Source organism: Crocodylus siamensis, chromosome 3 (assembly GCF_052110815.1).
Source record: "Crocodylus siamensis isolate JL-2025a chromosome 3, ASM5211081v1, whole genome shotgun sequence".
In the NCBI taxonomy this organism is placed as follows: Eukaryota; Metazoa; Chordata; order Crocodylia; family Crocodylidae; genus Crocodylus; species Crocodylus siamensis.
Genome location: NC_143397.1, coordinates 133,729,638 through 134,306,353, shown reverse-complemented (window position 1 = coordinate 134,306,353; position 576,716 = coordinate 133,729,638). Strand labels below are relative to the sequence as shown.

The window sequence follows — 576,716 nt, the reverse complement described above, 5'->3', positions numbered from 1 at the left end:
GTCCGACCCCCTGCCATGGCAGAAAAGAGTACTGGGGTCAAACGACCCCAGCAAGGTGTACATCTAACCACCTCTTAAAGACCCCCAGGGTAGGAGCCAGCACCACCTCCCTTGGAAGTTGGTTCCAGATCCTAGCTGCCCTGACCGTGAAGTAGCACCTCCTGATATCTAGCCTAAATCTACCCTCTGCCAGCTTGTGACTGTTATTCCTGGTCGCTCCTGATAATGCTCGGGGGAACAGGGACTTCCCCAATGCCTGCTGGTCCCCTCTGACTAGTTTGTAACAGGCCACTAGATCCCCCCTCAGCCTTCTCTTGTGGAAGCTGAACAGGTTCAGGGCGCGTAGCCTCTCCTCGTAGGGCCTGCGCTGCTGTCCCCTGATCATGCGAGTGGCCTCCTCTGGACCCTCTCCATGCTGTCCACATCCCTCCTGAAGTGAGGCACCCAGAACTGGATGCAGTACTCCATCTGGGGCCTGACCAATGCCACATAGAGGGGGAGGATCATCTCCTTTGACCTCCTTGAGATGCATCTGTGGATACATAACAAGGTGCGGTTGGCCTTCCTGACTGCATCCCCACACTGCCGGCCCATGTTCATCTTGGCATCAATAATGACTCCAAGATCCTTTTCTGCCTCTGTACTGACGAGAAGGGAATTCCCCAGCCTGTAGGTATGGTGCTGGTTGTTTCTCCCCAGGTGCATCACCTTGCACTTGTCAGTGTTGAATCCCATCCTATTCTCATCCACCCACCCCTGTAACCTGTCTAGGTCTGATTGCAGCCATTCCTCCCTTCTAGCGTGCCCACATCCCCCCACATCTTAGTATCATCAGCAAATTTGAACAGGGTGCTATTTACCCCCTCGTCCAAGTCACTGATGAAGATGTTGAACAGGTGATCATGGGATACGAGATCAAAGGCTTTTTTGAAGTCAAGATATATGACATCAATCTCTTCCCCCTTGTCCAGGTGATAGGTCACCTGGTCATAAAAGGAAATGAGATTGGTCAAGCAAGACCTACCTGCAACAAACCTGTGCTCGGTATCTCTCAGGATATTGCTATCAGCTAGTCTGTCAAGAATGGCCTCTTTCATAATCTTTTCCAAGATCTGCCTCAGGATAGACGTCAGGCTGATGGGCCTGTAGTTCGCTGGATTCACTTTCACCCCCTTCTTCCAGTCATCGGGCACTTCACCGTAGCATCAGGAGTTCTCGAAGATCCGTGCCAGGGGCTGGGCTATGACGCTCACCAGCTCCTTGAGTACCCTTGGGTGTAAACCGTCAGGGCCGGCTAACTTGAAGGTATCCAGCCTGTCACAGTGTTCCTTCACGAGGTCAGCTTTGATGGAAGGTAAGGAATCTCCCTCACCCAGGCCTCCCTGTCCTGCAGTGGGCAGGGGCATCCCATGGGACTGTTGAAAACCTGAAGCGAAATACCCATGGTCAAAATGGTACAGACCAGGCCGCAGGGTTTCTACTCTGGCAGGTGGATGTGGCCCTCTTTCTTGGATCTCTTGAGCATATTTTAAACAACCTTCACAGCAGCAGGACATTGGCTGCCAAGGTCCCCCTGCTTTACCTGTGGCAGCTAGGATGTTATGTCTTATGGTTGTGTCAAGGTTGACTGTGTAGTTTCACTAATGAGTTAGACAAGGACTTATATAGGATAGTTTGGATATGAAGTGGCTGAACCTACCTGTGGTTGAGGGTTACTCTGGATGGCCTCTGGAGGTCCCTTCCAGCCCTACTTTTCTATGATTCATACTTGCTGTTTGGCTTTACCCAAACAACTAAACACGCTGATCTGCCTCAGACTTTCCATTTAATAATGGAAAGTTTTAGACCCTTGCAAAATCCTCATTTCAAAACACTTATTTTATCTGCTGGTCATTCTGGATGCTACATGTCTTGTTCCCCTATACATGGGTTTCCAGCCCCATCCACCCCCTTTTTTTTTTCTTTTTTTTTTACACTTTTCTGTCATTTTTTTCTAGGCACTGTGTCTGTTTGTTATGCCTTTGGTATGGTCAACCCTACCCTGTCAAAATCATGAGACAAACTCATAAAAATCAGGACATTTGGAATCTAGATCACACGGTGCTATTTCTGAACTGCGTACATGTGTGGGGGGTGTTATTTGTGAAAGTGTATGGGGCTGTGGATGTGTATGGGTGTGGGAGGGGTGGTGGTTGGAAGCCCAGGGAAGGCAGTGCCTGCACACCCTGACAGGATGTGGGGAACTGTGGGTCAGGAGTGAGGGCCAGCAGGATGGCTGTGGGGGCTGTGGTTTGGGAGTGAGGAGCAGATGGACAGACAGATCAACAGAGACAGGAAGGCAAGCAAGTCGGGTCCCAGGTCATGTGGGCAGCTCCCCACTCCTGCACGCACCCCAAGAGAGGTATGGGAGGCAGGTGCCTCCCAGATTTGTGTCTGAGGCAGAGGCAGGATGCCTGCTGGGGCTCTGCACAGGGCAGGCAGGAGAAGCACAGCGCAGCCAGATCAGCCTGCCTCCATCTGGGGCACAAATCTGGGGGGGCACCTGCCCCCATGCCTCCCCCAGGGGTGCATGCAGTGGCACTTAGCCATGCTCCCCACCTCCCGTGCTCCTGGACAAGCCATCCACAGCTCCATCCCACAACCAACCCCGGCCCCAGGGCGCCATTCACCCCAGCCCCAGTCCTTCCCTCACCCTGGAGGCCTCGATCTGCCCCCCACTTCCCCTCTCCCCCTCTCCTTTCTCCTCCACAGACTTACTGGCATCGTGCTGCTCTACATGCACCAGAGGAAAAAAATCCTAAGATTTGATCTTTCTATCCGGGGACCATGAGTTAGAATTAATTTGACTTGGAAACCAGGAGTCTTGCAATTGTTTTGTGAGACTTGGCATTACCGTGCCTTCAGGGAAATGGGACCTCACAGCCTAACTGTCTTTGGATCCCAAAACCACTACTGCCCTCCTAAACTCTGCAATAGGTTAAGCATATCCCTTCCTGCCCTTCTGTGCTTACAGTTCACCTCTTTATGCAATGGGACAAACAGCGTGTTGCAGACCAAATCAAGAATCCCCAGCCACCCACCCCAGCATGGAAACATGAGCCTGAGTTGCAATATATTATGGACATGGGACAGTAAAAAAGAAGCAGACACACAGGCTCTGTAAGTGTTCTAAACATCAGTCACTCATTACTTAGCTAGCATAAGAAACCTACAGATCTAGGCAAAATAAAACATCCATTTCATTATTTGGTCAATGTTTTTTAAGAGGTCTGGGATCCTCCCTCTCCTCCACATTTCTGCATATGGGTGCTTCTACAAATTGTAAAAAATGTTTCCCTCTCCTTCCCCCCCCCCCCACTGAAAATTTCCTTCTCCTCTGTCATTCTCTAAAATAAACAGGGTATCCTCTTTTATAACATCTTTGTCAGGTGACTTCCTGAATAATGCCAGGATCACTGTGATGATCAAAGTCCCTCACCAGGTGATTTGTTGCTTAGTTAACTTCCCCTTAGAGCTCAGACTTGAAAAACTGGTTTGCTTTGGGCAACTCTTTGTCCAAGTGGGGATACTTTGAATGGGGGACTATTGTCAGTTCTGTGTTGTCCCCCTCCCCCGCCCCAACATTCTTCTTGGAATTTCAGTTCAATATAGGGATAGAAAGAAAACAGTCCAATGCAGGTAATTCCCATGGTCAAACTGGAGTTTGAAGTGTAACCCACAGATAAGCAGAAAGTTCCCACTATTAAATAGAATTTAAAAAGTTGCTCACAGACAGCTCTCTCCAGATTATCACAGGTACTTCCCCCTGCCACCTCAGTCCTTCTTCCCTCAAAGAGAAGCCTTTACAGTGAGTGACTAAATATACATTTATGTTACAGAGGTAATCCTCAGGCTGGGTATGATAACAATGACCATATTCCCCTTAACTAGGCAGTTACAACCATCTACTTTTTGATGGATTATAACTTTTCAAATGAAAAGATTTTGCCTTAAAAGTGGCCTTGAAATTCTCCAAAAAACTATGGATTTATATAACATTACATTTTTGGCAACATTTCTGTGACTTTGTATCTGATTTCCTTACAATTTATTAGCATGATCATCAAAATGTTGATTGAAGTTTTTCATTTACCTGAAACTGGTTTTTCCATAAATGAACCTTCTTATAACAGCTTTGGAGAAAAACAAAAGTTGAAGAACATATTTTATGAAGGTTTCCTGATAAAGTGAAAGAAAGGTTTCAAATCCTGAAGAACTCAAGACAACTAGAAAACGCTTCATATTTATCTTTCATTTTTCAGCAATTAAAATACTTATAACATGATTTAAAAGTAAATAAATTATAGACTTTGACCAACTTAAGCAAAATCAAGAGGGGACAAATTAAACCAAAAAGTGTGTCCACGGGGGTGTTTACATGCATTTAACTAAAGCAGTTCTTAAACTAAGATACATAAATTGAGTGATTTTCACATATAGACAAGGCACTAGTGTGAAAATTCTAGTCTGGACTTTTATGGCTCCCAATGGGAGTCTTCCTATTGACTTCAAAGAGCTTTGAATGAGGCTATTAGGACCCATTTCTGCTCGCAATCAGGGCACTAGAGACAGAAAATCTCAGTCTGCTACCTTATCCCGCACACAAATGTGTGACAACAAGAGAAATAATTATGCATCCTAAGCAGCTATTTTATTGACTTATGGTCATTTAAAAATCATTAATGTTAAATACTTGTAAAGGACATTATCCCAGAATGCAAAAAAAAATTGAAAATATGTATAAACATGTGAAAACAACATACAGCATATGCTCCTCGGAGCAGACACTGTCACCGTCACCGTCTGTTTGCATAGTGCATAATGCAATGGGGCCTCAACCTGGTTGAGGCATCCAGTCATTACCATAGCAAAGATGTTAAATGAGAGCTGCTATGTGCTCTGGACATACAGCATCCACTGTCTTAAATACTGATCAATCACTGGTGCTTAACTTAGGTGCAGGGCCAATCTACAGCTCCAATCTGGCACACGGATTAGGTCCACAGCCCCAGCACAGACCTGCATTACACAGGGCTCCCCATAAGTGTGAAAATTTGGTGGTAAAATGAATATTAATTAATGCTGCCGGCACTCCCCCACCATCAAATTTCAAGACCCATGGGGAAACCTGCAGGCAAGATGACACAGCTCCATGGGCCAAATCTGGCCCATGGGCCGTCTATTGCTCATACTGCCATAGATAGTTCCTGACTAATTAGCAGTTGTTATCCAAAGTAGAATTTCTTCCTTATTCACTTAATCAAAATCCACTTGGGTTAGATATCCTTCAAAAAGCATTTGTCCACTTTGTTTTTGTGGGGGTGAGGGTGGAAATACTAGAGATTTAGAGTGATTTCAGTAAAATAAGCATTTTTAAGTGTAAATGTGAAAGAGGTCCTGGGCTATATCCTTGGCAAAGACATTGTATGCCAAGCCTCTACTTCTAAGCCACTCACCCCGGGAACAAAGGCATTGTAATTAAAACAAGCTGTTTAAGCATGTATCAAATTTGAAGCTTGTTTACATTTAGGCATGCGGTGAAATATTTTGCGGAACATGGCCCTAAAAGATTAACAAGTACTTAACAATTATTTGTGTTAGCAAGTGTCACTATAATGCAACAGACAAATAAACAGTACAGTACATAAATACAAGCCCTGAGAAGCATATGTTGAGATACAAAAAATGCAAGGCTACAAATCCATACCTTGTTGCAGTGGTTCTGACATCTTTTATAACTACATCTATATATTTGCACATTTAACATGGCAGCATTTTTCATTTAGTCATTGATGATAATTGTTTCCAATGATTCCGCCTAATGTTATAATATCTACAAAATGCAGTCTCAGATATAGCAACTACCTATCAAACTCCTGTCCACAACAAAGATTGTGGACATGGCCCCATCATGTTACCCTAGTGAATTTAGTCCAGGTCTGAAAATTGGTACTGTATTGTGACATGCTGAAGGACACAGGAAGCTAGTTTTAACCCTGTGCACAAAGCATTTGGAAATGATATGTCTTTTAGTATAATTGTAATGTGCTGGCTCCTTTTCTCTCATGCATCTAGCTGGAAACCAGCTATAGAAAGGTTCCAGGTCCTCCAGTGACATATCCTCAGCTCTCACAGTCTCTCATCCTTCACTTCACATTCTTTTGCTACTAAAGAAAGTACACTTGTCCAAGAAAAAAGACCAGCCATTCTTGAATAGTGCTAAGGAGGTAAAGAGAGGTCAGGAGGTACTCTGACATTACTATACGTCTATGTGGGGTTTCAGATCTTAGGGCTGGGGACAAACATTACACGTAAACTGGTTTAAGTGATCGGAAATAGGTTTAAACCTGTAACAGAGCAGATGGTCAGCGCACATGAACCAGTTTTGAAAATGGTTGAAACTGGTTTGAGATAAACCTGGTGGAATGTAGTATCAGACTTAACTGATTTGGGTCAAACCAGTTTATGCAATATCTGCCCCAGATCCCTTGCTGGTTTAAGATAAACCAGATTCCCCCAGCATCCTGGCATGCTCTATGTGATGGGTACGGTTCTCTGCTCCACAGCAGGGCTGGCCCCTTTCCTCTGCTCCCTGGCTTCAGTTCCAGCACAGACTACAGGCATCCCTGCTCCCCACCTCATTCTGTTAAGCAGTAATTCCCCCCTCCCCTTTGCCTTGAGGAGAGATGTCTGTGTATTAGCTAGCAGACCACATGCTGGCTATGGTCCCTGCTGAATCAACAGGTAGAATCAACAGGCAGAATCAACAGGTAGGTGGTAATGTCTCTCTGTTGTTTTCTTAATGGGGTGATAAACACTTTGTTAGGGGGTGATAAACACAGTTATCTCTTCCCTGCTGGGCTAATCAAAGCATCCTGCTGGGGTCTGACTCTGCCCCTCCCCACCCCCACCCCACCTAAGTTCAGTGCTGTGGAAGGGATGGGAGGGCTGCTTTAGTACCCCCCCAGCTTATGACCTTAACCACTGCAAGCATGTGCCTGCTTTTCTGGGATGTCTGTCTGGCTACAAAACTGATTTGGCCTAGCCAGGTTAGACTAACCTGCAAAGATTGAATCGATTCAGGCTCAGGCTTTTTGAATGTCTGTCCCTAACCTAGGAGTCTGGGCAGTTCAGCTGCCTACCTGCCCCAACCTAGGTTCCAGGAAGGGAAATGCCGTCTTTCATTCATTGCTTTAAATGGTGGATCCCTACACATACATATACAAATATATACTCATTAACTTAGGGAAATTGAGTTAAGTGTTGTGATCTTCTGGGACTGGTTATCTGTGGATCCAAAGAGATTACCTATGCCTGATCTTTATTTGACTTTGTTGAAGACTTTTCAAATGCATAGTGAAGCAGAGAACAGCTAAGACTTGGTAAAGTAGAGAATGGCTAAGTCACACCTTGATTGCACTTGGATCTGCCTGAAACCAGTGGGTATGTGGGAGGACCGAAAAGCAACATAGTCAATGAAGCGGTCAACAAGAGCAATGTGGAACTATGATACAATCAAACTGGAACACCTGCCACTCAAGCAGTGCCTGTCTACATCAGTACTGCAATGGCATAGATGGTGCTGGTGGTGCCCTTACAATGACCCCCATTTGTGTGTGGAAACAAAGGGACAGAATGCATAATTGGCCCCAGAATTTCAAAAGAGCTCAATAGGTCAGGTGCTGACCACTCTGGGAAACTCAGCCTCTCTCTAGGTGCCCTTTAAGAAGTTGAGTTCTTTTGTACACCCACCACTGCAAGAACTTCCTTGTACATCAGGGAGCAAGAAATGGCACACTGGTTTACTTCTTAGTTTTTTACTTCATACCACCTTTAGCCAAGTTAAATTGGGGCCCACCCTTTCTGACTGCACACATTCTGCATTTTCTTGTGGGATTTTGTCCCCACTGATGTAATGCCTAGTCACAGAAGCACCACAAGTTTTCAGCACTTCCTGCATGAGATTCTGGGTTCAGACACAACAGCTGAGATACTTCTGGTTTGCTCTTTTTTTTGCTATTATGGTAGTGTAAGCACCAAGCAGCATGCACTATTCTGTCAGGTGGCAAAATGTTCTTCCGACTGTGTGGTACATTGAGCTGAATGCTTACCCGACTCTGAGTTTTGCTATTATTTTACTAAATTAAGTCCAGTAACACTAATAAACTCAATAGCCACATGTGATCCACACTCACGCAGTAGCATAATAGCAGAGGAGCCCCAAAATAGCAGCAGCTACACTGCAGGTCTGACCACCATGCCATGAGCAGCACAGCCACTGACACTGTCCTGTGGTAGCTGCCGCGCAGAGCACTTGAGTTCCTAGTTATGCCTCAGAACTGAGGCAAAGGAGAGCAGAATTTGAAAACAGGCTTTTATGAAACATTAAAAATATGTAGTATCTCTTGAGCATCTAACTCTCCATCCCACTTCCAACAACATCACAAAGAGCAGTGCAACACAACACTGTCACACACAGTGCATGAGTTATCACACAGGTCTGTCAATCTTGGGGCCATACAGGTCCTGGTTTTGTAGTCCCATATGCCATTATTCTAAAAATATCCAAGAGGTTGAGGGAAAAAACACTAAAGGCCGAACCTTTAGGAATTGCCAGAGCTTTGTGTTTAAGACAGAGATAAAATGTTTAAGTTCCTCTTCCCAACATGGGAAGAGGAACCTTTTGATTTCTGTTGATGGTTTTACTGTTGCTTCTATTTCCTTAAGGAGGAAATATATCACTAGACTCCCCACCTCTGTGACTGAATGCTTGCATGATACCAGATGTCTGAGAAGATGAAGCTCATAGTCCAAGTGAGCAGGCCAAATTCTCTGCCGCTATTAAGAGGTGCACTTCATTGACTTCAGCCAAGAACCAGGCCTGGTCTCTGTATCTAGGCAGACAGACACATAAATAATTTGGTAGCAGAAACTGTTTTAATAATAAGACATTCTTCTTTTGCAAAGGAGGTTTTGTGAGGAAGGGTTAACGACTTTCCCTTTGAAATATGGTATAGCAGCTGCAGATGACATCAGAATTTCTGCCATACTGGGTTATATCAACATACAAGAAGCATCAGGGGAAGACCAAACACTGTTTGAGGCTCAAATGAAAGGGATGGACAGAGGTATCAAAATAAATGATATCATGAGAGATTTCCCATCATATGGTTGTGCTTAAAAACATGAATATTTTCAAAGCTTATTACAGGAGTGTAGCAAGGGGACATGCCTTGCAATAGACTGAAAGAATCAACAAGCCAGGATAATGAACTCAGCTCAGAAGACAACTCTGAACCTAAATTACATATATGTAACCCCTTTAGCTTAATTTTCTTGGTATGTATGCAACAAAGTTTATCCTAATCAAGTGAATGAGATGCGCTTCACATATTAATTGTTTACTGTTATTTTAGGAATGAAAAACAGACATTTAGGAAACTTTGCCCTTTGCCTATGAATTTAGAAAGCCAGAGAGAAATTATATAGTGTTTAAATCTGCCTCTGGATTTGCAGGTTTGACAGGCTGAATCAGCTTTAAACTAAAAATAATTATAAAAGAAAGTATCCTGGTGTATTTTACTGAAAAGCCAAAATTCTAAAGGGAGAGAAACCAAAACCCACTGACAAGTTGTTTTTTTCAAGCATGGAACTTCTGAGAATACTTTCTTACTAACAATATTCCCATTTGATCCCATCCAATTAATTACTTTAAAGCCTCTATCTCATTAAGTCTCAAGGGATCTGGAGTGATGCAAATTCTACCTCTCTTGCAACATCTGTTTGCAAAACCTGTACCTGCTGCAGAATTGTTGCTGCACTATATACTACGCTTCAATGATAATGAAGATCCCTCCTTCCCCCACCCCTCAACCCCAAATATTGTCACTCAGGGCATAATCTAGGCTTAAGCAGGGGCAACACCCCTGAAAGTCTCAGGGTCAAATCTTCCAGTAACGTAAGAGGAATGTGAAAGTGGTTCAATAGCAGATGAAAATGGCAAAGTAGCATCATTTGGACCATTTTGCCATTCAGAGGTTATGCAGAATGAATATAGATTGACATGCCCCAGGGTCAGAAGACAGAAACTAGCAGGGGAAACCACAACACCCCACCCCCCTTCTGCTTATCTTACATTCCCCTGTTGCTTTTCTCCTGAGAGATGCCCCCTCCCTTTATGCCTTCTGGGCATGTAAATGATGTTCATTTTGCAGTTCCTAAATGGCAAACTGGTGCAAAAATGACACTACTTTATCCCTTACACATGTGTTTTCACTGATACTCAACATGGAACTTACACTATCTTTACATCACTGTAAAATCTGGCCATCATTGTGGGAACTATGATTCTTCATGCCTACTCCAGCCACACAAAGAACAAATCAACAGGAGTTTTGCCATTGACTCTTAAAAAATACTACCAAAGCACCTGTGGAAAGTTGCAACAGTTTTCTGGGTTCCTGCTATATAGCATGAACTTTGAAATGATGCCATACATGTGTGTATATATATATATATATATATATATATATATATACACACACACACACACACACACGCACACACCCCCTCCCCAGATTTTCAAGATGGCATGTGAAACAGATTAATGCAGGGTAGAGCTGCACTTTTACAGACTACCTAAATAACAAACTATATATGTGTGTGGGTGTGTGTGTACATACATATACACACACACACACATATATACACATATACATACATATACACACACACACACACATATACACATACATACACCCCCCCCCCAGATTTTCAAAATGGCATGTGAAACAGATTAATGAATGCAGGGTAGATCCGCACCTTTACAGACTAACTAAATAACAATTTTATATATATATATATTTAGTTAGTCTGTAAAGATGTAGATCTACCATGTATTTATTAATCTGTTTCACGTGCCATCTTGAAAATCTGTTTGTATGTATGTATGTACACGTACACACACACACACACACACACACCCCAACTTTGATTAATGTCAGTAGGGGAATCACATGCCACATCCTCCACTTTCAGAGTGTTGCCTTTTAATTTTGATCTGACAACTCAGATTTGCAGACTCTCTTAGAGACGTTGTAGCCTAGGGGTCAGCAACCTTTTCAGAGTGGCAGGTTGAAATAATCCAGCTCTAAGGTGGGCTGGCACTTCCAACCTGGCCACCAACATGCCTCCCCATCACTGCCGCTGCTTCTTGCAATCAGTGTGCTGATGACCCAACACTGAAATGTGCCAACATTTGGGCATTATGGGCCAGATTAAATTGTTTGGTGGGCCAGATCCAGGTCACAGGCTGTACATTTGTCAGTCCCCACTTTAACCCATCATGCAGATACATCTTTTGAACATTTGCTGCTAAATCTTGGGGATTTTTTAACCTTACAGGCACACTGCTGACTACTTGTTATTATTTATAGTTTCATGGAATGGTCAAAGTACTATTTGGAAAAATTATAAGAATAATTAAGATAATTCCTTGACTCAAGGAGCTCTCCAATGCGCCCCAATCCTGACCCTGATCCTACTGAATTCAGTGGCAAAACTCCAACTCAACACAAGAGCCAGATCAGATGTCAGTTCACTATAACAGATATCCATAACCTTACTGGGCCCTAAAAGTCATGATTTTAACAGAAACATTGGTTTTATGGCTCATTATAACTTACCTCTCACCCCTCCTGCTAACTTCGCTTTGCTCCACAGTTGGTAACTGCCCATTTCCCTTATAAGCAGTCAAATTCATTAATATAATTCGATCAAACTAAACCAATTGCTCTAATTTTGTTCTCACCTTGAACTGTGTCCACTTCTTTCCCAGACCTGATGAAGGGCACCTGGAGCCCAGAAGCCTGTCCTTTACCCTTCCCACTTATTTGAGTTAATCCAATAAGAGCTATCATGCAGGCAAGCATGACACCAAATAAAGGGCTGGAACAAAGGATTTGGGAAGAGGAGGCGGGTTAGAACAGTGGAAGGTCATGACACATTCTTACTGTTATGTACATATCCCATTAGCTTCTCTGGTTTTGTTTTTAACCAACATTTGAAGCAGCATATGGGGACAATTGTTCTGAAGGTTCATCCTTACAGTGGAGCTAAGGGCCTTGCTTGTCAGATGGTATAAATCTGTATAGCTCCATTGGTTTACACCAGCTTCATCTGGCTTCAAGATGTAGCATATACTTATTATAAGCAATGTTTTCCTTTTAAACCTCTTTCTCTCTCTGTCTCTAATATTATGGGCCCTGTAACAACCTGCAAGTAGAAACAAGTGCTGTAGCGGGGGATGATTAGGAGGATGATACTAGGAAGCTCCATTTGCTTGGGGAATTTTGCAGTAGCTCCGAGCACACACTTGACCTCATGGCTGCAAGCAGCAGCACTGAGCACAGGACACTTCAAATAAAGATCCACATTTCTGCAGTCCAAATAGAGTCCCTTTATTATTGCATAAAACACTGCATGAACCAGTCCTCACGCATCCTCTGTGTATCAGACACATTCACTCTTCCCTGTCATGTTGCACTCTTTCCATCCTTAAGAAGTTCTAACCACAGAGCCAGAAGCTTCTGAATTCAAAGCTCAGCCAAGCTGCTGACTCAGACAGGTAACCCAACAACACTGCCTCACTCCTCTTTTAAAACAGGGGAAAATACCACCCCATCACAAATATGTTGTGAGGATGAATTAGCTAGTGTTTATATAAAACCAATCTGAACATATCAAGTACGAGAATCATTGTTGTCAATATAAAAGAGCACTTACAGCTGCCCAGGGTTGGCTTTTACATACCGGCTACCCAGGCTTTTATTTTCAAGGGTGAAATTCAGCCTTATAGCAAGGGCCCACACAACATAATATGCACTGTTTAATTCTCACTTCAGCCCCTAGAGAGCACACAGTGCCTTGGGCCACCCTCATCTCACCTTAAACCAAGGTACCCTGAGCCCCAGCCCACTGCTTCACAGACACATATGCTCACTTGTATTAGTCTGCATAGGCTCCACTATTCACTTAGCCATTCAGTGAACTACACTTATTTTAATGCAAGAGGACTTCTTTTCTCCTGAGCACTGATGGGATTCTTGTGAGCAGGACTAGGACTTGTAAGACTCTCTCTGTCAGGTTCTCTCAACCTCCAGCAATCTGAAGCCCAGGCTTTCAAATTGCATATCCATTGCAATTATTTTAGCTCAAATCACGTCCAATCTCATTGTATTTCATTTTTCCTATGTAGCATTCCCCCACAGGACAGCTGCAGTAAAATGACAACCCCTGCTTTGTTTTCACACAGGTCCTGTGGCAAGGAAACATGCTTAGTCAAATCTTCCTTACGTTATCAGCCTGCATAAGTTATGCAAATAGCAGAAACCAAAGGGTAAGTGACCATCATCTCAATTTGAGTCTTTAATAATTTTCTCACTAAATTACAGGCACATCACCAGTGACTAAGGGCACAGACAAGTACAACAACTGAACAATTCCAAGAAAGTCACTGATTAGGAACCAGTTCACAACTGTCACCAGTCAGCGATAGCCACATGTACGTTACCAAAGTTTCTAAGTAGAATGGTTCGAGTGTGTTGGTTGCAGCCATGTTGGTCTAAGGACATAGGCAGACAAAGTTATTTGGGTAGAGATATTACATTTACCCAAAGAACCTTGTCTGCTTAAGTAGAATGGTCACCTTTTAGGTATTGCAGGGCTGTTGAACTGCCGCCAGGAGGTGGTAGTGAGTACCCAGCCCCGCATGGTTCTCTAACCAAGAAGGAAGACCCCAACTGGTTGAACACCAAGGAAGAGGAAGACATCAGTTGCCCACAATTGCAATCTTCTCACTAACATTGAGTTCAATAAAGACCAGTTTAGTTTAATAAAGAACATTCTTGAACTTTGCCAAAATCTATGTGGTAGTATCTTGACTAGGGGGTGCATAAGTGTGCACATAGTGGGGGCAGCCTGCACCCTATTCCCAACAGTGGACCGTGCTTAGCTGCCTGAAGCTGATTTGAGATGGGAGGTAGGGTGAACTGTGGGCCAGGAGGAGGGAAGAGCCTGAACCTCTGCTTCTGTGTTCCTAAACAAATTCCCTGCCCCCCACCCCAAATCAGTATTGATTCCTGCTAAGTAGGGTCCACTGCTGGAAACTGATATTAATTAAGCAGCATTTTAGTGAAAGCATTTTTAAAGCCCCAGAGCACCAGGACATTCAGAAGCAGGGGGCCAGGTAGTTATCCCCTACCTGGCCACTATTCTTACCCTCACCCCAATTCAGTCTACGATGCATCAGACTGCAATCAATGCAGCCAGTAGATGTTTGGGCAGTAGAGTTCTCGCTGCAGACCAGAGCAGCCAGGTGCCTTGAAGGGGCTGGAGCACAGGGTTGAAGACCGATACAGTGTGGGATGCCTGGAGGACCAACCAGGTACTAGTTTGTACATAACATTGAACCCACTCACAGTTCAAAATAACACTTGATTACTCATGTATGCTTCTGAAACATCCCAGGAAGTTTAAACCACACTAACTTGGCTGGTACATCTAGATACTTGGAACAGCCTAAGTGTTATGTCTGCCTGCACCCTAAGTTAGGCAAATGCACCTAGGTTTTAGCCTACGGGTGTGCAAAATGCGGCCCAGGGGCCAGGCCATTCTATCCAACCCGCTAAAAAATTTAGAAAATTTAGAAAATTAATATTTATCTGCCCTGGGCTGCCCGTCATGCAGCCCTTAATGGCTTGCAAAAACTCAGTAAGCAACCCTCTGCCCAAAATAATTGCCCTCCCCTGTCTTAGCCCATAGCATTCTTGTAAAGGAAAAGTCACTACATTTAAAGAACTGATTTTCAAAACTGGTTGTTACTTGACCATTCTGACTATCCAGCAAACTCTCAGCATTTGGAAAGCCCATGAGAGTGCTAGTCTTGGAGACTTGCAAGATTAAGCTTTAAAGGAGGGCTTTTCAACAACTTGTCCTTTCAAAAGAAAATCTGGACTTTAAAATGCTATTTTCTTAGAGTCACATTGTTTTCAATAGGAATAAAATAAGAATAACTCTCAGTAACAACAACATTAAAGCCAAACACAGAAAGAGAGAAAAAACTAAGTCCTGGGAAGGCTCTGCTCAAGGAACAGGAGGCCCATTACACATGACTGTGAGATACAGACAGGGAGGGGCAGCCTTCAGGGCTGGGCTAGTCGGAATAACCCTTGGGGTTGACCCTAGATATCAGTACAGACATTTCTTGGCACACAGGACTCCTCAGTGAAACAAGGGCAGCACAGTTCAATGCTGCCAGGGTTCCTACAATGCTGAAGGATCAGCCTTCCCTATGGATGTTGTAAGAACCTTGGCATTTCCCTGGATTTTCCAAGACATGTGTCCCCCACATGCCCCCACCAGCTGGCAAGCTCCATTCACACCCTTGGGGAAAAAACATCTAACAAGTGTGAAATCAAACAGCTCCCAATGTTCCCTTTTCCTCCCTATTTTTTCCATGAAAGGTAATGAGATAGTAGACTTTATGGCAGGCAGTAGAATGGGCTTTGGAACTGACCTTGCACCTTTGGAGGTCAATGGGTGTTTTACCATTGACTTTAATGGGAGCAGAATCAGGGTTATTGTTTGGTTCTTAAATAGTCTCTGCAGAATCATAGACCTAGCCTGCAATTAGTGCTGATTTATTCTGGGTGACTACAGTTCAACACAGACCAGCACTGGTCTGGCTGCCATAATTCATCCTTGAGATTTGCCAGTAAAGGCAACAATTCCTTTGATCTTCCTAATGGAGAAAATTGGAGAGCACACAATTAGCCTTTTTCTCTAGTAGTTCTGATACTCCTAAAAGTTGTCTGATAGGAAGCTTTATGCTCCCCAAATCTTGTGTACCCTGGGCAGTACTCCAAGAGGTACCCCCTCTCTAATTGAAGGGATCAAATCGGGTGCACAAGCACTGTGGGAGGTGTAGGCACTCTCCTCCCCCTAGAGAGCAGAGCCAGACCACCAATGGGGACTTAACCATATACCTTTTAATACTGGGAACATAACAGGCATAAATCAGAGGGTATAGTGGACACTACAATACCCCAAGGGGGCAGGATTCAACAAAGGTTAGACACTAAAAATCACTGACAACAAACAGGGTTAACAAAATATAAAACCCAAACAGCAGAACAAACAATACAGGTTGGTGAAATATAGAAGACACAGGATGCCAAGGAACTATAGGACTTTGTTACCTGGAGGGGGAGGAAACACAGTGGCCCCTTTCCACTGCAAGATTTGCTTCTTGTTATCTCACTCACCCCAAGTCACCTCAGCTGGGACTTGAAGCCAGACCTCTCACATGGTAAGCAGGAACACTGCCACACAGCTACCACTGGTAGCTGTACTCCAGCCTGCTAGGGGTCTTGACCTTCCCGGAGCCCCAGCCTTGTGTTGAGCTGCCTGGCCTCTGATTGGAGGAGCTGGAAGCAGAGCTGGGAACCTCTCAGGTCACTGCTCAGATCCTTCCTGGAGGCAGGGGGGGAGCCTCTCCTGCTGGCTGCACCCTCTCGTAGGGGATCCCCCAGCGGGGAGCCTCTCCTGCCAGCCGCACGCCGCACTGCTGAGGGTCCCACTGCTGCCTGCAGGTTCTGCTCTTTCAGGCTTTTCCGGGGCACTGCTCCTGCCCCACTGGCTCAGCTCCTGCCGGCTCTGTGAAGCTCCTTCTTTGTTGTCCCTCGCTGGTCTCTCCCCCAAGTCAGCCCATGCTGCCCCCTTTATCCCCCTCCAGGTGACTCAAGGGGCCAATCAGGACACGGGGGAGGGGGCGGTGAGTCTCTGGGGCCTGATTGGTGCGGAAAGTGAATCCCAAGTCCTTCAATCATCTTTTACCCGTTCAAAACCCCTGGGCCAAATCATTACCAGATTGGTGAGGAAAGGGAATCCCAAGTCCTCCAATCATATTTTGCCCCTTCAAAACCCCTGGGCTAGGTTACTGCCAGCTAGCCCATCACACTTGCTTTCACCCAAATGTCAAAGGATTTAAACTTTCCTGGTTCTGGTCTTAAACAAGTCAAACACACACTGAGGTGGAAGGAGCTTGAAATAAAGTTGGATGAGTTCCTTCTACAGAAAGGATGGAGTCCTGGGAGAATACCCACATTGTTCAGCTGAAAAGTGGCTTCTTTCCATAGGATGGTTATTACTGTTTAGCAAATTATAAAGAACATGTCTGTGGTCAGGGAGGCTCTTGTCCAATTATGACCCTACCACAGGAACATGGGCATATAGAACTGAAAGGGGCCTCCTGGACCATCAAATCCAGTCCCCTGCATTTGCAAATGGTCATTAACTAAAGAATAAGCAAAATTTCCCCTTCAAACTCTCTCACAGCTGCAAGGAATAATGTCTAAAACATCAAGAATACAGTATAAGGTGCTCTGGGTAAAAGATTTGAAGTAGGCTGCACTGTTCTGCATGGAGTAGCAGAGTATTTGTGCTTCTGTCAGGCGAACTGGGCTGTCACTCAGCAGTGGTACTTAGTTTGCTGGATGTGTCATGCGGATATGGCTATGCTACTTTTGGTTTACAAGACAACCTGCCTGGAGCACCACTATGTGCTTGAGAGCACCATCACTGGTGACAAAGTTTACCAGGTAGGTGTGGCCCCAGAGAAATGATTAGTGCAGTGTGAAGTAGGAGTACCAGCATTTTGCATGCATATACTTGACAGTAATATTCCAAAATTATCCAGTACGCTCTAGGTCAGAGAACTGCTACAGAGATTTACCTCCATACTGTGTGTGCCCTATCATTTATAAATATGAAAATGTAAGGGCATGGTTGCATCTTAGAATAAAAATTTCTGAGCAGTTTAAGGTGCAATGCTGGTATTTATACTACCAAGTTGGGGCCAAAGCATGCCCTGCTACATAAAACAAAAAACCTGCGAGAAGGTGAAACTTAAACATAAAATTTGAATTTGTAGGGATTCTTAACAGAACATCTCCTCTAGTGGATGTTGGTCTTCCAATGTCACAGACACCCTAAGATCCATAAAGAAATCCTATTGATCCCGAGACATCCATCTGTCCAACTGCAGGCCTTTACAGGGTGCCAAGTACCAAACAGAAGTAAGATTAGCAATTAAAAAATACTTGTTTCTGCAAATGAAAACTACTGCTTTAAGACGTTGAGTCATATAAGCAAAATGCTTAAGTTGCCTTGACTTCAGCATGTATGACTATGTGCTTTCTGAACTGGGCCCTCAATCCTTAAATTTCAACTTCTATTGTTATATACCGGTCCACAGGAATGGAGGATGCAAGCAGTGCAGGTAAATCTGAATGACCTTCTAGGCTACCCCTTAAGGTAGAGAATAAGCTTGCCAACCTTTCATCATCCCAACCAGCTCTGTTATAATCATTCCCCTAGAAGAATCCATTCAATAGACAGTACATTTATGTCAAGACACAGAAAGGATATTGAGTTATCTGAAGAACGAAAAAACTGCACCAAAAAGGTAAACATAGTGAACCTTTTCTCTCATTAAAAAAACAAGGTCTAAAGCCAGTTTGCTCTAGTTATAATAATCCAGGCATAACATTTATATGAGAACATAAAAATACAACACTCAGCTGTAAGTAAAACAATATGTGTGTTCCTGAATAATAAGGAAATAGCTTGCCAATAAGGATTCATTTTGACCAAATGAAAGATGACCTGAAATTGACTTTGGAGTTACAACCTGATTACTTATAAAAATAGAAGGTAGGGGAAAAAAGAAGGGGAGTGAGATTGGAAGCAGAGATTGGGAAGAGCTTATGTTATGTGGCATTCGATGTATTTACTTTGAAAAGTTTCCTTTTGATGAATAATAGAAACAATGCAGTAACAACTACTTTCATGCCAAGGAAGATCAGCTAGGGATTTTGTATCTCATATTCTTCTGCTCACCATGCCCCTCAATGTTAGAAAGCCACATTTTGAGTGAATGGAACTAAAGCAAAAATATTGAGAAAAGAATCGCATTGAATGAGAAGGAGAGAAAAGTAACTGTGAAAAGAAGCACAGTTGTAACAACATTTAAATGAGCTCTGTGGCTTGCAGGGGAATTTCAAATGCAGAAGGCAGATTCCTTATGTCCTCAGGATCCGGAACATCACCCCTAAATAAACCCATCATTTTAACCAGTTTCTTGTACATTTATTTCTTCCAGTACCTGAACTGAAGTTCATGAAGGTACTAGGCTGACTGGCTGCTGGTTAAATTGATCCATTTGTTGCCTTGGGCAAGTCACTTAACCGCTGTCCCTCGACTTCTGATTTAGTGAGGCTCAGAGGGGTCTGACTAAAACTTTGACTAGGATAATTCCTATTGAATGCTTGCAAAGTACTTTGAGGTCCTCTGATGCACAGTGACTTAAATAGGTAACAGGGAAGTGGCAGGGCCTGCTTCCCTACATCCTCTGCCATTTTTGCCAACCTGCCCCACCAGAGCTCAACTCTAAGAATAAGCCTCTGTGGGATCACTGAATTCTGCTTTTCTGCTGAGACAACTAATTCATGATGAGCATGATGGCATGCTCTTGTCAGTACAACCATCTAGCAAGTCCTACTAGGAAGGAATAGACAGACAAAAACTATTATTTTTCGCACCAGCCTCAAATCTACTTCTACCCTTCTGTTTTTCAAATCTCTCTCTAAACCCATCTCCCTAACTCGAATCACCTTCTAACTCTGGCTTCTTCCCAACAGTTTCCCACATTTGAAGAGCACGGAGGAAGATTGGTTCCCCTTCATCCAATGAAGCTCTCTCTCTTTCCAAGTTATTTCTCCTTTAAAATCTTATCTCTGTGATTAGTGAGCTCTGTCTAAAACAGTGGTTCTTAAGCTTTTAGATTCAAGGCAGTCCTCTATAACTTTTGTGAACTGAATGGCACCTCATTTATTTATTGCACTGCTTACCTCCTCGAAGAGGGGCCAGGGAGCAGCCAGGCAGGGATAAACCTGAGGCCGTCCTCCTCTCAAAACTTGCTTATATCCTCACACCTCATAGGACCTTTCAAAAGCTCTTGCAGCACCCCAGTGTGCCAAAACCCCCCCACTGAGGAACACTGTTCTAAAGGATGCTGCATGAAAATCAATTGTGTCACATTTCTGCCTATGGGGCACTTCCTTGAAAGACTCCTCAGATAAATGCCTGAGGAGGTTGCAAATAAAGAAAAATATTTTAGCTCTCCTCTTGTTGGTCTAATAAAAGATATCACCCCTACCACGCTGACCACTTTTGCTTTTAGACGAACACGGCTACAATCTTTATCCCTCAAACATGGATATCATAATTAGCCATTTTGAAATGAAAATTTCATAATTTTACAAGAAAAAAGCAGAACTCAACACCCTGAGACATGGAAGGTAACACCCCTGGCTCTAGCCCTTTGTTTCGAGCCAAATTTGCACACTTGCAGAGCAGCCTCACCGCAACAGAACTTCCTTGCCCAGGAGAACCTTTCCATCACTAGTCCTCCTGTGAAATATGAAACATCTTAGCAAGAAAGAAACAAAATTCAACATCCTGCTTGCCATCAGACACCTTTGAGGTAAAAAAACTGCTCCAACTTTTATCGAAGCCTAATTTACATAAAATGAACTTTTCCACCCAGTAGATCATATACTACCCTTCAGCTCTCCTGTGCAATATGAAGATTCATTTCTATCCGGGAAAAATGTTTCAATCTTTGTATTCTCCTTTGCCTGAGGATGGTTGAAAATAAAGCCTGAGCCTGAAAGCTTGGAAATAAAGACTTTTTTTGCAACCATCCAGTTGGTCTAATAAAAGATATCACTGCTCCCACACTGACTGCTGAGGAGCTATAAGGCAAGGTTCATGGCTTGTCTTGATTTCCAGCTAATTTAGAGACATTCATGGAGGCTCACCATGACACGCAATGAAATATTTACTATATGAACATGAGCAACATTTCACGCCTTGAAAAATCAATGGTGCTGTTGAAGCTGTGTTTTCTGTCCAACATTTTCCTGACATTCAGTGTTTGCAATGGCACTCTGACAGCTTACACCCAGGTTCCCCCTTAACTATCTCCGCTGAACCTGTTCACAAGAAATGGCAGGACCAAGATTTACAGAATTTAAATCAGCATTTGTTGCTTTTCCACTCTTACTTAGTGAGGTCACGCAGCAAGGGGAGGGGGGGAAATTACAGCACACACAAAGGCATTATACAAAAACAAACTTGATTATGTTTTAGCTTTACATTCTCCCTTATAGACAACTGGTTCAAAAATGATTAGAAACTGCCCGGAAGTGTGTGACTGAAGCATGGAATGCAACAATCCTCACTTCTAACGCCACAGAGTACATCAACAGTCTCCAGATTTCTGAAGGGAAGGGGCTTCAGAAAGGTCACACTTATCAAGACAGAGCAGGGCACTCCTCTCCTCTGTATGTCTGAGCCTCCAATATGACTACCTAAGCATAGGCCTCTTCTTTTTCTCTTCTTCTCATGCCTCTCCCCTTGTCATCAACTCCTCTTATTGTTCTCATCTTGACTTAGATTGTAAACTTTTTGGGGGACTGTGTACACACTGTGGAGCTATGAGTAGTAATGGTGCTGCGCACCATAAGAGGAATAATGAGTGGCAATAAATCACTATTTCTTACCTCACTCTCCCATTAAAGAGGAAGGCAGTTGCAGTTTGTTCCATTTTATAAATCTGGGCAAGGGCTTTGGGGGAAAAGGGGGGGTGCACTTGGACAAAGAATTAAGACTCTGATATCACAGGCAATATGGGAAAGAAACAAAGAGAAAAAGTCTGTAGGCGTCGTGACTTAGAGGGGAACCGTATTTCTTTGACAAGGATTTTCAGCACTAATGACATGTTTTGTTTCGAAGTTGTATTGTTTTAAATTTCAGCCCACACCAATTCACTCCACTTGATCATATCCTGTGTGTATGTTCCATTTCTTTTACAGGGAGATGCTAGATATAATCCATTCCAGAAGCCCAGCTGTGCCAATCCTAAAAGGGGAAGAGACTGTGGAACACAGGAGATCTTCAGTCAGCTATGCACCGCTCTAAGGGAACAAACCACTTCAAATAAAAACTGAATTTTCTGTCTGACCCCCTGATGCATCAGTGGTTCTGATGAAGGAAATCCAAGTTTAGAGAAGCATTCTAGTAATTCCAGCTGTATGGTCCAATTGCGATCAAGCATGTAGTTAGTAGACACTGTAGTCTCCTTCCTGCTTCTTTCTGGCCAGCATCTCTTAATGCAGGTTATAAAACCCGACAATCCCAGATGAAGGGAATTGAAGGCTGCCAATAGTCATTACCAAACATAGTCACTGCTGGGCTAGTGATCCTCTATATTAGAAATACTGGGAATTGAATTAAATCATTTATCTTATGAAGCAAATGGGCTAGGTGCTTCCTTTCAGTGCAAATAATTCTGCAACAAGGACCACACAAGGGGCTGGCTGTCACTGCAAGGGGAAAAAAAAGATGAAGGGTGCTATCTGGAAAGAGAGGAGGGTGAGAGAGAAGCTGCAGAATGAAGGGATAAGCAACAGCCAACTCTCAGCCAGACTGAGAGGGGACTGACAAAAAGAGGAATTGGTCTTTTTATAGCCAGTTTAATTTGATGCAATTTCCTTTCAGCAGCAGTTTCACTTGCCTATTTTACAAGCACATAATGCAACAAATTTCCTTTCTTTTCTATTAAAGCATTCTTTTCACTGATACCCTCTTTGCCTTTTCCAATGATGTCAGAAAACAACCTCCTGCTTTTTTTCTGTTCTGTTTTAATCTATGGGGTCTTGGCCAACATTCTTCCTTTCCTGAATCAGCATCTGTTTAAAGTGGATTCTTTAATTAGGTTTGCTTTTTGGGGTTGTGATTTTTTTTCTTTCCATTTCTCCTGCCTATCGACCACCTCAGGATCTGAGCACCAATGGAAACTGCAGAATTATGTCTAAAGAGATCTGTCAATTCAGAGTAATCTTCACAAACATGAGTTCCACACATGGAATTTCTTTGACCGTCTGAAGATCTGAGAGCACTTTACTTATAGAGAGGCAGCCCAGGTAGGTGAGTTTGAATACTCCACACAGCACGCGGCTCAATTATTTTTTTAATTGCCCTTTTCCTTTTTTCAGAAAAAGTTATCTGTCTTGCAATACACTCATCCTTGCTACATTGTGATGAATTCATGCTCATCAGAAGGAGCCATTTACAATTGTTGCTATGAAAAGGCTTCAATCTATTTCTCATAAAGATTCTTGGGATAAAAGGAGGATTAATGTTCAAAAGTAAGTTAAATGAAAAACTGAGGCTGCCCAGAGGGAGATGTTAAAGGCTGACTGGCACAAAAGACTACTTTCTGGCAAACTTCTGGAAGTTCTAAAAGAAAAGGGTCAAGAGTCATCTGCTTCAGTAATGGTCTCCAAGGCAAAAATATTGGCTGGCCAATCCTATCATTACAATGGACCATTATATGTATGTTCCATAAGCTGAATGCATCAATTATACTGGTCATGTGGCATCTTAAACATGCTTAACTTGCTATTTCCCCCCTATTCAATATGATAAGTCATAAATTAACACAAAGACTTACATGAACATATTTTATACCTTCTCCTCTTCCTTCCTTTAAGCTTTAAGGTTCAATGATTTAATTAAGACTAGTTTAAAGGGGAACACACTCAGAGGTGAGGGCGGAACAAGCCTGTCTCTCTGGGGAAAGTTCTGTCCACTAAACATGTTTGTGCAGGATTGAGAAAAATGGTTTTATCATTCAATAAAAAGTAATAAATCATACCAGGAAGCTAGAAACTCCATGCAGTGTTATTGTTCCAATAGAAACTCATTTTTTTAAAAACCCCATCAGGGTTGACTCAGAAACATATTACATTCTAGTACTATATGATGCTATTGCCCTACAGATGTTTTTCTGATAAAAATCAACAATTAAACGATGTGTTTATTTTTTAGGGTAGGTTTCTGTCATTGTAGTTCAGCTGAAACTTCTGATGCATTAAAAGGTTCATCATCCATTTGATTACATCTCGATAGCCAGACTGAGATGAAGATATAATTTGTGTGTCTGCAGACCACCCTAAGGAAGGACAGTCCAGTAGCACAAACCTTCACCTAAGATTTAGGCAGACCCAGGTTCCAATCCCTACTCTACCACAGAGTTTCTCTTTGACCTCAGACAAGTGATTTAAGACCAAAGGGAGTTAAGCATTTCTGAGGATCTAGGACTAGATCATTTTCTGCTCCAGTCCTCCACCTGTGAAACAGGAATAATAGCACTTCTCTACCTGACAGGGGTGTCGTAAGCATTTACACATTAAAGATTGCCATGTGCTGAAAAACTGGTCACCACATAAAAGCCTCTGACTGACATAAAGATTATGAGGTTTAACTGCATTTCAGCTCAGTATTTTACAAGAGGCCTGTCCAACTTCTGAGTGGCTAGGGGCCATACAGGCCACCCACCACCTCACCCATGCAGTGGGCGCCCTGTATTGTACCATGACAGCACTCCCACCTTGCACCTTGTGCTGTGCCGTATGCCCTCTCCTCCACAACAGTGGCAGGCACCCCGCTACTGTAACATGCCAGCGTCCCTGCTCCATACAGCATCTCTAAGAGATAAAGCTCAGCTGTGGGTTTCCTCAGCCTTGTGGGCCACCCCAGAGGCAGGGGCAAGAAGCAGGAACCAGAGGAAGGAGAAGGGGCCCAAAGACTCCAACAGAAGCTGGGGCCTTGAGGCAAGCACTACTCAGATGAGGACCCTGGGGGCCACAGGTTAAGCCCTCAGGGGCCAGATATGGTCCACAGGCTGCCAGTCAGACAGCCCTGTGTAACAAAACAGAGCTGTTTGCCCCATTGCCTCTGTTACTTACCTTGCAGTGGCATTGCTAGTTATAAATTATGGCTTTGTCCTTGGAACACCAACAACTCAGTCCTGGGTTCAAAAAGGATTTTTTAGTTTAGGATCAAAAGTCTTCAAGGTTCCCCCACAAAAGTACTTTGGGAACAGCAGGTAACACTGTGGGTCCATTTCAGTATGAGAAATCTGACTGTGCATTTGTTTCCTTTTGGCTGAGATTAGACATAAAGGGTGCGTATATACGAGCAGGGAGGCTGCTCTGATGCACCGTAATTCCAGCGTGTTGGAGCAAACTCAATTAACTGAGTCTGCTGGAGCATGGCAATTATCATGATCCAGCAGCCTGCTGTGTCTCGTGTATCAGTGTCTCCATGCTTCAGAATGATGGTGGGTGCACTTTATCTAAAGCTGGTTCAACAAGCTTTAGCTAAAGCACCCCCACTGCCATTCCAAATGCAAGGAGGCTGATGCATGAGATGCTCCGGGCACTTTAATTAGAGTGCCCCTCCCTCCCACTCCCAGAGCACATGTGTAAACACTCAAAGTGTTAAGCATGGAGCAGCAACTGGAGTATAAAAACATATACTAAATTTATTTCCAGACAAGCAGGGAAGGATCCTGGTGGTTCTTAAGATCCCTCAGCGTTGCTTGAGGTGGGAGAGCTCCTTCATGGAGAGGGGAGAAAGGACAGAGATTCTCTTCTTAGCAGCTCTGGGAATATGCTTCATATGTCAGACAAGCATATATCCACCTCCACGCCCAGATCCAAGCAGGAGCGAGAGCCTGAAGATCCTGCCAGTTTGACAGACCTAATTTGCTTTTAGTCATTCCTAGCTAAAACAGCTTAGTCTCTGAGGTACCCCACATTTATTTTGCAAGGGAAGGAACTAACCAGAAAGGCACAGCAGACGTATGCAACAGTGCGCCAAGTAACTGGAAGTGAGAATGTTTATAGTCCTCCAGGAAACAAAGACAAACAGCAACAGTACCATATCCCTAAGAAGTCATTGAATACTTTGGTATGATAATTGATTATTATTCATTGATTAAAGCTGGCAACAGAACACACTCTCAAGATGACTTTCTAATTAAAGAGCCACAGACTTCAAAGTCTATTTCAGGCTTTTGGACCTACATACCAAAATAAATTTTACTGTTTATAATGTAAAAAAGTAAAATTCCCTGCAAGTTAGACAAGAATTTTAAAACAGCAAACAGTAAAATGGCAAAACTTAAAATAAGGAACTAATCAATGCTATCAAAATGGCTTCAGCCTGTCTTGAGGACTCTAATCATTTCCAGATGATAACACAGGACTGATTGGATGTCTCTGGCAGCTATTCTTATCAAGGCCTGATTACAAGTACAATAAGAAAAGAAAAGAAAAATTGGTTAGTGCAGATTGGCCAAATGGGCCTGTGGAAACTTGCACACAGTCTGCTTCGATCAAGGAAAAGTGATGTAAATCTGTTTGAACTAGTGATAGAGGCTGCAAGAAAAGACAACAATCGCTTATGGTCATTTCCAGACAATGTTGAAATGTACTGCACAGATGCAGGCAAATGTCCCTTGAAGAAAACCACCCAGAGTCTGACTTCATGGTAAAGAAAAATCCATATGCAAACCCCTGCAGTCCCTATGAAGTAGCAAATGTTAGTAAGGGTGCCATGTGTGCATATACCCAGAATTGCCTGGCTGTCATAACACTTTAAAGCATGGGAACTGGTGCCATCTTAGTCACATGCCCCCCAGCAACCAGTCAGCGACTGGGGAAGGGGCCCTCGCGGCTGATCTTGCTGACTTGGGGAGGTCCACCCACAGCCAATCTCATGAACAGGGGCGAGTTCCCCCCCTGGCCAATCATGAGGCAGCCGATCGCTGCAGCCACTTCTGGAAGTGGCTGCAGCCACTTCTGGGACCACTGCTCCCTGGCTGGTACTCACAGGGGGTGAACCAGAGCTCCTACCTGCCCTCCCAAGCAGCAAGTGCGGCCAGTCAGGGGGTGCATTGGCAGTCTCAGGGGGTACACATGCACCCCCTACACGTTGCCACTGCTTTAAAGCTCTCTTTAATTGCACACAACTTTAACTTCACCCAAAGAATAAGCAAATCACTTGGCAACAGTATTTGCACAGTTGTAAGAGAACTGCCCTTTCATTACTGATTATTAGTACTCTGCCTCCACTGTTCCAGGCCCTTGAAGAAATACATAACAAAAAGATGGTCCCTGTCCAAACAACTTGCTATCTGAAGATGAGATGCAAGACCATCAGGGGGTATGATGAAGAAAAAACAAGGTGACAGTGAGACAACTACAAATACTCCATACCCCCTGCTTAAGTATTTTTGAAGCAACATATCAGAGAAATATTCAAGAAGGATCTGAGAGAGGACAAAGGGATATGTTGGGGCTACAACACATGGGAGAAAAGAAAGAAGTGCTACCTGGAAGAGTCAATATCTCAAAGGCATGGGAAACACAGATGAAAGCTAGGCCACAAAGAGCCTTCAGGTGAAGTCAGACAGTTTGTATTGGTTGTGGTAGGGCAAGTGGAACCAGTGGAAGGACAAAAAAGGGGACTGATATAGTTGAAATAATGAGTTAGGAAAATGCCCTCTGCAGCAGATGGCTGAATGGATATAAGGAGAGGTAGGGGTAATATGGCATTTTTCAAAGGCTATAAGGGAAGATGTTGTCATTAAGATATAAGACAATGGACTGGTGGTGATTTAGCTATGTGAATAGAGAGGGATGTCTAGCTCTAAGAGAAGCCAATCAGAAAGACGCAGACAGGGACGGGAATGTGCAAGTCTAGAAAGACATGGGTCAAAGATTATGGGCCTGAATGACAGGAAGGTTATCCACAGTGAGAAAGGAAAGAGGAAGAAAATCCACTACACTTTTGTCACCAAAATTAATTTAAAATAAAAAAAAACTGAGGCAGCTAACAATTATTTTAGAAAACCTTTTCAGTGCTCTTATTAAAGGTTTTAGGGCATGTGTAGATTAAACAGGGGCCCTAAATTGAAGCAGTAGGTTTTTAAAAACACTGCTTCAATTTAAGGCAAAGTAAACCCCTGTGTCATGTACACCCATGTCTTACCTGCCTCTCCAGCAGCAGGGAGGGGAGGGCAAGCTGCCAGTGGGCAGAGCAGTCCCTAGGCCGCAAGGGGAGCGTGGCTGGTACTTCCCTCCATGGCAGCGGCACACCCCCCCACAAAGCAGCACCACCCACAGGCACCCAGATCAGGTGGTCCCGAGGGGCACTACAGCCATGGAGTGATGGACCGGGTCACCGCGCAGCTTATACAGGCAAGCAGGCTCCAGGGGAAAAAAAAAAAAAGAAGAGATCAGGCTCACCGCTTTTATTTTTCCTTTGGTGGTGCCTGCCTTCCCGGGCTGCTGCCAGGCTGCCTGTATGGGCTGCTTGCACAGCCCCTGAGCCACGCAGACCCTGGTGCTTCGCTCTGCGGCTGTACGGCAGCAAACTAAAACTCCTCAGAAGTGTTTTAGTTTGCTGTGCCCCAAAGTAATTTAAAGCGCGTTACACTGCCGAATGTGCTACAGCTGCTGGAATTGATGTGCAATATGCCGCCAACATGTGCAAACACCAACACCATTATTAAAGAGGTTCAAAAGCATTTAACCCACTTTAAAGAGTTTTGCACACATGCCCCTCATTCCATCTACACACACCCTTAATTACTGAAACTGATGAAGCAAGGTGTGTTTGGTGATGTCTTTTATTAAACCAACAATATAATTATGAATGAAGCTGGGTAAGTTTCTAGAACAAGGCTAATACGCTACTGAAGCTATGGAAATATATGACCTAATCTCATATTTTTTAGACAGTCTTCTCAATCAGCTGGAAAAAATAGATTATTATTATGTCCAAAACGGTAAAAGAAAAGTAGCCAGATCTCTGATAACCAAAATAAATCATCCATGGTATGCATTAGTATACATTCCAGTTGTATCACTGGATGCGCAATTGATGGTAGCTTGACTTCTCTCTGCTTGGCTGCTGTACTTAATATCCACCTTCTTTTATCTGGAAGGCAAAACAAGTGTAAATGGTAAGGACCACTAACAACTGCTTATTCTTGGAATAAGCAACACTAACTTCACCACCATATGCAACTTAAACAGGATAATTTTATCTGGTGATATTTTAGATAGAGGAAGTCAACCTGCATTATAGTCTACCTTTGCTCTTAACTCTTTATTAGCCTGATGGGAGTCAACAAAGAATAACATTTTAGCCAGCACAAAACTAGACAATGAATAATATATGCTCTAAACAGATGCCACCCTAATCTAATTAAAAGAAAAACACTGGCTTAGATACAGGTTTTAATTTGGGGCCTGATCATGTGAAGACTTAGGTCTCAGAGTTCAGTGCAGTATCAGGGCCTCTCTCTTACACCTAAAAATGGTTCAACATTTCTGGTGTGACACCTGAAACCTCCACACAGCATTCCTCTGGTTTCATCCTGAATTTAAGAATCAACCAGGTATCTGGAAGGTTACCTCAAGGTGGCAATATTCTTGAAGGAGTCTAGATTTCTTTACTTTTTCATATCACAATGCGAGAATCCTGTGCTGCTGTGCTATACAAGATTGAAACAAAATCAGATGAAATTCTGTTCATACTCAATTCAGGGTTCATTCATACTGGAAAATTAAAATGAAACTTGACATATATGAACAAATAAGTTTGTAAAAGCCCCTTAAAACTGAAAATGCCAAGTTTCATATAGAACTAAAAAACTAGAGTGAGGCCCATGCCAAAGTTTTGGCCTTGTACATCTGCTAACTTTGGAGAACACCACCATGTTTAGTATGTGGGTAAAACTGGGAGACTGCAAGGAATGAAATGGCTTCATGGTAAAGATACAAAAGAGGGCAATAGTGAAAAGTAATGGGTCCAAAATACAGGCTCTGTCACTGACTCATCATGTGCAAGATGAAAATCAAGTAAAGTAATCCAATGAAGTCATCTTACTAAAGGTTATACTATGCATCTCTGATTTAGTTCGTCTGTATAAGGTATGAACCTACCTTGTCTCCTGCCCGACTCCAGACTACCTCTCTCTGCGGGCTAGAAATGTCACTTAATCTCTATAACTTAGTTTACTTGCACTAAAGAGAATACTGTACAACAAAGAGAAAATTTAGGTAAATGTCCCCTCAGCTCCCCAGCCCCAGCAAGGGCAGACAGGGGTGGAGGTCTGGCCAGGCAGGGGTTTAATTTCCCCCTTCATGTGCCACCAGCAGGGACCGGAGCCAGATCTGCCCACACTCACTCCTTGCTCCCTGCCCAGAATAGGCCCCTGCCTGTCCCCTCCACCAGAGGCTGGAGGGAGGAGGAATAACACCATTCCTGCCCAGCAGTGCCTCCTCCCTGCTGCTGCAGTGGGAGGCTGGGGGCAGGGCCCTTATTGGGGGAGCAGCCCCTGTCATACTGCAGGGGAGCGCAAGCCCCTACCCAGTGAGGGGCTGCACTGCGGGACTGGCAGGGCTGTGGCTGGCTGTGTGTGGCAGCGCTGGGGTCCCAAGCGGGCCAGATCCCTGCAAGCCCCCCCGCAGTGCTCTACAGCGCAGCCGCTCACTGGGAAGGGGCTCGCACTCCGAGAAGCTGTGACAGGCTGGTGTCCATCACGGTCACTCACCAGTCGCTGCTCCAGCTGGGACCAGGCCTGGCCCTCGTCGCTGTTCTGTGCTCAGGACAAGCCCCCTCCCGGCAGAAGGGGGCTTATTCGGCTGCTGGCACTGGAGCACGGTCTGCCTGGCCAGACTGCAGCTGCTGCTGTTCTGTGCTGGGGCCAGTGGCTGAATAAGCCCCCTCTGGCCAGGAGGACGCTGGCCCCAGCACAGAGCAGCAGCGGCTGGAGCCCAGCCGGGCAGACTGTGCTCCAGGAGTGTTGCTTATTACTATTTTGGCCAGATATTTCATGATGCTTGACAGATGCTTGACACGGTGCTTGACAGATAAAAGATTAGATATGGCCCTCTGGTAAACATCTGCACCAGCAGGAGTATGTGGGGGGAAAGGGGACTGTTTTTGAAAGGGACTTCCCTAAAGTGAAGAAAATAATATTTTATTTTAAAATTCAGTGGCCCAATCCCGCAGTCACCTCAGGCAATTTTTGTACCTAAAAGCCACTGCAGTTTTTATACCTAAAAGACTAACTCATTCAGACAGGCATAATCTTACACAAGCTATAGCCTACTTCATCAGATGCTATGAATGTACAAATAGTCCATTCACAGAATCAGTCTCTAAGTTGACACACTGACCTGCCTTCTGTCTCTCTCTAGGTCTGGGTTAAGACAGTTGCAGAACTGCTGCTCTCCCCAAGTCCCCATGTGCATAAGATACATTGTGGTATTAAGCAAACACTTGAATTGCTATCTATGCAACTTGAAGAGTGGAGTAATTAATGCATCTAGATTTGGAAGGACAAAGGAAACTGACATCCCACTATGATCGATGGTCATTGATCTGACTCTAATTAGTAATAAAAAAGGTCTCTTTTAAAACACTGGAAGTATATATTTTCTCTTGACTATTCATTCTACCTCAGGACTGGTTACCTGATACATTAGACTCAAATTTCTACCAAAACATCTCTTTTTAAAAATCATTTCACATATTCACCTTTGAGAGTAACATAGTTAAACAAATAAGCAAAATTAACACCCGCTGCCCTTATCTTTGCCTCATGTGCTACAGTCCATTGCCAGAGGGGCTCCAGTCCAGACAGAAATATCTGGCCACAATAGTAATATGTGTATGTATGTATAATATAAACATAAACGTTTAATAACAACCACCAGCTCACTAGGGAAATTACATCTTAAATCCACTGGTTAACATAGATTTTTATCCTGTCTATATAACTATGTATGTTCCAAAGTAGTAGGGTGGGGTGACAGGGCAGCCACCCTGGGGATTGTCGGGTAGGGGGAGCAGAAGAAAAATGGTTGCTGTTGTAGCCATGCAATTATGCCAGCAGCACAACAGCAAATGCAAGTTGCCGCTGGCCCCACATATGGCAGCTCCCCCACGCACCAGGCCATATCATTATGCCTGTGTTCCAAATAAATGCATCTTATCCAGGGGTGGGAGAAGGTGCAAAATGAGTAGAATGAGGCTCTCTGCAGGCTGAAATTAGAGCATGGAGCTGTGACATCAGGCCAATGGGACTGCCCATGCGGGCCAGAAATGTGATAGTAGAGCGAGTGGTAGCAGCATTAGTTACTGTGGCGCTAGAGCTGCAGCAGCCACCTCTTTCCCCCACGAAATTTCCAGCCTGCGGGCAGCCCCACAGTTCCGCATCTGGCCCACAGGGCTGGAAATGTTTTCACAGGGGAGCAGCAGTTTCTCACCCTGCTGCCAAATTTCTAGCCCTGTGGACCAGATGGTACTGTCCACGAGCTGAATTTAGTCCCTGGGCTGGAACTCAGAGACCCCTGTTCTATCCATTTTTCCATCTTACTGATCTCCTGGAGGTATTTGTACCTTGTGGTAGTAAGTTCCACAGGTCAATTTTTCATTGTTATTTTCTTTTATAATTTTTCAATTCATTGCCTTTAAACTCTATTAGATGTCTTTTTTTTGTATTTATTATGAAAAAGGGTAAATATAACACCTGATTCACCCTGTTTAAATTACTTCACAAATCTCTATCACAGCCAAGGCAATTTTTTTTCAATGACCAGCCCCAGCTCTTGTTTCCTTTGAGACTTATCCATATGTTGCTCTTCAAAGCAGGCTAGAAAGGGATGCTCTGTTAAAAGGTTTTTGAGCCAGAGGAAAAAAGTCTATTTGAGATTGATGCCCCGACTTGTCTCAAAGCACAGGGCTGGAGAGCAACCTGCATGCAGGCTTATGGGAGTATTACTATCATAATTCAGTTGAAATCTGGCCCTAAGCAAGGTGACCCTAAATCACTTGCTCCTATAAAACACACTGAATTTCAGGTAAACCTCAAAATGAGGACTTAAGCACTATCACTTAAAAAGTAGATACTGTTATTATCTATATAGGAACACATTTAAAATAGGGTCTATATTGTTAGCCTGATAGTATAAGCAATGGAATTTTCTTTTTTGTGAAACTCCCTGGCTGTGAGGTTGTGCTGGTGATTTCTGTGAGATATTCTCCTTGGCTTCAAGTATATCTCCAGGCACCTTTTCAAAGCAGGTACTCTTAGGAAAAATTAATTATTTTTTTTTCTTTTTTTTTAACTTGGTAAGTTTTGTCTGCTTAACAGAATTAGATTCTGGCACAGAGTTCATGAAAGATCTCTGATTATTTTGATTCCCTGAACTGATTAGATGAAGATACCAAGTTCAGCAAGTCATGTGACCACATCGTCAAGTTACATAAAGGGAAACCTCACCTGTTTCATGTGGTGTACAACAAGATGAAAGAAAGTGATGCAGCTTTAAAGCAGGATGAAGAACAGACAGCAGTAAAGCTGGTAATAACTGGACTGTATAATTAAAATTGTAATACTGTGTGTTTTGCTAAGCTTGGATTAGCACATGATGATCTCCAATGTTTTATACACTTAAAGGTTGCCTAAGGTGGCTTTCAGTGGTTTACATTTTTTTCTTCAAATAAGAGCTTTTAAAATATGTGGGTAGTACTGATTATTTTTCCCTTTAAGGTAAAAATGAATCATTCTAAACATGCTCTAAGGGGAAACGGCAAAGTCTGGCCCATGAGCCAGATCAGGTCCATAGCAGACTCCATTTCCCAACAGCCTCTGCCCATGTCACTGTAGCCTGTTTCCATGGAAACCCCAGCAGCAGGTGGGGCCAGACAGCCCAGGGACAGGGTTTCCATGGAGACCAGTCCCAGCAGGGCTGGCAAGGCTCAGGGCTGGGTGAGGAACTGCTACAGGGCCAGGGATTGGATCTTGCAGTAGTGACAGCATGGGCAGGAGCCAGGGCAGATCTGCGATTCGCTGCCCAAACACACCAGGTAGGGGCATGCAGGCAGGGGATCAAGGCTCTGCCCCAGCTCTGGATCACACTGTCCCCACTGCAAGAGCCCAGCCCCAGCCCTGGAACAGTTCCCTGCCCAGCCACACGGCCTGCTAGCACTGCTGGGGCTTGTCGCCATGCAAACCCTACCCCTGTGCTGTCATGGCCCCACCACTGCTGGGGTCTCCAGTGATACAAGCAAGGGCTGCTGGCCACCAGCCCAATTGCCATTTTGCTCACCCCTGCTCTATAATTTCTAATGCATTTCCCAGATCACTCACATGGAATTTACATTGCTGCCCTCCAACAGATCTTAACTTTAACATTTTGCTAGAAACTTTTATAGAGTAGACTATTACATATAGTCCGTTTGATAAATTGTATGTAATAACTACTACTTACTGTACAAAATTTCATTGTCTCATTGAAGGCTGAAGTTTGTCCAAAGGCTAATAAGAGTGCCTGTACATGAGCACGGAAGCTGCTCTGATGCCCTGTAATTAACAGTGTGTCAGAACAGACTCGATTAATCGAGTCTGCTGGATCCTGGCAATTACTGTGCTCCAGCAGCCTCCTGCATCTTGTATATCAGTGTCCCCGCACTTCAAAATGGTGGCAGGGCCATTTGAACCAAAGTTCATTCAACAAGCTTTAGTTCAAAAGCCCATGCCACCGTTTTGAAACAGGGAGACACTGATGCATGAGACATTGCTGCACTTGAATTAGAGCTGCTCTCAGAAATGCTCTTGCTAAAGCGACACCTCCACCCTCACCAGAGCATGTATAAAAGTGCTCTAAGAGGCTTTCTCACCCACATGTTTGTCTGTCTCTTACAATACATGCCATCTCTTTGGATCAGAGACTAACCTAATATCTGAATTTCAGGTAGCACAATGGAGCCCTAGCCCCTGACTGAAGCCTTCTAGGGTTTGTTATAATATAAATAATACTTGTGACTCCTTAACTGACTCCAGAGATAACATGGGTCATGTTTACACTGATAGGTGGAGCTGACCTTATGGCTGTCCTCAATCCCACACTATAAACACATGTACTTGACCCTAGTGGCAGCCCTACTAGACCCAGGAAGCCTTGTCAAATTCTAGGATCTGAAGTCAACTCCACCCCTGCTTTCCTCCAAGCTACCCCTTTCTGCAGCTGGTTTAAAACTTACCCAGAAATACAAGTCGCACTACAGGAAGCCACAGTAGCAATCCTTCAATTCCTATTCCTGCCTTCCAAACCTACTGCATCCAACATCCTCTCTCTCTTACCGGTAAAAAGAGAGAAACCCAGGAGAGAGAAGTTCCAATTCCTAGAAGGGGTCTGAGACAAAGTTTTAATGACACGTTGATGTGAATGAAGGTGTCTTATAAGCATGGATCCTGGTTTTCTCTGATTAAGAAGTCACAAACTCTCTGATAAAAGACCCCAAATCTGTTATTAAAATTAAAAGCCCCCTGCACCCCACTCTGCTGGTGCCTCTCACTCACACCCCCAATAACCCCCCCAGCCCTACTGGTACCCCTCACTCACCCTCAAAGCCATCCCAACCTTGCTGGTGGCCCTCATTGCCCCCACAACAGCCCCCTGCCCTACTTGTGCCTCTTGCCTCCACCCATAGCCCCTGCCCCCCAGCCACCGGGGCTAGGGACCCAAGTCTGCAGCTCCCTGCCCCAACAGCAGGCAGCTGCAGCACAAGCAGCATGGAGCTGGATCCCCAACTGCTCTGACTGCTCGGGTGGGGCCAGGGCTGGCTCCTGGTTCCCCCAGCCTTGCCGGTGCCCCTAGCCATGGCCCGCAACCCCCCAGCTCTGCCAGAGGGGCCCCCAGACCCCTGCAAGCCCCATTTACCTCAGGCTCCAGAAGCAAAGAGTGAAGCTGAGCCAAGCAGAGCTGTGGCTGACTGAGAGCCTCAGGTCCCTCCCTTCCCTCTTCCCCTCCTCCTCTGAGCAGGGCTGGGGGTTTCCCTCCCTGTTTTCAAAAAGCTCTTGCAGGCTGAAGCTCAACCAGGCTACAGCGCTGTTTGCAAAAGCAGGGAATCCGTGGGTTTCACTGCATTTTCTCTGATAAAAAGGGGAAACTCATGGTTTTCTCTGTTTTTCCGTGAGAAACAGAAAACCAGGATCCCTGCTTATAAGCCACAGGGGCCTCAGATGGGGCTGTACCAGAGAGAATGCTACAAGAGAGTGTATAAAAATTTAAGATCAAGCAAGTCTCATTGCGATCCAGTAGGATAACTAAGTCAGGAGAGGAAGAAGGGAAGGTGGAGGAGGAAGGCACATGCATAGCAGCCACTGCAGTGATGGCCCAGCTGTTGCTGGCAGCCTGACTGCAGCTACCACCCCTACATTGCCATCACTGAGCACAGAACTGACTAGTTACACCTCTGTTTCATACTACTGTAGGTTGCTTTTCCTGCAACAATCACATTCTTCTACCCTACCAACTTGTAAAGCCCTATCACCTCAAGGATAAAAGTTTCATATTATTTGTCAATGATAGTTTAGCTCCATTGGTATTAGCTACATATAGTGTAAATTGTCTATTACTCATGGCCACCATTTCCAGCTCTGCTCAGAGCAAATTTGGCTAACAGCTCTTAATGCTGCATTATAGGCTGTTCAGGAGGGACAGGATAGGAAGGAAAGGTGGGAGCGTGGCACTCTATATTAAGGAGGAATACACATCCTCGGCAATTAGCAAAGAATCGGAGGAGGGACACTCTGAAGTGCTTTGGGTTAGAATACAAGGCAGTCGAGGGGAAAGAGACTTAACGGTGGGGGTCTACTACAAACCTCCCAACCAAGGGGAAGAGCTAAACCAGGAATTCTTAAGTCAGCTCATGGAGGTAAAGTCAAACGATGTGGTCATCATGGGGGACCTGAACTTTCCTGACATCTGCTGGGAAGAGCAGTCAGCCAGGTCTGACCGCTCACATAAGTTCCTAGCCAGAATGCAGGACCTCCATCTAACCCAAGAGGTGCACAGCCCCACCAGGAGAGATGCCTTGCTGGACCTGGGGCTGGCCACGGGTGATGACCTGGTGAGGGGGCTGTGGGTGCTTGACCACATGGGCGACAGCGATCCTCACCTGCTGGAATTCACCATCCAGCGCAAGGTGGCAAAGGCCTACAGCAAGGCAGCAGTCCTAGATTTCAGGAGTGTGGACTTCAATGAGCTAAGGAGAATAGTCGGGGAAGCACTGAGGTCCCGGAGGGGAGGGATCCCAGGTGTCCAAGGAGAGTGGTTGCTCCTTAAGGAGAGGATCCTCCAAGCTCAAAGGGAGGTAATCCCAACACAGATCAAAGGGAGCAGGAGGGCACATAAGCCCCCATGGCTCACCAAAACCATCCGGGAATGTCTCCTAGCTAAAAGGGAGGCATACACCCAAAGGAAGGGAGGGGCCATCACCAGGGAGGAGTATATTGCAGCTGCTCAGGGATGCAGGGGGGGGCAGTCAGGAAGGCCAAGGTGGAGATGGAACTGGGACTACCTTCCAGGATCAAAGACAACAAGAAGTGCTTTTTTAAATACATAGGGGGCAAATAGAAGGTTCCGGGTAACATGGGGCCTCTGCAGGACACGCTAGGAAATTTGGTTGTCACACCAGATGACAAAGCCAACTTATTTAACAATTTCTTTGCCTCCATTTTCCTGAGCCAGGGACTGGAAGAGTCACCCCACCTCTGGGCCCCCCTTAGATCCCAGGGGAGGTGCACCTAGGCCAAGGGTTAGTGAGGAACTAGTTAGGGAACTTCTGGAAGGACTGGACGTATTCAAATCAGCTGGTCCAGACGATATCCATCCCAGAGTACTGAGGGAATTGGCTGAGGTTATTGCGGGAGCCCTGGCATGGCTTTATGAGCACTCGTGGTGCTCTGGTGTGGTGCCAGAGGATTGGAAGAGGGCCAACGTGGTTCCCATTTTCAAAAAGGGCAGGAAGGAGGACCCGGGAAACTATACGCCAGTTAGTCTTACCTCAATCATGGGCAAGCTTTTTGAGAAAATTATTCTGGCACATAGCAACGAGGGGCCAGCAGGGGAGATTATGCTTAGGGGCAATGAACACGGGTTCATTAGTGGCAGGTCCTGTCAGACCAACCTGGTGACCTTCTATGACCAGATCACCAAATCCTTAGATGCACGGGTAGCAGTGGACATAGTCTTCCTGGACGTTCGGAAGGCCTTCAACACTGTCTCTCACCCCATTCTCATTAAGAAACTGGGGGACTGTGGTGTCAACACCCACAGTCAAATGGGTCACCAACTGGCTGGAGGGCCGCAACCAGAGAGTGGTGGTGGATGGGTCATTTTCGACTTGGAGGGATGTGGGCTGTGGGGTTCCACAGGGCTCGGTCCTCGGGCCGGCACTGTTCAACATCTTCATCAGTGACTTGGACGAGGGGGTGAAAAGCACCCTGTTCAAATTTTCTGATGACACTAAGATGTGGGCGGATGTGGGCACACTAGAAAGGAGGAATAGGCTGCAATCGGACCTAGACAGGTTACAGGGGTGGGCGGATGAGAATAGGATGGGATTCAGCACTGACAAGTGCAAAGTGATGCACCTGGGGAGGAACAACTGGCACCATACCTACAGGTTGGGGAACTCCCTTTTTGTCAGTACAGAGGCAGAAAAGGATCTTGGAGTCATCACTGATGCCAAGATGAACATGGGGTGGCAGTGTGGGGATGCAGTCAGGAAGGCCAACCACACCTTGTCATGCATCCACAGATGCATCTCAAGCAGGTCCAAGGAGGTGATCCTCCCCCTCTATGCGGCATTGGTCAGGCCCCAGATGGAGTACTGCATCCAGTTCTGGGTGCCGCACTTCAAGAGGGATGTGGACAACATGGAGAGGGTCCAGAGGAGGGCCACTCGCATGATCGGGGGCAGCAGGGCAGGTCCTACGAGGAGAGGCTGCGGGACCTGAACTTGTTCAGCCTCCACAAGAGAAGGCTGAGTGGGGATATAGTTGCCTGTTACAAACTAGTCAGAGGAGACCAGAAGGCATTGGGGAGGTCCCTGTTCCCCCGTGCACTACCAGGAGTGACCAGGAATAACGGTCACAAGCTGGCAGAGGGTAGATTTAGGCTAGACATCAGGAGGCGCTACTCCACGGTCAGGGGTGGCTAGGATCTGGAACCAGCTCCCAAGAGAAGTGCTGCTGGCTCCTACCCTGGGGGTCTTTAAGGGGAGGTTAGATATACATCTTGCTGGGGTCATTTAACCCCAGTACTCTTTCCTGCCATGGCAGGGAGTTGGACTCGGTGATCTTCTCAGGTCCGTTCCGACCCTAGAAACTCTGCAACTTCAGCACCATGAAGATGCTGATGCATCTCAGGAGGCACCACCCCCTTGCCCTTGCTCCTCCTGAGCCTGGCACCAGTGGGAGCATGCCCAAGAAGAAGTCCCCTCTGGTTTCAAAGACCCCATTGCCCTGAAGCAGATGCAGGCCACCCTGGAACAGTGCAGCAAAGGGAGACAGAAAGAGGGTGCATTGCAAAGATGAGCAAAATCACCCAGAGTATTGGGGAGATGCTTGCTCTGGATGGCCAGCCCTTCTCCCTAGTTGAGCAGCTAGAGTTCTGGCTCGTGGTGCTTGTGGCCCCATCCTACCAAGTGCCTGTATGTACCACCTTCAGCATGATGGTGGTGTCCTCCCTGTTTGAGGCATGCATGCGTGAGGGAGGAGCTGCACGAGGCAGGTTCACAGGTGGCGTTGCACTTCACTTTGGACAGCTGGAGTAGCCAGGGGATCATGCGGGACAAACAGCCTGACGAAAGGTTTTTAAACCTGAAAGCTTGCAAAGGAGAATTTCTCCAACTATTCAGTTGGTCTAATAAAAGATATCAGATTCACCCTAAGAACCTTGTCTGGGCTATGTCCTTAGACCAACACGGCTACAACCTATACCCTTTAACACACACACGTGACATGAGTTTTGCTTTCAGCAGTTTGAGGTGCAGTTTCACAGAAACCCCTGCACTACTCTGCCTGAAACCTGGCAGGCCTCCCTCATGCCCACACAAGGGCCTATGTATGTATGTGGCAGGGCAGGTACTAATGAGGGCAGGCATTTAATGCCCTGCTCTCAGAGCTGGAGGCGGCAGTTTAGTTTCTCACCAGCACAGCTAGCAGGGGAAGAACATCTCTCTGCTGAGCTCCTGTGCCAGGAAGAACTTGGAGGTATAAGGGCTAGGGCTATAGGGGAAGGAGAAGGCCCCACATCATCCTGGGAATGACCTAAAACTGCATCCTGCCAGCATAGGAAGGCCTGGGTGGGACTGCTGGTGGCATGGCAGCCCCAGGAAATGCCAGGACCATGAATCTCTCTGGTGAAAGGTGGGTAGGAGGCACTTGATAACCTCCAGCCACTGCACAGTCCTGGCTGGAAAAAGCCCAGACCTGTAAGATCTTTGAGAGTCCTGAGGCTTACTGGTTGCAGTGGACTGGTTGTTGTGAGGGTGAGAACAGGGGTTACCATGCCTGCAGTTTTCATCCTGCTGCACCTTAAACACACACAACAAAATCACACAGGTCATGAGTTTTGCTTTCAGCACCTTGAGGTGCAGTGTCCCAGAAACCCTTGCACCTATCTCCTTGAAACCTGGCAGGCTTCATAGCCTCAGACGGGGCTAGCAACCCTGCAAGCTTCATCCAAATCAGGCAAGAAACAACAAAGTTATAGGCAGTTTTGTCATTCCCCATTATAGCTTAGAGCCAAAACACCACCGAAATTCCGAAATAGTTCTGAAAGAGTTTAGGCTGAAACTAAATGGGACACTGATTTGAACACTGAAACAAATCACTGTACCTCTGAAATGCCAAATCTGAAACAAAACGAAACACAGCCATTTCGGCAACCCTGCGAAACACCAAAATGAAACACTGTCCCTCTAAAACACCGTATCCGAAACTGAAACGAAACACAGGCATTTTGCACAGCCCCACTGCGCTGGTGTTAGTGACAGTATAAAATTTTAGAAAAATGTAATTAGGGTAAACAAGACCTACATTTTCACAGTGTTAATTGTATTTTGTTTAACTACGCTATCTAGTTTGTTTTAATACAATAAACATCCTACGTCTCCAGGACTAAACTATTCTTTAACTTGCCACATATACAGCCAGTTTTGCAGCCTATTAAAACATAAATTTGGAAGATCAGTGGTGGAATTCAAGTATAAGATTTAGACTATTTGCAACAGTGCAATTGACCAGCAGTAGACAAACATAAATTATATGACATCTGAGAGCTAAATGCTTTAGAGCATGGGGAATCAAAACCATTTATCTGCTATTAGGGAACTCAGAACTATTCTTCAATAAGATCAACATGTGACTGTGTAAATTAACCTCAGCAACATAGCAAATAAAAGAACACAAATATTCTTCCTTCCTTCTCCTCCCTCCCAAAAAACACCTGCTTTTGTACTTCCAGTGGTGAAAATCTGAAATTAAGAGCGTGTGAGTTCTTCTTAGAGGCTGACCAGTCATGAAAGTTTAATAATGTAGTGACTACACTAACTGTTAGGACAGTCCAGTGTTCAAATATAATGGACTTGCTTTTTGAGAGTCATAAATCACAATTTGTAATGAATATAAACAAACCATTGATGATTTGCCTTCCTACTTTACCTCACTTCGAGTTACGAACAACATGTTGATTTTTGGTTAAATACAAGTTCTGGTAATGAGTGAGAAGCACAACAGGCTTTTGGGCACAAGATGCTGTACAGGAGATGCCAGGAAGGTCATTTTGTGCCTGAAAGCTTGTCTAACATTGTTTCCAACTATATAGTTGGCCCAATCATGGGCAACTGGTGCCTCCTAAGTCCCCCGCAGCTGACTGCACTGACACGCTGCTGGCACTTCCAGGATGTGGGGAGACAGTGACGAGCAGCTGGCGCTCTCGGGGGGCACCAGTGCTCTAGCCTGCGCCCCTGCCTGTTGCTTAAGTGGAGAACGCTGACATCATGGGGTGCACCAGAGGTCTCAGGGGGTGCACGTGGCACTGGGTCCAATAAATATATTACTAAATACATTTTTCCGCTCACGTACTCTTTGGAGCCACAACACTTCTGGAACACTATCCTGATCAGTGACAGTCACTGTTACATTGTGGCATGTCTACTGCATATATGCAGATTTTCTTGACAGTAAGAGATCACTATCCAGAGATACGAACCCATGAAATCAGATCTTTCATAAGTAGGCGCAGTTACCCTTGAAGGAAATGCAAGTTATGACTCCCGGATCTACTCCCTTGACTTTCTTTTCTGAAGGCCTGAGTTTCATAGTTTCTAGGTTTCATAGTTTCTAGGGTCGGAAGGGACCTGAACAGATCATCAAGTTGGACCCCCAGACTCGATGAGTTCAAATCCTCCTCTGACCATGAGTGAAATGAAGTGGGATGTGTTTTTGTTTGTTCTGTGTCCATCTCAAGATCATGGAACAATTTAAGAGAGATGCTAGAGGAGGTGATTTGCCCGTGTCATGTCTGCCTGTGGCAGCTGATATCAGTCTCTCACAAAAACATTATTTATTTTTAAAGAACACTTCAATATAGCTTAACAATATTACCACACATCTTGCTCAAGCAAACAATTTTTCCAATCTATATTCAGTGCCAGAGTGACTGCAAAATGAGTTACTGTACCTTAACTCGCTGCCTTGGCTATAGTGACAGGAAGTTAATTAGACAAACTCCAACTGTGTCTGCCGGACCTCAGTTCACATTACCTAAAAGCAAGAGTACCTGCTGCTACTTGCCTCCTTCTTCCCAGAGCGAGCCACACCTGCATCCTGTCCTCCCCCCTGCCCTGGCTGGGTAAGCAGCAGCAGGGCATAGCCCCCACTCCCAGTAATGCAGTGCCCACATCCCACACCCCCTCTTCCCCCCGAGCAACTTGTCCCAGATCCAGCCCCAGTACCTCCCTCCCCCACATCCCTTCTCTTCCCTCTGCCCCAACCCCAACTGACTTACCAGCTGGAGGCAACTGTGCCCAGCATGGTGAGGACTGCTGCCTGTTTACTCTATGGCCGAATCTCTGAATCTTTTCTAAATCGATTCAGAGGCTTCTGCACTGTTTAATAGCTCACACTGCTACTCGAAAACTCAGCAACTTTTGTTGTCCAATAAAAAAGTTAACCATACATATATACTAGGATTCAACAAGCCAGGAAGCAAAATTTTCAAGTCTGGGCTTTTAACTTTTATTATTTATTTTCCCCCCTCATGATCACATACCACCCTTCATTCAAGTCCCTTACCTATACAAGGAGAAATGGATTTGAAAAATCATTTCCTTTTAAATGCCATGAATCTAGAAAAGCTACTGTCATCTTAAATCAGATATTCTGAGTGATACTCAGATGCTTGCACCTAATATCTGGGCTCTGTGTTATATATGGCCTTCTGCTCCCACATTCACAAGAACAGAAGATCCTACCAGATCCAGAAATCTAAGATATTGTTCCACATCACATTGTAAGAGGGGGACAAGGTTAACATACCAAGTTTAACAGACTGCATGTTCAAGTAGCTGTACTTAACAGGTGAAGGGCAAACTTTAAAAAAATTAAAGTACCAGTCTATAAAAAAAATCCCTTTCTTCTCAGATTAAAAAAAAATCCAATGTCTTGGCAAGCATGAATCCATGTACCTGACTCATTGACAAAGGAAATATTACTTAGCAGAAACCCTTTGCAAAAAACCACTGCATGGTTCACACAGAAAGACTCTGCCCACAGAAAAGAACTGGACTGAGGGATAGTATTACTACTGTTCTTTATGTATTATTTGTATAGCATTTAGGGACCTCAATCAGGGATTAGAGTGCCATTGAACTAAGTACTGTAAAAACAGACACCACAAAGGCAGTCCGTAACCTTGAGAACTAATCTTTAGCCCTTCACATGCAGCATCCGGCTACACTGAGGTATGGGAGAGTGTATGTTAATGAATTCAATATACGCCTAAACTGACTGACCACATCTTCTTCAGCAATCTCTCACAGTCGAGGATGATTGTCTTCCAAGATTGTCTTAATCTGCAGGTCCAAAAATGGCTGATGAGGCTGATCTGGGGTTGACAGACACTTGATTAGCCATGTAATCCTACTGCTGCACCACTAGCTCTTCTGGACCTTGTGGACCTGCTTCTATTTGCAATCCTAACTCATGACATCACATCTAAATTTAGTTTGTAATCTCAGCTAAAAGATTTTGCACTTCTGTATTTCTTCTATTTTCACAGTCTGAGGCAATGTAAAACAATGCTTGTGTTAAAATGGCTGAATGAGGTAAATGTCTTCTAACCAACTGAAGGGAAAAAACCCTTGTGCTAAATTCTGTTTCCCAAAATATTTATCTGTCTCTGTAAAATGGCTTGGTAAGTGAGGTCCTTATCCAGAATTAGGGTTTCCAGGTGCTATGATTATATAAAAATAGAAGCACTGGCTGACACGTACGTGTATGCATCCAGATGCACACGCAGGCTTCCAGAGAAGATGCGTAGCAGAAGAAAAAAAGACAAAATACCCACCAATTATTATTGCTGGTTAAATATGGAAGTGATAGCCAATATACTATCAGACAAGAGTAACAACACAGGTAGGCACCAGGGCCGGCCTGTCCTATTCTACAAAACCTGCAGCCACAGGGGGGACCCGCAGCTAATGGGCCCTCTGCATCCAGCCGCTTGCCTCTCTCCCCCACCACCACTGGCTTCTTCAGGGCAAGGAGCCCCAAAACTATGTCTTGCAGGGGGCCCAAAAAAATTGTGGGCCAGCCCTGCTAGGCACTTGGGGCAGCAGCTACATGCAAGAGAGCTTCCAACTGCACAACAGCTGCAGCTGTAGTTTTTTTCAGCCTCCCCCTAAATTGGCTCAGTGGTTGCCCTGCCCTAGTTACACATTGGTCACTATAAAAAAAAGACATACACTAAGCTACTATGCTAGTAGCATGTTAAATTTATACATGCTGAGTAGCGAGGATGTGTACAGCTTAACAGGACAATTCACTTCTGTTTCCCCTCTGGGCTACATCAACCTGCCTGACAGTTTCCAATGTTAAGTAACTCTTCCTTCTTGGCTTGTGAACTCCAAGCTTAAACTGAGGAGGCTGCAGCATACAAGGAAAGAACCCAAAGGTTTCTAACATAGTTCTCCTTCTCTTCAGCTTTAGTAGGAGCAGATGAAGAGGCAATGTTTGGCAGGGCATGCCTGCAAAAAAAATAACAGTATGTAGCCTTTGTGAGCATGCTTCATTTGGAAGGCTTGAATGCTGCAGCCATGCTGCACACTTCTGTTTCTGTAAGTAGAAAGGCTGGGAGGGAGGGAGGGGGAAGCCCTTTCACAGTTCAGCAGTCAAGGCTGGAAGCTATTTGGATTTGATGAGGAATTTCAAGTGGAAACCATATGAGTGTGTGTGTGTGTGTGTGTGTGTGTGTGTGTGTGTGTGCACCTGTGTGAAGCTAAACTATATTTAAAGAGAACAAATGACTTATTATAGTGCCTCCACAAGGTCTTATTCTAAAGAGGCACAAGTAAGCCTCATTTGTCTCGCCTTAAAAGGAATGGAAGATCATTTGTTTTTATCCTGTCTGAAAACTGGCTCGCGCTAATCAGTGGCCAAACCCAAAGGAGAGCAACAGCATGATTAAATTGTTAAGAGACACTGTAAACAGCTTTGATGTTAAACAAAAACTATCATGGTGGGGCCGTTTTAATACTTCAGACCCCTTCCTTCTGATACCCTGCTGTCAAACAGACTTCTTCAACATGCTACAGAAGAATGCACAGGGATACTTGCCAAGTCTATTCTGACTGAACTTCCAAGGTCTCCCCCCTACCTGAGATAGAAAGCAGCTTGATGGAGTCTACTATTACCTTTCACACAGCTTCTAATCCCAGTTGTCTTGCTGCATTTCCAGGAAGAAGATAGGTCCACTTAGGACAAGGACTGGCTAAAACATTCCTACTAGTTCCTGAGATGCTGGTCAGAAAAAAAGGGTGGTTGTCAGGGCATTTTATTTCTCAGTGAAACCAGCTAGGTGTGCAGTGCCCTCTGCAGCACTTGAACCCTGTAACGTAGAGCTGTTTGTGTGTCTGATGTATGGCCAGGATGGAGCGGGCTGGCTGCTCAAGGGCATCTTGGTGCTCCCTGTGCATCATGCAAGTCTTTGTCATTAACCTCAAATAGATCAGCAAACAGGGTAATAATTAGAAAGAGGCTGAGAAAAGACAATCTATGATTACACATATCAGCGATCACAACATGCTGCCCTGTGCAGACTGGGGGAATGGGATGTATCAAGGTATAGGAGGGAACCCAGAGAAATGTGAAAGTGGATTTAGTATCTCATACCCTTCACCCTCAGCTTTTGACCAACAGAGAGCACTCACTAGTTCTATAGGTGGGTAGAATGAATTTCCTGGCTTGAAAAAAGACAGGAGTGGGCCCATACATCATACTCCCAGAATATGCTTTTCCTATAAAATCAGGATCAAGACATTGTCTCATATCCATAACATTCTTCCATGCAAACATTTGCACAAGGAATTTCCCATGTAAGATGGTATGTGGAATCTAGCCAAATGAAAGTCCCCTACGGAGTAGAATAATGTTGTCCCAATAATTGCATATAAAGGTTGATTAGGCTTATTTCACAGAAAATTAACAAAATATATTTAATCTGAATTAGTCAATGCCATGGTAGAAAAATCCAACAAAACGGTGATGTAGTTAACAAGGGTTTTGCCTTCATGTTCACAGTCAAGACTTGGGAAAAGAACCAGACATGTTCCCCACGAAGATTTTGGTCTGAATTTTACCCTAGTGAACACTGGGTTGCTATGCTGGGAGCTGTACTAGCGTATTTTCATAGTGGTGTCATAAACCTCCTATACTTAAATATTCATAGGGGCAAACCATGCTCTCTTCTGCAAAAACTTTAGCCCCAATCTGAATCTGGCCTAAAAAACTGTTTGGAGCTTTGGAGAAATTATTTCTACTTCTAGCTTTACATTATAGGCCCTAAAATGTTTATGAAGATGCCCTTTTGACTCAACTTCTGTTGTAGGAATTTGTTGCTTTGTGATACACATAATGATTGGCTATTTTGTCATTTTTTCCAGTGTGAAAGTAGCAACAGGGATTCATCTGCCAGGCGAGAGTGTCTCATTCAGCATTTGTCCAGATAATGGAAGGCTTAAGTTACAGAGTATATCAAAGGTTACCTTCTGGTAATATAGTCTTCCTAGCTTATCATGGATGAGATAATAGTTATATTATGTTCTTGACTTTGTTTTTTAAATGTTCCTTTGTCCTTTAAATGTTCCTCCACCCAGCTAACCAGTCAGAACAACTCTTGGTTCTCTTTTGGGCAACAGACCTCCAAGGAGATCTCCTAAATGCGCAGTCAGAAATAGTGTTAGAGAACTTAGTAACAACTATCTGCAAGGAAAGCAGTGAATGAGGTTAAAAGGATACATGGAATAGGAATGAAAATGCAGTGTTAAAAACTACTTACTAGAATGCATACATTTCCATTGCAAGGTTTTCCGTGAAGATAGAACAAACTAACCACCATTGTTAGAATTCAAAAGCTAATAAAGTTTGTCAGTCAGTATGAGAAACACCATGGAAGTATCCATTTGTATTTTTTTTAATTTCAGTCTAATTTATTGCCTTAAGTTGAGATCTCAATTCCTTTCCCAAGAGAACTGATAAGAAAATTTCATAGTTATAACTGTGGAAAGAAAGACAGACAGACAGACAAACCAAACCCCACACCCTACTCTTTCTGCATAGGTAAGTTTAGATTAACTGGTTTAGCTGTTAAATCATGACCTCAAGCCATTTAATTCTGTTCCTCATCAGATCAGTCCCCCTACCCTTTTCAGGTAGTCAAAAAGATGCATTTTAATGACCTGCCCCTCTTTCCTGCAAGAGAAAATAGAAGCAAGCTGGACTCGTGTAATTAAGACCTCCCCCTTACTTCCTTGTTCAAAGCCATTGTGAAAGTGCAGCTGAAACCCATTAAATTCAATTGAGCCCAAATGGCCCATAAGTCATATGGAAACTTCTTTCCCTCTGGGCATCTAAGTCAGGGGGATTGCTCTCAGGCTTTCCCTCTAGCTTGCTCCTTCCACCTTTTGGATAGGGGAGCCAGCAAGATGACGGGGCATCTGAACTTCAAGGCCTCCAGGCTTGGGGCTTGCCTGTAGGATACCAGCCATGGATCTGGGAGTACCTGAAACCACAGGCTGAAGAGTCTGGGATGTAGGATACTTGCTGGTGGTAGTGCCACACAGACTTGAACGCTTGAGCTCTGCTCAGTTGTTAGAATTTAGAACTGATTTGTCCTGAGACCATTTTTTTTTTAATTTTGTAAGTCAAGAGCCTTCCTTTAAGATCCAGATTCCAAACAAACTCAATCTGTTTAATTTTCATATAAGTAATATTAAAATTAAAGAAAATGTGTGGTATGGGAGGAAGCTGCACATCACATGGAGCATTATGGAAGATTCAGTCATGTTGTGAAGAACATAATCTGAACTATATAAATGAGCAATTAAAACATTAGAAATATACTCATCATTTTCCTTATTCAGTGTTACAAGGAAGCACAGTTGCTAACAAGCCCATCAGCAAATTTAGATTTAATTCGTGCTTTTTTAATAAATCTGTGGATCTGAAGAGAGAAAACGCTCACAGGTATTGCTTTCCTGTTCATTTAATCCCCCCCCTCCAGCTGAGATTTTTTAGTTTAATTTTCATGTTGCAACTTTAAATTTGTTCTACTTTGGGAATCTACCTATTCACTGTAAGATCATAAAATCACAACAACTGAAAAAATACGGGATTCAAATGAAAAAGGTTTTTAAATTAAACTGTCCCATAATATATTTATTACATATTTAGTGATGAAATTCACCCCTGAGCAGAGCGTTAGGATACGGGCAGTACACCACTCGTGGCATTCATTCCTTATTTTCAGTTTTAAATGAGCCTTATCTGCTGTAGGGACCTTATTCTGAGTTTCTGTTTAGGAGCTGATTTAATCCTGGAGGCTTTAAGAATAACTGGAAGCCCAGACCTTTCAGCTAAAAGCTCATTTCCATGACTTTACAATTTTATAAAAATTAAAACTTTAAAAGGGTTTTAAAAAAAGAAAGAAAGAACTTTGATGCAAATGCACAGTCCAAATATTAACTCATAAGAACTATCTGAATCTTGTTTGAAAACATATTGTGTAGATTATCAACTCATTCTGGTTCAATAATTAGCTGTGGAATAACTATCTGCAGTCAGTAACTGTATACATGAGCCACAAAGAAACTAATTTCAAAATTAAATATGGACTACATTTTAAAAAGTACTATTAAGGGAAATTATACATCCTGTGGTTCTACTCTGAAAAGTGATGCTATAAAAATGAGCGTCCTTGAACCTAATGAGGGTTCCAAATTTAACAACTTTCATTTCACATTGTGGCAGGGATGCCACTGCAAACTAGGACTCACGTTGTGGCCAGAAGCGGAGAGAGATGCGGAGCAGGCAGGACATTGCCAAGGATCAAAGGTGGGGCGGGAGAGAGGCCACCGCAGGAGCACAGGCTTCACTGAGACTGGAGGGAGAAAAGCCAAAGTGGCCACAGAGGACCGCAAGAGAGCCAGCACTTTCAGCCACACCAGCGTGGGCACACTTTATGGCTGCATGCTGATGCTGGTTCTCTAGCTGGCCCTCGGAGGGGGAAATAAAATACCCACTGGCCAGCATTCAAGGAGGACCATGAGTGAGCCCTCCAGAAGGCCCAGAGCGGTCAGACGCATATGACTGCCCTGACAGGGGCGAGTGGTGGCAACCCCAGGAGGTGGAATGCCCTGACAAAGCTGGCTCAACGGAGCCTGAACCCTTACCTGGGATGAGACAGTGGATCCCAGATGCAGCCAGTGTAGACTAGGACAGCAATGAGCCTGGGGAGAGAGTAAAAAACAACAGAATGCTGTGATTAGATATTGGTAGAAAAGGGAGAGTGCCTGAGCGTAAGGCACCCAGAGGCAACTAGGAAGCCAAACTAGGTAGACGTGAGGCTCAAACCAGGACAGTACACCATCTGAACTGGACTGTGACCATATAAACACTTGAACCTAATGAGGGTTCCAAATCGCCTTACCATGGCGAGCAAACTTTGTCTCAGCCACAGACAAGGAGCAACATTTCTGGTTGGCACATGGTGGGGTGTAGGGGAGGCAGAGCCCCAAAATGAGAGTCCAGGCAAGAGTGTCAAAGGAGGGAACCAGGAGGCAGGATTTAAAAACATCCTCCCAACAAGAACTGGTAACAACAAGATGTGTCAGGAGAGAATCCCTGGGAACCCTTCAAGGTATCTGACTGGAAGACAAACTGTCAACTCAAAAGGAGATGGCTGTGCCTGAATCGCAAGAAAGGGCAAAGCGTGCTAATGAACGTCATGGGAGGTTACACATATATTTGTAATTTACAGGTTAAATATTTTTCCCTAAGGCTAGGGACAGACATTCAATAAGCCTAAGCCTGAATTGATTCAAACTTTTCAGGTTAGTTTAGAGTTCCCCCCAGCATGGAACAGAGCCTCCCCTTGCCCCCACTCTGGGGCCAGGCAGTATCGCATGGAGCCCAACCCCCCAGCCCCGAGGTGACAGAGAGGGAAGGGGAGGAGGAGGAAGACTACCCATCTAGCACCAAACAGAGTCCCCCTCCTGATCCTGGGAGGAGGAAGATGAGGAAGAGTCCCCCCCAACATGGAACAGAGCCCCCCCCCCATCCTGCAGGACAACCAACCCAGCATAGTCCCTTAAAGTGAAGGGGGCAGGGAGAAGGGTTAATTGCTCCCTCTGTCCCTTCCCTACAGCTGGGATCTGCCAGCTCCAGGAGCCACCACTGTAGTCCCCTCCCCTCTGCTCCCTGGCAGACAGGCTGACCTGGCTGTGGTGGAAGAAGGGGGAAGAAGGGAAGAATTAACTCCCTCCCTGCTGACTACCTTAACGGGGCCGTGCCAGTCCCTGCTCCAGCTAGAGAACAGAGGGGAGGAGCCAGCTCTACTGTGGAGCAGAGAGACCCACCCAGCCCAGCGAGCATACTAGGATGCTGAGGGGATCTGGTTTATCTTAAACCAGCAACGGGTCTGGGACAGACATTGCATAAACCAGTTTGAGCCAAATCATTCAAGTCTGATACTATATTCAACCAGGTTTATCTCAAACCAGGAGGGAAAATGCTGCCAGCTTAGTGAACTGTGTACCTCATGAGGCTCGCAGGTGGTAGCATTCTCCCTGCTGCCCCAGCTGCAGGCTCCACAGCTGACGAGGCTCATAGCGGGGCAGTTTTCTCCTTGCTGAAAGCCCCACAACTGACACCACCACTGCAAGTCCTGTCAGCTGCGGGGCTGGCAGTAGGTGGTACATCCCTGTGGCTGGGAGCTGCTCAGTTGATGGGGCTCCCAGACCCAGGGGAGCACTAAACCACACTTCAATTAATGGCGCAATAAGAAGAAGCTACAAAGTTATTACACATTTCGCTTGTTTTATCATGCCATTAATTGGTTGAACTTGCAGCTGGGTCACAACTTAAGGCGTGATTACGAAGTTAATCTAGAGTTACCATATTTCCAGTTCCAAAAAAAAAGACAACTGTCATGCAGGGGGAGGGGAGATATATAACTCTGGGAGGGAGTGATATGGCAGTACTCTGCCCCTGCTCATTCTGTTGCACCTCACTCCCAAGCCACAGTTCCCCCAGCCCTGCCAATGCCCCTCATTCCTGACCCACAGCTCCCTATTCCCCCAGCCCTGCCCCTGCAAGCACAGACACTGACCCCAGTGCCACTGGGCCAGCCACGCAGCTCACTGCTGCTCCCTTCTAGTGCCCTTCCGACTCTTCCATCCCCCGATGGGGAACCATGCATCCAAGGCGTGTGCCTCCTCTGCTCTGCTGCAACCCTGGACCCACTGTCCCTACCTCATACACACAACCCCCACCCTCCACCCACTCCCCAGACTTACCTGCATCCAGCTGTTGGGCTGCTCCCACCCCCTGCTTAGCTACATACCACTCACGTGTGTATGCCCTACCTCCAATCACCCTGCCCCAGCCCCGAACAGCTCGTTGCTGGGGCAAGCCTGGAGCAGAGCAAAATCCTGGACATTTGATCGTACTTTTTAAAGAAATTGCACAGACCAAGATTGGAGGATCTAAAAAGAGGACATGTCTAGGAAAACCCAGACATGTGGTAATCCTAGATCTGAAGAGTAATGTGTGGAGGGAGGTGTATCTTTTCCTTTAGTTGACAGAGTCCAGTAGATGAGTAATACTGATTCTGCCCATCTATGAAAGATATACTGGACCAACAAGACTTCCTAAAGGTAAGACATTTATAAGGCAGGCTGTGTATGTACAAAGAAAAAGTAACAAAGAGCCATTTTTCTAGATAATCATCATTTTCTCATGGTCCCATTTTCCCCCCACTTCTCTGAACAAGAGAGAGAGAGCCCTCCTCTACTTAGGTTCTCTTGAGTAGAAAAAGTAGTTGAAATTAAAGCAGAAAGTGTTACTCTGCATCCAGGCTAACACACTTGATCACTTCTCCATAACTAGACAAACCCATGAACTCCTAAGGCCTTGCTGCTGAGAAGGCAGTAACAGAGGTTTCTAAATCCTTAAGGCTGTGCTACCAATCTGGAGACTGTAAAAGGACAATGTGATTGATCATCCAGGATGTTTTGGCAACACTTGTTAAAACTGTCAAGCAAAGTCTCCTTTATTTGCCTGTTTCTAATACAAAAGCGAGAAATAGCTAGGTATTTTAGTCATTGTAGGGTAAGAACTAAAACTGAAGAAGGAAGATGCTGAAACATTTATCTAGCAGAAGCATGCATCTCTCCCTCTATAAAAAAATCTGTCTTGAATTAAAACCCACATTAAAATATAGTAGGCCTACATATTCAGGAAACAGTGAAATTCAAATGAAAGGGGGAAAAATTACTGTCTCTACTCTGATTCCCCAGTACAAGGCAGCATTGAATTAAAATTGAGAAATGAAGCTTGCTGTAATCACCCTTTCTGGTAGATAAAAGTTATCTGTGGACAGATTCATCCCTGCAGCTCTTACACTGTCTCCCTAAGCTTCACAGCAGTGAAAATGGCAAGGATTAAAATAAAAAACAACAGCAGGCTGTATTCTTGCTCTATGTGAGAAAATGCCTCAGCATAATTTAATCAACACCATTTAAAAGGAAAGATTAGGTAACTCAGATCCAGTCTTCAGTGCAAGATACTAAAGCTGCAAGGTAAAGCTACTATGGCACTGCTCCTCAACCTTCTTAGACCCAAGGCACTCCTCAAAGGCACCCCTACAAAAAACAGGTTTTGGTTTTCACTCATTTTTGACAGGAAAAGTAAGAGAGCAATTTTTCTGTTGCAAAGAATTCAGATCACAACAGATCACAATGTGCTTAACTACTGATTCCTATTTGAAATCTCTGGCTTTATCTTGTGAAACATGTTGGCACAGTGCAATATGCTGATTGAGAAACACTGGTGTATGGGGTCAGCAAATATCCATCTCATAGTTTCATAGTTTCTAGGGTCGGAAGGGACCTGAGCAGATCATCTAGTCCAACCCCCTGCCATGGCAGGAAAGAGTACTGGGGTCAAATGACCCCAGCAAGATGTTCATCTAACCTCCTCTTAAACACCCCCAGGGTAGGAGCCTGCACCACTTCTCTTGGAAGCTGGTTCCAGACCCTAGCCACCCTGACTATGAAGTAGCGCCTTCTGATATCTAACCTAAGCCTGCCCTCTGCCAGCTTGTGATCGTTATTCCTGGTCACTCCTGGCAATGCTCGGGGGAACAGTGACTCCCCCAGTGCCTGCTGATCCCCCCCGACTAGTTTATAACAGGCCACAAGATCCCCCCTCAGCCTTCTCTTGTGGAGGCTGAACAGGTTCAGGTCCCGTACCCTCTCCTCATAGGGCCTGCCCTGTTGTCCCCTGATCTTACGAGTGGCCCTCCTCTGGACCCTCTCCATGCTGTCCACATCCCTCTTGAAGTGTGCTGCCCAGAACTGGACGCAGTACTCCAACTGTGGCCTGACCAGTGCCGCATAGAGGGGGAGGATCACCTCTTTGGACCTGCTCGAGATGCATCTGTGGATGCATGACAAGGTACGGTTGGCCTTCCTGACTGCCTCCCCACACTGCCGGCCCATGTTCATCTTGGAGTCAATGATGACCCCAAGATCCTTTTCCGCCTCCGTGCTGACAAGAGGGGAGTTCCCTAACCTGTAGGTATGGTGTCGGTTGTTCCTCCCAAGGTGCATCACCTTGCACTTGTCTGTGTTGAATCCCATCCTGTTCTTGTCCGCCCACTGTTGTATGTCTAGGTCTGATTGTAGCCTGTTGCATCCTTCCAGTGTGCCCACGTCCCCCCACATCTTAGCATCATCAGCAAATTTGAACAGGGTGCTTTTTACCCCGTCATCAAAATCACTGATGAAGATGTTGAACAGTGCAGGCCCGAGGACCGAGCCCTGCAGAACCCCACTGCCCACGTCCTCCAAGGTTGAGAAGGACCCATCCACTACCACCCTCTGGGTGCGGTCCTCCAGCCAGTTGGCAACCCATTTGACTGTGTGGGTGTCTACACCACAGCCCCCCAATTTCTTAATGAGAACAGGGTGAGAGACAGTGTCAAAGGCCTTCTGGAAGTCCAGGAAGACTATATCCACTGCTACCCTTGCATCTAATGAGCTGGTGATCTGATCGTAAAAGGCCACCAGGTTGGTCTGACAGGACCTGCCACTGATGAACCCACGTTTGTTGCCCCAAGCATGCAGTCCGCTGCTGGCACCTCCTGGATGTGTGCCAGCATAATTTTCTCGAACAGCTTGCCTAGGATTGAGGTAAGACTAACCAGCCTATAGTTTCCTGGGTCCTGCTTCCTGCCTTTTTTGAAGATGAGGACCACGTTGGCCCTCTTCCAGTCCTCCGGTACCTCACCAGAGCACCACGAGTGCTTGTAAAACCATGCTAGGGGACTTGCAATGACCTCGGCCAGTTCCTTTAGAACTCTAGGGTGGAAATCATCCGGACCGGCTGACTTGAATATGTCCAACCCCTCCAGAAGCTCCCTAACTAAATCCTCGCTAGCCTGTGGCCCAGGTGTGCCTCCCCCGGGGCCCGATGGGAGCCCAGCAGGGAGGTGGCTGTTCTGGTCCCTACTTAGGAAGACAGAGGCAAAGAAATCGTTAAACATGTTAGCTTTGCTGTCTGGTGTGACGACCAAGTTTCCCGACGCGTCCTGCAAGGGCCCCACATTACCCGGGACCTTCTTTTTACCCCCTATGTATTTAAAAAAGGACTTCTTATTGTCCTTAATCTGGGAAGCTAGTCCCAGTTCCATCTCTGCCTTGGCCTTCCTAACTACCCCCCTACATCCCCGAGCAACTACAGAATAGTCCTCCCTGGTGATGACCCCTTCTTTCCAATGGGTGTAAGCCTCCTTTTTAGCAAGGAGACATTCCCAGATGCTTTTGGTGAGCCACGGAGGCTTGTGTGCTCTCCTGCTCCCTTTGATCCTCGTTGGGATTACCTTCCTTTGGGCATGGAGGATTGTCTCCTTAAGGAGCGACTACTCTCCTTGGACACCTGGCTCCCCTCCGGGACCTCAGTGCTTCACCAACTATCCTCCTTAGCTCGTTGAAGTTTGCCCTCCTGAAATCTAGGGCTGCTGCCTTACTGCAGGCCTTTGCCACCTTGCGCTGGATGGTGAATTCCAGCAGGCGATGATCGCTGTCGCCCAGGTGGTTGAGCACCCGCAGCCCCCTCACCAGGTCATCACCCGTGGCCAGCCCTAAGTCCAACAAGGCGTCCCCCCTGGTGGGGCTGTGTACCTCCTGGGTTAGATGGAGGTCCTGCACTCTGGCCAAGAACCTACATGAGCGTTCAGACCCGGCTGACTGTTCTTCCCAGCAGATGTCCGGGAAGTTCAGGTCCCCCATGACTACCACACCCTTAGCCTTCACTACCTCTGTGAGCTGATCCAAGAATTCCCGGTCAAGCTCTTCTCCCTGGTTGGGAGGTCTGTAGTAGACTCCCACCATTAAGTCTCTTTCCCCTCGACTGCCTTGTACTCTAACCCAAAGCACTTCAGAGTGCCCCTCCCCTGACTCCTTGCTAATTGACGGGGATATGTATTCCTCCTTTATATAGAGTGCCACACCCCCAACTCTCTTTCCTATCCTGTCCCTCCTGTACAGCCTATAGCCCTTGACATTCACCGCCCAATCATGCGTTGTGTCCCACAACATTTCTGTAATCCCCACTATGTCTCAAGTCTGTTTGATTTGACTCTGCCCTGCAGGTGAAGAATATGACTATGGCAGCAGTAACACTGGGAGATACTGGGCCTAGTCACTGGCTTTCAGTAAGCAGAACACCTTTTGTTGCCTCACACACAAATATTATTCAAAAGCACCTTTTTATGAAGGAAGACCCTTGGCCCCTATTTTGAAAAGAGGACTTGAAAGTGGTTCTAACTTTTGGGAATTTATATGAGTTTTAATTCTTTCCTAATTCCACAGAACTTGCTGTAGGATATTTCCCACAAGCCATTGCTTCAGTGTGCTGCGAGATAACTACTCAGAAGACAATGCTATTGTAGCATTGAAACACATGGCAAGTGTGGATGCAGATCAAAACTGTCTCCAAAACAGCATGGCTAGTATGGACATGCTGTGATACCTAAGTGGTGTGATCAGAACGGTCCAATTACCAATTTTTCAGCCTCTAGTGCAAATATAGCCAATGCTACCTTGAAAAACAATTACATCTAACTTAATTGTACACATGCTGCTAACTCTGTGGTTATTGGAAATAAGGAAACTACACACAGGAGAAGAAGAAAATGGAATACAGAAGGAGTTCCCATAAGGGAGAGGGGGTTTTTAAAAAGGTTTTAAGTTAAAACCAGATGTCTTGGAGGATATACTTCTCTCTAAAAAACTCCCTTGAACCTCTCCTATATTAATTCTGGTCTAGCCAATGAAGTCAGTCCTACCAACTGGTAATAGAAAAGAGCTTATTTAAAAGAAAAATGAGTGGGGCTCTCTCCCTCATCCATGATACTGTTATGGGTACTACCTTCCACATATTGGTTTACCATCAGCCCTGAAGCCATGGAGGCCTGAGAAAATAGCTAGCACCCCTCTGCAATTTGAAAGGGGCCACAGAAGACACATCTGCTTTTTGCTTTCTAATTACTTTTCTGCATAATTCGTCCTAACCACAGCAATTAGCAATAAAGCTCAAAACACTCATGCATTATCCTGATGACATTTAATTATGACAGTAGATACAGTATACTTTACCATATGTAACCCAGTGAGTATAAGATATTTGCACATAAGGGTTATATACTGAAAATGACAATACAATACAAGTAAAGGAAAACCATGAATTTATCAGACTGCCATAAAAGGGTTGCAACTGATGCATTTTTATGTGAACCGTGTTACATACTACTGGTTCCCCAATGTGAAAAGATCTTTAAAAAAAAAAAAATAAAAGAAATAAAGAGTAGGTCCTGAAGTTCTACTATTACACACTGATTTCCTGCTTTCAAAATATGGAGGTAAAATTCATGTTTTTGGATATGTGTCCTATACCTCCCATTGATCATTGAAAGGAATTTTCTATTTTCTTTTTTTGTGTATAATTGCATCCCTTCTCATTCTAAATATTCTATCAGCATGTGACAAGATAGGAAAGCTGATATTTTCACCAGGATTATCCATGAAATGCGTCTCCTACCACTGATTTACAAGGGTACTATTCATAAGAAATGATTAATAGTTCACTAGCACTGCCAAAAAGTACATAAATCTGGGTGTCTCCTATACAACTGACACACAGCTCTTCTCACAGATACATTCAACTCTCTCTCATCTAAATCCAATCCCAAATGGGCATCCACTGGAGCTTATTATGCAACACAGTTGCTGATTAGAGGATCTTGGGGCTGCATTACTGATGGCACCCAATTAGATGTTGTAGAAAGCAATGTCCTCATTGGTTTGTACTAGACAAGCATGATTAAGTGTTAACTATCTTCTAAATTAACAGACACCACCACAGATGAGTCCACAGTAACTTATCAGGATAGGAAACCAGATCCATTGCCAAGTTTCCTGCATTCTCAGTTACATCTATCTAATAGAAATAGAAATTGGAGGCTTCTTAAAAAGCATATCATGTGTGACTATTCTCATTTCCATGATTCAGCAAAACACTTAAGCCCTTGCTTAACTTAATCAACAAGGCTTAACTTGTTAAAGCATTTAACTCAACTGTGACAGATTTAAACAAGTGCTTTTCTGAACCGAGAAGTAGGATATTATTTTCTTGACTTCCATTCCTCTAACAATAAATATTTCACATTTCCTGAACACATTTCATCTGAGAATTCCAAAGAACTTTGCAAATACTGACAACCAGATTATATCACTCTTATCCTATTGACTAGCACTATGCTCCAAGATTTCAATTATGCTATCTATATGTGCAGAATATAGCCCTTAATATGGTCCAGATTATATAAAAATAAAGAGAAGAATGTTCATTGCAAAGTTTCCCATATAGGTATGCATGATGCAGTATTTTATTCCATGATGATCACATACTGCTTTGCAAATAATACAGTGCAATACCCTGCATTTCTCCTGCCGGCTTGGTTATGTACATCTTATAATACTTTTTTGTTACAGTATCTTTTCCCTGATTTCATTACTGTAAAGTATCTTTGATTTAGGATGACACTATAAGAGCCCACAAGCCTACACTACTTGCATTGACATCACTAGGAACTGAAGGCACTTATTAACAATCAGATTTGGTCCTGATATTAAAAAAACCTAAATTCTCTTTTTTCCTTGGGTCTGTATTTTAAGAATTTTCTTAGCGTTTATGTATTATGCATTAAAGAAGATTCCCTTTCCCCGACCCTCTATTTATTTAATAACAATTTATTATAGGTCCAAGCTTATGGGTTGCTATGGGTCCCCCATATGCTATCACTCAGGAGGAAGCTAGGCAGATGCCCTGTACATGCAGTCTCTGCTGGAGCTGCAGCCAGGGAGCAGAGGGGAAGGGCCAGCCCAGCTCTCCGGAGCAGAGATTCCTGCCCAGTCCAGAGAGCATGCAGGGGGACTCTGATTTAATTTAAACCAGAAAGGGATCTGGGACAGCCATTACAAAAACTGGTTTGACCCAAATCAGTTAAGTTTGATACTGCATTCAATCAGGTTTATCTCAAAACAGTTAAAGCCATTTTCAAACAGATTTATGTGCACTGAACATCCGTTCTGTTATAGGTTTAAACCAGTCTCTAATCACTTAAACCAATTTATGTGTAATGTCTGTCCCTAGCCTTAGTCAATTACTAGGTTGTTATCCTGAGAAACAGAAATGGATTATGAGATTCAGAGATTTCTTTGCAATCCTGCTTATTTTCAAATAATCTACACAAAATAATGCTCCTCTGAACACAGTAGGCACATCTACAAGTGACACTCCATCGCCGTAGCAATGTGCTAGAGTTACATAGCATTTGCAGTCACAAACCGTGACGCCACAGCTATGTCACTGTAGCAACGTGCTCCCTTGTTATAGTGCACTGCTATGGCAACGTAGCAGCTAAAAATAACCACGTGTGGTTTATATGGTGCAATACAGGCTTTCAAATACTTTCAAAAGGAAGTATTAAATGATGGCACAGTAACAAATGCGTCATAGGGACACATGTAGATGCACCCAGTAAGAGCCAAACAGCAGTCAGTTTCCTCATTCACAGCTTTTCAACTTGCCTGTCCAATGAGTCTTCTTCCTCAAGGAACTCTGTCCCTGTTCCTGTCAAGATCATACCTAGGCCTCAAACCCACAGACACACACAAAACTTATCAAAGTCCTTTACCCCCTTGCACATGCAACTAGTCCCAGGAAAGCTTCTCAGTCCACAAGTTTAAATTCTGCTCAGTCTTTGGCGTGCTTCAGGCATTAATGTCCTGTTATTCCAAGCCATCATTACAAAAGGGAACAATTAATAGTTTCTTCCATTTTGCCTAAAAAAATGTGTTTAGAACATCCAGTTTTCAACCTGACCTGTGACCGTTTACAGATCAAAGACCCATTTGTGCCAGCCATTAACACCACCTGGCACTACAATTTATTTCTAACTAGACAACTTAGAACAAGGGTGCTAAACAGATCTGGCCCCTGGTGTTGTGTCATCAGACCTGCGGAGCTCCATGCGTTGTGGCCCTCTGTCCTAGATCAGGTGCATATGGCAGCACAAAATGCAAATCCGAGCACACAGGACCTTGTTGAGGGTGGCAGGGAGTCCCCAGAGGCAGATCCCAGCCAGGTGGGGGCAGTGTGGGGTCCCTGGAGCCTGGCTAGACAAAGGAGGTGTGAGACCCTGAGGCTTGATCCTGGCAGTATCTGGATTCATCTGGCTTGCAGATGCAAAACTGCTGCTGACTTAACTCAAAAAAGAGCACTTTTCCATGAAATAACATCAGACACCCAAGTGGAAAGTATTTGTTCTTGTGGGTTTAATTATAAATATTGTGGGTGTTTATAATTCAAGACTATGGTAATGTATATGCAGAATGGGGAAGAATTAGACTGAAACCTTAATTAAAGTATCTCTAGAAAACTAGAAGTAGGGGATTATAATAGAAATCATTCTGCAATCTTAAGTACTGGATCTATATTACTCCCCCATACAATATAAAAACGTCTTCTGTTCTTTTCCTTTACAATTAGGTTGAATATAGCTTAGAACTGGGCAGTTCACAATGGCAAAAAAGACTTTCCACATTATCAGTACCATATCACTACTACAGCTGAAGAATCTTACACATGTAGCACAACTAAGTGGCGCACTCAGGAAAACCTACTTTTACAAGATATAGCTACTAGATTAGACTTCCTCTAGCTAATGGGGGTTCCTGTCTCCAAGCTGGGGAACTCAGGGCAACCTATACACATGATGGACCTCTTCTCTGACATGTGCTAAGTAGCGTATGTCAGCAATTGAGTCTGCTGCTAGTCTCCTGGAGCGTGCTAATCAGCACACTCCAGCAGCCTCCGTGTCATGTGTATTCAGCATCCCTGTGTTTCAAAATGGCAGTGGGGGGACTTTAACTAAAACTCTGTGGGCACTTTAATTAAAGCATCCCCCTCCACCCTGGGGCATGTGTATAGATGTCCTCAGTGTGAGAGAGACTCCAGTCCATGTCCATTAACTTCCATAACTGCTGGAACCTAAAAGCCAGTGATCTTTATCAAGTAGTTTTACACACTTAAGCTTTCCAGTAAAACTCTCTTTTCCAGGTCTCTTTTACATTTGTTTTTATTTCATCTCCCCTGTTTTTGGTGCCTTTTTCTGGTATTTGTTTTTTGCAAAAGAAATAGTCATCTTGCTGTATAATCTCTTATTCAAAGAAATGCAAAAAAGAAATAGATGGTATTCAGGGTCTTGTATTATAGCTATAACCTCAAGAGTGGGAGGGAAGAGAAAGACTATTAAAATAACTCTCCTCCTTTATGTCTACAAAAAAACTTACTATAAAATTACACATTTGTGCTACATGCTTGGTAATATACCATATTTACAAAGCTCCTCTCTGTTTCTTTCTGGTATTACAAAATGTTCTCAATATTTGAAGAATTTCAAGGACTGCTTACTACTGACTTTGCTGGATTATCAAACAGTGTATGAGTGAACTTTATAATATTAAAAAAGAAACAGACAAGAGAAGCAGAACTTCACCCGATCCTGTTTGTCTTCCACTTCTCTACAGTCAAGATTTCTCCCAGAACTGAAACATGTCCACACTTCCTGGCTCAACAATGTGTATGTGTGTGTGGTGGAGGGGAAACAGTTGTTGTGGAACTGTTTTTTATTTAAATAATTTTACAACGCTGGTTTCAAACTTGGTTCCCATGCAATTGTGGATGTATAAACAAGACAGCTACTAAACTCAGGGTATTGGCTCAGTAGCCCACAACACATGAAGCTTCTATAGCTAATTTAGCAATTTGATCAGTGTTGTATTACAACAAACCAGATATTGTGATGCTGTTTTAGGAGTAAAGCAGCACAACACCACTAGCAACCACTAGTGAAATAACTGTTCACACAATGTACCCAGTAGAATCCTTTTCCCACTGTGATTGTTTGCAAGAATTTTTACCTCAGTCACTAACTGTGAGTCGATGTTCACACCAGCCCACTGGGCCTATCTGAGTAGCACTGAATAAATCTCAACATGCATTTCAAGAAACATATCGCCAAATACTTGGCATGCATCATCTTGTCCCTCATGCAGAGTAACACAAATCTGTTTCTACGTAGCAAGCAGTTTATTTTTCATAAGTTCAAAGAGCAGGGTTCAGCAGCACTGAATTCCATGAGCCTTACATCTATTTCCATTTCTACTTCAAAACAATTTGCTCTTTCTCACGCAGTTATTCCCACTTCAGAGAGTAAGGAAAATACAAGTCACATAGGTTCTCCCACCATTGCACTCAAGGCACGCTCCATTAATTATTTAGCTCAAACAGTTTCAGTAAACAAACCATGACCCTGCTCTTGTAAGTCAATCCCTTATAGTCTGGAGGACTGATATACCTACCCCAGTGGTGGTGCCACTGGCAGTGCTCCGGGTGGGCTGCTTTTTAATCCTTGTAAACCTGAACTCAGTGGCGATGCGTAGGGGGTGCACTCCCTGACAGCCAGCATTCCCTGCTTAGGTGATGGGCAGGGGTGGCAGGTGAGGGAGCTGGTGCCCCACCCCGGCAGCACCAGTCGGGGAGTGGGAGCACCAGGAGAAGCGATCCCCACAGTCCCCCTGTGGCTGATTGCGCTGACCCGGAGGGAACGTTTCCCCGTAGCGCAACACTTCCAGGTCAGCGCAATCAGATTCCACCCCCCACCCCCCTCACCCCAATCAGTGTGATTGGCTATGGAGGGAAAGTCCCCACCCCTGGTCGCTCACTGGCTGCTGTGGGGGACAAGTGCCCTTCCTGACTCAGGAGGCACCAGTCGCCTCTAAACAGAGTTCAGCTTCAGGTGCAGCAGTTGTTTTGGATAGTCTAATTAGCCTCGTTGCTGAGCCACACTAATGAGCAGGTCCCAGATACTGTGTAAAGGCTTGCAGTTTAGGAGGTGACCTGCCTGGAGCAGCACAGCACACTTAAGGATGGTACCATAGTGCACTATACCCCCGCCCTTTCTTTCAACATGTTCTCTCCTGTACAAGGTATAGCCATCCATACCTGTGGTCCAGTCATAGGTGGAATCCCACCAGGTCTTGGTTATCCCAATGAGATCATAGTCATTTCTGTTTAGCAGAAGGGCCAGTTCCACCTGTTTGTTCCCCAGGCTCCTGGCATTTGTGTACAGGTAAGTGAGTCTGTCACTGGAGGCCCTAGGCTTCCCTGCACTCCTACAAAACCCACATCCCTGGGCTGGGGTAGGAGTTCATTCCTCTGAGCAGCCTGACCTGCTGACTTTATGGTTGACACTTGGTGGGCTTGCACAGGTGGTTATCCACCCATCTCCCAGCAAACTTAGTTTAAAGGCCGGTCAAGCAGGTCAGCTATTCTGGCTGAGAAGAGCTTCTTCCCCAATGGAGTGAAGTGGAAATTGTCCCTTCTCAACAAACTGTTGCATCTCTCTCCAAAGCATGGACTCTGGTCGTAAAAACTGAAGCCTTCACAATGGCACCAGTACCACAGTCTTCTGCTCACCACTTCAAGATGTCTCTCCCTCCTTAGCCTGTGACCCGTAACCAGAAAGATGGAAGAGAAAACCACCTGCGCCCCCAACCCTTTGAGCCCCACTCCCAGAGCCCTGTAGTCATTCATAACCTGACTGGAATTGCTCCAAGCCATGACATTCATGCCCACATAGATAAGGAGCATGGGGTAGTGGTCAGAGGACCAGAAAAGTTTTGGGATCCTCTCAGCTACATCCCAGATATGGACCCCTGGGAGGCAGCAGACTTCATGGGCTAAAGGGTCAGGGTGGCAGAGCACCCTCTCTGCCCCATCAAGGAGTGTCCTATGACAACCACTCTGCATTTCTTCTTAGGGATGGTAACTGGTCGCATTTCTTCCTGATGTGCAGGAGCTGGCAGCTCTGCTGGCTGAACTGGTGCTGTGAGGGGTTCATACTTGTTGCAGAGATCCAGGGGGGAGGTGACCCTAATGCAGCTACCCTTGGGCCTGGAGACAACCTTTGTCCAAGGGACCCCTGGTTGGACAATATGGGAGCTCCTCTAGCTCTGGCAGTCAACCTAGCTCTTTCCTCTTCTTTCTTCAGGTGAAGAGCCTGGCAGTAGGAGTCAATCTCCTCTTCACCACCCCTGATGGCATGCAGCCTCTGCATCAGTCTGAAGCTCCCTTATGTGGCACTCCAAAGACTCCAATACAGAGCAAACCTCACAAGGGGAGGTGTCATTGCTCCTGATCCCACGTGCCTGCAGTCGGGCCAGGCAGCCCCCACAGCCAAGAGCCAGGGGTCCCATCTGAGTGGAGGCTGGAATCACGGGTTCCATCTGGGTGGAAGCCTCGGAGGTACCAGGGGGAGGTCTAGTCACAGAGGGGATCTTTGGGGTGTCCCCACCATGGTACAGGTAGTAGTCCAGGTGACTGCTGTGCCAACCCTTCTCTTCAGGCTTACCATCTAGAGCCTTGTGTCCCTCCTGCTCACTCACCCGCACTAACTCCTGTGCCAGGTCCAGAGCACACCTGTTTGAGCGCTCTGTTCATGAAGCTCTGGTCACGAGGCTCCCTGGAGGGCTGAGCCAAGCAGGAGCCGGGGGTGGGGGGGGGTGACCCTCCTCAGCTCCTCTCAGCTGCCTTCCGCAGCTGTCTAATTCCCACCCACTGTGGGCCCACTTACACCCAGCTGCGCTGGGGGTCAAGGTCGGGGGTCCGCCACTTGTCTGCTGGGGGTCTCTGGGGGTCCTGGGCTTACGGGGGCACAACAGGCCCATGAGTCTTTCACTGGCAGCTTCTGCCATTGGCAGGCCCTTTTAAATCCTGTGCATGTGCAGTGGGCCCACTGCCAGCACTGCAGTGGGCCCAGAGGTCTAGGGGGTCTGGGGGATCCCTGACCCACTGGAGAAGGGAGCAGGTAAGTGCCCCTCCTTCCCCTAACTCATGTACCAGGCAGCACCGGTCACATGGCTCCCTGGGGGCTGGGCCAAGTAGGAGCCAGGGTGGGGTATGACCCTCCTCAGCTCCTCTCAGCTGCCTTCCACAGCTGTCTAATTCCCACTCACTGCAGGCCCTACGTCCCTGACCTTGACCCCCAGCGCAGCCAGGAGGTGTCCATCACATGTCTGCTGGGGGTCCTGGGCTCACGAGGGCGCGACAGGCTTCTGCCTGTGCATCTCTTGCTGGAGCCAGACCCCGAAGTAAGCCATACTTAAATTCTAACTTCTAGCTTGGTTTGTTTTTAAACTACTTTCCACATACCACTTCATCATAAAAAGAAAAAAATCAAACCAAAGGTGGCAGTTGCTGTAATTTAGCAGGCCAATCTGCCATACCTTGTTTGATACACATATTTAATACAGTTTGTAAATATTTGTAACTTAAAACCAGTGACAGGATATGGCAGCAGACTAAGAAACTGGAGACCTTCACTTTAACCCCACCTTTGACAATGACGTGCTATGACGCCTTAGTCTCTTTGTGCTTCCATTTCCCAGTCACAATGGCAGCAATAAGTATTTGTAAATCTTCTTGGAGAGGCATGGATGAAAAGTGCTAAAAAATTTACAAACTATATGATGTAAATCCACCATTCTTTGGCAAGTCATAAAAAGATGAGGAAAATCTATTAGACAAACATTTTCATCAACTAATAATAATAATAATGTGAATGGTGTTTATTTTAGAGTGATGGAAGGCATATTTCTTATCCTTTCTAAAATAACACATATATTAAAAAAATTAACTACACAAGTCCCCCATTAAGCAATGCATTGAATTTATTACTGTCTTTCTAGGTAGGCAGGATACTGATTGAGCTGCCTAAAATGTCACTCACAGCAGGCTATTTATGTGATGACGTTTCTATCATAGTGGAATTGCTATGTCTAACACCTTTTTCTCCTCTCCAAGAATAAAAATTATTTTGTATACAAAACATGAAGTTGTCCAAGAATTTAAAGGAAAGGATTTACTCCCTTTCTTCATTCAGTATAAAATTATTACATTTTTTAAGCATTTGATTTTGTCACTATTGCAAGAGAATACATTGATATGTATATTACATGCAAAACACTACATTAAAAGAACATGAGGATTGCAAAGTCAAGCACTCAGAAGTTACAACTGCCTAAGGTTGCCTATGCAACCTTAATTCAATCTCCTTCGTGCATATGTATTATGCAGACTTTAATTACATGATCACATACTACTTTTCTCCACAGGACCACGTCTCATTCAGATGACAGGCTGAGTGTTGCTCATTGGATACGTAGTTATTCAATGTTTTGTTTTATTCTCATTGTTCACTTTGCAGCCCCAGGCCCTATATATTTAAGAGACTTTTCAAACCCTGCTCTGAAGATAGAATTATTCATGTCCTTATTGGCTTTGCTAATGCACCATCACTATATTATCTAAGTGCTACACAAGCATTAATTAATGTATCTTGACTCAACCCCCATCAGGTGAAGAAGCAATATTATCCCCATTTTACAGATGGAGAATGGGAGGCACAGATTCATTCACCCATTTTGCATGTTCAACTTAAGACACCTAAGACCTAGTTTTTTAGTGTTGCTTTAGGCAGCAGATGGCACTTTATATGTTCAAAGCACAGTTCCCATTGGTTTCAGATGCAGGTACGAGTGCTTAGCACTCCTACACATCAACCCACAGGGTCGCAAATCAGATATGCAGGACTATATGGAACCAGCCAACACATACGACAGCACAGTTTAAGTGAGTTGCCCAACACAGGAACTTTTTGGCAGAGGCAGGAAGAGTATCCAAACTTCAAGGAAACATTCAGCTTAGCCATAAGAACACCCTTTCCCTCCCTACAATCATCCTGAATCAGCCACAGAATCATAGAGAAATAGGCCTGGAAGGGATCTTGGGAAATATCTAATCCAACTCCCTGCTTTCTATTTCTGTGCCTAGGGCTGCAGTGGTATGCAGCATCCAGAAAGAGCAGTTGCAAGGACAATCCTGTTCAAGCCTGACTTTCTGGGGTACAACATGCCCAGACACAGAATTTTTGGAAACTCAATTGCTGGATTCTAAAAAGTATCTATTGAGTGGGTCCACTGAGATTTTTCAAAGGCTCAGAAATTGGCCAAAGTGGGTGGTATCTCACAAGAATGGCAATAAATACATCCCCTACAACAGGAGGGTACCCCTCACTCCTCCAAATTTCAAGTCCTTTCTCCACAGGACACAGGCATTAGCACTCCTTAACAAAACGTCTGTAAAACATTCTCTTGGATTCAGGCAAAACAAGGCATTTCTCTCTAATTTTGTCTAGAAATGACTAAACTATTTCTGCTGCAACTTAACAAACCAAAAAAAAAGAGGTCTGAGGCATGCAAACTTTCACTTCAAATTATATACACTTAGCAAATTTATAAGCAACTGAAAACCAAGTCTTATAATGAGAAATGTTGGGCAAACTTAACTATAGGAAGCACTTCCATCTCCACTATAATTAATACCTCCTTTGAGAAGATGGTTTGTTACACAGGAAGTAGGCAGGCTGTGCAACAATTCTGGGTGTACTCACACAAAGTAGCCAGTCTGTACTTTGAGGGCCCATTCAAGCTATTGATGATATAAAACTAATAGGCATCAAATGATTTATACCACCTAATCAGTACTCAAAAGTAAAGTGGTGCACTTAGTGCAGCAGAGAAACAAAATAACAGCAACAGCAAACAAAACAGGACAATTAAATCTCCTTCTCTACAATTCTTTGTGTGGACAAGCAGAAAAAGTAATTCAGGATGTAGGGATGCCAGAAGTGGGAATCGCAACTGAAATGAATCCCTGGGTTGTTCGGCCAATTCAATCATTTGATCCTGACCCAGCCATTTTTGCTTTAGATAGTGGGTGCCATATTTGCCCCTTTATCATGACCAACAATAACCTCTGTATACTTCTTTCAGTGGGTATCATTAGCTGTCTTGGTGATCACCAGACAATCTATGAGAGACAAGAGGACAGAGAATTAAGTTATCAGTGTTGCTTGGCAGAATGACACCTTAAACAGCATGACTGCCATCTGTATTTTCTTCTGTCTTATCCCAAACCCTGTCCATCCTCCTCTTCTGTTGACACTTCTGATGGCTGATTTCCCTCCAATGCAGCCTTCTATACATCTTCTGATTAAACATGTTAAACACTATTCCTCCCTGGTATATTTGCTCAAAAAAAGTTAGAAAGTAATACATTGAGGTAAGTTCTAAGAAATGTTAAGATGCTTGAAAAATATATAAACTGCACCAGGCAAAACTGAAAACCCAAACGCTGCACTTGTTAGGGTTTCCCCCACCCCGCTTTCTAAATTAGAAAAATATTTTTCACTACTCATTTGTTTTTCACATTACCCTGACATCTGCTCTTTAAAAGTACAATGAAAGGCATGCTTTTCACTACAAACACAGACAAAATATGGTAACACTGTCTCTCTCTTCTGCAGAACTGCTAAGTAATAGGAATTTGCATGACTAAGCTTCTACTATGCTGACATATGCAAAACTTGGGAACAATCACTCTTTCCAGTTTGACAACATTTAAAAGAGAAACATTGCCTGTGCTTTCCTTCAGGACACTATCAAACTTGTACATGAATGATACCATTCAACAAAATCAATTTTAAAACAAGTATTTAAATGTTGGGTTCTCGTAAGTACAGATCTTTGAATGGCAGCTTTATTATATGAGCTAAAGGTCATAAGGGACTTGACTAATGCTTCCAAACATATTTCACTTGTTATGTTCCAACCAGAAGCTGCCATAATGTTTTCAATACTCATCTTTAAAACTAAAAGGCCTATTTAGTCTATTGAGTAATTTACAGAAGTCCTGAATCCCAAACAAATATACCTCACCGGAAAAAGCATCCAGCTAAAGAGTAGGTTTAAAAGATTCTACCAACATTTTTAAACCTGAGTGCTTACGGGGAGCTTGTATACCTGTAAGCAGTAGCAGCCCAGTTTCCATGGTTGCTTGAACATCCACAAGTCCAGCTGACTTGGGGGTAGTGATAGGTTCCTGGCTTCTGCGAAAATTAGGCTCCTTTTGTTAGGGGACTGTTATGGATTTAAGTGCATAATTTTAAGCAGCCACATTCCACAATACGGCTAACACAGAACTTTCTTAACATGTGCCAACAGCAAGTTTCTCACGGCTTGCCTCCTGTCATTCTGCTCCTTTTACTCTGTCCTGTGTCTGCAATCTAGAGTTTTGTATGGATCATGGTAAAGTAGAAACAAAATATTACCAGTCTAAGATCTGATATTCAAAGGAATGTAGGTGCCTAACTCCTACTTAACCCCCTTTATCTCTCATGAAAGTCAGGTGCCTAAAACCATTTGAAGACTGGGAGCTTATGCTTAAAACAAACTGGGTTTGGTTGCTAGTCTCTAGTCTCAGTTGTTCCATACATTTGCTTTGTAAAGTCAGACAAGCCACTTTCTCTTTGCACTTTTGTTTCCCTCATCTCTAAAAATGAGTGTTACAAGGTTGCAGCCATATTTTTTATGTTCGAGCAAATGCACTGAGATCTTCTGATTAGGTATAAAGAAGCATGGAGAATTATCATCCCAATTCCGATATGTTCCAAACTGTCTCTATTTAGGAGCAGTCTCTTCATAAAAAAGGCTGTCAGACTAGCAGTTGGCACTGGTGGATTATATATTTTTGAAATATTTAAAATTTATTTACTTTATTTAGCCAAATCCAAGACGACTTTGAATTTAAGACAACCCCCCCCCCAACTAATAATTAGATTCTATACATGGAAAACAGATAAATTTGCCATAATTTTCCATCTACAGAATCTAATTATTGGGGGGCATCTTAAATTTGCCCCCCCTCCACCACTGCTGTAGTGGGGAAGGCTGCAGCAGGGGAGTAGGTTGGGGGGGCAGTTAAGTAGCCTGCCCCTGCCCCTTGCCTCCTGATGCCTGTTCCCTACCATGGGCTCAGTGCTCTGTGCCATGGGCTGTCGTGGAGCTGGGGCCAGAGCTGGAGCTGTGACTGAGGGTAAAAAGTGACAGTAGCATGGGAATCAGGGTCAGAGGTGGCAGGGGGCAGGGCAGCGGCTGCAGCTTCCACTCTGACCACGATGCCCAAGTTGGGGTCGAGGCCAGCGCTGGAGCCAATGCTGCAGCCACTGCAGTAGTCACTTGCTCCCTGCCTTGTACTCAAATGCAAGACAAGGGGCTTTTTTCCCCATTTGGAATGGAGGGAACTCATCATGGATTCTTATATTATGAAATTTCTAAATGGCTATACTTTTCCTTAAAGTTGTTCCAGTGCAGTGTAAATATTTTCCTCAGTCATGCCAATGAGCTCTTCAGATGAAGCTAGTCAGTCTCTACTACTTCAGGGATAAGTTTTGACTAAGCTAATACCCCGAGTAAAAGGGCGGTCATTTAGAGGCTCTCTGGGGGATAGGTAGTTGCTTATACCAAATGGTACAATAATTTGCTTACAAATTAGGAACCGTTAAGAGGAGACAAACTTTTTTTCCATTATGACCCAAATCTAAAGTTGGACTGAGGTCTCCACTATGAAAACACCAATGAGCTTCAGAGTAACTTGGCATCCACAGTAGTATAAAGACATAGCTGCGCACCTGGGGCAAAGGGTCAGTGGTGACTTCCAGTTCCAATTCCATGACATTTTTTCATGCCCTCCCCAGCTGCACTGAGAGCAGTTGCCTGTTTGCCCCACGCTAGCTTTGCCACTGAGCACCGAGATCAGTTCAGTGCTGCTCTACATCAGGTATTTAGGTAGTTCAGTAAAAACATCCCTTAACTGTTTATCTACTAATTCTTCAGAGCTCCTCTCCATGAGAGAACGACTGCATAAAACAGCACGTTCTCTCTCCAGGATCATATCTACTTATTTTACCAACAGGACAGTTGACTTCTATAACCACTGCAAAGCCAATACAGCTTTGCAGAAGGCAGGGCAGGGTGGCATCTCAGACAGCAACTGGCTCAGAGAGACATGAGCTTTCATACACAACAGCCTACTACATCAGAAACTATGAATGGACTACGCCTCTCTGAAGCACCTGATCTCTAGGGTGCCACCCTGCCCTAACTTCCGCATGACTTCAGATTAACACAACTAACTACTACCTCTGCACTTCATGCAGCTATGAGAGACGTTGCACACTATACACAGAATTACTACATAAATTATGACTGTAGGATCCTTATTGCTGATGACATGTGAACGAGGAGGAACCCAGGCTCAATTCAAGATTCCAGAGTTAGAAGATGTGACAGTCAAATAAAAACCATTGTTCCCCTTTATTTGTTATCTAAATAGATTTGATCAGAAAATCATTAAGACAAAAATAGAATGTAGCAATACCAGTTTTAACAGTTAAGGCAAAACATTTTTTCCAATTTTCAGTGTAAACTTCCTTTTGTTCATGGTTTTGTTGCATTGGCTGCTGATTTAAATGTCGTCAATGTACATATGGTTTGTAAGTTAATTCTTCTTGTAATAAGAATAGAATTAGATTGTCCCAGGGTAAGGAGAGCTGGACAGAAATCCTGTGTTGCAATTTGCATGTTTAGATTTGTGGCCACGCAGTGTATGTAACAGATGTCCCTGGAGCAGCTTATTTTTCTACTCATCTTGTTTGGATTGCACCATGATTGTCTTGGGCTGCACTTTTCGAACCTTGGAAAAATGAGAGGGCAATGCACACCTGGCTACACCGTGTTGCCTAAAAACTGGATTGACAGAACAAACGGGTTTAATTTTTAACTTTCAATGAGAGTGGAAAAAGTAATTTACTGTAACAAATTGATAATGGCAACACTTAACAATGAATATTGCTGATTTTTAGGACCTAATGGTTCGGATGCTTCATTAAAGTAATAATGAACGTTTTTCACTGGAGAAATAAAAACACAAAAAGGTATGTGTGTTTCTTATTTGCTTCATATATGAACAGAGTCCTAGTGCCAGATTTTCCATTTTCTGGTTTTATAGTTTCATAGTTGTTAGGGTCGGAAGAGACCTGAGCAAATCATCAAGTCCGACCCCCTGCCATGGCAGAAAAGAGTACTGGGGTCAAACGACCCCAGCAAGGTGACTGTCTAGCCTTGTCTTAAAGACCCCCAGGGTAGGAGCCAGCACCACTTCCCTTGGAAGTTGGTTCCAGATCCTAGCCGCCCTGACCATGAAGTAGCGCCTTGTGATGTCTAATCTGAATTTACCCTCTGCCAGCTTGTGACCGTTATTCCTAGTCACTCTTGGTAGTGCTCAAGGGAACAGGGACTCCCCCAGTGCCTGCTGGTCCCCTCTGACTAGTTTGTAACAGGCCACTAGATCCTCCCTCAGCCTTCTCTTGTGGAGGCTGAACAGGTTCAGGTCCTGTAGCCTGTCCTTGTAGGGCCTGCCCTGCTGCCCCCTGATCATGCGAGTGGCCCTCCTCTGGATCGGACCCTCTCCATGTTGTCCACATCCCTCTTGAAGTGCGATGCCCAGAACTGGACGCAGTACTCCAGCTGCAGCCTGACCAGTGCCGCATAGAGGGGGAGTATCACCTCCATGTACCTGCTTGAGATGCATCTGTGGATGCATGACAAGGTACAGTTGGTCTTCCTGACTGCATCCCCACACTACCACCTCATGTTCATCTTGGAATCAATGATGACTCCAAGATCCTTTTCTACCTCTGTAGTGACAAGAAGGGAGTTCCCCAGCCTATAGGTATGGTGCTAGTTGTTCCTCCCCAGATGCATCACCTTGCACATGTCAGTGTTGAATCCCATCCTGTTCTCATCCGCCCACCCCTGTAACCTGTCTAGGTCTGATTGTAGCCTATTCCTCCCTTCTAGCGTGTCCACATCCCCCCACATCTTAGTGTCATCTGCAAATTTGAACAGGGTGCTTTTTACCCCCTCATCCAAGTCGCTGATGAAGATGTTGAACAGTGTGGGCCCAAAGACTGATCCCTGCGGGACCCCACTGCCCACATCACTCCAGGTTGAAAATGACCCATCCACTACCACTCTCTGAGTGCGGCCCTCCAGCCAGTTGGTGACTCATTTGACTATGTAGGTGTTGACACCACAGTCCTCCAGTTTTCTAATGAGAACAGGGTGAGAGACCTTCTGAAAGTCCAGGAAGACTATGTCCACTGCTACCCCTGCATCTAAGGATTTGGTGATCTGGTCATAGAAGGCCACCAGGTTGGTCTGACAGAACCTGCCACTAATGACCTTGTGTTGGTTGCCCCTAAGCATAATAATGTCCCCTGCTGGCCCCTTGTGGACATGTGCCAGAATAAGTCTCTCAAAAAGCTTGCCCAGGATTGAGGTACGACTAACTGGCTTATAGTTTCCTGGATCCTCCTTCCTCCCCTTTTTGAAGATGGGAACCACATTGGCCTTCTTCCAGTCCTCTGGGACCACACCAGAGCCCCACGAGTGCTCACAGAGCTGTGCCAGGGGTCCTGCAGTACTCTGGGGTGGAGATTGTCCGGACCAGCTGATTTGAATACATCCAGTCCCTCCAGAAGTTCCCTGACTAGATCCTCACTGACCTTTGGCCTAGGAGCGCCTCCCCTGTGGCCTGTGGGGGGCCAGGTGGTGGGGCTGATCTGGTCCCTGCTTAGGAAAATGGAGGCAAAGAAGTCGTTAAATATGCTAGCTTTGTCATCTGGTGTGACGACCAAATTTCCTAGTGTGTCCTGCAGGGGCCCCACGTTACCCGGAACCTTCTTTTTGCCTCCTATGTATTTAAAAAAGGACTTCTTGTTGTCCTTGATCCTGGAAGCTAGTCCCAGTTCCATCTCTGCCTTGGCCTTCCTGACTGCCTCCCTGCATCCCCGAGCAGCTGCAGTATACTCCTCCCTGGTGAAGGCCCCTCCCTTACATTGGGTGTGCGCCTCCCTTTTAGCTAGGAGACATTTTCGGATGCTTCTGGTGGGCCATGGGGGCTTTTGCGCCCTCCTGTCCACTTTGATCCGTGCTGGGATTACCTCCCTTTGGGCTTGGAGGACTGTCTCCTTAAGGAGCCACCACTCTCCTCGGACAACTGGCTCCCCTCCCTTCTGGAACCTCAGTGCCTCCCCGACTATTCTCCTTAGCTCATTGAAGTCCGCATTCCTGAAATCTAGGGCTGCTGCTTTGTTGCAGGCCTTTGCCACCTTGCACTGGATGGTGAATTCCAGCCAGCGATGATCGCTGTCGCCTAGGTGGTCGAGCATCCGCAGCCCCCTCACCAGGTTGTCGCCCGTGGCCAGCCCCAGGTCCAACAAGGCGTCTCCCCTGGTGGGGCTGTGCACCTCCTGGGTTAGATGGAGGTCCTGCATTTGGGCTAGGAACCTACGTGAGCAGTCAGACCTGGCTGACTGCTCTTCCCAGATGTCTGGAAAGTTCAGATCACCCATGATGACCACATCCTTTGACCTAACTACCTCCATGAGCTGACTTAAGAATTCCTGGTCTAGCTCTTCCCCTTGGTTGGGTGCTCTGTAGTAGACCCCCACCATTAAGTCTCTTTCCCCTCAACTTCCTGGTATTCCTTGCTATAGTATTTTAAAGCATGCCCTTACTTCACTGAGATGTCAGTTTGTAATAATTCTTCTGCAACCAAAAGAGACATGTTGCTACTGTGACGGGACCCACCTCAGAGGCCTGCCATAGTACCATCTGGCAGTCTAACTAATCTTGTCCCACTTACTCTCACCTGGCCTCACTGAAGTACCCTCCTAATTCTTCCTGCCTTGCCTTGCTGGAATATTAATATAAATTAGGTAGGCTGGCCTCAGAGACCAGAATACAGCCTTTGGTGTCTCACTATACCCTGTTCACCATGGGGTGACCCATCCCTTTCTCACTCTCTCTGCCCTGCACCCCCAAGCACCAGGTACCCAGCTCCAAATGGGGGATGCTCTCCCTAGTTACCCATGTGGCCAGTCTCTACCAGTCTCTTGTGGGATCTCCCTCACTAGCCAGATCCAGTAGTCTGGCTCTAGACCCAGTAACTAAAATACCCAATACTTCACCAGCAGCAATCCCAGCTTTACATGTTACCAACCTCTGCAAACAAACTGTCAACAGTGCCCTCTAGAGCAGTGGGTATAAACCTTTTTGTACCAGGACCCATTTGTGACCACTGATGGCCAGTCTCAACCCAGTGCGCCACATTCCCAACTCACTGCCCCCACCCCCAGCATATGGGACAGGGAGTGGAGGGGTGGGCTGGGGCAAGGCAGGGTATGTGAAACATAGGGAGCCTTCAAGCAGCCCCTTGCAGGATGAAACTCTCACAATTACAAGGGAAAAACCACGGTTTCCCACATTGTAAGTTTGTTGATCCATTTTTAGTTTGTTCATGACCCTTTCATATATTCTTGAGACCCACTTTGGGGTTGCGACCCATGGGTTGAGAAACACTGCTCTAGCGCACTCCTTCATGCCCTCCTGCCTCCCTTTTAGCCAGTCCCAAGCTTTGCAGATGTCAAACAATCAACATACACATTCAACTGAATAACCAACCTGTCTAGGTACCCTCACCATAAAGAGGATCTCCCTTTATCCCTGCTTGCCAACTGCCGCCTGCTCCCAGGGATAACTTACCCTTCTGTGGATCATTACTTCTCCCATCTCCCCAAGAAGCTCTTCTTGCCCACAACACTCAGAACCAGAGTATCCTTCGGGCCCTTACTAATCCCACCCCCTTCCAGTCACCTGAGCCCAGCGTCTTAGGGTCCAGCATAGTGGTTTCCATCAGCTAATATATAGGCTTGTTTCTCCTCAACCTGCTTCCCTGTGAGCAGGCTCACAACTCTGGGGCTGACTTCCCCCAATCAAACACCCTCTACACTGCCTTGCAGCCAAGACAGCTTCTTTGCATGCCGCCCTCTACAATGTCTTGCAGCCACTTAGTTCTGATGCTTGGCCCTACCCAGTGGCAGGGGGGACTCGGTTGCCTAATTACCAATAGCCTGTTCAGATCCGCTGCAGCTGCTCTTTTATCCACTGCCTGGAGCCAAAGCCTGCTAGGCTATCTCCTTTTCCATCTTACTCCAGATACATGGCCTGCAGGTTTTCCAGAACTTTGGACCTACTCCTTTTCCCTTTCGGCTGCCTATTCCTCACTGTTGGCCATCAGTCAGCTGTCTCTTCTCTTAAAGTAAAAGGAGGTTAAGGACCCCCCACAATCCTGGCCTATGATTTTGACACTACATATCTTTTACCTTCATATTTTTTATTACTGAAGTATCCAGGTGCCATATAAAAATAATAAAAACACACATCATAATAGTTTATAATAAAAATGGATATGTTTTCACATACCTTTCCACCAGCTGCAAGAATTTAGGCAACTGGCTATCAGCATGAAAGAGTTATGTTACCTTTTACAATCTCACTGTATAATGGGAAGTCTGCAGTAGAATAACAGGACAGAGCATTTGCAATCCTAGAGAAAGTCAGATTTCACAGCTTCATAGTAACTCAAGGAATTTGTATTCTTTCCAAGAGTAATTCTGCTGAAGTCAATGGAATTAGTTTGGAAAAATGCAACACAGTAGTAGACTGTGAGTTGCATGATTTAAAAAAATGTGGCATAAGCCAAATTTATGAAAGAGGCTCAAGTATCCATTTGTGGTAGAGAAATTTGATGATGTGTTAATATCTTATCTCTCCCAAAGAAAGTGTGTTATTTTTATTCACTGCCATCACCTGAAATATGCAAGTCAATCTCCACCTATTGTCAGAGATGAACTTTTAGACTGCAGATGACAAGTTACACAATAGAAGATTAATGCAATTACACTGAAAGAAAGTGAAATTCTGAAAATTAATATAACCTGAATTAATATATGGCATGACAATTTGGTTTTAGAGTCTGAATGTATTGCAGTTGTGATCAAACCTTCGGTGAACAGGACGTCTGTCCTGGTTATAAGGCCAATTTAAGCACCAGCTATGCTTCTGATATGTCACTGCTAGATCTGATGTTAAAATAACTCTATTTGCTAGTATCAAATTACATGCTAATAGTTAGTCCAGATGTGCCACTATCATATCATGTATGAGATTTGACTTCGGGATAAATGAAATTTTTTCCTAAAACTCACCAACAATCACCAAATATTCAGAGTAGTCATTATCACTAACAGGTAAATGTGACTAGTCCCTGTCAATAAATGATAAAGTTCCTAGTGACTTTTGCATAGGCCATTAGCTCTGGAAATCCCCAGAATCATGACCGCAAGAAAACCAGATATACAATGAAATAAGAATGAAACCTTCCCAGGAATTAATGCTTTGGTAACACTCTCTTAAAGTTGACATTTCATTTTCCTTCCATATCTCATGACTGTTGCAGTTAACAAAGAGTCTTTCAATTCTTTTACTGAAGAAACAGGGTAGGAGAGGAAAAAATATTATGCTCAAATTCATGCGATTTTCTTCTCAATAAAGCTAAATGTATGTTGTTCCTCCCAAAACCTCTTCCTACTGAGCAGATACAAGCATGAAGTTGCTTAGCCTGGTTAAATTTAATGTGTGTTCCTCTGCTCTTGTGAAACCTGACATACGGTGAATGCACTGAGGCTTGCAAAAACAACAGTGATTCACTATTAATCATTTAAGAAATAGGCTTGCCGCTTTAGAGATGCAGGGTAACCCTGTATTTCTGGGAAAGTGTATTTACATCCCAAATGTTATTACATTACAAGATTTAGATTGAGATTATGGCAGTAAGAGTCTGTGGCCTAAACCATAGAATCCAGATTCTGATTCAGTCTAAAGAAGTTTGAAGCTTACAGTCTGAATACATATTTAAGTTGTGCAGTATCATATGTGATGAATGTGTGTATTGTTGAGATGTAACCACTGATTCCATAGCTAGGTTGCATGGATAGCTGTTCTATCTTACATTTCAGTTACTAAATTCTGTCTCTAAATTTGACAGAATAGCTTTCCACAGGATAATCACAGTTCAAATTCCCCTTACTTTAGTAAAGTATTCAGCAACTTTTGTAGAGAAAACATTTTACAAGCTCCCTTTTTTTGAAAACTTTCCTGTTTTTTTCACCAGCCTGTGGGTTTCTACAAAAAATGAGAGAATCTAAAATGCAGTGCTTCACATGCTCTAACAACATCTTAGATCAGTGGTTCTCAACCCTCCTAGGCTCCAGCACCCCTCCATAACTCCTGTGAATTGAGGGATACACCAATTCATTAATTTATTTGTTGCAGTACTCCTGGTGAGCAGGTGGGAAAAAGAGTGACCCACTGCTCTGCAAGGAGTCAGGACAACCATGAGCTTACCTTGTTGCAGTGGGGAAGGAAGGGAGGAGCAAGGGGTTTGTCAGGGACAAACTTGTACTCACCTTCTCGCGCTGAAGCCAGGTAGAGATAAGCCTGAACTTACCTGATTGTATAGCGGCTGGGCAGGAAAGAACAAGTGCTTATTTCTTCACACTCTGGGACATCCTCAAAAGAAGCTTAAGGCGCCCAAGAGTGCCATGGTATCCCTGCTGAGAACCGCTGTCTTACAAATAGGCCATTTCCTCATGTTAAATCAAAGTTCATTAACTATCTGCCTTATTTATAGCAACTCAAAAATTCCCAACAGTGCCCCGAGATCCTTCTAAAGGTGCTATACAATATTAGCAGAGTTAGATATGTAAATACCTGCACATGATTCACAAGATAAATGCAAAGATTTCAAATAGGAATCTGTAGAGCCAAAAATATAATGACCTGTTGTGCTCTTTCTGAGTTCTTTGCCATAGAAAAATTGCTCAGGAATTTCCATAGTCAGAAAACAAGCTTAATTAACTAAGAGCTGGCATTTTCCAAGGGATGCCTTAAGACTAATGAAGGGTGCCTGGAGTCCTAAATGATTGAGAACCATTGGAGTAAGTAGTCTGTGCCATGCAAAGCATAGCTGAAGGATGTGCTCAAATGCACCAGGGCCTATTTTGCTAGCTCTCAACAGTTCTGATCTTCAGGAACTACGAAGACAAGCTAGCCAACATCCATGGACTGTGAAGGAAAAATGGAGCTCCTCAGAGCCACAGAGGGATGTGGGATGAGCAGGTATATATGGATGGAGTAGCCACAGCAAGTAGAAGCAGGGTGGATTAAAGGGTTGGTTGCAGAGCTCTTGGGAGAGGCAGGGAATTTTACTAGGAACATGTGGGAGTAGGGAGTGTAAAATGAAGCATTAGGGTAGAAGAACTGTGGAATGGGGGCTGAAGTAAGGGGAGCCCAGTGTTTCTGAGCTAAGACACTTCATTTTGGTGAACTCTCTGAGCAATGAAATGGGGAACTCTTCAACTGCTAAGGCCTGAGTATGAAGAGGTGGACTCCTCCATTCCTAACACATCAGCTCTATAGTACACCAGACAGCAGTGCCAACGGAGTCTAGAGTCTCTGTACCAAATTATCAGTGCCTCAAAGGCTCCTCACAGATTCGTTGCCTTCCTGCACTGGGGAGTTAGAGCAACAGCATCAGGGCTTTCCTTCATGAGAGAGTACATCAGCAAGGGAACACTGTCATCTCCCTAGAGATACCCATCTGAATACAACTGATAGAAGAATTAGAGCTGATCATGAAACAAAATCCCAGCATCAACCTGAATCTTCATGGATGTTGGTGAGCCCTGGACTTCAGCCCATACCTTTTGGGCTCAGGCGCATCTCTAATATAAGTCAAAATTGAAAAAAACTATAGGCAGATCTCTTGTGTTCCATTGCTTATCTCCTTTTTTATTGCAGTGAAGTGTGTATGGCAGCAAATATATTGCATAAAAATAACCCAACAAACTTCAAATATCTTCATGAATTAAGACTTCCTCCTGACACATCAATTACACTAACAGAACTAGGAAACTAGTTTTTGAGGCCTTTTTCTTAGGGTAGGAGTTCCTATATTTTCTTGGTATATGTCCAATAAGTTAAGGAATTGTGTAGGGGCCAGGTATAAACTGTATCAACTCCAGCATCAGTGTTAGCAATCTTAAATAAGATGCAGTCTCCCTAATAATAAGGATTCTTTCCAAGGTAGCGACTATTGTTCTTTTGGCTCTATTTACAGTTAGTTTTCCATTTAAACATACTTCTCAAAGAAAATGCTAACAGTTAAAATCTAGTGTATATGGGGCCTGAAATAATAGGTTATGACACCTCAGACTACGCTGACAGAAGATGACATGTGACAGGTGACATTTTTGTAGTTAGACCAATTACTCCCACCTGGAGCTCCTGATCATTCAGAAAATGTAAGCAGTGGGGGAAAAATGATATGTTGTGTAAGGCTGGAAAAGACACATCAGGCGGGTCCATTCAGAAGTGCTTTGCAGAAGCAAGAGGATTCTACAAACTAAACCTGCTTTATCTGCTTTTAAATCCGTTACTCTTTGGGGTTGCTGATGAAAAGAAGTTGCAGCAAGATTGAGTGAAGAAAGCTTGATTGACAAACCCAGTACACGTTTTACAGAGCATGGTATTTTTGATTTTCCTAATTAGGGAGGTTCTGCTGAAACTCTCAAGTTCTGTTTTAATGTCAGCACTTCAGAGCCCTAGAGGCACTGTTTAGAGCACTACTGTCTCTCTAGGCTAATTCTAGAGTCCCTAGGCATCTTGGGTACATGGACTCTATTGACTATTTACTTCTAAACAGCATGCATGTCAAGAGAGTTCTTAACCTAGAGCCTCTGAACAAGGTTTGATTGAACTGTGGCAAATGTGTCCATGTCTGGTCTACACTAGTATGCTGACAGTCAGGGCTGTATTGCTACTACAAGGACAGGAAAATTCCCTAAAACTCTCAGTATAGAGGCAGCTCTGGAGCGATGGTCACTTTACAATACGGAAAAACGGCATCAAGACCTTATTCAGATTTTTTCCTTTATTTGATTTAATATCGGGCTACACTAAAGCACATGTTCTTTTGACATATGCCACAACAGGAAGCAGCATATGAAGAAACCTCCTTAAAAACAAGATTCCACTTATTTTTAATGTTTCTTTCATATAAGACAAAATAACTCTTTAGAATCAACTAAACTATATGATGCTCCCCACTTGGACAACTGATCTGGTAATTCTGGCCCTATCTGTAGACTGACTCTTTGTCTAGTTACATAGGATGGGAGTTTTGTCATCGACTTAAGTGGGGCTAAGATGAAACACCGTGTATCTATATATTTTTGGTACATGTCCAACAAGTTAAGGAATCGAATGGGGCCAGGTATAAACCATATCCACTCCAACATCAGTGTTAGCAATCCTAAATGTGTTGCAGGACACCTGGGATCTTGACTATGACAAGACAACTCCTTTCTATTATGAGGCATGCCACTAGATGTACCCACTGATGGCAAGGCCAATACCCCAGTTCCATCCTGTTTTCAATGTCCATTTCATTTACTGAGTTTAAAGAAGTTATACCAGTAATATGTTATTCAACTGGCATTTTACTGTTTTTCTCACATACCACCCCACCCCCAAATAAAAGATGCACCTTGTTTTTAGAAGGCTGAATGTAGAAAAAAAGGATTTTCCAAAGTCATAGCTCAGAGCTTTTTCTTGAAGATACTGTGCACCCACCACAGTACTACTTATCCCCCATACCCTTGCTATGGGATAAAATTTGCCAAAAACTGGTGCCAATGCGAGTGATTATAAAGGGATTAACATTGGATTGTATCCCCTCCTGTTTCCTGCAAGGGACAAAGAATCTGGCAGCCATTTTAAAACACAGTGCCTTTATCCTTCGGGGCTTTCATTCAGTGAAGTTTTGGCAAAGAAAATCAATTTCCCTGCTTAAGATACATACTCCACTTTTGGAGAGCTGATTTTTGGGGGAAAAGGTATATGCAGGAAGTGAAATATGAAGTAAATACGGTATTTGCTTTTGAACTGCATTAATTAAAGGTTAATTCTGCTCCTAATGAGAACCATGTAAGTTTTGCTTCTCACTTCCATAGAAGCACCAGCGGGGACAAGTCTTTGTAGGAAAGTCTGGGGTTGGCTCCATCAGGGGAGGTGTTTTAAAAACCAGACAACTGGAGCATTTTGTTCATTCTTCTACTAGAATACTTCTTCTTTTCCCACAAATGGCTCAACATAACTATTGACAATTGCTGAACAATTAGCAATTTCCATTTGCTTTAATGGGAATTCCAGGTGTCCTCTGTACCACTCAAAATGTATAGCTATTAAACAAAGAGGGAAGTTACCTGTAGCAAGGACATTTGGCAGTATCTAAATCAAACTTCTCTGGCCCATGAGCAATGATACTGAGCAAGTAGCATGCCTTAGGCAACATCCTGTATTGCTCTCCTTGTCAAACTCAGTTTTACCTGCTTAGTCTCCTTTGGCTATGAGCAAGCTTTGGGTTGATATAGAAAAGTAGGCCTGTGCGAAGCGGATTTCGATTCGGCTGATTCGGAGGGACAGTGAGTCAATTTGGAGAGTCACTGGAATCTGGAATCACTGTCCAGATTCAATTCGGCTGAATCAGATCCAAAGATTCAATGCTGCTTCGGAGATTGACTAAATGGGCAGCAGTCCTCACCACGCTGGACACAACTGCCTCCAGCTGGTAAGTCTGTTGAGGTTCGGGGAGGAGGGAGGAATTGGGGCTGGGACAAGCTGCCCAGCTGGGGCAAGGGATGGAGGACTCAGAGAAGTGGGGCGTGGGATGCAGGCATGGGGGCTATGCCCTGCTGCTGCTTGCTCAGCCAGGGGAGGCAGAGGGTGGGATAGTGATGCAGCTTGCTCCGGGGAGAAGCGGCCAAGCAGCGGCAAGGCACAGCCCCTGCTCCCAGAGCTGAAGTGGGCATGGCAGTGCTGGGACTGGGGGCTATGCCCTGCTGCCACCTGCCCCCTTCTGCCCAGAGCAAGCCACCCCTGCAATCATGTATCCCCCCCAACCCCGCTCTGGCTGGGCAAGCAGCAGCAGGACATAGCCCCCGCTCCCAGAACTGCCATGCCATGCTTGCATCAGTGCTGGGAGAGAGGGCTCTGCCCTGTCACCGCTTGCCAGCTGGGGTGGGGGGCTGGGTACTACTGCCGTTTGCCCAGCTGGTATAAGGTGGGGGGCGAGTGCTGCCGCCACTTATATCCAGCTGGTGCGGGGGGGGCAGGGTGCAAGATGTGGATGTGGCACTGCTGGGCACGGAGGATATGCCCTGCTGCTGCTTGTCCCCTTCCACCCGGAGCAAGCTGCACTCACATCCTGCCCCCCACCCCCCACAGCTGGGCAAGTGACAGCACTGCATAGCCCCTGCTCCAATTGCTGCTATGCCTGCATCTCACACTCCCCTGCCCCTGCTCCCCTCTCTAAGTCCCACGCCCCCTGCCCCAGCTGGGCAGCTTGTCCCAGCCACAATCCCTCCCTCGCTGTGGGGACATTGATCTGCCCCCTTCCACACCCCTTCCCTCCCTGTTCTGCCCACCATAACATACTTAGTAACTGGAGGGAGCTGTGTCCAGTGTGCTGAGGACTGCTGCCCATTTAGCCTATGGCTGAATCTCCGAATCGGCTGAATCTTTTACGAATAGATTTGGAGGCTTATGATTTGATTTGGAGTTTTTAACTGGTCTCCCGATTTGATTTGGATTTGGGGATTCGGTTACCGAATTGGGCTGAATTTCCTCTAAATCTAATCAGCTACTGAAGCTTAACATAGCCCTAATAGAAAGCTGGACAAATTCCAGAAGGGACCCGGAAATCTGTCACCTTCAATTGAAACATTTGGTAACTGGGACTGAAACTTGCTACAAAATAGCTTCTTCTTTTTTTTGAAGTTTTATAACAGTCCAAATCAAATTAACTTGCCAATTAACTTCCTATAGCCAGTTAAACACCAAATTCAAAATCCTCAAACTCAGAAAATACAGTCTTGAGTATCCATTTCTTAGCAGTTTAACATGGCAGGCATCCATATAAAATAGTTAATAACAGAGTAAAATAATAAATAAGTATTGTGTGCTTGTGCACAAATAAGCACAACCACATATACACTACGTGAGGAAAACATTAAAAATGCATGTCTACACAAACAAAAAGTCAAGCATATCCAAAAGCCAGGAAATACCAAAATAGAAGTTGTATATACAGCCATAACTCTACCATAACTCTATCCTCTTATGCACACATTTCACAAAACAATCAGCAGTTGCATGGTAACTTACTATGACTCAGATACAGTATCTGAATCATAACAATGTAGAAACACAATCATACTCAAGGTACATAAATAATACTATATTTACTCAAATCTAAGACAACCCCCTTATAATCAAGCTAACACCTTGGCACATTGATTCACAGGCAGATGTGGGTGTTGCAGGGGTGGAGGTGCAGAGTTGTAATAACTTTGATTTCTGGTGCATCAAAAGTTTAAACCAAATTGCATGGCAGTGGCAGCAGCATTTCTATTCAAATAGAAGTAGAATCAATTGACTTCATGGCTCATTATAATCTACTTGAATCCTTCTAAACTCTTCCTTCTGTGTTAATGACCCTCTTTCCTTTTTAATAGTCTTGATATTCAGCTAATCAAACTAGCCTTTCTTTTGCATTTCTGCTGTGAGTTAGCTGCTTCTGGTAATCCAGTTCTTATTTCACAGTCCTGCAGACTGTTTTTTAGCACTCACTAAAAACATTAACTCAGGTGTGGAAATAACTTTTAGTGAAGCATTGGATGCACTATGAAGACACTCAAAGAAAGCTAGATTTTGTTTTATGAATTTGGAAGTGAGATATCCATTTAATTCTAATGTCTGCAGAACTAATGAAACAACATATTTTAATTCTTTTTTGCCAAGATGGGGTTTTTTATGTGGAATATATGATACAACTAATTAATGCACATCTCAAAACATTTATATTTGGTTTTGCTTCAATTTTAAACTGAATACTAAAGGCCTAGGCTACTAGCTTATTACTGAAGCTTCTAGCTTCTCTTTTTAACTTGATAAAAATATGCCTTGTATTATATTGTGATAATCTACCACACCAGCTGGACACCACTTTTCAAAATCCTAGATCCACCCATACATCTTAAACAGCTATATTAATTTCTGAGAATAATGTATTGTTCTAGTACCCTGGAAACTGTTTCTGAGAGAAAAACAAGTGGAGAATTATATTAACAGGTATTTGTTATAATCTCTTTTTGGATCTCAGCTCTTACACAGAAACACAGTGGTTTTGTATTTTTCATGAAAATTTCTCTCATTGTCTCAATAAATTTTTGGTATTATTTTTCCTGAAAACTGAATCTTTTTTCTTTTAAAATACTGTTAAAATAGTTATTTATGGAAGGAAACTTTGTGCAAAATATTTATACCTGGGTGCTAGAGATTCAAAAGTGACCTAAATGGATGACTGAGAGTAAACCAAAAACTAAATGCTTAAAGTAGCTTAAAAATGTATAGGATTTTCTAGGTAACATCTGTAATTATATTAAGTGGTAAAAATAGCCTATATTTTCAAAAGGGATTATTAAATTTGGGTGTCCAATCTGAGATACACAACAAGGTAACAGAACTAATTTTCAGAGGAAAGGTACTTACAAAATCAGTCCCCTTAAATCATTTCAGGTTGTACATCCAAAATCACTTTAATCATGTCTCAAAACTTTAGTCACAGTAAAATGCATTAATGAAATATCAGTCATAATGCTGAAGCCATAAAGGCTAGGGACAGATATTACACATAAACTGGTTTACGTAATCAGAAGCTGGTTTAAACTTGTAACTGAACAGATGTTCTGAAACTGCTGAAACCAGTCTGAGATAAACTTGGCTGAATGTAGTATCAGACTTAACTGATTTGGCTCAAACCAGTTTATGCAATATCTATCCCAGACCCCTTGCTGGTTTAAGATAAACCAGATACCCCCAGCATCCCAGCATGCTCTCTGGGCTGGATGGGGCTCTCTGCTCCTCAGCAGGGCAGGCCCCTCCCCTCTGCTCCCTGGCTGGAGCTCTGGCAGAGACCTGCAGGCACAGTAGGGTCTACCTGGCTTCCTCCTGCCCCCCTCACTACTCACTGCTTAAGCAGGAAATCAGCCTCTCCCTCCCTCCCATCTCCCACAGCAGGAACCCCAGCCCCAAGGACTCTAGGCATGTGGTATGCTAGCTAATGCAGAGGTGTGCGTGTCTCCAATTTCACTATGACAGGCAGACAGAACAGTGACTGCTTACAGCTGTTTGGAGCTAATCAACAGGTCAGCTGGTAAGCTCTTAAAGAAGAGTTTGAAGTAATGGAGAGAGGCTGTTGTTTTGCTGATCGGGTGATAAACATTGTTATAAGCTCCTCCCCCCCCAAATTTCTGGCTTGCTCACCTGTCATTTTGCTGCAGACAGTATGACAAAGGAGGGAGATTGAAAAGCTTCATATCATTAGCAGATGTATGCACTGCACCTTCCATCCACCCCCTTCCCTTAGAGTACTAGCAGGGGGCTGGCAACACTTCCACCCCTTGAGCAGCCACCAGGGAAATGCCTGGGATGCTGCAGGCAGACCTCTCTAAACAGAGGTCTTGCCAGGGCCTGGCCATGCCCTCAGCTCAGCTCCCTGCTCTAGCACCCCCCAGCTTCTAGCCTAAGCCACTGCAGGCATGTGACTGAATTTCCTCACTCCAGATAGAACATCTGTCTGGTTACAAACCAGTTCAGCCTAGCCAAGTTAGACTAACCTGCAAAGATTGAATCAATTCAGGCTTTCTTTCTGAATGTCTGTCCCTATCCATAAAGAGTTAATATATTAATTTATTTTAGGATCCCTATGAATGCCAACAGGTTTCCAGAATTTATTTCAAAAGTTGTACTTGGTATACTGGTCTACATGCTATACTAGATGCTGTTTTACAGAATGCTTTTTCCTGGGGTATTTTTGTTATACATAAGAGTAATACACTGTACTAGAGGTGGAGAGGAAATGATTTCCCTATCCCATGAACATTTTCCTGTTCAGCCTCAAGACAAAATCAAAACCTTTCAAGGTGGGAGCAGGGGGTTGCAGGTGGAGAGAAAGGGGTAGAAATTGGAGATGGACTCTTCCTCAGCCCAGAAAACCTATGGCCCAGTGTTCAGAGCACCTACTCAATGATGCAGTACAGGGACTAAAAACTTGGTCTTCCCCATCCCAGAGGAGCCCCTCTTTCTCCCTCTTAAAATCCATTGTGGAGCTGAGAACCATTTCCTGATAAAAGTTGCATATTCCTGCAAAATCTTCAGATATCAGAAAATTCCTGACCACCTCTGTGAACTACCAAAACATGCTCCAGACATTTGTAGAACTGCTGAAAAAATGCATGATTATTTTTCATAAGTAGTAGATGATTATCTAATGAAAGTGTATGATAGTACACACACACAAACCATTTGAAAAAGCATCACAAACATCAAAACAATATTCTAACAGGAATACAGCAGAAAAAATAAGCAATCTCCATGCCCCAATTTATAACAATGGCTGCTTGGAATATTTTCAACATGCTGATTTTTGTCATCTTCCTTATTTCTTGCTAATATTCCAACTGATTTGTATGTTTTTCTGATCCAAAACAGGAACATGTTTTGAATCTCAAAAATTTTGCAGGTATGACAAAATGATTTCCACTCAGTTCAAGTTACAAAACAAAGTATTTTTAAAGACCAAACATGTTCAATCGCTACCTGACACCCTGACCCTATTCTTCTTATCTCCATTTCCCACCTGCCCCAGTTAAATCCTTTCTTTCCCTACATCCTTCAGATTTCCCTTAGTCTACTTCCTATTCCCACCTCCAAGTAAAAAATACTGAAAAGACATACAACTCCCTATGTCAAAACTTGAAAAGGAAAAAACCCCCACCTGTTCCACCTATTTTTGCCCATCCACCCCACTTTTTTTTTTTTAGCAGCATAAGAGAGGTTTCCACTACGTAGGAGTTAAACTGAAAAAGTGGACATATATTGCTCTCAATATTCCAACAACAAAAACAAAACAAAACAAAACAACTGAAGTAGAAATGAGAACTACTAACAATTCCCTTTCCAACAATATCCTGTTGAATAAAAATACCGGGCTGAAAAATCAGACCAGCATAAGTGCAATTTCAATCGTCAAGATTTGCAGGCATTAGCGCTAGGATTCAATTTGACCCATTAAAAAACCCCCAGCTACTTTCAGCAGCAGGGTAGGGATGTGGCTGGGCACCCAGAGCAAAGCAGAAGTGGTGACTTCTGGCACATGATTGCGGAGGTATGACTGCCATCCCACTACTTGCAACTGTCACCAATCAAATCAGCAACCAGGGCAGTTGCCTCCTGTTGCCCCACCTAGATATGCCACCAACTTTCAGTTTATTTCCAACCTCTGGATTTTAGCAGAATCTCTCTTTGTCCTCTTTCAAATGCTCTCATGTTACTTCTCGGTTACATCTGAGTTAATTTCTGTTGTGACAATACCCATATCTAGACTGGAGGGTGACCCAAGGAAAGGTATGTGGAGCCCGAAAAACTTGTCTGACATCCTCTCCCAACTATATACTTACTCCAATAAGAAATACTACCAAACAAATCCTGATTCTAGAGTTTTACAGAAGGGTAATGCTAAAAATAATTTTAAAAAGAAGGGGTAAGGTATGGGGGGAGGGTATAGTCAAGACAAAGCCATTAAGGGAGTTAAACTGGTGCTAATTTCTTATCTGAGCACCTAGTTGAAGATGAAGGATAGAAGTGGGGCAGCATAATCCACTGAATTATCCTTAATCAGACAGCAATATTAGGTGTTAATACCTCTAATAAAGGGGCTACTTAACCTGACTGCTAACACAAAGGTATGTCTGCCACAGCTACTATTTCAACAATACATTTGCCAATCATGTATAATTAAAACTAAGCCCTTGAAGTTCAAAGAAAGCACAGAACAAATGGGGGGGAGTAGAGTCTAGAGACCTAGAGACATCAGGACATGGATTCATATTAAAAAAGAGAAAAATATTAAAGTTATCTTAACACAACCAATGTAGAAAGACCAGTCAGAAAGTAAATGCTCCCAAAAACTCAGGAACTGTAAAATCACAGTAAAGCTAAATGGCTTTTAATATCTCTGAATTTGTGCTTGCATATATTTCAGTCATTCCTATTCTTTGACTGTATTATAAATAGTCCAGTGTTGTAATATAACAGATACAGACATGAAATACAGAGCCTTTTTTAAAACAGTGGATGTGACAATTATTTATTGAGATGACCTTCAGATTATTGTATGAGATTACAATGGTTTAACTGAAAGCAGAACAGTTGGTAAATCTTCTAGATAGGCTGGTGGGATTCTCTCTCTCATGCTCTCTCTTTCAAGTGTTTAAAGATATTTCACTGGTACATTTGTTAGGCTATGCAGGTGTATATTTGTAACACTGCATAAAGTTTTCAGTTTTTTCAATTTGTTCCTAGGTTATTTGGATCAAAACTGCACATAGCAATTTGAAAGTTTTCCCTGACAAGTTTTAAAATTAGCTGTAGAATTTATTTAGCTCTGGTCTTCTCTAAAAAGTCCCTAATATGATAAAAGGAAACCAGAGAGATATATACTTTACTTATAAAAAAACCCCAGATCACCCAACAAGTATTTTGTCATACAGATTCAATATTTCCAGACTAATTCCACCCATCTTCTGAAGAATAGGAACGGAGAAGAAGTTATGCAGCAAAATGTGAAAGTCATTAGGAACAAGAATTCGGGCCCTGAATATGTACTCAGATCTGCTAATCCATCTCAAGCCCCATTTTAATCAGAATTTGTGGGCCTGCATTCCTAGCTCCCTGGAACAGAAGTATGTAAAAGTGCTGTGAAGCAAGTATGGTCAGCCTGAAGGCAGATAGCAACTTGTACAACTCCCAGTGAACCTCCCATTAACTTAATGGGGACATTAAGCAAAAAACTTCAAAGGGTCTTACATTAAAGTCTCCTTTCCAGAGGACAAGTTGCACTCAAGTATCTCTCTCAATGGTGGAGAGGAATCAAAGTAAAATAAAATGGAAAGTTTTTCAGACATTCATATACTCACTCATGCACAAAAACAGCTCTTAGCAAATGCACAATAGGAAATAAATTTAACACTTAAGGTTTAAACCTATGTCTAAATGTGGAGTCTTTTCCTTTCCTAACAACAGAATCCACTTGTACCTACGTATGTAGGAAATACTCTGAGGCTACAGGTAACTTATGAAAACAAAGTAGCTACAGTATTAATGTTTAGCAGAACAGCATTCACTTACATCAAGTCTGAATCTGATTCTCAATAGTTAGTTGGGAACATAGGAAATCTTTCTTTCATGGGTTTAAGGCAGACCCATAACATTCTCTTAATGCCGTTTTGTTAGGTGAATTATTTATTAACTTGATACTTCCATTGATCAGCACATGGAACTTCCACTGAAGTCAATGGGACTTTTGAGTGCAAATCGATAGCAGCATTTAAGGGGATATTCTCTCTTTGATGCATGTATGTAACTCCCATTAAAAGCTAATGGGAACTACATAAGTAATTCCCCCCTAATTTAAGTAATACTTTGTTTAAAAAAATGTGTAAAATGAAGACACTTTTAAAGAGCTAGCTCTAATTTATAGCATGCTTTGCTTGGAGTTAACCAGAACAAAAATCTCACTAACAAGATTTAAGCTATTTTCAGCATTGCCAATGCTTTTAAGATTTAGGCTACTACTGTAACTGCTGAAAAACTTGCATTGTCTACAAAGAGAAGCTGACTGTATTCTGGAATAATTACTTTGTTCACAAATTAGAGTAGTTATTCCATTCCCCCCCGCAAACACCTTCTGGAATAGCAGGTCCATACAGAGAATTATTCTAGAATAACAGATAAGGAAAAGCCTATTTCACAGTAGCTATGCCAGTCAATTTCACTGGCCTAAGACATAATTTAACATTGTTTTAAACTTTCATTAGCAAGAAACAATACTTTATTGCTTTATTACAGTTTACAAGCAACTCATGTCCTTGTTCACAATAATTCATGGTCAAATATTCAGTGGATTGTAAATCTCTGAATGAAAGTATATTGGGTAGGCTCCATTTCAAGACATATACTGGTAGTTTTTTGGGAGATAAATTTATTTGATTCAGGAGCTGAAATTTTGCCAGCAAAAGATGCATCTAAACCACAAGGAGCTGGGAATTAACAGAATCCTTTTGCTCATGAAGAAGTTAGGCCAAATGCTAACACATTCTGGAAACAAACTTCTGCTAGTGATTTTGCTGTGATTATTGGCAGCAAATGGTATATAAAATTGTAAATATTTCCATGATTTTTTCCCCTTTAAATTCCACAGGAGAAAGTCTGAAGTCTGTCTTTGTTTAAATTTAATGCAATTCTCATGAAAGGGACTGAACTGACAGTCCTGGAAATGAAGCACTTCATACTTTCACCAGACCAGCAAGACACAGGGAGCAGCAACAGAAACGTTTACACCATCCCATCGATGCACCCAAACACTATTTTAAAACAGTGGTTCTCAGTCTCTTTTTAGACTCGATGTACCCTTCCATAACTTTTGTAAATTGAATGACATCTAATGTCAAGAAATAATTTATTACAGGGCTTATCTCCTTGCAGATGGGTCAAGCAGTGAGGGTGTGGGGAATGGCCAGGTAGGGAGAGCCTGAGCTTGTCCTTATCTGCTCGTCTCCATACCTGGAGCCTGAGCCTGCACTTATCTGTTTATCTTCTCACCCCTGGCTTATCTCCTTACGCAGCCTGTGCAACACTTCAAAGGATCCCATGGCACCATGGTTGAAAAAATCACTGCTCTAAAAGAACTTAGGCCTAACCTATACAGGAAGAGTTTTTCTATAGTATAGCCTCACTGACAAACCCTCCTAGACTACGTTTAGCATTTAGTGGCAAAAAGAAGAGTGCTTTCTGCCAAAATAGGTTATACCTGTTTCCAGACTGAAATAAACTACATCAGGAAAAGCAATCTTTTTACTGGTATTGCTTTAAAGGATTTTTGTTCCTAGTCAACAAGACTTGTGCACAAAAAGGAGCTCTAATTACAGATGGATGCATATCCACTTGAAATTTTCTAAGGCAATGTCCTTGTCTCTGTTTCAATTGTGCATGCACATAAGAAATTTCTATGCAATAGTTTGAAAACAACTGTTCAATGATATTATCAAATCTCACACTATGACAAAAATATGACATGAACGCATAATTTGAAAAAAAACAGAAACCTTTCCTTTTAAATAATCTGAAGTGCCATCATAATATCATATTGGCCTTTTGTATCCTTAATCAAAGTATGCATTTTTTGATGGCAAGTCCTGATTTCAACCTATCTCATATTTCTTACATCTTTAGGGATCACTGACCATTTGGAAGTTTGCTTGTGAGTAAACACTGCAGGATACAGATGTCAACATTTGGGGGTGAAAGGAACAAATTTAAGGCAGGTTTAGGAAATTAAGATTGTTTCTTTCCTGCAGTAAAATTAGCTCCTTCATATTTGTTTACACCGGGCAACAAAAAGGAGATGTTTTGTAATACGAACCTCTGCATCCTTCTCTGAACCATGACTTTTCATCAACAAACTATTAGAAAAAGAATGCTTCTTTATACAACAAATAAAAAATTATGGAATCTCCTTTACTAATTTCTAACATTCCCCATCTGCTTGTGCATGCCATAACACTGAATTATGCATTGGAAATCAATTAGAAATGCTTAGAAATAAAGGCATGTATCCTTCCAGAGACACGTATATACATGAAAAAGAGACAAAGAAAGTCTACTGACTTTAGATGCATGTTGCATGTTATTTAATAAACGCAAAATGCCTCAGTCACAGTTACAGGGCAAGCCACAGTTGTGTATTCTCTCTCTGAATGCACCCCTTCAGGAGTCATGTCTCATGCCGTTACTTCTCCTGAGATGAAATTTCTCAAATTCTTCAATGTTAGGCTCCTGAGCTACAATACCTTGTGTATCACCCATTGTAACTGGGCTCATGTACCTGCAGTTCCTCCCCTCTTGAATATGTCAGTAGTGGTTTACAATAGAGCTGACTGAGAACAATATGTCAGAACAATGACTTTTCATCAAATAACTGTTTCCCAGATGCTGAAAAAAACAGAATTCAGGTCTTCTGGTTTCCCTTAGCTCCAGTGTATATGATCTATCAAAGCAGAATTATTCACTGCAAAATAGCCCCAACTTGGGCAGCTAAGTGAGCTGTTGGGGACCATATTTCATTTTGGAGAGAGTGAAACATTCCTCCTGCAGGATCTTTTCAGGGTTTCCAAAATGACTTATTACAGAAATGTAGCTCAACATAAAATGTGAAGGTTTGGGTTTTCCATTTCAATTCAGGATGAAAAAAATTCTAAAACAAATTCTAAAAAAAATCGCTTCTCGGCCTCTTGAAGGCTCAGACCGAGCGAAAACATTTATTTTAACAATAGAAAATAAGGGAAATGTAATTTCAAATTGCAATCTACAAACCTCTCTCTTACTGGAAGGCCTACCATCCTCAGATGGTACTCTGAAAAAACCCCATCCCCTTTACATTCCCTAAAATGGAGCCTGTCTCCGGTTCTCCCCAAGACCTCTGCATATCTTTGGAAAGAAGGATCCATTCTAATTCTGTTTACCCTTCGAACCCAAACTAGTCCTACAGACCTGGAAGAGCACTAAGCCAAGATCCTCAGGGCCAAGAGTCCTGAAAAGTTATCCACTTCTACGTGTCTTAGTTTAAGCCATTTGTTCCCTTCCCTGTTTGTTTTTCTCCCCCAATATACCCCAATCAAACCAAACCAATATATTCAAGCACTGATATACCAATAATCAAGGCAACATAAACATGTCCCTCAGTTATTGAGTGGTTCCACTCCTGCCACAACTTCATGTATCAAAAATGTTCAGTCACAAGGCAATTGCAAAGACCTTACCACTCATATCACAGCTAGATTCCTCCCATGTAGTTCAACGTTTAGTTTAACATCACTAAGGAAAGCATTCTAATTGGTGGCCAGTTAGATTCCAGTCTTCATACGCTGTTCTGCAGAAAACAATGCAAAGATTAGTCCAAGTTAAAAAAAATAAGACACATACGCTAAATTAGAACTCTGTTCACCTGAACAATTGCCAGTACATCAGTTTGATAGGTCATATGGCATGCATGGTAATTTAAAGTACTCTCACTAGACAAGGAAAATGGAGTAGATTAAAAGACTGTCAGATATTAATATAAAAGTGATTTGCTTTTACAGGCTACAGTCAGATCCTGGAATTACAGGAGATGGAGCCTATAACGCCCTACAGCTATAGGCTTTAGGTTTCAGGTACCTAGTCTGATACATGTTGAACAATAAGATCAAAATGTGGAATGGCTAAGCCACTTAAAACACCTGAGGTAAACAAGTTGCAGCTTATACATTTATTGCAGCTTGTGGTTAAGCTCTTAAAAATTTAAGTTGTGTTTTGTCAGACTTGATTTTTTGGGAAAGCTGAAGTTCTAAGTGCACGCACATTTTTGTAGTAATTTCGGAAGAACGTTAAATTGTAAAGCTCTCATGGTCCTTTTTTGTAAGAGTAGATTTTTTAGTTAAAAATTCCCTTTCCCAGTCATCACACACTGGCTGCTGTCTCCCATCCTAGAGGCAGTGCTGAGCATGCATTGTTTATGAAGTGGTTTGGAATTCTAATATGTCACCTGCTCTCTGTCATGCTCTCATTATTAAATTCGCTTCAGTGAAAGATAAGGAGAGATTTGTAAGTATAACTTGGCAAAGAAGAAGTAGCAAAGCAGAAATCACATATCCCTGCACTAGCATGAGTAACTCAGACGTTCGATTCTGAATCTGGATTTTTTTTAAACAATATATTAATACTATTCCCAGCCAAAGTTTGTTTTGACATTAACAGATATATTTTATGAACATGCCAATGAAACTTATTATAACTTATATTACCTATAAGAGCAATAAGGAGAAGGCAAATGTGGATATTTTAAATGTAGATTTGGTTATTCTTGAATATGAATTAATCTTTACTTCAGTATTTTTCTTACTTATAATACTGGAATTTCCCAAGTGTTTTGCAAGACCCGTGTTTGGGAGTAGGGCTTACTATATAACTGCTTTATACAAAGTGATGCTTTTATGCCAGCAGATGATGTGTTTATGGAGCAGTCATCCAAACTCGACAAATACTGTAGCATATTTTTCTTGAAAATTGCTCAAGGTGGGGTTATCTTGTCTGTTTTGACAGTTGTATGCACTTCATATTACGTTGTCACATCTACCTTTGGTTGGCCCATTTGACAGTATTTTCCATCTGACACTGCTGTTTTTTGTAATCCATATATAATGCATTATCAATTATAATATGTATGTATTCATCATCATCATTATATATAATTAAAAAAAAACCCTTTGCTACTGTGTAATAACCTTGAGTGAATTTTTGTAGCTGGGTTATAACTCCTCTGAGAAAGATGACAAGAATATTGTGAAAGTGCTACCAGACAGACGGGATTTGCAACAATGGACTTCACAGCTAAACAAACTCCTACTTAGGTCACAGGAAGGGAAAATGAGGACACTACAGAATTGAATTAAAAAAGCATGCAAACAGTCCCAACAATAACCAGGACAGCAGCAGCTTATAAGATCAGCTTGGTTTGGCAAGGTGCCCATGATGTAATGACCTTATTGAGCCACAGCAATAAGAATATCTTACAGCTTGCAACTAGGGAGAAAACAATCTGAAGCAGAAGAACAACTGTTTTCTTTATAAACATTAACAGTTTTATTACAAGTGTTAAACATCATATTTTAAATCAGTGAAATAAACTGATCCACAGTACAGTGCCAGTAAAGCTTACGTGCTTTATTTTTTCAACTGTGTTCAGAAAGTGTCCTTATAATGTATCTGAGAAGAGACAGGGACTTCTTGTTAGGCAATTACCCTTACAGTCTCTTTTCTCCTTCTCCAAAATGAGCAGTTAGCATCATACCCAGGACACTTATTCTGTGATGGAACAAGGGCCAGACCAAGTGGATTTAACAGTTCCTGTTTTGTTTGAATGTCTGAGGAGCTGTGATTTGAATTCTTTCTGGTAGGAAAACAGTTTCACTTATATAGCTTAGTAATGGGGTCCATATAAAATAAGTGAGAGAAACAGAGAGACCAGATCATGGCTTCCAGGGGCAGATGGGACAAACCAGATATAGCTGGAAACACATTTGAGCTTATTGGGGGGGGGGGGGCAAGAAATCCACACTAAAACACAAACCTTTAGACCTCACTATAGAACAAAGGTTCTCAACTTTTTTAGACTCAAGACATCCTTTGGAAAATACCAGCTCGTAGCTTTCACTCATTTTTAGACTACAGAAATGGACCAAAGCAATTCTTCTTTTACAAAGAACTCAGAAAGACCAGAACAAGTCAGAATTTTTTTGACCCTATGGATTCCTATTTGAGATCTCTGGATTTATCTTGCAAATCCTGGGCAGGTATTTGCATACCTACTGGTGCTAATATTGTACAGCACCCTTAAAATGATCACAGGCAAGAACAACCAAGAATAAACTTTGTTCTAGAACAGAGCCTGTGTTTATAAAAGAAGTATCTAATTGAACAACTTGCTGGTTCAGGGAAGGGAAGTCCTGGGAAACCAGTGAAGGAAGAGTATTAATGAAGGCTTTCAGAGAATCTGAAGCTGTATGCAGCAGGGAAATTTCTTAGTAAGGGGTTCTGTGGAAAACCACAATAAAAAGGAGGACTGTTAAAGATAGGCATTTCTCACTTATGAATCAAGGCGGAAAAGGGTGAGGAAGAGGAGGGCTTGTATATCGGGGGAAATAATCTTTATGCATTTTTAAGTTTGGGGTCTTCAGCTCGAGGTTTTTTTTTAATCAGTTTGACAGCTGATCCCAGTGTGTATCAGGGCAAAAGGTTTAGTTTATGCCAACAGAATTGCTCAATGCAGCAAGGGTATTTGTGTTGCAATTTACTAGGTTTTTCTTTAAAATAAATCTGTTTAGCTTAGTGCCAAACAGCTAATTATTTATTGCCAATTTTTTTTTGTCAAATATCTCAGTTGCTCTGAGCAAGGGGTAATCAAATGAACAATGCAGAATTGCCCTTTACTTATACTTCACCTATAACATTGCAGAAAATCATATGCTCTATTATGGGTATATGCAGATGTTCAGGGAGGTTAGGGGGAGGTTAGATTGCACTGAAAATGGCCACCAGATCTAACTTAGTTTGCCCAGATTTGCAAACCTTACATTTAGGGTGTCTATAAACATGCTCCAAGTTGGAGGGGCTCTAATTAAAATGCCAGCAGCATCACATGTATTCAGTGTCCTGCGCTCCAAAATGGCGAGCTTTAGTTAAAGTGACAAGCTTTAGTTAAAGCACCCCGCTGCCATTTTGAAATGCAGGGACAGTGAATACCATGAACAACTTGCGCCCCCAGCGGCTGGGGGGTACAGCGGCAACAGGAGCCTGGCAGCGGTAAGCAGGGGAGCTCCTGCAACTGCTGCCAGCACTGTCAGCAGGGGGTGGCAAGTGCCGACTAAGGGTTGGTGACCACCACCGCCACCGGTGGCAGCCAGCAGGGATTGCTGACTGCCCGCAGACACTACCAGCAGTGCTGGCAGCAGAGTGTCAAGCAGCAACCACCTGTAGGCACTGTCTACAGTGTCAGCAGTGCCTTTTTGTATGGGGAACACCGCGACACACAGGGGGTTCACCCCCTACACATCACCCCTGCTGAATACACCTGAGGCAGAGGCTGCCAGAGCTTGCTAATTAGCACACTTCAGCAGACTCGCAGCAGATTAGTGGGAGCAGAGGTCCATCATGTGTATCAGTGCCTTTAGATCCCTAGTTAGGTCAATCTAAGTGCGACCTGTACAGAAGTTAGAACAGTTAGATCAGTCTAAAAATGGCCAACACACTCTAAGTTAACCGCAAGGTAGTCTAACTTAGACCAAGACTGATCTAACTAAACTTCTGTACAGTTCCCAGCACAGCCTTGAAGCTGGGAAAGCCCAGCTGCTGGCCCTAGCCCTGGGGCTGTGCTTTCTGTGCCCACCCCCTGGAACCCAGATATTTTAACCCCCCTGGCTCCTCCCTCCCACCCTCAGATAGACACCACCACCACACCTTCCTAGCCAATCAAAACCCCCATGTAACAAGCTGCTCCTGGTGCCAGTTTTACCAGTGTTCACCAGTGCTGGGAGCTGAGGAAATAAGTCGGGGTTGCAGGCTGGGTGTGAGGGATGGCGAGTTGGTTGGCCAGGGGGAGCTGTTTGCCTGGGGGTGGAGAGGTCAGGGAGCCAAAATTAGCCCTTGTTCCTGGGGGTGTGGAGGAAAGAGCACTCCACTCCCCCAAACCTCTCCCTGCAGACCCTGTGACCCCCTCTGATCCCACCAAAGGCTCCTGGACCCCAGCAACTGCCCTGCCAACACTGCTTGCCCCCACCCAATCCTCTAATTCCTCCCGCAGACTCTTCTTACCCTGACCAGTCCCCCTGGGGACCCCACCTACCTAACCCACCACCCTGCACGGACCTCTGTTGCCCCCTTTGATCACTCCTGCAGATGCTGCCTGCCCCTCAACCCCCCATGGACTCTGCTAGCCTTCCCTGATCCCTCCCGTGGACTCTACCTGTCCCCTCAATCCCCGCCCTCGTGCCTGCTTGCTCCCTAAGCCCCTCCCCATAGCCCCCCCAATCCCGACTTACCTTAGATCAGGAGGCCATGTTTAACTTGATCTAACCTCCCCAAACATCTGTACATACTGTCATAAAAACATTCTAAGCCAAGGGTAGCTAATCTGTGAAACATGTGCCACAAGTGGCCCAGCCAGCCTGTGCGGCAAATGACAGACCTGGTAGGGAATAAGCAGCACACAGACAGGTCAGACAGGAAGCAGAATGCAAAGGCAGCAGATCAGTCTGGTGAACAGATTTGGCACGATATTCAGGGAAGGTGCTGAGCTGCTTTGTGGCATGCCTGACAAGAAGGTTTTGCCCCCACTGTTTTAAGCTATGCGAAAACACTGAACCCAAGAGCAGTATCTGACTGTTTTTGAATAAACTAAAGACTGTCCTCATACAAAGTTCCATTCATTTCTGTTTCTTCAATGAGTAGAATCCGTCCATTTCAGATGTGTTTTAAGTCTTTTCTTTAATTAAAAACTTTTGAATGATGATTAATATTAGCCATAGGTTAGTCATACCTAGAAGACGAGTTCTCATACTGTGATGATAAAGCATTTCATCTATTTGAAAAAAAAAGAAAACGCTACCCACAGAATTGCAACACCATATCATCTGTGCGTTGCTGAAACTTCAAAATCCCACAGCATCCCTGACAAAACAACATTAGGAGTCACTGAAGTGTCAAGATAGTGATTTTATCATGTGTCAGTCCTCCTACTAATAAGTGATTCATTTTTCAGTACTGATACCTCAAAAAGTTTTTAAGAAAAAACCTCATAAACTTTAAACTGAGAAGCATTGCACAGTACAGATATTATATGAACATTTATGCAGTACATTCTTCATAGAATTAACCTTTATTATTTTAAACTGTACTTTAAACTTTGAAACATGAACCTATAAAGGCAGTACTATGGAATAGCATGTTTATTATGTCTCATTAATTTCCATATCAAATTTCCTCAACTTACTAATAAGTTGGGGGTTTCTTCTAACTACCAGCCTTGCAAACTTAAACTGGACCTGGTGAACCAGGTTCTGTTTTCAGATTCATGCACTAGTAATAAATATAACATGGGTCAAATTAGGCCTTCCCCTGTATTTAATCATTGATTACAGTTGCCAGAGCACAATCAAACTCCTACTGAAGGCAATGAAAGACTTACCACAGACTTTAGTGGAAACTGGTTTGAGAGAAAATATGGCCATTTCTCACAAATAATACCAGCCCTACCATAAATTAAAACTAGAATGTATTCCAAACTTTTTTTTTTCAGGAGATAGGAAGTTAGATGTAGGCAAAGGAATGTAATCAACAAAATGCTATCATTTTTACAAAACTTGTATCAAACATCCAGAAACAGTCAACTTACAATCAGTCTGATTAAAGAGATTTAAATACCAGGGCAAGCAATTTATCCTAACAAATCCTTTTGCTAGAGGGGAAAAAAAGCCATATTATGATGATATGCTTCTCCCCTCAGTGATCGGGATCTCAGTAGAAATAACTGGGCTACCCAGAAATCTGCTACAGGTTACAACCCCCAAAGCTGCAGGGGCCCAAACAGATATTTGTCTTGCTTTTTCTGTGGCTAGCTCTGCACATGGATGCCATATAGAATAATGTACTAAATTTAATAATTAAAGCAAATAACAAAATAACTTGAACACATGTCTGGACATTTCTTATTCCTCCCACATTTAATTTCAGTGGCATTAATTTCAAGATCCTCCATATAAGTGAGCCTATCATTTCTGAGTTGGTGTGAGCTTTTCACTGTGAGCAGTGGAATGTAAGATGTAATAGAAGCCAACAAGCATTTGTACTTAGGAATATTTGCATGGCTTTGGGGTAGGATGGCAGAATGATCAAAAAGAAAAGAAAAGAATTAAATACTTAACACACTTTACCATGAAAATCATCATCTCTTTTCCCCATGTTAAATCAGGTAGAAAAGTAGGATAATATTAAAGCTTGATCTAATTTAAATAAATTAGTTTCTTGTAAATGTTAAAACAATCATTACATGCATCATTTCCCCCCTCCCCTGTCTGTAGCCTTAAATTACACTCCATTATATCTAGATAGGAAAAATAAGCATAAATGTTTCTTAAACATGGGAAATTTTATTTGTAACTACATTCAAAAGAAAAAACATTACTTCAGCACGCAGCCCTCAATAAAACAGCACTCAGTAAAAAATTAGCTGAAATCATGACGAAGTATGCAGAGCAAACTTAAGGAGGAGGAACAAGTTCCTTTTCAAGGATACCTACAATATTTTATGTGAAAGTAAGGGCTAAAATACTGGAGCTCTTTACCCTATTTCAAGCAGCAAAGTAAAGCACTGTTCTTACAAATAATTACAAACTACAAACTATTACACTATTCTGTGCTCTAGAACCATTTTTACAACCAGTTTATGGCAGGCACTCTTATCTTACACAGTTACCCAAAAAAAGAGGTTGATTTGTATCCACACAACTTAATATCACATCACATGCACTGATGGTCCTGCTTTATCATACACACACAGCAATGCATCCAGAACCCTGCTTATACCATGGCATCCTAGTAAAAACTAGGTTAACAGTCTAACAGTGGCTCAGTAGAGGATGAAGTGGCAGCAAAAAACTATTATTTGCAGCATGTTGGGCAAGGAACTATGGGATATCTCTAATGAAAACAATCTCTGGAAGGAAGAAGACAAGGGGCATGAACAAAGAGTTCCATATATGCTGCCAGAACTATCTTCCCCAAAAAACCACCATGTACCAAACTAGATACTAGATGAGAGCTATGTGCGAAGTCTAGGTATCCAGCAAGGGTGAAACCCAGACTTCAGCTAAAACAAGCATCATAGTACAGTTAAATTGCATGCAACTATTATCAACCATATTCCTAACCCCTTACAAACTAGCAAATGCTGTTGTGGGGACAGGCCCCTAATTTCCAACTCTGACTGTAAGTGCATCACACTGTATGAAAGGTTTCAAATTCATCACTTCCCTTGCTACTCCTTTTGCAAGATAGCAACAGGCAGTTAGTGCTACCTTCTCTCCTAGATCTAATGTTTTTTGCTAAATAATCATAGCTCTTTGAGGTTACCCGAAGTTGACAATGTCAATAACGTCTTTTTCATCTGGGTTTTGACAAATAACAAAACAAAGCACCATTGATCAGCAAGGTTCTTTGAGTACATGTGATGTATTTTATTAGATCAACTGAGTTGTTGGGAAAAAAAGTTCTTAGCTAGCTTTCAGGCACAGTCACCCTTCTTCAGGCATAGGGAGTCTTGGAGTCTCAGACCAGCAGAGACACCCTATGCCTGAAGAAGGGTGACTGCATCCAAAATCTTGCTAAGAACTTCTTTCCAATGACTCAGTTGGTCTAAGTAATAAAAGATATCACATCTACTCAAAGAACCTTGCCTGCCTAGGTCTGTAGAGGAGCAAGGCTACAACCAAAAAACCAGGCACCATTGATGGTACTTCAGCTTTTTGCAAAACTGAATTATTGTCTGGAGGAGGATTCCAATATTTAACTTATCAATTAATAATGCAAGTGATTAAATCTCCATGATCTGCAATGCAGAGAACCCTGTTGTTTTGTAAAATAATGTGGATATACTGCAAATCTCCATCACCTTGCTCCCACAGCTGCAGATGGCTATGACTACCACAGTATTAATGCAGATCCACTGAATATAGGAAGAGGTAGAATACCAGGACCCTGTGCAGACAGCCTGCAAAGCTGTGTATTTCAAGTAAACTTAAATGAGGAATAATCAGCATTTTACAGTCATCTGGAAAAAACAGTTCTGACTGTGATCAGTTATCTACTGAGTTTAATAAAACAACCAGTTACTTCTGAGCAGTCTTTTTCATAAGCCAATTACAGAGAATCAGTCTCATGGGCCACAGAGAGAAAAAGCTAGCAAGGAATCTATTCTAATGGTCAAAGTACAGAGAAAGGATGGAGTCTGCTGTTACTTTGGGCAGGAAGGAGCTAGAAGCACTAGAGCCCATTTGTGTGCCCTTGAAAGAAAGCAAACAACCTCTTTCAAAGATTTGTTCATGGATTGGGCAGCAAGAGACTCTGTGTAAGCTAGCTGGCTGTAAGCCTTTACTGAGCCATGGCCTTCTTGGCACATCATCAGCAAGGCCTGTATCAGTGAGGGAAGCAAGTCTTTAAGTGTACCCAATCCTGTAAAAGCATTATAATGGTGTGCTGCCACTTTGTTAGGCCATCTTTTCTTTTCTGTTTCAATTCTCATGCATCTTTCACTGCTATTCACTGGTACCTGGTATTCTACTACACTGGATAGTGATTTTTTTCAGCTTTATTCTACTGTGGATTCCCTCTGGCTGTATTCTATAATCTGTTTGTCAACCCTGCTCAACAAAGCATGTTCCTAAATATCCCCATTGTTAAATTTTCACCTCCTTTTAGTTAAGCAGTTCAAAAGATAATCCTGACTGTTTTAGGTTTGTTTTTTTTTCCATAAAACTTGCAATTGCTAACCTGAACCTCTTGAAAGCAGCAGGTATTGTCCTCAACAGCAGCTGGCATCTCATCTTAGCCTCTCAGCTGAGGCACTACATCAGCATCAGCTGCGCTTATATGCCTTCAAATGACAGAAGAAATAACATGAGCTGAACAAAAATTATGATGAAAATTCTAAGAAAACTATTTTGAGTGCACATCAACTGAAAGCTGAGAAACCATGCACACAAGTGGCTAGTCTGTCCAAAGCCAGCACATTGAAGAATTTGGTAAGTATAATGTAGTAGTAGTGCCACTGCTGTGTATTATAATCAGGTAAGTTGCACTTACATCCTACTTTATGGACAACAAAAGCTAAATCCATATGAACAAACCACATGGTTCATTCTGACTATTTGTTTTTAAACCCTGCTTGTTACCCACCCATTCCCAATTAAAATCTCAGTCCTGTATGGTGTTCAGTACCCTCACTTCCCATTGAAATTAATGGGATTCAAAGGCCTTCATCATGTTGAAGAAGCAGACCTTAAATGTGTTGCTGTCACAAGCACTGAATTATCTGGCAAGCTTCACCATGACTAACACCACCATTTGCTTCATTCTGCTTTTCAACAAAAACCACCACAATCTGAGAGTACAGGCTTATGTTTATTTATAAAAATGACCTTTTATTAAAAATTTCACACAGCCTCCAATATACTAGCTATTAATTATAGCATACTGTACACAAATGATCCTTCACATTTCTTAAGTTTGCCTTCAGCACTAGATAAAGGGATGACGGTGGCTATGTGTAGGCTGGTAACTAGAAAACACGCTGCTTATAGAAGTACCAGCAGCCGCTCCAAATGTACTTTGGACATGTCTACACTGCAAACTTACCATGCCAGCTATGGGGCCCTTGAACATGGTGCACTGCCCTGTATGGTCTACCTACCAAATTGGAAGCAGCATAATTGTGTTCACTTGGCACTGCTATTCAGTCTGCACACAGTGTCATTTGAGGCCATTCTACATGGAGTTATCTGATATATTTGAAGGCACCACTGCCTGACAGCAAGTTTGCAGTTTGGACATGTTCTTTATTTCAGGAAAGGAGCTCCTCTCCTTTTAAAGAAAAGTTATTTACTTGTATTTGATGTATCCTCCCTAGATACTTTTCTCTAATTGTAAAAGAAGAAATTAGAGGCAGGACGTCAATGCATAGCACACAATGCTGTCTTGGAAAAACTGTCTACTGCTGTAAAACCTTACACAAGAGGGAAGCAGAATTTTCTTGCATCCGTTCTTACACAGAAATCAGAGATATGACTAACTAGTTACTGGCAATTTAGGAACTTTCCCACAACCATTTTATTTTTGGCTTTCTACATCTAAAGAACAAACATGAAGATCATGTAGCCATATATGTGTATTTTAAAAATATATAATGGTACAAGCAGAACACTACTTAAAAAAACTCAAGGTTGTGTAAGTTAAGCACTGAAAAAAGAAACATGCCAGAGTCACCTGTGCATCCTTAATTCAACTCTATGTATGTATTATAAAAGGGTATTTAATGACAAGATGACATATTCCTTTTTTCCATGATCTCCCTGCCTCATTCAGGACCCATAATGGACCTGCCCTTGGGTGGTACATTCAAGGGCTGGGTTATCCTAGCACTACCTGCTCTCCCTCCCCTTTGTCTTTTGTATCCTAATTTCTCTCTCCTTATACTCTACTTTTTGCATGTCCTTTCACAGCATCTGATGAAGTGAGCTTCAGTCACTTTTGTGAGCTTTTGTGATCTTTAGCCCACACAAAAGCTTATGGGCTATATGTCTTATTTAGTTTTATTTATGTCTTATGTCTTATTTAATTAGTCTATAAAGGTGTACATCTACCCTGCCTTCTGACTGATTTCAGACTAACATCCTGTTATCTGTAGGACCCTGTGCATTTCAGAAGTTGGAAGTTGCTTGAGGCAGAGTGGGCAGGAAGAAACAGTACTGTGTCATAATTAAGGCAGCTACTAACCCCCCCTAGTATAGGTGATTTTGCTTGTACAGCTTATTATACTGTGGGAGAGGGTAATGACTCATGCCAACATAGTACTGTTTTGCTCATATAAGTTGCATCTATACTAGAAGCACTTTGCTACCAGAAGTCAACGTAAGCTGTACTTTGAAAATTGTGTTTTATGCTAAATATTGGGGAAAAAACAGGTTTTAGACATCTCAGATTGGCCTCCAAAATTAGCAGCCCCCTCTGATTTTAACCTCTCAGTCCCTCAATAATGTACCTGTAAACTGCAAAGGATACTCCTTCATCTCACAGGGGATGCTATACAGTAGTGCTTGGGAAGCCTGGAAATACTGTAATGATGAGTTCTGCAGAAAAGCTTGCATCTGTTGAGTTGGTAACTTATCAGCTTTTGTCCTACTTCATACAGCACTATATGAGGACACCAACTGGTCTTCTTTTCATCTTGTTCTGCAATATCAGATTACAACACTACCTTTAAGTCCAGTTACAAGAAGGCGTAAAATATATTTCCCCAAATTACCAACATTATAAGTATGAAATTAAGTTATTCACTTGACCTGCATTTGCAGCCGAACAGATTTATGGGATGTTAACCCCTGAATGGTTTGATAAATATATGCAAGAGGGAAGGATTTCTAAGGGTGATGGCTTTTATTGGACCAACTATTTAATTGGGATAAAGTTAGACAAGCTGTCAAATGTAAAACATTCTTTGTCAGGTCTCTGATCACAGGAATCCATGAACAGCATAGATAAATATACAAATCTGAGCTATAACTAAACAGGTTTAGTTCGCACATTTTGGTATTTCAGTACAAGTCTGTGTGGCAACTCTTGTTTTGGAACAAAGGTGGCCTATTTCAGAAGGACCTTTTTTTTTAACCAGTTTGTTAAATTAAATTAAAACACTTATGTTGCAAAGGGTATCTACACGGCCATTTCCACCAAAATAAAACATGGTGTGAATTTAAAGCAATTTAATTAATCTGGTGCAAATTCACATACACATAAAACCCAAACACAGTCCTGTACCATCAAGGATCTTTCTATGAAGAAGTCTGAACAATTAGTTGCCACCTTACAAAAGCAGTTCAACTTTATACTTGTCAGCACAAACCCTATTGTATCTATTCTTCTTCAAATCAGGGGAACATCAAAGACCAAACATGCAGCCAGGTCACACCCAGAGTGTAGGTGACAAACTACAAGTGAGGGCTAAGAGCAAATCAAAACATTGACCATTAAGAGGTCACTGGCACCACTGCTGATCCAAAGAAGAGACTGCTTCTTTTGTAATTTTACAGTAAAATTCTCCCCTCTCAAACTTAAGACAAAAACATATTATGTGTAGAAGGGGTAGTGTTAAGATTTCATCAGCAGAATTTAAGATAGCAATTTTGCTCATCATGAGGGTTACACTGATTACCTCAAGCAAGTGCTGGCAGAATGCATGTTATTACATACTTTGTGTGTATATGTGTAGCAGAAAATCTATTGTAGTAATGTTTCAGAGTTTAAAAAAACTGAGACTGTATATTTGATCACTTTACCTGCAAATCCAATTGCCTTAGTTATCATGAATGCGGTTATATAGAACAAATAGGAAGCTATTAAAACCTCTTGAATAGCTTTGCTACATATTAAAAAAAAAAAATCACTTTTCAGATTTAGTATCTTGGGCTCTCCCAGGCTTACGAGTTGACTGCTATATTCCAATGGAGAGCAGAAAACTGCTCTTCCCAATTGCATACAAACTCTTGTTTCTAGAGCTGCAGGAGCTTCAAATATCGAGTTTTAAAGCAGTCATCATTTTAGGTACAATAAAAACACTTGCTTGTGCAAAACTCAATCTTGCCTATTGCTGAGCAGACATAATTTGGAATAAATGCACTACATTTGGGGAGAGGTATCCAGAAGTATTTTTACGAACTGGAAAGCAGCCATCTGTTCATGAAAAATAGCAGCTTGCCCCCAAGACAAGGTTTCTTTTATGGCTGGGGTAGTTTGGCATGATGTCTTTTGTGTGTAGGTTAGTGAATTACAGCTCACAAATTCACCCCATGTTCATTCTGCCTCTCCTGTACTGGTCATTGATTTCCTGTTTCATCTGTTGGTGGGAAAACCATAAAACAATTGCTTTGGTTTGTAGTACATCCCTCTGCATTTCCTTACAGGCTGGAGAGTCTCTTTGTTCTTCTCCCGCAATTGCATCATGATGTTATCCATTAGCTTACTGAAAATCTTGCCCCAGAACTCTGGGGCCATCAGTAAATATTTCACCCATATGTCTGCCTTCCAAGTTTGAAGTCACATCAGAACTTGTAATCCAAGCTGAAAAATAAAATGAAACACACCCATAGTTGTCAGCTATGAACAGTGTTCTTTAACAAAGGGCCTCTGAAACAGATTCCATCTATGCCAGGACTGCCCATGTGAACTGATTTGCAAAAACTCTTAAGGGCTGGAGAAGTGCCACTGAGTTCCCTTTTCAGTGAAAATTCCCCGATTTCAATTGCACCCTGGAGGAGAAAAACTGTCTAATATGGGAATCACCTTATTTCACTACAGAGGAAGTAGCCAAAGCTGCTTCAAAACAGGTAATCAGGCTAGATTTGAGTTGCTTTACAACACAATGAAACCATGCTTCTTGCCACCTTAAGCTCTTTGGTTTCCATGGAAAAATCCCCATTTTGACTTGGTCACATTCTTCAGAAAGTAGAAGGGAGTTTGACTAAAAGTACCATCTCTCACAATGGCATGGAGCAATTACCTCATTTTGCACTTGCCCGTCTTGGGCTCCTGCCTCTGATGAAGAATTTATCCTTTCCACAAAGAACAATTAAGATTTTGAATGCTTATTACAGATATTTGGCTCTTTGTCTTTTTATGAGCTAGGGTACCTAGGATGTTTAGGTACACAAGTAGTCCAAATAGCTTAAAGAAGGTATTCTCCTTTTGTAGCTTTCTTTCCAATTTTCGCTGTACCCCCTTGTCTTCCTGGAGTGCTCCTCAGAAGATGAAGAGACAGGGATTTAAAGCCCTTAACTGAAGAGGCAGGCCACCAAATCCATCACCAAGTTATGCATATTCTACAGTGGGTCCTAGCTGTCTCTTAACAATCCAGTTGTAGAATCCCAATAGTCAATGAATGGCAGGGTAGAGTGGCTCCACTTTCTGAAGCAGAGGAGTGTGCAGCCTTTTTCTCCAGAAAGACAAAATATAAAATAGTAAGGTATTTGCTCTCAAATATCTCCTAGGCATCTGTGCTAAACAAACGTTAAAAAAATAGAAAAATCAAACATTGAGTTGCTACTACTAGCTCATTACCTGTGAGGACCTAATTCCTCAGTTATCAACAGAGCCTTTCAAAGAAAGAGGCAGCAGCACCTGTATTTGTGAATGCACACTTTTATTAAAAAGATAAAAATCAGAACTTGTGCATCTACTTTAATCATTGTGAAGAAACATTCAAACAAAGTTCTAGTTCTGCCTTTTACAAAAAATAAATTCTATTCAATCAGCCAGTAACTGCCTAGATTTCCAATTTAGGATGAAATGCAGGTCTCCTCTCCTTGGTGTATTTCAATACTGTAGGATGTTTAAAATGACACTTCAAAACATTATTCTGATTACACAGAGCTTGTCTGAAAGAAATACAATGGTAGTCACTTTCCAAAACATAAGCAAGCTTTCTACCGCACAAAATCAAAAACGGAAACTTCATTTAAGAAGTTCTGAAATCTTTAAAGACACATTAGGAAAGCTCTAATATAAATAGCAACTAAACTGAAAAAAATTGAAGTTAGGATGTTAAAAAGTAACTTGATTTCCTTCATTTAATATTGTAAGTGGTGTGTGCCCTACTTCTAGAGTATGTGAGCATAATGTTCTCTGTCTCTTCAGGAGAGGAAGGATGGTCTTGTGGTTCAAGCATAAGACTAGGAGTCAGGAGCTCCAGGTTCTATTCCTGGATCTCCCACAGCCTTCCTGCATGACTTTGCTCAAAGTCACCCATCACCCCTTTGTACTGAAATCCCTAAGTTAGGGATCATATTACCTCAGAGCAATAATATGACACTAAATTAATATTTGGGCAGTGTGGTGAGAGCAGCAAAGATGTTATAAATGCACATGCTATTACAATGACATATTATTTAGTTAGATTTTTTTCATAGACATTAGGGCTGGAAGGGACCTCGGGAGATCATCGAGTCCAGCCCCCTGCCCAAAGGGCAGAAAGTCAGCTGGGGTCATAGGATCCCAGCAAGATAAGCATCCAATTTACTCTTGAAGGTGTTCACTGTAGGTGCTTGAACCACCTCTGCTGGCAGACTGTTCCAGACCTTGGGGGCTCAGACAGTAAAGAAATTCTTCCTTATGTCCAGCCTGAAACGGTCTTGCAGGAGTTTGTGACCGTTCCACCTCGTCACCCCTTGGGGCGCTCTGGTGAACAGACATTCCCCCAGATCCTGGTGTTCACCCCTGATAAACTTACAGGTGGCCATCAGATCACCCCTGAGCCTGTGCTTTTCCAGGCTAAAGAGTCTTTAGATCCTTTTATACAATTGTATGGAGAGTAAAACTGTCTAGTGGTTTAAGTACAAAACTAGAAAAGCTGCCCAGGGCCCTCCAAGGACTCAGGATTCCCTAATATTCACTTTAAAAATTTGGTGTCTTAGGTTTTAGACATCAGGGACCACTCTTGCTGTTATTGTTTATCAGCTGTTTTTATATAAACAAAGACAGAAAACATTCTAGTAAAATTCAGTTGTAGAACAGATGAGACTGAAGAGATGAACAGGAAAAAGGAGGTAGGATGAATAGCAAAAAAGGCAAGGTAAATTTGCACCCTATAACCCAACTCGGTGGTTTTCAACCTGTGGTCCATGGACCCCTGGGGTGTCTGTAGACTGTCTGAGGGGTCTGCAAAAGATGACTACAATCAATCACAAGTATGTGAATACCCACACTTACAATACAAAAGGGTCTGCACCTCCATTTGAAATTTTTTAGGGGTCTGCAAATGAAAAAAAAGGTTGAAAACCATTAAATCATAGATGTACTGCATTATTAATTAGTTAGGCATTAAGATGCAACTCTACCCTGCTTTCTGCCAAACTGCAGACTAACACGGCCAATGACCTCTCTCTCTCCAAAGATTAAAACATCCATCCAATAAGCTACAGTAAATGTTCTGTATTTACTAAACAGTGTGTTTGCTTCAGTCCTGCAAACTGTTTTAACTCAATCAAACATTTCAGATTCTAACAGTGAGCCAATCCTCTTTTTTGCAGCATGCCTTAGCATCAGCAAAAAAGCACGGCTTTTTTTTTTTTTTTAAATCTCCCTAGCTATATATAGAGTTGATTATGATACGTTAGCCCACCAGTCCCGCTGTTGCTGTCTGCAAGCTTTAGCTCTTCAGAGTAATCCAGTGCAGCAGCAGGGCTTTTGAGGCATTACAGGGGGCGGGGGAGGGGGAGTGACCTTAGAATACCTTTGAGACGCATTGAGCAAGTTTTATATAAACCAGGCATGCTGTCCTGAGGTGACACTGACAGGGAAGCAAAGGAGCAGGCTCCTAACAACTAGTTAGTCCAAAGCAAGAGGACCCTTTAGCCCACAGTATAATTTAGATAAATGAAATTTGGGACTGCAGCTGCCTAACTTAAGCCAGACACATTCATCCTGCGTCTCCCACTGCACCTCCTTGCTTACTACTCCCCCACTGCTTTTTGCAGCCTCTCAGTAAAGTCCCATTTTTACCTCTACCCACTCTCCCAAGAGCACATGCCTTGCCTGGCAGTGGAGGGTGTGGGTGGTGCCTGCCTCTGCACCTCCTACCAGCCTCCCCTCCAAATGCCGTGCATCAGTGTCCTCCCACCCAAAGTTGCTCACTCCTTCCCTGCCCCAGTGACTGCCAATGCCAACTGCTCATCCCTCTTTCCAGCCCGGGCAGCTAACAAGCAGGCACAGCCACACCTCTGGCAACTGCCCTCCTGGCAGACTGCAGCCCTAGCTCCACTCCTAACCTGGAAACTGCACTGCCTACCCCCCGCAGTACACTGGTGCCCCCCTCATACAGCCCCCACAGTACAGATGCCTCCTCTCCATACAACCCCTGATGCACTGCATACCTCCCCCCAGCACACTGGTGCCCCCAATACACTGCATACCTCTCCCCAGCGCACTGGTGCCCCCATACAACCCCTGATGCGATGCACACCTCTACCCAGTGCACTGGTGCCCCCAATACACTGCATACCTCCCCCCAGTGCACTGGTGCCCCTATACAACCCCCAATGCACTGCACTGAAGGCCCTCCCCAGTGCACTGGTGCCCCCAAATACACTGCATACCTCTCCCCAGCGCACTGGTGGCCCCATACAACCCCTGATGCGATGCATACCTCCCCCCAATGCACCGCGTGCCCCTCCCCCGCGCGAGCCCCCCGGCCAACGCTCCACAGCTCCTCCCAACGAGCACTGAGACCGAGAGGGGGGGCAAGGGAGATCCCACCCGGACAACACCCAGCGGCAGCCAATCCAAGAGTCGCTTGGCGCCCGGAGGGGGCGGGACGGCGCTCTGGCGTTCGGTGGGAAGCGGAGGGGAGGGGGTAGGCGAGAGGAAGACCGCGCGCGAGGCATGCCGGGAATTGTAGTTCCCGCCTCTCTGCCGTAGCCATTTTGTGGTGAGGGGGAAACTACAAGTTTCCCCACAGGCCGAGGGCAATTCTCCGGTCGGCCACGCCAGGCCAAGCTAGGCCAGGCGCCGCGGGGCGCGTATAGCGCGGAACCGGGTGGAGGGGGTGGGCCTAAAGAGCTCCACCAGAGGAGCTGTGAGGAAGGGGGTGGCGGGGGGCGGCCGAGCGTGCGGCGCGTTTAGGCACCGTGGCTAAATTCCACCTCTGCGAAGGGGGCGGGGAAGCGGCGTCTCAAGCCTTTGCGGCTGGCGGGGTGGGCGGGAGTTAAGCGGCGGGCCCTAAAGGGGGCTTGTAAAAAAAGATCAGGTCCATTTAAAGTTGCTGCTGGAGGGCGGCTCGGCTCGTACTGGCGCGGGGGGAGCGGCGGGCGCGCGCACACACACACACACACACACACACACACCCGGGCGGGCACGCACGCACACACAACACACACAGACACACATAATCGGTGCGTGCAGCCGCCGCCGCCGCCGGAGTTGTCTGTGCTGCTTCTTCCCCTGCTGCAGCCGCAGCAGCAGCGCGAGTGTTGACTTCCAGCCTCCTTTATTTATCTCCTCCCGGCCGCCCCTTCCCTGGCCCAAGATGTAACTACAGCTCAGACACTACGGACCAGCAGATCGCTGCTGAGGCGGCTTTGGCAGAGGAGAGAGAGGAAACCCCCCTCCCCAAAAGGGGGATCTCAAGGGCGTTGGGGTGCTCTTTTCTCCCTCGCCCCGCGCGTCTCTTCAGGGGGAGCCTCTCTCCATGATGAATGTTTCACTCAAGTGATTATTTTGGGGGGTGTTTTGCTTTGCATTCGCCTCTCTTTCTTTTATTATTATTATTATTATTATAATTATTATTATTATTATTATTATTATTTTCCCCCCTTCTTTCCCCCACCGCCACCTCTCGGATTTATTGCTAGGAGAATCGTATTGTGAGGCGAAGAAAGTCGGATTACAAGAGACCACTACTAGCCAACAGCACCCACCCAGGATTTTTTTTGTCGGTGGTTTTTTTTTAATTATTATTATTATTATATTATTATTATTATTATTTTTTATTTTTAACACCTCGTCGCGGCTTTAATTCATGAAGCAATCGTCCCCTTTTGCCATCAGCATTTGGATACCAGAATGAGCAAAGAAAGACCCAAGAGGAATATCATTCAAAAGAAATACGTAAGTGGCCGTAACAATCTCTCGTTTGACTCCCAGGTTTCGGAAATGGCAGTGAATGTCAAGTTTCGGGCTCATCCTTGCAGCCACCAGGCTTTGAAACAGATGTCTGCTAATGCTGATGGATTGATGTATTTGTTTTGTGTATTTATTTAATGTATTTATCCCCCAAGGTGCGGGGCAGTTTCAGGGCCTCTCTTTATTTTTAATTGCAAAGCCTTGTCCTGCCCAGTGCAGATGGGTAGAGCGATACCTCGAGTGAATAAATGTATTGACCTCAAATGACACAATCATAATCTAGTTTTAGGTGAAAGGCAGGGAGGGAGAGGGAGGGAGAGAGGAGTGGGGGGGGAATGCTGCTGCCATCGTGTAACTACCAACTGCGTTTTCCAGCAGCTTTCTGCCGATTGCACTTTGCAGGCAAAAAAAGAAAAAAAAGAAGAAGCCTTTTGCATGGAAGGGTGCGGGGCTATTCCTGCCGGGGTTGTGGGAAGCCCTTTAAGTTGGGATCCAGTGTCTGGTTATGGCGAGCTCGTTTCTTGCACGACCACATCACATCTCACAGATGTGATCCCTCGCTCCTCCGGCCGGCAGCAGGACCCGAGCCGGCCGGGGATCGTGTTACAGGGAATGCGTGCGTTGGGATTGACTTGAATAATGGGAAAATAGCTTTAAAAAAATGATGGCGATGCCGTGAAATTTTAGAAGAATACGGTCCAGTCCAGGCTGCACAGCATTATGTGTGTGTGTGTCTCTCTCTCTGCTTTGCTTTTTTTTTTTTTTTTTAATTCAACCGCTTACCCAATCCCTTGTAATTGTCTAATCCTTTAAACGTATAAATGTGCAGAGGTAGTTGGATTTTTTGTGCGTGCTCCAGCTCCGTTTTGATTGGCATGGGGGAGTTTTGGGGAAAAAACTGAGGGGGATTATCCAAATAGGCAGGCGATCGCAGAATGATTTCTCTCTTTTTTTTCCAGCTGTATGTTTAAAATGAAAGGTTTCATTTTGTTTGGGGGAGGGGGGAGACTTGCTTTGGAGTATAGTGAATATAACACTTTAAACTACAACTTTTTTTTTTTTGTATAAAGATATTTTGGTTGGTGGTGACTTCGCCCCCCGGGGGATGTTTCTAAAAGGGGGGGGATGACCTTCGGGACACTTTCTCTCCCTCTTAGAAATAGATTTCCTAAAACCTGCCGCTGGCTTCCGCCGCCTGCTTCTCTCGGGGGTTGACTCTTGCAAAGCTGAAGGCAGAGGAGAGCGAGGTGAAATGGGCAGCCCCCCCCTTCCCCCCTCCAAGCTGCTTTTCCCCCCGAATTTCCGAATTAAAATACATCCGCATTGCAGAGGAATTGGGAGTCTGAAGCCGACTAGTTTAAAGTCTTGCAATCCAGACGGGAACGGCGCGTGTTGCCTTAAGACTTTCCCCCTCCAGACGGGCACGTTTCTGGGAGACAAAGCAGAAGGGGGGGTGCGGGGGGGGGGAAGGATAGGCACTTGTCATGACAAATGAACGTACCCCACTCCCCTAGGATTTTTTATTCTCATCATTATTATTATTTAAAAGCCCCCCACCTCCGGGCTGGTGAACAATGCAGCCTCAGTCTGGCCGCTGCCCCTTGGAGATTTAGTAAAACTACTGTCAGCCCCGCAGGTAGGAGATGCCCCTGCGAGCAGGGGAGGGGAGACAATGTCTCCTTGTGTTCCCGAGTTGAACTTCGTGGAGTGGCTGGAGGGGAAGGGCTCTGTGTTGGACGGGGGGAGGCTCCTGCCAGGTTTCTCGGGGGGGGAGAGGGGGTTGGTGCACTGATGCAGCGAGTAGCATGCACTGACGCAACCATGGCTGCTGCGGCGGCGGCTGGTGCTGGTGCAGGCGGCGGCGTGGGCCGGCCCGGCGCGCTTCCCCGGCGTCCTCTGCAGCAGCGGCAACAGGTTAAGCGGCGTGTCAGCGCGAGCCCCCGGGTTCCCGGCCACTCAGCCCAGCCGGGGCCAGGGGCTTGTTGTGCTTGTGACGTCACAAAGGGAAGGGCCTGGGCTCTGTGGAATCTTCTTCGTCTCAAGGTTCTAGTTCCACCCCCCCCGCGTGACGTCAAACGTGAGGCGGGCCGCGTGTGCCGGGGAAGGGAGAGGGGGGGCGGGGAATGCAGCTCTGGCACTGGCCTCTGCCCAGGTGAGCAGGTGGAGCAAGCTCTGAGCTCGCATCCCCTTCCTCTGCCCTCCCTTGGAGGGGGTGGCATCACGCAGCTCCCCGGCCTGAAGGAGAGCATCCTACTTCTTTAGGTAGGAGGCACTGCTTCCTTCTGATGGCAGTCATTTGCCCTTTAAGAACGAAGGGTTAGTCATTTTTCTCTTTTTCCCCCTGCGTGGGATGTCACTTAGCACCTTAAGGCGACGCAGAGCGAGTGGGTAGATGCATCCTTGTATGTGGTGGCGGCACTGGGTTGGTCTGACTGACGAATAGGACGTGACTGACACCTTCCCTCTGACCTTTTGAAGTTTTGCAGCATCACAGCAGAGCATTCTGGGCAGCCTCTTTCCCCTGATGAGAATAAATGTGCACCCACACAAGTCTTTTGCATGTGCACTTCAGCCCCAGGCAGGATCCCGCACACCGGATTTCAACCACAGCTTTCAGAAATTGTTCCTGGTTCTCATCCTTCTTGCCTTTCTGGTTCTCGGCCTCTTGTGATGACTCTTTTTTGCAAAGGTAGTCTCTGCGCAGACTTGCACCTCCCCCGCACCTCTTTCTCTAGCTGATCTTTTTTTTTCATCTTTTCCTCCCACATCCCAAACCTCCTTCCTTCTCTTGCATGTTGCAGATGCATAATAGGTTTTATTTCATACTACAGTACTTCTTGGATCTTTCAAGATGCTTCTGGTGAACCTTTAATTTGTTTTTGAGGTAGAACTAGAAAATGTTGCTTCTGAAAGCTCATAGTCTTTTGAAAAGGCATCCTCAATGTATTTTATTTATTTATTTATTTATTTTTACTGTCCTAAGTGGTCTCCAGGTCTCTGTAGGGAAGCGCTAGCAGTTAAAGATTCCTGTAGAGTTACCGTATGGGAACAGAACAATGGTCCACCTAGTGTCATACATTACTGGCTACAAATGATGCTTACAGAAACCATGGATTAGAAGTAAGGAAGTGTGATTCTCTTATTCCCTATTATGCTATGCCATTCACTGGTATAAGAGGTCAAGTAATAGTCCAGTCAGCAAAAAATTTAAAAAATGTGCAGCGTAGGCTGCAGCTATCAGAGGACCTCAGCTGCAAAGGTTGTCAGAATACAGCGCATGCCATCATGAATGCTGAAAAGTAAAATGTAAAAAACAAAAAAGCCCCAGAGAACAATAGGGTATAACACCATATGTTAAAGATACTTCCTTGAGGGTTGACTTTTGTTTTGTGAATAATTGTAATCAAAAGTTCATTTAAACTTCTAACACATCATCAGAAATGATAATCCAAGAACAGAGAAGTGTGTGCGTCTTTCTCGTGCATTTTTAAATGCTTTTGCTTAATTTTTAAAAGAACCATGTCTGATATGACTCATACAAATCTTTTTCACTTCTCCCTTCACCCTCCTTCTCAAACATCTTTACATATCAAATATTGCCTTTTGGCTCAAACCTCAGGAAACTGACAGCTTTGGAAGGCATCAGCTGAGAAGCCAGACTGCATTCAGTATGCCCTTGGAATTAACAGTTCTTAAATAACAGGCTTTGAAGTCTTAAGGATAATTTCATAGGCACACTTTTCTGCCTGTATTTGTGATACCATCTAGCAAATCCTCTGTTAGTTCTGGTTTTTAGTTTTTGAAGTAACAAACTTGGATATTATAGTAAAATACCTGTATAGTTCTGCCATGGTAGCAGATGGCAAAATATAATTAAGTAGTAATGACACCACTGCCTCCTTGTGTGATTTGTCTTCCTGTCCTTGTAGGGGTAAAAGTGTGGTCGCTTGTCTTAAAATGACATAGTCCACCGAAGGATTGCCTAGACTTGTCAAATCAGGAGTGCAAGGCCTAAAAACATTAGTGTATTGTATGTGCCTTAAAAGAAACAGATGCTGCAGTTTATAAATAATGCTTGGTACGCTGGCAGCTTCCAGCCAGGATCTGAAAAAGCTTTACCTTCATAGAAATACGATAAAATATTATAAAATCTTCAATATCATTATGAGACAGGTAGAAAGGAAATTGCTTTGCTCATCCTTTAAAATGTAGCCTTGTCTCTAGCTTGGATCCCAGCATCTGCATAATAACGCACAGTAGCACTAGAGAATTTGGGAAGAGTTGTACACTAAAACCCACTGAAACCCCAAGGGGAAATTACGAAAACAGAATGCAGTGTGGTATTTTGTCAAGGAAAGGAATATGGTGGTCTTTCATTCAACTGCTATGAGTTTTGTAATATTTGTTAAATGAGTAGGACCTCTGAGTAGCCTCCCATCTGAAAGAGGACCTGGATTTGTTTGGTGTGAAGTTGGAGAGAGCAACACCATCTTCTGAATTTTTGGCACAATATTTGGTCTTGAATAGTTGTTCTTCTTGGGTGAATATTGGAGGATGACTCTCACAAATAATGATTTTTCATTCCTATGGCCTTTAGGGATGCAGAGGAGGCTCCTTCAACTGTTTACCAGTGCTGTGTCTCATCTGTGTGCCAGGCTGATGGGATTATGTTGATTAGTGGTTCCTCTGTAGAACCCTTGGTTATTACTGTTTGTTTATGCAGGGCTGTAGTTATTCTGGTTTCTCTGCTGGAGCGTCTCTTTGTTTTGAAGCCTTTCAAGTTCTGAGGGATAGCCCTGCTCCAGCACCTTTTTTGGCAAGATAACACACTTGTCAAGTTTTGTGACCTCTTAATTCTTTAGTGCACATGGCTGAGTCTGGGATCCTGACAGGTCTCTCGGGGCTCATCATTGTATAGCAGTTGTCTACAAGCTTCCATATAACTCATGAAACTAATGAAGTAGCAGCATACCTGAACGAGAGATGACATCAAGATGTACTTTTCCTGTTGCTTTCCATTATGTCTGGAAGAACTCATATGGAGGGGTCTAGTGGATTCTTTATCAATTGTAATGGACCAGAAGCAAAAGGTCCTATATAAAACACCTTCCAGAATTAACAGTAATGAAACAAGACCATTACAAATGGTTCATAATTTTTTAGTGTTCTTTGGGTACTTTTTACTACCTAATAGTGAGACTTGACAAGCCTACTAAGTTAGTGTTAAATGTACAGTCCCTTATCCACCCCCACCCCGCCCGAAGAGTGGACTTCTGTTTTAATACTGTGTCAAACTGCAATGCAAAGATTAACTGATCTTATGATGAGATGCGGGGGAGCATCTTATATATATTTTTATTGCTTTGTGAAACTCAGTGGTCTAAATTACTTGCCAAAAGCAAAACATATCAATGGCAGAGAGAGCTAATCTTCAGTGTTCCTGGCTTCCACTCCTGTTCTCTGTCCTATGGACTACAGTACCTTGCTGCGGTACATAAATACCATCAGCCCTAAAAGAAGTACTTCACATTGATTCAGATTTCCCCCTTCAGACTTTTTTCTCTAGAGGGTTGCAGCCCCACTGCCTCTGTTGTAAACCTCTTCCAATGTAATTGTTCACCTTGGTATTTCTTTCAGCTTTAAGGCTGCACTTAAGAATTTAAGCAACTTGTTCCTTTGAAAGAAGACATGCTGTGGCTCATATAGGTGTGGAGACTCAGTTGTGGGAGTGCTACATTAGGCAGACTTCTCGATATCATGCTTTGAAGCAAAGGGAACTCTTGGTTTAAAACTCAAAATTTGAAACATTTCTACATGTTAATAAATTTGGAAGTTTTAGGGAATATTGTTTTTTCAATATTTATATTCCTAGGCAACATTTTAGTTCAGTCTGTTTAGACGCTAGGGAAAAAACAAAAACAAACCACTGGCAGATGTGGAATGTCCAGGACAATCTATTCATCGCAGCAGAATCCAAGTTTTTCTAGACTTTTGGGTTGTGAAGATGACCTCCCAAACCTAAAAATATGCACTATCTGCCTGAGTATATAGAGAGCCTAAAATATTACCTCTGATGTATTTAACTACTTCTTTTAATCTCAACTTCAAAATCTAATTCAGATTTCGGTGTTGCCAAATGTCTCCTGTCTCCCATGTACTCCTATGAGTTAGTAGCCCTAAATGTCTCTATTCAGCTGCCCAAACTTTCTTCTCGTTTTTTATTCAGCTAGTCACTTTTACCGCTTAAGTTTTACAGCACACAACACTAGACATTTTAAGACAATATAAATGGGATTTATTAAAGTAAGCAACAGCAATGGGAATTTGTCACTAGAACCTGCCATGTGCTTGCTGTTAAATACAGGTCCATTTTCCTGAGGAGTATGCTGTGTTTAAACTGAGGTATACAGAAAATATGAGACATTTCATGGCCTTCTTTATCTTGCTGGTTTGTTATCACTCTGGATATTGGATTCCTTGTTTTTTTGCTGGTGGATAAAAAGACTGGAAGCTTTCTTGACTATCCTTGGCAGGGCAGGTTTATTTTGGCCTTTCATGTTTTCTATGGAACATTTTGATGCAAACAGTTTTAAACTATTTTGCTTGAAAATGTCTTCCTCTTTCAATTACTCTGGTTTCAGTCTTTCTTTTCTGGTATTGACATCTTGCTACTTCTTGTTCCTCAAAAATAGGGCCAACACATGGTGTTTCTGATGCATAAGTGGTGGGAAAGTAATAAAACTTTTGTTAGTCAGAGTGAACAGAGAGACTTCTTTATTTCAAAACATGCTAAAAATTGGAATACTTACTCCCTCCACACGCCCCCTTTGTGCCTATCACTACACTTTATAGGCAAATAAAGAGCCTGATTCTGCAAAAACTTAGGCTTGTGTTTAACTTCCTTATGTATATAGCCCTACTGATGTTAACAGGGATATTTAGGAGCGAGTCCCAGGATTGAGTTCAGAACTCACATGTTCTGCTTGCTTCAGTGGGGATATTTGGTGTGCAGATTGTTTTAGGATCAGGCTTAAAACTATTGTTGTTTTGTTTTTTCAAAAACTAATTAATTACTTTTATTTAGTATTAGGACTGTGGTTTTTAAAAAACTAAACTTTGTGGCTAAATGCGCTGCTTGCCTCTATATAAAAAACACAGATGTAAAACTCCTTGCTTATTTTATTTATTTTGAGCTGAAAAAAAGCTTTACCCTAGAAAATAAGCAATTTACTTTTTTGCAGTTTTGGTTTTCTTTCCTCCCTCCCCTAACATCTCCTTTTGGAATTATACCGCCTAACTTTTTTGCTCTCTCTTGTGTCTTGTACTCAGCTTGACATCAGCTCTCCAGTGCTAATTAGCTCAGACCTTTGAAACAAAACCAGTGCCTAATCTGGTTGTTTGGTGCCCATAGGACCAAAAACTGCATGTACAATCGAACTGATTCGTGGTGGTAAATGTTGAATAGAAGTAATATGGGGATACAACAGACACAATGTTTAATTCTCTTGTGAGAATGGTGCAACTTTGCTGGTACTTGCATACAGTACTTTTGCCTTCCCAAATCTCTATTACATAATCATGTGCCTAGTTTTTCTTGCCTGGATTCCTGTCTTTTTAGCCTGGCATTCTTTTATTTGGCTTCTTCTACAGGAAGATAACTTTGAATCTGGGGCTTCGGATTATTACAGGGTTGTCTCTTACTATTTAATGAGTAGAAACTCAAATATTAAAATAAATTTAGCTGGAAGTCCTGTCATGGCATAGTGCACTAACTGTGGTTGTGCTGCTTCACTTCATTCTTTTCTGCTTTCTGTTTTCCATATCTGCTTGAAATCTTTTTGGCTTGATGGTTGTGGAAAATGAGAACACCTACAGTTCTTACTCAGAAGTGGCAAACCTAACTTTGTGTACACAGTATGACAGCTGGTCAAAGGCATTTATAACATGCAAGGATAAACCAGGGGAGTTCACCCTGGCATTAACTGCTAATCTAAGTATGCACATGAAAAGCCATCTCAATTTTGGTCAAGAAATTTAATGAGATTTATGCATCTTCAGATGCAATGTGATTTATAAATATGCACTCCAAACAGAATGATGTATGTGATTTCACGTTTGTTTGTTTTTTAAAGTAAACTTACTTTATTCTTGTCCCCTTTGCAACTCCTCCAAACTCCCAGAGTATTCTAAGAAGTGGAGAGAGGTTGTGGATAGGGGGCCAGGGAGGTACAAGAGAATATTCCTATTGGGAAATCCAAGGTCCCCTTCTTTTCTGCCCAGTATTTTCATAGCTGTTAAAATGTTATGGAGTTCTCCCTGTACGTTTATTTGGGAAGACTCTCTTTTTCTCTGGCCTTCTGATTATAGCTGCTCTCCTCTCATTCTAACCAGGGAAAGAAAAGGACTAGCTTTTTGCCCTTTTCCCATCATCATGCCATTAGTATTATTATTTAGATTTACATCCTGCTCTATCCAGAAAGTCTGAGTGGCTTACAATAACCAAACAGCCTCCAAGATAAGAAACAATAGCATACTCAAAATCACCCTAAAACTTAAAAACTTCACCACCCCTGCTTTTCTCCCTATTACCCAGAAGAGCAGACCATTCTGCTCAATCCAATCATGCTTCCCAATAGGTGTATAAAAACTTTCCCCTCCTCTCACCATCCCTTACTGGTGTGTATTCACACACATGGTATGGATGTGGTTGTTTGTCTTTCTTCCCCCCTTCCGGTTTTCAGACCTCCGGTCTTCCTTTAAGTAAATGCTAGTCTCGATTTGGAAAATCTCGTTGGTCATTCTTTGGTTTTCAGGGCCCTGCCATTGGGATAAACTGTGCTCATTTACAACAGGAGTTAAATTACCCCTGCCCTTCCTTTTTAAGGGGTTAAAAATTACATTATTATGGATATTTAGTATTTAAGTGAAAACTGCTACTGCCAATTTAAATAACTAACCTGTATGTTAACCCAGTTTGGCTGAGGCTGAGGATTGTGAGAGAATTGTAAGTGTAATGCCAATCACAGTTCACATAAAATAGTTAGTTTTGTGAAGGCTGCTACTGAAATGAACAGAAGTCTGTGAATCTTGGAAGTGAGTTTCTCCAGTCTTTCAACCTGCTAGATGTTTATAATTATTTCATTAGTTGTCATACCTTGTGCCTCACTTCTGGAACTAGTAATCTATATTGCCAAGAAGTTCTTGCTCTGGAAGTTGTATTTAGGCTTATAAATTGCTGTGAACTACACTACCTGGAATCTGTGTCTCTATAACATGAAGGATAGAATGAGTGCTGGAGGGGTATGACTGTGGTGTTGGCTTCTTAATTCTTTCAGACTGTTTGAAACAAAGTTATTTTTTTAACACATAAGAGTTGTAAGCCAGATCTCTCAGCTGTGAAGAGCAGAAAACAAAAATTTTATAATACACATTTCCAGGACTGCGTTTATGCCAGATCAATTAGCTTTTTTTTATTTTGCTCAACTACAGCTGAAACAAGCAGGACTGCTTCTGTCTTAGTTTCAAGGATACACATGTCAAGCCAAATTTTGAGTGTACAAAACTCCAATCCAAATGAAAAGGGAACATTTTTCAATTATTGTTCTTAAAGCTGTTGGCCTAATTGCTAGATATATACTTTTTCAATGCAGTCTTTTTGGTTGAGATCCCAAGTTGATGTGAATTTTCAGCAGACAGGGATGTGATAGATGTGGTTGTCTCGTGGGTAGTCATTTAGTCATTTTATTTTATTTTATTTTATTTTTTTATCCTTTGAAGTATAGTGGTGGTGATGGAAACTCCCATGGCTCACGGCAGTCATCCCCAATGACTACTTGAGACTGGGAAACCGTACATTCTCTTGTAAAATAAAAAAAGTTAACGTGTTTGGTTGGTTAGTGGTTGCTTAAATCAATGATTAGAAAACATATCTGTTAAAATGTGAATATAAATGATAGGCTGTTTGCTACTGCGGCCATTATATTAGATTTTTGAAAAGCTTGTACCAGTGTGTATTGTTTGCTTACAGTAATTCAACATAATGGGTACATGCTGGTATTATTTTGTAAGACCAAAGGGTTTGTACTACTTCAAACCTTGAGTTCATTATTATAGGTAAGATGTCCTGTTACCTGACTATAACATTTACTTTTTTTGTGTAACAAACCATATTGTGATTGTTATATCTAGGAAGTAATTATTTTGAATCTGTTTTGTTTTTGGTTCCTCCTTTCCCTCCCCTGCATGTGTATCTATAGAATATCATGTTTCAAATAGTCACAGCCATATAAAATAAAAAATGGGAGGAAGAAACTGTCTCTTTGAACATAATAAAGAAACCTTTTAAACAGGTGGAGAAAGATGTGCTGCCCAGAAATATGTGGTTGTAAGAATTTGCCTCAAACTCTCTCTGGATATGAAGTCTTACTCCGAATACCTTGTTTGACACCTCCTTCCAGTACTGTACCTAGACTTCTGGCAGTCCCAGGCAAACTGTCTAGCTCTGCCACCTCCTATGGGTGCATGGAAGTATGCAACAAGGATTGGGGAGAGGGGTTGGATTTTTTTTCTAATGACCTATTTTTACAACTTTGGTAGCAAGTTTTCCACATGATGGAAAGAAAGGGAAATGGATTGCTTTATGGCCTAAGGCATAAGGGGAAAAGAATTTAACTACTGGGTTCAATTTCCATCTTCCCCCTGCCCCTCGGTCTCAGACCCACATCTCTGTCCTGGGAATTCTCATGGTTTCAGTTGGTGGTGTGTTTTATCTGCAGCTTCAACTGCAATCCAAGTGGTATAGATGGAAAAAGCTGCTCTCTTTACCGATTCATGAAACTAGTCTAAACTTCTACCAGTACAAAATGTTATTTTGGTGTTTGGACCAATGTCTAGCCACTGGTGATGACTATAATTGTGACACTTCCCCAGTCAAGATGAGGCCCATTACTACTTTGGTTTTTTTTACCATTTTTCCCACATATAACATTGCTGGGACTGTGCTCCTTTACTCCTGCAGGGGGTGTGACCATTTCCCAAATCCTAAAATGCCATGGCAATGTGAAAAATGTCCGGTGTCAAACATTCTTAAGTTGCCTTGATCAGCTTTGAAATCCAAGCAGTTAGCGGAGATACAAAAGTAGAAATAGTTTCAGAGTACATATCTACCTTTTATAACATTTTTAGCTCCTTTTGCCACACAAGACTTCCAGAGGGGGGAAAACCAGTGGTACAGCTGGAGCCACTGCCACTGGAAAAGTGCTGTCTGCTTTAGGGAATTCTGTATCTTGACTTCCCGTTAGTGTTATGGTTGGTTCCCTCTCAGTTAGTAGGAGCCCTAATAAGGATGAAACCCTGAGGCCTTTTGCTGTGTTGAACCACAAGCATCCATTAAACTAAGAGGAGAACTGGCAGTAGCACTGGTGGAAATTGTGAAACTTGTGACAGAGGAGGGTGAAAGCCAAGTGTAGGCAAGGCCAAAGTACAGTCAAAATGAGCTTTAAAAAAAACCCTGAGGCTCTTGTCTTAAGCTCTAGGAACCGTGGATATTCATCCAGCGGAGAACTTAAGCCAGTAATTCTCCCACCAGGGTGTCGTGTGATCCTTTTAAGGGTGTTGCAGGATGCTGCACACTTGCACACCTAACTGTGCTAACACTTGCACATGATTCACAAGATAAACCCAGAGTTTCAAATAGCAATGTAGAGTGTCAAAAACATTCCGACCTCATATGGTTCAAGTTGCTCTTTATTTTTTCCATAAGCAAAAAAATGAGTTCAAGCTAAGAGCAAGCATTTTCTGAGGGGTGCCTTTAGTCTCATGAGGTTGAGAACCACTGACATAAGCCCATGCCTAACTGAAAGCACATGAGTCACTGGACCCATTCAGTGCTTGAAAGGTAAGCACGTTTTAGTGCTTTGCTGACTTGAAGTCTTGGTTATTTATGTAGGATGTGTAAAAACATGGCGACAGAAATGTAAGTTTTTGAAGATGTCTGTCTGATTTTTTTTTTTTCCTTTTACCCTCCCTCTCCTATTCTTTTTACTGTTGATCTTGATTTCCCCCTCCCCTCCCACCCCCCATGATTTTTTCCAGTGTTTTTTCATAATCTTACTTTTCTTTTTTGAATACTAATTACTCTTTTTTTCTTATTTGCTATCTGTCTGTCTCTTGTTCATTTTCATTTCTTTCAGTTTTTCAGTTCTGTTAGTGCAGGCATCAAGACTGGGAAACCTCTTCCAGTCTTGTGTTTGTGTGTCCGGGATGAAGTACAGATCCTTTTACCCTTGTTTATGTTTAGGTAAATCGTTCTTAGGGTAAACATAGCCATTGCCAAACAAAGCGGATAAAACTGTAGTGGGATGTGTCCTGCCACAGCTGATCTGCTTTATTGGCAAAAACGCATATTGTCCATTCTCCTGCATTGGGCAGGGGCCTGAGGTGATCCTACAAGCGATGCATTTCCCTTGCTGAGGGATTCTCTGCATCCCTTTCTGCCTCACGCTTGTTCCTGGGATGCAGGTTCCATGCCAGCCCTGGCTTATGTGGAGGCATAGGTTAGCCCAAGTCCTGGCGCAGGGTGACTCAGGACCCAGGGAATCCCCGGTGACTTATGCTTCCATCCCATGAGCCATGCCATCTCACGTCCCTGTGTGGAGAGGAAATGTATGGCATTTCTTAGTGCCCCATGCCTCCACGCTGGGACCTGCAGCACATCCTGTGTTGAGCCATGCTTCATGTGCATACGTTTTGGCCTGGAAGCACAGGGCACAAGGGTTTTCTTTGTTTACACAGATGCACTCCTGGAGATCCTGGTGTGGGTCTCTGTAAACAGTGAATTCTGACTTTCCTTACTTCTAGAGAGGCACCCCAAGATTCCCTGCAGCACATCTCTATAATCGGGGAAAGCAAGGCTTTCCTGGGTTGTGCAGGATTGGGTCCCTCAAGCCCCTGGAGTACCTGCCCAGGACAGCTGCAGAGCATGGGCAGCTCTGGGCTGCGTGCACTCTCTTGTCACAGAGCAAGTAGATGTCCACCTCTATAAGTGGTACTGTTTATCGTTACCTTTTGCCACTGATGTGGCGTGACAAGGAGTAGTGATGTCTATGTGCTTGACATTTGTGCCACCATAAAAATGTTACATTGGTGCTGCCATAAACATCAGGAAGTGTCTGTTTCTACCCTCAGGCAGTCTCTATTCACAGTAGTCTCAGAAAGGATGGAAGAAGGGCTGCCACAGCACCTACTTGGATTTCGTTTCAGGCTGAAACAGAAGATGGAGCTTTGGCAACAGCTTGCTGCTTGGGGCAGTGTTGTTGGGTATTGCTTTTGCCTGAGAAGGGAAAGTGTACGTTGACTTTACTTAAGCCCCTTAAATGTGGCTGTAGAATCATTAAAGGTGGTTCAACAAACTTCTTCACTGCTTACATTGGGGTGGGCAAAATGCAGCCCGGGGGCCAAATGTGGCCTGTCAGTCATTCTATACAGCCCGTGGGGCCCCTAAAAAATTTAGAAAATTAATATTAATCTGCCCTGGGCTGCCTGTCATGCGGTCCTCGATAGCTTGCTGAAACTCAGTAAGCGGCCCTCTGCCCAAAATAATTGCCCACCCCTGGCTTACATCTTTGCACTAGGCAGAGCCTGTCTTGGCCTTACGTTATAGCTACTCGGGTACTGCCAAAAATAATGTTTTGCAGCCAGCCTCACCCCTTTTTATATTTGCTTTATGAACATCTGTTCAGTCAAGCCTTGCTGATACGAGCATGCGAGGAATCTGAATTTCATCATCTCTTGTAAATGAGTACTGGCTAGAACCAAATTTTTAGGAATATGCCTACTAAGTTATCCATCTGGGGAAACTGAAACCATATTATGCAAATAAGCTGACCGATCATAACAAACAGTCTATCTTTTTAAATTGGTGGTGCCCAAAGTTTTGGTCCCATGGGTCAAATGAGTGGTATGGGATGAGTCTGTGGGCTAGATCCAGTCCAGTGGCCCAATCTAGCATTCATGGAGCTGGGCCTCAATCCTGCATGTGCTGAATTGGGCCCTGATACTGTACATTGTATTGCAGCTGCTGTCATACCAGGTTGGGCCCCACTGCTGTGGCCCCAGTCCTGCATGCCACCAGGATCCTTGTGCACAGGACCAGAAAATTTGGTGACAAGGAAGAACAGTGGCAAAGTTAATTGGCACTGCTTCTCCTTGCCACATATCCAGATGTGTGGATATGTGGACAGACCAGAGCACACAGTTGCATGGGCTGAGTCTCGCTCATGGGCTAGAGGTTGAGCACCCCTTTTTTAAATAATAAACACTGAATTCTTGCAAAACAGATGCACAGCAAATACCAACACTTTTTAATGACAAATTTGAGGAAAGTATTGCATTCTATAAGAAGAAAGAGGCCAAATGTATGCTGTAAGATACTGTTGAAGATCTAGCTCTAAAGCTAAAGAACACTTTTCATCAAAGAAGTTAACACTTGATGTATACATTCCTAAGTTGTCACAGTCTTCCTCTGTTTGTATTATAACTAACTATACGAGTCCAAGCAATTGAGTCTCAATTACAGCATTTTTTTTTTTTTTTAATTTTGGCTGGTATTGGATGCTCAGTCTTCTAACAAATGGTGGCAAACAGCTGTGTGTAACAAAAATATATGCTTGTTAGCGGGTCGGTTAGTGAGCGTTTTGTTCATGCCTAGGAAAACGTGCCATGCCATGTGCCTTTCCTCTCATATTAACTGAGGTTTCAACTGAAACCACCCGATGCATTATATAACCACTTAATTTCACAGATTCATGCTTATTAAATCCATGATACTTGCAGGTTGTGTGCCCCCTCCGCCCCCATGGTCCTTCTTTTGCTTCTGAAATTCTTTATATTCTCTTACTGTATAGAAGCTTAATTGTGCTCAGCCCAGGATAAATGTAAGGGTACCAAAGAAGTTATACAACATAAAAAGAAAAGACATCCAGGGTGTGTGTAGATGAGACGCCAACTGCGCAGTAGCCTGATACTACTCTGCAGTTGTGTCATATGGCAATAAACCACGCAAAAAGGCATTTCTCAGCACTACTGTGCAGTAACTCGGGTTACTGCGCGTTTATTTAGTACTTGTTTATGCACAGTAGCGTCTTGTGTAGACACGGCCCCAGAGGATGCAAGGGGAAACTGGGGTATTAAAAGGTTAAATGACCTTTGTGGGGTCACATAGAAAGGAAGTGGCAAAGATTTGAGTAGAAGTAAGGCTTCTAAGTCCCGGCTCAGAGTCCTAGCCTCTAAACCATGTTTAACCTCCTTCAGCTGAATTTCTCTTTTGCATGATTTTCCTCTTGTGTTTCAGGATGTGTTTATATGTGGGTGCAATCCAGTGCAGAAAGTTCTATCATATTAAGTTATGAAAACATGGATTTAAAGCATTTATCCTGTGATTTTTGTTTTGTTTTTTTAATTCTGTTCTGGAACTTGGCTTACTGCTGTGAAAATCCGCATTCTGTTTGCTTGTTGGTTTTCAGGTGATCTGTGCATTGTTTCTCAACCCCCTTCCTTCTTTGTTTCTCCATGTACATACTTCTGACTTCACACTGGTTTCTATTCTAGTAGGCTTTTTTTTCCCTCACTGAATCTTTCAGAACAGTAGGGTTTTCCCTTATTGAACCAACCTAGTGATCGGAGCAGTTTAGATCCTTCACAAAATGCAAAATAACTACGTTTAACAGGGAGTGCATGACTGTTGTGTGACTGCTGTTGTTTAACATTACTGTGCTTAAAAGGATGTGTGGGGTCTCCCTTCTTCTAAGTAATATAAAAACCTTAGTCAGCATGTTGTAACCTAGGGGCAGATTCAGAAGGGATGCAGTGGTGCAGTTCAAAACTTGCTTGGTTATGTGCCACATGCATTGAGCCCAAAAAGATTGCTGGCATCCAGGATTTGTGACCTCTGTTACTGCAGTCCTGCACCCACCCATGATGTAATGAGATTTAAACATCTTTCCTAGTCCCAATATAATGTGTTAATGTTATGGCTGGTATAAGGGTTTCTTTTTTCCTTCACAGTCATTTTTTTTCTTACTATCTTGGAAATTCCTTACTCCTTTGTAGGGCCTGGGGGGTATGTCACTGTCCAGCAAACATTACCTATTTTCTTTGCTAACTTTCCCAGTTCCTGCCAGAGGTGTGGCTTTCTTTTCTTCCTTCCTTATGCATCCTGCCCGATTAATCCATTGTAACTCTACTGTTGTCATGCGCAATCACCGCTCTGGCTGTGACTGTTGAATGTGCTTGCCAATTCCAACTAGGACCAGCATTGGCTTTTGCTAAATTCCTCTTTCCTTGTGTGTCCAGATTCCCCCTTCTTGGAATATTGTTGCATCGAGTATGTGTTGCAGTGCAGTCCTACCCTGTTTCCTTTCCTTTAGCCTTTGCGTACTGTTGTGTAATTTTTGAAGGTCAGTCTAGGAACTAGCTCTGCAGAATCTGTTCCTTTACAGTAACTCTGTTCAGGAGTATTTCAGAGAGCAGTTGTTTTACCACTTCTGTGCTGCGAGCATTTAGTAGCCTTCCTTTCTCCCACTTGCTGCAGCTACAAGAGACAGGAAGAGTGCTGTTCACTTCCAGCATGCCTGCCTAACTTTCAGCCCGAGTCTGAGACCAAGGGTATTATGCTGGTGAGAAAATGGCCAGACTGTATGCTAGCATTAGAGTTCTGCTTGTGTGTGGCAGACTGTTCGGTGTTCCAAAATAGTAGGTCTTCATCCCCATCATCTACCTTTTTTTTCTCCACCTTGCTGCTGATGTTGTTTTTGTTGTTTCCTTTCTCACTCACCTTCTTTATTTTCCGACATTATGGACCATAGTTTCAGGAAGGCTTTGGAATGTTTTGCAGCTGGACTGGTACACACAAACGTGGTTTGGAAGGTTATTTTTCAGCTCTCTTAAAAGAGGACCTATACCTCAGTGGTCTGATTTTCTTTAGAAGACATCTTTGGCCTTCATTTGTGTACAGTTGTACCCCAGACCTTGCCATGACTTGAGCAAAAGATAGTTTAGTGTTCCACCTACTCTCCATTCTCGTGGTGATGTGAACTTCTGGCCTTGGGTTACTCTTGGACTAAGAGGTTGGTGGTTTTTCTCCAAAAGCACCTTATTTAATGTTCTTTCCCTTTTTTTTTCTGCCCACTCAAAATAATCCAGTCATGTCTATTCTTTTTCCCATTTAAGGCCCAGATCTAACTTCAAGAGCCATTGTTTGTAAAAATAAATACCATATTTGCTTGATTTAAAAGATGAGGTTTCCCCCCGCCCCATTTAACTGGCGGGGAGCCCCGCATCTTACAATTCAGTATGAGGCAGCTGGAGGTCAGGCAGCTGCTGTAGCTCTGGCCCCAACCCCAGGTCAGAGCTGCAGCCACAGTTGCTGCCTGTTCTGTGTGCCGCCCCTGATTTCCCCCTGTCTCTTCTCCCCCCCCTCTCCCCCCCAAGCTGTTTTTCCTTCCCTTGGTGTCTCTCCTTCCATTTTGCTCTGGTGCTAGCAGGCTCCATCTCTGCTGCAGCCTGGAGCACAGAGCAGGGCCTGGCCTTGTAGCAGTGGTTCCAGCTCCATGCTCTTGCTACAGGGCTTGGCTGGAGCTGTGCTGTGTGCCCTAGGCTTCAGCGGGGATGGAGCCTGTCAGCACCAGAGCAAAGGTAAAGGGGAGGACAGGGAAAGAAAGGGTGAGGACCTAAGGGTGTAGGGGTCAGAAGTGCCATGCAGGGAGGAAGAGGGCAGGGGAGGGGTTGGGGGGGGGAGGCACAAAGGGAGTAAGTGGTAGGGGGCAAGCTGCATTTTTTTTCTGCCATCTGCCCCATTGCTGTCCCCACCATGTGCCTCGCCCCCACACTGCCCCTTCCCCACTTGCCATGAATAGAATCTAATCCATTGAGGGGTTGTCTTATATTCAGGTAAATATGGTAAATAAAAAGGCTGCTGAAACAGCCCTAGTTTTCTCCCTGAAACCCAACTATTTTCTCCAAGAATCTGAGGGGATCAAATGAGTTAAGGCTTTCTACTGAAAGGATATCTTTACTTCCTGCACTTTCCTGCATAAGGTGGTACTGAGGCTATTCTGCTCCTCTACATAAAAGGATTGCAAAGTTCACCAGTTAATGGTCAGTTTGCTCATCCTACATCTAACATCCTCTGGAGGAAATCCATTCCGCCATTCCACATATTCTGCATTATTAGAACTTGATCATCTAACTTTGGCTATGGAAAGGATGCTTTATTCATCCTTTCAGGTGTTGCAGAAGATATATATTGGTCTGCTTATTGGTTGATGTTGGTTATCTTCAAAGCTGAGATTTCAGCTTGACCATGCAAAAGCACTGCTGTGTTGTCCTTCTCTTTTATGATAATAATGACATCTTAATATTGGAAAGGCCTACATATAAAGGCTGACAATCTGTTCCTATATCACTGGAACAAAGGGAAATGTGTAGCGGTGGGGGAGGGGAGAACTCAAATCCATCTTTCTCCTAGTTGATTTATTTTGTCTATACATTTATTTTATTTTCCCCTTCTTCACTTCTCTCTGCTTGCTTCTCCATCTATGCCTTCCACTTCTTGCTACTGGTAGTAGTAATAGCTTGTGAATAGAGAACTTAAAGGAAGTTAACTCTTTTTTGTTACCTGTACTTTTTGGTTTCTTTTTGGTTTATGCAGTCTTCTGGTCAAGCTAAGCCTGGTGGAGAAATGTGTAGTTTTGAAAATTTAAAAAATGCTAATTCTTTGGGTGTTTTTTGTTTTTTTTTTTTAATATATTTCTGCCAGTCATGTTTCTGTCTCTGAATTATTTCCTTACTTTCAAATTGTTTCTTGGGATTCCCCACCCCCTTCCCCTGTTTCATAAGTTCTCTCTATCAGGCTTTGGGTTCTTTTATTTTGGAAGCTTATATCTGGGGGTATATACAGTCAGTTTGGCAATCTGCCAGGAGTGAAAGAAATGAGGGAAAATAGAGATAGTAGTGGTGGGGGGAGGGAATGGTTTTCTACCATTTGAAATAGAAAAGTGTGTCATTGCTGTAATGCTAAGAGCGATGATTGGCTTACAGTGAGAAATGATGATTGTAATTTAATATTTTTTTAATTGCAACTTAGTGGGACATCAAAATCTGCACAAGTGTCTTGCACAGCATGGCGACTTTTTAGCGGTCTTTTTTTTGCTCATGTAAAATTGCACACTTGCATAGACCTTTCAGACAACTATACAAATATTTTAAATATGATAGTTTAGCAATGAGCTCAGTAATACCCCATTTTATAGATGAGGAAATTCACTTGGAGGTTAATTAATTTGCCCAGGGTCAACTAGTCAATCCCTGGCAGAAGCAGGAATAGAATAAGAAATTCTTGGCTCCCAAGCATTCACTCACTCTAACAGTGTCAGTGTGTCATCAGCAGTTTTTTGGATGGGTCTAACTTATTACTCTTAATATATGCACATGTGTGTGTATGTATTTATACACCCGTAATGCTAGATAAGATGGAAAACAGGCCCCTCTCTTAGTAGAATATCTGAACATTTCTAAAACCAAAAAATACATATGAGAATTTGTCTTTTTCACACAATTCTTGTACCTTTTCTCACCGCATTTGTGCACATGCCCCTGAAACTGTCTATTGGTCAACTGAAAAACAAAAAAGAGCCAAGGTATTCAGTATCTGGCTGAATATTATTATTTAGTGCTATAGGCTGCCTGGCTCGGTGCCCAAAGAATCTCTAACAATGATGTTAATTGTGGGCCTTGCATACTTTTGATTACTTGTAAGAGTCTCCATTCCAACTTGCTTTGGATCTCAAGGCTGGCAATTTTTCCTTATGAACATGAGTTTCATGCAAGTTTCACTTTTATTTTTATGTTTTTAGGAGGACTTATTTTTAAACTTTACTTTTTTTCCTACTTAATCAACGTATTGTGATTTTCTGTTTCACTTTGTTTCTGTATGTGTCAATGAAATTCAGGAAATCTGCTGTCAATTAGCAATCAATGTGGTATCCATATTTTTTAAATGTTATAAGATTGCTTATTAAAGCTAATTCTACAGGGCATTTCTATCTCAATTCTTAATGTAATGCAGAATATTTTACAATAATGCCTAGGTTAACAATGATAGCCTTGCTGTATTGTGCAAAAAAGGCTTCTGTTCAGACCCAGCTGGGTTTCAAGCTTAATTCATTGCTCTATGGTGGGATCACCACAGCTGCTGTGGGGCCTTTACAAATGCAAAAAAGCTGTCAGTGTTTGTTTCATCAGATGCATAAGTGATGAGGCCAAGTTGAGGCATCCATTCCAGTGCTCAGTGTGCATGCTGTAGGCATTATTGTTTACAGAATTAGGGTTTTAGAACTTTAAGCTATTTGGTGTACATTATGCCTTAAAGCATTAAAAACAAAAAAAACTCAGAACAACTTAAGAATAGGACTAGTTCAAGGTTCCTCTTCCATTTAGTCCTGTATTTCAATAACATTTTCCTTGCCTATGTAAGAGCATCATAGTGTTACCTGGCTTTTGCTACTGCATAAAACAGTCTGCATTTATTTATGAATTCCCCCTATTTTGCCAATCTTTTTTTTTTTTGGTCTGACTTTTGGTATGTAGTGCTTCTTTTACAATAAAGAAAACATAAAAAAAGTTGTAATGTATACTTTATCTTTTTTATCTGTATATTGGGCAAAAGACTTTAAGTTAACAGTTGCTGTCTCTGCTTCCCAGAAATTGGAGCCACTTTTTTGGCAGTCATTAAACAGGGCTCCTTCCAGTCAACTAAGAGGTAATGAAGATTGGTTTCAGAGGTGGTTGTATAACAATACAAGGCATGCTCTTTTATTGACAGGCTGTGAGCTGCCTCTGCTCTACTTTTTAGTTCCTTTGGTCAAGAAGCTGGGAATGTACCCCAGAGTAGATTTCATATGAGCGCTCGTGGGGCACTGGCCTGGTACCAGAGGATTGGAAAGGAGCCAGCGTGGTCCCCATTTACAAAAAGGGGAGAAAGGAGAGCCCCAGCAATTATAGGCCACTTAGTCTTACCTCGGTCTTTGGGAAGACCTTTGAGAAAATTATCAGGAAGCACGTCTGCAAGGGCCCAGCAGGTTAGGTAATGCTCAGGGGCAACCAACACTGGTTCATTGAGGGCAGGTCGTGCCTGACTAACCTGGTTTCTTTTTATGATCGGGTCACAAAGTCCCTGGATGAGGATGTTGGGGTGGATGTCATCTTTCTGGACTTTAAGAAGGCCTTTGCCACGGTTTCCCACCACATTTTCTTAAAAAAACTTGGTGACTGCGGCATTGAGCCTACACAGTCAGATGGGTGGCGGACTGTCTAGAACTAGATGCTCACACGCAGAGTGGTGGCGGATGGGTCGTTTTCAACCTGGAGGGATGTGGGCAGTGGAGTCTGCCAGGGCTCGGTCTTGAGGCCTGTACCGTTCAACATCTTTATCAGTAATCTGGATGTGAGTGTGGAAAGCACACTGTCCAAACTGGCTGATGACACCAAGTTGTGGGGCGAGGTGGTCGTGCTGGAGGGGAGGGACAGTATCCAGCTAGAGCTAGACAAATTACAGAGGTGGACGGATGAGAATAGGATGGAATTGAACACAGACAAGTGCAAGGTGCTACATGTAGGGAGAAGGAACCTACAACATACCTACAGGCTGGGGAACACCCTTCTTGTCATCATGGTGGCAGAAAGGGATCTTGGAGTCATTGTTGACTCCAGGATGAACATGAGCTGCCAATGTGAGGAAACGGTCAATAAGGCTAACTGCACCTTGTCATGTGCATCTACACATGCATCACAAGCAGGTCCAGGGAGGTGATCCTTCCCCTTCATGCAACATTAGTCAGGCCATAGTTGGAGTACTGCATCCAGTTCTGGGTGCCGCACTTCAGGAGGGTGCAGAGGAGGGCCACTTGGGTGATCAAGGGACAGCAGGGCAGGCTGTATGAGGAGAGGCTAAAGGGCCTGAACCTATTCAGCCTTTACAAGAGAAGGCTGAGAGGGGTCTGATGGCTGTTCACAAACTCACTGGAGCAAGGCAGCAGGAATTGCTGGAGGCCCTGTTGGGGTTACTACAAATAACGGCCACAAATTGTTAGAGGGAAGATTCAGGCTGGACATCAGGAGACACTGCATTACAGTTAGGGCTGCCATGCTCTGCAGTGGGCTTCCAAGTGAGGTGGTGCTCTCAACTACCTTGGGGGTCTTCAGGAGGAGGCTGGATAGATATTTGGCTGGGGTGATATGACCACAGCACCTGTTCTTGCCTGGGGTAGGGGGTTGGAACTGATGATCTGTTTAGGTCCCTTCCGACCCTAAGCACTATGAGACTATATTGCTTGGCCTGTTGTTTGGTTCTTAAATTGGCTTTTGCACCCAGTGTTCACATGATTTTGATTTGTGTTCTAGCCTACTGGCTATGTACTGTGCTTTCATTAAACTCCTTTCCCTACCAGGCAACTCCATCAGACTTAAAACAGGCACTGGTTTTTCCAGTGCTGATAGATGGGGGATGTAACTTGCATCAAAACAAGATGTGGCATAGTTGTTTACACACTGGGCAATTCACTCTAATTGGATACAATTGTTTTGAAGCAAAGTGTTAATTCATATACTTCACAGGTACTTACTACAGGACAATGGCCTTGTCCAACTGTAAGGTCTGGGGTTTGCTGCCAGGTAAAAAGTTCAAATCTGAATCAAGCTGTTTGGTCTGTTTTTAGTCTCTGAGATAACAATGGTGCACCCCAGTGTACCTGAACCACTGTTTAGTCTAACCATTTTTCATGGCTCTCCTTAAATCTTTTTCCTTAATGAAGTTCTGCGAATGGTAAATAAAACTGTAACATATGAAGTACACATCAGAGAGAATAAAATTTCTACATCTTTTAAAGGCTTGTCTGTAGGCTGGGAATGAAGTGGGTTATATGGTGCCTGCATAGTTGCTGAAATCTTTGTGGTTTTTAGTTCTGACTTGAAAGGTGAAATACAGGTATGGACAACATACAGCTGATTAATAGTGAAGCATGTTTATAGAGTCTGAAAACATGCTTAATGCCTACCAGTCTCTTGATGGTGTATGCAGAGCAAATTTAACACCTTGCATTTAGCATAGTTTAAATACAGTTTTATCCCAGTCAGATTATGAAACTCATTGTAGCTAAGGCCATGCTGTCTTGTGTTTAAAGTAAAAACCCTTCTTGTGATTGTCTAAATTAGAGTACGCTGTGGCTGGCAGTGGTAGTGTCCATAGTGACTAGTTGGACCATTTTCCTATGTGGTTGGGATGCTGTTTTTTTGTGAGATGGTATAGAGCAGCATTTCTGAACTGGTAGTTTGTGAAGAGAAACTGGGTTCAAGTCAGCTGGGTTAGTTGGGAAGAGGGGGATTCAGCCTAGATTTCAACATTGTTACAAGCTGATAGGAATGAGGGAATGGGAGCACTTGCTTGCTCTGAGTAGTTACTGCTGCTGTCTTGCTGCTGCTCTGCCTCTGCTGCTTCCACACTCCACTCCAGAAAGGCTCACTTGCATCCTACAACGTAAAAAAATTGCATTAGCCTAAGGACCATCTGCTCTACATAAGTATTTATAGTGTTGAAGTCCTTTTCTGTTTTAAGAGTGATGCTCGGGCCATACTGTGGTAGTTTTTCTTCTTTTTGGTTGTGTGCATGTGATTAAATTCTTACAGCGTTGTTTTAGGATTGTCCTGAAGCCTTGGTTTGTTTCTGGGGCTTGGCACAGTTTGCAGGCCCTCTAACCATAAAGAAAATGGCAGAGATGGTCGAACCTTGAGATTTATTCAGACTACAAAAAACAAATGTGGTAGACATCGTGTACCTGAGGCTGACTAGAAGGATGGGGGACATCTGGATGAGGTACAGGTTTGCCCCTGCGACTATTTCTACTACCGTATTCCAGGACAAGTAGACCCGGATAAGACATAGGTGCTGACAGACTAGTCAGGCTTGAGACTATTGGCCACCCCTGCGCCTCTTCTTGCTTCATTTAGTCACAGCATTCAGTAGGCATAGGGGCATGGACAGCAGGCCTTGACACCTGGAAACAGCACAAAAGCTTGTGACATGAAAATGGGTCAAGGGAGAGAAAAGAAGGTCCTGCTGCCGAAAGGGTATAGGAGGTTATAGAGACAGGCAGGGGAAGACCCCAGTGTAAAAAGGTAAGCTTGAAAGCTGGGATTCTCAGAAGAGCCTAAGGGGAAACGGGCATGAAAAATCCCATTCATATTTGGTGTGATTTGATTATGCAACCTGCCTGGATTGCATCAAAAATCTCAGCCTAAGAGAAGCAAGGCTCACTTTTTTATTTTTCCAACGTTGCTGCATTTCTGTTAATAATTGTTTGGGTCGTCCTCATGTGGGGAATTCAAATTAACAAAAACTTTTGACTGAAAATGTTTGCACTTGGGGGGTGGCAGTGAATGCACCTTGCGTGGCATTAAATATAGAATGTTTGTCTCATTTGCCTCAACATTGTCATTAAGTAATGAGCTCTTAAGTCTTGAGGCATGAGGATTACTTAGAGCAGAGGTTCCCAATCAATAGTATGTGTACCACCAGTGGTATGCAGACAACCTGTTAGTGGTACATATTAATAGATTTATTGTAATTACTTTATATGACAAAAATGTGCTGGTGGTACTTAGGGTTGAACTGAAAAAAACGGTGGTGGTATTTAAGGTTGCATTGGCGACACATAGGGGGTACACATGGGGGCATGTGCACCCCCGGAGAAAAATGCCGCCGAAACTACCAGTGGTGCCTGTGGGCAGTTGCTACTCACCACCCTCACCCACCAACACTGCCATGGCTGCCTGCGGGAGCTCGCTGCCGCCATGCCCCTGCTGCTGCCTGCAGGCGGTCATCATGCCCGGCTAGCCTCTGGGGGCACACGTTGTTCATGTAAGGTTGTATTGTTTTAAATTGGTGGTGTGCAATCTGTCAGAGTTTGGGAACCCCTGACTTAAAATATATGTGTACCTACCATACTTTCAGATAAGGCCCAGAGGCTGGATTAATGCCATTTTCAATGATCTGACTAAAACCATGGCCATAAGTAGACTGCTTCAAAACATGCAGCTTCTTTTAATAAATCCACTGATTGTCTTTTATACATATAATTACAAGTGATGGAGAGTCACGCAAGAAGATTGGGTGCATGTGCATTAATCAAAATATGTCTGAAAAATTTTGCATTTAACTTTCATAGTAGATATAGCTGCAAAACAAAAGTCTCAGAATGTAAATATCAGGGGATACCACTGAAGAGCCCTCTTGAACAACATGTTTATGTATAAAATACCCCTTGCCAAGCTGCTTGGGGAATTGAATGACAAACAGAACAAGAGAATAGTTAAATGTTTGGAGCTGTTTCTATTGTTTTATATCCTGTTTTTATTTACATGTGGAGTCATACACAAGCTTTTGTTCCATCTGCTTTTTAGCTCTGCCGTGTCTGCATCTCTCCCAGAGGCCTGAGGTACTGTTATACTGAAAGCTTGCCTATGTCTATCCCAGCCATACACTTGGTCCAATTTAAAGATATCAGCCACAAATTCTTGCCTCTTGCCAAACCAGTAGTTATTTCTCTTTAAAACTGAAAAACAAACAGAAGGTTGTTGTACATAAAAAGATTGGAGACGAGGAAAATTATGCTGCTTAAAAAAACCCAAAAAACAAATCAACAAAGAGACAAAACCTTGCAGTGAGGTGTCTGATGCACTAAACTGTGTTGCCAAAAGGAGGCAGAAAGAAATAGGAAACCAAAATATGAGGAATTAGACTGAAAGTTCTAGGTCTCTGATGTTTGGAAGCACTACCAGAAAACTAAAGATACTGTAAAATTTGGAAGCAAAAACTACCTGTGCACCTTCGCATTTCTTTACCTGAGCATCAAAATTTATCCTTTCAAGCTGACTCAGATGAGGTCAATATTCATATTGTTTTGTATTTTAATATACACATATATGATATCTGTTGGGAAATGCATTAACTTTATGGAAATTAAATTAGCCAGAAGGATCTCTGCGCTGATTTTGAACTTGACCTAAAAATCCCAAATACTTGCAGTTATGCAGCCTGTCATACTGAAATGTGACATAAGCAAAAGTGTCTGAATGGTTAATTATTTTCTGCTTATTGTGGTCTGGTATCCAGTGGCTGCTGTTCTTCATGATGTCTAAAAATCTAGATAAAACGCTAGCTCCAGCAAAGTAAGTGATAGAGCTACACTGGCTTAGCAGTGCCAGTTTTTCCATTGGTTTCAGCAGGCTTTGGTTTAGACTTCTGGAACTGCAGTACTTCTTAATTATTAAGTCTTCTAGATGGGTACCCTTCTGGTAACTTGGCCTGTTAGAAATGTCAAAGAAGAAAAACATTTTGACAGTTACAAAAGGGGAATTGATAATGGCCTTGTAACATTTAGAAATATCATGTATGTGGGAGGGGGTATAGATACTGATCACTCTGGTTTGTTAGCATAGAATCAAGCAGCTTGGTTATTTATTCCACCCACTTCTGAAAACTGCCAAACTCCCCTCCTTCCCTCACCAAGAAGAGACATGAAGCAAGTGTAATAATTTTTGTTAGTCTCTCTTAATTCTTGACCTTTCTAGAGCTGAAGAGTGATAGAAGTAGGTCAGTTATCAACAAAGGCTCATTTAACTGTATCCACATTAGAGAATTAAAAATCCAACTAATGGTGTCACCTTTAGGTTTAAGTAACTCAGAAGTACAAGTGCTGGAAGCTGGAAGTGTTTTGCTACAAGCAGTTCCAGTCAGTGCCATAACTGGTTCACCAGTGGGAACACATGTCAGTGATTTCACGGGGGCCAAGATTTCATGTACATAATGTGATTTGTCTTTTATTCACTAACATAGAAATGACCTTAAATTATCCTAATTACTATAAATGGTTAAATATTTTTTCCAGCCCTCCTCCTCAGAGATTTCTAGTAAAGACCAATCCAAATGAAACACTCCTATTCGCTATTGAATTTTCTTTAATTTTTGCTACAACTGAAGTTCAGTGATTGAACAATGTTGGGGACAAAATCTAAAGCAGTAACTTGTTTAGGCTTTCTGTTTACAGTTGTCATTTCAACTTCTAGACAAGGTAGACTTGTCGATCTGCCTTTATGGTTTGTGGTAGTTGCACAGTGTTTGTGTTTGGGTTACAGTTATCTCATAGGACTGTTTTTAAATAAGGCCAACTTATTTTTAGCAGAACTTCTTTAGAAGGTTGTGTTTCTGTATAGCATGTTTTTCTAAAAACATAAACGTTGAGCCCAAATCAAAATGCATAAGAGTTGCAGATAGAATTAGTTTAAGTATACGAGAAAATTTTAATAACAATTTTCTGGCTATAAGCAAAATTTTTATTAGTAATAACTTACTTTTGCCACAGGGTTAAAGCTGAATTTGGGTTTGTAAATACGTTCCTTGCTCTTAACACTGTTCTGTTGCTATTGAACCGTGAAATGGGTTAAGTTAGTATCTGAAATAAAATTGGTTACATGTTGGTTTGTTAAATCTATAGAGTGCAAACTGTCACTTCTATAAACAAAACAACCATCACTTGACAGAAGATTCAGAAAAGCCTATTTTAAGTATACTTAATTTGAAAGTACATCTCGTACCTCATTGTTTTTACAGGGCAACATGCTACTTATCCCTGGACTTACAGCAGTGTCAGAGCACAAGGCTTGGGGACTATTTTTTTTAAGCTTATTACTTCTGCCCTACTGGGATGAATAGGAAGCGTTCATTTTTGTGTGTAAGAATGTTGAAGAAACCCTTCTGAGAAGCGCATGCTTATTGTACGCCTTGCCTCTATTAGAATGATGGGCTCTGGTTTTGGGATACTTTAGCAATGGGTTGCCAGCATAAGAACCTAAATAAATGGAGGTAAGGTTTAAGTGAATTTGAGAGACAAGCATGGCAGTGAAGTACACAAAGCATCTTCCTCTTCTCTGTAGTGTTTTGCTCTGTTTATAACACAGCTCCTTTTTCCTTTCTCCCACCACCTTCTACTTGCTTTTAAAGTCTCCATTTGGTAACTTTAACACTGGAGAGCTGCTTTTTGTTTGACAGAAGGCTTGTTCATCTGCAGCTGCAAACTTTGCTTTCCCTCTTCATAGCCTTTTTTACTTTAAAGACTACAAAACAAATTTGAGACTTTCTGTGTTCAGAACTTGAAGTCAAGGAAATTTGGATTAGAGAATGTTTTGGTTTGCTGGGACATCTTACTACTCTTGGGACTACTTGCATGTAGTTTAGCCAGTCAGACTGCAAGGTGGGAAATCCAAGTGATTGTGTATCTATGTTGAAAAATGTTTTGATTTGGTTTTTCTCTGTATTGTTCTTAGGGTATATCCTCCAGGCTAGTTTAATGAACTCAATCTAGAGGTATGCTGAGGCATATCTCATCACTTGACAGCCAGCAAGATGGCATGCTATGACTGGCAGACATGTCTTGAGCTTGTGTAATTGTCTGCACTTGTCATATAATGACAAATGGAGCGATGATCATATTAGACAACAAAAAATGTTCATAGTAACAAGAAGGGTCTGAATAAACTCTCAAAATCAGGAGATTCTCACTTGACAGCACATCAGCATGGATTTTTTAGCCTAAATTAATGCAATTGTAGGAAAAAACAAAAGTACATCTGTGTGAAGTTAGACTACCAATCAGAATTTTTAGCTTAAACTGAATTTCGTTACAGTTGTGAAAGCAGGTCCTTTTAACATGCTGTTTTATAGTGTAATTAAGAACACAATTAAGCTAACATCATGTATATCAGTAGGTGTCTAAAAAGTTTGGTAACTGCATTTTGCCTGTTGGCTGACAAAATCCAGCTTGCTGAATGAGCTTTCTTTCAAAATAAGGATGTAAAAAGGATGAATTTATGGAGAAAACATGACCATAGGGGGTAAGCCATAGTATTGATTTTAAGGCAACTATGTTGGAAAACAATGACAATTCTCCTTTTTCCCTTTTTATTTGTCCACTTTCTTGCTAAATAAATTTCACACGCACTTCCCTTGGAGCTCTAGTTGTAGTAGTAATGTTATTGGTGTAGTAGTAGTAATTAACTGCATAGAGTTGTGTATTAGGCTTTTTTTTCTTAGAAGAAGCAGTTACATTTTTCTATCTTATCTAACTTAAGTAGTGTATTGAGAGAGAATTTTTTTCTTATTTTTTGTGACTAATGAGCACGTGCCAAAGAGCACTTTTCTGAACATCAGAAGTGTAGGAAAATTTATTTTAGTGCATTTTCTTTAATTAAATGCAATAGGATTTATTTCAGTGCATTGTTGCATAGGAGCAGCTGCAAAATATAACTGGGCAGAAGCTGTATTTCTAGAGAAACGGGGGTTCATGAATACGGTTATTAGTAAACCTTGGAAAAAAGGACACTACAGGGAATCTCAAATTTCTTCATCTCTTGCTGTTCAGCGTACCAAAAAGCTGCACCCTATATTTTTGGGGCCCTTACTATAAAGGAAGTGATAGTGAAAGGTGATGGTAACAGTCTTAATTAAGATGTCTATTTCTTGCAGTTGTATTTTGTGATAGGAGAAAGATTTCTAGCAAATAACCACCATCTGTGCTCTAGCACATAGACAATACAGAATCTTTTCTTCTGCCCCCTTCATCCCTAGACTTCCTGGAGAAGTGCTTCAATCCTGGGCTGCCTTCTTTGATATCCAGGCCTAATATTACACTTTAAATGCTAATGGTATAGTCTCAACAAAAGAACGTTTTCAGGGCAGCTGCCCTAAGGCTTAGAAGTGCTGGGTTGTTGAACAATAAACAAACACAGTGGGAATTTTAGAATTCACATTTTAAAAGCTAACTAATGCTGTTGTTGAGGCTGATGCCAAAATGTGACTTTTTCTTTTCCTACTGTCTAAGCGCTCCTGTCAGTGATTCCTTTTTTTTTTTTCCCCCCCCTTTTCTATTGTCTGATATTCATAGCTGCTGTAACTTTATAGTTGTCAACATGCTTTTCAGGCAGTTGGGTTTTTTTAGTTTGAATTTTTGACAGTGGTTTTGTCAGCAGTTTAACTGGTGCAAAATGGTGCTTTGCATGGGTCAGTTTCATTAGGCAAGTACAGCTGGGACTCTCATTTTCAATGAAAAAGCTTTTAAGTGTAGTCAGTTTGAAAAGCGATTATATAAAAATAGCAATGTATTACAAAATAGTTCAGTCTGTGTGGAATCAGTCTCGTTTATCTGCTGCATTTGTCTCTGAAACTTCTGTCGTTTGTAATCTCTACACCTTGTTATAACCACCACCAAGACCATGTATGTACTAGGTAGAAGGTAGGATAGAGATGCACCTTGCAGACTTAATTAAACCAGAGGTGCATAAGCTTGTGTAAGCAGTAGTTTGTTTCATCAGAGGCTGAAAAGGGGTAGGGAAACGATGTTAAAGGCCAAGCCAAGTATGGCTTACATTTTCTTGTGCAGGGTAGACGCCTTCTGACATATTAACATACTATGTATGATATGATACTTTCGCAGTATAGACATGGTGCACAGGAGTATGATTTTCATTTTGGATGTTTGCTTGGGTAATTAATGAACCTATAGAATTAGCACTGCAGAAAAAACAGTTTGAATTGAAGATCCCAGAGTTAGCAGTGCTGGAAAAACATGCTCCTTTTCTGCATTAGCATGTTTTGATCTCGAAGCCCACAGAAAGCCAATAAATCTGCAGCTTCAAATTGTTGTTTAAATCATATCTCAAATGGAAAGAGAGAGAAATGCACTACAATGACTACACCCTTACTCTCATCTCTGTTAAACGGGCAAAGATTTACGAATTAGGAGTGGATACGACTGAAAGAGTTGATACTTGGGAGCCAGAATACAAGGTGTGGAGGCCTGACATCTGCCTTAGTGTGGTATTTCCTCCAACTTCAGGTTTTTATGTTGTTTTGCCTCATCACTGTAGCAAAAAAAAACTTAATGTTTGGTAACTAACTACATTAGTGCTCTTGCACAAAAGAGGGGAAGCATTTGGAGGTACAAATGTTGTCAGCACTGGAAAACCCTAATATAATACTGCTTAATCTTCTTGCATTGTTAGTCCGTCAGAGTGGAAGAGTATTAGGGTTGCTGGGCGGTCAGAATCTTCAAAAGGTGCGAAAAGGAAGTCTTTGTTTTTACAAGTAAATGGAAAGTAGTTTTTGAAAAATATCTCTGCTTATGGCTTACCTATACTGGAGCTGTCTTTATCAGTGTAGTTGTATCTTTACACTATAGCAAGGGCTTGTCTGCATGAGAGCTACAGCAGTAGAACTTAAGGTGTGAATTTTAAATCTATGCCAAAGGTTGTGAACTTTTATTGTGGCACAAGAACAACTTATTTAAGTTTGTCAAACTTGTTCCAAATCCCAGTTGTCCACTCTGCCTTTGCATTAATTTGACTACATCTTTATTTTGTCAACCAACTAGGAGCTATACTATTGCAATGTCTTTTCCTTTTTGAGTTTTAGGAAAAATCAGTGGTGAGCATATAGTCAGAGTCTGATCTACATTTTTTTTTTTGCATTTTCCGTAGTATCTTTTTGAGAGAGAAGGCTAGATTTGTTTTAAGTATTGAGAAACAAGTCACAAATATTCATGTGGAAAGAGTTGGGGGGTGGGAGGGAAATGAAGACAAGTAGCATGTGTTTGATGCAGCAGTGCCGGGATGGAAAGAGGAATGACATGATCAAAGCCACAGGTCAGGAAGATGATCTCTGCAGCAGCATGCTGAATAAGACAAGATTTAATTTGTGAAGACCAGAGAAAAGGACATTGCAATATGTGATGCCAGTGAGAACCTGGGCAAGCATTTTAGCTAAGTGACTGAATAGAAATTAAGTTTCTCATAGTAGAAGCATCATAGTAAAAGATTTTGCAAGTAGAGCCCCAAAATGTGGAGGCTAGTGCTAGTCACATCTTAGAGATGTTGGGCATAAAGAAGTAGGATTTTAGACATAGCCTGGATGTGAGCATCCATAGAGAAATCTGAATGAAAGCTGGTGCCCTGGTTATGCACCTGAGTGTTATCAATGATAATCAAAATCATAGTAGAAGGTTTTGCAAGTGGAGCCCCAAAATGTGGAGGCTTGTGCTAGTGCAAAACTCAAAGAAATGTGATTACACAAAGCAAATTGTTCTTTGTGAAGAACACCATGTGGCTGCTCTCGTCTTTAGTAGAATGCTTTTTCTGCAGCATTCAATGTGGCCATTATTGGACATCTACCATATTTTCTCACAAGCAACACTCACTTTCCCAGAGAAAAAAAATAGCTGCAGAAAATTGTGTCCTCATTATATGCAAGAAATACGGTAAGAACAGTTTCTGTTGGTTTCAAGCAGAAGTGAAAGTAATACCTATACAGGCAGGAAGTAGAAAGGGGAGCAGGCTCTGCTTCCTAAATGTTTTTTCACTGAGTTACTATAAGTGATTCTCAACTAGGGTGCCATGGTACTTTGGGGTGCCTTGAGAGCCTTTCAAGGGTGCTGTGGAGTGCCTGGCAATGTTAACAGTTAGGTGTACAAACATGATTCACAAGATTAACCCAGAGATTTATAGTAGGAATCTGTAGAGTTAAAAACCTTCTGACCTGGTGTGATCTTTCTGAATTCTCTGCAACAAAATTCCTTTATTTTTCTGTAGTAAAAAAAACAAAACCTGGCATTTTTTTGAGATGTGCCTTCAATCTAAAAAGGTTGAGATTCACTATCATGAAGAAATACCTTTTTTCCTGTTTCTGCTCTTCAAAATTAAAGTACATATTTTCTGGGCCATATTGTATACAAGAGAATACTGGGGGGGGAAGAGAGATTGGGGGTGCATAAAAATAATTTTGAGCCAAGTAAGATGCAGAATTAGGAATTCTATCAATAGAATATGATTTAAGGCTCTTGAAACTTCAGTGGTCTCTCAGATGAATTCATACACAATAATAGCAGAAAGGTTCCTCTGAAATCATGCATTGCCTGAATTAAAACTGCCAGGGTTTCTGTGGCATTGATGTTATGAGGCACAAATTAAAATATCCTGTTTTTAGAGGGACATGATTTTTTAAGGAGCTAAAAGCTGGACCCAGGACTTGTGGGAAGGCAGTTCTTAGAGATGAGTCCAGCAGCTGGGTCTGAAAGAATGGTTTCCTTATTGCTTCAGTCTCAGCCAGCCTTTATGCTTCTCTCCTTAGCTATAACACTCATATCTCCCTTCATTACCCTTCTGCTGCGTGCTTAGCCTCCCTACCAAATCCATTCTTTTTCCTTTGTCTCTTCTACCTCCCTCTGTTTCCTATCCCATTCCCAGGCACAGACTAGCACTCACCTGGGCACAAGAGAAGTGAGCATAAATCTGGATTGCAGCCCCCAGTCTTGGTCTGGCAACCTGCTTGTGTGGCATTAATTTTTTTAGCTAAAATGTGGCAACATCCTAGTGTGGACAAGGTAATTTTGATTTTTGCCATGTGTAAGTCACATAAGTCAATAGTGCTCAACCACAGGCCAGGCCTTACCAGGCATCTGGGAATTTTGAGGCGGGGGACCACAGGCAACGGACACTTGTCACTACTTGCCCACCACCAAATTTCCAAACCCCATGCCCAGGGGGATTGGGCCTGCAGACTGACCTGGCCTCACTTATCTGGCTCACAGGGCCAAAAAGTTGGGCACCACTAATCTAGATAATCCCTAGGATCCCCTGATTTTCAATGTCTGTAAAAGCTATGGATGATCAGCATATAGTTTGCTTTTTCTTTTCTTATAGGAAAAAAAGGCGATAAAATTCTTTGTTCCTGCCTGTTCCACATAATTTTTTTATTTTCTATAATAGTTTTTTGAGCGGATGGCCTTGAATTGTTCTAAGTGAATGCTGAGAATCTCCTTTACAGAATCTTCCAATACTCCAAATTGTGAAGTGAAGGAGAAGGAGGGATGTGGGCAAATCTCTGGACTCTTAAAAGCTGGCTCTGACACTATCAGGGTCCATGTTTAAAGGAAAAATTCACGGGAACTCTCTGGACTCTTGAAATGTTTTCTTCCACGTTAAGTGAGACTCCTTTATCTAATGGTGAAGTTTAATTTAGAAGGCATTGCCTTATGTTCATAATAGCTGTCTTATGGGGTTTACAAGAATTAGTTGCCTGCAGTTCCTGTGATAAGAAACTTAGACCAGGTCAGTGTAAATTTATGCAGCACAATACCTGGATCTCTTACAATCCCTGACATCATCATCATCATTATTTACTTTTTTTTTTAAATAACTGCAGAATATTCCATGAGTTTCCCACCTTTCCTGCAGAATCATGTTCCAAAATCTTAGTTTAAAAACAATTGTTTCCAGTCTTTGTTTCTTTGTGAAGAAAACCTTGGCAAAGTGAACGGAGTATGGGCCTGTGAATTTATGCTTGCTTGAATCTGAAAACAATTTGAAAGAATAGTTTTGAGTTGTGCCATTCAATTTTGATCATGGTCTCACAGACCCCCTGTGGGGCAGGGACTTCTTGAAAGTTTGTTGCGTTATTTAACCAGTGGTTTCTTTCTGATTCCTCACTCCTCCACTGGCTGGAGCTCCTATTTTGATGTTGGTTTTTTTTTTCCTTCCTGGTTTTGCTGTGTCCACCCCAGCCTTCTACCAGGTGGTAGTAAAAGAGTGATAAGTATGAAAACATTGAGAGATGACCAGAACTGATAGTCCTGTTCCTATTCCTATACCCAAAACTGCTCTCCTCGGAGTCATTTTGCCTCTTTTTGGGCTAGCAGCATGACCGCTTGCTCTTTTGTATGGCATCAAGTATCAGCTTCCATATCTGTCTGGTATTGTCTCTAGGGATCTCCTCGAATTGCAATTTTGTGATTTCCCCCCTCCCCCCCAAACCACTAAAAATGACGGTTTCTGTGATTTTTTGCACAGAATCACCAGAAAATAACTTAATAAAAATAAAGTACTGGCTCCCCAGCAGAAACCAATGGCCACTGCCGCCTGCTGGCAGGGGAAGCTGCCAGCAAGAAGGGGAGCAGCCAAGATGGCAGCCACTCCCTTCCTCCATCCTGGCCCCTCCCCTCTCTGCCAATTGGCAGTGAGGGGAGGCACTGCCAGGACCCCCCAGCCAATCTGAGTGGGCGGGAGGGGGTAGAGGGAGCTCTTGCTGCAAAAGCACTGTGAAAACAGCACTGGGCACTGTGAGCAGTGCACATTTTCTTCCTTCACCTCAGTGTGATTTATGCAGATCCCTAATTATTGCTCAGTGTGCAGATTCCATCTGCTTTGCCTGGGTGTTTGTAAAGATTGCAACTTTTGATTAAATGCTGTGCTGTTTGTTGGACATCGCATTCACTCAAAGAGCTGCCCAAGATGTTCATCCTGTGAAATGCAAAAGTCTTTTATACTGACAACAAACAAGTCCCCCATTGGGCATGACCTTGACAGAATAGCGTGGGCCAAGCTGAACAGATTGAGATCTGGATATGGATGCTTCAAAACAACATGACCACTGCCAGAATATAATCTCTAGCGTTAACTTGATAGAAAAGTGAAACCATCTCTTTTTTCTTTCCTTTAGTTTTTAGACCTTATACAATGTTGAAGCTTCAGTTGCCCGCAGCTGTTGACAAAGTCTCCTAATATCTACTTGCTTTCTTACAGATGAGCCTAGAAATTGAGAAACCAAGCGTAGGTGAGTTGCTCAAGAAGCTCTTAAATAGGGGGTCTTGGGAGTTCTTTGGTCTGTGCTCAGTCCATAGAAAGCCATGTCTTATTGCAGTCTCTAAAGACACTGTTACCTGGATTGCAGGTGAACTTGTCTGTTGGCTACTGATAAGAGGCAAGAGACAGGTCTACAGCTTGACCTTTTGTCAATTACTCCTCAAAAAAAGAGAAGCAAACAGTTATCTCAAAGCCTGTCTGGCTACCCGGGACAGCACAACATAGAGTCTTATCTGTATCAACTGGAGGGACTGAAGAAGGAGAGACTGAACAGACTGGAAGAGGATCTTGAATTTACCAAGTTTTCTAAACTTCCCTCCAGTCTGTACCTTATATTTGTAGATAGATTATTTTAATATTCTTATAAACGTTATTTGATTTGTTTTTATTTGCATATTTTTGTTTTGCTGAAACGGATCTCTTGGGGACTTGGAAGATGCCAGTTAGTTGGGGATTTATGTCCTTGGGCAGTGGAATGGAGGATTTCTTATCTTATCCCTTCACCACTATGGAATGTCTATTTGCCACCATCCTGTTTTCTCCTCACTTCAGTTTACAGCAAGGGTCAGCAACATTTTTGGGCAGAGGGCTTAAAACACCAGCAACCTGGACTTGTAGGATGTTGGTGTGCCAGGGGTGGATAGCGGGGGAGTTATGAGGGGCCCAAGCCTTGGCCTCTTCCCTGAGGTGCAAGTGCCAAGCAAAATGCCTTCGTGGACCATGCTCCTACCCCTAGTTTACAGTCTTCACTGACAAGGCTGCTTTGGTTTTGCAAGTTATCTAAGAAGCTTAACTAAATACATCTGTTATAGCAAAACAGCATCTAATATATTTGGTTACATCAATCATTATTACTAACACTTTAAGATAAAGTTATGATATAATATATTGGGATTATTTAGAATATATTGGCTTTACTTTAGAATATCTCTTTTCAGGCTTTGTGCTCTGGTTAATTGGATCTCATTACTGGTTTAGCTGGTCGTGTTAATTCCTTTATGTAACTGACAAGCTAGTTGTGATGTTTGCAAAGGTTCATTTTTCTGTCACTTTAGGCCAAGCTACAGAAGTGTGACTAGGCCCCTTAAAAATGGCTAAGGCTAGCAGCAGCATCCAGACTATTAGGATGTGGTTGCACATGTTGAATCTAAACTGGTTTTAATCCCTGACATCCTCCTTCAAATGGATGGTATTCTAGTTTCAAAGATCTCCCCTTGCTTGTGGGGCCAACCACAAATGTCGGTGTGGTGTGATTTCTGAGGATGCTGGCAGCAATTTGTTTTTTTTTAATCAAACCACCAGGTAGTGACTGATTTTTCTTTTTTCAAAAGAGCCACTCCTGGTATTTGTCTCTGGCTTGACCCGCAAGATGCTGAATTGAGTTGACTAGGGGAGAGCAAGGAGAAATGTTTGGGCTGTATTGTAATATCAAATATCTATTTCTTACCTCTCAAGTACAGTCTGCAAAAAAAAAAAAAAAAAAAGTATTATCTCTTAAGGAAGAATGAAATGAATGTTAGTATACTGTTGCTCATATTGCAGCACTTCAGTAGTATTAAAAATCCCACTTCAATAGCTTTGGCTATAATCTGCCAGAGTAAATGTTGGCTCAGAAGCAGCTGTGGTAATGTAGTTCTTCTCTAAATTTGTTTGAGTTCAACTAAATTGGGGCCAAGTGAAAGAATTAGTTTTTCAGTAGTGCTGCCTCCAGTTCCAAAACACTTCAGCTTCCACTAGCCATCCTCCCCCCTCTGTCTCCTCATATTAAAAAATGTTGAGTGCAGCCTGGCCTGTGAAATCTGCCGAGGCTGTATCAAATACTCTGGCAGTAAGATTACTTTTGAGTTTGTCAGTTGTGTAAAAAGTGGGGGCTGAGCAGAAAGGTTTTTTCAATTGTATGTGGGGCCTGCTAATAATGTGGTAAAGTAATAGTTTAATACATATTATATGGTGTGAAGAATGTGGGCTGGCATGAGCATCTGACTCTGATATTGGACATCTGGATTTACTTCTTGTGGGCACAAATTCAGAATATGTCCAGGCTTATTGCTAGGCCTTTTCAGTGCTTTTAAAAGTATATAAATACAGGGACTGTCAACAGACAGCTTCCTAAAGACAGACAAGGGGAAATTCACTTTATGTAGGTGCTTCACTTTGAAACATTTGGAACTGCAAATTTAAAGGCATCTAATTTTGTTTGTTGCTTTTGGGATAGGAGAGAGAAGAATTTCTTCATCAATTGAAAGAAACATTAAGGCTTTTAGAGGGAAGTTTTTATTGGTGAATGGCTCCTTGTTGGTTTGTATGGGCTACAAACAGAAGACAGCTTTCCCTGGGACAAAGCCTTTTATTTTGTTATCTTGTAGTACAAGCCCATTGTCCCACCCCAAGTACCCGTGAAGTACCAAGATAATATTTTTTTTTTCCCTGGGGCAATAGGAACTAATTTGAGTTGCCATTCAAGATGCATGTATAAATGAGGATGAAGGTAGACATTACAGTTGGACCATACTAAGTCTGTTGAATGTTAAGTGGTGAAAAAGTTAGAATGTGTTGTGAGCCATCCCTGTTTAGAGGATAATACTGTGCTTTGCCTGCACAGTCCTAATTTGCCATTAGAGGGTGGCTCAGCAGGGGTGTGGCTAGGAACCAGGATACCTGAGCTTTATCCCTGCTCTGGGTGCATCCTGGGCTGCTGAATGACTGCAGATTGCTAGTTTTATCTCTGTGGAGTAGACTGAAGTTATGCTAGCATGAGCACCAGGTCAACCCATGGTCCAGAGTAGGGGTTGACAATGATTTTGGACAGACTACCAAAAAAACCCTGCAAACATGACCTGTAAGATGTTGCATTACATGGGCAGATGGTAGGGAAGCTGAGGGGTCTGATCTTTCTTGTGACAGTGCAGCTCCAGCCCCTTCCCAGACGTGCAACAGCCAAGCAAAATGCTGTTGCGTGCCATGCTCTGGTATGCATGCTGGGGTTTGCCTACCCTGGCCTAGAGCTAACCCTTGCCTGAAGTGGCACAATTTTGAGACTCTCGTAGGGCCCTTAGCATTAGTTAACAACAGGTAATGTTGTGTAATGTGTGGATACTTGCATTTTAAGTGCCTTTAGTATGATCTAAGTATAATGTACAACTTCAACGTGACTGTTCCACACCTGTTTTGAAGCCAGTTGTTTGTTTTTAGCCTTGGATTCAATTCAAAGGTAGCAGACTTGCTCCACTCCTTCATCCAGGTTAAAGTTGGAGCAGCTTTGCTGCATTTTATTGTTATCTGAGAACAATTTAGACCATACCAGCTGCTACCCTTTTGAAATGTTCCCCTTTTGAAAGGGCTCCAACAAGTTGTTAAGCTTTTTTACTTGTGACATTCTTGCCATAATCAAGTTGTGGTAATTACTGTCCTTTGAATTCCAGTAGGTGTAGGGCCAGATCCATCTCTGCTATAAATTGGCATCAGACTTTGCTGCTGCTCTGCCAAATTCAATCAACTGATGGTGTTTTCACCACATAGTGTCAGCCATGTAGTTTAAAAGAGTTGCTATACAGGCAGTCCTCAGACTTGGGACACAATTGGTTCCTGAAAACTGTCTTAAGTTACTAACGTAACTCCGAGCCAATTTTCTCATGAGAAACAATGTTATAAATGGGGGATTGGTTCCTGAACCAAGGCCCGATAACCTATTTTCACCAAAAATACCCTAGAATTTTGGACTTGATCAATTATAGATGAGTAATATAGCTACATTAATGTATTTATACTGTAAATAACAATCGCATTGATTTGGAAGGACTTCTTTGAGGTGATTTTGCTGGACTTTTTGAAAGGCTCGTGGTTGCACTTTTTGAAGGGTTCTTGTATAGAGTCTTCTCAGGAGTCTTGGCTGCAGGTTCTTCTGGAGTCTTGTCTGCTTTCTTAAAGAAAGTGTCCAAGGCAGTTTGGACAGATGTTCTCCAGGGAGGTGAATGACGCAGCAAACTTGTTCGCTGGTGTGGCGTCGCGTTGGATCAAGCATTGTAAAGTCGAAACTGGCCTCGAAGTTGAAACAGGGTGTTGATTTATAAATGTTGTACATGCAAAATGTTGTAAGTCGAGGACTGCCTGTATTTAGAGAGAGAACACATGTACAAAAGTTTTCCTAACTGCTTTGGGATCATTTAATATGCAGAGTACTAGATAAATAAACAATCAAAACTTTCACAGTCAACGTTAAAATATGTCATGAAAAATCAAGTAACTATAGCAGAGACAGTAGCTGCAGTGCTTTTATTGTGCAATTGGTTTGCTTGTGCTTTGCACTCAGAAAACATATCAGTTCAGTTATACATTAAGTTGCTCTTCCACCTTTCGTCTCTCTCAGTTGCTCTGGTTGGAGACAGGCGTACAGTCTTGTGAACCTCTGTTCTGCACATGTTTATATACTGCTCAAGAAGAAATCACTGCAACTAATAAATATGTGCACTATTCCTCTAAAGACATATAAAACATATTTGAGCTATAAGGCTATATAAACATCAAGCAATTCTGATGACGACATGTAAACCACAAGGGGGAGGGCTGACTGGCTTGATCTCTTCAGAACCTAGAAATGTTTGCATAGCCTTGTTGCTCAGCTCTGTCTCTTTATATGTTTCATGAAAGTCTTAAGAGAAATGCTTCCTCGGGTTGTGTAATACAGCAAACTGCTGCCCTGTCATCTCAGTGGGATAGGAGACCCTTGCTCCAGTTTCTTGTCTTAGGGTTTGATTCTCCAATACTTTTTAAACCTTGTGTGCAAAGTAGGTATAAATGACCCCCCACTTGCAAAGCACAAGAGAAAGTGGATTTCAATTCACAGTGTTCACCTGCCTCCTGCCCAACCACCTCCTGTGATTTTTGGGGTCCCTTAAGTTGTCTTGAAAAATGTATCATCTTGATTTTTTTTTTTTTTTTTTTCCCCTGGAACTTGAAATTCAGCTTGTAGCATGTTACCTGTTGTGGCATGAGAGAATTAAATGGGACTGTAGCCCAAAGAAGTCATCACATGCAGTAGTGAACCTTACACCAGCATACCTAGGTGCTACAACCCACTTTGGGAAGAAGCATGTTAAAAGGGATGTAGAATGAAAGTGGGACATAGTCATGGCTAAAAGAAATTGCATATATTGCAACATAACTAAATATGATTAAAAGGGACTTTTAAAAAAAGAATCTAGTTTATATTTCATCTTTTTATGCTGTCTGGTCTTCTTAGAGAGAGGATAACAGGCAAGCCAGTTTTTACTTTTGTTTCTAATCTCATTTTTCCCAGGGTTTAAGTACATAAAAACAATTACCATTTACAATTCAAAATCATGGGAACATGTTCTGTATTTAAAACTTCAGTGGAAACAGGTTGCAAGTCCCATTTCCCCTGATTCCACATTGGTTTGTCACACCAAAGGTTTAAGTTTTTTTTTTAAAGGTAATGTGTTCTAAATGTGTCAGAGACTGCATTTAAAACTTCATGCATTTTGGGGGGCTTTGAGCCTTTGGTTTATCATTGAACCATATTGTCAGCATTTTCATTGCAGCCAGGAGGACTAGAATCATAGATACTTTTAGATTAATCAGATATTCTTGAGTAACAATAGTATGACTCCAAGAACAGAAGCTTTAAGGAAGACGTCATCTATCATGAGACTCCTGGCAACACCTGTAACATGCATATTTGTTTTGGCTTCTACAAACCTGTAACGTTTCCCAACATGAATTTGAGGCAATATTTCACCTGCCTCTCCTTTTTTTTGAGCTTTGCTTATACTAAGTGGAACTGAACCTTTATTTCCCCCCTCCCCCCCACTGGCATAGCTGCCGGAGAGGGAGAGAAGTGCCTTGTACAACATTTCATCCAAATAACCGTCCCTGTAACCTAATTCTCTCTATCATCAGATTATGGCGAGAGTGGTGTGTGAGGACTTTCTTACAGGAGCACAAATGAAATGACATTTCAACCTCAGTGACTTTATTCCTCCTTCAGATGACTGGGTTAGTCTCTGACTGGACAGCAGTCAATTACTGCCCTTTATTATGTTTTAAGAAATACTATGTGAGTTTGCCTGTCCTCTGGTTTAGAAAGGGAGATTGTTTGTTTGTTTCTTCAGGTCATCGCTTGGAAATATGGCAGATTGCTTTTGAAAGGAGTCACCTCTTGTTCATACATGTGAACCACATTTACTATTGATCTGGTTGTGAATAAAGATGGCTAGTATTTTTTTTTTTTTTTTTTTGGCTTTGCTCTATTTCTAACTTCTAATTTGTGGAAAGTTGGGGTGTGGTGGTAGAGGAGGGGGAGTGGAAAATCAGCAAAAGATTGAACCTGTAGCCTAGCAGGGCTTGCAAAGGGAAGTTGTCACCATCATCTGTTAGTCGTATATGTAACTTGGTTTGGCTGGTAAATCCTGACACCTTCACAGGTTTTCCACAACCTTCCTCACTGCTCTGATTGCACAGGCAGTGCTTTCCGAGTAGTCCTGTGAGTTAGCTATGATCTCTCTCTCTGTGAAGGCTGTCTTGACAAAACTTTTCCTATGGTTATCTCCCCCTGGATCTGCTGTGTATGTACCTTTTACCTTCCTGACTTAGCAGTTGTCACCATTTAGAAGCTGACGCTTGTCAGAACAAAGAATTCATGAGCAAAGATAGAAAAAATAGTAGCTCATGCCAAGTTAGCTTTGGACAAGAAGTTTCTTATGGTGACTTCATTCCTACCATCACAAGCATAAAGAAGGTTTCAGTTATTAAAATCCTTTAGCAAAGTCTAGGTTAAATGGAAAAACGTTTCCCCTGTGTAGTAATTGGATCAAAAATTGTCCATATTGTTCATTCCCTTCCTATTGGTAAATGTTTTTTTGCAATGAAATATAAACAAACCTGGATATATAAGATTTGTTAAAAGTAATTTTTCCTGAGTATCATGCTGTATAAATCCAGTCTGCAGAGAAAAGCCACTAAAGCAAATAAGTGGTTTTAAGGAACACAAATTCTGTGCACTTTCTGGTAGAGGTTTTCTTTTATCTTGGAACACAATAAATTCCCCTCCATCTCATAAAGAGGCAAAATCTTTCTCTCTCTCGTCCCTCTCCCCCCCCCCAAGACAAACTTGGCAGTTAAATGAAGATACAGCTATCAAGAGGAAGTAACTGTAAAACAATGAAGCAAACTAGTTGTGAATCTGCCAAAGGTGGCCAGCTGTATTGCTATTTCCAGCTAATTCTAAGCACTTGGAGTTTTCATCTTAATTAAAGACTAAAGGTATATTTATTGATCATTAGGACTGTTCCCTAGAACAGGTTTTATTTTATGCTTCAGGAGTGGGGGTTGCTACAACGTGCAGTAACTAACCATTAGTGTGTCTTTTCCCAATAGCCAGAGCATACAGGGCCCTGTGATCTTTTGAAAATTTAATTTGCACTGAGATACATTCCTGACGCAATGAAGCCAAATCAGTTTGACTTTGGTATTTGTATTAGATGGAGCCACAGGGGTTTTTCGTTTTTTTTCCTATTTGTTTGGTTTTGGGAAAGAAGGTGTGAGTTTAACAGGGATGAAGGAAGGTATTTGTTGAAATGATTCATGTAAGTTCAGTTTGTGGAATCTTCTCTACACATCCATCTTCTATTCTTCCCACCCCGCAACTAGTCCTGCCTATAAGAAATATTGTTGTTTGAATGGAAATTGCCCATCGCTTTCCCTTCCTCAAGGCCTTTAAAAAAAGCTTTCTAAAATTCAAGGGTAATAGGGACAGCAGAACAAGGCCCCAGCCTTGTTACCTATTTAACAAAACTTAGTAAAGTTCCTGTATGTCTTAACTACATATTTTTATCTTTTCTCAGGCCTATCCTCATGTGCATGTATTAGAATCTGTTGTTTTTGGTTTTGATACTAAATTACAACCAGTGGGCATGTTTCAGGATGCCAACAGAATGCTAAAGAAAAAAAATCTACAACACGCAATTATTCCCAATTTGTCAGTTAACTTATGATTGCTTTGTTACTTGCCACTAAATCCCTTTTTACTGCATCTTCCTGATCAGTATTAAATAGGAAATATAAAGCCAATTCTCTGCTGTGGGGCCTGTAACCAATGTAGTAGTTTCGATTTGGTTGAAGCAGAGTTTGTTTTGTTTTTATGAGTTGTGCTGATTTGTATTTTGAACAGATGCAAATTTGCTCTGCATCCATTGGAATGTGGTTTTGTGCTGTCTCGGTTGCCTTCATCCCTCTCCATCCAGTACAGCTCCTAGAATGAGTTGATTCTGTCAGAAAGGCCACCTATGCACTGTAAGAGAAGAATGGTAGGACTGTGAATAATTTCATGCTTTTGCTAGCAACCTCCATCCAACTCTGGCAACTGAATAATGTTTGGCATGCACATATGCAATTTAGAGCCCTCTTGTGTATGGATGGGATGCATTTCACAAGCCTATTTAGAGGACTTAAATTGTTCTTAAGATGGTAAATTTCTTTAGAGTAGACAAGGCCAGCGTGTGCTAAATCAATGAGTAACAGATACTTAAAAACAGAAAAGAAAAGAAGCTGTCTTATTTTCTGCTCCTAGAGTTCAGTGTATTGTTCCACACTTTGGCCTTCTCCAATATCGTGTTAATAAAATCCTCTCCTCTTCTCCTCCCCCCTCAATAACTACTTTCTCCCTCTTACCAAGAGCATCTTCCTTTTGCATTGCTTTTTGTATGTTTGCCTGTATTTTGGTTTTAAAGGATGAAATAGTTTTTTGTGCAGAACCCAGTAACTAACTGGCATTATTTTCTTGAAATGCCTATTTTAGTGCGTAGTAAATCTCTCTGCCTGAAGTTGTTTCCCGGGCCTAAAACTGGAAACAAAGGACTTTCAACCTGAGCTGTGGTTTTGACTTCTTCTGTCAGTCTGAGCTTGCTATGGCTGTGGAAAGAAGGCATGCAAATTCTCTCTTCAAGGAAGTGCACAAATGGTGTAGTTAAATTTAAAAAGTCTGGCTTGTTGCAACAACTTGAACTAGGAGTCTGCATTTCAGGGTAGAACTCGAGTTTACTAGGTAGCTGCTTAAGTAGAGTGACCATACATCACAGTTTGGCTGGGGCAGCCCTGGATTTTGAAGGCTGGCCCCAATTAAAACGAGTCTTAGAATTGCAAGGGTGTGCGACCCAGTCCAGCAGAGACGCAGAATGGGAGAACGGCATGGTGTGCCAAGCTGCTTTACCTCCCCGCTGGACTGCGCCTGGGCCCCTGCCTGCCAGCATCTGCCACTGCCTGCAGCAGCACTGCTGAGTTGGGATGAAGGAGTGTCCTGGTTCTTTATGGTCAGCCTATACTTAAAGGTCTCTTACAGTTGGTGTCATGTACCAATTTAGGTAGAAGCTTCAAAAGAAAAAAATTTAAAAAGGGGAGAGGGAAGACCAAACCAACCATTTTCCCTTTTATTGTATACATAAGTGAATTTCTCCTGCTGCATTGTTTGTACAAGGGATCTACAGTGCTACTAAGTTCTTACGCAAGCATGCTCATGCACCCACATATGTGTGCATGCACATGTACACACACATGCACCTGTAGGCTTGTATGTAGTGAAATCCTGTTGAATTTGGTGTCTAACTTGTAAAACCTCTTATTTGTGGGAGGCTTTTAGTGTTTTACATAAAACTCAGGAACAATTGCTGCTGCTTAATTTGTAAATAAACCCATACATATCTAATATGCTGTTTAAATATGTCTGTGGGGCCTTGTTTTGAAATAGAGTTTGTGTTCTTGCATTTTCCCCATCCCTACTCAAAAATTGGCTGTGTTCAAAAATGCTTGTTGCTCTTCAGTGTAGAATTACTACATTGAAAGAAATGCATGGAAAACCTCTAGGAATATTTTTACCCTTTGGGTCTGCCATTTTGTCTTTAGATAACCTAGGTAGGTTTTGATTTATTTATGTAGTTATAATTATTGAACTAAGTAATTTTAATCCATTTTTTTTTCTTTCCTCCTTTTTCTTTATTGGTCTTCAAATTCATTTGCACAATCAGAGGCTGGAATTCCTCTAAGTAATAACTTTGTTGCATAGTCCATACCTATGAGAACTTTGCTTCCAATCCACTTATTCATAAGAATTTGTGCTGAGGGATATACCCAGGAGGAGGCACAAGCTTAGCGTATTGGCCTGAAATCCAGGTCTGTCTAAACCTGGTGTCATTTTCAATTTACTTGGTGATTGATCAAAGATTCCTGGATTTGAAAATCCTATTTGGAGAGATCCTGGTTATATTTGGCTCTTACAAAGCCATAAACTATACTAATTCAGATACAACAAGAGGTGATTCTTAACTGCTTGCAGGCAGGAGAGTAATGACAACATTTAAAAACAGAGATAGCTCATTTCGATCCCTTTCCATTGCAAGTTATGAATAAAATTTATAGGCCAATTATGGGGTGGAAGAATCTGTTTGAGAGACTGAGAAGCCACATGTTCTCACTGCAGCTTATGTTTTTGTGCTGCGGAAGCAGGCCTTCTTGTAGCTCTTGTTCGCAGAGGTAATGCCGGATCGTATAACCACATGGGAGTCTGGCAGTGCCTCCTGTAATTAACAGCACAAGGTCCACATTCTCAGCTTGGGACAGTTTTGAAGAAAGGTTAATACTGCCCAGGCCTACAAACTTACTGCTAATGAACTGCTCACGGTAATGTGGCAAGCAGCTTAAGCGTGTAGGTTCAGCAAACAAAATATGGTAGAAAGCTTATATAATTAGCATCAGTGTTTCGTACAAAACGCCACATCTACAATATCAACTGACTTGTCTCATTATGGGCTGTAGCTGTTACATGAATCTAATAAGACATGAATCTTCAAGACAGGAATAGGGGAATAAGAGGAGGCGTGAAATTGGATTAGAGTCTATAAACATAGATTGAATTTTGAACTCTTACGTTCCCAACCCCCAGTTAAACTAGAATTCGGGCTTCCCTTTCTCCTTCTTTTTTCTTCTCCCAAATAGATGTTTTATTCCAAGGTGTGAAAGCAAGAATATTATAAAGCAAGGATACTATCCCTGATTATGGATATTTTTTGTGAGTTTTCTTGGGCTGAAATGTTCATCTTCTATTGAAACTTAATTGAGAGATTTGTTTATTCTAAACTTCTAATGTGTATTAAAGATTCCTATTTTAAAGGATGAGAATGGATTAAATCTTATCTTTCTAGTGCACTGAAATTTATTTTTCTAATGCATGTAGATACCCACTTCCCTGCCTTTCTCTTGCTGTTGTCACTTGTCACTTCTGGGCAGTATATGTTCAGGTTTTTGTATGGAGAAAAAGGAGGAGAAAATACTAAAAGCTGATAGTGCAATACTGCAGTTCTTACTTTAGTTGCATAGGAATGGGAAAATTTGCACTAATGCCTCCAGAACAGCCTTTACTTTTGTCTCCATGATTATGTTCACTAGTAAGCCATATTGTGTAGCATTTTTCAGCTTGCAATGAAAGAAACTGCTGTAATATATGCTATGATTGTACTGGGGTACTGGAAGGTTACCATGGGAATAGTTATTGTTAATTTCCCGACTCTTGCATATTTTAATATTTCTACCATTAAAGCCTATTTTATGTAATGTATTAAAAATGTAAATAAAAAGCGCAGGTTAAGAAATGCAAGTCAGATTGCTGGAAAAAATTCTGTAGGATAACAGCCAGCAACTTAACAGTCTGGCTTGCATCTAATGTGGGCTAGTGTTGTGACCTAGCTACTGCCACTTCTTTTTGCCCTTCCTGTTTGTGCCATGGCCTCAGCTCCCAGCCATCCAACTCGGGTGCAGCAGCCCATGCTGCTGGAATGCCACCAAATCCCTCTGATTCCTTTGGTTGGATCCAGTGGCTGTATGTCGCTGACCCTTGCTGTAGGATAGTGTTTCCCAAGCTTTTCCAGCCCAAGACACACTTGCATTCATAAAAATTTTCTGCTGCACACCTGTTAAAGCATTCCCCATCCTCATACCTATTGTAGCTCTTTGCCATGGCAACATTCTACAGCACACCTGCTCACTTCTGACAGCACACTGTTGTGCCATGGCACACTGGTTGGGAACACTGTAGGAGATGAAATAGCACCTAAAATCTACTAGCTAAAGGTTGACCTTGTGAAAGCCATAAACTGAGTTGTTTGAGGGAAGCTCCCAAAGCAGTCACCCTGGGGTTTGTGTCAAGGATGGTTAAATTTGAGCAACTGTAGTGGAGTGAAGAAGGAGAAAATACATTGCAGGGGCATAAGAGAAATACGGCAAATAAAAGGGAGGAAAATCAAGAACTGAGGAGCAGCGTGGGAAGAAGAGAATTAAGGGCTCGTAGTGCATGGTAGATTTTTTTAGAAGTTTTTTTTTTGGGTGTTGTAGTTGGGAGGAGGAAGGATTAAAAAACGGGCATATGAAAAAGGATGAAAAGTAGTTTTGCTCTTAAAAGAAAGGGAAGGAATGGAACTAAAGAAAGAGAGCAAGTGCCTGAAGGAATATATTAATTGGATTAAAGCTGGTCAGAAAGGTAGGTCAGAGTTTTTGAGTATACGTAGTCATCTTGTCATCATTTAAAACTTTTTAAATATTGTCATTTCATTTTGTTTATTATGTTCTAGCATCCTTTTTACTTGATCATCTTTCCATAAGCAATAGATAGTGTGACAGGAAAGAGGGAGAAAGAGAAGCTTATTCAATCATATAAAAATACATGTAATTTAATCCAATCCTTATGCTTTGGCGTAATTTGAGGTGGAGAAGCGGCAAAATGTTCAATGGGGCAAGAATAAGAAATTAAGAGAATTTTATAAAAACAAAGGGCTTGAAGTGGGACAGAGGGATAGGTACCTCTTATGAAAAATATTAACAAATGATGGTGCTCTTCTTTTCCATGTTCTTCTTTTGTTTGAGGCTTTTAGAAATTATTGCACCAAGACATATCTGCCAATTGCCCACCAAGCCTTTTTCTGAATGCTGAGGCTAAGTACAGACAGTCAAAAAGACCAAGGCTGAATCTACTTAATCTTTGCAGGTTAGTTTTAAGCTATGTAGATTGAACCTGTAAGCGAGTGAACAAACATTCACTTTTAATTCTGGAAATGCAGCCACATGCCTGCAATGGGGCTGGCCAGAAGCTGGGGGGTGCTAGAGCACACTTTTCTCGCTTTGACTGAAGCAGACAGTTTGGGGCAAGACCCACCTGACCACCCTGTGAGTGGGGGTTTCAAGGGATGTGCAAAGCATCCTGGGATGCTGGGGAGCTCTGAGTTAACTTGAATTTGGAATGGATCTGGGATAGAAGTTCAATAAACTGGTTAACCTGTATCAAGTAAGTCTGATATTACATCTATCCAGTAGAGGTGCACCAATATATTGGCCCATGGCATATTGGCACCTATAAAAGGAAATTTTACATTATTGGCAATCAGTATTTTTGGGCCAATGTGGCCAATAACATCACTGAAAATGCTGCATGTATGTGGGCAGCTGCAGCATGTACATGGCCAGGAATGCAGCCCGGCAGCTTGGAGAGCGGCACCCAGCCAATTAAATCTGTGGGGGGGGGCGGCAGATCAAGGCTCCCATGATAAGGGAGGGAGTAGGGCTTGGGCAGGGGCAGTGCTGCTTAGCTGGGGTGGGATGGGGAGTACGACGGAGCCACAGGTGACTTGTCTGGGTGGGGAGTAGGGGCAGCTCCTGCAACTGCATGCACCCCTGGAGGAGGCTTAGGGGGAAATGTGGCCCCCAGATTGGTGTGGAGGGTGGGGGCAGGATGCCTGCTGTGTGCTCAGGGCCAGGGGCTGCACCAGCTTCTTCCCAGCAGGCAGGCTGGGGTGGGTGGAGGTGCTGGGAGGGGTGGTCTGTGGCAAATTTTGGGGTGGCTGTAGCCTACTTCCCAGTGCCACCACCTGCCCTGAGCATGGCCCTGGCTCAGCCCCACTGCCAGGAAGAAGTCAGTGCAGCCCACAAGCCTGCAGTGGACATCCCGCCCTCACCCCCACTCACAAATCTGGGGGGCACATGCCTGCCAAGCCTCCCCCAGGGGTGTGCACAACAGTGGGAGTTGCCCCACTCCCTCCCTCACCATGGGGGCCTTAATCTGCCCCCCTATGCCCCTTCCCTCCCCCCACAGACTTACTGGTTGGATGCAGCTCTCTAAGCTGCTGAGCTGCGTATTGGCAGTTGGGTTGGTATCGGCCAGTATGGTTGGTTAACTGGCCATTGATATAGCCAAAAAAATCCTTTCTCAGTGCACCCCTACCATCCAGGTTTATCTTATATTGGTTTTGGCCATTTTGAAAGTGGTTTATATGCACCAAAATTCTGTAGTTACAGATTTGAACTGGTTTCTGATCACTTGTACTGGTTTATGTGTAATTTCTTTCCCTAACTTGAAAGATTTATAATACATTTTTGAAGAAAATACAGTATTCTGTTCTCCCGAGAGCTTTACTTGAGGTTTTACTGAGAGTTTTCTTCATTCATTGTCAGGTAATTCCTGATATAAAATAGGACATAAAAAAAAATAAAAGAGCAGGCAACCTGACTTCTGAAGCTCTGTAGCACTTCAGCAATAGTGGAACTTGAGACTTGACGAGCTAGATTTTCCCTCTGTTCTTTGCAACATTTTATAAATGCTGAATTATATGTAGGGGAGGAATTGTTTTTCATGCTATTAGAGCTCTCTTTATAAATTCAGCTGCTTAAGTCTGACTTATTCTTCCTAATGTAAAACTTGAGCATGGAAGAATGTTACCATTGTCAGATGTGATATTTTCAAGGGCATGTATTTAGTACTGAGAAGAATACTGAAAGCTCAAATGGAAAGCTGACTAATATCGGTAAGCCAAAACTAGTTCTGAAGCAGCTGTTTCATCTCTACAGATAAAGATTGAATTTAAATGTCATTGCTCAAGTTTTGTTACTGGTCTTTTATGAAAGCCAACCAGTTCCATCTTCCATGCAAAAAAATTGTTGTGGGCTGTAGTAGACTGAGTGGAAAAATACACAGTACTTGGAGGGCAATCTCTGAATGGAGATGCAAGGTTGGTGGCTCTGTATGACATCAAAAATGAAAATAGTCATTGGGCGAGGATACCCATGGTCATTCCTTTCTACCAACTTGTTGTTCCTTGCTCTATTGACCTTATGACCACTTTTGGGGAGATGGAGGGTTGTTTTGTTTTGTTGTTTGTTTGGGGGTGCTTCTGTTTTGGGGGGGTGCTTTCTTTTTTTGTTTTTTGTTGGGGGGGGTTGTGTTTTGTTTTTTGCTGCTTACCTGTGTTGAGTTCTAAAAGAACCTCTCTTTCTGTAGAGAGCTGTTCTCTGTAATTAGTCCTCCTCCCTTGCAACCTTTTGAGTAGCCAATCTAAGGTAGTCTCAGAATGAGTAGTCCTTTTCATTTCCGTGTTGTCAGTTTCTTTTGAATTGAGATTCCAAGTTTAGAAAGCACAAATCTTGCGTGTTCCAGTTTCTCTGACTATAATCTGTCATCCAACAGCTTTTTATTGAAGAGATGGAGTTTTGTCCCTTTTCCTAAATATAGTTAACTGTTACTGCAAAAGCATGTTTGAATTTCAGACCACTTTTCAGAATTTGCTGAAAATCTTTGTATGCCCTTGAACAAAATTATTTGTTCGCTCTTCCGCCACTTTAGTATTAGTTTACGTAAGTTGTTTGTGTTGGTTCTTCTTGCTGTCTGCTTTACCTGTCCATAGACAGATGTCTAATTTTTATTTTTTTTAAGCCTTTGGTTTTGAAGCTATCTTGCATTGTGCAAACATGAGTACCAATTTAGAAATGTCTGTCCTGCATTTCATAAGCTAACTATATCTGACTTTGATCAAAGAAAGACTAGGCTTCTTATCATGCATTGGGTCAAAATTAGGTTGATACGTGAAACATTGTTTCTGAGCTTCATTGGCTTCCATATGAACATTCCTGAAGTGGAATGGTAGTACCCTAAGGTGTAGATGGAGGAGATCCAGGAAAGGTTTTGCTTTCTTCCATGCCTGTGCATATGCGGAGGGAAGTAATAGTCAAGGTTTTCATTACACACTCTGGTGCTGGCTGGCATATAGTTTAAAAATGTATTGAGTTACTCTTTGTCGCTTCCACTTCCATCAGTTGAGGTGGTCTTTTGAAGGATTTTTCTCAAGCAAAATGCTATACTTTACATATTCAAGTATTACTAATGTTCTTCCATGGGAACAAGTGGTAATAGAGCAGACCTATAATAGCTACAACGACCTTTGATGTCTTTGAGGAAAGAAAAGAGGTGAGTTGGGAAATTTTCTTCTAAAAACTAAGTTGTTTTTGTTTTAAATTGCTGAATAGAATCATTTCAGTATTTCTGAGTAATTTGGTGTTTGCAGATGCAAAAGAGATTTTTGTCTCATTGAGAGCTTTTGTTGTTGGATGAGTTCCCTAAACAAACCTATACTATATATTTTCACATATAACACACCCCAGAATATAATCTGCTCTTTGTTTTTAGAAGAAAAGAGCAGAAAAAGAACTTCCCGTGTAGCCAGTAACTGATTAGCAGAAATAGGGAGCAGAGCCTGCTCATTGTTTTGTTCCCTGCAGATCTTGCATTTACTTTTGCATATAAGTGCTAGAAACTGTTCTTACCACATTTTGTGTATATAGTGCACACAACTTCCAGCAGCTGTTTTTGGGGAAAAATGTGTTTTGTATGGGGGGAAAAAAAATATGGTATGTTGAAATTTTCACTGTCTGTGGCATGTTCTATGGTCCAGCCAAGCATTTAAAGAGAGTGCGTTATATTCAAGGACTTCTGGTGATATCCAGGAAGTACTTTGTTACCCTTCCTTAATAATCTATTCCCAGTTTCCATTACTTGTTTTGGGGAGCATTTTGAGAGGGGAGAAAATCACTTGGGAATTATTCCAGTAGACCTAACTTGACCATCATTGATTTAATTTGGACAGAACCACAGGCCAGGAGTTGGAAGACAGGCTGGAGATTGGGAGAGTAGGGAATTGACCAGAAAATCAGGGATGTGTGGAGGGAAAAATAAATTGCTTTTGTCTATCCACATTAAGAGGGTCTCATGGTATTTGTGGTGCATCTGTGTGCACGTTTAAATTCTGCTAAGCCAACTGAGCTGTAAAAATGAAGAGTAAAACGGTTTCCCCTACTACTCTGGTAATTGTCAGAAGGCAGAAAGTCATTGGTGGCTGAAAATAAACAGATTCCAATCATTCCAAGACTGAGAAACCTGCTTTAGTTTTCTGAAATCAGTCTCTTTGGTGCTCTGCTAAAAGCTTAATTGGCTGACATTTTGTATGTGAGAGATTTATTTTGCCGGCCTAAATTGAGTTATTTTGTATAAATGTTTTTGTGGGGTTTATAAAATACCTCTTCAGAACATACATGTGTGTATAAACTCTGAAGTATTTCTTTTGAGAGAGAAATAACTAGTACTGGCTGTTGTGGCTTTGGCATAGGGAGGAGAATTTAATGAGGAATTCAGTTTACACTTAGTTAACCTCCTGAGGGATTTTGTTGGTTAAAACTAAATGTCTCCTTTTTCTGTAATGCATACTGTGATTCTGAAAGAGGATGAGTGTGTTTAATGTGGATTATTTGCGATAAAATAGACAACCATTTAAAGTAAAAGCTAACCATTGCCTGAGCACTCCATTGCCCGAGTGATTCCATGTTGCTGCAGAAACATTTTAAGAACTGAAGGACCTTGCACAAGGAGCCAGGCTTAATGAGGAGATAACATTATGGTGAATTTTGGTGTCTGAACAATAAAATACTAACTTGTAATCTTAAATGCATTTTAGAGATACCTGAGCTAATGTCTCACAGAGTCAGTTAGCTTTTTGCAACTGTGACTAAACTGCTTCTAGAACCCATGATTATCTCTGTGGCACTGCATTGTGCAGTGTGGATGTGCCCATGATCTCTTGTGCTATTTTCAATTTTAAAGTACAATGTACCAACAGAATTATCTCGACATGGGGCTCATTCCTGATACTGAGTAACATTTTTTCAAGAGTACCAAGCTCAGTTTCTAAGGCTAAGTATGGACATTCAAAAAGCCCAAGGCCAAATTGATCTAAGTTGCATGGTTTTCTGTAAGCGACGTAGTTTAGATTGGTAGCAAACAGAACACACATTCACCCTTTAGTGGGCAGAGGCAAATCTCAGACTGGATTCTGCCATTTTAAAACCTGTCTGCATGTGCTGAACTTTTGTTCTGTTACAGGTATGGACTGGTTTATGATCACTTATACCAGTAATGTCTGTACGGTAATGTGTAATGTCTGTACCTGGCCTAACAGGTCACTTTGGCACTTACATTCTGAGGTCCTATTTTTCAGTGCAGCAATGCACTTAGGTGAATTTTGCTCTTGAAAATTTCAGCCTTCAGTCTGTAAGTTTTAGCAAGGGACAGTCTGACTTAATTATTTGAATGATGCTGTTAGAACATATCCCTGCTACACTTAGATGAAATGATAGCTATTTTTTAGACAGGTTGCAAAACAATAAAATGTCCCTGCTTCCAAGTCCTATTCTCCCACAGTGTTGGTGCCAGTAAACCAGAGTGGTAGGTAAAAAGAATAATCTCAGCTAATGTAAGTTTTTTTTTATTTGTTTTTTTTTTTTTTTGGTTAAGCTTTTCCTTCATTGGAAGTATATCCATGAATCATCACTATTTAATGGAAAAGAAATTTAGAACGGGAGAATCAATGAATGAATATGGTCTCCGCTCTCCTTATTCTTGTGGTGCTCCAGAGTCATAACACACACTTCCTTGTTCTGTTTTTAGTACATTGCAATTAGCATTTTCATTCAGGCTTTAAAATTCCTTGGAGCTTTGCCTAGGAAAGGACTATGCACTTTTAACCCAGCAGCTGAAAAAAAGATTCACATCATATTAACCATGAAATTTGCAGGTCAGCTTTGGAATTTCAGTATTCAGTGCTTATACTTGTAATGACTTGCTACCCAGTTCAGGCTCCCTCTGCACGGGGAACACGAGGAAAGGAAACCCATACAGAACTGTCTCCTACGCATTTTCAGATATGTCAGGTTTTTCACTGCAGGCTTTTCTTTTTGCGCCACTGCATAGCTTGCATAATAATATGAATGGTATCATTTTTAGGTTGACTCTCTTGTTGGTAACAAGTAGGAGTTGAACAGTCTTTCTCAACTTCCATGAAAATGTGGACCTTTCAGTGGCTTTATATGGTATTATAGGTTTAAGAACCAGAACATTACTGTCTTTTAACAATTTGGACATAGAAACAAACTCAGAATATTTGAAACCCTGAGAACGGTGATGTTTGCTACTATCCAATGTCTATTTATCGGTCTCAGTTTTCTCACCAGCAGGTGGTGACAAAATAATACTTTGCTATCCTTGGAGGCACTTTGGGTTTTGGGAAGTTATTTTTTCCTCTTTTTCTAACTTTAATTGCTTCTCAGGCTTTTTACTTGATTGTCAGGAATGGCGTGAAGTTTAGAAGCTCCTGTACCGTAGTTCTGAATAATCTGTTTCATGTTCTCAATTTTCATAATCACTCAGTTTTCTGTGTGCCATAGTCCTTGCATTTGGGGCTCTGAATTTAGTTGTAGACTGTTTGTGCTTATTTAACATTTGAATAGAATGGCAGAATTAACAACTAGGACAGGTCCTGGCATAATATCTACATACTTATAATCGCCTTTTTTTTGCTGGTGTGTGTTCATAAACAAGCTATATATTTTTTATAAGTAGCTTTTTTTCACGTCCTGTAGCTTTGATGTTTTATAATTTTGTTTCTGAACATATTTTAAAATGCTATTCCCTGTAAAACAGCTAGAATAAATTGAGAAAACTAGGTATGCCCTCAGCTAGTTAAATAGGGCTTTTTCTTTTTCAACTTAAGTTTTTATTGTGTGGGATTTGTGTGCATGTGAGGTTTTCTTTTTTTGCTTTTGTTTTTTTTGGGTTTTTTTAGTTGTATTAATTTTAGCAATCTTCCTCTCTTGCTTTCGTATTTCAAAGCCTACTTAAGCTAAAATGATCTTGGTGGTTTTTTTGACTACTTGCATATTTGTGTTTTATGCTATATATTCATTTGATGAGGCCAGTTAATGCTCTTCTCTTTTTTCTTTTAATGTAACTTCAGAATCAGATTGGTGTCTGATTGGTAGCATAAGTACAGGCAGACTTGATTTTTTTCTTTGCCCCATGTATTAAATACTGTCTGACTTTTGCCTTCTTTCCAAAACCAGCATTGCCATTATGAAAATCTGTAGTGTTCTCTAGCTGGGAATTTTACCTGTGGTATTAAAAGTGGTGGGGAGTCTTCCACACCTTTTCAACTGTTTGAGAAGCTGGTTCAGTCCCACAGGTTTATCAGAGATGGGGGAAGTTGAAGAATTCTGTTATACAGTATATGGTTGCAGTCTGGGTCACCCTGTCTTCTGTGGCTTGGATATCTTAGACCAGTACTTTCTTTAAACCAGTATTTCCTGTGGTCATGGTACAGGCCAGTTCCCGTATATAAAGCCTTGCATTGCTATATGTATCTAGCAGTTCTGAACTCCTGATGTAGAAGTAATGTGATGTTTTGTTTTTATACCTTGAAGTCTTTATCTATCTCATTTAATGTTGTCCAACCCTTTGTAAACCTGGATTAAATGTGCATCTAAGTATTACTCATTGAGGTTGGACTTCAATGAATTGCACTGCATTGTAGTAGTTTAATGTTCATAATATTAAAATTCTATTCCAAGTATGTTAATGTTTTCTGAAATTGCTTTAGTGTGTTATCAGCAAGAATGCTGGCTTTGGAAGAGTCAGCTGAAGGAGAGGACATCTCAGCAAGAGAGAGGAGCATGTGACTGGCTTTGTTATGTGTCAGTCAAAATGCATCAGCTGAGATGAAGAAAAAATAGTACCCAAAGGTGCAGGTGGAAGTCTGTAGAGGGGCTGAGAACATTTACTTTTTTGTACAGGCAGATCTTGTGGCACACTCCCATCACTCCCACATGGCACACCCTTTGGGAATCATTGCTGTAGGGTATGCATGTTCAATTTCATTGTGAAAAGTACCAAAATGCTGAGTAACCAATTCGTGCAACGTAACCACCTTCTAGTGTATAACAGAGGTCATTGCTATCGCTCAGCAGTTTAGGAGAGGAAATGAAGAATACACCTACAGCTGTTTTCTGTGTTAGAGAACTGAACTGTTAATAATTGGAACTGCAGAGGAGCTGAGGTAGGCAAAATGTATTTATTCCATTTTTAAAACCCAGCCAAAAATGGGATACCTCTTGCTACTTTTCAGAGTGCCACCTGATATTTGACCACAATAATCAACACTTACTTTGCCCTTCAGATGAAGGATACAGCAGTGCCCTCAAGAGAAAATGAGGGTGTGCTAGTTCCAGAATGACTTGTAGGAAAGAATGTTTGTGTGTGCACGCGTGTGCAAGCACGTGCTCTCAGCCCTTTTCTCCCCAGTAGTAGATCGGGTCTAACTCAATTTATGAGCTGTGACAAGATTGTAGTGTTGGATACAGCAGCAAGCAAGATGTATTGTAAGTGACCCTGCAGAACTGGAGTCTATCACTATATATCTCTGACTTCTATTAATATAGTTACTGTGGTCTATAAGTATTACATGGGGAAGCAGTGAGAGAGGTGTGACATTGAATGTAATAGAGAGGTGATTTATTTTTTTCTTTTGAAGAAAATCACAGAATTTTATACTGAGGATAGAATTCAGTTTTTCAAAGGACAGCTTAAAAATACTCTTGAGAACCACTGTTATTTTCAGTTGTATTCTGCAGGACTTATTAATATGGGTAATGCCTTATAAGGAGGTAGGAACAAGATCCTTTTTAAGGGTACCATAGTGTTCTGTGCAATATTAGCACTGTTAGGGGAGCAAATATATACACATAGTTCACAAGATAAATAGGAATCCATAGCGTCAAACACCTTTTGACCTGTTGTGGTCTTTCTGAGATTTTTACAAGAAAAGAATTGCTGTATTATTTTCCCCTAATCAAAAGCAAGAGCTAAGAGCTGGCATTTTCCAACAGATACCTTGCATCTAAGGAGTTTGAGAACCATGGCCTTAATAGCTACTTTCTGTCATGAAACAATTGGCCAGGCTATACATATAGCAAAAGAAGAATATAAAACTTGCATAGCTAGTGCCAACATGGACTGAGCTGTTGTAGATTGCACCAGGGCTTCCTTTGTATCAAGAAAAAGGATGTCTTGCATCAGTTTATCTAACAAGAATGATTTGCATAAGAAAATGAATGTGTTGGAATGTTCCTCATTTTGAGCAAAGCATAATTTTATCTTGTATTGCATTTTAAGTGCTAAGAATTCTCCCCAGCTTTGCTTTGAAATATCTTAGTTCTGTGTTTATTATTTGCATTGTTGCTTTACATTTTTGTTTTTTTAGCTTGGATCTGAGACTTCAAACGTGAGGTCCTACAGTTAGAGGCTTAAATCCAGTGATGTATGTCAGTGGGTTCTATTGTGTATTCAAACTTTTGAAAATCAGACACCAAAAGTGCTTATGTATGGGTTAAACAGTCTGCTTTGGGTTCCTACCTCTCCTGAAAAATCTTGGCCTAGGTCTTTGGATTTTCTGTTTAGGAAACTATTGCAGAATTAAATTTATTTCAGGGCTTGGCTAAGGAAACTTCTGAGAGAGAGAATACAAGATGAGATGCCCAGAGAACTGCGGAGGGCTTAAGAAATGTACCTGATGACTAGTTTATTTTTCTTCTGATAGGCTAAAGGTAAAACCTATCTATTATAAAACATTGGAAACAAGATGCATGATTTCAGGTGCATCTTAGAGTCTGTCTCTGTTGGGTTCGTAGTCCTCTATTACCACAGGAGAAGATGGTGCTGGAATAGAGATGTAATACTTTAAGGCTTCTGTGTTGCAATTGGAGAATCTTCTGTAAAGGCAGAGTGGAGAACTTTTGCTGGAATTGGAGTGGGAAAGAAAGAAAGAAAGTACCAGTTTTCTTCTTGACTTCAGTAACCTAGGTTTTGACTAGGAGAAATTCATTATAAACATGGGCAGACTGTTTTGCTCCCAACTGCTGCCAAATCCCAGTTCACCCCATGCTGGGAACAGGAATTTGAGGAACTTTTTCAGAAACTTAATTTTATTGTTTAGTATCTTTTTAGCTTATGGAATGCTCCTAAAAGGTATTGTCCTGCAGTGGTTGTATTAAGTAGTATAATTTTTTGATTGGACCCTAAATAAACTAATTGAAACTTCACATTTGCATAGGATGGAGTGGCCAAACGTTAGTAGTAAGACGTTAAAGTCAAAGCATCCAGAGACCTCTAGTCTGAGGCACTTCAAATTGCTTAGAGTAATGATTTTCTGAGGACTGTTGGTTTTCATTATAATTTGGCAGTTGGTCTGGACAGTCTCCTTGCTTTCTATAAGAAAGGCATGTAATACTTTGAAATTCTGTAATGCCTTCCATCAAAGGGCCTTGAAGCGTTTTGCAAAGATTTAATTATTCCTTACAACACCCTTGCCAGACAGGGAGGACATGTTAAGTGTACTTTTATAGGTGATGAATCAGACACATGGTACCTTGCCTGAACTTAGACAAACTGGAAGAACTTGCAGTACATGACACTTGTGCTTTCACCATGTAAATCCTCTTTCCAGCAGTAGCTTGGTCAAACATTTCTCCTTCAGTAATGACGCTTTTGCCACATGGTAACATTATAGAAAGTACTGTGCTGGGGAAAGATTGTTTGCTGTATGTTTGTGAAGTTAGGATGGATCATTACACAGCTTATTGTATGGTTGGCAAGTAAGATTATGAATAAGAAATCCATCATTAAAGAAGGCATCCCCACCCTTTTTTAAATGTGCATGTAAAAGGTAATGAAGTGGGTAGTAGTTTTTCCTGATGAAATTCTAGTCTTGTACACACAGTGTGCTGCTAACTGTTGTGACATGAGCACTTACTAGGGTTAGGAAATTAGTGTCCACCTCTGGAGTTTCTGGAATAGCCTATGAATAGTGTCTTGTCTTGGACTAGAATGATTTGGCATTGAACAAAAAGTGCTCCAAGCAGACCTACCCACAAATACCGTGGGAAGAAATGAAAAATTGCACAGCTTCAGTTTGGTAATAATGTTATTGAGCTGCTTTTTTCTTTTCTTTTCTCCTCTTTTTAATAAACAATTAAAAGCTGTAAGGAGAGTGACATCCTCTTTCTAAAATCTACTGTCAAAACAGAAATGAAACATACAATTGCAACAAAAAACAAATTCTATTTAAGTAACAATGACCTGTCTAAGTTGTCCACAGTGTGTGGTCCACAGAGTTGAAGCAGCTTCTGTTTAATTTACAATATGCACAGTCTTCAGTGCTTTTTTTTTTTTTTTAAGAAGTGCACTGTTAAAAGAGGAGGACGAGAGGCAAACTGACAGGCTGTTTATCATGTAGTGTGTGACTTACCAAACTGATTAATTTTTCTTAGTGGTCCAAATTTGTCACTTCTATTTGGCAGATCCTAATAGTGAAAAGTCTGAAAGCAGCTATTATTGGCTTCCTTCTGACCTCTGCTCAAGTCTTATGTAAATTTGATATTAGATCTTTTATATTGAGTTTATGCATAAATATTGGTTTAATTAGGGACTGGCCATTTTGGTCCTTATCCAAAATTTGAATAGAGAGCAATATGGGATTTCCAGAAGGTAGATATTTCACTGTGTAATTAAATAAATATAGACTATACACAATTCCACTTTGGATGTCAACGCACTTTTTTTCTTCCTCAGTGTTACTTTTTTATTCTACATTTTCTGTAGCCAGTTTTAATATAGATAAAGAACGTGGGTGGAAACTTTATCATTTTACCTGTGAAACCTGAGTGGAACAGTGATGGGAATGACCAGGAGAACCAAAAGGCAGATAAACTATAATTAACTATAACTAAATGCATATACAAAGAGAGAGCACAAGGCTTCATGAGCCCAAGTCCACTTCCTCAGGTGCTGTGAAAGAGTGGGCAGAAAGCAGGGTATAAGAAGAGAGAAATTAGGTTACAAAAAACAAGGGGAAGGAGAGAAAGATGGAGCGGGGAGGGGGCAGTGCTAGGAGAGAGGCAAAGAAGCAGTAAGCCTGTAGGAACAAGGGAGGTCACAAAAGCTAATTCAGGTGATGAGGTAGACAAGGTTCTTTGGGTAAATTCAGTATCTTTTAGACCAACTCATTATTAGTTGGTCTAAAAGATACTGGATTTACCCAAAGAACCTTGTCTGACTATGTCCTTAGACCAACACAGCTACAACCTACACCCCTGAGGCATAGAAGGTAATGAAGTAAGCATCTGTAGTTCCTGTTTAAAGCATACTTAACAGAGAGAGAAGCAAAACAAAATCACTTCTGAGATTTGTTGTCTTTAGGCTCATCATGCCAGGTTGTTTTATTAACTGAATATTAAAAAAAAAAATTCTCCTACTTATCTGCATTGATTGAAGGACCCCTACCACAGCTGTGCTAATCCTGTCCAAATGGCTATCCAAGACTGCTTGGATGAATCATCCCTTTGCAAGAAACTGTTCCCACAACAGACAGCCACTGCCTACTCTGCTAAAGGTGCTGTAAGGGCTTGTATAGTGGAGCTAGGAAAGTGGCACCCTGTGCTGCTCAGAGGGTAGGTCTACTGCTCTCACTTCAGAGCTCTCTGATCTCCTTTTTCTTCATTCAAATTGAGTGGCAACATCCCTCCTTTTCGCCTGCTTTGCTGTCAGATGCACACTTTAGCTGTAAAGTAGGGGGACGGAGGTTGTTTGCTTTGTTTTGTTGGGTTTTTTTTTATAATGCTGTCTGCTGCACAGGCCTGCTGCAGTGGCTTTAGGGAGGCCTGCTGTTTTCCAGATCTAACACACCAGTCCTTATAGTGACCTGAATGGCTCATCACAGCCTGCTTTCAGTGCTTCTCTGCTGCATCTCCTATGAAAAGCATGACAGTGTAGCAGAAGTTGCTAGTCTTGCTTGACATCTCCAAAGTATAAAAATGTGTGTGCACGTTCACATGCGTGTAGGGGATGAGCACACCTGCATGCAAATATCTGCTCTGGATCAGCAGTGTTCCCCAGCTCAATTGCTGTAGGTTTTCTTTGCTGCATGGATCGTCCTGTCCTCCAGCATAGCTTCCCAGTGCTCCTGCGCTCTTTCTTAGCAGGCTTCCCTTTACCCTGGTACAAGAGTTATCATCTTACTTCTGATTTTTCCTTATGGCACCCTAGGCATAACACTTCAAAGATGCTGTAAGCTATGTTGGGTATACTGAAAACCTGTTGTAGGGCTTTTTCCCCCAATCCTCTCTTCGAATCTAAGAGAGTTTTTAGTGTCTTAAGTATCAGAAAAATATATCAACTGTATGTGCAAAACTGACTGTCATAAACAGTAAGACAGTGATTCTCTCAACCAGGGTGTCATGGCATCCTGGTGTGCCTTGAGATCCTTTCAGGGGTGCCATGGGACGCTATGTAGTGTCAGCACTATTAGGTTTGCAAATGGAATTCACAAGGTAAACCCAGTGAGTCAAATAAGAAACCATAATTAAAAAAAAAAAATTCTGACCTATAGCAATCTTTGGGTGCTTTTCAAAAGAAAAATTGCCATATTATTTTTCCAGAGTCAAAAAAACAAGTGAAATTATGAGCTGACATTTTGCTGAGGGGTGCCTTGAGTCTAACTAGATTGAAAACCACAGCAATAAGCAATACAAGGAAAAAGTGGGGCAGGGTTGGGGTGGGGGGAGAGGAGGACAGAGAAGGGAGGCCTAGAAAAACAGAGAAGTGTGCAATGAGCTACAATTTAGCTACCAAAATATTCCACTGATTCCTTCCAAATTGCACCAAACTTTTCAAAGCAGTTAAGCCTGACTTCTCTGTAAATGCCAGGTATACCATCTCATTGTACAATATTTCAAACTTTGGAGATGTCCTGCTTTTCAAGTGCAGCAATATACAGGTTTCCCTCGCTTTATACTGTACATGGGTTCCTGGAAAATGGCGCATAACTCAATTACATAAAGGGAGCCCACTTTACAATGTAACAAATAGGGATACGTTCCAAGACCTTAACTGTACTGACCCCCAGACTGATTTCTACCACTTTTTACAAGACAATTTTGGTACTCATGAACAGCAGACAGTATACACAAGCGCAGGGTGGTGGTGAATGTTATCATAATGGGGATGGCAACTACAGAAACACATCACAGACTATGAGGGAGGAGCTCAGATCCACACAGGAGACTATATTTTTGTGCACGTCGCTCCCACAGTGCACTGCACAAAGCAGCTGACTGGGCTTCCACCACACCGACTGCATAAGAGTGAATTTTACCTTGCGTATAATGAAACAAATTTTTTGTATGAAAAGGGTCATCACATAAATGTGAATTCATACATACAGAACCTGCATAAAGCAAGGGAAAAACCTGTAATCTCACTAATAGGGCCCACTGTAAGAGTGTAGCTTGGAAAGGATTCAGTTTTAATTCCTTAAGGATATACCCAAGAACACCTACATTATTTGTCAAAGGTATCAGTGGTGTGTTTAAAATCATGTAACCTCTAGTTATAATTTATTTCCAAAAAGAATTGCTAGTAGGGCATGATCAAAACATGTGACCAAGCATTGCCTGCAATGCATCACGTCTCCAGCATGTTTCTACTGGTGATATATTTAATCTTTTAAGTTTAGAGGGAACCAGTGGAGATGAAAAATGATCTTTTGTTGTCTAAGATTAATTGTTGATGTTTCAGTATGGTGAATTGCTGATTTCCACGGGGATTGTCATCTGGATACCTAGGTCTCCATTCCATTTCAGTCTTAAACAATCTGTATCAGGTCTTTTATGTGACATTATATAGACACAGCAATGGCACAGAATGAGGAAAAGGAAACGGATTTCAAGGCAAAACATAATAAATCTGGACTGTTTGCTAGACCTAAAGCCTCAGAAAACCTGATTTTTCTAATTTCATAGATTTCATAGACAATAAGGCTGGAAGGGAGCTCATAAGATCATTGGGTTCAGCCCCCTGCCCAAAAGGCAGGAAGTCAGCTAGGGTCAAAGGATCCCAGCAAGGTAAGTATCCAGCTGTTTCTTAAAAATGTCCAGAGTTGGTGCTTGCACCACCTTTGGGGGGTAGTCTATTTTAGGCTTTGGGGACTCAGACAGCAAAGAAGTTTTTCCTTATGTCCAGCCTAAAACGGCCTTACAGGAGTTTGTGACAATTGGACCTTATTATTCCTTGGGGTGCTCTGGTGAACAGGCATTCTCCCAGATCCTGATGCACACTCCGTATGTACTAATGCTCGAAGCAACTGCATCTACTGCCATTCAGCCTTTTTTGGAGGATCGAATTAACTCATCCTAAAACACAAAAATTGATTTAATTCAAGATGTCTTATTTATAATCTGGCTCCCACTCCCATTCTTGTATTCAGGAAATATTAACTTTTTTTTTTTTGTCTCCATGCTGGGTGAATCGCATCGTTATTTAAGAGTTCAAATTTTCTACTGCTAACACTATATCCTGCAACCTGGAAGACTGTTTCCCATGGATAAAATGAAAGACTTAAAGGATGTATGCTCCTTGTCTCTCCCTTTGACTAGTGAGGTGGATTGACATATGCAACCCATCAGTGATTTACTTTACTTTTATTCCTGCTGTACAGATTCTGGATCTCTTACTTGATTAAGAAATCCATATATAACCTCTGGACTCTTCCAGTGCTCAGAGATCTCCTATACTAAGCTCCCTCATTCCCTGTGGACATTCAGAGACTTGGTTTGAAGTCCTGGAAAGTTTCTGTCATGAGAATGTTAGGAAAAAATATGAAAAGGCTGGTTCTTCTGGTGTGCATGGTCATTTGAATTTCTAGTTTGTCTTGGCAGGCTTCTCTGAAGGCTTAAGTTACTCAGAAGTATTGGGACTGTGAACTGTTAACATGTGGTTTTCTTTATCCAGCTTGTTCCTTCGTTCTCTTGCATTTGTAGAAGAACTTCAAGAGTGCAGTTAGTTTCTTTAAGTTTGTGTCCTGCTTTCTTTATGATATGTTGGTTGCTTATGCAGAGAGACTGTTCTGACACATTGCAAATACAGTGTGTCAGAGAAGACTCAATTAATTGAGTCTGCTGGAGTGTGGTAATCTACCATGCTTCAGCAGACTCTAGCATCATGTGTATTGGCATCCTTGAGCTGAAAACTGGTGGCAGGAGTGCTTTAAACTAAAGCTGGTTTGATGCTGATACATGTGACACTTTGGGCGCTTTAATATTGGAGCCACCCTAATTAAAGCTCCCCTGCTACCCAGAGCAAGTCTGTTAAATGCCCTGTGATTGATTTTTTTTTTTTCCTTTTTTTCCTGCCTTTTGTTGCCCCATTCTTGAGTGTCATATTTGGTTCTTCTTTTTTTTTTTTTCTTTTTAACCTTGAGAAATATCAGGAATAACAATAACTGATTTTTAACCAGTTTTGCTGCGGATCTCTTGGGAAGGCTCCTCAGTGATATATATAATATATTGGGACCTACCTTACCTTTCACTGCAGGAGTAAACATGTTGAATCTTCAGCTTAACATCTTTATTAGTAAGACTTCATCAGGTATTAGTTTTATGTAGTTGAAAGGAATTGGATAGAGTATTAAACAATTGGAATAAAGCTTCCCTTCTTTTTTTGCATTATTCAGTTTTCAGGCTGTCTCTCTTGTGATACCCTTTTTAACAACTATTTAGTCATTGAGTCTTGTAAACAGGACCTGAAATACTTTAAAGAAACAAAATGCAAACGTCAGGACTCTTTTTTTTATAAGCTTTTCTTGTACATCATAAAGAAACAAAGGGCACAAACCCAACTCTTTTTTCCTTTGCAAGCTACCCTTTAAAGCTGTTTTACAGGAAAAAGCCTCCAAGACATCAGATAGCGAGTCAGTGAGCCTTACCATGCTTTTACAGGCCCTAACAAAAGCTTAACTTAAAGTGTTAGAAGAAGTTACTCCATCTAGATTTGCTATTAAAGTGGTGTTCTGCACGGCTGTTGTGGCTAGAAGAGCCATTCTGGGATAGAATTCCTGCCTTTTAGTTACTTCAGGACAGAACTGGTTTCTGTCTATCTTAGGGATGTATTTGGTAGCCATGTTGGTCTGAGACAAAAATAAATGCAAAACTCTAGAATGCTTGGTTCAGAAATGTAGCTTTTATTTTTGGAAATATAAACTTCATCGCTGAACAAGAAAGAAAGATTTTTTTGAGCCTCCCTGCGTTTCTGACAACTGACACCTCCAGGGATGAGAACAGCCTTATCTGCACATCAAGCAGCACCTTGCACAAAGGACTCTCAGGGACCCAAGAGATTCACCCTCAAAAATCCCCTGTGCAAAATGAGGCTTATTTTCTACCTAAGAGGATTTTTACAATCTTGGATTTGTCCTCAGTCAGAAGAAGGATGTGTATGCTCAAAAGCTTGCAAAGAAAGATTTTTTTTGCAATTCCTTAGTTGATCTAATAAGGTATAATCTCTGAACTAAGAGTTCTAGAGTTTTGCATTTCTTTTTGTCTATTTTAGTAATTTATCAGTGCAAACAAGTGATGTTTCATGGAACCTGGAACAACAGTTCTTCCATCTCTCTGCTTCAATTGTAGGGGAACATTCTACCTTTTGTAAAGCAATATTTTATTAATCTGGATGTTTAAAGGACTGTTCCATTTCATTTGGAAAACTTCAAAAAATGAAAAAATAGTTGAAAAAGAAAAAATAAAGGTAATGTTTTTTGCTCTTTTTTGGAACTGAAAGCTTCTAAAACTTCTGTTCCTCAATGGACCCAAATCAATTTTGACTATATCTTTCAGCTTAGTGTTCCTCCAAAGATACATTTGCTCAGATATACATTTTCTTGGCCAATACAGATTTCAGTTGTACTGTTTGTTTTTCAAGCTGTTCTCAACATACCGTATTTACCTGAATATAAGAGGAGGTTTTTTCTCCCTGTCAGCATGGAGAAAAAATAGCCCCTCGTCTTATTCACGTGAAGGAAAACCTCATTAAAGGCATGGTCTTATCATTAAACTGCTGCCAGAAGAAGCATGTGCTCAGTAATGGAAGCCACCTATGAAGTTAATTGAATGTAGTTCATGCTGAGCATGCCTGTAAATCACATGGGCCCATATTAGACAAACATACTGTTGGGAACTTTTGTGTGTGGACCTGGGGTGGGGGGACAGATGTTCCCTCCATACAGGGAAGTGGCACTGGGCCTGGAGGTGCTGCAATACTAGGTCAGCATTGGGAGGACTAGAGCCACCTCTTATAACCTCCACTTGGTGCCAGAATTGTTTGATCTTAGGTATGAGGCCAAGATGTTGATGGGAGCCTACCGCAAGGATGGCAGTGAAACCCATCTAAATAAGATATTGTGCCCATCTAAAATAAATAAAATAAAAAAAGTGAGCCACTACAGTGCATATATTTTGAGTTCTTCTTCACTCCCACATGAAGCAGAACCTTTCTTTCCTGTTTTCAACAATTTCTGTTTCTTCACTAGCCTTAAGTGTCTGGCAAACATCACCAAACCCCTGTGTAGATGAGAGGCTCTGTTGCCCCCTCTCTTGATCTGTTGCATACGACTGGTGTGATCCCACCCTCCTTGGGGTAGGGCCAAATCAGGCATCCCTATACATCTGCATATAAATATTTGGAGGGTCCCAGGACTTGACAAGAACACCCAGTTTCAGTTCTGAGTGGGGTCCTAATTTGCACATGGAGCCTTTGTTGTGGGTATCTGGAGTACACATGCATACTGAGCAGTGCTGGGCTATGGGGTCACCATGGCTTTAAACACTGTTGACTCTGCTGAGGCCCTGTCCATGTGGTAAGACATGAGCTGTTTGACTTTGGACTAATATCAAATATAATTTTTACTATGTATAAGTAGACATCTGTTTAACTCATGGCGAGATAAGGCAATATTCATGGCTTGGTTGTGGCACAAAGAGCCAGTTTTTGCAGTCATTTCCCAGTGGTCCTGCCCCTTGCTACTGATTGTCGGAAAAGCATATACTGTAATGGCAAATTGTGTGGAAGGTAAATTATACCATGCATTGTATTATAAATCTAAATACTAATTTTAACTCTAAATGTAATTTTATCTGTAATATGAATTTTAACTCGCATCATCATAATTTATTATAGCTAACATTCTACAGAAAGTTTAGAAATGCTAAATAATGCTAACTTTAATAGAAACATTTTCACTTCACTGACTGGTGTCTCCACCTAGTTTATGTCAATAGGAAATAGCAATTCTCAATCAAGTGATCTATGATGAGCATTTGTCGTGTTCTTTATATTACTGTAAGCATTGGGACATTCTAAAACAGCATATTATATGAATAATAATGATGTGAATAATATTACATGATATAATGGTGAATAATATTATATGAATAATACACTGGGTTTTTTTATGTTGATATCATGGGAAATCATGGCCAATGCAATATTTCCTGGAATTTGCAGGCAACACTGGGTTTTTTTTGTGGTTGCCACAAAAACTGCAAAGCTGTGAATTAAGTAGACTCCTATTCAAAAGTGTATTTGTGGAGTATCTGTGCTAAAACTTGCAGCAGTTTACAAAAAAGGTCAAATGCATCAACTGTGGATGAACTGATCTCTAGGTACCCATAGTAATTTGCAATATGCATATATGAAAATTTCAAAGTTCGTGTTTTTGGTCCCTTGTGTTTCAAATTAGCTTCTGCTTTCCCTCTGTAGCCTCTGCCCCTTTCCCACATTTACTGTCATGCACACTGGGCATGTGCTTGGGGAGGGAATGGAGCCTGGGCAGGGTCTGACAATAAGGGTGGCGGGGAAGGCTACAGATGGAGAAGTTGGTGGGGGGCAGATGGAAAGGGGGCCACCTGACCTCTGCAGGCACTATTTTTCATGCTGTAGCAAGGGAAGGGGGGACAGATTGAAGACATCGATAATTGCCTTCTATACCTGGAAAATTATAACATTTGTAATTTTTTTCCACATCTAGATTCTAAATATGGAGAGGTCCCCCTAAATTCATGGTTGTCTTGCATTCTGGGCAAATAAATACAAAATATGCATAGTATATAACATTGCTAATAGAAGATGGTATGTATGTAGGAATCTAGTTTGACTGCTTATTCTCATGTTTCTAGTTTGTGAGAGTGACACTTGACTTGTTTGCCACTGGTGTGTGAATCGTGATTGCTTAGAACAGTGGATGGTTTGTATATTAGAATTAAGAGAAGAGAAGAGATGGGCAGGGAATGAATTTCTTACTCTTCTGGGTTGTTGTTTTTTTGGGGTGGGGGGGTTCTTATAGTGGTAGTCTCTGATTTGGTGAGACTGTGATTAGGTGACCATTTTACCTTACAATTTCGTATAGTTTATTTTATGAATTGCTTTTTCTCTATGTTTCTGGATTTTTGTGGGAATGATGTTCCACTCTGGGAGTATCATTGGGCTCTGGGGATGCATAGCAGCTGACCAGCAGGGATTTTCCTAGGGTAGTGTTTTTGTTTTAAATGACAGATTTTGCTTTTATAGCCAATGCATATGGGATCAAGGAGTGATGCAGGGGCATGCTGCATCTCTAAGAGAAACCGTAACAGTAGGTAAGGAATGGTGTGGACCTTGTGCCTCAAACATCAGGATAAAAAATCTTGTGCAGGAGAACTAAAGTTCAAGTTTCTCCATTCATAAAATTGGGTCCAATTCTATTAGAAACCTATAGAAATAAGGCTGAAGTTGTACTATAGCTTAGGATCACATTCTATAGTAGTATACCGGTGTAAATCGGGAATACAACTTCTTATGTAAAAGAAATGTGCTACACATTTTTAAGTTTTTGTAACAGAGTTAAAATTCAGTCATAGTAAATTAAGCACTATATTAAATTGGGGTACCACAAGAAAATCCATGGTATTGCCAGCCTTCAGATCAGCCATCCTTTGCTTTATAATGCTGGAAATATGCACCTTTTTATGAAGGCTACATTTTCAGTCCTGTATCATAAAACCCCAATGTTGAAGCTTGCTGTGACAATAATAAATCTAGGTCTTGTGACTCACAATAATTATAAAGTGCCTAGAAGTGATCATGCCACTTCAGTTTTCTAACCAATAAAGGGGCATTTGTCTCTCTCAAATTACATAGCATCTTTATATCCTCAGTCCAACTTCTTCAGAAGTGGTATTTGTTCATACGTAACATTATACCCAACTAGCCATTTAGCCAGATATCTTTCTGTTTAATATTCCAAAATCTGAAATGAGGACAAGACCAGAAAATTAGACATACAAAGTAACCAGTGGTGTATTGGGAACAAATGTAGTGCGTTATTCTTGTGGGCTTCATCAAGTTTTTTCCAAAATAATTCACCTTCAGTGGAAAATTATTACAATATTTTTTTGAGATTTTTAAGAAGTAGGAGTAAGAAAACATTATATAGATAAAAGGTGTGGTAGTATTGTATTTTATTACAACATTAGCCAATCATTCACTTATTCTGTGTGTTCAGAGCTTCAGAGTCACTGACGCTATGGTGGTGACAATGTCTGGTACCAGCTGCATATAGGATGCAAAGGCTGAGTCAATAACTCTTCAATGTTTGCTAAAAATAAAGACAATGATTATTTGTTCTAACAATTAAGTCTGTTTTGCACTCATTGCCTCTTGTACAGAGAGTTGACTGGTGTCGTAGCTTGCCAGGTAACCGGAATAAATCAGAACAATGAATGAATGGAAAAAAAAAACAAAATCATTAAAACAAACAAAAAAAATGAGCCCAGAAACAAATTGCTATACATGACCAGCATGTAATTTTTTAGTGTCTCTCTTTATAAGAACAGTATTTTGTTTATACCAGTTCTAAGCTTCATTAAAAAAAAATTGTACTAGATATGGCTGAAATCTGTAATGTGAACTTTTTGGAACAGAAATTAAAAAGTAAATTTGCTTTCTTGAAACAAAATTTTCAGAAAATTATAGCTCCTGTTGGCAGATATTTTGCATATGGACTTATGCATCATCTCCATTCTCCTTAGCACTTCTTCACATCCTCAAGATGCTTTACAAACTTTCATTTCTTCTTGCACCTTTGTGAGATACGAAAATAGTGTTGTTGTTTGCAAATGGGGAAATTGAGACAAAGTGTTTTGCCTGAGACTGTCCAGTAAAGTCAGTGGTAAAATTAAGTTTAAAACTACCTGAGTTTATCCCTTCCTGTCTTGTGCACAACTCTGCCACTCTTCTAAAACCGTTCGGAAATAGCCTGCTATTTCCTTTGCGTCTTCATGGCTTCTTAGTAGTAGAAAATATTGGCAGAAGAGGGGAAGGAATAATGGATACTTCCTGTGGATAATTTTTTTGTCAATCTCAACACTTCCAGTCTTTAATTTTTGTTAGTTTCCATTATCAGTGGCTTATAATGGTTACTTATTGAACACATTTCCTCCAATACATTAGATTCCCTTTCTCTTCAAAGGGATCCATGGCAAGTTTAGAAACAAGCTGATTTAAAAAAATGTTTTCTCAAAAAGGAAAGGACTCTATTTTAGAAATCAACATACATAATGTTGTTGTTTTTTTTTCATGTTAAGATGGTTGCTAACTTTAACACTGAGAAACCTCAGTCTAAATGTAAAGCTTTTTATAGTCACCATGTGAGGGAATATAAATAGGGCTCTAGTTTGAAGACCTCTTTCATCCTGTGCCCGGCATGGTTGGGACAGCATTTAGTCGTGTTGTGGAACTGGTGAGTTTGCGGCTCAAATTCCTTTGGATCTGAAGGAGCCAATTAACTGAAACATAGTAGTTTAACTACAGTACAGTTTACATTTTTAGATGCTTTTTTTTTCCTTTCTGGGAATTTGACCAGCAGGCCCTTAATTTTCAACAAGGTCATCACCATTCACCTTTTTAAACTGTAGTCAGAAAATATTTTAACCCCTTGCATATGTACTGTCATTACAGCGGGGAGAAATTCTATTATTTTTCAGCTGTTTTTTTTAATTAAAGGTTTCTTTCCACTGTGAGAGGCTATTTTCTGTAGTGAGATATAAAATATAATTGTGATGAAAGCACAGATTTTTTTTAAAGACACTATTACCATATTTTTTCTTAATTTAATTAAAATAGGTTGAATATGTTATGGTTTTAATTTTATTTTCTTTCACGTATAAAACATCCATTAATATATAAAAATGTTTTAATAAAATTACTGGATTAGGTGGAAAAGGAAGTTAGAAGAAAAAATTACCTTTTGGAGGGGAAAAAAAAGGAATACATTTTCAGTAGCATCAAGGCATTATAATGGCAAAAAAAAGTTTCTTAAGGTTGTGAAGAAACCCCTAATTGTAGGAAAACATTTTACAGTATTTTTCTTGTGTTTATAAAATCTGGCACTCAGTGTGTTTTCTGGTGCTGTGGAGGCCTAGTTGCACTGTTATACCAGTATGCCAGTTCAGAGTATGGTTTAGTTTTTGTAATAGATATGGGCTCATAATGGCATAAGTCTTAGGTGAGGGTACGGCTATAGCTTTATGCCTTACACTGATTGCATTCATACACTATATTGGTATGGTCAAAACAGAAAAATTATCTAGTGTAAGAGGTCCTTCAATGCAGCTTGGGGTTTATAACTGGGGTAACTCGGGTATTCAGTTTCTATTGAAGCAAGTGACAGAAGCCATTATACAATTCCTTGTCTCTTTACTATATAAGCACGTGGATAGATATGTCTGTTTGTATACAAATATAGTAAAAGCGTGACTATAAAGTATGTGTGAGAGATGGTAATTGAGAAACATGAAAGGTGGAGCTCAGTTTTTAAACTAAAGCCTCAAATTGGACATCCCTGAAACATGCCATTTAGAGATCAATGTGAAATTTTAGATCAGGGGCTGGCAGCGTTTTTGGGCAGAGTGCCAAAATCAGCTGCAACCTGAACTTTGTAAGATTATTGGGATGCCAGGGGAGCCACAAGGGGCCCAATCATTGTTGTGGCAGTGCATCCCTGGCCCCTTCCCCGCTACCCGCACTGAGGTGCATGTGGCAGGCAAAATGCCTTTGCATGCCACACTCTTCTAGTACACATGCCAGGAGTTGGCCACTCCTGTCTTCGAGATTTAGACGATTCTCTAAGCTGTGTTTTGTGGATGAAGAACACGACAGGTGTGGTTCTTTAAACCTTATTCATAATTTTCCATGGAACAAGGTATTGTCTTGGAGAGTGTGTGTGTATGTGTGACAGAGAGAGAGAGAGAGACTAGGTATAGCGAATGTGTCCTGTGTTCTTCCATTACAATTCAAGTAAAACATTAGTTAGGACAAGTGCAGGTGACACAGATTTGTAAAATCTGCTGTGTGGGAGATGGGGAGATAAAATGCATACAAAGCAGGTGCCTAGAACATCTTGTGAATTTTTAAATGTTTTCTCTCTCCTCTGGAAGCCAAACTGACTTAAAATGCAAGTATTGGCTTTGTAGCTAAAGCATCACAGTGCAGATGCTATTGCTGGGAAATGAAGACACGGTAGAAACCACAGGCTCATGAGTCTTTCTTGTTTACAATTGAAATTAATAATAAAAATGCCCAGGCAGTGCTCTTCATGCAATGCTTCAAACATAACTTTTAAGGGGGTAGCGTTTGTCTTCATATCTTTTTTCCAATCTTTTTCTGTAGCAATCCTGACTCCTGGTGACTAGAAACTCATAAACTGTAGCAGCTTCATTAGAAACAATCTGTTTTAAATGGGATCTGGGCAGAAGGTAGGAAACAATGCCTGGTGGGATTCCTAAATTGCTCAGGATGTTGTAAACCCAAGTGCCTCCTTTTGATCTTGTGAAGGATCATAGAGATGCGGTAGTCTGACCAAAGGATGTTGTTGAAGGCAAGTGGCAGAAATCCCCTAACTTCCATCCTGCTTCCCCACTTCCACTTGCTTTGCCTGCGGTGGGCATTATTAAGAAGGCGTAAGGAAGCAGCCCAGACAGACTTCCCTTTTGGCTCTTATCACCATTAGTGTGTTGGCAAATTTGTCTGTTTAGCTGACATAGGGCCGTCCTGTTAACTGACTGACTAACTCCTTTAACTAACACAATGCAGTTACTGCTTAGGAAGGGAAAGGCATGTGCATAAATAAGCTGAAAAAAAAGTTAATGACACAAGGCTGCTGCCTTAAGTCTTCATGTCAGGAAGAAATAAGATTCTGGTTGTTTACCAATACAGCTGATGCAGATGGGAACGCATCAACTTGTCTCTCTATATAACATAAATGTATGTTGAACAGTTTTTAAAATATGAATGTTTGCTCCCTTTTTCTTCCTCTGGACAAATGGTTGGAGAAGGCAAGCATTTGAAGGGTTTAAATAGGGCTGAAACGTGAGAGAAGGAGCTGTCTGCTGCTGGGCTGCTGTTTTCTGCTGAAGCTTTGGGGACCTAGTAACTACATTCTAATTCATACCGCCCAAATCTTAATGTGATTAGTTAGCACAGACTCTCAGGGGTGAATTGGCAGCATGTTAAATCAGCATATGCTAATTGGCATAGGTTAAAGAGTAAAAACTTTGACTTTTAGAGTTCTTTATAAACTACTATTTTTGAGGGAGTGAGGGAACTGGGGCACGCAGCAACATGGTCCTGTGGCTTAACACAGTAGAATCAATGCCTCTCATGGAAGTTTCCTATTGTACATTAAGATTATTGCCCAGATTGTATTTGCAACTTTTTGCCTAAAGTTTTAGAAAATATTCCTGTTGCAGGAGGGGCTTCTGGTATTGTGCCTGAAGTTAGAGAAAGGAGGAATGACTAAAACCATTTAAAAAAAAAAATCAGACAGCTGCATGAGCAATCTTTGAATCAGAACCCTTTAAATATCCTTTAAGCAATACATGTTGCTTTGGTTTTTCTGATGATAATATAATTGAGAAGGGTTAACTAGTTGTTCCCTCTTTTCTGTTAGTTGCTACTCACAGTCTTTTTTTTTTTTTTTTTCTTTTCTTTTTTTTAGTCAGTTTCATCTGTCTGCAGACTGTTCGGGGGAATTTCTGCAATGCTTTGCCTTTGTACGTTCAAGGTTATTTTGGCAGCTGTGAACACTAGAGCCATAGTGTGTGTGTGTGTGTGTGTGTGGTTTATTTTGAGGTGAATGCTCTTTTACTCTTTTTGGAATCTGTCTATGGAACAGTACAGGATGTAGAAACAAGAAATCAAGTGGGCAGGATGTAGGAAATGACTGGCTGGGATATTATGATATTACGTGATATAGATATATCAAAGTCACAGCATGAGTCAGTGGCACAACCCAGCTTAGATTTTGGAACTTCCTGACTCCCACACCTGTGTTTACTACTTTGGTCATATCATCCCACGGTGTTATCAGATTTTGGGTTTATACGTTTTAGAAACTGCGGGATTTGTAGACCGACTTTCTTTCCATGTCTTCAGTGTTGACCTCTGCCAGGCCAGGTAAAGTGTTTTGTTCAAGTGGTTAGTTTTAGTAATATAGATCATCACTGCCTAATTATGCATTTCATAGAGCAATATTATTTTTTGAAATGTATAACATCATAACCATACCTAAATAATGTCCATATATGGGGAAATACCTTATAAGAAAAACAAACCACACATTTACACTTACCTACCATGAGAAGCTTCACATATCTTTAGATTTGTAATTTGCTAATTGACCCAAGCTGGGCATGTATAATAATTGGAACAAAGAATGGCATTTAAAAAAAAAATCTAAATTATACATAGACATTATTAATTAATATACAGCAATGATCTCAAAATGGAGCTTTTGTTTTTGAAAGCTACTGTACTTAAACCCGTCTGGCGTGCATTATGGTGTGGTTCATAAACAAGATGAAACCATGTAGCTAATGACACAAAATGTTTCCTCCTTTGATCTAATCTGAAGCCTGTCTTGAGCTGCTGGTTTAGATCTTCATCAGAAGAGAATATAGGAAACAAGTACTTTAAGTGTTTCTCTTCTGGCAATTAGCCACATAAGCTCCATTATTACTTTTTGTACAGATCAAATAAGGTCAGTGGAATGAGCTTCCTGCATAAAGCCTTAGATGTCATAGCAGACAGTAATTGTTAACATCTCTGTTTAGAGATCTCTAGTTTGAAAATGAATATGGCAGGTAATTTAGAACTCAAGTAGAAAGGTGCATATGGAAAAGCAAGAAAATACTTGCTTCCTTTCAGCTTTCAATGCGAAGAAGAAAATAGGTGACTACATTACTTTGCTCTGAAGTATGAGCAGCATTTTCAAGGTTTGATGATGATGATGATGCAAAAACTGGAGACCCATAAACTGAAGGGTCTGTCTGTTTTAAAAAAAAATGACAAAAATGGCACAGTCACTGCATAAGACCTTCAATCTCATATTTGACCTAGTTTGTGTGTTGTAGTGGTTTTGAGGAAAAATAAATCAGTTCAGTGCTGTTCAGAAGAAACATACAGTGAGGAGAGTGAGGGGGAAAGAGAAAGAGTGGGTGTATATATGCATCATAATTCTGTTTTGTTTAAGCTTACAGGAATTTATAACCTATTTCTAAATTACTGAAATGCAGTACTGTTCTGTAGGAGGGCACATGCATTTTCTACCCGTTTTGCATCTTTAAAAATAGCCACATTCTGAACTGGCATCTTGTGACATCTTTCAGTGCAAAGCTGCAGTGAAATAGCTGTTGGAACGGGATGACTGAAGTAGATATCATTAGTCATTAATGCTTAGTGGTTCAGTTAAGGTAATGCAGACTCAGAACTACAATTCTTCGGTGAAATTTGATGGACTCATCCTCACTGTATGAAAAAATACTGCTTTTTCCTTCTTTCATCACCCTTCTCTTTTCTCTTTCACCAATTAAATGTCCCTACTTTCTAATTTTCTAGTCACCTGGTGCATTATGTATCAAAAGTGTTTTGTCTATTTTGACATTACTCTAGTCCTGTTGAAGTTGATGAAAAGGTTCTTCCCTGAGGGCTGGATTTGGTCTTTAGGCCATGGGCAGGCTTGCTGTGTGAATCTTTCCAAACAGCAGGGCTAGGGACAGGCATTCAAAAAGCTGGAGCCTGAACTGATTCAGTCTTTGCAGGTTAGTCTAACCTGCCTGCATTGAACCAATTTCGGAAGCAAATAGACCTTCTCTTTTAACTCGGGGAACGCAGGCACATGCCTGCAGTGGCTCAGGCCAGGCTGTCCCACTGGCATGGACCCGAGCTGGGGTCCACCTCGTGCTCCCCTTTCGCTGCTGCGGGAGCAGGGGCGTAGCCAGATGCCAGTAGGCATGGGGAAAATAACCCCCTCTCCCTGCCTCTCTCACCTAAGGGGGCCATGCCAGCCAGCCTTTGGCTGTGCCCCAGCTCAGCAGCTGAAGCAGCAAGCTGGGGCTTCTGTGGCTCTGCCTGTCAGACATCAGCTGGGGAATAAAACTGTTCCTTCACAGGGAGCATCTGGCCATGCCCCACCCTTGCTTTGGCTAGGGAGCAGAGGGGCGAGGCTAGCTCTGCTCTCTGGAGCGCCCAGCCCAGCCCAGGGCTGCAAAGCATCTGGGGTGCTGGGGGTCTCTGGCTTAACTTAAACAAGAAAGAGGTCTGGGACAGACATTGCATAAACCAGTTTGTGCTCAGTCAGTTAAATCTGATACCACATTCAACCAGGTTTATCTCAAACCTGTTTCAGCCATTTTGAAAGTGGTCTGTGTGTGCTGAACTTCTGTTCTGTTCCAGGTTTAAACCAGTTTCTGATCTCTTAAACTGGTTTATATGTAACTTCCGTTCCTAGCCCAAAGGGTTGATAGCAGTGCTTCAAAAATGGCCAAAGCTTTTAAAAAATTACCATTCGGGAGGAAAAAAAGAGGAACATCTTCAAATGTTCTCTTTTGAAAGACAGCACAGGAGTGGGGCAGACAACCAGTGAGCACTCTCCTGTGTGCTCATTTGTCCTGCAGAACATCACAAAACGGAGCCATACGGGGATTCCTGTTCTGAGCCCTTTGGTTGAGAAGTAGTGTTCGCTTTTGGAGGCGACATACCTGTGGATTTGAACTGTTTGGGATTTGCAGAGCTTCAAACGTGTATCTGTCCTTGGGGTGAGGCCATGTTTCTGTGTTCCTTAGAAGCGCACTGCCAGCAACTAACAACTGTAAGAATAAAAAGTTTAAAAGGTTAGCCAGTCTATTTAGAAGTATTGTGGCTGGGAGGAGGGACATGTTGCATTTTAGTAATATTTTCAAATGTTTGTATAGAGGCATAACATTTAGTTGTATCTCTGTGTTTCTTTTAATGGAAGCAATTAGCCTCCCAGTTTCAGAAAACAACATGATATATACCTGTGTATAAACATTTGGGAAACATTCAATCTCACTGAAGATAAGAGCCTCATAAAAAACCTTTATCTTGGTTCTTCCTATGTTCTGTGTTCTCCAAGTCCATTTTTTTCAAAGACAAAGAACTGCTCCAATTCAAAGGAGAGTCATTAGCAGGGATTGTGGTCTTCTGATTTAAAAAAAAAAAAATCCCCAATTTTCAGGTTAAAGAAAGTAACCAAAAACCCATCTTTTTCCGTGATCAAAATGAAACACCATAGATGGACAGATAGTGGTGTTTCATTTTGATCACAGAAAAAGGTGGGGTTTGGGTTATATTTTTAACCTGAAAATTGGGGATTTATTTATTTATTTATTTATTTTTATCAGACAAAACCAGAATCCCTCGTCATTAACATATGGAGTCTTTGCCTGCAGAGGTGAGAGAAATGACTGAAAAATGTGCAGGACAGCTTTTCTAACTCTCATGATATTGGCTGCTTATTTCCTTCCTTAAGCCCCAGCTCCTGGAGTCTTGTTGCGAGAGGATCTTGGATTTAATTTTTAAAGGTGTGTTTCTAGCTCTTGTGGTCATAAAGAAAAGCTTTAAAAAATGGCTTTAGTCTTGCCCTTCCCTTGTATTGGTAGCTAAAGATAATCTAGCACTTGTTGCTGAGGATTGTGTAGGGTTTGGGTTTTTTTTTTATGAGCTGATTTTGAAGAAACAAGGATGTGAAATGATACTGTCTTCTGTCTATGAAAGGAAAGATACCATCTCTTTCATATACACTGGTGTAAATTTTAATTAAACTCAAGCAAAAAAGCACTGCTGACTAGGTTAAAGCGAATTCATTCAGAGGCTGAAGGGTGGAGCGGGAGAGAGAGATAAGAAATCGGTATTCAATACCATTGTTCATGTTTGTGATTTAAATATTTATATGCCAAAATTCTGCACTGAAACCCAGTTTCTGCTGGAGAATACCTGTCACTGATTTGCAATACCAAGCAGTCAAAAAGCTGAGAGGACATAAATTCAACATGGGGAAGCAAATATCCAATAATGAAGGGAAGGAGAACTGCAACCACTCATATCCTTCCATATATTCTCTTGACTAGTTTGGATGACAGCGTTGGCAGACATGTGCAAGCAAATGCTCTTTAATTTTTGTTTTGGTAATTCCTTCTCCCCACCCCTGGCTTTTTGTCATATGTGGCTCTGACCTCTGATTTATATGCATGGCTGCTTGCAATTACTGCTGCAGGGGGGCGAGGGAAGTCCGGGAGGCACATCAGCTGGCAGTGACCATGCACAATGCAGCAAATGATGTAGTGTGGGAGCTGTCTGAGACTCGGTGTGTCTGCAGATATGGTTTAGAGGGGATAATTGACAGCATGCCTGATTCAATACAAAGGACAATGTTTAAGCATGATTGCAGTGATGTGCTGAAATAAACTCTGTTATGATTATATTGCTACATTTTTGGCAGACTTACTGTAAACCACAGTATGTTTTTGGTGTGTACATAGCTTTTCTTTTGGGTAAGCAGATTAGTTAACATCTGCCTTTCATGAACAGGGGCTTTCATCCTTAATACTAGGGTTAAACTGCATTCAAGCTGTCTATATTCTGTGAAGGTCAAACTAGCGTTTTGATTTCCTCTTCTCCTTGCATTAGTAGTTTCTACTAGAGTTCTGGCAAAGCAGTGGAGCTAAGGTCTCCTTTGCAGAAACAATACAGCTTCTATTTATTCTGTTTGAGCAGAAGCTATTGTATGGTTTGTGGCCTTTCTATTAAAGAATTTGTCCTTCTCCCCACTTCATATGTCCCTTCTTTATAAGTGTTAATACTTATGTGCATCTTATTAAGTATTCAACTTTGAAAGCAGAAAATTGGAAGTCAAATGTGCGTTTCTCTCCTGTCCCCACTTAAGATATTATGGCTCAACTTTAATGGGTAATGAAATCCTGCCTGTCAGTTCTGAATGAAATGGGATGCAGTGAAATTTAATCTCCAATAGCCTCTTACTTGAGGCTTGATGTTCCAAAGGAGAATTCTAACGAGAATGTTCCAAGTATTAAATACACGGTGTCACAAATAGGCAACCTTTCTCCTTTTCCTTCCCCCAGCCCATAATGGGGCTACTCCCATGTTATCCACTAAATGAACCTTTGTCTGACTGCTTTAACATTCACCATCTGGTTCCAAAACCAAATTAGAACAGTGCATTGTTTTAATTATTTTCCACTTGTGTGGTCAGGAGGTTATTGGGTCTGGTGAGCTATATTTCAGGCCCTTTCTCTCATTAATACCACCTTGTGCACATACTGCAGAAGTACAGGAACGGTTAAGTTATCCACTTGTGTGGCCGGCTCTTGATATGGCACAGTGGCCAGTATTTACAGTTACAAGAGGAAATTTGTCATATGTGGCTTATTCTGTGTTTTTTCCCATTACTGGTAATTACTTACTTAAATTTCAATTCAGGTCTGTGAGTAAAGTTTTGCTAAGGCTATATGTATGAAATGTTATCCAAAAATTAAATTTGGGTCACTTGAGTTGGTAGGTGGTACTCGTGTACTTGGGTACAAAGAACCTGTATTCTGTTTTGAGGAGCCCTTCAATAACTTCTTTTGTTTTTGTTACGAAAACTGATAAACTTAAAAATGCACAACACTTGAGTGGCCCAAGGGAACAAAATCTACATTTATTAAATGAAAATAGCTTTGTCAGCCTGCAGGGGTAGAGAATAATTTTTCATTGTAGCACAATGCAAATACTTGGAATTGAAAAACAGACATTGGAGATACTTCTGCTAGCCCATTTCATGGATCTTTACATTTAATCCAGTTTTCCTAAGGGAGCAAATCAAACAATGGCAAGCAGTCAGAACTCCTTCTGGTCTAACAGAAGAGATGCCAGTTTAAAAAATATTGCCCTTCGTATTAACTGAGGGTGCCTAGTTATTGTTATGCCCTTCACTGCAAAAAAACAGCCAACAGTGATCACTGAGAGTGAAATCAATGCTGTACATATACCCTTACAGCACAGGAACCTGGGCAAGTCTTTGTTTTGTTGCAAGTTTTTTTCCTCCCTTGCCCTTCAGTAGTACAGAAAACAAACTCTTGGAGGGTGTTAGTAGAGGAAAACATAGTGGTAGTTAAGGGCACCATGTTTAGAGTTTGGCTAGGATTTTGAAGCTCTCTCTGCTTTATGATACTGCTGTAAAAGTAGCAATTGCCTTTAAAGGGCTGTCTTATTATTCTGTGACCTAACTGAAGTGTTAACATGGAGCTCTTTCATGTCTGAAGGAAATTTATTTTGGGACTGGGGAGAGACCTATTGTACCTGAGAGTAAGAATAGCTATTTTTTGGCATTGGATTGACTTGCATCCAAGTCACTTCTCTCTTTCCAAGGTCACCATACTTAAGAGTGTGTTCAGTGATGTCTTCTGAAAATAAGTAAATCTTCCAGTGAGGGATGCTCAACCTCCAGCCTGCAAGCCAAATCCAGCCCATAATGATGTGTCATTTGGCCCACAGAGCTGCCCATGGGTCAGGAAATTTGGTGGTGAGAGAGTGCTCCCCTGATGCCAGATTTCTGGACCGGTGGGGAGACCTGGGCCTTGTGCGCCGCCGTGCCTGATTCCAGCCTGTGGGTCTGGGCAGGGCAGTGCCAGACTTCAGGACCTAATCTTGGTGTGGGGTGTTTGGCCCCTGGGGCTCAATCCCAGAGCACAGGGGAGCCGCTGGGGCTCTGGGGTTTGGACCAGCTCCACCCCACTCATCCGGCTCATGGGGCCAAAAAATTGAGCACTACTGCTCTAGTATTTCTGCAAGCGCTCATCATTGTATCTAGGTGTTTCAGTGTAATTTTAAAAACACTGTGGAGGTTTTTCTCTGTTTAACCAATCGAGTTTAATTACTAGAACATACTGTGCTCTGATGATGAGATCTTGAGTCTTCATGCCATAGCTGTGTTCCTGCTGAGAGCAACTAACTGCAGCTCCGAAACACTATCCCTACTGGAAATGGGAAAGCAAAACAATAACCCACCAGAGAATCCAGAATTAGCAGTCTACAATATTAGGAAAAAACTAAGTAATTTTACAGGCCTTTGATAAAAAGTTGGACTCTTTCAAGGCCGAGATCAGCAATCTACAACCAGTGGACTGAACCCAGCCCGTGGAACCATTGGATCCAGGCCACGAATTAAGCGTTTTGGCTGCAAACGTTGTCTCTGTGCTGGGGGTGAGGGGAAGTGCCAGTAGTAGCTGGGTCCTAGCGGCTGCCTGACCTCCCACCTCTGACTCTGAGTCATTACAGCCTGCAGCCAGAAAAAATTGCCTACCCCTGCTTTAAGGTCCTTGTTTAATGACACACATAGCTGATAGGGGAACAAAAAAAAAGTTCAGGTTTGCTAATCAAAGCTGTACAGATTCTGTGTAGCCACTAAATATATGTGTACATTAGGGTTACCATACATCCAGGTTTTCCTGGACATAGCCTCCTTTTTTTTTTTCTTTTTTTTGGCTCCATGTCTTCTGTCCAGGCAGGTTTTTAAAAATGCAAGCAAACGTCCAGGTTTTGGTTTTTGCTTGGGGCTGGGGGCAGTGGGGAAGCTGATTGGCTGTTGGAAGGCAGGGGGCTGCAGATTGGGAGTGAGGGGCACCAGCAGGGCAAGCTGGGCAGAGGCTGTGGGTCCGGGGTGAGGGGACCAGCAAGGCTGGGGGAGCCAAGTTTGTGTACATGTGTTCCAGCCTTCCTTCCTTGCAATATGGATATGACCTCATTTTATAAAGAGGCCATGCTTTGGAAAAGGGGGTATTATGTTCATTACTGGAAAATAAATTGTTGGTTAATGGAGAATAATTCAGAACACTGCTTTGGGGAGGAGTTCTCCATGTATCCTTTGACTCTATGCAAGTTGTACATGGATGTTGCTGTTAATCAATCTCACCAGTGTTTCCTTGAATTTTTCATCTTGCATGAATGTTCCCAGTCCTGAAATTTCTCACTGGGTTTAGCTGTGGTCCATCAAACCTGTATCAAGTTTGTTCTCATACAATCATAGAAAAATAGCATTGGAAGGGACCTCAGGGGGTCATTTAGTCCAACCCCCTGCTTTGCCATCCCCACAACTAGATCATCCCATCCAAGGCTTTGTAAATCCAAGTCTTAAAAACCTCCAAGGATGGAGATTCTTCAGCCTCTTTGGGTAGCCTGTTCCTGTGTTTTGCTACCCTCCTACTGAGAGTTTTTCATAGCATATATCCTAAATTTCCGTTTCTGCAACTTGAGAACATTGCTCCTTGTTCTTTCATCTGCCACCACTGAGAACAGTCTAGCTCCATCCCCTTTGCTCCCCCCGCCTTCCATTTCAGGTAGTTGAAGGCTGGTAGTAAATCCCCTCCCAATCTTCTCTCCAGACTAAATAAACGCAGTTCTCTGAGCCTCTCCTCAGAAGTCATGTGCCCCAGCCTCCTAACCATTTTCAATGCCCACTGCTGGACTGTCTCCAATTCATCCACATCCTTTCTGTAGTGGGGGGCCCAAAACTGAACATAGTACTCTAGATGTGGCCTCACCAGTGCCAAACAGAGGGGAAGAATCATTTCCCTTTTCGCCGCATATGGCTAAATAACTGACAGAGCTTGGGAATACACAACCATTTCACTTGCTACTGTGTAGTAACTGACCATTCACTATTGTTCCCATTTTTGTTTTGATTTTTGCTGCCAGTCATCCTTTTAGTTTTCCCTACATGGTTGGTTGTTTGAACTATGTGATCGGTTACATCATTGTGTATTTTTAAGTAATGTCTTGGATGCACAGTACAAGTAGCGTGAGCCTGGTGCTGCTGTCCTCAGATGAATAGTAAATTTAGTCACCACATTGAGTGGCGCTGGGCCATCAGAGATCAGCAAATTCATGTGAAATTTTGTGGTGTTCAGGGAAAAGCTACTTAGGTTTAAGAGTTGGAATACTTGAAAATGTTACAGTTCATAAATATGTTAATTAGAAACCAGATGCCTTTTAAGTTTTTTAGGTAAGAAACACTGTTTTGTTTTCATCATTTTTAAGTGTTGAAATTGTTAGAGATGTTTGGATACATAGTGAAACCAGTGCGTGTAGTTTTTCAGTGAACTGGAATTTTGAAGCTGCCTTGATAGATTACTGGAAGTTAAAACACATGGCACAAATCTGTTTTCCACTTTTAAAATAACTGGTGCAGTTTCTGAAAGGAGGAAATGTTGTTAAGCTGTCCAGACACTCATCTTCCTATTATAAAAGAAAAGAAATGGCAGGTTGAAAAAAAGTTGATTTGTGGCCAGCCCAACTGCAGGGGTCTTTTACATCTTTTTCTGACCAAAAGGTACGAAGGCATAACTTGACAAGCCAGTTTCAGAAACAGAGAGTTCATGTATTCTTAAGACTCCTTTCACAGTGGTGCGAGTGTTGTGATTTATTTTTAAATAATGCTGTATATAACAGAATATTTGCAAGTAAGTTTAAAATGCTCTTGGTTGTAAGTATGTGGAAGAAAACACTCTTGTCATGTGGGATTTTCTGTCTCTTCCTCAAATACAGAGTGTTCTGTTCTAGGACTTTTCCATCAGAATTAAGCCTAAATCTTATCTTTTAAGTCTGCTGCCCTTTCCCTTCAGGGTAACACCAAGCACTCACCTGACATTCTCTAAATCTTCAGAGGTGTTTTCTTTGTCTGAGTGTTTAAAGAGTTTATGTAAGCTGAGAGGTGTCACTGCACCTCCTTTTTATTTTTATTGGCTAAACTCCTTACCTTTCTCTTTGAGAGGTAACTTGGCCAGGGTCACAAACCCAGTGGAATCTCTATTCTCAGTCTTCATAAAGGTGGGATATGTTGAGTGATTTTTTTTCTCCCCCCCCCCTCCCCTCCCTTCCTCCCTGTTTTTAAAGAAAGTTTAAAATTACAAAGTATATATTGGAATGGACAACTGTGAAAGAACTGCCTCCAAGTAAATACAAAAATAGTTAGGCAGGCCATTTAACACAATCAGAATTGCCTAGAGAATGCCAAAAGTTGCATCTCATTGCTCAGAGAAGGGCAATGTGTCTGTCTGTCTTTTTTATTAATTCTCTTTCAAAGAATGAACCAACCAGTCTCTTGGGCTCAGTCCTTTTGTGGAGGTGCTAGTGGTGGCTTATGGTAAGGCTACACTGAGTCTTGGGAGCATGGTTATAAACCCTTTTAAAGGGTTTACTATATAGATTTGAATGTACACAACATAATGTTCTTGGCGTATATACCTTTATCAGATAACTGAAAGAGATAGGAGTAGCTTATCTCATCCATTCACATGGCTTTAATTATCTTTTTTGCTGATTCAGATTTGGATCACTCCATTCCAAACACCTCTCATTCTTTCTCAAGACTTTTTCTTTCCTCATCAACTGTCTTACCCTCAAATTTGGGCCAGAACGACCTCTTGTGTAGCCATCTTCCTTTTCCTTCCTTTCTCTGTTACTGCTGTTAACAACAACTTCATCTTTGCAGACATTCAGGGTTGTTACCAGGGCCTCCTGCTAGCTCTGCCTACCTAGACTGCTTGTTTGTAAGTATTTAACTGTATTTTAACATTGGAGGCCTGGCCTTTCTCTTTATTCTGTAGTAGCTCATGCTCTTACTTTGTCTTGACTGTCCAAATATCTTCTATGGTTTTTCTAACACTTGCTTTACCCCTATCAAATGCATTCAGAAAAATCTTGCTTTCCTTCCCATCCTAAACCTAGTCTATCTTGTACATGTCATCTGGTCCCTCTTCACATTTAGGTATGTTTTGTCTGAACCTTGGTTGTAAGCTCTTACAGTCAGAACCCTGTCTTTTTATATGTTCATATGTAATGGGGATCTTCAGTCTTCATTTGGATTCTACTATAGTGAAAACAAGTGCAATGCTGACTAGGGAAATGTCAGTAAAATGAAAATAAATTTCTTTCTCATGCTTCTACTCAAGATTTTACTCACTTTGCCAGTTGGATGGTATTTGATAAGCTATGACGATGAACATGGTATTTCTATAATGACTGTGGCTGCTGACAGATGTGGAAAAAAACCAAACATTCAGCACTTTACCAGAAGAGGAAGCATGTTAGTTTGACCCGGCTTCCCAGGGTCTGTATAGATCACGAGCTTCAGAGGGGCTTTTTGGCACTTTTATCTGATAAGTGCCAAAAAGACCCTCTGAAGCACGCAATCTATACAGACATAGGGCAAGCCAGGCCAAACTCATGCAATGCCTCTTCTGGGCATGTGCTACACTAGGCGTGGGGGTGCACCGTGCTTAACATAAAACTCTTTTTTGTTTTTTCACGTCTGTAAGTAGCCTATGTGTTTAAGTAGCTTGTGAAGGAAGTAAGACTCTCACTTTTTATCAAGTTTTGCATTAAGATGATCCTTTCTTTACTTTTATAGTGTCTTTTGATGAATTGGCTTACAGCAGTAGTGTTCAGCCTCTGGCTTGTGGGTCAAATCCAGCCCACAGGGCTGTGTCATCCAGTCTGTGGGTCTTCCCAAAGGTCTGTAAATTTGGCAGTAGGGAAACAGTGGCCACCAACCCCATGTTGGATCAGGCCCATAGACCAACCCCATCCACAGGATCTCGCCTGTGGACCAGCCTCATGGCACTAATGTGGCCCCTGTGGCTGGAAGTTTGAGTGCCACTGATCTGGAGAGAGAGAAGGCTCTCTAGGGTTTAAAAGGTGTGCTGTGTCTTTATGGATAGAGAAATAACAGGTATTTGGAAGGCAGACTTGACTAACTCTGCACTGACTTCATGATTTACAATGGCAGGTAATACCACCCTTAAAATGTCTGTTTTCAGTTGTTTATAACTTTTCCCCAGATGTGCCCTTTTTTGCAGCAGGAGTTTTTGTGCGATTTGAAAGGGAGCTTGTTCAGTCATTTTCAATCAGGAAGTGTGAAAATAGTGATTCACAAATTAACAAAACTGTTCACACTTTTTCTGTTCATTGCTCAGTAAGTTTGAGCATAAAATTTTTAAAGCTCAGGTTATTACTGTATTTACTTGAATATAAGATAAGTTTTCCCTCCTGCAATCAGCACAGAGAAAAAAGCCCCTAGTCTTGTATTTACATACAAGGAAACCTCATTTAAATACATTCTCTATCATTAAATTGCTGCCAAAAGTAGCATGTGCTCAGTAATGGAAAACAACTATGAAGTTGTTCAAAAGCAGCCAGTGCTAACCATAACTATAAAACATTGAGCAAACATACTGATGGGAATCTTTCTTTTTGTGTGGCCCTTAAAAATAAATAAATTAAATACAAATTTAAAAAAATGGGCAGGTGTTTTCTCTGCAGGAAAATGTCACCAGGCTTGGAGGTACTGCAATACCAGGCTGACACTGGGCAGGCCAGAACCAGCCCTGATAACCACCCCTTGGTTCCCAAAATTTAATTTATTGAACTTTACAAAATTTTAAAGTTCAAATGACAAAGTTCAAAATGCAAGGAAATACAGGAAAACCTGAGCTGGGGGCTACATAGTAAAGGATGGGGGTAAGGGTTGGAATGGAGCTAAGTTACATGTGAAACATGCAGCCAACTAAGCCTGGGGGTGGGGGGTAGGAAGGGGGAAATGGAGGGAGGGGGCGCAACACTTATAAAGCAGTGAATATACAGGAGACCCTGCACAACAGTACCTCATTGTAATAGGGAGATGGTTCAGAAAACCATGTGCTTAGGGGCATTCAAAATTGGAAGCAGGAGCTGGAAGGGAAGCTGCTACAGCCGGTGTAATCGGGGCAGCAGTGGCTGGGACCCAGGGGCCACAGATTAAAACACTCAGGTACCATCTGTGGGCTGGAGGGCCCTTGGATTGCATTACTGCAACCTGTCTGGTGTGGCACCTGGTCATTTAAAATTTAGACAGACCTGGTCTCGTGTGTACACACACACACACACACACACACACACTATTAGCTTACTATTACAAAGCATGACTAAAAAGCATCTACAGCTGTAATTTGAGCTAAAATCAATAGGGGAGAAAAAATTGTCCTATTGAATTGCTTGGAATTTCATGTTTACTGTTGGTTGCTGTGATCCCAAATCACAAATGAATGGGCCAGAATTCTGTCTGAACAAATGCAAAAATTGCAAAGTAAGGCTAACTTTAGTGTTATATAAGTTTTTGTCTTTCCAAAACTGTTTCTGCAATTAACTTAATTCAGAGTAACATGAAAAAAACCCAAACAAGACCTCCTTTCATTTTCTTTTCTTGACATACCGTGCAGGTGTAAAATAAGATTTCTGTTAGGATCTTTCCTCCCAGAAGTCTAGTTTTTAGTCTGAACTGATAAACATGAGGGTTAATATAGGCTAGCAATGCTGACATGTTGAGATATAGCATGTTGTAGTCATCAGATGGGGTCTGAGAGCACTGCAGACTCATAGCAGAGTGCAGTGACCTTGTCAGCATTGCAACACCGAAGCAATGCAGCTCATCCTTATGATTCATAGATTGTAAGGGGCTGTAAGGGACCTCGGAAGATCATCAGGTCCAGACCTCCCCTGCACCAAGCAGGAAAGACTACTGAGGGGTCAAGTGATCCCAGCAAGGTGACCGTCTAGTCTCCTCTTGAAGATTTCCGGGGTAGGTGATTGCACCACCTCTAGAGGGAGCTTATTCTACAGTCTGGACACCCTGACTGTGAAGAAGTTTTTCCTAATGTTGAGCCTGAATCAATCCTCCAGGAGTTTGTGGCCATTATTCCTGGTGCTCCTTTCCTTCCACCCTTCTTCTCTGTTCTCTGTGGTGCTTGAGGAGAAAAGATTATGGGATTCTTGCAGTACCCTGGGAAAGAAGAAGAAGAAATGCTTTCTATCACAACTCTTCCAGGCCACTGCTGGTTTATGTTATTCCACTCTGTTTTATGTGTGCAGAAGCAGTGAGGAGCAGTAGCTGCCTAACAGAGGTGGAATGACCAGGGCAGCAGCCCCAGGTACTGCCTTTTGAGGCCTGTATGCAAAAATAGCTGCATCAGCAACATGGGAGCTGACATGGCCCTGCATGGAGCCATTGCCCAGGGCCTAGAGCTGCCATATCATGCCTCTAATGAGGTGTAGTCCTTTGATCTTTCTTAAGGAAGATGAAAAACAAGGATCCCTGGGCTGCTAGATGCTTGATAAGTTGTTTATGGTTTGAAAACTGTAAATTGAGTACCACCACTGTAGTCCATTGCATGCATGACCATGATCCCTCTGTTTTTTGGCCTCTTCCTCCAGATGAGTTGCCCCATAGTTCTTCCTGGTATAAACTAGATCAGTAAAAGCAAGGACTGCTGCAGTGGTACACTAGATTTGTTGGCCTGGCATAACTTCAATGAGCTATAGACATCTATTAGTAAGCCCAGATCCACTTATTAGCTCTTGTTTCAGTTTTCAGTAGGATTGTTTCTCTTCTTAATGGTTAGGTCATGGGTAAAGTCAATTTTTTGTTTTGGGGGGTTTTTTTTAGATGCTGGTATCTCATGGCACGCTTAGAGCGGAGGTGAAGTTTTCTTCTGTTCTGTTTGTGATATGGTTAACTATGAATATGCTCTCCAAGTATATCAAAGCACAAAGCCACTCTCACTGTAGTGTGCTCATTCCAAGAATTTTTGGGAAGCAAACCAAACCAAACTCTGCCAATTGCATCTTTCATTTGGTATGGCAGGGTTTGCACCTTTCCTACCCAGAGGAGCAGGAGCGGGGAACTGCTGAGTTAAAGCATGGAAATTGGCAGGCTGTAATGAAGCCAGGACGCAAACCACAATGTCCTTTTTTTACACATGAAAATTAGCACTGATCTGAACTGAGGAATGAATGGAAAGGCAGTGAAATCCATGGATGCAGCAGTTAACCATGATTTGTGTAGGGACATTGTATGCCAGGGATGAGCAGTTATTTCAGCTGGGGGGCCACTTAATGAGTTTTGGGGACCTATCAAGGGCCACATCCATCTGTCTTTCTCTGTCTCTCTCTTCTGTTCTCACCTCTGTTTCTCTGTCTCTCTTCACCTCCATCCCTCCAGAACCCAGCCAGAGCTGTAGTTTGCCAGGAGCCTCAAAGCTTAGCAGTGGATCCAGGCAGGAACTTGTGCCGTGGTGGGCAGGCGGCGGCTGTGGGTGCAGCCTGCAGGCCCAGAGCCCTAATGTGGAACTTGCCGGCAGTGTCCACAGCTGATGATGCCACCTGCCTGCTAAGGCAGAAGCCCTGCCCAGGTCCACAGCTGGTGCTGCTTCATCAAGGGCTGATGCTGCTGAGCAGAAGCAGTCTTATCCTCCCACCCGGCACCATGCGGCAGCCAGCTGCCTGCAGGCCAGATCCAATGAGTTGGCAGCCGTCCACCCATGGGTCAGATTGAATCTTGCCCGCCCTGTTGTACACCAACTGAAGCTTTAGGGTTGCACATTTCTTTTCTTTGCCCTCAGTTAAGCCCTTATAAAACATTGCAAACAATGAATAAATGTGCTGTGTCCTGATGCCTCTTAAATTTTACCTAGGAGTATTTAGGAATTTGTATATATTCAGCTAGGCTAATTGGGCTAATGTTACCATGGCTAAAAGAACAAAGCTTTTATGTTTGGAAAAAAAAATGCCTGCATGATGACTTATTTGTATTCAGGTTGTAGCCAAGTGTGTGCTTTTGACTGATACACTTCAGTAATGTCAGCTTTATGTTATCTGGAAGTTCAGATGATGGAAAGCAAGAACAAGCGTATGTGCATGCTAGCTGGTGAGGCTCCTATTTTTGTTTCATTGCTGTGGTGTTAGGAGGTAAAATGAGGTTACTTTTGTATTGTCTTGCAATAACTAAGGTTCTGTTGACATTTTAAATGATGACATTTTTGAGTGTAACTTTTATGCCTTGTCTTTCGTTCTTCCAATATTTAACAGATGTTTCATTGAGTTAATGTCGCTGTTTAGTTATCTTTGACAGAAGCAGAGGCTGCTTAACATCAGAGGGTTCAGACTAATGTACATTGATCTTGGCAGGGAGAACATGGACTTCTTGAGCTTGCTAGGCAATACCAGCCTACAGATTGTTGTAATAACCAACCGATTAATTAATAAGTAGGAAGCTGATGTAGCCCCTGAGGCAATATAAAAATATATCACTGCATGTTTTAAAAATACATGTTACTTTCATATAAAATACAAAGTTCTTTTCATGTGGAAGGAGGTTTAAGTAGTTTGAGTTAAATTTCTAAGGGGGGGGGGAAGAAAAAAGGGTGATTGGGTTATGAACTTGTGCTGGCTTTGGACCTTGCTTGGTGGTTTCATTTTCTGTATTTTGCTTCTGGCTAGTTAATGGCTAATAAAATCTAAAGGAGCCTCTTTCAGCTACCTTACCCCCCCCCAGTCAGAATGCAGTTTGAACCCTGATTTTTGCTTCTCTGATTTTGACTGCATCCCTCTTAGCTGATTGTTTTTTGTTTTGGTTTTTTTTAATTCTCCTTGTTTGTTCTGTGACCCAGAGCTCCACATGTCCCATATCCCTTTATAAGGGACACAGTGCATCCTTACAAACTAAAACAACAGATTATAAACACCTTGAAATAAAGAATATTTAATTTCTTTTGGTTGTTTGCATCTCATAAGGAAATTTCAGTAGGAGTGTTAGGTAATCCATGTATATTTGCTCCTCCCTCTTCCCCCTTCCACCTGTATTAAACCGAGTCAGTGGCCTCTAGTGCTTGGGTTTTTGGTTTGTTTTTTTTTAAATATGCCTTTCCAAGTGATGCTAATATTTGTTTGTCGTTAACTGAGATGTTGAAGCAGCTCTGATGCCCAAGCTCTTCTGTGACCAATTAATTCATATTATTTATTTAAGTAATAACTTGCAGTGTAATGTTTGGCTTATAAGAAGAGACTTATTCAGATAAAGAGCCTAAAGATTCATACTTTATTTTTCATTTACATATGCTGAACCAGAGTAGCAGAGCTGTTGGAGAAGGAAGGGTGGGAGCATGAGTGCCGGTCTCTGCCACTATGGCTTTTGTGATTATGACTCTACAGATGTATATATTTGAGAGCAGTTTTCTTAAGTTCAGTGGCTGCCTCTGCCTGCATGTAGAACTGCAAATCTGAGGCTGACTACAGGCAGGCTATAGGGCCTTCACGTTCAAAAAGGCCCTTTTTTTTTTTTCTGAAAGAGCAACTCCTGCAAGACTGGTACCCTTTCTACTCAATAAGTCCCCACAAAAAACAAGCAAACCACACCACCCTTATCCCAAGCAGTTTTATTTTACTGTTTTTGCCCCTCCCATCCACCCTAAATGAGAAGAACTACAAACTCGTGGAAGCCTACTGAAAAACTTGCTCATTTTCAGCTGAGTGGAAGATGGGTTATGTCTGTTCTAAGATGGAGGGTCTATCCTGAGGCCATCCTCAATTAGCGTGAAGGCCTGGATGTGTACACTACATCCATACTACTGTAACTTGCATCAGTTTTGTACATCAATTTAAATTGTATCCATTGCAGACTGATAAGCAGCTTATCCCAGCATAACAGACAGTCCTCTGTTATTACTGCACCTCAACACTAGATAATGGCTGTTGATAGCCTACTTGTATTGATTAAGCATCTACCTTGGGGTAAACTGCAGACACACAATACCTACATAAATGTACTTGATATTGGTGTCAATCTACTTGGGATTCTTTCAAGGATGTAGCTACTCCTCGCTTAACGTCGTAGTTACGTTCTTGAAAAATGCACCTTTAAGCAAAACAATGTTAAGCAAATCCAGTTACGTCACAGTAGCTGCCTACTAGCAGGCACTGGCCAAACAAAGTTATAAACTAACATTGCGTGACTTCAAATGAGTATGTTCTCTAATAGATCAGCGACATAATAATGAAACAGTGTTAACCAGGATGACGTTAAGTGAGGAATACCTGTACTTTTATGCTGGATTGGGTGATGTTGCCCAAGTGCAAAGGTTTGCTTCATCTCTGTTTCTTGTTTACAGAAGTAGAAAGGTCAATTATACTAATGTAAATATTGCATGTCCTTTATCATGAGTGCCTTTTTCCCCATCCATGTGGTGCTTTGTACCCTGCGCTGAAGCTGCTCATTTTTTGAGTCTAGAATAAAGATGTATTTCAAAGCCTTTTGGAATACAAAGAATGCAATCCCTTCCATAAAATATAAGCAGAGAAAGGAAGGGAAGAGCTCAAGGGGCACAACTGAAAAGCAGGGAACTGTGGCAGTTTTGCTAGCAGATTTCTTGTGTTTGAGGCCTGCACAACAGGGTAAGTCCCAAAGACATAGATGAAGGGATGGGAGGGGAAGCAAAGGGGAGAGTCACCTCTTTCAGAAGCTCAGCAGGGCTCTAGAGTCAGACTTCAGGCCATACTGGTGCCTGAGAGTCAAACTAAAAGGTTATCCATATAGATGGCTTGCAGGTAGGATTATAGGGTGACCGTAATATTGACCCTAACTGTCAACGTAAACATAACCTCAGATGACATATTGATGGGCAGCAATGTAAAACCTTGGAGCTTTTTTCCAAGACACTGCATCTTAGGTGTGGCGTACACTTCCGTATACAGACTTTAACGTGTTTGAGGTAAAAATGCATGAGCTCTGCTATGTACTAGAGGAACAGCATCAGAAGATGTGTAATATGTGGGGGTCCCCCAAAGCTCTGTTTGTATGTGGGTGATTAAACAAGGAGCTGGGAAAACCTAAGGGTGGGGAAGGAAAGGCAGCAGTGTTTATCTCTACTGCAGCAGATGCATACACACATCTGGAATGTGAGGAGATGGGCAGAATTAGGCATGGATGAAGAAGCCATAAGAATTTTTACTGTATTCACATAAGAGAGCTCCCCTGACACTAGTAGTGATCCGTGTTGAACTGTTTGGTATTTAAAAATGCTCTAATCTGATTTGCCCCCATTAATTTTTACACTAGCAATAGAGGTCATGAAATCACAACATTCCCCCCCCCCTTTTTTTTTTTTTTTTGGGTAACAAATGCTTCATGCACTTTCATGTTCTGCATGCTCCGGGAGAGATTCTGGTCCTAATTAGAGTGGTGATGTGGTTCATGGCTTGTTGAGCAGATTAATGTGCTTTTTTAATTTTTTTTTTTTTTTTCCCTTTTCCCTTGGCCCCCTGCTTGTCTCCCTGGTGTTTTTTGGTTGTTGCTGCACCTGTATACAGAGCGGTATGAAAAGATTTTTAGTTCCCACTGTGCAGGCTTGGGTGAAGTGTAAAGAGGAGGGGGAAAGAGGGAATCTAACACAAGTCTCTCTCTTCTCTCTCAACTCTTCCCTCCCCACAATATTACATCAATTCAGGTTTTCCTGTGAATTTACATGCAGATGTGACAGATGTATGCTTTTCTCTCTTTGTGTTTTTAAACATTTTTAGATATGAAAGGTTTCAAACCTGATGATTTATTCCCCTCCCCCATCACATTAGAATTTTTCTCATTCTTATTGCAATGGTGCGTAACTTTTGCAGTACCAAGGGCTGGATTGGCAACATGCCAGAAGCCTGAGGGCTGTACTTAATTTGCATATAAATTTACATAGGGGTTTAATTGGAGATAAATGCACATGTTTTTTTATTTATAGAGCACTGCAAATATACACAGTGCACTACTGGAAAAAAAAATCTGCTTTTCAACTATTCTGGATTAAGACTAATGGGGTCTAGATGGAGAGAAAACAAAAGACCTCCCTTGATCCGAAACTGAGTCCAAGATTTTCCTGACATCCCAGGGCCAAATCCACAGATTTTTTTCTTAATCTAATCCATCCATGTTTTATGAAGGAATGTAGTGGCAGGACTATTTGATGGAAGAATCTACTTCTCTAAACCATCATATTGAGGTGGCCACACATGTCAGATGTCTTTTGTTTATGTTCTTTCAACATTTGTAACACTCCTCCCTGTGTACAACTTTCACCATTGCTGCACTGTGCTGTTTTGATGGGATTTCTAAGATAAAGACAATCCATGTATTATAGCTTAGAGATGACTTAAATTTCTTTCTGGCTGTCTTCTATGATAAGCAGCCACAATAAGGTGGTGGGGGGAGGAGGCAGGCAGCATCATACTGGAAGGTAATATTAATTGAGTAATGCAAGGCAATGCACACTGGAAGGAATAATTGCAGCTAGACATAAAATATTGTTGGGTTATTATTTAGCTCTAATTTGGTCAAAGAAAAAGGCATGTGCATCATTATTAAACACAACTCGCTAAAAACATCTGGCCAAGATATTAGGAATCAAAGTTTCATTGTACCAGGAATTAAAAATAATTATGAAAATATTCCATTGCTGTGTTATAAATCACTAACATGATTTAGCAGCCCTTTGTCACTGTTCAGGGTTTGTTTGTTTTTTGGGGGGGGGGGGGGGGGGGGGTTGGTTTCTTTTGCTTACCTCACCTCAGGAAGGATATTGAAGAAACAAACTAGCTGCTGAAATGAGCAGAGGACTGAAAATTCTTCCATCTGCTGAGAGATGGAAGAGATAGGGATGGAATTGTTTAAAAAAGGGTGTCAAAATCAGGTGAGTCGCATGGGACCAGGTCACAGGCTGGATTGATGGTGCACGGCCAGGCCTGCAAAGAGGGATCAGAGCCCTGGATCCCCTGCAGGGTGGATCCAGTACATGCAGCATACACTCCAGCCAGTCTGCAACTGTGCTGTATGCGCTCCATGCTCTGCCAGTGCTGGGCAGGGGCCCAACAAAAAGAAGCCTGGCATTGCAGGTGCTTGGCTACTGCAGCAGGATCAAGCTGTCGCTCTGGGCTTTCCCCTCAGTGCTGCCGGGGCTTCAGTGCTTCTGCTGTTGTTCAGGTGCTCGGCAGCCAAGTAGGTGCCAGAGCTACAGCAGCAGGGCCGCAACAAGCTAGGAGCTGTGGCTGCATTCTGTGGTGACAGGCAGGCATGGGGGTGGGAGGAGTGGTGCTTGAGCCTCACCACCAGCACTGCAGGAAGAAGCCTGGTGTTTGCTCCCATTGAAGTACAATGACATTTTTTTGCCATTGGCTGTAGTGGGAGCAGAACCAGGCCAAATACAAGAACAAGAGGGCATTAAATTATACTGAAAGGGACTGTAATCATGGTGGATAAAAGGAAACTTCTATTTCATGGTGAATAATTAACTATCGAGTTCATTGCCCTCTTTGCAGAAAGGTCCACAGATCCTTTGCAAGTCAGTCTTCAGATCCTGCCACACATTCAATTTAAAAGCAAGGCAAATTTAAAAAGTCTCAAAGAAACATGAACCACTTTGGCAAATTGGGTCCTAATGCTCTTGAGTTCTGTGACCAGGTTTCTGGGCTACTTTTTGTGGTCAACTTCATGCTCTTTTGACTGACATATATCAACAGTGCTAGTATCTCCCACCAGGTACTCCACTGCAGCTGAGAGCTAGGAAGGAGAAAAAAAATAAAAACATTAAGAACATGGTCTTGGTTAAAGGTTAAACATGCATTAGAATTATAAATAAATATTTTAAAAAATACTTTAAAATATTAAAACGCATAATCTCTTAACCTTAACTTCTTCTGGGGACCTGCCAGTATGTCTGGTAGTAGTTGGATAGGCTAGATAAAGCTCTGTACAGTTGGTACCCCTAATCTACATAATTTTGCTTTAGAAATAAGAAGTTTGACTTCATTCTTTCTTAATCTTTATTTTGAATTCTGTCCTTGCAATAAATATCTTAACTCTTCTCTGTCATTCTACTTTTTAATTAGTGTGGTTCTGATTGGTACTTAACTATTCTTGCTTCAGTAAGGCAGGCTAGTAAATGGCATCAACACACAGTTTGCAAAACTGTACCCTTTAAGAGGTTTTTCCTGTCTCACTCAGTGCCATAGTGTGCTAGCACTATGGCTAGGTACAAACATTAAAAAAGCTAGAGGTGGAATCTCAGTTGTGCCATTTTCTGTAAATGGCATAGTTTAGATTGGTAGTGGGAAGAACACACGTTTGCCATTTGGTTGGTGGGATGGGGAAGACCTTAGACTGGGTTCAGCCTTTTTTAAACCAGTCTGTGTGTGCTGAACATGGGTATAACCCATGTTCTTTTACAGGTATAACCCAGGTTCTGATCACTTGTACCAGTAACAGTGTAATGTCTGCACCTGGCCTATGTGATGTCCCTGTGCAGTTGGATCCACTTTTGTTCTGTTCAGTGAAATATTGACATGTTTTGTATTAGCGTTTGTTCTTTGCACCATGCAAAATGGTTGCTCAGAGGTTTGCCACATGTTGCTAAGCTGTGTGTACTCTTTCTTTGTCATGTTGGTTCTGTGATGTGCTAGGCAATATTGTGGATGTGGAAAGATTTCTTAGACTGTGAAATTAAGGGCTCTTTGCTTTCTTTCTTGATTTGCTTTGAAAATGTGTGGTTTCTTTAATGTAGTAATTTTATTGAGCAATTTTATATACAGTTCATATGTGTATATTATGTGTGTACTTGTAAAAAATATATATAATTAATTCCAGAAGGGGCAAGAAAAAGCTAGAAATGCATACAAATTGAAATATTATTTTTCCCAGGGCCCTTCATAGCTGCTGGAGTAAATTTTGCTGTTTTGCCTGTGTATGACATCTGTCCCTCTTCTGTCCCCTCTTCTTCCCCTCCCCCCCCTCCCCCCCCCCAACAACAAACATATTGTTTTCATTATATTTGGTATTTTTAAAAACAGATACCTGAGCATTTGTCTTAAGCTAAATGGTAAGATTGTTCTGTAGCTAGATTATAGTGCTAATTTTTTTTTGTCTGCTCTATCAAGCTTCAGTGGTTTGTGTATATTGTTTGCTGGTTGTACTCAAGCAACCTAATAAGGTCTGGGATACATTCTTTGCCATACAAGCGCTCTATAAATTGAGAGTGGATGAGTTTCCTGCAGCATTACCATGGCTTTTAGAAAAGTTCTATGGCATATATTAAACTGGAGAGTCATAGAGAAGATAAGAACCATCTCCTGATTGCAAAAACTCTGAAAGTGGAATGTCTGTGGAGCAATCTTCAGTACTCTCTAAAGAATTAGCTTTTTGAGAAGAATGCTAAAAATAATAGAGCCAGAAAGATTCTTTAGCTTTTATTTTAAAAGCTGTATTAAAAATCCCTAGCTCTTCCAGGCTTCAGCGTCATGTTGCAGCTCTGAAGAAAGTGCAGCTGGAGAGAGATGAGAAGCAGCTGTAGTGAAAGAAATGTGCTGGAAAGCAGATTAGCTAATCACAGTATCCTTCATATTTTGAGTTTTAGATTTAAGGGAAATGTACCACCACACTCACATTAAATGAAAACTAATAAAGTGGCTGGTATGCATCTTCGGAGTGAAGACGATAACATGACTGCATGTCTCAAAAGTAGGATGCAAATGTTAGAAATCACTTTAAAAGAAAACTGTCCATTTTGATATTTAGTTTTAATATTTAATTGTTGTTAATAGCTTAGAACATTAGATTAAAATACCAAATATTTATCACCATTCATTCAGTTTGGGTAATAAAAACAGATTAATCAGTTTCTCCTTTCTAGTTTTCATACTGTAATGTTTTGGGTTCAGGTGCTGCAAGGAAATGTTTTTTAAATCTTCCCTGTTGTTTGCTCACTTAAAATTTGAAAATAAAATGAAACTTTGCATGAAAGTACAGTGTGAAAGCATTTGCAAATAGATGTAGATTTCCTTCTAGCCTTTAAAAAATGTCTGTAACCTGATTTGGGAAATATTTGGTGTCATCCCTGTCCCCACCCTCTACTTTTTGGCTCTGATCTTGCAGCTAGTGTTGCTTTAATATTATATTCCAGGGATTTGCACTCCTTTAGAATGTTTGGTGTTCTGGCTTTGAGAAACTTTAGTATTATTGGCCTACTTGTTGACAAGAAATTTTGAAATGGGAATCCCTGGTGACCCCTGTGGCATTGTGCCATTGCAGGAAACGGAAGATAGGAGGTGAGGAAATTAAAGGGTTGCCTTTTATTGCTTTTTATGAACTGGTATCTGGAGGTAGTAAACACCCCACCCCAAAAAGGAAAAAAGTGCTGAAAATAGCTTGCTTTGAGGCAAAGCATAGAGGTAACTCCAGATGTCTTTACTTTTAACTCATTCAAGTGCCTACCCCAGTAGACTGTACTTTTCTGTTTTAATTCCTTGTGAAAGCTGAATACTTGTATCAAATAGGGGATCAATGTAGGAGAATTTGGAGACAACCCAGTTAACTCACTGGAAAATATTCCTTTTCTATTTCTAGCAAACTGTTCAACTTGAAGATAAAGCAAAATATATATTAAAAAAACCCTCTTATAAAAGTAAGGCTGGATTATCAGCTTTGAAAATGTAGTTTTGGCCAGAGTTTGTCTGTCTTGGCTTGCCAGACACAAGAGCAGCTCCTGGAGAACAGCTGAATGAAAAGAAGGAGACCATAAAGGGAAATGAAGCTTGTGAAGAAAATGCCAACATTTTTCCCTCTTTGACTGTATCAGGCAAACAACGAAAAAAAATTCATGTGGCTCAAAAAGCAATTTTCAGCTTCTACCTCTGGTTTTAATCTTATGCATCCTTATGTGTTCCCCTGCCAGCATCCTAGAGGTTTTACAAACTACTAAAGTGTGCAGTGTTTCCCATGGTTATAATCACATGTAACAAAGTTCTATTGATAGGATAATGCTTACAAAGACAGAAATCGTTAACAGCTTTCTCTGCACTGAACTCCTCCACTTTGCCTTATTCACTTCCCAAGGGATCAGAGGCAATGGGACTTTTGGATGTGAAAATGTAAAGCCATGGCATAGCCATATGTGGTGCTGCTTTTGAGCATCAGTGGGAGCAATTAAGGGACTGTATCTTGCAGGCAGTGTGTCTTCATAGATACCTATACATTCCTTGTTCCCTGCTTCATCTCTTTTCGCCTGGCTATAGATCTAGTTATGGAACAAACCAGAATCTCTCTGAAATGTATGAAATGTTCTCAGGTGCAGCTCTACTCTACCTTCTCCTAACACATTAACTGAGTGCTTCTGTCATTTTGCAAAATTCAGCATTGCTCGACAGCAAATATTTTGAAATAAGAGAAAACAGTGTTAACTTAAAGGTACTGTGCCCTTTTGTGTTTCTGTTTTTAGCCACTCTGATCTAGCTACTTGTTGTGGTATTAAAGAAATGGTACATGGCAATCGTAACCCCAGCAATTCAAAAATCTTGTTGGGCACTTCAGCATCAGGAGGTTACCTATGTGACATATGATTATATTGAAATCAGTAGTTGTTTTGCTATTGGCTTCAAGAATGTCCAGATTTTATGCTGTAAAGTTTTTGGTTTTAAAGGTTGTTTGGTGCTTCTTACTTGCTTGGTGATTTTATTTTTGGGTTTTTTGAGGCTTTTAAGAAATAATATTTTAAAGCTTTTTCTTTGCAGCTAAGATGACAAGAAGATAATTGATTTGAGAGAGAGAGAAAAGACCTGTGATTCTCATAATCATAGGAATCCAGGAATTGAGTCTCAACAATTATAAAATGGTTAGGATTAAAATTATGAAAGTTGGCACTGATAAATACTTGTGCTTTTCTTAAATATTTTTTCATGAAGAGTGATATTAAGTGTTGGATCTTGAGCAGAGGGACACAAGTAAACATGACTGAATCCTTTACATGGATTTTACTATATCCTTTCTTTTAGCAGTATCTTTACAATTATATCCCTCCCTCCCCCCCCATCAGAATTGCATTCTTGGAATACATACTGTATTTGCTTGAATAGAAGATGACCTTGATTATAAGACAACCCCCCAATAATTAGATTCTTTATGTGAAAAATTTATAAATTTGTTGCAATTTTCCAGGTCTGTACTTGGGATGAATCTATTTATTGGAGGTTTGCCTTGAATTTGTCCCTTTCCCACTGCTACAGCAGGGAAAATGAACTGGGGAGCAGTGGGAATCAGGTAGCCCTTTGTTTTCTGCTTCCCCTCAACTTGTTCCCATGGCAGCCCCTTCCCCCTCTCCTTGCTGGTAAACCCTGCTCTCCCTGAGCACATAGTAGTGACTAGCAAATTTGAAAACAGTAATCTTGAAATTAAACATGGCTGTAGCAGTTTCCATATAGCATGCTACCTTTTTTGAAACTGCTGCAAGTTTTATAACAGGTACTCCATAAACACACTTTTGAGCAGCATTTTGGTACCTACTTATATGACTTATACAAACTAAACATGATGTTAGTTCAAAGTCAAAGGCTCGTGATTTATCACCTAGTTCATTGGGTTGACCTCCACCAGAGTCAACATCATTTCAAGCCATGGTGACAAATATAAGTTCGTACTCCAGATACTACCCCCCTGACAAAGAATCCACATGCTAATTAGCCTCCACTCATGACTGGAACCATGTGTTCTTACCACAGGTGCTGGGATTCTCCAAAAATGTATGTGCACATGAGGTTCAGGGCAACCCAGTCCACGTGGAGCCACATTAATCATGTGCTAGTCCAAGAGAGGGGCCGGCAGAAGGATTCTGGGTGAACGGTATACAATGTTGTGGCTCACAGTGACTTGAAAAAGAGTTGGCAGTGAGGGGGACTGTGCTTAATGAGTACTACTATATGTCTTAGGCTACACTAACGTATTCTTGCCGAGCTTCCCATCAGCATGTTTGCCCAATGTGGAACATGTTTTATAGTCATACTCAATAGTGGCTGCATTTAGTCAACTTCATAGTTGGTTTCCATTGCTGAGCAAATGCAGCAGTTTAATGATAGACACTGTATTTAGTAAGACTTCAGCATATGTGATTTTAAGATGAGAGGCTTTTTTTTCATCCCATGCCAGTTGGAGGGGAAAACCTCATCTTCTATTCAAGTTACTGCAGTATGTAGTGACTGGCCCTATGGGTTCATTTGTTCTTTTTTGTCATGTTCCTGCAGTCCAATATTTGAGTTCTTCCTTTACATTTCTGCTAGTATAGGAAGTAATCAAATTTGCAGGTCTGCGGGTACTCCATTTAAATTGATCTTCATGGGCTTAGGCTCATCTATGTTTTGGCTTCTTCTCAAAGTGGGTAGTCTCCTTCTCATCCAAGTGGAAGAACCTACAAGTAAGAAACTCTGTTACACATGCAGCCAAAGCAGAAGACATTTTAGCTTCTACATGGCTATTATATAGTTCTAGTCGGTAGAGTAGACAGGATCTGAAATTGTTTTCTAAACATCAGGTTGATTTTATAGGATGCAGCTAAGGTTATATCCACACTTGAGATTGTACTGCTTTGTAACTGCATCTCCTGATTTGTAATGCATGATTACCAAGCAGAATTAAAGTGTACCTTTTATCATGGACAGGCATACAAGCATTAGCTTTCTGGCTGGCTGGCACAGGTAGCCATAACAGCGATGGCATGGCAGTCTGGGCTTTAGAACTGATGAACAGCTAAAGTATAAGCCCTCTAGGGGACTTTCATCCTGTGTTTTAGTACCCCACCCGGTGCTACCACTTCCTTCCTGCTGTTGTTTCCCATGCTAGCTAAATTAAGACTAGCATTGATATGTCTGCCCTGTATAGTTTTGCTGCCCAGAAACTGGTACCCAAAATGTCTTCAGGCTAAGAGTTTAAGAAGTGACTTTGCTGGCACCTACTGTAGCAAAAATATTTTATATGGGACAGCACTCTGGCTGTCATCCAGAGCTGCAAGATGTTTATTTCTGAGAAAACTCTATAGATTTTTCAGATGCTTGAAATGTGGTTTGACTGGGTTTGTGCTTAGGCAGAGAAAATCTTAAGTCTGCAAGCTGAACCCGGTTTGATTTTTTTTTTTTTTTTTTTTGCATTGTCATAGAGGTCAGGGTTTTTGGGGGGGCTTTGTGTTGGAGAAGTAAATCTTTCCAGCATGAAATACTGGTGCTTCCTGTGACTGGGGGGGGCACCACAGCAGTGAGTGGGAACTGCCCACTGCTGTTGGTGGTTGGGAAGAGGGGACGAGCATGGGGTGGTGAGCGGGAACCACTCACAGCCGCTGTCCACGCTGTTGGGAGCGGTGAGCAGTGACTTTGATGGTGGCCAGTCTCAGGAGAGTGGGGGGGTGGCACATGCCTCCCTGTGCTCCCCCTAAATGCCTATGCTTTCCAATGAGCCACTGGGAGCTAGCTGCCTTCCAGCTACTGCAGCAGTCAGAATACGTCAGCAATAATAGCGGTGTTTAAAAAACCTCCTGGGGCATGAATATATCGATTATTTTGCCTGGAAGTCCTTTTGACAGAAATGCCACAAATTAGCCCTGTACCACTCTGATCCCCTTCCTTTGCTCAGTCTTCTCCTCTGCTTCCTGCCCTGTGTCCCCTGCCTGATCTCATAATCCACTTTCTACTCCCTGCCTGATCTGCTGCATGCTGCTCATAGCAGTTGCCCCTGGCACTTGTGTTGCAGGTTGGCCAGTACTGGTCCAGGCCTACCTGTGAATTTGATTTCTTTGTTATTGTGAAAGGGTGTCCTTCAGGATCTGGGGGAATGCCTGTTCACCAGAGCACCCCAAGAGATGACAGGGTCAGACAGTCACAAACTTCTTCAAGACCGTTTCAGGCTGGACATAAGGAAGAACTTCTTTACTGTCCGAGCCCACAAGGTCTGGAACAGACTGCTGCCAGAGGTGGTGCAAGCACCTGCTCTGGACTCTTTTAAGCGACATTTGGATATTTATCTTGCTGGGATCCTTTGACCCCAGCTGACTTCCTGTCCCTGGGGCAGAGGACTGGATTCAATGATCTTCCGAGGTCCCTTCCAGCCCTGATGTCTATGAAATCAATGAAAATTGTTCCCAATGTTTTTAGTCTTGCCCTCCCCCCACCCTTTGTCTACCTTTGGACTTGCTCCCCTGAGTCTCCTGAGTATCTGGATTTGGGTGAGACTGGCAAGGCAGTCTTTTGGGTAGTTATCTGTGACTTTTTCCAAATATTGCATGGATGCTGTAATTGGGCTATGTGTATTTTTGCCAGAGGATAAAAATCCCATGTGGTTTGCTGCTTGTTTCAAAGGGTTTCTGACTGACTTTCTTCAGTCAGGACTGGAGCTTCTGAATGTATAGTAGCCAATTGCATGTCAAGAATGGGGGGGGGGGGGGGAGCCCAATACCCCCCTCCCCATCCAGGCTCGTTCCCTCCCTCCTTGCTGCAGCAGTGGAGGGAGGGGAGGACCAGGCCTGATGTGGGGGAGGACGGAGCGCAAGGATGGGGAAAAGCCAAGCCACTTCAAAGGTGGGGAGCAGCAGGCCTGGGCCGACCTGGCGGCAGCGGGGAGGGAGCAGCAGGCTTGGGCTGATGTGAGGGAGGAGTGGGCCCAAGCCCAAGGGAAGGAGGAGACCCACTGCTCCCTGCCCCCCCCCGCTGTGGTGGGCTTGCACCCCTCCCCCGCATCAGGCCTGGGCCCACTTCCCCTTCCCCCACTGCCACGATACTCCTGCTTCTTTCCCCCACCCCACATCGGGCCTGCTGCTTTTCCCCACAGCCGACAGATTGGCCCTGCAGGTGGCAACAACAGAAGGGGGGAGAGGCGGGCTGAGGCTAGTGCTGGTGGCCTTGCCTCCCCTCCCCCGCAAGTCCCAACCCCGCTCACCCTCTGCCCCGTGCCACTGCCACTGCCACCACTGCTGCCACCATCATCTACAAGGAGGGGGGGACCAAGTGTTCTGCAGATTATGTATGTGATTCTACTCATCTGTGTTAAAGAGGAAGGGCAAAAGTAGGGTTGGGCTGCAGAATGTATCTTTAGTTTGGATTGATATGGATGAAGTACAGGATTTCTGTGGATAAAATGGACAAGTCTTTTCCCTGTCACTTTTATTAATTTATGGATGTTGTGCCTGCATATTCTTATGATTAAAAGAACAATACCTTTTGGAGATGATAAATCTGTGCATGTGTGCACATCTATAACCCCTATCCTATTTGTGGAATGCCTCTGATTCTTTGTTTTATGAATTTAGCCTAAGCTGCTTACCCTGGCTTACACACTTCAGCAGTATTTCCTCATGATAATAACCAGGATTTGACTGTTGCTTTCAACCACTGTTACTGGGGTTCAGAGTTGGTGCTTGTCTGATTTCTCCCCCCCTCCCCCTTTCCTCTCTTCAATTTTAAAATGTCTTCTATAGAACACTCCCACAAGGAACAGTCTGTTTGCTGCAATCCTAGGAATTGTTCAGTAAGGAAAATGGCAAAAAGTACAATAACACTTGCTTGCTCAATACTGCTTCTGCTTATTGCACCCCAGGAGAAGTAGCAGAATATACCAGATAAGTATTCTGCTCTCACTTTGCTGCTGTTTTGAGAAACATTGTGATCAGGAGTGAATCACTGGGAGGAGAAAGAAAGAAATAAGATATCCAAATGGGTTAGAGCCCCCTCCCCTCTGCAAGGCATCCTATTCAAAATATAGCCTGCCTTCCTCTGGCCTACTAATGTGCAGTCATAGTTAATAGGGTTGGTAAGCAAAAATTCAATGTCTCTTTCGCTTAAATTGAAATTGGTATGGTAGAAAAACAAACCTGGACATGCACCATATTTACTCAAATCCAAGATGAGGTTTTTTTCCCCAGTCAGCATTGGGGGGCAGAGTATGGAAAAGCTTTGTCTTGCATTTGAGTACTGGGTGCTGAGCAGGCAGTGACTTGGCATTGGCTTTGGTCCCTGGCTGAAGCCAGAGTTGAACTGCTCCTTCCCCTGGGGTGGAATAGCTTGTTTGGAGGAGGAGTGAGCACGCTGGAAGCTGGAGCACGGGGAGATACTGGAGTAAGGAGGGGAACCTGCAGCCTGCACCCCATTGTCTACTCCCTGTGCCTACACCTGCTCTCTCCCTCCAGCTGCCTCCTCTCTCGCCAGTATCTTCTGCTCAGGCTCCAGTCCCTCCAGCCCTGACCCTGCCACTTCTCCCTGACCATTTTGGGCTGGGGTCATGCTGCTGAGTGCCCCAGAGCTAGAGCAGAGCTGTGGCAGAAAGTAAGAGGGGAAGTGGAGAGTGGGGGCAGGAATAGGCACTGGATTCAATGGGTGGGGTGGACAGAGTGGGCAGACATGGGAGGGCACCAGGGTAGGGGGCTGGCAGTGGGGGGTAAGCACAGACATGGAGTGCAAGGGGCAAGCATGGTGTGGGGGCAGGGGAGCAATGGGCAGGGGGCTGGCCCCTTGCTCCAACCATTGCTTTCCCTATTATAGCAGTGGAGAGTGGAGGGAATCAAATGTAAAACAACCTTCCAGTAGTTCGACTGTATACATAGAAAATTATAACAAATTTATAAATTTTATAATTTATGTATTTATTAATTACAACACATTTGTAATGATAAATTATAGCAAACATAATTTTCCATGTATAGAATCTAATTTTGGGGGATAGTCTTAAATTAGAAGTCATCTTGGATTTGGGTATGTAAAGTCCATTGTGTCTCTGCAATATCAAATGTTCTGTTCCACATGCATGTAATGGATAATAAGCAAAGGTTTAATGTGTCCAGCTGTTAGTTTACCCTGCTGTGTTTCAGTATGGCTTTTAACTAGAGTGCTTGGGAAATGTAAATCTACTGCTTAGTGGATAATTCTTTTTCTTTAAATACCTGAAACTGTTCATTTTTTTTTTTTTTGCTAGACTTGGAACAATCAATCTGAGTATCTTATCAAAAGCTGTGGGAGGGTGATATTTTTCGATGCTGCTTTTAACTCATTTTGTTGAGGGGGGGAGCAGAGAGAAACAAATGCTCTCTGTACTTTGTGTTGGAATAAGAGAGGTATTAGTGACAATTAGGTGCAGCTTGCTCTTGGTGGAAGGGAGCAAGCGGCAGCAGGGCATAGCTCACGTACCCTCCCAGCGCTGCCGTGCCCTCATCAGCTCTGGGAGCAGAGACTTTGCCCTGCTGCCACTTGCCAGCTGGCACAGGAGGGTGTGGGATGCGGGTACAGCGGCGCTGGGAGCAGAGTCTATGCCCTGCTGCCCCTTGCCCCCTTCCACCTGGAGCGAGCTGCACCTGCCCCAGTTGAGCAAGCAGCAACAAGGCAGAGCCCCTGCTCTGAACACTGTTGATCTTTCCCCCAGTTTGCTATCAACTGCTGGTTTCATTTTCCAATTAAACAAATACTTGCTGAGCTTTATCAATGAGAGACCCTTAAAGTAAAAAGCCTAGTAAGTATCCTTCTTTAAACTTGCTTCTTTTTTAATGCCTAGAAAGCATGGAGGGCAGTGACCACTGCCCAGATAACTAGCTGCAAGTTGTTTGCTTGAATTTTGTAGTAAATTATGTGACAGATTTGCAGCGCTATATCATTCAGGATCAAACTGTCAGACTGGCTGTAAGGGAGAAGAAAGAGTAAGAATGCACTACATCTTCGTGCATCTCATACTTTTGGGTTGTGCTCAGATGGGCTGCCATTTGCTATATAAGAAACCCAGGTAAAAGGACTTCAGGTTTCTTGAATTTTGACAAAAATTTAGCTAATGCAGAGGTGATGTTTTCCACATGCGTTTGTATTTTTTTTCCTACCTTCAAGTTCAAATTCAGTAAGACTCGACCCCCTGAAAACCAGGAGAGTCGAGTTATGTATCAGTACAACCTTAACTCTGCCCTTTGAGCAGTGACCCAATATTTACATAATGTACACCATACTTGTAGATGCTGGAAAGAAGAGGGGGAGAATATTAAGATGTGACTAACATTTTTAAAAAACATACTGGATATCATGCTGATGAACAATATATAAAGTTTGGCTGGGTGGAGAAAAATACAGAGAAAGGGTGATAGCGGACAGCAAATGAGATGAATTTGAAGTAATGTTTGCAGCAAAAATAAATAAATCAAGTTCAGTTTGAAGGTTATGTGCATAGAAGTAAATAACTAGTGTTGGTTTGCAGCTATTTGGATTTTTCTGCCACTACTGTATTTGCTGCAGTAGGGGACTTGCTTGGTGTGGCATAAGCAGATATAGGACAGAGAGAGGAGGAAATCGGGATGGCTATCAGAACAAGTAATATTGATGAGATTCTCAACTGTGCTCTCAGAAATAGATGGAGGAAAGTCTCTCTAGTTGTTGTATTTTAAAAGTAGACCAGGTAAAACAGGTACACACTATAGGGACCAGTCCTGTATTATGCAGGAGGTGAACTAGATGACTTACTATCCTTTCCGTCTCCAAATTGTGATTTTCTTTTTTTTTTTTTATTTCCTCCCCTAAATGGATTTATATGTACTCTTCTTTATTCCCTGCTCATGTTCTCTTCCTGCCTGATATCTGCAACACCGATGTGAGCATGCTGTTGTGCATCCGTGTAGCAAGAACAATTATGGATACTGCCATGGGCAAGACTTTAGCTGCTTATGGCCACCCTGAAGATTGGGGATTGAAATGCTGCAGCTGTTCCAGAACTTGATTTATGTGGCATTGCTAACGGGAACCTTTGTGCTGTTAGGGAAGGAGAAAGTTGGTAGAGTGCCCTGCGGCTTAGGGGCTAAGGTGAAGGTTTAGCTTGCATGCCTGTTGTTTTGGGGGAGGAATGAAGCTGTTAGGAGCAGGAGGGAAGGGAACATAAGGCATCATGGCTTGTGAAAGTCAACACTTTTCCTGAAGTGATGCTGTGTTCATGAATGCTGTATAAAATAAATCTTTCATCAGTCTCTTACCTGAAAGTGTAGCAGCCATGGAAAGGGCTGCTGGAATTTTTACATATAGCAAAAATTATTTCTTTTTGCAAGTGGAAGGCAAAAGGGACAGATACATTTCTAAGGCGACACAAGAACATACCTCCAGTAAATGAATAGTCTCCTTTTCTATTGCTAGAAAATGCAAATAGCTACCAAAGAAACAATTGGCAGAGAGAGAGAGAGACTCGCACACTTGGCTAGGAGATTTCCTTTTAAAACTGAAGTGGTTTTCATCTTTGTCCATATGTAGTAGGAGTCAAGGGAAAACTATTTCCCTTGCCTTTTTGAACTCAGCCTCCCTCTCCCCCCCAATGCCATTGTTGGGGATCCAATTTGTGTGTAACAGTTGGTGTTCATCTGCCTGTTTGTTCACAGGACCTTCCAGAAACACAGTTGTTTTCTTCTTTACTCCTTCCTTTTTTTCCTTTTTTCTTTCCTGCCTTTGCTTTTCTCCTTGCTCTCCCCATGTGGTTGTCTACAGGGGGCAATGTAAAGAGGTTTCTGCTGGTTTCCCCACAGCAGCACTTTTAACTAGAATCAATTTCTGATGCTTGGATCGGGTGGCGTTTCTCAACTGGTACTGAGGGGTTTTGTGTGTGGTGTATGAGAGAGAGAGAAAATGGACTAATTTTTTGTTCTTTAGAAGTGAAATCTTGCCAGTTGACTCTCAAGCTCATTTCTGCAGATTTTAATTTTGACCTTCACTTGCATGTTTTGTTTCCAGTTTCAGTGCTGTAAAGGGAAGACATTTGTATGGTTAAAATTGATTTTATTTATTTATTTTGTGTTTTTTTTTAATTTGTGTGTAGGCATTCCACTGGTCCAGAATCTGGGTTTCTTTTCCTCAGTTGGTTGGCTTTCTCTGTCCCTATTTATAGATTGTAAGGCCTGAAGTAGGGTGGCCATCATAGAGGAAAGTCTGGTTGTCCTCTGTCCTCTACTGATACGAAACCGGATGCCTTTATGTCCTATTTTTCTCCTTAAGAGATGAAGGTGTCCGGTTTTGTATCAGCAGAGGACAGAGTAGCAGAAAACCAGAATGTCGTCTGTGATGGCCACCCTAGCTGGAAGGGACCTTGGAAGATCATCAGGTCCAGCCCCCTGGCACCAAGCAGGAAAGACAACTGAGGTCACCTGGTGACTGTCCAGTCTTCTCCAGGGTAGGCAATTGCACTACCTCTGAAGCTTGGTTCTTCCCCATGGCCCCCTGTGGCCAAGTCTAGCACTCCTTTGGGGATCCAGCCCTTAGGCTAGGAAGTACTGACATGCCTGGACCTGTGAATCTTGTGGAATCTGGCACTTGCCTCTCTGGAGTCACTTTTTGAATCACTCACCCTCCTCTGTCACAGAGGTTTCAGTAGACTCTCTGTTAGTATGAGAAGTGCTGGAAGCTGGTGGCTTTAAGAGTCAGAGTGCAAGATTACCAGTGTGGGGCCCTTCAGAAGCTAAGCCCTTCTGCTCTGCCCGCCTTGCCCCCTCATGCAGCATTAGTGCACCAGATTGTTAGCAGAGAAGCAAGTAGGGCAAGGGAGCCAAGCGAACTCAGTGGCCGCCGCATGTTCTCCATGTTGCAGCCCTCTTCTAATTCAATTTCTGGAGGAGGGCTATTGGGAGTGGAAATGATTAGAAATCTACTACTTTCTTAATGGTGAGAGAGGGTGGGACCATTATGGACTTCTTAAGAGATTAATGCTTTCCTCTCCCAGTTCCCCAAAGGAGTGCTGTATGGATGTTTAGGATCTGACCGTCACAGATGCTTGTGCTTTAGGGAGTCTAAGCTGTCAGAAGCCTTCCTATTGAGTCATAGGTGAAGTGGAGCTGTTCTTGTCTGAAGGCAGTATGTGGCAACTGCCAATGGTTTTTCCTTGCCTCTTAGGAACGAATAGTGCCTTCCAGCAAGACAAATCCTGAATGTTAATTTGGTGTCATGTAAAACTTGGCTTTGTACAGGCTGGTATGGTAGTCCACCTCTTCTTTGTGTGGCCACCCCACCAACCTCCCCAGAAACAAACCTTTGCGGATTTAAAATGGTCACTTCGTGGGTTAAATTTGAGTTGGGTATTTTGTAGAACTCTATACAAGCAGTATATGGTTTTTGTTGAGTATTATAAATGAAGTGTTTTAGCATCTGTGAATGGTTCATTTGGTATTGAGATGCACAGTGTTTGTTTAATGCTAGAGCTCCCCCAGCCTTTCTCTGCTAATCTTGTCTCCAGAGTTCCTTGCTCCAGGCCCCTTCCTCGGTCCGTGTGTTCACATGTGCAGTACTGTATGCTCGGAGGATAACATCAATACATTATTGTTCAGGGGTAAAAATAGTTCCTGAGACTGGTATTTTCCTTGAAGCAAAAGCTCAGGCCAGCCTCTTCCCTCTTCAGTTTTCCTCAGAGATTTGTATTTGTATTTGTGCAGTTGTTTTGGTGGAAGTCTTATTCTCTTCCTGTACCTCATTTTGAGGCAAAGGCTATTCCTAGAACCCCAGTTACTACATTGCCTCACAGTCTGTGTGGCAGTGGATTTTGGGATTTTTTTCATCCTCCTTTTTCTCTATTTTATTCCCTCTGATTATATCACCAGCATTCAAGAGGGCCTTGGTCACAAGCTCTCTGTACTACAGAGAGCAACAGACCAAGAGCCCCTTTATTGTGCGTTTCCTCTCTTGATAACCAACAAACGCAGCAAAGTGGGATAGGTTCAAACCACAGTGAGGCTAGTAGAGACAAGAAAGGGAGCTGTAGCTTTTGGAACTGTGTTCACCACTCTTTGCTGTTCATATGGGAGTCTGTGATGACATTAGATGTATGCAATAGCTTTTGTTTGCTTGCTTCTGGTACCTGCCTTTAAAGTTATGGCACATGTTTTGTTTTGATCATAGAACCATGTTTTAGTTGGTATGGTTTATTGAAAAAAGTGTCTCATGCCATGTGGACCATCTCCTAGACATGGTTTAAAAAGTAGGGTGGGTCGTTCATTGCATGCTTCTTTTGTCTCTGTCAGTCATTTCACAATTTTCCAGATTCAGAGAATTTGCTATGTCTCTTTGCATTTCACAATTTTATCTTGGCCAGTTCACTGATCTACAAAGCCTGAGTTTGATGTTCTTCATCATGGGAAATGGGTATCATTTTCCATTCCTGGCATGTTCTGCTTTTATACTTGTCTATTTTGAGCTGCCGAAAAATAGCTATAGAGATTAGACACGAAAGAGGTAATGAGGTCACAGGCCTTCGTCAGTGCTAGCGAATTGATGGTACAGCCTGTAGAAGTTCTGAGAGAGAAAACATTCGAGAAAGGAAGTAACCAATGGGTTATTAAAAATTTAATTCCTGGGAAATAACTTTTACTAATGGGAAATATAGATTAGATTGTGTGGTGGCAGAGTGGTTGCTGTCACTTGAGGCATAAGATATGGTTTCTGTCTTCTATAAATCTAAATTATTAATTCACTGGTATACTTAAAAACAGCCCTGTGGTAGAATGGGAAGGAAGAATGAGACAGTGGTGTCTCAACAAAAAGCTGCGTGTTTATGTGTATGCTTAGGTCTAATTCTGCAAGTTGATCCATGCAACCAGACTTCAGCAGCTACATCAAGCCCCATTGGTGGTTTTTAACTGGACTGTGTATGGGTGTGAACCTGTGAGCTCCAATTGGCCTCTGAGATCAGGGTCTTAATGTATAAAAGATCACAACCCATGTAATAAAGTGTTTTTATCTGTTGGTGTGTGTATCTGTGGTCGAAACTCATTGAAAGGCAGATGGAAAGCTTGGCAGATGTGCTCCATGTTGAGTTAACCACTCTGTTTCTTCAAAAATTCAGTTTACAGTCAAGGATTCAAAAGGGGGGTGGGGTGGGAGTGTGTGCATGTCTGATTGGGGGCGAGGGGTATGTTACTTTAAGAACAGACTTATGGACTTGTCAGATGCCCCTAGAAAGTTAGGTTGTTTTCTAGTACTGGATGTAGAATGAGTATAGGTGCCACTTTAATTTTCTGGTACAATACTGCTCAGTTAGAATTGGAGGCATGTTCAGCCGAACTTTCCGGTTTATACTTTGCTTTCCTGACTTTAAATAAACATTTAAAAAAATAGTAAGGTCATAAATTGATAGGAGGTTAAAAACCCCTTTCCAAATAAGGGTGGCTGGAAATGGGAAAATGTTTCATCTACTTTCATCCTTGCCATTTTTTTAATCCTAAAGTAAACCTGAAGAAGTTGAGCCAATTTCTATTAAGCAGCTCACTTTGCTTTCTTATCACGTACTGAGCAGACAATTGATGGCATATTTCCAGCTGGCAGGGCTGTTGGAAGGTAGCATGCAACTTCAACTCTATTTTTTTTTTCTTTTCAAATATATGATTGTGCAAGTCTAACTAAATTCATTGGAGAGTAAATATTCATTCAGTATGCAAAATAAAGAGTAAATCTACAAATTGGATTCAGTGAGTAAACAGAGTATCACGCTACAGATTTTTTTTACTCAACAGGTGCATTAGGCCTACAGATTTTCAAAGCTAGTGTAATATCACTAAGTATTGACTGTTTGTTTAGAGCCCCTTATTGTACCTTTTTTGTTGTTTGTTTTATTTTTAGCATTGTAGGTATTGATATTGAATTTGCTGACACTCAACTGTGAAAATATTCAACTTTAATTGGATGATTTTTATTTTCATAAATAAGGCAAAACAGTATTGCACATTAGTGTTGTTTTTCATTTAGTTAAATATTTTGTTTAGGAGTATGGGTCTTAAAATGCTGCTATTTTGCTCTTACCACACATTACCTCTTGATGTAGCATATACAAATATCAGCTATTTCTCACAGTACTGGAATGCAGATAAGGTAACTCTGGATAATAGCTGAACTTCAAAAGAAGTTGACAGCAAAACTCCTACAAAATTCAGTAAAGGTTGTATTTTTACCCATTCCCTCCCTAGCTAAGGGCCAGATTCTGCCCTCAGATATAGCTCTGCAACTTCATTTTGTTCAGTGGGTTTTTAATAGCTGGAATTAGCAGAATTGGACCACTGGAGGTAGGGAAACAGTGACATAAGTGTTAAATTAATTGTTCAGTCCCACATGGCAAATCACTGATTCAACTGGGATTAGGACATGGATGTTTCTGGGTCCTACTGCCACACTATACCATTGGGAACAGCATATATTGACTTTGAAGACGTTTGACATACTGGGAGTGCTCAAGAGGGGTTAAACAGGTAAAATAGCAGAGTAGGTAGGTTTATGGAATCAGTAATGTCATGATGAACCTACATTATTTTGGTTCTTATTATGTACTGAGGCTCTTGCCATGAGTGGGCAGATATGAATCAGATCTCCATTTAAATTAAAATTAAGCTGGAGTATATCGCTCACTTTTATCTTGTAAATTGGTCTGCTGTTCATGTGAAAATGCAGAGGTAGATTGTTTTAGATTATGCTGCTATGCACAATCATATAAAGGATTATATCTATAGTTGCAGCATCAATTTAAGTGTACTGTTATTACAAAACTTTCATATGCTTTACTTTTCCTACAAGTAATATCTCGGGTTGCTGAAACAGAGAACTAATTTTCTTTGTTTTTCAGTTACGTTTATTTTGCACATGACAGCATTTTGTTTAGTCAATTTGTTTTCCTTACACAGTTAGTCAGCATCCCCTGTTGAGTGTATGAGAGTTTCTCAGAGCAACAGGGGAGAGAGAAGTATTAAAATAATAAGAAATTGTAATCGTAAAGCCACTGCAATTAGTAGGGAGGCTCAGCATCAAGAGACTACCATAAGCTCAAAAAAAAAAAAGAGGCTAGTTTATAATATGGTTGATTCCTTTTAATACCAAGATGGAAAAAAGTTAAATGTTCCTTTCTAACTTAAAAATTAACCTGTGCAACACTTTCCTTACGTAGATAAATAGGAAGGTTCCCACTCACCCCTCTACCGATGCAACCAATTCATATCTGAATTTGAGTTCAGCTGACACCTCTTGGCCATTTAAATGCACATTAATTTAGCTAGATTCACATCCTACGTATAGGTAATTTCTTTATAAACAGGAACAAATGGGTTATTGTTTTTCTGCCACATTGTTGAAAATCAGTTGCGTGATGTAGAATAATGTGAACTAGTAGCTTTCCAAAGCAGAAACAGTAAGCTGATCACACGTATCGGAATGTGAGTATTAGACTCTGTATTCTAAATACTAAGCCAGATGGTTACATTTTACAACTGGCAGAGGAAAGCCATCAACGTAGATGTGTTAGTTGCATGATATGTATATTCCTTCAGTATTTTTCCCACGGACACTGGAACCCAGCTATATTCTATAACAAGCATGCCATTAACCCTGAAGCTTCATGGGGAACGGAAATAAGGAGAAAACAAGCATGGGAGTGGTTTTGTCCAGTGTACAACTGGCAAACTGTTGATGGGAATCTGTTGAATTTGCTTTGTTGACTTTGAAGTGTTATCTGTTATGAAAATAACACTCTTCTCTTAGACTAGATAGTTTTTAAATAGACAGCTTCTGAGGTGGCATTTAACAATATCTAAATACTTGGACAGATGTTTTCATAGTAATGTCCAAATCTGCAACGAGTGCCTAAAAGACTGAATCAGATTCAGTGTGTGTGAAAACATCAACTAGCTAAGCCATGCCATTGATAGGATATTTTATGTTGGAACCTGTTGGCATAGAAATGCAAGAGTACTGGGGAGTGGGTCACTTATGAAATAATCCTAAATCATTACAATTCTTTCTTAATTTCCTATTTAGATGGGACCAGGATTTCTGACCATTCTCATCAAACGCATACTTTAGGGTTAAGTTACATGGTACACTTAGACTGTACTAAGGGTACTTAAAAAAAAACAAACAAAAAAAACTTGTGCTGAATGTTCTCTGAACATCTCAAAATTATGGGACATCAGACAAATGTTATCTTTGGGCCGTGCTACCTAGCTTGTATTGCGGAAACATCAGCTTGCTCTGCAAGATGAAATGAGCAATTTTAGGTCCTCCAGCATCCCAGGATGCACTGCTCCCAGTCTACTTCCCCACCCAAAGCTGGGATAGAGCCAAGGTGTCCTGGCTCCTTGCTAGACCCCTGTTTGCCAGCCTTCTAGTGACAAGTCAGAACTGTGCAGGCAAGAAACAATGCTAACCCCTAACATGACACTGCTCACAGCACACCCGAAATTTAACACCACTTCGTATTCCACAGATTTAGTATGGCCTACATGTAACTTTACTCTTCATTTCGGTTCCTTCTTTTTGTTAGCACTGCTGTTTTCAGCAGGCTGTTGTGTTCTTGTAAGTGGGCCAAATAAAGGTATGCTGTGGAAGCAGAATACTTTCTCACAGTAATGTTGATATAATGATGTTGCATCTGCTGGAAGGTATTGTCTATCTTGTTGGGTTTACAAGCCTCATCTGCAAGGATCTGGTAACATTTTACTGAAGTGGCAGACAACACTGGCAAAATTCAGGAAAGGCAACTGCCCAGCTTTTAATTTTGCTTCTGTGTGTCTTTTAAAGTCCTCTTTTTTTGTAGGGGAGAGGTGTTAGGGCTGCTCAGCATCACTGTTCTATTCAGTTTTCCTGTCTGTTTTGGGAAATCGATAAGGAGATGGGCTAGCAAAGGTGGATTCTTTTATGCCTGCATATTACCATCAGGAGTGGGTTTTAAGCTCTGACCACTTTGCTTGCCATTCTGGGATTGGGGGCCAGAAAGGGGAGGAGCAAGGAGGAACTCATTCTTGTCTGGGTGAGGTGTTCCACTTTAGCCAGCGAATCGTTGCACTCAGCTTCTGGATCTTGATATTGCTTTTGCCTGAAAGCACAGACCATAGTAAAATCAATAGGCTGTGGATTATAGAAAACACAAACACAGCTCATAAACTTGCCTGGAGGTTTCTTTGTGTTCTCTTCCTTTACAGAAGGTCTGATGGCAAGTCTGTGGGAGCATGAGGATACAAACACCAGGTGCTGCTCTCTGACCGTGTTGTTTTTTGTCCTTCTCCTGTTCGCTGTCTTGTCTTCTGCGAGTACCCAGCAATATGCAAACGATGAGAAGCTCAATGTCGGTTTTAAACAGGTTATCAGATTGAGTTTGTTGTAGAAGAGGCAGATGTTTCTTCCTATCCTGTGGGTTCTAGAGCTTATTACAGCATGTCTTTTGAGCCTGTAATTTTACCCTAGAATTGGCTGACGCTGTGTTCATTATCAACTTTGACTGGTTTCTGGGCCATTTGGGCTGAAACCCGTGCCTCATAGATCTGTTGATCCCACACAGTTTAAGTTGAAAAAGTGATTTATTTGCCTTTCCAAAGGTGTGGGGATGGATGTGTGAATTATAGAATGTACTAATAGCAAGGTATAGAGGCCTAGATTCTAATAATCAGTCTCCAGATTGTTTCCAGATTGCAGTAGATTGGTTGGTCGGTTGGGTTGTTCAACATTATGGACTGGGAAGAAATCCAAAGTCCTTTTATGATACTAGAATTCAGAAAATCATGGCACGTGTAGTTTTTACGCAGTGAAGTGGTTAATTTTGTCTGTCCTTGAGATTTATTGTGTTTGGGTCGGGTATTTCTCTGTTGATGGTTCTTTGCCACAAAACTCTTTCCCTTCCCACAAGTGGCCCAACAAAACCCCTAACTAGCTGCCCTTAGCAAATACACAGAAGCTAGTCTTTTTGAAATGAAGGTTATAGTGCTTTGCACAGGGACCAGCACTGTACTATTTACCCTCTGAGGATTCACCCTTGTGTAGGTGGAGTGCTGGTCTCAGGAGTACCTGGGTTATCTTGGTCTACTGTTCCATTTTTGTATTGCTAACTGCCTAGGTAATACATTTGCTTAGTGGTTCTTGGAAATGTAATGTTTTGTATTCAGCTTCTGCTAAGCAGGGCATAAGTAAACTGTCAAGGCTTTTCTGTGCTCTAGTTTTGTGGGAGTAGTTGGTGGTATGAAATCTTAAATAGATTGAAAAAGGAATTAACTAGTGAAAACTCTGAGAATTTATTTTATTTTTATTTGCCCTAAATACCAGAGCTGACTAAAGATTTTTTTTCCCTAGCAGCAGAAAAAAAATACCCGTAAGTGTGTAAGTATCTTACTATAATGGAATAATACTAAATTTCCATCCTGCAGGTACTAAAGTGTTCCTCTGAACCAAGCAGGTGATTAAAAGCTAGGAGCGGTCCCCTTTGTAGCAGCTTATGTACTGTAAGGCAGAGCATCTTAAGAGGGGAATTTTATGTCCTCTGATATAACAGTACATTAAGGTTACCATGTCAATATTAACTTGGGTCCTTTGGTGATGGGGACTATAGAAAAATCTAAAATAGATTAATTCATAATTGCCTTTGTGTTTTTATTGTGGCTTCAAAAATGAACATTTGAAGTCATTAACACTTTTTATGTTGTCCCGTGTGGTTTATAATATATCAGTGAATTTTTGAATACCGATAGCTTAGAAGTAGCAGTGCTTAGACTGCAGTTTGACTTTTGCCATGGCAGCTGTATAATTCATTGAAGCTCAGAAGCTTTAGAGTTATAGCTCTGATGCTGTTTACAGTTTATATGGAGAAGCTCTTAAGTTTGTGTAATGTGTTACTTTTTGAAGTACATTAAAATTATAATTTGAATTCTCTGAAATCCTCTCCAAGAAAAACAGCTTTGAATATCACTCCCCCTTTAAAAAATGAGGGACTAGAGCAGAAGTGAAAGCAAGTCTCTTAAATTGTGCTGTAAAACACAAAGATGGATTTGTAAGTGCTAAAATGTCAATTAGTGCACTTAAAAGCTTAATGGCTGTCTCTGATGTGCCTCTGATAACTTTGGTAAAGTTTGAATGTTTCCATTAATCAGATGGAGAGGGAAAGGGGAGAGCAGGATGCTAAACAAAACAGTTCTGGCAGAGCCAAACAGTTTGTTTTGGGGTTTGAGATCTTTAGGATATATGATTTCCTTCAAAAGCAGAGTAGGAAATGCATTTCAAGCTATTTTGTGGGACGTAAAAGGGATTCTTCCCCCCCAACAGTATTGTGATATATAGCGAAGTTGGTTGGGAAGAACTGAAACGCTTTCATATGACTGAATTTTTCCCTCAAAACATGTAATTTAAAAAATAAATGACCATTCAACAGTTCATAGAAAGACTGGAACACATTTTCATGGCAGTTTCAGAAGTTTAACTTTTTTTGATCATTTCCATCAGACAGCTCCATTTGTGACATATCTGTGCACTTCTGTTGGGGCAGGTTCTCCTACCTGACCCCTTCATGAAACTCCCTCTGGCATTTTCCTTGCTTTTCCCATTGTAAAACACAACCAAAATACATTCCTTTAGCTGCCAAAGTTTATCCTTTCAATTGCGACCTTTGATGGAGGTGATGTTTGGCTACATCAGTAGAGCCAGTTACTGGAGTGATATCTACAGCCATTAGCTATTTTATCTGTATTTTAAAACGTATCGAGCACAGAAGACCAGGTGTGCAAACACATGGCACTAAGGAGCAGCAAATGAATCCCTTTTTAAACACTTCTGTATAACTTTGTATATTTTTAAGTGCTTAGCTTCAGCATCCCTTGTAATCTGCTTGTGAGTGTAATTCCCAATAGTACCTTTTGGCATGAATTATTTGGAATGGACATTCTGTGTCTTTGGAAGTTTTGGGGCAGATTAACTTGCTAATTATCAGGTGTTTTGTTTTGGAGCACATTTCCTTATTTTATTTTTTTAGACCCAAGTGAAGTAATCAATTATGTGTTGGCTTGTCATTGAGACTTGAATTGCTTTGCAAGAAAACTTATGCTCCTAGTATATGCATGGGCTTGTCTCCTGATGCAGTCTCTGTGGACTAAAAGCCTGGTCTTTGGAAAGAAAGTATACTTATTAAACTGGTTCAGTTAAATCTGTAGAGCTCCTTGTATGGACACTGTTAAATTGGCTTAAGAATGGTTAATAGTGATTTAGTTTAATTGGCTCTATTGCCAGCTATAATTTTGGTTATTTATTTCAAGGTAGGGGTGTCAGACACCAAACCTATGGTTATCTAGCTACAGGGCTGACTTGCAGGCTATTCTTTGTAATGGCTTCATAACTCAAAGATTTAATGCTGCTTGCCTTAATGCTCCCCCACAACCCTCTATACCTACCTCCTGAAATCATGGTTTTAGCCTATAATCAGTGTCAGGAGAAAAGGCAGGCCAAGAGGTAGCATCTTTTACTTTCTGGGTTCCAGAGTCACGCTAATATGTCAGCTCAAGAGGCCACTGTGATTAACACCTGTGTTTGTGGGTCATCCAGCCTTTGGGGCCTGATGAGTTTGACATTCTTGTTTGAAGGCAGCTACTAAGACAAGGAAACAAAACTGCTAACAAAAACTTACTTTGTTACCATACTAAGTTAAATTGTTATTAGCTATTTTTACACTGATGTAAATGTGTCCTTATGAAGAGGTTGCCTCAATTAAACTAACTTTTTTGAAACCAGTTTATTTAAACTGGTGAAATTCAGGTGTGTAGGTCAGGTCTAAATGTCCTACAAGAGATCTGTCAAGCCGTTTCAGGATGGTTTGGGGGTAACCTTGCAAATATCTTTGGTAAAAACCCGAATGATAAAAACCATTTTTTCCTTCTCTTAATGCTGGTGACTTCCTTAATGAGAGATATGCATGGATTAATCTGAAGGATAAAGCAGCCTAGTTGAACATTTTCAGAGGAAGAGGGGAGACTGCTTGTTGGTTAATTTATGCCAGGCCAACACTTAAAACTTTTGCCAGCATAGTCATACCAATTAGTAGTGTGAAAACCACTGCATTCTTTGCTGACAGTAGCTGGATTGACAAAAGCTCCACTGTAGACCTGGTTACAGTGAGACAAAGACCTTGGGCTGGTATAAACTGCCCTCCTCAAAGGAAAGTTTGCCAGAATAATTGTACTGACAAACTGTTCCTAGTGTGGTCAAGGTTATAGCTTTATTGTCTATATTCTTAAGTAAAATTTAAGAAAGAAAACTAAATTTAGCACTGTACTATTTCTCTATTTAGTAGGCTGAATGACTGGCACAGCTTTTCTGAGCGGTCCATTTTATAGATGTCCAGTACCCACGATATGACCAGAGACGCCCTTAGGTACAACTACGCTATTTGATTCTGTTAAAAATAATATATAGCAGGAAGAGAAGAGAAGGGATGGCAAATCTAGCAATGGACTTTCAAGCTGTTTTTTTCCTTTTTTCTTTTTTTTTCTTGTTTTCTCATGGCTGAGAGTCTGGCACTGGTATCCTAGCACATAATGGTCACAATTCTGCAAGCGAAGGATAGGGCATTGTGTTCTAAGGGTGACTCAGTGTGAGGATAATTAAGAGTCAGCATGATTGGATTGAATACAAAAAAAGTTCCCCTCTAATTTTTATATCTAACTTGTGAGATCTGTAGGTCACTGCTTGCTTTCCTGTATTTACTGCATACTGTGGCTTTAAATACAATATAAGAGTTTTGAATCAAAATGAAATTCTTATGAAACAAGATACTTGAGTTTTACCGATCTGAATTGGCTATCAAATATCTTTTCATTGGTGCCTGCTAGGCCTTATAGATATTGCTCAGCTGTACTTAGAAAAGAGGTTTTAATGAGAGCCAGGAGACAAAATTGCCAATTCTGCCCAGCAATTGTAAGTGGAGGTGTAAAGCTTCTAGAATTAGAAACAATTTGTCAGTTTTACCCTCCCATTTCCCAAATCCTTCACCCCCGCACTCTTATTTTTCCTTCTTTTTTTTATTTTAAATAAGCTAGTGTTTATGTCCAGATATATAAAAGGAAAATCCTGCTGTGGTTCTTGGTCTTCTGCAGTGTAATCAAAATTGCTGGATCAACAGCTGGAGGAGGTTTTACCTCTGTGTTTAACGGCTCTCTCTTCTCTGTTCCTTGACTGTACCATTTAACCATGAATGTGTAGGGCTCTGGATGTCACAGTACATGTGGCTGCCTTGGCTACTGTCTCGGATGTCTGACATGCCCAGACTCCAAAGAGCTAACTTGGCAGCTGCCCAGCAGCTTTTGAGAAAGGCTCAGTTGGTGGCCAAAGATTCAGGCTGTCAGAGCTGTGTTATGCAATAAATCGTTTTTCAGCAGAAGTTCCTAATCCAATTTCAGCTGTAGTCTTTTAATAGGCTGTAATCAAAGATAAGTACACGTTATTTCATGGCGTTCCATAGAAGTAAAACTTGCTGTGTCGGAACCTACTTCCATCAGTTTCTTGTGGACAGGAATAGGTCTTCAGCCTAAAAGGAAACACTGTTTAAATTAATTGTTTTCTGTCAGTACCCTGGGCATGCACATGTGTGTGTGCCTACTTTGTGCAATTAAAGTGACCATCACACTTGCATGTTAAGGGATTTTGCTTATTTAAAGCCAGCTGCCATACGAGTGAAATTCTGATAAGAAATTGTAAAGAAGCATTTTGGTCAGATGTAAATTGGCTTCAAGGAATAGCTTATAGATAAAGATTGTACTGTTAGAATAAATGTACCTAATTTTATGACATCAATGAAATATGGAGGCATGGTGTCTCTTTCTTAGAAATGAATCACTTGCACTTTATGTTCATTATACAGCTGCTTCATATTTAGGTCATTCTAGATTGAAGTAAATGTTGATTTATTTATTTTTTCCTTTTTTTTTGTTTTTTTAAAATACGATATCAGACTTAAATATATGAAGTAATGACAGCGTACTGATTTTAAATGTATACTACATAACTGCTGAATTCACTTGCCTGTGTAGCACAGTGTCCATCTAAACATGCTGCCTAGTGCTTACGTAGTTAAAAAAATAAATAAATAAATAAAAAAGCATCTAACATAGTAACTGTGACTCTCTACATTCTAACTAATTGTACCTCATTTAACTATACCAGATACAGTGATGGGGAAGCAGCTATCAAAGGGTTGCTGTTAGAATACTTGAAAATGATGAAACCCTGTATTTTCAAGACTTCTAGTATCTGCCCCAAGACAGACTATTAGAAGGCTTGAAAACAAGCTTGGGGAGCTAGGCAGTTTTTGGATTGTGGATTCAGTAGTAAAATTGCTGTAAATGTCACATGAGGTTTGGGTAAGGGCCAGGGTGTTTTGCAGTCCCAAGGCTATGCACTTAAATGGAGTACACTGTATTTTGCTATGTGAATACAAGGAGTTATACCGACTTTGAAGGCTGAGGGGTGGGATTTGGATAGTCCCTCTTGCTATATATATTTTTCCTTTTGATCCCTTTCCACCCCCAGAACAGCCATTAAGTCTTTGGAGATGTGTTTTTGTGTATGTTGAGCCTTAATCTCTTTTATTTCTGGATCAGCTAGATGTAACTGTAGGTTAAGGTACTTGGGGCACCAGAGCAACTGTTGGGAGATGAGACACAAATAAACGTAAAGCTCTTTTCTAATTTGGTAGATGAGGAAACACCAACACTAAATTCAGTCTGCGTTTATTATTTGGGTTTAGTGTTTCTTCAAATGTTTATCTTGGCAAACCAGCAACGGAAACTGTCGATACATTGCATGCTTTCACTATTTTCATATTGAGTATGACTTTTAGAAGTGCAAAACATTGCTGAGGACTATGAACTTATACAAGAGGAGGTGTTACCCCTGCAGCCAATATTGAATGGATATTTAACATTGTAAAGCCAGGATTTTAAAATCTGACTAACAGTTTTGCATGCTTCAGTTCCTGGATACCTGTGTTAAGATGCTGTTGTTGGTTGTAGCTGGACATAGGCAGGCAAAGTTCTTTGGGTAGATAGGATATCTTTTTTAGACCAGCTGAATAGTTGGGAAAAAGTTCTTTGCAAGCTTCCAGGCACAGAAACCTTTAGTCAGGCATAGGGAGACTTGAGCAATGTTAACACATAATCGTGATAAAGGGTGTTTGTGCCCAAAAGCTTGCAAAGAACTTTTTTCCAACTATTTATTTGGTCTAATAAAATATATCGCATCTACTTAAAGAACCTTGCATGCCTGTGTTGAGATGCACTTTTTATTTTAGTGTCTCATGAGAGAGAAAGAGAGATCTGTATATAGATATCATCAGTCACTTCTTTTTTGATATATTTTTTTTAAATGGCGTTGCATACGTGTGTGTGTGTGTGTGTTTGTACATGCCTGTAAGTTGTGGTTTTTTTTGTTGTTTTTTTTTCAAATTATTATTTATTTATATATCTTACAGGCATGTACACACACGTATGCAGCACCATTTTAAATGCATGGTCTTTCTCTTGTTTCAGGGCAGGTGCCCAAAATCTCTAGTCACTTGGATTTGGAAAACAGTTTTCAAATATTACTCTCCTGTGCTGAAAATATTTTTATGTGCACACACTGAAGCTGATTAAATTCAACTTTGCCTAATGGCCTTTTGTTTCACAAAAACATAGGGAGTTTCAGCTTCCATTCATCCATGCATCTGTTATTTGACCTCTCCCTCTCCAAAAGAAAGGTATGCTTCAGATGCAGCAGAAGGTAGAGTATTTATTTTAATTTGCTGACCTTTCAGGTTTGGAAGGGCTGAGAAATGAAATGGGAACAGTAGGGCAGAGGGGAAGATGTACTTCCTCCTCATAGACACTAGGGCTAGGGACAGTCATTACACACAAACTGACTTAAGCGGTCAGAAACTAGTTTAAACGTGTAACAGAACAGATGTTCAGTATACATAAACCAGTTTGAAAATGGCTGAACTCAGTTTTAGTTAAACCTGGTTGAATGTAGCATCAGATATAAATGATTTAGCTCAGATGAGTTTATGCAATGTCTGTCCCAGACCCCTTACTGGTTTAAGTTAAACCAAACTCCCTGGGCGGGGCTCGCTGCTCCAGAGTAGAGCTGGCCCCTCCCCTCTTCACCCTGGCTGGAGCTCCAGCAGAGACTCCAGGCATCTGCCTAGTTTCGCCCTGCTCCCTTCCCCCTCCCCTCCCCAGTCCCTGCTGAGCAGGGATTATTCCCCCATCCGTTCTGCCTTACACAAGTACCTCTCAGCATTAGCCAGCAGACCATATGCTGGCTACAGTCTGTGCTATAGCAGACAGGACAAAGGCAGAATCAACGAACAGGTAGTTGGTAATGTCCCTCTGTTTTCTTAAGGGCCCGATAAACGCTGAGTTAGGGGTGATAAACACTGTGTTATCAATTCCCTGCTGAGCTGGACCCTTCCCTAATCAGTGTCCTGCTGGCCTGGCCAGAACCCCCTCAGCTCAGCAATGGAAGGGAAAGAAGGGCTGTTCTAGTGCTCCCTGTCTTCTAGCGGAAGCCACTGGAGGCATGTGCCTACATTTCTGGGATGTCTGGGCAGTTACGAACTGATTCAGCCTAGCCAGGTTAGACTAACCTGCAAAGATTGAACTGATTCAGGCTCAGGCTTTTTGAATGTCTGTCCCTAGCCTTGAGGTAGACTGAAAAGAAGGGTTTCCACTCTGCCCCCCTCCCCTTTCTCTGTCGGTCATGGACGAGGGTCTTCTCCAAATTTAACCCTAAACCTACCAACCAAAATCTGCAGCATATCTGACATTCTTAATGGAAATTCGGTAGGAAATATTAAGAAAAAAAATCTTCAGCTAACTATCTAATTACCAGAAACAGCCAATGCTGATGCTCCTATAAAATTAAGGAATTCTCTCCCCCTCCACCCCCCAATTAGTTAAGTTCTTAAAAACATGACCAAATTTCCTAAATTTAGATGTGTTAAGCCTGAACTTTATTAGTTCAGAGAATAAGTTTGGTGAAGGCTAAAAGACAAAACTATACAAGGTTTAAAAACAAAACAAAAAAACCAAACCAAAAAAAACCCCAAAAAACAAAAACACTAAAGTGACTGGAGCTGTAGTTTGACATAATACAACATTTTGTGTTGTAGAAGTCTAAGCTGAATGATGCCTGCTAGGATCTGTAGTTTGTTAGTTTGTTTGTTACTTGAAATAGCCATTTTATAGAATAATAGGAAGCTTTTTTTTGTTCTGTAAGTCTAACTTCTGCTGGTAGTATCTTCTATGGACAATGGTTCATTGGATGCAGGCATGAAACTAACCTCTCACACCTGGAAGTAGGTGAAGTTGAGTTAGTGGGCCAGAAAGAAGAAGTTTATCCACTACATGAAAGATTTGTAGATTGGGGTGATCACTTTCAAATATTTACTGGGCTCTGACCTTTTTAAATAAAAACAAGGGGAACGAATAGAAAAATTAAAGTCGATAGAACTTCTCCAGTGAAGATGACTACTAACTTGAAGTGATGGGAGAGACAGATGCATAGACTATATAGTAAAACTTTGCACTTTTGTATGAAGATCTTGAGAGTTCCTTACAAATATTTAATGATGTAGGTTTCACAACTTTGTAAGCATCATAAACTGATGGATGTACAAAGAGCAAACCCAAGTGACAGCGATTTGCCCCAAATTGCCCAGAAAAGCCATAGCAGAGCTGAGAGCACAGTTGAAGTTTTCTAACTAGACTGTAGGTTCCTTTCAAGGTGTAGGTATCCCCAATGGTTGTTTTATTAAAATTCTAGGTTATACAAAAATGAGACAAAATTTATCAAATGTCTTTTTAGTTAGTAAACAAAGACATCAGTTAAGCTCCCTAGTGGAAAAATAATTTATTGGAGCCTAATTCTCCTTTAAACAGTAAAGGAGGCAAAAGGCAAAAAAAAAAAAAAAAAAGTTATCCCAAAATTGGTCATCATGAAAACAGTGTTTTAAACGGTTCTCCCTTTAAAATATCCCTGAGGAAAAGGCAGAATCTTGTGGTTTGTTTTTCCCATTGCTTCAAAATGACCTCCTTACATCTGTGGCAATAGTTGCCTTGGGGCTGCCAAAACCATGAAAGTGTATTTATTCATTTAGGGTAATAGGTACTAGAGTAAACTTTACCAATTGGTGACTCAAAACAGTGGGGTTTTTTTAATTGGTTTAGTTGTTCCTGTCAGAAAGAATGGGGTCAGGAGGTGCTTACTTGGGAAAGACCTAAAGAGAGCCTTGGAAATAGGCCAGACCTAGTGAGTCATAATCATAGTACCTTACAAAGTCCTGACATTTCAAATAAAACCATCGCTGCTGTTAAAGTATTTACATAAAGTAAAACAAATAGCTTTATGCACTGCATGCGCTCTCCTTTGCTCCAGCTGCTTTTTTACCTTCTGAACTATGACTTATGTTTGCTTAAAACAAGGCTAGGCCAGGGCAGAGTACATGATAATATCTGGTGATGAAGGAACAGAGAAACCAAAGTAATGGATATCTAGGCTTTCTGCACTGCTTGTTAAAGCAATAGTATTCAACAGTATATGCTCGTAGAGAGTAAAGTTCACCCGTATGTGGAGGACAGCACAAAGCTACACACCACTTGCATTGTATTTTGAGGATGTAATTGGACTTAAGTGTTGCATAGGCTTTGTCTTGTTTATTCAGGGATGAAGTATACTCACGTGAACAAACTGCAATCTCTAGATGCCTGGTGTGGTGCAAGGTGGTACAGACAAAGTGATTTTCATTTTTAAAATTGTATTTCAGAAGAAGGTTGTGAGAGAGTTACAGCATGTTCAACGTTGTACAACCAAAGAAGCCTGAAAGCCACTAATCTTGGAACAAGGCTGTTCTTGCTCTACTTAGCTGAGCTAATAGTTCTGTAGTGGCTTAATACTTGCCTTATATTTGGTAAAGGGTCATGTTCAAAACCCAGACTGGAAGAAGGTTGTTCTTCCCTCTCCATTGTATTCACTGATGATCTTTCACTAGTAAGTATTTGATAGCTAAAGCCCAAGTACTCAGTTTGAGGTTCTGCAAATTTGTATTGCAAATAAGAATTATGGATCGAACTATTTCTTAACAAATTAAAGAAAATATTGCAATTTAAATAGACAAGAGTTAAGGTGCTAGACTTCCTCAATTGTCACTCCTCTTACTTTAATTATGAACAAAATTAACTCCTCATTGTAGTGCCAGAAGGGAATGTTGTCTGACCTAAATTAAAAAGGGTCGTTCATTCCCGGAATAAATTCCTGTTTTAACAAGGGCATATTTTTAAAGAGAAACTGTCCTGTCCTGATTATAATTTTATTTATTTATTACTTGCCAGTAATGGAGATTCTGCCACTTCCCTTGGTAAATTGTTCCAGTTATTAGTTATCCTCATTTAAAAAAAAATTTGCTCCTAAGTTCTGCTCTGAATTCATTTATCTTCAACTCCCCAGCCAGTGAGTCTTGTTATATATAACTTTGCCTGCCAAACTGAAGAGCCCTTGGTCACCAAATTTCTGTTCCCCACACAGGTACTTAGAGTTATTAATGCACCCAGGAACCACGTCATAGATAAAGGTCAAAGAACTTGCACTAGAAGGTATTAAAAAAAAAAAAAAAGTTTAATATATATGTATGTTATTTTATAAATGGAAGTAGTTACTACCCTTGGCTGTTAGTGCAAAATGAGATATACTGCAGTTCTTCCTTAGACAGTATTACAATACGGAAAGTTCTGACCCATGCCATTATAATTAAAGGTGTCAAGAGTTGCAAGTTGTGAGCTGAAAGAACCCTTGGGATCCACATCGTTTTAATTTTGCTTGCTTTTATGTTGGATGCTTATTTTTTGTGGAGGATTTTATTATGCTGCAACATCTGGAGATATACAAAATACGGTCACTCTCAGTGGCTTGGACCCTCATTTTACTGTACTTGGATGACAGTGCATGGAAGAAGTTGTGATCTTTGAAGTGGAGCAGCTGCTTTGTTATCTAGTCATATTACAGAACGGGCAGGACTTTGACCAGCCTCGGGAAGCTTGGGTGTGAAGAGGCCTTCCTTTTTAAAAGCATTTCATTTGAGAATTCTGCTAATGGGGTGTAAATGTTAAAGCAGTATGAGTCCCTTTGCTTCTACAGTTACAAAAATGAGACGGCCGTATTACAAAATGTTATCCTGGTGCTGCAGTGGTCAGCTAATCAGGTAATTTCCCCTGATGCAGCGATTACACACAGCCTCACAGCTGTGGAAGGGCTTTGTCAGAGAATGGATTACAGAGCTGTTCTGGCTTTTGGCTTGAGATTGTTGCTCCCAATTTTACAGTAAATGTGCAGCCAGTATTTCTTCATATTTAAAATGCAGATTAGGTAAAGCAGCACTTGGCCTTTGATACATGACCTTTAAAATCATTTAATTTTTTTTTTTTTAAAGTAAAATCTCTTAAATGGCATAAAATAGATCAGGAATAGTCTTGCTTAATTTGTTCTTTTACTTCCTTTTGAATCAGGTTGATAGCTAGGATGTTCCAAAAGATACTGTACCTTTCATAGGTCACTAACTCAGCTGCAGTATGCCGGCTGATCAGTGTATGGCAGGAATGCTTTAGATCAATCCTGACTTCAGTTTTCAGTTTGATGCCACTGCAACAAAATAATGCTGTTGCAGTCTTCTTAGTGGAAGTCAACTTCCACGTAGTGGTTAAGTGGATTTAAGATTTCTCTAAATTTGTTAAATGTGTGAGTTTTTTTTTAATTTTTTTTTTTATTAAAGCATTTGGGATGAGCAAAAGATCCTTGCTTTCAAGCGAGTTTCAGATCATTGCGAGATGTAATGTCTGTTTCCACTGATGGAAAGGTGGGGGAGCATTTTTTTTCTTAGTAGTGTTTGTTGCCAGTGTGATCAGTACATCTTAGAAAAAGGAGAGAGGGAATTTCCTGGCTTGCTCTAAGGAATGAAAGGCATCTTGACTTTGGGTTGTCCAAGGAATATAGTATAAATAGAACTTGATAATTATCAACTTATATGGCTTAAGTAAAACCATGTTACAATATGGGGTGATATAGTTTTATTGCCTTTTGTTTAAAGGATGTGTATCTGTGGCTTCACAGCTCAGAAGCTGTGTACTCTGACCACATTTGAAGTGCCAATAAAGCATAATGTGTGGTTTTACTTTGCCCCTCCATCTATATAAGATTGCATGCAAATGCAAACACATTACAGCAAGACAAGAGGTCAAGCAATTTCAGTTATTATTTGTTAACAGAATGAAGTTAGACAACTGCATTAAATGGCCAAGGGCTTTGTCCATCTTTTTCTCTTCTCTCCCCTGCGCGCCCCCTCCACCCCCCCAAAAAAAATTTCCTTTGTCACTTTAAGGAAAGCTGTTAATTAAATCATCATTCATTTTTTAGCTGATAATGGAGTGAAAGGCTAGGACACAGCCAGCCAATACAGCCAAGTTTATGGGCAGTAGTGTCTATATTAGAAATAACCCCAACTTGCAGTTTGCTTTCAATGTGGACTTCTATGCAAAAAAAATTCAGTTGATTAACAGGGCAATCAAACTTGATTGCTGCCCTAACTTTTCCAGTTCTGGTCATGCCTAATAGGGGAGAAGAGAAATCTGTGGGGTGCATTTGTGGCGGCAGAAAAGTGGAAAACTGAAGTTCTGTTTGAGTAAACTACTTTTGTTAAACCAACTGAGCATAGCGCTCCCCTTGAGCATTCTTGCCTAGAGAATTTTTCCTGTACTAAGGCTGTTAGTTTTGAGTTTGCTTTCTTGGCTTGAAGTTCCTTACACTCCATAGCTCTCTGGGCTTAGTTTTGTGGTATTTGTAGTCAAGTAGCATGTCCCCAGTGTACATTGAACATCCTGCTGAAAGAATGCTACCTATTCTCATTGTAGTCATTGTTTTGCTTCTCCCTCTCCCTCTTTTTCCTCCCTTTCTCTCTCTCTCTCTCTCTTTCCTCTCTCGACCTCTTTTTCTCTCTTTTTTTCTTTCCCTCTCCCCCCCATCTTAAATAATTTACTGTTAAGTGGGAGAAAGCATTTGTGATGATTCAAGTGTCAACAACCTGTCTCAATCTCAAGTATTTCACTGGAATAGCCAAGGGGATATCAATGGTCACCCTGAAATAAGTTTATTTTTTTTAAGTGAATGTTATCGGCCACTTCTCTCACTGTATAAACTCCATTGCCCTCTGGAGTGGATCACTGATATTGGTGTTTTCGTTTCTCAGTGAAGTGTGGCAGTCCGCTGGGCTCTGCTTACCTATACAAGGACTGTCTAGAAATTGTAATCTTCCCTCTCGGGAGTGATGCAGACTTTGAGGAAGTCTAGTGTCAGAAGCCATAAGTAATGCTTGTAAAATCTGTGTCACAACAGGGAAGTTAAAACCCAAGAAAATAAGGTTCTAAAGAAAGAAGGTAAATATTTTTGCACAATATTCTACCTCTACCTGCCTGAATGCTTAAAATTGTTATGGAAATGATGTGTGGGGAATTGGATACCTAGGTGAAGCAGCTACTAAACATTACATAGTGTGGTATTGCCTTTTACAATACTGTATTTTTCTCCTAAAAATAAAATTGAAAATAATATACCAAGGGGGCCAACATCCCCTTAGCTATATTCTGAGATAAATCATGAGTAACTTCATTGTCTTCAAATGTGTTGTCATGCTTCAGTGAAGATAAGACTGCTAAACTAGAGAGCAGACAATGTTGCATCACTATATAAAGATACTGAGGCGTGAGACAGTATCACAAAAATGACAGTGTGAGAGACTGATTTCACTGCATTTGTTCAGTACTTCTCTGCAGCTAGATTCAGTGTGGTTTCCCTCCTAATGGTCTCTGAGAGTGTTTCCCAGCTGTGATAAATGTCTCCATAAGGTAAAGTTCATCATAGGGATTTAAAAAATAAATTTTACTTCTTCTCTAGTACCTGATAGTGGTTCCTGTCAGAAGCAGGATAATAGATGAAATGGACTAATGGTCTGATTTAGCAGAAAACGGCTGCATACCTGTGACGTGTTAGTACCTCTCGTGTGCAAATTATATGTGTTTTATAACACAGCATTTTATTCTTTAGTATCTCTTTTTCTGGGTAGAAATAATCTTTTTAGCTCTAAATTTTTAGACCCTTACAGTTAATGTTTCCTTTCCATTATCATCTTCTCTAGGACGACAGTGATGGGATTCCGTGGTCAGAGGAGAGGGTGGTACGAAAGGTCCTTTATTTATCTCTAAAGGAGTTCAAGAACGCACAGAAAAGGCAGCATGGTGATGGTATTAATGGCAGTCTCAAAACCGTGAATGGTAAGTTTCTTCCTTGGTACCACTGGAAGAGTTTTTCTCTCATTTTTATGCTTGGTTTTCAAAATCTGACCGACAAATGTACAGTTCAGGATTTGTTTTTGAAGTATTTAAAAGGTTCACTTCACCTATACTGACATGTTTGTCTCTGAATTTTAAGTATCTGTTAGAAATGTATTGGGAACTATGTACTGAGAGAGCCTTGCTGCCCTTGGGATTTGAAATAATGTATTCTCAATCTGCACAGTTTTTAACCTTTTGGGCAATTGAGGAAGAATTTCAGACTGTCTTTGGTTAAGAAAGACATGATGCCTTGAAGGGAAAGTGTAAGATGTGGCTCGTATGGACTCATTCAGGTTTTTAAAAAGCTTTATTTTGTTTCATTGCATCTGGAAAATGATGGCTAGCAGAGTTCAGGTTTCTGGGCAAGTTTGTGTTTTCCTTTTCACCTGACAAGTTTTTTTTGAGAGGTTTTTGGCAGCTTCTTCTCAGCATGAGCATGTGTTAGTATGTGCTGCAAACTAGCCCTCACCCTCCCCAAATGCCACTCTGATTCCCTTGGCATGCCTGATCTGTTGCTTTACTTTCCTTCCCTGTACTCCCTGCCCAACCTGCTACTTTGCCTTTTGCTGTCACCCCTGTCTGTCACTGTGTTCCCATCTCCCTCCCCAATCTGCTGCATGCCACACACATAGGCTGCCTGTGCCACAGGTTGGCCACTCTTCTGCTAATACATTAAAATAGCAGCTGGGTGTTTGCTTGTTACATTATCGTATTTCTGTGCAGCTTGTGCTTTTGCCATGGTGAGTCAAATTTCACTGTTCTTTAACTGAGAAGCTTACATATTACTAGCAAAGCAAAAAGCTGGTTAAATGCAGACAAACTGTGTATGACCAAGTTATTGCACCACAGGAGCAGCAATGACCTCTTCAATGCAATTAAGAAATACTTTTGACTTCTGAGTTCACTAATAATACCAAATGATCTGAAGGGAAAGAACACTTCAGCCTTAGCACCAAGTCAGTAATGAGCACGGCGAAGTACGCAACCAGCTTTGGCTTTCTGTTTTTTTTTCCAACACCTCTGCTTCATTGATCGTCTGTCAAACACAATTTCTTTTGGAAAGTTTCTCATTCCATTATGGGGCTTTTCTTTAGTCAGAGGAAAAAAGTCTACAGGCATGAAGCACAATAATTGTATGTTAGTAAGCTTTGATGATATGCCAGGTTACAGGATGACTGAGGTTTTTATGGTGTCTGGTTTCTCCAAAGGCAGCTTAGATGAAAAGTAAGTTGGCTGGGAATGCTGTGTCAGTGCAGGTACCAGACATGGAGTATGCCACATATTTATTCCAGCAATGTCATGGCTCATGCCTTCGAAGCATGCTTCACTAATTTAGGTTTTTATAGTAGCATACTTCCCCCTAACTGCTGTCCCACAAGAAGTGGGTGACTAAGCTTTTCCTGAACTTGTATGGCATCCATTCTAATTCCTTCTATTCATGAAATGGTTCCTTAAGCTTCCAGCCTCTGTACTGCTCCGTTTCAGGAAGACAACTGTCTTTTGAACATTTTTTTTTTTTTTAAATCAGTCATTTAGAACAGTGGTTCTCAACCTATGGGTCATGACCCAAAAGTAGGTTGCAAGAATGTATGAAAGGGTGGCAAATGGATTCTCCTTTAAAGGAGAAAAATGTGGGAAACCATGACTTTTTTCCTTTGCAGCCAGTTCCAGCCTGCAAGGGGCTGCTTGAGGCATCCCCCCAAGTCCCCCACACTGAGGGGCTGGGACCTGACGGTGAGGGGCACTGGGTTGGAACTGGCCATCGCTGTTTACAAATGGGTCCTGGTACAAAAAAGGTTGAGAACTGCTGGTTTAGAAGATAGGCTGGCTTTCTTTTGAAAAATGAGGTTTTTTTTAGGAAAGGGAAAAGGATTAATAGTAGTGTGACATGGGAAAGACAAATAATGAGATTTAAGAACATTTACATGTCATGACAGCTTTCAGAACGGATCCATTGCTGCTTTATGTAAGCTGTGGCCACCATTTTGAAATGAGCAAAATGCCTAAATGTGATGTTATGTAAGTGGCTTCCTTTATATCGATACTGAACCCCTGTCAATTTTGTTGAAGAAAGCTGATGTATAAATTTTGGCATCAGTGGTGCTCAACACGCCTGAAAAACTAAGGCCTTTGTTTAGGCCCCTAACCTTAGGTTTCCGAGATTTGAAATTTTATCTTGCACATATAACAAGGAGTAACACTAAATTTTGTGAAATAGAGATCCTGGGTTGCACAACTCCTTTAACAACCCTGCTGAACTTGCTATGGTGTCTTCAGGTTGTCACAGGTAGAGAGAACTTTTCAGCGGCCTACAGACATAAGGAGACTGGGAGCTGGGCAGTGATGCTGAGAAGAGCTGGGCAGCTTTTTCCACATCATCAGTCACTAGGTTGCCTCCCCCTTTCAGTAAGGGACCCACACTTCCCTTATCTTCCTCTTGTTGCTGACATACTTGTAGAAACCCTTGTTACCCTTCACGTCCTTTGCTAGCTGCAACTCCAATTGCTCTTTGGCCTTCCTGATTTCATCCCTGCATGCCTGAGCAATATTCTTACACTCCTCCTTCATTATTTGTCCAAGTTTCCACTTGTGAGGTTCCTTTTTGCGAGTTAGCTCACTGAAGAGTTCTCTGCTAAGCCAAGTTGGTCTTCTGCCATACTCGCTAGTCTTCCTGCACATCAGGATAGTTTATTCCTGTGCCCTCAGCAAGGTTTCTTTAAAATACAGCCAGCTTTCTTGGACTCCTTTCCCCTTCAGATTGGCTTCCCAGGGGATCCTGCCATTCCCTGAGTTTGGTCACGCCTGCTTTTCTGAAGTCTAGAGTCCTTACTTTTTCCTTCTTTTTCTCAGGATTGTGAATTCAGTCATCTTATGGTTGATGCTGCACAAGTTGCCATCCATTTCTATATTCCCTACCAATTCTTCCTTGTTTGGGAGCAGCAGGTCAAGAAGAACATGGCTCCCAGTTGGCCTCTCCCAACACTTGTACCAGGAAGTTAGTCACAGAGCACAGGATAACAACAGGATAGCCTTCAGCTACAGTGTGTCTATGGTTGATAAATACACTTCCAATGTGTGGGAACATAAAATCAGAAGGAGACTTTTCTGTCAGTTGTCAGAAAACCCTTTGTAGCTCTAAATGGGATAGTCTGATTCAGCTTGTGGAAACACGGTTGCACACTGAAAAACCCAAAGGACATGCATTGTGATTTTGATTTGTTACTGCCTGTCGTTTGTGATCAGATTTTCATAATAGAGTCTGGGATTTGGAATCTGTATACCAATTTTCAGAAGTCTTCTCCTAAGAGGAAAGCTAATTCCCATGGGAAATGGTTTTTTTTCCTTTTGTTGCTTTAAATGTGAAATATGGTTGTAAAAAAAGCAATAAAGAATGTGATTATTGCTTGCATTGTGTTTTAAAAGTAAATTCACTATCCTCAAAAGAGTAGCTCATAGAAGCTTGCTTTTACATTACAGTTCATAAACAGTAGAAGTACAAAAGATAATTTTTTGTTCAAGATGATCAGAAATACCAACCTGTAAAGATGACAGAGTAGTCCTTGAAATATTCAGATGTATATTGTATTGTCAATGGCCTTAGGTTAGTCCTACAAGGATGATGAATGAAACCATCTCTAAATGTGTTGTATTGGTTAGGACTAGTGAAAAACATGATCTAATTAATTATGAATGTTAAAGTATAGGATAGAAGATTTTGGTTGATGTTGAGTTCAAAGACTTAATCTCCAGGTATTTTTCTCTTTAAAGCTTTAAAGTGTTTCTTGATATAGTAGATATGATATTCTGCTCTGTTTTGTTTATTTCGTCTTCCCTGGACCTTAGGGCTGTGAGAAGTTTCTTTCAGTTTAGTGAGATTTAGATGCATGCTAGGAATATCCTCTTGTGCGTATATTTCAGGTACCCCAGTCAGTGCATTTAAAAATGCAACAAAGTGCCAAAGTGCAGTGGTACAATTCAGTATAACCCAGTGCCAGTAACCAGTTAAGTAAGCATATCAATTTGGAATATTATTTCATTTTTTTTCTTGTCTCTATACCTGTTAAATTTGCCAAGGCCAGAATTGGGACTATGCAAATCATTATTTTAAATAATTTGAAGCTCACTTATATTTGTGCAGGACTTCTGCATAATCTTTGTATTTTTTATCTAAATTTTCAAAAGAGCAAGTCAAAAGTCTCTCTCTCTCTCTTTCTCTCACACACACACACATTCAAGATTAAATAACAGCTCTCTTGCGCTCTCAGGAAGCTGGATTGGGTACTACTGAAAATTCCCAAATCTCTTTTCCTTTTTTTGTTTTTACTATAAATTTCATTTGAGAAATTTGAGAAATTTTCATTCTCTCCAAATCATTAATTGTTTGAGAGAGTTTCTTTCTGAGTTATCCATGAACAGTTGCAAAGATCTTGCAGGCCATATAATGCTCTTGGCAACTCCTGTCCAATGCCACTGTTTTCAGAGGATGCTGTCATTACAGCTTTCAGTGGTCAATCTCCAGCCTGTAGGCCAGATCCAGGCTGCAAGGCCATGTAACCTGGCTTCCCCATTTGTCTGAAAATTTGACTGTAGAGGAGCGGTGACCTGTAGGGAGCCCTACAAGCCAGATGACGGAGTCCTGCATGCTAGATTGCTCTGGTGCACCATGGAACTAACACATGGGGTTGGATAGGTGCACAGAATCACACCAGAATGCTGACCTCATGCTGGGTCAGACCCGTGAACTGACCCCATGCATGGTACCTGGCCTGTGGACCAGCTCTGCAGCACTTGGCCGGGATATGTGGCAAGATGCATGAGCACTGTCAGTGCTCTAAGGAAATTAGAGGAAATGTTCTCTGTAAATTAATCCTGCCCTTCATTTTTTCCAAAAGTTAGAGACTGCTGTCATCTTATGACTCATAACTTTGAATCATTTCACTCTCCTCCTAGGAAGAGCTGCTGTTGTCCCTAAGTCTATTTATAGTTAAAGTAATTCTGAAAATAACTTCACCTGCCTGCAGTCTTTTACTGTTAATTGTGGATGGGAGAGTGTAAGAAAGATGATGTGTAAATGGCAAGGGTAGCTGTGCAGTCTGAGACGACAAAAATTAATAATAATACATTTGTTAAAGTTGCTGAGAAGAGGCCAAGAAGAGACCAGGTCCGCAAAAAACAAAATGATGTATAATATCAGAAAAGGAATACAAAGCATTAACCAAAGGAGAGTTCCTGATGGGTTTTGGAGATGCTGTTCTCATTTGTTGGTTGGAAGGACAATTGCTGTGTCATGAAGGTGGGTAAGGATGTGGGAAGTAGCAGATTTTGCAGATAAGAAATAGAGGATTTGAAGCAAAAGGATAGAGAGGATTAAATGAAAAACTGTATATAGGAGAAAGGAAACAAAACCAAAATCCAAGGGTAGAAAAATAGCACTAGTACTGGTAGTATTAAAACGAAATCTCATTCAGTACAATACTGTAGAAAAGGTTGGAAAGCCAAACAGGGTGGTGGGGAGACACTCAACTCATAAATAGAAAAATGCTTTTGATTAATTTTAGTCATTAGCCTGTTTAACAGTTCTTTTGGTTTGCATCTAACAGTAACAATTAATTGGACTGGATGTCAAATCTTGAAATAAATCCTTTCCTGTCTACAACAGAAAACAACAAAATTAAATTATTCAGGGTCATCTTTGCTCTAGTTTAGTGGCTAAAACATTGGTTTTTTTCCGCTAGTGTCAGCAATGTAGACCAACATGCTGCAGCCTGGGGACGAGCAAACTGCATTTTGTTCCGTCTCCTATAGCAATAAAATTGCCAGCTAAATTCAGACCATGGAATCTTTTTATAGCTGATGTATGCAGCAGGAGGAGCACAGCTACCCTTTCATATATGTGGTAGAGCTTGCAGTGCTGTCAGAAATCATAGTCTTTGTCAATCTCTGTATTTAATTTACTTCTTTCAATCATTTTTATAGAGAAGCTTTTCTGGCTAGAACCACATGAAGTCCCTCCAGTTTTATATCTAGATACACCCAGATTTCATGTACTTTGAACTCACTATATGAAGATACTTGACAGAATAGACGTTTGCTAGATAATCAGATTTGTTAGGTTCTTCCTGATATGACATTGCATCTTGGACTGCAGAACACCCATTTCTTTGGCATACAGATAGGAATGAATATTTTTCTGGTTTATACAGACTGTAGATGATGAGATTTCATGAGGATGTTGAAAGTCAGAAAGTGGGCTGAAGCAGTACTCTCCAAACTGCAACAAGTTGGGGAATATGCAGAGCAGTTGGTGGTGGTCTGGCTGTTGCTGACTGGTTCTTGTTTGTAGCTGCAGAAGAAGCTAAAGATACCATATATGTTTTAATAGTTCTACTGTTCTGTGCACACGATTGATGCAGGAACGCTTTGGGATTCTAAGTGACCTGGAAATGGGACCATATGCCATCTGTCTAGTAGGCAGGGGTTCATACTAGGAAAAGATTTGAAAATGTCTGTTTTACAGCCTTGTGACATTATATTTAGGACACGTTAACTGCATTTATAAAGTGGGCATCTGCACATTCAAACAGTAAAAGAAGTGCAGAGTGTAGTTGTATTGTGCTAAATGTGATTGTATCACAGCAAAGTTAGGACTTCTCATGGGAGGAGTATCTCAAGTTTGTATTAAGTATCATATGTAGTTGAATACAAGATGGGAGCTTCCCTCCCATTCAACTTCCAGCAAGAAAAGGCCCTCATCTTGGATCTGAGTACAAGGCAGGGGGCTGTGGCTGTGGCCCTGGCCTGAACCAAGTTTGGCTGCAGCTGCTGCCCCCTCTTTCCCAACTGCCTCTACACCCTCCCCACCACTGCTGCTTAGCTTCATTCATGACTCTGGCTCTGGCTCTAGTCTGGGGCACAGAGCATGAGATGTCTCTAGCCCCTGCTTGTCCAGACTTCAGTGACAGTGGTGGCTGAAGCTGACCCCAGCATGTTACACTAAGAGGTCATCATGCATGTTACTATGCCGCTTCTCAGAACACATTCAAACCCTTAATACGACATGATGAAATGCTTATGGTAATGATAAATAAATGACGTGCTAAGTGTCCCATGCTAAAAAGGCCCTTAGAGTATGGGAGCAATATGGAGAAGAAGGCAGCAACAGAAGGGAATAGTCTATTGGACAGATGTGAGGAAAGTCCTCTTCCTTCCAAAAACTAGAAAAGAGAATGAGAGGCATTAAGCAGTCAAACACATGACCCATGAGCCATATCCAGCCCCTGGAGCCATATGATACGGCCTGTCAGTTGCTGGACCAAGCCCGTGTCAGCCCAGGCCTGGCACGCTGTGTACAGCATGAGCTGGACCTCCTGCAGGCATGTAAGAGGTCCAGCACAGGGGGTCAGACCGAAGTGCCACATGTGGCCCCTTGAGTCGCATGCAGTGCTGAGTCTAGCCCACGCACCCTGTGCTGGCTCTGGGGGCCCTATGCACAGTGAGCCTCCAGGCTGGTGCATGCTGCATACAGCGCACAGGCCTGGACTGGCAGAGGGTGCACCTCCCTGTGGCACCCTGCCAGATCCAGAGTCACCACACAGAGCTGCATGGAGTGCGCACCCAGTTGTGCAGCACACGTCAACCCTCGGGCCAGCACAGGGTGTGCACTGCCTGTGGCATGTGGCTGGATCTGGCACTGTTTGTGCACAGAGGGTCTAGGCTGCATACAACGTCCCAGACTGATCCTCTGTGCTGCCTACAGAACCAGGTCCAGCCCAAGTGCTACAAGCAGCATATGCTCTGTTCCAGCCCTGGAGGCTGGTGTGTGCTGTGTGTCTGACCTGGCACTGCGGCTGCTCCTCAGAGGGTCAGTCCCAGTCCAGACTCTCTCAGGGATGCTCATCTGGCACACACGGCCAGATGAGTTCAACACCCCTGTTTTGAGGAGGGGTATCTTGTGGGTTCTTAGATAATGTAGAGTCATAGATAATGAGGGTTGGAAAGCACCTCAAGAGGTCATCTAGTCCAACCGCCTGCTCAAATCAGGACCATCCCCAACTATATCATCCCAGCCAAGGTTTTATCTAGTTGGGTTTTAAAAGCCTCCAAGGATGGAGAGTCCACAGTCTCTCTGGGTGCTTTACTACCCTCCTAGTGAGAGTTTTTCCTTATATCCAACCTAAGCTTCCCTTGCTGCAACTTGAGACCATTGCTCCTTGCTCTGCCGTCTGCCACCACTGAGAACAGTTGAGCTCCATCTTCCATGTAACCACCAATCAGGTAGTTGAAGGTTGCTACTAAATCCCCACTTCAGTCTTCTCTTTTGTAGACTGAATAAGCCCAAACATACACACCAAATATCTGATAAGCGCAGGTTTATTACTGCTTGTTACTAATTTTTGTTAAAATCTTCAGGAGCAGGCAAAAGGATTAAAAGCTAGAGTAAACGTGAGTAAATTGTGTGTAGTTGCAGTACGGTACTCTATCCCAATGATAGTACTGCTGATATCACACTGACCATTCAACAAGTTCCTCACCTTATAGATAAGGGGGAATCTGTTCATTGAATACCCTGGGGTTTATGTTGCATAACAAACAGCAAGGGACATAACAGATGAGTCAGTAGGATGGGCATGGAAATATGCAAAATAGAAAACAGCAAAATAACAAAAGTAAAAACAGTGTCAGTTTAGAGACAGATGTCTTTCAGTCCAAATATACCTCTGCTTGTTTGATTATTGTTTTAGGAAGGACTTTATGTAAACCACAGGGAATTTCATTTTGTCCCGTCAAGTACAAAGGGAAATGTATTTTGTGAAACCATATGCATACACAATCATCTGTGCTTACCCATGAGTAAACTTTTTCATTTTAGGGTTGTTTTTTCCCTCTGTTTTTTTTACTAGTGTTGTAAACTATACTTTTTGGAATATTTCCAAAAAGTTCAGGGAGGAAAAACATTTTTTCAACCTCCAGAGCTCTTAGATTAGTGTTTTTATTCTTAGCCCCTATCGCTTTTTTTGTTTCCTCAATAAAGGGGGCATTTTAGAAATGTTTTACCTTCTAAAACTGTGAAACTAGTTTTGTTGTTGACCCAACAGAATGTTTTTAAATCCATTAAGCTGTGTTTAATCAGTGCAGATGTCATGTATGCTATAAAACCTTCTCATGTCAACGCAGGCAGTAAAGTGGCTTTAAAAAGTAAAGTTTAGTGACAGATGGCTATAACCACAAAGGAACACAGTGAGTACTACTGTAAATTTCCTGACACAACTGCCAAGATACCTTTTTCCTGACCTTGAAGTACCCTGCACTACCTGTGTCCTTATGATTGGGCCTTTTTTAGTAACCAGGTTGCCAATCAGCACAGGTTGTGAATCTTTTATGTGACATGAAAACAGTCTTAATACTACCATAAATTCCTACTGCTGAATCGCAGTTGTGACCCAATCCATGTTTTAAAACATTTATTTTATAGCCAAGTTTTTAAGCCCTTGGAAATGAACAAAATATAGGCCATTTGATTAACCATGTAGGCACGAACTACTCCAGTACAATATTAACAGTTAATCATTTTTATCTTTATTATGGCTAGCTGGGATCCAGTATTGGAGACAAAGGAGGAGTTTGCTTCCAGGATGAGTTGATCAGGGTATCATTCTGGTCATTCTTAATAAGTTCCTCTCTCTTGCCCCATTTTAAATGAATTTTAGTATCGGTGAACGTTGTTTGAATCGTAGCGTTGCAGAGGCCTTCATGTAAGCACCCAATAGGATATAGAAGTGGCATGACAGTGTAAAGTCCCCCTTTGCCATTGTGTCAAATTGTACCTGAAGTGGCCATCTCCCAAGTTAAGAGCAGTTGAATTTGCATGATTATCAATTCTCTTGTGGCACAGGCAAGATTACTGGCAAAAGTTTCAGCTACATTTAGGATTGTGTGATGTCAAGACCTGTCCACTAAGTGGCAAGCTCATTCTAGATAAGCTACTGAACATGCAAGGCTTTTTTTTCTTTTTCTCTCTTTTTTTGAATTTGCTCGGAATTTCCTGTGCTTTGTTCTGCATCTGTTTTGAAGACTATGCATCTTTGATAGGATTCATCTTATTTTCTTTATTTAGGCTATGTGCTGCAGTATGTGTGGTGGGATGCTGGGGGTGGAGAAGCTGAAAGGAGTGAAAGGAGCTCAGCTGGAACATTTCTTTTAGAATCCAACAGAGGAAAGAGCTGGCAAACTCAGACCCTCTGCATCTGACCCTCTGTTATCAGTTAGCTTTTAGCTCTTGGCTTCCCCATCAGACAGGTGCTAGTTTTCTCCCCAAGGATTCACCTCTATCATCCATTCTGCCTAATGCTTTCTCTGAAGCCAGGACCACACTGCCCACTCCCTTTCATTTACTCCTTTGCTTTCTTCCATCATTGGCTTTAGCAGCAGTTGATCTAATGATTTTTTTTTTTTAAATTCAGTATCTGTCTGTCCCCTGAGATCTTACAAACAAACATCAGAGAGATGACTCAAACCATGACTTGGTCCAGTTAATTCTTTAACCAATTCTTCACCTCCGTTTTCTTGTGCAGGGACCGGGACTTCCCCACCGTGATGCAAGATGGACTCGAGGGGAACGCCTCCAGACCTCAGGTTGGGGAGGACTGGGTTAGAGAGCTTCTGGAGGGGCTCGACATGTTCAGATCAGCAGGTCCAGATGCTCTCCACCCCAGGGTGTTGAGGGAGCTAGCAGGGGTTATTGCAGGGCCCTTGGCATGGCTTTACAAGTGCTTGTGGTACTCGGGCCAGGTCCCAGATGATTGGAAGATAACCAATGTGGTCCCCGTCTTTAAGAAAGGGAGGAGGGAGGACCCGGGCAACTATAGGCCCAGTCAGTCTTACCTCAATCCTAGGAAAACTCTTTGAGAAGATCATCATGGAGCACATTTGTGATGGGCCAGCCTCAGGGATGATGCTCAAGGGCAACCAGCGTGGTTTATTAGGGGCAGATCATGTCAGACCAACCTGATTGCCTTTTATGATCAGGTCACAAAAGCCTTGGATGCAGGTGTCGCTGTGGATGTAGTCTTTCTGGACTTCAGCAAGGCCTTTTGACACTATCTCCCACCCCATCCTCATTAAAAAATTGGGCGACTGTGGCATTGATGCCTACACAGTCAGATGGATTGCAGATTGGCTGAAGGGTCGCACTCAGAGGGCGGTGGTGGACGGGTCATATTCGACCTGTGTTGAAGTGGGCAGCAGAGTCCCCCAGGGCTCGGTCCTTGGGCCTGCGCTGTTCAATTTCTTTAATAGCGATTTGGACGATGGGGTGAAAAGCAACCTTTTAAAATTTGCTGATACCAAAATTTGGGGTGAGGTGAACATGCTAGTAGAGAGGGAAAGACTGCAGCAAGACCTGGATAGGTTACAGGGGTGGGCTAACAAAAACAGGTTGCGCTTCAGGGTGCTGCACTTGGGCAGTAGTAACCAGCAGCACACTTATAAGATGGGAAACTCCCTTCTTGAGAGCACGGAGGCAGAAAGGGATCTTGGACTCATTGTTGACTCCAAGATGAACATGGGCCGACAATGCGAGGTCACGGTTGGCAGGGCTAACCGGACCTTGTCGTGCATCCACTGATGCTTCTCAAGTAGGGCCAAGGAGGTGATCCTCCCCCTCCATGTGGCACTGGTCAGGCCACAGCTGGAGTACTGTGTCCAGTTCTGTGCACCCCACTTCAGGAGGGATGCGGGCAACATGGAGAGGGTCCAGAGGAGGGCCACCCGCATGATCCAGGGACAACAGGGCAGACCCTGCAATGAGAGACTGCGGGACCTGAACCTGTTCAGCCTTCACAAGAGAAGGCTGAGGGGGGACCTGGTGACGGTCTATAAACTCACTAGGGGGGACCAGAAGGGTTTGGGAGAGACCTTGTTTCCCCTAGCGCCCCCTGGGATAACAAGGAATAACGGCCACAAGTTGTTGGAGAGTAGGTTTACATTAGACATCCATAAGAACTACGTCACTGTCAGGGCAGCTAGGATCTGGAACCAACTTCCAAGGGTAGTGGTGCTGGCTCCTACCCTTGGGGTCTTTAAGAGGAGGCTTGATGCCTACCTGACTGGGATCATTTCAGCCCAGTTTTTTTCCTCCTGCCCAGGCAGGGGGTCGGACTTGAAGATCTACAATGTCCTTTCCGACCCCACTTCTATGATTCTATGAAGGTCCCCTCAAAAGCAGATTTTTTCCTAGAGCACTTTGGAGTCAGACAATGGTGTCTTCTGGATTTTGTAAATAGGGAGACCTCTACAATGTTCTTGGCTAATTATTAAAACTACTGCTATTTGTTGTGGTTGCTAAGCAGCCCAGCATTTTTGTATCCTGCCTGTACTGGGTGTGGAGGTTGAACAAAGCCTAAAACATGGTTTAGAAAAAAAGTGCATATTTGTGTGCAATATTTATCCCTTTAGTTTGGTTTCCCAATCTTCTGTATAGAATGTTCTCTTTAGAAACAGTAAAAGCAAAGTCTAAAGTTGAGCTCAGTCTTCTGGTTGGGGGCCTGGCAGCATGGTACTTCTCCAAAAATAAGAATCGTGCCAGTTGGTTTTAACAATGGTTTTTCAGGGTAGTATGGGAAGTACAGGAAGAAAACTTCTACTTTTCTGATGCTGTTTGTACTTTTTACTGCTTTTCTGATATCCAGAGAATAAGCCAGGATTGAAATATGTTGCCACTTCTTCTTTATATCTTCTCAAGTATCAGTTGAAGACTGACTTTTATGCAACTGAATCGATTCTGTTGAGAGGGACCAGGTTTGCTTTAGAGAGAGCTTAGTTCGCAAGCCTTAGAGCTCTGAAGAGAGAAATCCCAAATGCCGTTTTTAGCTTTGGTCAGAAATGACCTTTGACAGTTGAAGTGGCCAGTCTGTTGTGAGGGTAGGTGAACTGGCATGGCGAATTGCAACTTTAGATTTAAATGCATATTCCCTGTGTTTACATAACCTAGTATCTTTCCCCATTTAAAATGTGATCCTCATAGCTTGTTAATCAAAGGAAGAACTGTAATCTAATACATTCTTCCTTTTAGCATAATCTAGATATGTTCATAATTCAATGAATGCTTGATAAAAGTTCACTTTTTGCCATCCTGGAAAGCAAACCAAACAAGTTGGTGTATAAGGTTTTGAAGGTCAGCTGCTGTCCAAAACATAACATGCGCCTGCTGAAGTACTCCTGCTGATGTAAGTAGAAATGGACCAGTGATGGAAGCATTGCCTACCACACAGAATTCTTTATCTCCAAGTAACTGATATAAGAGATCTGCCTCTAATGTCCTAAAACAAGGTTTCTTAATAGGAACTTAACCATGCAGAACGCTGAACTGAAGTTCTGTCCTGTGTTAGACACTCATTTTTTAGATTAATTAAACATAAGCGACCCTTTGGCTTGGGTATAACAAAGACGTCGTTGTTTATTTATATCACCTTTGTATTTCCCTCATGTTAGATAATCCATAGATGAATAGGGAAAATTTAGGGCATTGCCTGCAAATTTCAGTTCTATAGTTCCTGCTGTCCTTGCCATTATTGGATATCTGGATAACACTGAATCTTTCTGGCTAGGAATGACTGCCAGCTGAATTTCTATATAGAGGGTCTCAAGCCCTCTTGAACTGCTAGATAGACTAGACAAGAGAGTTTACCTCAACTTTGTCTGTCTCCTGTGTTAAGACAGGAAGAAGTTTTACTAATTGGGTGCAAGGTAGACTTTTGTTTTGATAAAGGGTGGGTTTTAACTTTGAATTCTGATTTAGCATTGTGTGAGACATAGATGGGTAGTAAACAGGAAACTGACTCTACTGTACATTGCATCTTTTAAAAAAAACCCCCAATATTATTCTTTTAGGGGAGAATAGTAAACTAAAGCCCTCTTGGGACATGTTGAAACTAAAAGAGCTTACTGTTGAATTTTATACAGTCTAAATGCTGAGTCTGAACTTCCAAGTCTGCAGTTCTCTCACTAGAGCCTATGGTGTTATTCGTGTTGATTTTAGAAAAGATGATGAGGGGTGAGATAGCAAAACTTCAAGATGACACAAAAAACAGGCTAGTTAATACTAGAGGTCAAGATTCCTGCTGACTGTACAACCCAAGTAGCAAAAACTGTCAGTGACACCAAGAGATTTAGCCTCCAGAGTGATGTCAGGTTCTTTTACCCCCGATACATAATCACTTTTCTTGAGACCTAATTGCCAGGCTGAAGCTCTTGCTTGATTCAGAAAATCTGCCCAAGAGATTTTGCAGGTAAGATTTCACTGTGGGCAACTAAGGCCACGTCATTTGCAAACAAGAAATTTCTCAGAACTAGTTCTTTCACTTCGGCTTTCATTCTAAACCTTGCAGTGTTGGACAAGTCTACACCTAGTCTGGTTTAAAGATAATGCCATCAGTGCCTTTCTTGAATAGATGAAGCAGGAATGAAAAGTAAATGTTAAAAAGCATGGGAGCTAGGACACGCCTCTCTTTCACCCCATTGTTGATATCAAAGGCGCATTTGATTCTTTGTTTTTATACACTACATTTGCCTTCATACTTTTATGTCCAGACTATGGAATAAACTCCCTCCAGAGGTGGTGCAATTGCCTACCCTGGAAATCTTGAAGAGGAGACTGAATGGTCAGCTTGCTGGGGTCACCTGACCCCAATTGTCTTTCCTACCTGGTGCAGGGGGGGTTGGACCATCCCCAACTAGGTCATCCCAGCCAAGGCTTTGTCTAGCTGGGTTTTGAAAACCCCCAAGGGTTAAATGTTTAGGAGTATCAATTAGACAAGGTTCTTTGGGTGAATCTGATATCTTTAATTAGACCAACTTAAATAATTGGAAAAACAGGAGTATCAAGTCATTGTTTCTAGTTTTTATAGGTCTCCAAGCTCTAATTATTTTACTGGGGTTTTAGGTAAAACTGACAGGTTTTGGTACCACCACTGTGTATAATGCATTGATGGAATCATGTATCCCTTTCTAGATATGAATATCATAAACCACACTATTTCTGACTCTATATTAACTGAAAACAGAATTGTGTACTCTACTAGAATTAGATATTAAAAGTAGGTACATTACTTCTTCAGCCCAGCACTGCATCTGCTCTGAAAATGTTCCATTCTGTCACTTTCCTTTCAACCATCTTTTCTATTTGAGAAATGCAGTTAAAAAATTACTGAAATGAGATATCATTTCCCCACCCCTTTTTTGTTGCTTTGCAGCCTTCTCTCCTACTGAAGAAGGTAAACAGAGTCTCATGCAGTTAGTCAATTCAGGAGCTTTCCGCTTGAGGTATTAAACAACAGAGTTATTGTATCTTGTTTTGCATCGATATAGCTATCATCTTCTATGTACCATGTTTACTTGAATCCAAGATGAGGTTATTTTCCCTATTTGGGGGGAGGAGAGGGGAGTCCTTGTCTTGGATTCAAATACAGTGGAGGTGGGGTGCAGGTGGCTGCTGGGTCTCCATCTCTGGCCCCAGGCCAGGGGCAGAGTCAGAACTAGAGAACTAGATCTGCTGCCTGCCCACTTTGCCTACTGTCAGGCAGGTCTCCTGTCAGGCAAGAAGGGCACAGGACCCACTGGGGAGTGGGCAGGTTGCAGGGGGGCCAAGTAGTGGGGGCTACTTGCTGTCCTGTCATTGGTTTTCCCACTGCATTGGTGGCAGAGGTGACTTTAAGACGACCCTCTGATAATTTTGATTCTATACATGGAAAATTATAACAAATTTATAAATTTTCCATGTGTGGAATCACTTTTTTTGGTGGGGGAGATCATCTTAAATTCAAAGTTATCTTGGATTTGTTTAAATACTGTATATGTTAGAGAATTTTGGGAAATAACATACAGACATAGCATGGATGGTGGTCCAGATACTAGAAACTCTTGGAGTCCTGCCTATACAATGGCTTCCACAGTGTGGTCATAGTGAGCTGAACATGTTAGGTAACCATGAGAATCTGTTTCCTAGATGTTATTAAGGCAAGCAAGGCCTACATTTTAACAGCTAGGAATAGCACCTGATGTTAATGTTCAAGAGGTGTTGATGAATCAGTGCTGAACATGTTCAGTGCCATTTCAAGAAAAGCAATGAAAACCTAGTTATAGATTTCTGAAACAAGCCTGGCTCTGTTCTGTGTTGTAGAAAAAACTCTGCTCTCTATCAGTTTAGCTACACCCATTGTTGATGGCCATTTGTCAGCTGTATTTTTATATTCTATATTGCTGGTTCTCTTATGAAATGTATTATGGAATTTCTACTTGGTAATTCACTACAAGATTGATCTGTAAAATAGCTCTCAGAAAAATTCTGTTTCCACACTATAAAATGATGAATGTGTCCATTTCTTCTTGTGTTCTTTGTCTTTTATTTCATAAGGAATTTCTCCCTTCTCTTTCTTCTGTTCCTCATCTCTCCCACCATAACTGGGGAAATTTTTTTTCTCACTTCCATTTTTCTTGTTGTCTTATCTCAGTCTTCTTAGTTCTTTCTCTCTTTCTAAGTTTTGCAAATGTTCCTTCCTTCCTGCATTGTGCGCTCCCTTCTGCCTGTTTTTTTTTTAATGCAGATTTTGTGGGATTGGGTGGACTTTGTTAGTTGTGGCACCTTGCTGCAGCCTTGTCGCATATTTATGGACTATCCTGACTGTGAGAGCACATTGGTTTTAGAAATAGGTTCTCTGAATTCTAATATGCCCTGGTGACATGCTGGCAAGAGGCATCAGCGTAGCATACCAGCTCAGTTGGAGCCCTGACTGTATGTTAATTCTTTAACTTATAATTAGCCATATTAAATTTCAATTTTCTGAAAGGAACTATTATCAAATAACAGTCCATCTGTTTGAAATCTCAAAGACACATAAGGAATGAAAGCTTAGTGCCTATTATGCTTTCATCTTTCAGAAGCAATCCGTATCTCAACATCTTGACCTACATTTTCTTTTTACCCTCTCCAAGAGACACCGTGTGGATTTAAAGTCTCAGAAGGGAGGTAAAGATTTTTGTGCGCATTAACACACAGTTTGGGGTAAAGGCAACGTGGCCTACATGTCCTCGTTCTTTTAAATACTTTATTTCTTTTAAGTGTTCTCTCACTATCTGTAAGGCAGAGTTAAGATTACATGGTGGGGGGGAGTTAAAAAGTGTACCCCTCCATTCCTTTGTGTACATACTACTTTCATGTGTCCAGCTACTGCCAAAATCCATTCCTGGCTCTACATTTTAGAAAAAGGAAAAACATAATAGTCCGTCCTGAATTCCCTTGCTGTTATCCTGCTTTCAAGCTGGGATCCGGTAATGCTCTCTCTCTCTTTTTAAGGCAGGGTTTCAACACTTTAAATATTTGCTTTTATGCGCGTGCTTTAACGCAGTGTTTATGCTTACATTCACCATTGCACTTTTCATAACTGTTTTCAATAAGTCTTTTGCCCCTCTCACTGTGATACTATTTGCCCCTTCCCAGGGTAGCAGCGGAGGTCGTAGCGGGTTAATGTCGTCCCAGAATGTTTTTGCGTTTAGACGGTGAGGGCAGACCTTGTGGGCATGGGTGACTGGTGCCTCCTGGCTCTGGAGGGGCACCAGCTACTGATCACTGACAAGTGAGGGGTTCCTCGGTGGCCGATCGCTGATGCTAGTGAAAGTGCCAGTGGCACGTACATCCCCTGTGGCCCCAGGCTCTGTCGTTTGTACCTGGGCCCTCTGTGGGCCATCCTTTGTTGTACTGTTACTCTTTTTTTCCCCTAATAAACGTTCATTTAAAAACAAGTCTATAAGCTCCCTTGCCTATGTGGAGTTAAATCTTGTGCTTTGCTACATGGGTGTGCTGGGACAGGGAGAGAAGTTGTAGACAATATCCTCTCTCCCCCTCTCCCTCCCTAGCCCCTGCTACCAGAGCTTTTAAGTGGGCAAATGGAGAGGAAGACTGACTTCTCAGCAAGGTGCCTTGTAGCCCAGTGTACAATACTTAGATCTGAGGAACCAGAACCCAGGCTAGGGATCTAAAGGTTCAAGACTCAGACCAAGCTGGTGACTTGGGTGCGGATTCCTTACAATTGCATGTGGTAGACTTAGTGATTACACTTAAGCAAACAGGTACACTTGGGTTTATTTAATGCCCAAAGGGAGAAAACATCCTTTAAAATAGGTTTCAATATGTTTCATAGTTGGTAGGGTCGGAAGGGACCTGAGCAGATCATCAAGTCCGACCCCCTGCCATGGCAGGAAAGAGTACTGGGGTCAAATGACCCCAGCAAGGTGTACATCTAGCCTCCTCTTAAGGACCCCCAGGGTAGGAGCCAGCACCACTTCTCTTGGAAGTTGGTTCCAGATCCTAGCCGCCCTGACTGTGAAGTAGCGCCTCCTGATGTCTAGCCTAAATCTACTTCTGCCAGCTTGTGACCGTGATTTCTAGTCACTCCTGGTAACGCTCAGGGGAACAGGGATTCCCCCAGTGCCTGCTGGCCCCCTCTGACTAGTTCGTAACAGGCCACTAGATCCCCCCTCAGCCTTCTCTTGTGGAGGCTGAACAGGTTCAGGTCCTGCAGCCTCTCCTCATAGGACCTGCCCTGCTGCCCCCTGATCATGCGAGTGGCCCTCCATGTGAGAAGATGAAATGTGCTAACGCCTTCTTTTCTCTTCGCCCCTTTTGCCTTCCCATTAACTTGAATGGCCCACAATTAACTTAATTGCACATGATTCCAGGGACAAGTCTGTCAGCCTGTATGCCCCTGCTGGCCACCTACTGGAAGAGGGGCAGCAATGCAGCTTGGAAAAACTATGTGTATGGCTGCAGTGCTCCCATTTTGATTAAAAGCCGAGATGGGCAGAAGCACCTTAAATAAGACATCCCTTTACAGGCAAAGATGGTTCTTGGCCATATATTCTGTTTCTCCAAACTTTGTGAGGTCTTTACCTGGCATGGCTTGGGGTGGCCAGGGCAGGAGCCTTGGGCACTGACTTTAGGGTGAAGGGTGAAAAAATAGCAGCTGCCACTGCAGTCACATGCCCATGCCAAAAGTCACCAGTGCCTCTCTCCCTGGCATTAGGTTGACTCGTTAGCATCTAGGCCTCACTGCCTGATTCATCATCTACACCAGAAGGATGGTACTGATTAACTTTTATGTGGCTAGCACCACTGTTTCATCTTCATCCAACCATCTCTGGCTCCAGTTTGTACCAAGTGTGGTTCCCACTGGATGCAAATTCCTCAATGGCCTTTAATCCTATAAGGATGCACACCCAGTTTCTGTTCTACTAGACAGACCAGATCAGCCCGTTTTTATAGCACATTGAAAACATGAAGCGCTATGTATGCATGCAACTATAACAGCAGTGTATACCTGTCTTTGTAACTTGTTTGGTCAGGGTGGTAGTACTTTGAGGCTGCCCGTAGATGTCTTGAGATTCTCTTAGAGAGAAAAATGGGTGTGGAGAGCCAAAGGTGCTTGCCTTAACTGATTTATTTTGTGTGGTTTTTTTTCACAGTTAGTATGCATCTTTTATTGTACTTGGTGTCATAAAATGTACAGAGGGCCTCAAGGTATTTGCTTTAGTGCTTTTATTTCAGTGTCATGTAACTTAATAGAAAAATGAGGTTGTCAGGGTTTATTTGAGGTTTAGTTGCATAAATCCAAGCCTAAATCCATTTTTTTCCAGTCACAATGATGTAACAACATTGAATATGCACGTAAAAAGCTTTTGAGTGTGTTTTTGGTTTTATGCATTATTTGCTTCCTGCCTTCTCCCAGGTGTGCCCCTATTCCCCCCCTGCCTCCCAAAAGCCCCTGTGTATTGTCCTGCTGTTTGTATCTAAACAAGAAGCAAGTCACATGCTACCAATTGTAAATTACAGTGAGGAACACGAATAAGAAATTAATTGTGGAAGCTCCGTCTACATAAATCTTGTCATCTTTGCCCAGTTTTAAGAAAATAAACACAGTCCTAAAAATTAGACTTAAACTTAGTAGTATTTTATCTAAACTGTTTACTCAGAAAGTCAGGGTGCTGTTTCTATTGACAAACCAGCCCCATCACTTTTACTGAGTAGCAAGTCTTCTAATTTGGTGCGTTTTTACCTCTACTGCTCTCTTGAAATGTGAGCAAAAAAGCTTTTTCATGTTAGTGCAATATTTAAGGGCAGTGGGATTTCTTTAAATCCTTAGGAAAAAAAATCTCCTTAACACTTCAGAACTACTTTCTCCAGTGCCAGATTTTCAAATGGCTGGCCCCCTGCCCTCCACCCTAATCTGCTCCCCCTGTGGTTCATCTGCAGATATCTTACTAAAGGAGAGGTGAGGGTAAGGTTAAGCAGTTGGCTGCAAGTACCATAAATAGAAATGAAAATTGCTTTTCATATGAGGAATGTTTCTTAAAAGCTGTAACATCAATGGCAATGCATATACTTGTACTTCAGAAGATTTTATTAATCTTTATAAGAACAAGGTAGATTTCATAAGTAAAATCAGGACACTCTGCACATACTTATCCAAATCTTTGGCAATCTATTGCAGTCTGTATTATCCAAAGCCTTTGCCTGTAAGCTTGTGTCACTCTGGATTCGACCTATGCCTAGTTCCCATGACGAGATTCTCAAAGATTAAGTGACCACTGAGCACGGCTTCTCTTGCTTTGTTTCCTCATTTTCTCTCAAGTCACTGATTACATTATTATCAAATGACACGGCAGTGACAGAGCCAATCTAGGCGAATGCTGGTTTCTTCTAAGCGTGTTCTTCGCAGCTGTAAATTTTATTTCCTGGTGTTTTCTCTGAATTGCACGTGCCCAGCAGGTAGACAACTGCTGTGCAAGACATCAAACAGTCCCTTCCCATTTCTGTCAGAATCAAGTGTGAGAGGTGCTAGGTAATTCTTACCTTGGGTAAGGCTTTAAAACCAAACAGAGGCAATGTGTTACCCTTGCATGCATGTATGACAACGTTTATTCATTCATTCATTCACGTTGGCTTTTTATATTGCACTTGCAATTTCAGTACTTGATGATTGGGCCTAAATGCTTTAATGTCATAGTTGCATGTTATATAGTTTCAGTTATTCCAAGATTAATTTTCCAAATAAATTGTGAGGGTAGGGAGGGTCAGTCAAAACTGGCATGACAGCTTGCCAACTTAGGCATGAAATCTATTTATCTGACATTTATGATGGTGATGAGATATTTTACTCAAGCATTGATTCACTCCAAAGAAGAGACTGACTATAGTTTTCAAGGTTAGACTACAGGAAGATTTTTTTTTCAGGCTGTTCTTGAAGATGTATTCTGTTACCATATCAAAAATACACTAAAACCTACATTGGCATCATTATTTATGATGCAGAAGAAAAAAATATGTGCAAAGCTTCACTATCACATTAGGTGCATACAAAGCTGCTGATTAAGAAAGGGAGAGGGGGACCCCAAAAGTTTGGAGTTGGGTGAAATTCAGGATGCTCATCCAAATTTTGTATGGTTATATTGCCTCTAACCACCCTTTTTGATAGGCTGTAGCTGTTTCTTCTCTTCTGTTGCCTTCTGGGAAACTTTGGCTAGTTGAAGACCAGAAATAGGACAGTGCTTTAGGCAAGGTAACATAAAGAAATGATTTGGCTTGGCAGAAAGTAAGAAGACATCCCGGGTTTCCAGTAATACCAGCTCTTGTGAAAAAATCCTGAGACTCGTGATTTCCAAGTCAAATTAACTCTGACTCATGATCTAGGGAGAGCACCCTCAAATCTCTGGACTTTTTTTTTTCTAGCCCATGTAAAGAAAGCTCAGCTGGTAAGTCTGTGGAGGGGAAGGGGGGAGGGGCAGATTGAGGCCCCCACGGTGAGGGAGGGAGTGGGGCAGGGACTGGGGTGAATGGGGCTGTGGCGCTGGCATGGGTCATGGGATATAGTTGTGGGTGACTCGTCCAGAGGCACAGAGGGGAGGGGCAGCTCCTTGCCACTGTGCCCCAGAGAGGCATGGAGGGGATGTGACCACCGGTTTTGTGCGCAGGGCAGAGGCAGGCTGTGGGCTGGGGCTCTGAGCCCTGCTGCCTTTGCCCGGGGAGCCACGCGGTGCCAGTGTGCCTCCTGCCGCCCATCAGGCAAGCAGGGGACACATGGCGTGGCCAGTTTGAGGCTCCCGGGACAAACTTTGTCCCAGGAGCCACATGCTAGCCATGCTGCATGTTCCCTACCTGCCTAGTGGGTGGCAGGAGGCACACATGAGATTACATGGCTCATGGTGCGAAAGCAGCAGGATGCAGAGCCCCAGCCCACAGTGGGCAGCCTGCTTCTGCCCCATGCACAAATCTGAGGAGCATGTGCCTCCCATGCTTTCTTTGTGGGGGTGTGCAATGGTGGGAAGACATTTGCATGACCAGTGACCTGACTTGTCTCCGGATCTGCCCCTCACTCCCATGCCACAGACGTCCCCCCCCTCCCCAGCCCTGCTGATGCCCCTCACTCCTAACCCATATCACCTTGCATCCTGCCAGGGTGTGTGGAGAACCCTGCTGCCAGGCTCCAAACCCCACATACACACCCACAGCCCCCTCCCAACTTTACAAATAACCCCCCCTCACACACACACACCCACTTCAAACATAGCATCTCATGATTTACATACCAAATCTCTTAATTTTTAAGTTGGTTGCATGATTTTTGATGCTGCAGGCTTGGCAATACTGGGTTTCTGAGGAGCATAGGAAAAAAGAATTCTACACAGAGTAGTATGAAATGGATTTATGAAGAAGGGAAAAGTCCAGATAATGTAATGGATTTGCAGGATTGGGCAGAAGATTAGTCACAGGTAGGGTGACCACATTGCACGTGTCGCAGTTTGACAAGGATGCTCCAGGATTCCACAGCCTGGTCCTGGCTGGTTGGTCACTGGTTCCAGGCTGAAGTCCAGCAGGGAGGTGGAGTGGCATGGTGTGCCAGGCAGGCACCGCTACTCCTCTGCTGCCTCTCCGCAGTGGTTCTGGGGGAGTTGGAAGACAGGAAGTTTAGGTAAGAAGAGGAAATAAGTCAGGATATGTGCGCGTTGCCACAGTAAACCCAACTTTTATAAGCGTCACTTTCCGTAACTCAGTGTGCCGTTGGTTCTTTTACCTATGGCATTTTTCACAAAAGATTCTGTTTTGGAGCAGAGGAGCAAGCTACAAATAATGCAGTCGCAGGTGACTCAGTTAAGTAATTTCCATTGCTGTCACCACCTAAAAAGGAGTCCTTCTGCAGTTGTTTCCTGCAAAAGAGGGAAATTAATGACTCCATGCCGGATAGTTTGTTTCTGCCAAGTGAAAACGTTTACTCTTTGCAAAGGAGTGTCTGTAATTTGCTCTGCAGAAAGCTGCTTTTTATATGCCAGCAGGGACAAGGAAAACAAAATAAATGCAGTATTATAGGCAAAAGACCGACGTATGCTTCAGAAAATCAGTTGGCTTAAAATTGGTTGAGAAACATTTGTGAAAGGCTTCCTTCTTTTCTCTTCTCCTGTTTGTCAGGAATGTTGTGAGGCCTCGGGCTGGCTTGGTTGTGAAGCAGCAACACCGCACTGGGGGCTCCGAAGTGATGTCTCGGCGCTCAGGCTGGCAAGGAGTTGGAAACTTTGCAGCAGGCAATGCATGCTCATCTCGTGTGCGGAGGAGGGAGCGATGCGCCTGGCAGTGCGCCTTCCTTATTCCAAGCTAGTACAAGCAATTGTATTTATTAGCAAGTTCCAGAGGGAGCAGCACCTGTGGCTTCCTGTACAGAGGGTGGGGTCATTTCATTGTGGAGCCTAAAGTGTTTTTTGGAAAGGCCGTTAATGACGTTCATAGCCTTTTCCAGTTGGGGAAATGCTTTAAAAAAAAAAAAAAAAAGTAGTCTTTTTTTTTTCTTTTCTGGTCTGTTTTCTCTCCCTTTTACCACTTGTTTTGAAGGTATTTATTGAGACATAAATGTAGCCTGATCTCTAAGGTTAGTAAGAAATATAATGAAAAATACATTTGTGGCTCTAAAGTCAAAGAGTATCAGCCTCCTGGGGATCGTATTCAGAGTTTTTAGTAGAAGGCAGGACCTCAAGAAAAAGAACACATTTTATTTTTCTACTAAATTTGAGAGCTAAACCAATAAAATGTGTGGTGGATAAATTCTGACCCTTGTCAATGGAGTATAACTCCCTTTGTGAGGAAGTAGCTCACTAAAACGAGTGACACTGATTAGCCCCGCTGTCCTCAAATTACAGCTGTTTTTCAGTGCAGAGCTGTGTGTAGAGCATTTAACCAAGCGGTGTCTAGCACAGAGCAAAATTTCTGTGAGAGACTTCCTGCCTCCTCCTCCAACTGAAAGCCTAAAGCAGAAAACTGTCTCAATTAACAGAGGATTAAATCAGCATTCATGCATTCATGGTGTAGGAGGGTCAGCATGACATTACCAGGTCACGTGTTACTGCAGTAAGAGGGATCTTCATAACGGGTGTCACACTGGAAAAATATTTCTTCAGTCTGTCTGGAGGGCTGCCCAGGCTCTTGGCAAAAAAACATGAAAGGCAAGTCCTGAATGACATGCATTACAATCTCAAATGAGGCTATACAATTGGAAATATGTCATTCAGTATTTGCCTTTCCGTGGCTTTTTGCCATATACCCAGGTACAATTGCAGATAATTAGAGGGAGAATAATTTTCTCCAAAGGACTTTTTGACACCTTCCTCTTCCTCTTTCAGGTGCGTGCTATTGCTGCGATTTGTTTTCTGCTGAGTCTGGTCCTTTACTAGGCCTTCTGTTTCCAGGCCTCTTATACACTCAGTCCTTCTGTCATTAGTTTAACTAGACATACTTTTTTTTAAACAGGTAATTTGGGACACCTCCTTTTGCTACAGATGACTCCAGTCCATGGTGTCTTCACCTCTTCAAAGCTGAACTGAGCTGCTGCAGTCTTCTCACTGTGCTAAGTGTACAGTTCCGGGTGCTAGTGGTACATAGCCAGAGCAGGTCAAATAGCTTTACAGACTGCAGCTCTGGGAAGCACTATCCCAGTGTCCTTCATTTAATGCTGGTGGGTTTCTTGGAGGTGGCAAGGACACATTGTTTCAGACCACGAGCATGGTTCTTGTTGGAGAAATAAGTCCGTTATAACCTCATCCACCATGATTTGTTGACTGTGCTTTTTTAGAGGAAAAGTCTGTAAAAAATGTTAATTAGGTTGTTGCTTTCCAGTTTAGTGTACGTTCACTGGTTGTGAGACTTAAAAACCACTACAAACAAATGCAGCCCAGCACTGCTCTGCACTTCTGTTTTAGTTTCAGCTCAAGGGTTTTGCTGCTCGTGGTTTTTCCTTTGCAAAGTTGTCAAGTATTCATCCTTAGTACTGTGTGCCTGCTTGCTTCTTATGATAGTGGGTCACTCATTATGTTGTTACTTCTCCAGGCAACAGATTCTTGATAGTCTGTAATTGCTTCTTCTCCTAACTTTCTTTTTATGGAAAAGCATTTAATTTGTCCTTCTGCCTCATAGAAAAGTTATTTTCCAGAGGGATGCCGTATACGTGTAACTTGTCCCCGTTGGCCTAAAAACGCATGCCGTGTCTTCATCTTTGTTGACCTGCTTAGTCCCTCCTTCGTGAAATATAGATGTTTTTCTCCATTGCCCATCAGTTCCTACTGGTATTTTAGTCTGCTGCTGTTAAGCTTCTGGGGTTAAAAGCGTGTGTCTGGGAACAATTGAGTGGCAACCAACAGACTCAAACTTTGAAGTCTGGTAATAACTGATAATTAGTTGGCAAATATGTTCCATATTTACTTAAATCTAAAGCAAGGGTTTTTTTCTCCAGTCAGCACTGGGGGAAACACCCTTGTCTTAAATTCACGTATGGAGTGGGGGCAGGCAGCTGCTGCAGTACTGGCTCTGTCCCTGAGCCTGGGTCAGAGTCAGACCCACAGCAGCCACCTGCCCCCCTCTGCTTGCCATCTGCAGCTTCTGTTTCCCGCTGGAAGATAGAGACTGGGGAGTTGGGGGCGAGGGTGGGGGGACGCTGAGGTGGTGGGTGCAGGTGGCAGGGTAGGGCAGAAAGGCTGCAAGGGAAAGTGTGGGGGGGGGGCAGAAGGCAAGGGGGTTCCCTGCCCCCCAGCCACACAACTGTGATAGCTACTGTTTTCCCTGCTGTGGCAGTGGGGGGGAAATGGATGGACAAATTTAAGACTGCCGTCTGATACTTACATTATAATTTTCCAGATACAGAATCTATTTATAAATTTTACATGCATAGAATAATAATTTGGGGGTTGTCTTAAATTCAGGGTCATCTTAGTTTTGGATAAATACTGTATTACAAATGGAATGGAGCTGTAAATTTGACATGGAAATGAAGAGGGGGAATATCCTCATTTTTCCCCCGTGTATTTGTCATCCGAATTTTTTAACTTTTACTTTAGGTATCATAAAATATTAGATCCTTTCTGCCCTGTCATGATAGAAGCTTGCTGGGGAGCTGTTGACTCAAGGGTCTGGGATGCCATCTTTAAATAGATATCTTTTCTTCCAAATGTTCATCCAGATTCTGAGTTAAACAAAACAAAGGTGCTGAAGAAAAAACCCCACATCTATAAATAGTCAAGCTAAAAATGCCTCCTCTCCAGTTGTTTTTTTTATATCCCCATCATTTGTGATATCCCACTAATTCTCTAGTCATCCATAAAATAGATGAGATTTTGAGAAGAAAAGAATAGCTGCATGTAATAAACATATTGATATAAATTATTTTATTAACAGAGAATCTTATTCAGACTTTGTTCTTTATCAGATATAAAATTAAAAGCATGGCTTTTTAAAAAAAATCCTGAGGTACCTTTTAAGTGTAAGGGATAAAACTGCAGTGATGGCAACTGTGGCTGCATGCATGTAGGAGTATATTTGTAGTTTGTTATAAAATATGCTTGTAACTCTATTTCCAATGTGCATATTACTAAATAGGAGAAAAGTAGCAAGGTCAGTCTCTTTTGGAGGAGAGAGGTCCTCAGGCGCAAGCTACACATCACCAAGGCAGTTGCTTTCCTCAGGCACAATAAAGCCATTCTGTCCAGCATGAAAACCAATTTGAGGTCAAAAGCGTTTTGTTGTTTTTATGATGGTACCGGGGTGCTTCTCATCCAAAGATCTCCAAGTACTTTCCAGGGGAGGTCGGTGTCATTTGTCCCCATTTCACAACTGCAGAGAGGGGAAGCAACTCCCTCAGCAGACCAGGCAGAAGGTAGGGCAGGATGACACCTTTGAGTCTAACTGGTTCAGAGAGACATGTTCAAATTTGCTGATGACACTAAGAGGTGGGGGGATGTGGGCACACTAGAAGGAAGCATCAGGCTACAGTCAGACCTAGACAGGTTACAAGGGTGGGTGGATGTGAATAGGATGGGATTCAACACAGACAAGTGCAAGGTGATGCACCTGGGGAGGCACAACCAGCACCATACTTACAGGTTAGGGAACTCCCCTCTTATGAGCACGGAGGTGGAAAGGGATCTGGGGGTCATCATTGACTCCAAGATGAACATGGGCCGGCAGTGTGAGGATGCAGTCAGGAAGGCCAGCTGTACCTTGTCATGCATCCACAGATGTATCACGAGCAGGTCCAAGGAGGTGATCCTCCCCCTGTATGCGGCACTGATCAGGCCGCAGCTGGAGTACTGCATCCAGTTCTGGGCGCCGCACTTCAAGAGGGATGTGGACAGCATCGAGAGGGTCCAGAGGAGGGCCACCGCATGATCAGGGGACAGCAGGGCAGGCCCTACGAGGACAGGCTACGGGACCTGAACCTGTTCAGCCTCCACAAGAGAAGGCTGAGGGGGATCTAGTGGCCTGTTATAAACTAGTCAGAGGGGACCAGCAGGCATTGGGGCAGTCCCTGTTCCCCCGTGCACTGCCAGGAGTGACCAGAAATAATGGTCACAAGCTGGCAGAGGGCAGGTTTAGGCTAGATATCAGGAAGCGCTACTTCACGGTCAGGGCGGCTAGGATCTGGAACCAACTTCCAAGAGAAGTGGTGCTGGCTCCTACCCTGGGGGTTTTTAAGAGGAGGTTGGATGAACATCTTGCTGGGGTCATTTGACCCCAGTATTTTTTCCTGCCATGGCAGGGGGTCGGACTAGATGATCTACTCAGGTCCCTTCCAACCCTAGAAACTATGAAACTGAGCTTTCCTAGGCAGGAAGTTACTTTATCAGACGCTGAAGTAGGTTGTTGCCTATGAAAGCTCATGCTTCCCTGAACCATTTGGTTTCTAAGGCCGTGTCAAGACAAGCATGGTTGTGTGGCGTGTGGCTCCGCAGACACATCTGCAGTGCCACATAAAGCACATTCAGTTGTTCTCCATGCTTTAAGGGAGAAGTACAGAAGGGTTTTTTGAGGGGTCAAAAAACCTGTAAAAAAGCAAAACCAAACCCAGAGTGGTGCATGCAGTGGCAGCAAGCCAGAGCCTGGATGGCCAGAACCACGCTCCACTGCTGGCCAGGCTCCATGTGTCAGGATCGCTGCTATTGCAGCCGTGGGACCCAGGTAAGGGATCCCAGTCCTGGCCCTACCCCACCTGGGATAATTTGCTGTGGGTCAAAATGCGTGTGGTGTGGGCATTCCCTGGGGACAACTAACAGTGGCACAAGGTGCACCTCCGCTATTTGTCCCCGGGGAACCAAACTTCCATGTGTGTCTGGATGTGGCCTAATGTGCCACTCTGCCCTGCTTTCTTCCAGACTTCAGATTAACACACACAGCATCGCAGAGAAGACTAGTGCAAGACTCAGGAATGAGCTCCAGTGTCCCAAGTCCCCATGCAGTATTCAAATCTGCTAGACTTGTTGCCTTGCTTATTCAAAGTTCCTCTTGCCTGTGATGGGTGGCTGCTGCCTTGCATCTAAAGGCCTGTTATTCCTTCCTGAAGCTTCCTGCTTGGAGCCTTTTGGGCCTAGTTTCAAATGGGGACTGGAGACAGGGGCCATTTCATGATGGCGTATGGATGAAGACTAACTACAATACTGGCTATTTGGCTATAAGAAGGTAGGGACAATCAAGACCCACTTTTACCAATCACTAACAGAAGTCAGTGCTTAACAGTTTATGGCACTATAGATATGACAGGTGGTTTCTCTGGGCCTCTGAGCTCATTCAAACACTTTGACCTTGGTACAAACTGGTACAGACTCATTAGGAAAGCTGTCCTTCCCTCCTTGTTATACTGTCCCAGTAGCAAGTAACAGAGACACAGTTGTTGTCTTTCTCCCCCTCCCCCGAATCCTAAGTATTTTCCCCCAGTAAGGCCCAGGTCTACAAGATGCTTTCTGTGGGTCAGGAAGAGATTTTCCAGGCAGAGGAAGCAGAAGACCATGTCTGACAGGTACTAGTCCTTCTAAGGCATCTGTCAGCTTAACACCAAAAAATACTAAACCAGAGTTTGGTCATTCTGTTGAAACATGGCAGCTCTTTAATGTAAGTTTATCGGACACTTACTGGCAGCATCTAGACTTCTATATGCACAGTACTAAGCATAATATCATGTGTAAGGAAATTGCATAAATATCTTTGGTTGCTCAATAGCAGTTTTGGATGGGAGGTTTGGTAGGGGTTAAGAGCTTCCTTCAACTGGCATTATTAAACCGATTCTCTTTTGGTGATCTCTTCTTTTGACAAGCTGACAAAAACATCTTGTGCTATAATGTTATTCATGCTTGGCTCCCATAGTAATGATGTATATCTACATATAAAAGCACTGTTGTAGTCATTTACCAAGACCGTAAAAAGCTATTTGCTAATAGTTCTTGGCATAACATTACTACTGAGTACATATGCTGTGTTATGTACCACAATCAACTTAATGTCCAGTGTCTTGTCATCTGCAAAGGCTAGGCACTGTTAGTTACTGTTAGGGTGGCAACACGGAGCCTGGGGTGGCATTGGTATTGACTTAAAAGCATTCAGAATGAGATGTATATGTTGTAGCTTGAGACTATCAGCTCAGGCATTTTCTTCACAATAAAATCAATGATACGTTAGAAACAACGGCAGGCTTTTCATCTCTGAGAGAATTATTTTTTTAATATATTATTATACTTTTTGAACTCCCAGTTCTTCAAAGATAAGCATGAAAATGGACCTTATTTCCTAAACTTGTTTCTTTTTAATATGTAATGTGTTCCCTTGTCATGCTGTGACAAGGTGACAGATGGTATTTGCACTATAAAACTAAATTATCTTTTGTGTATAGCTGTACAACAGCTAAATACAGTAGCTCTACAGTATGCTGATTAGTGCCTACTATTGCAGATGTTTTTGAGGTTCTGGGATATTTTAACTTGGCATTAAAAGGTTCATGTTTTTTTTTTAAACTCACTTTCCAGGTCACTGGTAATAATTGGGTACATAACCTTGAAACTTCACATCTGTTTTTTTTGATTTTTGGTAGCTTTATATGATTAGAGTAACAGAGAAAGAGATGCCTATTGTGATTACATTTCAACTGCATCTGCTTGTCTGTTATTAATGGCAAAATAAGAGGTCTGTTAGATGAAGTAAACTTTTGTAGCTGAAGCTGTAGTTCATAATAAACATAAAAGAAAGTTAAGGAGTTTAGTCATTACACACTTTGTACTTGTCTCTCTTATTTGGGGGGGAAATCATACCAATTGAAAATGCAGTGAAAGTTATGTTAAACTATTCTTAAATACAGAAGATGATCTTTTACAGTAATTTTATTTCTCCACAGTGTTTAGCTGGATTCATACATGTCCTCTGATACAGTGCAGTTCCTATGTCAGCCAGGTGCAGTTGTGTGTATCTATGGTATTTGGCAGTCAGAAATAGCCTATGTAGTACATTTTAACAGTGTAAGCAAATGTATTCTCCATGTCCATTGGACATGGTTACAAAAGAACATGAATTTGAAAATGTCCTGGCTTGAAAGTTTACATTTGTAACATTACTGATGTGTTACTGCATTTGTGTGCAATTTTCCTATAAGCAAAAATGAAACCTCCAAAGGGAGGTAATCCCAACAAGGGTCAAAGGGAGCAGGAGGGCACATAAACCCCCATGGCTCACTAAGAGCATCCGGGAATGTCTCCTTGCTAAAAGGGAGGCATATACCCAATGGAGAGATGGGGTCATCACCAAGAAGGACTATGTTACAGTCGCCCGAGGATGTAGGGGGGCAGTCAGGAGGGCCAAGGCAGAGTTGGAGATAGGACTAGCTTCCCGGATTAAGGACAATAAGAAGTCCTTCTTCAAATACATAGGGGGTAAAAAGAGGGTCCCGGGTAATGTGGGGCCCCTGCAGGACACGATGGGCAACTTAGTCATCACGCCAGATGACAAAGCTAACATATTTAACGATTTCTTTGCCTCTGTCTTCCTAAGTAGGGACCAGTTCAGCCACCTCCCTGCTGGGCCCCCCTCGGGCCCCGGGAGAGACACGCCTGGGCCAGGGGTTAGCGAGGAGTTAGTTAGGGTACTTCTGGAGAGGCTGGACGTGTTCAAGTCCGCTGGTCCGGACGATCTTCACCCTAGGGTTCTACAGGAACTGGCCGAGGTCATTGCGGGACCCCTGGCGCGGCTCTATGAGCACTCGTGGTGCTCTGGCGAGGTGCCGGAGGACTGGAAGAGGGCCAATGTGGTCCCTATCTTCAAAAAGGGAAAAAAAGAGGACCCGGGAAATTACAGGCCAGTTAGTCTTACCTCAATCCCGGGTAAGCTCTTTGAAAAAATTATCCTGGCACACATCCAGGAGGGCCTTGCGGGGGAATGCATGCTCAGGGGCAACCAACATGGGTTCATCAGTGGCAGGTCTTGTCAGACCAACCTGGTGGCCTTTTACGATCAGGTCACCAAATCATTAGACGCAGGGGTTGCTGTGGATGTAGTCTTTCTGGACTTCCGGAAGGCTTTCGACACTGTCTCTCACCCTGTCCTCATCAAAAAGCTGGGAGACTGTGGTGTCGATGCCCACACGGTCAAATGGGTCGCCAACTGGTTGGAGGGCCGCACCCAGAGGGTGGTAGTGGATGGGTTCTTCTCGACCTGGAAGGACGTGGGCAGTGGGGTTCCGCAGGGCTCGGTCCTCGGGCCCGCACTGTTCAACATCTTCATCAGTGACTTGGATGAGGGGGTAGAAAGCACCCTGTTCAAGTTTGCTGATGACACTAAGATGTGGGGGGAGTGGGTGCACTAGAAGGGTGCAATAGGCTACAAGCTGACCTTGACAGGTTGCAACGGTGGGCGGATGAGAATAGGATGGGGTTTAACACTGATAAGTGCAAGGTGTTGCACATGGAGAGGAAGAACCGGCACCACACTTACAGGTTGGGGAACTCCCCTCTTGCCAGCACGGAGACGGAAAAGGATCTTGGAGTCGTCATTGACTCCACGATGAACATGGGCCGGCAGTGTGGGGAGGCAGTCAAGAAGGCCAACCGTACCCTGTCATGCATCCACAGATGCATCTCGAGCAGGTCCAGGGAGGTGATCCTCCCCCTCTATGCGGCACTGGTCAGGCCGCAGCTGGAGTACTGCGTCCAGTTCTGGGCGCCACACTTCAAGAGGGACGTGGACAATATGGAAAGAGTTCAGAGGAGGGCCACTCGTATGATCAGGGGTCAGCAGGGCAGGCCTTATGAGGAGAGGCTACGGGACCTGAACCTGTTTAGCCTCCCCAAGAGAAGGTTAAGGGGGGACCTTGTGGCCTGCTACAAACTGGTCAGGGGGGATCAGCAGGTATTGGGGGAGTCCCTGTTCCCCCGTGCGCTGCCAGGAGTGACCAGGAATAACGGTCACAAACTGGCGGAGGGTAAGTTTAGATTAGATATTAGGAGGCGCTGCTTCACAGTCAGGGCGGCTAGGGGCTGGAACCAGCTTCCAGGGGAAGTGGTGCAGGCTCCTAGCCTGGGGATTTTTAAAAAGAAGTTAGATGAGCACCTTGCCGGGGTCATCTGACCCCGGTGCTCTTTCCTGCTAAGGCAGGGGGTCGGACTAGATGATCTACCGAGGTCCCTTCCGACTCTAGCTACTATGAAACTATGAAACTATAAGTATCTCGTCTCTCCAAAAACTTATTCTACATTTCCATAACTGCATAGCTAAAATTTGGAGTGTCATGATACTTTGCAAGTAAATAGAAGCCCTAAGCTGTGTTTTCATTTACTTTTGTTCCATGGTCTTGTAAATAGCATTGTCATTATAACATCATGAAATGGTATGTGGTGCATACGTCTAACCTGTTTTATCACGTACTTTGAACTCTGTTTATCCATTTTCCATCCTATTGATTTAGTTATCTTTCAAATTGTCTTGGAAACTAGGCTGTCCTACCAACATGGATAGCATTCAGTTGAAAACAGTCTATGATGAATGCAGATCCAGATCTCTCTGTAGCAAAAATCACCTATTTGGGTAATCAAAAAATAGGGAAAAAACTGTATTTTTCACTTTGCAGTGCAGAGGTGAATAGCAGAAATACGATGGGCTCATCTTCTCAGAGTTAAACAAACCCTGTGCCTAACTATTGACCCCATATGGAAAATTAGGAACATGATCGTGGCAAAAATTTCCTGTGTCATAATTAATTAGGTCAGTTTATGCTCTTAAATACACTTGGCTTGTGCTGTACCTTGTTGACTGTTATTAATGTTATACTGGAACAGCTCTTGTCAGTTGCTTCCGACTGCAGGCAAGGGGCTGGAAACAAAGCATCTATTTTGAACATCTAAATTTTCTCGGCAAAATTAATCGTAATGTGCAGAAACAGTTACTGTATTGCATTCCTGCTTCTGGAGAAAATGGAAACCTTTAATTCTATGGGCCTTATTTGTAGGAGCATAAGAAATACATATTGAAAGTTTTGGAAATTTTATAACAATCTGTCTTCAAACCCTTTTTTTCCAAGTATACGCGCACACACACACACACACACACACATCTAACATAATTATATTAATGTACATATGTATGAAGCTGTCGTATTTACTGCTGAGCTCCAGAGGGAGCAGCATTCAACATGTATATGAATACTGAATGTGTATGCACTTACATAAGTACACACTGTTGACCTTTCCCCATCTTCCATTGTTTTATTGCAGCCTTTCCCTCATCACTTCCATCCCTATGCCTCACTCCTGATTTGATACCCTAAGAAATTTCAGTATATGAAGTCATTTCAGTTTTTCCATTGTAAGATAATTGATTTTTTTTTTCCCACCCTGATTAATTATTTCTAGTCTCTTAGTCCTCTTGGCACATGCTGCTAGAGGAGAAAGTGAGATAATTTGGAGTTTTAGTGGAACCAGTATACTATTGACATTTAATCCATGCCTGTTTCTGTAGGCACAAACATTGTGGTAGATAGGCTTCCGCTCAAGATTGGGGCTTGATTGAGAACTAGCTTGCTGGTGCCAGTTATGCTAACAGGTTTTAGCATCTATAGCAGGGGTGGGCAAAATGTGGCCCAGGGGTCGGATGTGGCCCACCAGGCCATTCTATCCAGCCTGTGGGGCCCCTAAAAAATTTAGAAAATTAATATTTATCTGCCCTGGGCTGCCTGTCATGCGGCCATTGATGGCTTGCCAAAACTCAGTAAATGGCCCTCTGCCCAAAATCTGTAGGGAATTGGCCATCAGTAAGTGGCCCACCCTTGATCTATAGGGAATGGTAGGGGTAATATTAGTTCCTTCAATTGTATTTGCTGTCGTTTCACCAGTTCTGTTTACACATTGGGTGCTTTGTCAGATCTTGACTGCTTTTGATGATGGATATGAAAAGTAAGGCTTGATGGAATCTGATGCACGATCCCGACAATCACACCTGTCATGCCACACATGCGTGGCAGGAGGTGTGATTGTGGGGATTGGGCATCAGATCCTGTCATGGCTTACTGCTGGTGCAGGGGAAGGCTGGTCTGTGTCTACTGTGCCTAGAGCTCCATCATGTGATGGAGTTCCCAGCTGCAGGGGCCACCTTGTACTCCTGCAGCTATGATCCTTATCAGCAGATCAGGGCTCTCAGTGGGGGAACTCACTGTACTCCCCCAGCTGGGACCCCTGATCAGCTGACCAGGGCTCCCAGTCTTCAGGGCGTATGTTCCAGAGGCTAGGAGCTCTGGCCATACATTCAGTTAAAGTCAAGATAGGAACAGCAACCAAGTTATTATGCATTTTACATAATAACTTTGTCCCTTATTCCTGGTTTTATCATTCCTGTAATTGAATAAACGTGTGACCAGGTCAATGCTTAATGAGTTAATCCCGTCTTGACTGTAATGTGCGTCAGGGGCCTGAATGCTCAGAAAGCATGTAGGGGAGCGGACTTGCAAAAGGGCATTTTCTTACTTCGCTGCTCTTTCCCTCTGTGTATTCAGTCATACCTGCTACCTTGAACAATGTACAACTCAAATGTGTTGCTTTTTGCTCTTGGTAGCTTTGTAAACCCCAACAGTGAGCACATGGGGATTGGATTCTGTACCTCGGTGTCAGCAAAATTATTGACTTAATTCTAATATTTACCCCTGTGCAAAAGCAGTGGGATTGCACTGGTGTTACTGGAGGCAACAGGTCACTTGAGATATTACCACAGTTAGGAGTCAAGATTTTAGATTTTTTTCTCCTGTACTTGGCAAGGTGTTTGTAACCTTTGTGGCTAGGGACAGATATTAAAAAACCCTGAGCCTGAATTGATTCAACCTTTTCAGGTTAGTCCAACCTGGCTAGGCTGAACTGGTTTATAACTGCACAGGCTGGACTGAAGAAATGTCTCTGGACTGAAGAAATGCTAGTACATGCCTGCAGTGGCACAGGCTAGAAGCCGGAGGGTGTTAGAGCAGCCTTCCCTTCGCTTCCACAGTGCTGAGCTGAGTGGGGCATGACCAGACCCCAGCAGGGTGCTCTTGTTAGGGAGGGGTTCCCCCCACTTGCTATTGATAATGGATTATTGAGTGACACAGCAGGGAGCTGTACAGGGAGTTGTTAGCTTTTATCAACCCATCAGCAAAGCAAGAACCTTCAAGCTCTTCTTAAACAATTTTTTCTAAGGAAGGAATGGAGGAACATTACCAGCTACCTGTTTATTAGCTTCAAAAAGCAGATACTGTTGTGTCTGCCTTTGCCTTGTCTCCTGTAGCATGGACCATAGCCAGCATGTGGTCTGCTAGCTAATGCTGAGAGGTGTCTGTGTAAGGCAGAGGGGATGGGAGAATCCCTGTTTGAGCAGGGAGAGGTTGCGGGGGAGGGGCAGAAAGGGAGGAAGCCTGCTGTACATGCAGTCTCTGCCAGAGCTGCAGCCAAGGAGCAGAGGTGCAGGGCTAGAGCAGAGCCGTACCCAGAGTTGCAAAGCATCTGGGGTGCTGGAGGACTCTGATTTAACTTAAACCAAGAAGGGGTCTGGGACAGACATATTGCATAGGCCGGTTTGACCCAAATCAGTTAAGTCTGATACTGTATTCAACCAGGTTTATCTCAAACTGGTTTCAGTCTTTTTCAGACAGGTTTATGTGCAATGAACATCTGTTCCAGGTTTAAATCAGTTTCTGATCACTTAAACTGGTTTATGTGTAATGTCTGTCCCTAGCCTTTTAGATATGTACGGGCCAAGTGTGGGCTTCCAAACGGAATTTTTCAATAAGCTATACTTGAGGAGAGGAGGACTGTTGAATGTTAGTTCACTGCACTGACCAAATGCCTTTTGCCTAGAGTTTTAGAACTGAGTTGCAGAAACTACACTGACTTTGAGTCACTTTGAGTTTAACTTGAAGATACTTTGTTTACATTAACTAACATCTGTTATCTGATGTTTTGTTGGATTTTTTCTAGCAATACAGAACATTACATAACTGGAGTTGTCAAGAAGAAGAGGGAATGTTTTTTTTTTCACCCTTCCAAAGAAGGGCACGCATCACACTTGACTTCCATATGTACGGATAGGTTTGGCAGGTTTAGAGGATATATGGCAAGAAACTTCCACATGCATGAGAGCTGTCAGCCCAAGAGGTAGTTTTCTTGACTCGTACTTCAGGTTGCTCGATTTTTACGTATGGCATCTCTCCAGAACAAATATTACTTTTGGAATACGTAGCCAAATTCTGTCATACTGGTTAACTTACTGAATGTGAAGTCTCAGAATGATATGCTTGATTTAGACTTCTCTAGAGTTTGCAGACCATACATTTTATCAGCAGAGTTTTAAAAATAAAATGCAAAGCAAAAAATTAAAACACTGCTAAGTACACATTTCCAGTAAGGAGACTTTCAGTGCAGAAGGAATCTGGTTAATGTTTGTTTTGCTTTTAATTTTCCTCTGTATGAAATCTCCTTGAAACTTTCTGGATGACTGAAGGAAATCCAGAATATATCATTCTGTGACATTAAAAATACCATTGGTTTCATAAGCTGCAATGAAATTAATATCTGGCATTTTTCATGTCATCATTTGAGAAATCCCTTTTGTTCAATCTCTTTATTTCTTGGCTTACTAAAAGGTAAGTAAGAATTTAAAGCTGGTTGTTTAACATATTTCTGTGCTGTCAGCCTCATAGCCAAGATAGCATGGGTATTTTGCACAGAAATTTGTGCTTAATTCAGTTTCCACTTTTGCTTTGTGGTTTCCCTTTAAGAAAAAATTTCAGAGAATTAATCTTATTTTATTTTCCTCCCACAATGAATTTCAACATTCTCTTTTTGTATGAGGTGTTTTAAAAAAGCAGCATTTAAAAATAATGTGCACAACTGCAGCCCTGCAACTGTGTAGTCATCATGGGCACATCCCCACAAGTGGGAATGTGCATTTCCCTGGGGACAAATAGCAGCAGCAGCACATATTCGTACCACTGCTACTTGTCCCTAGGCACACCCCTGTGTCTGCACTTTGGTGCACTGTCAATTGCCCTGAGTGTGGCTAGCACCTGGGCTGGTCCCAGCAGCCTTACCCGGGATCCTGGGGATGCACTGGTGGTGATCCAGGTGTGTGGAGCCTGGCCTGCATGGCTCTGGCTGACCAGGCTCCAGTTTCAGGTGGTGCACGCTGCTGTCACGTGTAGCACACTGTTTTTGTTTGTTTGTTTGTTCTTGGTGAGGTTTTTTAGACACCAGCATTTGAAGCATGGCAAATGGATTAATATGCTGCCTGCATTTTGCAGTGCCTCAAAAGGCTTTGAGGTGCTACAAACTGCACATTCATTCACCATGGTGGTGTAGGCCACGTGTCTGCTTTTAACTCCACTTCGAGATGTGTAACACAATCCCAAGTGCATAAATACAGACTTTGACAAAAAAAGAAAATGTAGGTGGGATAAAGTCTTTGAATTAGGCAATTTTGGAAATACAGAAACTGCACTGGAAGTTCAAAAATGTTAGATTTAAATAAGAGATGGGTCATCACACCGGCCCACAACATCAAAGCCTGTCCTGAAGAAATGGGTGCAAGAGGGGAGGGAGTCTTTGTCCTTTTCCTCTTCTTAATGCTATATTGCTTACTTAATGCCAGATTGCAGGCTTTTTAAAGATGGGTCTATTTACACCTGGAAGCTTCATTGAAGATGTATGAAGTCAAACACTGACTGTTGTGCGATGATTGTATTGATAGAGTGCACACTGTTTTCATGGCAAATTGTGGTTTGAAATGGACTGTAATTGTGCAGCACTCGTGATTTACTTTCCATAGATTTCATAGATATTAGGGCTGAACTGTTACTTAGGTGTTATTACATTTGTGCTTCTGCAAAGCATCAGTATGCTGCTCATGCTGCTGGTGTTTGGAGGCAGCTAAGCTGAAGCGGGGAAAGGTGCTCAAAAGATTCAAAGAAGAAAGAGCTACTCCCAGTTGGGTGGACTGAAACCTCTGCAGTAATCCCACACATGACACTTGCAAGAATATTTTTGTAGCTTGCCGTGAAGGGCTGTAATCTGCCAGAAAGAATTGGAATTCCTGCGGTGATCAATTCTTAAAACCTTAGATAAATATTGACCAGGTAATAGAGTGATATTTTTTTCTCTCCTGTGATCAATCAAGAAATACCTATCACTATTTTAATACCACCAGAAGGGTGAGTGGTTTCAGTGTCTTTTGGCAAGCTGCTGAAGTCATGGGTCAAATCATGCTGTACTTGCTCACGTGAGTAAGGTGAACAGCATTTGGCAGTCAGTGCAGTTAGGCAAGGCAAAATGCTTCTCTTGTTATCAATGGTTCTCCTGTCTGTCTATGGCTCTTTGAGGAAGGGGTGGAAAGATGGGCCCAGTGCAGCTTTCCCTTGTAGCCTTCAGCTATTGTGGCTGAGTAAGGCTTAGCCAGAGGCTTGGAGCAGAGTCAGGGGAAAAAGCCTTTTTCTCACTGCACCTTTAAGGGTCGCAATTTGAAAGCTTCCTAAATTTAAGATGGTTAGAAGCAGCAGAAGGAAGAAGAGGAAGAAAACAAACCGCCCACATGGCAACCTAATTTTAAATTGATGTAGAGATTTATGCAAATGACTCTCATCAGTGTGAGCTACTGTGGCTTGAATAAAGTCTGTAATGCAGAGATGCATTTATACGACTAAAATAATGCCTTTTTTGTAAACCCCATGAAACGATTTTCTTTGCAACTTTGAACAGTTTTCCACATTCTCATTTGGAATGGGTGGTTTGCAGTTCTCTGCTGCAAGTTTAAAAAAAAAAAAAATGTAAACTCATCCATTTCTAAATGGAGATTCCCTGTATAAAACAATCCCAGCCACTTTTACAAAGTCTGCTATCTTTTGTGAACTTTATTTGGCTATCAGTGTGAATACTGTCTTGGCCCGTTTGGCATTGGTGATACATGACTTGAACATTTTGTACCCTTTTTGTGTTGCCTCCACAGGACTCCTCACTAATGGCCAATCTAAGGGATTAGGACCAGGATCGGAACAGTTGGAGAATGAGAAGGACGATGCATCACAAGTGTCCTCCACTAGCAACGATGTTAGTTCTTCAGATTTTGAAGAAGGGCCATCAAGGAAAAGGTCAGTGGTGTTTTTACAGTTCAAATAATCTTTTTATGAGCTACATGTCAGCCAGATATATAAGGCCATACTTATGTTCCCACTACTGCTTGCCTTGGTTTTCTCCCATTTTACCATGAGTAGGTATTGAAATATTTTCAGAAACAGAGATAAAGCTTTTTGTGAGTGCTATCTTTTATTGGACCATCTGTATAGTTGGGTGGGCAAGGCTCTAGTGAGACCTGAGAAAGGATACTGTGGTACCCAAAAGCTTGTCCATATCCCTCCCAATTGTACATTTGGTCTGATTTAAAAGATGTAAAAAATCCTTGCATCTGGCATTTTTCCTGGAGCAGCACAGGTGCAACATTACGCTACCACAGTTCAGAAGCTGAGAGTTTAAAGTAACTACAAAGATAGGTTACATGTTGGATCCATGTACATGTTTCTGGCTTCTTTTTTAAAGTGAATAATCTGTAGTTTTGCTATGGAAAACATGGAAAGGCTGTTGTCATTTTGCAGTGAGTGATTATTAAATGAAATGTCTAGTCATAGTCTTTTTAGGTGTCTTGTAGTGTAAGTGTCACTGTTCAGTACATACAAATGTAATTTCTTGGACAGGCTACATTCGTGTCATTACATTAGATTTGCCGTTAGATTTACTTTGATTGAAAACATGTTCAAAGGGTTTAAAATACATAGATCCTCTGAAAATAGTAGTTGTACAGTAAGCTTCACTATGAGGATGTGGGTTATTGTCTGTAAGGACTACTTTGAGATAATGATGTGGCAAGCTGGCCTCTATTTCCTAGAAGTCAGTTATGAAATCCTTATTGAACTCTCATTATACTACAATCTTGGCCAATTTCCTCATGTGCAAAATGTGGGTTAAAATTGCAGGATTAGAGCCAATTTCATGTAGAAAATATGCTGAAAGTGCAAGCAGAAGTCTGGAATTTTATCTCATAAAATGAGAACAAAAACTGGTTCCCTGAAAAATGTAATTTACCAAAAGGCAAACCCACATCCCTCCCCAAAATCCGAACTTACCACCCCCCTCGCAAACTGAAATAGGTTTGAAGTGGGGATCCTCCTGAAACCGCCTTCTTCCACATTCCTATTTCCTAGGTAACTTTAAACAGTTCTTTGGGAGATCTGATGGGGAGGAAGAGAGCGGCCCCCTCAAATTAAATGAAAAGATTCTGCTTCCAAATGTTTGCCTGGCTGATGCGTGTATTTCAGGACAGGATATGCACTGACTGCTCTGTATTGATAGAAACTTTACAAGGACTTAATACAGCTACTCTTCACTTAACATTGTAGTTACATTCTTGAAATGTGACTTTAAGAAAACAATGTTAAATGAAGCCAGTTATGTCACAGTAGTTACCTACTAGCAGGTGGCAGCCAAACAGCATTATCACCGAACATTGCACAACTTTAAACGACTATGTTCTCTAATGGATCAGCAACGTAATAATGAAATGACGTTAACTGGGATGACGTTAAGTGAGGAGTACCTGTACAGTACAGTGTTGCTTGTGGGGAACTTTCAGCTTTTTATCAGGCATAAGTCAGGCTTGAAAGATTTTTCTGCTTTGAAATTTAAGTGTTGTGTGTGCAGTACTTGAGAGACTCAATATTTGATTTAGGAATGAGTCAGCTTCTGACATCACACAGTCTAATGAAGTGAATTTGAGCAATCAAGAAGAAAGGTCTTTTCATTTGGTTGGTTTTAGAAATGTTGGTACAAACATTTTGTTAGCTCTTGTTTAGTTCTAACACCCGAGAGAAGGCCCTTGTGACTAGTTGAACACCATGACTGTTTCAGTTTAGGTATGTGGAAGTCCTTACTCCAGTTTTCTTGGTCTCCAGGGATTGAAATCATGGAACTTGATACCTTGATATTTTAAAAGGGTTTTTTTCTTTAAAAAACCCCCCACAAAACATAACTGAAACCTCCCCCAGAATTCTGCAGGTTTTTGTGGAAGTGGGGAAAACTTTTAAGTTCTTCTTTCATTACTCATGAAGTACCATAAATGTATTTATGTATTTATTTATTTATTTTTGCTCTTGCAGGCCACAATTATATAGAACTCCCCCATTTTCTTCCTCCCCTATCCACTTCTTGGCATTCATGCACAACCTGCCTTCTCCTTCTGTTCTGCATGCTGCTTCTTTCAGAATACTCTCTTCCCCACCTACCACCTTTGAGACCCATCTTGACAGTTTCTCTAACTCCTCTTCTCTCAGCATTGTATCTGGTACCATTTTGTTTTCATGCCTCTGAGCTGAGGACATTTTAGGAAATTATACCCTATGGTCAAACTTCTCAGTGTTCCTTCCTTTACAGCTTACTGTAGCAAGATGGATGTCCTGCTGCTATCTGAAATTTGCATTTAAACGAGGGATGTGCTAATACCAAACTAGCCACAATTTTCTCACTCCCGTAACTAAAATGTGCATTGTCCTTAGTATTCTAGAAATGCCATGTCTTACAGCTGCAAGCACATAGAAGAGAGCAATTTTACTGGTTTGCAGAGACAGTGAAGTGTACACCTTCGGGAGTCACGCTGTTTAATAAAGCAGGCTTAAGGTCCTGTAGCACTATCTGTTTGAAGTGGGGATGTATGCAAACCTTCTTTGCAGGTCGTTGGTTTTTGCAGGGGAGAGATCTCTTGTGAAATATGACTATCTTTTATACAGGTGGAGAGGTTACCTGTATCTTATAGCATTAGCTTTGTGTTATTTGCTGATGACAATCATGACAAGAAGTGGAGACCTCTGGCGTAAGACTTGTTGGTCATAGCCTAGTAATCTAAAATAATCATTCTAATTGAATTTCAATTCAGATTCATTTCAAAAGATTCCTCTTTACTCATCACATGCTCCCCTTCTTCAAAGGCTTTTTACAAATTGCATTGTTGTTTAGTTTTTATTTCTTCTTGAAGTTCCAATCAACTTTGGTGTTACCTAAAGTGAACTGGGCTTACTGATAGTGCTGCTGTATATGTTAATGTGCAGGCATTGTTTATGCGTAAGATAAAAGGGAGAGTAACTGTTTAAAAATATGGGCTTTTGGGGAAATTTCTTGGCTCCTGAGACTTCCACAAAAATGACAAGCTCTGAGCTGCATGGAAGTCTTGATTCTGCGGGGTCTGCAACCTTGAAATGACATGATGGGAGAGAGAAGTGCTGATCCTTTAAGGTTACAAAGGAGGCAGTTAAGGAGATGACTGCTTGTCTGATGTTTATATGCTGTGCTGTGCATATCTTTGATCCAGACTACAGAGGGAATGTCTGTGAGTGTGCAAGGGCTGCGTTTTAATATCCAGCTGTGACATGGGCGTGAGTCTTCAGCAGCAGTTGGAATTTCACTCTCTTCATACCATGCCAATGATTTTATTGTTCTGAAACATTCTGAAATTGTCTCAATGATGTATTTAATTTAGCTGTGGAACGGAGGCCTTGGCTATTCGCAGAATGCACTATGGGAAGGTATACATCTTACAAATAGTGCCCACATCTGCAAACTGAACAGTGCCCTGAACTCTGCATTACAAACAATAAGTGGCTGCCCAGTATATATGCAACGAGAAAATATGTTCATCTTGGCAGGAGCCCCCCCTCATAACACCAACAGATCTGGAATACTGCATGACCTGGCAATCAAAGCCCAGCAGGAAGACCATCAACTACATGACATGATTGAAAAATACCCAATGCAGAAACATTTAAAAAGCATAAAACCCTTACCAATATCTGCCAGAAACATCAGAGGAAGCAGGAGACACCGTACTGTCATCATGGCCCCAGAGAAGGTGGAAAGAGCAATAGAATAACAATCGCACCCTACTACACAAGTACCATCTTCACACCCTCCTGGTCATAAACTCCCACGTAAGGCATAAGTAAACCTGAATCAACTGTGATCAGGCTATGGAGCTTCCAACAAAATAAAACATAAAATGAGCCTTACAAACTCACTATCATGCCCCTGTGGCAAAGGAGATCAGACAGCCCAGCATATATTATCTCACTGTTTTCTATGTGGTCCATCAGAAGGAGTGAACAGTCTGAAAGATTGCAGTAATATTGATGGATCTATTCTTAAATGGTTGGAGGAGTCAACTTTCTGAAGTCATACACAAGAAGAAGAAGAAAGATTTTATTATTCTGAAATTTCTTGGGAAAGATGAGAGACTGGACTTTTCCTGTGGGGGTGGCTGGGCAGAGAACTCCAATCGTGTACTTGTTGAAACTATGTAAAAACTGTCTTTTAAGGAATCAGAACACAGCTCCACCTAGGGCAAAAATGGAGGAGGGAAATTATAAAGGCTACTTTATATAACAGCAGAGTTGCTCTGCCTATTTCTTAGACCTTGCCTACACAGGAGTTTTAAAGGCTGCACCTGTAGACTCCCTCCCCCCATCTCCTTTCTCTTCTGGACACTTATTTGAGCATAGAAATGACTTCTTTTAGTTTTAGTTTAAACCCCTTCCCGAGTGACAAGCTGAACCAAAAGCTACTTTTACACTGTAATAAGTGCATACAGGGTGGTGGGGTGGGGGAAAGGAAGGGAGGTTTAGGCTATAGTAACTTTACACTAAATTACACTGAAAAAAACTTTCTTGCGTACACTGCTGTTTCTTAGCAAGAGCAGCATGTACGTGGTCTGCACAAGCTTTTAGGCCAGGTACAGACTTTACACTTTTGCCAGTATAAGTGATCGAAAGCTGGTCTTTACCTGCGACAGAACAGAAGTTTGGCACACACCGACTGGTTTAAAAATGTCAGAGCCCACTCTAAGTAGTCTCCCCCTCCCCCCAAATATGTGCATTCTGTTCACTATGGATCTAAACTATTCTGCTTACAGGAAACCGTGCAACTTAGTGTGCTTCCTACTTGGGCTCTTTGAATGTCTCTACCTAGGTTTGATGTCACTGAATCTGCTAAACTGGTTTAAGGTCTTTCCTTCAGTTTGCCTGGAGGCTGTCTTTGGGCAAAGCTAAATTTGCAGTCAAGGGGGAAACAGAGAAAGTTGTCTTCACAATAAACTAGCCTCAGCCCTACTTTGAGTATAGATTATTGTAGAACCCCATAGACATTCTGAGGATATTCTCAAAACACACAACTTGCAATTTTCTTATGCTGTGGTATGCATGATGGTAGGTAAGGAAGGAAGAATGCATAAATTTTACTTATAAAGCCTTCGGATAAGTCAAAGCACTGGAAAACCATTTTACAGAATAAGAAATGGATGGAGTCACTCTTTCAAAGTAATGCCATTTTCACATATGGTAATTTATTCTAGGGTGGAAAGTACTGATTAACTTCAACATTTTTTCTTAAATCTAGACAAATTGTAGGCAAAACAGGAACATTACATCTAAAGGTGCATTATTTTATAACAAAATCTTCATTAAGGCATGGAATTTAAGGGTGTAGATCAGCAAACCAAATTACAGAGAGTTAAAGGGAGGGCAACAGACAGTTATTGTCTGTGGACTAACTCTTCAACTGAGGGAAGAGTAAGACCTTAGTGAAACAGCATTAAGTTGCTGTCATTCAGTTTTCACTTCCTGTGGGATAGAAGTGTGCATGGGGACAGTTACTACAGAATGATGATTTTTTTTCCCCCTCGGATGTTAAATTTGGTATGCTTAAAAAAAGCACATTAACTGTTTTTCTTAGGTGTACAAGCAAGTGAATTAGGTATGCCAACAAAAGCTGGGTTGAGGCCATTTTGAAACCTTGATCTATATTATATCACTTTTTAAATTATTTCAAAGTACTGAAATCCTTCTGGTCTTCATAATTATAGCATCTAAGTAATTCATCTAACTTTTGTTGGTTTTGCCAACACATGGTAGTATGTGGAGTTAAAAGGACCAGGTGACTGGTATTAAGGGGGCCTTGGATTATATGAGTCGCTTTCCAAATGCATATTAATAAATAGGTATCTGCATTATTCTAATATTTTTGCAGCAAAATATGAAGGAAAAATACCCCTTTTGGTCTTGCATGTATTAGGAATTTGCTAAACATTTTTAAAAGCTTAATTAAGAACATAAAGTTCTTTTTTACTGGGTTTCTTCTACTTGGGTAGCAGCTAAAATGCAAATTTAACCTAATTTGTTCAGTTGGGGTACGTGGTTGGGAACCTGGCAAATTGGCCACAGGACTTGTCCATCTCCTGTGCTGGACAACCTTCACAGAGTGACTTTTAAGTCTCAAAAAGTTACTCTTTTTTTAAAGGTAGGGGGAAGAGGGAGGAGTTGCTCTACTGCATCTCCAAAGAAGAAAATCTATAGCTTGTATCAAGTTTTAAATGTTCCCTGCACAGATGAGTCTCCAGCTGTGGGCTGTGGCATGCAGTCAAGGAAGTTAACAGATTACGGTTCAAAGCAGTGTGAACCAACATGCTGGCTGCCTTCAGAATTTATAATGGTACCTTTTGGTATTGTTTGTTGGCAATGAACAGCAGTATAGTGATGGCTGCATACAGTAGTGCTACTTTATCCAGAAAGGACACATGCAGAGCCAGGTTGATGCAAACAGTATATTAACCACCTGATCTTTGGAGTTGGGACACTGTTTGTTTTATTCCAGTATCCAGATGGGTATTTGCTTTCTTGACTTAAATATATATAGGGAGAATTGTCAAATCTAGAAATGGTGTCTTTTTTTGTTTGTTACTGGCCTAGTCCAGGCATGCTCAACCTCTGGCCTGTGGTCCAAATGCAGCCCATGGAGTTTATAGTATCTGACCCACAGGGCTCCCCATGTTTTGGGAAATTTGGCAGCGAGGGAGGGGTAGACATTAATACAGCTGCCACCTGCCCCCCCCGCTCCCGGCCCGGTTCCAAACCCAAAGCTTTACGCAAAAGGTTGGGGTTGAGCCAAACACCTCCTCTCCCTCCCTCCCCTGGGGGCTGGGTTATAGCCAGATCATGCTGCCTCCCATCCCCTCCCCCTCCCCCCTGTGGGGTTGTGTTTGGGCAGCCTCAAGCCCTCTTTCCCCCTGCAAGGTGAGGCTGGGTTGTGACTGGACTTCCCCCCCGGTCTGCCCTTCTCCGCACAGCTGGATGGGGTCCCACTGCAACTGCCTCAGGTGCCAGATCAGGACCACCAGTTGGATCTGGCTTGCAGGTCAACTGAGTGTTGCCCACCAGACCACTTGGCCAAAAAGGTCTAGCCTGTTAGTCAAATAGGGTGCTTTTCAATCAGCTATTAGTTAAAAGTGCCCAAAAAGCCCCACTAAAACACCTGATCTATACAAATACTGGACAGCCGGGTCAAAGTAACACACTGCCTCTTCTGGGCATGTGCTGGGCTGAGCCTCTATGTCACTGAGTGCATTGAATTTGAAGTGCAGTTTTTGGTTTTGCTTTTTTTCTTCCATGTTTGCAAGAGGCCATACTGTCTGTTTTTATTTCTTCACAAATTGTCTTGAAACAAAATTAATCTACCTTTTTAGTAGAAGTTTTAAAGATTTTTATTTTTCCATGAATACTTGCATCATTTAGATTCTCCCATTCCTTTCCATCACTTTAAACAAGTAAATAATTTTTGTGTGGGAGAAGGAAGAGTGAGAAACATGATTTGTGGAACTTCTACCAGAAGAACTAGGAAAGAGAGCTAAAGGTGTTTAGCCCTCACTAAATTCCTTCTCTTGTTGCATTTCTGGTAGCAAGTACACTTTTGCATATTAAGCCGTGAGGGTTGCTTGCTCTGGTCACCACCTGTAATTTCAGTTGGTTGATCTTGCAGAGATAGTTGTCTTGTAAACCAGTGTATGTGGTCTGGCTAGCCATCATATTTATTCAAAGTCAAAATGAATCGCTTGAAAAGTAGCGTAGCTAGTGCCCTGGACTCTGCTGGAGTTATGGTATTGATCTGTGTATTGATATGATCTCATTACACTCACTTGTCATTAGTGTTCTAGATGCATGCTCCAGATCTGGCTTCATTGGAGAAATGAAGTAAAATTATGGTTTGGGAGGTGGTTGAGTAGGGGAAATGTGTGTAACAAAGACATGCGAGCAGTCCTCTGGTTTTCTGCATTATTTTTGAGAGGTTTTCACCTGTCCTCTGATAGTCTGTAGAGCTAGGGACAGACTTTCAAAAGACCTGAGCCCGAATTGATTCAGTCTTTGCACGTTAGTCTAACCTGGCTGTTTTCTAACTACACACCAGACATGCAGGTACATGCCTGCAGTGGCTGAGGTTAGAAGTTAGGGGGTGCTAGAGCAGCACTCCAATCCCTTCCACAGCACTGAGCTGAGTGGGGGCTTGGCCAGACCCCAGCAGGATGCTCTGATTATCCCAGCCGGGAATTGATAACAGTGTTTATCGCCCCACTAAGAAAACAGCAGAGAGACATTACCAGCTACCTGTTGATTCTGTCTGTTGATTCTGCACAGACCATAGCCAACATGTGGTCTGCTAGCTAATACACAGGCACCTCTTCAGCAAAGCAGAGGGGAAGGAGGAAGTCCTGCCTAGCAGGGAGTGGTGAGGGTGAGGGGGGAGCAGTCCTAAGTCTGTGCTGGAGCTGCAGCCAGGGAGCAGAGGGGAGGGGCCAGCCCTGCTGTGTGGAGCAGAGAGCCCTGCCCAACCCAGAGAGGATGCTGAGATACTGGGGGTATCTGGTTTATCTTAAATCAGCAAGGGGTCTGGGATGGACATTGCATAAGCCAGTTTGACCCAAATCAGTTAAGTCTGATACTACATTTAAGCAGGTTTATCTCAAACTGGTTTCAGTCATTTTCAAACTGGTTTATGTGCACTGAACATCTGTTCTGTTACAGATTTAAACTAGTTTATGTGTAATGTCTGTCCCTAGCCTAGCAATTTAGTCAGCTGAGCCTGCAAGTATTCTGTGAGGATAGGCAAGTATATATAAGTTGCTCTTCTAATTTAGGTGATTCTTTTAACACCTGATCGTTTTGTACTGTAAGTACTTGAACTGAAAAGTGTTTCTTGCAATAAAGCTGGCAGAAGCGTGAGATTTTTGTCACGAACTGTTTTTCTAGCTAATGATGAATAGCCTCTTTAATACTTGGCTATTGACATTTTGCACATAAGCTGTAAAAGAGGGATAATCGTGTGTGTGTGCACGCTTGTGTACATGTGTGAGGGAGAACATTGACTTGAAATGCTGAGAATGATAGTTACAGTAACAGTGCACTTATAGAAGCGGGGGAATGTTTTTAACAGTCAAAGTGCAGTAATTTTCTTTGCCTGTTGCTTGTTTTCATATGCTGTAACAAAGTGCTTTCGATATATCTAACTTTGATCAACTTATGCAAATGTGCATTAGTCATTTTACTGAATCAGGAAAACACTACATAAATTCATAAGAAAGAGAAGGATGGAGATGCAGGGATTTATATACAAAATCAGTCAGAATCCTATAACTTAAACCTTCAGCAGAAGAGGACAACAAAAGGACAGAAAAAACCTCTTCCTACCTAGATTCCTCGGTATTGTCACAAGAAGCATTGCTTTTGTTACTGGCAGCCAGCTACTTCAAGGCTTCCCAGGGCCTCCCATTTCAAATCACGGGAACCCTAGACATTGTAACCAAAGTAATCTAAGGGGGACCTCATAAGCTCTTTAATATACCAACCTAGTAAACCCAGCTGGGATCACACGGGCCCTGTAAAGAGAACATACTTGAGCTGGTAAAGGACCTGTGTCAAACATCAACTACTCTTCTCACCCCATATCCTGATACAGAATAGGGAAACATCCCCTGGGAACACTGATTTGCCAAACTGGAGGAGGTGCTTATTTTGGGCAGCCATTCCCAAAGTCAGGCCATCCTAGCACAAAGAATCTTTGAATGGACAACCTGTTATATCTCTTTGTCACCAGGTGGCCTGTGAATCTCAAAGCCCGCCCCCCCATGCCAGCGAACAACAGGGTTCACTATACCAGACCTCAAGCAACACTCAGCTGCAAAAATGTACTACTTTTTGTGCTCTATTAGGCAGCAGTGTGGACTTGCAGTGTCTGGACAGATTTTGGAGGGGAGAAAGGGAACCAGAGGTGACTTTTAGAGTATGTGTCAGTGTGGGAGCCTTTCACTGACTTTCATCAGGTATCAAACATTGAATTTAGCTTCCAGGTCAGATGCTAGATACAAGAGAGCAGTTTGATCCCACACTCTGGTAGAGGGAGTGTTTGACATGCACTTATAATGGCATCAACAACAATATCTGCTCAAAGAAGGAAAATGGTTAATTTTCCCTACAATAACAGGGGTTTTTCAAGATGCTACTGCCAGTAAGGGTTTCATGCCCTGCTATTCACCCCTCTTTTTTTTTTTTTTTTTAGAGTCCCGAGCTACTGCAGGTTTTACTTTGTGATAGAACAGGGGAAGAGTCAAGCCTCTTCCACCCTTTGTCCCCTTGCATGGGAGCATGAAGAGACCTCAGGAGCAGTGTTTCTTACTTGACATAAGGAAAAATTTCTTTACGGTTTGAGTGTCCAGGGTCTGGAGCAGACTTACTCCAGAGGTGGTACAAGCACCTACTCTGGAAATCTTAAAAAAACGATGCTCACTTTGCTAGGGACATTTGACCCCAGCAGTCTTTCCTACCCAAGCACAGTGGGGGCTGGACCTGAATATCTTTTGAGGTCCCTTCCAGCCCTAACATCTATGAATAAGCATAGCCTCCATAGAAACTATTTAAAGAGTCCGATCCCATATGCATTAGGAATGTGTTCACTTATGTGGTGTTCATGCTGACTATGACATCTTGGAAACCTATGGTTACTGCAAAGTAAGTAACCCTTCTTTAAGGCTTCTTAATGAACTTTGCTCATTAACCAGGGGCTTTTCAGTATTATTCTTCCCCTGCTCTCACATTTGTTCCATATGCTACTTAAAGGGTTATCTTTCAGGTTGAGAGCTTTATTCTTAAGAACTATAGTAAAGTGCTAATAAGACCAAGCTAAAAGCAGAAGTTTGGGAAATAACCATCAGAGGGGGAAACAAAAAAGAAAAAAAAACCCAAACCCTGCTTTTTGGTCAAAAGAAACTTTTAAACCTGGTATATTAACATGGGGAGCAGGGGAAACTTGCACACAACAGCATGGTTGTATGTAACTGTAGTTCACAATCAGCCACTCTACCACAAAGCAGCACAAAATAATTACAGATTATGTGGTCTTTTCTCATTTTACTCCATCCTTGACTAGTCCAAAAGAAAAAGTAGAAGAAAATTTCCATGGAAACTTTATGATGCAAAACATGCATGTTTCTGTTAAATTAAAAAGAGGGGGAGAGATTAATTTCTGCAAACAAGCAGTTAAACACAAGCCTGGAAAAACCTTTTCATTAATATATTGTCATCTTCTTGCTTAGGGGGGAACAAGAGGTTACACGAGGAATGAATCATTGACTGTCCTGTTTTCATAATTAGCCCAGATAAATTCAGCTCCTGACATCTGGTATTAATCAAACCCACACCAAAAAAGTTCACTTCTACAGATAAAAATAATTAAATGAACTGGTGAAAGTAGAGAAACAAACTTCCAGATTATCAAAAGAATTGAAACCCAAAGCTACAGTAACTGATCAGGCACTTAACTCAAGCTATATGTACTTGCAGTTTGCCTTGGGTTAATTTTATTTGCATATTTTACTTAATAATAAAACAATGCTAGGCATTAACAATAATCTGAAGAACAAGAAAAAGAGGAGATAGGATAATTTTTCTTCTCCATGGTAGAACTGGTTTCTTTAACTCAAATCTAGCAATTGGGAGGTAAATTTGACAAACCAAAACAAAACCACGCACTTACATTTTGATAGGCTGCATCTCACTGACTATCTTTGTAACATGCACACTTCCTTACCCTGTAGTCTTTGAAGATCTAATATCTAAGCTTGACAGAATTTGTTGTTTTTATTTTTTAATAATTTTGAAGGATAATACCAATTTTTATTTGTAAACATTTATTTAGCTTTTCAGCAATTTAGATTTTCAGAATTACACAAAATAAGAGGTATGGGGGACAGACAATTTATTAATGGCAGTATGCTATTATTATAGTACTGTTTAATTGCCTGCCATGACAAATGTAACTACTGTAGGATTGCCGCCAGCTGAATGGCAGAGCTGTCATCATTCCTGGCTCTGCTTGCCTGCTTTGTCACTTCCTCTTCCTTTGTTCCCAGTCCCCTGGGGTTTCTTGGAGTTGCAGTTCAAACTACAGTCAGCACAGTTCAGACCGCTCCTCCCCTGTTGACACATTAGCTATAATTTTTCTTATGTTCCCTTTCTATAAATTTAGTTTATTAACAATGGAAATATTTTTTTCTGTTGGTCTGAGTGCGAGGTGAAATCTGTTTATCAGCATTTACCGATAAAAATCAAATCCTGCCAATCCTACATATAGCTAAAGAAGGTAAGAACTGGTCAGGACTTGAATAGAGTACCTAGAAGGCAAAGTAAAGTATTGTGGTGATTTGTTAAATGCTACTAATTTGAAGGCAAAACATTAAGCCAATTCCCCAACGCGGTATTAATTTTTGTGGGCTCACAGGTACAAGCGTGTACGGTAGGTGGGTTAAATTTTATATAGTACAAGACTCGGAAAGTGGGGAGGGGGAGGAGAAATTGTGATGCAGAGAAATGTGGGAAGTTTTAATGAAAGAAAGGAGACAGATATGTTAGGTGGAGCACAAGGTTTAGCTGTGAGGGGATTTTGGTTGCTGGATGAAGTCCGAATTAAAAAAAAATCTGGTCGTATTTGGTTGACAGCCAAATGAACACATTCTAGCAAATTGAGAGGGGCTGAGGAGTATACCATGTGTCACCTGTTCTACAGTAACTGTCCACATGTATACTCTTTTCCCACAGGAAGTGAAAACCGAACGACAGCAACTTAATGCTGTTTCACTGGGGTCTTGCTCTTCCCTCAGTTTGAGTTAGTCCACAGACAAGAACTGTCTGTGGCCCTCCCTTTAACTTGCTGTAATTTGGTTTGTTGATCTACACCCTTAAATTCCATGCCTTAATGAAGATTTTGTTATAGGATAATGCACCTTTAGATGTAATGTTCCTTTGCTTTGCTCACAGTTTGTCTAGATTTAAGAAAAAATGTCCAAGTTAATTTTCGGTTTAACTCGTGTGTTAGCTTAATCCTTTTTTTCCCTAGTGTAGACATACATTAGCACGTTATCCTTTCATTTAGCTGTCAGTCTTTTTTCTTGATGTAGATAAATCTTGAGAGAAGCTTCTTTACCTGGCTGTGGGAGTAGAGAGCAATAAGCCATAAGAAGGTAGCCCACGAGACTTGAAACAAACCAACTCCTCCTTTCCAAACCCTGGAATCCTGAAGCTGTCCTGTCTTTTGGTTTCAGTGTCAAAGCAGATGAGCTTTTTTTTTTCTTGCTAGTTCCAAAAAAGCTAAGAGAGGTGGAGAAGGTGCTCCCCCTATCCTTGATCTTGACTGGCTGAGTCTTTTCATTGAAATTCCCTTCCAACTGGAGTCAGCAAATTCTGCAATCCTGTTCATGAATTCCAAAAACTTCATAACAGACCTCGGTAGTGTTTCCTTTCATGTTTAAAATAACACTGGTTTTAGGCCATTCCTCTTCTTACCAGTATGGTTCATTTGCTCACCCCTCTCCCCTCCAATCCCCATTGCTTCTGAGTTGCTACTTAGAAGATGATAACAACATCAATCCCATATCTAGATGGTTCTTTAATCCTCGTGTTATCAAAACCCCACAACTGCACTCATATTTTTTACTCCAGCTGTCTTGGACACTAAGCATTATGGCAAGTGAGACAGAGTTTTCTAAATCTAGTTTGAGAAGAAATGCCCTGGAGCACATGGTTCCACTGTTTAATCAAGTGAGAGAAATGGAGCAAAAGGGTCCCTCAGAGAAGGCTTAGGGTGTCTGTTAATTACCTTGCCTAGCGATAGTCCGGTGGGTCAAGCATCATACAGTCACCTTTATTCCCCACCCCCTTTGAGCAATGCTTTCTTGAAACAAACATTTATCTATAAATCTATAATCTATAAATGCCATTCTCAAATGGAAATCAGTGTGTTAATTCAGTTCAACTGAATGATTAAAAACCAATATAAATGATTAAAAACTAATATAAATTAAACTGATGTGACTGGTAAGCCCTAATTACCAAGTTATCAATGTCTGCAGGTATAATAAAGCTATTAGTTCTCCAGTCTTTCACACAGCCTAGAAGACTGGCATTTCTAATGTTAAAACAGAAAATGATTTTTTTTAAAGATTCTCCCCTGTCTCCGTGTTCCTTCCTCCAAAAGAGGTCCTGTATATCTACTTCATATTTTATGGAGAAACACAAAAACAGAGTGGGGGTTAGGTTAATTTTTTAAAATCTTTATGGGCCTCAAAAGCTCTCATTCAAAAAAGAAAAGAAAAACTGCTTGCCCCAGTAGAAGGTGTCTTTAAAAATCAAGAAATGGAGCTGGAAGTCTTGAGTGCACTTTCTATGAGTGTTTTAGAATGGCATTCCTGTTGGCAGCTGTATCTATTGTCATTTTCTGTGTTTATTTTGAATTCTTATTTATTTGTATGGAGAGAGAGTTTAGGAGCTCGAGTGTGACAGATGTGGTGTGCATATATGTACAACAGAAAAATCCACCAAGCTTACAATCTACAGAAATTCTAAAGCTGCACTGTATCTTTTTTTTTTTTTTTTTTTAATATTTGAAGATGCAAGATGTATGTCAAACTAACACTAGAACAGTAGGAACATTTGAAGGATTTTTATCTTTGATAGCAGGTTGGAAAGCTGCTCAGTGTTTGGATGGGCGATATGTTTTTTGGCATGTATTTTCCAAAAGAAAGTGGAGCCATGAATTGTCACAAAAAATCACTTTAGTTACTTAGGCCTATCATAGAACAACAATTCAGTGCTGAGGAGGTTGCAGTTCTGGAGGTGTTTTCAGCTGGCTAGCTTAGATAATGGAGATGGTGGGGAGGGGAGCACTGTCCAAATTGAGGTCTTTTGCATCCATCTTCCATCCATACCATAACTTACAGCATTCAAGTGGAAAGAGTTATTTGTCTTTTGAAGACTGATCCAGAGCCAGAATAATAATGTTGATGTCTGCCTGGGGATCCTCCAGTTATTAAATCTCGGGTATCTGGTATTAACATAAAAATCATGTTGGCTTTTAAAATAAATCTCTCAGCTTCTCCTGGTGTAATGCTTCAGTTTACAGTACTTTCGAGAGTATCTGGCTAATTGTTTATGTCTGGGAGAATGGTGTTTCCTGATAGATGCTCAAAGAAGTTTGTTGTTTTACTTCAAGCAACTGTATTTTCCCTGTCTTCATCTCTCACCGTTTGTTTTTTCCTTTGATTAAATAAGTTTGGACCGTGTGTCTGCTTGTTCCCCACTCTCTCTTGATATTTGACATGTTACAGCGAATGTCTACTGATAGAATCCTTACTTCTCACTTTGCTGTTACCATGGAGACTGCTGCCCACCCCTCTTGGTCCTCCTTTGCTTCCTGCTTCTTGACCCGTAGCTCTTTCAGTAGTTTTCCTCTTTTGCTGTTATCCCTAGTCTTTGTCCAGGTCCTGTTTTCTTAGTATCACTGTGTTGTAAATTGTTATTTTTATTACGGTATTTACTCCAATCTAAGATGAGGCTTTTCCCCATTCAACATTGTGTGAGGAAATAGGTTCATCTTGGATTTCCATATTAGCTGAGGGCAGGCAGTGGCTCTGGCTCTGGCTCTGCCCCTCACCCAGGGTCAGGCCTAGAACCAGAGCCACTGCCTGCCCTGGACCAAGGCTGGGACTGGACCTGTCACCACTGCTGTTGTCTGGAGGTGGCACAGGTCTGAGGATTGGGCAGCCTGGGGACAGAGCTACTGCCACTACTGCTAGCTGAGATTGAGACTGAACTGTGGCCAGAGTTGTTGCTGCTGCTTGGCCAGGACTGGAGCCATTGCAGGGTGGGGTTGGGGGGGATGTTAAGTGGCTAGGGTACAGGTGCCAGGGAAGAGTAAGTGGTAAGATCTGGCGGTCAGGCTGCCGGCTCCTTCCCTTTACCTCTGGCTGCTTGCCTCCCCATGCCTGCTTCCCTTCTATTTGAAATCCTACTGCTGCCTTCCTTGCTGCAGGGGTAGGGGGACATGAGTTGGAAAGCCAGACCTCAGGTAGGTATATTCTATATGTGGAAACTTGTTTAATTATTATCTAATTATTACCATCTAATACCAATTATCATACAATTATTGGATGCCTGTCTTGAATTCAAAATATCTTGGATTTGGGTAGATATTGTTATAGTTTGATTAATAGCTTTGTTCCTTCTACACTCTACACACACATTTTTCAGGACTCAGAATTGTTCTTTTCCAAAGTTGCGGGATGGAGGTTCACTGGGTTCTAAGACTGCAGTGTGCTGATTCTCCTGATTGTTGTGAGAAAACCCAGAAGTTTCTAGAGGGTCTTACTTTTCTGTTCAGGATGATACAAGCTGCATGAATTGTGGTCCCATTGGAATTTTACCCCTCAGTCAGCCTGGGTAAGTTGCTACCTGTGCTGGATCAGGTTCCAGGCAGGAGAGGTGGGGGTCTGCAGGCCTGATCTGTCCTGCCACTTATCTGGTCCACAGGTCCAGAGGAGTTTGACACGCCCCCCCCCCCGTCAAAGCACTGTTCCTGGTTTGGGGCACTGTGCCTCGTCTTTGTGTGTAGGAGTTCAAAGTGGCCATTTTGGGGGGTTCTTTGAATGAATTCAGCAGCCCAGGATGTCCCTTCCAGTCCCATCTGTCAACTGGAAAGAAAGATGCTTTTTTTTAACTTTTTGTCTGGTTTGGATTTATGTTAATGATATGCTGATTGAGATCAATGCCAGCAGTTTTTATGTTGGCCAAAAAATAATAAAAATACCAACGTTTCCACAGCACGGGCTAGTTCCCAGTGTAGACTTTTCTTTAAAATAACAATTTGGAGAATTTGCTTTGGTTTAAAATGCATATTAAACATTTCATATGAGGGAGTAAAAGTACAGCCAGCTCCGTTTTATCCTTTAATCTGAGAAGACTTCTTAGAGCCTCCCTCTCAATTTACATAGTGCCTTGTAACTAGCTCTGTATTGTCAGGTTTTAATTGTGGGATATGTTTTAGTTGCCAGCCATCTTGTCCTGAATAGGACCCTTTATTTTGTGTGTATATGTGTACAGATGCTGTGTGTCTATTTTATTTCCAGATTGACTGTCCTAGGTACGAGTTGTCCACTTGACGATGCCACGGCATCATCAACTGATTCTGAAATCCCAAGAGCAGACTTTAGAAGCTCATTCATAGCATCTACAGTAGCCTTCTCCCATGAGAGAGTCCTACCACTGCAAAAATGAGTGTAGATTATGTGGAAGCTCTGAAAACACATGGATGCTGGCACTTGTGTAGCAGCTTTGCTATACAGATTCAAAAGAAGCCCCTCCCTCTCACCCCCTCCAGTACTCAGATTAACAAATTATACTGAATTAAAGGAGAAAGGAGGAGGCAGGGGAGCATAGTAGGCATCACCTGTCCCACAGGAACTTTTGTGTGTCTCTTTCTACTCTGCAGTAAAAGGAAACTAAGATGGGAGAGGTTACCTCAAATGAAACCAGAAATTACACTTATGGTGAGACATGAGCGGACACAGATGAGAAATACTAAAAAATGTTCTCGGCCCCTTCCTCCTTTGCTTCCCTCCCCACCTTCCCCTTCTCCCAGTCAAAAATAGTTATTTTGCTTATGAATAAGGTGTATGGAGTATCACTGCATGAATGTTTGATTCAGGGCTGTTTGTTGCTGTCCAAGAGAAAGCTATTCCATCAGAAGAGATAGTTTAGATTAGAACAATCTGCTAATTGAAGCAGAACTGCTGGAGTTGTCAGATAATGCAAATTATTTTCTCTCTTCTTGCAAGCACCATGTGTTTTTGTATTACTGCAGAACAGATAGTTACCTCGTATGTTTGACCACCATTCCTTCCTACGTGGGAAATTAAAAATCCTTGGCTGCTCTTCAGATATCCTTTTAAATTGTCCAACAAAATATACTTAAAAATAATTATTTCCCAGTTTTAAATTCCTTTGCAATTTAAGTAGGTGTCTAAAGCTTTTCTTTGAAATGTTTGTAGTATCTAGTCTTGCCTGTGATTAGGGACCTAATAAAGAATATCTTGTATTCGAAATCTTGTCTAACTTCATACCAACTACATAGTTGGTCCAAAAAAAAGATATCACTCCTAGAAATCCGTGTCTCTAGTCTTCTCTTTAGCCTTATTAGATGAGACCCATCAGGGTAATCCTTTTTTAGTTAGTGTCATATTTACACCTTTACATTGGCAGGCCTAAGATTTTGGAATTAGCCTTCAGAAATCTTGCCAAAATCTGAATTCAGATTAGAACCCTGAAGATAAGCTGTTCTGCTGTCTCAGGATGGTCAGATGGTACATACCCTGTCCATCTCAGAAAAATTAGCAGTTATTTTACCATTTACTGAAATCTGGTTCATTCTACAGATAAACAGAAAGTGAAGAGCTAGGCAAAACATGTTCTATACAATTTAAGGAAACTGCAGTTTTAAAACAGGTAGCCCCACAAACTCATGGAGTCAGAATAATTACTGAGTAAGTTTAGGCAAATTCAGAGGCATGACAAACGGGGTTGATGCCGTGAGCAAAGCCTGTAGGAGAGAGCTGGAGGGGCATGGGTTCTGAGGTAGGGGGCACAAGAGCCGTACCCATGTCAGGGACTCAAAAATAGTTGAGTTGCTGCTGCCACCACCACATGGATTATCCACCCCAGATATTGCTTTTACTGCGGTAGTATGGTGTCTGGGACCCAGCTATTGCTGCAAGATCTATGCTGTAGGGCTGCTTTTTTTTGGTACTCCTCCTAAATTGGTGCCTCCTGCCCACCCCTAGTTATGCTACTGGTTAAAAGTTAAGTTTGATCCTCACTGAATCTTTTAGTTGTTTTGTGAGATGTATTAGTTTTATTTCACTTTTATTAGACCAGAAATCTCAGAATCAAGTTCATTCTTAGAACTGTGGTACATGCTACACCAATTAACCTTACTTAATTGGTTCCAGTCTTTAGATAGACAGCAAAATAAACGTTAAAGGTAAATCAAATAAGAAATGGAATATAGGAAACATAACATTGGAATATAGGCCACATTCTTCTTATCAGCAGAACTGGAATAATTCAGATTGTGAACTGTGTTTGAAAAAAAGTAAATTCTTCCACCAACTTCAGGTTTTTCAAGACCATAATTACAGCATTCAGCTGATATTTCATTCTGTTTGTACAATAAAAATACAATATTTCCATGTACCTTAGTGCTTTAGGTGTAAAGCTAGAAGCTGTGCATTTTCGATTGCTGGTCCTGTTGTTTGACTTTGGCTATATGTCTGTTAACCTCTGTGTCTCTTTCCCCATTCCAGTCTGTAAAAAGGGGAAATGAATTATTCTTGCAGGCTGCTTTTTTAAATTTAGGCAGTATCTACCTCTCACTTTTGAAAATATAAAGTGCTATGAAATAGTGTCTGTTTTATTTATTTAGCATTCAAAATTTCCCCCCAGGTCCTTTTCCTTTCATAAAATGAATGGGCATTCACATTTAAACCAAATAAAAACCTCTCCCTCACGCAGTGTTATAAAAATATTTGCTTTATCTGTAAAGCCACATTCAAGTCTATGCTTAAACAGTAGGATTTAAATCTGGATTCACTGAAATGAACTGTTTAAACTTCCGTTGGCTTTAGTGAGTCAAATATTTCCCACTATTTTCATGCACCAAATGAAATGCCTTGCATCTCGGCACAAGAAAGCCACATCTGGGGGTAGTACTCAATCCTCTTCAATTCCAGATTCTCCAGCAAAGATACATTCATGTTTAGTTTCTCGTTAGCATCTTATCTTGTTCTCCCTTCTAGTTGCATTATATGTGTGTGTGTTCTCACTGTGAGCCGGAATGTTTGTCCACCCAAAGCCACAATGAAGTGACCTCAGTTCGTGAGTCTTCATTTGTTTCATATCTGCTTTTCATCTTCATTGATGGTGGCTTCTGGCATTGTAAGAAACCAAATAGTTTTCAGGTGCCTGGCTACCAGTCAGTCTCATGATTCTTGGTAACTCTTTCATTATAATTTTTGTTTCTGGGAAAGACTTCTTCCTCGGATGCAGAACTGCTTATCCAAAACAGTTTGTATTTGCAAAAGGTGTTAACTTTTACTGAAGGCTATATCTTACTCCATCTGTAGCCACCCTGATCTCAGTGGGTGTGCAAGTAGAGAGGAAATCGGTGAGTAAGGATGGTAGAATCTCTCTCTTCTTCTCTCTCCATACTCCTTCCCCCACCCCAGTCAGTGCTATATGGTAGTTCTCTGAATGGGTAATACCAAGTCCTATGCTTAGTTACAAGTATGTTGTTTTCCTGAACTGCATCACCTTTCTCTATTTCCATTACCAGAACTTCAGTGTGGAGCCTCTTCATCTTCAGTTCATTTCTTTCTGCTTTTTACTCATGGCTCTGTGTGTTGCCTTATTTTTTCCCCCCATTTAACTGCCAGTCCTAAGAAATGTTAATTGTTTTGAGGCTATTTGTAGCTTGGTGCACTCTTTCATTTTCTGGTTTTACACAGTATTTTCAGTTCAGATCTATAGATCGATGTTCTTCTCTGTTGGGTTTTTAAAGGTTGCTTCAAGGCCCTCTGCCTGCTTAGGGATGCAGCTGTATGCTAATTACCCAATTTCCACAAAACATTCACCGGTCCCTAACCAGACAATTCATTCTACTTGCCACAAGAGAAGGAATGTTCCAGTTTAGGGAGTGGATGGCTTGATGATGGTTGGCTTGCTGTTTGTAGTTTTCCCAAGTCCTTCAAGAGAGAGGTGCATCCCTATTCCCTTCCTAAAGTGGAACCGTAGGCAGATTTAGGATTTTGAAAAGGGGGTGCAGATGGTGTGGTGCACATATAAAACCACACACATTTCTCCAGTTAAAGTGCTACGTTACTCAGTTTGGGATCAAAGCAAAAACGATTGGAATGTGCACTGCTTTGCTAGAGTATATTTAAAAGAACACAACTAAGCAAAAATAATCAAAAGACATTGTGCCATTAATTCTGTAGTCATTATAATTAAACATGCATATCTTATTAAGATTTATAAAATAAAATTGAGGCTGATTGAGCATCTTGAAAGTGCCTCCAATAAGGGTTTCCCTCACTTTATGCTGTATATGCATTCCTGGAAAACGGTGCATAACTCGAATTTGCATAAAGGGAACCCACTTTACAATGTAATAAATAGGGATATGTTCCAGGACCTGGACTTGACTGACCTACAAACCCATTTCTACCACTTTTACAAGACAATTTTGGTACTCAGCAACAGCAGACAGTAGACACAAGCACTGGATGGTGGTGAATGTTCCCATAATGGGGATGGCAACTACAGAAACTGTTGCAGACAACGAGCGAGGAGCACAGACCGACACAGGAGACTTTTTATTTTTGTGCACATCACTCCCACAATATACCACGCAAAGCATCTGACCGTGGGCTTTCACCACATTGATTGCATAAGAGTGAATTTACCTCACATATAAGAATTTTTGGTATAAAAAGTGTCATCGCATAAGAGCAAATTTGAACATATAGAACCCACATAAAGCGAGGGAAGTCTGTATCAGTCCTTCTGCACCCGAGTTAATATTACTATACCCCAGTTAACATTTTAGGTAGAGCTAAAAACAGTCTGCAGGGCTGTGAAATAGAAGAGAGACATTACCAGGGTTTGCTAACTGACAGCAAAATTGGAGTGGGGAGAGATTAGCAGAAGTCAGGGAGATGATAATGAGCCATGAAGTCTTCATCAGCCTGAATAAAATAGAAAAGCTTCAGCCCTTCCCAAGTAGTTGTTTTTAAAGTTTGGGAGCAGCAGTTTCAGGAACTCAGTTCTTTCATATTCTGATTTCCTCTGTCCTGTGTCATTGTAGAGGATTCTTATGTACATGCTCAGTGCCACATCAGAGAGATTTGTCTGATGGACTTTTGGATCAACAGAATTCTTCTTGAAATGGTGACTGGAGGGGACATGTACCTTCAAGAACCTTTCTTTTCATAAAGTGAGGCCTTTCACTGAGGTTATCTTCTGGGCAGGAATTTATAAAAAGTGTTTCTCTCGGTCTTGTTGTTAGATGAAAAAGCCTTTCCTCTGCTCAACCAATGGCAGTTCTAGGGAATGACTGAACATCTAAGCTGTCATCAAAGTTGTTGAGATGATTTTATGCTCTAGAAAGGTACGGGTTTCACAGACATTTACTATAGGAAGTGGGACAAATTTTCCAGGAGGTGCCCGCAGAGTTGGACCAGGGCGCTTCTGCCTGCAGTAGGTGCCTCCTGGAAACAGAAGCACATGAGCTAGTTTCACCTGGTTGTAGCAGCGGCAATAGCAATGCTAGTGTCACAGCACACTTGAAAGGGTTTTCCAGACCTTTGGGGTTCTGTGGTATGCCACTAAGTTAAAGGCAGGCTCCATGTTTAGCATTTGCAGGAATGAGGGGAGAAACGTGCTGCCTTGGATTGCACCTTCTGATATTTCACTTTCTTAGTGATGAGGCTTATTTTGGCTTCTGATTTAATTGAAAAGTCTGAACTCAGCCCTAAGAAAATGTAATCTCTTTTTGAATAATTTGCTTCTATCTCTCTTGACTTCCAGGTGTTTTTGCATTGGCCATGAGTACACACCACAGGGTCAGAGAGTTAGTTTGCTTTACTGAACAGGGCTCACTCCTCCCCCCTCTCCTCCCGCCTGCTAGTTTTTCCTCTTTCTCTGTTCTACTTTAGACTGTCCAGTCCTGTCCACTTAAGGACCCCTGTCCATCCCCCACCCTTATGATTTCACTTGAGCATAACACATTCCGTTTCCCAGTATTGGCCTTCATTCATTGAATGAAAGCAGGCACTTATGGCAATTACAATTTCAAGCTTCTAAATGCTACTTTAAAAAATAATAATTTGGGGGTATTGTTGACTGTTTTGGTTCATGTAACTGGACAAACAAGTCTGACTAGAGGTTAAGAACAGATTTTGGAAAATTATACATGAGTGCCACCACACTTACTCCCTTATAAGAATATATAGTTCTGAGGCAGTATATCAGCTCTTCCATTTAATTAGGACAGCTTTGAGTCTACGGATATGACTATATGATGATTCTGTGGCCACAAAGGATTCTAAAACCAGCTTACTTGATAAATGTGGTGTTCCACATTAATATGGGAATTTATCATTCAGATGATACTGTTTATTCCATCAATTAAGAAAATGTTTGCTCAGACTGCCTGATGAATATCTACTGAGCTTACATACAGAATAGCTGTTTTGAACATACAGTCCATGGGATGATCTGGCCCATGGAGTACCTGAATCCATCTTGGGAGAGCTGGATGACTTTGCTTGTGTCCATGCCTGTGGCCATAACAAGGCTGGGCAGTGAAGAGCTGTGCTGGAGCCTGGCAGCTTCTAGCTGTGCCCATGAGGCTGCATCTCCCCCTACTCCCTGGCTGTGGCACGGGTACAGTTTCCAGTTGGTACGGAGTTACTCTAGGGCCAGGCATCTGCCAACTGTGTCTATGCTGCTGCCAACCCCCTCTTTCCTTCCTCCCAGCTATGATGCCAATGCAGTTTCCAGCTGGTGGGGAGCTGTGCCCACACCTCTGTTGGGGAGAGGGGAAGCAGGGAGAAACAGTGGTCTGAGCACAGCTCCTTACCAGCTGGTACCTGCTCCTACACCACAGACAGAGAGTAGTTAACTGGGAGAAACGGTCATGGCCTGGGCACAGCTCTCAGCTGTCTGGCCCTAGCATGGACATGGAGCACCCTGTTACTGATGCACTGCTGAAGCCAACCTGCCCATGTTGGACTGGAGCTGGGTTGTTCCTGCCCCTGGTTTATAAGGTTCTGTATTTAAATGTAAATTACTGAATTGTACATGCCAGAGAACAAGATAGGTGCAGGGGTGGGTATCAGCCTCCCCCCCCCCCAAAAAAAAAAAGAAAAAAAGAAGAAAAGAAAAAAAAAAGAAAAAAAAATTGTGTTAACATGAGTCCCCTCATTATTTTAATGTTTGGAAATAAAAAGCTCCAAATGCTGCTGAGAAAAGCATTATGTCACAGTAGTTACTCTTCAGAGTGAATAAAAGAGGGATTTATGAGAATATTTCAAATAAATTAGCAAGGTTGATGAGACAGAGAACAAGAGTCCTGAGAACTGGTTGATATTCAACAACAATAACAAATCTCATCAGCTGTAATGTCTGAACCTCTTTGGGGAATTCTTCACTGGGGAGAGATGGCTTTTTTATTGCCAGTTGCTACTACTAAGAGATCTAAATCAGCTGCATCGTGCTGATGCAATGAAGACTGTGACTACAGTTTTCAGCAGCATCCCATGAACTTGACAGGTTGATGTAGCTGATGCTTGAGCTGCATGTTATGGGTCAGCATAGGTAACTTATCTAGGGAGTGGATTATGCATTGGTCTCATGTGAATTTTATTTAGCAGGTACTGTGGCACTGAGCAGCAATGTTTCAGAATATATATGTACAGAGTTCATTCTTTTTCTAATATATACACAGAGAAGTGGGCTTTATTGTACAATCTCTTTGAATAATTCTGTAGGGTGCACCATGACAGCTTGCATGCTTTCCTTGCATTGCAGAAGTGGACTTTGCTTAGTGCTCTGGAAAATGTCATTATATAATGCAATGTGGCACATCCCAACATCTGTGCAGGTGGCATCCCTCTGTTAGGAAGGGTATGAAGTACCATCTTGGTATTTTAAAATAAACTCTACATTACTTAATGATACATGATCAGTTCAATATGTTGCCTTTCATCACTTTCTCTGCTTAACTTTTCTGGCCTCTGACACTGAACTTGTCAGGGCATGAACTCCACTTTTTCAAAGCTCTGTATTCTTTGCAGCAATAAACATATAAGAAAAGGGTACAGAAAGAAATGTCATCTGGTAAAAGTTAAGATTTTTTGCCTAATGCAGGAAATAGAGTTAAAAAAATAGTATTGCTTCTATCATCTTGCAGCATTAAAGGAAATAAATTCCTACTAATTCCTGTGCCTTTGCTAAAACCAGTTTATCAGTGGCCTTGTAGCCATTCAGCCCCTATAGATCAGGCAGCATGTTTTGGCACCCTCACTGTTAAAATTCTGTGGATCATTGTTCTTTTTGCTTTTATAGCACAGCACTTTAGTTTATGAAGGTAGAGCTTCTTTAAAAGAAATAATGGAATGAGTGTCCTTTTCCAGTAGTTGGGTGTTGCTAGTAGATGGTCACTTTTGCAGTGTAAGTGAAGGGTTCTGTTTGGTTTAGCACTTGGGGCCTTGTTATTTCTTGTGACAACGACTTTGCACCATGTTTTAGCATGGATTCCCTGTGTACTGTGAAGACTTTACACCTCTTGCTATGCTCTTCATCCTGGAAAGTGTGGGGAAGGAGGGAGTGGAGTTGCTTTTTTCCTTAAGTCCTCTGACTCTTGCTTGCAAATGCAGAATAATTTAGTTTTATCTGGCAAGGTATTTGCAGTCCTCTGAAATGTCACATTTCACGCTCTTGGTGGTGAGTAGGGATGGAAGAACCTGGTCTGTTCCATTGCTCAGTTGTTCTTAGGGTTATGAAAATGTACCTTATATCCAGACTACAGATTTCCTTATCTAGTGTGTGTGCCAGTGCCCTGTGTGTCAGTATTTCCCTTTCCTTGTTTTATTTTGTTAGTGTTATCTAGAAAGTGTTTATAGACTGTTGATACCTCCATTTTTGTTTCTATTGCTTTATATCCCTTAATTTCTATTTATTTACATGTATAATCTAGGAATATAATATAATTGGCGGGGGGGGTGTGGAGAAAAGAATGGTATTTTTTTTACCTGAATAATAGATTTTTCTTTCAGGATTTGCTGAATGATCAATAGGATTTGTTTCAACACATTTTAATTGCTGGATTAGTTTTTCACATCCTGGCAGTTTCTTACAAGACCTGTCTGATGTTGGAACAGGTAGAGGCTCCACCTTAGTGCTGATCCAAAGAGCTTGGTTTGCGTATGTCGGAGGGAGAGGAGAGCCTAGTAGGGCTGTACTGTGGCCAAGGGTCTGAAGAATCCCGTTTTCAACTGTGGAAAGGATGCAGGGTGTTGACAGATTGCCTGCAGCTGCATGCCTTACCACAGCTCTTGAAAAATATTGACACCTCATAGCTTAGAGGTGAATTCCGGAGTGTGTAGGCAGGGGCTGGCCTGCACTGGTGTGGTTGAGGGATGATGGCTTGGTGAGGAGCCTAGATTGGATCCATTGCTTTCCTCACTCAACGTCTGTAAGAGCTGATAGCAGGAAGTGTTTTGGATTTCTAGTAGCATGTGGTCCCTGGACTTTGCAAGTTTTTCTAGTGGGGGACTCTAGCTTTCATATCTGCCAACCAGTATTTTTAGCCAAGGTGAAGCTGACACTTGGACTGTTGTGAGAAGACGGTATTTCACTGATCTCTTGCTTACCACATATACACATTCTAGTCATCTGGGAAAAATCTACCAGGTTTGTTCCTGTGGTAGGAACACTTACCCAGAACTGCATGTATAGACATTCAAACACTGAGGCCTTCCAGTGGAGAGTTTGCAATGCACATCTCAAAGTAGACTGGAGATTCCCTTAGTCTGTCTGGTGACAGATGGCAACAGTGCACAGGGCAGCCCTTATTGGCTGACCCAGCCTATGTTTCTCTGTAGCACAATGTGGAGATTATGAAGGGAGTGTCTCCTGATCCCCACTGGAGTAAGAGAGTCCAGCCAGTGACACAGTCTCTTTCTCTGGGAGAAAAAGCTTGACTATCTGTATACTCATGGTTTCTCCTGGGAAAGCAGCAACTCTCCCAGGAAAAACTGACCATCTGTTTGTCATTATCCCCCCACCCCCACCCCACACCTGTGCAATGGCCTCCACTTTTTTAGGTCCTATTTCCCTAAGGAAAATAACTGTGATGTGCATTCCTGTTGCTCTTGCTGTGTTTCTGGAGGGATGCGGAAATGTTCAGTTGTACTGCTATCTGCGGGGGAAGTGGTCAGCTCTTTCTACTTTCACTCTCTGCTACCTGGCAAAGCTATGAGCAGGAGGAGGCGCATTGTTACTGCTTGTCTGCAGTCGTGCGGTAATGACACGGCATTAGTTTACCTTAACTCATAGTTGGACAGTTTTTTGCACAGTGTAAGGGCTAGAAACTCAATTAAAAAAAAATTATAAAAGCTTCTAGTACTGCAGATGTGATTAGTGTTTGATCCTCTCCCTTAGCAAGGTTAAGTTTTGCAGTAACCCTGGGTGAGTGGATATTTTAGCTTTGACCTCACTGCCTGGAAGGATCACAAAATACAAATTGTCATGATTATATTTTGTGCCAAAATAAATTCTGTAGTTGCTCATATTTGTGTACAAATTAGCTACTTCCCTGTATCTGCAGTGTGAAGCTCTGGTTTTTGCTTTCTTTTAACTTACTCTCTTCTTTATGGATTGCCCTTTTTTTTTGTGAACCATTTTAATCCTTGTTGCCCAGAACGGTCTGTCATTCTGTCTGTTGTCGCAGTCTGGCTATGAGAAGTATAACTGCTACGGCCCTTCTTTCTTTCCAGTTCATCTTGTTCAGGTTTGCAGATTTATGTAACCAGACCATCTTGTGGATGCAGACTCCAGCTGGGAAACTGTGCAAACCTGTCAGGCATTTTGGAATCTTCTTGAGCAGAGAGAGCTATAATGAGTACTGAAAACAATCCATGAGTGTAACCTGAAAAATCCCAGGTCTATACTTTGAATCCCTCACAAAAATGGGGGAATCTCAATTCAGGTTTGAATAGTGTCCATTACAGAACTAGGGCCAGTGATGATGATATTCAGATCTAGGTTTGAACTCTGAATCAACACCTTTTTCAAAGTATGAGGCCAGCCGGTTTTGAGGTCCTGTCTCAGGCCTGTATCTAACATTAAATCTGTGCTGAAGTCTCTGCATGAAAAGAATACTTGTCCAAGAAAGCATGTGGTAAGGGCTTTGGTAAGGTTCACAGAAACATGTTTTGCTGTTTATTTCTGATTTTAATGATCTAGAATCCCAGGTGGGAGGGCATATCAAGATAGATGGACTGTTTAACTGAAGGTCCCATTAATTAAACCCATGTTAAAGCTGCGTAGGCAGTTTCTCTTTTTTGCTGCAGTTTAATAGGCAAGAAACAGACTCTAAATTAACTCAAAACAAACCACTCTTACTCCCAAATAAGTATCCAGACATAGGCTTGCACTCATTTCCCCAAGTTTGGTTCAAATTTATGTGCAGGGAGGCCTCAAAAAAGCTTGGCTTTTTGTCATTTCTTTTCCTTGGCAGGATGGAAGATGCATTTATTAATTTTTTGGCCTTTATTGAGTAAATCCCTACCTTCTAGCTATTAATAACTCCTTGGTGTTAAACCCTGTCATTTATGTAACCATTCTGATTAAATTTCTAGCTTACTCTGTATTTTTGTACAGGATCCTTAATAATATATGTAACATATAGAATTTACAGTGTAGCCAGGACTTAGTTGAGGGAGGGGGATTTTATAATGGATGAAACCTTTGGTTTATCTGTTGCTCAGGTTGTCTCCAGTGGTTGGCTAATTTCTGTACTTTCAGAGAGCACATTTTCCACGTGGCCTTTCATCACTTAAAAAGCTGGGTAAAATGGCTAGCCATTTTGGACTTCTCAGTTAAATAGCTCACTATGCTGATTCTGGTAAAGCCTTTTATTTGTTTGTTTATTTATCTATCCTCTTCTGTTTTCCTGAGTGTTTGTATAGAACTTTTCACTTTCTTTGCTTTCTTTCCTCCCCCCCCAGCATTACTTTATCTTTTGCGTTAGGGTGGTGTTACCTTTAAACAATCATAAAGGCACTTAAAATGGGGGCATTCACCCATTAAAGTGTTAACTTGTGCTAAGTACCCTCTGTTTTAAAGTTTTGCCAGTTCAAGTGCGGGTTGTCTTGATCTGTTTTACCCAGGTTGGTCCAAGGTATTGTTCTTCTGCTCTGGGAAGATAAAACAATCTATTTTCTTTTGCTCAGCATCCCAAAATGCACTATTTCCTTTCCTATGCTCGGTGGGCAAACTTACAACTGTCCTGAATTCTGTTTCCCAGGGGGTAGTTTGCTGCCCCCAAGCCAACATCCCCTCCTGTCCTCACTGGGTGCAGACCCAGCACACTCTGACCCACTCTGAGCACCCAGGTGCAGTTCATCGGTTTGCTGCTTGCAAACCCTGCGCATGCGTTCAGCAGGCTGGCCTGCAAGGCAAGTGGTTAAAAAGTCAATTAACCACTAACAAGTATGGGCAATTGGCTTTTAGTGTTGGACAATCATCTCCCTCCCCACCCACGGTGCCACTCTCCACTGCTGCTGACCACTGCACCATGACTCAGCTTCCCCTTCCCCACAATGTTCATTTGAACTGAACTGCTATTCATTTGACATGACTCTGTCAGCATCCCCCTTACCCAACCCATGCAGCAAGCCTGCTGGGTCTCAGCTCTGGCCTGGTGTGGCACGTCATGCATATCCAGTGGGGACTTTGCTTCTGAAGTTGTTTCCTGCTCCCCTCCCCCCAAGACTTTTCCCCTCCCACACACGGCTCCAGCTGGCTCCCGTTGGCTGTGGAGTGAGGGAAGCCACATGGTGGTTTCTCTATCTGGGAGCAACATGTGACGACACCCATGTCCCCTTCCACCCGAGAGGAACAACAGAATCCTGGCCCCTGTCCATACTCTGCTCACCAGGCCCTCTTGTGCCAAGTCACAGTTGTGCAAGTCTGAGACTGCATTAAGCCTTAACCTGTGGCTGCTTTGCTGAAGCTGTTCTAACTTTGACTGCATAACATCCCACGGATGAAAAATATTTTAAAGGTAGCCTGTGACAGTACCCTCAGTCTTTGGCAGATAGCTTATAGATCTCTACTCCATTCCCCCTATATTTTGCAATTTCTATATGGCTATTCACACAGTTTTAAAAACTGTCTTTTGGCTGCACAGATTTTTAAACCTTGGCTAAGCTAAGATTAACATTAAGTTACAGTCTCTCAGGGTAACTTCTACAAATAGTTTACAGAGCAGGTTATGTCTTTCTGAGGACTTTACTGATATAAGCTACTTAACACGAGCTGGTAGCCTACATTGCTAGAAGTAATTGCTGTTGCCTTTGTGATGGATAAATCTGAACATTAACAGCATTTAGAAGATGTCTAACAACTTGACCATAAAGTGCTCTTGCACCACTCAAAACATCACTTAGAGAGGTTAGTGAATATTTTCATTTTCCAGGTGAAAAGATTCGATGTACTGGGGACATGGAAACAGTATCACTTCAGTGGGAGATGCCAAGGAATCACTGGATTTTGATTCACAGAGTTTACATGTCCTCACTGGATGAAGCAGGATTTGATAGTTGAGGCCTTTCCCTCTTAGGAGGATTTAGAACTGTGCATAAAGCTGCTGAGTAAATTTTACTGACTGGTTATAGCAGGTGCAGATAACTCTATCAGGATTTGAGATGGCCTGACCATCTGGTCAGTTTGATCTAGTGGTTGAAACAGGGAGCTCTTGCAAGGAAACTCTATGAACAGACGGTGTGGGGATGGCAGCATAGGCTGGGCTTTGTATTCTGTTGCTGTTTACTTGAAAGGGAAGGTAAATTTTAACTTCTATAATGTGTCGATACATAGTTTGTAGGGGCCTACTATATGCTCATAGGGCCTTAAATAGTCATCTTCTGGGGGAATATAAAAGATACCTAGAGCATGAGAGAGAGAGTATTTGTTTGATGTGCCAGATTTGATTTATAAATGTCTGTGGGATAATAACAATAGTGACCCTTTGCGCTGCTCTGTGACTGAAAGAATGTTGTTTGCTAACATATCGATGTGGCTGAAGATGGATCTCTCTCTAAATGTTAAGGCATGTTTAAATTAGCAGAGCCACTTGCTGTAAATAACTGTAAAGGAGATCACTTGTACCTGAAAATTTACAAATGCCACATTTTCAGGATCTGCCCTTGCCCTAAGAGATTGTTTTGTTCCTTTTGTTTGTCTTGTTGCTGCTTGTATAAAGCTATGCAGACTGGACCTTGGAAGGTACTGCTGGACACCTGAGCTGGTGAAGTTGATAGCAGGCTAGCTGAGCACATGTACACCACTGGAACCACTCCAGATTAGTCTGTTACTGTACATGTTAGTAGCCTGGCTTCTCCCACCCAGTAATTCTCTTCTGCTGGATGTATAGAACTCACTTTGTTTCTGGCAGAGTAGTGAATATCAAGTTTATAGGCAGCTCAGCTGTGTGGAGCACATCATCTGTAGGCAGCAGCCTGGATCAAGGCCATGCTTTTCCTTGTTTCTTTTGCTTGTTAAGTGTCTGATTTACAAAAGGGCACAGAGTGCTGATAGACTCTGTTTCTGGGGCATCAGAGCAAAAGGCCAAAGATTAAGACTTTGCTTCCACTTTCAAAACAGTGTTTTTTTATTTTTGTTTTTTTATTTCTTCTAACTTCAGGTTAAGTAATACATGTGAACTATCTTTGTGGAGACAGGACAGGGCAAGGCCAACTTGTGGAGGCACTTTCATATTACTTTACCACTGTGCTGTAAAAATGGCAGGTGCCTAGTTTCTGTTAATTGTATGTCCATCATCTTGCTGTTAAAACACACACACACACCTTTGTCGAGTGGCATTGGGAGGGGAAGCAGGGGAAGTGGAGCACTGACTCTTCCATCCAGTTGACACAGCCCTTCAGCCTAAGGATGACCACCAAAAGAGTCTTATACCATCTCCCTGACAAGTGTGTTTGATTTTCATTTACAAAATATGTTCTCCATATAAAAATATGCTTTATACACCTATGTCTGTTGCTGAATAAAGACTTACTCCAAGAAGTGGGAAGGAGAAGGGGGAAAGAAAAAAAAATATTCAGCCTGCAAGGCAGACTGTGTGGATGGTGGGCTGCGGAAGAAACATTTTTGGCTAGAGGTGATGTAGTCTTTGTGGCTATATTTCCCGTAGGTTTAATTTCGGCTACTTTACGCTTCATTCAGGGAGAAGAGAAAAGAGCACCTACCCTGGCGCTCAAACCATCCCCCTCTCCTGGGGTTTAATGTGCCTCCATGGAGAGGTGCAGGGGGAAATGGTTTCTTCCCTTTCCAGGGTAGCTTGACTTGTGACAGGATGTGCCATTGCTTAAACAGAGGTGTGGAGGGGAGTTATTTTGACAACTGGCAGCCTCTGGCTGATTGATTTCCAAGAACAGGCTGTTTGACTCCTGGGGTGGCTGTGAGACGAAGGCTGAGGTCTTAGGAGAAGTTTTAATAAAAATGATTATCCCAGTGCAAGAAAAGAAGGGCAGCCATCCACAGCAGATGGCAACTTCTGTAATTTGGCTTTTGGTGTCAGGTTTATAGAAGGATAACATAGGCTTATTTGTTGATATTCATTTCATAGCTTATATCTGTGTGTTTTTTGTTTGTAATCTTTGTTGGCAGGATTGTGAATGTGATTGATGGGTCCTTTATGCAAAGCAGATCATTTTCCTACTTAACAGTATAAAGACTGTGCAGTAGATACAATATCTTTTGTACATCTCTAGCTTTTTTGTTACTGCATCTTTAACCATTTTGGTTTTATAATGGATGCCAAGAAACGATTGGTCACCAGATGGTAATGAAACACTCAAAAGACCCAACGTGAGATGCAGATATCTGGTTTCCAGTATGCTTAGACTGCAACCGGCAACCTTTGCAAGAGGTTAATGTATCCTGAACCAGACTGACCTTGTGACTTTTATCACTTCCTGCTAGCAGACAGGGAAAATTTACTCAAATAGTAGGGATTAATGAACAGGATCAGTTGAACAGGAAGTTTTCAACCCAATGAAGGGTGGTTGAAATGATATCCATACAGCACTGCTGCTGCTTGCCTCTGGCAGTCTCCAAGCTCTGAGTTTTGGAGGGGGGCAGGTGTCACAAGATTGTGGCTTTTGAGGTTCATATATACCAAGGAAGAAAACAGAAATTAAGTTATTTGTACAATTGTCTGAATGGAGTGAAAAGTTTTTTCAAGGGAAATGAAAACTTTTGTTTCCTAGTCATGGTGCTTTGATTTTTGTACCCTTTGGCTTAACCGCCTAAGCAACAGGCTAGGTCCTCACGGCAGCAGGGCCCAACCTCCCCTGCCTGATCCATTGCTCTGCTGTCCTCTGTCTTATCATTGCTGTTCTCCCAGCTCCCCTGCTCTTCTTTGAAGGTTTGTCTGCACTGAAGCCCAATGATGTAATGATAGCTCATGTCAAAATACCTAAGATGGCTTTAATGTAGCTAACTCTGGTATGACTGGAATCTCAGATGGGCTTGTGCAGTGAAGGCTTGTACATTCATGTAGTTAGAGTGCTAGCTGGCCAGATGAAGGTTAACATGTATGTCCGTACAAGCTGCAGTCACTCCTTTGTGTGCAGGCCCAGGGGTGGTTCAGGGAGGGGTGAGGGTAGGGAGGGGCCCTTTGGCTGTTCTGCACATGTGCCATCAGTGCATCTTCTGCCATATCTGGAGGACTCTCTGGGTGAACACCACTGTTGCATATTTTCCCCCCTTCATTGAATGTCTGGGGGTGAGCAGTGGTTGCATTCAACCACAAGATCCTGTCCCAAACTGTGCTGAAGCAGCAGCTGTGGCATGACAAGCTTGTGAACTCAGAGAACTCACTGCACCTACGCAGCACAGCCCAAGGGGATAGGATTGCTCCCCACCCCTCAGCTCCTCTTTCCTGTATCCTCCTATGTACAGGCCTCTGTTTAGAATCCGTCCCTAGGTTTGGCAGTCTATCTGCACTGAAATGCTGAGACTCAGAATGAGGCTTCTTCAAAGTGAGAGTTCAAGGAACTATTGTAGGACAAAACTGGCTTTGCGTGACCTTCTTTTTGACATTCAGAAGGATCTCTTCTGCCATCTATTGCCATTTCCAGGTCATCACAGGTCCTTGCCTCCCTCTGGAGAAGGGACTACCATCAAACTTCAGTTCCCAGGAAACCAGAAAAAGTTTAAATGCCCCCTGCTTGTTACAGAAATAGATGCCTACACCGTCTTGAGCTTAGAGAGAAGTTTGGGGACTAATTTATGAAAGACTTCTTGGCATAGGCCTTAAGCTGATAGAGACAGTTGTAGGAAAATTTTCATGGAGAGAGGTTTAATTTGGTTGTCATACCCTCCCCATGGCAGCATGAGGAATTCTTCATCTTTTCCTGGTAGACAAAGATTCCTGGCAAACACTGCCATATGTTTTTGACAGAGTGCTTTGATACAATAGTTATCATTCCCCCTACACTATTGACCTGTCTCCCAAATATTTTTTTTCTTTCCACTTGTGGCTCTTTTCTTTTTCTTTTTTTCTTGCCTTTTTCTTTAGTTCCTCCTGTGTGCTTCCTTAAAAAAAAAAGAAAAAAGAATTATTCTTGTCTGAATGTTTTCCATCTTGTTTCTATGTTTTCTATCCCTGTATCTGACTCCTCAGAAATAAACTGTGTTATTGAGGGTGAGGGGACAGGTAACATGTTCTCATCTGAAGGCCATGTAGGAGAGTTTGTTGCCTTGTATGTAGAAGTTTGAATAATATACATAATGCATAATAGTATTTGTGAATTACTCCTGTGACTACTGCATGGGAGCCAAACATGGATGGAAAGGGACTCTCAGGGCTCCTACACACATGAGGGGAGCCTGCTCCAACATGCTGGAAATCTAGCACGTCAGAGCAGACTCAATGATAATCGAGTCTTCTGGAGCACGGAAATTGACATGCTCTGGCAGCCTCGTGCATTAGTGTCACCGCATGTCTCTGCACTGACAAAATGGCGGTGTGCTTTGAAATAAAACATATCCAATGAGCTTTAATTCGAAGAACCCTGCTGCCATTTTTCAGAGTGGGGATGCGCAGCAACCCTGATGCATTTGACTAGCATTTGAATTGCACTCAGACCCCTGGTGCGGATTTGTAGTGGTGGCAGCCAGAAGGAGCCGCTGTTGCCTGAGCTTCTTAGAAAGGCCTGGGACAGGCCAGGGGCTCTTGTCTCTTTTATAGGGGGGCTCAGCCCCCCCATGTCTCGAACCTTGACTGTGACATGCGGACACTTTTTTAATTAATGCAGCTCACTAATTAAGTGCCCAGTGCCACACTGGAAAAGTGTGTAAAAATGTCCTCAGGGACCTTTAGCAGAAAGCACTTGCATTAGTGTAGAGGGGCTGCAGATTTGACTAGTGCAGCTTCATGCATCCTACTAGGTTTCTCTTCTGGTTCTACTTTACCCCACTACTGGGCAATATTCTGAGGTAACTATACACTCACATGAGGAAATGTGGCTTTTATTTTAGGTCATCAGCAAATTGCCATGGCCATCCTGGACTTGCCTGCTTAAAAGTCCCCTTCCCTTTCCCCACCCTCCCCAAATCATTCTGCACTTATAGCATGTTCTCACAGTTTACACCAGCTTCTGGCCTGCACACTAAAAGCAGCACCAGATGGGTGCCAGGATCAGCTGCGGACCCAGCTGGCAGGTTCCCGCTAGGGATCAGGGCATCTGGTCAGATCCACAGGTGATGCTGCATAATCAGCACGTTAGCTATAGTCTCAGGCAGTTGCCCCGATCCCTAGCAGGAACTTGCCAGCAATGTCCATGGCTGATGCTAGTGCTACTTCCAGCGCGCAGGGCAGGAGCTGGGAGCTGGTATAAGCTGTGGTCAGAGTTGGGACGTGCCTGTCTGCCTGGCATGACATAGCGGTCAGAGCTACCTGCTCCCCACTGGCCAGATCCCATGATTTTACGGGTGCCCACCTGTGAGCTGGATACAATCCGTTGAGCTGGATCCAGCCCCCAGGCTGTATTTTGCCCAACCCTGTTCTAACTGTTATGCCTCGCCCTCCCTAAGAAGATCTGGTCTACTGAACAGTTGAGTTTGGTGAAGACAGTATTGGATTAAATTCTCCGCTTTACAATATATAAGTTTCAGGGGAGAATAAAGAAATCCTTCTTCTGTCGTAACCCCTTCTCTGTGTAGATGACTAGAATTGTCTGGGTCCTTGCCAGACAATTAGGGCCGACCTGGTATCTAGGAGCCTCTTGTGGCCCTCCTTGCTATGTCACCTGTTCTTTCAAAAAACAGCTTGTGCAGATGTTATTAAACATTTTTTGAAAGTAGCGCTAGAAGTAGCATATAGCAGGTCCAGGTTTCTTTGCTTCCTTTGTTGAGCAAGCTTTAAATTTACCATTATTTTAAATTAACAAATTTAAAATTCTGCAGTCTCTCACAGAGTTCAGACACTGAAAAATGGTGTCGCTTTGCAGACCATCTCATCCATCTTTTTATGATCAGCGTGTTTGGTCAGAAAAGCCTGTAATTCAATTCCAGGATTGATAGGAGTTGTACTCAGTGTTTGGTACATATGTCTAAGTTGTCAGCTGTGGTTTGAACAAGAGTCATTTAGCAGATGGAGTAGGATCAATTACCCTTCATTAGATCTAATTTTCAAACACCTTTCTATAATTGGTAGCTGAAGAGATTTTTACAAACTTATGTTTTGATTTCACTTTTGAAAAACAAAAGCCTTTTTTGATAGGATTTAGAATCAGTATAAAGGAGCTAAAGGGAGATAGTTGGGTTAATGTCTCTTTGATCTGTTCATTTGTGAAAAGAAAGGTATAAACCTGTTAGTTTTAAAAGAAAAGCTTTAAGCAACACAGGTGAGGGGTATTGAGCAAACAGAAGGTCAGCCTTGGTAAGTATGAGTTCCCAAATTGGTTACTCATTTAGATTTACCTTGCTTTCTATTACTGTTTTCTAAACTGTGGGGTGGGACCCCTCTGGGGAAGGGGCATGTGAATCATGGAGGCAATCAGTAGCACATCCCTACGCCGGCCACACTCGCACCCCACTGCTTCCAGCCAGTGATCCTCAACCTTTTTAAATTCAAGGTACCCCTCAATAGACTCAAGGCACTCCTCTGTTACTTTTGTGAATGGAGTGGCACCCTATTTAAAAAACAAATGTATTTACTACAGTGCTTATGTCCTTCCAGAGGGGCTGGGAGAGGGACCGAATCCAAGACCACATTTATCTGCTTATCTCCTTAAGCTTAAAGGCAGTCCTGGCACCCTGTTTAAGAATCACTGATTTTGATAGTACAGGGCTAAATTTGGACTTGAATGGCTTGCTTACTGATTGTCTTGTAAGAGCAGAATATCTCCAAAATGACTTTTGAGCAGGGATCCTGGTTTTCTCTGATTTAAAAAAAAAAAAAATCCCCAATTTTTAGTTACAAAAAAGTAACCCTAAATCCACATTTTTCTGTGATTAAAATTAAACACCACTAATATCTCTCTCTCTCTCTCTCTCTCTCTATATATATATATATATAGATAGATAGATAGATAGATAGATATAAATAAAATTAGTGGTGTTTTGTTCAAATTGAGGGGGGGGGCGTTTAAATCAGAAAACCAGGATCCCTGCTTATGAGCCACCTGTACTTTGAGGTCTCATGTAAGTGGGGCTTCTGCCCCTACCCTCTTCCTCCCTTCTCAGACCAAGTAGGGAAGGGAGGAAGATGGGAAGGAAGAGGGAGTGGTTGGAGCTTCGGCTTCATCACCACCTACTAGCTGGCTGGAGTCTCTGAGACTGGTGTGGTGGAAGAAGAAGGGTGAGTAGTAATTTACTGCTAATATAGACAAGTAATAAATGACGACTCCTAGAGAAAGAGAGAAACTGGAAAAGAAATATAAGTTGGATATGCCTTAGAGTCCTCATACCTGCCATTCTTCGAGGGGTACAATTCATGCCCAGGACTGTCTGATGCTGTGTTTTAGCTCCCAGTCATTACAGCCATGTCTAAATACCAGAAGTCTGTGGAGATTGCAACAACCTACAGGATTGCTGGACCGAAGATTCACTCAGAAATGCTTCTGCAAAGGGAGATTTACCAAATCTCTCTGTGTACATGTAAAAAAGCAATTTTTTATTGTCTCATTCCTTTCTGAATAAGTTTAAAACCATAAGCTTTACTTTCTGAGACAAAAGAGTGAAAAAATTTACCTGTGTAGTGTGCATTTAATAACTGACAGAGGGTCTTTTGATAGAGACGCAAGGCATTCTGCACCACTGGGTTTGGGCTGGTAAAAGGAAAAAATAGTACAATTTGGTATGAGAGCTTTATGTTTCTTGTTAGGCAGAAGTGAGTCTGCTTGGAAGATCTGATACAATTCCATTTGGCCACTTCTGTGTATGAGAAACTGCAGCACATTTTCCAATTGGTCTGTGAAGAATGTTCCCTGCACGGGTCTCATACTTCCCAAGGACTTTGTTTTCCAATGAGTACATTTGACAGGCTTGATTTAATTAAAGCTAGAACTTAAGTGCCTGAAAGTATAAGTGCTTATGCAATAGATGCTTTGTTATTAACTTTTTAAACACATATAAAGATAAAGTTTACCATGTATAAAGAGGCGTTGATTCTTTTGAATGAAATGTGTGTGTCTGGAGAACCTCATTTGTAGATGCATTTACTGTAATAAGTGACATTATGGACATAAGAAAATCCCTGCATAAATGCACATCATGTCTGGAATTTCACCTTGTATAGAGAAATAAACTTGCTTGTCATTTCTGTGTCAAATTTGATGTATACAAAGGTTATCATTCTTTCATCACGTGGAATAGGAACAGGTAAAGATACCAGAGGAATCTTTTGCTAAATCAGCAAGGCATCAGATGAAGGAATTTAAATTAAAGTAATAAGCACATGGGAAGAAATATAGTATGTCTTTATATAGTAAGCTCATCGCAAAAACTAGGTGAACTAGAATGCCTAGCAAGGGGAGAGTAGGCATTGCCTGGATATGATAGAATGAGTAAAATTAGCAGGGTATTGTAAGACAAAGTTGTTTGGGTAGATATCATAGCTATTATTAGACCAACTAAATAGTTGGAAAAATTGTTCTTTGCAAGCTTTCAGGCACAAACACCCTTTTTCATAGGGAGATAGGCATAGGATATTGTAATGTCTGACTACAAGCTGTAAATTGTGTAGAAAGGACAGGTTAAAATGAAAACATGTCAAAGCAGTGTTCTGTTTAAAAGATTCCTTGGATCCAATTGTGTTCTCTTGTTAGATTTTGTATGGCTGTAAGAATACAAATATGCTAGTAGATCTGAATTACTTCCCTCCATATTGAGAAGAAAGAGATTGAGTGCACAATATTGAGAGAGATCAAGAGAGGCAGCAAAGTCCAACAAAGCAAGAATAATGAGGAATGTGGATGATTCGCGTATAAACTTGTCAAGTATCACAATGGAGCCCACTGTGGAGAAGCAATTTCTTGACACCTTTAAACAATTGCTTCTTGTAACAATCGTGGAGCACACAAGAAGAGAGCCTATACTTGACTTAATTGTAAGTAACAAGGCAGTAGTTAGTTCTAAAGTATCTGCAGTTTGAGCTATTAAGCAGTAGTGACTTCAAAGCAAAGAAAATGAATAAACCAAAAGTTCAGCGTTGAAAATAATACTATATTCAAAGGAAGGAAAAGAAACAAAACCAAACTAAACTGAATACTGATCCTTTCACTTGAGACAGAGAAAAGGTAACTCTTTAAATTGATTGCAACTTATGTGCAGAGTTAGAGGGATAATGAACAAAACAAGGAAGGGGGAAAGCAAGAATTTTTCTAGTATAGCTAAATGAAGAGGTTTAATAGGTCATCAAAGCCAGACCGAGTTCTTCAGAACTTGGAAATATTAACTCAAATGAAGCTATTGAAATTGTGCATAAACTACACCGTGCTGTGGGCAAGAAGGAAATGAGAAAAAAGAGAATGCAATTCAGGCAATAAGTTAAAGACCAAACATACCAGCTCAGCCTCCTTTTTGGCATGGCACAAGGCCTGAAGTTAGTCTGGAGGGAGCTGTGCTATGCCAGATTTCATTGCTAGACTAGAAGACCTTTGAGACTCAAAGTAGTGGCTAGAGGGCACATTTACTGTACAAGAGACTCTTAATTTGAGATTAGAGCTAATTATTGCACATTAAATTTCATTGTCTACACATGCAGACACTTACTGCGCAGTAACCTGCTCTAATCTCAAGTAAATTTGCTACCTGTAAAGACAAGTAGCACATTCACTCTAGATTTCTTACTGAGCAGTAGCGTACGTGTAGATGCCTGACCAGGAGCACATTTGCTCCCAGGCAGCTGGAGACAGGAGATTACTCCCTGCCTTCTTCATCCCGCATTATTTGCATGTGTAGATGCACCCAGGGAAGTGGTTGCACCATGTGGGTTCATGTCTTATTGGGCTGTGTAGACTTGGGGATTATGCTTTGGAAAAGGTGGTGGCAATATGGGGGGCAGTGCTGGTGTGGAATCAGAAGGAATGGAATGCACTGTATGCATCAAAACTTCGGAATGTCATGCCCTTTGATTTATTCATTAAGTGAATATTAGTCTTTATGATAAATATACATGTTGTTCCATATTCACCATTCAACACTCCAAAAAAATGAGCATGTTGGGTTTAAATGCTGCAAATAATGTGGTTAATGCTTTTTCCAAAGGGTAGTATTAAACCTTATGACAGGTGTGAAATATTCAACTCTTAAGTTTTTGTATTGTCATCCACTTAATATTACAATTTAGCTGTCTTGCTTGTAGTGGTTATGAACAGGTACCTGTAAGAAGCACTTGCTTAAATTACATTTTTATAGCATCCTTGGAAGAGAGTATCAAGCATATCAGCTGGGGGCAGTAAGAATGTTTTGCGTATTACACCAGCAAGCAAAGATCTTAACCCCTAACCTTTCTGGTCTGCTTTTTGGCTAGAAAGTACATATTTGGGGTAGAATAGAATTCAACACACAGCATTTTTCTGTGGCCACATGCATGGTTTTGGTGATAGAAATGAGATGGCTGAAATTAAAATCCCATTCATCCTCTGTAAGAGCTCTTCAGCCCGCATAAATTTGTAGAAGCACTCCGGTTTACCAACTGAATACTTCTGGGGAGGCATAGATTGATACGTAGAAAGAAGTTCTTCCTGAAAGATCATTGTTCCTAAATAAAAGGAATGCATATGTTAAACTAATGTCTTCCAGATAGAATATAAGTGCCTTTGGATAATAAGCAATATATGAGCTCTTGAGGAGGTGGAAATAAGCAAGAAATATGAATATCTGTTTAGTGGATGTGTTTTGGTCATGAAGGAGTATAATTCACTACAAGGACAATTAGTGTGGGATTATAGGGGCAACAAAGTAAATGCTGCTTTTGTTTTCTGCTTTTATTAAAGAGTATGTAAAAAGTACTGCTATTCCTTTCCTTCTCCACAAGCATTTAGACCCCCTTGTCTTTAGCAAGATCTTTTATTAGACCAGCTGAGTAGTTGGAAAAAAGTTCTTTGAAAGCATTTGGGCACAAGCACCCTTCTTCAGGCATAGGGTGTCTCTGCTGTTCTGAGATCTCCAAGGAATAAAAAAAGCTAAAAGTGACAGGATGTCAGTGAGAATGTAAATAGGTGGAAGTTTGCACCTATGTCCTTAGACCAACACAAGTACAACAAAAAACCTGTCTTGAGCAAGTGCATTTTATATATAATATCCATCACAAAGCTTCCAAAGATTTTAGGAAGTATTTGGCAAGCACATGAATTGTTATCTTGCTCTTGATACCCATTAGGGCTGTGCGAAATGGCACCATGCCATTTTGCCTTGAGTTTCAACGGTTCGACAGAACAGCATTCCATTACTAATTTAATTTCAATTTGAAACAGCTGTTCTGTTCCGTTCCATTGAAACGGCGTCGAAACAGCCTTTCTGTTTCGATGTTTCACTGGGGATGGGGATTGTGCCAGGAGCGGGAGGCAGCCCAGCTGGGTTGCTTCTCCATCCCCAGTGCTAGGCCGCTGCCTCCCACCCCTGACATGATCTAGAAACAGGGATTGGGAAGCAGCCCAGCTGGGCTGCCTCCTACCCCCAGCACGATCTAGCCCCCACACCCAGCACTGCCATCCTGCATCAGCACTGGGAGAGGGGTCTCTACCCTGCCACTGCTTGCCCTGCTGGCATGGGTGAGGGGGGGCAGGTGCTGCCGCTTCTTGCCCTGCTGGCATGGGGGAGCATTGGGGGGGGGGGTGCTGCCACCACTTGCCAGCCAGGGCGGGAGGGGGCTGGCGCTACTGCTGCTTGCCAGCTGGGGTGAGGGGCTGGGCAGTGTTGCCATTTGCCCAGCCAGTGTAAAGGGGGGCGAGTGCTGCTGACAGTTGTCCAGCTGGCACAGGGTGGGAGCTCAGGGTGCAGATGCAGCACTGCTGGGCGTGGAGGATATGCCGTGCTGCCGCTTGTCCCCTTCCACCTGGAGCAAGCTGCTTTCGCATCCTGCCCCCACCCCGCCCCCAGCTGGGCAAGCGACAGCAGGGCATAGTCCCTGCTCTAAGTGCTAGCATGCCCCCCCGCCCCTCCCCCCTGTCAAAGTCCCATGCCTCCTGCCCTGGCTGGGCAGCTTGTCCCAGCCCTAATCCCTCCCTCATTGTGGGGGCATCAATCTGCCCCCTCCCATGCCCCTTCCCTCCCTGCTCTGCCTACCATAACATACTTAGCAGCTGGAGGCAGCTGTGTCCAGTGTGCTGAGGACTGCTGTCTGTTTAGTCTATGGCCAAATCTCAAATCGACCGAATCTTTTGAATCTATTCAGAGGCTTCCAATTCAATTCAGAGCTTTAAATTGGTCTCCCTTTTTTATTTGGATTTGGAGATTCGGTTACCAAATCGGGCTGAATCTCCTCCAAATCTAATCTGCTACTGAAGCTTCACACAGCTGAGTTTCACAATGGATTAATATTTTGTTGATAGAAGAAATCATCAATTGAAATTCATCTCCTTTCCCCTCTAAAAATAGATGTTTTGGGTTCCAAGTATATTTTTCTCTGTCCTGCTGTTAATCACCTTTGGGCTGACTCTTTTTCTTTCCTTGTTTATTTATTTATTATTTTGTGTTGGATACAAAACCACAATTTTTAAACCAGCATTTATAAAATTATTAGATCGTGAATTAACTTCTGGCATTCTGAATAACATTTGCATTTCTGAGTGCTATGAAACACTTATTTTCTAATGCGTTAGGTTAGTCAGACTTCTCAAAGTGTCAGTTGACTATACCTCAGTCCAGAAAAGAAGTTAAAATGTCATTGGCCATGATTAGGCTTAAGTGTGTATTTATGTTTTTTGCAGAATTAGGTTCCTGGAGAGGCGCTAAGCTTTTTCCTCTTCAATTAACCTCCTTCCCACCCATAGTCTTTCTCCCTTAAACATATTTCTTCTCTAGTTTGTTTTTTTTTTTTAAAAGAAAAATCTATTTATTGCTACCTGCTACCTTCAGAGCCTTCAAATAGGTGAGTTTTTTAGTTTCTGCCATAAATACTTGAAACCCCGTTGATTCTCTGAACCATACATGATGGTGCATAACATACAGTTTACGCTGGAGATCCAGCTTGTTGCAGTGTCAGGAATGAGAGGCCTTCATGCTGCCTTTCTGCATTCTTTGTTCTTTTTAATGTAGGCTTGCAAGATTGTCCTGAATATTTTACTAGCCTAAGTGCAAATCTCTGTCAAGCTGCTGATGGTGAGAAGGAAAGCCCTGGTGTTTTCTTTGCCTATCAATAATACTTTCCTTGAAGCTGTTACAAAATTGCATACTAATAGATGCATAACAGTACAACTGAAGAATGTACTACCATTCCAGGGTTCAGTTTCAGGATATCTGGGCATTTGGACTGAAGAGCTAGCAAATTTAGAAATTTGTAATGGACCTAAGATATCCAGGATATAAAATGGTTCTACTGTAGGTAGAAGCAAAACACCTTCTAAAAAAAAGGGGGTGAGGGGAGAGAAGAGGGTATCATGAAGGAAAGAAATAGAGATTTGTCCATTAGCGTGTTAAAATGTTTGAAGCTTATGCTACAGTAGCCAGCTGACAAGACATTCTCTTTGTGTGTTGCTTGGTGCCAGCTGGATAAACAACACACAGAAGAGCTAAAAATTAGCCAATACTTTAAGATAAGCACCTTTACAACCATTTAAAAAATGATTAAGTTCTATTAACTTGAAAAATTCATTGCCAACTTGATATGATTATGGAGGATGCAACTGACAACCCTCTGGTTTTATCCCTCTTTTTTCACATTGAGCTGTTTACGTTGAAAGTCTATATTTTCAGTTCTGCCTAACATGATACTCTCTCTTGTTTTCACAGGCCGAGGCTGCAAGCACAAAGGAAGTTTGCTCAGTCCCAGCCAAACAGTCCCAGCACAACTCCAATAAAGATAGTGGAACCATTGTTACCCCCTCCCGCTACTCAAATATCTGACCTCTCGAAAAGGAAGCCCAAGACAGAAGATTTCCTTACATTTCTCTGCCTTCGAGGTAGGAATCTTGCAGCAACCTAGGGAAATAATCAGTAATCCAGCGAACAGGATGCAGTGCCCCATGCTGAGAGTACTGCCTGGTGCAGCACTTGAGCGTGCTGCACACATTATTGCACTCATTTCCAATCAGTAATGTGACTGAGCAGAAGGAGTAGGTGTCCAGCACTCCTGTGTGTGTATATAGGAGTGTTAGACTCCATCGTTATCAGACTATAACATGAGGCCAATAATTTTGCAAAGAGAAATTTCTTTTCATGCTTAGTACCCTGTCACCCTGACTAGGTTTTTGTCTCCCTCCCTGTCCTTTATTCCCTCACTTTGTCTGCTTGAATAAGTCGAAGCTCTGTTTAACCCTCTGTATGTCATTTCCGCAAAGAGAGGAATTCTAGTTAGCTCTTCCCTTTCTCCACTTACAGATGCCCTTTAGTCTGTCCTCACCGTACCTGCTTTGTCTGATTAGAACAAAAGCTTGACTTTGTCTTGCTCATTGCTCTCCAAAATATTGTTTACTACATGATAACTAATGCATATTATCTGTTTCATTGTCAAATCCTATTAGAGAGAAGGCAGCTGTAGGCTTATGGTGGGGTAGGTGGATGAGGTCAGTAGCATAATGAGTGATGCATCAGCCCTAGTGGCCACTTAGGGCCCATGAACAGCAGTTGCCGTCACTGCTGGCCAAGTTTCCACTGGTGCAGCTGGCACAGCTTCAGCCCAGAGCCCAGACCCTCTCTGTCGCTCACCTGGATAAGGTGAACACTCTACCCTTCACCGGGGGTTGAGGTCACCTACTTTCCTTACAGAAAAATTCCTGGTGTCTGATCTTTAATGTGGTTTTACAGTAGGGTGGCTAATGTGTGATAGCGACCTTGTAGTAAGAATGTGCCTTTTTGAGCAATGAAGAAAAAACCTTTGAGTGATGTTAAGGTACTTTTTGTCTTGTGAAATCAAAGGAAGAGATCCTGTTTGTGTGTTGTGCTATTCAGCCAAGTTGCATGCTATTTTTCCCAGGATAGGATTTGTCCTGCCTCTACATAGGGTCCTGAGGGCATTTTTTTTCATGTTCTATCTCCTAGTAGTGGCACTAGACCCAAGTTATAGCCATGTTTCTTTCAATGTCAAGCTTGCCAGTTCCTGCATAGCTATTCAGTGCTTTATGCTTTATGTGCTGGAGTGGATGATTGCTGTTTCCTTTGCCCTTTCCTTCCCGTTCCTTGATGTAAAGAAATGCCTTTGTTCCTGCCCTGGCTACCCCATCCTAATCTAGTGACACCACTGAAGTTTGCCACTGTCATCTATTATATCAGTTTACTACTCTTACATCACAGATTTCTATTGCTGCTGTTACAGCAGGGGCAGATTAATGCATGGGCACAGGGGCCTCTGCCAGTCAGGGGCCCCCTGGGGGCAGGAGCCCGCTGCACTCCCCAGCCTGCAGGCAGAAGTCCTGTGAAGCACTGAAACTCCTCCATGTGTTAAATGCGTGAGAGGCAGTGGGAGGTGGTGGCTGACTGCTAACTTGTCTGACTGCTCTATAGGGACAACTGGGCTGAGGCAGCACTGAGAATCCCCACTGTCCCTGCCACTCGCTACCCAGCTGGGCTCTCTCTCTGTCTCCCGTTCCTGTGCCTGAAAGGAGTCTGATCCTGCCCACCCTCCCTCCCTTCCAGGGGTCAGGTCTCAGGGCAGTCAGCTCAGGACAGGGTGCTGTGTCGCTCACAGCAGATGCAGTATGTACATCTGTGTGTGTTGTGGGGCTACGACCCCAAACTGCTTCAGATCTCTCTGTGGGGCAGCATGCAGTGCTTTAGTCCTGCTGTCAAGGGCTGCTTTGGGGCGCAAAGAAGGGGAATCCCACTGCCCCCAGTAGGCGTGCAGCAGCTCTCGACCCCAAATAAGGCTGCCGATACAGAGGGGTCTGCAGCTCTCCCAAGTGATAGCACCTCATGTGGAGAAGTATGAGCTCTTCCAAGGAGTCATTAGATACAGGTCTGTCTGTCTAGAGAGGTATGTTATATATAGAGAGAAAGAGTGTGCATGTGTGTATGTATACGTCTGTATAGCTAGCTATATAGAGAGGGATACATGTATAGAGAGAGATTATGCATGTGTGCATATTATTGTATATATCAACATAAAGTTTAGCACATGTTTAAAGTGTCAGTAAAGATATTGAGATGTATTATGTAGGCCTACTGCTTTATTGTAATTGCAAGAATCACTAATTTAATGGTATTCTTAGACTCTTACTTGAGGCTATAGGTCTGGCATGTATTTTTCTTGTAGTAGTTTACTGTAGTGTAGGTACAATGTAAAATGTGTATTTAAAAAAAATAGTCAAACAAGAGCCTACATGACCACTGAACTAAAACATCTTTCCTTTCATGCTATTATTCATTTATCCCATGCATCTGAGTCATTTTCCTAAGGCAAGTTGTTTTATTCAGTTTTGTATGGCAAAATTGAGTAGTTAATTTTGATATTACGTGTTGTGCTTTATTTATTAATGGACCATGTAAACATTTAAAGGGCCTATTTATCAATGCTTTTTGATACATTCATGTTTATAATGAGGTGTGAGGGGGCCTCTAATTTTCTTTTCGCCCAGGGCCCCGGGAAATCTTAATCCACACCTGTGGTACAACACTGTGCTCCCAACTCGAAGGTGACTGATCAGTACCACCCAGAGCTGTCTCTCTTGATTTTTCTCCTCCTAGTGAAGCATGGTTGAATATCCGCCTTTAAATGCATTCAGCTGCTCATAAACTTGAACCAAGGATGCTAAATTATCTATCTTGATGCTCTCATTCAGTCTGCAAAGTTCTCCTCCCAAGAGGGTTGAGGATGGTCAGGGTTTTTTAATAGATGGATTGTGAGAAGTTGAATCCAGTGGAGTCTAAAATCACAAGCTAGTCTCTTGAAAGCTAATCCATGGAAATGTATTTCTAATTTACTTTGCTCTGAGGTTGTTCAGTCTGTTGGCAGCCTGCAACTACTGTGCTCTGGGCCAATTGACACAGTTTGTTTGTGGGAAAATTCAGCTGGCGTGTGTGCGCACATGGGCACATTCACACAGATTTTTTTTTCTGCTGCTTACTTATTAAACATATATTGTTATAGCTTTCCTCAGATGTGGGAGCTTTGAAAAATCACTTGAATGGGAAAGAGAGACACTCTTTTTTTCCCCCCTTAGTATTCTGATTTTAATAATGCAATAATAAGACATGGATATCTTGTCCTAATCCACTACTATAGTCTGAAATACTTTCTCTCAGTAATGAACATTTGGATCTCATACCTGTAATTTCTTCTAGCAGATGTTCAGCTGTAAAGAAATACATGTTTTATAGTGTGGTTGAAGATTTGCAATCCGTTCTTAACTTCTTCAAAATGCAAAAGTGTTGGTTTCTTTCACACAGTGCTTGCACATTAAAAAAAAAAGATTGATTTTTCTCTCCCCCCACCACCTAAATGCTAGAGGGGAAATGCAGTGGGAGAGCTGAACTTTGGTGTTTTAATCAAGCCCCTTTAAAAGACTGATAGTAGAATCAGAGAGGCTTTCTGCCCCCTGATCCATCCCCTGTGCATGCTTCTGTTATTACCTTATCGGTTAAGTACACACGGTCAAAAAGCCCAAGGCTGAATTGATTCAGTCTTTGCAGGTTAGTCTAAGCTGCAAAGTTTGAACCAATAAGCAGATGAACAGATATTCACTTCTGATTCAGGAAATGCAGCCACATGCCTGGAGTGGTTCAAGCTGGAAGTCAGGGGGTGCTACAGCATGGGTTACTGGCATGTAGCCAGCATGGGTTGTGCATTCATTTCTTCTTCCTGCTGCCTGTGAGGTCTCTGGGATTTTCAGTCCACAATCACAGCAGCAGGACTGCGTGGGGTTGCTCATCACTTCTTCCTGCTTCCAGATGCCTCTAAGATTTGTAGTCTACAGTTGCAGTCAGTACTAAGTAAGCAGGTCAGGGCAGCTCTGCACTCCGGCAGAAGGGATATTTAACTCTCCTCCCTGGCCTCAAACTTCAGCAGGGTTTTGCCCGGGGGGGGGTGGGGAAGCAGGGTAGTGAGCCAGCCCTCTGCTCTGAATAGGGAGCAGAGGGGTGGGGCCAGCCCTGTTCTCTGGAGCAGACAGCCCAGCCCAGGGCTGCAAAATAGTGGGATGCTGGGGGACTCTGATTTAACCTGAACCAGGAAGGGGTCTGGGACAGAAGTTTCATAAACCAAGTTAATTCTGATGCTATATTCAACCAGGTTTATCTTAAACCAGTTTCAGCCATTTTGAAACTGGTTTATATGCCCTAAACTTCTGTTCTGTTACAGGTTTAAACCAGTTTCTGACCTCTTAAACCAATTGATGTGCTCTGTCCTTAGCCATTGAGTCTGGGGCTATGGATGGGGCTTCCGCCACCCCAAAATTCTCCATACCACCCCCTCCCAGTGCCACCCTGGCCCAGCCTGCAGCAGTAACCCGCCCTCACCCCATGCGCAGATCCGGGAGCACATGCCCCCCATACGCCCTTCTAGGGGTGTACATAGTGGTGGGAGCTGCCTCCCCTTCTTCCAGTGAGCCATTTGCAGCTCCATCCCCCATGCCCTTGTGCACTGCAGAGGCCTCAATATGCCCTCCTCTTCCTCCCCTCCTCCCCCCAACACACTTACCAGCTGGACCCAGCTGCTCTTGGTGCTGCTGGGCTACGCATATGTATGGGCATTTATCTGTGGCATTGTTGGCCACATCAGCCAAAAAAGGCTGATTGCCAATTCAGTCAATTTTTCTTGTATCGATGCTGATCCAATATGGGACTGGGGTGTGTGTGTGTGTGTGTTAGTCTCATCTCCCTAAAAGGTCAGAGTCACCCATGTAAGAAAAAAATTTTATTATGTTGGTGATACTGAGCTTTTCAAGAGATGAGACTGAGATTGAGAGAGAATGTGGGAAGTGACCCCCGTCCGTCCATCCTGACGCACGCAATCAGTGCTGGGTGGAAAACTCCAAAGGTTCTCCTCAGATACCATGTTCCTCCCCCAAAAGAATACTTAGCTGACTTCCAGTGAGAAGTTGGGAGATTTAGGCTGGATCTGCACTGCAGATTTCTGTCAGCCCCGCTCTGAAGTGGTGCGACCATTAGCCAGAGTCACTGTTTCAGCAGAAGCCCAAAGTTTATGTACACTTATACAGACAGTACTGTGTTTATACTGATAAAGCTTGTTATTGCTTGGCGGAGGTGGTTACACTGTGCTGGTGCAGTACACAGCCGTGTCCCTGTAGCATGTCCACAATAGCAGCATTTTGCTGATATAATATGCAGGCATTCTTATTCTTAGTGTAGGCGTAGCCAGACTGTACTCCTTGGTAGAATGGTTGTACTGGTATACAGCATCCCTAGTATGGATGCAGCTTATACCTGCTAGACCAGGAACAGCACATTTTTGCAGGATAAGCTTGTGTCTGTGTTGAGGGGCTTTCTCTGGCACAGCCATGTCCTTCAGGAATTGCACCTCTGATGGATAAGCTGACAGGAGAACTTTAGAGGCTTAGACCGGGTGCTATACCAATGGTTCTCAGCTGGGTGCTATGTAGCTGTTATGTATGCAAACACCTACATGTGACTCACAAGATTAAACCCAGAGATTTCAAATAATAAAACATTTTGACCTGTTGTGATTTTTCTGAGCTCTTTGCAACAGAAGAATTACTGTTTTTTTTCCCCCCGTCATTAAGAAAAATGAGTAGAAGCTAGGAGCTGGCATTTTTCTGAGTAGTGCCCTGAGTAAAAAGGTTGAGAACCACTACCCTACTCTAGCAAGTGATTAAAAGTGCACACTTTGTGCCTACAAGAAAAGTTTATTTTTATAAAATTTAATTAAATGTAGCACTGATGGTTTGAAATTACTTTCTTTAAAGAAATTGTTTGTGTTAGTGGGCTTAGATGGTTGTTGTAGCTGTGACAGTCCAGGAAATGTATGAGTTTTGGGTTTTTTGTTTGTGTTTATTTGTTTTATGATGTGATGTTTTTTATTGGACAGATGGTATTATTAAATAATGTAGTTATACAGTTGGTCCAATAAAAGACATCACAAAAAACTCTTAGCTTATTTGTGTTGAGGAAGAGAGGCTTATTGAAACTAACTGTCCATTCCTGAACTCTCTCAAAATCAACACTATGATTATGTATTCCAGTTTGCTCTACTTGGGCAGACTTGCTGTAAGAGAATATTGGTTCTGTAAAAGAATCATGGAAAAAAATTCAGTTTTTAATCTTTTTAAGAAGCAAGCTGTAGAATCTCATAGTTAATGCTAAGTATACCTGCTATATAGTCCCTTTAAATCACAGTTCTATTGTGGTTTTTTTCCCCCCTTTTTAAAAACATGTCACTTAAGAATATGACCTTTTTCCCCCAACTTCCACAGTTCTGCCTGAGGCTGTGGCAAATGTGTGTTACATTGTTTCCCTTCAAAGCTTTTATTTTAAATAAAATAATGAATATATCCTTTTGAAATACAGATTCAGGAATGTTCAGTTTGTGTATTTTTGTTGTATCCTAGAACTGATAAATATCTTTGTGGAGGAAGAAATCAACATTGCTGTTTGGGGGAGCAAGAGTGAACAAAGTAATTTGGAAAGTGGGATGGGAATGTAGATCTGATGCAGGATGGGAATGTAGATGCATCTAGCTTAGCGCATGCGTCCCTTACATCTCCTTCACCCAAATATCCTTCAACACACCTCCATCCCTGCTTCTCATTCCATAAAATATTTAATGTCAGATTATCTGGTGATTGCTAAGCAGAAAGACAGTACTGATTTTTTTTTTTTCAACTGTTGGCTAGAACACTGGGGCATAAGTGAATAAAAACCTTATCCTTCGATAATTTGTGACCTTCATTCTTCAGATATTGCCCTTGTTTTTCTACTGTCCTTAACTCCTCCCCACTCATGAAAGTGTAGCGAAAGGAAAAATCTGTAATAGAAAACTTGTTGTTTCCTTGCAAGTGGTACACAGACATGGAGAGAGATAAGTTTTCAAAAATGTTAGTGGCTTGAGCTGTGCAACTTCCTGCTGAATTGTACAGGTAAATCCTTATACAGTGTTTTACCCTTTCTCCCTCACAAAATACTAAAACTCCTGGCAGGCTTTAATCTTTGTGGCTAGGGATAGAAATTATACATAAACCAGTATAAGTGATCGGAAATCAGTTCAAATCTGTAACAAAACAGAAGTTCAGTGCACATAAAACACTTTCAAAATGATCAAAACCAGTTCTAAGATAAACGTAGATGGATGTAGTATCAGACTTAACTGAATTAAGTTAAATTAGTTTATTGAATTTCTGTCCCAGATCCCCTTGATTTGAGCTGTGTGCTCTAGTGCAGCAGGGAGGCAACTTCTGGCCTGGGCCACTGCAGGCATCTGGCTGCATTTCCAGCATCAAAAGTGAATGTCTGTTCATTTTCTTATCGGTTCAGTCTATGCAGCTTAAACTAACCTGTAAAGGTTGAATCAATTCAGCCTCTGGCTTTTTGACTGTCTGTACTTAGCCTGTAGCAATTATGTGATCAATGGTAACCTAGTATCATGATGCAATTGAATAGCATTTTTTCTTTAAAAGGTGTTCAGCATAGGTCTCAGTTTTGCAGTGTGACCCATTAGCATGGATCCTTTGCTCACATGCATTGATTTCAGCATGGTCTCTCAGCAGAATACTATGCTAGGTTGGGGCCTAATTGATTGCTAAGTCCAGAGTATGAGTTGTGATGCTTGAGTGTGAGCATCCCCTGAGGGAAAACTAGCATGTAATACTTTACTCAATAATATTTTTTCCCTGAAGTAGCTTTGTCAAATGCACAGTATAAACTTACAGCAAAGTACGAATGTTTGTGATGCATGTTCTGACACTCTCTAGCTCCCAGAATGGGGTGCTCCTCCTCTGATTATGCCAGTCTTTGGCCTGTGGACTTTTGTGAGCTGCTTGTGGGCCTCAGTGCTTTGGAGTTCGGTTGGTGGGGGAGCATATTTGAAATGAAGTGTACAGTCACATCTTGTAAAACATACCAGAACAGTGGAGAATTTATAAGGCGCAGTTGGGTTTACTGCCAAAATTCCCTTTCCAGATAGTATTGCAAAATATCAAACCTGGATATTGCAGCCCACAAGGTCTTATTGCTTTGTGTCCCTTCATAAAAGCATTAAACCTCTTTCAAGTGTTGAACAAACAATGCTTATAGGAAGTAAATCTTCCCTGCCGATACAAGCCAGTGAACTAGCTCAGTTCCTCTGTGAGGCTATTCTTCCTCTCTCTCAATCTCAACCCAAAAAATGCATAAAGCTTTGCAAACTTAGAGCTCCCATCAGTACTTTGTAAATGGACCTTGATGGGTTTTTTCCCCTTTTTAAGTAGTTTAAAAATTCCAGTTAGAAGAAACACACACTGCTCCTGGGGTTGGGTTTTTTTCTTTATATCTTTTAGCAGATAAATCCTAATTTAATTCTATAGAACCTCAGTCTAATACCATTACATGAAAAACACTCTGGTTCCAAAAAAAGGAACAGATATTCATCTATAGGGGTCTGTATCACTTTGGGTTATAGATCACATTGCCTCTGAAAGCTTGATCCTAATTACTTTTTAAGCAAACTGTAATTTAGGAAAGAGTGAGTTTACCTGCAGGTTTGCATTAGCACAGGGCAAACCTATTTAGCACAAGCTAAATCTATTCCAACACGGAGGAAAGGCAGCAAGAGGGCACAGCAGCCCCCTGGCTCTCAAGAGACCTAGCGGACCTACTGTGGTTAAAAAGGAAAGCCTACAAAGGATGGAGGACGGGATTCACCTCCAAGGAGGATTACTCCGCGCTGGTCCGGTCCTGCAGGGAGCAAACCAGGAAAGCCAAGGCTGCAACTGAACTCCAATTAGCTTCAGGCATCAAGGACAACAAAAAGTCCTTTTTCAGATATGTGGGGAGCCGGAGGAAAAGCAAGGGCAACGTTGGACCCCTGCTAAACCAGATGGGGCAACTGACAACTGACGCCCAGGAAAAAGCCAACCTATTAAATAGGTACTTTGCGTCAGTCTTTCATCAGTCACATGGGATGCCCATGCCTGCTATGGGACAGGGAAATCTGGGTGAGGGGGATCCCCTACCCTCCATCAATGCTGACCTCGTGAAGGAACACCTTGAGAAGCTGGATACCTTCAAGTCAGCCGGCCCTGATAATCTGCACCCCAGGGTACTCAAGGAGCTGGCGAGTGTCATAGCCCAGCCCCTGGCACGGATCTTTGAAAACTCCTGGCGCTCTGGTGTAGTGCCCGAAGACTGGAAGAAGGCCAATGTGGTGCCGATCTTCAAGAAAGGGAGGAGAGTGGATCCGGCTAACTACAGGCCCATTAGCCTGACTTCTATCCTGGGGAAGATCTTAGAAAAGTTTATTAAGGAGGCCATCCTTGATGGACTGGCCCAGGCTAACATTCTAAGGGATATCCAGCATGGGTTTGTTGCGGGTAGGTCTTGTTTGACCAATCTCATTTCCTTCTATGACCAGGTGACCTATCACCTGGACAAGGGAGAAGAGATTGATGTCATATATCTTGACTTCAGAAAAGCTTTTGATCTGGTATCCCATGATCACCTCTTGGCCAAACTGGCCAGTTGTGGCCTTGGCTCCACCACGATCCGCTGGCTGGGAAATTGGCTCCGTGGTCGGACCCAGAGGGTTGTGATTGATGGCAGTCACTCATCATGGTGCCCTGTGACCAGTGGGGTCCCTCAAGGCTCTGTCCTGGGACCCATACTGTTCAACATCTTCATTAACGATGTGGACATTGGAGTCAGGAGCGGACTGGCCAAGTTCGCCGATGACACCAAACTTTGGGGCAAAGCATCCACGCCAGAAGATAGGCAGGTGATCCAAGCTGAGCTGGACAAGCTCAGCAAATGGGCAGACGAGAACCTCATGGTGTTTAACACCGAAAAATGCAAGGTTCTCCACCTTGGGAGGAAAAACCTGCAGCATCCTTATAGGCTCGGCAGTGCTACGTTGGATAGCACTACAGAAGAAAGAGACTTGGGGGTCGTCGTTGACCACAAGATGAACATGAGCCTGCAATGCGATGCTGCGGCTAATAAAGCAACCAAAATGCTGGCGTGCATCCATAGATGCTTCTCGAGCAAATCCCGGGACGTCATTCTCCCCTTGTACTCGGCCTTGGTGAGGCCGCAGCTGGAGTACTGCATCCAGTTTTGGGTTCCACAATTCAAAAAGGATGTGGAGAAGCTTGAGAGAGTCCAGAGGAGAGCCACGCGCATGATCAGAGGTCAGGAAAACGGATCTTACGATGACAGGCTAAGAGCCATGGGACTCTTTAGCCTGGAAAAGCGCAGGCTCAGGGGTGATCTGATGGCCACCTATAAGTTTATCAGGGGTGACCACCAGGATCTGGGGGAACGTCTGTTCACCAGAGCGCCCCAAGGGATGACAAGGTCGAACGGTCACAAACTCCTGCAAGACCATTTCAGGCTGGACATAAGGAAGAATTTCTTTACTGTCTGAGCCCCCAAGGTCTGGAACAGTCTGCCAGCGGAGGTGGTTCAAGCACCTACATTGAATACCTTCAAGAGCAAATTGGATGCTTATCTTGCTGGGATCCTATGACCCCAGCTGACTTCCTGCCCTTTGGGCAGGGGGCTGGACTCGATGATCTCCCGAGGTCCCTTCCAGCCCTAATGTCTATGAAGTCTATGAAACCAGGATAGTTCCGGCTTCCATAGTCCAGTCCTGGCCTGTAGGTCAAAAGTCCCAGAGCAGAGTCCAGCGGGGGCGCGGAGCAGCATGGTACGCCAGCTAAGTCGCTGGGCAGGCACGTTTGCTCTTATGTGGGAGCAAGGACATGCCACGTGTGAGCAGGGTGGCATCTGCTCCAGCCCACCTTGCTCCTGCACAGCAGCAGCAGTACCTGCCCACAAGCCTGTTTGGTGCCCCACTGGACTCAGCACCGGGACTTTTGACCAATCGGCCAGGGCCAGGCTATGGAAGCTGGGATTGTCTTGGTTTGCCTGGGACGTATGGTCACCCTCTATTACCAGAAATATTAATGGCTGTGGACATTCTGGAAATCAGTATTTATTTTTTCAACATTTCAGTTGAGGATGTAAAGTAGCATTTACCTTTTTTAAAGCCAGTTGGTCAAGATGAAAAGGCTTTAAAAACTGATCGATGTTCTGAGATATTTGGAAATATAGTATTGAACAGATTTGGCAGCATTATTCTTCCTTTATTTTTAGTTGTAAATCCTGACCTAGAATTTCCAACACAAGAAGGGGCAGAATAGTGCAGATATGTCTGAAGTGTTTGCCTGCAGTGTTCTTATCTTTAAATAGCTTCTTTGAAGGAGCCCATATGCCCTTTTCCAAAGGCATAATTAGTATCTTTCAGTAACGCATGTAGAGAGAAACACGTACAATGCTCTCTGCTTTTACGATATTGTCTTTGACTGAGATAAAATTATGCCTAATAGCTTCTGTTTTAGTGTACTTAAGTTGCCTTTACTCTTCACAATTATTTATGGTTGAAAATGTTACAGTGGAGCAATAAAAGTTAGAGAATTGGTTCTCTTCCCATCCTCCTCCCTTCAGGGGAGATGGTTCTTACAGGGAAGGTTATAGCAGAAAAGCTATGATTAGTAGCCAACTTCAGGAAATTTTCCCAGGACAAGTTTTCTAATTAAGCTGGAGGCCTGGGAATTATGTTCTAGTAAATTTTAGTGGTGCCTAAATTAAAATATCTTAATTATTAAGGTCTCAAAAATATAGTTTCCAGACTGTTCTAACAGATCTTCTACAAAGTGCAGAATCTCTGTCTCTCTCACACACACACAGGCACGTACATTGTGCTATTTAACAATGTGTCGGCCTGTTTCCTGTTTGTTTATGGTTTTGCAGCAGCGTGACTTCACTGTCACTATCATAAAAATGCGTATGCATCGTAACTTCGGCAGATTTCAGTGACCTTGTTTTCCAGTGACACTCAACTTTCTTGAATGTGGCTCCCACTTAGCTGTTATCTTTTTTGGGAGTCAAAACTTAGTGGCCTGGTTATTTCTATCGCTGGTATTTAATAGGGCATATCTCCTGTGTTTCTCATGTATCATTTTAAACTGTGGTTTCTGGAATGCAAGGGCATAAGGAAATGTCAAACCTGAATAAGAAAGAAAGTACTTTTAGATTCTGTTAGAAGATTACCTTTCATCTGTAAAGCTGTTAGCTGTACCAAAGTGACACCAGCCTGGATAATTTGGTAATTAGAGCAGTTGTAAGGGCTTTGAATATGAGAGAGAGAGAGAAATGGGACGTTAGATCTATGGGAAGGCAAGGGATATAGGGATGAGAATGTAGGAAGTGAAAGAGTTGGAGCAAAAAAGTGGAGCACAAAGGGAAGAGACAACAGAGCTAGTGGGGTTTGGAGAACCCACAGAGGGACTCTGAGAGACAATGACAAGAAGAGACATTGAAAAATAAGAAAGAGTGAAGGAGAGAGTGAAGAAGAAATGACAGAAAATGGTAGAGATGAAGATGTGAAGAAAGGATTAGCAATGGAAGGAAGGAAGCGGAGATATAAACACATAGAAGATGGAAGCAAGTAAGCAAACACGTACATTTCCACAAATGCTTAAAAGAGCTTTAGGGACATTTGATTGGGAAATGCAGCATTGTGACTTTCCATGAGTCTTCTAACTGCTTGAAATTGAGTCACATCCCTCTCAAACTATTCCCCAGCTTTTTTTAACATTCCCCCCCACCACACTCTCTTTCAAGTACCTGAAAGGAATAAAGATTGGACTTTACAGTGGGCCTGCAGGCCATCAGAGCTGGCACGTTGGGATAGGAAGGGATTTCAAAGCTGTGATTCCTTTTTGAAGAGCATCCAACCAGCAGCCTGCTCTCACTCATACCAGTGAGGCTGTCTAAAAACAAGCACTTCTGCTTATCTTATCTGCAGCAGTGCAACATTTTTATTCAATTTCTTTGGCTAACACCATATACATCTTATATTTTAGCACTTATGTAATAGTAAAGGTGAACTGCAATGGAGTTAATTTAAAAACTGGGTTTGTGCTCCCTCCCTGACCCCCTGCCAGCTGGTAGACATAAGTACCACCATACTAATGTAGACCAATGGTCCATCTCACCCAGTATCTGGTTTCCAGCAGTGGCAGGACTGGGTGCTTTACAGTAGTGCTTCTCAACCTTTTTAGACTCAGGGCACTCATCTTTAGATTCAGGGTGCCCCTTGGAAAATGCCAGGTCTTAGTTTTCACTTGTTTTGTGACTACAGAAAAATAATGGAGCAGTTCTGTTGCAGAGAACTCAGAACTCAGAAAGACCACAAAGGTCTGAATGTTTTTGACACTGAATTTGTATGTGAAACCTCCAGGGTTGTCTAACATTATTAATATGGTGTGGCACCCTGTAAAGGATCTCGGCACCACCAGGTTGAGAATTATTGTTTTAAAGAGAGAACAGGGTATATCTAGAGGAGAGGCGGGCAATTATTTGGGCCCACAGACCACATAGGCAGTTCTGGAGAGCTGCTGTGGGCCCGTCAGCACCCCTCACCCCACAAAACAGCTCAGTGTCCACATGCCACCACCAACAGCACATAGCCCTGATCCGAGCCCGCCCTGCCTTTCTAGGCAGTCCAGGGAGTGGGAGCTTCTTTTGGCTCCCTCTGCCACTGGCCCCAGCCCTGTGGTACTGGTGAGGACCCATGCACACGACCCCAACCCTGGCCCGCGCTGTGCCCGTTTCAGACTTGGCCCAACGGAGTGGACCAGCAGCAGACCAGCCAGAAGCTGCCACACAGCTCCAACCCCGGCCTACCCCATGCTTGCTCTGGACCGTCCATCCACATTGAGCAGGAGCAGCGGCTGGGCAGAAGCTGCTGCTGGGCCCAGGAAAAAATATCCCTTCCTCTGCCCTTACCACTGCTAGGCCCTTCTTGCCCGGAGCCTGCACCTGGGTTGCCCTGCTGCTCCTCTTTGTTGCCACCCAGTAGGGCAGTGGTGGCAGTTCAGGGGAGCTGCAGGGCAGCCCAGGTGCTGGCTTTGGGCAACTGCAACAAGAAGGGCCTGGCAGCAGCAAAGGGGAGGGACTGCTTTTCCCCTGCACTGAGCAGCAGCTTCCACCACTACTGCTGTTCAGCATGGGCAGGAAAGTCCAGAGCAGGTGTGGGGTGGGCCAGGGCTGGGGCTACATATGGGTTCTGGCTGGTTCGTCTGCCAGGCCAAGTCCAGAGCAGGCGTGGGGCGGTTTGGGGGCAGTGCTGTGTGCACAGGTCCCTGGCAGTACCATGGGCCAGGGGCCAGTGACAGCAGCCAGTAGTAGTCACCACTGCTGCCTGGGCTGCCTAGAAAGACAGTCCAGCTGCAGAGCTGCCTAAACCCTGATGGATGGCGAGGGAGTGGTAGGACACATCCTGGGAGGGATGGCATCTGGGCCAGGTGGGACCAAGGGACCCACCGCAGACCAGACAAAGTCCCTCTGTTGGGTGCAATCCGGCCTGAGGGTTGTATTTTGCCTACCCATGATCTAGAGTGATCTGTCCTCTGTTCATTACCCTCCTTGCCATCCTCCATCATTGGTTTAGAAATGCCAGAGAATATATCCCTGACTGTTTTGTTTAATAGCTGTTAATAGATCTGTCATCTGTGACTCTGTCTAGTCCCTTTTTTGAACCTGGCTGTACTGCCTGTCTCTCTACCTCTTGTGGTTTTGAGTTCCACAAGTTAACTATGCACTGCTTCAAAAAAGTACTTTCTATTGTTAGTTTTAAACCTGTCTCCTGCCAGTTTTATTGAGTGCCTTGCTCAGCCTTCTCCATTCCAAACTGAAGTCACAGTCTTTTTATTCTCTCCTGTTATGGCAGCTGCTCTTTACCCTGAGCATCTTAATTGACCTTCTCTGTACCTTTTTAAATTCTATTACATTCTTTTTGAAATGTGGAGACCAGAACTGCACACAGTATTCAAGATATAAGCACACCATGAATTTGTATAGTGACATGATGATGGTTTTCGTTTTGTTTTCAATTACCTTCTTAATGATGCCCAGCTTTTTATTGGCTGTTTTTTTTAGTTGCTGCTGTACATTGAGTTGATGTTTCTAGATAATTATCTACAGTGATTTGAAGGTGCTGTTCTCTGGTGCTGAAACAATGGAAGCAATAGTGAGAAGTTTTAGGAAAAAGCCTACTGTAGCTGGGTTGAAACTCTTCCAGGCTAGACAAGAGCCTAATAAGTGCAAAAAATGGGACCTTTCTTCACACGTCACAGTGAAGTGAAAAAGGGTAAGTTTAACCTTGCAGAGAAACAAAACTTGCCTTCAGCGATTCTGGCTACTCTGGAATTACTACTTATATAGACGGAGAGAAGGAAGACTTATAATTTATCATCTGTGAGAATGCACAGCTCTTTGGCTCCTGGGAAATCAAACAGATCTTCAGAATCCCAGTTCCCTTTGTAAAACTGGACTGGAGGAAAAGAAAATGCTGGTCAGTGCACTCAAAATTGAAGACAAGTAGCCAGCAGATACCACCTCTGTGATGGAGGAGGCTCATGATGGACCACAGATTGCTTCCATACAAGCTAACCAATTAGGCTTTATGGTAGCATCAGGAAGATCATTCTTTAGAGCCTTTCAGCTTATGTCCAAATCATAGCAGTCTGTGCATGTGGGAAAGGAGTATAAAGTTTGGGGTTGCAGGTGGACCCACTCCAGACTTCAGGTAGCTTGTTAAGGGCAGACCTGAATGTTGAAAGTAAGTGGCTCAAATTTTCTTTTGAGGTCTTCACATGAGCAGTGTATATAGAAGGCCCATAAACCTCAATTTATCATTTTAATATCTGCTGTCCAGCTGCCTGTTCTCTGTGTGCATTGCAAAGGATGAACAATTGTCCCATGCTCCACTGCTTTCACAAGCGGCTTTCAAAGGGGAAAAAAGAAGAAATTGGGCTGTATGGCATAGCTGTAATATCAAGCAGTTCATCCTGAGGTGATGGGGAGTACTTCATTTGAAGGACAGTTTGTGTGTTCCTTGCTTTCCTTCCACACTTTGGATGGAGACTTCTCCCACTGTTCGAGCACCAGAGAACTCTCTAGGTCATGCATCTACCCCTGTACATGGAGTTAGATAGATGATGCACTTAGGTGTTTGATGCGTTAATTGGTAACACCATCCTTGCTATGTAAAAAGACCTTCCCAGCTGGAGTACTTGAGCAGCATAGTGGCCCCACTGTACATAAGGATCTGGCCCTGTGTTTTTAGCACCAAAAGGAAGCAAAATTTTTTCACCTGTGTTAGCCTTAAAATGGGGCCTGTGTCAGAGTCGGGGAGAAACCAAACCTTTGGAAAGGGGAACAATGTAGTACTTGGCATGCCATTTATTTATTGGAGCAGACGTAAGACCCACATATCTTGACCTGCCTTATTCTTAAATCACTGTGACACCTTAAATTGTTTTAGTGTTTTTTTCCAAAAGCACAGCTGGGCTACGTTTAATTGTTAGAAGAAAGAAGAGAAGGGGCTTAAGAGGAGGGGGAGAGGGGGTCTGTGTAAATAATTCACAAAGAAGAATCCAATTTTGCAGAAACCACAGCCCAAATTAGAGAGAAGGCTGTTGGATTGAAATGATTTCTGTTGTGGTTGTAACATACCACAGTTTGATTTCTGTCCAGATGAAAACATTTGGTTTGCACTTTAGTAAATATTGCAAAATGCTGCCAGCTAATTCTGACGAGTAATGAAATACTGCTTTTGGCAAAACATAGACGCTTTCCATGTTCCCAATTCTACTGTTCTAATCCAAAATCAGATTTTTTTTCCAGATATTTTAATGCCTTTAAATAATCTGAGACAAAAGTGCCTGTAATTTCAGAGGAAACATAATTCCTTTTAATTTAGGAGGTAAAATTGCACATTTCACAAATTTAAACATTTTAATGGCCTCACTTGTCTTCTAAAAGTGCATAAAGAGCATCATTTGTTCTATTGCATCCGCTTTTGAGTTCTCCACCTTTGAGTCTGCAAGTTGTGTAAATAGCTGCCTGAGTGCACGGCAGCTTATTTACATACTCACTAAGTTGTTTGCAAGCCTGAGTTTTGAGTATGCAAAACTGTGCTTGGTTTTGGAGCCTCTTCCTCTGACAATTAGTAAAAGCAATACCAGAAATTAAAAAAAAATCCTATTGTGGTCTGAACGTAGTGTTGTACAAGTAACATTTCACGTTGCCATCAGAGAAGGAGATTACATAAATTTAGCCTAAAGTGATTGTGTGTTGTCCGTTTCTTTGTTTCCCCTGTATAGTTGGTTTCCTTGATGTAGATCTCTCATGTGAGAGAGCAGAGGAAAACACTTGAGAGAGAGGGAGACAGCAAGCCAAGCTGTATTTATGAAACCGCAAATACTGATGGGGCAGCACCTGAAAGTACTTCTAGCACATTTCTAAAAGAAGTGAAAAATTCTCTTTCACTTGCAGCTGTATTGTTATAAAAAGCAGAATATTCTGGCAGTTGCTAGGGAGAGTTCACTTTTGACAAGTGGTGGAAATTTTTTAAATGAGTGAGTAGTTCCTCAGGATCTCTTTTGTGAGCTAGTTTTTCACTGTACAAACACTAATTCTTTGCAGTTAAGCTTTCTTAAAAATGTAGTCTTCCTGCCATTTTTATATCAGTCTGCAAAGTCATTGGTAATCCCTGATAACTCATTTTGGATTGCACCATATGCATTTACTCTCTGTACTGGAGTCTGAATACAAACATCCGGTGACATGGGTGGTATCCTGACCAGTGTGAGTGAGTGATCGTGGCCTTCCTGAAACTATTCAGAGTAACAGGATGGAAGAAGAGGGGTGGGAAGTTTCCTCCAAGTCCCTGCTCAGTTCAGTCATAATTTCTGTATTCTTGACTGCGCGTTACTGGGAGCAGACAGGGAGTGGGTCTTGTGCCCAGGCAAGAGTGATTATGGATAGCTTGGCCAGGTGTCTGTTAACACTACAAAATACAACAGTGTCCTGTCCATTTTACTGTTCATAGTCATGGTTTAATGTTGGTATTCCTTTGGCCAACTTTCATTTCCACTGCTGTGCTGTCTGAGCCCATGTGGCAGCCTTGCCTCTCCACCATTACCCTCGGTCTTGGTTTATCACATCCGTGTCCCTCTTTTTGCCTCTTCCTGTCCAATCACTGCTTTCCTTCCTTTTGGCTTTATTCCTCTTCTGTGGCCTCCATCTCCTGCCACACTAGGATCGCCTCGCCACCTTTGATGCATCATGTGCTTCAGATGTGTTTAAATACAAAACAAACATCAATAGGCATGTCTATCTCCCATGGATCCATTGAGTCTTGGAAGGTTTGTCCACAGTTAGGGATGTGTGTTCATAGGTCATATGACCACACTGCAACTCCTTTGGCTCTTCATCCAAGTGACATGGGGTTCCCAGGCTAGCAGCTGCCCAAAGAACTCTAGTGGCTCACAGCACAAAAAGAGGCTGGTAAAATTTAATACAGCTACAGGCTCTAATAACTCTTATGCAAATTGCCTGCTGGTTTCTTGGGAGGTAGGGAATTATATATGTGGCGTGCTGAGGCATGACACCCACGGCCTTCTGGCTATGCATCTGACATTCTCATCCCTCTCCCCACAAAGGCAAAAGAGATTATTTGAACCTTTGTTTTGTTGTTGTCTATAAAATAAATTCTAATGTCACCATTTAAATTGTCCCAGTTATGCTTTGAGATTTGCATCTCCTGGTGGGAAGTGGGGGGTGGGACAGAGGAGGGGGAGAGGAGAAAACGAGGGGTGAATTTCTGCCTTTGCCTTTTGGCTGGGGAATGTGTGTAAGACTTGCCTAGGCTAGCTGCTACCTACCTATGAGCAGGGCCAATCATACCTTGGTCAAGGAACAAAGATGAAAATTGACTGTTAATTATTTTAAGATAAAAGCTTAGAATTTGCAGAGCATAATAAATCACCAAAAAATTCCAGAGGGGATCCACTGCACGGGTGATCCATACATTTGTCTGTCAGTCTGTCTGCATTTAGCGCTTCTGAAATCTTCCTTTTCCCTGGCTGTTTTGGAAAACGTTATGACTGGCATTGTATTCCGAGTCATTGTGATCTCCCTTTCACATTCCCCTGGTGGAGACCTAAGAGTTGTGTCTGTCCTCATTAGAAAATAAAAGTGTGTTCTTAGCTTGAGCTAGCCAACTGAAGGTAAAATCCTGGCAAAGATGAGGTAGTCTGTAGTGGCCACAAGCTAGTGAGTCAAGCTATAGACGAGTCCCATCCACCTTCAGTAGATCTGATATCTGCAGACCCCTGAATCTGGCTAAACCAGGGGTGGGCAAAATGCGGCCCACGGGCCAGATGTGGCCCACCAACCCATTCTGTCTGGCCTGTGGGTCCCCTAAAAAATTTTAAAAATTAATATTTATGTGCCCCTGGCTGCCTGTCATGCAGCCCTCAATGGCCTGCCAAAACTCAGTATACGACCCTCTGCCCGAAATAATTGCCTACCCCTAGCTAAACTAAGGGATCTTATGGGTTGTTTGGTTTGTACTGGGATCTAGAGGATATTTTTCTTGGTTGGTGACTTCCATCTTCCTTCATACGTTAAAAAAAAATCTTAAGTTGTTAAGTTACCACCCTCATACCTACTGTGTAAAAAGAGCTAATGATATAGACCCTCATTAACAACTTCAAAATTCAATGCAAATGACCAAATTCTGAGACTTAGTGAGAAACCAGCAGAATAAGGCACCCAAGGATATTACATTGTCATATATTTCATGGCTGGTGCTGTTTAGTTTTAGTTATTTATAATATCTCGAGTTTAAGAGTAGTTTTGAGGTAGTGTCTTTTATAAATGCAATGCCCTTGTAGGCCGTGTCCAGACGAGCGCAGGTGTGCAGTATGTGGCACCGCAAACATACTACATGTTCCATTGTTCTCTGGGCTGCAAGGGAGCAGCATGGAGGGTGTTTTTGACCCCTGGATATCCAGGAGTCAAAAAAAATCCCATGAAAAATAAAGTGGAGTGGAACACACAGTGGTAGCGTGTGCTGCCGCCTGGCCGCCCAGAACCACGCTCTGCTGCCAGCCAAGCTCCATACGGCAGGATCACTGGTGTTGCAGCCACAGGAGGTCACCAGGACCTCAGGTAAGGCGGCTGCGGCCAAGCCAGTACTGCCTCCGGCCTCTCTTACCCCACCTGGAGTAACTTGCCACATGCTAAAGCGTGCATGGCACAGGCATTTCCTGGGTAAAACTAGTGGCTGCATAAGATTCACCACCTCTGGTTGTCCCCAGGGAATCAAATGACCACTCACATCTGGACGGCAGCCTTAGAGGCAGTCCTTGCTACACTGCCTTCTTAAAAGAGACCTACAACTATTTTTTTAAATGGGATTCTTTTATTTTTATTTTTTTTGCCTTTAAAAACCTGAATTTTACTTTTTAAAAAAAATATATATTTTTTTACTTGGAAATATCAAGAATGTGAAATTTATTTTTTCTTGAAGGACTCAGCGACATGCTTACCGTTGTTTTCTCATGCCGCTGTTGAGCAAGTTGGCTCTTTTGAAACGTGCACCCTTTTCCAAAATTAAAATGTTAATCAGGGATTGAAATGAAATGCCTGTTAATAAATCAAAACAAATATGAAATGTCTTAAACAAACTATGAACATTTCTTTCCCTGTCACTTGTTTAGCATTAAGTCTCCAAACTCATGCAATGTTGCCATTTCATTAATTCTCCAGTCACCCTAGGTCTTGGGTTTATCTGTCAGAAAGTGGGCTGGTTTTTTTTTTAACTCTGTCTGGGGTGGAAGGGTAACAAGTGCATCCTGGATTATCTGTACTCTCATGTTCAAAGTATGTTAACTAGCTCTGGTTAATTGGCAGTTAATTAACTTGAGTTAAACTGTAGTGTGTGCCACACATGCTTTTTTTTTAAGTGCAAATTTTTGCCTGTATAGTTTAAACTGATTTCCTTTAGTTTCGTGGAAACGCCTTAATATGGACTCTTCAATTGGAGTGGCTTGTTACAATGCAGTTTTAGCAGTGACAAGCCTGATTTAGCCAGTGTTCTTCAGCCTTCTGCACTTGTGCACTTGTTGAACGAAATGGGTTTAATAGCACTGCTTCAGTTAAATCAGCAGAATTTAAGTTGTAGACCAGAGGTTTTCAGTCTCTTGGCTGGTGTACCCTGGCGGTCGGTCGATGAGCGCCGGGAGAGGTGGGGAGTGCCAGCAGCTTTTCCACAGCACTGCTGCATGCCCCCTGGGCCTTCCAAAATACTCCCAGGGGTATGCATACCCCCAGTTGACAACCCCTGTTGTAGACCATTCCACAGTCTAGGGCAGTCATTAAATACTACTATTATATAAGAATAATAAATAAATCAGATATTAATATAAGAAGCAAGCAGGAAAAAGCCAACACCCTTAATTTAAAAATATTTCAGCCTTCCTTATACATAGTAATAATAATTAAAAACAAAAGCTTTAAATGGCCTATGTCCATTTTTTTTCTGTTTTGCAGGTCACCTTTAATAAATCTCTATGAAATGTGGGGGGAGAATACCAGCCTCTCTGTGATACTGCAGAGTTGCTGGATTAGTGTAGTGAGAATTAGTGTGATTCTCCTATATTATTGGAAGCTGCTAGTCTAATTTCCCTAGGCTGGAAATGTACTCCCCAAACAGTCTGAGCTGTCAGAGGGATATAGTTTAAACCTTGTTCATAATTTGAAATTGGAAGAGAATTAAAAAGTGTGCTGTTGCAACTGGAGGTGGTACATTCACGGAATGAGGGTAGAGAGAGTGCCTGCTCAGAGTTAGGTAGGGTATACAGCCCTGTTCTCAACTGAGTTGACCTTTCCTTCCTTTTCTAAGCAGATCCATTCTCTGCTACTGAATTAAAATGTGGTTAACATCACATTTATATATTTCATTATTGCATTATTTTATTGCATGACAGCTAGTATCTGATATGCTTTTTGTTTTGTTTAGTTAGCACCCTAAACAGAATCTTTTTTTTTAATCCATACTAAGCTTGCTTTCTTTACATCCTCTCATGTCATTAATGTGTGTAGTGACCATGCAACTTCACATTTATTTCTAGTTTTCCTGAACAGCACATATACTTCAACATACACTTCAACCCTGTATTCCAGGTTGGATTGTTCTGCCACTGTGTTTCTATTTTCCCCAAAATATTTGATTTCTTGAAGCCAAGCAGCTATTAAACTATGAAACTGGGCTCCTTAGTGGTTGCAGTGACTTTTGCTTTCCTGCCATTGTTTGTATAGCATTAATAATAATGACGATACCAAACATTGTGAACCTTGGCACCAAGTCATAGAATGAGCTGATACAGCATACGGAGCCAGTAATTCTTGGATTCCTATTGCAGACTTGTGTGGAGGGAAGAAAAAGGGAAACATACTTGTCAGGCAGAATTGTCCCAGGTTATTGCTTCCTTGTCCAAATGGAACAATTCTTTTTTCCCATCCCCTGCCCCCCTCCCCCTTCCCCTTTTCCCAATTGCTTCTTGCCTTCCTTAAATGCTTGCTTATAGTATGCTTTAATGTTCCTGTCCTGAGTAAAAAGCCCCACTATTCATTTGAAGTAAATTGTGTTGATTCTCATGCCTTGAGAATGACTTTTGAACCTTGGCTCTGCTGATCCTTATTCTACAGACGTGGGAAGGTCCGGGTATATACTAAACCAGTAGGTAGGCAAACTATTAAGTGTAGTTTCTCTGGTTATTCTCTCCGTCATCTTATAAGTCTGTATATGTACCTGTCTATATATAGGGAAAGAACCCTAGCAGTATGTGCCAGCTGTACCCCTGCTGATGTCCAGTGCACTAGCTGACAGTAGAGGGGATCTGTTTTCTAAAAACAGCATTGGTCCTAGGGCAGCGTCTTGTCACCAGGGACTGCTGCTTCCAACCCAGCCCCCTGTTGCATGCTGCAAATCTCCACATCCTCAGCAACAGGCAGATGCTGTTGAGGGAATAGATGGAACGAGGAAGGCTGTAGGACTCTGGGGATACCTCCTCTGCAGTGCTGGCAGCAGTGTGCTGTGGATTCCCCAAGGTGTTCAAGCCTGATTCAGTCTCTTTGTGGGCTGCAGCTGGCCCTGTGGTCACCTAGGGAGAGGAGGTAGAATCATCCATGCTTTATTCAGCCTAGCGAATATCTGAAAGAACCATCCATGCCTGTTGGTGGATCTAGAGTTTTGAAAAGTAGGTGCAATGACATAATTGCATATAAAACAACATACATTTTCTCCAGTTAAAAATAAACTAGAAGATATACTAATATGCTAGGGGCCTAGGGCTGTATTATTCAGTTCAAGAATGAAGTAAAAACAAATATAACTTCATTGGAATGAGTTAAAAAACAATCTTCAGGACTGTGAAATAGGAGCTTCATTACCAGGAGCAGCGAACAGACTGCAGAATTGCAGGAGAAAGAATAGCTTGATGCGCGGAACATTAAGACCATTAGAAAGAGAGGGTCATTAGCACCTGTGGAATGAAGCGTTTAGTAGGGATCAGGTAGATTATAATGAGCCATGGAGTCAAGTAACTCCCTCAGCACTGCCTGACTAGAAATTCTGCTGCCACTGCCAAGTAGTTGGTTTGAAACTTTGGGTGGACCAGGACTGGGGAGTGAGAGTACACCAGTACACACCCCAGATCCACCCCAGTCCATGCCCACTAAAAAGCTGTGTGTGCATGGGAAGGAAGGGGAGAGAAGAGGTTTGAGTAGGAGCTAAGAAGAGGAACAGGTCTGTGGGTGGACCCAAGGCCAGTGAAAGTGGGCAGTAGGGTCCACTTATCTACTGCCACTGCTCTGTATGTAGCCTTTAGCTACAAGCTCTTTCCCTGGCCAAAGGTCTTGATGTGCTGCCAAGAAGGGGAAACTTGGTGGAGTTTTCCCTGCTCATCCCCCTTTTCCTTGTGTTGGGAATGAGTGTACTAGGGTGTAAGAGATGAATTGCTTTATCCCTTGTTTTCGACTTCTATGGAGTTGTTGTTTGTTTGTTTCTGTTCTTCTGAAAAACCTTTGTGTGCATAACTGAACAGCCTGCTCTTTAAGGCATCTGGGATCTGGGATTGAGTGGAAGACTCCTCTTAAAGTAGCAGCTCTGACATTTGAGATAAAGGAGGATAGGATGCCTATTAACTGTCATTACTAGCAACAGTATCCACACAGGAAGGACTTCCTATGCAGGAGGTAAATTTTAATTTTAATCTTGAGTTATTCCTTCAGTTTTAAGTTGTTGCCTGCCATCCACACCAAACAGTGCATTTCAAAGTGTTTATGCTTGTGTGCATGAGTCCTTTGAGAAGGCCCACAGTTTGAAAGCTGAGAGAGAGAAGGACAGTATGGGAACTAGGCACTGCATGGGAAATCGAGACCCTAGTTCTCTTCTGTTCTTCACATGAGCTTCAACAGGTCCCTTAACCTCGTAACCTCTTTGTGGCTCAGTTTTCTCTTTCTCAGCATTAGCCCTTTGAGATATGCGAGTGGAAAGCACTGTGAACACTAAACGTCATTACTTCGAGCAGGATTACTCTTCTGACATTTTTCTGAGGCACAGAGTGGCTTATCTGTGGTCCCTTCAATCCAAATTCAGCAAAACACGCAATCTCCTCCTTTAAATCAGCAGTGTTGAGCAAAGGACTTGGGTACTTGAGCACTCAACTTGAGCCCAAGTCTGAAGTACTTTTGTTGGATCCCTTTTGTGAAACCATTATTGAACACATGCAATAACGTGACCTGCCTCCCCTTCCTTGTTCACTCTCAATGGTTTTATCACTAAATTAGATTACAATTTATACTGGTAGTGCAGAGGGGTATTGAGTAATGTTAACAAGTCATCTCTTCATAATGCTCAGGTTCTCCAGCCCTTCCCAGCAACATGGTATATTTTGGAAGCTCTCAGGATGAGGAGGAAGAAGAAGAAGAAGAAGATGAGTCAGAGGACACAAAGGCAGCCACCAATAATGCTTCATCTTCATGCCATTCAACCCCCAGGAAAGGAAAAACGCATAAGCAGATTCTAAATGGGCATGGTAAGTCCCAAATCTTATTGGGAAAGTTGCCTAATAAAAAAGGATAAAAACTGAGCTCTGGGAGAAAACTGGTACTGCTTATCATATGAAATTGGTCTGGAATGGAACGGCAGTCTTCCATTTCTTCTCCCAGTCTCTGTCTAGAGTCTGCTTTCTATCTGCTCATGGGAGAAGTATAAATGAGGGACCAGGCAATGCTTCAAGCAACACAGTGAGAATAGTTCTGCTAATGTCTCAAGCTATTATTTGGCATTCCCTAGCTGCCTGGACACAGGTATTTAATCTGGAATGATTTGATTTTAAGTTACAAATAAGGCAAAAATACTCAATAAATATAACCAAAATGCACATCTAAGAGGCAGCATTGTTATTCCCCATGGGATATTGCCCACCTCACTTGCAGCTGGGTTTTTAAGCTTCTCTGTTAATGCAGCTGGTAACACAAGATTTTATTCTTGCAGATCACATCAGTTATTTTTTTGCAAATCGGCAGAGATGCCTTAGTCGCAGCATATATTCTTCACATGGCCTTTGTGTCATCCAGATAAATTGATCAATGTCATGTGTTACGTCGGCTTGAAAGATTTACTCAACACCTCCTCGCCCAAAGGACTAAGCCTAGTGGCCAGAGAGAAAAATATCTGGGTTGCCATCCCCCCCTCCCACCAAAATCATTCATCATTCAGTTTGCATCAGCACCTCACCCTGTTAAACTAATGCTGCTGCTCCTCACAGCAAGCCAGCATTGGTTCTCTATTCCCTTCCCCACTATCCCTGAGGTGGGAAGAGCCTTGTAATGACCCCCTGAGCAGCTCCTCTCCTCTCATCAGAAAAGAAGATTTGTTTCTGTTTCAAGCTTTTTAGGAGGATGAGGAAGGTTGGGGCAGTTCTTGCTTTCATCTTCTTCCTTAGCTGAGGAAGATACTAATAGGTCCAGGCTATTCCAAATATGAGTGGCTGCTTTTCCAAACAGTTTTTTCTTTACAGAGAGCTGCTTCTGGTATCCAACCTATTTTGTGTGGCTGGCTGGAGCTGTTTCCATTGCATTCTAAAACTCTTGAGTTTACTTCTTTATTCATGGATTGGTTGCAGAGGGGTAGAAGGGGATAGGATGCTTTCCAGTACTTTAGCTCACAGGCTTTTTAGAGTTGTTTGGCTCCAAACACCTTCAGCTGCCACATCAAGACTTTATGCTTTGGGTTCATTGTAAATAAAACCGTGTGCTTCACCACTAGTAAAGTGGCAAGTGCAAAGTTGCATGCAGGAACGAAAGAAATTCTCCATACTCTTAACACAGAACTTCTGGCTTTAAATACGTATGTTGTGCCAAAAGATTTATGGTAAGTTCCTTGAGACTGTGGCTGCAATTTGGGACTTTGAAACTAGTTTGAAACCACAGGTTCCTGAAAACTCCACTGGAGCAAAGGGCTAATTTTTTTTTTTTGGTTTTTTTGGTTTTTTTGTTTTGCCTGTAATATGGCTTGATCTTCTTTGTCAGTACAGAGGACAGCCAGCATGAGTGAAACTTTTGCATTAAGGGTTATACCAGAGACCTTTCTGCAATATGTGGGGTCTATGTGAAATGTTTTTCAGAGGTTTTGAAATACAAAACACCACCTTTTTTCTATGTTGAAAACTGCCTTGTGAGTAAGTCCAGTTTTCTCTGTCTGTCATCTTTGTTTTGCCCATGGAAGTTTTCTTTGTGAATAACATAGGCTGTGGTTCATGTGCATCTCTTTCCATGAGACCACAAGCAAGGCCAACAGGGGACGACTGCACCAAATTAGTTCAATCTAGCGTGAGAGTCAGTTTTTAATTAAAGCCTTCTGTTTTTACCATAGAGCATGTATTCAAGCATTTTAGGCTTGATAATCTTGATGGTTTGCTATGACATATAGCAGCAAAGCTTCCAAGCTTGATTTATGTTATAAGACAGGGTCAACTGATTTCTTCTTAGGAAAAGGGACAGATCAACTATCTAGGGTATAATGGCTATTTTCTACTAGCCATGTAGCAGCCTGTAGCATTTTTGGTGTGTAGAGCTCAGAATACACCATTCTTACAAATTATCTGTCCACATATTTTTAACCTGTTGAGCCTTCTATTTGAAGTTTGCCTCAACAGAAAATGGATGGATGTGTTTAAAAATGTATATATGCATGAATAGGCTTTTTCAAGGGATTTGAGACAGTGAGTATACGATGCAATCTCTGAATGCTCTGCTGCATTCACAGAGATAATTATAGAATTTTATGATTGCCTATATTTTTATTCCCACTTCCTTGGTACTTTGGACATTCTCTGGTCATTTAGCTTCCATGTAGGGTAGAAGAATGTTTAGCAAGGGGAAGTGACTGGCTGCCAACCACCTTTGTGCTAGAGTGAAGAGTAACATACATGATAGTATGCTGGGTCTAAAATCTAAGTGCACACAGCAATAGTTTTGTGATTAAACATTTTTCTAAGATATTGCTGCAGTTACCATAAGAAAAAATGGTAGGTCTTTGCTTTTGAAAACTAGTTCTATATCATTGCCACATTGAGCTGACCAGGGTAGATCTGGTGGGACGTTAGAATGAGTTTGCAGACATTCCTGATAAAGTCTCAAAGTGGAATCTTTTGGAGACTTCTTGCTTTGGTCAGGCAGTAGAATAACTAACCAGAGTAGCCTCCCCAAGCATCAACGTGGGAGGTGGGGTAAGAAAATAACAGCTGGTGCTACAGGCATGCGAGTGGCATGGCAGCAGCCAGAAGTGGCCACTGCCTGTGCATTGCTGGTGCCCAGCTGCCTTGTTATGTGTCTTTGATCAGACATTAATGTTTGGTTGTTGGAAGGTGACATCTTATGTCCTGTGTGCTGTTTTAGGTGTGTCCTATGGAATCTGCCTGTGTATTATGTATGAGATCTTCAATAATTTTCCTTTTATGCATGCTCTTGCGTGTTCAAATTTATAATAAGTAAAATAAAGCCAGCAAGAGAGCAGCCTTGTTAGGAAGAGTTGAGCTGCTTTTCTTCTGAAGTAAAACATTTGTATTTGCTTGCAAAAGAAACTGTTCTTCTGTATCTTTTTAAAATGGACAGCTATGTTTATGTCAACTTGCTTGCTCGTGAACCAGTTCTACGTGCACTTTCTACAATGTCTAGCAAATTAAGCAGCAAAACTACCAGCAATTTTTTCCCCTCCCTCCATTGAGTGGATCATTTTAGGGGGAGGATGTTTTGAGTAAGCCTTCTAGAGCTAAATGCGGAATTGTATTCCGAGTCAGAAGGTTTTTAATTGCTTTAGGATTCATACCAGGGTTAAAATGGTGAAAGGCCAGAAACTAATCAATTGAATCAGTTGGTTTCCACAATGCAGCTGACTTCAAAGAGTATTTTCCCAGCTAAGAGACCACGTGAACCTTCAGCAAGAATAAAGAAATCTCTCTTTCTGTTATAGCATGTAAATCTATTCTGGTATAATTTTACAGAATGTGCATTAAGGGGGTCTCTCCTTTTTCTTTAGGGAAAAAAAAGACGTGGTTGCCTTTAACGTCAAGCTTCCAACTATGTATTAAGGAAGCTTGTGGTGAATTCTTAATTAAAGTATAGGAAATTGGGGAGGCTGTGCATTGTGGTGATTAGAACAGAAGTTCAGGATGCTGGGTCTTAATTGCAACTGAACTATGAACTAATTTTGACCTTAAGCACATACTTCTTTAATTGTCATTAGGAATGCGTCTAAAATGTCCGTGTATTTGCCCAAATTGGGAATGTTGAGACCCAGGGAATATTTCTGGTCTACTTTTGTTATTTTATACATCTCTCCTGTTCCTCAGTGTACCTGTGTGATGTTCTATGGCTTAATCCAGTGGTTCTCAACCATTTTAGAGTCAAAGCCCTCTTCCAAAAGTTTTCAGAATTTCAGCAGTACTTAAATTAATATAAATATACTATGGATACTATAATATTAGCATTGTAGTCATATTCTTAACATGCTACTTATTAATTATATTGTTATATTATAATAGATTATAGAACATAATATAAGTGTTCAAGCTCTCCAAGGAGACAGCCCATCTGTCTCTGCCTGGGCCTTCCTAAGTTTGCTCCCAGCATGGCACCGGGATGCCCTGCACATGGGTTCAGGTAATCACTGGGGACCAGGAACTGATTATTCTAGGGCAGTTGCCCCTGAACTCCATTCCTGCGACCAAAATGAACAGAGCCAAGGAGCACCCAAGCTGCAGGCATGAGGTGCCTGACAGTACACACAGTGGGGAGTGGGGGGAGCACGGAGGGTATTGGAGGGGCACAGGGGTAGGCAACAGAACACACGACATCTGGGAGGAGGGAGGGTGAGCCCCTTCTCACTTCTTGGTCTGTAGCTGACTGGGCAAGCATAGCCCCTGCTCCTGAGGCAGCTGCTCCAGGGAATTGCATACCAGTCCAGAACCCCTGGCCTTGGGAACATGTGAGTGGGTGGACAAGTCCGTCTAAAGAAAACTGCTCCCACTCCACATGTGCCTACCTGTGACAGTGCACTGCTCAGAGCAGCCAGTATATGGGCTGTGATGGGGTGAGGGGGGGCAGCTGTGGGTGCCCCTTGTTTGCTGGACTCTGGGGCTGGTGGGGTGGGGGTGGTGAGCAGTGTGCCTACCTCTTTGCATGGGGGCCAGGCACTGCAGCTCTTACAAGGATCTTGCAGGACCCCGATTAAGAGTCACTGGCCTGAATGCATACAGTTAAAACAGAATAGGCAGGAAAAATAAAGCAACCACCTAAGTAAGGAACAGCCCCTCAAACACAACAGCCAGATCTACAGCCACAAAAATGAAGTCCTCAGCCTCAAGTCTTGTGAGTGGGCAGATGGGCAAGGTGAAAAAGAGGACGTGAAAAGACTGGCCTGTTAAAAGATAGGCTCTGAAGATAGGGAAGGGAGAATCACTGCCTGGTCTGCAGCAAGCTGTAACTTGGTTCCCCAGTAAGATAGGGGAGCACCTGGGCTAATTCACACTTAGCTAGACACCTGCAGGGAATCTCAAACATAGGTAAGAGTCTCTCTGCTTTCAGTCCATTTCTATGAGTTTTACATACCTTTTGGCAAAATAAATCATGGTTTGTTTAGGAGAAGCACCTTCTCTGTTGCCATTTGCTGTTACTATGTCAGGCTCCTGAAAGCAAAACCATCATTGGGGAGTGGAGGTGGGACAGTAACATGGGCAGACCTTATTGGAGAGTGATTGATCCAGGGAGTGGCATGACCTGGCTGCCTGAAAGGTGGACGCTGAGGACTGGAAAGCTCTCAATGGAGGACTGTTGCAAAGAAAACCCCCTAAATTACCTGACTGTAAAAACTCTGTGTTTAGCCTAACTACTTTCAACACAAAGGCTTTATGATTCATTATGTCTGGCATCAGTAATAAAAAGATTTCAGACAAGGAAGAGAGCCATCTGTTTGTGGAACTACTTCACCTAAGACGATCTGTTTTACTTTCAGTGCATACCAGTTTTCTAAGCTAGACAGTTGAGTTTTCTCTACTCCCAAGCAAAATCTGTGAACTACAGCAGTCCTTACACACAGCTCTTCTCTGCAACGGAGAATACTAGTTTGCTCAGTGCACGCTGGGGTCTAACTATATTTGAAATGGCTGCAGTCCCATGCTCTGGAATATTATCTCTCTAGAACATGGTTTGTCAGACATTTTCAAAGACAACGACAGCTTTGGTCTGCCATGGATGTGTGCTTGGAGCTTCCTTTGAAGGGATCTAAAAACCAGATCTAGCAAATATATTTATGTTCTAACATAAGCCTCGGGTAAAGGAAACATCATTGGAAATACCATGCTGTGTTTAGTACAGTTCCTTCCATTGAGCAGATGAAACATAAAACGTTTTAGTTCCCAATTTGCAAAGGGAAATTTAGCACGTTTCAGAACCAATGCAGTACACTGTTCAAGTGCAGAAAACTGGGACACACTTATTTGTCACTTCAGTGTATTGTTCAGTGTATTTTTTAACCTGTTGTGCTGTAAGTCGCAACACTTGTAGATGCCAGCATTCCTGAGTATTTGTATGAGAATCCTGAATGTGCATCTGTGTGCACATTTCCTCTTTTAGTTTTAGGTTTAATTGAATCTATATCTGGGTGTATGTGCTCAAGAGGCTTAAGTTCTATTGGCACAGATGTAACTAGCATTTCTGACTCCCTGGGCAGGGGAGCCAGGGTTGGAGGGTGTGGGGGATGTTGCTGAGCTGCTGCTGCCTCTAAATTGGTGCCTGAGGATTTTCCACTCCTAGTTATGTGCCTGTCTGTTGGACTTCACACCACAAGAAAAATATCTGCTGTTTCTTGCCACAGTGCGATTATGAGAGCATTTGGGAGGTGCAGTACTAGTCTAGCAAATGTATTGGCAATTATTTGCATGATTTCACAGCCTTTTATTGAAATATTGTGGAACCAGTAATTGCTGCACTTAGTTTTTCTGGAAAAAAAAGCAACACAGAAGTGACCATTTCTGCAGTAATTTTGTTTTGATATGCAAATTAAGCAGGCCACATTTGGGGGCTGACATTTTTTAGTAGCTGAGGTGAACGACCTGTGAAAAGTATGGGGAGACTGAAAATGTTATAAAATAGTTCAAAGCTGAGTGAAAGATTTGTGTACATAGGCTGTGGGATTACATGGCTAGTAAGTGAGTGTAGCAGGATATGTGTTGGAATAAGGCAGCTCTACATTTTAGCTTTACTCTTTTTTCAAAACAAAGATATATTTTACAGCTGTACTGTCCCATCTACTCCTCTAAGCACGTACTTGTTTATGCAGTTTTAGGTTATGTACTTGTTGGCTGCAAGAAATTTCCCTTGCAGTCCACTGGATGGCACTGTTTTTTATGCAGGTGCCCTTCCTAGCCTATCCCAAATCCGGCTGAGGCTAGATACAGATATTGCACATAATCTAGAGTAAGTGATCAAAAATTGAACCAAGCCTGTAATCGTACAGACATTCGAGGCACATAGTCTAAAATGGCAGAACCTGGCCTAAGATAGTCTTGGATTGATGTGTACTCAAACTTATTTGTATTAAGTTAGTCTACTGCATCAAACTTCTTTACCAGATCCACTATCAAATCATGTTAGGTTGCTGTCTGCTGGTATGCCAGGTGCCTTTACACCCCCTCCACCACTTGCCTTGCCTTGTAGGGAGGCGTACAAGCTTCTGCCTGTGCTCAGCTGCTCCAGCCAAGTGCTCAGCTGGCCCCTCCTTCAGGCTCACAAAGCAGAGTGAGCACAGTGCCTGAGAATGGCTTGCCCTGCAGCTCGGTCAGGCTTCCTGGGTCTCTGCCCACTCGTGGGGTACAGAAGCACAACCATGGGCAGGTGCAGCTCCAGGGAGTGGATTCACTTGCAGTGGACAGGCAAGCACGGTTGCCTCTGTCTGCCTGCAGCTGACATGCTGGCAGCGGGAGGAGGCATGCTTACCAGTGCCCGGCAGCTAATCAAGGGTGGATCAGATGCTGGGATGCACTCTGCAACTTCTGGTATCCTGACATTCCCATGCTGGGAGGCATGGAGGATCGACCCTAGCCTGCTGGCCTTGGCCAGTGCAGGCAGCCTGTGTGCCTCCTCATCAAAGGGTGAACGTGTGTTTTGTTCGCTCTGGAACTTACCCTACACCAATTAAAGAAATCTGTGTAAGTTTAATCGATTCTGCCTTGGGCTTTTTGAACATATGTACCTAGTCTAAGTTATAGGTGTAGAAGTCCTTGGTAAGTTTTCTTGACTTAAGTCTGTGTCTGCTAGAGGAGATCAAGAAATCCTGCCAGGGACTTGTACACCTATAACTTAGCCGGAGTTGGGATAGCACAGGAGAGACACCTGCATAACAATGTTTTTCCTTTATTTGTTTTAGCATCTGATGATGTCTTGTTCCATTTCTCTGTACAAATCCATCTATACAACTCTCTGGTCTAGAGAGGTAGAATTTATAAGCTTACAAAATAGTATTTATCTGCAAAGGTTATTTTATACAACTCTGTATATAACTGGCACCTAACTCCAAACAGTTGAAAATGTTAAATTATTTTATTTCTGTGGCAATATCTCACTGTTTTAATCCCTGCAGGAGGGAAGTACCATTTAAAACGGTTTAGGTCCTGAAAGCCTCTTTGAAAGCCAGCCTCTTTGAAAGCCACACATGTTTTCATGACCTAAAATTGAACTGGTGCCAGACCAAGAATGTCTTTGTATCGTAATGCATACTTAATGCCAGATAGTTGACTTAATATTGCATCTCTTCCCAAACACATTGCTGTATAATGACATGATGTTTACATCTGAATATCTGGGTTGTGTTCAACATAGTGTGCCCGTCTCTCTTTGAAAATCCGTTTGCACGCTGCCTTGGTGTGGGCGCCTGGTGAGAGAAGCAGGGAGGCTTCGTGTAACCTCTGGTAGGGGCCTTGATCACCCCGGGGAGTACCCCAGAACTTTCCTGCCATGACTGTGGATGAAACTTCAGTGGTGGGGTCTTCCGTTGGAGGTCCCTTGAGGTCGGATGTTCCTCCCAACAGATATTTGCAGATATTCCCCTACATCCCTTCTATATGCCAGCCTATGACGGGTCGCTTGATGTCGCTGTGGCTTGCCCTCCGATCTTGATGGTCTTCGCTTTCTCGAGTACCAGGTTGTATTTCCACCTTAATGAAGTACTCTTGGATCCATCAGATGTTTGCCTACTCTGCGGATTTGTCTCTTGGGTTCAGTGCTGGTTACTGATTACTTCCTGTGAGTGGCCCTTATGGCCTGTTATGTCTCCCGGATCTCCCAGCTCAAAACTCTAGCCCATGGTGCACAATGAATAAAAAAGAAACACAAACACAAGGCAACTCTGTGCTGTACTTAAGAAGAAACAACAAAAGAAAATAATAAGACACAACAAAAGAGAGGACTAGTAGGAAAGAGGGAGATCAAAGGGAAAGGTCCCTCTTCTCTCCCTGCCCTGTAGCCTGTGCCTGGCCACGTCCCCTGACACTGCTCCCCTCTTTGCCTCTGGTGAGGGTTCCTTCTGCTGCTCTCTTGGTCGATTCCCCTCCTACCATCCTGTGCAGCTGGAGCCTGGAGCGTGGAACTGCCTTGCCTTCCATAGTCTCCACCACTTGCTTTGGGACAGAGTCTTCTTCCAAGTTTTGATGATGCCTGCAACTGGCATGCAGGCTGTGAGCAGCTGCTGCTGTTGCTGGGATCGCCCCTCCTGGTTTGGGACTTTTGTCAGCTCGCTGGCCCCTGCAGCCTCTGCTGCCTCTCCTGCTCTTCTCATCTTCCTGCTGAAGCCCACTTTTGAATCAGCTGGCCAGCGTACGTCTCCGATGTTGCCTGCCGGCTTCAGCTGTATATGAGCGTGGCTAATGAACTGTGCAGGTTTTTCTTCTCGGTGTTGTTCTGTTGGTGTTTGGCAACCTAAAGCAGGTGGGTGTTCTTTGATTTCGGGGTGTCTCCTCTGAATTTGAGTTCCCCCTGTGCTTATACCTCAGCGACAGCAAGGATCCTTTTTCTTATTAAAAACAGAACTTTACCTTTTTTCCCACTATTGTCCTAGGTTTCCTGCTTTTATTTATTTATTTATTTAGAGGAATATTATTAATTTATTGTATTACACAGCACAGGCTCTCACACGTTCCTTGCACTTAGGCATACCCCCTTCCAAATGCCAGTGCACGGAATAGAAAAGTGCCTTGCACATGTAGGCACTCTGTATTTTCCCAGTGCTCTCACTCAGTATCCCCAATTCAAATCTAGCATGGGACTAGCGTAAACCCAAGGTGTGTTGGTAGGGAAAGTTTCATGCGTTGAGCCAGCTGTAGAGCAAAAATGACTAGTAAATCAGCTCCGTCTTATAAATGTTTCAGATGTAATCCCCATACATGTTATAAAATGGCCAGATCTATGGTTTAGTAAATCTGTGGGGTGTGCATTGATTTGTATTGCTGGAAAAGCAGGAGATTTTTAGGGCCAAGCAAAGTGGCAAATCCTTTAGGAAACTTTGTGTTACTTATAGTAATGAGCACAACTCAGGCCTTAGCTACAAGTGCAGCAACTTCAAAGGCTAGAAACTCCGCACACCTGATTTTTGCACAGCTTACACCAGACAGTAGCATTTGTTCATGACAGTTGTCCAAAAGCCTGTATATCAGAACCAATCTGTGGCTACCTCTGGTCAGAATATATTTTTCCCTGATGCAAGAGAATAGAACTAGGGTGAATTGTCCTCGCACCAATCAGGCTGTTCCTCTGTGAATTGTGCCTTACACTGAGAGTCTGCATTAGTACAGCTGTAGCTATGGCTGAGAGACTTGTGTAGACAAGTCTAGAGTGAAAGGTTTAGTTGTCTTTGCACATTTGGTCACAACAGCTAGCCCAGAGCAGGAAGCTGTGCTTCCTTTGTCTCACACACCATTAGCTGTTAGAATATTAAAACTCCAGGGGTGGGAGTGCGTCCAGAGCATAAAATATTCACAGATAGTTGAACTGGTTTGTAATCATCTTGTCTGAAGCGGAGATATAGTGAGCTCATTGACTGTGTGAGGGTATGCGCTGTACCTAGACTCCTGGTGACCACAGGCGAACTTTCAGTATCGCCACCCCTTTGCCAGAGATGATGATGATGACAATTTTTAAATTACCATTTTTGGGCCCCCTTTCTGTTGGGGTCCTGGGTGGCCGCCCAGTTCACCCATGCCTGTGTCCGGCCCTGCCACGAGGCATGGGGGGGATGTGGGTGAAAGGAAGGGAAGGCTTACCTTAGCAGGCGGCTATTGGTATGAAGTTATAGATGCCTCGATGATTAGCTTAGTCAGGCCTTTATTTCTGCTTGAGTGTAAGTCCCCTTTTCACATAGCTATAATGGATACCACTGTTAGAAATACAGAACCATATGCTTACATCAGCACAAGAAAGTGCAGCTATTTAAGACTCCAGAAGTTTTATTCGTCTTTAATTGTGCTTTTAGAAAATGACTTTGAGGCTGAAACCCTTTTCTGCCTGCTCCTTCCATTGGGAACCAACCTTTATAACTGCTAGCAAAAATTTGTCTAGTGTGCAGGCAAAAGAATCAATCTCTGGGAGACCAGACTCTGCATCATTCAATCTCTATAGAGAGAGATGGTTGTACTAGAGAAGCCTCAGGTGCAATATCTTTGCTTCCCTAGGTTTTCAAAGCAGAGCTGCAGTTCAAACTGTGAAATGCTGGTAGGCAAAAAGGGGAGTGGAACTTGCTGCACACGAACCCAGTGCAGGATTTAGTAGTTTTGTTTTAAATCAGGTTTAATCCGAGAAATATTTCCTGGAGTTTTCTTGGATGCATCTTTCCTATGGCTGATGACTCTTTGGCAACATAATATTCCTGTGAAACTTTATCATTCCATCCATTGGCCCTTATTACCACTTCAGGCCTGAATCTTATTTCGCTTATGGTGGTTTGCTGGTGTGTAACTGCATGAATTTAAATGATTTACTACTTATTTTCACTGAAACCAGGATCAGGATCAAAGATTACTGTGAATGCTTAGTTCACTGTGGTAATAAAACCTAACAACTTGAGGCATATCTGAGCACATTATTATGGCACTGTTTTATAGAAAAGGATATCCCAACCCTAAGCATTATTTAAAGAAGTGAAGAAGGATCTTTAAAGAAGCCGATACCAATTATTGTTTTAATTAAGGACCGTCTGACTAGGAGTACTTTGCATCTAGTTTCCTTTCTGTCTGTCTTTCAGTTTTTTTTCTATTGTGTTTTTCAGGGTTTCAGCTTTTCCTGCGCGAGTGAATATTTTTTTCTCTTACCCATTTTTTCCTCTCCCCCTTTCAAGAATCTTACAAATTAAGACAAAAGATAATTACTCAGAAGGGTAAAACTGGCAGGGTTCCCACGACACTTAAAATTAATGAGCTGTTGCGTACAAAATATACCTTGTCTCTTGTTCTCTCTCTTTTTTTTTTAAACCCATAAAAAGCACCCAATTTGACTTTTTGGCTATGTTTTCTGTTTTAGTAATTTGCAGCTATAAAGTGGCAACTGGCTACAGAAAACTAATCTCTCTGACTTAACGTTTCTGTGCATGCAAAAACTGCTTATCCAGTGACTACGGTTTTTTCCCCATTGAAAAAATATCACTTTCCTGCCGTTGCAAAGCGCATATTAACACAGCTGAAATTCATTATTTGTGTGTGTTATCTCTTACTAAAAATAAACCAATTGTCATTGGGGAAAAAAACCATTGTTAACCAGGTTTTGTTAACTGAGCCAAACGCTCTTTGCAAAGAAGGATAAACTTGAAACCTCCCAGTGATAGCGAAGTGTTATCATCCATTTCAGCTGTATTGAGAAACTGAGACAGGGGTGGGGTCCTGGTCTCATTTAAGGGCAGTGCCAGAACTCCTGTTAACTTAGACAGGATTTCACCTTATCTCTTGCAATCGCCAACCTAATTATTTAGCTGCTTGGGATCCTTTCAATATTTTGTGGCATAATAGTAGCTGTAATTTATTTTGTACACCAGGAAATGGGAGATCTAGCTGGGAGGAGGTGGTGGAAGATCCAGGTAACTGCAGACTTATTTGTTTATCATCTCCACAAATTTTACCACCACAGCACAGCTGGAGAAATGATCACGGTGACAGCTGCGTCCATCAGAGAGTTTTAGAGGGGAAACAGAGAAGTGTAGAAGAAGCACTTCCTCTGTCCAGGGTGATTTAATTAATTAATTAACAGAGTAGTGTATAGATCACACCTGTCCAACTTCCAAGCCGCCAGGGCTGCATTATTGACAGGGACCATCGGCTGCACAATGTGCTAGCACAGGCAGTCCCAAAACACTGCAGCTTGTGACTGTGTGGGTGAACAGACACACGCACATGCACGCAACTCACCAGGGCCCATGTGACCCGAGCCCAGGGGCAGGACTCCATTTCCCAGCAGCCCCTGCCTGCTTTGCTGTGGCCGGTTTCCATGGAGATCCCAGCAGCGGCTGTGAGGTGTGGAGCCAGGTTTTCCATGAAGACCAGCCGGATTAGCTCTGGCAGGGGATGCAGCTGGGTGGGGAGCTGCTCTGAGGCTGGGATCTTGCAGCAACAATAGTGTAGTCCAGAGCTGCTAGCAGCTGCCCAGATGCCCTGGGCAGGGATGTGCAGGCAGTGGATAGCAGCTCTGCCCTGGCTCTGGACCACGCTATCACCTGCAAGATCCCAGCCCTGGCCCTGGAGCAGCTCTCTGCCCAGCCATTGCTGGGGCTGGTTTCCATGGAAACGCTGGCCCCGCACTGTCACGGCGCCGCCACTGCTGGGGTCTCCGTGGAGGATGATTTTAAACTTATAAAGGAAAGTATTGTAAATGTGCATTAGGCTTTCTGAGGAGCTGATAATGTTGTTCAGTTTCCATTTTATACGGCATTTTATTTGACTTGCTTAAGCAAGTTTCAAACAGTTATCACTTTGTGTTTTTGTATGGTATGTACACGTGTATGTAAAATAACATACACATGATAAATCTACAACTTGCAGATACTTGTGGCTGTGCAAGAGAGTATTCATTATGATGAACTTTCCCAGACCTTTTGTGGCAAAAAGAGGCTGTGGTACAAAACAAATTAATGGGATATTTTCCATAAGGAAAATTGAATGAAGGGAGGGAGGCAGTTATGGGGCTAGATGTTGCATGATGTACTCTAAAGACTGTTTTGCCAAGTGTAGCATTGAGAAAGAGGTAGCACGAAGGACTGTTTGATGGGGGATGCAATTAGGAAAAGAAAAAATCTGTTTTGATTTTTGTTCTCTTCTTTTTCCATGCTGCTTGGCAGGAGAAGAGCAGTTGTTATTCTTAGATTAAATCAGTGGGGAAAATGGATTGGGAGTTGCTGGGATAGACTTGTGTACATTTAGCTAATTTTGATCATGACACAGGACTTCTGCTTACAATCATTGCTTTCAAGTTCTCTCATAACTGCAGCAAGGATTTGGGGTTCTCAGCTAAAGGCAGAGCTGGGCCTCATGACTTGCACATAGTCTGTACATAATTATGAATTATTTTTCTTTTGTCCAGTACTTTTTCTTCTTTTTTATCCCCCCCCTTCCCATTTGCAGACCACGTGCTTGGAGCAAGCACTGAAACAACACTTGGGGCAATTTGGAGCAACAATTTAGCTTTTTTGCATGTTTTTGCATATGCTTTGTTAAAAATAAAAAAAATATTAAATTCAGCATCCTCCTCAAGCATTTTCATGTATATATAAATTATATTGCTCTGAAGTCAAAATTATATATAATCATGTATAATATAATTTTCCTTTTTAGTATTCATTATCCCAAGCTTTTAGGACATCAAAAAACAAAAATGCTGATCAGAAACTGGCTAGAAACAAAAGTGAAATTGATAAGTCTCTATTCAGGCTCAGACATTGATTGACAGTATTGAATTCCATCTATTTGATATTGAAGCTGGTATCTCATTTCAGAAAACCTGTTTTTTATAAACAGTCCCTCTAATATTCCATTGATATAGCTACTTTGATTATATGTAATAAGGCACCTATGACATAGCTAATACTCACAACAGTTTATTTTTCTTGGAGGTGGGAGTTCTACTTCTTTACTTTTTAAATTAAGGCCGTGGTTTCTTATGTACTTTGTCTTCTTGCCCCCAACCCTGTCTCCTGTCCATTCCCTTCTCCCTTCCCAGTTTTCAATGGATCCAGCAAATCATCGAAGGAGAAAGAACCTGCTCATAAACACAAAAGCAAAGAGGCCACACCGGGGAAGGAGAGGAACAGCGAACATAAGGCTGAGAGCCGTAAAGAACAGGCTGCTGCTAATCACCACCCTACTACAAACACTGGCTCCTCTACGAAAGGGCTTACTGCTAACAACCACACTCTTCATAGATCGGCTCAGGACTTAAGGAAACAGGTAACGAATACTGTCCTAGTGTGGACACACGGGAAACGTGTACTTATAAGGTGCTAGCACCTTTTCACCACCCCACACCAAGGGAACTTCAGAACCCTTAAAGTATGGTAAGAAGAAAGCAGGGATTTGATTATCAGTGTGGAGGGGAGAGGGAAGAGAAACAGGACATGGGTTTGGTACCCCTTTATAACAATGGCTTTTTTAGACTAGTGTGTACATATACTATAGAATATTGCATTCATAACTATTTAATTTGTATGATTGGCACCCTTGCTGGGAGCCCTGCTGATATTGCCAAGGTTGGCTAAACACAGAACACAAACGGTTTTTGCCTACAGTGGCTCCTTTCAGGTTCTGTTTTAATTTTAGCGAAGCTTGCATTACCCCTACGTGGGCTGTATTATTTGTGGCCAGAACAGACTCTGGAGTCTAAAAAGAAATTATTTCCAGCTCTGGGAACATTATCTTCCCCCACACTTCATGTGAATATGGGTCTCTCTTTCACCATGCGACACACAAACACTACCTGTTCCTGCATTTTGGCTTACCCATACTCACAGCAACTTCAGTTCTGCTTAATCTTGCACCTGGACTAGATTTCGAATGCACATGTTCTGACTCCAACTCCTTCCCACACTACAAAAAAAAAAAAAAAAAAGAGGACATGAAGCTTGTTTCCACAAATTCTCTCCCACATAATGACTCTATTCCTCCTAGTCTGTGAGGAGGTCCTGTGAGCCCTGGTGGTATCTTGTTCCCATTGCAGAGCTCCATCATACTTCTCTTCTGGCTTCTTTTCTGCTTCTCTTTTATAGGTGATTCTACAACAAGCTACCTCTAAGGTGAAATTCACTATTAGCTGTGGATTGTGTGGCGTATACAGGCTTTTCTTTTGGACAGGTTTGCCCCTTTTATGGTCTTGGGCTTGCACAGCCCTCAAGGTCTTAAATGGCGTTGGCTAAATTGGGCTTATAGAACTTGAAAGGAGATGAAGGCAAAAGCACGGTATCCAATACCAAAAATAAATACTTGCTGTATCCATTGCTCCAACACTATTCAGTCCTTCTAGAAATTCCTCCAGGCATTCCCTACCATTTCCTGAATCGAATTCAAGTTTTTCCATTCTTGTTTTAAGGGCCTCTACAGTATGTCTGCCTCCTGCCCTTTGCTTTTCCTTTCTTCCCCATCCAGTTGTTGACTGAATACTTGTCTCCTTTTGTGTCCTTTACTCTGGCTTTTCATATGGTTGCCCACTCTTTACCTATATCCCTATTTCTGAGTGTCTGCCACATTAGTCTTCACTAGGGCTGTGCGAAGCTTCAAGTGCTGATTCAGTTTGGCCCAATTCTTTGAATCTGAATCGAATCAGGAGACCAATAGAAAGGTCCAAATTGAGTCGAAGCTCTCTGAATTGATTCAGAAAAGATTCAGAGAGATTTGGGCAGTTCCTGCTCACCACCAAAGGGAATTGGACCCAGACTCCGTGCCGGTAAGTAGGGGGTGGGGAGGGGGGCTGAGGAGGGGAAGGGGCCATGGGGGGGAACCCCCATCAGGCCCCATCCCCTGCCTGCTCCCCCATCCCCCCTGAGCACCCCCTGACCCCTGCCCAGCCCCAGAGTCCCAGCTCTTTAAAAAAAAAAAAAAAAAACAACCTAAAAAAGAAAAAAAAAGCCCACCAGCTCCTGCTAGGTAGGGGGGCAATCTCTGCTGCCCCCCACTGCCCCATGCTGCATGGGGGAACTATGCCATGAGTCCCTATCCCTCACCTGCTCTCCCTGTCACGTCAGTAGCTGCCTTTCCTTGCCCCAGGGTCCCAGAGACAGCCCCCCCCCCCCATGCAGTGAGGGGCAGTGGGGATCACACCCCTCCATGGCAAGAGCTGGTGAATGTGGGGCTGCTTTTTTTTTTAAAGAGCTGGGATGCTGGGGCCAGTTGGGGCAGCCATTGATGGGGCTGGGAGAGTGGGTGGAGGATGGGGCCCATTTGATTAGGAGATTTGGCTGATTCAGTAGCAGACAAATCTCCGAATCATATTTGGCTAAATTGATTCAGGACGGTGGTTCAAATCACTGAATTGAATCACTGTCCTTCGAATGGGCTGAATCCGAATCTGAAGCAAATACTAGCCGCCTCGCACAGGCCTAGTCTTCAAGACCTCTTCACTTCTTCAACCATTTGTTTTAAGATGCAGCCTGTCAGTAGCATCACGGTTGACTCTCATTTAATTTATGATATGTAAATATACAACATAGGGATATGGCAGTATATCCCATAATATGCTTGCATAAGACTTCAAAACATCTATTGTGATCACCAGGGATCCTAGTTTTCTCTGATTTTAAAAATTGCAAATTCTCAGATTAAAAACCCAAAATCTGTGATAAAAATAAAAGGCCTCCCACAGCAATCCCACAGTGCTGCTGGTGCCCTGCACTCCCCCACACAGCCTCAACAGCCCTTCTGATGCCCTTCACAACAGCCCCCCAGACCTACAGACACAGGCACAGACATGCAGACACAGAGGTGCGCACAGACACTGACACCCACCGCAGTAGGTAAGTGTTTGGGGGGGTGGGGCAGGGCAGGGGAAAGGGAAGGTGCTGGGGGGGAGATCAAGGAGGGTGGGAAGCAAGCCCCTGTGCCCACTCCCAGAAGCAGGCCCAGGGGGTGAGGGCAGGGGTGCCATTCTGAGGGCCCCAGACACGCTGGCTGGTCTGACAGGGTTTGTGCACAGAGGCTGCCACCATAACTCTGCCACTGCACCCTGTGCTACCATCCCACGGCCACCCACATGGCTTTGTGGGCAAGGGTGCAGGATGGGGCAGCGGCAGTGTGGTGGCAACCACCATGTGCGGGCCACATACATGCTGCCCAGCGGGGGTGTGGAAAGGGGGGCTTACATGCAACAGCCGCCACTGCACTGCTGCTTATGCCTCGTGACTGGCTGCACAGCTCTGCAGGGGTGTGGGGTGGTGGCGGCTGCATGCTGGCTGGGGGGGCTACGTGGGCAGGTGCTGCCACCGCGGAGCCATGCCCTTCATCCCTGGAGCCTAGTGGTAAGTGGGGCTTGGAGGCTGTGGGGTAGGGCTGGGGAAGATGGTTGGGGGCTGAGGGAGTGGGGAGTGCTGCCAGCCCCAGGCAGCACACCATAGCCGGAAGCAGGGCCAGGGGGTGAGGGCAGGGATGCCCCTCTGTGAGGGGCTTTGCGGGCAAGCAACACAAGGTGCAGTGTGGTGGTGCCTGCCATGTGCAGGCTACACGCGTGCCACCTGGCCAGCTGCCCGGGGAGGAAGAGGCTGGTATGCAGCCAGGTGCACAGCTCCATGCCCGGCTCTGCAGCGGCCGCAAGGGATGGAGGCTGTGGGGGTGAGGGCTCTCACATGGTGGCCGCTGCCACTTACCTGTAGAGCCGTTGCCTACAAAACCTCCTTGTGCTGCTGTGGAGCCACACCCAGAGCTGTGCGGCTGGCCGTAGGGCAGCAGTGGCAGTGTGGTGGCAGCTGGGTGGCACATAGCCACCCCCACCACCCCGTGCCACATAGCGGCCACGGCTGCCACCACACTGTTGCTGCCGTGCAGCCAGCTGCACCGCTCTGGGCACAGCTCCACAGCGGTGCGGGGAGGTTCTGTACGCAGCGGCCATCTCCACTGGCACGGCCCCGCAGGTAAGCAGCAGCTGCTGCATACAGAACCTCCCTGTGGAGCTGTGTCCAGAGCTGTGCGGCTGGCCACGTGGTGGCAGCGGCAGTGTTGTGGTGGCCATGGCCACCGTGGGGTGTTGGTGGGGATGGCTGTGTGCCACCCAGCTGCTACCACACTGCCACTGCTGCCCTATGGCCAGCCGCACAGCTCCAGGCATGGCTCCACAGCAGCGCAGGGAGGTTTTGTAGGCAGTGGCTGTCACCGGTGGCATGGCCCTACAGGTAAGCAGCAGTGGCCGCTGCGTGTGAACCCCCTCACCCCCTAAGCTACCATCCCTCGCTGCTGCTGCAGAGCCAGCCACGGAGCTGTGCAGCTGGCTGCATGCCAGCCCTCTCCCTCCCTGGGCAGCCGGTCGGGTGGCATGTGTGCGGCCTGCACGTGGCAGGCACCACCACACTGCCCCGCATCGCTTGCCTGCAAAGCCCCCCTCTGCCCTCACCCCTTGGCCCTGTTCCCAGCTGTGGTGTGCCGCCTGGGGCCAGCAGCACCCCTTGCTCTCAGTCTCCAAGCATCTTCCCCAGCTCTGCCCTGCAGCCCCACTTACTTCTAGGTAGCAGGGGTGAAGGGGAGGTCTGAGTCTGGGCCTGGGCCCAGCCTTGGCTGACTCAGAGGCTCAGGCCTTGCCCTTCCCCCCTCTTCCTACCCCTCCGGGCAGGCCTGGGGGTTTCTTGCCCTTTCTGCAATTACCCTTGCAGGCTGGAGCTGTGCCAGCCTGTAAGAGCTCTTTGCAAAAGCGGAGAATCCACGGATTTCTCTGCTAAAAATGGAAATTGGCATTTTCTCCGATTTTAAAAACAAGGAATCTGTGATTTTTCTCAGTTTTTCCCTGGAAAACCCAGATCACTGGTGATCACTTTTGTTTTCACCCTACTCTTTTGACTTTGACCCTCCTTCCCAAACTCTACCTCTGTTGTCATCTCATATTTTCATATTCACTAAGCCAAGCCTGTAATTTCTTTGAAGTGGTATTAGTCATTTAACTTTTTGTTTAGCATCATACACATTTAAGGTTCTTACGGGTAGTATAAAAAAGCTAAGTGACAATCTCTAAATGTGTTGTATAGACAGATATGTTTCAAAATTGGAAGCAGTTTGTAAGCTGTATCTTTGACTGCACAGAAACCCCAAGATAAACCAGATCTGTACAGTCATAGTATTTTAGTCTTCATGTGGTAAAAACATTTCGTTTATATTTTTGGTGTAGTGTAAGAGTAATGTTGTAGCCAGGATGGTCCAGAAATTATACCAGATACGGATTTCTGAGGGTGATAACTTTTATTGGACCAACTATGTAACTGGGTTAAAATTAGGCAAGCTTTTCATTGCCAGTTATGTAGTTGGTCCAATAAAAGCTATCAGCCTAAAAAATCCTTGCCACTTGCATTAATATTTTTGTGATTTGAAGTAAATCTTTTCCATTATTGGAAAAGCAATTTGATTTTAAACTATTTAATTAATCCTACCTAAAATCTGATTTTTCCAGTACAGATTTAGGACATAATAGGTTTTAACCAAAACATTCTGTAAAACTTTTTTATATAAGAGTTGCATATGCAGCTGTCAGAAACTTTAAAAACCCTGAGTCTAAGCAGAACAGCAAAAATAAGTTTCTAGATGCTGAGTGCAAATCAGTCTGATATCTAAGGGATGTACTGAAAAATTTTCTGCCAGGATTCAAATGTTTTGATTTCAATCAGAGGAGATGTTTTGAGTCATGATACAATAGGGAAGAGACAGATTCTAGGATAATACTTTACTTCTCCTAGTGGTCCAAAAGCATAAATTAGCCATTCATACACATACCTCAAAGGCAGTCATCTTAAAACTCAAAGCAGAGGAAAGGATCCAAACGGAGACAGCTTTGCTAAGCTTAAAACTATAGGACTAAGTATATTGCTTTTATTCCATGAACCAGTCATAAAAAAAGCTCTTCATACCATTTGTATAAATCTTTTGAGAGGTTGGCTGAAACTTACTGAGATTTTATAAAAGGACTGGTTTCTCGATATGGCACGTATGGTGAAAGGGGCTGTACTAAAACATTTGCCTTGCCAATTAGTTGGACAGTGTTAGATATCTAGTGTTTTCCACAAGGGAGAGAGTTGTTTCATGAGGGCTCCAACCACATGGCCTGTTTTCTTCCATAACGTTTGGCAAAATGCATTTTGTCCTGTATAAGACAAAGCCTACAGATGTTTCTCTCTCTCTTTTCTTTTTCTCTCTGGTGTGCATTTGCCTCATCACATGCGCCTGCTTGTGCGCTGGCTCTCTCTGTTTATCTTTCTCGTTTTCTCTCTTCCCTCCCCCCTTCTCTCTCCCAACCCCCAATTTAAAAAGAGCTATAGGGAGAGAAAATCTAGTGGAATGGGGCCCTCTGTTGGTCTAGTAAGATAATTTAACTCTGTAAAACTCCAGGGTCGTATCAGTGCAGAAATATTTTTATGAATGAACTGCACTTCAGTCATACAATTTAAAATCCTTTGGGACCAAAGCATTTTGTTGTTGTTTTCTAACAAGCTGTTTGTTACTTTTATGTTTTGTGTGTGTGCCTGCATGTGTGTGTGTGTATGGAGAACTGTGCGCTGTGGAAAAGTAAAAAAAAGAACAAAAAACTAACAAACAGCTTTAAAGTAATACTTCACAAAAAAAAAAAGTGGGGAGAGAGACTTCATATTTGGAGCATTCTGCATCCAGCCAAGGCTGGCCTATAAATTAAAAGAAACTTTTCTGCATGTTTCAGTCTTGGTCCCATATACTTTACTAAAAGCTAATAGAATTTTCACTGCCTGAGAAGCTTTCTCATGCATTACTGGAGAAGAGTGGTATGAAAATGAATATATATCAACAAAAAAATGAAAGGCGACTGAAAACCAAAGAGAAATGTATTGGTATCCGTGGGTTCACTATAAGCGCAAATCTTTAACGAGTGATGAAGGCTAATGTCTATCACTTTGTTACTACTTGAATTAAATTTACTTCTTTCTTATGTGCTCAGTGTAAGCACTGCCTCGGGATGAAGCTGTGGCACTAGACCCCATATGGTGAACCTGCGCAGTTGGCAGTGCGGTCACTTTATTAGGCTGGCTCTCAATGTGTCTGTATGTTTTTGGTTTGACGGTTAATGGGGGGAGACATATCAACAGTAGAAAGGTAAGAACATGCCTACCACCATTACTTTGTTTGCTTTGGTATCAATCGCCTGTTGGGTCCTGAGAGAGACGTACAGATGCTTTGCTTGCTAGACAGAATTTCACATTTGTTACTGTGAAAGCCCGTCTCCACCTAATACTCTGGTGATGACTAACCACATTGATTGTTCCATTTGTTTCTGGCCTGAAGAAGTTTATGGCAGCCTAATTCCACTTGAAGTGTGGTCTCTTCTGGCCTATATATGTTTTTGTATCCATATATTCCAAGTGCAATTCTTAATCTCTGTACTGGAGAGATCTGTGGGCTCCATGGGAGGGGCGAGAGATGAGTAAATGAAGTACTTCAAAACCATCAAATAGAAGCTACTGTACAAAGTGACAGTTCTTTCCAAAATGAAGTTTCCAGTAGTGCTTCAGCCTTGTATGCTTTCCTTAGTGCTTGAGGAAAAGCATTTTAACAATCGGAAGAAAAATTTGGGGCTGTATTATGCATTCTCAAATACAGAAGACTCTTTTTTGTCTCATCTGAAATGCAGCCCTAAAGGTGTAACTTTGTAGAATGAATTGGGATTTAAAATGATCTGTTCCTCCTCAAGGATGGGCCATTGCATAGCATAAAGCATATGTCTCCCTTCAGCTTCAGAACTAGCTCTGAGTGATCTCAGCTGTCACTTTGTGGTGGTATTATAATGGGGCTAACTAGTTTTGATAAGTTACTGTTTTCATAATAAATGTGGTTTTTCAGAGGGTTGTATCTTGGCAGTTTTATTTCTGCCTTGGAACTGGAGAAAGAAGTTTAAGGTTTTTTCTTGTGAGGAAGAAGATGCTTTAAGTCTTGCTGAGCCATAAGATTTCCTCTATTTGTTCTCCCTGTATATTTTTTTTTCCTGAGGCACACAACCAGATCTACCCTCCTCAGGGAGTGGCTCAAATTGCCTTTACAGCCTGTCTCCAACTACTATGAACAGAATTATAAAACCCTAGAAAAAAACATGTCTGAGAGGGACCTCAAGAGATCATTTAGTCTAATATCTTGCTTTGAGGCAGGATCAGTCAGACCTAGACCATCCCTGACAGATAGATAGTTGTTTAAAAACCTCCACTGAAGGGGATTCTACAACATCCATAGGTAGCCTGGACCAGTGTGTTGTGACTCTAACACCATCCTCCGATTTCACCTAATCTTTGCTGCAGATTAAGCTCATCTCTTCTTGTTTTTCTCCCCGTAAGTATGGATTGACCACTGGCCTCTTTAAAAATGACTTTTGCATTTTGGGAGACTTTTACCTTTCAGTTCTGTTTTAAACTAATAAACACGTTTCCTTTAACCTTTCCTCACAGGTCATGCTTTCTAAGCCTCTTATCATGTTGTTTCTGTTGTCTGGCGACTCTTCAGTATTTTCAAGTGTGGTGCCCAAAACTGGATTCCCTATTCTAGCTGGGGTCTCATCAGTGAGGAGTGGAGCAGAATTATTACCTTCCCTGTTGTGTAGTACATCCCATTAGAAATGCCTCTTTTGCTGCTGCCTCTTTTGCAACAGCATTACACTATATTGACTCATTTTTTAATTTGTGATCCACCCCCAGATCCTTGCATGCCTTGCTACTGCCTAGGTAGGTAACTCCCCATTTTGTGTTTGTGTTTTTGATTTCTCTTTTTGAAGTGTATCACTTTACACCTATCTTCATTGATTTTCATCTTGTTGAGGCATTGTTTTTTCTTTGGATCATCCTCTAATTTGTCAAGTTCATTTTTAATTTTTATCTGGTCTCCAAAGTGCTTACAGTTGTCTCCTGTCTTGGTAATATCCTTAAATGTTTGTAAAGGTACAATCTATTTTGGCATCCAAGTTGCTAATGAAAGTGTTGAACAGTTGCCCTGAGAGGCTCCACTTAAGATGCCCTTTCAGTTTGATCAGAGTCTATTGATAACAGTTCTCTGATATTATTTTGATCAGTTTTGCATATGCCAAGTGGCAATTACACCTCAACCAAGCTTTTTTTTTTTAGCTTGCTTATGAGAGAATCCAGCAAGACCATTTCAGAAGTATTGCAAAGTCATGAAATATTCATATACTGCTTTCCCCATGTTTAACTCAGCCAATAACTCCAAAATGAAACAGGTTTCACCACATCATCTTCCGACAACCCCACACTGCTTGTTATCATCACCTTATTCTCCTCTACATACTTACAAATCGATTGTTTAATAATTTTATTTCAGTATCTTTCCAGTAATCAAGTTAAGGTTAACTTCCTCAATCCTTCTGCTCCTCTCTTTTAAAGCTAGGTGTACTTGCATGAGTTCTCAGAATTCATGGATAACTTGCTTAAACCAGCCTGAGTGCGTGTCTATCTTGTCTAACTGCTCTTTGGCTTGTACTTTATTAACTCTGGTTGGCAATCCTAACTCCTTGTTAAAATAATTTATAAAGTATTTGGTTACAGGGGACCATTTTTAGTGAAATCATAAGCAAAGGAGGCACAGCCTTCTCTTTACCTTCCTTCTCTTTGCAGTAATAGGCCTATACTCTCCATTGCGTTCTTTACTTTTAATCAGGGGTGTTACATGTGGCCCACAGGTTGGATCCATCTCATGGAGCCATATCATCCAGTGTGTTGGCCCTAGCCCAGTGTGTTTGTCACATGGAGCCTGTATGGCATAGGCTGCACACAGCACAGGGCTTTTCTGTGATCCAAGGCCAGTCCAGATTGGGCCCATAGACTGGCCCTGCATGCCAGATTTGGTGCACAGAGATAGCCACATACAGCAGGGCCAGATGAGTTTGATATTTCTACTTTTAATGTATATAAAGACCCCTTTCTTACAGCCATCTTTGTCCCTTCCTAACTGAAACTCATTTTGCACCTTTGCCTTTCTGATTTTGGCTGTTCCTACTTGTGCTGTTCCTTTATAGTCCTTCTTTATGGCCCTCCCCTTCTTCCTCCACTCCCCCCACTATTTATGTAATTCCTTTTTGATTTTCAGGTCATTGAAGAGCTGCTGATGCAGCCATAATAGTCTCTTACTATGCTTCCTATCTTTCTTCCACAAGAGGATATTTGCTGTTGTGCATTTAATGTAATTTCTTTCAGTAACTGCCAGCTCTGCAGTACACTGTTATCCCTAAGCCTTTCTGTCTAAGGGACCACACCTTCTAGTTCCCTGAATTCACTAAAGTCTGCATTTTCAGGTCCATTATTCTTATTGTGATGTCCTTGCTTCTTCCTCCCTTTAGACTAGCAACCTCTAGCATTTCACAATCACTTTCACCTCAAATTACCTCCAAGTTCTCAATTAATTCCTCCATGTTAGAACTAAATCTAAAACAGTAGCTCCTGGGTTCCTATACAGCCAAAGGAAGATGCTTAAGGCATGTTATGATGGCCATGAGCTTCATGGGGCTTCCTTTATATCACACTCAGCCAGAGTGGCTCTTGGGGTGGAAAAACAGATGAATCAATCCCAAGCCTCCTTCTCAGCAATGCAGAGCACGCATCCATGCTGCTCAGCAGGCTCACAAACGCACCTTTTAATAGCCAGTGTTTACTTACATACAGTGTCTACACACCGTCTATCTGGAAGGCTCAAGGTGAAACATGAACCCATCAGATAAACAGGTTTTGAATGGAAAAGGCTGCCCTTGAACTCTCTAATCATTTGAGCTCCCTGAAGAAGGATGAATGCTGGCTGTTTTTAACGGGGTCCAATTCCAGCTCCAAACTCAGTAACACGGGGAAATCTGTGTGTGCTGTGCATGTCTATAATGTAAAACTCAGAGTGTAACTCAGAAGGAAGGTGTGAATAGTGAGGTGAGAGTAATGAAGGAAGAGTCAGGATTCCTATTTTGATAGTGTCCTTTTACCAGTTTATTTCATTTTTCTGTGTCAGAATATCCAGCTATAAAATGGGTCTATTTTAAGGAGCTTTGAGGCCTGAGTGAACAGTGTTTCAGAATCCCAAAGGACTGTGCTAGCAATGCATGCCACGCTGCTCTGCCTTTCAGTGATCAGGAAAAGCCTGCTCTATGTGCGCTACACCCCAAAATGTGTGTCAGGTAGCTGCCTTAATGCAGTCAGTATGCTCTCCAATACAGTAAGCTTTTCTAATAGAGTAAGCTACCCAGCACCTCACTAAGGCTTCTTAACATTGATTTCCAGGTGTAGCACTCATGTCATGCATCATTGCAGCATTCCCTAGTGCCATCCTGTGTGGACATGCCCATTGTGGCTCTGGGAGCCGCTCTAATTAAAACACCCAGAACGTCATGTGCATCAACATCCCTGTGCTGAAAAATTTAAGTGGGGACACTTTAACTAAAGCTCATCAAACAAGCTTTAAAGTCCTCCCGCCACCATTTTTCAGTGTGGGGATGCAAATGCATATGATGCTAGAGTCTTCTGGACCATGGTAATTATCGTGTTCCAGTAGGCTCTATTAATCGAGTCTGCTCCAACATGCTGTAATTACAGTGCATTGGAGCTGTGTTGCTGCATGTGTATAGGCTCCCTGTGTGCACAAAGCATTGTTTTATTTTCTGAGCCCTGATTCAGTGTGATTAACACATGAACATATGCTGTCAGTGCACTCATGGAAGTTCCAAAATTTGGGTACTTTTTTCAAGTTTTCTTATACCATCACTGGTCTTCAGTCATTCAAGAATGTAAGACAGCAATATCTTGCCTACCTAAGCTGTTCCCTAAATGGAGGTAGCCTGGCTTTTAGATCATTTCGAGGCAAGAGTTACTGCTATTACCTGGTGATAATTAAGTGAACACTTTTACTTTCCTAACTGAGTTCAGATATTTAAGTTTAGGAGGTGCCATTCAATAATTTTAGCTTACAGTGGTAAAATATTAGTCATTAATAAGACATGATAAATGTTCTTTAGGCATGTAGGTAAAGCTGCCCAGATATCAAACTTTTTTAAATGCACCCATCATAACTAGTGTACAGATTTTATTCCATATGAATAACTGTAACAATGGGCTGCCACAAATTCAGTGTATATGACAGACTGGATCCTTCATGGCTATTCTGATCTGCTGGGTGCATCATATGTTACATATATGTTTTTCAGGGGTGAGTAATTATTTCGGCTGTAGGGCTGCTTAATGAGTTTTGGCGAGCAGCCTAAGGCCACAAGGGTAGCCCTGCCCCTTGACAGGTGCCCCAACCCCTGGTTGCCATCTTGAGACCAGAAGTCCCACCCCTAAGCCCCCAGTCTTTGCCCCTGGAAGTCCTTCCATTTGTCCCCAGAAGTACTTCTTTTGGCAAGAGGGTTTTGCCATCTTGGAACTGGAAAAAAACCCAAATCATACACTAAAAATCAGACATCTGTTATAACATTTTATTTCAAAAAATATTTTTGTCCTTATTTGTGTGTGCTTGTGCAGTGTGGTTGGGGGGCTGGAAGTGTGTGGGGGTGTTGTGTGTGCCATGGGGGGGTTGTTGGGGGGTGGGTGTGTGGGTGTGGGGTATGCATGGGATGGACACACATGCGTGTGTGTCCACCCCCAACCAGTCAGCACTTCCCTTTCTTCCCCTTCCATGTCCCCCAGGCCTATGAGCCCTGTGGTTCCTACCTGCTACTGCCAACAACTCACAGCCCAAGCCCTGACCTTGGCCCGCTCCCAGGCCGGAGCAGAACAGCTGGAACCTGCTCACAGCCCTGAACCCGGTCTGCCCTGTGCCTGCTCCTGCTCACCCATCCATGCTGAGCAGCAGCAGCAGCTGGACAGAAGCTGCTGCTTGGCATGGGGGAAAAGAGCCCTTCCCCTTCACTGCTGCCAGGTCCTCCTTGGTGTAGCTGCCTAGAGCCCATGCTTAGACTGCCCTGCAGCTCCTCTCTGCCACTGTCACTGCTGCCTCTGCCCATTGAGGCAGTGGTAGCAGTGCAGAGGAGCCGCAGGGCAGCCTGGGTGTGGCTCCCAGGTGGCTGCAGCAAGAAGGGCCTGGCAGTGGTGAGGGGGAGGGGCTGCTTTTCCCTGGCACCAAGCAGCACTTTCTGCCCAGCTGCTGCTGCTTAACATGGGTGGGCGAGTCTGGAGCAGGCACGAGGTGGGCTGGGGTTGGGGCTGCGTGTCTTGGTTCTGGCTGCTCTGGAGCCAGCAACAGTAGCAGCCAGAAGGCGCCACCACTGCCTGGGCAGCCTAGAAAAGTAGTCCAGCTGTGGAGCTGCCCAAGCCCTGCTGTGTGCCCAGGCGGTGGCAGGCCAGGATGGTGCCTAGGCCAGGTAGGACCAAGGGACCTGCCACGGGAACCCCTGGTTTAAGTATAGGTTGATGTTTGTTCAAATACAAGTGCTCAATTTTGTAAGCTCCTGGGAATGGGGTGGGAGGGAATTCTGTGCATTATTCATTAATACTAAACCACTCGTGCCTAGTTAGGGGGTATTTATTTGTGTGTGCACTTGGGTGGGGGGAGGGAATAGCATCTTGAGTCCTGAAAGGGTTGTTTGTAAAAGTATTGGATTGGAGTATCCATTTCTGTGATACCATAAGGGACATTTACAGTAGTTGAGGAATGCAGTAGCATTCTTAAGTGGAACAGCATGTGTCATGTGCCCTTGCCTCTACTCGAGGTAGAAGCATGTGCTTTATTCACTTAGAGCAGGATTGGCTTGCTTTTATTCTATTTTTCCCCAATTCTAATTGTCTTAAAAATGTGTCCAGATCCTGGTCTGCTCTGGATGAAATGTATGATTACATGAAGAGCCAAATCCTGTGGCCTTATTCAGGAGTCAGGACTACAGAAAGGGGTTGTCTTTTAGTGTTCCCTATCAAACAAGAAACTCTGAAAAGACATTCAGCATTACTAATTGACTTTTCTGTTTTCTGTTTCCTTCCTTCCACCTTTTCTGATGCTCCTGGCTCTCCCAGGTTTCTAAAGTCAACGGGATCACTCGGATGTCATCTCCGGGTGCAAATGCAGCCAGTGCCAAAAAGATGAGAGAAGTCAGACCTTCACCGCCCAAAACTGTGAAGTATACTGCAACAGTGACAAAGGGAACTGTCACGTACACCAAAGCCAAGAAAGAACTGGTCAAGGAAACCAAACTAACTCACCACAAACCCAGTTCACCTGTTAACCACACAATCTCAGGGAAAATAGAAAGTAGCAATGCAAAAACCCGCAAACAGGTGCTATCCCTTGGAGTGTCCAAGTCCAACGATACCGCTGTTAACAGTGTAAAGGTCAATGGCAAGTTGAACCAAAAGACATGCACTAAGGAGGTGGGGAGACAGTTGAGGGAAGGGCTTCGCAATTCTAAGAGGAGGCTGGAAGAGACGAATCAAATAGACAAAATACAGTCGCCCACCAAGAAGATCAAAGGGGCAATTAGCTTAACGGAAGCTGCAAGCAAAAAGGCAATTGTGGAAAAGCCTTTGCTGAATGGACATGTAAAAAAGGAAGTGCCGGAGAAGAGTTTGGAAAGAAATAGGCCGAAAAGAGCCACTGCTGGAAAGAATACGCCAGGGAAACAAGCACACGGCAAAACTGACAATGCCTCCTGTGAAAATCGTTCTACCTCTCATACTGAGTCCTTGCACAAACCACAAGACTCGACGGGAAAGCACGAAAAGGGCAGCAGTAAGTCTGGGTGGGGGATGCTGGGGGAGATTCCCATCCTCAGGCCCTCCGCCAAGGAGTTCCACGACCCGTTGATATACATTGAGTCAGTCCGAGCTCAGGTAGAGAAGTATGGGATGTGCAGGGTGATTCCTCCTCCAGACTGGAGACCTGAGTGCAAGCTGAACGACGAAATGCGGTTTGTGACGCAGATTCAGCACATCCATAAGCTGGGCAAGCGCTGGGGACCCAATGTGCAGCGGTTGGCCTGTATCAAGAAGCACCTCAAATCTCAGGGCATTACCATGGACGAACTCCCACTCATAGGTAAGCACTATTCTTCCACTGCCCCTTGCCCACAGTTTGTAGGCCAATGTGTGTTAAACTTTATGCTTTGTTTGCTTTTGAGATTTAAGTGAACCCTTGTGAAACTACAGGACACTAGAAACATCTGTTTGGGGTTTTTTTGAAGACCAGGTGCAGTGCAGGTGGTTGCAGTGCAGACTTCTCTATAATGCTTTACAGAGGCAGGTTAATCCCACCTTGAATTTTCATTGGTTTTTTTTTTTTTTTTTTAAAGCCTGGTTATGAGCATTCCCACTTACTCTTAAAAATAAGCATATTCTTAGCTTAATGTTGCACTGGAAGGTTTTAGGACCTTCCCAAGGAGGTTTTCTGTTACAATTTATGTAGTGCTGCTAAACTGGAAAACAAATACTCCTTCCCTTCCCCAGATTTCCTTCCTTCAAAAGCATTTAACCAAGGGGGAGAGAAGTCTTTGAACTGACTTCTTTTTGGATATCTAGACACTTAAAAGCACACGTTTCCAGTGACCTGCAGACATTTAACAATCATTAAGTGTCAAGAATAGGTAGTTAAAATGTGGTTCGTTGCAAAATGGAGGTTTCATTATTTCTCTCAGCAGGTGGTTGCCTGAGCAAAAATCATTTATTTAAAAGAATTTGTGGTTTATGGTCTGCTGTCAAATATGACATGTGTGATAGAAATGTGACAGTGCTTTGTAAAGAACATTCATGCAAGTAAAGGAAAACAAACTATTGGATCATAAGTTTTGATCTTTAACCAACTTCACATTTGCTGTCTGTAAGCGGCATTGAAAAATGAATAAATTTATCTTTCAGTAAACACTTGTATATTCAACTTCTCACTGAGTTCAAGCTCATGGGATCTTAACGTTGTAGCCTCAGGCATTAGTTTTGCCTTTGAGGCATTATTCCCTCTGAGACTGCTGTCTGTATTACTTTATTTAAAATGCACTTTTTTCCCCAGTTAGAGTGTACATAACATTTTATTTGTCAAATTTCTGTTTGGTTTCAACACATAAATAGAATAGTGGGGAAAAATAGAACCCTACAGAAATTGCAGGATAGATGGAACCAAGAACTCCTCTCCTCCATAATGTGTCATTAAATATTACAATAGAATTTTGAGGAGGAATTGGGATCTATATTCTACTGTATTGTCTAGGCAGAAAAGTAATTTTACTGTAATGTTAAGATTGTAAAATCAAATATGCAACATTTTTAGGGATTCCTAGAAGTTAAAATTATTCTGTCAGCACTACATCGACCCTTTTGTATGCCTGTTGTACACTATGTATGTATATTAAAGTGAAGTTTAAACTGGCAATGGAAAGAAGAGGTCTGTGTGTACAAGATGGCTAAGTTAAGACTCCTGGACCAGGGTTAACTCTTTGTTTCTTGATTTTTTGTTTTTGTTGTTGTTGTTGTTGTTTTGTTTTTCTTTATGTCCCTGACCTCACAGCCTTCTGATTGCATTGATGGTATTTATTTACATTATAATAAGCCTTAGGAGCTTTATTTATGCATCAGAACCTGGATGCTAGGTGCTGTATAATCAGAACAAAATAATAGGTCCAGTCTCATGGAGCTTATGCTCCAACTAACCTATTTGCATTTAAACATAACATATGTAGGAAATTAAAATGATGCAGAGAGGGAGAAAAGAACCTGGACATAATCAGCTCACACAGGTTAGAAACCTGTTGGCTTCAGTCTCAGATTTAAAATTATTTTCTAATAGCAGAGGTATATTCAAGGCTTGGCATTAAATGCATGCCTGAAAATTTAAGATTTTGTTTTAATGAGCCTGGTTGCTATGTGACTTTTACATTTTCCCACCCCTTCAAAAGAAGCTGTTTTTTTTAATTAAAAAAAGACAGTGAACTGATAACTCATGCCAAGCTTGACATTTCAGCCATTTTGTTATGAAAAAAAGCTTAACAGATGAATGTTTTAAAAAGTTATGGCTGTGTAGAACAGAACCATGTTGAAATCTTCAACTCTAGCAGGCATTTTCAAGGAACTACTACAATATACGATGCTCCCTGAATGATTGATGCACGAGCAGAGATTCCCAAAGTGTTACCATTTTGTTGTACCTGTGAACATTTTATGATATGCTTGAGAGACATCTAGTTTTGCAGTTGGCAACTAAAGTTGAGTATGCACATATCTGTTGCTCAAGAAAACCGTCTACTATTCAACTATGCCAGCCTTTCAGAATTGGGAGGATATTGCTCAGCTATATAGAGATGATTGGATCTAATATAATGAAAAGTTATTCTGAATGATACCTCCAATTTTTTGTGAGCTGTGTAATATGAGAGAAAGCTAGACCAGAAACAAACAAAAAAGTGCTCTTCATGTGGAGGACTAAAGGCAGCAGAACAAAAATGTGTTTCCTTTTTCCTAAGGCGTTGCCCTGACCTCCCCTCTGCCTCAGGGTTGGAAGCTGTACTATTTTCACTAGGAATAGTTGCTACGTAGGATAAGCTTCTGCTGCTCCATAATGTGTCCTAAGGCTTTGCCAAGCACTAAAAAACAAAACAAAACAAAACAAATTCTAACCTATTTTTCAACATCAGAAAAGCCTTGTGATCTCAGGACAGGTATTTTTTTTCCATTGTGTCATCCAAACATTGTGCTGTTACAGACATCACAACAAGAAGCATTCTTAAAAATGTTCTGCCTGAGTTGCAGCTGTGCCAACATTGAAACACTGCACACAGATTTACCATGCATTGTCATGCTTCTGAGCCCCACCATTGTTGAAGGGGAGGGGAGGTCCCATGGTGAAGGTATGGGGGGAATCTTCAAGGTGGGGAACGTAGGAGATGGAAAGTCTATAACTGGCTGTGAAAAGTTTGGGAGACAACAGGTGATTTGCAGGAGAGCGCACACGTGTCCTTGTGCTCTGACAGTACGGTGAAAGGCATGGTTGAACTATAAATAGGCCTTGAGAGGAGGTAGTTGTCCTGTCAGGTGCAGAGTGGTGATTTATAGTAATACCCTTTCTCCCACTCCTGTTTTACAGTTGCATTTCCAAGTCATATTAAACACTAATTGAGGGGCTGCTAGGGCTTAACATTTCCATGATTCCCTCTGGGTGGAAAGAAGAGACAGGGTGACACTGGAGTAATGGTTTTGACAGAAGCATTGCTGGGTTGGGTGTCTCTCCTCCCCACCCTTTCCAAATGTCCTGTTTAATTATTAGCCGTTTTAGGTCACTTGGATAAACCATTTCTGTTGATTTATTATTTATGTCCTTTGACACTAATTATGATGCTGAGGTTTCTTTAAACTTGTCTTGTAAGTGGAAACTGTATTGTTAATTTAATAACCTGAATGCTAGAATACAGTAACTTTTGCCCAGTCCTCAGTTTTTCTTTCCTTGACTGTGTCTTCCCACAGTGTTAGGGGTATAATTGTACTGATGCTTTTACGACTGCTAAAACCAACATAGAAAGCAAATTGCAAACTATCTTTAGCTATGTGTCCCTCTCCCTCAGCCCTTTTACACTACATTGTTTACATTACATCGGTTATACTGAGTTTGCTCAAATTGACAGAAACGTGTTTGTGATAATTATGGCCTCAGAAGATATAAATCTCTGTTCTCCTTAGCTTTTGTTTTGAGTTCTCCTTTTTGGTGTTGTTTACCATTTTTCCACTTCTAGCCATGTGAATGATAATACTTTGCTCTAAGATAATGCTTGACATGTTCAGTGTTGTACAGATGTTCAGGAATTCTCACTCTCCCTCTGTAAAAGGATATACATTAGTTACTTGCCTCTTTCTATTGCCAAAGCGCAGCTGGAAATTTAATCTGTATGCCTATACATGTGCTCTGGGGCAGGGAGTGGGGTGTTTTAATTAGAGCAGCTCCTGGACAGCCACTGTAACTCAAAAGCCACAGTGTCATGTATATACAGCGTCCCACATTTCAACGTGGCTGCAGGGACACTAACTAAAGCTTGTTTGACGAGTTGTAAAGTGCCTCTGCTGCCATTTTGAAAAATGGGATGGCAAATGTGCATGACTGTGGGGCACGCTGGGACATTCAAATTGGCGTGTGTATAGGCACCCTAAGATGCTGTTTATTTTCTGGTTCCAACCAGTGTGGAATGGGCACGGAGCAGGCCTGGCTGAATGCTGAGGCTTCACATGGTTATCTGGTGTGCCTCTTTCATTTCTTTTAAATGCAATTGTTTGGGAAAAGATGGTAGCAAAGGGCTTCTGAAACTGAGGACAGAAAGAGCGTGAGAACTAAAGAACCTGCCTTGCTCTGACAAGAGACAGATGGCAGCTTAACTCAAAACGGACCTGAAGCAGCACCTAGAAGGAAGGGTAGTGTAAATACCAAACTGTGATCCAGTTATTCATTAGCAGTCAAGTGGTACCTACAGTTTAAAAAAGAAAAAAGCCTGCTGTGTTAACTCAAGGAGCCATGTAAGGTTGGGCCTGGTCTATTCTGTTTTGGTCTCTGGAGTTTTGGGGATATTGTGAAAAAGAAACACCCAGCTGGATCTGGAGTGTCTGATATTGTCCTGGTAGGATAGAAATGGTGAAAGCAATGTGCCAGCAACTTTTCTAACTGTTTTCTGTGTTTTCCTTCCCCTTCCTCCACCTCCATCCCGCATGCGTGGACTCCAGGAGGCTGTGAGCTAGATCTGGCCTGCTTTTTCCAGCTGATCAACGAAATGGGTGGCATGCAGCAAGTGACTGACCTCAAGAAATGGAACAAACTGGCAGATATGTTGCGTATCCCCAAAACTGCACAGGACAGGCTAGCAAAACTGCAGGAAGCCTACTGCCAGTACTTGCTCTCCTATGATTCCCTCTCCCAAGAGGAGCACAAGAAACTGGAGAAGGAGGTCCTGCTGGAAAAGGAGATCCTGGAGAAGAGGAAAGGTCCTTTAGAAGGACACTTGGAGAACACCTACAAGTTCCATTCCTTGCCCCGGTTTGAGCCCAAAAATGGACTCATTAATGGTGTGGTTCACAAAAATGGCTTCCGAAACAAGTTGAAAGAAGTCGACGTCCCATTAAAGACAGGCAGGCGGCGACTCTTCACTCAGGAAAAGGAGACCATGAAGGAGGAGGAGGAAGAGGAGGAGGAGGATGAGGAGAAGGGAGTTCTTAGCGACTTACACAAGTGTGTATACAAGGTAGTAAAGCCCGTTTCTGATGCTCTTCTTCCGTGAAAGCGTTGGAGCATGTGTTCTCTGTGCGGCGTGTGGGTATGAACCAGTGGGAGCTAACCAGTGAGTTCCAGGGTCAGTGGCTGGCCCGGTAATTATTAGAGGTAGGCAGACTGATAACAGGGTTATTCACTTCATTCCCGTGCTGTTTGGACTCTTGCCAAACCAGAAAACATTTTTTTCCTCCCACCCTTCCCCCACTTCCATTTGTGGAGCTGGCTTTTTATAAAAAATGTGGTGAGCTGCTCCGTCCACTTACCCCGACACAACTTTATTTTCAATTTTTTAGTGATATTTTAAAGCAGTATTGTGCCTTCTCCTTACTGTTTCTTGCCAATCTCTTAATGAGCAGAGTAATTCTCCCTGATAGAGCCATCAAAACTAATGTCACTCTAAATACACAAGATTGAAAGAGTGCAAATTGAAATGCAAACACTATTTTCATCCACAATGCCAAATTTAGCTAAGCACAAATAGTCACACAAACACTTATTCTTCCCCATGTGAAGCACATCCATTTGCAAAGAATGTTGACTCTGTCTTGCCGTATTTTACTTGGCAGCTTCCCACTATTGAACAGGCATCGACACCACTACGCGGAGAGTAGTTTTTAAATTGAATTGTTTTGCAGTGCTGAGAGAAACACAGTACTTGCTGTGTGTACCCAGTAAACTTATGCCACTGCTCCCTCCCCACACCTGATCCCATCACCACAGAGTGAAACCAGACAGCGCTCTGAGTATTACAGTGTCCAAAGCAGTTTATTTGTTAAGCTGTTTAGAGGCTGACTAAGCTTATGGGTTGTTTTTTTAAAGATTGGTTCGTATTTCTGTTGCAGCCCACTGGATTTGCTACCTATTCTATGGTTTCCTCATCAATCCCGCCCTTTAGTAACAAATCTGTTAGCAGTGTTCCTAGCAGGTGCAAGGCTGATCTCCTGGCAGCTACATCTGTATGGCTCTCCCTGTGTATAACAAAAGGTCAAGGGTTTTTTTGTACGTAACGAATTGCGCTTTAAAATGCTAAGCGGGAAATGGACTTCACAGTTGTTGTAAAGCCCAGTCCTTCACAGATCTTTCCAAATTCAGGCTCATCACTAGCAAGCTTGGCCCTTGCGTTATTTAGGACAGGGTAAGTGCTGAATGCTCTTAAAGTCTGATCACTGCGCCTCCAGCACCCTGCGGCAGGCTGTCAGTAAGTGGAAAATGTGCTCATGCTCCATGCATTTCAACTATTAGAAACAAACGCTGCTGAATCACAGAGCCGATCTGACTAATGCTACCATCCATCTACCAAAGGCAGCTGCGATACAGTGACCTGAGCAAGCCATACAATTATATTATCTACACGGCTGCCTTATAATATTTTGGGAGATCTGTTTTATTTTAAGCCAAACTAACAATCCTGTGTAAAGAAGGCAGAATAAGGCTCACTGAAAATTGGAACGATAGGCGAGGGCTAGAGTGTGTAACGTATGGGGTGTGAATTTGAACTGCTTTGCTTAAATGGTACCTGAGATGCAGCTCCCCAAAATATGACCTGCTACTCAAATTACCGTGTTGTTTAAATATACAGTTTTTTTGCATGGAAGAACACGGAGGAGAATCCAGACAAGTTCTCTGCCCCTGCGGCCCCTACCTCTGGTACCTAGAACAAGGTCCAATACTTTTAAAATAACATACTTTTAACATAAAATACTTTAACAACTTTATTATATTTATTTATTCATGTCCTTGGCTCTTTAGTGTGATGCTCTGTATTACTAGGAGTCGAGGCTGGCTCTCAGCTGCACTGAATGCATTTGTCAGCTGATCTCAGAGCTGTGCTATTTATGGATTTGGGTTAAGGCCACCCGATTGCATAATGTATCAAATATAGCTTGAATGCTGCATTGCCTAGTTTTTGTAAGTTGGCAGGGGAAGGATTCTCTTCAGACTAATGTTCCTTTGGGGATATTAGAGAAGGTGCTAGCAGGACCTCTGCTGATGTTATAGTTCTGAAATACCATGTTTGAAGAAGGTATAGATGCTTCTGTTATATGACAGGGCTCTGAATTTCACTTTAACAAAGCTAAAGAATTTCAAAATGGCCAGAAAGGAGGGACTGTGATAGCAATCTAGTCATTCAGCTTAATACAGACAAGAGCAGTTCTCACATCCAACATGTGGTTGTTCTGGGATACATGTTAAACAGAGGTATCTAGTCTTCCACTAACAGTCACAGCAGTAAGTACAATAATCATAATGATCTGTTGGCTTTCCCCATGATTCCTATGGGATTTTCAGAATTGCTACTTTGCAAGTGCAGTCCTCCATGGCATAAGCATACCGTATTCCTACATGTATGATCTAACACTTGGTTAATAAAAAGGCATTATTTGTAAATGCCAGCTGCATAGAACAAATGAACTGCCAGCAAAGAGCTGTGGGAGTAATTTTGTGTTGCGACTTCCCACAAGTAACAAAAGAGGAAACAGGCAGCACTAGCTACAGTGCTGACAGTTACCATAGATTTACCTGGGAGACTTGTTATAAAGAGGTACAGAAGAAAACAATGAGAACTCAATAACGCAAAGGTTTAGCAAGATCGAAATAGTGTTTTCATAAGTCACGTGTCTGCATTATTCCATGTTGAGTTTGTAATAAACTCTATTGCCCTCTTGTCCAGGCACATTATTGCCTTCACAAAAGGACACCTATATGTGTATATCCATTAATGATTTTCAAATGAGCTAAAAATGATTATCTTATATACCTAGATCTCTCTCATTTAAACATAACCTCTGCTTTTCCATGTTCCTCTTTCTCCCCTCTATTTAAACCACCAGCCAACTGTGATTTGTAGAAGCAAGATGCCTTCTCTCTCTTGAGCTGAGTCCATTTAAAGTTCTCAGTGCTATTAGCCTGCCATTAAGGAGGAGGAGGGAGAGGTATATTAAGAGAAGTAATCGCTATGGAATTTTTGTGCTGGAAATGTTTCTGTTAGAGAACCTTACTGCTGAAAAGACTCAGCTTAGTGCTTTTAAAATCCCGTGGCCTCCCTTTATTGAACTACTTCATTTTAGACTGTGACTTCTTAAAGCATTTGGTAATTAATTTCAAGAAAACCATGATAAATTCATCAAGTCAAATGTTCTTCAGCTTCTGTGTTTCCATTTGTTTTGCAACCTTCAGGCAGATGCTGAACAATGTCAGTCTTGATTTGAGAAAATATGGGCAAGCTTGGAAGAATTAAGAATTTAATTTGGTTGTGCCCTTCACTGTCTTACGTAGTTTCTGTCCTGTGCTATGCCTGATGCCCAGCTCAAAATCTGGAGGGCATAGTTACAGGTTTTCCTATGCGTCTGGGCTTTGCGGGTTGCCACATGGGCCTGGGAAGGATTTTGTTCCCCCTCCTGTTGCTACAGGTTTGAGGATTTTATTCCGTTTTCTTCAGAAGCATTGGGTGTTAGCTGCAGCTGAGTCTGGGGATTTTGCCTGGGGTGTGCCAGTCAGCTTGCAGGTACTTAAACCTGGAGGTTCCCGGTTTAGAGGGTCCTGCTCCTGCGCACGCAGGGTCAGGCCAGTTGTCAAGTTTAGGATTAGGATTAGAAAGGAATTTTACCCATGGTCAGATTGGTATAGACTGCTGGGGCAGAGGGAGAGGTTGTTGCCTTCTGTAAAAGGAGGGGGGAGTGGAGGAAGGATTATCCTCTTCCTTGCATCTCCCAAGTATATTTTAATGAACTATTTTCTGTCCATGCAGTGGCAGGACACTGCTAGTGCCCTCATTCCCCTGCTTTACCTGGAGCAATTTAGTGGTTTTGGACGTTCTGCAGGCATCGGTCCTGGTAGTCCTGCAAGAGGATTCATGCAGTTTTAAGAATTGGATCGGCAAATACTTACCTAGGAAGGTTTAGATGAGGATGATCCTGCCTTGAGCAGGGGGTTGACCTCCTGAAGTTCTTTTAAACTCTACTTTTGCATGATTCTGTGGTTCATTTTAGATTTGCCTGGAATCCTCGTTTTTTGTTTTTTTTGGGGGGTACGACAAAAACAGGCAACCAATGTAAACCCCAGAAACTAAGGGGTATTTGTTAGCAACTTGCGATTAGTGAAGACTGTGTACAGTCCTGTAGACTGTAAGTAGGGGGTCAAGAATTTTATGAGGGTTTTTTTTCGTTTGTATGTGTTTAAAAAATGCTGCCTCAATAAATGATTCACAAGGGCAGTAAAAGTTGAAGGATATTGCTCATTTTATCTCAGATCATCCAACGGTGAGCTTTATGGGAGAGTGATTGATGCCTCTGGACATTTACAAACTTTTTGTAGCAGCTAATTGCCCTGCATTCAACATAAAGAAAAAGTGACAATGTTGCAACCCTAGATTTTTGTAGTGACCTGATAGCTTTGGCTTCCATCTGGGAAAAACTGCTGTGTTAGTTGTTCACGGTTCACTCTCAGTAGTAGTTCTTGCATAAAATTAAGCAGACATAGAATATTAGAAACTACTGTTAGATTGCATTTCGCTATTCAAAAATGAAATAATGCACTTTAGCTCCTGAAGTGCTGGAGTTTAAGCTTTTTTTTTGTGGCAGGGGAAGGGTGGGGAAGGGTTGGAAAATTAAAGAGCATAGTTTGTGTCAGAGGAAAGAAGGGAAAGCTGTTATGATTTCTTGCTTATTGTAAAGCAGACATTGCTTTCCAGTTTTGTACTTGAACTTGTCTTTTGCAATCAGAATAATCAAGGCTTCACCAAGATACTGCATGGAGTGATGATGACTCTCTAGTTGTCAGCCCTCCTGGTTCTATCTACCTAATTTGTTGCCTTTGCCCAGAGCAGTGATTCTCAATCAAGGTGCTGTGGCATGCAATATTAGCACTGCTAGGTGTGCAAATACCTGCACGTGATTCACACAAACCTGGAGATTTCAAATAGAAATCCAAAGTGTCAAAAACATTCTGATCTGTCCTGGTCTTTCTGAATTGTTTGCAATGGAAAAATTACCCTGTTATTTTCCTGTAGTCAAAAAAGGTGAAAGTTAAGAGCTGGCATTTTCTAAGGGGTAGCTTAAGTCTAAAAGGGTTGAGTTACTGGCCTAGAGTGAAGAAAGAATTTAAACAGCTCAGATATAAGTTCGTCATTTCACCAGACGGTGTAGGAAAGTTGTTAACCTCCCAGCCTTGTATTTGTATGGTGTTTTACTGATCCCATATGTTCTTCTTCCCTTCAACTCAACTTAATATAAACCTCAAAGAGAAAATAATTTAAGACTGATTTAACACATTACCAGCTTTCTAACTCTGACAGGAAGAAACTTTACCAATATCTTTTAGTAAAACTGTTGGTCACCTGAATGTAGGTAGACGTAGAGTTTACAACATTTCTTCCTATGAATATGTACCAGTTACAAATATATCATGTTTATTATATACATATTTCTTCCTGGAGCTTCTGATATTGTAAGTACTCACAAGAGAAGGTATCTGAAAGTTTCCATGGTTCTGTGCAAACAAAAGAAAAATAGTATTGGGTCTCTTCTTGATGTTGCTTACACTATAAAGGCCATCTTATGGGCAAAGGAGTTGGGGAAGAAAGCAACTCATTTTACTGTTTCAGTTCATTTTATTTTAGTAAACTCTTCCATGCCAGCCCTGGCTCTGTCTTATAACTACCCTTATTTTAATTCTGCTAAACTCCCTTTTCTGTTACATACACAGCTAATGTAATCTTGTTCCTTTCTGCTGTGTAGCTCTAATTTGTCTCTAATTGGAGTCATCCTGTATCCCGTGCAATGCGTGCTCAAACTGAAATAGCATCTGTATTGTTTCTTCAAATCTTTTCAAAATTCCTTCTCTGCATGGCAAAGTTTTTTAACCAGTGTGACCTTTTAAAATGTAAGCACCCTTAGTACAAGTTTTAATATAGTGTCTGGACCCTCTCTGCTTGCCCAAGAGGAAGCTGGAATCCTCCATTGCTGTTAATGGAATTTCAGATATATGCTCTAGGAAGAAATGTGTTAGGTCAAACAGACTATGATGTCCATTTTTTTCGGAAACATTTTATTTTCTCACCTTCTGCCATCTATGATTGGCAAAGGTTTGCATGGTAAATCACCAGCTGCATATATCTGTCACATGCCTTTGTGTGCACTGCTGAGAGAGGTTATGGGGGAAGGGAGTATAGGGGTATCTTTCTCTTTACAGTTGTAATTGTGTTTTCTCGGTTCACAGGGTAGGTCTGTTTCTTTAACAACCTTCTACCGGACGGCAAGAAATATCATGAACATGTGCTTCACCAAGGAGCCTACAGTAGCTGAAGTAGAGGTGAGGCCAAGGAAACCTTTCTTCCTCTGGAGCAGATGAGTATGGCTCAATGGGGCATGAGGGGTCTGGTACAAGCTAAGAATGAAGAAACTAATAGATGAGGTCTCTGTTCTTTATTTCACCATTATTATAACTATAATAAAGGCACAAGCTAATGGCAGGAAGAAGGTTGATTGATCTTGCAAGTAGGGGATCTAAACTCTGAGTGTAGTTCTGCTAAAGTTTTCCTGTGCGAGTCTGCATCAGTTGCTTCACCTCTGTTTGTCTCTGTCCAGCAGTGAAATGGGCAGAAAGAGTCGTCAAAGGGATGCTAAGCCATAATACATTTTTAAAATGGTGGGGTTTTTTTCCTAAGAAGTGGTATTTTTTTGAGATCTGAGTGCCAGAAGAACTGTAACATTTCATTTGTGAACTTTTGAAGGAATTTACTGTTTGTTTGTTCAGTGAACTAAACATGTATTACTACCTTCTTATTCCATAGCAAGAGTATTGGAGGATAGTGGAACAGAAGGACTGTCATGTAGCAGTTCATGGTGGCAAAGTGGATACCAACACGCATGGGAGTGGCTTTCCTGTGGGAAAATCTGAACCATTTTCAAGGTATAGTTAGATAATTACCCTGGACTCTTCTTGCCACTTATTCTATCTATAACTGTTGTGTTTGCTACAACCCCCGGGCTGCAGCCTGGTGCCGGCCGTGAGGGGTCAGCTGCCGGACTGGAAGTAACCACGGACCGGCAAACCACGGACTGGAAATGACTGGCATCCTGCGGGTTGGCAGCCAACCCTTTTCTATACTCAGTATAAAAAAGGGTTGACTGCCAGCCTGCAGTATGCCTGTCCTTCCAGTCTGCAGTCTGCTGGTCCCTGACCTAAAAAGGTTGGGAATCCCTGTGCTACAGAGCCTATACAAAGGAGCACAGGTCAAAAGAGTGACTAAAATAGTAAAACTAGTTTGCTTTTAATGGTGATGCTTATTCACATCTCTGTCCTCATTAAACAGGCATGGGTGGAACCTTACAGTCCTTCCTAATAATACAGGATCCATCCTGCGACATCTTGGTGCTGTGCCTGGTAAGTGGATTTCTTTTCTCAGTGCTCCATAGTAGAAGCCCAGGAGTTTTGATCGTGTCTGGATTTTTCAAGAAGTCTCTTCCCCCCTGTAAATCCCCCTTGTCCTTACTAGAGAAAGGTGTTTTATGTCCACTGTTTAAAATTTGTTGCTCCTGGTATTATTTGTACACTTTCACAGTGCAGGTGTCAAACAAGCCTCAGCTCATGGCAGCATCTGTAGGCAAATGGGGTGAAGATACTATTTATAACTGCCTCTCAATTTGTTCTTTAGCAAAAAGCACTTTAAAAGAAAGAGCCAGAAAAAACTAATTTGGTTTCTGACCCAGATAGAGACCATCATAATATATTGTGTTTCAAGGCATGAAAATGGACTTGGCAAGTCAAGAGTTAAAGAATAGTTGGGGCCGTGTACCTGGAGGCACTTTTTTGGTCTTTGTAAATATCCATGTTAGCTATTAATTATACATCTGTGTTTAATATTTTGCGTCATGGTAGTGAATGATTCATATGTACAGCTTACTTTTTATATAAAGCTAGAATGCAGAGCTGAGTAAAAAATTGCATAAAATTTTCTGTAAATATTCATTTGGATTTTTAAATGCATTCTCTTTGGCCTGTTTTAATGTCCCTTGCAGTTAATTTTGTGTAGTACAAGTATTCACTGAAAGTGAATTTCAGAGTCCCATATAACAAATATGGGAGTTGTATCTCATTTTCCAGTGGCAGGGCGGCGGGGAGGTGAGAAGAGAATACCAGTGACTTAGCTGACCAGTGAGAACGGAGCTTGAAATTGGACTATTTATCATCAGTCCATTGAGTGAAACATTTTAAAGAGTTAGAAAAGATGTTTGCACAACCAACATGTTCAAGGGAAAAGCAATCTTCTGGTAGATATTTTATGAGTGGAACGGGTCTGAATTTGTTGAATAAATTATTCTTTGTGAATTATTTACTCTGGTAGAAAGAAGCAAGTTTTCAGTGAAAATGTGCTTGAAAATTGTAATTTATTTATTTTTAATTAAAAAGTATGGGTCAGTGAACAGCTATTTCACTGAGCCAAAGGTTAGTGTGGAACTAGTTAGGGGACTTCTGGAGGGGCTGGACGTGTTCAAGTCAGCCGGCCCGGATGATCTCCACCCTAGAGTCCTTAAGGAATTGGCCGAGGTCATTGCAGGACCCCTGGCACGGCTCTATGAGCACTCGTGGTGCTCTGGTGTGGTCCCAGAGGACTGGAAGAGGGCCAACGTGGTTCCAATCTTCAAAAAGGGGAGGAAGGAGGACCCAGGAAACCTATAGGCCAGTCAGTCTTACCTCGATCCTAGGCAAGCTGTTTGAGAAAATTATGCTGGCACACATCCACGAGGGGCCAGCTGGGGACTGCATGCTTAGGGGCAACCAACATGGGTTCATCAGTGGCAGGTCCTGTCAGACCAACCTGGTGGCCTTCTATGATCAGGTTACCCGATCATTAGATGCAGGGGTAGCAGTGGACATCGTCTTCCTGAACTTCCGGAAGGCTTTCGACACTGTCTCTTATCCCATTCTCATTAAGAAACTGGGGGACTGTGGTGTCGACACCCACACAGTCAATTGGGTCACCAGCTGGCTGGAGGGTTGCACCCAGAGGGTGGTAGTGGATGCGTCCTTCTCAACCCTGAAGGACGTGGGCAGTGGGGTCCCCCAGGGCTCGGTCCTCGGGCCCGCACTGTTCAACATCATCATCAGTGATTTGGACGAGGGGGTAAAAAGCACCCTGTTCAAATTTGCGGATGACGCTAAGATGTGGGGGGATGTGGGCACACTAGAAGGAAGCATCAGGCTTCAGTCAGACCTATACAGGTTACAAGGGTGGCCGGATGCGAATAGGATGGGATTCAACACAGACAAGTGCAAGGTGATGCACCTGAGGAGGAACAACTGGCACCATACCTACAGGTTAGGGAACTCCCCTCTTGTCAGCACGGAGGCGGAAAAGGATCTTGGAGTCATAATTGACTCCAAGATGAACATGGGCCGGCAGTGTGGAGAGGCAGTAAGGAAGGCCAACCGCACCTTGGCATGTATCCACAGATGCATCTTGAGCAGGTCCAAGGAGGTGATCCTCCCCCTCTATGCGGCACTGGTCAGGCCGCAGCTGGAGTATTGTGTCCAGTTCTGGGCGCCGCACTTCCAGAGGGATGTGGACAGCATGGAGAGGGTCCAGAGGAGGGCCACTCGTATGATCAGGGGACAACAGGGCAGGCCCTATGAGGACAGGCTGCGGGACCTGAACCTGTTCAGCCTCCAAAAGAGAAGGCTGAGGGGGCATCTAGTGGCCTGTTATAAACTACTCAGGGGGGATCAGCGGGCATTGGGGGAGTCACTGTTCCCCCGAGCACCGCCAGGAGTGACCAGGAATAACGGTCACAAGCTGGCAGAGGGCAGGCTTAGGCTAGATATCAGGAGGCGCTACTTCACGGTCAGGGTGGCTAGGGTCTGGAACCAGCTTCCAAGAGGGGTGGTCCTGTCTCCTACCCTGGGGTTTTTTAAGAGGAGGTTAGATGAACATCTTGCTGGGGTCGTTTGACCCCAGTGTTGTTTCCTGCCATGGCAGGGGGTCGGACTAGATGATCTACTCAGGTCCCTTCCGACCCTTGAAACTATGAAACCATTTTCAATTCTTTTGTTTCAGGAGTGACAATTCCTTGGCTAAATATTGGCATGGTCTTTTCTACCTCATGCTGGTCTCGAGACCAAAATCACCTTCCATACATTGACTACTTACACACTGGTGCTGATTGCGTTTGGTAAGTGTTCTTGCATTTTACCCCATTGTTATGCATTGTTGTTCCATGAGGTCTTTGGCCAAGAAGCGACTGCAGGGCATTTTATACGGACAAAATACATAAGTTACAGTCAAAAAGAAATCTGTGCCAACCAATTCAGCTGGAAAGTCAACACTATTTCATAACAAGATGTAGTGTAAGCTAAATGAGTAGGACTCCTTTCTCTGGAGGAAAAGGTTCTGTACATTTTTTTTATTCTCTGTAGTAAGATATGTCCCAATGAGCCACCTCTGTCTGATACAGACAAGAGTTCTTTTGATCATCTGCAATCAAAATGACAAGTAATCCAGGCAGCTTTCTGTAGACTGATGTGTAGACTTATTGAGGCCAGCTCTGTGTTCTGGTTTTTGAGGTGATAGATCTCATCCTTCCTCTCAACCCTTCCCATCTTTCTTATGTTACAAAATATCTTGAGATTTTGTAGCTTCCAAGTGCCTCCTTCCTTTTGAATTCTTACCCGGTGATAGGAACATGTTCATTAATGCATCCTAATTACTAGGCATTTAGTTTAGTACTTGCTTAAAGTACTAAGTAAAAGCACAGTAACTAGAGCTACTCTACAGTAGCGTCAGCACATGGTTATTTTGTGATACTTACTATGTGTTAACCTAATAACACTGCACAGTAGGCTATTAGCACAGTTTTTAACTGCCACACTGCTGTGCAGTGTTATTAGGCTAATGCGCAGTACATGTCTCAGGTAGACCAGTGTCTGTAATCCTCTTAGGCTGCATCATCCTAATGTCCTGATGCAGGTTTGTACGTGTTTACTTGGCGGTGTCTGCTTACTGTACTTGTTGCTAGTCTACTGCCATAGATGATTGCAGTGGAAGTGCAATAGTTGACAGGAGTCACAAATGAAACAGATGCTAACAGCATATAATATACCTTCTTTATGTTACTACCCTGAAAAGTGAAAGGATTGACTGGTATAATCAACAGTCAGCCACACCAACAGTCTTTGGTTCAGTTCAGTTACTCTTTTATTATTAAAAATTATTTAAATTCCTTTTGGTATTAGTGATGCTAAAGCTGCATTGCAGTTGTGTGCAAAGCAGTGAGCTGCCATTACAAATGATGTGATTTAATATAATTATTTATTTCTGCATGTTACAGTGGCATCTCAAGAGGCTACCCTATTGGCCTAGCCCTTCTGCAAATTGAGAAAAAGAAACTCTCTTATTGGGTAATAAACAATTACTCCAGATATACCCTAGTCACATGCTCTCCTGAATTATCCAGTACTACTGCCACTGTCAGAAACAGGATGCTGGGCTAGAGGGCCAATTGGTCTGATTCAGTATGGCATTTAGGTCCTTATGTCTCTGCCCGGAACAGTTTATAGGTTAAAAAGATCAAACAGACCTTGCTTTTTGATAGGAGAGAGATAGTTATACAAGTGGAATGCATTGAAATGCCCCCCGATGGCCTATTAGTTAGTGTCATGTCCACTCCATGATTATTCTTTTTTATTTTTTTAACCTTTGGGTATGTGGTTCTTTCATATTTGATTGTAGGCAGACCTTTGCTGCGCTTACAAGTAAGGTAGCTTTATTGCCCCATTTTTGCTTTTTTAAAGCTTTACCACAATTTAGTTGTATGGGCTGGTATTTTCTGTGCTAGGATCTACATCAGGCTGATTTTTTTTTTTTTTTTTTTTTTTTTTTGGAGAGCTCCAGAATAATCAGTTGAGACCCTTTGAGAATGAGATGAAGGGTAAAGTACATTGTTTAACTGGTGTTAAAATATTACAAATGTTTTGTAAACATTATTGCTCCAAAACATGGAGCCACAGACTTGAAATTCGCTAGCATCAGCGGTGGGCTCTTTTTGTTATACCTGTGAAAATTTGACTGAACTTGTCTGTCTCTGAAAGTCACCGTTTTCAAATATTCAGGGCTTCTGTTAGAGGCTGAGAGCTAAAGTTTTGCTCCAAGAAACATGCTTCAGCCTTGGACTGTGGGAAGACTTTTGCTGCAATTGCTGCACCCAGTTGTGGTGCCAGATGTGAAAACTAGGAGCAGGGAGCCTGTATCTATCTTTCCTGACTTTCAGGAAAGCCACTGCCAGCAACCATATGGCATTGAAGAAAAGGAAGAAGTACCTCCAACTCAAATGTTACAGAGTGGGGGGGGGGGGTGACAAGTCCCATGTGGGGATGAAGCGAAAGGTAGCAGGACAGAAATGTGAGAGAACATGGATAAAGTTTGTGTCTTGTCCCTGTCTAGTGCTGGTCTGCGTAGAGGAGGAAAGCCTGGTGTTAACTCAAAGAGCCAAGGTCTGTGTTCAGGATCTAAAAGTTCTCATATTGCTGATGACTCAGGTAGGGTCACTCTTGTCCCATAGGATAGGGTTTCTGGACAAAACTATAGGCAAAACCCCTTTTTTTAAACTTCCAAGGGACACACACAAGCACTCAAAAACTTAAGGCATAACAAGGCACTCCAAGCATAAAGAGAAAAATCAATATATAACAGCAACACATTCGTTGCCTATCTTCTTGGATCCTAAAGCTAACTAAGGCCACCTTACTCTTGAAGGAGAGCCTCCAGCTGAAGGTTTCATATGGTTTAAACCATGTGCACAGTGTTGCACTTTTGGTCTTAGGTGTCCTGATTTTCCCCACGTAGACACACATTAAGATTTTAGTTCAGACTCAGCAAGCTGTCAGACTGAACCCTTCATAGGAAAGTTGCCACCCTTTTTATCCTAAAGTGAGAGCCAGGTCTCCTACTAGTAAGAGGTCTAAGTCATGCTGAGTCCTACTCTGGGACTCCTCTGCTTGACCTGGCTACTATAAGGCTCTGAAAAGACATGGTACTGGAGTGCTAGTACCACACCAGCATACTAGGTCAGGGCTGTCCAACCTCTAAGCAGCTGGAGTCTGCACACTGGGGGGCCACACCAGCCTAGGCCATAGATGCCCCCTGCTCCACTCCCCTAGCCACAGGATCCCCTGGTACCACGTGCTGTGCCACACTGCACCTCCCTGACTCCTGGGGTAGTGGCAGGAAGCAGAAGGCAGAGGAGAAGGGGGATCCCAGAGCAGCAGCTGGGTGGGAGCCTGAGGGTCACATGTTAACCCCTCGTGGGCTGCATGCACCCCATGGGCTGCCAGTTGGACAGCTCTGTGCTAGGTCAGTGACTGACTCGGCACCCTCCCTGTCAACGCTGGCAGTTGGGGCGGGGGGCATAGTTGTCACCAGGGCTGACAATATTGGTGCAGCTTATGCCTGTTCTGTGTGGTTTGGCACCAGTGACTTCAACACCTTTGGATGAGTCCCCATGTTCTCAAAGCCAGCTTTGCTGCTAATGGTACTCTCCCAAGGAAGTGTATGGCACCAGAGCAGGGGGCAGTAACCTACAGCCTGAGGGCCAGATGCAGCCTCCAGAGCCATTTTATTTGACGTAGCGCTTTGGTAGCATTTGGCAGCAGGGGCTTCAGCAGCAGTTCCTTTCCCAAGTTGGGGGGTGGGGAGGGGGCGGTGAGGGGAGAGCATCAGCTGTGGGTATTGCCCCCATGTTGCCTCAGGGAAGAGAAGTAGTGGCTGGGTCCCGCTTGCCAGTACTGAATTGCTTGGGGTTCGTAGTGCCTCAAGCACAGCAGCGTTTGGAAAGAGACCTCCTTTTCTGCTGATTCAGGGCCCATAATTTTTCACAAACCTGACAACTCAGAGCAGGGGCTTATATCAGCAGCCATATCATTGTCTTTGGATAAGACTCTGGTTCCTTTCGCACCATCTCATCCAAACATCTTGACAGCCTCGAGGATTGGAAATTCCCCTGCATCCCGTTGGAAGACATTCAAGAATTTTCTCATGTTTTTCACGCCAGTGTGTCGGGACGTGTGGCACTTGCAATTTGTGAGGGACCCTGCCAGTGTTCTGTGGCAAGAGTAACCCTGCACTGTCTTTGGGAGAAGACTGTTGCTGTACACAAGTGCACATGTTGCTTTTTTTATTGGTGCATATTGAAACAAAGTTCAGGGAACAACAAAGAATGATGCCAAATGAAAAAAACCAAGGCAGGTTATATTAATCTGCTCCTAAGAGTTATTCCTCAGCAAGTCCAGCATCCAAATATTATTGGCATTATTTCAATATTTTAAACTACAAGAAGTTATCGGCTTTTTGTAAAACAAGGCTTCAAGATAGCACAAAAGGATGTAACACTTTAATTTCAAAGGAAAAAAAGAATTGTGAAGGCATCACTTCAGGCAGCTCGGAGTGGCAGACATAACGTTGCATTCAGTGGCCAGGAGGAGAACAGCTCAGCATCAGAGCTCTGTTCCTCCATGAAAAGTCCAATCAGCAGTCCATGATCCTACCTTCAAAGGCTCAGATCTGTTTAATGTTTACGCGAGTCCTGTGTGAAGGGCTCCCAGGCTACTCCTCGCTCCTGCTTGGGTGTATGTTCCTGTGTTCTCTTGAAACCAGGGGAGAATTAATTCTTGCACATTAGCTATTGGGGCCTGGGCTTCAATTTTCATGAGAAACTTTGAAAACTTTCTAAAAAGAGACGATATTATCAAAACCTCTGTCATTAGCACTTCACAGATTACATGAGCTCCTAATCTTTTTCGGTGGTTTTGTTGGGCATTTATAGGATCCTGCCTTTTCCCTGTTTGGGAGTTGTCTCTGCTCTTTTCAGGAACACTAATAACAGATTGCTGGGTCTCAGAAACAGTTTGTTGGATAGTTACTCCATTCCCATACTATTCCTCTTTTTTGTGCCACCCTCCCTGTTCGCCTTGCTTGGCCCTTCTCACAAGATATGAATAGATTTATAGGCAGTCACTTGGCTGTTCCCATTCCAGCCCCAAAAGAAGGGGTTCTGTTCAATCTGTTTCCTGACACCAAGTAGAAAGGGTTTATTTTGGCTGCCACAGTGTCCATCCTGAGTTTAAAATGGCAACAGCAGGAACACTTAACTTCCAACTCTAGATGTATGGTAATGGTTTGCACCTATCAGTTTCCAAAGTGTGGACTTCTGCATGCACAAGTGGTATTTAAGATTGTATGTAGATTGAATCGCCACCAGTACGTGGGCCCCATTTGGCTTTCCTGTGGCACTGGAAGCTTTTATCAGGGTCCCACCTGTTGTTACTACCTAAATAAAAGACTGTGCAACAGCCTGCCTGACTAAATGATTGGCTGTTTGGAGGCTGGGCAGCACAGCAGATACAATCGGCTGCCTGTTCATCTTTCATTGATTTTCACCATAGAAATCAACAAAGAAAAATGAACATCGTCACCAAGGTGATGAGTACTGTTTATAGATTCCAGGATGCCTCTACCCAAGGACTGATTCAATACAGTAGCCATCCTAATCGCACAACTGCCATCAAAATTCTTGCACTGTAGCTAGGATATGTCTGAGTCTTTTGGACATATGGTCTCCTGCAGATTCATTATGCAGCATGCTAGCCTGCATTCGCAATGTTTGCAGAGCTGGATAAAATCAGCATGTATCCTGAGGCGATATCACCTTGACATGCTTCAGTGTACCACCCCTTCCAAATGGGTGGGTCCCTTTGTGAGTGAGTAGAGACAATGTGGACCATTGTCAAGCATGTGGTGTATGGTTTGGAGACATCCAGATTCCTGCTGTTATTGAGATGCTTGCTCTGCCAAAAGGATTGTGGACTATCGACTAGCATGCACATGGCAACTATTTTTGCATATCATACTCTTAAAAACTGAACACTACAAGGAGAAATTCTTGTAGGGTCTCAACAGTGTGTTTCCACCCATGAGAAAACCTTCTTGATTATTGGATGTTATTGTGGTTCTCTCCGAACTGTAGCAGCCTGTGACACTGGTCTGCAAAGAGTTCCTGTTTGTAGCAACTACGTCAGCCGCGAGAATTGAGGAACCATAAGCCCTGATGGCCTCTACACACTTTTCACATTGACAGTGTGTTACTCAAACCCTATCCCAATTTTCTTCCTAAGGTAGTTAAAGAAATGCATTTAAAGAATCTATCTTCCCCAGTGGGTTTCTGAGCCTGGCTTCCTAAAGGGAGAAAGTTGGGTATTCTCAAGACCCATGGTATCTTAAGTCTTCTACTGAGAGAGAACAGAACTTTCAAAGCTTTCCTGAGATGGGTTGGTTGATTTGTGTAATATGCTGAAAGAAAGGAGGTCAAACATGATTAATCAAATGCTTTCCACAAGGATTGCATGATGCTTGGAGACTTGTTATGGCACATCTAGCTTAAATTAGGGCTCCTTCAGCCATGGTACAGGTTTTCTTACAGACTGTTTCTTACAGGCTGCTACCAGGAGTTGATATAATTGAACGTGTGCTAAGGCTTTACATAAAACAGCACTGTGACACAGGTGGATGCCATGGATGAGATTCCTTTCCATTATGCACATCTACTCCTGGCCTGAGGTTCTGTTGCACAATGTTGGAAAGCCCTTCTAGAGATTAGGTTTCATTTAAAAATGACTCTAGGGAAAATCCATAATGTTCCTTAACTGAGAAAACGGCCTCTACTCAGGGCTGTTTTACACAGAAGAAATTAAACTAAAGACAGAATCTTCACACAGCTGAACAGTAAATCCCAAAGGCTCTTCTCACTGTCTCAGAGGTGCTGCAGTGAAGGAGCCATTTGATCTTTGAAACAATCATTCACTGGGGAGAAGCTCTTCCTTCACCACATTTTTCAAAAGCTCTGCATTATTCCACTGATCAGACTTCCTGCATTTGTCTTACAGCTTTAATTTCAATATTTCCAGTTTGGGGGGGGGGGGCAGCTGGGGGATTCATAGATGTTAGGGGGCTGGAAAGGACCTCTTGAGATCATCAGGTCCAGCTCCTCTGCGTTTGGGCAAGAAAGACTGCTGGGGTCAGATGACCCCAGCAAGGTGAGCGTCCAGACCTTTCTTGAAGATATCCAGAGTAGGTGATAGACTCCCCCCAGGAGTGGTACAATTCCAGACCCTAGGATTAGGCATAGCTCATGCTCTTTAAAGTCCAACTTTATCAGCAGATGAGCAGTGAGAGCAGGTTCTGGGCCTGGTAGTTTGGCATATTTCTCCCAATATTCAGTGTGCAGAGACTGCTTACTTGTTATGCCAGACATAATTCTTTATGTTGCCTCATCCATCCTTACCAATTGTTTTTATCCACTTATTTTTTTTCTTTGCTCCATGATAAGAGTATATACTCCTTGGGGCAGGTGCTGTCTTCCTATTACATGCGTGCACGGCACATAGTCCAGTGGGTCCCTAATCGGAACCTCTTCCAAGCTACTGATGAACAATGAAATAATGATGATACAGATGAGCAACATCTGTTGTACATTTCTTTCCCCCTTCCCGCAGACTCTATCTGTCCCTACCTCTACTCCCCCTTCAATCTTTCTTCATCAGCGAGATAACCCTGTGAATCCCTTGCAGTTCCCCATTTGCATGAGAGTGAGATCAGTCGGGCACTCCCAGGCCATTTCATGTCCTTCTTGCAGTGGGAAGCTAGTTCCCCACTTTGGGGGACTGGTAAACGTGGGAAGATATGAAAGAATATGGAATACTGGTAAATCAGCACCCATCTTAAATCTCTCCTTGAGCACAGACCTGCTTGCATTATGCCTCTGTTACAGGGGACAGGTGGAGTACTCAGCTCCAGGCTCATCAAGTGAATGAAGGAGGCATATCTTGAAATACTTTGCTTTTATTAATAAAATATATTCTGTGGAAGTCCCCAGGTCTGTATTTTGTTACTGCTTTGGACCACAAACATCTGTTTTTATTTAAGAAAAAAATGTTGGTTCACGCTTTCATTTGGTTCAAGCACACGCAACGCGTCTGGTCACCTAAAACAAGGATTAGTGTGATGGCATTCCAAGTAGGTGCTGAACAGATGGGAAACTTCTGCTGACATCCCTGGGACCAGATGTCATGTTCTTGCTGATTCTCCCTATTTTGTAGAGCAAGGAGATGTCACATCCTCTGTTTGATCATTTCAGCCTTTTCATTTCCTTTGTCTCTGGTGAATACTGTCTTTCACCCCCCAAATAAGCAACTTTCCATGAATTGAAGCATCTTGCTAAAAAAAAGCTGCATGTGTTGGGGGAGGGGAGGTCTGTTTTAATTCCTTCCATTTGCTTTTAGCTTTGGAGGGGGGGCATTGGTCAGCCCTTTGCATTGCTGTACAAGTTGGAGGCTGTGGGCTATTGCAGAGCGAGTCCTTGCTGATTTCTCTCTTTCCAAACAGGTATTGCATTCCTGCTGCGGAGGAGAACAAACTTGATGACGTGGTACATGCCCTGCTGCAAGCAAATGGCACTCCAGGGCTGGAAATGCTTGAAAGTAACGTCATGGTAAGTCTGACTTCTGTCCTTTCTCTGTGCAGCATCCCAAAACCAACAAGATGGCTTCTGGCTATTCAGGAGATTTTACATTACAGTACATTTCTGTTTCTATTTTTAAAAGAAAATCAGTGGCTGCTGTTAGAGGCTGGACATTTACTGCCAGCAGCAGGATTTACCACGTGACATTTTCAATATATTTTGACTCTACAGGAAACTAAAACGTGGGAAAGAAGGTAAACCCTGCCTGGCAGTAAATGTCTGTTTTTAATATGGCACCTGATATATTTAAAATGTATTAAAATAAATAAATATACAAGTCAAATGTTTCATTTTCCTAATACCCAAGCTAGAGGTTTGGAGGAATTGATTGATTTGGAGGGTTGAGGGTTTCCTCAGTTCCTTAGTAGTTTGGTACTTTCTGTTTCCACCATTTAAAAACTATGACCATTCCCTTCCACTACTGCCACCACCACCCCCTCTTGTGAGGTTAGTGCCCTGCAAATGTTACCCTTGACAGGATGAAAGTTTTGCTGCCCTGGCTCTCTGTGCCAGCATCCATCTTTTGGCTATTTGTTGATAGGGGACTTGAAGGCTGCCAGTCTGGGAAAGGGCACAGCATGGGCAGCAGATGAATTTTAGCTATTTTTTAGGCCTTGTTTATTGAAACTAGGAGCCCTATATAAAACCACTGCACTGACCTGAATCCAAGGTGGCTTTGAATTTTTAAGATGACCTCTAACCCCAATTAGATACTATACATGGCAAATTTGTAAATCTGTTATAAGTTTCCATGTACAGAATCTAAATATTGTGGTGGGTCATCTTAAATTCATTCCCCCACCTCTTGCCATGGCAGGGGGCAGGTAGTGGGGGACTCAAGTGGCCTGCCCTCTGCCCCTTATTGTCTGCCCCTCCCATACATTTCATAGACATCACAGATGTCATAGAAATTAGGGGCTGAAAGGGACCTCTAGAGATTGAGTCCAGCCCCCGTTATAGGCAGAAAGTCTTTAGGGGTCAAATGATCCCAGCAAGATATGCATCCAAACGTCTTCTGAATGAGTCCAGAAAAGGTGTTTGCACCAGCTCTGGGGACCAGCTCTGGGGGAGTCTGTTCCAGACCCTGGACACACGGACTGTAAAGGAGTTTTTCCTTATGTCCAGTCTAAATTGGCCTTCCAGGAGTTTGTGGCCATTAGACCTTGTTATCCCTTGGGGAGCTCTGGTGAACAACTGTTCTCCCAGATCTTGGTGCATCCCCCTTGTATACTTATAGACTGCCACTAAGTCCCCCCTGAGCCTTCTCTTTTCCAGACTGAAAAGCCATTTGCCATCCCTACTGCCTCCTTCCCCGCCAGCGCCCCATGCAGGGATCGCACCCCCTGGCAACTGACCACCACCACTTGCTCCTCCCCTTCCCCCACTTAGCCCTTCCCCACTTTCCCTCTGTTGCAGCTCTGGCTTCAGCTCTCACCACACCCCGATACTCACCCCGACTCCAGCCTGGGGCATGGCGCACATGGTCACTCTGGGCCTGGAGCTGGTGTCACTGCTGTGTAGCTGGGCTGAGGCTGGTGCACCCATGTGCTCTGTGACCTGAGCTAGAGCCAAGATGAAGGGTAAAAGGCACCGGGGGGTGGGCAGGGTGCAGCAGCTGTAACTGGTCCTGAGCCTGGGTCAGGGCCACAATCGGAGTCACAGCAGCCACCGCCTTCCCCTCCCCCACTTGTACTTGAATCCAAGACGAGGGGCTCCTCCCTTGAATGTTGAACGAGGGAAAAACCTCATCTTGAATTCAGGTGCATATGGTAAAGCTCTTCAGCTGTTCTTACCTTATAGTGTTCAAGGTGTCTTATTTAGCAGGCACGTGAACAGTTTTTGATGTTTTCTAGCGCCTTTTATACCTGAAGTAAACCTTTGTAGGCCATTAAAGACAGGCTAGTTATCTGACAGTTTCTAGAGTTGCTGAGTTTCTGCTACAGGGATAACTGTCTCCCACTAAAGAAAAAAAAGTGGCACGAAGGGTCAGAACTGTTATGTGTTTCTTTTAAATTACAGCCTTGTTTTGATGATACGTTTCAAGCCGTTTGATGAACTGTTTGAGATATTAAACCAGTGTTTTGAGGGAAAAGGTCTTCTTGTAACTCTCAAATACTATGGGGCCTGACTTGGAAATGTGCACCTGCACTTTGTGTGTGATGAAGGAGATAGTTTTGGTGAAACAGTTGAGGTGTCGGTAGAGCTCAGCCTCACGATGTGGGAAGCAACACATTTTGAACTCAGGACCTGATCTCCTTGTGAAAAGGGATTGCTACTCCTCTTCTTTTTGTTTCCCTCTAGATCTCCCCGGAAGTCTTGTGCAAGGAGGGGATCAGGGTGCACCGTACTGTACAGCAGAGTGGACAGTTTGTTGTCTGCTTTCCGGGATCCTTTGTGTCTAAAGTGTGTTGTGGCTACAGTGTTTCTGAAACAGTGCACTTTGCTACCACCCAGTGGACAAGCATGGGTTTTAAAACTGCCAAGGTAAGGCAAGAAAAGGTGAACAAATAATTAGCTGCATCTTAGACAGTCAGCAAATTAAGCCCTTCAGCATGAGTGGCACGGAGACTCATGGAACTCCAGAGGGATTTGCAAAGTTGTATTTTAAGATATTATTTCTGCATTGCACAATGCACAATGCATTTTTTGGCTCCAGAAGAAAATCTGGAAGTAGTAAGTGGGTGCATCTACATGTGCCATTAAGGCAACACAATAAACTGTGGCACAGTTTGCACCAGTCAGCTGCTCCTGGGTCATGACCACAGCAGTTTGAGCTGGGGCGGAGTAGCCCCGGACTGGCAGAGAGCCTGGGGGGTCAGCCCTGGACTCTGGGTAGTGGTGTTGGGCGGCAGAGGAGCTGACTGGGGCACAAGGGTGCTAAAGTGCAGGGCTAGGCAGCAGGCAGCCCCCGCCCTTTAGCGCCCTTTTGCCCCAGCCAGTCTGTGTCACTGTCTACACGTGTTGCAGCAGAGTTAATTTACTGCACCCTAATACTGGTGCACGTGTAGATGGTGATGCTTTAATGTGGAGCTAATTAGTCAACTCTGCAGTGAAGTCCACGTGTAGATGCACCCACTGATAACCAAAAAAAACCTCATGCGGATCTGAAAATGGGAGGAGGTTAATTTAGAGTTAGGCTTGTAACTACTGACAGGGGAGCTTCACAAAAATTTATAAAGAGATTTCAGCTGTATATAGTGTGATGCTTGCTGGATTTATCTGATGCAACTTGTCCAAGTGCAATTTGAATTTCAAATGTAAATAGCAGATAAAATATAGTCATCACTTCCTTTGATAGGCAAAATCGATTACCATATCCTTTGAATATGACAAACATTTTTTTAAACCATTTTTTCTAAAAGTGGCCTGCATATTAAATTTAGGTTTAACAAGAAAAGTAAAAAGCTCTTATAGGCACCTTAGAATCCATATCCTTGTAATGGTGCCTGTATGAAGTGATTTACTGTCATTTTAAACAGAGTCAGAAGATTTGGGTGCACGTAAAATTCAGTTACATTCTTTGTATTCAGATGAAGACAGTAGCTTTCACAGCTCTGCTGTGATGTTTGCATCTGTTTCTGTCCTTCATGAGAGACAAAGGACTGATTTGACTTGCCTATTGACAAGCCACATTTGACCATAGGCAGCCAGTAAATTCACTTCCTTCCTTCTTTCCACACCATTAACAGATATGCCACCCAGCCACAAAAGCAAATGCACTCACCCAGCCTGCTGCTTCTGTAGATGACTGCTTGGCCTCTACTCCTTGTGGGCGACCCATTCTGTACATATATACTCCCAGAATGCAGTGTTGGTTTCCATGATGTATTGGCAGCATTTATAGATAAGTCAGTAGTATGATTTATCATGTTTTAGCATTGATCTACATATTTTAGCCTCAGATCAAACCATCACTATGTTCCAGGATTTTTGAGTTGGGGAAGACAGCTTGACTGTGGGCAATAAGCAATTACATTTACCTTGTCAAGATTCTGGTTTTGGTCCTGTTGTATTCTGGGCAAATAAAATTCTTCCCAGACTGTTTTTACATTCAGTATATTATCAACACAAACACTTGTTTAAAAGCAAGGTTGCTCCATTGTGGGTGGAATGGGATGGCAACGTTTTAGCCTCAGATCAAACCATCGATACCCTCTAGGATCTTCCAGTTGTGGAAAAAGCTGCTCTTTTAAGAGACAAGGCTTCTTACCAGCAGTGAGTGATAGTTCTGCCTGTCCCACAAACCAAAGAGTGGTTATTTTTGATTAACAGGCTATATGAGCTTTGTGTGGGAAAGATAGATAAAACCTGATGGATTGAAAATTCAGCAGACTCTGTGATAACCTGCCTTTTACAGCCTTTAGAAGAACCTGCATGGCTGTATCAAAATAACCTGGAAACCTCTATAGTATTGTTCCATCTGGCCCCCTACACCCACCCCTGATCCTTCCCCTCTGCCACTTCTTTCTTCAAACCCATGCCCTCTTCTCAGCTCCCTTTTGGAAATTCCAGCTTGCTTCCTTCACTTTAACAAGCTGCTCTGCCACTTTCAAAGACAGTCTGACTCAGTGCTTTTAGGAGGTCTGTGAAATATTATGCGTAGGCAGCAAGATTCCTCCTGCAGACTGTTAATGAACTGACAGACATTTGCATATCTTGTCAGCTTTCAGTCCCAGACAACAATATTTTTAGTTTGCACATGCTTTGATAATATATTGGCTTTGTTCTTATTCTAAGTTGTTGTGATGTTTATTCTATACTTTACATGGTGCACTGTGTCGTCTTGGTCAGCTGTTCTATATTACGTTTTGGCATGCATCCTCAGGATGCCTTATAGGGAAATCTGAACTCACTGAACAGGATCTGAATGATGTCATCGGACTAATCTGGCTGTTATGAACTCAAGAAAACAAAATTCATAAACTAGTGGATGAAGTTAGGGAAAACTGTCATTTCAAAGTCCATCCTGTCATCTGGTAACATCCTATAAGATACAGCGGGCATGGTTTGGGACAGCCACTTCAACACTGATATGTGGGATTTCTCATTATGAGCATTCAGGCCAGTCGCAGCTCTACGTTTTGTGAATTGATTTTAAAAAATGAATTTATTATAGTGCATCCATGATTGAAGAGGGGCTGACAGAAGAGGAGCAGCATGCAGGGAAAAGCCTGCACTGCTGTGAGTAGGGGGAGAGGAGGAACAGCTAGAAGGGAAGAGCCTGCACTTATCTCCTCACTGGAGCCTGCACTTCACTTGCTTGTGTCTCTCCCAGCTGCACCCTTCCACAGCTGTCTTAGCACCCAGGGTGGCAGCTGCAGTGCCTTAGTTGAGATTCACTGTCCTATCCCATTGTTCTCCCTCTTTCACTCATGGTTTCCCAAAGTGAGGTGCCCCCACAGTCAGCCTTGGTTGCTCTTTCCTCACTATTGTGAATCAAGGAGCTGCAGAACATCCTATGTGCCTTTCCTAACGGCCTGGCCAACCCAGTCCCACCCTCCTGCAGCAGAAGCACCAAGTGGTCAGCTCTTTCCTCCTCTGCTACCAGCACTATTGAGTAACCTTCCTGGCACACTTGTTAATGTAAAGTACTTGGGTGGTTGTAATCGCATGTGAGACTTCACTTTCACTTGGTGCTCTCTCAAAATGGAGCAGTCTGGGGGTATTTGTACTGGAGAGGAAGTACAAAGAGTATTTTGGTAGGTATGTAGTGAGGAAGAACTTCAAAAATTAAGCTTAATGTTCTAGGTGTCTCATCACCTGGTTAGTGAGGACAGCCTGCAAATCAGGCTAAGTTTAACTTGGTTTTCCATTTTTTGTTTTGCATCTACCCTTTCCACGAGGTGTTCCTTGCAAAGGTGGCACCTTCAAGTCACCCTGTGGCATAAAAGTTGTTTGGCCTGCTCCTACTCTGTTTTTAATGAATAAATCCTCTTTGGATGCTGGAAATCAGTCTTGCCCAGCTGCAAAGTGGAAAAAGGAATTAGCCTGCATATGCAAGTACAGGAAAGGGGTTCATCTTCAACAGGCAACAGCCCCCCAGCCACAGGAATCAGTGCAGGGCAAAGTGGTGTTGTACCTTCAGAGACTTGCACAGAGGTTCCCACCAACAGGAAAATTGCTATCAATGTATGATTTCACTTTGCTCCCTTCTCTGCCCATCCTTCCCTTCTTCCCATTCTGCCATTTACTCAGATTCCAGTCCTGGATTTGTATGTATTACATCTGTTATGCCCCCAGTGTGCTTAGTGATTTAAGATTAAAACAGCGTACCTCAAAAAGCCAGAAACAAAGGAGACTGAGCAGTCTCATGACCTTAGGAGGAATAATCCCATTACTTAATTCAGACAGGTTTGGTTCACTTCTAGTAGACACCCCATGAAAAGGCCTTACGATTGTTGGGTGTGGTGAGCAGGTTATGCAGTATTGTTTGGTGGACGGCCAAGTTGCCCTAGTGCACATCCCACAGGGGGTCCAGAGGAGGTCTACTCTATGGCGTTATGCTTTGTTTCTCTATCCTTCTTCCTGATTGAATAGGACTCTCTCTCGCTAAGATGTGTACTTGAAATGTTGTGAAAGTCAGTTTACAGTAGAGCACCTGCCAAATACTGAAGGATTTTGTTTCACTGCATGAGATCACTGGTACAGATTTTGGCTAACTGAATTTTTGCCGCACTAGATTGCAAAATAATGTATTTTACTTGTTGAAGGGGAAGCAACAGAAACCTTAGAGTTAAGTTCTTCAGCTCTCTTGCTTTGTAGTGATGCATTTGCTTTGAGATTTATATAAAATGTTAGACAAGCTGACTGTGGCCTTCTTGTGGGAACCAGCTGTCTGAGACGGCAAAGTTTCTGTGCGTGTGTGTGTGTGTGCACGTGTATTTACTTGAGCCTGGCTTAGGCTTCACAATTGCGTTGTGTGACAAAGCTTAACCTAATGCAGGTGCAGGAAGTCTTCATACCAGTGGCTTTTTTCACTGAGTTTTGTTCAAGAGCTAACTTTGAAATCTGTTGCCTCAGGAAATGAAGAAACGACGTATAGCCAAGCCATTTTCAATGGAAAAGCTGCTGTATCAGATTGCAACGGCAGAAGCAAAAAAGGAAAATGGGCCGACTCTGAGTACGATATCGTCACTTCTTGGAGAGCTCAGGTAACGAATAGAAACCTGTTCCAATTACTTTGTGCTCCATGGGCAAACTTTTAAGAATGATAGTTTTAAGTCTCAATTTGAGACAAAACTTCCAGCTACTAGCCTAGCAAACCCACTTCAACACAGCCACAAATGGAAGTAATAGCTTATTTGGCTGTTTTTGAAGACAGCGCCAGCGGTTAAGTTCTCTCTCTGTCTCTCTAAGCATTCCCTGCCTCTCCGGTACCATTGAAGAATTAATAACGCTAAGGTTTGGTGCGGGTTTGTATTTTAAAAACAATTTGATGCTAGGAGTCAGGATTTCCTGATGCATTAAAACATAAGCAGTATGGTTTCAAAGTGTTCAGCTTTTCTTTTGGAGCGAAAGGCTTTTACTGTCTTGGTGCCATTCCAGTTACAGATTGTGCACCAAGAAAGCTCAGTGGTAGTGCTAAATACTTATATAGCATAGTACATTTTAACACAACAAGTTTTTTCTTTTTAATTCCTTCTGTTTCTGCATTGGCGATATTCCATCTTGCACTAGCCATTGAGTATGTCCTAGGAACCGGTTTGTACACTTTTCTCCCCTCCACAGACATCAAGAAATAGTATGTACGGTTTCACAAGTAATATGTAGGGAAGCATAATAGCATATTGCCTTGCTTCTTATGTAATGATCTTGTCTTTTGTTCCCTACCATGTAGTGTTGCCTGTCTTTCAAGTTTGACAACTGAGTAGTACTGGACGTAGTACTCAAGTAATCGAAGGGTCCAGAAACAGTTTTGATGAGTGGAATCTACAAACTGTATTTAACAAAACTAGCATGTTCATTTGGAAAATGTCCAATGACACATTAAGGGCGGGGGGAAAACCCTCATGATGTGTATTAGTGTTTAAAATGAAATGCAGAACTGCTTGCAGTTCAAGAACAGTCCATCTGCAGCCTACTCCCCTGGGGGAATAATTGTATCCACATGCATTTTTCCTCCACAGGGGAAAAGTCTGCAAATGTGAGAGGCACTAGTCCTTGCTGTTGCAATGCCACATTGATCTTTTATCAGGGTAGTTCTCAAACTTGTTCATATCCTGGGTAGCTTCTTAAGGTCAGAATCCTCTGGAGATGTTTGCCCTGTGCCTGCCATCATCAAACCAAACCAAAATAAAGTTTCTCCTGGGTGTTTTTTGGTCTGCGTCTCTTGGTCCCCACCTGCCTATGGTGGTCAACTTGTAGGCCTTCCTTTTCCCAGTTGATTAGCTTGTCCTACTTTTTCAGCCATCTTTACTATTAAGCTGCTGCTGTCTCCCTTCTTCCTTCCTTCCTTCCTAGTTCACTTCCATGGGCAACTCTCCTCAGCCCAGCTCAGACTACATTCCTGGCTCTTCCCTCATGCTGCGCAGTGCAGCACAGGTAGTGTTGCCTATTTTCTAGACATAGGAGACTCATCTCCCTTCCTAAGCAAATCCCCATCCTCTGCTCCCTAACTATGCAGCAAGTCAGTTATCTTTTGGCATACTCGCTCACCCTGTTCCCACTGTCTCAGGAAAGCTCATCTCTGCCTCCTGGTGTAAGGAGTTACACCATGCCTCCCGGCTGCTTCTCCTCAAGACAATTTTTAGGAACTTGAGGAATATCAGCCCTGTTAGCCACAGCACCCAGCTCTCCACGTGGGCTTGTGGACCTCTAGGAAGTGCTCTGCAGTTTCCAGTGCTCTGTGAATCAGTTTAAGAACCATTCTTTTGATACACTGGTCGCTATTAAAATCTCTGGAGGACTGTTGCGGTTAGGTATGGGTATGACGGTGCTAGCAGAGTCCCTCCTACCATCTGTAGGGAACGGTGCCAGGCCTCAGGTGGAACCTGAAGTTCTGCTGTGTGTGAAGGTTTCAATGGCGATCATGGTACAAAGGGACCTGAGTGCAGTTCTGTGGCATTGCAGGGGAGATGCCAGTTTTCTAACTTTGTAAAATGTTTGCAGGGACACGGAGCTGAGGCAGCGACAGCAGCTTTATGAGGCAGGTCTGCATTCTTCAGCCCGTTATGGGAGCCTCGACAGCAGCAGTTCGGGGATGGATGGAAAGAAAAAGCCTCGAAAGTGGTTGCAGTTAGAGACGTCGGAGAGGAGGTGTCAGATTTGCCAGCATCTATGTTACCTGTCGATGGTAAGCAAAATCCTTGGCACATCCTGTGGCATCACTGTCCTTGCAAAAACAACTCCATCTTCAGCTGACTTTACTATTAGACCATAAATACTTGGCAAAAGCACACAACTGCTGCAGAGCCACAGGTTGCAATACAAAGAGCACAGGCTTGAAAGATGACTAGATTTAATTTAGGTTTACCACAAGGAGCACTGACTTGATCCCTGGTGAACAGAAGGTTAACTTCATTCTAGCTTCCTCTTCCCTGCAGTCAGGGCTACATGTTGCCTTGTTTGGGTAAAAGGAACAAACTGAAGAGCTTTCCACCCCAGCTGAAACATGCTGGCAATTCAGATGCATACCCAGGATCCCAGGCAGGCTTGCACAGCCTACTTTGTCAGGGCTTCACTGCTGCTGGCCCTCAAGCTAGCCTAGAGTACAGCCAACTCGACTGCGCCTGCATCTGCTGGGGACAGTAGGTTTTGTAGGGCAAACCCAGGTCACATTTCCAAACTTCTCTCCACAATTACAAGGGCTAAACACTTGGTTATGCGGGGAGGGGAGGAAAAGGAACCAAAGCCACACTTTATATAATAGTTTATGTCCAGGAGTTGGGATGTAACACACAGAGGGTCAGACTGCTGACTGACACCCAGCAGGTGTGTCAGTGTTTCACGTCTTTCTACCCATCTTTGTTTGGCTGGATTTCTGGTTATAAACATTCATCTTTGAATAAGCCACATTTAAATAAAGTTAGAACTAATGATGAATTGAATTTCTGTGATGAAAAACCACCATCTAAAGGAAAGACCAGACACTTTATGGAAAGCTCATTGTCCACAGGTACCACTGAACCAGTTCATGGAGGATTAGTTCAAGTCTGTTTTTGAAATGGTCCCAGTTTAAGCTGTTTTATTGATTTGTACATTTGGATACTTGCAATTTAAACCACATCTAAAATAGTCTGTGTTGTGTGTGTCCACGTCCTAAAAGGCAAACTTCCATGTGCAAATTTGGTCATAAGAACTCAACTGAATGAAAAATGTGTTCATTCTCTTGTTACTTGCAGAGACCGTAGCAAAGGAGATGACAGCTGGACCCAACTGTGGCTCAGGGATCAGCAAACAGAAGTTATCTTGCTAGTTGCAGGACTGAATTCTCTACTCATTTAAATCTGTCCACCCTGTTTAGAGATTATTAGATTGCTTACTGAAGGAAGAGTTTGTCCTATAGGATGTGTATTATTCTTGAAGTCAGTGATGGAGGACAGAACCCAGGTTGGTTCAGAGATCCCCAGCTGAGTTTGTAAGGCTAGCAGTCAAGAATTTTTCCCCCCATTTTTGAACCGAGCAAAAGTGATGCAGAATCAGTGAAAAGTACTGATTTAAGGAATCCTGTGAAACAGTTCCCAATTTTAGCCCCATTCTAGATTGTATCTAAACTGATGTTTAAGAGCTTCAATTCTGTACTCATGTCGTAGCTTGGTTTTGTTCTTCACGATTATTGCTGTTTCACCATCACTGTTACTGGTAATAAAAGAACTGTATAAGCCCCCAAAATGTCCTCTGCTTTGTTTCCTTCAGAGTCGAGCTTCTCATCCTCTGCATTGAGTATGCAATGTAGTAACAAAAGGGTTGTCCTTAGAGCCGTCAGTGTCCAGCCTATCTCCTGCTAGTAGTTTAATCAACACACCTTGTAGTACAATCACTTTTCTCAGAAGGCTCATCTGTCACGTCCACATGTGGAGTGCAGCAAGTTTAAAATCAAGAACAAGTACTTTTGAATTCAACAACAAACTCTGATTTATCTACAGAAAATGGCTAACTTTTAAATAGCTTGAATTCAATTAAGAACCTTACAATTTATGGAGGATTTCTTGATAGCCTGCTCTTGTTGGAGAGGGCTGGAGTGTTAACTAACAGCTGGAGGGGCCAGGACTCCTGTTGTGTGCCTCATTATAAACATGGACACTTGCTACAGTGCAGGACTTCTTTAATGAAAGTAGGATATGGACTGAGGGAGAAGTTTGAGGAAGAGAGCAGGAGCACTCAGGAGCATTTTCTCTTGCGACAGGGTGTAGAAAAGTCACTACAGCCTTTTGCTTCAGCTAGGGAGAGTTAAGTTCATTTATCCTTGCAGCATTGGTATTTATTGGTGCTTAAGATTAAATAGTTCATCATAGAAATGCTGGGTGAAGAGGACAGGAGAAATCACAAGTTTCTTCCCCCGCCCCCGATTTCATTCTGATCGCTCACCTTTTCCAGACATGCAACAACTTGCCTTCTGCCCCCCTGATCCTAAAGAGCAGGGAAGAGCCTGCTACCTTAGGTATTCTTGGGGGGGGGGGGGTTGTAGCCATCCCCTGGGTGAACAGATTTCTTCTTTATACTTATTCTCTCTGCCCCCTTGAATCAGAGGCAGTCAGCAAAAGAAATGGTGTGTGCTGGGCCAAGCCCTCTCCAAATCTGCACTTACGCACCGTACAGTGTGTTGGATGTGACTTGGTTTTGGATCTTATTGTTTTCCCTCTGTTTCTGTTAGGTGGTTCAGGAGAACGAAAACGTCGTCTTCTGCCTGGAGTGCGCCCTGCGGCATGTGGAAAAACAGAAGTCTTGTCGGGGACTGAAAATGATGTATCGTTATGACGAGGTCTGTACCATATAGCTGGTTGTCTTCAGGTTGGTGATGGCACTGGCTTCTAGAACTGAGTATCTGCGCCCAGTCTTTCTTACCCTGTTCCTGTCTCTTGTGACAGAGGCTCCAGTAGATCGTGTATTCATTTTCTGGGACAAGAACAATGTGCTTTTTTGCTGGTTATCAAAGTACCATAAACAGAGATTGAAAATATTTCTCCACAAGATTAGAACTAGAAGATATTAATTGGTTTAGGACCCTCTCAAATGCTGAAGCAATATACTCAGTAGTCAACTTATAGCAACCTCAGCTCAAAAACTAAGTGAAAGTAATTTCTTACTTGCTGTGTATCCAGTCAGAACTTGGGCAGGCAGAGCCCATAGTGTACAGGTGGATGGAGTCACTGTAGTAACGTGAGCCAGGTTAGAAATGGAAAAAGCAGAGGCTCAGAGGTGCAGGTTTAGGAGTGGTCTTGGATTCCTTGCTCTGCTCCTACGTAGCAGCATCTGTTAGTAGTAATCACTCATATTAGCACTCACTACATGGTAGCACCTGACATCTCCAGCTGGCTTCTGTTCTGGCGAAACAAAGACTAACACTGAAGGCGATAAAGTAGAGAGACTGATAGAGAGGGGGCTGCCAGCTGTACTTGACAGATGCATCAGGAAGAAGCCATTTATTGTTTCCATGAGTTGCAGGTAGCAAAGATGACTTCTGGACAGGGGGAAGGGACCTGCAGATCCATTTTTGGGTATTCAGCCTTTAGTCCTTGCTGCAGTTCGAAGTTATTTTCTTTCAGCTCTAATAAATACATCACTAAAAAGCCCAACTAACAGGTTACAGGGAGTTTGGGGGGCAGATTGTACAGTTACATTGTTCTGTTAAGCCCCCTGGACCCATATTAGGTACTGCTGAATCTCTCAGGCAGACATTGCGACTGTATGGCAGTGTCATGAGGAAGAGGGAGCCTCATGAAGCTCTGCTGAACATTTGAGCCCAAGTCATTTCTCCAGACATTCATAGCTTTGTTGTAGAGATGCTTTCCCAGGGCCTTTAACCATGTACCAACATTTTAAAGTTACTCCTTTCAACAAGATAGTGGATGCTAATGACTCGCGTTAGCTGGACACTAACACAGTGAGGCAGCTGCTGTTGTGAGGAGGGCAAAGAACTCTCCTTCAGTATCTCAGTGCTGTTTACTAAGGGTCAACTCAGTGGCAAAACCGGTGAAACATTTTTTTATCTCAAAATCAAACTAACTGCAGCCCTGGCAGGTCTTTCTCTTGGACCAAACATGGTGTGGCATTCATGAGCTCTTGCTATGGAGATGGCTGGGTTTGGAAGAGGGGTTCTGCAATCATCTGTAGCTGGAAAAAGAGAAACAGAACTGTTAATTGGTTTGTTTTTCCTCCTCCTCAAACAGGAACAAATCATCAGCCTAGTCAATCAAATCTGTGGAAAAGTATCTGGTAAAAATGGCAGCATTGAGAACTGTATCAGCAAGCCTACACCAAAAAGAGGGCCTCGGAAGAGAGCGACAGTCGACGTGCCATCATCTAGGCTTTCATCCTCCAGTTCATCCAAAAGTGCTTCAAGTTAATCCTGAAGATGCCAACACTCTCATTTTGTCGATTTATATATATTTTTTGTAATTATTATACCATAGTTTGGAGTACTTGCTGTAGAATACAAGCTGTCTTTGCACTAGCTCTAAAGAAGATTTTCTTCTGGTTTTAGAGAACTAATTTTGTTTTAGCATTAAACTGTTGAATTTTTTTTGTACTTAGGATAGTTAGATACAGCAGTCAGATTTTTTTAAACTGCCGTATGTTCACTGTTTTAAAACCGGCGAGGGGCTGATTAAAATTAATTTGTATTGTCCCTATGGCTGAAAAAAAGCCTTTTTTTTTTTTTTTGGTAACTGTGAAAAAAGGCTTTCAACCCATTTTGAATAGGTTAAAGTTTGATGTGTTTTATAATTTGTTCTCCAGTCATGTGAGCAGATTTTTTCTAGAGCGAAGAGGGATAGGAGACAAAACTTGAAAGATATTGCTTTACTTTGGCTGTCTTTTATTCTGTCACGGCAAGATGAGTTTTGTAATTTTTTAAATTGGAGAATACGCTCTTTCTTTGGGAGGTTATGGCAGCTGAAGATGGACTTTGGTTCCTAACCGTAGGCAAAATGAGATTTGGAGTAAGTAAGTATGTTCTCTTTTACCAGCACATCACTATGCATCTGTTCGAGGGGGAAAAAAAAATAAAAAAAAAGGAGGAAAAGAAGACTGCCTGCCTTGAGGAGTCACGTGAGGGGAAAACTGTGCCTGATTTCATTAGGAAATCCATTCTGTTATTTTTTGGTGCTGTTGGCTACTTTATCAAAAACCCTTCAATAGCATCCTTAAAAAGAAAAGAAAAATAAAGTGATTGAAGCCATAAGTGCTTCTTTGTCATAGACGTGCAATCTTTCTAACATTCCATTTCCATTCCACTGCTGTTTTTCACACCCTTTACACAGTCGAGCATTAATTTCTATTTTGAATTTGTTTCATTATATGATCACATTTAGAGCCACTAGCAGGTCTGCCTATTTCTTTTGAATGTGAAAATGCATTTGCTTTCATCTTGTCTATTTTTTTCTCTTCATGTTGTAACAAAAAAAAAAACCCACAAAAAAAAACGAATCACACCTTTTGTACATATACCTGTAAATTTTTTTAAATACTTGAGCCTTTTCTTGGGGTGGGGGGAGGGGTGATGCAGAGACAAGATGAAGAAAAGCCTTACGTTTCACTTTCTTCATCGGTTGGATTGGATGCTTACAGGGTTTTTCTTGTAACATTTATAAGTGCTGCTTACATCACTGAACAACAACAAAAAATAATAATGGAGTAGCTGTTGCCCTTTTCTGGTTGTGTACAGTATGTGTGGAATAAAAAAGGGAAAATGTTTTCACAAACTGTTTTGTTTCATAATTGAATTCAACAATACCGTAGCTACCCATATTGCACTGAGCTTGCCAGTGGTGACTGTCAGGAAAGTCCTATAATACAATTTGTTGGTTGTTGTTGCAGAAGACTGAACTGTTTTGGAATATTTAACAATAACATAAACAGAGTCAAGTGTTTTCAAATGTGGTTGTCTGGTTTTTATGGCCTTGCTGTGTACTTTTCCCTCTTGACAGTAAACTTCTGACTATGGCTTACAGTTTGACATTTAATTTATTAGCGCTGCTCTGCTCTCTTTCCTTGTAAGGAAAGACTTCATGTTGTTTATTGCCAGGTTTTTTTTTTCCTTTTGTTTACTTTCCAGGTTTGTACTACGAGGTTTAATAAAAAAAAGAAAACTTTTTTGGACATTGTGTGTCTTCTGGGAAGTTAGTGAATGAAGGGGTCTGCTTATCTGAAAGAAAGCATTTAATTTCATCTCCAACTCATTAGTAAGTTGCCAATTATCATCTAGACTGTTTGTGTCCTGACTTAAGTTGGAAACTACCTGTCAAACAGCAAGAGAAAGCTGAATCTACAAAAAAGCGGTCTGTCCCAGGCTGGCAGGTTTCAAGGACTTCCTCATTCTACTCTAGTAGCTTTGCCAGCAAAGGAGGGGTGGCAGGGGTCTTCCGAAAGAGCTTCTCTTGTTACTCATCCTTTACCTAAACTGCTTCTGATTATACTACCCCTCTCAGTGCAGGAAGAGCAGAAGCCAGGATCTTCCTAAAGGCAAAGCTACTCTTTTGAAGTAGCCAGAGTGAGGCTGGACAAGAAAGAGGTGTCATACCTCTTCAAATCTTAGAAGGAGAGAACTACTGTCAAGGAAGGGAGGGAAGCAGAGGCACTTTTAGAAGGATATCACAGCAGTCATTTTTCCAGGTAGCACACTGCTCAAACTGATGGTATATGGAATAAGCCCCACCCCACAAAAAAAAAAAAGTGACCACTACCTTTGATCACTAAACCAATGTCTCCAAATGACTCATTTCAAATTTGTCCTGCAGGAAGTGGACTGGTGTAAGCAGGAAGACAAGGTTGGGGTATTAATACTTTTATTTCAAGGGAGCAAGTTTATACAAGTACTGAGATGGCTGCTCTACCAGAAGGGTGAGATTTCAATGTCCAACTCCCATCCCTTGACAAGTGCCTACTGATTTCACTTTATCATCACCTAGTGTAGCTGAAGTCCTGTGGGAGAGTTAAGATACTGCTGCTGTTGAATCACTGCAGAAGGGTGAGGGTTTGAAACCAAAAGGAAAACTGGCATGCTGCTCAAGTTTTCAGTTGCAGCAGAGGAAACATGCAGACTTTAAGGAACAACTTGGTTTCAGTGTTGTACATCAGCATTAAAGAACTAAACATATGTTAACCAGTAATCTTTGAATTGCTTAAGTCTGCCCGTTGACTCGACTCTATACACAGTATATACAAGGCTTTACCTGCTCCAACACCCCAAGATTCTATTGTTAAAAGTGTGAGTTAAGTAACTTTTTAATAACCAAATTCTACCCAACTGGGAAACTAGTAGAAATTTTGTATTATTAGTAAAAAGAACTGGCTTTCATGATTAGATAGGAAAGTGCTACACAGGCAAGCTCTTCATCCATCCAACAGTCAAATATTTTTAGAGGACACTGTATATGGGATTCAGATAGTCTGAGAGTCACTTTCATCACTACCATCTGAAGTGCTCTTTCTCTCAGTATTTACAGCAGCAAGGGCTGTGTCCACTTGAATTTCCTCTTCATCAGACTGGATAACAGGAGACTCTCCTTCACTTGCATCTTGGCTGGCAGAGTCGGTGCAGGTTGATGATAATGAAGACCATTTTTGCTTTAATTCAGACGGGCTTGGAACGGGAAGACTTATTTCAGTTGGGTAGGTAGCTGAGTCAGACCCTTTAAATAGAAAGAAAAGACAACATTAATTAATCTACTGAGCCAGAACCTTATAAAGATCTATTCCTGTTTTATGCTGCTGTTACATTAAAATACATCAGCAGGCTAGCATTAAATTGCAGTGGTTAATGGGTGGCCTGAATGTACTTGTATGACTAAGGAGCCAAGAGCTTTGGCTCTGCTGTGGAACACTACTTACCATTTTACACAACTGGTCTGCGTACCTCCATTTGTTCTCAGATGCAATTTAAGGTGCTGTTTTTGGTCTATAAGGCCTGAAGTGGTTTGGCTCGTAGCTCATTCGTGTCCTCTGGCTCCCTCCCCCTAGTCGACACCGAACAGTGAGACTAAGCAAGGTGATCTTTACTCTGCCTCTTGGCCACGACCCTTTTGATTCTTCCCATAAGATTCTGACACTTGCATTGCTGTTTAATGTGGTAAAACCTATTCTGACTTCAGCATGTGCTACAGGCATTTATTCACTGCTTATTTTTAATCCAACTGAAGTTCAGTCTATTGAGGGGGGTGGAGTACAGGAAAATTAATCCATGTTAACCAGCTGGTTCAGGTGACCTGCTGTTACTAGATTCCTACTAACAGATCATTCATCAGGCTACAGCTTGTCAAAATCTGTTAGGGTTTCTTGATTACAAAACTTGGATTATTAATCCAACAGTAACCAGGATATGCCAGAATGAGAATCGCTCAATAAGAGATTCCAGGACTGCTCAGTATATTAGAACATTATCCTAAAATATTAAGAAATTGTATGCTAAATGGTGTTATCACCAAGCAAGGAACACTAGACTTTGATGTAAAGTGTAAGGAATGTCATTAGAGTAGCTTCTTAGCAAAAATGCTAACCCTACTACTACTTCTAAAATACTTAGCAACTTAGAGTTTCATTTCTTCAGTGAAATGAGCATAAATGGGATGGAATGGCAAGTAATGTAAAACAGTTGTAAATAATTTCAAGGAGGACACAAACAACCATCAGCCCCATCCGTCCGTAACAAGATTCAAGGAGAATAAAGCAATCACTTAATACTGGGTTTTCAGGCCAAACTGTTTCCAACCATAAGATTTCCAAGCGTGTCTCTACAGGCTTTGCCACAGTGACTAAAACTCTGAGCAGCTCTTATGCTGCAAGTAGTTATGACTTGTTTCAAAATGCCAAATTAAAGACAAATTATGGAAAGAATATTGGACTTAAATACAAATCTTAACTACCACAATTAAAATCCTCTTTGAAGCTACTTTGTGTGAGTTCTTTGGGCAGGTCTTCATATGTGCTTTAATGCACGTTAGCCTATTTTAATGTGCATTAAAGCATCACTAAAAACTGTGCTCTTTAGTTAACGTACATCAAAATAAGCTAATGTGCATTTTTCTAGCACCTCACAATGGAGGGCATTTGTACACATATTTGCATGCAGGGCTGAGCACTTTTAAAAGTGCCTGGTGCTGTGTCGCATCAATTGTATAATCAGTGGAATGTGCATCAGCATGCAGAAAATGGCGGTGACACACTTTTGAACTAAAAAACAAAGGTATTTTAGTTCAAAAGCACACCTTCGCCATTTTCTGCATGCTTACACGCATTTTGTCGCATATACAACTGCATGCAATGCAGCGCAGAGAGCAGCAGCTCCAGCACATCAGAGCGCAAAAAAATATGTATAAATGCCCAAAGATACTAAATAAGGCACATAAACTAAAGTGCATTAATACATGTGTACATATTCCCTTTGTGTCTTGTGCCTGGGAATTTGGTGGAAATACTAGCCATTTGAACACAGATTAACTATGAATGTATACACAGTATAGAGAGGATACATTAGAAAATAGGGAGATCCTTGTATCTTATTTATGCAAATAGAATACAGGCATACCTCAGAGATATTGCGGGTTCGGTTCCAGACCACCGCAATAAAGCGAGTCACACGAATTTTTTGGTTTCCCAGTGCATATAAAAGTTATGTTTACACTATACTGTAGTCTATTAAGTGTGCAATAGCATTATGTCTAAAAAACAAATGTACATACCTTAATTAAAAAATACTTTATTGCTAAAAAATGCTAACCGATGGAAAAATGGCACCGATAGACTTGCTCGGCGCAGGGTTGCCACAAAGCTTCAATTTGTAAAAAACGCAATATCTGCGAAGCGCAATAAAACGAGGTATGCCTGTACACAGATTTGCAAGGCGTGCCATGGTGGTTCATTTCATACCCAACACCGGAGAAAGCATACTATTGTCTTCTCCTCCTGAGTTCAAGAAGACATCTAGTGCTTCTTGGTCAGACATGTCCATGAGATCCATCTGTTCCAGCATGTCCACGTTCACTTCCATGGAAGACATACTGCCTATTGGTTCTGTGGCAAAAAAATAATTCAAAGAACTTTTAACTCTGATATGTTGTAAGCAAAAAGCAAGTGGCTTATTAAAAAGTGATATTACTTGCCATGACTTCCAAAATTACTACAGCAATATAGCGTGCCATTAACTATTAAACAGATAATGCTCACTATTGCATATACTGGTAGAAAGTGAAACACTGTTATGTCTTTAATCAATTACCAAAACTAACTTCAGTCAACAAGATATATCTTAATGGCACCTCAAGTTATTTTATTATACCAGATGTGCTGTACAAAGGATGGGGACCACGAGACCAATTAACTTCAAGAGGAAGTTTCAGAATCTCCATAAGCAAAAAATATTACTACTCCCTTGCTCTTTTTGTCATGAAAAGGGGCTGACATCACTGCTTTTTAAAACAGTTATTTTATTAGCAGGAATATTTACAATGCAGTAGCATCCAGCCGCTCCCAAAAGAATGAGAGCCCCCCTATTGGAAGAGAAGGTCCAGAAATGCCTGTGAAGACATAAGACTGCCCTAAGGAGATTACTATCCAAACTTTGTCTTCTCGTCCCACTTTTTATGTCCTCACATGCGCTTGTTATATAAATCTCTCGGGGCGGAAAAAAGGTAGAGAAATGGGGAACACGTCAGTAACCACACATGGGTTATATGTAGGTAAAACGACAATAATTCTTTCATCCGAAGAAAGTACAAGCATGCAAAGCCTATACTAATGTCCAAGACACTGGATAAGGACAGGGATTTCACACCAGTGATGTTTATATTGGCAGAAATCAAGATTTTTCATTAAAGGGACCCAGTGCTTGAAGACCCATCTGCTTCTTTGATTGAGTGGTTCTCAACCTTTTTGAACTCGAGGCCTCCTCCGTAACTTTTGTAAATTGAGTGGCACCCAATTTCAAAAACTATTTTTTATATTACAGTGTACAAGGGCCAGGCAGGGACAAGCCTAAGTCTGTGTTTATCTGCTTATCTCCTCACACCTTGTATCACCCTTCAAAGGATCTCACTTTACCACAGTTGAGAACCACTGCTTTAAATTCGTGAATAGCATATGTTACCTAGGCAAATACTTTCAGCTGTCCACTCTGAAAAATGTGTTTTCATTCTCTGCCACAACTGCACATCATAAATAACAAATATTAGTTACTAACAGATTTCACCTGGTTTTATTTACATTTAACTTCACAGTAAAGATTACACTGCAAAGCATGAGGCTGAAGCAACAGTGAAGACATGTAGGTGAAGCACCCCAATGTAGCTGACATTCGCATGTAAAATGAGATGCAACTCTACCCTTTCTTTTTGTTACTTGATTTTTCAATTAGAGTGCATCCTTGTGTTCGACACCAGCGACCCAGCAAAGTACCATATGCAACAATAATTCCCAGTTGTTCCTTGATCAGTCCTGGTGGCCAAGTTATAAATCCAAGATCAAATGCACATACAGACATGCCTATTTTGTTTCTGTATCACTCTGTGAGGGCCTCCTGTCTACTTACCATACATTTTACTAATGTCATACCAACCCACCAAAGCAAGTGCAAAAGGAAAGAAATAGCTAGATCCATCCACACCCCACCAGCTCATTGGCCACTAACATGGAAGTCACCTAAACTCGCTAGGCAGGAGCTGGGAAACCAAGGCTGGGGTTGTTCTGGGCATGTGTACAAAGCTGAACTCCAGAAGCTGCCAAACAGGCTTTGTACACATGCCCAGAACAACCCCAGCCTTGGTTTCCCAGCTCCTGCCTCCATCAGGTGTGGGCACCCTCTATTCCTCCTGCTGAAGCCATGCCACCATGCAAAAAGAAACGCAAAATTCACAGGGGGCAGAAGGAAAGCAAGCAGGAGTCAGTCTGACTCCCCAGCCTAGTGGTTCATGCACATCACCTAAGAGAAGAACCTTTGAATTGCAGCCTTCTCCATGCGCTGTTGAGGAAGCCTGGGCATCTAATGCTGGCCTTTCACTCTGGGGGCTGGACACCTAAAATTTAGGTAACTGGAATGGTTAAATGAGCTGTAATCCACTACTGTTCTAGCCCCCCCAAAAAACATTTGCTCACCCGCCTCTAAACTGCATGTTCAAAGTTTAAATGAAGGATGTTCCAAAACTTGCCTCGTCTCTCTGCTATCTGCAGGTATCCTGTGGAAAGATATTGCTCCATATCTTGCTGGAAGGCTTCTTCAAAAAACTTCTGACGCTCCTTTAGCTTCATCTGCTGGGTATGCTCCATATCCAAAACCTTCTGGGCATGCTCAGCATCTAGCTCAGCTGAAGACCAAGAGAGATCACATGCTTCAGAAATTTAGGCAGATGAGTAGATTTGCTTTTAACATGGCTCCTGTCACAGATGCTCTCATCATAACTCATGCAAGTCCATTTTGCAGCTCCAAGCTGATGGTGCCACAAAGAATAAGCGCCATTCTACATTCTGACAGAAGCCTATTTTTTTTAAAAAATTCTCAAAGCAAAAAAAAATATAATACTGTCCAAACCTAAAGTATTTTTATTAAAAGCACAAATAACCTGCCTGAAGGATGGACACTCAAAAACTCAGTTTCTAACATGAGCCTTAATCAACCTCAGGAAAACCATTTTGTACATCCAGAAGGTAAACTGACTTGCCCCACTGCCCAAATCAAGTACAAGGTTTAGAGCAGATGTAAAGGGGATGACTGGAAGCTCAATAAATTTACAGATACAGAGTAGTTTTGAGGTACAGAACCAAGATACAAGCAGGAGTTAACACACAACTAAGGAAGGTGGCTTAATGTACCATTCATAGGTTTCATAGACATTAGGGAACCTCAAAGATCATCAAGTCCAGCCCCCTGCCCCAGGGGCTGGAAGTCAGCTGGGGTCGGGACAAGCCATCCCCCTTCTTTACAACAGTGAAGACCACTGTGGATCAACTGTGTTCAAAATAGTTTGAGACATGAAGAACGCACAGGACCCATTGACATCTGGAGGACTGTGATGCACTGCATCACCTTCACATTATATGACTGCCACTGGGATGGAGGCTATTATAAGGTTCAAGTAGTGATTACAGAATGGACAAATGGGCAGTATCCATTTTCTGTGTGCCTAAACAAGGATTTGAGTACTAGGGAATTTTGCATCTCAGTTGTTTCAGGGCATGTCTCTGTAGGTTCACAGAAAAAGTGGCAGAGGCTTACACATGGTAAGTTACGTCCAATAGGGCTGTGCGAAGCTTCGGTCACCGATTCAATCTGGAGGAGATCCGGCTCAATTTGGGGGCTGAATTTCTGAATCCAAATCAAAATGGGAGATCCATTAAAAGGTCTGAATCGAATCTGAAGCCTCCAAATCAATTTGGAAAAGATTTGGAGAGATTCGGAGATTTAGATTGGCTGGGGAGAGGCAGGAACATCCAGGTGGCTGCAGGTTCTCCCGCAGCTCCTCCAGCTGTGCTTGCCTCTCCCCAGGTGGGGGGAGCTGTGGAAGAAGCCCCCATGGTTGCCCTGCCCTGCCTGGCCCCAGGCTCCCAGCACTGAAAAAAAAACAAACAAAAAACAAAGGCCTGCACTTACCAGCTGCAGCAGCGTGGATCAGGGCCTCTGAGGGCTTGTGGCAGAGCCCCCCGGCGCAGTGCAGGGCAGTGGGGATCACCCCTGCCTGGCACCCATGTGGCAGCTGCCCCATGGTGCAGGTGCAACGTGGCTCAGCAGGACACAGCACACTGTCTGGAAGCTGGGGCCATGGGCTGAGTGGTGATGGGCTCCAGATGACTGCTGGAGCCATCTCAGCTCCCAGACAGTGTGCAGCACCTTGCTGAGCCACACTGCAACCACACCATGCAGGTGCTGGGGGGGGCTCTCCCACAAGCCCTCGATGCCCTGATCTCAGCTGCTGCAGCCAGAGTGCAGGGTTTTTATTTTTTATTTTTTTCAGTGCTGGGAGGCTGGGGCCAGGGCCTCTGAGGGCTTCTCCCGTAGGGCAGGGCAGCTGTGAGGGCTTCTCCCGCAGCTCCCCCCAGCCAGGGAGAGGCAGGCACAGCTGGAAGAGCCACCGGAGAACCTGCAGCCGCCCAGCTGTGCCTGCCTCTCCCCAGCTGATCCAAATCTCCAATTCTGATTCAGCAGAATTGAATGAGGACAGTGATTTGAATCACTGAACAGAATCACTGTCCTCCGAATCTGCATCTGAATCAGATACCTCCCTATTCGCACAGGCCTACCGTCCAACTGTAAGAGCTAGATACAATCTGTTTTAAATAAGAAATACATTCTGCAGGAATTATCAGAGAAGCTCCCTAAATGCCAGCGATGTTCTTCTTAGCTGTCAGCAGTGGAATGCTAGAGTCTGGTGTCTAGCTTCTATTAAGATGGTTTATATAAGGTGACCATCCTGCAGCAGCATGGGCAAGATGCACGCAAGTGAACTAGATTACCTTTGATGCTCTTAACTGATTATTTTTATAAACCAATATTCTATCGTCTTTTTTCAAAGGCGGCAAATAGATTTTGGGTGTGTGCAAGCATTACACCCCTGCTGGGAGAACTGCAGAAACCCAAGACCCAGACCCCCAGACGAAGGCCCCCAAGACCCACCCTGAGACAGAGGGGCAGAGATCCACTGCAGATTGCTAAAATACAAATTGACATGCTTGCAATGAACAAGGGAGGAGACATGCTCTGGGTCTCCTCTTTCAAAGCCTCACTTCAAGGAGGGAGGGGGGATTGTGAAGAGTTCACTAGCAGGGAGCATGGTCCCCTGAGGCAGCCAGTCAGCTCAGTGCTCTCAGCACTGGCAACACATGCTATCTATGCAGTACCTGCTCAGCCCCTCCAATATTTGTACAGGGCTTCCCCAGTAGGTTTTCCTATTGAGGCAACTAAACTTCCATCTGATGTTTGTATGCAGCCCTTAATTACAATACAAAAGTCAATGTGCTTGCTCTGGAATTTCTTCTTGCTTGTTCCTCAAACAGTGGTTCGAAATTAAAAAGGAAAGTTTTGAGTTGGACCAGCAAAGCCACATTAAATATTTGATAGCTCTTAAATTTCCCAGTCACTATGGCCGTTTACCTATGTCGAAGAATACTGGGGCTAATATTAGTTGATCACTTCCATGAGTGCTCCAGCCATTTCAAGTATAAACTGTTCAGACTGAGCCAAATGTCCTGCCCCCCACACCGAAACCCCCCATGACAGATCTAGTGCATTTGGTGCCCATAGTCCAGGACTGTGCCAAATGCAATGGGTACCCTGGATGGTTCAGGATGTATGTGCCACATGTAATGTGTGGGACAACTTTGAGACCAAGAGGCAGCACCGGATGATGGGAGCCCTGTATCTTTGATATCCCTGTTACAAAATAAAAGGACCAAAATACATTCCACTCAATCAAGAGTCATGACCCATAATACCAACTTTTGCTACTCAATATAATACCAGTAGCTTTATCAAGGTGATTAATGGATATTACTAACTGTGAAGAACATAAGTACAAATTTCAGGAACCCTGCACAACCTGTACTGATCAAAATGCAAGAAAACCTGTGCACTTTTCCAGTGGCAATCAACTGACCAGCTAGCTAAAATCAACTACTTTACTTTTTATATCAACAAAAACAGAGCTGTTTGACTTGATAAAAGCCTCATAAAGATGTATTTCCTTCATGGGAAGCCCATGAGGAGTGAGTCAGTAACAACCTCAAGAATTGCTTCCCTCCATTGTTTCCCAGTTTCTATCAATGGTGCCTTATTTAGAAAAGAAGGATACTTATCTTTAGGGCCTGGTTTAAATCATGGGCCCATCTTACTAATATCATGGTCCGATCGTGGCAGGGGATGCCATTTTCAGGCCTAGATTGTGGTGCCCTCCCCCATGATGAGGGGGCAGAGTTGGGGCAAGGTTTAATGGCAGCAGCAGATGCCTTGTTCGTAAGGCTTCTGGGTCACTGCTGAAAAGCCCATGCCCCCCTAAGCCTCTGGGTAGGAAAACTGGGGTGTGGGAGGTTGGGGGAACTTTGGGGCTGCCTTGGCAGGTGGCCCTGGCACCAGGTAGGGGAGGGGCTGTTTGTTCCTTCGCACATGTGTTCTCCCCCCTGCCTCCAACCCCTGACACCCCTGTTTTCCTGCTCAGGGGAGCAAACAGTCCCTCCCCTGCCTGGTGCCAGGGCCATTTGCCCAGGCAGTCCCAGAGGTCTCCTGGCCCCCTCAGTTTTTCCACCTGGAGAAGCAAACAACCCCTCCCCCTTCCCATGCCCAAGCTCTCTCCTCCCCCTGTCCCTTTTATGACTCCTCCTCTCCCTCCCCTGGGCTGCTAGGATTTTGCTGCCAGCTCAGGAATGCTTTCCCCAGCCTGCAGCAGCCATCTTGTTGCAACAAAATGCCATTATATGGCCACTTGCTGGGGAACTCCCTAGCAAGTGGTTGTATTGTGGTATTTCAGTGCAAATCACATTTTTCGTGAAAACCATTTAATTTCATGATTTTAATGAAAAATCAAAAATTAAACCAGGCCCTACTTATCTTATGGTAACAGGAGTCCTTTGAGAAGACTTTGGCCCACAGATCTAAAGTGCATGCACCCCACACATTGGAGCCAGCAGCACCGGCTGGGGCCCTGCATGCCTTCCACGCACCGCTCTCAAAGCCATATATGGTAGACTGCTACTTAGGTCCTCCACAAATACAGGTATCCAGGAAAAGAACTCCATAACATGAGGAGAAGTCATATGCTCCAAATGGACAAAAGGATCTTGAAGAATTCCTCTCCTGGTATGAAATACAGATAACAGATCAAAGGGATGCTCCCCCTGGCCTGCAGTACCACAGCTATCTCTGAGTTGGAAAGGTCATGGTCCTTAAAGAAAATTTCTAAATCAAGGTCTACTCTCTTCTTTTAGAATTCCTGATGAAAGCGGTCATGATTTTCAGTACATAGTTATGGTAGTCACGGTTCTCAGTCCAGTGTTAAAAGGGTCTATGATGTAGTCTTTGCCACCGAATGGCCACCTGAGTGAGGCACCTGCCTTCAGCTTTTTCTTTACATCCTCAGAGGGCCCAGCTATGAGATCTTGTCTTGATAGAAATAACCATACATAGCCAGCAGAGCCTGATAACTGATTCCCTTACTGTAGGTCTGTCAAATCTCCCTCACCCACCCTCCAAAAAAACCCTAAAACCAAATGCTTTCCTCCCAAAAAGGTCTATCCTTTTAATGTCTTGAACCCTGGGCACTCTCTTACGGGATCGAGCTCCTTTAATTTTTCACAGGCAGCTGTTACAGCTAAAGAATCAAAGCCAGAGTGGGTTGGAGGTGGGCGGGGGGAGAGCTCCTTTGTGGGGAAGTTGCTTATCTGCAAGCTGCTCTTTTGCATGGGGCTGTCAGATGCAGGATTTGTCAGAAATCTTTTGTCAGCCTAAGAATCCTATCACTGACTAGCATGGTCAAGTAGCCTTGGGAGACCAAATGTAGAGAAGTTTCCTCAGAAGTCAATGACCAGAAGATGACTGAAGACAAGGATCAGCCTGTTTTCGAGAATCTAAAGTCTCTTAAAGCCAAAATACCCCCTGGTATCATAGCAGTACCTCTGGCAGCCACAGCACTAGCATAAATCAGTTTAAACACAGAAGACCATTTTGTAGAGTGACTCTTCCAAACCAGTAACATCCCTACACACTTTTTTTATCCACTTTTAAATAGATATCTTGGGTATTCTGCTAACAAAAAGGATTTGCAAACTCTACCCTTCATAAACAGTCCCAATGGTTGCTGCCTAAAATTGCAAGCATTAGACTGGGGTCAGCAACCTGTGGTCTAAGGATGAGATTAGGACAACTGAGCTGGGGGGCTTTAGTGGCATTTCAGAGACATGGGACTTTCCTAGTGCAGCAGCTGGGCAACAACACCACGAGGGCAACTACGTGGGTCAGGTTGTTGAAACCAGCTGAAACTTACAGCTAAACTCCATTACAGTGGCCTCCTACTGCAAAATATTGCCAGTCCCTGCCACTGATGGTGGAATTTATGTGGATAAATATGCAAATGGTAGTCTTCAATGGAAAAAACAGTATAAAGGTATTTTAAATAACATTATTAAAAGCAATAGAATTTTAAAAGCACTTAAGAGATTACAAAAGGCATCTCCACACAAAATACATCAGGAAAGCATGTTTAGAGAAATCACTTGCTAAGCCCTCTATGTCAAGGTTGCAGCACGTACTCCGTGACATTGGCCCATGAAAACATCTGTAAATAGCTGAAATGTTATTTTTCAAGAAGGTTGCAAAAGAAAATCATTGAAATGTAGCTACTAGAGAGAACTTTAAGTCATGCATTTTTGTTGCAAGATATATGGTAGTATACAGTATATAGTAACTACACAATCCTTTGAGCAATGTTCTTGGTATGATCCTGGATAAGGATTCCTTAACTCTTGTGAGTGATGCAGAAATGCTATTCAATTGTAGTAGTAAAAGCCAGCAGCTATTACTGGCTATAGAAATCTCCTGGCCTTCCCATAATATTTTCTGACAGTTTTGCCTCTATACCAAATGTAACTAGAACTACTTTTTTGTTGCCCTGAATAGAGATAGCATCTAAACAGCAAATTAATTTCTGGAATCTCTTACTAAGAAATTCACTGCTCCAGGTTATCTTTTGCCTAAACTTTATTTTAGTTGTTTAAATTGTCACTGACCAAAGTCATGTATAACATGGTTATGTTCCAAGTAAATTTTGTTTTCTAGGAGACAAGAATCAATTCAACGTTTTAGCTGAAGGCCTCCAATAAACCTACTCCCCAAGCTCAGTAAGTGAGAGCTAACATCGAAATGTCATTGTATGATTTTTACATTTCTGCCAGAGATCATAAAAACTGCTTAGACTAAGCAAAAGCAAACTGCTGCACTAAAGATTTCTCTTAGCTTTCAATAACATTAGTGAAGTATGAAACCATTCAGCAAATCTGAAGCAACAGAAAACAGGTGCATTGTTCCCTTTACATAGCTATTTTGAGTTGCATCCTGCGTCATCTGCGTATGCGTTATATAATATTAGTTTATAAAAGACTTGAGTAAAGTTGACACCCATTTTGCAAAGAGTCATACGCAGAGGAAAATTATGAACCATATATTGCCATAGTGCCATATATGAACTTCCACTGATATCAATGCAGTTTGACACATGCGTCTTTGGGCATTATTGCGCTTTCCGTCCACTGTGCCTGTAAGTTACATTTCTCAGCAATACCTCCCTGTACAGAGAAACTAGGGAGTAGAAACACAACTAAAGCCAAGCAGCCTGTAGGATTTACACATTTCAGAGTACAGGCAAAAGATTAACAGTATAATGTTATTACAGGGTGTCCTTATAGTTGCTTTTTGATTTACATTTCTGATATCTTTTAGCATTCGGAACACACATTTACCAAATGCTACACTTCTATTACAAGGTTAATCTTATAGCAGCCAGAGCTCCTGGGACTATCTTCTGTTTCGTATTTACTAAAAAAATATTTTTCCTTACAATTGAACTCTATCTTTAAAAAGTACTAACCACATTCACTGTCTTGGCTGGAGATTGCAAGAGTTCCAGATCAAAATGAACAGCTGGTTCCCATATACTGGGAGACCAAGAGTATCATTAGCCATGATACCATTAGCCTGATTGCTTAAAGTTGTTTCTACACACCTAATCAGCCAGCACAAAAGTCCAGTGCCCAACCAGGGCAACAAATTGAACAAATACTTCTTATTTTCACCTGTTCAACACTTCTAACTTATTCATGAAGTTTGCTGTAACTAGATAAATCAATCCAGAAAAACAAATAAAATGGTCTAGAAAAATAAGCTTGGCAAAAGCAGCAACTGAAAATAGGTAACATGTTGCTGAGATTGCTAATGTGTCTTGTCCCTAACAGACTTGGACATTTTCACTTCCATAAATTGTCAAAAGGGATGTTTCATTTTGCTGAGTTAATTTTAGACACTGTTGTTCTCAATTAGCTTTTCTTTCAAGGTATTTCTTATGTTCCTTTATACCAGGGGCAGGCAAAGTCCAGCCCATGAGCTAGATTCAGCCCATAGTGGACTCCATTTCCCAGCAGTCCCTGCCTGTGTTGCTGCGGCCAATTTCCATGGAGACCCCAGGAGGGGTTGGGGCCATGACTGCACAGGGCCGGGGTTTCCATGGAGACCAGCCCAAGCAGTGCTGGCGGGGTATGTGACTGGACAGGGGGCTGCTCCAGCCCTGAGTTGTCCTAGCCCTGCCCCTTCTGGAGTCTCTATGGAAACTGGCTGTAGCAACACAAGCAGGGGCTGCTGGGAGCTGCAGCCCGGCCCTACTTTATACAGTTCTTGCAGCCAGGCATCTATGCAACTGGATTACTTGACATTAGCAAATCAAATTCCATGTCTCTGCCACAAGATAATGCTTGAAAGACAGTGATGGATACCTTTTGCTGTACTTTTCCAGCAGCCTCTGCCTCAAAATCATTACCTGTAACAATTAACCAATCAAGGAAAACGGTAATTTGGCAGATATGCAAATACCAGCCTCTTGCTGAGACAAAGATGGCAGAGTTCCTGTTTTGCTTCCCTGATGGACCTGCCACCTACTAGACCATGAAGATCTCTCCCAAATCTCACATGCGACTCAAAACACTAGGTCTAGCCATCTAGGTTAGGTAATAAACCAAGGCAGAATTGGTCTAAGTTGCAGTTTTTTGTAAGCAATGCAGTTTAGATCGGTGCAGAACTTAACACACATTTGCCCTGGGGGGGGCACACAGGCTACCTATCCTACACCAGGTTCCACCATTTTTAAACCAGTCTACGTATGTTGAACTTCTGTTCTGTTATGGGTTTAGACCAATTTCTGATCACTTATATCAGTAAAAGTGCAGTAATGTCCATACCTGGCCTTCAAGACTGAATTAACAAATCCAGCATGTTCTTATTTGGGTCATCATACGAATGACATGATTAAAGACAAACAGTCAAGTTTGCTGTATAACAAAAAACTATACAATAGCTGAATAGGTTATTTGAACCAAATAATTTATTCAGCTAATGATGCCTGGGCTTCTGTTTGCAAACTGTTCGTGATTAAATTAAAATTTTCACATTAAGTCTTAAATTTTCTTCTATGAATCATTCTTATTCTGCTGCTCTTTCAATCTGCACATCCACTTTTGACAAGCATATACACAAAGAGATTAAAGCTCTAAAATGCTTCTAGGAAGTGAAAAGTTAAATCAAAATTTAAAAGTTACAGAAAAAAAGTAGCATCACCCCTTAGCAACAGGAGATGAAAACACTTTGTATGCACCATAGCCTTTAATGACAGGACTTGTCTAAAATGTTTGGTTTGTATAAGTACTGGTCAAACTGAAATTAGTCGAAGTGACTAAAAGGTTTTAGTCAAAATTTGAAGATATTAATATAATTGCCCAAAAGGCTAATTTTTAAATTTTTCATCTTCAGTCTACTTGGCATGCTTTACAGAAACACTTGCACACAGAAAGGAAGTAGAATATAAGGAAACACAAGAGTGTAAGAGGTTTGGGAAACTTCTTTGCCAGCTACCCACATTACCCCAAAGACTTCCAGAAATGGATCAGCAGTCAAGGCTACACAGGCAACAACATTCATCTCCAAGAAGTAGTCTGTCAGAGTACTAAACAATACATTAATCAAAACACAACCCTAAACTGTCCCATTCCTATTACCCTTTACTGCCTCAGAATATTTTCCAATACAAAAATCAACAAAATTTCAGAGGTGCCTTTCCCAAAACTCAGCAAGGACACCGATGAAGATGCAATCCTACTAGAGAATGGTAAATGTTTAGGATTGTGAATCCAAAAAAGATGACAAAGCTGACAGGGAAATACAGATGGCCTGAGCAAGGGACTAACAATAGAGGGATGGGGGTGAGGAGGAGGATGCAACTAGGTTACAGGAGATACAATGTTAGCCAAATAAGCCTGGGGGTGGGGGGAGGGGGTTCGCAACGCTGAGAGAGAAAGGAGATAGATACACACAAACCCGTTACAATGGTTTGCAATGATGGAGGAAGTGGTTTGAAGGAAGTGTCTCAGTCCATATAGAGTCTCATAGCGGGGTTCCTCTTCAGGTGGAGCGGGGTCATCCGTTGTTGAAGAATCCTCTCGAAAGTGAAGGTCCATGTGGTGCGGGGGGTCAGGCGGTTCCCTCTGGGTCTAGTCTGGTGGCGGTTCATCTGGTGGGATCGGAGTACTAGCGGTGGCCCGTAATGCGTTCCATGTAGATGTCGCAGAACCAACTGATGGTGTCGGACACCGTGAGGCATCACATCAGCTTGGCATAGCGGCGGGAGACGTGACAGGCATGCAGGATGCTCTCATTGCTGGGGTCCCAGGCTCTAAGCATTCCCACAATGAGCGTGTCAACCGTCATGTTGTAGCCATGGCCCCTCAGGATGTTGGCCAGCAGGGTGTACTTCTCCCACTTGCAAACCCTGGCGTTGGTGAAGGCTTGGGGCCGGTTTCGAAGGGGATGGTGACGTTCACGATCACAACCTTCTTGGCCTCGGCCTCTTCACTGGTGATGACAATGTCAGTTCACATCTAGCTCTTGCAGCCCGGGACAGTGCGGTTCACAGAGATCTCCCCCACTGCGGCTGGGATGGCCCTCACCAGGCGGTCCTGGACAGCGCTGTGGCAGAGCTGCCAGGCTCTGGTGTGCAGCTTGCAGCTGCACAACATGTGGGGGAGGGTCTCTGCCGCATACCCGCACCATCGGCATCTCTTGTCCCGGTGGCCAAAGCAGACAGCCCTGTTCAGAGGCAGGCAGTTGAGGTGGGCACAGTGGAGGAAGCGCCAGTCCATGAAGTGCGTGAAGCTCCCGCTGGGCATGAAGTGGTTGCTGGAATCCTACTTCAAGGTGACGTCAAAGACCTTGCCCTGGTCGGGTTTGGCCCTCAGGTCGCTGGCGTACTTATTTTGGATGGTGTCCTTCAGGAACCTCTCCAGGAAGGTCCTTGTGTGGGGTGTCACAGTCAGAGTGTGGGGCTGGTTACAGGGACACTCCCAGCGCTCAGTCCAGGTCCAGGAGCAGCCGATGTGTTTCCTGAGGCGGTGCGTGGTGTTGTGGGCTTGGCTCCACAGAGAGGCAAAGTCCCTGCCATCTCAGCTGAACTCGCCCTCCAGCGAGCTGCTGAGGAAGGTGGCCAAGTCATGTCTGGTCGGCTGCCTCACAATCCTCTTGCGGGCGGTCTTCCTTGAAGGCGCTGGTGGTGATGGTACTTACCATTGCATCCAGGCAGGTCAGGAGGCAGAAGGCATGGGTGACCACCGCGATGTTGCACAGGTCTCCCACGTGGGGGACGTTTGCACCTCCCTGCTGGTAGGGAGGGAGGTGCTCACTTGATCTGAGCCTTCAAGAGGCCGAGAAGCGATGAGGCCCTGATTCAAGATACCACATAAGCATACCAATTTTGACCACTGAGTTTACTGGAAATGCAAGCCTGGAAAAGGATGCTTTTTCTGGCTTATGCATTACAAATTTTACAGTAATCATTGCTGGACACCATAATCATTAGGAACAAGAAAGCAAGCATCATGCAGTTTTCCAATCCCAAAACTGAGTTGGCTCCTTCTGGTTATTTAGAAATTAGAATCAACATTTTAAAATGGAATACCATTGGTTTGGATAGCAAGAGCATTTTTTACACACGCTCATTTTCTCTACATGTATATGCCTCAAGGAAACTGAAAGAGGAAAAAACCAAAATGTACGTATTCCCTGTCCCTCCTAATCTTAATTTACTCCTGTATCCTTTACATACAGGTTTCCCTCGCTTTATGCTGTATGTGCGTTCCTAGAAAACGGCACAACTTGAACTTGCATAAAGGGAACCCACATTACAATGTAACAAATAGGGATATGCTCCAAGACCTCGACTGTATTGACTCCTAGGCCCATTTTTACGACTTTTACAAGACAATTTTGGTACTCGTCAACAGCAGACAGTACGTACAAGCACAGGGCACTATCATAACAGGGATGGCAACTACAGAAACATGTTGCAGATGAGTGAGGAGCACAGATTTACACAGGAGAGTATATTTTGATGCACGTCACTCTCATAATGCAGCGCACAAAGCATCTGACTGTGGGTTTCCACCACACGAATCACATAAGAGTGAATTTACCTTGCATATAACGTATTTTTGGTATAAAAAGGGTCATCGCATAAGAGCAAATTCACACATACAGAACCCACATAAATGAGGGAAACCTGTACTGCAAATCTCTGGTTACACAGACAAAATAGTTTTCTCACTCTTTAAAGGGCCTAGCTTCCTTGGAACGTGATTATAAATTCATTCTGATTTTTCTCTCGACACTGGTTCCTAACATTGCAGAATTCAGAGAACATGGAAACTCAGACTGGTTCAGTGACCTGATCATATAACATCAGCATGTACAGTAATAGATTATTTTTCAGTACATGAAAAAAGTCACAGTGATGCAACCAGACTCCAAATATGAAATATTAATCCTCTTGAAATGCCCTTGCAAACTTGTGATTGATCTAGCTCCTAGCCTGTTTTCTGTGTCCTTGAACTACAAAAAGCTTTCTTTTGTCCTACAGTCCAAAGGATATGACCCCTTAGTACAGCTAAACATTTAATTAAAAGACACCTAACTCCAAATCAAAGTTACATGTTAACCGTCACTTAAAAAAAAATTTAAAAAGTTTTCCCTTTTACAACATTTTTGAAAATATCTTCAGAAAACATGCCTTTCCTCCAGTGCCCCATTTTAATGTTGGCGGTACAACAGCAATAATAGGGGTAGTAATAAGTTACTTATCTTTCAGTTGACAGAAATACCTTCTTTTGGGCCTTTCCTACCCAAAAGTCTATACCATATATAGAACACACATATGCACCCATGCGCCGTCATTCATATGAAGTCTATATATTTTACAATTGGGAATGATCACTGGCAAGCATGAGAAACAACTAACTTCACAAAAGGCACAGTAAAAAATGGGTAATTTTACTACAGCATCAGTTCAAAGCAGCAACATGGGGCAAAGGATGCTGATAATGGCCACTATAAGCACAAGACACAAGTCACTTGTGTAGTTTCAAGTAAAGCTTCCAGGTTTCAAGCTGTATCTTCTTTACCTGTCAACTGAGTTATGCTACAGTGCAGTCTTAGCAGGTTACACCACAGGGAAGATCTTTCCAGGAACCTACATGGGGTTTGCACTAAACAACCTGAATTGCTGACTTGTATATAGCTATCTTGGCTAGAAAACAAACGGATACAGCTCACTGCAGAGAACTGTACTAAAATCAAAGCTAAAACTTGGAAACACTCCTCCCCTGCTCTAGAATTCATCTGCCTTTTATCAGTTTATTCAGTGAGGGCTACTAAGAATGCTTTAAAAAAGAGAAATATAAGCAAAGTAATATGGTTTACCTATCATTTGTGTGCATGCCTGTCCTTCCTGTTACCAAATGTATCTGGGTTTGAGAAAAAGCTTTCTTCTACACAAGGCAAGTTTGAAAAGTACCCATCAGTCCTGACTGGAAGTTACAAATCTGTGGTTGTCAGTCAGTCAGCTATGCTAGGCATGCCTGAGAGATGCCATTAAACAGAAAAGCCAAAACAAAACAAAACATGGTCAAATATTTTAATGTAGTTAATATGCATTCATGACTGGAATGCTCATGGACTGCCCGAATGAAATATGGCAGAAATTTCAAGAGGTAAAGCAGAGAATGCATTTTAATAAATATATGTTTAGTTTCATTGATTTATTCTTAATAAAATACTAGTAAATACCGTGATACATTATGGAAGGGTCTTAATAATAGGAAGCTACAATAAAGCACTGTGCTCCCAAATTTTAGCTGAGAAATGGAATCAGACCACTGGCTGATTTTGAGGGAATTAATGGATTTGTGAATAAATAAAGATACAAACCTCGTGTGCCAAATATCACTTGTAAGTACTAACAAACCAGTGAAAGTTATATGTTTACATGTCATGCAATTTAAAGCGCTCTCTAGTTTGAAACTCTAAAAAATGGAATAAAGTTTCAAACCTTTGCTCAAATTTTTAAAATCTGGTCATTTTCTTTTAAAGTCTCAGGTCCCTAAGTAGTGGAACAGGCAGGATTAGTGCGATCATTTCTCTTGGAAAATACAGATGCAGATGGGAAATAAGGCCTTTCAACAACAGTGTCAGTTCCACTTTCAGACAAAGAAAGTTACACTTCACAAGATGAAAACTATTAAAAATGTAAATTTCCAGGCAAACTACATGAAGCAGCAGGGTTTAACTTTTCATTTTCAGATGCAGTTATTAACATCTGAAGATTAGCATATTAGCTCAGTTAAGAGGAAAAGTATATTGTAGCAGAGGTACTATCAGCCACATGGCAATTTCTCAAAGCTACCTAGCAAGCACTCTAGAAAGAAATTCACTTACCTTGCAAGCTATTCCTACAAAAATAGACTGCTCATTGGATCTCTGGAAGCCACCACACTGAGCCTGATTAAATCCCAGAACAAACTGCTAAATACAACTGCCTTTGTCTCTCACATTTCAATTTTTACCAGCATCTGGAGGAAAAGCAGCTTCCCACATACACCACAGGAAATACTACTTTGGAATCACACGGAAGCCCTTTTCTAACTTTTTCAGTTGACTGCCAGGAAGTTATCAGGACCGAGGGACACTAAAAATATGTTCCTGCAGCATAGTAAATATATGAACCAGGTTTAAACCATATACAATCATATACGTTTAAAATATATCCAAATTCTTTGCATAATTTTGAAGAAGAATCATCTTTACACATAGTATGGTGACCTTTGTAGACCAGTTTATTACAAAAAATTCCTTGCTACATTTATATTCATTTCACTTGCATTTATTTCTTGATTTTTCTTTTCCTTCTGTTTACAGAGTCAGAACAAAAAATGCTGAGATTCTTGCTGAAAAAGATCACACTCATCTGTTCTGGCAAGTGACAGGAATGTACCTGGCTCTGGGGAGAAACACTTCCAGTGGTTGTTGCCTGCCCTAAAAATGTCACAGGCACATCTTATGGTTAATACCAAATGGTTAATACTTTCTGTGGTTAAGTCTCCCAGGACCAGTCACAAGCCTACAATATCTTGGTTTTGAGATTTCCTTCCCCAGCATGGAAGACTTACTTCCTGCCTTGACTTTTATTATAACAGATCAGAGAGAACAATATTTGAGAAAAATGCTACTCACGTGGCACATCACGTTCTTTAGAGTGTGTTTATATTTTTATATATTTCTCCCCCTTTTCTTCTTCAAATCTGAAAACACACCAAGCTGGAGGTGCTAATATAATGAGCAATCGCACAATAGCATCTCTTGGAGGCTAGCTTCAGATATGCCAAGTTCCTAAAAGAATGCCTTTGGCTATGTTAGTCATCACTACAGCAATCGAAACTTCGAAGTTATTTGTCTGTTCTTCAATTAGGCAACTTAAGCAAAGAGCAAATTCGTTATCTGTTTGCAAGCATGTTACTATGAACTCATAACCTTCACCTCACCTTGCCTTTCCCATCTTCCCTTAAGGAGGAAAGTTATTTGTTCTGCACTTGGCATGCTTTGGACATTGGATAACTGATAGCAATAAATACATGGCTCTTTGAATATATGTTATAAATTATGATAGTCCTTGTAAAATGAGAGAATATAGCCTTTAAGAGGTTCACTATATAAGCGTCAGAGAATAGAGAAGCCCGGTACAGTACAAGTTCACAAATATGTAAAATGACTAAGGAAAGCACTGAGAAACAGAGAACAAGAACCCAGGAGAGAATCAGGATTCCTGAGTTCAAATACCAAGTCCGCTATAGGTTCAGCTTCATGATCCTGGGAAGTAATTCCCCTCTATTTCACTTTTGTAACTATAAAATAGGGTAATACTTATTTCAAGGGTTTGATTCGAGTTAAACTGAAGTTACTTCATCACTACACATTCAGACTTTTAAAACAGTACTACTATGGAATGCATTTTAGCTAGCAGCTACACTCAAATTTCCATTAAAACAGATAGTAAAACATCATAAGGAGATTGCAGTAGAAAGTGTTGTTTAGGATGCTGTTCACCGAAACTGAGGTGTGCACCATCCAAGACCCAGGTGCTGGGAGACATCACAATAGTGAAACTGTACTCAAATCTCAGGGGAGTTATTATTTTTGTCCACTGAAAAGGACATCTGCTCTAGACCCACCTGTCAAACATCATACAAAAGACTGTAATTTTGACTAAACTGAACAAGGAAGGGGTGAAGAAAGACACTGTCCAAAAAACTGAGAATTTATGCCTCCCCCTTGTCTTTGCCACTTTCCTGTTGCTAGAAAGATAAAAAAGGATGACAAGAAAAAGTCTAACAGTGACTAGATTCTTACCAATATAAGGGAGCAACATGAAAACAGAAACAGACAAGCATTTGAACCCTTTAATTTATCTACTGGCTCTCCATAAACTTAAACATCTAACTCCTATATTTGAGCCAATGGTGATCCAATCAGAAAAATGCAGACTGTCTTCACAGACGGACTGTGTCTAAATTCACTCTTCCCAAATAACCAGTCTTGTTTATTTTGAAGAATAAACAATCTGGCAGTAAAATTTGTTCATGTAGTTTTACAATACTCTAATAGCACGAGTCAAAAAGGAAGAGTCAGCCAGTATTCTCCATTCTTACAAGATGCATTTGCCAGTCACCAACCTGCTTTTACTACAGATAATAGCTCTTTTCAAAGTAGACGTTTAAAATATGGTACTTGCAAGTGAGCTTTTGTTACTCCCGTATGTCCAAAATGGAAATAAGAAAAAAAAAAAATCAGAATATTTTTTCTGCGATTTTCTCCCAAACGAGGCCCATCCTCAGACCACCTGACTAGCAGAACCAAGCCACTCAATCTTTGGCAGAGCTCTGCCTCCCCTGTCAGGCAATTCTCCCCAAAGAGGAATCAATACTACTAAAGTATGTCAAATGCTTGCGTTTCAAAACACCATTCAACTTAACATGCATCACAGACCCACATATGTACCAAGCCATGTTAAGTAAGCAAGAAATCAATTTTGGTTACCATAAATACCCAGACCAATCTGCAAGTGAGCCAAATATGTTAACTGAGGCAAGTTTTTTCTTTCTACTTTCCTTTTCAGAATACCCAGTTCTTTCAATGTAAATATGGAATTTAAATTGCAGTGAATTACCTGGGAGAAATAATTTTCTGAATATAGATTTTTATTTCATGTCACAAAGCATAAGCCAAAAGGCTATGTAGTTAACCTTTGTTCTGGCTTCAGTGTATTTGAGGATTAACTTTTTTTTAGATATTTATTTTAGATATTTATTAAACACAACATAAATGAGGAAAAAAAAGTTAGGTTTTTGCAAGTGTGGTGTATATAACTAAATTCAAATCCTTAAACACTCCACACACCTTTCTTTCATGGTTCTCAATGCTGCAAAATCTGAATTTGAAACACCACAGGGAAATGTTTGTTTATATTTGAGAAGTTGCCACTGGAATTTTTAGAAAAGTAACAGAAATACTTCACAGTTTATTTTTAGCTTTACAAATTTGGGGCCCATCTTGACTTTAGCTCTTTGGAATAAGGGTCGTGACCTTGCAGGTACTTGGACAATGTCTAGCATGACACCAATGCTAACTGGGTGCTGCCACAAAACTTTTATTGTGAACTGTCTAGTCGTGAGATCTTGAAACATTTCAGCAGAGGTTTTCTTTTGTTTTGTTTTTTAATTATGTGAACATTTGGGTTCAGGCATAATAAAACAAAACAAAGCAAAAACAATGTGCTTATTTTAACACAAATCCCAGCATAACACATTCAATGCTTGCTTCATCACCAACAAGTATGCATAAGTCTACTCTCACCAAGAAAATTATGTTGCAGGAGTTGAAAAATAAGACATAAATGGAGTCCTTCATCTTTTTTATGCCATAAAAATAAGTACAGTAGGGACTCCATTTAACAACAGCAGATAGAATATAATAATTAAACTTCTATGTTGTCACCCTGCAAATACATGGTTTCAACAGCAAAGGAAACTAGCAGGCAAGTCCAAAGTACACAAATAGTATCTGACAGCAGGGATTGCTTCCAGTCCTCTGTTCTGCTTCATTTGAACTTCAGTGCTAAAATAAGCATGAAGCCATTTCACCAGCATCTTAAAGAAATTAAGGGTCCAAAGACAGAAAATATGGCACTGATTACAGTAGTTGCAATTACCCACAAGATCCATTTCCTGGCTGTCAGCAGTAGCAGCTTCCTGGTAGCATTAAAACCAATGAGACTGTCTTTCATACTAGAACTCAACAGGAGCTTTGTTAATAAATTTCAGTGAAGCCTGGATTCCATGCCTAGGGAATAAATCTGATGCCTGACAACATTTTTTCATATCAGTGGAACAGGTTCTATCTTGAAAGGAGCTTATATTGCTAAGTGTGTAATGGTGGTTAAATTTACTTATTCAGTGCAAGTGAAACTTGTTGCTTACATTTATTCTGAGTCCCTTATAAAGTATGAAAGGTAATGTTGTTTTCATCAAATTCCCTTTTATTTTAGATACCTTTATGCAGACACTTAAATATAACAAGGAACGACTCTCTGTGAAATCAAGCCTGAGAATTATTAGTCAAAATGTGTTTTTCTCCAGGAATTCATATTAACTCAGGAAACAAGAAGGTTTGGGCACAATGATCAAGTGGTCAGTGCTGTAAGGGTAAAAGCAGACATTGCCAAATGAAGTGGATCAAGCTATGGCAGAGGACATGTCCCACCACAGCTGATGCACTTTACTGACCAAAACACACGTGTGTCATCCGCTGCCCCCCAATTATGCCACATTGGGCTGGGTCCTGATGGAGAACAATGAATGACATGCTTACTTTGCCAGGGGATACCCCGAGTCCTTCACTGCCCTGGGCCTCCTTGCTGGGACCTGCACAGCCCCACACCTCCACATGAAGCATACATCAGTGCAGGCCCAGATGCAGGTCCCAGCATGGAAGCATGAGGCTGTGTGGGTCCCAGAATGCAGGCACAGGGACCAGGGATTCCCCAAGTACTATACCTCCATTCCAAGATGTACATGGGCTTTCTCCATTTGCAGATAAACACTGCTGGAGATACTGGGAACCCGACTTTTCCCACTTAGAGAAGCACCCTGAGATTCCCTAGGGCATATCTCTACCAGAGGAAAAAGGCAGGCATGGGTTCTGGCAGCTTGAAGGGCCTGATCCTGCACAGGAATTTGTGGAGTTGCAGAACCAGTTCCCTCTAGCCTCCTGCCCAGGATGCCTGGAGAGTGCAGGCAGCTTTAGGCTGCCTTCAGTCTCCCACCACAGAGCAAATAAAGACATCCAGGACAACAAGGCAGCACTATTTAACATTATCTTTTGTTGCACCACTGATGTGATATGGAAAATGACAGGGACACCTACTTTCTCACTATTTGTACTGCTATAAAAAATGTTTATGGCAGCACAAATGGGATGCCAGCTGACATCTGTTTCTATCCTTTAACTTCCAATGAGATTACTACACTGTGACTGCATCTACACATGGAATAGACTAATTAGCTGCAGAGTAAAGTATCACCATCTACACGTGTGATGGTATTAGGCCACAGTAAACTAAATAATGCCAGTGTAAGATAGTACCGTCAGAGTCAGTATTATCTTATGGAAGAGTTATTAACTGAGATTTAGTGCACATGTAGACACCGACTATGGCTAGGGACAGAAGTTACACATAAACCAGTTTAAGTCATCAGAAACTGGTTTAAACCTGCAACAGAACAGCAATTCAATGCATATAAACCAACAACAAAATGGCTGAAACTGGTTTAATATAAACCTGGTTGAATGTAGTATCAGACTTAACTGATTTGGGTCAAACTGGTTTATGAAACTTCTGTCCCAGGCCCCTTCCTGGTTCAAGTTAAATCACAGTCCTCTAGCATCTCAGCATGCTTTCCAGCCCTGGGCTGGGCTGTGCTGTCTGCTCCAGCAGAGATGGGTTTAGGGTATGTGTGGGGGGGTGGGGTGGAGGCAGGAACTGCTCCCCCCTAGGCCAGGGCTGGGCAAAATGCGGCCTGGGGGCTGGATGGGGCCCACCAGGTCATTCTATCCAGCCCACGGGGCCCCTAAAAATTTAGAAAATTAATATTAATTAGTTCAGAACTGCTCCCTAAAGCATTTCCAGTCTAGTTCTGAATGCTCAGGGACAAAACTTGAAATTTAACTTAACTTGCAAAAACGAAAAAAGCCATATACCCAAGTGTTTGTTTAGGGGTTGTTTTTTTAATCTACATTTTCCACTTCCAACCACAAATTTACATTTGGTATTTCTGGAATATCTGGTCCTACCTGAGTAGGATGCAGTTTTCAGATATTCCTATTTTCTTGACCCTGAACATAAGTGGGAAAAGATGCAAAGTCTAAGACGTCTTTTCCTCCAAGTTTCTCAGACATTCAAGATAGACGTGTTAAAACAGTGGTTTAGACTTTTTAGACTCAAAACTCTTAGTTTTCACTTGATTTTTTACTACATAAGAATAGTAGAGTAACTCCTCTGTGGCAAAGCATATTCTGACCTGCTGTGGTCTTTTTAACTCCCTGGATTCCTGTTTGAAATCTCTGGGATTATTTTGTGAATCACATTTGCGCACCTACCAGTACTAACATTGTATGATACCCTTCAGCGCTCCTGAACGTAGAATCATTGTGTTAAAAGTTTCAAGCTGGCAGACCTATCATATCCAGCCATAGAACCCTAATTGAGGAAATACTAAGTTTCACTGAATCAGTCTGAAAAATCTCTCGTCACCCAAAGAGTCAGTTTTGTCCAAGACACAACAGACTTTCAACAAAAACTTAAAAACATAGGACACATAACAAAACATAAAAACATAGAACATGAAAGACAGGGGGTGGACAGCAATACGGCACAGGTAAGGAACGAGAAGGTAAGAGACAAAGAGCCCTTTGGGACTTGGAGCGGGGGGGCAGCAAAGGCACCAGTCGCAGGGCTCAAGTGCCTATATACTAATGCTAGGAGCATGGGGAACAAGCAGGATGAACTAGCGCTCCTGGTTGCACTAAATGCCTATGACTTAGTGGGGCTGACGGAAACCTGGTGGGATTCATCCCATGACTGGGCGGTACATATTGAGGGCTATAGATTGTACAGAAAGGACAGGGTGGGGAAAAAGGGGGGAGGGGTTGCGCTCTATGTTAAGGAGCAATATACATCAACCCTCATCAAGACAGAATCAAAGGATGAGGAAGTAGAAGGACTGTGGGTTAGGCTACAGGGGGGGCAAGGAGAAAAGGATTTGGTGGTAGGGGTCTGCTACAGACCCCCACATCAAGGGGAAGAAATAGATTTGGGGCTCCTGAGGCAACTCTCGGAGACCATAAAAGCTAAAGAGGCGGTGGTCATGGGGGACCTAAACTACCCGGACATCTGTTGGGAGACACAGACAGCAAAGTCCCACCACTCACGCAGGTTTCTAACCTGTGTACAGGACCTCCACCTGACGCAGGAGGTACATGGTCCCACTAGGGGGAATGCCTTACTGGATCTGGTATTGGCAACGGGGGATGACATAGTAGGGGACCTACAGATCGGTAGCCATCTGGGGGACAGTGATCACCTAAAAATACAATTCAACATAAGGCGTCGAGTGGGTAAGGTAACTAGCAGGGTGAACGTGCTGGACTTTAGGAAAGCTGATTTCAGTGAACTCAGGCGATTAGTGAAGGACACACTACAGAGTAGTAGTTTTGAAATGATGGGAGCCCAAGAAGGGTGGCTGTGCCTTAAGGAAACTATCCTTCGAGCACAAAGCGAGACGATCCCCGTGAGAGGTAAAAGAGGGAAAGGGGCCAGGAGGCTTCCCTGGCTGACCAGAGAAATCCAGGGCAGACTAAGGGCCAAAAGGGGAGCACATAAAAAGTGGAAACAGGGAAAGATCACCAAAGAGGAATATACCTCTTCTGCTCGTGCTTGTAGGGAGGCAGTTAGACAGGCCAAAGCTACCATGGAGCTGAGGATGGCAACCCAAGTAAAAGACAATAAGAAATTGTTTTTTAGATATATAGGGAGTAAAAGGAAGGCCCAGGGAGGAATAGGACCCCTGCTAAATGGGCAGAAACAATTGGTGACGGACAGAGGGGACAAGGCTGAACTCCTCAATGAGTTCTTCGCCTCAGTGTTCCTAAGCGAGAGGCATGACAAGTCTCTCACTGGGAGTGCAGGGAGGCAGCAGCAAGGCACCAGACTTCCATGCGTGGACCCTGAGGTGGTGCAGGGTCACTTGGAAGAACTGGATGCCTTTAAGTCGGCAGGCCCGGATGAGCTCCATCCGAGGGTACTGAAGGCACTGGCCGACATCATTGCAGAGCCACTGGCGGGAATATTTGAACGCTTGTGGCGCACGGGTCAAGTCCCGGAGGACTGGAAAAGGGCCAATGTGGTTCCCATTTTCAAGAAGGGGAGGAAGGAGGACCCGGGCAACTATAGGCCAGTTAGTCTCACCTCCATCCTTGGCAAAGTCTTTGAAAAAATTATCAAGGCTCACATTTGTGAGAGCCCGGCAGGGCAAGTTATGCTGAGGGGAAACCAGCATGGGTTCGTGGCAGGCAGATCGTGCCTGACCAATCTAGTCTCTTTTTATGACCAGGTTACAAAACGCCTCGACGCAGGAGGAGGGGTGGATGTCGTATACTTGGACTTCAGGAAGGCCTTTGATACGGTATCCCACCCCATACTGGTGAACAAGTTAAGGGGCTGTGACTTGGATGACTGCACAGTCCGGTGGGTGGAGAATTGGCTGGAGGGTCGCACCCAGACAGTCGTGGTGGATGGGTCGGTTTCGACCTGGAGGGGTGTGGGCAGTGGGGTCCCGCAGGGCTCGGTGCTTGGACCGATACTCTTTAATGTCTTCATCAGCGACTTGGATGAGGGAGTGAAATGTACTCTGTCCAAGTTTGCAGATGACACTAAGCTATGGGGCGAAGTGGACACGCCGGAGGGCAGGGAGCAGCTGCAAGCAGACCTGGACAGGTTAGACAAGTGGGCAGAAAACAACAGAATGCAGTTCAACAAGGAGAAATGCAAAGTGCTGCATCTAGGGAGGAAAAATGTCCAGCACACCTACAGCCTAGGAAATGACCTGCTGGGTGGCACGGAAGTGGAAAGGGATCTTGGAGTCCTAGTGGACTCCAAGATGAACATGAGTCGGCAGTGTGACGAAACCATCAGAAAAGCCAATGGCACTTTATCGTGCATCAGCAGATGCATGACAAATAGGTCCAAGGAGGTGATACTTCCCCTCTATCGGGCGCTGGTCAGACCGCAGCTGGAGTACTGCGTGCAATTCTGGGCGCCGCACTTCACGAAGGATGCGGATAATCTGGAGAGGGTCCAGAGAAGGGCCACTCGTATGGTTAAGGGCCTGCAGGCCAAGCCCTACGAGGAGAGACTAGAGAAACTGGACCTTTTCAGCCTCCACAAGAGAAGGTTGAGAGGCGACCTGGTGGCTGCCTATAAGTTTATCAGGGGGGCACAGAAGGGAATTGGTGAGTATTTATTCACCAAGGCCCCCCCGGGGGTTACAAGAAATAATGGCCACAAGCTAGAAGAGAGCAGATTTAGATTGGATATTAGGAGGAACTTCTTCACAGTTCGAGTGGCCAAGGTCTGGAACGGGCTCCCAAGGGAGGTGGTGCTCTCCCCTACCCTGGGGGTCTTCAAGTGAAGGCTAGATGTGTATCTAGCTGGGGTAATGTAGGCCCAGCACTCTTTCCTGCTTATGCAGGGGGTCGGACTCGATGATCTATTGAGGTCCCTTCCGACCCTAGCATCTATGAATCTATGACACTTTCCCAGCAACACTCTCCTAGCCACCATGGGAACACAGCTGTCAGGAACATCTGTGGAGATTGGGATGCAGTATAGGGGTGGCTGGAGCTGCATACATAAGCCCAGGAGAGCAGGGCATCTGAAGGGCAGCCTCCCACCTTATTAAGACCTTAATTTTTGAACAAGGTGTGGCAGGCGAGAAAGGTGGGTAGTGTGCCCAGAGGCAGGTGGGAGACTAGTACTTTGGCTGGTCAGGGAGTTCCCACTTTGCCACAAACTACATTTGTAAGTAGGTCACGTGTATTCTTTCATTTGAAATCTCTTCCTGAGGAAAATCTTGCATGATTTAACATCAAACCAAATTCTGCCTGGGGTACTGAACAGTAACACTTTCCCCCATGGCTTGGCATTAAAATAGGACAAGATTCATAAAGCATTATTATAATCCTAGTCATTTTAATAACAAAAGTGAACTGAACGAAAGCTACTATGACAAAGTACAACTAGCTTATTTTCCCTTTTATGCAGTACTAAAAATGAAAAGGAAGATGTAAAAATAGATATTGATTGGTACCAGGAAACAAAGGGGGAAAACAGCTAACAGCTCTGATCTGCCAATGAAAAGAACAAGCAAACAAAATATGTGCCTGTTCTGGAATTCTCCAATCTGACAATGGTTAAGCTGATTAGAAATCACATTCTTTGTCTTTTTCTCAAAGTTCAATAAAGGCATTTCTGGAAGATTCAAAAATACTTTTAACGTCTTAAAGTCACACACTAAAATTATCACTAGAAAGCTGAAGGAAGTTTTGTTAGTATAGTAGTAACTTGATAGCTACTGAGAAAATGCATAATATTGAATTTATTGATCTATATAAGACAACAGAATACAAGAAATGTGGATACATTTGCAAATGTATGACCTGAGAAAAGAAAAATGGAGTGAGAAAACAGAAATCGAATGGCTTGTAACATGTATTCTTCGACTGTCCTTGGATTGTTTATAACAGCTAACAACTTGGATGCAGTATCTATTTCTTGCATTTCAGCTTTAAATAGAGGAGGAGGAGGAATTCGGGTCACTGAGAATTTACATAATGGGTCAGCATCATCAAGAACATGGATCTGTAAAGAACCCTTCCCATTAGGTTATCCTTTCAATTAAGTATTTAAAAGCCATTATTTTTAAGCACTGTCTATTAAATACACATCTTCAGGCTACATTTAAACTCTTTTTCTTGATAGTCACCCTGATGTTACTTATCACTGTTACTTCTCTGATGCCACCTATCTTTTAAGGATTCATCGTCACATCTTTGGTCAGCAGGCAATCAATCATTCATGCCTTTATTGTGATGTATTCAGAGATGTAACATTCACTCCTCAGATATCTGGGTCAGCAACTCTTACCACTTTTTAAACAATTCAAACTTTTCCCCCTTGTTAGCATTTTTAGCAGGACTAACATTATTTGAATTTTTTCTTAGCTTTTTATTGTGCATTAAGCCTCTGATTTTGTTTCAGAATTTACACTTTGAATAATTAAATTAAGTAGTCTAAGTATCTGAACTCAACACTATGCATTTTAATTGCACGGACAAGCTAAATAAGAAAACTAATTCTGAAAAATGAAGTTTTTTACCAATTATTTTACCTATTTGAATGGCAAATAATTATAGCTTGGTCCCCTCTTTGTAGTAAAAATGTCCACTATGTTAAGTGCTCCAAAACAGCGTAGGACGTTGTAGCAATAAAAAAGAACAAAGTGATTTCTCAACATCAAAATTAAATATTTGTAACCCAGGGATAAAGTAACAAATATGTATAATGACTCTCTAGCATAGTGTCATCAAACTCCTTCTCTATGAAGAAAGCTAGAATTCTATATTTTAAGTGTGCCATGTTACATAAATTTAGGCTTAAATACCTGTTGTCATCCTCCTAGTCAAAAACAGAAAACCCTATCATATTAACAGCAAATTTGCATGAAGATAGATGTGGAATGTAAGCACTGAATAATAATTAAATTATTAATTCATTCATTCATTCCTTATTAATGGCCTCAGCATAATGCCATGGGAAAATGTTCCCCTTAATCCCTTTCGATTACTGTTACATCTGCCCTGCGTCTCTCCCTTGTCTCCACATCTCCATGTCTCTCATGTTCCTTCCTACATTTCAAAGGACTGGAAAGGACCTCATGCACCACTGAATCCAGTCCTGTTAATTTACAGGGAACTACTTATTCACACTGTTCTATAAAAAATATCCAATCTGGCTCCTTTGGCAGATCCAGCCACACAGTACATCCATTAAAAATATCTACAATATTCTACAGGCAGCAAGCAAGCGACACTCAGGGGATAACCAAGTCTTAGCTTACTGCCATGGTAGGAAATGCGCACTCAGATGGCCCCAGGAAGTGAATGATGCCCCATGCTACAAAGGAAGGCAAATAAATCCTTACCAATCTGACTCAGGGGAAAATGCCTTTTTCACCCTAATTCTGGAGGATGGTTTTACCTTGCATAGAAGATTTACTATCTACTCAAAGGCTGAAAACTTTTTGTTTAAATGATAGCTTAAGTTCTACAGAATCCTACTACAGTAGGTGGGTTACATGTATATTAAGAAGTCCAAGGGTTTGACACCAATGGTTTAGATGCTCTTGAAAACTATGAGAGAAGAGCAAGGGCAGATTAAGGAAATAAAATAAATGAGTTACTTGATTTCCCTGTTCCCTTCAGAGTGTTTTAAAAAATTCATTCAGTGTAGAAATGATTCTCCTACTACAATGTTTTGCTAACATTAGGGATACTTTGATCATACATCATGTATCATGGCTTTGAGAGCCTTCCAGAAAAGACTAATGCTTTTGTACTGGATAAATATATTTGTTTGAGCTCACTGTCCACCATTTAATAAGTCTTATAGAGATGAATGGTTATAATCCTTGCAACAAAGTCATCATCTGTGGACACGCTGCCAACAAAGTGTGTCAGCAGGTTAATCTGAAAAAACAAAGTTTTACCAATTAAGTTTTTCAAGTCTTGGGAGGGCACTGTACCAAGAAAGCACAGGTCTGATGAAAGACAGAGCTGACAAAAGATGCTCTGGATTCCTGTCCACCCTGGCTAACGAAAAAAAATAATCAGGGCTCACCATGTCCTCTGAAATAGACCTACATAACTCCTGCACTCCAGGGACCACTTCCTGAGAGAGTGACTGCTTGAAAAAGGTGAGGCATTAACATATCAGTAATAACATCTATCATAGGGGTGGGCAAAATGCGGCCCACTGGGCCATTCTATCTGGCCTGTGGGGCCCCTAAAAAATTTAGAAAATGAAATAGTTATCTGCCCTAGGCTGCCTGTCATGTGGCCCTCGATGGCTTGTTGAAACTCAGTAAGCGGCCCTCTGCCCAAAATAATTGCCTGCCCCTGATCTAGCACATCTTCAATCATATTCCTAAAGCCATTTCATGAATGCGCCATTAGGGATACTACCAGTGAACAAAGAAAAGGCTACAGTCCATGGTAAAGGCATGCCTTTAGCCAGGACAATCTGGAAAATGGGGGAAGGCCTTATTTACAACTCCATGGCAAAATGGGAAGAAGGGAAAAAAAACAGTGCAGTACCTGATGGGGAATTGGGAGAGAGTAAGATACAGCATCACTGTCCTAGGCATTGCTTGAAGGTTGGTGTTTTATAACCCCAGGCCCCTGGCACATGTTACATTTATGTTGTGATTGTGTTAATTGCACCATAAATGGCAATGATGCTACACATGCACTAATCATAAAATTCCACATTTTATATGGAACATTTTTATGGCTGGATTATATGGCACCTTAAATTGAATGTGTGGCATGTCCACATACCACAGATGGCTGGGACCAATGCCTGACGATCAGCTGATTATTGAAATCATTCCTGGACATCCTCAGTTCTCCAGGGCCAGTACAGACAATCGGCTAATTGTCATACTGGTCCTAGGGCAGCTCTGGGCCTCCCACTGGGCCTAGGGCTTCTCTGTGGGCTCTCAGTAGGAGGTAGATGAAGGGCTACCCACATTCCTCTCCTCGCTCCCCCACAAGAAGTAAGGGCTGCTGAGGATTCAGGAGTGTCCGATTCCTCCCCCCTGCCACATCTGGCAGCCCTGGAGGGGCTGCCCACATTCATACAATTTGGATCCATCACTGATCCCAATAATTGCACATTTCCAACAACTGCACTGATCCCAACTATGCATACGCAGCACGACATGAAATTGTTGGAATCAAGGATTCAGATCCCATCCTACAACAATATTAATTCATGCCTGCATCCTTAGTGTCTTACCTAAAGAATACCAAAGCATGCTAGGGTAGATGGCATAGATGGGACTTTCCATATTAAGCAAAACCCTGAATTACAGCAGTGGGGAGATGGTAGGTTCTTCTGTCACAATACCACTTATCTGAGAGGGAAGAAATGAAATTTATTATAGAGAAAAGTAGATTTAAAATTTCAGCAAGTGTTTTAATGAGAAAAATCACTGTTGTACTACTAGTCACAATTCCAAATGCTTTGCAAAACTGAAGAGCAAAGGAGGATTGTTATGTGGAAGAGGTGAATAAAAACAGTTTTGTCAGAGGCAGAAATTCCTTGAGGTTTCTAGAGACATGGAGCATCTTCCTCAGATGGACAGCTCTGGACTGCCCACAGTTGTCATGCAGTCTAAGAGCTACATATAACCAGACTAGCAAGGATATTTGAAGAGTAATGATCTTCAAATATATTTCATGTACAAGTACTTATCTCTATGTTTTCACTAAGACCATACCAAGATAACATTCAAGAAGCACTAAAGAACTAGAGCCTGTGTCAATCTTGTGAGATAAATTATCAAATGTTTTGTTTTACAAACTGCAAACTTCCAATGCAAAGTGAAAAGTGAAACATGCAGTAAAATATAAAGATTCATGCACATCATTCCATTTTACCATATTCTACAACTATAGGCATATTTAATAGAATGTCTTATCATTTGAAATACGTTTATGCCAGAATTACTCCTCCTCAACCATTTCTATTTTATATACCCTTACTATTTACTATATGCCTTCCTTGGAAAGCAATCTATTCTTACTGGGCTTACTGAGTAGAACGGTAATGAGACTATCCATCGAGAGCACAATTAATGTAATTTCAGCATCATCAAGTGGTCCCTAAGCAAAGTAACAACAAAATGTTACAAAGTTCTGATATTGCAGCTGAGGAGGGAAAACACAGCATCAAATTATCTTAACTCCACTGGACAATAAACTTATATTATTAAAATAAAATTGGGTAGAGTTAGAGTGATATACAAGAGGTATGAAGTTTAAAATCTACCGTAACTCAATGCTGTGGGTATTTTTTTTATTCACATTTTAATCAACAAAGCAATTGTTCCCTCTCCTTGCATGCTGTGTCCTAAGAGAAACTCTATGCAAAATAACAGGCTATTAAGATTTCTTGTAATGTTCCACTCACAGCAGAACAGCAATTTGACAAATTTATGTTGTTTGGAATATAAAATGGTAAATATAATCTCATAATTATAGTAGAATAAATATTTAAGTTAACCCTAAATAAGGTAAACACAGACATCTGCATATCTATACAAAGACTGAATGTTTACATAGTATTCAATCTGATACAAGTAATTGCTTCTGCATATAAAAGTATTATTCAAGCCCAGGAAATTCTGCAAGGCAACATATTCCACCTATTATTTGATATAGTTCATTACATTTGTGCTTTTTCTAAATGGAAAGTGTGATCATACTGGCAGCTGGACTGCTTTTCCAGACAACAATGCAGACCAGAGAACAAATGGTGATCACCCAATGATATTTCAGCTAATCAGACATTTTTAAAAACAGGAAAGTGGGAAGGATTACACTTTATAGGCATGTATATATGCTACTATATTCAGAAATGAATTAAACAAAAAATGCTGGTAAAATGAAAAAAAAAGCATCTTCCTCATCAAATCTTGCATGAGGGAGGGTTCATTGGTTGATCTTCTATTTGTCAATTACAGGTGTTTACACAAGTTACATTTTTTTTTGTGATGCGGCCCCTGAAAGTGCTCTACAGCCGTGACATAACACATTCACAGCTGCAGAATGCTTTTAAAATGGCTGATTGCACAAAAAATGACCCTCAATAAATCAGCTGTTAGCTGAAGGTGCTCTAGAACGCAGCTGCCAGCTGGGCTTTGCTGTGGCCAGAGCTGGGGGACATGGGGAGTTGAATGGAGCCCCCTTGCCTTGCTGTCAAGAGGCCTGGGGAGGGGAAGGGAGTCCTCCGCACTTTGTGGGTCTGGCTCAGCTCTCAACACCCCAGTCAGGCCTATTGACAGCAGCAGCATGCAGTTGCCAGCTGGGATTTGCCAGGACCAGAGCTGGGAGAGGGGGGGCAGGGTGAAACAGAGGCCCTTCGCCTAGCAGGCCCTCCAGCTACTCCAGCTGGGGTACTGCAGGGAGCTCGGCCAGGCCCACAAGGCAAGAAGGCTATCCTCCAGCTCCAGTTGCAGCACTGCCCAGCCAGCAGCTGCATGCTTGAGCCACAGGTAGGGGAAGGAAACCCCCCTTCCTTCCTCCACTTCCTCATCCAAGTCTCCTGACAGGGGCAGCGTACAGGTGCTGGCTCAGCTCTGCTATGGCCAGAGGTAGAGGGAGGGAAGTGGATGGGGGGGAGAGGGAGAGCAGTATGACAGCCCCCTAGGGGGCCACTGGAACACCCCCCATCTGCTGGCCAGGGCTCTTGACCTGCTGATCCAACAGATGAATGTTGTGGGTCATGGGGAGGGCTATAACTTATGGCACATTCTGTAAAGTGTCATGAGTTACATTGCTTCCCCAAAATATTTGTTGGCATCCTCTCTGTTGATGGGATTAAGAGACAGTGAGGTGTAACCATATCTAGATAACCCTAGGTAGTTTGGGACCAGTCAGTGTTGCTTGAAAACAAATTCTTCTACAGCAGGGATAGGCAACCCCTGGCATGGAGTTTGTTGCCACAACAAGGAATGGGTCCTTCATAGCTTCCCGATCTTCTGGCCCTGGCACACCAATATCTTACAAATCAAGGCTGCGGATTTTTTTGGCACTCTGTCCCAAAACACTGCTGACCCATGTTCTAGGGGAAATTATTTCAAGTAATAACAAGTGCAACTACATACAAGTGGAACACTACATAAATAAATAATTTTTCAGCTAGGTCTCTCAATAGTTATGCTTTGACACACATAATCATGGGGGAAATAATAAAAGTCCATCATCAGTCTCCATCCCAAACAGCTTTAAGAAAATCAGATCAGCTGATAGGCGCCGCCTTGCATTGTAATTCCATCTGTCCTCCCTCAGACATCACTCCGTCCTTCTTGGGACGACTCTCTCTCTCCACTTGGTCTTCCTTGGGACTTCTCTTTCCCTTGATTTCTGTCCTCCTTAAGACTACCCCTTTTCACCACAGCTGTCTCAGCGACTATCCCTTTCTCACCCCAACAACAGCCAGCCACACTTGCAATAAAACTGTTACAAAACAATAGTATTAACCTGAGTAAAACAATTACTCAATAAAATGACACAAAGTCATTGGTAACCAATCAGGGGGCAGTGAGGTTTCTGCTTTGGAGAACCGAGCACCTAAAACTGCCCTCTGATAGAAACAGTGTACTCAAGTTATATTGTGATGGTATAAAAATACTGCAGCTTGTCTTATCTAAACCTACAGCCTCAGTTATCTCCCCTGCTGTGATAGGCACCGCACAGGGGACCAGAACAGTAGCCATGAAAGCATAACCAGTGCCTGCTCAATGTTTTTCAAAAGAATTGGTGCCAGTGTATAAACGCTCCTATACAAACAGTCCATTATAAATGGCAGTTTTCCTGCACACATTAGTAGAAAAGACAAAAATCAAGTACAGCTGGAGATTAAGAAAGGTATTTTGAGGTCAGAACCAAAGCTAGCGAGGGATATGCAAGTTAATGCATTTCCCCCCCCACTCCTAAGGACCACGTCAAGCAACTGAAGGCTAAATGACCTAATTTTAAAAACTGTCACATGGAAAAAAAAATATTTTCAGGTTACATAACCAGACTTTCTGTATTTGTCAGCACCCTCAAGGAGAAACTACAACTTCCCCACCACACAACAAACATTCTTTGGAGAAACAAAAATACTTGTTAGTGTGTCTAATCAAAATATGGTTCCTAAGACATCATGATCCAAAGAGCTAAGTTCTTAAATTAGAGGCTTGCAAAACTTATTCTGTTGTCACAGCAACTCTGTCTCCATCCCTTTGGAGATGTTAAATCAGTGATCCGCATACAACTCCACCTCCCCTTCATGGTAAAAACTCACTATAGTACGACCACTTGTGGGTGTTAACGCAATGTCCTGAAACTCTTTGAAGATGGGAATGATTTGAAGACAGCCACTAAAGATTTCTTTATAGCTGGTGACTTAGGACAGGGTCAAATCTTATATAGCTTTATAGCTATTTAACTTTACAGCTAGTGACAAAGGACAGATCCACACCTCAGGCTCCCCTAGAACTGTGGGCTGTGCCACACCATATTATACCCCCCCCCCAAGCAGGCACAGAAAGTAGAAGCTGGAGGGGAAGACCCTGAAGACCCTGGCAGCTGCTGCAGCTGGAGCCCAGCACCTATAGATTAACTTTTCATGGGCTGCCAGCTGGACAGCTTTGATATAACATGTCCACTGACCTTACCTGCAAGTGCACAAAGAAACTCACAACTTGTGCTCAAAGTATGAAAAAAGGAAAACATTTACAGACAGCAAGACTACATTCTACAGAATATGTAAGCTACATAATTATCTCTCCAGAATCAGTGAATTATAAAAAACAGTGAAATGTCTACCGTTTGGTTTATATTTATATTATAGAAACACTCAAAGATCCCATAAAAACCAAGGCCAGCTGCGTTAATAATATTCTTATAACTTGTTTAAAAAAAAAGACTCTGAAAATAAATATATCTAGCTACTGTAGTTGAAGTTGAATAATAAAAGGACAATGAACAGGAAGTCATGACTTAAACCCTAGAGAAGTAGAAGGAGAAGAAATGTAAAATGACTGAAAGGTTATGCCACATTTCTGTGGTTCTCAATGCAATTAAGTCTAATGAACAGGATAGAGCACAGGGCCTTAGCCCTAACAAGTAAGGAACATGTTGAAAAAGATATTAAAGAATGCTAGAGGAATCGTAACTTTTTTGTCTCCTAAAACTGCAACAATAACACTGCATAGAGGTATTTTTGCACTGTAGCCATCACTTATTAATATATTACACATTTCAAATAAAAAGAGCAATAAAGACCATTTACACAACCTGAATGTTTGCCTTTCAAATCTGAAAGGAACAGGGTTTTAGATTCAAAGACACTATGGCTAAGTACAGAGGTTCAAAAAGCCTGAGGTGGCATTGATTCAGTATTTGCAGGTTAGTTTAAGTTGCGCAGCTTGAAGCGACAGACTGAACTGATGTTCAGTGCTTGTGTGGCCAAGACAAGCAAAAGCCTGCACAGGCCCAGGCCAGGAGCCTGGGGGTGCTCATATGTACCACCCCTCATGGCCAACTTCCTAAGGCTGCTAAACCAAACCCAGTGGCAGCCCAGGCTTGACTGGGTGCTAAACAAATGCCACCTTTTACTGATGTCAGCTGCAGGGAGTGGAGCCAGCAGAAAATCTCTCCCCAGCCCCTGCTTCTGAGAGGGGCGCAGGGAAGAGGGAATGCACCACCTAGCTCTCCCCCCTAAAGCCAAGGTCTGCCCACCACAACCTGGCTAGCAGGGCTCTGGTTGACTCAGCCCCAAACCTGTGGCCAGAGGAGGGGTGGGGGTAGAGGGATAGGGGAAACACACACATCCTATCTGACCCTACCAGGGTTGGCCCAGTGTGGGGGAAAAGACCTCGCTGGGGGTTTTTTGCTCCCCTACAGCCCAGCTTACCAGGCTGGAATCAGCTCAGCCCCACCCTCTCCCCAGCCCCTGCCTCAGAGGCAGGTGGTGAACACACAGGCCCAACCAGGGTCTGCATGGCACAGGGCTGTGAAAGCCCTGACCGAGGGGCATTTAATAACCCTGCAGCCTGGCCAGCCAGGCTGATGCTCAGCCTCCTCCTGGGGAGGGAGTGGGACTGAGCCAATTCCAGCCTGGCCAGCCAGGCTGCAGGGGAGCAAAAAGCCCCTAGTGAGGTCTTGCCCTGCTCTGCACCTGGCAGACCACAGCTGTGAAGGTCTGGTGCTGGCCTGGGTCTGTGTGCCCCCCACTCCCCACAGGCAGGGGGCTGGAGATGGGGTGGGGCTGAGCCAATTCCAGGCCAGTTCACTGGATTAAAGGGGAGCAAGAAGCTCGTGGTGGGGGCTGCGGGGGGCCAAGGCCAGGCTGGTTTGTTCCCCCCACTTCCACCCCCTCCTCCACAGGCTGGGGTCTAGAGAGGGGAAAGGCTGAGCCAGTGCCAACCCCACTTGCCTAGCTGCTGCAAGGGTGAAAAGCCTCCACTGCTGGGGCTTTCCTTCCCCTGTCCTGTACAAGGTCTGTTCCCTTGCCACCCCACCTATCCTGCTGGGCTGACAGGTGCTGGCAGGGAGCAGAGGTTTTAGTGCCTCAGCTCTGCGATAGCTGGGGAAGTGGCCACCCCTGCTCACTGCAGCAGAGAGCAGAGCCCAGGGCTGCAAAGCATTCTGGGATGCTGGGGACTGTGAGTTAACTTGAAAGGGAAGGGGTCTGGGACAGAAGTTCCATAAACCGGTTTGACCTAAATCAGTTAAGCCTGATACTACATTCAACCAGGTTTATCTTAAACCAGTTCGGGCCATTTTGAAAGCAGTTTACGTGCACTGAACTTGTGTTCTGTTACTGGTTCAAACCAGTTTTGGATCACTTAAACAGGTTTATGTGTGACTTTTCTCCCTATGTATTCTGTGACAAAATGGGCTTGACAGTTTTCTGGGGAGATTCGTTTCTGTGACACTGTGGTATGACTGATGGATGTACCTAAAAGGTGAAATAATTTCAAAGATGGATGTTTTAACAGAGGTAAATTAACTATGAACATTCTGAATTCTTTACCGCAATCTTTAACAATAGCTGGCTGCCATTTCATCCTTCAAAGCCACTGACACTCATTGCATCCAACACTGCCAACAAAACAGTAATTGAACAGCTGTTTTATAAATGACAACAGTGAATAGATAGAAAAACTGACATTTATGTATCTTTAAGTTTCAGAGTTAGCCAGAGGAGATGGGGCACTTACATTTTGAAGCTATTATTTCAGGTCTTTTAACAGACACATGAAGAGAACATTCACAAGCCCTGCACAAGAACAAAGATTACAAAATGGAATTTCTGCCTATATATAAAAACACATTTCTCCAAGAAATGCTGAGCTTCTCATAATCTTCTCCTTTATTCCTGTCAGATTAATGACTAGAAGGAAGATGAATAAGAACAAGAAGTATCCCAAACATAATGGGTCACTGTTGCTAGTGCACATGAAGCCTGAAAAGCCTTCTTCATTAGGATTAATACTAAAGTAGCTTGCAAACATAAAATAATAATGAAGAATAACTAACCAAGTGGACATGCTGATTATTGGACCAACTTAAAAAAAAAAAGTATGTTCTATACATACTGAAAAAAAATCTCATGTCTCCCACCCTTTCCTCCCCCGTCCCCCACGCCAATTCATTCATTCCATATTCTGACATGGGACTTCTATGAAAATAAAGTCAGCAACTTACAATTAAACTGTGTTAAATTATATCCTTTACCATACTTATGTACCAGCAAGTCATAGTTGCACTCTCTAATTTTAGTAGGTTTGTGTCAAGTCCTTCAGCGGAAGTAGCCTATTGTCTGTGTTCATACAACTTTTTAGTACTAGCAGCTGTGTTATAACATATTTACTACTAATAATAAAGATTTGCATTTTGATGATGCCTGAACTATGGCAGTAAACTACAGTGGCCTTATGATGAAAATAAGGCCCTTCAAACTCACAAATCCATTCACCAGGAAGCTCAGACAGCACACAGGACCCAATGGGATTGAATAAGATATTTAATGATATTTAACTTTAACAATTTAATTTAATAGATATCTGTCAACTCCAGCACAATTAAGGACAACCATGCACACCTCTTGATCATGTTACGTGAAGAAATGGGCACCCAACATCCTCTTCCATGATGAAGTTTGTTGGCTTGTGTGGCAAAAGCTGGAATCACTTATTTCAGCTCAAACCAAAGGAAAATAATAGCACAGCATATTAGGTGCAAGAAAGAAAGATAAAAAAAGGCAGGTCAGACCATAAAATAGGAGAGGATGGGCAAACAGGTTTCCAGGAAATTCCTTGAGGTAAACAGAACTGCTGGGCAGAACCAGAGGGAATGCCATATGCAAAGAGGTCCTTTTAAAAACTTACAGCTGTGCTGTTTTATACAACCTAATGAAACAAAAGGTTTATATCACACCCATAATTAAGCCTTTGGCCAATGGTTTGCAAAATACAGTTCACAGGGCAAAAGGCCACAAACTTTCCTAGTTGCATCTTGCTGGTTTTTCTTACTTTCCAACCTGCTTAACTGAAAATACATCAGATTGCTTTCCCAATATAAATTTGGTATACAGGGCATTTATACACCTACCTTTTCATTTGGTGACATGGTGGAGATCCACCATTTCTGTGAAGATTAAATCGAGTCTGCTCTGCTTGCCAGCCGATATACAACTGCACACAGTGCAGCACAGTCCATAAGTGGCGAAATGCATGTCAGTGTGGAAAAAACAGCAGCAGTGAGCTTTTGAACTAAAGTACCTCTGAGGTGCTCTAGTTCAAAAGTGCACTGCTGCCATTTTTTCTGTGCTGACGCGCATTTCACCACTTACACAACTGTGAGCATCAAAGCGCCTGGCGCTGCTGTGCTTGCACATGTGAAAATTCACAGGTTTTCACATACCTGCCAGAGAGGGAGTACATCTACAAGGGTCTCTTGTACATACAATAAAAAAAAAAAAACTGAATGAACCTTCCTAAGTCATCAAAAGGAACTATATTTTAGCACAGACCATGGAGTGCTCTGATCTAACCTAAGCTAATTTAGTCACACCACCATACATCCCCATGCAATCAATATCACCATTGACTGCATGGGGATGTATGGTGGTGTGAATAAATTAAATTGAGGCTCAGCCAACAAGCTCTTACCCAATTGCATTTACATGACATCAGAACAGTACAGATGGGGTTCTATGTAAAAGCAATGAAAGAGCTGAGTCTTACGTACACTATATATCAAGGTGAAATGACAGCAGCATACTGAATTGTTCTAGCTTTTAATATCTATAAAAACCTATTCTTAACTTTATTTAGCATTTTGTCTCTCACTAGTATGTCTATAAATACAGTAAAAGTGATATTTAGAAATATTATACAAGTACATTAAATATTTTCTTGACTGATGTTTTTGCCACAACAGCTTTTCTATTTTAAGTATTTCATTTTTACAGACATACAATTTCATTTTTCCAGAGATAAAGGTTTTTCAGTGTTAATCAGTATTAATCTGTACTGAACAGTTGTATATTTTTAAGTGTTAAAAACTGACTCATTTCCTGAAGGTAGGGACTTCATTTGCCCACAAATGATAAAGTTTAAATGATAAAGGTGGAGTTTAAATGATAAAGTATTTCATAGCAATATCAGTATGTGATAACTCACGTAAATGAAACAATATGAACCATATAGCATTTAGTGAACATATGTGAATATAAAAACTAGAATTTCCATATATTTGACCACACCTGAAATAACATTATTAATGAGTCCAGATTCGACTGAGTAGTTCAGCAAAAGAGAGCACTGATGCACAGAATTATGACCTATATGAGGTAGTACTATATGAAAAGAATTAACGGATTCTAAAAACAAGTGCTACTGCAGCGCTGATTGAAGTACTTCTATTTTAGTGTGATATATGCAACAGAACTGTAATTTGCAGTACTACTATAAATTTACCACATATCAATTATAAAAATACCAATAAAATATGCTTGAATTATTTATTATACTACAATTAATCAACGAACATGTGCTCATTTGTGTTTGCATTTCTGAAAGCAAGTAAGCAAGCCAATAGAATGAATAATACACTCATTAATACTAAATGTTAAAACTGAATTGCAATTTTCAGTTGTACCAAGACAAGTTATATAATTATTTACGAAGATCTTTAGATATAATGTTTTGTATGGCTGAGATATACAACTTGCAATCTTGCCGTAAGTAAGCAGTTTCTTAAGAAATGAATCAATAGCCCTTCGTTGCCTATAAACTCAATCTTTATATACAGTGGGTAAGTAGATTTGCATGAATATGTAAGTATTAAAAACAGCTTTGTAAGGTTCATGTATTTATAACTCTGGTTCTTACTGCTAATACAGTGCAGATGAAAAGTTGAAGAAAAATATAAAACAAACAAGCACCCACTAGTTACCACAGGCTTACATTTCCAAAATAAATACAATGATGACATCAAAAGGTTTCTGCTATTTCTCCTTCTCTCACCCAAGGGCAATTGTCAAGAATTTGATGATGCTAGGGACTACATTTCAGTAATGCTTTGAAATTTCATAGTCTAGTCTTTAGAGAACCTATAATTTAGTTTCAAATTCTTTAGTCCGCACAAGTACAAGTAAATGTTCTGTGCGTTCCAGGATACCATTAGCTAGAAAGAAGGCAGGGGGAGCTTTTCTGGAAGGCAGAAATCAAGATAGTTTGTTAAAAGTTAACTGACAACTCCAATGCAATTCAAGGAGATTAAAAGAAGATTTCTGGCCAGGTAGAGTAACATGGTCTAAACTGGTTTACAAGTAAAATGCACACATTTTTATTAACCTGGCATAATTTTGATTTAAAAAGCTTCTATGACAAATAACTCAAGTAATGAAATACAGGATAAATTCTGCCATCTTGAAAAATAATCAGTCCATTGTCATTTCTATATTGAGGAAATAAAGATAGCAGATATTTTGTTTCTCATATCAACCTGAATTTGAAGAAACTTCCTGGACACATTAACTGTTTATGAATAAACATATCTATAGGTAGGTTAACTAGTATGTTAATCATATATGAAATATATTTATATCAAATGAATTCTACTGGATATGATTACACTGGATATGAAAAGCACAGGCTTTTGTCCAACAGGTATTTTGTTTAAATAACAGTTTAGTTTGCTAATGTCTTGAAATGGCAATTGGAAGGAACTAAGTGGATAAAAAAACAAACCACGTATTTTCAAAATTTATGCATTAAATCTCATTAACTCAGTAAAAATATAAAGTGATACAAAATAACCTACATTGAATTATAATGCAATTTCATGATACAAAAATTACTTATGACATGAAATAAATTTAATTTCCTTTTTTAAAGCGTTTGATCGAAGACCCAAAGATTTAGCATTGCAGAGTTCTATTTGTAAAAATGGATTAATTACCTGGCATTTTACTTGGCATTCAGTTCCCTTTTGAGAATTTACCTTTCAGTTCCCACTAATATCAGTGAATCCCCAGAGGAAGGTCTATGTGAATTTCATGCAATGAGTAACAATACAGACTCTCACATAGGTAAAAGCACCCGAGTATTCGTGCATTTGAATTCTTTCGTTAGTCTCCATTCATGTATGCTCTCTCACAGAGCATTAATTTGGTAACACAGACGATCAAACAACACTCATGATCAGAGACATTTTTAAGACATCATTTCCTTCTCTTTTGCCAACTCATGTTGAAATCTAACCCATCGCTAACACTGCAGCTTTTACATGTCAGGCTATTTTAGTACTGCAGCACAATTCATTAACTGAGCCAACTCTAATTTTGGCTTGTATTTTGATTAGCTTTGTATATTAATATGGCTGATGAGAAAGAAACAGAAAACAAAAAATGAAGTTCCACCTACAGGAATTCCTCTGGTTATTCTCAGTGGCTCCTGGAGATGACATAGCAGTGAGAAATGAACAAGTAAACAGAAACAGTGCTGGTGAAGTGAAACCTTCAGTTACAAAGCAGCTCCATTGATGTGCATTTTCAATGATGTAGAACAGAGAGTGATGTTAGAAGCCCATTTCTTGAAACGAATAATACTGCATCTGCCGGTTTTCAATGGAACCACTCATACAGATATGCACATACATTGACACTTCAACTCACTGCCTTTCCAAAAGCTGAACGCAAGCTGCCAGCAGCTGTGGTATACCAGGATGCATGCATGTGTGCAGGAACACACCAAATGCAGATAAAGACAGGGGTGGTAAAAACAGTGTGATCTACTGAATTTTTCAATCTAACTGCATATAGCTACACAACGTAGTTATTTATTAGACAATGATAACAACATTTAGAAGCAAAGTAATTCCAAAAAAATTTTTTTGATAAGCTTTATATTGGATAATGTTTATATGGCTCTCCCCTCCAATTTTTTTTCTTAACATGCCTCACCTTAAAATTCTCTACAAATCAGATTATACACTATCCTCATTTTAGATATAAATATTTTTTTTCTATTCTGTAATCAGAACATGGGTCTTCTGTACTGAAGATCAGATGTATGCATTACATATGACATTGTTATTAAAATGTATATGTATTGCAAATCAATGTAATATCTTTATTCTCAACCATACTAGATTGTAGCATCAGTAATCATTCCCTTTAAAAAAAAAAAAGTCCTCAAGTATATTACAGGTTCAGACTAAGAATTGTAAATGTTTCCAAAACAAATGTCCTATAGACACACATATATACACACACCTATAGATACATAACTATATATCCATAAATACACACACCCACCCACCTATATAGATTATATATCTATAAATCTATAGATATAGATTTATATATGTAGATTACACACACACACATTTGTGTGTATGTATAAGTCCTACATGCAAATGCATGTGCATGTGTGCGTACGTGTGCACACAAGTCCTACATGCATATACAGAAGCAATCTGACCTTTTGCAATGACACTAATACTCCTGAAATTGCTGTAATATATGTATATGTGGCCTCTGGGAGTGAAAGACTAGACCCCCCTAAAGAATAAGAATCAAATATAAAAAGAAAACGAACTGACTATATCCAACAGAAGCTAAGCAAATCAAAGTCAAATTACCGGAGTAATAAACTTGCTCCAAAAAACACACTCAGATATTGATTACATGAAAAAACAGAACAAAAACAGAGTAAAAGAAACCACATTCTTTAGCTAATTTTTAACAAATCAAAATTGAAAATATTAAATGTAAGCCTATTATGACCTGATGGTGGCTCAATAAAAACTTTACTTCAATACAAGGTCTCCAAAACGGTCAGAACTTTCGCTAGCCTGTGTAAGATTATTACTTGCACAGCAGTCTCATGCGACAGCCACCAAAAAGTCAAGTGGACAGGTGAAATGCTAAAAAGCAAAAATATCAATTCTCAAATATAAAATTATGATAAAACTAAGACACAAATAAACTGATACATTACTTTTGAGCAATTAAAAACCAACATATGCAGTGTTCATTCCATGAATGCCTGAAAATACTGTGCCTTCCTAACTTCTGCTAGCATACCTTTCCCTGTCTAAAAATCATTTTTCCCTTAAAAACTCAAAACTATTTCCAATTTTTAAGTTGAGGCTTGCATCTGCTTTCTGTAAATGCTTTGGCAACAAAATAACTATAAATACAAAGATATATGTAAAGCAAAAAAATTCTACTACTCATGAAAAGCATATTATTTGGAAACACTTGGGCTATGAAAATTCTAGAAATGTGCCTATTAGGTCAAAGATCTATTTTGAGCTGCCTTCATTGATTTGAAAATAAAAGTATACTCCAGAGTCTGCTTCCAGAAGAATTTATTTCCCCATAATTAAAGTTTACCAAATGCTCTGCTGAATATAAATCTCAACCCTTATCAAGGGTAGTCAGATTTCTGGACAACTATAAATGTTTCTTGCAACATATTTCCCTGCCATCAAAGCCTTTTTTTTTTTTATTTAAATTAACATCAGTTTCCCCAACTCTACTCTGAGAAATACCAAATTCGGAGCTGCCTTCTTTTATACCTGCAGTATAAAGGACCAAAAGAATGGGTTGCTTGCTGGATTTTGACTGCTTAAGCAAATACTGGTCAGGAAACTGACAAGCAGCACTACATAAACAGCAGCAGAACCCACCCCCTCCTAAAACTCACCCTAATTTATTTAAATTTCCTAATATTTACTATTGAAAAAATGTAAAACTTAAAATTGGGACTCGCAAGCACTATAGAATCTATACAGATTAGTCTAAGGCAGTGTGGGCAAAATACAGTCTGTGGGCCAGATCTGGCCTGCCAACGAATTGGATCCAGCCTGCAGGCAGGCACCCACCAATTCGTTGTATCCAGCCTGCAGCTTCCCCAGGAGCTCTGTATGGGGCCAAGTCCCACTTGCTCCTGTCCAGGGGAGCCTGCACATGCTCTGCCTGCACCCTCTGACCTTGGCCCCAGCCAGGGTACACAGCTTCCTGGCAGAGCTGCTCCTCCTACAGCTGCAACCACCCAGGTACTACTCAGCTCCCCCTGGCTCCAGTGGCTCCACCTCTTCCTGCCCCTGCTGCGCCACTCTGGGCAGGAGGTAGAATAGGAAAGGATGGCAGCTGTAGGGATGCATGCTGGGCACCACACACCCGGCCAGGTAGGAGGGAAGCTGCAGCCAGATGGCTCCTGCCCCAGCATGTGTGGATCCAACTCCTGGCCACCTTCCATGCACTTCATCTGCCTGACACGATGAGCAGCCACCTGAAGGCAGCCAAGTGGGTGGAAGGCACTGGAGCACTGCGCACTGGGGCAGGAGCTGCCCAGCTGCAGTTCCCCCCCTGGGGTTGTGATGCCAAGCACTACCTCATAGCTGTGGCTGCACTGGAAGCAGGCCAGCCAGGCAGCTGTGCACACTGGCGGGGCGCAGGGGCGGCCGTGATCCCTCTAGCGCCCCCCTACCATGCCAAGTAGGCAATCCAACACCCTCTTCTCGCCCGCCACGTCTTTGATGATATCTGGTTCTATATGGGAGGCTGCCTTTGATCCTCTAGTACACAGTGTTATGCTGGAACTATTCTGTTCTGTATGGGGTGACTCGGTGCACCCCAGCCTTAAGGGCTATGCGTGCCTCCAACCTCCCCTTTAGCACACCCCAAGCCTCGCAGCTGTACCAGACGTTCTTGTGTCATAAGCTTGCCCCCACCTGGGGTCTCTCGATACGTGCACTCCCTCTCTCTGGGGTTTCTCCGTATGTGCGTCCAATATACTCGCCCCTCCCGGGCTTCTGCCCCCCTCTCGCCCTTTCCGGGCCTCTAGTCGCGCGCTCGGCTTTGTCGCGCTCCTATCAGTCAGGCTCCTATCCGCATGTCCGCCCCTCTCCAGGCTTACTCTTGCGCGCCTGCCCCTCTCCGGGACTTCTACCGCGTGCTTGCCCTTCTCCGGGACTTAGTGTCAGTAGGGTGCTAGTCGCTCACCCTGGAGCCTCTTATTTTAACCTGCCTTCTGGGCTTGTTATAGCGTGCCAGCCTCTCTCCCAGACTCTTACTGCATGCTCGCCCAGGCTTCCTGTTCCCATATGCCGCGCTGCCCGCGCCCTTCGCCCTCCCTGGGGCCTATGCCGCGCTGCCCGCGCCCGCACTCAGGGCTTCCCGTGGTTGGGGCTCAGGCAGCCTTAGCCTTACTTGGCCCCCAGACCCGCCTTCTCGGGCCTAACTCGCGCGCTTCCCGTGCTTGGGGGCTCAGGTGGCCCGTAGCCATGCCTGGCCCCTGACCTTTCTCCTGGGTCGTACGCCCTACTGGGCAAAATACTGCCCTCACGGGCTGGGGTCTCAAGACCCCACACACCGCACCTCTCCGGCACTTGCCCGCTGTGCCAGCTATGGCGCCAATCGCTGTGCTGCCCTGGCACCGCTTGCTGTGCCCTTACTGGGCACCAGGAACCCCCAAATTATTGGGGAGCTCCCATGAGGCCTCCTCGCACCCCTACAGCCTCACCCGGTCCTCCAGTATTCACAAAACAGCCCTACCGCAAAGCAAACTATTAGCCAACTGGCTCTAACTCAAAATAGGCCTACCAGCTATAATGTAAGGGTCCAGGCCCAAACTGGCCCTCTTGCAAAGGCATCTCCGCCAGGATTCTCTCTGCCCTAACCATGCTGCGTCCCCTTAGGTGCTCAGGCTGCACTGCTCGTCTCTGCTCTGCTGGGCTCTTCTGCAGAGCTCCCCCCTCAGGCTGCCAGAAAGGAACTGGCTCTGGCCTCAGCCTGGTTGCTTATAAAGGCCAGGCCCTGCCCCCTTCTAGCCAGCTGACCAACATTAGTTGCCCCGGCAACCCTCACCTGTGCTGCCGTGTTGATTGGCAGCTGTCCTTATTACTATTACTAGTAGCGAGCACCCTAGTGCTCTGCTACACACCTTCCCCCTTAAGTTCTTAACCTTCATCAGGAGCGGGGCACGCAAGTGCCCTGCGACAAACAGCAAGGTAGCAAACTACAGTTCTCAACAGGGCATCTCACATAATTGTAGCATATTTATTAAAGTACTATTATTCTCATTATTATATCAAAATGGCACCCAAAATGTTTAATTGGAATCAAGAAGATGATTTAGATATTGTACAAGGAAACATATTGGGCTAAATCCTAATTCACTTTAACATGCCTAAATGGCATGTATGTAGCCACATAAGTGCAGCTTTTGGTACTAACCTGCAGTCTGGGTTTCTATTTTGTGCTGTGCTGAAACAGAATGACCCTATGTGAATACCTACTAGAAGTAAAACTGAGAAGGGCCCTTCTATCTTTAGCACAAATGGTTATGTCCAGAAAGTGAGGACACCTGAGTTACTGGCCACCATTCCCCCTCCTGAGGGAATATGAACCTGCACCTCCTATTTCCCAGCACAGTTCTCTAACCGCCAGTGCCTTCTTCAGCCCTCCTCTTGATGTACCCACTGCCATTGACATTTAATACTTATTAGATAAAACAGACAGACAGTTATGAGGAATTTGCTGTCCCACTGGGAGGGCTCTATCATTGTCAAGACAGCATTCATCCCACCAAACTTCATCTCCTCTGGCTTACAGACTTCCTCCTGTTCCCACCAATCTTCTTTTGGCTGTCCAGTGGGCCAGCCTCAAGGATCTGAGTAATCCTTAGCTTGTGGCCTGGAGCCCTTCTCCTCCAGTGTCAAACACCCACTAGTCATGATTTTTCTGCAACTAAAATTTCAAGATTTACATGGCTGTCTGTGCATATGAGTGATTCTGTTTTGCTGAGCAACTGTGCAAGCCAGAGCCTACCCTTACTGAGGATGTCAAAAGTGCCAGCAACCTCCAATTACGTGGTTGTGTATATGATATTTTGGTACATTAAGGGAAACAGGATTTAGCCCACTGGTTATACCTCCACTGCTCTTAAATGAAAATCTTCATTAGCTAACAATTCTGAAAATGATTCATCCTGTCTGCTCTACTCTGATCAATCTAGCAGAAGCAGCATCAGCTAACTTGATTTTTCCCAATGGTATTCCTGCTAAGTACATTCTATAAAATATAGTCTAATTTTAATGCACATCTCTGTTGAAATAAATTCACCATGACAAAGTATCATGTTGCCAGTAGAAAGAGGAACTGTATCCTTATCATAACCTCTTCTAAATTCAAAGACATCTACAAATATTAACCTCTCTATAGCCAGACCAATATTTGAATGTGTTTGAGGAGAGGAGGAAAATCCCTGCTTATTCATTTTCTTTTTCCATACAAGAATTTTTACAGCTACCAAAGAAATAGCAAAGAAAATGAATTTTCTGATTTACAAACTTCTGTGCTAGAGAGAGAATTACAGTTTTGTCAGACTTCTTATTCAAAAAATACAGCTGGACAACAGTTCTCTTCCTGTTTCTTCAGCTAAGGAAGAATGACCATAAGCAATACAAATGGGAGAACCGATCCACATGATGTCAAAAGGGTACAAATGCATGTGACATCAACAATAAATCATCCAAGAGAAAATATAAAATGTCAGATAAACTGAAATTAAATTTGAGTAACTAATCAGTTAGAGCTGCATCACCTCTGATCTGAGCCCCCTCCTCTTCTCTTTTTTTTTTTTGGGGGGGGGGGGGGAGAGGGGTGTGGAGAGGGTAGGGGATCAGAAATTTTACTTAGCAGAGTATACTGATTACATGACATGAACTCTTCTGGCAAATTAGTGAAAATACCTGCTAGTTTGTCAGTTATGTGGAGATGCTGATTTACTCTTTGCTGGAAAAAGAACCATGGAGATGTCATGCCCTAATGGCTGTCAAAATGGCTCCCGCTTCTCTGGCCCAGCAAACAGAATGGACATTTACCCTCAATGGGCACATCCAGACAAGCGTGCATGTGCATCTTGCAGCACCTCAAAACACTTCTGAGATGCTGCAAGACGCACATGCAGGAACAAAAAAAAAACATTCCCCGCAATTCATATATGCAGCACGGGGGCAAAATTAGACCCCTGGATATCCAGGAGTCAAAAAACCCAACAAACTGTGCCACAGAACAGCGGAACAAGGCATGGATCGAGGCCCATGCCTGGAGACAACCCAGGAGTTGGTCCTCCAGGGGAGACTCTCTTGTTTCTCATCAGAGTGTCTCTGTGGTGCTCCTGCTGCTCCTGGCATTGTCAAGGATAAGTTAGGGGCGTGGGGTGGGGGGGGTTTATGGGTGTGAGGAGTGGCAGGGAGATGTTGAGGAGTAAAGGAGGATGTCGGGGGCTATGAGGAGTGGTGAGGGATGTCAGGGGGGTGTCAAGAGTGGAGGGGGCTGTTGGGAGCTATGGGGAGTGGAGGGGAATGTCGGAGGGTGTGGGAAGTGGTGGGGGGGATGTCCTGTATGTGGGTAAGGTCATGAAGTGGATTGAGCAGGGGCTGCCACACACCTGTCCTCCCCCCTCTTCCCCACCCCCAGCCCCCGCCCACTAGTGCACGGCCTTGGATGGGTTGAGCTGGGTCCATTCAGCACGTATGGAGCCCGGGTCACGCAGTGCTGCATTGCCATCCACTGTGCCTGTGGCCACCAGGTTGGAAGGCAGGTGTGTGGCAGCCCCAGAGCCATCCCTAGGGCTGTGCGAGGCCCAGGGCATATCAACCTGACCTGATCCGGCTTGGGCCACGCAGTTAGTTTGCATTTGCACAGGAGCTGCACCTCCCATAGCCAGACAGGATTTTGGTAGCACCGCATCTGGGGAACAGGGAGAAGCAATGTCCAGGTCCCAGCATTGGCCTGCCTCAGACTCAAACTAGTTCATCCTGAACCAATGCCAGAAAAAGAAGTTGTTGACAACTGTATTAGACTCAATTGTAACAGCAAATATCTAGCTTAGTCAAATCAGTTGTATAACATGCATGTGAAAGCCCCTAAGAACTCCAAACTTGAGATAAAAATATCATACTGTGTTTCATGCAGCACTTTTTAACAGTAGACTACAAAGCATTTAACGAAGAAGAAGACAAAGACAATATTATTATACCTATTTTACAGATGGGAAAATTGATAGAAGTGACTCTTTGAGTTTCATCAGCTGACTCCAGTTCTCCATTTTTTATAGATAATTTCCTGAGTTCTCAGTCTATACATAAAAACTGAGGATTACAACCTAACTGCATTGTCATGCAACAGAATCAACTCTGTATCACTGTGAGAGAGAGGAGGAGCCATCGGGCTCCAGGGTTTATGGACTAATCAAGGGTTCAGCAGCCCTGGGTCCGCAGCCTCAAGGAGCCTGGCAGAGATTCCCCTTACCCAGGTGTTTTGGGAAGGGAGGGACCAATAATTCCCCCAACAGCATAAAGAAGAGCCTGGAACAGGCAGATGGAGGCAACGCAGAACCGGAAAGAGGAGGAGGAGGAGGTGGAGCAAGCCAACACACGCTGCGGGGAACGCTGAAAGCTATGTTGAGTGCTGGTAGGAGCAATTCCCCTGGTCTCATTTGCATCCGAGATGGAACCACATGACGACTCATTTAAATGGGAGATGGGACAGCATTCATTAGCATTCACGATGGAGAACAGAGATTCCAAGGCAAGAACCTCACTGAATTCTGGGATCAGAAAAGCAGGGGAGCACTGCATGATGGGGAATCCTTGCTCCAAATGCTAATCAACCCAGGTCTACACACACCCAGCTCAGCATTTAGCAGACCAACTCTAGTAATGACTCCGCTATTGGTATCCATAGTTAGTTTCATAGTTTCTAGGGTCGGAAGGGACCTGAGCAGATCATCTAGTCCGAGCCCCCGCCATGGCAGAAAAGAATACTGGGGTCAAATGACCCCAGCAAGATGTTCATCTACTCTCCTCTTAAACATCCCCAGGGTAGAAGCCTGCACCACTTTTCTTGGAAGTTAGTTCCAGACCCTAGCCGCCCTGACTGTGAAGTAGCGCCTCCTGATGTCTAACCTAAACCTACCCTCTGCCAGCTTGTGACCGTTATTCCTGGTCACTCCTGGCGGTGCTCGGGGAAACAGTGACTCCCCCAGTGCCTGCTGATCCTCCCAACTAGTTTATAACAGGCCACAAGATCCCCCCTCAGCCTTCTCTTTTGGAGGCTGAACAGGTTCAGGTCCCGTACCCTCTCCTCATAGGGCCTGCCCTGTTGTCCCCTGATCATACTAGTGGCCCTCCTCTGGACCCTCTCCATGCTGTCCACATCCCTCTTGAAGTGTGGCGCCCAGAACTGGACGCAGTACTCCAACTATGGCCTGACCAGTGCCGCATATAGGGGGAGGATCACCTCTTTGGACCTGCTCGAGATGCATCTGTGGATGCATGACAAGGTGTGGTTGGCCTTCCTGACTGCCTCTCCACACTGCCAGCCCATGTTCATCTTGGAGTCAATGATGACCTCCAGATCCTTTTCTACCTCCGTGCTGACAAGAGGGGAGTTCCCTAACCTGTAGGTATGGTGTCGGTTGTTCCTCCCAAGGTGCATCACCTTGCACTTGTCTGTGTTGAAACCCATCCTATTTGCATCTGCCCACCCTTGTAACCTGTCTGGGTCTGATTGTAGCCTGTTGCATCCTTCCAGTATGCCCGTGTCCCCCCACATCTTAGTGTCATCAGCAAATTTGAACAGGGTGCTTTTTACCCCCTCGTCCAAATCACTGATGAAGATGTTGAACAGCGTGGGCCTGAGGACGGAGCCCTGCGGAACCCCACTGCCCACGTCCTTCCAGGTTGAGAAGGACCCATCCACTACCACCCTCTGGGTGCGGCCCTCCAGCCAGCTGGCGGCGCATTTGACTGTATGGGTGTCTACACCACAGCCCCCCAGTTTCTTAATGAGAACAGGGTGAGAGACAGTGTCAAAAGCCTTCCGGAAGTCCAGGAAGACTATATCCACTGCTACCCCTTCATCTAATGATCTAGTGATCTGATCGTAAAAGGCCTCCAGGTTGGTCTGACAGGACCTGCCGCTGATGAAACCCTGCTGGTTGCCCCTAAGCATGCAGTCCCCAGCTGGCCCCTCCTGGATGTGTGCCAGCATAATTTTCTCGAACAGCTTGCCTAGGATTGAGGTAAGACTAACCGGCCTATAGTTTCCCGGGTCCTCCTTCCTCCCTTTTTTGAAGATGGGGACCACGTTGGCCCTCTTCCAGTCCTCTGGTACCTCACCAGAGCACCACGAGTGCTCGTAAAGCCGTGCCAGGGGACTTGCAATGACCTGGGCCAGTTCCTTTAGAACTCTAGGGTGGAGATCATCCGGGCCAGCTGACTTGAATACGTCCAACCCCTCCAGAAGCTCCCTAACTAAATCCTCACTAACCTGTGGCCCAGGTGTGCCTCCCCCAGGGGCCAAGGGGGGCCCAACAGGGAGGTGGCTGTTCTGGTCCCTACTTAGGAAGACAGAGGCAAAGAAATCGTTAAACATGTTAGCTTTGCCATCTGGTGTGACGATCAAGTTTCCCATCGTGTCCTGCAAGAGCCCCACATTACCCGGGACCTTCTTTTTACCCCCTATGTATTTAAAAAAGGACTTCTTATTGTCCTTAATCTGGGAAGCTAGTCCCAGTTCCACCTCTGCCTTGGCCATCCTAACTATCCGCCTACATCCCCGAGCAACTACAGAATAGTCCTCCCTGGTGATGACCCCTTCTTTCCATTGGGTGTAAGCCTCCTTTTTAGCAAGGAGACATTCCCGGATGCTTTTGGTGAGCCATGGAGGCTTGTGTGCTCTCCTGCTCCCTTTGATCCTCGTTGGGATTACCTTCCTTTGCGCTTGGAGGATCGTTTCCTTAAGGAGTGACCACTCTCCTTGGACAAAACACTGAATCTTCCTGTCTGTATTATGAGCTCCCTCAGAGTAATGCCATCCATATAGCCAGCAGTGATCAATTCCTATTATCCACCATATGAGCCACTGTTTACCTCTAAACAAACCTAGTGTCTTCCCTTGAACCATTGTTAGTTCTCTACAAAAACCCCTACCCAAGCTCAAGTGTCTGTCCTGGTGCTTGGATCCAACGCTGCACCAGTTCCTTTCCTTTTCTGCCTGGAATCTCTCCCTTGATCATGCTGAGGCCTTTGCCTGTCTGCCAGCTCCAACAACACCTGGGAACCTCGACTGATTCAAGCTTCGCTGAGTGGTGAGATCCCAACTCTCTCCGACTCCAGGAACCTGACTTTTACTTTCTTACTCCAGGCACAGCTTTCTAAACCTGACTTTTGCTAATCAAACTTGAGCTAGACTTCCCTAAAACCTGAACTGAAACTATGTAATATTGTAACTGTTTATTTGTCTCTCTTTTGTATGGCTATTATTACTGGTATCATCATAAGTTCATATAGCTGGCAATAAATAACTTTTATGGTCAAGCTGTTGCTTTACTTTCTCTCTGAACCTTGCCTACTCTTTTTTCCCCTTGACCTCCCCATCTGCTCTACAGCAACACTTCTTTTACCTAAGCCAAAGATCCCTGTAATGCCCAGAACCGGAGTGGGGTCTGCTCATCAAGGGCCTTACGACTAGGATCATTGTGACAAGAGATTGGGACGTATCAGCTGAAAGTGCTGATCAGACGTACTCTGTTAGCATGTGTGTATGTGTGTCTACCTGCATTTATTATTGTCCTGCTGAAATAAGGGATGAATTGAGTTCAACGCACATGAGGCTGTCAGCCTATCAATGCTGAATAGTCCGGCCTGACTCAGATGCGCTCTGTTAACCTGTGTGCTTGTGTCTGATTGCATTTTATTGTTGCCCTGATGAACTGAGTTTAAGGCATATGAGGGTGTTAGCCCTGTCAATGCCAAATAACCCAGCCTGGCTCAGGAGTATCCTGGTGATCTGCATGTATATGTGCGTACATGTGTTTGACTGATTTGGTGGTTGGAGGAACCCAGCCCCATTGAAACCGAGTCCTGCAAGATAGCTCCATTGGGGGTGAGGACTTGCAGAAGGGAAAGATACAGCTCCATATAGAAACACAAGCAACACAAGCAGCACATTGACAGAATTACAGAGACCCCCCAGAAACATACTTCTAATAAATGAGCACACCCCAAAGTGTCGGGCAAATCTGGTAACACACAACTCGAGGTTGCGGGTGTTTTTGGCCCTGTCCAAAAACATTGCTGACCCCTGTTCTATGGCACATGTCTAAAACTAATACACATCCAAAAGATGTAATTAACCAATAACATGAAGCTTCTGACTTCTAGATTACACACCAGAGGAGAAGGTTAAACTAAGTATGGGTTTTCTGGATTTAGCTCACCAGACAGTTCTGTTTCCCCTGTATTTGTATAAATACGTTAGTAGTAACAGGTAAAGTGACAAAGAAATAGATCGCTGTGACTGTGATATGATGAACAGTATAATCCAAAGTCAGAGACTCTTTTATCAATTACACTCAATATAGAAAATATTCAGAAAAATCCAGTAACTAAGTATAACATTAAAACAGAAGTTACCTTTGAAGGTTTCAAGTTCATTCCTGTAAGAGAAAAAACCAGAATATAAAAATCTCAGATTTGAATCTAGGCAACATTTTTTTTAATCGTGGCTGGGATCATTAATTCATTAATATTTCACATGGCTTTATGATTTATTAAAAGGTAAACGGCAATGGATTTGACTGTTGTGATCTACTTTATTAATTGAAACTTATCTGCTTATTCTGTGCATCTGGGTATAAGAAATTGCTTATTTGGGGCAAGTGTTATCATCTCCTTTAGAATCCAAGGTATTTTATACACTTACAAATATTTCAGATTTGCTCCGATTGAAAAAATCTGCTGAACACAAAGTTAACTAATGCAGACTTCTTAGCTCCTCAGACAGTTAAACATCTCTCCTGCTTATCAGAATTTAGCTAAATTGTGGCAGAATGAAAACTGATTAGTATCCCAGCAGTTTTCACTACCGGTATTCCATTTCTGAGCCTTACACCTACCTACTTAGACATCATCAAGAAAAAGCTGATCAGTTAAGGTTTTGATGAGTTCAGGTTTTGGGGGTGAGAATGGTAAGAAAAGAAAAAGGCTAAAAGAAAAGCCCCAGGATGAAGCAGCGTATAAAAAAAGGAAAGTGCAAACAGAATTGGAAAATCTGGTTCATAATGTTTCACAGTACAGAAATAAGTATAAGTGAAGCATGAAAGCAAAAGGTGACAAAAATATAACTAATACAGGAAGTAGACAGCCAGTGGAATACATTTAAACAGTGTTTCAGACTACTGCCAATAACAGTCATAGGCTCCTTTGTCAAACTTTGTCAAATAGTTACGTCTAGTATTTTATATGGTTTGTACATGATTAAATACTATTTAATAATATTAGATGAATACATTCAAATATTCTTTCTATATCTCCAGATCAAGTAGCAAGTTACAAGTTTAAGAACATATTTATTAGTTTGTAGGCTCTGGAATAAGGATAATGTCTTCTTCTGCTTGGTACAAATTTTGGGTGTTACAGGAATATAAATACCTCTCCCATGCTTGCCCTGGAGTGCACACAGCAGCAGGAGCCGCCCTTCCCTCATGCCTACATCCCCCTCAAATGAGCTGCTAATGGATCCATCCCATGCTTCACCCCAGCTGGGCCACGCCTGTTGGTGCCCCTTTGTGCCGATGCCCAGGGCAGTCACCCCACTGGCCTCTCCCTTGTAACAGCACTGGTCCTGTCCAAGATAGAACACAGTACTTCATATGAGACCTCAACAATGCTGAACAGAGTGGAAGAATCATCTCCCTTGACTTGCAAGCACACTCCTATTAACTGGAGCCCAGGATGTTAGTGCCAGTAAGAGCATACTTTTGATTCATAATTCATCTCAAAAGGCTCAATAAAATACTTAGTGAACGATTTTAGTTTAGGTTTCCCTTTAAAAAAGTAGGACAATTAACATATGAAGATAAGTAAGGCTTCTTGTCATTCTCCTTTAAAATGTAGTAAATATAGTAAGAAATATAAGCAGAAATATGTCAAAGGTAAGCAAAAACATCCAGTGGTATGCTTTTATTCTGAGTGTCACTACAAACCTTAATTGTCACACTCTGCAGCAAAAGCTAACCCCCCACCCACCACAAAAAAAAAAAAACAACAAAAAACTTTTATAAAAACTACCTATGGAAAATAAAATAAAGTTACACTTCAATTTGACAACACATGTAAGTATGTTTTTGGATCAGCAACCAGATATGTAATGAAAAATTAACATTAAAGCTGATTACAAAGCTGTTTAACTCCCTAAAATATCAAAACAAATTTCTAGGTCTTTAAACAACAAAAACTCATTCTCCTCTGAAGGCATTTTTGTGAAAGTTGATATGTACTGGAATCCAATGCCATCACTGCATCTAAACCAGTTTATAAACTCATGTCTTTGCCTGTTCTCCTTGCAATGGCCCACAGGAATGTCAATGTCGATTAAGAAATCTAAATCTTGCCTAAGGAAGAGCACAGTTGGAGGAAAACAGAAATAAGTGCAAGACAAAGTGCATTTTTAGATCAGTGCAGACACAACCAGATTCGATCGAACAATTAGTGTCTTCTCAGTGATTAAAATATTGAATGTGGAGGTGAGAAGAGCTGAAACCTACAGGACTCCTTATCAGTTTTCTAGACACAAGGTCTTTCTTAGCGTCCTGAACAAATCTAGTATTTTAAGTCAGCAACCTCAGCGTCCTTCCATCCACCATTTCATTATAAGGTATATGGTATCCTTCCTTCAGCTCCTAAACGTGATTCACTGCTGAATTTATTTTTCCATCAAGTACAGGAAAGCTGCTTCATCCAAATCTGAAGCATATGCTGCTCTAGAAACAACAGAAAGTAGTTTCATAATGGAGGGACAGAAAAAAAGCCCTGCACCTAAACCTACATTTTCAGGTACCACAGGGGTGGGCAAAATATGGCCCAGGGACCAGAACTGGCCCACCAATTCACAGTATCTGGCTTGTGGCTGTCCCCGCAGTGCTTTGCCAGGGACCAAGCCTCACTCAGAGCAGCCTGTGCCTGCTCTGGACTTGCTGATGGCACTGCCCCAACCCCAGCCCTGGCCAGCACAGTTTCCCAGAGAAGCTGGTCCCGGTGCAGCTGCAGCTGCCTGGATATTTCTCGGCTTCTGCCTCCTCTTCCTCCTGCCCCTGCTGTGCTACTCTGGGTAGCAGGTAGCATGAGGAAGTAATGGTGGACGGGGGAAAGCTGCAGCTGGGCAGCTCCTGCTGCAGCACACAGAGCTGCTGTTCCAGGCTGCCTTCCACCAACTCTGCCCACCCAGCACAATGAGCAGCCACCTACGGGTGAATGGGTGGAAGTCAGTTCCACCGGGACACTCTGCGTACTGGATAGGACTGAGGCCAGGACTGCAGTGCAGGCTGCCCCAGGTGGGGCTCAACCTCATGTGGAGTGCCTCATGGGCAGCCGCAGGCCAGATAGGGCAGGCAGTGGGCCACACCTGTACCGCACTGCTCTGCTGCATGTGCCCCTTGTCCCCCCACCCCCAGCAAGCTCCTGGGACCTAGCATGTGGATAGCCCCCATACAGACATGTACACCTACCCCACCCCCAATATACAAGAGTAAGACTTTATTTTGAGCTATTATGCAATAGCCTTTGTATACACCACTCAAAAAAAATATAAAATCGTGACAAAACATTTTTTTAAAATTAAAATACAGTGTAGATGTTCGATTTTTATTATGCAATTTTTTTTATTTATCATTTGTTAAAATGATATCTGCTGAAAGTTTTGTGTACAGCCCTCGATAGCTCACCAAAACTTAAGTAACCAGCTGAAATAATTGCCCAGCCCTGGTGTACCATGAGGGACTTCTACCAGCAAATGACAGACCTAAAGTTTCTACCTATTCTAAACAGAATTACAAAGTTATTAAACTCTCCATCAACACTGCCTTCTTCACACTGCTCACATTTAAATACTGAAATCTATTTGACAAGAAACAATAATAGGAAATGAATGTTTTTCACCAACAAAAATAAAAACACAGTGAGGAAACACCTTGTAAAGTTCTGTTCCTCTTCTTTTTTACACTAATTGGTCCTAAAATTAGGAGCTCTGATGCTGCTGTTCTTCAGAAGGGAATACATCTATAGGTGCTGACAGCTGTGGTACCAGAGATGAGCAAACAATGCAGGCTATCTCTTGAAAATTATGCCTCCTGCTCTTGCCCAAAAAGGAGTCTGACTTAACATGCCCATTTTTTTTTTTTTTATTGTTGGTCCCTTAAAACAGTCACGGCAGCTTTCTGACCACCATTTGTTAACAAAGTTATGAATCTACAACACAGTTTCATTCTATGTAAATTTAGGGTTACAGAAGCATTTTGTAATCATATTATTGAAGACAATTTTACTAAAGCAGAAGTGGAAAAAACAAATAATTAGAATGTGTAGTATTTTCAGCATACACATACCAATTTCAAATGGAGAGATTTTTCTTTGTATCACAGGAAAACCACCAAATCAACAATTTTAGCACTTCTGCTGATCCCTCAAATTACACTATTAAATACTAGATACTTCCAGAGACGCATCTCAATATGTACTCATTGTATATAACCAGCAATTGGCATAACTCAAGCAGCTGAACATTAACCTACTTGATTCTTAAACCTTATTTTTCAAATGCATTGCAAGTTCCTTTTTAGCAGGTACCACTCACCATGCATTTTTTCTTGTCATCAACTATTGGGAGTTAAGGAGAGCAACATCTACTTATGGGAGATACTTCATTATATTACGGGAGCTCTGCAACACTACACTATGTGACCGCCGGGCTGGAAAGGGGGGGGGGGGTGAACCCCCTTAGGAATAGCGGCTTGAGGTGGGAGGGTGCCGCTATTCACCCTGGGACACCGTTGGTCCGGAGTAGGCGTTGGATCATCAGGTTCCCGCCCTGGTTCTCGCCTGCCACGACTTGCTGTTAGGTTCAGTAGGACGGCTCCTGGTTACTCCACAGCCCAGGGTCCCCGGCGGTCACATTGCAGGGCTCCGCCACCCTGGCCTCACGCCTCCTCGGGTATCCTTGTACTCGGTGCCCCGGCTCCTGATCCCCACAGCCGGTTGCCTCACCGGCCCCGCCGACCCTTATCTTCAGGCACCCCGGGCCCAGGGCTCCAGGACCGGGTCCCAGCCAAATCTGGCTTCCTCCCTGGGCCCCTGCCTGGACCTTCCCGATGATACTCCTCACCGGGTTCCTCGTCTAAGGTAAGAAACCTAACCAGCTAACACCAAGCCCTCTGGCTGGACCTTCCCGGTGATACTCCTCACTGGGTTCCTGGCCGCTAGTGTCCGGCACCGGTCTAGGCCCTACCGTGCCTCGTCGGTGCCCTCCTGGGCCCACGCCCTGACACCAGACCGGCAAGTCCCACAAGCTGGGGGTTCACAGTCCCAGAACTCTCTGTCGCTGGAAACCTCGTCCTCCGGGCCGGTCCGCCGCTCCCCGCTCGTGGTACTGGGTCCGGCTGCCACAGATGTCCTTCCCTCTGCCTGGGCGGGTGGCCACTCCCCGCCGGGGTCCGCACTCCCGCCTGGTGCGGAGTTGTCTGCCTGCTCCCCTCCGGGCTCCTCCGCCTCCGCGGCAGAGAGTCCTCTCTCCGGGCCCCGCCTCCGCTTTTCCTTGGCGGCCGCTTTTATTGCCTGCTTCCGGCGTAAACAAGCGGCGAATGTCCCGCTCGGGCTCCGCCGCTGCCGCGGGTAAGCTCCGCTCCGTCTCCCCGGGACACACTAGTTTCAGGTCGTGAATAGATTTAAAAAAATAGCTTCAAGTAGAACATTTTGCATCAATGCAATCTCTTTGTAACAAAAGGAGCTCATAGCTCATTTCAGCAAAAGATCCAGAAGAAACTATTGCAAATTTCTTGCCAGATATATTTGGAGCGGGAAGAAAGGAAGCAGCCTCTGTTACTGCTAATGTGGTCATCTAAAATTGTGTGCTTTCATAACAAATGATAGGTATATAGTTATCCAAGTAGGTTCAAATGATCTCAACCAAGACTCTGTTTCTTTCCCAGTTTATCACTTCAGGTCTTATCCAGACTGAGTGTTAACTAAGTCCCTGGAAGACCTTACATTTGTGGTATATTTTGTGTTTTCAATACCATAAATAGTAACCCTGTCACACATTCAACCAATTAACAGTGTGATGAAATGAGAAAGCTTAAATGGTGGTGTCTAGGCCTACCCCATGGTAGACCACATTCTTCATAACAACAATCAGGTAAATGTCAGCATTGGGAGGGGGAACACCTCAGCCTGATTAGAGACTCCAGGCTGCCCCATGGATGCCATGGGGACTCAGGCACTCCATGGTCTCCCACTGGAGCTGCCCAGAGTTCTTAAAGTGCTGGGCAATGGGTGATGGGGTAATCCATCACCTCTCCCTACATGGTAATTTTGAAGCCGTGTGCTGGATGTCCTGTATTCAGAGCGGTGGGTAAGTGCTGGGCAGGGGGAGCTGGCTGACTCCTGCCTGACATTTTTAGAGCCTTGCACACAACAGCCCAAAGAAGGGCTACACTGTGTTCAGCTTTTAACTTGCCAGTACAGGTAGAGCACATGAAAAAAAAAAGTTTAAAAAAAAAGTGTGGGGGAGGCGGGGGGTACATTTGCACTCTAATCTCCAGACGTAAAATTGTGCACTGTGCCATGCACATTTACCACAGGCCCAATTTATTCTCATTCCTGACCCAATACCACAGACATTGGGCTAAGTCAAGAACATATGAAGCACTTCAAAAAGTTGAGTGAAAAGACATATTCACCTTGTGAAGCTCTCCAAAAGTGTTTAAAAGTACACCAAAAGTGACCCTGGATGGAATACTGTATTTACTAGAACAGTGGTCTCCAACCTTTTAATGGTGAAGATCACTTCTTTTTTTTAAATAAGTAAAGGGTACCCCAGGACCTTCTGTCCCCACCCCGAGATCAACTTGTTGGTGACCAGTGAACTAGAATATAAAATGAGGTTCCCCCCTCAATCAGCAGAGGAAAAAAGCCCCTCATCTTATATTCACATACAAAGCAGAGGGGGGAACAGGTGGCTGCTGCAGGTTTGATTCTGTCCCTGAGCCTGCGTTGGGGCCACAACAACCTCCTGCTCTTCACCTCTGCAGCTTGTGACACTAACTCTAATAGCCTCACCTATGCACTGAATAAAAAGGCATGGCAATATAGATTATTTCAGTTTCAAGCATGAGTTTTTAGAGCAAAAATTACCCAACACTATTTTGAGTAAACTTAGAGAAAATAAAGTTACCTAAAAAGTAGGCCAATCTAATCCTGTCTTGTAATTCACCGACAAAAGAAATAGATCTAACAAAAGTATGACCCAAGGATAATCAATCATACTTTATATCCTTACCATACTGAAAACTCAATTAACAAGGCAAAATGAAGTCAGAGGCAGCAAGATGTTTGGAGACTTCTCTCAAAACATTGTCCATACTCCTAACAAAACTGAGATTAGATATCAATCTACTGAATAAAGATACTGTCAGCAAGGAGGAAGGGACTTTTTAATGGAGGCCCAAGCATGTATTTCCTTCAAAGTAAGAGTTACTTACTGTCAACAGACAGCCATTTTCTGAAGTAAAAATAGACTGAACATTTTCTGGGAGAGTCCTTTACCTACTGAAACCATCTATAAGCATATATTCTTCTGCTAAACCGGATTGCCTAGGAAGAACAGTTAAAACTGCCAATCTCCCCTTCATACTGCTGTCCACTTCGGTTTCTCTTTGTGTTTGGAAACAATGAAGGAACAATTTGATCTTACTTGGAATAAGTAAGTATTATACCACATAAGTATATTTAGTCTGAGACTTTTTATTCAATTTTTCCAGCAACTGTATTGCCAATGTCAACTAAATACTATATGAACATGGGGACAAGTATAGTCCTGGGGCCATCTAGTCAATTCTAACTAGGACGGAGGCAAGTCACTGTTCCCATAATAGGGTTATAAAAAAAAAACAGACTTTGTGCTGCTGACAGTTCTGTGCTTTAAACACTACAATAGTTATTCTTTTTAAAACTCAGTCATTTATGTTGTATGTGAACAAGACTTTTTCTCTTTCAGAAGCAACCAGAACGCAGCTCTGCTTACATTTATTTATTTAAGTAGAGCTTTAACTAGATTTAAGTCGAATTTTGCACATAAGTAGGGTGGGACAGTCTCAAACTATGTAGGCCATACCAGTGTCCTGGCTGATTGATGAAAAACCAGCAAGAGTCTTAGATTCATCCAACCCTGCCCACACATGCCTGGCCCAGCTCCTCCTGAGCAATGACCAGAGGCTGGACTGTGCACTAGGGCTGTGGAAAACAGCACTGTTCTGCTTCAACTTTCATTTAGACATTTTGATGGAACAGTGTTTAGTTTCGTTTCAAAGCACTGTTCCGTTTCGTTGAAACCGTTTCGCTGTTTTGACGTTTCACCCATGGGCTATAATAAGGAAGCACAAAACTGCCTATAACTTTGTCATTTCTTGCCTGATTCAGATGAAATTTGCAGGGATGGTAGCCCTTTCTGAGGGCATGAAGCCTGACAAGTTTCAAGGAGATAGGTACAGGGGTTTTGGGGAAACTACACCTCAAGGAGTTGACAAGCAAAACTGTCACTTGCCGGCAGCCTCCTGTGATCCAAAAGGCAGATCAGAGGCCTACCTGCACCCTCGGGACGGCTGCAGGCCCCCTGATCGTCCTGCTGGATAGCAGGAATCTGGTTCTGCTGCCTGGGGCCACTGGCAGTACCAATCTTCCTGGCACTGGGTGCAGGCTGTGCCCAGTGCTGGTCCCAAGCAGCAGGAGCAGCCTCCTGTGATCTGTTAGGCAGATCAGGGGCCCATATCCCCAGGGGGAGTCTGGCAGAGCCTAACAGCCCTCCCAGGGGTGTGGGCAGGCCTGCAATTTGCCTGCCAGATGACAGGAGGCTACCGCTTCTGGCTGGGACCAGTGCTGGGCACAGCCCACACCCAGTGTCAGGAAGATTGGTGTTGCTGCTGGCCCCAGCTGGCAGCAGCAGCATGCTGTCATCCGGTGCACAGATCCAGGGGCCTGCACCCCTGGGAGAGCTGGGGAATATGCCAGAACCCTCCAGGGGGGAAATGGTCCCTGGATTTGTGCCAGATGACAGGAGGATGCTGCTGCTGGCTGGGACCAGCACTAAAGCCATGTAAGCCCGGCTTTGAAACTTGAAAGGTTTCAAAACTTTTGAAACATTTTGAGTGCCCGTGTTTCATTTGGAAGCCGTTTTGAAGGCTTTTATTTCATTTTGATTGCGCTCTTTCAAGCTTGAAATGCATCAAAACAGCTTCAAAACAAAATACCCAACAAAATTTTCTACAGGCATACTGAGCACCCTGCCTGGGGTGGGGATCAGCCAGGGCAGGGGAGGGGGCCAGGGCCAGGGCTCGGGCACCTGCATGGTCTGAGCCAGGATGGCCGCCTGCCACTGGCAGCCTCATGGCCTGCTGCTGCTGCCAAAGCCTGGGCTGCATGTAGCAGCCCCAGGCAGTGGTGGGGAGGCACTTCTCCCTTCAAGGAATAATTGTTCAATTGGCAACTATGCTTGTTTTGGCAGACCAGATGCAACTAAGAGGGCCTTCTCCAGTTGTCATCCTTTACTGCATCTAAAACAGCCTGTAGATTCATCTAGACAACCAACTTGACCACCTCAAAAAAGATTTGAAATCTTCCTTAAAATGTTAAGGAAATTTGTCAGTAAATTGTGTCCCACTGTATTCCCCTTTACTTGGCTACTATAATAAATTGTTGTAAAGACTGAGTTAGACAAAAACAGACTTAGCTACCAGAAAGGAACAACTAATCTGTTTCTGTGGATAGATTTTATTCTATCAGATTATTCAACCTCTCACTTGCAAGTGTCATGACCACAGAATCTAGGACAGGCTGAGTATGAAGTAATCTATTTCCTTAAATGCGATCTGATATTTGTCATAGTCACTGGTGTATATCTTTAGCCAGATCCAAAAATAAAATAAAAATTAAAAATAAAATAAAATAATTGACAAGACACCAAGAACCGGAGATGATAGATAAGGAATAACAAGTTTTATGACTGCAGTTGACGCAGCTCTAGAGGAATTTCAAGAGTCTGCCATCCTCCTCAAAGAACGCTCTGAAGATACCTACAGATAGGGGACATGAAAAAACAGCCTTATCTGACAAAGAGGATAAAAAGCTAAGGATGCTGAGAGTTTAAGCTGTTCCTTGTTACCAGCTTCACTCAGAAGCTCCTGCTCCTGTTAAAATATCCCCTTTTCCATGGTGTATATGAAGTTATATGTAAAGTTCTGAAAATAAAACTGTCACCAGACACTGAATGTTAAATGGTGTCTAGTACTGAGAATGCAGAGTCTAGAAAGCCTGGTATAGTTTATGTTTGGAAAATACATAATATGACATCTGAGGCCATGAGAAGTACCTATAGCATGGGTGCTATAGCAAGAAAGATTAAGTATACACCACTCCTACTGATCATGATCTCCTGAATGATGCAAGTCCCCTTTGAGGTCACAGGAACCCAGCTCCTTAGGCTGCCCGGTTTCCCCTGAGATGCAGGCTCAGTAGTTTGTCATTTTGGACACTTTGAAATGTTCAAGAATGGCAGTTCCAGTTCTGGGATGGGTTAGAGCAGGCTTGTTCAACATGTGGCCAAGGCATTTTCTGTGGCCCGCGGTGCTGCAATGAGAAACAGAAGTAAACTTGGTTTACTTTTGTTCCCACCCCTTGTCCCTCCCCCAGCCCCTCAACAGCTTCCTGATGGCTGCTGAAGGGCTGGGGAAGGGACAAGGTTCCCACATGCACCGTGTCAGCTTGACCTTTCTGACGCGATGCATGTGGGAAGAGGAGTGCAGACCCAGCCTGCCTCCTCCCATCCCCAGCACCACGTGGGAAAGCCACTGCTTCCCGGCCTGAGCGACTTGCTGCTCCCTGCCCGCAGGTAGGAGGAAGCCTGGCTTGGCTGCCTGGTCACTGGCAGAGGTGGAGGCGAAGCGGCGCGGGCAGGTGCCTCCTGCTGCTGGGCTGTCAGCATTGGTTGAGCTGTGCGGGTCGGCCCCAGGCTCGGGCAGAGCCTGCGCTTGCTGCGTCCCGAGGTGCCGCCCAGCCCTGGCCCCAACTCTGGCTCCCTCCAGCCCAGCGCAGCAATGCGGACCCATGGAGGTGGTGCGGCGGCCGGGCTCGCTCTTGTCATCAGCCTCTACCACCTCCTGCCCAGCTGGGGTGCTGCAGGTAGGGCTGGGTTGGGCAGGAGCCAGGGTCGGAAGATGGCGCCTCCCCTGGGGCCAGGCCGGTGACTGTGGGCTCCTGGCACCTGTGTGTGTGGGGGATCCCTGCCTTTCACAGTCCCAACCCAGTGTCCCTCACTGCTCCTACCTCCAGATCCCAGTGGCACACTGTGTGGGGCATGGGGGGGGCCCAAGTAGCCCCTTGCAGGCTGGAACTCTGCCAGCCCACAAGAGAAAAGCCACAGTTATATGCTTTTCTCCTTTAAAGGAGAACTCACTTTTAAAGTTTGCTTGTTACCCTTTTGCATATTTTTGAGACCTTCATTGGTGTCAAAGGTCATGTGACATCACTTCCTGATGTAATACCACTTCCTGTGAGGTCTTTGAATATGGCTCGCTGGCCCACTGGATGATAAAAAGTTCGTGATCCGGCCCCACATTCAAAAAGGTTGGACACCCCTGGTTTACAGCTCTGTCCAAAAGGTCAGAAAAGTTACTGAGAAGTTGAAATTATCAGAGGAAGTGGTACTGGGCAAGTTAGTACCAAAGCAATGGTCAGTGCCATCACAGATCTTCCCCTAGCTCAGGGGAGGGCAATTATTTTCAGCAGAGGGCCGCTTACCCAGTTTTGGCAGGCTGTCGAGGGCCGCATGGGTAGCCCCACCCCTTGACAGGTGCCCTGCCCCCTGGTCACCATCTTGGGACCAATGTCCCAATGTCTTGGGACCAATGTCCCAGGGCTAGCACCAGTGGGGCCTAAAGCGGTTCACAGGCTGGCAAGGATCTGAGGAGCTCGGATGGGCTGCACCAGCAGGGAGGGGGGAGCTGGCCTGGCTCCACAGAGCCCCTGCTGGCTGGGACCGCCGCACTCCTGCCCCCTGGTGCAGGCCCTGTGCTCCCACTAGCTCCCTGCCCACTCACACCCAGTGTCCCGGAGCCCTGCGGTACAGGTGGGGGACAGCACGCAACCCCAACCGCCTGCGTCATTTTTGACAGGAACCAAAGGCAGAGGAATATTCATTTTCCAAATTTTTTTAGGGGCCCCACGGGCCAGATGGAATGGCCTTGTGGGCCGGATCCGGCCCATGGGCTGTATTTTGCTCACCCCTGCCTTAGCTAGTCCCAGAGTAGACATGGGAATAGTACTATCCCTGTCAGGTGCCCAGCAGCCATAAACTTCAGACAGCATAAAATCAGCTCTGTAGTAGTAACTGAGTGTTGGGCATGCTCCACAATAACAGATTTAACACTACCTTCAGAATGATGACTCCCGAAATGTCTTTGACTCAATGTAAGTTATGGGAAGCAATGCCACAAAATCACTCCTGCAGCCTGTGGTCCTCTCATGCAGAGAGGACAGCTTAGATACTATCTTAGGACTCTTCAAATGGCAAGAACCTAAAAGTGACATCCCTCGTTAAGAGAATTTACTGCCCAACATTTCAAAGAAGGATCAGGAACCTCTTGTTGCCTCAGTGTCAGAGGCTTCTTCTATTGAGTTCTCCATTTAAAAAACAACTTTAACGTGTGCCACTATAGGTGCATTTTAAGAAAGATTTGCAAATAGTGTACTTTTACAGGGATACAGTCTTTTCATATGCAACAAAGGCACATATGTCTATTATTCAGGGGAAACTTCCACATTGCTCAAAGGGCATGTTTCAAAACGTGGAGATTTTGACCCAGTCATGGCTCCAGCACTGAGGTAGGCTGTCATTTAAAAACAAATTATACCAAGAAGCTAACAACAAAAATTAATAAAAATAAAGAAATTAAGTACAGCAACTAAATTTAAAACTATGCAGCAACACTACCATCTAAGGCAAGCTTAGGGAGCTTTGATTCTGCTACAGTCTGTATGAAGGAATGAAGCAATGGTTGGTCACATTCCGTCCTAAGGGCATAAAGGGTGGGAAACACAAAGGCATACACTGCCCCCAAAGAACATGTGTGGTTATATGGTGGACTTCTGTATATGGGGGCACACACACCAACAGTGAGATCCATATATACAGATACTCAAGACAAAAATGATATGTTATTCATCAGAAATTAAGTATACCACCCCCCATTCTGGCTACATTTGGCCAAATAATTAACATATAATCATCTTATTGGTAGCATGTTAGCTAAGCTATTTTTAGATATAACTATTTGCTAAACAGCCACTAGATTATATTTCAACACCTATCAAAATAAATTGCTTAAATCTGAACAGATTTCTTTGGAAATGCATAAATGCTTCAATATGTATGTTGACTGAATTCCTCTCAAAAAGCTTCATAAAGATTATTGCACTGGATTAGATGTACTAATACTCATCTTCACATGTTTCTAAAGTGTGTGGCAAGTTAACTAGTACTGAGAAACTAGTAGCCAGTGTCACTCAATGCTGTAGATATTCGGCAGAATGGTGAAAAAATAGCCAAGGATACTGTTGGATAAATTTATCCCAACACAGAAAGCTAAAATATTCCTGTGATGAATGCACTGATCCAGGTTCAATTCCCACACCAGATCTGGGCTCAACCCTGGCTCTGCCACAGATTTCTTTTATGCCCTTGGACAAGTCACTCAATCATTCTGGCTGGCTGTCTCAGTTCACCATCGATATAATGGGAATACTACTACTACTGCTTTTCTTCCACCCTTTGCATTTTCCAAAACATGTATACTTAACTACTATCAGGTAATCCTACTAAAATCATTGGGCCTATGCGCATGGTTTACACATTAGCACATCCAGACCTTTAGAAGCTAATGTTTTCATGTCAGGGACTATCTATATGCCTGCTCAGTGCCAAGACAAAAGGGCACTAACAACAGCTGACACTTCTTGGTAACATAATACTACTTCCCATAATGGTAATACAAACGCAACAGGTTCAAGAAAGATTCAAGAAAAAACAGGAACATTTTTTCATCTTTAAATAAAAGTCAAGTCATCCCTCTGCCCAAAACACAGGAACCAAAAAATGTTAGCTTATTTTCTTTTCCATACGCTGAACACTCTGCCTCATTACTGTATGTGGAACACCTCCTCTGCCCTTTATTTGAAAGAGAGCTAGGAAGATAGATAAGAGGATGGAGCAATTCTACTTAATGGATCACAGTGTCTGAAAAATACATGTGGAATTAAAAATGTTTTACAAAACGATAGGTAAGGAAATATTTTCTTTGTGCAACCTCTACTCCTATTCGTCATAGCAATTAATAAACACACGCACAATTTAATACCAACTGTACACTGCTGGGTTTTTTTTTAAGGCATTCTCTTTCTACCTAATGTTAGGAGCAAAACAAATGTTAAACAAACTACTATAGATCAGTCATGTTACCATCTTACACTTCTAAATAACGTGAAGACAAACTTTATGATAAGGAAAAACACCACCCAGGATAATTATGTATGAATAAAATGCTGATGAACTCAGGGTAATATAGTTTTTGTATAGTCATAACATTTATACCTTAGTTACCTTTTGGTTTTCTTGTAGCTTTCCAGCTGTAGTGACTGTATATGTTTATACCTTTCCAACTCACATTGTCCACACAGGTCTTCAAGATGCAATAGATGGTTCTCCATTTCCTCAAAGTTTGCCTCTAGCTGCGCTGCAAAAAGAAACCCCAACAAACATTAAATAAGCATCATTAGACATACAACACGAGCAAGGATGTTTGTTTCTCAAGTAGCAGTGACACACCTTGTGCTGCCGCTACTTGTCCCCGGGGAACTCCCATGCCACATGCCCTCTGGCTTGCGGCAAGTTACCCCGAATGGGGTAGGGCAGGCTGGGGCAAGCAACTGTGCTGTAGCATCCTGGCTGAGAATCACTGTTTCACAGAAACTCCATTTGAGTAGACAGTCAAGCTTAGCATTTATATTGGGGGAAACATTGAGAGCTTAAGGAAATTAAATAAGTCAACTAGACTTAAGAACTCAAAGGGTCAAATACAGAAGAGAACAGAATTACTTTTAGACAGGAGTGAAAGTATTATTTGTACCTTGTATCAAGAGAGGGGAATTTGTACCTTGTATCAAGAGAGGGGGAAATGTTAGAGAGACTTTCTTGAATGGAATAGACACCTAAGGAAAGATAGTAAGACTAAGCAGTGATATTATAATGAGTCAGGGGGCAGAGGAAGGATTAGTCCTTAAGGACAGATATCTTGGAGGCATCAGAAAAAGCAGAAGTAAATGGCCAAAAGACATTTGCGTTAAGTTGGAAATAAAACTAAATACCAAAAGGTTCTTTAGTCATATAAATAAATAAAAAACCAGGAGAGAGGTAGCAAAGTAACTATGCACTTAAAATGGCAGTGGAGATCAATTCAATTTTAAGTACTAAATGATTAATTTGGCTCAGTCTTCAATAAGGACAAAAATGTAGAATACCTAATGAGAATGATGATTAAAAAAAAAAAGGAAATTACCATGAAGAAAAATGGAAATTAGATGGAAGCAATAATTTAGACTACTTACTGTAACAAAATCAGGGGTCTAGGATAATCTCTCTATCAGAATATAGAAAGGACTGATACATTAAATAGTATGGAGATGGGGCCCTCAGACAACTACAGGCCAATTACCTTATCTTCAGTACCATTCAGGGTCTTAGAATAAGAAAGAACAATCAAGAATATGGAAATAAACAGAAAGTGGGACAAAAATAGTAAGTTTCATCCACAGATCATGTCAGATCAATCTAATATCCTTCCATGATAAGAGAACTGTCTTTAATATTAAGGCAATAAAATGGATCTAATCGACCTACATTTATGCACAACACTTGAAGTGAAATTATTAGCCAACTGGGAAAGATGAGGATTAATACTATTACCACAAGATGGATAATGAATTGCTTAAAAGGTAAAATACACAGCTGCCAATATGGAAGAATATCAGATCATTATACAGGAAGAATTAGATAACCTTGCTGAGTGATACAAAAGGATTAGTAGGAATAACAGAAGGAAAAGAAAAGACATGCACTCTGGAACTGAAACCAAGAAGTTTGCTGTAAGATGGAAATTCAAAGTTTGGAGGCAAGAAAAAGAAAGAGAGACCTGAGTGTACTAGATGACTCAGTGATGATCTTGAGTCTTCAGGATAATGCTGGTTCCAGCTACAGGTGTGTGAAGCTTTGGTCGCCAATTCAATTTGTAGAAGATTCAGCCTGATTCAGTGGCTGAATCATTGAATTCTAATCGCATTGGGAGACCCATAAAAGCTCCGAATTGATTTGAAGCATCTGAATCGATTTGGGAAAAGATTCAGCAATTCAGAAAAGGCAGTCTTGTGAGGAAAGAGAAACTGAGAAGGGGGGGAGGGGAAGGTGGGGAAGAAAGACTGCTCTGATATTGACATCTGTAGCTGGCCAGTGACTGATCTTTCCCCGAGTTCCCTTCCAATCAGTGATCTCGGGGAGGGATGTAGAAACAGCACATAAGGCTCCGTGTGAAGCCTTTTGTGAGCTGTTTGTCTGGAAGTATCAGCAAGTGAAAGGTACTGGCTGCAGCGGCTGGCTTTCCAGTCAGCCTCTTCACTCTTTTGCTAGTCCATCTAATCTCTTCTATCTAGTAAGCAGATAGAAGATACAGGTTTCCCTCGCTTTATGCTGCATATGTGCTCCTGGAAAATGGTGCATAACTTAAATTCGTAAAAGGGAATCCACTTTACAATGTAACGAATAGCGATATGGTCCAAGACCTTGAATGTAGTGACCCCCCCGATCCATTTCTACCACTTTTATAAGGCAATTTTGGTACTCACCAACAGCAGACAGTACACACAAGCACAGGGCACTATCATAGTAGGGATGGCAACTACAGAAACATGCGTCACAGACAATGAGTGAGGAGCACAGATCCACACAGGAGACTATATTTTGGTGCACATCACTCCCACAATGCACCACACAAAGCAGCTAACTGTGGTCTTCCACCACACCGATAACGTAAGAATGAATTTACCTCTCACCTATCAAATTTTTGGTATAAAACATATCATTGCATAAGTGTGAATTTGCACATACAAAACCCGTATAAAGCGAGGGAAACCTGTAAACTCCACATACCTGACACTGGAAAGGTTGGAGGAACAACAGAAGGCCATCCATGAGATGGCCTTGGTCAGGGAGACTGGGATCAACGGCCCACTTAACAAAACAGAGTGGGATACCAACTCCCAGATCTTGGTGGTTCTGAAGCCATTCCTCAAGGCCACCAAGACCATCTACACTGGCGATGCTTTACTTAGCCAGGTGATCCCCATAGTGAAGAAACTTGAGAACTAAATGCAGAAGTTCCAGGGGATTGATGTTCCTGGCTGGGGCAAGCCGCTGTCACCAGAGGTGCAGGCACTGGTGAAGCGGCTGAGGAAGGGCATCAAAAAACGGCTGGATCTGTTCCGGTCCAGTACAGTCCATGTGCGACCCGAGGGTGAAGGAAAGCGCATACGCCACGAAAACCCTGGATCACTGGACAGAGGTGCTGGTGAACCGAATCCGGGAAGCAGAAGGGCACAGGCAGGGGGATGTGCAAGAGGGGGATTCACTTTCCCATTCCAGCACTCCCAGCAGCAGCCAGTCTCCTCCTTGACAATGCTGCCAATGTGGGCCAAGAGCATGGCTTCAATGGTAGGGTCCAGAGGGACCAGACCCCAGGATCCGGTAGGTAGCACTGAAGCCTCGGTGGCTACCTAACTCACCAAGGACTGTGACCCCCTGGCCTATTAAGCAACTTGCAGCCAGATGTGGCAGGATCTGGCCACGGTTGCCCAGGAACACCTGTCCTGTCCACCAACCAGTGTTCCAATCGAGAGGATGTTCAGCATTGCTGGGCATGTTGTGACACCCCACTGCACCTCCTTGGTTTGGTGGAGCAGCTGGTGTTCAAGGTGAACCTTCTGCTGCTGGGTTCCCCAAACTCCACGTGCAGACGGAATGAGTGCCACCCTCCTCACTCCGTCCACACCTATTTCCTTTTTAAATTTTTTTTTAAAACCATTTAATGCCCCACTCTCAGAGCTGGATGTGGCACAAAGGATTGGGTCACTATTGGGACATGGCAGTGCCAAGCATCCCCCTCTGCCATCCTCCTTGCTCACACCTACACTTACCCATGCTACAGAAGAGCCAGGTATCCACAATAAGGGAAATGCAGGCAGCTTGAGCTCTGCAGGTGGCAGGGAGAAGGACCAGAAATTTGCAGTCAGAAGCAGGGAGCTAGGTCAACAGCTATGGCCCATGGCTGCAAACCATTGCTGGTCCCTGCTCTTTGATGTTTTAGGGCACTTTTAATAGAGACAAAGAAATATTGGTACCATTCTATATGACCCCATTTTGGTATTTGCAGACCTAGTCGTCTGTGTTCAAAAAAAAAGATTAAAACTGACAAGCACAAGGAAGGGCTACTAGGATTATTAATTGTGGGGGGGGGAACCTATTTTATAAATCAAATAAAGTAAGATGACCTTATTGCTTAGTAAAATGGGAGGTCAAAAGGGCATGTAGTCACTCTATTCATATACTTTCACTAGATGAATGTCAGAGCAGGAGAAGTTAAGCAACATCGTCCGTCATAAGATCATATGGATACAAACTGGGTCAAAAGCAAAGTTAGACTGTATATTAGAAAAAGATTTCTAACAATCAGAGAAATGAACTTTTAGAACTGGGGCAAAGAACCTGAAATAATTCAAGATAGAGATGAAAGACTTGTGGAAGAGATAATATGATAAGGTTCATGGTGGTAATATGCAGGTAATATGCAGACTCATGTGTTTTGTTTTCCACACAATGGAATACCAGAAACCAACTCTCAAGCTAGAAATAGGGTGAGGCCACTGCAGAGCATCCCACTATGGCCATTCCCAGGTCCTCTGTCTCCAGCATACCTGAGAGCCACAGGGGGTTAACCAAGAATTACAAGAACCACCTGGATGTATTTCTAGGCTGGGCATGCCTGAGAACCTGGAACACAGCTGCCATAGTGTACACATACCCTCTATAACTTATGAAGTCAGGCTCTACTCTGTCTTGCTATATAAAGAGGAAGAGGAAGATATATGATTACTTGAAAGGCTTTCATTCCATTTCAAAACAGAAACTAGACCAATTATATATTTTTAAAGTAAGGGCTGTTTCATTTTTCTGTGACTGAAGCAGAGTAAAGTTAATATACCAAGTCAATTCTACGGACTTGGTAAATTTAATAGATTTGCTGAACTACTTACTGCTTTAAATATAACCTACAGGATTCTTCAGTGAAGTTGCACTCAATAGGATTTGGAATGTCAGACTAACTACTACTTTTAATTCTGTACAAAACAGATTTTGGTCAGAAGTTGTGTTCAAACATTATATACTATTAACACCTTACTGAAAAAAAATAATACATGCAGCCCTTTGGCTGAAGGAAAGCTTTTATTCTTCTAGTTTTCCCTTTTGCATAAGACTAATAGTCTTTTAATCTAAAAAATAACGTTATTTAAAGTTGCTTCATTCTGGCAATCACTGAGAACTGAGCAAGATTTCCAAACCATCTATTTTCATTTAGAAAAGTCTTGAGTAAAGTCAGATGCAGAAATCTATTCAAACTCAACGTCAGAGAGTTCTTCATTTATTCAGGAGAGAGAGGTTGAAAAAAAATGCAATGCAGTTTTGTATACAATCATGGAAAATTAGGATTGAGAGAGACCTCAGTAAGTCATCTAGTCCAACCCCCTGCTCAAAGCAGCACCATCCCTAACCAGATCATCCCAACCAAGGTTTTATCTACCTGAGTCCTAAAAACCTCTCTGGGTAGCCTACTATAGTGCTTTACAACTCTCCTAGTGAGAAGGGTTTTCTTAATACCCACTCTAAACTTCCCCTGTTGCCACTTGAGACTTTTGCTTCTTGTTCTGTTATCTGCCACCACTAAGAACAGTCTAGATCCATCCTCTTTGTAACCATCCTTCAGGTAGTTGAAGACTATTAAATCCCCACCTCAGTCTTCTTTTCGTCAAACTAAATAAGTTCAGTTCTCTTAGCCTGTCCTCTTAAGTCCTGTTCCTCAGCTCCCTAACCATTTCTATTGCCCTCTGCTGGACTCTCTCCAATTTGTTCACATTCCTGCTGTAATGCGGGCCCAAAACGAAGACAGAGGACTCCAGATGTAGCCTCACCAATGCAGAATAGAGGGGACTAATCACTTCCCTTGCTCCTACTAATGTAGCCCAGTATGCCGTTAGCCTTTTTCACGACAACGGCACACTGCTGGCTCATTCAATTTATTGTCCACTGTAACCCCCAGGTCCTTTTCTGCACAGCTGTTACTTAGCCAGTCAGTCCCCAGCCTGTACCGGCAAATGGAATTGTTTCATCCTAAGTGAACAACTTTGCATGTGTCCTTACTGAACCTCATGCAATTTATTTTGGTCCAATCCTCTAATTCAGTGGTTCTCAAACTGACACATTACACACCACCAATTTAAAATGATAAAACCTTAAGTTCCACCAGAAAAAAATTCAGTTCAACCTTAGGTACCACCAGCAAATTTTTGTCAGTAAAGTAATTATAATTATTCTGTTAACATGTACCACTGGCAGGCTGTCTGTGTACCGCTGGTGGTACATGTACCAGATTGGGAACCGCTGCTCTAATTTGTCAAGGTCTCTCTGAATCCTAGCCTTACCCTCCAGTACATCTACTTCTCCCTGCAGCTTGGTGTCATCTGCAAACTTGCTGAGGGTGTACTCCATCCTATCTTCCAGATTGTCGATATAGATATTGAACAAAACTGGCCCCAGAACTGACCCCTGGGGCACTCCACTTTATACCAGCTGCCAACCAGACATCAAGCCATTGATTACCACCCTTTCAGCCCAACTATCTAGCCAATTTTCTATCCACCTTACAGTCCATCCATCTGAAGTGCACTTCTTTAGCTTGCTTGCAAGAATGTTGTGGGAGACTGTATCCAAAGCCTTGCTAAAGTCAAAGTATATCACATTCAGTGGTCTCCCTGCATCCACAGAGCCAGTTATCTCATCATAGAAGGCAATGAGGTTGATCAGGCATGACTTGCCCTTGGTGAAACCATGCTGACTGTTTCTAATCATCTTTGCTTCCAAGTGCTTAGAAATAGATTCCTTAAGGACCCGCTCCATGATTTTTCCAGGGCCTGAGGTGAGACTGACCAGTTTGTAGTTCCCTGGATCTTCCTTGTTCCTTTCTTGAAGATGGGCCCTTTTCCAGTAATCTGGGACCCCTTCTGATTACCATGAGTTTTCAAAAATAATGGGCAGAAGCTCTGCAGTTACATCAGCTAACTCCTTCAGCACTCTTGGATGCACTGCACTCAGGCTCCATGGACTTGTATAGATCCAGCTTTTCTAAATAGTCCCTAACCTGTTCTTTTGCTACTCTTGGTTGCTCACCTCCTCCCCAAACTGTGCTGTCAGGTGCAGTGGGCTGGTAGATGCCCTTGCCTGTGAAGACTGAGGTAAAAAAGGTATTGAGTACTTCAACTTTTTCCACATCATCTGTCACTAGGTCGCCTCACCCATTCAGTAAGGGACGTACTCTTTCCCTGATCTTCCTCTTGTTGCAGACTCGTAGAAATCCAGAAATACACTGGAAATCAATGAAAAATGGAAATATGGTAAATTTACCTTTAACCACTGTATTAATAAAGTTTGTGTCTAAGACAACTGAAGTTCATTAGTCAAATAAATCCAAAGTGGTTTGCTTTTCTAAGAAATATACTGAAATACAACACTGGTAATGTTTTGCTTCTAGAATACAGAATATGTTAGCATCTAAAAGACTAACTTAAAAAAAAAAGATTGAAACCAACAGTTTACTGATTATTTTTGCTGAAGTATAGGTGAATGAACCATCTGGCTATTTACAGTCACAAGAAATAAATGGGCTAGTCTATACTATCAAAGTTGTGATGCAAGTTATCATAGCCTCCTAGTGGCAGTGGAGCTGATCCCAGCAAAATAAGTTCTGCTTATATAATTAAATTACCCCAAACAAATAAGCTATCCCAGTGAAAAGATTAATCAATAAAGATGGATCTAAACATGGTGTTTTGTCAGCATATTTCTATTACAGGGGACATTTCTCCTGCAGTCTTAACCAACATTTAGGACTATGCCAGGAAATTCTCTAAAAGAGACCTGGGCTTAACCTGCAGAGAACATTGAAGGGACAAGACAGAAGCAGCTGCTTATTTTATAAAGCATATACACAGTACATCAGACAGGTAAGCCTGCATAATCACAATGTCTCCTTTACTGAATGATCATTAAAACTCAAACTTGTAGCACTTCCTCCACTGGCTACTACATTATAGAAAACAAGCAAGCTAGCCAATGATAGATTTACTTGCACACAAAGGACACTGATATTCTATGACATGCTACCCTAGTAGCATTCTGTTAGTAAATATATATATTTCCTCCTTTCTGCAAGAGAAATCATGTGATATGATAATTAAAAACAAAGGAAGAGTAAGGGTAAATTCTCAAATTAAGAAATAAACAACCTTTTTTGAGTAGTAGCATTTGAGCAGCCTCTAGTGGGAAACTCAAAAACATAACTGATGTTTGCTCGAAGGACTGGGCTATGCATTTTAGTCTTTACAAGCTCTCTCCAGAAAATGACAATTCTGCTCTGCTGCAACTTCCAAGGTTGCAGAATGTCTGCTCCATTCTAAAGCAAGTCTTTCAACTGGTTTCACAGAACGTAACTGGGAGAGGCTTTCTAGAACCTAAGGAATGAATATGTCTGCCAAACAGGCTAAAGTCCCTGTTCTACCCAATTCAGACTTTTTTCCCCATATACAGGGAGCACATACATCTTGAAATATTTTTTCCCTATAAAACACCATATCTTACCCAAAAAACCACAAAACAAAACCAGGAAAAAATGTTCCAAACAGCTGTCAACAGCAGCTAAAATAAATTTTGGTAACCTCCCTCCTAAAGCCAGAAAAAATTTGAAGATTAAATTGTAAACTCTCTAATTCAAGCTCCCACCTGACTTTCCTAGTCAATAGGATCGAAGAAGCCAGGGAACAAATAAGTCCTGCGGAGTCTGACAAACATGCAACAGCCAGTTTCACACCCCGTCCACCATGCCTCTGGGTTTACGGTATCAATGGAGATGAAAACAAAAGGACTAGAATCTTGCAGAGAGGGAAAGGAGAGCATAAATTACTAGACAGTAGAATCTGTTTCCCCTCAACGTATGGAATATTGAGCTTAAAGGATTTGCTTCTGCCCTCTAACCAAGAACTCCCATTTTAAATTATTTTGTCTGTCTAGCCACACAGCCACAAGTATAATGTGATGATGACCAGGATCCAGGTTTTCTGTTTGCCATGGAAAAACACAGCAAAACATTAATTTTCTCCTTTAAAGGAGAAAAACCCTGTAAACTATGGGTTTCCCTTGTAGACTAACAGATTTCCAGCCTACAAGAGGCTTCTTAGGGCTAGGGGAGCAGGACACAGGGGAAAGGGGGTCCCACATGCATGTGCACACACACACACACAACAGCCAGGCCCATGGCCGTCACGAGCAGGTCATTTCCTAGGCAGTAGGTGTGCTGGACATTTTTCCTCCCTAGGTGCAGCACTTTGCATTTCTCCTTGTTAAATTGCATTCTATTGTTTTCTGCCCATTTGTCCAACCTGTCCAGGTCTGCCTGTAGTTGTTCCTTGCCCTCCAGTGTTCACTTCTCCCCACAGTTTTGTATCATCCACAAACTTGGACAGAGTACACTTCACTCCCTCATCCAAGTCACTGATGAAGACATTGAAGAGTATCGGTCCAAGGACTGAGCCTGCAGGACCCCACTACCCACACCCTTCCAGGTCGATACTGACCCATCCAGCACTACTCTCTCGGTATGACCCTCTAGTCAATTTGCCACCCACTGGACCGTGTAATCATCCAAGTCACAGCCTCTTAATTTGTTCACCAGTATGGGGTGGGATACCATACGGAAGGCCTTCCTGAAGTCTAAGTAAACGATATCTACCCCTAACTCTTGCATCCAGGTGCTTTGTAACCTGGTCATAAAAAGAGACTAGATTAGTCAGGCATGATCTACCTGCTACGAACCCACGTTGGTTTCCCCACAGCATAATTTTGCCTGCTGGGCTCTCACGTATATGAGCCTTAATAATCTTTTCAAAGACTTTACCAAGGATGGAGGTGAGACTGACTGGTCTGTAGTTGCCTGGATCTTCCTTCCTCCCCTTCTTGAAAATAGGGACCACATGGGCCCTTTTCCAGTCCTCCAGGACCTGTCATACGCTGAGGTTCTTTAAAAAATGAAGTCAGTAGCTTTTGAAGTCCTGTGACATAAGTGGATGCTTTTTGTTCACATTTATTTTACACTAGCACTGTGCAAAATTTTGGCAGCCATTTTGTTTTGGAGGCATTTCAGCCCGTTTCAGCACCTGAAACATCGAATCCAAAACAAAATGGAAGGCTCCGAAACATCTCCAAAACAAAAATCAAATCGTTGGAAACATTTTGGATATTTCAGAGTAGGCTTGCAGGGAAACAGAAACTAAGAAGAGGTAGGGGGAAGAAGGGCGAAAAGACTGTTCTGATATTGACACCCATAGCTGGCCAGTGACTGCCATCTGTCCCTGAGGTTCCTTCCAATCCCAGGGCTCCGGGGACAGATGGCAGCCTGCTGTCATCCCATGCGCAGATCCACGGGCCTGTGCACCCTGGGAGGAAACTGGCACAGCCCCGCAGCCCTCCTGGGGGGCATGGACTTCCGGATCTGCGCGTGGGATGATAGCATGCTGCCGCTGCAGGCCAGTGCCAGCACCAGCACCTGAGTCTGCTTGGTACAGCCCATGCCAAGTACAGCCAAAGAAGCTACAGGAGAAGACCCCATGGCTGCCCTGCCTGGCCCCATTCCTGCCCAGCCTCCCAGCACTTTAAAAAAAAAAAAAAAAAAAAAAAAAAAAAAAAAAAAAAAAGCCCTGCACTCATCAGGTGTAGCAGCAGCAATCAGGGCCTCTGAGGGCCTGTGACAGGGCCTCTGCCGCACAGCGTGGTGCAGTGGGGGACAGCAGAGATTGCCCTCCTCACTTGGCACCTGCACAGCAACTTTCACATTGTATGGATGCAGCGTGGCTTGGCAGGGCGCTGCAAGCTGTCTGGGAGCAGAGGTGGCTCCAGCAGTCACCCGGAGCCCAGCACCGCTCAGCCCACGGCCCCAGCTCCCAGACAGCGCACAGTGCCCTGCCAAGCCACACTGCACCCACACCATGGGGCAGCTGCCACATGGGTGCCAGGCAGGGAGGGCAATCCCTGCTGCTTCCATCTACCCTGCATGGGGTGGCTCTGCCATGAGTCCTCAGAGGCCCTGATCGCTGCTGCTGCAGCTGGTGAGTGTGGGTTTTTTAAGTGCTGAAGGCTGGGGCTGGGGCCAGGCAGGGCACTCATGGGGGCTTTTCCTGTGGCTCCCCCCACCCAGGGAGGCAGGCACAGCCAGAAGAGCTGTGGAAGAACCTGCAGTCGCCCAGCTGTGCCTGCCTCTCCCTGGCTGATCCAAATCTCTGAATTGGTGCCAAAACAGCATTGAAACTCTGAAACAGATTCAGCTGAATCGAAATGGAACAGTGATGTGAAACACCGAAACAAATCAATGTCCCTCCAAAACAGCTGAAACCAAAACAAAATATAGCTGTTTCGCACAGCCCTATTTTAAACTACAACCTTATGACAAAGCATTGATGGCACTTCCTTCTGCGGCCCATCAAAAGGAAACTTCCCAGCTTGCCAGCGTAGTGATTCACTAAAAGGTTGAAAAGATGCAGAATTCATTTCAAATTTGCATTTTCTACTTGGATTTGCAGTGAAAAATTAATTGTAGCTCATACTCTGATAAGGCAACGCAAGTAGAAAAGAAGAATTTAATTAGTTCCAACAAAACTGCTAACGGTTTTTGCAAAAATTTTCAAGTAAACTAGGTTTGAGACCTCCAATGAATTCAGTTTTTCATTAAAAAGAAACAAAAAAGAACACCTAAAAATGCGTGCCCCAAATCAAATTTAATTTTTTTTTAAAAAAGGTTGTATATGTTTTTTTCAACTCAGCTTCCATTAAAGACTGAAAAAGCTAAATAAGCACATTCTGTAAAAATCTGGTTTGATCAAAGTGATTTTCAAAGAGAGAATAACTGCCTCTACTAGCACTAGGAGTTACTATTAGTATGAAACATGCTAATAAATTAGTGGTGTTATCCAATAATGCCAACTCCCATGAAAAAAATCACGAGACTCCTGAATTAACTCATGATCTCCGGATAGAGAGATCAAATCTCGGGATTTTTTCTTCCAACGCATGTAGACAGAGGGAGATGGAAAGGGTGGGGGACCAGATCGAGGCTCCCATGGTGAGGGAGGGAGTGTGGCAGGAACAAGTCATGCAACAGAGCTGTGGACAGCTGTCTGTCTGTACGTGTGCGCCTCTCACTCCCAAGCCACAGCTCCCCCCAGCGCTGCTGCTGCTCCTCACTTCCAACCCACAGTACCCAGCATTCTGCCAGGCTCTGCCAGGCTGTGCAGGGATGCCCCCCTCCCCAGGCTCCAAACCCGATGTACACACCCACAGCCCCCCACACGGTCACAAATAACCCCACCACACACATACTTCAAAAATACCTTCTCATGAATTACATTCCAAATTGCTTGATTTTAAAGAGTTTGTCTCATGATTTTTGACACCAGGGGGTTGGCAATACTGCTATCTGTCCTGTTCCTAGCCAATGTCCCTGTTAAAAGTGGCAACGGTTTAAATTCAAAGAGCATTATAACTGAATGGATTTTTTAACTAGCTATTTCTCACCTCTGCAAGTGGCCGCCTGCAGGCTATTAGCTGGACAGTGTAAGAGTTCAAATGGCAGGCAAGACAGAATTTTTCTCTTTCCTCCCTCCAGGTCAGATAGTTTTCACAGGGGAAGGAAGAAAGCAGTCAACTGGCCTGAGGGATGGAAGTAAGGATTCAATTTACTCATAAAGGATGAGAAATGATCTTACAAGGGCAACCAGTTCGTCAAGTCCTGAATCAGAAGGTTTGACTGGACAATTTGAGAAAGTTTGGATAAAAATCACATAGCAAGCAGCTTTAGAGCCCTTGTAAAAATACAGGGGATCTCTCTGAACATAATATATCACTATTTTTCTCAGGGGGCATGTAGCAACAAGTGCTGTACTTGAAGTTCTGAATGTCCTAACTATATATACATACTTTATTTCCTTGACAGCTCTGTTCATGTATAACTTACATATTTTACTTACACCAAGTGTTTGGTTTCATCTAGAAAGACACCCCTCTACTGCCTGAGAAAAACTGAGTCTCTTTAGGAATAGGGGCATTTGTTAGTTCACTACTAATGTTCTATGGTTGGTGTAACTGAGCTTTCATCAGTAACATAAGCTCTGAAATCCCCATGAATGAGGGGACAATAGAGTAGGGAAGACAGTCTCAGTAAAAAGAGAATTATATCTAGGGAACACAATACTGGTTAGTCCAACTTTGATACCTGGAAGCACACTGTGAACATGGAGGACCCAGAGACTTAGGCCGTTTGCAGACATGCTCACCATTTTCTAAACCATGTTAACTGACTTGCATCACACAGTTTGAATCAAATTTCAATTTGAATTAAGGCTCAATTGACCATCAACGCAGGGGGCACTGGTTATACAGTCTACACACTTGACAGCCCCTTAACAGACCGAATTTGTAGATTGTGTGAGGGTATATGAGATGATAATAAGCCTGTTTAACCACTCCTACACTATTGCAAACCTACTGACAATTATCCAAAGTGCTGTTCCAGAAGTGGTAATGGATGCAATTGACCTGAGCATTCTTGGCACATTTGACTTTGTAAAGGTATTACTTTGTTAGCCTCTGTTGTGTTGCAAAAACACAACTCAGTTTCCCTTGTGGAGATTAATATTTGCAATGCTTATCTGCTGAGTTCCTAAAGACTATTTTTTCTAAAAGCAATGCTGTATATAATGTTAATACAGTTTAAATTGCCTAATCCAGACTACCCTAGTCTATATTAACTTTAATCTTCATTCAATGAGGATTAGTTCATTCAAACTGAAGTCAATTTTAATTCAAACTGCAGCTGTCCATGTGTATATAATGACAGCTGTAGTCCAGATTAAACCTAGAAAAACAAAGTCTATAAATGGCCTTAAAGATCAGTCTATCTTCAATACTCGGAAAGATAATATCACCTGGAATCTATTTGTAAACACCTAGAGAACAAAGTGATAAGGACAGTTAACACTCATTCGGTCAACAGCAATTCAGGCTTATTAACCAACCCGATTTGTTTCTAAAATAAGGTGACTGGCTTGGTGGATGGAAAGGAAAATAGTGAATGTGATACATCTCAGTTTTATCAAAGCTTTCAGCACTGTCATGGGGAATATTCTCATTATTAAGATAAGGAAATAGTCCAGCAGAAACTATTAAACTACAGGTCCATTATTAACTGAATAATGACACTCAAAGACTAATCATCAACAGGTTAAAGGGGTTGTTAGAAAGAAGATGGCATTCAATTGGCCTGTGTTTATGGGGTACAGGACAAGTAGTAATATGAAATTTAGGTTGGAAATTAGGAAGAACCATGCAACTGTCAGGGTAATTAAACACTTGAAACTGAGTACCTAGAGAGGGAATCGGAATCCCAACACAGAGTTCTTAAATGCAGATCAAGGAACACTTGGCTAGGATGGCTTTTAGACAGGGATGATCCCACACTGAGCAGTGGGTTGGATCACATGACCTCTTGCAATCCTTTCCTATTCTAGTTTTCTATTACACACACACTACCTGTCTTGTATGCATACCAGACCAGCCTCTGGCTTCTTAACTTTTCATTCCATCCAGGAAGAGCACACACCAACTGCTGAAACTTCCTTAGCCCAATGAAGGGTTTTTGAACCCAAAAGCTTGCTTAATAATTATTTTCCAACTATTTAAGTTGGTCTAATAAAAGATATCAGATTCACGCAAAGAACCCTGTCAACTTTAGTAAGGCATTTGTCACCTTTTCCCACAGTTTTCTCATAAGACAGCTAAGGAAATACTCTAAGGCTGCTGACAGACATGGGAACACCCTTTCCCCCCAAAACCCCCCCCACCAACAATCCCAAAATCCAGTTTTCCAGAAGAAGCATTGTGTTAGCTCAACAGTGTCCATATAGATGAGCGCTTCAGTGGGGCTTTTTTGGCATTTTCATCTAATAGCTGATGAAACCAGTTATTGAAGAAAAGCACCCAAAAGCCTGACTGAAGCGCCTGATCCATATAGATATTGCATGAACCAGGTCAAACTAATGCAATGTTTCTTCATGGCATGCGCTGGTTTCAGTCTGGAGGCATGCCAAGTTTAAAGTAAAGCACCATTTTGGGGGAGGGAGGGGGTTTATGTCTGCAGGAAGCTTAAAAGAAGCTACTACTGAAGGTAGATGCAAACCGGTTGGATATTCAAAGTCAAAAGAGAAGCCATCAATGACTCAATGCCAAACTAAAAAAAAAAAAGGTATGAGCAGAAGGAGGGTTCCCCAGGGATTTGTCCTGGGCCCAGTTTGTTCAAGATCTTTATTAAATGACATCAGAGAATGGAATCCATTATACAGATACTAAGTATGTGGATGACAATAAGATGGATGCAGGTTACAATGACTTAAGAGAAAAGATTAGGATGCAGAGAGAATCTTACCTTAAACAGGGGTTCAACTTGAAGTCCCTTTGAAGTACCTTTCTATGATTTTACTGGAATTTATCATACATAGATTAAGATCCTGATAGAAATATCAATATTGCCAAAGAACTGCCAAACTGGTGGTCCCACCAGCTTGTTTTAACTCTAATCAGGATTCTTGCGGTTTTAAAATTACAACATGTCTAAGGTCACAGTCTTATCTTCCCAAGATGCTTTGGCTTAAAGTCTCAGAGTTAGGCTGTTTGTAAAATACCAGAATGCCTTTTGTTTCAGCTGGCTTTGCAATAATCCCTTATATAAACCTCAAGTAAAATGAAGATGTTTGTTAATCTTCTTAAAGATGCTTGGAGGGTGTTTATCATTACCTTCTTACAATGAATTATTCTAGTTTCTTCACGGCTTTCCAAGTAACTGGTCAGGCAGTTTTAGATTCTGGTACAGAAAGAGTTCCTGGTTTGTTGGGGAGAGATGTAGGGGATTGGAAGAAGGGGCATTGTTTTGTTTTTGTTTCTTTTATGGAGGTTAGAGAGAAAGAGTTGGAAAAAAAAGATTCTCAGACATGGTAAATATGGAATCGGGGGTTTAGGGTTGATGTAAAGATAGTTATAATTATCGTGGCCTGTTTCTTCAAAACTTCTTTACCTCATTTACTAAATAGTTAAAAGGGAAAGCATAAAAAGGACCTTTACATTCCATCTGAGGTTTGGAGATAACAGCTTTCGTTTTACAGTGATTCTCCATCACACGTTACCTCCTTTGCTTTTACAATAGGACTCGGATGCAAATATGTTCATCATCAGACTTCCAACTCCAGCATGAGTTGTAAGGCACCAAAAGACAAGATTATACTCCTTAAATTCAGCATTAAATTGCCACTGCTCCCTGCCACCAAATTTGCTGACCAGTGAGGAGTGACGTGGGTGAGATTTGGCTCACGGGCCAGGGGTTAAGCACCCATAATCCATAACATAAAATATGGATGATGATACTTATGATTATGATACTTGTATACAAGCCTTTTCAGAAATCATGTAAGTACACAAAACACTTTGGCTCCTTTGTCCATTTTCTAATTTAACTGTATTCCACTGAACTGCACAGAAGCTGTTAATTTTCAAGGCTTCTAAAGCAACATTCAGCAACATATTCTGGTGGCAGGCAGGAACCATCCAGCTTTGGTCTGAGTGTGATGGCCAGAACCACAGAAATTAATAAGCAATAAATATGTGCTTCTTGGAGGCATTTGGAACTTTTGTCTAATATGAAGCTTGTATTTTTGTAACCCGCAAATGTAACTTGTAACTGTTTGTGGAACTGACTAGGCCTCAAAGACAAAGCTCCAGCTGTGAAATTAGCTGACCTAATAGTTCTTTCTTGCTCAGTATTTAGCCTTGATGATGATAAAAACTGCATTCAACTGCCCAGCTTATCTAGTACATTTTAAAAAAGGACACCTCAAAAAGGCATAGTCAGAGAGTTTTGAAGGGGCTGGATTTAGGCAGGGTAATGTTAATTTTACACCTGAAGATGTTGTTATGTTGCAATCTGCTTATTGGATAAACCCAACCTTGGGCACTAACTTATTATAATAATTTCTAACACCTTTTAACCCCAGAGGATAATAGCTATAAAGCAATATTATGAATGGCTATATAACTAAAAAATTAGCACAATTAGAATATAAAAGAACACACACATCATAGTAACCCTCGGGAAGGACGGAACAGAAAGGTCATTGCTGTCCCATACCCCACGGGTATCTCTTACTCCCTGTGAGAGTGAGACCAGATCCTGACTGGGGGGCTTCCACCAGTATCCTTCAAGCAGCCCAGTGCAGAGACGTCTGATTTCGCCGATTCAACTTGCTGTGCATCTTCTAACTGAGGACTACCGATAAGTTACTAACCAAGTGGGAACTCTTGGTTAATTTCTTTATCTGTTTTATTATCACTGTCAATTTTAGTCTGTATTGTTATGTTGTCTGCTTATTAACTTAACCTTTTTATTAACTATTATATATGCAAACTGTATCTTTTGTTGTCATAAGTCAAATTCATTTTTTTTTGTAAGTGAAATTTGTCATTTCTTTCCTTTCCAACATCACCTTCTCGATCCTGAACTGAAAAGCCCAGTGGCTAATAAAGTTGAAGTGCTCAGTCAGTCTGCAACTAAATTGGTATACTCACAGTGCCCAGCTGGCCTGTGACACTGAGGCAGGCTGGCAGTATAATCTGGACGCTGCCACTTCTCCCACCTGCCTTGCTGCAGTGAAGTGGAAGTCAAGCCCCTTGCTGAATTCAGCCTGTGGGTCATAGGTTGCCAACTCCTGTTCTAAAAGCCTTATGAAGAGGTCCTTTTTCATTTCAAGGCTGTTATGAGAGACATAAAGCACTCTAAGAAACAAGGTAATAAGCCTTAATAATGTGTAAAAAGTGTAGTACAGACCATTCCTGCAGTTATTTTTTACTTGACATTTTCAACATGTTGGAAAATGGAGAGTAAAATATTACTTCAGTAGATAATTATCTTTTTTTTGGTTGTGTGTCAGGTTGCTACATTAAGATGGTAAGTGGTACAGTATTTAATCCCAATGAGAGACATGGCACTGTCATCTGGAGTCAGAGGTTAGGTCCCAATGTCTGCAGGCACCCTGCCATTTGCATGTACCCAGTAACACAGCTTCTGGGTCCCCCAAAGGAGCAAATGTTTAATATGATACAATCTATAGGGCTGCATTTAGAAAGCTTGACTCAAATATCAGATGTCCCTCTCCCACACCAACCCCCAATTTTCACTTTATACAGAAAATACAGTAGCTTGGACTTCAGTGTTTCTGAGAGAAGCTCAGGGATTCAGCATACCTACACATGTTTTCAGGGAGCATAAGTTTTGGTGTTAAATGTTTTAAAAATAAATGTGAACTATTTTTAGAAAAATGTGTTAGCAACAGAAGTATTTGTTTTTAATTTAAAAAAAAATCAAGTCTGGGTACCAGTAGGTCTTTATGAGAGGGAGTGGAAAGCCCCTATCGTTCTCAGAAGCCATGTGAGAAAAATTACAAAGCATTTTCCTCATTTTGTATGCCAAGCATTAAAGATAAAGTGACTGTGAAGTAAATCCCCATTTGTGCTCAATTCTATGAAGCTTAGCTTAAGCTGAGGGCTCCTATACATGTGCAAGGAGGTTGCTCTGACACACTGTAATTACTGTAATTGAGTGCATGTAAGCAGATTCAATTAATAAAGTCTGCTGGAGTGTGGTAATTCCCATGCTCCACCAGACTCCAGCGTCACATACATCAATGCCCCCACACTGAAAAATCGTAGCAGGATGCTTTCAACTAAAGCTCATTTGATCAGCTTTAGTTCAATGCACCCCACCACCATTTTTCAGCATAGGGACACTGATACACATGATGCTTCGGGTTCTTTTAATTAGCAGGGCTCTTGGAGCTGAGCTAATTAAAGCGCTCAACCTCCTGGAGCACATCTATAAACACCCTGAGGTTTCTCAGTCATAGCTCTATTAAAGACTTATCATTCTCTTTAGAAAACAGGGAGGTGAGGTTATCTCATAAGGTCTTAAAAAAAAAAAAATTATGCTTCTCTTTAGAAAGAATTGTAGCCAATATCCTTCACCATAACCTAGATCCAACCTTTTAGACAAGAGACCCTATATGGAGAAGAGCATGCCACCAGTGTAGTTGAAGAGAGATTCTACAACTAGGTATCCAGAATTTGTCTTGTAGGAAAACAGCAGTTGTTTTATGTCATCCTATGGGAGTCCTGGAGACCGGGAGGGTGGAGAAGCTAATTTGTCAGGAAATACAATATTGTAGTAGAAAGCCCCCTTTGTACATTTGCCTTCTGGACATTGATGTAACAGAAGCCCCTTCTTGCCATCACCCCCCTTCCGCCATTTTGTGCATTTCTTTTTATTTCTAAGTATTGGCAGAGACCTAGCACACTCATTGCATGGGTGTGGCAAGGCTCAGAGCAAACCAGAAAGCTTAAGTGGTTTTCTGTAGGAGAAAACTAGAAACTATATCTACAAATCAATTAAGCGCAGTGTCACTACAGAAAACAAAAAAACTAAAATATCCACTTCAAAGACTGTAAATATATCCTGGTGCTAATAACTCACTTACTGTCCCCAGTGACCTTTGATCCTCACTATCTCACATTGCATTCTTATACTTCAACTGTCTTGTCTTTACCATGGCATTTTATATTTTATACTTTTAAATCCTTAAGGAATGTACTCTTTGTAAAATGAAGTTACTCCCTGAACCACTGTTAAAAACTGTATTTAAATTGTAATTGTAAAGTGATAAAATCTGCTATATTGGACGGCTGCATTATTGAGTGAATAATGGTGATCAGTGGGTAATTAAATGGCAACAGCCTAGCCAAAGGAATTTACCATTACAAAACTGTATTCTACAAGCCATTTTAAGCTAATCAAGCCAAGGAACTGATTCCTGGAACTAAGCACCCACCCTACTGACTAGTCCTGTAACCCATGACAATACATCCATTCCATCAATAAGTCAAGGGTGGACTCTCAAAACTTCAGGTACCAGCAGGCAGAGACCCCTGTGACTAACAGCTGTCATGTACTACTCAAAATTCCCTTGGGACACCAACCTTCAGATTGGGCAGCCAAGATGATGCTAGGGGATCACACCAGTCTGCCAGAAAGGGATAAAAGGCAGTGAAGCGTGACCCTCAGTGGCGCCCTCTCATCCAGCACCTGACCTACCAAGAGAGAAGGACAAGCAGGCAACCCCCTTCTGGAGAAGACTTGAAGGAAGCTGACCATCAACAGCAGACTCCAGGGCCTCGGACAGTTAGATATACTGACACCAGTGCTCTCACAATCACTATAGCAGCTACTATACACGATACTACATGCGTTTAAATGACATGGGTTTGAATGAGTACGGGTGTGTGTGTGCGCGTGTGTGTGCGCGCGTGTGTGCGCGCGCGCACGCGCTAAGGTGACCAGTACCACTCATAACTCAAAGTCTGCATTTATGATTTTACTGGTAACTTTACAACCTGTCCAATAAACTAGAATTTATGATGATCCCAAGAGCTGGTCCTTTGTAGCCAAAAATATGAAGCGTTTCACTCAGAACCACCTACTAAATTTCAGCCCAAAAGGTTAACATTTGGCAAAGTTACAAACAACTTAAGACGGGATACTTGCCAGTCTCATTACAAAGTGTTACCAGTCCTACCTATAAACCCCAATTTTGGAACTATATCCACAATTCTTGTATGTAGTTACTAGATGGTGGTTAGTTACAAGCAGCTTAACAAATACTCATGCCTTCATCTGAGACTCCCAAGTGATGTGGCCCAGGTCAAGGAAAGCTCTTACTGAAATGTATTTACAGAAAAGACATTACTCTCTAAGAACACAGATTCACAAGTCAGACTCAGAAAGTATGTACTGAATCCACCCAGCTCCCAGGCAACTGCTGCAAACCTGTAAGGGTTTAACACTACTGACATTTCATAACAGAAAATAATGTTGTTCCAGTGAGTAAAGATAGCTTTACAATTACAATGGACAGAAAAACTGACTGCTGGTCAAGTTCTCTATATTACCATTTAACTAAGTTAGCAGAGTATGTTACACCTGTAAAACCTTACCCAGACTTGTTGTCATGGATTCCAGATCTGCTAAAAACCCTGGAATTTGCTGGAGCTGTTCCTGCAGTTCTATCAGACTACTCCTCTTCTTCTCCCAGTGTGCAGAAAGCATCACAACTTCACTATCAACCAGCTGCAATAATTAAAACCAGTAATAACTAAGATTTTATTTAGTTGCAAAATTATCATCCATTAGTTTATGAAGTTTATGATCATTTTGACTGATTTTTAGAATCCATCCACCCACAGTCCTAATTTCTTTGTGTAGGCATTATATACCACATTATAATATGTAGACTTTACCATTTATGAACACTTATTTCCATTTATTTTAGGGATACATTTACAAAATAGCTCCTTGCTCCAATTTTAAATGACAATAATAAGAATGGTGTCATGCTGAAACTTAAGGTCCGAGAACTCCAAATCCAGATTTGGTTTTTCCAACAAGGAAGCCTTGACATTCTAGAAATTAAGATTAAAAAGCGCCTGGGGAGGGGGGCAGGGAGGGAGCTTTAATGGAATCACTCTATACATAGGAAAGAAAAAGGGTACAAAAAACTGTCCAAAAGTCTTTTTTTGGACAAAAAAAGTCTATTGCCTTTAAAATACAAGAATGGCATATAACAGGAGTGCTCAACTATTGGCCCACAGGAGTTACCAAGGGTATGGAAATTTGGCAGAAGGAGAGTGATGGCAGCATTAAGTGCCACACCCCTAGAAGCTATTATACTCCTCCCCCACTATTAAAATTTCAAGACCCCTGGAGAATCGTTTGGGCCAAATGACATGGTCCAGCATGCATGGGGTCAGATTCGTGGCCAGATCTGGGCACACTGTGTTGGATCTGGCACACAGGTGGCTCTGTGGCTAGATCTGGATGTGCAGGATCAGGCCAATGTATGGCTGGACTGGGTCCACAAACCAATCCAATGCATCAATCCCATGAGGGATCCAGCCTGTGAACAAAACCATGCCACTCATTTGGCCCACAAGACCAGAAGTTTGTGTCACTGGTATACAATGATATTCACAACCACGGAATTTCAGGACTGGATATACAGCTGTACCTGGAAGGGAAATATTATTAAAGAATAAATTTTACATTAAAAGTATAAATTCTGAATTAATCAACTCTTTTAGAACTCTATACCTAAGGGAAAAAACACATTATGGCAAGTTTTCAACACAGAAAACACTTTTCTTCCTATATATATATTCTGAGGAGAATATGACAACTTTCAAACCTGACAGCTCAAATAAGTGGTCTCATTTTAATTCTGAAACTGCTTTGACACTGTTCAAGGACACATTTTGACCCATATAGTTCATGGATAAATATTTCCTTTATTTACTTTGTATGTACTGTGTTCCCTTAAAAAAAAACATTTTAAAGAACAAGAAGAGGTGCAATCCACTAAAACGTATTCAGACAAAAAACTGCCTCTGCAGTGCCTGACATATGCAAAGGAAAGATTGGAGAATATAAAACTAAAACCTGTCAAACTGCAATTCTAAAGATATCTGGCGAACTTCAGTGTCTGAGAATGGACAAAGGCATTAAGATGATGGGTAAAAATATTAAATATGAAGTTTGCTATTTTAAGGCAGATTTTACCTTTTTCTTTTTTCTTTTTTTAAACAACACTACTTCCAGTCTGAAAGGTAAAGCTCCAACCTTATTTTAATCCTTTACATTGCAAAAAGAGTTGAATGTTTTATAGTGAATTTTGGGTTTTAAGTGTCAGGTAAACCTGTGCCAGAAGCTTTGTTTACTGCCTACAACCTATTTTATTAAAACACAGTGCTACCAATGGATAACTATTCCATAAAGGTTCAATGTAGTTTACTAAAACCAACCAGATACACAAGGCCTTGTCTGCAGAAACCCTGAAGAATGGGAACCTATTTGATAAAGTGACCATGACTAGCTGAAAGGCATATCATCAGCCACATGAAAGAAAGAGCACTGCCTACATGATGCTTTCAAATGAGCAATTAATTTCCCTCTTGAATCTGAACAGCCTCACTTTTTGGTACTGCAAGAGAAACTGGACCTACTGAAAGGCCCATATGTGCGATAACTTCAACAAGATTTTAGAAAACCTCTTTGAAGAGACATTCAAAGATAGAAGAAGTTGAAACAATTGCAAGGGTTAAAAATATACCTATGTCAACCGTCTTCTGATTCTGAGATACATAATTCTGTAATTTTGTAAATAGCATTATATGCATGTGAAGTCTGATAATATATGAAGAATACTCAGTAATTAGGTGCAAAGGCAAACCATGTAAATAATCCATCTTTACTGATCAGTCTATAAATTTTGAAATGACAAATTTGATTTGAGCAGTTTTAAAGGAAAGTGGGGGAATGGATGCACCTATCAGAGTGTGAAAATTCTGACATGCTTTCAAGAATAAGCTGTACTTAAAGATGTACTTTAAGATCAGCACCCCAACAGCAATAACTTGACAAGATAAATAAAACCAAACTCAAAGTGAATCGCATAAAACATTTCAGACACAGCCTAAATGCACAAGACAACCTCCACTTTAACACTCTAACAAGAATATTCCATTCCATGTTTTGACAGCCATATGAAACTGAATCTTGTTCCCTGCAGGCAAACATGTACCACACAAGATGTATTTGAAGAAAACCAAGGCACTGGTCTAGCAGAAGTTACACTTCCTGGAAAACATGCAGATATATTTACAAGTGCAATTTTAGTATGGCTGAAACAATCATTCCAGTACTTCACTTGTCAATGCAGAGTTAAAAAAAATAAAGAAAAAAAAAGAAACATTCCTACAAATTATTATAATGTTAGCACTGCGCATTGCCAAACATCATCGAGCATTTTCCATGTTATTATGGAATGGACAATATGGTGGTATTGACATAAACCCAAATTAACAGGCAATGAGAAACAAATTAATACACTAGTATAGTGATTCTCAACCAGGGTGCTGTGCCACAAGATCCATTTAAGGCTGATGCAGGGTGGCATGCAATATTAGCACTGTTAGGTGTACAAACATATTCTCATGGTCCACAAGATAAACCCAGAAATTCCAAATAGGAATTCATAGTCAGAAGCATTCTGGCCTGTTATGATCTGAGTTCTTTGCAACAGAAGAACTACTCTTTTTCCATAATCAAAGAATCAATTAAAGCTATGAGCTGGCATTTTCTGAGTTGCCCTAAGTCTAACAAGGGCTGCCTTGTGTATAAAAAGGTTGAGAACCACTGTATTAGTAGATGAAGTAGATTTAGTAAGCTAAAAACATTAGCCTTCCTTTCTTAAGATCCTGTAGAAAATGTGAACACTATAGTAAATTTATAAATAAATCTATGTGCTATCTGCAGCATAACAAAGTTCAGTTACAAACCCCACCTAATCCTATGCAGCTAACATTTTTTTTTTTTCTTTTGGTGTTACAAGTCCAAGCCTGGCTCCTCTGCTCTAACCCCATCCTAACTTAACTTCTTCCCATTATGTTCCCTGCTTACTCCCTCAAGGTCTGGCTCTTGCCTGCTTTGCGTACGAGTTAGACAGCTCACCAGGCCCAGCAGGGAAAATGGTAAGGCTGGAAACAGACCTCATCTTTGTGGCGCTAGAAACACTCATAGGGCAGCACAAAGGCTAAGCAGAGAGATGCACCACAAATGCCCAACTTTGTAGCTGCAATACAGGTAGTATAAAAGGATGTCTTTTACTGCAGCAGACATCTGTTTTCTTTCACATTCTCCAGCTGCCCCAGGCAGGTGTTCCCAGGGTTTCAGGGACCTAATTCTATGTGCCCTAGGAATTCCCATTCCTGAGAGGCACAGGATTGGGCTCCTGAAGCCATAGAAGCACCTACCCAGGTTACCCAGTTTGCAGAAGCATGCTCCAGAAATCTCCCAGTAGGCCATTATCTATGCTAGGGTTTCCCAAACAATGTGCTGCGACATACTGGTGTGCCATTGGACATGTTCAAATGTGTTGCAGAATCTTGGGGGGGGAGGGGGGCGTGGCTCCCAGTGCAGCATGGCTACAGCCAGCGCTGCCACCACTGCTCTGTGCAACCACCATGCCTCAGCCAGGCCTGCTCAGCCGCTCGGTCAGCGTGCCGTGGGATGGAAAGTTTGGGAAATGCTACCCTAGGCACATATCACACCGATGCACCGAACACAAGGTGCATTTTTACAAATGGAAGACCCCTGGGATTCTTCCAATTGCTGAGACACATCCTGAGAATCTCTTGCCAGGGGACTCCTGAGGGTGCACGTCTGCAAGCAGAGAACCCATCCCAGCACAGCTGATCTGCTTTATTTTACTATAATGTTTGTTTATAGCCAAACAATTGGAGGACGAGTCTCCCTGCTGTCAAGTTCTATGCACAAAGCCAGTCTGGCCCACAGAAGGTGGGAGCACCAACTGCTTGAATCAGGTAGTCCTTGACTATATCATGCTCAGTGGAGACAGTGCACAGAGAATTTCATTACAAAGATCTAATAAGTATAAACATCTACAAACTCAATTTTCAAAGGCTTAAAAACTTGACCAAAATATGGGCAGATTTTAATGGAACAGCTGAAAAAGATCACTTCACCACATGAAATATTACAGTCCTGTTACAAATCATAGGGAACACAAAAGCTTCACTGCTTGTTTTTTTTTTGGAGGAGGGTGTGGCAGGACACTTGGTGGTGCCTACCACTTTAAGGGCCAGATCAAACACTCAGCAGGTGTTTGATTAGGGCAGTCATTTTAGAACTCTGGCTGCCTATATAAACAAGAGCAGTTTGCTTGCTGGGAGCCAAGCAAGAAACATTGCTTGGTTGAGTTGCTGCATAGGAACATCTTGCAGGTAGGAGCAGGAGGCTCTGGTCTTGTGCTTGGCCTAAAACTGCACCCTGCTGGGAGTGGGTGGTCTGGTGGGACTCCCAGCGGTGTGGGAGCCCCCAGGAAATGCCAGGCCAGTTACCACCCCGGTGAAAGGCAGGTATGGGTGCCTTAACCTCAGTCCTCACCTTTGGGTGGGTCATATGATTCATCTAATCCAGGGAATGCCAAGGAACCTTCTTGAAGTGCCTAAGCCTGCTGAAGTGAGTGACCCTGCGGGGCCAGGCACGCTTTGTGAAGTACCAGAGCCAGGAATGAGGGACCCTGATCTGAGTGCAGGCACGTAGCTTAGACCTAACTGAGAGGCCTGACTGGTCAATGCTGGGGCTAGGACCCAGATAGGGGTTAGAAGGGCCGGGAGCCCACTGTGGGGGATGCCCATATACAGCAAAGAAGCTTGGGGTCCCGACTGGCCTGAGATGGGGCCAGGCTTAAAGGGAAGCTGAAGGTCCCAGAGAAGGGGACAGTTGAGTTGGCTGCCTGAGTTGCCATTTGTGAGGCTTGGGCTGCAGTGTAGGGGTGGAATGGGGCTGTGGATAGCCCCTACAATATCAGCGTATATAATGGGCAGCCTCCCACCTAATTATCACAATAATATTATTACATCAAGGTGTGGCAGGTGAGTGAGGTGGGTGGCTGACCCGCAGACCAGGGACAAGCCGGTGCTTGCACCAGGTATGAAAGCTTGCCCCTGTCAGAGAGGGCTTTTTCTTTGTTTTTAAAACAAAAGTATAGCCCAAACAGTTAAACTGAGTAAGTTACACACCACTGAAGACAAGATCTTAATGGATAAGTTATAAATGTGGAACTGGTAGCAATACTTATTTCTCTTGCCAGTGGTGATGCGTAGAAGGTGCATGGGGGTACACGTGCACCCCCTGAGAGCGCTGGTGCAGCCTGACAGCCGGTGATCCCTGCTTAGGTGACAGTTGGGGGCAGGTGGGAGTGCCAATGCCGCTCCTAAGAGCACTGGCCAGGGAGTGGGGGCATCAGGAGAAGCGCTGCTGGCACTTCTGGGAGCACTGCTAGCACCCCCTGCCTGCCCCCACTCCCTCCAGGAGGCACTAGTTGCCTATGTGTCTTGCAAAAAAGCCAATAGGCAGCAATTAAATTTGAGTTTGATGGCCTCCACCCATTGCATCTTAAAAGATTGCTTCTTCACAATTAGTGTTTTATTAGTCCTACTTTTTTCTATAAAAATGATTATTCACAGATGTAACACATTAGCAAGTTTAGGATTTTTCTTAAAGAAAAAGCAACTGAAGTCTATGGCATTTCAGCAAGATTCAGCTGTCTGTGTTCAAAAGCCCTGCAAAGTTAATTTGAAGAAAACGTTTCATTAGAATGTTTCCCAACAGCTCTAATACATATGCTGTATATACATACAAGAAAGCTTATATGAAGGCAGGATATTCTGTTTGGAGACACTGTTCAATGACTATCACCTCTGCAACTAGAAACTGCTAAAAAGCTTTACTAGTCAGAAATAAAGCTACCTGTATGTTGGCTTTAACACTCGTGATGACTTTATAATACGTTTGGAATGACGTCTTTGCTAATTTACAGTACTTTCCACTTGCCTAGAACTACTTCCTCTTCTATTCCATAACAGTCAAGAATTAATATGTACATGAATTAATGAGCTATTGTTTTCTGACATCCTCCTCTTTGCAAATGGCTTGTTCTTAACAAGAGGTCCCCTTCCCCAATTAATCCAGAAGTGATGGACTGACACTTTTCTATCCTATCTGTCATGTAAGACCATATCCAAAGTTAAATGAGTATTCCCTTTATCCCCTCAGTTAATAGGAGGAACAGGTGAAGAAAGAAAAAGACCTTCTGATCCTTCAGAGTGCCATTTTACTAGTCTTCACTAGTGTAAGCATACTAAAATCCCCGTGTCCAAGTAATACTTCTGAATGACCGTCTTTAGATTCTCGGAGAATCATTGCTGACCAATGTAACCGACTGCTTCCTAAAAAATTTATAGATTCTGGCTATCTGAACCTGTGATTCCCACCCCCCAAGAGAGCAGCAGCATTCATTCATACCCTAAGAAATCTTGGGTGAAGGTCTCAACTGAAATGAGCTTTAACAGCACTTAAAGAGTTGTCATGTGAGTGCCAGTATGAAGCCACTGCGTTACTGTACCAGGGAACCTTCTGACTCAACTTTATCTTATCATATGAAGATACTCTGGAATTCAGACAAAAAGTACCAAGCACCACGAAGTTCCCAAATGCATAAGTAGAACATATGGGACATAGAACTTCAGATACAAACTATGCAACTACTGCAGACATATCATATTCCTCAATTCTTACTATTGTTATATTATAAATTTTAGATGAAATTAGCATTTCAACTACATTACTGGTAGACTACACTGTGACAGATCTAACAAAATAGGGGTGGGGAGAGGAAGAATTCTAGAAGGTCTGATTCAACAACTGCTTATTAAATACTATATTTAAAAATGCACAATTTCCCTATCTGTCCAACTACTAGTACTTCCTTTAAAAAAATTTTCACATTTTTAAAATGTACTAACAGCAGTAAAAAAAATAAATAAAAAATTACCTCTCCAGCCTTTGCACATTCCTTGGCTCCTCTATGAAGGGCTGCCCACATATCTTCATACCTGAACAAAAAGGAAGATGAAAGTCTATTTGTGGTTACACTCGCTCTAAATTCAGCTTCCAATTTAAAAAGTTCTGGTGTATGTTTGTTTCAGTTGATCACTATATGTATACATGTAGCAATTTAATACAAATTGTAGCTAAGTAGTGTCAAAAAGCCCACGGCTGAATTAATTGAGTCTTTGCAGGTTAGTTTAAGATGTAGAGATTAAACAGAGAAACAACTGGATGCACATTCACTTTTGATTCAGGAAATGCAGTGGCTCAGGCCAGAAGCCAGGGAGAACTGGAGCATGGCTCTTCAGCACATAGCTAGCATAGCCTGTGTGTATGCTTCCTCTTCCTGCTGGCCCCAAGGTCTCTGGAATTTTTAGTCCAGACTCACAATAGCAGGATTCTGCAGGGTTAATCATCACTTTCTTTTTCTGCTTCCAGATGCAGGCAGGGGCTGCTTCCAGGTGCCTCCAGGATTTGTAGTCCACAGATGCAGCCAGCAGTAAGTCTGAGCAGGAGGAGGATTGTTTAATGCACCTCCATGGCCCAAACCCCCAGCTCAGGTTTGCCTGGGGTGTTTCCTGCCTCCTGGGGCAGTCCCTGCCTCCTGTCCACACCCCAATCCCTTCTCTGCTGAAGCAGACAGCTCAGTCCAGGGCTGGAAAGCATGCTGGGGGACTGTGATATAACTTGAACCAGGAACTGAGAGAAACAAACAGGACTCAACAGACACTGTAAATAGACTTAGAAGGTGCCAGTTTAATTTTTTTAAAATAATCCTATACAACTATATTGGATTAAAAATTTAAAACCCCAAAGCCCAAATTTACAAGTTGCTTAAGTAATTTGGCAAATACATCCTGAAGAAAAAGAGGAGATCATTTAACTTTGACAAATAACTATAGAGAAAAACTAAAAAATATCAAATTTTATATCTAAAATATTTTATATTTACTATTCCTATGAATACCACAACCAAAGAAATAACTAAAAACAAACACAAACCATTTCATAAGTGCTGCTTGCTTTTATAAGTCAGATACATTTTTAAGTTCTCCATCCAGTTGTTACTAAGACTTAAGATACTCTTGGTAACAGGATGCAAAAAACATGTTTGGTAAAAATAAGTGGGTGCCAAGTAATTTTATCCCCAAAATTACAAATCTAGGGGGAAAGCAAGGAAATGGAAGGCCTGTTCTTAATCCTTACAGTGCCAATTCAGGGATGTGGCTACCACAATTTAGAGGCACTATGATTAAAGACATGAAAGTAATTTAAGAAGGGAGAAAACAAGAAGTACGGTTCCTTCTATTGTAACTTCTTCTGTATGCTTCTGTAAACAACTTTCAAATGAGAATGGGGATCTTCTCCCACTAGGTAAAACCAAAATGAATTATTCCCACCATTAACTGAAACAGTTTATACATGGGCAATGGAATTTGATTTAAAGGTGTGGCAAGTCCTGTTTGATTTAATATAAATTTCTTACCACTAACTCTTGAAGCTAGGTAACTGCAATTAAATACTATGAAGCCAAAGAAAGTTTATCCTGGTTACTTAAAAATAGATATTCAACAGTCCTAAAATAGACAAACTAATAAATATTAGCGCTCTTATTTAAACTAAATTCCACTGTTAGCTAGCATTAGCTTATGTCCCTTCTGCAGTGGTACATGGTCTCAAACATGGGATGTAATGGAGGAAGCTGCTAATATTTTGAATCATTACAGGGTTTTTGGTTGTAGCCGTGTTGGTCTAAGGACATAGGCAGGTAAGCTTCTTTGGGTAGATTCCTGAAGAAGGGTGCCTGTACCCAAAAGCTTGCAAATAACCTTTATCCAACTACTCAGTTAATCTAATAAAAGATATCACATGTACTCAAAGAACCTTGCCTTGAATCACTACAGGGTTTTAATATACTATAGTTTTACTTCAAGAAAGAGATTAACACTAATTTTTCAGCAGTGTGGGGTTTTTTGGTTTTTGTTTTGGTTTTTTTTTTTTTTTTTTTTTACAAAGTCCATTTTACTAGTTATGCAGAAGTCCAAGTTACTAGTTGTGCTTTTCAAACTGAGAAACAGGATCAGAATTTCTCCTGGTTTGCTCAGTTTAGAGACTTGCGTTCTTTCATGATTTTACTTAGAATATCTACTCACACACCACACATCCCTTTTTACCCCAAAGCAAAGCTCCAAAATTGGGGGTGGAGTGGAAGGGGTGCCTCAAGTGAAGCTGATATTTTTGGTGCTAGAAGCTAAAAGGAATAGAAGCATGCAGACAATGGCTGCTACTTCTCTCTGGCTACAGCAAACAAAAAGGGAGGAGTTCTATGTGAATCCTCTAACAGATTCCCCAAGGAATCTGGACTAGCTATTAGCTTAATATTGTACCTTGTACCTGAAGCAGCAACTGAGCTGCTTCAGGGCAAAGTGAACTGCTACATGCAGTTTGTAGTATCCCAATGAGGCTTGTGGTGTGGAAACCGCACTTAATTAGTTACAGGAACTTATACAAAGAACTATTTATAACGGGAACATTAAACATGGCCTTGTACTCTGGCCTGAATCCATCCAGAGACATACGGCAGCTCTGACCCAGGGAATGCAGCAGCAGCAGCAGCAGCAGCAGCAGCAGCACCACCACCACCACCTATAGCTCTGCCATGGCACATGTGGAGCAGCTTCAGATCCCACCATGTCCTTGGTGTTATAGGCGAAGCTGCCACCAGACATGCTCTGTGCTGCAGCAGCAGCTCTAGCTCCAGCACAGGGAACATGGTGGCGGCAGGCTGGCAGCTGAAGAGCTAGAGGCAACTGTAGTGACAAAGGGCAAAGCAGTTGGTGGGGCATCAGCCTTCATTTGCCTTCCTACTGCTGACAGCCATGTTCATCAGGACCCAAAGATCCTGAACTCTGCAATGGGCCATGCCCCCTAACTCGCTGTAGCCCACCCCACAGCTAGATAGAACAATTTTGCAACCTTGACCTGCCCCACAGGCAGGGTGTAAATTAAAGGAGAGCTCAGAGGGGCTGAGCCTCCCCCATAAGAGATGATAGCCCCCCGTAAGATTTAAAAATCAACCTGGTGTGTGGGGGGTCTCCAATCAGATTACTTCTTCACTTAGATGGACTTGTTAATCAATGAAGTGGCTTAATTTTTCTTTTTTTTTTGCAGACCTCCTGCCCCCAAGAGTTGACTCCATGAGTGTAATTCAAACTGTATCTACAGGCCATGTTTGACCCTTTTGATTTACAGTAAAGAAGTCAGTCTTGCAGAGATGGGAGGAAAATGATACTCAACCAGAGTGCTAGGGCACCCTGGGGTGCCACCAGATCCTTTGAAAGGTGCCACAAGGTGCACCCCCCACTGCCCTGTGTAAGGAGGTAAATACAAATTTAAAAAATCTGTTTGTTTTTTGGAAGGCAGACTGTAGACAAGGTGCATGTCTTTCATGGAGGCACAGTATTGGGGGCATACCTCTTTCAGCAAGTTGGCAAAATTTAAAATTTCACTTAATGATCATCCTTCATTAGCTTAACACTCATGAGTTGGTCTTTTCTGCTCATGTGTATGCAGATACATTGTATAGTCAACAACACTATACTGTACTGACAATCTTTCAGAATACCTGTAAGAGCTCTGACAAGATACCCTTTTTTCCCCAAACTTTAAGCAGAAGCCAGTATTCAAAAGACTCCAAATATTCCTCTTTTCTATATTCAATATTTCTACTTCTCAGAACATGCTTTTTAAACTTAAAATTATTCTGTGTAAAACTGTAAATGTAAAATGGTCAAAGTGGTTATTGTTTTTTTTTCCTATAAAACTTTTACCAAATTCAGAGAAGAACTATTTGTTTAAACTACTTAAGCATTGCCAGATAAATAATTAATTCCCAATGAGCATAAATATTTTTGTAAGTCTTTACCCATAAGAGTAAAATTACCAAATGACCTTGCTATACTTACACACACAGTATCTTACTACTTGCATAAAAAATTAGAACATTTAGAAAGAAGCTATATCATACTAAGCATAAGGAACATGGTTTTCACCTGTAAGTGGAGACAAATTATTTTTCAGGATGTTTTTCTAGCCACAATTATTCTCCTCTATGAAAAAACACATAGTAGAAATTTACTTCAAAAGAGATTATTCTAGAATCCTTAGAGTTATTTTAAATTAATATCGCTCTTTTTAAAAATGGGTGGTAAAGGATCCACTTTTCTGAGTTAGTTGATATCTACTAAAATAGGTGAAGTATTACTTCTTTGATACTAAGAATTCTTCTGCTGTCAGGTGTTTCTAAAGTCTTACAGCCTGTTCCATTATGATAAAGATCACAGCTGTGCCAAATGGAGAACTTAGGCAAAAGGATCTTGCTGTATGATCAAACACTCTTGTAGTCTCTTTGTAAACCCAGGAACAGTCTAGTCAGAAAATTGCTATTGCAATAGCTTTACAATTTACAACTGAAAATACTATGAAATGCTCCATATAAAGCATTAATCACAACATGCCTGGAATAGTACAAATTGATAAAGCTGCAGTCCAGTCTGTTTAAAAAAAAAAAAAAAAGTGGAGGCAAAAGATACCCTTCTACAGCTAAAAAGAAACACCGACGCACACAAAACAGGAACCTGCCCTAGGAACTGCCATAACTGACTTGAACATTTAACTAAATAACCAAGAAAGATAAGCTTGTGAGCTATTTCTCACTAAGAATTGTGTACTAAAGGACAGCCAAATATCTCCAATGTTTAGTTAAGGCACTAGTAATCTTTTAATAACATGAAGAAAGAATTATTCCATGAATAATCTCTTGCATGAGCTTGGATGTTTATCCCCACAAGAAGCTTGATATTGTGTTCCCATTTTAACAAACTATTTACACAAGTGCAGCTTTGGCTATTATTAAATTTGTATAACCAACAAATTAATTTTGTTAGTTTAAATATAATGCTATTTGGTGATGAGAAACTAGCAGTTTTGTGAGTGATATCTTTAATTAAACCAACTTCATGATTGGAAAAGTCTTAGAACCTTAGCAGATATTAAAATAATTGTGCAATTTGGATCTGAGATTTTATGCCCCATCCCAAATACTAAATGTCCTGCCATGACACATGTGCATGGCACAACATGCAATGTTTGGGATGGGGCATAAAATTCCTCAAATCCCAATCATGCAACTCCTAGAGTTAAAACTGAACTGGGGGCTTCTCCCAGCTCAGTCCCACAGATCACACAGCAGGTAGCTGTATCCTGAACTCCAGGGTGTCCAATGCCCAATCCCACAACACAGCCAAGCATAACAATCAGGCATGGTGCAGCACTGGGTCTAAATGCCTGGGGCACTAGCTGCCTGAGATCTCTGGTTTTTCATGGCATCTTTACACAGGGTTAAGATGTAAAGTTAGCTGCCCTAACTTTAATTAGGGCAGCGCTGAGAGCCACTCTAAAAGCACCTGCAAAGTCTCATGTATTCAGCATCCTGCACTTCAAAATTGAGGCAGGGCACCTTAACTAAAGCTTGTTCAATGAGCTTTAACGTGGAACCTCTTTGTGGCTAGTTTGTCATTTTATGGAACTACAAATTGCAATTTGCCATGCACTGAGCCTATTTACTGCATGATTAACATGTCAATTGGGCCATAAATACAACATCTGCCAAGTCTTTAGACAAGCTTTCAAATGTAGTCCACTCTTCTGAAGAACTAAAAAGCTTTTCAGAAGTTGTTCAGTTCTTCAGAAGAATGTGCTGCATTTAAAAGGCTTACTAAGATTATCCCAACCTACCAAAAATCCTTGCCTTCCATGTTTCCTGGACTGGGGGGAGAAGGAGGGCAGGGGCAGAAAGCAGAAGCTCAAAGAGGGAAGAGAAGCCCAGGGACCCTGGCAGCAGCAGAAGACTGATGAGAGGAGCAGCACTTGGTCTGGGAGCTTGAGGGGTTTGCAGGCTAACCTCTCAGGGCCCATGTACGGCCAACAGGCTGCCAACTGGACAGCACTGTGTCATTTATTAATAACTGGAATGGGAGAGATAATTTGACAGCTTAGGAATCAAGCCCTTTTGGACAGCCATGATGCAAACTAAAGTCTACAAAGCAGAGAGCGTAAGGAGCTCCAAAAGTCTTTTACAGATCAAGAGCAGAACTTCCAATAGCAGCTACTACGGACATAGATTTGAATGACCTTTCAACAGGCACTCAAGCAAAGAAATAACTAGGAGTAAGCTAGAGTTGAAGATATTATGCCAGATTTATTTTAAAGATCTAAAGTAATCTGAGGGGCTTAAAATATCATCTAATCTGATTTTTTTTTTTTTGACAAAAGATTTTACTGCAGAAAACATAATGCAAAATAACATGATTTTTCTTGCTGAAGATGAGACCAGATGTTTTGCAGGGGACAAGACCATGTTGGAGAAAGATTGTTGAAAGCTTAGAAGTTCTTGCACTTGATCAAATAAAACACACTTACATTGATTCTGAGATGGGAGGGAAAAAATAGGTCAGAATGTTTTTCATATACATTTCAGAATCTCTTCAGAATTAGATGGTTCTCCCATCTGTGATATTTCTAACTCCCCATCCCACGTACTTTGATTGCCCTAAAAATGGCTTCAACAAGCTTCTTGGTCTTTCTACTAGTTAAGTAAGAACCCAACATAGGGCACAGATAAGTGAGCTTCAATGACATAAATAATTTTTATAACTTTAATGAAGGTACATTACAGCACTACAGGATTTTAAAGTGTAATACAATTTATTTTGGTATTAGCTTTGACTGTTAACTTTACATTGCCCATGCAACCTCCTCTCTACCCCCACAACTTCTACACATATTATCATACAGATTCTACTTACATGTTTACATACTCCCTTTTCCCCTCCTATAGCATTCCCCATCTCATTCGTAAGACATGTAATGCTCAGGGTTGAAACAGAGGTTCAATATTTTTAACCTTTTGATTCAGTTAGTAACCCCTGTCTTCTGTATTGCATACAGTCAAAGTCTGCACACAATTCAGAATCTCAGACAACCGCACTTTGCCCAACTTTTCATCCCAACCAAACTCACCACTATTCAAAAGACTTGGCAATCTTTTCTTAGCAACAGATGCAAAACCTGCCAACACATCTCCACTGTTAACAATCAGCACCCCCACAATAAACCCATAGATCCCTTACATGTGATATTACATGATCAAATGGTACCATATGCCCCATGATAATTATGTGGGAGAAACTAGATAAAACTATGCACCAGTCCTTTTCACTCTTTCTGTGAGAATTCAGAGAGACACAAAGACCAGTAGGAATACAGTTTTCTGACTTTACCACCCTTGCGCTCAGAGAAATTAAAAAAACCCAAACTACCAACCTTTAAAGGACAAACTTGGGAATACAAATTCATAAGCTGTCTGGACCCTAGGAACCAAAGACTGAACACTGATATTGACTTTATAGCATATTGTAACCTACCCTACTGGTGGCCAACCTTTTTGGCAGGTATGCCACAAGTTAAGCCCCCACCTCTCCTCAAGTGTCACTGATCCCTGTCCCCCAGAGGTATTCCTGAGGCCCCTGCTACGCATTACATATATTATGCAATTCACTGATTAACCATGCAACAAATTTAAACTGGTCAGACATGGAAAGTAATTATCACACCATAAAATATAAAGAGAGCCAAACAGTTACAAAGTTAGTGCTTGAAAATATACAACACCGTTATAGCTGGTTTCTATCCGGTTTTAATTTGAATGTGTTTGCCCTCATAGTGTTTGTGCTCTGGAGTGCCAGAACAATAGCAGGAGGGGTTGAATTTCCAGACATGCAGAGCTGAGTGGCAGCAGGATGCTTCTGAGAAAGGAAGTGTCATCAGCAAGACCCAGGTCCTGACCCTGCAACCACTGCAGTTTCATACAGGGAGCAAAGATCCAAAGCCCTTAATTTGGCAGCAGCTAGAGTGCCAGTGAAGTCTTCACCTGGCCTTTGGCAGTGACTCCTCCTCTTGCAGAACCCTCCTGCTGCCTTTCTATGCTGCTTAAGGCTCGAGCCCCCTGCCTCCATTCTACTGTGTGCCTGGGGTTCACATGCCACACAGCAGTTGCCCATAAAAACATGTGCTGTGGGTTGGTCACCTACTTGATTGCTTTGCATGTCTTGGACTGAAAATTAAAGTCACACAGGAGTCTTTGGCTAGGGGACCGGGTCCCTTATCAGCTGTGATAGCTTTGTTATTTTTCTGGCCATGGCTATAAAAGGTGTCTTTACCCTGTGACAGCCTCATTTAAGTCGCCTTGTGAGGCAGCACCTCGAGGTACTTTCAGTGATGGGTTTGCCATATGCCCAGCAACAGCTTCAGGGCTCACACTTCCCATGGGACAGAAAAAGCAGAACCCTGCCTTCCTAATAGGGTACTGTCTTCAGTGTCATATACTCTGTAGTAACTGGTACCTCCATGCCCCAGGATGGAACAGCACTCTGGCATCTGCGCAACCTCATGACGTGGCACTTTCAGAGCCCAAGACACTAACAAGAGGACTTGCACCCTTGGGCAACTGTATGCCAGCGACTGCCTGAGAAGTGTCACTAATATAGTCCTGAAGCAGCCTGCTCCCCCATCACTAAGCAACCTTTTCCATGGGAACTGTTTTAATGGGAATCCCCTCGTCAGACCATCACAGCCTGTGGGGGCCACAATCCAGGTCAGTGTGATTCCATCGGGAAATGGAATGAGGTGTCCCCAAGGTCTCACTCTGGATCAGTGGTGCATGACAGGATTGTAGCATCATGATGGGGTACAGCAGGGTTGGGAACTCCTTGTGGAGCAGTTACTGGAACCCCAGGTATGGGCAAAGCTGGGGTCCCCAAGAGGTCCCAGGACTTTGTGGGATGGCACCAGAGCACATGGGGGGTACATAAGGGATGCCCACCTGTAGTTCTGGGAGCACGGGGCAATGACAGGGCTGGTCTCACTCTAGACTCCCTGGACTCGCAGGTTGCTGTGAATAGGTGTCCCAGACTGGAACTGTCAGGCTGGGTTAGTCCCAGGCAAAAGCATAACTATCAAGTTTGCTCTGGGAAAAACCTCCCAGCACCCTGAGGGGTGTGTGGGCAGGGGTGGGGCAGAAGGTAGGCTGACCAGTCCTGAAGGCCAGGGAGAGGAAAGGAAGGTAGTCAGTCTTACCTGTACTAAGGAGGCAAAGATGTGAGTGGTGCTGTTTCTGTTTCCTACACTGGACTACATAGGGAAGTTTTCCCACTCCCCCCTCTGTAACCAGTTCTTCCCCTCCATCCTTCTGGCTGAGCAAGTGCAGGGCTTTTTTCCCCTAACCCCTTTCTCCCCCATATCCCAATTAGGCACACAGCTGTTTCTGCCCAGCCCCTCTAGCTGGGCTGACTTTGCTGCTGAGCAGGGTACAGGATGGTCTCCCAGCTGGGACTCCAAAACCTGACAAGTGGCAACATGCCCCTCCAACCCCAGACCTTGCCCCACCCCTCTTTTTTCATTTTGCTTGCAGTCTTCCTGCCCCAGCCCTCATTAATACCACAGACAGCAGTTGTGCATGCCACAGCACGGCCACACCTAATCTACCCGATTCCTTTTCTTTTGTCCTACAGGCAACAGTGACCCTCTTCCCTTTTGATAGATCCTGATCAGATATCAGATATTAGTCAGATATCTCCTTCTGTTGTTTGTCTACTACCCCTGAGAATCTCTCTCCCCTACAATTTCAAAGTCCTATGCGCTGTTTTTAATTATCCTTCTGTCTGAGTCTTCCCTCAGACACAATGAAAAAGTCTTTGCATTCAAAACCTTGTCTATCTTTATCCCAACTGTGCAGTTAGTACAATAAATGATATAGTGATATCATAAAGATCCATACCTCAATAAGAAAATTACTATTATTTTCATAATCTTAATTGCCGTCAGTTCCCCTATAATATTTAGACTGTGGAAAGAAACCATGAAAGACGGCTACTATTATGAAAAAAGAGGAACATACCTGCTGAGTAATTCCAGTCCAGCAGAAAACTTTGGCAAATACTCAACACTCCTATAAAAGGAATCATAAAAATTACAGAAGTTAAAAAAATAACAACAAATAATATTGCCTGATCAGCTCCAAGTTAGTGCAGGATTGTTCCTTACAGAATTAGGAATCTTCAGTATGAAAAAAGAGAGGTCATTATGCGGATAAGAGAGTGGCAGTTTTCAAAAGCTGAAAGGCTACAGTACAGTATATTGGGGAAAAAAATGTTCTACCTTGCCACAAAGGGCAGAACAAGTTGCAATGTGTTTAACTACAAAAAAATAGATTAGATGAAATACCAGGGATTAAGGGGGGGCCACAAAAAAAACAAACAAACAACATTAACAACAACCTAACTCTCATAAAAGCAGGATGACAATGAAGCAAAGCAACTAGAGAAATTATGAGGTTGGGTATGCATCTGAGATGGTTCAGGAACAGTGAATCCTATCAGTGTACAAGGAGTTTGACCAAATTAGGTCCTTTGATTCTATAAATGTTATCCATCATGTCAAGAACCACCACACCCAAAACAATCAATCATAATGTTTTAGCGCAGGTTATAAGCACATGTAAAGAAGGCACTTTCCTAAAATTATTATTCCACCTCTTCCCATCAAAATATTTTAGCCTTAGCCTACATTATGAACATGTATCAAGCTTTTAGTTGCAAGATGATTTAAGAATACATATAAAGACTTCCAGCAAATTACAGTTCACAAGCACAGTTAAATTGATTTAACGTTAATAACTGATAGATACATATACTCCTCACTTTAATAAAGAAGTTATATGAAATACATTCAACACATTAAAACACATTTAAACTAATCTGTATGTACAATGTATTCCGGTTATTCACACCAGGTAGGTACATAATGTTCATAATACAATGCTATTACCAATTTACATTGGACAAAGAGTGGGAGGGAGGTGGAGACGGGGTTATTTACAAAGCAGCTTTCAGCCCCACCGTCTACTTTGTAACTGACTGTACTTTCTCTCTGCATCAAAAACAGAAAATAGGAAGCAGCTGTCAAAGGGCTGAAGCCTTGAAAAGGAAGGTTGGTGAAGGAGTTAGGCACTTTCAGGGCTGGTCTGTCATTTTCAAGCCCCTTAATAATCAGTTTAATGCTGCAGTCAGAAGCCTTGAAAATGAAAGGAAATAGTTCAGGGCTGGTAATACCACAGTATTGACAGGTCTGCCTACATATTGTAAGCAGTGTTCATTAAGCATATACATCGAGGTAAATGCCTATCTTATTTTAGATCTGTTAAGCTATGTGCTTAACAGATTAGGCAGTGACTACAAGAGGAGTGTCCTTTTCCATCAACAGCTATTATAGTAATAATGTTGGGAAAAAGACAGATATGACTGCATTAGAAAACACTGCAACTGACTTTCACCAGATTCCTGGAGGCGAATCTAAGAATTCTCTTCTGAAATACTTTTTATTATAACAGTATTTTATAAACACATCGTTTTAAGCCTGCAAGGATCTTCTTTCTGTTCTGAAGCTAAAACCTGGCAAATAAGGAAATAAACACCACAGTGCTTAATAGTCACAAAAGTACTGCCGTTCTTGTCATACAAATGCACTGGAAATGGTTAATGCTGCGCAACAGAACACATCAACTAGGAGGGCCAAAGTTGAAGCTGGCTGGCTGATCTCAAAGAGCACGAAGTAAAAAAACTCTATCATGCTAAACACTGCCCAAGCATGGGGAAGTCTGATTATCCAAGGGACAGTCTCTTAAATTTCAAAGTCACATAACCCACTGTGTGTGTCTACTACAGGAAGAGTTTAGGACACTCTTCCTATAGTACGCATACAAAAATGATGTGTTAAACCATGTTTTACAAAAATATATAAGTGAGATAGAGCTCTCCATAAAACCACACAAAAATACCTCTGTTTGCTTTCTTTGACTTCTCTCGATTTGTCACCCAAAGTCTTCAACCTGTAAGGTCAAGCAAAAGTATGAGACTCCTGCCAACTGACACGAAACAAACACAATTCGAAAGAGCATCACCTCTGGGTGCCTTTTAACTACCATCTGACAGGGACAAGTGATTGTTCTACTCAGGCTGGTCCTGGAAAGGGGTGTCAAAGGCAACTGAAGGGCTTGGAAGCACGGAGTCTATGGGGGGCACAGGCGAGACATCCCAGGCCCGGGGGGGTAGCAGTTAGGCTACCAAGAGGCCGCTGCAGGGGAGTCAAGAACGAATTTTACCTCAGGGTCGAACCAGTATGGACTATGGGGTTTTGCTTTCCTCTGTAGTGGGGGACATGGCCCTCTCCCCATGATCTCTTGAGTGTATATTGACATTTTACAGAAGTGAGACATTGGCTGCTGTGGTTCCCCTGATTTACCTGCGCCAGGTTCAGGCATTAGCTCTTGTTGTGTCAGGGTTGAAAGTAGTCTTATTGTAGGGTTTAGATCAGTGGTTCTCAACTTTTTTTGAACCAGGACCCATTTGTAAACACTGATGGCCAGTCCCAACCCAGTAAATAGTTTAAGTAGAAAACAGTCCCGTGGCCCTGCTGGTGCCCCTCACTTCTGATCCACTGGCCCATACCCACAGTGTGTGGGGCACAGGGTAGGTGTGTGGGACAGAGGGAGCCCCATGCAGCCCCTTACTAGCTGGAAGTCTGCCATCCTGTAAGAGAGAAGCCACTGTTTTCCACATTTTTCTCCTTTAAAGGAGAATCCATTTTTTAAAGTTGGTCAATCCATTTTTCAAAGCTTGTTCGCAACACTTTCATATATTCTTGTGACCCATGAGTTGAGAAACGCTGGTTTAGATGAGGGCTGTGTGGGATGGTCTGTCCAGGGCTGACCGTGCCTCAGGCAGGGGGCTGGATGAGGTCTCGGGAGGTCCCTTCCAGCCCCACCTCTCTCCTCCAAGATGGTCGTTCACACGCTGGATTCCAACAGCCACCACGGTCCAACAAGCCACAGAGCGTCTGAGGCAAAGGGCATTACAGGACACAAGGTGTGGGGCCAGACCAGGGGTGTAGGTTGTAGCTGTGCTGGTCTAAGGACACAGGCAGGCAAGGTCCTTGGGGTAAATCGAATCTTTTATTATACCCACTAAAATAGTTGGAAAAAATCTTCTTTGCCAGCTTTCAGGCATAAACACCCTTGCAAAGAAGTGAAGAAAAAAGCTAGTAAACAAGGATTTTTCCAACTATGTTAGTAGGTCTAATAAAAGAGATCGTATCTACCCCAGGGACCTTGCCTGGGGCAAGACCAGGCGCTGGAAGGTGACCCTATGCCTGGTTTTTCCAGCTTTAAAAACCTGGCCATACGAGAGCTTCCTCCCCCCTTTCCTTTCTGGGGGGAAGGTTGAGGCCCTTTTTAATGCCAAACCTCCCCCGCAGTGACGCTATCAGGCATTACCCCCACCCTGGCACAAGGGGGGTGAGAGCTGCCCCCCCCCGCGCCTGAGAGTAACAGTCTCAACACCCCTCCCCGCGAGAGCGCGCGCGCGCGCCCTGCCCCGCCCCGTGACGCACCCTGAAGCGAGGTCCTGCTGGACGCTCAGCAGCCGCTCGCGCAGCGTCTCCAACATCTTCCGCCGCTGAGCGAACCGGAGCGCGAGCGCCGAGACGCTCCCCGTGAGAAAAGGAACGAGGTATCAACCCTCGCTTCCGCCTCAAGCTCCCGCCCCTTTCCCCACGGGGGAAGGGTTCCGCCCGGCCTAAACACGCCGCGCAGTGACGTCACGGCGTAGGATGCGAGTGCGAAATTGGAACTCACCCAGCTCGCTTCCCGCGTGCCGCGGGAGCCGCGCACGCGGATTGGCTGTTTTAGGTTCTGACCCCGCCCTAGAGATGGAGGGCTGGGAGGCTGCTGGCTCTGGGCTGCCGCGTGCATGGGGGGCCAAAACATTGATGTTCAGCTGCGAGGATACAGCCTGCTGGGGAGCCATGCAATGGGAGTGCTGTGACAGGAGCCACCCTGGGACCTGCAGCAGCCGGGTAGAAACCACCTCCGCAGCTGTTCACCTTTTCAAGCCGAACTTGAGAGCTGGTTGGGTCTGTCTTATAGCTGCCATGCAAAGTGTGTGTATATGTGTGTGTACAAACACACATACCTACACCCCAAATCCTTGGCTGGGATGATTTAGTTGGGGCTGGTCCTGCTCTGAGAAGGGTGTTGGACTAGATGTGACCTCCTGAGGTCCCTTCCAACCCTCATTTTCTATGATTCTATGATATACGTAATATGCAACAGTAAGCAACTGTACCTGACAGTTATACCCTGGTTCTTAGCACATGATAATTACATTGCATGTGTGTCCGGTCTCCGTTTATTATGCAATTTGTTTGTGGATTGCATCATTTATGTAACGTGGCAGGGGCCTGTGCCTCACAAGATCACACCAGATGTTTCAGAGAGGAACATGTGGTGTTAAAACTGCTCTGACCTGCTGCAGCCTTCATGAGTTCTTCACAAGGGACAATCACAGAATCTTAGAAAATTTAGAGTCAGAAGTGACCTCAAGATTGTCTAGTCCAGTGGTTCTCAACCTTTTTTGTACCAGGCCCTATTTGTAAACATAAATGGCCAGTCTTCACCCAGTGCCCCTCACTCCCATGCCACCAGGCCACAGCCCCACAGTGTGTGGAGCAGGGGGGACTAGCTGAGAAAAGACTGGGTTTACAGGCAAGTGGCTTTTGTTTTGTATTAACCCTTTAGAGGGCTTGAGGTGTCTATCAGAGGGCTGAGAAGCATCTTGTTTGTTTTGCGTTACACCTGTAGTTTAATCTTGAGCCCTGCTGGGACAGGCTCAAGACTTCCTTGCAGATGCTCTCAGACAAAATCCTATGAGTCCTCAAAAGATTAAATGCAAGGAAGAGACCCAGAGAATTAAATCCAGTAAGGGATCCTGGAGCCTAGAAAAAGGCTGGGACCCAAACCAGGAGATCCCAGAGCCTGGGGGAGGGGCTGTGTTTGAGGCCAGGGGCCTGAGAGTGCAGGGGGAAACTGAGGAAGGGACCAGGGGGTTTGAAGGCCCAAGCATATAAATAGTCATGACAATGAGAAAGAACATCCGTGAGGCTTGGGGTATGGTGTAGGGGTGGAAAAGGAGCCACGCAAGTCCCTAAGGCTAGAGGTGCTCTACAGTAGGACCAGGCAGCCAGACTGGGAGGGACCTATCAGGCCTGATGGCTGGATTGAGCCTAGTGTGACCTGAAGAGACCCAGTAAAAATTTATTGGAATTAGGGCTCACTCTAAGGCCTGTTGGCAGCCAACCTGAATCAACCTTAATATTAAAAACAAGGCATAGCAGGCCAGGAATCTAGGGAGAGTGACATTAGAGTCCGAGCCAGGCAGGAGCTGCAAGGCCACCTAGGGATGTCACGGCTGCCCCTGTGGCAACAAGCCTTGTCACAAGCTCAGAAATTGGACAGCCCTAGTTCAAGGTTTTAAGATGACCTGGGAAGAGATAGCCCTTCAGCTGTCAACATTTGTTCCTGCCTGAGGCAGAGCAAATGGAAAAGGAACCTTATAAAAGAGAAACCACATGGAGTAATACATTCTCTGTCATCAGCGCTATCTGAAACTGTGCCTCTCCCCACTCAAAGAAATAGAAGGCAGATGAGCCACTGGTAAGGTCATTTTCAAAAGTCTGTAACCTGATGTGAAACCCTGCATGTTACAAATTCTACAAGTCTCTAGTTCTTGGTTCCAGATAACCAATTATAGATGTGAATTGGGCTCCATAAGACTTAAGGCAGCACTGCACAGAGAGATCCCACGTAGCTCTGCATGCACCAACTTCTAAACTGCTGTGAATGTGTCCGTGAATATGGCATACTAGGTCTACAGACAGATGTCACATTTGTTGGGGACGGTACGGGGGACAGGGACAGACCATTTTCTCAAAGGACAAAATGCAATTGTTCACATGTCCACATCTGTTATCCTGGGACAAACCCTAAAAAGTGTGCATAAGACGCGCTAACAGTTCTAGCTGTTCACTAAACCCTAATGGGAAGAGTGATGTGTATACACGTCAATCCCTCAACTTTTCTGTTCCAGGACAAACCCAGGCATAACAATTGTGATGTCTGTTCTTAGCCAATATAAACTAAAAAACCCTGGTTTTCACAGAGCTAATTAGACAGTGCACCGTTCTATACTTGTGAGGTGTGTGTCCCCACATGCAGGGGCATGCAGTTGCCATAGCAAAAACAGCATCTCTAATAGTTTCTTGAGAGTCTTTACTAACATATAACTTAGTTAATCAGTAGATTCTCTTAGGTTAAAAAGTAGCATCATTCAAAATTTTCTTAGACAATAGTGTACAATCAAACCATTTCCTCAGAGTTCAATCTACAGAAAAATTCTTTATTGATATGTGAAGGGAGAGGAACATGAGAAACACCACACAAGGTATGGAAATAATTGAAAAATAGGATTGGTACAAGGACCTTAAAGAGGTCAGCTAGCTGATTGCTTGTCTCTGAAGTAGTATAAGTATTCATTGAAAAAAAAATCTATGACATGTTTGTCTAGCCTGTTTTTAAAAACCTCTCATGAAGTCTTTGATAACCTTGTCCCAGTGCCTCATTATACATAAAATTACTCCTAATACCTCATTTAAATTTTCTTTGCTGCAAATCAAACCAGTTGCTTTTTGTCTTAACACCAGTAGGCATGAAGAACAATTGATACTATGCCCTTTATAATAGTTTTTTATTTTTCTTTTGTGTACAAATTTTATGGTTCTAGGGAAACTCAATTCTTGAGCCTTCCCTGATAAGCAGAGGTGTAACCAGCCATTTTCTGGGCAGTGGTGATGCACAGTGCAGGAACAGCAGCTGGAGAACCCAGCAGGCACAGGATAGAGCAGGCCAGAGTGATCCCTACCTTGGCTGGGAGAGGGGTAAAAGTGATTAAAGCCACCATTGTTCTCCTGTTCCAGGAAACTGAAGACTAAATACAGTTTGCCCAAATCAGAAGATTCATCAGGGCCTACCAAGGTGTTAGATCTGGGGGTGTGGGAAGGGCATTACCATCAACTGTAGTCAGCAGAAAAGCCAAAGTCAAACCAGGAGTCACGTGCTGAACCAGAGGTGTTAGCAAGAGCTGGTGTCAGGAGGCAAGCTGTGGTCAGACTGGGTTTCCAAGGTTCAGAGATTAGTTACATAGACAGGGATACTGGAGCAAGCACCAAAGGAGTCACATGGGCAAGAGTCATTCACAGACCCTTCACAGACTGAAGCCAGTTTGTTGTACTACGGGGACAGGTGCTGCTTGAAAGCCCTAGACCCAAACAGCAGGCTCAGACTTAGCTGACCCTGCTTAGGGGTTGAGTGTTGCTGACTCCTAGTTACCCAGTTGCAGTACAGAGGCCTTACAAGATCTGGCCCAGCATGCATGTCCACTTTCACACCAGCATGATATGAGCATAGTTTGTAGCTGTCGTCTCCCCAGAGCTGAGATTGTTGTTCCAAACAGGACAGGAAGAGTGAACAAAAAGTTCAAAAGTAAGGTAGGAAAAAAGAGACAAACTGAGCTTAACAAAATACTGTCAGTTCAAGTCTTTTGAAAAATGTAGTAGGATTAACACATATTATTCAAACTGAAAGAAAAACTAATTTGCTCTTTACCCGTTAGATGGAAATTACTTACTGTTGTTTTACTTCTTTTCCTCCCTCTGGGCAAGATTTTGTCTTGGCTTCTGGAAGCAGAGAGGAAGCAATGGGATTGCAGGTTCATGAGAACAGAAGGGTGGAGAGTGAATGTTGTAAACCCCAGCCCAGAAGCTCATGCACTGAATTCCTAGATTTGGTTCTTTCTGGCATATGGAAGAAAGCCAATATCTTAAAAAGGAGCTGCCAGTGTTCATGCCACCAGTTGGACAGTCTTGTTTAGATCACGTGAAAGATGCAAATGCTTCTATGCCTAAAGGTGGAACCAGGTTCATTCCTTACCAATAACCCAAAAAGAGCAATGCTGCATAATGCAGCCTATAGCCCTTCCACAATAGAATTCCAAAACCAACAACAGAAACCAAGAATCCTGATGCAAAAAATTCCATAATGTGCCCCTCCCAAAGGTTTGTTACATCTCCCTCTGTGTGCTGAGTCTCAGAGGATAACTGCAAGTGCATACTGTTTTCCCATTCTCTATAACTCTTTTAGTGGAACTGGAAGAAATCGGTGATACGGCTATGAAGGTAGTAGAGTCAGACTCCGCTTATGATCTGTGCTGGAATTTGATAACCTAAGAGGTAGAAAGCATGTCAGCATAAAGACTCTTAAGTAACTGTCAGCAGAGCTGACCTTAGTGAAGTGCAGAGTCCAGGGCAAATCAGCCTGCGCACGGCCCCCTTAACACTGCACGGGGCTATGGTACCCCCGCAAAGGGGGGAGGGGTGTCTGTGCTTTTTCTGTGGCACAGAGCTGAGCCGCCAGCTCCGGGCAGGCCCCACGGAAACAACCATAGCTGCTCCACCCGGCTCTGTGCCCCCACAAAGCATGGGGCCCAGGGCAGTCACCCCGATTTGCCATACCCTAGGGACAGCTGATTGTCAGAATGACAATGCAAAGCACTGTATTTAGAAATGAACTGGGACGTTGTTCATATTTGTTTTACAGTTGCACTTTACTGTTTGTATTTCGGTTAATAAGAGTTGCCCCTTTGAAAACAGACTGCAGCAGACAGCTAGAGTGTTTCAGACCCAGAGTAAGGTGTGGAAGATTCTTGCCTGTTTAACCATATAGCAGAAAATCCCAAAAGGTCAAAAGTTAATTTAATCAACTTATCTTTCTAGAAAGCAAGCCAGATTCTTGAAGGTTTAACAATAACACTTGTGTGGCACTGAGATGCTTTAGGGCATTGCTAATGAGCTTCAGAGCCTTTCATCTTCTGGTCTTTGAATCCTGCCCGGCTCAGCCGGGGTTGAAAGTTGCTCTTCTAAATAATCCCACTTTGACATAAGGTCGAATTTCCCTTCCAGCTTCCCCGTCACAAACTCACTATTTTGCTTTGCACTGGATTGTCAACTCCTGAGGGCAGGGACAGCTTTGTATGTATTTGTACAGTGCTTACCCTGGGGTACTAATCCTCTAGCAATAGCTCTTGGGCTGAAAACATATTACTGGCTATAAACTGGTGAGAGCTGACAGCATACATGCTGGTGATAGGCAAGGGAGTGTCAAAAATTCAGAAGTCAAACCAAAAATACTATTTAATCATTTTTTTAAAATAATTTTTGGCCCCCTTCTGTGTGGGGGGGATGGGGAAGGGGTGTTTACTGAGCTCTTGAGGCTGACAGTGCAGGAACCGAGTGAGAGAACAACAAACATTGTTCTCAAAAAAGAGAATGAAAAATACCTAGCTAATTTTCATAGATTTCATAGACATTAGGGTTGGAAGGGACCTCAGAAGATCATTGGGTCCTGCCCCAGGGGCAGGAAGACAGCTAGGGTCAAAGGATCCCAGCAAGGTAAGCGTCCAGACATTTCTTAAAAGAGTCCAGAGTAGGTGCTTGCACTATTTCTGGAGGGAGTCTATTCCAGGCCTTGGGGGCTTGGACAGTAAAGAAGTTTTTCCTTATGTCCAGCCTAAAACAGTCTTGGAGGAGTTTGTGACCATTGTACCTTCTCATCCCTTGGGGCGCTCTGGTGAACAGGCGTTCCCCCAGATCCTGATGCACACTCCTTATATACTTACAATTTTGCTTTTTATTAGTCTCTTTCACTGAGTAGCTTTCCACTGAAAGGTCACAGTGTGGATGAGCACTATTTGGTAATATATATTTTTTGCATCAACTATATAGATAGGAGAGAGATTAAATAAACTTCTAAGCATAAAACACTTTTTCTCAGGTCTGGAAAAGAAGAGATACAGCTTACATTAAATGCCAGGTAGAACAATTACTTTTGTTTAACCCCATTACACAAATTAAAATGTATAATTTTCTTCCTCCCTAGAAAGGAAGAGGGTGGTAAATCTATGAAGCAAAAAATAAGTTACCAGACGTAGTTACAGACCAAATGAATACAGCTGAGATAGACCTAATAATGCGGGAACACCCCCCACCCCACCTCACCTCTGCATTAGAAGGGAAGTGTCATTATTATGTGTGCAGGTAAATAGTAATAAGCCATAAAACCATTATTGTGTTAAGTCCATGGTTGTAGTGCATTTGGTGCCTGCAAGCTTGAGTAGCATCTTTCCCCTCTATAGAGCCTGTCTAATAAAAGATACCACTAAACAAGTCTTGCTTCTTGTATATTTCCTGGACCGTTATGGCCACAACACTATTACAGCGTGAGCAATGTAGATAAACGTTTACAGACAAATAAAGTGATTGGTCTGTTGTTGTGGATGATGATGATGATGATGATGATGAACCTCCCCTTGCCCTGTTCCTCCTAGCTAACTGCTATTTTTATTTGAACAAGCTATGTTTAAGTATTTCTTTTAATAGGAATTGCCTGAACATGCTAGAAAGAAACATCTGTGGGTGTGTCTACACAAGACAATAACTGCACAGTAGCTTAATAACACTGGGCAGTAGCGTGCTGGGCAAAAATCATACTAATAAGCTACTACTCAGTAGTATTAGGCTACTGTACAGTAAGCATCACTAAAAACCCATGTGCTGGTGCTACTGTGCAAGTGTGCAGTAGCGCAAGTTACTACTTATTGATTTAGTACTTGGTTAACCAAATACGTACTAAACTTAAAGTGCAGTAGTTCTGGTGCATTAATGAACATGTAGACACACCCTGTGTGTATCACAAAATGCCACACCCAAAATTCTCTAGTAGGCCCATGTGGCATAATAGGATACCAATGAAACACTGAGTTAGAATGGTACTTCATTGGGACAGGTTTTTCACTGGTTAATTTATCCTTCAGGCACAAAACAGTATCTAGTAGTTTCTAAACTTTGCCTTTTCCAGATTAACCTCTTCAGAACTTCCTAACAAGAGGAGTTATTTTCAATCTCCAGTTTTATAATCAATTCTGATTCATTGGGCTTTGTGAGTATAATATGAATATCTCTCCAAGGGAGATAGAAATCAAAATATCTTTTCTCTATTCAAATAAGAATAACCCTATTACAAATAAGATGGGTCAGTTTTCAGAAACCTGGATAAGGATATATGGTGCAATCATTGCTAAAAGTAATGGGAATTGTCTGCGTAATTCTCTAGTCATTGGTCTGAAAATATACTTTCAATGAAAGCTAGTAGGATTGTGATGCTTTTCTTCTGTTAGCAGCTGCAGGCCAACATTTCTCAATCAAGTTCATATCTCTCATTTTCTAAAAGAAATGGGGAAATTCTAGTTTTCTTCAGTCATATATCTGATGCTCTGTTACAGGAAAAACAGAAGTGGAAAATTAAACATCATGCCCCATTGTTACAGAATGAGACTCTCATAAACAACTTCGGTTTTAAATTTTCAGTTAATATTGTATTTACTTGCATTGCATGAAGGAACGTGGGGGGGACCTCAAAAGGCACACGGTGCTGGGGGGAAGGCATGGTAGGGAGAGTCCAGGTGAAGGGATGCAGAGTGAGGGGAGTGCAGGGATAGCCTGCAGAGGAAGGGGCATCAGCCATAGGGAAAGGGGCACATAGGATTCAGGGGAAGTGGAGCGTGCAAGAGAAGTGCAGGTAACAGGCCTGGGGAAGGAGCACAATTGCAGGGGGAGCACAGGGAAGGGGTGTGCAGAGTGGCAGGGGAGCTGCTGAGGCTCCAGCCCTGACTTGGACTGGGACGGGAGCCTGAAACCAGAGTTAATGATATTGCGTGGGCCAGCTGTGTGCTCCACGCTGTCAGTGGAGACAAAGCAAGAGCAGATGCTAAGGGAAGGGAAGGACGGGCACAAGAATGGGACAAGTGGTAGGAGGGGGATGGCATTGGGAGGGGATGGGACTGGTGGCAGGTGGGCAGGCACAGGAAGCAAGTGGCTGTGGGAACAAGAGGCATGAGGCAGGTCCTCCTCACCCCATTCCTCTGCTCATGCCAGCTGCTGGTTTTCCTGCTATTAGTTTCTCTGTGGCAGCAGAGGGATGCATTTGAGATGACCCTCCAATAATGAGATTACAGACATGGAAAATTAAAACAAATATCTAATTTTCCATGTCTACAATCTAATATTTGGGGGGAGGGGTCATCTTAGATTTGAACAAATAAAGTATGTTGTCCTCTCATCTGTGCAAGAGCTGTTACACTACTGTACTCTTTTATCAGGGAAATTATGTTGACCAATATTTTTATAGCTGTTTATTTTCTATTTTCAGTTTGTAAAGCTATACAGACAAACTTTAGAGGTATAAGACCGAATTGATGGCGGTCCATAGTAGCCACAACCTTCCCAATGCTGATAACTCTTGCAAGTTGAAAACAAGTGTCAAAATGTATTGGAGTTTTTCTTAAAGCACTGCTTTCTGAAGGAGATTGATTGCATGGGTCTCTTGGCTTTAATTTTATTTTTAACACAACATTCACAGTTACAGAGAAACTTGAAATTGTGATCCCTAAATTCCCCCAACTATAAAGCAAAGAATAGGAACCTGGATTTTTTAAAAATCAGATTTTTAAATCAGTTGCAGGATTTGGAGGCCCTAGTTCATTATTACTTTGTAATGGCTGAACTTAACATGTCTTCTGTATTGCAATTTCTTAAGCATTATGTAGATGTTATGCTTTTCATGATCAAAAACTTTGTACCTATGCAAGACAGACTGGATTATTCTAAACACAAGGGTCTAATGAAACTAACTCAGGAACTGATAAAGACAGAATGAAATAAGGAATACTATTAACATAAACACCTTACTTAAAACTGTATATTTAAATGCCTTTACTGAATTTTTCTGTTTTTGTGTCTTGAACAAAATGTTTATAAGGTTCGGGGCGGGGGGGGGTGTTGTTTGTTTCTTTTTTAAGTGGCAGCTCCTGCCATGGGTTGAGATCACAGAACCCATTTATTTAATCTAAACTGACACAACAGATAGCAGGAATTAAAACTCTGTAATTGAAAAAGCTGAATGTAGTCATAAGTGTTAAGTGCTGAGAAAAACATGAAAACTAAAGTATAATAGCTAGGGCCACTAGAGGGCATAGGAGTGTGATGAAAAACAAAATATATGCACTTATCAAAGAAACCAATTCTTAATGTCTTTGGAAGCAGCTACAAGTTACCTGCAATATATCAAATGCTACACTTTTTTTTATTGTTGCACTTCACTGTACAACTCTCATTGGCTCCAAAGGCAGTGGTTTCAGGCTTACTGTATATAAAATAAAGGATGGTGGAATAGCTACATCAGTGGTTCTCAATCTTGCGAGATTCAAGGCATCCCTCTGAAAATGCCAGCTTGTATTTTTAACTTGCTTTTTGACTACAGAAAAACAGTAGAGCAGTTCTTTGGTTGCACAGAACTCAGGGATCACAACAGATCAGACGGCTTTTGACACTTTTTATTCCTACTTGAAATATATAAGTTTATCTTGTGAACTGTGTGTAGGTGTTTGCACACCTAACGGTGCTGATATTGTGCGACACCCCACAGCACCCTGGTGTAGAGGCAACCACTAAGTAATACCATTCTGAATCAAGCTCAGGCTGGGGCATCCTCTCGGCTTATTCACACGCTGTCCCTCTATAATCAGATCTCCCCTGCTTGTGGGGAATGGGGAAATCTCCCTTGAACCATTCTTTCCCAGTTCTTGGGACAGGAGAGGACTTTTTGAGGGAGAGGGTAGAACTGCATGTTCCCATACCTCATGAACCCGTGGGTATGCTAGTAGAAGTCTACCTTATCCTGTTTCAGATTCCAATAACTTCTTTAAGGCTTCCTTCTGATGACTGGCAAAAAACCACAGCAGAACTCAGGTAGGGGCAAAGTGATTGCAACTGGAACTACACTGCTGTGGCTAAGGAGGACTGTCAGGTTTGCAGAGAGCAGTTGTCCGTAGAAATCATCTTCTACTAATCTGGAATATTCTTCTGCATGGGTCTGCAGGACAAATATAAATGATCTTTTCACCTCAAGCAGGGGCTGCACAGATCCAAAAAGATGAAAGAAAGGAAATGTAGTCATACTGTGTATTCGCAAGAGGCACTGAAGAGTAATAAGAATAGTAGTAATTAGTTGATTTCTGTCTCCATCTGGTAATTCTGTTATTCATTTTATAGAGTGCAATTACTTGAGAAAATGTTACATCATTTTGTTGTCTTAAACTCCAAAGAATTTTACAAAAATGCTGTGCAGATGTGGCAAGGTTGTGAGGTGTGCCATGAAGATCAAAGAGTTTTTATGTTGAATAAAATACATATTCTCCTCAGGGTTTAACAATCTCTCTTGAACTGTTTGCTTATACTTTAAATCTCTTACTAAAATTGGCCCAGTCTTGCTCCCATTGAAGTCAAAAGCATGGCTCAAGGGAAGCAAAATTAGGCTCAGACAGAGCATCTTGAAGAACAAGTACCCTATGTGTCACTTTGGTTGATTGAGATGATTACATCAGTAAAATGCAGTTAGGACACCTTTTTAATTTTATATACACGGATATTAATAGGTCATTATTCAAATGAATTCTAGAGAGGATTATGACAGACTAAGTGAATAACTTGGCTGCTCCCTTTTATGTTAATGCAGGGATTTTGTGGGTTTGTATGTGGTATTAAGCTGCTAATTCACTGACTTCATCTTCCATTAGCTCAGTGTATGGTGGGTTTTTTCAAATAAGACCTCAATCATCTGTTACTTTGGTCTTTTAGTGACAAATATCCTCCCACAATTTTAATTGCCTTTTCTTGCTGTTTACCCCTCCCTTTAATTTGCTATTTTCTTACTTAAGGGAGTTTCTGTTGAACCCATCTGGCTGCCTGCCTGGCATTTTGCAAATATCTCTGATTGTGAAACTGTCAACTTTGTACTGTTTTGGTATTTAAAATGAAATCTTGTTTCCTCATTTAGTACGGGGCTGCTGCTTTCTCGCATATTATGCAGGGAATCTAGTCCACTTGTGTTGCAAGAAGCTTGGAGACTATTTTTTATCAGTGTGTTATGTTTTATTTATTGAGCATAGCTCAGTTTGAGTGAAATGAAATAGTCACAGCAACTCTAATACAGCAGTGTGACTTTCTTATCACAGTGTATTTTGTCAGGTTAATTTATTTTATCTTTCTATTTACAGTTGTTGTGACAATTCAGAATTACATTGCTAGCTAGTATGGAAGTAAAGTTGTCTGCCTGAATTGCACATGGTATTACAAAGACATCTTCAAGAGGGGCAAGGTAATAATACAGACAAGTCTGATTTAAAGGGCTCTCTGCTTGATTTTTTTTTAAAGTACTCTTTTATTTATGTTGCACCTATCATTCCAGAATCACAAAATGCTTCATGAGGATAGGAACAATGAGGCGGAGAGGCTAAGGATGAAATGACAAACTGTTATCTTTTAGGAATTAATTTGATAATATTCTTTAACTCAAAAGCAGAGATGACAGCTGATGGTATGTTCATGCTGGGGAAAGGGTCACTCAGGAGCAAAAAGTGTGTGTGTATATGTGTGTGTCCTTACAAATGATATACCTTCCTATAATGATCACAGTCTTAAACAACTGTAGATGTATTATACATCATTTTTACTTGGAAAATCAAATAAAAATATTACTAGACCATGAGGTGAGCATTTCCAAAAGATGAAGAGTTTTTGATTCTCTAGAAATCATTGTGCCAGTTCTCCAGGTGCTGTTCAATCATGGGTAATGTGTATCGGAGAGAGCTGCAAACAAGCATTAACCTTTAGCTTTCTCTTTCCCCATCCAATCTTATAGAGTTAAATAGAAATAGCATCCACGTGTGCTGGCCATTAACTCACAAATTTTTCTAGTATAATCAGTTGCCAGCTTTGTAGCGCTCTTCCAGGATCTGCATTGACAGGGCTATACTTTTAGTAAGCTTTGGATGGATACATTTCTTGAGCAACCTAGCCTCCAACAATAGGAAACACGAGATCTGCAGACAGCTTTTTATCAACTGGCTGGAGTGGTATTCTTTCTGCTTGTTTGTTTTTCACTCATGAAGGCTAATGGCTGAGATGCTTTGAAATCCTGCTGATTGCGTGTGTGTAAAAAGTAAGTAAATACATAAATAAAATCTGCTTGAGAATCAATTTATTTTTATTTTCTGAAGCCACCAGAGCTGTTGAAGTCAGGCCTAACATCTTTTGTGTCTTCATGCCTCATTCCCTACCTTACTATCATATTTTCATGCCAAGCATTGTTTTTATTTGCTTGCTTTTGTATATTCTGTAATTACCAGCTGCACCCAAGTAATTATTCAGGAAAAATAAAACGGTAAACAGACATACTACTATTTGTAATATCAGTCTGGTGATGTCAGTAATATTAAACATATTGCTTACATCTGCCTTGATGTTGCAAAAAGTCTCAATGTATTTAAGCAATGTGTTGAACTATAAGGAAATATGTTTTCCGAGTAGCATTCCAGATGGCCGTGTAATTTTTCAGTTGCTTAGTGCGCCATGCTACATACTAAACTACCCTTGCTATGATCTTATTTGTGCTGAAGGCCAGGTTTTCAGAACGTCAGTTTCCTTATAGTGCCCACACAGTGCAAGTGCATATAACTGAAGGTGCCAAATGGTTCCTATAATTCTTGTTTTTGCTGTGGAAGGCTGAACTGAAAAATTAATGCTTCTATTTTTTTTAAAATGCTTTCTTATTGGCATATGTGCATTAGTTAATTCTTGTATTACTTATTAGCCAATAACTTGCATTAGTCAATCCAAAACAGTTTCGATCTCTAGTAGTAATTCGAAATGAACAGGTTTAGTATTATTCTTGAGAGTTTGGAAGTACTTTCTGGGTATTGGCAAATGCAGATAAAATACCTATGAGCGTAAAGAGATCTAAGCTGGGGTTATTGATTAACATTTACTGCATAACTAGAAATGAGATTTTGTGAAAGTCCTTAGCTTTAAACATTTATATTGGTCCAAAAGATTGCTGCCTACTCAGAGTTTGGTGTGTTTATATGCTTAGTTTAGCTTCTTATACAAGACACATTACATATTGTAGTCTCTTTCACATGTGTCAACATCAGTATTTTAAAAAATTGAAAAATCCTAGTCAACAAATTTGTGAAGACTAATTGTGTTTACCATAAAGGACACTTGCTTTGAAGTTAAACTTTCTAGTGGTTTGTAAACATCAGGACAAAATAAAGAATGGGTATTGAAAAGAGTCTGTACTGCCTGTAATACTCTCGATAGAAATATTAAAATGTGTATCTGCTTCAGTGTGCATGTCTACATTGATGATGTCATTAGTCCACCCTATCAATATCAGTATTAGAATACATCACCTGTAAATTGGAACAAATTGCTTTTCATTTCATCACCAAATGATATGTAGGACTTTTCACCCCAGCTAAATTGGTTGCTGTAAATAATTCATCACTTTAAAAAAAAAAATCTAAGAAAAAAGACAGAGATCATTTATGTTATAAGGAGGAAAGCACAGAGTTGCTCTATGCCAAGGCATATCTTTCTGATCCTGGGTCAAATTAGTGAAATGAGTAGGTTAACATTTACATATGAAAAAAGAATTGAATCATTATAATCTAAGGGAAAAATGTGTATATCTAGCGTAATAATAGAAACTTGAAATGATCAGAAATATTAAATACTCTCCCTCCAAGCTGGGAGACAGTGAAAAAATGCTCATCCTTATACCTAATTTAGTAGAAATTCCTCAGTCTAATGCAGTGATGCCCAGCTTTTTATGCTTGGAGGTCCAGTGGTTGGTCTCCCTATCCAGCACCTAGGGCAGGCGTGGCAGGGGTTTATCCAGCTGTATAGAGGAGGGCCCAACCCCAACCTGACCCCACACAGGAGAGGTGTGCAGTCTAGCAGTGCAGGGTGGAAAGAGCATGGCCAGACTCTGACTTGCCACGTGGGCCTCGGAAATTTGGGAGAGAGGCAGTATTGCCACCGCTCCCCTACTGCCAAGCTTCTTGATCCTGGGTGAGTCTCGTTGGCTTCGTCATAGCTCTGTAGGCTACATCTGGCCTGCAGGCTGGAAGTTGAACACCCCTGGTCTAATGAAATTAACTGTAGTTCATAATTTTTGCAAGGGCTTTGACTAGAATAACCAATGGCCAAATTTTGATGACCTACTGAAATTAATAGAGTAGTGTGTGTGCAGGGAGTGGGAAGGGGAAAGTGTGTGGGGGGAAGAATCTGGCTAGGACTGCTAGAGCACCTCCTTTCCCAACCTGGAGGAAGATAAAACTTGACTCAACAAAGCAAAAGACACTTGTTAAATATCAGAAGACCTTCTCTGGGGACTTTAAAAGTTACCTCAGTTCATAAATAGAGTAGTTGGCATATGACCTTAGTCACAGGTTGTAGACCTGGGGCAGAGTGCTTTTTATCTTAGGAGTCTTATCATTAATGAAGATATTTACATTTGAGATTTTAAAACTCTGCTTTCAATTTGGCCTCTAGTCTGTTTTCCCATGCAATGGCTTGTGTTCATAGCTGTCATTATTCTTTAGTGTTGGTTTTATTATATCACTCATGAGATACTAGATGTTTTCCAGACATTTACGGTTAAATTGTCCTTGCCTAATCACTTGGAAACTCAGGAGTGCTGATTTTGTTGCAACCTTGTGGGAAGCCCTATCTGGCAGACAGCTTTAACTCTACATAGAAGTAGCAATGGTTCAAAGTAATTTAATGACTGGATAAGTGAGGGGGGTGGAAACTGTGGTATGGGCTGGTGTCTATATTTAGAGAAGAAAGTATACTGAAAATTTACCTCTGTTCAAAGAAACAATTATCAGTTAAACAATTAACAGTTGACTGTTGGCAGATCAGCTAGACCTAGAGCTGATGTAAATTGTTTAGATCCACTGAAACAGATGTCAGACATACCAGCTAAGGATCTGGTCAATTATTTCTTCTTAGCTGAAGTTTTTCACATTGCTTGTTCTCAGAAATGGCCTGTGCTGCTTGGTATTCTTGTTAAATCATGTAATTTAATAATATTAACAATAAGAGGGTTGATAGTGATTGGGTTAAATAAAGTCATATTCTCATTGGCATCTATAATTAAGCAACTCCCCTCTCCCTTTGGAAACCATGCAATTTGTAATGCCTATTACTTTTTTTTTTTATCAAATTTATCTTCCTTAATAAGATCTATAATTATTAGGCAGGAAGGCATAATGAGATTGGCTGATTATAAGGCAAGAAGCAAAGTCAAGTGCTTTTAATTCCCCCAGGGATGAATCTCTCTGATGATGGCTATACTCTGCTTAGAGCCATTCTACTGCTATTTTTACACATTTTATTTTGAAAGAATCATGCTTATGGTAGATTAAATTAGAATGCTGAGAAGCTTTTTGTTGTTGCTGCTGTTTGCATATACTGGGCATTCATCTTGATCTCCAGAATTAGAAGAATCAAAATGTTTCTGGTAGCAAATATCCAGCATTAACTGGAACTAACGGACATTTACATGTGTAAGCAGTCAGTATTGCACCACATGTAGTGGTATGAGTGGTGAAATGTGTGTCAGCACAGAGAAAATGGTGGCAGTGTGCTTTTGAACTAAAATGCCTCCATCTCATGGGGCTGGGGCCACGTGCCTGTCCCCCATGCTGGGAGCCAGGAGTGGAGCCCCTTGCCACATGGAGGTGGGGCAGATTGTTGACTTGGGGCTGGTAGGTACCAGGCTGAATTCGCGTGGCTTCCTCCCCTCCCAGCCCCAGTTCCCAGCACAACAAATAGCATGTAGCTTTGAGCTGCTGCTCCTTGCTGCAGCTGTCAGCAGTGGCTGGGGGACAGGGAAAGGCTGGGAGGATGAAGCGCTTTGCCACTGCTCTCCCCCTCCCCCCATCTTGCTTGCTTGGGGCTGGGCCTGTGCAGTGGGGTGTTCCATTCCCTACTCCCCACCTCCAGTTCCCAGCATTGCAGACAGCATGTAGCTCTGAGCTACTGCTCCTAGCTGGGCCTGCTCAGTGGCGGAGGACTCTGTCCCCCGCCACCCCGTTTTTCCTGGCTATGCAGGCAGGAGACAAGATTTTCTGGCTGCTGTCTGTAACAGCCCTGGGGTGGGGCTGGCTCAGCGCTGCCTGAAACAGATGAGCACAGGTTGAGTGAGGCTAGTGCTGTGCAAGGAGCACCTGGGGTGCTGGAGGACAGCAAAATAAGGTGATTCACTACGGGATCTAGGACAGAAGTTTGAGATACTGCTCAAACCTAAACCGATTAAGTTTAATACTACATCCATTCAGGTATGTGTCAGACCGAGTTCCATCATTCTGAAACTGGTTTGTGTGCTGAACTTCTGTTCTGTTACAGTTTTAGACTGGGTTTCTGGTCACTTATACCGGTTCATGTGCAGTATCTGTACCTAGCTTCGTTGGGTGCCTGTACATGAGCCAAGAGGCTGCTCTGACATGCTCTTTGAGGTCAACAGTGCCCCTTTAAAGATACAGGCAGATATATTTAAACAGTAAAACTGATTAGTTAGGAAGCTTTGACCTACCTTTGTGCAGTATTCTAGCTTTTGTGAAACATTTGCTTACAGTATAAACTTCTGAGAGAATACCAAGCCATTGTGCCAAACCCTGCAGCCCCAGAAATTGGCACAGGAAGCCAAGAAGGGGTTCCCACTTCTTTATATAGGAAAACTTAGGGATTAGGGCAGGGGTGGCAATTATTTAGGCTGAAGAGCCACTTAAGGAGTTTTAGTGAAATATTGTGGGCTGGGTAAGCACCCCACCCTGACCCTGCCATGACGTATCATGCTTCCCACCTGCAACAGCTCACTAAAACTCCGTACGTATGAGGCTTTGCCTCATACTCGGCCATGCAGTGAGTGCCATTTGGGAACAGATTGGGTGAACAGGGCTGGGATTGCTGGGCAGTGATGGCTGTGATTTGCTCTGTGCACACCCTGCGACTGGCACTGGTTCTGCAGCCGGGGGTAGGTGGGGAGCAGATTGCAGTCCTGCCCTGGCCCTGTGCTGTCACTGCCCTGTGATCCTGGGGTCTCCATGGAGACTGGGTGGGACCTGCAAGGACAGATGGGACGGGGCTGCGGGAGGACAGGGAATGGTGCCTGGGAGTGGGATGGGCAGGTGGGTCCAGGGTAGGGACATGTGGGCAGTAGATTGTGGCTCTGCCCAGGCCCTGGCCCCATGCTGTCACTGCCATGCAATCCCAATCCTGATCCCGGCCCTGCCTGCCCATCCTGTCCCTGGATGCTGCTCCCTGCCCACCCATGGCCCCATCCCATCCACCTAGCCAAGTGTGCCCTGCCTGCATAGGTCCTGGGAATAGGTCACAGGCAATAGGCACTAACGCTGTGGTACACACACTCAGCATCTGAAGTTCCACCCTCCTGTCCCCTCCACCTCCACAGGTGTTCCCAAATGGGCCTTTAGTCCTGAGAGCACTTGGATTCAGTCTGCATGTACCTCCAAGTCTGAGTCCCACTTCTTTAGTCCATTGTCTGGCTGATTCCTGCTAGCAAGGTCCCTGGCTCCCTGAGCTCTGCCAACTTTCTGCCATGATCTACTCCTCATGTATGCCTTTTGTCTGCACTGTTACTTCCTCTGCCTTTACGTCCCAGTCCCCTGGGATTTCTGGGGTTGTAGCCCAAATTACAATCAGCGCAGTTCTGTAGGACTGCAGGGAGGTTGGGGAAAGTATAGGTGCTGGTCTTGTTGTCTGGCTCAAGTGTTTGTGTGGTGAGCCATAGTTAGAAAGGTTATGAGTTCAAGTCTTAGTGCAGATCTGATGACTCAGGCCTAGAGAGATCATGTAAGCCTCTAGGGCTACTGGCTTCCTCACTGCTTGGGCTGCCTGAAAAAAAATACATTTTGACTACACTGAGGCCCCTTACAGAAACCACCATCCCACACTTAAAAAAATTAAAATTAAAGTGCCCTGAAGGATGGCCCTGTGTCCCTCAAGAAGAGGCCACAGGCAGTCACAAACATCTCCTTTTTCCCTGCCAGCATCATGCTCAGCCCCAGAGATACGACACAAGCCTCCAGGGCTTCTGGCTTCCTCGCTGCTCAGGCCTCAATGGTCTCAGCTGCCCCCAAATTGAAAAAAAACCCCAAAAAACATTTTGGCCATACTGAGTTCCCCTTTCTCAGAGACACTCCAAGTGCTCCAATTGAAGCACAGGTCTAAAAGCTGGAGCTCAGCATGGCATACCTATTGCATGCCACAGCAAGCCCTGCAACTTTCAGGCCTAGAGCCCTAGCACTGATTTAATAGGTTCTGTGGCTCCATCTCAGCTTGTCATGGGCCAGGGTGGAAAAAAAATAGGGACCTTTTCTTGGGTAGGTCAACCCCTTTGGCCACAGTTCCAACTTTTGGTGGCCTTGCAGTAACTCAGCCAGATGGAATGGCAGCACCGGCCACATGTAGCCTGCAGGATGTATGTTTGAAACCCCTGGATTTCATCAAGAGGCCTCTACAGTGTGTCACATTTGAAAGATGTCAGTCTAAATTTGTATAGTCTAAATTTGTATAGTGACTTCGCCCTGGAATAATCATTGAAGCCTCTGCAAAGTGGGTGCTACTTTCCCCACACTTCTGATAAAAGGTACAGAGGCTTCTGTGAATACAGCCTCCAGACCAGGGAACTATTTCATCAATAATTAATAATTATTATAATTATTAATTAATATTATATATTATATTAATAATTATTATAACCCCCAGAGGGTTTCAGCATGCCACACCAAGCCCTGCAACTTTCAGCCCTGGCACTGGTTCAATGGATCAAAAAAATGGTTTTGTACCCACCAGGAAAAGTGGGGAGGGCCTCAAACGAGTCTTGTTGTCTGGATCAGGGGTTTGCATACTGAGCCACTGGTAGAAAGGTTGGATGTAGACCCAGAGGCTCAGTTGGGAGGAGTGTCCCTTGTGGGCATGAAATAAAATTTTTTTCACCCCAACACATGGCAAGCTGAGATGGGCCCCAGAACCCATCAACCAGCATCAGGGTTCCTGGACTGAAAGCTGCAGGGTTTCAGCATGCTATGCTAAGTCTCAGATTTTAGGCCTGTGTTTCAATCTGAGCCCTTGGAGTATCTGTGAAGAAGGGGAACTCAGTGTGGCCAAAATGTTTTTTTTTCCTTTTTCAGTTGAGATCACTGAGGCCCAAGCAGTGAGGAAGTCAGCAAACCTGAAGGTTTATGTCTCTGGGGCTGAGCATGATGGTGGCAGAGAAAAGGGGGTTGTTCCTTTTCTTGTGGGGCACAGGCCTGTTTCTCAGGGCGTTGAATTTTTTTTAAGAGTGTGTGTGTGTGGGGGGGGGGGTGCTGGTCTAGGCAGGGATGTGGTGCTGGTCTAGGCAGGGAAGGTGAGAGGAGGCAGGTGCTGGTGGTGTTGTGTGGCTCATGGTATTGTATACAGACCTTCTGTTGGGAGAAGGTTGTCAGTTCAAGTCTGGATGTGAGTGTAGAGCCTGAGCTGGGACACATCTCTCTGGTAAGCATGTAAACATGCCTTTTTGCCCCAACACATGGCAAGCTGAGATGGGCCCCAGAACCCATCAGGCCAGTGCCAGGGCTTCGGGGCCTCTGCTGTCACACACATCACATTACACTGTGTTCCCTAGATTGCAGTCTTGCAGAGCAAAGTAGCCATGTGGGCATGTGGCTTAGCTGAAAATAATTCCCTTTATTTCTCTGCACAACACAGGAGAGGGGTCAGAAGTGTGATCTTTTGCTGAATACTGTTACTAAGAGCATTGACCTGATGATCAGGAAAAATTGGTTCAGTTGAAGATGCCAGGCTAAGAGTAGCTTTTCTGTCCTTTAATTTCTTTTTGGGTTTATTTTATAAAGCTGTCTGGTTTCATGTTGCTTTCAATTAAATGTGAAGGAAATGATTTTTGACTGGTTTCATAGCAGCAGACCTCCTGTGACAAGCATGTATTAATGAACACACCACAGTACAGTATTATAGTTATTAATGGACATATGAAAGGGAACAGCTTTGTGAGCATTGCTAGTCTAAGTGATTTGATTTCCTTTTCTTCCAACTGCTGCCCTTCTTTTTTTCCCACCCAGCACCACCATCTATCTTACTGTTCCCTATACTATGACATTTCAGTTTTTATTAATTTGTCTCCAGAACGGGTTATTAATTATCAAAGGTTGTTCATTGGCTTATAGATGGGGTTGAAGCATCCAGCACAAAGGATTCTGGGATGTCTCTGAGACTCCCGTGGAACATAACTGAAACACATTTGGACAGTGTAGAGGAGTATGCATCTTAACCACGTCTTTGGGATCTGGAGTGCAGTCTACCTTCTTGTAGTTTCCTGCCACATCTTGACGGAAAAGAAATGGGAAACTGATGGTTGATACCAAAGCAATGAGAACTGTATCTTCTTTTTCCCAGATGAATCCTCTTCACAGGGCTCCAACCTCCCCTATACCATGTCCTTACCACCCCTTTTGATGTAGTTCAAATTTTCTACTCCTCATCTCCAGAGCAATGGCCCTGGGGTATTCCTGGTTATCTCACCCTAAGTACTCCAGAGTCTCAACCTGTCACTTCAGCTAGTTGTCTGAGGGTGGCTCCTCCTCAGCCAACCCCCTGTAAATGTACATTCATCCCACATCCCCCTTCTCAGGGCAGTCATATTAATGTCCAACAAACAATCTTACCCTGAAGGTGGACAGAATCCTAACTCTCTGGATCAGTGTCTCTTATACCAGCCTCTTTCTGCTGGCAGATGGAGGTCTCCCGACCCCTATGCCTCTTCAGCCTGTCACAGTTCACTACTAGTCTTCTGGCTTCCAAGCCTTTACTCAGCAGTTCTGCTGTCCCACAGCTACAGCTGTTCCTGTGCCTCTGCCCAAGCTTTCACCACTCGGGAGATGATAATGCTGCTCCCCTCTCCAGGGAAGAGAGAGTCCTTTACTCCCTTGCTCTTCAACAGATTGATCTTTGGTACAACTCACTCGTCATGTTTCTGTATCCGGGAGCTCCTCAAGCCCAGCCCTCCAGCCACTTCTAGGTTCATCTTGGTCAATCAGCATGGCCACTGGGAGCAGCCAGGAGTCTTTCTCTGCCAGAAGGAGTTTCTCACTGTCCCCAGGGACCCCTGCCGGAGCCGACAGACAGGATCAGCTCCCAGCTGGCTCACATCCCAAGCTGGGCAACATCCCGACCTGGCTTAAGGAGTGATGACCACGGCTGTCGCCAGGCTCAACCACGTAATGGGGACCAAGGATCAGGTCTTTGTTATAGAGGGGTTCTGGAAGTCGATCCTGCAGAGAGCATTTTGGGAAGTGATCAAGCCAGTACATGGATTACTTTGGCACTTTTGGAAGCTTCTTGTTTGCCTGTATTTGAAGAACAACTCCCTGGGAAGAGTATTTTAAAATCAAAATAGAGAATTGTGATTATTGGATCAGGAAAAAAAAATGAACGTGTCTCTTAAAGGAGATTTTTTAATACAATATTTCTGTTGAAGGGCGCACAGATGTATTCAGTCCATTCCCTTTGTTTGACAGCAGTCACATTATTTGCACCAGATCAAATTTTGTGAGAATGCATACTATCAGGGATAAAACTAAAATTGTAATTCAAGGGCAGCTGTGGTTAGCTGTACTTGTTACTTTAAGAAAAACTGCTTCTCTTACAATATGAAAAAAAAGGAGAGAGTCTTGATTTGAATCTCCTTCTACATTTCAGTTTTATTACATTTTACAGTATCATCCAGAAAATTTGGTTATAGGTTAACATACCATTTATATTTTCCTAGATAATTCAATTCTATTCAGCTGGCTTTGACACTGTTCAGGACTTCTGTAGCATTGAAAGGTTATTTTTTTTTGTCAAGAGCTTTCAAAATTGTAGGAGGCTAGAATGCATTGTAATCGCTTCATAAGTCGAAAATACATTGGTTAAAGTCAAATAGAAATGCATTCTTAAATATCAAATCTTTTAGCTTGAATAAAAAATCACCATCTGTTACTTTACAGAGAACTTTACAAAGGCTCACAAGAAATAACAAATATCTATATCTGCATAAGGAACTTATGGTTTTCTTTTTTATGCTTGCCTTTAGGGTGCCAATTAACTAATTTTTCAACCCATTTGAAAGAAAAATGACAATACAATAAAAAACAGTACATTTTAGAGTTAGCAAGCAACAGTATGCCTTTAAAATGAATACAACTAACAATAAATTTTTTGAAAATTTAATTTCCTCTCTAAAAGCTAATTCACTATGCATTTACTAATTATTATTAATTTTTAGATAGACTTCTAGCTTCGTCTAGACCTCTTCGTTACACTCAGATTTGGTTGGTATAACTGGTTGACATCTTTCAAATGTGACACACTGTAGAGGCCTCTTGATGAAATCCAGGGGTTTCAAACATACATCCTGCAGGCTACATGTGGCCGGTGGTGCCATTCCATCTGGCTGAGTTACTGCAAGGCCACCAAAAGTTGGAACTGTGGCCAAAGGGGTTGACCTACCCAAGAAAAGGTCCCTATTTTTTTTTTCCACCCTGGCCCATGGCAAGCTGAGATGGAGCCACAGAACCCATTAAACCAGTGCCAGGGCTCTAGGCCTGAAAGTTGCAGGGCTTGCTGTGGCATGCAATAGGTATGCCATGCTGAGCCCCAGATTTTAGGCCCATACTTCAATCGGAGCACTCAGAGTATCTTTGAGGAAGGGGAACTCAGTGCGGCCAAAAGGTTGGGGGGCGTTTCTTAAGCACCTTTGAGACAATGAAGATCATTGAGTGCATGTGCTACCTGGTGTAGGCAGGAAGGTTGGGAAAGGGACACATGCTGCAGTGGTTGTTTGGGTTGGTGGCTTGTGTGCAGTGCTTCTGATGCGAAGGTTGTGAGTTTAAGCCTGGATGTTGACCTAGAGCCTCAACTAAGAAGGGTGGGCACAAGAAGTCTTTTTTTTCATCCTGACACATGGCAAGCTGAGATGGGCTACAGAATCCATCAGACCAGTGCCAGGGCTCTGGGAATGAAAGCTGCAGGGCCATGCTGAGCCCCAAATTTTAGATTCGTGCTTCAACTGGAACACATGGAGTGTCTGTGAGGAAGGGGACCTCAGTGTGACAAAGGTTTTTTTTTTTTTCTTCCTTTTTCAGTGTTGGGGCAGCTGAGAGCTTTGAGGCCCAACCACTGAGGAAGTCAGCAAACCTGGAGGTTTGCATTGTATCTCTGGGGCTGAGCATGATGGTGCAAGAGAAAAGGGGGATGTTTGTGGGTGCATGTGGCTTTTTCTTGAGAGGCACGGAGCCATCCCTTAAGGCACTGATTTTTTGTTTTATATATTAAGTGTGGGGTGCTGGTATGCGTGTGTGTGTGTGCTGATGGTTTAGGCTGGAAAGCTGGGAAGAGCCTGGGGTTGGCTTTTTTTTGGCAGACTCGGAGGTTTGCAAGTTGAGCTCCTGTTGGGAAAATTGTTAGGTCAAATCTGGGTGCGGACCCAGAGACTCAGCTGAGAAGTGTGTCAATTTTGGGGCAGCTGAGACCATTAAGGCCTGAGCAGTGAGGAAGCCAGCAGCTCTGGAGGTCTGCCTTGTATCTCTGGGGCTGAGCATGATGCTGGCAGGGTAAAGGAGGACATTTACGTCTGCCTGTGGCCTGTCCCAAAATTTAAAAATTAAAAAAAAAAATTTTGGCCACACCAAGGTCCCCTTTCTCAGTCCTTCAGCCTTGGAGCCCTGGTACTAGTCCAATGGGTTCTGGGGTCCTTCTCAGTTTGGTATGTGTCAGGGTGAAAAAAATACTTTTTCATGCCCCAAAGGTCACACAACTCAGCCTTGTTTCTGGGTCTACTCCCAGAGTTGAACTTACAAGTGTCCCATCAGTAGTTCAGCATGTCAATGCCTGAGCCAGGCAACAATTATAGTACTGAGCCCTTCCCAATGTCCTTGCCAAGAGCACCATCACACTCACCTACATACAGATATACACCACCAGCCCACACTTCAAAAAAAAAAAAAAAAAAAAAAATTCAGTGCCCTGAGGGATGGCCCTGTGCCACAGGCAACCACAGATATCCCCCTTTTCCCCGCGAGCATCATGCACAGCCCCAGAGATGCAATGCAAGCCTCCAGGGCTACTGGCTTCCTCACTGCTTGGGCCTCAATGGTTTCAGCAGCACCAAAATTGAAAAAGAAGGAAAAAAATACCTTTTGGCCACACTGAGTTCCTGTTCCTCACAGACACTCCAACTGCTCCAATTGAAGCTTGGGCCTAAAATCCAGGGCTTGGCATGGCATGCTAAAATCCATGTAGACCTGCGAGGGCACTACGTTACCATAGCGAATCGTATGGTGACATAGCACCTCGCCACGTCACTGTATGGCGATGTGTAGACATGCCCCAAAAGGAATTTTGCTACAACTCCCTGTCTTTTTGTTTCCTTTCAGACACAGACACTGTTTTATTTAGACACCAGATCAAGTGAAATGCCAGGAAACAGGATGCTGAATGAGCAAAAATAAGGAAAGAAGAAAAGAAAACAAAAGAGATTAAATGAGGTTAAGGGCTGGCGTCAAACTGTATACAAACCTGCAATACTGAAGTGTGTGTGTGTGCGTGCGTGCGTGCGCGCGCACGCGTGCTCATGGTTTCATTTTGACTGTTGTCTGCATGCGGTTATGAGTTCAGTATGTGCTTGGGAAATGAGCTGGTATGTTTTGCAACAGTATTCCTTGTTAACTTTAAAAAAATATCTGAAGCCTTCCTTAACTGATTACTCATTTCTGGAAAATGTGAAGTTATCTGTTACTATGTTAATATTATGGACTAAAAGAGACTTTGTAGGTAATGAAAGAAATGAGGAAAAGTGCTGCACCCATAAGATTGTCAGAAATATAGCCAGAAATTCAATATTATGTGGAAAAACTCTTTGGTAGCACTGTGTAGTAATATATGATACATCATAAATCACCTTAGCTGCTGCAGATTGTCATAGCTACTTTGGCCTGCCTTGATATTGATTTCAAGTTTATGGAGGTGTGGCAATATATACCAGCTGAGGAACTGCTCCATAATCCCTAGAATGAGAACTCAGCTGTAACACAGAGAGTCTATATTCAACATAAAGCAGTAACTAGGGGTATAAATAAAATACAATAGAATCACTAGTGCAGTGGTTCTTAATCAGGATGTTGTGAGATCGTTTCAAGGGTGCAGTCATGATACACAAGATAAACCCAGAGATTTGACATAAGAATAACAAACATTCTGCTCTGTTGAGGTCTTTCTGAGTTCTTTGCAACAGAAGAATTGCTTCATTATTTTCTGTATTCAAAAAACGAGTAAAAGCTAATAGCTGGAATTTTTCAAAGGATGCCTTGAGTCTCAAAAGGTTGAGAACCACTGCACTAGTGAGTTTGATGAAGGATGTAGGTCATGAAGCCTTCAACAAACACCTTTAGATAAACAATTAATTCTAGGTTCAGATAAGTATTATACTATAATTCAATGTAATGTGTGAGTTTGCATAACCTTTACAAAGTAAATTTGGTATATTTTTTCTCATATGTTTTGTTTGTATAGCCTAACTTGATCCCAAGTGGCTAATTTATTTAAGAAAACCAAAACTGATATCCTGTAATTATTTCAGGGAAAACATACTTGTTTGATGCTTTCAAAGAGAATATTCCTCATATCTTCTTGCCAGAGGCAAGTCAAATGTATTCAAGTGACAGCCTAGATGCTGGCTGTGAAGTAACAGGAAGGTGGTGGTCTCTACTCTCAAAGGGCACAATAACCTGAAGGTAACTAGTAACGTTACAATTTGCAAAAGGAAAATGTCTGTTATTACTTTATTCTTGCCTAAAGAATTTAAATTTCATTAATATGAAAAGGATGCATTTATTCTTTTTGGGCCCTGTCATAACAAGAAAACACAAGCATATCTTAAAAGTCATAGGAGGTGGAAAAGGAAAAAATAAATGACTTAATAAATAAATAAATATACATGCATTCACATTAGCTGACTCCCTGGATGTGTTGATCAGTGGTTCCTTGAGGGCCCAGGGGAGACTATTAGTGTGTCTTCTTTGGGGCTTCTCCTTCCCAACACCTCACCCCTTTCCACTTGAGTGTTACAATCAGCCCTGGTGGTGCTCTGGCATGATGATGGGGCTTTTCCTTCTGCACTTGATGCCTGGCAAAAATGGAGGTCCCGGGGGGGAGGGGGCACGCCTGAGAGGGGGAAGAGTTCAGGGAGCTAGGCAGCCCAGAATGATAGTGGAGTAGGCCACCTGATTGGAGGGATCCAGTTGGGGTCTGGACTGGAGGATTCTGGGGCCCAATATGAGGCTGGTGACGTTAAAAACTGTGGATGCCATCTATGAGGCTTGGGCTGTGGTGTAGGGAAGGAGCAGGCCACAGATAGTGCCCCCTGGCATTGGGGCAAGAATGGGCAGGCTCCCGCCTTAATAAGAACCAATTAAGAAACAACAAGGTATGGCAGGTGAGGAGGCGGATGGTTGGCCTGGAACCAGGTGGGTGAGTCAATGACAGACCGGCTTCGAGAGAGCCCCCTGTTACAAGGCCCCTGACCTGGGGTTGGCACCTGCAGGGCCCACTGGGCTGCCCTCTCCCAGACTTGGGTACTTCTATGTAGCCTTCTACATGAGGTGGGGTATTGTGTTGCATTGTGTCTGGACTGCATGGTTCACAGGCCGCACTGGGTGAGCTGACAGCTGTTGCCAGATTTGCCCACTACTTTGGGGTGTGCTCATTTATTAGGGCTAGGGTCTTGGTAATTCTGTTAATGTGCTGCTTGTGTTACTTGTGTTTTTCTATATGGAGCTGTATCTCTCCCTTCTGCAAGCCCACACCCTCAATGGAGCTATCTTGCAGGACTCAGTTCAGTGGGGCTGCGTTCCTCCGGTTCCCAAATCAGTCATACACACACAGATTAACATGACACTTCTGACCTGGCCAGGTTGATCAGCACGGACAGGCTGACACCCTTATATGCCAAGAATCAGTTCATCAGAGCAACAGTAACTACAGTCAGACACAAGCACTCAGTTAAACAGAATACCTCTGAATCCAGCTGTGTGTCCAGATGACACCCTCATGGGCCAGCATTCAGTTCATTAGGGCACGTCTGAGCCAAACTGGGTCAATCAGCCTGTACAAGCTGATTCCCTTATGTGTTTCAAACTCAGCACGTCCCAATCTTTTAGCCTCTTGATGAGCAGACCCCACAGTATTTTTGGGCTACACAGGGATCTTTAGCTTAGGTAAAAGAAGCGTTGCTGCAGAACAAGTGGGGAAGGAGAAGTAAAGAAGGAAAAATATATCCAGTTACCACCAGTTTGACTATAAAAGTTATTTATTGCTAAGTATATGAAATATATAATAGCACTAGTAGTAATAGACATACAAAGGAAAGACAAACACAAACAATCACAGTATACCCTGGTTTCATTAAGTATTTGGGGAAACTTAGCTCAAGCTTAACTAATACAGTTCAGGTTCAAAAATCTATGCTTGGAGAGAAAGAGCTGGGATCTCACCAGTCCAAGGCACTTGGGTTGCAAAGCTTGCAGGTTAAAGTTCTCAGCACGATCCTTGAAGGGAGATGATCTGCCTCCTTCAGCCTCTCAAGAAGGACGTGGGTCGTGTCAGCACACGCTGCTGCTTCTTTTACAGATTTTTATACCCTCAGTTCAGCTTCTTTTCAAGCATTCTCAATAGTGTAAATCAAATTGTCTTTTCTATTGACAAGGGGTTATCTGGTTGGAACATCTCAGGAAACTGATTGATACTCAGGAAACACATACTTAGGAGCCAGCTTGACAGTCCTATGGATAGCAGATATACTGGTGGGATATCTCCTGGTATCTTCAGAAACAATAGATAGCTTGCAGCATCAGGGTTTTGGATTTTTGCTTGTTGTGAAAAAGCCTCAGCTTAGCATGACTTTTCCAGATCTTACTATAGTCTTTTAACTTAAGGCAATTATTGGAGTGTTCATAAGCTTTTATGGAGAGGACTTCTACTAGTCATCCCAGGAAAAGTATGACAACACTTGTGGTCAGGGTTCCAACGGGCTGGACACTGTGATGAACCCTTTACCATTGTTCAAATGTTGCCCATACCCCCGACTCAGTATATTGCCTCAGCATTCCCTAACCTGGCGACCGAGTTTTAGCCAATTAAGTTTACATAGGCCTCCCATAGTGGGACCGGGGAATGTACGGCCCGAGATGCCTAGTAAACTTACTTCTGCTTAGAGGTGTGGGGGGGAGGGGAGCAGGGGGAGTCCTTTGTAAATCCAGATTAGATAGAACTGGTCTGATAAATGCTGAGCTGAGTGTGTGAGTTGATTAGCATTTGGAGCACAGATTCCCTATCTTGAGTGCTCCCCTGCTTCGCTGATCCCAGAATTCACTGCAGTCTCTGCTTCAGGCTTTCTGTTCTTCATCTCTCATGTAAATGACTGGTCATCTGGTTCCATCTCAAATGCAAATGAGACCTAGGGCAGTTGTTTCACTCTTGTCACCCTTATCTGGAGGGTTTTAGGTGTGTCTCTCACTGCATCTTAATCAATTTCTGTTTAGGTAGAGGAGGGGAGGGGGGGATTCTTTGTGACTCAGACAGTCTGCATCCTGTGTCAGGGTTCCCCAAGAACATGGAGCTGAGAGGTAACACAGCTGGATGGATCTCCAGTGCTGTATAAGCTACAGATGTTTTCGCGGTTTTCCTCGGTATTTCTGCCCCAGGGAAAGCAACCAGCCTCTGGTGGGTCATAAAGCACATGTCCAGGTTTATCCCAGATGCCTTGGCTGCAGGATGCATGCATTCTGCTTCCCCAAGCATGCTTGCCTTGGGGGAAAGCATCACCAGGTCCCTTCTAGCAGCGGGGAGACTGTCCAGCTCTGCTTGTGACACTTGGGCATGCTCTCACCCTTCTTGTCTCTGGGTCCACTTTAAACACATGGCCTCCAGGCTCCAGACCAACCAGCAGTGTTCCCTTGTGCTGCTTGGTGCTGGCCAGCTTAATCATAGCCCAGCCACCTTGATTGTGGCACCAACGTGTGTTGGGCAGGGGCCTTTCATAGCATGCTATACAGGGGGACACATATGTATTTTCCATGGGTTTCTGAGAGAGATTAATGGCCAAATCCTGAAGTTCTCACTGGGTGTGTCTACATGTTGTGACGTGCTTCAATACTTCCTTTCAGAAGTACTAAAGCATAGTGCAGTACAAGCAGGTACTGTGCTGTATGGGCGATGCATGCTTTGATTTCCCTGCTATATCGCTGTAGCAGCGTGGTCTAAGTGCAGAGCGTGCCGCTACTGCAATGTAGCAGGTGATCACATGTAGACCCACGTGATTACTATATTTTAGGATAATGTTCTTCAACACATAAAATGAGACTGATACAAAATGTTGGTACCTGAATGCAAGACTCCTGGAGTCAGGAGAAGAGCAACCAAGAGGGAGCCTGCCTGTGCCTTCCCATGAGGAGGGCACTTGCTGGGAGAAAGGGAGTTTTGGGTTCCAGTTCCAGCTCCTAGATTTGTTTATGCAGTTGTTGGCTAAAATGCATAAATAGCATTGTGAGCAGGACTAAAACTAGAACAAAGGTGCATGAGGTGGCAGCATTTATCACCAGACTGCCCTACATGCCTCCATTTTCACAGCATGTTGTAGCCGAAACAAGAAGAGCTGCAGCAGAAATGTTGCAACTGCCTGCACCTGGCTCTCCAGGGACCTAGCGGACCTCCTGCGGCTAAAAAGGAAAGCCTACAAAGGATGGAGGACGGGATTCACCTCCAAGGAGGATTACTCCGCGCTGGTCCGGTCCTGCAGGGACCAAACCAGGAAAGCCAAGGCTGCAACTGAACTCCAACTAGCTTCAGGCATCAAGGACAACAAAAAGTCCTTTTTCAGATATGTGGGGAGCCGGAGGAAAAGCAAGGGCAACGTTGGACCCCTGCTAAACCAGATGGGGCAACTGACAACTGACGCCCAGGAAAAAGCCAACCTATTAAATAGGTACTTTGCGTCAGTCTTTCATCAGTCCCACGGGACGCCCATGCCTGCTACGGGACAAGGAGATCCGGGTGTTGGGGATCCCCTACCCTCCATAAATGCTGACCTCGTGAAGGAACACCTTGAGAAGCTGGATACCTTCAAGTCAGCCGGCCCTGACAATCTGCACCCCAGGGTACTCAAGGAGCTGGCGAGTGTCATAGCCCAGCCCCTGGCACAGATCTTTGAAAACTCCTGGCGCTCTGGTGTAGTGCTCGAAGACTGGAAGAAGGCCAATGTGGTGCCGATCTTCAAGAAAGGGAGGAGAGTGGATCCGGCTAACTACAGGCCCATTAGCCTGACTTCTATCCTGGGGAAGATCTTAGAAAAGTTTATTAAGGAGGCCATCCTTGATGGACTGGCCCAGGCTAACATCCTAAGGGATAGCCAGCACGGGTTTGTTGCGGGTAGGTCTTGTTTGACCAATCTCATTTCCTTCTATGACCAGGTGACCTATCACCTGGACGAGGGAGATGAGATTGATGTCATATATCTTGACTTCAAAAAAGCTTTTGATCTGGTATCCCATGATCACCTCTTGGCCAAACTGGCCAGTTGTGGCCTTGGCTCCACCACGATCCGCTGGCTGGGAAATTGGCTCCGTGGTCGGACCCAGAGGGTTGTAATTGATGGCAGTCACTCATCATGGTGCCCTGAGACCAGTGGGGTCCCTCAAGGCTCTGTCCTGGGACCCATACTGTTCAACATCTTCATTAACGATGTGGACATTGGAGTCAGGAGTGGACTGGCCAAGTTTGCCGATGACACCAAACTTTGGGGCAAAGCATCCACGCCAGAAGATAGGCGGGTGATCCAGGCTGACCTGGACAAGCTCAGCAAATGGGTGGACGAGAACCTGATGGTGTTTAACACCGAAAAATGCAAGGTTCTCCACCTTGGGAGGAAAAACCTGCAGCATCCTTATAGGCTCGGCAGTGCTACGTTGGTTAGCACTACAGAAGAAAGAGACTTGGGGGTCATCATTGACCACAAGATGAACATGAGCCTGCAATGCGATGCTGCGGCTAGTAAAGCGACCAAAATGCTGGCGTGCATCCATAGATGCTTCTCAAGCAAATCCCGGGACGTCATTCTCCCCTTGTACTCGGCCTTGGTGAGGCCACAGGTGGAGTACTGCGTCCAGTTTTGGGCTCCACAATTCAAAAAGGATGTGGAGAAGCTTGAGAGAGTCCAGAGGAGAGCCACATGCATGATCAGAGGTCAGGAAAACAGATTTTATGATGATAGGCTGAGAGCCATGGGACTCTTTAGCCTGGAAAAGTGCAGACTCAGGGGTGATCTGATGGCCACCTATAAGTTTATCAGGGGTGACCACCAGGATCTGGGGGGAATGTTTGTTCACCAGAGCGCCCCAAGGGATGACTAGGTCGAACGGTCACAAACTCCTGCAAGACCGCTTCAGGCTCGACATAAGGAAGAATTTCTTTACTGTCCGAGTCCCCAAGGTCTGGAACAGTCTGCCAGCGGAGGTGGTTCAAGCACCTACAATGAACACCTTCAAGAGTAAATTGGATGCTTATCTTGCTGGGATCCTATGACCCCAGCTGACTTCCTGCCCTTTGGGCAGGGGGCTGGACTCGATGATCTCTCGAGGTCCTTTCAGCCCTGATGTCTATGAAATCTATAATGTAACCCAGGCAGGCATGACTTTCTTCTAAAGTCCCTTACCAGTTTGGCTCTGATATCCCTCTTGAAGACAGGTGCGCAGGACAGTTCCACATGCCACATGTGCATCTGTTTCTGCACTATGCAGGACTATGCACTACACACACTGCAGGACTGGACAGGAGGGTTGCAGCAACAGTATGTGCTTTCCTGCCACAGCAGTTTTCTGCAAGAAGTGTTCAGCACAGTTCCACCTGGCTACAGTGGTGTGGCAGTGGGGTAATGATAACACTCAATTATATTTATTGATATGCTATTAATTTATTTATGTTTATATTGCAATATTCATAACATTTATATCAGATTTTAAACTGAGGTGTTGCTAAATTCTGAGAAGTTTTGGAGAGGAGTCTTGAGTCTAAAAAATTTGAGAACCACTGGCCTAAAGTTTAGATGTAGGAATATTGAGTTGTTCCACATCCAAATCCCTTTGAACATCATGCCTTTATTCCAGAAATACTTCCCAACAATTTCAAAAGGATTTTCCCCTAGTTAAGGACTAAAAGTTCTCCATGTTTTAGTTCAGTATGAATGTCTTACACTGTTGAGTGTATGAGATAGACAAATGGTCAAATTAAGGTAAGTTTCTGAAAAAACTGACCTAGGGAAAGTGTTCTTATACCTGCAATTACCCAGCAGTAAGTGAAAGCTAAACTAGGTCGGCTAAGTTGCCATGATTTAACTTTCATTTACTTCAGGCTAATTGCAGGCTAAAAACAGTTACTATGTATCCTTTTTTCTGGAAAAAGTCCTAGCCTCTGATAACTTTTAATTTGATCTTTTGTTTGTGCTTATAGGAATTAAACCACAGGGGTTTCTACCAGTGCCCTTCATATACTGGACCAGGTTCTTTAAGGGGCTTGATTACATCTTTGTTGTCCATCTTTGAAAGTACTATATGGTGTCAATAAATACAATTTCACTGAAGACCCACTACAACAAATAAATACAAAATTAATTAAAGATAATTAAACCAATCACAAGCATGTTGGAAATGCATGTTTATCAGTTAGAAAATGAGCTGTAAGTCAAGTCTGTGGTATTTGTCTGACTACTTGAGATGACCTGGGATATTTCTAGTACATGCATTGTTAATACTATTCTGGGCATCACAAAGCTACATAGTCTTACTGTGATAATGCTTCATACCCCTGTATCTCTGCTTGAAAACATATTAGGGGAAATGTTTCTTCTTCTAACTGAACAGAGCAAGATAATATCACTCTTTATTTCAGAGAAGATAATAGTATTAGTGTGAGTTGTTATAATGCAATATTGGATGCTGATATTTATTTCTGTGAAGATGTATGTAGAGAAGAATAGGAACATAGGACTGGAAGCGGCATTCTGGCCCATAGACTCCTGTCCCCGGGATGAGCAAGCAAACAGTTGTCCAAAAGGGGGTCCCAGAAATATTTATTTTACATCCTCTCCATGTACCAAAGCACCCAAAAAGGAAAAAAAGAGGGTGACAATACTTATAATGTGTCATGTGTAAGGAATAGGGGAGATGGGCATTGCCAATGACAGAGAATGTTGTTAGATTAAAATATGCTCAGATGCTCCTAGAAAGAGGATAAAGCCCTGAGCTACAGAGGAAGCCAAAAAATCCTACGTTCTTGGAAAGACATGTATAGAATCATAGAGAGCTACATATTGTTCATGCAAATTCTACCTGTGTTCTATTAGCTCAGTCTTTTACCTGTTTATTCACTGATGAAATATGGGTGCCAGTTGCCTTGAAATTACTGGCTATAAAATTCTAATTCTTATTTTTTTTTGTGGGGGTGGACCCAACTTCAGAGGTGCCAGTGACATGCTAGTGAATAATCTTATGCCAGTCTCAAGCAGTATAAATTACAGGTTGAAGGGCCAGAAGAAGGTAAGTATTACACCACTTTAAACTCTTCTCTGAATTTGCCCTGTTATTAGTACGTGGAGGTTTGGCAAATTTTGTAAGTGCCTAAGAACCATGTAGTATACAAAATTCAAGGACTGAATAAAGCAGCAGAACTCCCATTTGATTTTTCTCTGACAACTTTACTGCCTATTGGAAAGCTTACCTATCAATAAAGAAAAGATTGGAAGGGGAAAAGAAATCCTGTTATGTAGCAGGTCTCTGGTGTATTCTCTATGGCATTTGTCTTGAGATGGAAGCCTCACTTTGTTTATACAATTTAACCTGGGTCTTGGCTCTTTTCTATAGCTTATGTTCTCCATTTTTTCAGTATGGTAAGGTACTGGAATATTTTGTGTAGTTAGTATGGCACTTTCCTGGCTGCAACAGAGGCATTCTGCTTGCCTGTGCCCAGGACAGTGATTCTCAACTCAGTGCCTTGACATCTTTTCAAAGGCACTCTGGGGTGTTGCACAATATTAGCATGATTAGGTGTGCAGACATGATTCACAAAATAAACACAGGGATTTCAAATAGAAATTCATAGTGTTAAAAACATGCTGATCTATTTTCGTCTTTTTAACAGAAGAATTGCTCTATTACTTTTTTTGTAGTAGAATAATGAGTGAAAACTAAGAGCTGGTCCATAGGCGACTAGTAGGAGGTGCACAGGGGTGCCCCCCCAGTGGGGCTGATCCCCCTCTCCCCCCCCCCCAATTCAGGAGGCACCAGTCACTCAGGAGCTGGTCTTTTCTGGGGGATGCCTCCAGTCTAACAAGGGGTGGCTTGAGTTTAAAAAGGCTGAAAATCACTGGCCCAGGGTGTTCATCATTGTTCATTCTGGTAAATGTTTTGTTTACTTTTAATCTCTTCTCCTCTTGATCAGTTACAAAGCATGGATGCCAGACCCAGTTGAAAAAGTTCATGTTCCCTGCAAGACCAATGTAAATTCACACTTCTGTAAGCAGCAACTAAGCTGGCATTTCATGTCAGGAATTTATCACGGAGAATGGGAATTTGGTTTTTGTTTTGTTTTTTACAAGGGAAATATTCCCCCAGACAAAAGGCTAGCGCCATGATTTTTCAGTTCCTACAGTCAAATGCTTGAAAGAATAACTGGGGACCTTACACCTGAAACCTTCAGCTGGATCCTTTTGTGTTCATTAACTCTTGTTGATGAGCAGAGTTGAATTCTTCAAAATGATGATTACCAGGAACACTGCCAACAAAAATCTACCCTGCTGTGCAGATGAGCCAAAATGAGCTTCAGCAGCAGCGTGGCAGTCTCTGTCCCTGAAGGATTCATGGAGACCCTGCCTGACTTCACAGAGACAAGCAAGTGGGTAAAATACACATTAGCAAAAATTCATTCCTTGGGCTGGAGAGTTTTTAAGAGATTAAGAAACACTATAAAATGAAAGGGACAAGGAAAACCTCTTTAGACCCAGATAGATGGAGACACACCATGTACACAGGAGAAAAAAGGCATAAACCTAGAAAGGGATAATGCGTTCCTTTATTCTCTACAAAACAACAAGAATTCTGGCATAAATGAGGTAACTTGTCAAGCAGGTTACACTTGGTTATTCCTAGGATTCTGGAAAACCATGTCCCTGGCTCACATGGTAATGAGAAAACATATAGAAAGAACTGGCTTCGGCGATCTCTGAATAAAAATTCTGGACATGCAGTCAAATTGTCCACTTACCACAGAAAGTATTTATGGCAAAATGCATTTTTTTCCTGTCTTGCTGTGGAGAACAAGACACAGACCAATAGCTTGAAGTTGCAGCAATGTAAGTTTAGAATGAATAGCAGGAAACATTTCTTCACTGTTGGAACCTTGCGACAGTGGAAGAGACTGCCCAGGGAAGCTGTGGAATCTCCATCACCAGAGGTGTTTAAGAAGATGCTGGACAAGCATTGATCGGGGTGATATAGGAGTAGCAATGTCTATGCTCTGCTATAGGTATTTCCCATGCTTCTGCGGTTTATTGGTTGTCATGTGGGCCTGGGAAGGACTCCCACCCTCTCACCCCTTTGCTGTTATGTGGCTTAAGATGGTGTGGGGAGGAAGAGAGATGGTTTGCCTTCTTCAAAAGCACTGAGGTTTGGTTACAGCCAAGGCTGGGGATTTTGTTTGGGGCATGCTAGTGCTACTGCTGGAACTTAAACCTAAAGGTTCCTGGCTAGAGGGTCTTTCCCCTCTACTCAGGATCAGAACAGTCACCATATTTGGGGACAGCAAGGAATTTTATACCCCATGGTCAGATTTGTACCAACTGTAGGAGTTTTTGCCTTCCTCTATAGCTGGGGGCATGGCTCTTTTTCTTGGATCTATGGATTGTATTTTAATAATCCTTGTAGCAACCGGATATTAGCTGCTGTATTTCCCCCTCCTTTACCTGTGGCGGATTGGAGTATTATGTCTTGTGGCTGTGTCAGGGTTGACTTCGTATGTTTGCAAAGATATTAATTAAGTCTTGGTGAAGACGCTCCACAATCCCATCTAGTAAACATTTCCAACATCCCAGAGTTTTCTCCACCTTTCCCTACTCATCCACATTTAAAGAGGAGCAAAATAAGTTGACTTGTACAGATCAGTATGGTGCATTGGCGGGGTTGTAATGTACTTTGCTACCCCTCTAGCAAGATGACCTTGAGCCTGGCTCTTTAAATGGGTACCTGCCATTTTGGCCTCAGGAGCCAAACATGGTTGAAAATGAATGCTGGCCACATCAATCTCCAGTGTGCCATTGGCTACAGAAGCTGGCATGCCTTGACCATGTGAACCCAATGAGCCATTTAGGCACAAGTAGACAAAGAGAGGAGATAGATCAACTCTTGTAGATTTTAGGCTTGAAACTGGTCAGTAAACCCCTTAACTAATTTTGTAAATGCCTTCTGCTTTGATATTACCTCCACACTAGAACAGATTGGAAAGAGATAAAGTAATTCATACCAGAGTTTGAAAATGACTTGTAGGCAACTCCTAAAGTTAAAAAAAAACAACAAAATACTGTTTTCAAATATTGGTACTGCCATGGATAGACTGCATAACATCTGCTTTGGAAAAAAAAAAACCGGGAAAGAACATTTAAGCGCCCCTCTACATGTGGAGGTAAAAGCACAGTGGGATCTAATGCATGATCCACACAGTCGTGCCTCTTCCCATGGCAGGTGGCATGATTGTGGGATCGTGAATCAGATCCCATCATACCTTTTATTCTTTGTATTGCTAGTGCAAGGAGAGCCTGTTCTTCAGTGCACTTTGTTATGTAGTCTGCACAATATTCCTAATGTGCTTTCTGGAGTCTAAGCATGCATCTTAGGTTGACTAGAGAGGGCCAAGAGCAAAGCTTCACATCTAACTGCTTCCAGGCCCTGAGCAAATTTGGTTTTGGATCTAAGCTCTGCTGATCCTACTTTCTCCTCACTTCAGGTGGGGTAGTCCTGATTTGTGTAGAGGAAGTGTCAGGTCTTAAGGCTCAGAACCATTTCTAAATGTTTTTATTTTCCCATGGATGTGAGTGATGTATAACCAATACTATTGCACAGTACCAATGCTTAAGGAAAACACCAGCATATAGAATGAGTAAGGATGCAAATTATTTCCACTTATTTCATCATTTTATTCCCTCCCTTCCCCCTGTTATTCTAGCATCAAACTGCAACATCATTTATTTCATTGTGGGTAAAATGGAAAATAACGTCTGTTTATTGACCAGAATCTGAACATTTCTCTTTAATTGCATCCACAACATTTGTGAGCGCATCTGATTTGCATGAGCAAAATGGGTAATATGGGCTTGTTTGTCATTTCCATTGCCCCTTTATGCTATTCTGGCAATGTTAAAGTCCTTAGTGTAAATGACAATTAAGGATGTGTATATGTGGGAGTATGTATACGTGCATGTGTGTGTATGTATGTGTGCAAATACTGATTTATGCAGATAGTTTCTTGTTTTATGCATATAAATTAGATAAGATCAACAATTTTGTGGATGTAATTATGAAGGCCTGTTTCAAATTAAAACCTACATGTTCAGCTAAAGAGTGGATCATTTTGTTCTTAAGGAAAAGGTACACTTCTGAAAATTATCAGCACTTAATTTTGATTGATTCTTTATATGGTCACTAAATCTTCTTTGGCTCTTCTGTATTTCTGCTACTTCAGACTGAGGAAAATTAATTTAGAACATGTTCCTCCAGTGCTGTTAAGAAAACATTGGAACTGCC

At 42.6% G+C, this 576,716-nt stretch overlaps 2 protein-coding genes and 1 long non-coding RNA gene across 5 annotated transcripts; 1 reads left to right on the top strand and 2 right to left on the bottom strand.

Moving 5' to 3' along the window:
• Positions 1-28,905: 28,905 nt before the first annotated feature.
• On the bottom strand, positions 28,906-108,833 carry LOC149868845 (uncharacterized). The gene is made up of 8 exons (XR_016441039.1): positions 108,371-108,833; positions 107,773-107,931; positions 105,857-106,047; positions 103,591-103,693; positions 94,272-94,381; positions 49,894-49,950; positions 49,498-49,601; positions 28,906-29,013 (listed from the first exon to the last, which is right to left on the bottom strand). It is a non-coding gene; the product is annotated as an uncharacterized LOC149868845 (long non-coding RNA).
• Positions 108,834-112,570: 3,737 nt separating this feature from the next.
• On the top strand, positions 112,571-423,767 carry JARID2 (jumonji and AT-rich interaction domain containing 2). 2 transcript variants are annotated; one of them, XM_090039249.1, is made up of 18 exons: positions 112,573-113,469; positions 245,376-245,511; positions 285,410-285,551; positions 329,967-330,136; positions 355,115-355,291; positions 370,005-370,231; positions 383,965-384,982; positions 389,632-390,146; positions 396,392-396,484; positions 396,966-397,084; positions 397,488-397,558; positions 400,230-400,344; positions 408,603-408,708; positions 411,040-411,222; positions 415,759-415,889; positions 417,847-418,030; positions 420,551-420,658; positions 422,067-423,767. In XM_090039249.1, exons 1-18 carry the CDS (start codon positions 113,425-113,427, stop codon positions 422,241-422,243), a joined length of 3,717 nt encoding a protein of 1,238 aa, XP_089895375.1. In that variant the 5' UTR covers positions 112,573-113,424; the 3' UTR covers positions 422,244-423,767. The 2 variants fall into 2 exon arrangements, with proteins under 2 accessions (XP_089895376.1, XP_089895375.1); XM_090039250.1 differs by lacking the exon at positions 355,115-355,291 and having other exon boundaries at positions 112,571-113,469.
• On the bottom strand, positions 420,665-538,528 carry DTNBP1 (dystrobrevin binding protein 1). Of its 2 annotated transcripts, XM_090039252.1 has the most exons (11): positions 538,297-538,528; positions 536,687-536,737; positions 534,749-534,799; positions 524,678-524,738; positions 517,203-517,335; positions 496,242-496,374; positions 481,958-481,980; positions 430,035-430,190; positions 427,762-427,905; positions 425,341-425,528; positions 420,665-422,010 (listed from the first exon to the last, which is right to left on the bottom strand). In XM_090039252.1, the coding sequence occupies exons 1-11, from the start codon at positions 538,350-538,352 to the stop codon at positions 421,963-421,965; spliced, it is 1,044 nt and encodes a 347-aa protein (XP_089895378.1). In that variant the 5' UTR covers positions 538,353-538,528; the 3' UTR covers positions 420,665-421,962. The 2 variants fall into 2 exon arrangements, with proteins under 2 accessions (XP_089895378.1, XP_089895377.1); XM_090039251.1 differs by lacking the exon at positions 420,665-422,010 and having other exon boundaries at positions 424,666-425,528; positions 538,297-538,512.
• Between the last annotated feature and the right edge of the window lie 38,188 nt (positions 538,529-576,716).

What these genes read in the sequence shown, in the direction of transcription:
- DTNBP1 (XM_090039251.1), bottom strand. Translation starts at nt 538,352, where the DNA reads ATGTTGGAGACGCTGCGCGAGCGGCTGCTGAGCGTCCAGCAGGACCTC. An exon ending in GTCAAAGAAAGCAAACAGAG is followed by an intron (nt 534,800 to 536,686) that starts GTATTTTTGTGT and finishes TTCCTTTTATAG; the next exon opens with GAGTGTTGAGTATTTGCCAA. An exon ending in AGCTACAAGAAAACCAAAAG is followed by an intron (nt 481,981 to 496,241) that starts GTAACTAAGGTA and finishes TTTCTCTTACAG; the next exon opens with GAATGAACTTGAAACCTTCA.
- JARID2 (XM_090039249.1), top strand. Translation starts at nt 113,425, where the DNA reads ATGAGCAAAGAAAGACCCAAGAGGAATATCATTCAAAAGAAATAC. An exon ending in TACACAAGTGTGTATACAAG is followed by an intron (nt 390,147 to 396,391) that starts GTAGTAAAGCCC and finishes CTCGGTTCACAG; the next exon opens with GGTAGGTCTGTTTCTTTAAC. An exon ending in TCACTTCTTGGAGAGCTCAG is followed by an intron (nt 415,890 to 417,846) that starts GTAACGAATAGA and finishes AAATGTTTGCAG; the next exon opens with GGACACGGAGCTGAGGCAGC.